Source organism: Hyla sarda, chromosome 1 (assembly GCF_029499605.1).
Source record: "Hyla sarda isolate aHylSar1 chromosome 1, aHylSar1.hap1, whole genome shotgun sequence".
Taxonomy (NCBI): domain Eukaryota; kingdom Metazoa; phylum Chordata; class Amphibia; order Anura; family Hylidae; genus Hyla; species Hyla sarda.
In genome coordinates this window covers 197,115,805-197,692,520 of record NC_079189.1, presented here as the reverse complement: position 1 = coordinate 197,692,520, position 576,716 = coordinate 197,115,805, and the positions used below count along the sequence as shown (strand labels likewise).

The window sequence follows — 576,716 nt, the reverse complement described above, 5'->3', positions numbered from 1 at the left end:
CTATGACATGCCCCTGGCTCACACCGCAGTATGATTGACAAGCCGGTAGCCTGCACAGAGCCCTGCTTGTCCCTCCCTTACTTCTTGTATTTGGACTCCTCATAGAGAGGCACAGGCAATAGCTATAAAAATAAAAAATATACAAATTTTTTTAAGCAACTTATATTACAAATCTACATATAAAGTTATTATCTACGTTATATAAAAAGTTTTTGCTAATGGCAGGTACACTTTAAAATTGTGCTATCCATATTAATCATTATTTTTAGCTGAATGTATTATCATCAAATACAGAACCTCGAGTAGTCACGTTGTTAAAATTGTGGTGTTTCTAATGTTATACCCTCTATGAGCAGGGGAGAAGCAGCTATCACATGTGTTTGTATGCAGAAACTCATAGGACAGGTACTGCAAAACCCTGCAGCCCTCCCAGGAGTAGCAACTTGCAAGATGGTTTTTACATGGAAAAAGGGTACTGAACAGCTGTCAAACAACGATGCACAGAAGAATACAGACGCAGGAACCTGAGTGTAGAAACAGAGGATAAGCTTCTTTCAGGAAAGAAGGAAAGATCTAGGGGACTGCAATGGGATTGAGAGTCCTGCAGGACTGCAGTTGGTGCAGTCACACTACACCAAACCACAAATGGTCCTAAATCCTTGAAGCTTTCCCTTCTGTGCTGCTTTAAACTGTACTGGCATTTAGAAATGCCCATGTTACGCCGAGCGCTCTGGGTCCCCGCTCCTCCCCGGAGCGCTGGCCACATCCTCGCTACTGCAGCGCCCCGGTCAGATCCACTGACCGGGTGCGCTGCGATACCGCCTCCAGCCGGGATGCGATTCGCGATGCGGGTGGCGCCCGCTCGCGATGCGCACCCCGGCTCCCGTATCTGACTCGCTCTCCGTCGGTCCTGTCCCGGCGCGCGCGGCCCCGCTCCCTAGGGCGCGCGCGCGCCGGGTCTCTGCGATTTAAAGGGCCACTGCGCCACTGATTGGCGCAGTTGTTCTAATTAGTGTGTTCACCTGTGCACTCCCTATGTATACCTCACTTCCCCTGCACTCCCTCGCCGGATCTTGTTGCCATCGTGCCAGTGAAAGCGTTTCCTTGTGTGTTCCTAGCCTGTGTTCCAGACCTCCTGCCGTTGCCCTGACTACGATCCTTGCTGCCTGCCCCGACCTTCTGCTACGTCCGACCTTGCTCTTGTCTACTCCCTTGTACCGCGCCTATCTTCAGCAGTCAGAGAGGTTGAGCCGTTGCTAGTGGATACGACCTGGTTACTACCGCCGCTGCAAGACCATCCCGCTTTGCGGCGGGCTCTGGTGAATACCAGTAGTAACTTAGAACCGGTCCACTAGCACGGTCCACGCCAATCCCTCTCTGGCACAGAGGATCCACCTCCTACCAGCCGAATCGTGACAGTAGATCCGGCCATGGATCCCGCTGAAGTTCCACTGCCAGTTGTCGCCGACCTCACCACGGTGGTCGCCCAGCAGTCGCAACAGATAGCGCAACAAGGCCACCAGCTGTCTCAACTGACCGTGATGCTACAGCAGCTACTACCACAGCTTCAACAATCATCTCCTCCGCCTGCTCCTGCACCTCCTCCGCAGCGAGTGGCCGCTTCCGGCCTACGACTATCCTTGCCGGATAAATTTGATGGGGACTCTAAGTTTTGCCGTGGCTTTCTTTCACAATGTTCCCTGCACTTGGAGATGATGTCGGACCAGTTTCCTACTGAAAGGTCTAAGGTGGCTTTCGTAGTCAGCCTTCTGTCTGGGAAAGCTCTGTCATGGGCCACACCGCTCTGGGACCGCAATGACCCCGTCACTGCCTCTGTACACTCCTTCTTCTCGGAAATTCGAAGTGTCTTTGAGGAACCTGCCCGAGCCTCTTCTGCTGAGACTGCCCTGCTGAACCTGGTCCAGGGTAATTCTTCCGTTGGCGAGTACGCCATACAATTCCGTACTCTTGCTTCCGAATTATCCTGGAATAATGAGGTCCTCTGCGCGACCTTTAAAAAAGGCCTATCCAGCAACATTAAAGATGTTCTGGCCGCACGAGAAATTCCTGCTAACCTGCATGAACTCATTCATCTAGCCACTCGCATTGACATGCGTTTTTCCGAAAGGCGTCAGGAGCTCCGCCAGGATATGGACTTTGTTCGCACGAGGCGTTTTTTCTCCCCGGCTCCTCTCTCCTCTGGTCCTCTGCAATCCGTTCCTGTGCCTCCCGCCGTGGAGGCTATGCAAGTTGACCGGTCTCGCTTGACACCTCAAGAGAGGACACGACGCCGCATGGAGAATCTTTGCCTGTACTGTGCCGGTACCGAACACTTCCTGAAGGATTGTCCTATCCGTCCTCCCCGCCTGGAAAGACGTACGCTGACTCCGCACAAAGGTGAGACAGTTCTTGATGTCAACTCTGCTTCTCCACGCCTTACTGTGCCTGTGCGGATATCTGCCTCTACCTTCTCCTTCTCTACCATGGCCTTCTTGGATTCCGGATCTGCAGGAAATTTTATTTTGGCCTCTCTCATCAACAGGTTCAACATCCCGGTGACCAGTCTCGCCAGACCCCTCTACATCAATTGTGTTAACAATGAAAGATTGGACTGTACCGTACGTTACCGCACGGAGCCCCTCCTAATGTGCATCGGACCTCATCACGAAAAAATTGAGTTTTTGGTCCTCTCCAATTGCACTTCCGAAATTCTCCTCGGACTACCGTGGCTTCAACGCCATTCCCCAACCCTTGATTGGTCCACAGGAGAGATCAAGAGCTGGGGTACTTCTTGTTTCAAGGACTGTCTTAAACCGGTTCCCAGTACTCCCTGCCGTGACCCTGTGGTTCCCCCTGTAACCGGTCTCCCTAAGGCTTATATGGACTATGCTGACGTATTTTGCAAAAAACAAGCTGAGACTTTACCTCCTCACAGGCCTTATGACTGTCCTATTGACCTCCTCCCGGGCACTACTCCACCCCGGGGCAGAATTTATCCTCTGTCCGCCCCAGAGACTCTTGCTATGTCTGAATACATCCAGGAAAATTTAAAAAAGGGGTTTATCCGCAAATCCTCCTCTCCTGCCGGAGCTGGATTTTTCTTTGTGTCCAAAAAAGATGGCTCCCTACGTCCTTGCATTGATTACCGCGGACTTAATAAAATCACGGTAAAGAACCGCTACCCCCTACCTCTTATCTCAGAACTCTTTGATCGCCTTCAAGGTGCCCACATCTTTACCAAACTGGACTTAAGAGGTGCTTATAATCTCATCCGCATCAGGGAGGGGGACGAATGGAAAACTGCATTTAACACTAGAGATGGACACTTTGAGTATCTGGTCATGCCCTTTGGCCTGTGCAACGCCCCTGCCGTCTTCCAAGACTTTGTTAATGAAATTTTTCGTGATCTCTTATATTCCTGTGTTGTTGTGTATCTGGACGATATTCTGATTTTTTCTGCCAACTTAGAGGAACACCGCCAGCATGTCCGCATGGTTCTTCAGAGACTTCGAGACAATCAACTTTATGCCAAAATGGAGAAATGTCTGTTTGAATGTCAATCTCTTCCTTTCCTAGGATACTTGGTTTCTGGCCAGGGACTACAAATGGACCCAGATAAACTCTCTGCCGTCTTAGATTGGCCACGCCCCTCCGGACTCCGTGCTATCCAACGTTTTTTGGGGTTCGCCAATTATTACAGACAATTTATTCCTCATTTTTCCACTATTGTGGCTCCTATCGTGGCTTTAACGAAGAAGAATGCCAATCCTAAGTCCTGGTCTCCTCAAGCGGAAGACGCATTTAAACGGCTCAAGTCTGCCTTTTCTTCTGCTCCCATGCTCTCCAGACCTGACCCATCTAAACCCTTCCTATTGGAGGTTGATGCCTCCTCAGTGGGAGCTGGAGCGGTCCTTCTACAAAAAAATTCTTCCGGGCATGCTGTTACTTGTGGTTTTTTTTCTAGGACCTTCTCTCCGGCGGAGAGGAACTACTTCATCGGGGATCGAGAACTACTGGCCATTAAATTGGCACTTGAGGAATGGAGGCATCTGCTGGAGGGATCAAAATTTCCAGTTATCATTTACACCGACCACAAGAATCTCTCCTATCTCCAGTCTGCCCAACGGCTGAATCCTCGCCAGGCCAGGTGGTCTTTGTTCTTTGCCCGTTTTAACTTTGAAATTCATTTTCGCCCTGCCGACAAGAACATTAGGGCCGATGCTCTCTCTCGTTCCTCGGATGCTTCGGAAGTAGAGGTCTCTCCGCAACACATCATTCCTCCTGACTGTCTGATCTCCACTTCTCCAGCCTCCATCAGGCAAACTCCTCCAGGGAAGACCTTCGTTTCTCCACGCCAACGTCTCGGGATTCTCAAATGGGGTCACTCCTCCCACCTCGCTGGCCATGCGGGCATCAAAAAGTCTTTGCAACTCATCTCTCGCTTCTATTGGTGGCCGACTCTGGAGACGGATGTTGTTGATTTTGTGCGGGCCTGTACTGTCTGTGCCCGGGATAAGACTCCCCGCCAGAAGCCTGCTGGTCTCCTTCATCCTCTGCCTGTCCCCGAACAGCCTTGGTCTCTGATTGGTATGGACTTTATTACAGACTTACCCCCATCCCGTGGCAACACTGTTGTTTGGGTGGTCGTTGATCGATTTTCCAAGATGGCACATTTTATTCCTCTTCCTGGTCTTCCTTCAGCGCCTCAGTTGGCAAAACAATTTTTTCTACACATTTTTCGTCTTCACGGTTTGCCCACGCAGATCGTCTCGGATAGAGGCGTCCAATTCGTGTCAAAATTCTGGAGGGCTCTCTGTAAACAACTCAAGATTAAATTAAACTTCTCTTCTGCTTATCATCCTCAATCCAATGGGCAAGTAGAAAGAATTAACCAGGTCCTGGGTGACTATTTACGGCATTTTGTTTCCTCCCGCCAGGATGACTGGGCAGATCTTCTACCATGGGCCGAATTCTCGTACAACTTCAGAGTCTCTGAATCTTCTTCTAAATCCCCATTTTTCGTGGTGTACGGCCGTCACCCTCTTCCCCCCCTCCCTACTCCCTTGCCCTCTGGTTTGCCCGCTGTGGATGAAGTGACTCGTGATCTTTCCACCATATGGAAAGAGACCCAAAATTCTCTTTTACAGGCTTCATCTCGCATGAAAAAGTTTGCCGATAAGAAAAGAAGAGCTCCCCCCATTTTTTCTCCCGGAGACAAGGTATGGCTCTCCGCTAAATATGTCCGCTTCCGTGTCCCCAGCTACAAACTGGGACCACGCTATCTTGGTCCTTTCAAAATCTTGTGCCAAATTAATCCTGTCTCTTACAAACTTCTTCTTCCTCCTTCTCTTCGTATTCCTAATGCCTTTCATGTCTCTCTTCTTAAACCACTCATCATCAACCGTTTCTCTCCCAAACTTGTTTCTCCCACTCCTGTTTCCGGTTCCTCTGACATCTTCTCCGTAAAGGAGATACTGGCCTCCAAGACGGTCAGAGGGAAAAAAAATTTTTGGGTCGATTGGGAGGGCTGTCGTCCTGAAGAGAGATCCTGGGAACCTGAGGACAACATCCTAGACAAAAGTCTGGTCCTCAGGTTCTCAGGCTCCAAGAAGAGGGGGAGACCCAAGGGGGGGGGTACTGTTACGCCGAGCGCTCCGGGTCCCCGCTCCTTCCCGGAGCGCTCGCCACATCCTCGCTACTGCAGCGCCCCGGTCAGATCCACTGACCGGGTGCGCTGCGATACCGCCTCCAGCCGGGATGCGATTCGCGATGCGGGTGGCGCCCGCTCGCGATGCGCACCCCGGCTCCCGTACCTGACTCGCTCTCCGTCGGTCCTGTCCCGGCGCGCGCGGCCCCGCTCCCTAGGGCGCGCGCGCGCCGGGTCTCTGCGATTTAAAGGGCCACTGCGCCACTGATTGGCGCAGTTGTTCTAATTAGTGTGTTCACCTGTGCACTCCCTATGTATACCTCACTTCCCCTGCACTCCCTCGCCGGATCTTGTTGCCATCGTGCCAGTGAAAGCGTTTCCTTGTGTGTTCCTAGCCTGTGTTCCAGACCTCCTGCCGTTGCCCCTGACTACGATCCTTGCTGCCTGCCCCGACCTTCTGCTACGTCCGACCTTGCTCTTGTCTACTCCCTTGTACCGCACCTATCTTCAGCAGTCAGAGAGGTTGAGCCGTTGCTAGTGGATACGACCTGGTTACTACCGCCGCTGCAAGACCATCCCGCTTTGCGGCGGGCTCTGGTGAATACCAGTAGTAACTTAGAACCGGTCCACTAGCACGGTCCACGCCAATCCCTCTCTGGCACAGAGGATCCACCTCCTGCCAGCCGAATCGTGACAGCCCACTGACTATGGCAGGATTGGAAAAACAGAGCTGATTTTTTCCAGCATCATACTTGCCCTCAGGTTGTGTGTGGTATTGCAGTTCAGTTTTATTGAGGTGAATGGAGACAAGTTGTAATACCACATACAACCTGTGGACAGACATGGTGCTGTTTTGGGGAGTACTTAGTTCAGTTTTTTTTAATTCCTGCATAGTCCCTTCTACTTCCATGCAGAGCTCTAGAATGGTCTGCTGTGACTATGCGACTCTGTCTTAGTGGGGGAAGAAGGTTTGTGCAGTGTCTACAGAGGAAAGCAACTGGATTAAAAATGCAGTTGTAGCTGCTAATGCAGTTTTGATTTGTTTTCTCATTGAAAGTGTACATTTAAGTATTGCCATGAGGTATAAGCGATTTTACCTATGTATTGTTTTTTAAGAGCCAAGGTACGTGCTCTCAATTCACCCAAGTGCAAGTAAAAAGGGCAGGTGTTCACACAAATTACCGTGCACAAGGATATGGTCCATCGCAAGCCCTTCTCCAAAAGGATAGAGGCCCTCCAATAAACCAAACCCTTCGCCTCCTGGACAAAAGGCACCTGCAAGGTTCCAGGTACAATTTCCCCTTTCGCTGAAGCTACTCAAGGACCGAAAGTGCTTCTGGGGGACAACTGGATAAAAACCAAGTTGTCAATGAGAAGCCAGTAAAACCGGCTTGGCACCCCTGCCAAAGGAAGGGCGCTCGGGGCATGGCAGGGAGGTGACGAACCTGATGGCCACACACACCTCCCCTAGACCGGCAACAGGGACACACAGAAGGGCTACCACACCCTGAACAATCACAGTGACAAAATGAACACAAAACGTGGAAACAGTGACATAAAATAAAAAAATATGCGGATGTGTGCAGTGTGATACTGCCTGGACATCAGGCCATATCTATAAAAATTATCTGATCCTAGCCAGAAGGCCGGGATACTAAGGGTTAGTGCCCAGAAGAGTGAAAGAAAAAGTGCATGCTATGTGCCATTTTTCACGTGGGGCGATGAGCTCCCAAGTGATTTCTGGCACCCTGGGGTCACCACTCTCATGGCACTTTTGCACCTCGGCTCTTACTCTACCCACACCTAAGGGCCAGATCTAGCAGGAACAGGTCTCATAAGGGATAGCAGAAAGAAAATCCCGGAACTCGTTTGTTCTGAAGAAATGCTTTTTACTGCTCAAGATGCATATATTACAGCATGTGAAGGACGCAGTACATGTTCCGGCTCTGAAGCCTTTCTCAACTGCATGTGCTGGTCTAATCAATGATACAATTTAAAGGCTTCAGAGGTTCACAATTATGATGTCATTGATTGCCCTGGCAACATACAGTGGGGATCAAAAGTTTGGGCACCCCAGGTAAAAATTTGTATTAATGTTCATAAAGAAGCCAAGGAAAGATGGAAAAATCTCCAAAAGGCATCAAATTCCAGATTAGACATTCTTATAATATGTCAACAAAAGTTAGATTTTATTTCCATCATTTACTCTTTCAAAATAACAGAAAACAAATGGTGTCTGCAAAAGTTTGGGCATCCTGCAGAGTTAATATCTTGTACTGGCCCCTTTGGCAAGTATCACAGCTTGTAAATGCTTTTTGTAGACAGCCAAGAGTCTTTCAATTCTTGTTTGAGGTTTCTTTGCCCATTCTTCCTTACAAAAGTCTTCCAGTTCTTTGCGATTTCTGGGCTGTCTGTCACGCATTGCTCTTTTAAGGTCTATCCATAGATTTTCAATTATGTTGAGGTCAGGCATAGGCGTGCGCAGCCTATTGCATTAGGGTGTGCACCCTAAAGCACAAACTCACGCAGCGCACACGTGTGTATGATATATATACACACATACACACTCTTGCTTGCATGCACACATACATAAACAGACCTACACTCATAAATATCAATACAAACAAAATGAAAAACGTTATTAAAACTTTTTTTGGGATTGGAGGCTTTTTTTTGGATTGGATGCTCCATTATACATACACTGTACAGCAATCATACCTCCATTATACATACACTGTGACTGTACAGCAATCATACATCGAATCCATTAATAATGGATTGGATGTATGATTTCTGTACAGTCACAGACAGTGTATGTATAATGGAGGTATGATTGCTGTACAGTGTATGTATAATGGATGTATGATTGCTGTACAGTGTATGTATAATGGAGGTATGATTGCTGTACAGTGTATGTATAATGGAGGTATGATTGCTGTACAGTGTATGTATAATGGTGGTATGCTTGCTGTACAGTGTAAGTATAATGGAGGTATGATTGCTGTACAGTGTATGTATAATGGAGGTATGATTGCTGTACAGTGTATGTATAATGGAGGTATGATTGCTGTACAGTATGTATAATGGAGGTATGATTGCTGTACAGTGTATGTATAATGGAGGTATGATTGCTGTACAATGTATAATGGAGGTATGATTGCTGTACAGTGTATGTATAATGGAGGTATGATTGCTGTACAGTATGTATAATGGAGGTATGATTGCTGTACAGTGTATGTATAATGGCGGTATGCTTGCTGTACAGTGTATGTATAATGGAGGTATGATTGCTGTACAGTGTATGTATAATGGAGGTATGATTGCTGTACAGTGTATGTATAATGGAGGTATGATTGCTGTACAGTGTATGTATAATGGCGGTATGCTTGCTGTACAGTGTAAGTATAATGGAGGTATGATTGCTGTACAATGTATAATGGAGGTATGATTGCTGTACAATGTATAATGGAGGTATGATTGCTGTACAGTATGTATAATGGAGGTATGATTGCTGTACAGTGTATGTATAATGGCGGTATGATTGCTGTACAGTGTATGTATAATGGAGGTATGATTGCTGTACAGTGTATGTATAATGGAGGTATGATTGCTGTACAGTGTATGAATAATGGAGGTATGATTGCTGTACAGTGTATGTATAATGGAGGTATGATTGCTGTACAGTGTATGTATAATGGCGGTATGCTTGCTGTACAGTGTAAGTATAATGGAGGTATGATTGCTGTACAGTGTATGTATAATGGAGGTATGATTGCTGTACAGTGTATGTATAATGGAGGTATGATTGCTGTACAGTGTATGTATAATGGAGGTATGATTGCTGTACAGTGTATGTATAATGGATGTATGATTGCTGTACAGTGTATGTATAATGGTCAGGGCCGTCTTTAATTTTGATTGGACCCTGGGCAAGCAATTTTTTTTGGTCCCCCCGGTCCCCCACCCCATCCCACACACACTCGGGATCAGTACAGGATCAGTAATGTAATGTATGTACACAGTGACCTCACCAGCAGAATAGTGAGTACAGCTCTGGTGTATAATACAGGATATAACTCAGGATCAGTACAGGATAAGTAATGTAATGTATGTACACAGTGACCCCACCAGCAGAATAGTGAGTACAGCTCTGGAGTATAATACAGGATATAACTCAGTACAGGATACGTACGGGGGAGGGGATTATCAGATTATGCATGTGAGGGGATGATAATAATGATTATTATAATCCTCCCCTCACATATATGTAACATCTCCCCCTCACATGTATAATCCGATAATCCCCTCACATGTATAATCTGATAATCCCCTCCTCACATTGTTAATCCCCTCACATATATAATATCATACTCAGATTATATGTGAAGGGATAATCAATGTGAGGAGGGGATTATCAGATTATACATGTGAGGGGATTATCAGATTATACATGTGAGGGGGAGATGTTACATATATGTGAGGGGAGGATTATAATAATCATTATTATCCTCCCCTCACATGCATAATTTCCTCCCTTCTCACATTATATAATAAATCCCCCCTCACATTATATAATAAATCCCCCCCACCCCCACACTATATAATAAATCCCCCCTCACATTATATAATAAATCCCCCCTCCCCCCCCCACACACACTATATAATAAATCCCCCCCACACTATATAATAAATCCCCCCTCACATTATATAATAAATCCCCCCACCCCACACACACACACACGCACACTATATAATAAATACCCCCCCACACACACACACTATATAATAAATACCCCCCCACACACACACTATACATACTCACATATCCGGCGGTGGGTCCCCTGCTGCGGCCTGGATCCTGGAAGCGGCCGTGTGGGGACTGAGAGGAGCGGGAGATTCTCTCTGTTCCGCCCGTGACGTCGCACGTCACGTCACGTGACCATCTCCCAGACAGCCATTGCGGTACTGGCTGCCTGGGAATGAGCGACGGCGGCGGCGAACATAAAAAGGTAGCGTGTGGCGCAAACCCGCCCCCCCCCCGGGCCCTCTCCTTCCCCCTGGGCCCCCTCCCACTAACATTTTGGCCGGGCCCCTGACGCCTGGCCCGCCAGCCTTTATCAGCTTTATCAGGGCCCATGGGGCAAAAGGGGCGAGCTGCTTTTGGGCCCCCAGGAATTACAGGGCCCGGGGCAGCTGCCCCTTTTGCTCCATGGCCGCGGTGATTAGGGTGTGCCTGGGCACACCCGGCACACCCTGTGCGCACGCCTATGAGGTCAGGAGATTGTGAAGGCCATGGCAAAACCTTTAGTTTACGCCTCTTGATGTAATCCCCCGTGGTATTTAAGGTGTGTTTAGGATCATTATCCGTTTGTAGAAGCCAACCCTTTCTTTAACTTCAGCTTTTTCACAGATGGCATCAAGTTAGCATCCAAAATGTGCTGAAATTTTATTGAATCCATTTTTCCTTCTACTCGTGAGATGTTCCCTGTGCCACTGGCTGCAATACAACCCCAAAGCATGATTGGTCCACCCCCATGCTTAACAGTTGGACAGAGGTTCTTTTCATTAAATTCTGTTCCCCTTCTTCTCCAAACGTACCTTTGCTCATTCTGGCCAAAAAGTTCAATTTTAACCTCATTGGTCCACAGAACTTGTTTCCAAAATACATCAGGCTTGTCTATATGTTCATTTGCAAAGTTCAAACACTGATTTTTGTGGCGAGGACGTAGAAGAGGTTTTCTTCTGATGACTATTCCATGAAGACCATATTTGTACAAGTATCTCTTTATAGTGAAATAGTGTACCACAACTCCAGTGTAATACAATACAGAAATGTAGGTGCACTACTGTGGTAGATGTATACAATGACATTGGCTAATCCCTCAACACTGATGTTAAAATTGAGACATTCGCCAGTGTATCCTTATATGAAGGACACACCAGAGCCCGCACACCAACGCCAAGGTTTCTCAGATGGCACGGGACCTAACGCTAACCTACCTGTGCGTAATAAGCAAAAACCAGGGGCCAGTGGGCAATTACAGCAGCACTAGGCCGACATGTAGCCTGCTCCCAGTTCCCTCCAGCGTGACTAAGCACACATACAATGGAAGGGGGGAGAGAGGCTACAAGCCCCACCCAAGTTGGCTGATATAGGTGCATGGCCTCACAGGTGCAACCCTAATGCTGCCTGGAAAATGTTCAAGGCGCATTAACATATGGAGTTTACACACCTCCACGTATAAATTTACAAACAACAACAAAAAACGTGGTCTCAAATGGCTGGAGGTGCTCAACCCCAAATGCAGTTGTGCATATGTACTGGGGGAGCAGATCCTGCCCTTGTAGTCCGTTGCTAGGGGCGATCCCCAGCATAAAAATGCATACAATGGAGGATGCCTGCAGCGGACTACAAGTGCCACAATAGAATGCTACACCAGATAAGCGGTGTGGATGTGTAACAATTAGAATAATACAATACAGAAATGTAGGTGCACTACTGTGGTAGATGTATACAATGACATTGGCTAATCCCTCAACACTGATGTTAAAATTGAGACATTCGCCAGTGTATCCTTATATGAAGGACACACCAGAGCCCGCACACCAACGCCAAGGTTTCTCAGATGGCACGGGACCTAACGCTAACCTACCTGTGTGTAATAAGCAAAAACCAGGGGCCAGTGGGCAATTACAGCAGCACTAGGCCGACATGTAGCCTGCTCCCAGTTCCCTCCAGCGTGACTAAGCACACATACAATGGAAGGGGGGAGAGAGGCTACAAGCCCCACCCAAGTTGGCTGATATAGGTGCATGGCCTCACAGGTGCAACCCTGCAACTCCAGTGTCTATCAGATCTTTCTGGAGGGATTGTGCAGTCAAATGTGGGTTTTGCTTTGTTTTTCTCACAATCCTGCGAGCTGTTCTGTCTGATATTTTTCTTGGTCTTCCAGATCTTGCTTTAACTTCCACTGTTCCTGATGACTGCCATTTCTTAATTACATTTCAAACAGAGGATATTGACATCTGAAAACGATTTGCTATCTTCTTATAGCCTTCTCCAGCTGTGTCAGCGTCAACTATTTTCAGTTTCAGATTTCTAGACAACTGCTTAGAAGAACCCATGGTGCTGATTGTTGGGGCAAGGTCAGATGAGTCTGGGCATTTAAAACCTTTGAGATTGACATCACCTGGTCTTCCCAGATGATGATTGAGAACAATCCATGACACTGGCAGGTCTCAGCTTTTCAAAGGGGGCAGTGCATGCTATAAATTCTGCAGGGTGTCCAAACTTTTGCAGATGCCATTTTTTTTGTTTTCTGTTATTCTGAAAGTGTAAATGATAGAAATAACATCTATCTTTTGTTGACATATTATAAGAATGTCTAATCTGTAATTTGATGCCTTTTGGAGATTTTTCCATATTTCCTTAGCTTCTTTATGCACATTAATACAAATTTTTACCTGGGGTGCCCAAACTTTTGATCCCCACTGTAACAACAAAAATTGCAAAACAGACAAAACATAATACACGGATACAGGTTACTTGGATCACTTGAATGAACTAAGTGGATCACTGGTCACAGATCCCATCCATTCAGTGAAGTCTGTGGATGAGAATCATAATAAATTTTAAGCATTCGAACATATATAATCGCATAGTAAATAAGCTAAATCATATTCTCGGTTCATTCCCCTCGGTTCTAATGTACCCAATCTGTGTATCCAGAATGCCTCTTTTATAAGTAATAGTTTCTTTATATCTCCCCCTCTCCTAGGGGGAAGTACCTCATCAATCACCTGGTACTTGAGTTGGGCTATATTATCTCATTGCTGCATTGGGTGCAGTTGAAGCATGGAAATGTGCCACACTTCCTTTTACTCAGAAACATGTGTTTGGATTTTTTCATGGAACCTACATCTTGAGCAGTAAAAAGTATTTCTTCAGAACATAGAGTGTCGGGATTTTCTTTCTACTAGTACATTTAACTGTCCACAGGCACCGGACTCACCTGCAGTGCCGACCGACTTCTTGATATTTGGATCATAGGTGATAGCTGCTGCTCTCCACAGCCATCCCTAGTACACCTGCCCCGCTGTGTGGTTCCCCATCCTGCCTTGGTGGTCTTCCAAACCGCCAACTAACAGGAAAGGTACTACACTTGATCTCAGCCAAAAGGCATTTTTCCTGCATTTTGGCTTTTTTTGTTAAGAATTTCTTAAATCGCTGCTAAAATAAAAAAATGTTATGGTGATTTGCACTATTATGGTGAAATGTCATGATTTTTGTGGATATTTCAGAAATATCGTGGCAAAAACAGAGAAAGCTCCCTATGTGTGAACAAAGGGGAGCTCAGGGGAGATATATAACTACTATACTTTATATCCTGATCCCATAGAGATAGCAGCACTATACAGAGCTGAGAGGGGAGGGTTGGGGGAGAGGTCTTGGAAAGCCAGGAGCAATTAGATAGGTCATGAAGTCAGCTGATCTGGGACTGACCACTTCCCCTGACACATTAAACAGAGGCCTCTTTAAAAATGAAGAAGCAATCAGATTGGTTGCTATAGGCAACTGTACCACTATTCCCCTACACAGGTTTTGATAAATCCTCCCTGTGATTTCCCGTGGGTCAGACTTGTGATCACATCATCCAGTTACAGTATTGAAATGCATAGATGCCGATGTGCTGGAATAAAACAGATGGTGTTGTAGGACTTCTTGTTAGTGTGCATTATGAAAAAATAAAAAAACACTTAGACTGGCTTTTTTAACCCCTCCACGCTCCAGGACATATGCATATGTCCAGTTGCTGACATGTTTATGGCAACTGGATGTATGCATACGTCCTAGTGATCACCTGCACAGAGCGATGGACAGCAGAAGGTGGGTGGCGGGACCTGGCTGTGATTGATCAATCACAGCTGGGGTCCCACCACTGCTGCTGAGACAGGGATTGCCCCGGTCTTAGCACCATTAACCCCTTAAGGACTCAGGGTTCTTCCATTTTTGCACTTTCGTTTTTCCCTCCTCATCATTCTCAATCGTAATGCTTTCAGTTTTCCACCTACAGACCTATGCGCTACCAATTTTACTTTTGTAATGACATCAGTCATTTCATCAAAAAATCTACGGCGAAACCTAATACAAATTTTTTGTGGGACAAAAATTTTTTTTAAACGTCATTTTTTTATTTTTTGGGGGGCTTCCGTTTCTATGCAGTGCACTTTTCGGTAAAAATTACTTATATTTATTCTGTAGGTCCATATGGTTACAAGGATACCAAAATTATGTAGGTTTTATTTTATTTTACTACTTTAAAAAAAATGATAACTACATGCACCAAAATTTGTATGTTTCAAATTGTCGTTTTCTGACCCCCTATAAGTTTTTTATTTTTCAGCATACAGGGCTATTGGGTCTCATTTTTTGTGCCGTGGTCTGTAGTTTTTATCGGTATCATTTTTGTTTTGATGGGACTTTTTGATCGCTTTTTATACATTTTTTTAGGGCATACCAAATTATTAAAAATGCAATTTTGGACTTTGGTATTTTTTTAACAAGTACGCTATAGACTGTGCAGTTTAATTAATGTTATATTTTTATAGTCCGGACATTTACGCCTGGGACAATATCATATATGTTTATGTTTATTTTTACATATTTTAGTTTTGTTTTTTTAATGGGAAAAGGGAAGTGATTCAAACTTGTATTAGGGAAGGGGCTAATTCACATTTATTTACTTTTTTTTTTTACACCTTTTTTTTGACTCCATAAGGGACTATAACATGCAATCCTTGGATTGCATACGCTGATCAATGCAATGCCATAACATAGCACTGATCAGTGTTATCTATGCTCGATTGCTGTATGCTGCTGAGGCTTCCTAAAGCATCAAGGAAGAAATCGGACAGTGAGGAGGCAGGTAAGCGCTCTCCCACCGTCCTCTCAGCTGATCTTTGTATAATGTGAACAGACCCTTCTGGCAGTGTCTTCCCAGACAGGGAGACTCCAGCTGTTGCTAAAATACAACTCCCAGCATGCCTAGACAGCCAAAGGCTGCCTGTGCATGCTGGGAGTTGTAGTTTTGCAACAATTGGAGGCTCCTTGTTTGAGAGGACATTGCATTTTGGGCGCTCTCCCCAGCAGAGACCGCCAAAAATGTACTAACCCAATTTTTGTGGCTTTTTTGTTTCAGATCTGTGTATGGCGGATTCATTGGACTAAGGCGATTAATTAGATTTATTTCCTTTGAATAAAAGGGCTAATGAGGGCTGTGAGAGTGTTTTTTTTAAATAAAATAATTTTTCCAATGTGTCGTATTTTTAAAAAATAACACGCGAGGACCATTGTTACTGGCTCTCCACAGCCTAAATAACACCAGCCTGTTACCGCCTAGGCCCAGGAGCGCCATTTATTATGCTGCAGGTGTGTGTGTACAGGCTGAGAGTCCCTTGTATGTGGTGGTGGTGGTGGGGGTTTGAGGCTAAATAGGTGGGCCTGTTATGTGGAAGGGAGAGGGAAGCCGAGAGTCCTGTGAGGGGAGACCTGCTATAAGGGGGGGGGGGGGAGTTGAGACAGGAGACCTGCTTGGCACTTTGGTTCTCTTTTTTTGCAATGTAATTTGCTTATTTTTATTTTTTTATTGTCTTTCAATTAAGTATATTGTCACGATGCCGGCTGGCAGGTAGTGGATCCTCTGTGCCAGAGAGGGATAGCGAGGACCGTGCTAGTGGACCGGTTCTAAGACACTACAGGTTTTCACCAGAGCCCGCCGCAAAGCGGGATGGTCTTGCTGCGGCGGTAGTGACCAGGTCGTATCCACTAGCAACGGCTCACCTCTCTGGCTGCTGAAGATAGGCGAGGTACAAGGGAGTAGGCAGAAGCAAAGTCGGACGTAGCAGAAGGTCGGGGGCAGGCGGCAAGGTTCGTAGTCAGGGGAGATAGCAAAGTTCTGGTACACAGGGTATAAACACACAAAAACGCTTTCACTAGGCTCTAGGGCAACAAGATCCGGCAAGGAAGTGCAAGGGAGGAGACTAGATATAGCCAGGAAACAGATGGGAACCAATTAAGCTAATTGGGCCAGGCACCAATCATTGGTGCACTGGCCCTTTAAGTCTCAGGGAGCTGGCGCGCGCGCGCCCTAGAGAGCGGAGCCGCGCGCGCCAGCACATGACCGCAGGAGACGGGAACGGGTAAGTGACCTGGGATGCGATTCGCGAGCGGGCGCGTCCCGCTGTGCGAATCGCATCCCCAACGGCCATGACAGGGCAGCGCTCCCGGTCAGCGCTGACCGGGGAGCTGCAGGGAGAAAGGCGCCGTGAGCGCTCCGGGGAGGAGCGGGGACCCGGAGCGCTAGGCGTAACAGTACCCCCCCCCTTAGGTCTCCCCTTCTCTTTATCGGGTAACTGCCTCCCCTGGGATGAGGACACCGGGAAAGGAAGGAGGGATTCCTCAACGGCAGGCAGAACCGCAGGAGTAGGAATGGGGAGAGAGGGCAGAGGGCGAGACCTGGCACGGGGCAGTGTGACACCAGGACGGGGGCCATGGGGTGGCACAGAGGCTTGCCTGACGGGACTGGGAGGGGGGGAGGGGCATTTCCTGTGGCAGGCAGAGTCCTTAATGACCTTAGGGGGACCGGAAACAGGAGGAACCACAGGGTCACGGCAGGGAGTACTGGGAACCGGTTTTAGACAGTTCTTGGAACAAGAGGACCCCCAACTCCTGATCTCCCCAGTGGACCAATCCAGGGTAGGGGAATGAAGTTGAAGCCAGGGAAGTCCAAGGAGAATTTCCGAGGTGCAATTGGGGAGGACCAAAAGTTCAATCCTCTCATGATGAGATCCGATGCTCATAAGAAGGGGCTCCGTGCGGAAACGTATGGTGCAATCCAACTTGGCTCCGTTGACCGCGGAAACGTGGAGTGGCTTGACAAGACGGGTCACCGGAATGCGAAATTTATTCACTAGGGACTCTCGAATAAAATTTCCAGAAGCTCCAGAGTCCAGGCAGGCCACGGCTGAGAGAGAAGAGCTGGCTGAAGCAGAAATCCGCACGGGTACCGTGAGACGTGGAGGAGCAGACTTGGAACCAAGAGACGCCACACCCACGTGAGCTGGGTGCGTGCGTGCGTTTCCCAGGCGTGGAGGACGGATAGGGCAATCCAACAAGAAATGCTCGGTACTGGCACAGTAAAGACAGAGATTTTCTTCCCTGCGGCGATTCCTCTCTTCCTGGGTCAGGCGAGACTTATCCACTTGCATGGCCTCCTCGGCGGGAGGCCCAGGCGTAGATTGCAACGGATACTGTGGGAGAGGTGCCCAGAGATCTAAGTCTTTTTCCTGGCGGAGCTCTTGGTGTCGCTCAGAAAAACGCATGTCAATGCGGGTAGCTAGATGGATGAGTTCTTGCAGATTGGCAGGAATCTCTCGTGCGGCCAGCACATCCTTGATGCGACTGGATAGGCCTTTTTTGAAGGTCGCGCAGAGTGCCTCATTATTCCAGGATAATTCTGAAGCAAGGGTACGGAACTGTACGGCATACTCGCCAACGGAAGAATTACCCTGGACCAGGTTCAACAGGGCAGTCTCAGCAGAAGAGGCTCGGGCAGGTTCCTCAAAGACACTTCGGATTTCCGAGAAGAAGGAGTGTACGGAGGCAGTGACGGGGTCATTGCGGTCCCAGAGCGGTGTGGCCCAAGACAGAGCTTTTCCAGACAGAAGGCTGACTACGAAAGCCACCTTAGACCTTTCAGTGGGAAACAGGTCCGACATCATCTCCAGGTGCAATGAACATTGCGAAAGAAAGCCACGGCAAAACTTAGAGTCCCCATTAAATTTGTCCGGCAAGGACAGGTGGAGGCTAGGAGTGGCCACTCGCAGCGGAGGAGGTGCAGGAGCTGGCGAAGGAGATGATTGCTGAAGAAGTTGCGAATGTTGGCGCACAATGGTGGACACTTCCGACAGCTGGTGGGTTAGATGGGCGATCTGTCGGGCGATATCAGAGACAACTGGCAGGGGAACCTCAGCGGGATCCATGGCCGGATCTACTGTCACGATGCCGGCTGGCAGGTAGTGGATCCTCTGTGCCAGAGAGGGATAGCGAGGACCGTGCTAGTGGACCGGTTCTAAGACACTACAGGTTTTCACCAGAGCCCGCCGCAAAGCGGGATGGTCTTGCTGCGGCGGTAGTGACCAGGTCGTATCCACTAGCAACGGCTCACCTCTCTGGCTGCTGAAGATAGGCGAGGTACAAGGGAGTAGGCAGAAGCAAAGTCGGACGTAGCAGAAGGTCGGGGGCAGGCGGCAAGGTTCGTAGTCAGGGGAGATAGCAAAGTTCTGGTACACAGGGTATAAACACACAAAAACGCTTTCACTAGGCTCTAGGGCAACAAGATCCGGCAAGGAAGTGCAAGGGAGGAGACTAGATATAGCCAGGAAACAGATGGGAACCAATTAAGCTAATTGGGCCAGGCACCAATCATTGGTGCACTGGCCCTTTAAGTCTCAGGGAGCTGGCGCGCGCGCGCCCTAGAGAGCGGAGCCGCGCGCGCCAGCACATGACCGCAGGAGACGGGAACGGGTAAGTGACCTGGGATGCGATTCGCGAGCGGGCGCGTCCCGCTGTGCGAATCGCATCCCCAACGGCCATGACAGGGCAGCGCTCCCGGTCAGCGCTGACCGGGGAGCTGCAGGGAGAAAGGCGCCGTGAGCGCTCCGGGGAGGAGCGGGGACCCGGAGCGCTAGGCGTAACATATATTTTACTATATTTAAAGGAAAACTGTCAGCAGAGTCACCCGCACTAACCAGTGATACTGTCTGGTAGTGCAGGTGACACTGGTAAAAACGATGCTCACCGTGCCCGCATCCATTGCTCTATTATCTTCATTTTTCAAAATATGCAAATGAGCAACAAGTGGCACTGGCAGGGTTACAATCCTTGCCTAGAGCACTGTGACATCAGCGCTGTTCGTTCAGTGCTCGGCCCGGCTGATCAGAATTCATTGCCTTCCTCTGCCTCTCCCCGCTCTGTATTCTCATCTACTGTGCATGTATAGCTTCCTGGGTACTCAGTGCAGCTTCATAGTGTGTCTTCAAGTGGATCTCCAGCTGTTGCAAAACCACTACTCCCAGCATGGCCAAACAGCCAAATGCTGTCCAGGCATGCTGGGAGTTGTAGTTTTGCAAAAGCTAGCTACACACTGTTTGGTAGAGATACATCCAGTGGGGATCAAAAGTTTGGGCAACCCCAGGTAAAAATTAGAATTAATGTGCATAAAGAAGCCAAGGAAAGATGGAAAAATCTCCAAAAGGCATCAAATTACACATTAGACATTCTTATAATATGTCAACAAAAGTTAGATTTTATTTCCATCATTTACACTTTCAAAATAACAGAAAACAAAAAAAAATGGTGTCTGCAAAAGTTTGGGCACCCTGTAGAATTTATAGCATGCACTGCCCCCTTTCCAATCTGAGACCTGACAGTGTCATGGATTGTTCTCAATCATCATCAGAACCCAAGTTTGACTGCACAATCCCTCCAGAAAGATCTGGCAGACACTGGAGTAGTGGTACACTATTCCACTATAAAGAGATACTTTTTCAAATATGGTCTTCATGGAAGAATCATCAGAAGAAAACCTCTTCTACGTCCTCACCACAAAAATCAGTGTTTGAACTTTGCAAATGAACATATAGACAAGCCTGATGCATTTTGGAAACAAGTTCTGTGGACTGATGAGGTTAAAATTGAACTTTTTGGACGGAATGAGCAAAGGTACGTTTGGAGAAGAAGGGGAACAGAATTTAAAGGGGTACTCCGGTGCTTACACATTTTATCCCCTATCCTTTGGATAGGGGATAAAATGTGTAAGCACCGGAGTACCCCGGTAGCTGCGGTCGACCGTAATCAGACCCGGAGCGAACACGCTCTGGGGACTGATTACAAACGGGGTGCCGCATGCATGATCCTGGGGGTCCCCAGCTGCGGGACTCCCGCGATCAGGCATCTTATCTCCTATCCTTTGGATAGGGGATAAGATGTGTAAGCACCGGAGTACCCCTTTAATGAAAAGAACCTCTGTCCAACTGTTAAGCATGGGGGTTGATCAATCATGCTTTGGGGTTGTATTGCAGCCAGTGGCACAGGGACAGTCTCACGAGTAGAAGGAAAAATTGATTCAATAAAATTTCAGCAAATTTTGGATGCTAACTTGATGCCATCTGTGAAAAAGCTGAAGTTAAAGGGTACCTCTCATCAAAAAAACTTTTGATATATTATAGATTAATGTATGCAGAATAACTTTACAATTGCATGTTATTAAAAAATATGCTTCTTTCTATTTAATTTTCCACTTTGAATAAATTACCACTAGGGGTCTCCCTACCAGTCCTGGCAGCAACCATTTCAGACTCATGCCGGAGTCCTAAACACAACGAGCTGCCAGTCTGCTTTGTTCACAAAGGAGAGCACTCAGAGCTGCCAGCCTGCTTTGTTCACATCCTATTTGGCTGTGAACAAAGCAGGCTGGCAGCTCTGAGTGTTTAGGACTCCAGCATGAGTCAGAAATGCTTGCTGGCAGGACTGATTGGGAAAAATACAATAAAAAGAAGCATATTTTTCATTAACATGCTATTGGAAAGTTATTCAACATTCATTAATCTAAAATATATCACAAGTTTATTTGATGAGAGGTACCCTTTAAGGATGGCTTCTACAAATGGAAATTGATCCTAAACACACCTCGAAATCCACGCGGGATTACATCAAGAGGCGTAAACTGAAGGTTTTGCCATGGCCTTCACAATCTCCTGACCTCAACATAATTGAAAATCTATGGATAGACCTTAAAAGAGCAGTGCGTGACAGACAGCCCAGAAATCTCAAAGAACTGGAAGACTTTTGTAAGGAAGAATGGACAAAGATACCTCAAACAAGAATTGAAAGACTCTTGGCTGGCTACAAAAAGCGTTTACAAGCTGTGATACTTGCCAAAGGGGGCAGTAAAAGATATTAACTCTGCAGGGTGCCCAAACTTTTGCAGATGCCATTTATTTGTTTTCTGTTATTCTGAAAGTGTAAATGATGGAAATAAAATCTAACTTTTGTTGACATATTATAAGAAGGTCTAATCTGTAATTTGATGCCTTTTGGAGATTTTTCCATCTTTCCTTGGCTTCTTTATGCACATTATTGCAAATTTTTACCTGGGGTGCCCAAACTTTTGATCCCCACTGTATATACATATTTGTTATTTATGGGAATCTGTCATCAGTGTCACCTGTTGGTAGTCGCCAGAATAAGGAAGATAACAAATGAACAGGGCCACGGATCTGGGGCAGGTAATGGTAGGGATGGCCCTGATGACAGGTTCCCTTTGAGTCTGTCATGTTGCGCACTTGATACAGCGCCCCTTGACTCAAAGCTTGAGTCGTTTGGTTAAGGTGTTGGGTTTGGAAGGGAGAATGATTGGGGGGGATGTATATGTATGTATGGTGTGTGTATATGTATGATGTGTGTATGTAATGTATGATGTGGGGGGGGCTGGTGTATGTATGATATGTGTATGCATGATGTGTGTGAATGTATGATGTGTGCATGTATGTATGCTGTGTGTTTGTAGGATGTGTGTGTATATGATGTGTGTATGTATATATAATGTATGTATAGGGCTTATTTCACACTGCTGCAGCGCTATGTCATGAACAGCCATCAAACTGTCTTTTTTTGCAAGTTTGACAGCCTTCATTTTGATGGGGCGCAGCGGGCAACAGCGGGTCCCAATGGACCACATTATAGTGAATGGGGTCCGTCAGGCTCCGCTGTTTTTCAGCGGGAGTAGCGGTAAGAAATAGCATTGCATGATGTATTTTTCCTCCCGCTATTTTCCCCGGCAGCCCCGATGGCCGTCACACTGCCGTGTGACAACGGTAGTGTGAAAGGGGCCTAATAGATGCCTGTATGTATGATGTGTGTATGTATGTATCTATGTATGTATGTAATGCATGTATGATAGATGTGTGTAAGCTAGATGTGTGTATGATTGTATAATGTGTACATGTTTGTATTATGCGTGTATATGTATCATGTGTGTGTGTCTGTATGATAGATGTGCGTATGTATGATTGATGTGTGTGGGGGGCTGCAACTATATACTGGGGACTTCAACTTAATTAGGGGGGGGCAGCCATCTACAATGGGACCTACCTAGAGGGAGTAACTTCTACTTATAGGAGGCTGCTACTGCCTACAGGGAGTAAATACTATCAGATATCTACATGGGGACCTACCTACAGGCACTTACCTACTCGGGGGAAACCATGTTTAGGGATCTACTTAGTTGAAGGTACCTACCTACTCTTTCCCCAATCCCCATATCTACTTACTGTGGGAGAATCCAATGGTTTATAATTACTGTATGGAGCGCTATAGGTGCTTAAAGAGTACAGATCCTAAAATGTTTGTCTGGCAGGTTCTGTGGAGACGAACTGTAAATGGAAGAATCGACATGACGGTCTGGGTCGGATGGAGAAGAAAAAGGAAAAGTGAATGACTCTGATCACAGACGACGTCAGCTGATGTAACTGTATGCAATCACTTACATGGTCTGTAGAGCCAAGGTCACTAATATATGGTTACTGCTGTATGGTGGTAGTCTGAGTACAGTGGTTTTATTCAGTATCAGTATGGTAATATTATCCCGTCATTATATGGTGGTAATAGTAGTGGTCATATTGTGGCGGTATTATTTGTCCATTGTATAGTGATATTATTGGCGATACCGGTCTGTGTATAGTGGTTTCATTGGGGATTCTGGTCTGTGTACAGTGGTTATATTTATGACCAGTATGGCAGTATTATCTCATCACTATATGGGGGTAATGTCAGTGGTCATGATGTGGTGCAATTATTTGCCCCTTGTATAGTGGTGATAATGGTCTCTGTATAGTACTGTTTATTCATATTATCCCCTCATTAAATGGTCATAGTGTGGAAGTATTATCTGTCCCTTGTAAATTAGTGTAATTGGGGATAGTAGTCTGTGTACGGTGATAGTAGCGGTGTTAATGGTGATATTGGTCTAACATCTTATCTCCTATCCTTTGGATAGGGAATAAGATGTGCGCAGCGGAGTACTTCTTTAAAGAGGCAGGGATTTTTCATTTTTGCACTTTACTATTTTCCTCCTAGTCTTCTAATGTTTTGAATTTCCCACCTACCCATATGGGGCTTGTTTTTTCCCACCGCCAATTGTACTTTGTTATGACTTCACTTGTTTTAGCACAAACTGTTAAAAATAAAATCTTGTGGGGCCACAATAAAAAAATAAAAAAAACTGCCACTTTGCCATTTTTTTCTGAAAAGTACACTGTGTGGAAACATAAGCCCCGCAAAGTTTCACACCGTAAAAATGAAAATAGACTCCAGACGCCTAAAGGACACACTGCCTTAACCCCTTAAGGACGCAGGGTTTTTCCGCTTTTGCATTTTAATTTTTTCCTCATCACCTTCTAAAAATCATAACGCTTTAAATTTTCCACCTAAAATTCCTATGCTTACGTACCTATGCTGATGAGCCTAAGGGTGCGTTCATACTGAGTAATTCCAGAGGAATTCACAAGGAATAATTTTGGTCAGGAAAGTGTTGCCTTCTCCATCAAGCAGAATTCAAGTGGATTTCTTCTACAATAAACTGTTCTTGCCCATCTACCTCCACTGCATCAGGAGGAGAAGGAATACGTTCCGGAAAAGGGTTGAGCACAACAGGTTTGAACAGAAACACATGAAAAACAGGATGAATCTTCAAGGATCGTGGAAGTCGGAGCCGAACAGCTACTCGACTAATAATCCGGATAATCTTATAGGGCCCAATAAACTTCTGTCCCAGTTTTGGAGAAGGCACTTTAAGTTTCAAATTTCTGGTGGAGAGCCATACTTTATCTCCTACCTTAAACTGTCACGATTCGGCTTCCAGGTAGTGGATCCTCTGTGTCAGCGAGGGATTGGCGTGGACCGTGCTGGTGGACCGGTTCTAAGAGGCTACTGGTGTTCACCAGAGCCCGCCGCAAAGCGGGATGGTCTTGCTGCGACAGTAGCAACCAGGTCGTATCCACTAGCAACGGCTCTACCTCGCTGACTGCTGAGAAGGCGTGGGACAGAAGGACTAGGCAGAGGCAAGGTCAGACGTAGCAGAAGGTCGGGGGCAGGCGGCAAGGTTCGTAGTCAGGATGGATAGCAGAAGTTCAGGTACACAGGCTTTGGACACACTAAACGCTTTCACTGGCACAAGGCAACAAGATCCGGCAAGGGAGTGCATGGGAGGAGATCAGATATAGCCAGGGAGCAGGTGGAAGCCAATTAAGCTAATTGGGCCAGGCACCAATCATTGGTGCACTGGCCCTTTAAGTCTCAGAGAGCTGGCGCGCGCGCGCCCTAGAGAGCGGAGCCGCGCGCGCCAGCACATGACAGCAGGGGACCGGGACGGGTAAGTGACCTGGGATGCGATTCGCGAGCGGGCGCGTCCCGCTGTGCGAATCGCATCCCCAACGGCCATGACAGTGCAGCGCTCCCGGTCAGCGGGACTGACCGGGGCGCTGCAGGGAGAAAGACGCCGTGAGCGCTCCGGGGAGGAGCGGGGACCCGGAGCGCTAGGCGTAACAGTACCCCCCCCCTTAGGTCTCCCCTTTTTTTTGTCCGGTAACTGCCTCCCCTGGGATGAGGACACCGGGAAAGAATGGAGGGCTTCCTCAACGGGAGGCAGTACAGCAGGAGTTGGAATGGGGAGGGAGGGCAGAGGGTGAAGTTTGGCACGGGGCAGGGAGACACAAGGACGGGGGCCATGAGGGGACACAGAGGCTTGCCTGATGGGACTGGGAGGGGGGGAGAGGCACTTCCTGTGGCAGGCAGAGTCCCAGTTCTTGATCTCCCCGGTGGTCCAATCAAGGGTGGGGGAATGAAGCCGGAGCCATGGCAGACCGAGGAGGACCTCAGAGGTACAGTTGGGGAGAATGAAGAATTCAATCCTTTCGTGGTGGGGTCCAATAGACATCAGGAGGGGTTCTGTGCGGTAACGCACGGTGCAATCCAGTCTGACTCCATTGACCGCGGAAATGTAGAGCGGCTTGACAAGACGGGTCACAGGGATGCAGAATTTATTAACAAACGACTCCAAAATAAAATTTCCAGAGGCACCGGAGTCCAAGCAGGCCACGGCTGAGAGGGAGGAGTTGGCTGAAGGCGAAATCCGCACGGGCACCGTGAGACGTGGAGGAGCAGACTTGGAACCAAGAGACGCCACACCGACGTGAGCTGGGTGCGTGCGTGGAGGACGGATAGGGCAATCCACCAAGAAATGCTCGGTACTGGCACAGTAAAGACAGAGATTTTCTTCCCTACGGCGATTCCTCTCTTCCTGGGTCAGGCGAGACCTATCCACTTGCATGGCCTCCTCGGCGGGAGGCCCAGGCGTAGATTGCAACGGATACTGTGGGAGAGGTGCCCAGAGATCTAAGTCTTTTTCCTGGCGGAGCTCTTGGTGTCGCTCAGAAAAACGCATGTCAATGCGGGTAGCTAAATGGATGAGTTCTTGCAGGTTGGCAGGAATCTCTCGTGCGGCCAGCACATCCTTGATGCGACTGGATAGGCCTTTTTTAAAGGTCGCGCAGAGAGCCTCGTTATTCCATGATAACTCGGAAGCAAGAGTACGAAATTGGATGGCGTACTCGCCCACTGAAGAATTACCCTGGACCAGGTTCAACAGGGCAGTCTCGGCAGAAGAAGCTCGGGCTGGCTCCTCGAAGACACTCCGGAGTTCAGCGAAGAAGGTCTGGACTGTGGCTGTGGCAGGATCATTGTGGTCCCAGAGCGGTGTGGCCCAAGACAAGGCCTTTCCTGAAAGAAGGCTTACTACGAACGCCACCTTAGACCGTTCTGAAGGAAACAAGTCCGACAACATCTCCATATGCAGGGAACACTGAGACAAAAATCCAAGGCAGAGTTTAGAGTCCCCATCAAATTTGTCCGGCAGGGACAAGCGGAGGCTAGGAGCGGCCACTCGCTGCGGAGGAGGTGCAGGAGCTGGCGGAGGAGATGGTTGCTGCTGTAGCAGAGGCAGAAGTTGCTGTAACGTGGCGGTCAACTGCAACAGCTGCTGTCCTTGTTGGGCAATTTGCTGCGACTGCTGAGCGACCACCGTGGTAAGGTCAGCGAGACTTGGCAGCGGCACCTCAGCGGGATCCATGGCCGGATCTACTGTCACGATTCGGCTTCCAGGTAGTGGATCCTCTGTGTCAGCGAGGGATTGGCGTGGACCGTGCTGGTGGACCGGTTCTAAGAGGCTACTGGTGTTCACCAGAGCCCGCCGCAAAGCGGGATGGTCTTGCTGCGGCAGTAGCAACCAGGTCGTATCCACTAGCAACGGCTCTACCTCGCTGACTGCTGAGAAGGCGTGGGACAGAAGGACTAGGCAGAGGCAAGGTCAGACGTAGCAGAAGGTCGGGGGCAGGCGGCAAGGTTCGTAGTCAGGATGGATAGCAGAAGTTCAGGTACACAGGCTTTGGACACACTAAACGCTTTCACTGGCACAAGGCAACAAGATCCGGCAAGGGAGTGCATGGGAGGAGATCAGATATAGCCAGGGAGCAGGTGGAAGCCAATTAAGCTAATTGGGCCAGGCACCAATCATTGGTGCACTGGCCCTTTAAGTCTCAGAGAGCTGGCGCGCGCGCGCCCTAGAGAGCGGAGCCGCGCGCGCCAGCACATGACAGCAGGGGACCGGGACGGGTAAGTGACCTGGGATGCGATTCGCGAGCGGGCGCGTCCCGCTGTGCGAATCGCATCCCCAACGGCCATGACAGTGCAGCGCTCCCGGTCAGCGGGACTGACCGGGGCGCTGCAGGGAGAAAGACGCCGTGAGCGCTCCGGGGAGGAGCGGGGACCCGGAGCGCTAGGCGTAACATAAACGTTGGTGCTGGCCTACGAAATGTATCTGCCGCCTTCTTGTAATTTTCTTGAGCCTTCTCTAATGTTGTTTTGATTAGTTCCAAATTTTTATGTAACTTAGAGATCCTTTCCGCAACTGCAGGCATAGGTGAAACAGCAGGGAATTTGGGTAGAATATTTGGGTGATATCCCAAAATCGCAAAAAAAGGAGTTTGCTTAGTGGAGGCATTTTGGGAGTTATTATAGGAGCAGATCGACCCAGGCCACCGGGAGCAGATCGACCCAATCATCTTGTAAATGACAGATAAAGCATCACAAGTACTGTTCCAGGGTCTGATTTGTGCGCTCAGCTTGTCCATTAGATTGTGGGTGAAAGGCGGTTGATAAGTTAACCTCAATATCAAGTGCTGAACAAAAACTCCACCAAAATTTTGATGTAAACTGTACTCCACGATCCGCAGGTCAGCAGTGTCTTTAGCGGAAGGTAGGCCGGTACATGGAATGAAGTGTGCAGCCTTGGTGAGCTGGTCAACAACTACCAGAATTGTATTTTTTCCCTTAGTGGTAGGTAGATCTACGATAAAGTCCATGGAAATGGAACCCCAGGGACGAGAGGGGATCGGTAAAGGCTGTAACAAACACAAGGGTGAGGAACGTGGAGTTTTGCATCTAGCACAAACGTCACATGACAATACATATTTTCTTACGTCCTGTTGATAATTGGGCCACCAAAAGAAACGAGATAGGAATTCCTGTGTCTTCTGCACTCCCTTGTGCCCAGCAATCTTAGAATCATGGGCAAGTTTTAGAATTTTCAATCTTACTGTTTCAGGTATATATAGCTGCTGCCCGTGGATCCACGTCTTGTTCTTAAGCGTTAAATGCACCTCATCAGGTGGTTGAGACAGCAAGGAATCTGTGTTATAGGCCTCTTTTATCTCTTCCAGCAAGTCCTTATTATGGATTACTCCCACGAAGTTAGACTCAGAAACAATAGTTTTGGGTGGAATAATAGAAGTAGAATGATTGGAAAAAATTCTAGATAGAGCATCCGCTTTGCCATTTCAGGAACCAGGCCGGTATGAGATTACAAAGTTGAATTGGTTGAGAAAGAGACTCCAACGAGCCTGGCGAGGAGATAGACACTTGGCAGATCTGACAAATTCCAAGTTACAGTGATCAGTTAGAACAATTATTTGCTGTGAGGTTCCTTGAAGATGATGCCTGCATTCCTTGAAAGCTGCAATAGTGGCCAACAGTTCTTTATTCCCCACATCATAGTTCTTCTCAGCGGGTGATAAACATCGGGAGAAAAAGGCACAGGGATGCAATAAACCCTTGTCCCCTGTTCTCTGCGACAGAATAGCCCCTATAGCACAGTCTGAAGCATCTACTTCCACAATGAAGGCACATTCTGGGTCGGGATGAATTAACACTGGGGCTGTAGTGAACTTAGACTTTAGGAGACAAAAGGATTCTTGTGCTTGAGAAGACCAGGCAAAGGCATTTCTTTTCTTAGGCAACTGCGTAATAGGAGGAATGATCTCCGAGAAATTCCTAATAAAACGTCTATACTTCTATTTGCAAAACCTATGAAACGTTGAACATCTTTTATGTTTTTGGGGGTAGGCCAGTCTACTATTGCTTTAATCTTGCTAGAGTCCATGTGTAGACCACGGGGTGAAATTATATAACCAAGAAATTGGATTTCAGTCTGATGAAATTCACATTTTCCAATTTTAATGTAGAGTTGGTTCTCCCTTAACCCCTTAAGGACGCAGGGTTTTTCAGTTTTTGCACTTTCGTTTTTTCCTCCTTACCTTTTAAAAATCATAACCTTTCATTTTTCCACCTAAAAATCTATATTATGGCTTATTTTTTGCGTCACCAATTCTTCTTTGCAGAGACATTAGTCATTTTACCCAAACATTCATGGCGAAATGGAAAAAAAATATCTTTGTGTGACAAAATCGAAGAAAAAAATCCATTTTGTATATTTTGGAGGCTTCCGTTTCTACGCAGTGCATATTTCGGTAAAAATTACACCTTACCATTAACCTGTAGGTCCATACGGTTAAAATGATACCCTACTTATATAGGTTTAATTTTGTTATACTTCTGGAAAAAATCATAACTACATGCAGGAAAATTTATATGTTTAAAAATGTTCTCTTCTGACCCCTATAACTTTTTTATTTTTCCACGTACAGGGCGGTATGAGTACTCATTTTTTGCACCGTGATCTGAAGTTTTTATCGGTACCATTTTTGTTTTGATCGGACTTTTTGATCACTTTTTATTCATTTTTTAATGGTATAAAAAGTGACCAAAAATACGCTTTTTTGGACTTTGGAATTTTTTTACATGTACGCCGTTGACCGTGCAGTTTAATTAACAAAATATTTTTATAGTTCAGACATTTACACACGTGGCGATACCACATATGTTTATTTTTATTTACACTGTTTTATTTTTTTTTATGGGAAAAGGGGGGGTGATTCAAACTTTTATTAGGGAAGGGGTTAAATGACCTTTATTAACACTTAGGGACCTATAACACTGCACTCACTGATCTCTCATGCTGATCACTGGCGTGTATTAACACGCCTGTGATCAGTGTTATCGGCGCTTGACTGCTCCTGCCTGGATCTCAGGCACGGAGCAGTCATTCGTCGATCGGACACCGAGGAGGCAGGTAAGGGCCCTCCCGGTGTCCTGTAAGCTGTTCGGGATGCCGTGGTTTCACCACGGCGGTCCCGAACAGCCCGACTGAGCAGCCAGGTTACTTTCACTTCAGATGTGGCGGTCAGCTTTGATCGCCGCATCTGAAGGGTTAATACAGGGCATCACCACGATCGGTGATGTCCTGTATTAGCCGCAGGTCCAGGCCGTTGATACCCGCCGGGACCGACCCGATATGCCGCGGGGACACCGCGTGAGCCCGCGGCATATCGCGGGAGCCGCCGGAGGACCTACATATACGTCCTTAGTCGTTAAGGGGTTAAACGGTCCAGAATCAGTTTCACATGTCTCTGATGTTCTTCCATAGAGTTGGAGAAAATTAAGATATCATCCAAATAGATAACTACAAACTGATCCAAAAGGTCTCTGAAGATATCATTGACGAGATGTTGGAAGGTAGCAGGGGCATTGCAAAGACAAAATGGCATAACAACATATTTAAAATGTCCTTAACTTGACCTAAACGCTGTCTTCCATTCGTCTCCGGATCTTATGTGGACCAAGTTATAAGCGCCACGCAGGTCTAACTTGGTGAACACCTTTGCATGTCGCACTCTCTCCAAGAGCTCCGGAATCAATGGTAGAGGGTAGCGGTTCTTAATTGTAACTTTGTTAAGTTCCCTGTAATCAATGCAAGGTCTTAGAGAACCGTCCTTCTTTTTGACAAAGAATATGGGAGCCCCTGCAGGTGAGGAGGATGGGCGGATGAACCCCTTAGTCAGATTTTCTTCCATGTAGTCCTTGAGGGCTTTTAGTTCAGGGTCTGCCAAAGGGTAAATGTGTCCAAAGGGTATAGGGGCACCAGGAAGCAATTCTATGGGGCAGTCATAAGATCGATGTGGGGGAAGCTTGTCTGCATTTTGTTTCTCGCACACATCCGCATAATCCTTATATACAGAGGGTAATTCTACCATTTTATTATCTTCAATTGGTTCTTTAGAATCTTGTTCAGAGTGCTCTGTCTCTAACTTATTTCTTTAGTTTCCCAGTTTCTGACTAGTGTTGAGCGGCATAGGCCATATTCGAATTCGCGAATATATGGACGAATATTCGTCATATATTCGCGAATATTCGCATATTCGTAACAGTCTCGTTTTATTTTCGCATAAGCGAAAATTTGCGAATGCGAAAATTAACATATGCGAAAAATTAGCATACACAAAAATAGCATAAGCGAAAATTCGCATATGCGAAAATTAGCATTTGCAAATTTTCGTATATACGAAAATGCACGCACCAGTCTCACACAGTAGTATTAGAGCCTTCTTTACACCACACAAGCTGGAAGCAGAGAGGGATGATCACTGTGATGTGTACTGTGAAAAAAAATAAAAAAAAATAAAAATAAAAAAACGAATATTCGTAATTACGAATATATAGTGCTATATTCGTGAATATTCGCGAATTCGCGAATATGCGATATTCGCGAATAAAATTCGCATTGCGAATATTCACGAGCAACACTATTTATGACTCGATTCTGTGCTTGCAACCATGGTAGGCCTAAAATAACAGGAAAATGTGGAGACGAGATCAACAGGAATGAGAGGACTTCACGGCGCTAGGGTGTTATAATGATCTCAAGTGGTTCCGTCTCTTGATCCACAGGCCCAGAGCTCAGTGAAGATCCATCTACAGTTTCCATTACCACGGGTGAGAGCTTTTTGTTAAATCTGACCATGCTTTTGGGCAAAAGAAAGGTCCATGAAATTGCCACTAGCCCCAGAGTCCACCATAACAGAGGTAGAAATCCACTGAGAATTAGTCAGAAACTTAATAGGAAGAAGGCAGTAGGAATCTTTATTTTCTTTCTTAATATGAGGGGCCACCGATGAGATGGAATGGATAGCTGCTTTCTCTGATAATTCTGTTTCAGAAACAATTGATTCCCCGTCCACAAAGTCAGGATCCGTAATGGCTGCCACCAATCTCCGAGGACGGCTAGGGCAGTTGATAAGAAAGTGATCAGATTTTCCGCAGTAGAAGCATAAACTTTCCCGGAATCTATGCTCTCTTCTGTCAACGCTTTCACGCCTTAGTATGGAATCTACCTGCATCGGCTCACTTCCCGATTCCCTTTGAATCTTTCCTTGCGGTTCCTTAGAGATAGTGACGGGGAAAGAAGGGTACTGCTTAGTATCAAAATTCAAGGTAGCCCATTTCTCTTGTCGTCGTTCAGACAGTCGGGTGTCAATCCTAATACAATGGTTAATAAAGGCGTCTAAGCCTAAAGGGGCCTCTGCACGGCCAAGTTCATCTTTTAATGCGCTGGAGAGTCCTTTCCTAAAAAAATACATTTTCACTGCATCATTCCAATCAGTGTCGATAGCCCACCTCTTGAACTCCATCGCATACTCGGTGACAGGGCGTCTGCCTTGGCGCAATGCTAGTAGTGCTGCTTCAGCCGCAGCACCTCGATTAGGGTCATCAAACATTTGACTCATGGCGTCGATGAAATCTTCAAGGTTGCTCAGCCGGAGATCTTGGGTCTCAATCAGTGGACTAGCCCAGGAAATGGCTTTATGTGTCAGCAGCAAAATGATACACAGGACTTTAGACCGGTCTGTAGGAAACTGCGTTGAATTTGCATCAAAGTATAGCCTACATTGATTGAGGAATCCCCGGAATTTGTCGCGGTCTCCGCCAAATCTGAACAGCGGCTACTTAGGACTCATGACAGGCACGGAAGTAGATGGTACAAAAGCTTGAGCCTCCAAGTGGGCTATCCGGTCAGATAATGTCTGCACCGTCCAACGTAGCTCTTGAATTGTTTGTCCATAAATGTGGACGTTGTGAGAAGTCTGTCCTTCAAAGGCATCATATTTGTTTTTTAACACCTGCATCTCGGTGTGCATATTATCCAGAGTAGTCTGTAGCTGCTTAATGCGAACCTCCGAACTCCCAGTCCCAGCGGACTCCATTTTAGGCTTGAGTATCCTGTCACGATACTGGTGGATACTGCTGGAGACCAATGGCAGAGACTAGGCCAAAATGCAGGAGACTTGCACAGGAGTAGCAGGAAGATAAGCAGAGATCCAGGCGAAATATCAGGAGGAGACTTGATGATCCGTCAGCAGGTACACAAGGTTAGCAGGGTAACCGCAAGTGGAGGAACAGACCCGAGAGCAAGTTTCAGGCTAGAGGACTGTACAAGCAGGAACACAGGCACAATACTCAAGCACTGAGCAACAGGCCTGATGGGTTTATATATCAGACAGGAAGTAAGATGGCACCCAGCTGAGACACAATCCGCCATCTTGACTGAGGAAAAACTTGAGGGAAAACCAGTCCAAACTAAACAGGCATAGCAAGGCTATTCCTGACAACTTTTCTGAATTCCCCTCGAATTCCGCTTGAATTCCGCTTGAAAACGATGTCGGGCAGAATTTTTTTTTTACCATTGACTTCTATTGGATTCTGCTCGCGGATTCCGCTTGAAGAATGAACATGTTCTTTCTTCAAGCGGAAAGGAATTCAGCGTCGGAATTCTGCTAGCAGAATTTCTGCAATGTGAACTGGACAGCGGAAAAAACATTAAAGTCAATGGGCAGAGGGGATGTGCATTAATCTGGTGCTGAGAATTCAAAAGGAATTACTCAAGTAAATTCCTCTTGAATTACTCAGTGTGAACGCACCCTTAAGCTTGATTTTGTTGCATCATGCAACATTGAATGGTTCCTCACCTTTTGTGGCTCCGCACCCTTTGTGACTCCACCCTTGCAAAGCCACACCCGGTTAGAATGCTATCCCCTCCAGATTTTTGAGGGTTCCTACGCCCCTGATCTGAGGCTTGTTGATCTTTCTGGTACTACAGTTTGGGAGCTGTTCAGCCCTTAAAAGGAATATATGCTGGCACTACTGCACTTTCATATATATGCTCTGCTTACTTGAGTACTCTTCCTTTCTGTAGCCTCATTATCTAACAGACATGCAGTGTACTACCATATCAGGACTTTCTTCCCAGTATGCCTGTGTGTATATATGTATATATATATATATATATATATATATATATATATATATATATAGTAGATCAAGGGGAGCACCGTGCACAAGGATTCTAGATCCAACCGGGTGCCAAGCTTCAGGAACCGACCAATTCCCAGATAGTATACAAAACCAAGTAGAAGCGGCACACCAGAATTCCAGTAAAAGCGTGGGTTTATTCACACATCTGTGCAGAAAAGCTACGTTTCGGCTCGACAATAGAGCCTTTCTCAAGCATGCTTGAGAAAGGCTCTATTGTCGAGCCGAAACGTAGCTTTTCTGCACAGATGTGTGAATAAACCCACGCTTTTACTGGAATTCTGGTGTGCCGCTTCTACTTGGTTTTATATATATATATATATATATATATATATATATATGTGTGTGTGTGTGTGTGTGTGTGTTTTTCACTTTGTGCGATCCCTTATATGTGTTTATATCTATTTTGTACATGAATAAAGATTTATTGATTAATTCTATATATTACTTTGTCTGGAGGTTTTTTGGTGCGTTCGCACAGCTGTAGGTGTATATTATCGTGTTTTAAATAAAACCTCCATTATATATATTCAATATTGGAGCCAATATTGGGGAAGGGTCCTTTAGGTTTCTCATGTCTGTATGTAGTTGTTACTTCTTGGATTCAGGCCAACAATTGTTCAGTTTGGACAAGACCAGGAAGATCACATGACACCTCCTTTAACATGAAACCATTTCAGATCTTTCCGAGCCTATGTTTGGTCAATAGAATAGAGTGGGTATTTTCCTCTTTGCCCTGCATGGAGGCCTAGCCAAGTGCTTTCAAACACATGGTGATGAAAGGCTGGATCAAACTGCTTTTAATGCAAAGCCTCGTTCAGACTTGAGCAGCTAAATATAGAACAATATTTAGAAAGAGTCACTGCTTTAATTCTGCACTAGAATTTCATTACACAAAGCTGTTTCCTTTAATTTAATCACCACCAATTCTGGAACAAGGTTGAAAAATAAATGCAATGGTAATAAATAACTAAGTATTATAAAAAAAGAAATACACAATAAATAAGAAAATCTTTATCTGTGTACAGCATTATTAGTATCTGAAGTTACAGCTCCCCTTCTGACAATGTTGGTCTTTTTAGCCCGTTAAAGGGATACTCCAGTGGAAACAAAATGTTTTCAAATCAACTGGTGCCAGAAAGTTATACAGATCTGTAAATTACTTCTAATTAAAAATCTTAACCCTTCCAGTACTTATCAGCTGCTGTATACTACAGAGAAAGTTGTGTAGTTCTTTCCGGTCTGATCACAGTGCTCTCTGCTGACACCTCTGTCCATGTCAGGAACTGTTGAGCAGGAGAGCTTTGCTGTGTGGATTGCTTCTACTCTGGACAGTTCCTGACATGGAAAGAGGTCTCAGCAAAGAGCAATGTGTGAGACTGGAAAGAACTACACAACTCCCACTGAAGCATACAGCAGCTGGTAAGTACTGGAAGGATTAAGATTATTAAATAGAAGTAATTTTCTAATCTGTATAACTTTCTGTCACCAGTTCATTTGAAAAAATGTGTTTTCCTATGGAGTACCCCTTTAAAGGGAACCTTCCATGTTGAAAAAGATGTTTAATCTGCAGGCATTGGGTTATATAGCAAGAGGTGCTGAAAAGACTGAAATATAATTTATAGGAAAATATTTAGTAGAACTAGTAAGTCATTAAGTTAAATCTCTGCTCCTTCTTGGTTTAGTAGTCCAGCACGTGGTCCTAAGTGATTGACGGACTTTCTGTAAAAGTTTTAAGACAATGACAGGAATAGTAGTTTTGGATCATTATATTTCCACAAGGTACCTGTCATATATAGAAACAAGGTTTTCCGGAGACACATATCCCATCCAGGGAAAGATGGATGGCATATGGAAAAATCCAGTAAAGCAGTCCGCAGCTGACTTTTGGTAAGCCTTATTTATGGGCCTTGAAGAAATGAAAGACAGGCGGGTAGTGGTGTCTTTTATTGCGATTTCTGAGTCACTACTGGTTTTAGTCTAGCTGAACATTGGCACAGGCGACCATCACAGCTTGTTACAGCTTCAAAGCTTCATAGCTAGGCGAAAGTCCAACCTGGGGAGATTTATCAAAACCTGTCCAGAGGAAAAGTTGCCCAGTTGCCCATAGCAACCAATCAGCTTGCTTCTTTCATTTTAACAAGGCCTCTGCAAAATGAAAGAAGCGATCTGATTGGTTGCTATAAGCAACTGAGCAACTTTTCCTCTGCAAAGGTTTTGATAAATCTCCCCCACTAGTATGCAAGAAGGAAATTGTGTGTGAGGACCCATGGCTGTCCTCCTGGGACAATTACAACTTGAGTGAGGTTACGCAAGTAAAATACAGTTTTGTCGGGTGGTTGTATAGAAATGAAAAATGATTGTCATGGGGGGGGGGGGAGATTTATCAAAAGCGAAAAGTTGTGTAGAGGAAAAGTTGACCAGTTATCCATAGCAACCAATCAGATTGCTTCTTTCATTTTTGAGAGAATGGTTGTAACGGGCAACTGGGCAGTTTGTACTCTACACAGGTTTTGATAAATCTACCCCTATGTCCTAAGAGAACCATGTTTTATTTTGTTTCATACCAGTGTGAATACGGCTGTTTATTTTTTGTGTAAAAATGAAGAGCAGGAGAATCCCTGGATTTGAACTGTGTCTCAGAGATATCTTTCAATCACTAAGTAGGACTGCCAACTTGACTACTAAGTGCAGAATTAACAAAGATTTAAATGTAAAACTTAAAGCTGATCATATCTCCACATAGATGTAAGATATTAACCCCTTAAGGACTCAAGTTTTTTCAGTTTTTGCACTTTCGTTTTTTCCTCCTTACGTTTTAAAAATCATAACCCTTTCAATTTTCCACCTAAAAATCCATATTATGACTTATTTTTTGCGTCACCAATTCTACTTTGCAGTGACATTAGTCATTTTACCCAAAAATTTTGGGAAAAAGGGAAAAAAATCATTGTGCGACAAAATCGAAGAAAAAACGCCATTTTGTAACTTTTGGGGGCTTCCGTTTCTACGCAGTGCATATTTCGGTAAAAATGACACATTATCATTATTCTGTAGGTCCATACGGTTAAAATGCTACCCTACTTATATAGGTTTAATTTTGTCGTACTTCTGGAAAAAGTCATAACTACATGCAGGAAAATGTATACGTTTAAAAATGTCATCTTCGGACCCCTATAACTTTTTTATTTTTCCACGTACAGGGCGGTATGAGGACTCATTTTTTGCGCTGTGATCTGAAGTTTTTATCGGTACAATTTTTGTTTTGATTGGACTTTCTGATCACTTTTTATTAATATTTTAATGGTGTAAAAATTGACCAAAAATACGCCCTTTTGGACTTTGGATTTTTTTGCGCGTACCCCATTGACCATGCGATTTAATTCACGATATATTTTTATAAATCGGACATTTACGCACGCGGCGATACCACATATGTTTATTTTTTATTTACACTGTTTTATTTTTTTTTATGGGAAAAGGGGGGTGATTCAAACTTTTATTAGGGAAGGGGTTAAATGACCTTTATTAACACTTTTTTTAACTTTTTTTTGCAGTGTTATAGGTCCCATAGGGACCTATAACACTGCACACACTGATCTCTTACACAGATCACTTGCACGTATTAACACGCCTGTGATCAGTGTTATCGGCGCTTGACTGCTCCTGCCTGGATCTCAGGCACGGAGCAGTCATTTGTTGATCGGACACCGAGGAGGCAGGTAAGGGCCTTCCCGGTGTCCTGTAAGCAGTTCGGGACGCCGCAATTTCACCGCGGCGGTCCCGAACAGCCCGACTGAGCAGCCGGAATACTTTCACTTTCACTTCAGACGCGGTGGTCAGCTTTGATCGCCACGTCTGAAGGGTTAATCCAGGGCATCACCGCGATCGACCGTTGATAGCCGCCGGGACCAACCCGATATGACGCGGGGACACCGCGTGACCCAGCGGCATATCGCGGGAGCCGGCGTAGGACGTAAATATACATCCTGCGTCGTTAAGGGGTTAAAAACAGAAAATGACACACTTTAAATGTGCAGGACCTTTTTATTTATTTCCTTCTGTTAGGTCTCCTTTAACCCCTTAAGGACACATGACGTTCTCATACGTGTCCATTTCCGAGTCCTTAAGGACACATGACGTATGAGAACGTCATGTGTTTTACCGGCCCCCCGCAACCATCTGGAGCGGAGCCAGTCCCTGATGCCTGCTGAAATCGTTCAGCAGGCATCGGGGCATATCGCCCAGGGGGGTCATTATGACCCCCCATGTCAGCGATGGCCGCAGATCGCTGGACAATTCAGTCCAGCGATCTGCGGCGGATTCCGGGTCAATCGGGTCTCCAGTGACCCGGTGACCCGGAATTATTGGCTGATCGGGGCCGTCAGAGACGGCCCCGAACAGCCAGAGCCAGCAGGGGTGAGGTGGCACTGGTGCCACCTCACGATCGCCCTGATTCGTCAGCCGGATTACCGGCCGACCAATTAGGGCGCCTGCTGCGGGTGTCACTCCCGCAACCCGCTCCGCCCCTCTTCCGGAGGACGTGAGCGGGTGCGGGACGTGCACCCCGGGTGCTGGGGACCCCGATCCCCGGCGCCCCTGTTGGGATCGGGGCCCCAGGAGCAGCGGCGGCGGAGACGACGAGGGACTGACCTGGTGCAGCGAGGATCGTTGGAGGTGAGTGACAGCCTCCTGCTGTTGCTTAGCAACAGCTCCCAGCATGCAAAAAGGGCATGCTGGGAGCTGTAGTTATGCAACAGCAGGAGGCAGACCACCACAACTCCCAGCATGCCCTTATGGGCATGCTGGGACTTGTAGTTTTGCAACAGCTGGAGGCACATTCTTTCTATGGAAAAGTGTACCTTCAGCTGTTGTGTAACTACAACTCCCAGCTTGCACAATCAGCTAAAGTGCATGCTGGGAGTTGTAGTGGTGCATCTGGTGGTTGCATAACTACAACTCCCAGCATGCCCGTTGGCTGTCGGTGACTGCTGAGAGTTGTAGTTTTGCAACAGCTGAAGGCACACTGAGTTAAGTAGCAAACCAGTGTGTCTCCAGCTGTTGCATAACTACAATCCCCAGCATCCCCAGCCAAAGTAGTATGCCTCCAGCTGTTGCATAACTACAACACCCAGCATGCCCTTCCGCTGTCCGTACATGCTGGGGGTTGTAGCTTTTGCAACAGCTTAAGGCACACTGGTTGCAAAACACTGAGTTTGTTACCAAACTCGGTGTTTCACAACCAGTGTGCCTCCAGCTGTTGCAAAACTACAACTCCCAGCATGCACTGATAGACCGTACATGCTGGGAGTTGTAGTTTTGCAACAGCTGGATGTTCCCCCCCCCCCAATGTGAACGTACAGGGTACACTCACATGGGCGGAGGATTACAGTAAGTATCCGGGTGCAAGTTTGAGGTGCGGCAAAATTTCTGCCGTAGCTCAAACTGCCAGCGAGAAACTACTGTGAACCCCCCGCCCGTGTGACTGTACCCTAAAAACACTACACTACACTAACACACAATAAAATAAAAAGTAAAAAACACTACATATACACATACCCCTATACAACCCCCCTCCCCAATAAAAATGAAAAACGTCTGGTACGCCACTGTTTCCAAAACGGAGCCTCCAGCTGTTGCAAAACAACTACTCCCAGTATTGCCAGATAGCCGTTGACTGTCCAGGCATGCTGGGAGTTTTACAACAGCTGGAGGCACCCTGTTTGGGAATCACTGGCGTAGAATACCCCTATGTCCACCCCTATGCAAGTCCCTAATTTAGGCCTCAAATGCGCATGGCGCTCTCACTTTGGAGCGCTGTCGTATTTCAAGGCAACAGTTTAGGGCCACATATGGGGTATCGCCGTACTCGGGAGAAATTGGGCTTCAAATTTTGTGGGGTATTTTCTGCTATTACCCTTTTTAAAAATGTAAAATTTTTGGGAAAACAAGCATTTTAGGTAAAACAAATATATATTTTTTTACATATGCAAAAGTCGTGAAACACCTGTAGGGTATTAAGGTTCACATTACCCCTTGTTACGTTCCCCGAGGGGTCTAGTTTCCAAAATGGTATGCCATGTGTTTTTTTTTGCTGTTCTGGCACCATAGGGGCTTCCTAAATGCGGCATGCCCCCAGAGCAAAATTTGCTTTCAAAAAGCCAAATGTTACTCCTTCTCTTCTGAGACCTGTAGTGCGCCAGCAGAGCACTTTTCACCCCCATATGGGGTGTTTTCTGAATCGGGAGAAATTGGGCTTCAAATTTTGGGGGGTATTTTCTGCTATTACCCTTTTTAAAAATGTAAACATTTTGGGAAAACAAGCATTTTAGGTAAAAAAAAAATTTTTTTTTTTACATATGCAAAAGTCGTGAAACACCTGTAGGGCATTAAGGTTCACGTTACCCCTTGTTACGTTCCCCGAGGGGTCTAGTTTCCAAAATGGTATGCCATGTGTTTTTTTTTTGCTGTTCTGGCACCATAGGGGCTTCCTAAATGCGGCATGCCCCCAGAGCAAAATTTGCTTTCAAAAAGCCAAATGTGACTCCTTCTCTTCTGAGACCTGAAGTGCACCAGCAGAGCACTTTTCACCCCCATGCGAGGTGTTTTCTGTATCGGGAGAAATTGGGCTTCAAATTTTGGGGGGTATTTTCTGCTATTACCCTTTTTAAAAATGTAACATTTTTGGGAAACCAAGCATTTTAGGTAAAAAAAATATATATTTTTTTTACATATACAAAAGTCGTGAATCACCTGTAGGGTATTAAGGTTCATTTTACCCCTTGTTACGTTCCCTGAGGGGTCTAGTTTCCAAAATGGTATGCCATTTGTTTTTTTTTGCTGTTCTGGCACCATAGGGGCTTCCTAAATGCGGCATGCCCCCAAAAACCATTTGTCGCTCCTTCCCTTCTGAGCCCTCTACTGCGCCCGCCGAACAATTAACATAGACATATGAGGTATGTGCTTACTCTAGAGAAATTGGGTTTCAAATACAAGTAAAAATTCTCTCCTTTTTACCCCTTACAAAAATTCAAAAATTGGGTCTACAAGAACATGCAAGTGTAAAAAATGAAGATTTTGAATTTTCTCCTTCACTTTGCTGCTATTCCTGTGAAACACCTAAAGGGTTAATACACTTACTGAATGTTTTTTTGAATACTTTAGGGGGTGTAATTTTTATAATGGGGTCTTTTATGGGGTATTTCTAATATGAAGACCCTTCAAATCCACTTAAAAACTGAACTGGTCCCTGAAAAATAGTGAGTTTGAAAATTTTGTGAAAAATTTCAAAATTGCTACTGAACTTTGAAGCCCTATGGTGTCTTCCAAAAGTAAAAACTCATAAATTTTATGATGCAAACATAAAGTAGACATATTGTATATGTGAACCCAAAAAATATATATTTTGAATATCCATTTTCCTTACAAGCAGAGAGCTTCAAAGTTAGAAAAATGCAAAATTTTCATTTTTTTCATCAAATTTGGGGATTTTTCACCAAGAAAGGATGCAAGTTACCATAAAATTTTACCACTAAGTTAAAGTAGAATATGTCACGAAAAAACAGTCTCGGAATCAGAATGATAATAAAAGCATTCCAGAGTTATTAATGTTTAAAGTGACAGTGGTCAGAATTGCAAAAAACGCTCCGGTCCTTAAGGTGTAAAATGGCCTGGTCCTTAAGGGGTTAAAGGGGTTGTCTAGCCATTCTTTTACATGAATTATTACAGACTGTATAAAAAAATAATAAAAGTCTATACTTACCTACCACACTGCCTGATGAGTCCTCTTGTAAAGTCTTCCCTCACTGAAAGCCCCAGTTGTTATCTCTGACACGGACTGGTCTCTGTCGTGACTGCCCAATCGGTCTATTGATCTATATAAGCAATTAAATTATTGTTTATAAAAGGCCACTGTTGGCCTCTTCAGTAAATAAAAAAAAAAATATTAAAAAATTCTTATCACGCCACATTTTGCCAGTTTTCAAATAAAAAAAACATATTTTGTATTGCCACAAATGGAATTGTCTACTAAGAATAGGGTCATACGTGCCTATTTTCAGATCTGCAGCAGAAAGTACGCACATGTGCACTGACCCTAAGAAATTATTATATTGCTCACCTTGCACAGCCAATGTTGTAAATAGAGATGAGCGAATTTTTTGAAAAATTCGATTCGGCCGATTCGCCGAATTTTCCCAAAAAATTTTGTTTCTGTCCGAATCACTATTAAAAATGCCTATTTCTGGCCTACAGGGAGCCTCAATAGGGGTGTAGAACACTTTGTCTTGCTGTAACACGCATAGGGTGTGCGCTGGGTTAGTGAAACAATACTGTTATTCAGTATGACATGCAGATCAGAGGCATTGCTATTAGAAACACTGTCGCAGAGTGGCAAAATGACAGAGCCTGAAGGTGGCATCAGAATGAGGAGACAATATAGTGGCTGAATGACACAGCGTGGAGGTGGCGGCAGCTTGAGGAGACCATATAGTGGCTGAATGACACAGTGTGGAGGTGGCTGCAGCATGAGGAGATCATATAGTGGCTGAATGACACAGTGTGGAGGTGGCTGCAGCATGAGGAGATCATATAGTGGCTGAATGACACAGCCTGTCGTTGGTGGCAGCATGAGGAGACCACATTGTGGCTGAATGATACAGCGTGATGTTGGAAGCAGCATGAGGAGACCATATAGTGCCTGAATGACACAGCATGGAGGTGGCAGCAGCATGAGGAGACCATATAGTGGCTGAATGACACAGCGTGGAGGTGGCGGCAGCATGAGGAGAACATATAGTGGCTGAATGACACAGCCTGGAGTTGGCGGCAGCATGAGGAGACCACATAGTGGCTGAATGACACAGCCTGGAGTTGGTGGCAGCATATAGTGGCTGAATGACACAGCATGGAAGTGGCGGCAGCATGAGGAGACCATATAGTGGCTGAATGGCACAGTGTGGAGGTGGCAGCAGCCTGAGGAGAACATATAGTGGCTGAATGACACAGCCAGGAGTTGGCGGCAGCATGAGGAGACCATATAGTGGCTTAATGACAGCCTGGAGTTGGCGGCAGTATGAGGAGACAATATAGTGGCTGAATGACACAGCGTGGAGCTGGCGGCAGCATGAGGAGACCATACAGTGGCTGAATGACACAGCGTGGAGGTGGCGGCAGCATGAGGAGAACATATAGTGGCTGAATGACACAGCCTGGAGGTGGCGAAAGCATGAGGAGACAATATAGTGGCTGATTGACACAGCCTGGAGGTGGCAGCAGCATGAGGAGAACATATGGTGGCAGTATGAGACAGCTTGGAGTTAGCATCCGCATGAGAAGAACATATGATGGCAGAATGAGACAGCCTGGAGTTGGCATCAGCACGAGAAGAACATATGGTGGCAGAATGAGATAGCCTGGAGGTGGCAGCAGCAGCATCAGGAGTCCTGAAAGTGACCCCCTGACAAAGTGGTGTGGTGGGTGGCAATACCAGTACCCAGTGATGAAGGTGGGTGAAAAAAGTAGAACTTGGCATCAGATATGTAGCATCAGGCGGGTGGGCAGGATCAGAATAGTAGCTGAGGCAGGTAGGCAGAAGAAAACTGTCTCTTGTGTTAAAGTGTTAGTGTGCACAAGTAAGTATTGATGATATTCATTACGTAAAATGTAACTTTTAATAATATCCTTAGGATAAAATATATCGGAAATAATTTATAGTAAAGAAATATAAAGGGGTGTTGCTAAAACATAATATTTATTAGGTAATTTTTTTAAAGTTACCAGATAGGAAAAAGTGCATCCCAAACAGGTGTGTAGGAAACAATAATGCTGCCAACCAGCAATGGGGAGACAACTGGCAAACTAGCTAGTCCGCGAGCCGTCCACCCCTATAGCCATACCAGTAAATACATTCCTAATAGATATGTGGCAAATGTATATACTCCTGTTACGCCGAGCGCTCCGGGTCCCCGCTCCTCCCCGGAGCGCTCGCTACACTCTCCTCACTGCAGCACTCCGGTCAGATCCACTGACCCGGGGCGCTGCGATACCGCCTCCAGCCGGGATGCGATTCGCGATGCGGGTGGCGCCCGCTCGCGATGCGCACCCCGGCTCCCGTACCTGACTCGCTCTCCGTCGGTCCTGTCCCGGCGCGCGCGGCCCCGCTCCCTAGGGCGCGCACGCGCCGGGTCTTTGCGATTTAAAGGGCCACTGCGCCGCTGATTGGCGCAGTGGTTCCAATTAGTCTGATCACCTGTGCACTTCCCTATATCACCTCACTTCCCCTGCACTTCCTTGCCGGATCTTGTTGCCATCGTGCCAGTGAAAGCGTTTCCTTGTGTGTTCCTAGCCTGTGTTCCAGACCTCCTGCCGTTGCCCCTGACTACGATCCTTGCTGCCTGCCCCGACCTTCTGCTACGTCCGACCTTGCTTCTGTCTACTCCCTTGTACCGCGCCTATCTTCAGCAGCCAGAGAGGTTGAGCCGTTGCTAGTGGATACGACCTGGTCACTACCGCCGCAGCAAGACCATCCCGCTTTGCGGCGGGCTCTGGTGAAAACCAGTAGTGACTTAGAACCGATCCACTAGCACGGTCCACGCCAATCCCTCTCTGGCACAGAGGATCCACTACCTGCCAGCCGGCATCGTGACAGTAGATCCGGCCATGGATCCCGCTGAAGTTCCTCTGCCAGTTGTCACTGACCTCACCACGGTGGTCGCCCAGCAGTCACAACAGATAGCGCAACAAGGCCAACAGCTGTCTCAACTGACCGTGATGCTACAGCAGTTACTACCACAGCTTCAGCAATCATCTCCTCCGCCAGCTCCTGCACCTCCTCCGCGAGTGGCCGCTTCTGGTCTACGCCTATCCTTGCCGGATAAATTTGATGGGGACTCTAAGTTTTGCCGTGGCTTTCTTTCCCAATGTTCCCTGCACTTGGAGATGATGTCGGACCAGTTTCCCACTGAAAGGTCTAAGGTGGCTTTCGTAGTCAGCCTTCTGTCTGGAAAAGCCCTGTCTTGGGCCACACCGCTCTGGGACCGCAATGACCCCGTCACTGCCTCTGTACACTCCTTCTTCTCGGAAATCCGAAGTGTCTTTGAGGAACCTGCCCGAGCCTCTTCTGCTGAGACTGCCCTGTTGAACCTGGTCCAGGGTAATTCTTCCGTTGGCGAGTATGCCGTACAATTCCGTACTCTTGCTTCAGAATTATCCTGGAATAATGAGGCCCTCTGCGCGACCTTTAAAAAAGGCCTATCCAGCAACATTAAAGATGTTCTGGCCGCACGAGAAATCCCTGCTAATCTACATGAACTCATTCACCTAGCCACTCGCATTGACATGCGTTTTTCCGAAAGGCGTCAGGAGCTCCGCCAGGATATGGACTCTGTTCGCACGAGGCGTTTCTTCTCCCCGGCTCCTCTCTCCTCTGGTCCCCTGCAATCTGTTCCTGTGCCTCCCGCCGTGGAGGCTATGCAGGTCGACCGGTCTCGCCTGACACCTCAAGAGAGGACACGACGCCGCATGGAGAATCTCTGCCTGTACTGTGCTAGTACCGAACACTTCCTGAAGGATTGTCCTATCCGTCCTCCCCGCCTGGAAAGACATACGCTGACTCCGCACAAAGGTGAGACAGTCCTTGATGTCTACTCTGCTTCTCCACGTCTTACTGTGCCTGTGCGGATATCTGCCTCTGCCTTCTCCTTCTCTACTATGGCCTTCTTGGACTCCGGATCTGCAGGAAATTTTATTTTGGCCTCTCTCGTCAACAGGTTCAACATCCCAGTGACCAGTCTCGCCAGACCCCTCTACATCAATTGTGTAAACAATGAAAGATTGGACTGTACCATACGTTTCCGCACGGAGCCCCTTCTAATGTGCATCGGATCTCATCACGAGAGGATTGAACTTTTGGTCCTCCCCAATTGCACTTCTGAAATTCTCCTTGGACTTCCCTGGCTTCAACTTCATTCCCCAACCCTGGATTGGTCCACTGGGGAGATCAAGAGTTGGGGGCCCTCTTGTTCCAAGGACTGCCTAAAACCGGTTCCCAGTAACCCTTGCCGTGACTCTGTGGTTCCTCCTGTAACCGGTCTTCCTAAGGCCTATATGGACTTTGCGGATGTTTTTTGCAAAAAACAAGCTGAGACTCTTGCCATGTCTGAATACGTCCAGGAAAATTTAAAAAAGGGCTTCATCCGTAAATCCTCCTCTCCTGCCGGAGCCGGATTTTTCTTTGTGTCCAAAAAAGATGGCTCCCTACGTCCTTGCATTGACTACCGCGGTCTTAATAAAATCACGGTTAAGAACCGCTACCCCCTACCCCTCATCTCTGAACTCTTTGATCGCCTCCAAGGTGCCCACATCTTTACCAAACTGGACTTAAGAGGTGCTTATAATCTCATCCGCATCAGAGAGGGGGATGAATGGAAAACGGCATTTAACACCAGAGATGGACACTTTGAGTATCTGGTCATGCCCTTTGGCCTGTGCAACGCCCCTGCCGTCTTCCAAGACTTTGTTAATGAAATTTTTCGTGATCTCTTATACTCCTGTGTTGTTGTATATCTGGACGATATCCTGATTTTTTCTGCCAATCTAGAAGAACACCGCCAGCATGTCCGTATGGTTCTTCAGAGACTTCGTGACAATCAACTCTATGCCAAAATAGAGAAATGTCTGTTTGAATGCCAATCTCTTCCTTTCCTAGGATACTTGGTCTCTGGCCAGGGACTACAAATGGATCCAGACAAACTCTCTGCCGTCTTAGATTGGCCACGCCCCTCCGGACTCCGTGCTATCCAACGTTTTTTGGGGTTCGCCAATTATTACAGGCAATTTATTCCACATTTTTCTACCGTTGTGGCTCCTATCGTGGCTTTAACCAAAAAAAATGCCGATCCCAAGTCTTGGCCTCCTCAAGCGGAAGACGCCTTTAAACGGCTCAAGTCTGCCTTTTCTTCGGCTCCCGTGCTCTCCAGACCTGACCCATCCAAACCCTTCCTATTGGAGGTTGATGCCTCCTCAGTGGGAGCTGGAGCTGTCCTTCTACAAAAAAATTCTTCCGGGCATGCTGTTACTTGTGGTTTTTTTTCTAGGACCTTCTCTCCGGCGGAGAGGAACTACTCCATCGGGGATCGAGAGCTTCTAGCCATTAAATTAGCACTTGAGGAATGGAGGCATCTGCTGGAGGGATCAAGGTTTCCAGTTATTATTTACACCGATCACAAGAACCTCTCCTACCTCCAGTCTGCCCAACGGCTGAATCCTCGCCAGGCCAGGTGGTCTCTGTTCTTTGCCCGATTTAATTTTGAAATTCACTTTCGGCCTGCCGATAAGAACATTAGGGCCGATGCTCTCTCTCGTTCCTCGGATGCTTCTGAAATTGAACTCTCTCCGCAACACATCATTCCTCCTGACTGCCTGATTTCCACTTCTCCAGCCTCCATCAGGCAAACTCCTCCAGGAAAGACCTTTGTTTCTCCACGCCAACGCCTCGGAATCCTCAAATGGGGTCACTCCTCCCATCTCGCAGGTCATGCGGGCATCAAGAAATCTGTGCAACTCATCTCTCGCTTCTATTGGTGGCCGACTCTGGAGACGGATGTTGTGGACTTTGTGCGAGCCTGCACTATCTGTGCCCGGGATAAGACTCCTCGCCAGAAGCCCGCTGGTTTTCTTCATCCTCTGCCTGTCCCCGAACAGCCTTGGTCTCTGATTGGTATGGATTTTATTACTGACTTACCCCCTTCCCGTGGCAACACTGTTATTTGGGTGGTCGTTGATCGATTCTCCAAAATGGCACATTTCATCCCTCTTCCTGGTCTTCCTTCAGCGCCTCAGTTGGCTAAACAATTTTTTGTACACATTTTTCGTCTTCACGGGTTGCCTACGCAGATCGTCTCGGATAGAGGCGTCCAATTCGTGTCTAAATTCTGGAGGGCTCTCTGTAAACAACTCAAGATTAAATTAAATTTTTCTTCTGCATATCATCCTCAATCCAATGGACAAGTAGAAAGAATTAACCAGGTCTTGGGTGATTATTTACGACATTTTGTTTCCTCCCGCCAGGATGACTGGGCAGATCTTCTACCATGGGCCGAATTCTCGTATAACTTCAGAGTCTCTGAATCTTCCTCCAAATCCCCATTTTTCGTGGTGTACGGCCGTCACCCTCTTCCCCCCCTCCCTATCCCCTTGCCCTCTGGTCTGCCCGCTGTGGATGAAATTTCTCGTGACCTTTCCATCATATGGAGAGAGACCCAAAATTCTCTCTTACAGGCTTCATCACGCATGAAGAAGTTCGCGGATAAGAAAAGAAGAGCTCCTCCCATTTTTTCCCCTGGAGACAAGGTATGGCTCTCCGCTAAATATGTCCGCTTCCGTGTCCCTAGCTACAAGTTGGGACCACGCTATCTTGGTCCTTTCAAAATTTTGTGCCAGATTAATCCTGTCTCTTACAAACTTCTTCTTCCTCCTTCTCTTCGTATTCCTAATGCCTTTCACGTTTCTCTTCTTAAACCACTTATCATCAACCGTTTCTCTCCCAAATCTGTTCCTCCCACTCCTGTTTCCGGCTCCTCGGACATCTTCTCCGTCAAAGAGATTCTGGCATCCAAAAAGGTCAGAGCGAAAACCTTTTTTTTAGTGGATTGGGAGGGTTGTGGTCCAGAAGAGAGATCCTGGGAACCTGAGGACAATATCCTAGACAAAAGTCTGCTCCTCAGGTTCTCAGGCTCTAAGAAGAGGGGGAGACCCAAGGGGGGGGGGTACTGTTACGCCGAGCGCTCCGGGTCCCCGCTCCTCCCCGGAGCGCTCGCTACACTCTCCTCACTGCAGCACTCCGGTCAGATCCACTGACCCGGGGCGCTGCGATACCGCCTCCAGCCGGGATGCGATTCGCGATGCGGGTGGCGCCCGCTCGCGATGCGCACCCCGGCTCCCGTACCTGACTCGCTCTCCGTCGGTCCTGTCCCGGCGCGCGCGGCCCCGCTCCCTAGGGCGCGCGCGCGCCGGGTCTTTGCGATTTAAAGGGCCACTGCGCCGCTGATTGGCGCAGTGGTTCCAATTAGTCTGATCACCTGTGCACTTCCCTATATCACCTCACTTCCCCTGCACTTCCTTGCCGGATCTTGTTGCCATCGTGCCAGTGAAAGCGTTTCCTTGTGTGTTCCTAGCCTGTGTTCCAGACCTCCTGCCGTTGCCCCTGACTACGATCCTTGCTGCCTGCCCCGACCTTCTGCTACGTCCGACCTTGCTTCTGTCTACTCCCTTGTACCGCGCCTATCTTCAGCAGCCAGAGAGGTTGAGCCGTTGCTAGTGGATACGACCTGGTCACTACAGCCGCAGCAAGACCATCCCGCTTTGCGGCGGGCTCTGGTGAAAACCAGTAGTGACTTAGAACCGATCCACTAGCACGGTCCACGCCAATCCCTCTCTGGCACAGAGGATCCACTACCTGCCAGCCGGCATCGTGACAACTCCATCCAAGTGGGCTCAGTATAATCAGAGATGCATGCTCACATGCACACCAAATATAGTCACTGTGCACAAATAAGGATACACCAATCAAATGAGCATGCGTTCCCAATGCGTTTCTGTCCTCATGCTAGGTAAGATGCATGGGGATGTCCTCAGGGGAACCTTTATCCTTAATCATTAGCTCAGAGTAGAAAGAAAATATAGCCCTCTGCAGTTGTAAATACTCCACAAAGGCCGGTTTAAACTGTAAACCCAATAATTGTGTGGAGAGACCAACTTGCGCTGTGCAGTAATTAAGTAGTTGCTCCTGCAGTGGCAGGAGAACGGGAGGATCTCCCGGCGTGCTGGTGTGGCTCGTGGTGAAGCCGGGAGATCCTCCCGTTCTCCTGCCACTGCACAGCGCAAGTTGGTCTCTCCACACAATTATTGGGCTACCTGCTGCTGATGACTTGCTTCACTATGCGGGTGAAGAAAGCTACTCATCAGCGACTGTAGACTCAGGCTGCTGCTGATGGAGCTGGTACTGCTCCTGTCACGATGCCGGCTGGCAGGAGGTGGATCCTCTATGCCAGAGAGGGATTGGCGTGGACCGTACTAGTGGACCGGTTCTAAGTCACTACTGGTGTTCACCAGAGCCCGCCGCAAAGCGGGATGGTCTTGCTGCGGCGGTAGTGACCAGGTCGTATCCACTAGCAACGGCTCAACCTCTCTGACTGCTGAAGATAGGCGCGGTACAAGGGAGTAGACAGAAGCAAGGTCGGACGTAGCAGAAGGTCGGGGCAGGCAGCAAGAATCGTAGTCAATAAGGCAATAGCAGGAGGTCAAGTACACAGTATGGACAAACACAGTAACGCTTTCACTAGGCTCTAAGGCAACAAGATCCGGCAGGGGAGTGCAGGGGCAGTGATCAGATATAGTCTGGGAGCAGGTGGAAGCCAATTAAGCTAATTGGGCCAGGCACCAATCATTGGTGCACTGGCCCTTTAAGTCTCAGAGAGCTGGCGCGCGCGCGCCCTAGAGTGCGGAGCCGCGCGCGCCAGCACATGACAGCAGGGGACCGGGACGGGTAAGTGACCTGGGATGCGATTCGCGAGCGGGCGCGTCCCGCTGTGCGAATCGCATCCCCGACGGCCATGACAGTGCAGCGCTCCCGGTCAGCGGGACCGACCGGGGCGCTGCGGAGAGAGAGACGCCGTAAGCGCTCCGGGGAGGAGCGGGGACCCGGAGCGCTAGGCGTAACAGTACCCCCCCCCCCTTAGGTCTCCCCTTCTCTTTGTCCGGTAACTGCCTCCCCTGGGATGAGGACACCGGGAAAGAATGGAGGGTTTCCTCAACGGTAGGCAGTACAGCAGGAGTGGGAATGGGGAGGGAGGGCAGAGGGCGAGGCCTGGCACGGGGCAGTGTGACACCAGGACGGGGGCCATGAGGAGGCACCGAGGCTTGCCTGACTGGACTGGGAGGGGGGGAGAGGCACTTCTTATGGCAGGCAGAGTCCATAATGACCTTAGGGAGACCGGTTACAGGGGGAACCACAGGGTCACGGCAGGGAGTACTGGGAACCGGTTTAAGGCAGTCCTTGAAACAAGAGGTACCCCAGCTCTTGATCTCCCCTGTGGACCAATCCAGGGTTGGGGAATGGTGTTGAAGCCAGGGTAGTCCAAGGAGAATTTCGGAAGTGCAATTGGAGAGGACCAAAAACTCAATTTTTTCGTGATGAGGTCCGATGCACATTAGGAGGGGCTCCGTGCGGTAACGCACGGTGCAATCCAACCTGACTCCGTTGACCGCGGAATTGTAGAGTGGCTTGACGAGACGGGTCACCGGGATGCGGAATTTATTCACCAAGGAATCCAGAATAAAATTCCCAGAGGCACCGGAGTCCAAGCAGGCCACGGCTGAGAGGGAAGAGTTGGCTGAAGGAGAAATCCGTACGGGCACCGTGAGACGTGGAGAAGCCGACTTAGCATCAAGAGACGCCACACCCACGAGAGCTGGGTGCGAGCGTGCGTTTCCCAGACGTGGAGGACGGATAGGGCAATCCACCAAGAAATGTTCGGTACTGGCACAGTACAGACAAAGATTCTCTTCCCTACGGCGATTCCTCTCTTCCTGGGTCAGGCGAGACCGATCCACTTGCATGGCCTCCTCGGCGGGAGGCCTAGGCATAGATTGCAATGGAGACTGTGGGAGAGGTGTCCAGAGATCTAAGTCTTTTTCCTGGCGGAGCTCTTGATGCCTCTGAGAAAAACGCATGTCAATGCGAGTGGCTAGATGAATGAGTTCATGCAGGTTAGCAGGAGTTTCTCGTGCGGCCAGAACATCTTTAATGTTGCTGGATAGGCCTTTTTTAAAGGTCGCGCAGAGGGCCTCATTATTCCAGGATAGTTCAGAAGCAAGAGTACGGAATTGTATGGCGTACTCGCCAACGGAAGAATTACCCTGGACCAGGTTCAGCAGGGCAGTCTCAGCAGAAGAGGCTCGGGCAGGTTCCTCAAAGACACTTCGAATTTCCGAGAAGAAGGAGTGTACAGAGGCAGTGACGGGGTCATTGCGGTCCCAGAGCAGTGTGGCCCAAGACAGAGCTTTCCCAGACAGAAGGCTGACTACGAAAGCCACCTTAGACCTTTCAGTAGGAAACTGGTCCGACATCATCTCCAAGTGCAGGGAACATTGTGAAAGAAAGCCACGGCAAAACTTAGAGTCCCCATCAAATTTGTCCGGCAGGGACAAGCGGAGGCTAGGAGTGGCCACTCGCTGCGGAAGAGGTGCAGGAGCTGGCGGAGGAGATGGTTGTTGCTGCTGTAGCTGAGACTGAAATTGCTGTAGCTGTGACTGAAGCTGCTGTAGCTGCGACTGGAGTTGCTGTGTCATGGTGGTCAAGTACGACAGCTGGTGATCTTGTTGGGCGATCTGTCGGGCTTGCTGGGCGACCAGTGTAGTGAGGTCGGCGACAACTGGCAGAGGAACTTCAGCGGGATCCATGGCCGGATCTACTGTCACGATGCCGGCTGGCAGGAGGTGGATCCTCTATGCCAGAGAGGGATTGGCGTGGACCGTGCTAGTGGACCGGTTCTAAGTCACTACTGGTGTTCACCAGAGCCCGCCGCAAAGCGGGATGGTCTTGCTGCGGCGGTAGTGACCAGGTCGTATCCACTAGCAACGGCTCAACCTCTCTGACTGCTGAAGATAGGCGCGGTACAAGGGAGTAGACAGAAGCAAGGTCGGACGTAGCAGAAGGTCGGGGCAGGCAGCAAGAATTGTAGTCAATAAGGCAATAGCAGGAGGTCAAGTACACAGTATGGACAAACACAGTAACGCTTTCACTAGGCTCTAAGGCAACAAGATCCGGCAGGGGAGTGCAGGGGCAGTGATCAGATATAGTCTGGGAGCAGGTGGAAGCCAATTAAGCTAATTGGGCCAGGCACCAATCATTGGTGCACTGGCCCTTTAAGTCTCAGGGAGCTGGCGCGCGCGCGCCCTAGAGAGCGGAGCCGCGCGCGCCAGCACATGACAGCAGGGGACCGGGACGGGTAAGTGACCTGGGATGCGATTCGCGAGCGGGCGCGTCCCGCTGTGTGAATCGCATCCCCGACGGCCATGACAGTGCAGCGCTCCCGGTCAGCGGGACCGACCGGGGCGCTGCGGAGAGAGAGACGCCGTAAGCGCTCCGGGGAGGAGCGGGGACCCGGAGCGCTAGGCGTAACAGCTCCTTCCACCCCACCCCTCCCCAGCAGCCATGGCAGTGGAAGGTGAGCACAGAAGGCCCCCTGAGTCAGACCTGCGAGAGAATGGACGATGGCGCAGATAGACATTGGCCAACTGACTACGTAGGATGTCTATGTAGTAGGTCAGTTTGTCCTCCCTCTCAGTGGGTGTAAAAAAGGCCCCCCATTTTGTGCCGGTAGCAAGTGAGCATGCATCGTGCCATATGTGCAAGTGACTCGGGGGACTCCCTGTCTCCATCTCCCCTGCATACTGCTATGATGCGTCTGCGTCCTCTGTCTTGCCTTCCTCATAACCCTCTAGTTCCTCCAGCTGCTTCTGCTCCTCCTCTCCTGTCAGATGACTAAAAAAAAAAACGCCCATCTCACGAAACCTTAACTGTGCTCTACTGTGCCCCTCCCCTCCTCCAGTTCAGCACCCACAGGGCTCATGTGACCGTTAGATGTAGGCACCACCTCTCCAGGCCCTGACCAGCCATTATTTTCAACACATGTTGTTGTAGATGAAGCAATGGAATCATGTTGTTCATCCTGTAATCCTGGCGACTGACTAATAATGGGCCTGAGCAAATGGCAGGTGTCACATATAAGCTGCCACTGGTTGACATTGATGTTACACGGGAGTCCCAATATCCGCTTGGATCATCAAGAAATCGGTGATGCCCATTTCCAGTTTGCCCATATCCAAGTTGCTGTTGTGGCTGTGCATGATTCACATTCACCCAGTGGGCCGTAAAGGACATGTATTGTTCCTGACCGTAGTTACAGCTCCCCACGTCTGCACTGCGGTACACACCGACAGGCTCAAGGACTGGCCCACCTTCTGTTCCACAAAATTGTGCAGGGCTGGTACTGCCTTCTTCACAAAGAAATGACTGCTTGGGACTTTCCACCTCGGCTTGGCACAAGCCATCAGTTCTCTGAAAGGTGCAGAGTCCACCACTTGAAAAGGGAGGGACTGCAGCACCAGCAACTTGGATAGGAGCACATTCAGCATGTGGGCCGTTGGATAAGTGGGTGCATACTGTTGTCTCTTGGACATGGCTTCGCCGATAGATTGCTGGTTGAATGACTGACTCGAAGTAGGAGGAGCAGGAGCATCTGGAGCGACAGAAGATGGGTATGACACACAGCTCCCTTTGGCTGAGATGGGGGTGCTTTGGCTGGCTGAAACAGGGAGCTGCGTGCCACAGGGTGATGCAGCAGGCTGGACCACCACATCGGAGCCACAGTTCTCCCAGGCCGCTTTATGGTGAGGCTGCATATGTTGATGCAGGGCCGTGGTGCCAACATTGGGAACCTGGCCACACTTCACCTTATGCCGACACATCTTGCATGTGGCCAGGTTAACATCATCCAGATGCTTGATGAAAAACTGCCACACTGCTGAGCAGCTGATTTTCCCGCCAACAGTCTGCACTGATTGACTGCTACTGCCGCCGACTCCAGGAACCCCTGTTCCACTACTCCCGATAAGGTATGCTGTGACGAAGCAGGTGGTCTACCCCAGGCATGTTTGGCTCCAGACTTTCCACTTCTGCCACCATGCTGACTGCCAACCATGCTACCACCTTGCTGGCTCTGCTGCTGCCTCACGGACAACCTGCAACCCTCTTCTCCCGATGATGAAGCCCCTTCTGCGCCCAGCTCCCAAGTGCGATTGGCTTCATCATCATAGAGTTGTGTCTGCACGTCACTGATGTCCTCCTCAGGTTCCTCAACAGTATCTGCTTCAGGAGCCTGAACGCTCACAACACCATCTCCCACGCCACTCTCCTCATCACTACTTGCCCTAGTGGAGGAAGTGGCGGATGTCTCCTCCACTTCTTGGCTGGGCAGTAGCTACTGACTGTCCTCTTGTAGATCATCCTCACTAAATAGTGGAGCTGAACCTACAGCATAAGATACTTCTGTGGGGGAGGGAAGAGCATACGACAGAGGCAATGGGAGGAGAGGGACTGCTCCCGGGCCATGCCAACTGAGGGTTGTGTCTGAGGAACCCACCGACTGTTGACTGGGGGTGTCAGATGTCACTTGTGATGAAGTGGATGACCGTGTTCAGCAATCGATGACGGCAGATGGATTGCTGGTTGAGACATGACCGCTAGCTGATACCGGGAGCTCAGGCCTCTCGCTGCGACTCCTGCTGCCACTCGCCCCTAGTCTGCTGCGACCTCTTCCTGATGAATTTAGGCCTCTGCCACTCCTCTGTGCACGTCCTGGCACTTCTCTGCCTGACATACTTAGTGCGTATATGAGGGGAGTACAATACGCTCCACTACGCTTAAAACAGTATTTCTCTACAACACCAGCAGGTGTGTACTTTTGGCTGGCCTTTCACAGTATCTAGGGACTTAAGACTTTAACAGGAAAAAAATGGTACACCACTTAGATGTACGTATGTGGTATGCACTTATGAGGGGAGGACAATGCGCTCCAGTATGCTTAAAACAGTATTTGTCTACACAACAGAAGGTGTGTACTTTTGGCTAGCCTTTCACAGTATCTAGGCCCTTAAGACATTAACAGGAACAAAATGGTACACCATTTAGATGTACGTATGTGGTATGCACTTATGAGGGGAGGACAATGCGCCCCAGTACGCTTAAAACAGTATTTGTCTACAACACCAGCAGGTTTGTACTTTTGCCTTGCCTTTCACAGTATCTTGATCCTTAAGACTTTAGCAGGAACAAAATAGTATACCACTTAGATGTACGAATGTGGTTTGCACTCATGAGGGGAGGACAATGCGCTCCAGTACGCTTAAACAGTATTTGTCAACAACACCCGCAGGTGTGTACTTTTGCCTGGCCTTTTACAGTATGCAGGCCCTTAAATGGGTACTCCTCCCCTAGACATCTTATCCTCTATTCAAAGGATAGGGGATAAGATGTCTGATCACGGGGGTCCTGTTGCTTGGGACCCCCGGGATCTTGGCTGCAGCACTCCACTGTCATTACTGCACAGAGCAAACTCGCTCTGTGTGTAATGACGGACGATACAGGGGCCGGAGCATCGTGACATCACGTCTCCGCCCCCTGTGATGTCACGGCCCGCCCCTTAATGCAAGTATATGGGAGGGGGCGTGACAGATGCCACGGAGCTGTGACGTCACGATGCTCCGGCCCCTGTATTGCCCGGGGCCGGAGCATCGTGACGTCACAGCTCCGTGTGACGTCACGATGCTCCGAGTGAGAATGCTCCGGCCCCTGTATTCTCACTCGCAGTAATCACAGCAGGGTGCTGCATCCAAGATCCCGGGGGTCCCAAGCACCAGGACCCCCGTGATCAGACATCTTATCCTCTATCCTTTGGATAGGGGATAAGATGTCTAGGGGCCGAGTACCCCTTTAAGACTTTAACAGGAATAAAATGGTACATCACTTAGATGCCCGCACAGGTTACACTTAATAGAGGACAATAGGCTTTTAGTGCTCTGCTCACCCTAACTGGCTGGCTACTATTGGTTTTTCAGTTGTTGTACACACCAGTGCTGCAGCACACAGTCACTGTGTACTACACCCAAAATTGCACTTTCTCTCTCACTCTCATTCCCTTCCCTATCACTGCTTCTAGGCTGGATTTGGGCTTAAGGTGAATCGCTGCTGTAAAAAAGCTTTTCTGTGCAACTCACTGATCTCTGTCCCTCTCTGCAATAGAACGCTGATGTGACTGGGAGGTGAATCGCTGCTGTAAAAATGCTTTTTTTTTCAACACACACTGCTGTCTGTCCCTCTTTCTCTCTGTGCAATAAAAGGCTGAAGTGACTGGCCGCAAGATGGCTGCCGATGGCTGCTGATAGTCTGCATGCTGCATGTGATTCAGGGTCATCCCGCCGACACTTGTTCCCACCTTCCAAGGATTCCTTGCCCCATGTCCCCGGATGTGGATCCGCTATTTTATATGCCCTGGAGCCTGGACCGCACTAAATGGAGTTTAAAGGGGTATTCCAGGATTTTTTTTTATTTGACTATGCTACAGGGGCTGTAAAGTTAGTGTAGTTCACAATAAAGTGTTCGCATTCATCAGATTCGATTCTCTCATCCCTAGTTGTAAACAAAAAATTATTCCAAACTTCAAAATTGCTGAAAAAAATGGAATCCAAAGTGAACAAAAAGTCATCTAAACAAAAGTGGTACTAACTACAAGACATGACAGAGCTTCACAGGTGGAAAAATAAAAATGTTATAGGGGTCAGAATGTAGATTTTTTTTTTTTTTTTGTAAAACAAAGCACAGATTACCTAATTCTTGAAATTATCCTGACCTGTAGAAAAAATTATTACCGTACCTCACAATTTTGTTTTCAGTTTTGCCTCATGAATCTGCAAAATGTTTGCTTATTTTTTTTTTTAAAGTATTGCAATGACAGGAGTATTTATACCCTTTACTACATACTTAAAGGGTCACTCTCATTAAAACTAATTTTTGCTATTGCACTCCTTATGGTAAATGAAAAATATTTCTAATATACTTTGTTTAAAAAAAATGAAGTTTTCTATGTTTTATTTGTGCTTAAAAAAGTTCAAGAGCACATTTTCCCCCAACTCATACACAGACTTTGGACCAAAGTCCAAACACAGGAAGTTCCGCCTGGAGTGCTGAGGGGGGTTGTCCAGCCTCATCCAATCATAGCTCCTCTCACACATAACTGCCATATGCTGTTGGTTGGATCCCCCTCAGCACTCCAGGCGGCACTTCCTGTGTTTGGACTTTGGTCCAAAGTCTGTGTATGAGTTGGGGGAAAATGTGCTCTTGAGCTTTTTTAAGCACAAATAAAACATAGAAAACTTCATTTTTTTTAAACAAAGTTTATTAGAAATATTTTTCATTTACCATAAGGAGTGCAATAGCAAAAATTTGTTTTAATGAGAGTACCCATTTAACCTCTTCAGGACATAGGGCGTATGGATACGCCCTGAATCCCGAGTCCTTAAGGACCGAGGGCGTATCCATACGCCCGTGGGAATTCCGGCCCCCACCGCTAGCCGGTTGGGGACCGGAGCCGGATGCCTGCTGAAATCGTTCAGCAGGCATCCCGGCATATCGCCCAGGGGGGTCATTATGCCCCCCCATGTCGGCGATCGCCACAGATCGCTGGACAATTCAGTCCAGCGATCTGCGACGATTCCGGGTCAATCGGGTCTCCAGTGACCCGGGGACCCGGAATTACTGGCTGTTCGGGGCCGTCTCTGACGGCCACGAACAGCCAGAGCCTGCAGGGGTGAGGTGGCACTGGTGCCACCTCACGATCGCCCTGATTCGTCGGCCGGATTACCGGCCGACCAATCAGGGCGCCTGCTGCGGGTGTCACTCCCGCACCCGCTCCGCCCCTCTTCTGGAGGACGTGAGCGGGTGCGGGACGTGCACCCCGGGTGCTGGGGACCCCGATCCCCGGCGCCCCTGTTGGGATCGGGGCCCCAGGAGCAGCTGCGGCGGCGGGACTGACCTGCAGCGTCTGGATCGTCGGAGGTGAGTGACAGCCTCCTGCTGTTGCTTAGCAACAGCTCCCAGCATGCAAAAAGGGCATGCTGGGAGCTGTAGTTATGCAACAACAGGAGGCAGACCACCACAACTCCCAGCATTCCCTTATGGGCATGCTGGGACTTATGGTTTTGCAACAGCTGGAGGCACATTCTTTCTATGGAAAAGTGTACCTTCAGCTGTTGTCTAACTACAACTCCCAGCTTGCACAAACAGCTAAAGTGCATGCTGGGAGTTGTAGTGGTGCATCTGCTGGTTGCATAACTACAACTCCCAGCATGACCGTTGGCTGTCGGTGACTGCTGAGAGTTGTAGTTTTGCAACAGCTGAAGGCACACTGGTTGTGAAACTCAGAGTTTTTTTTTACCTAACTCAGTGTTTCACGACCGGTGTGCCTCCAGCTGTTGCAAACTACAACTCTCAGCAGTCACCGTACACCATGCACCGTACATGCTGGGAGTTGTAGTTTTGCAACAGCTGGAGGCACACTGGTTGTGAAATACTGAGTTAGGTCACAAACTCAGTGATACATAACCAGTGTGCCTACAGTTGTTGCAAAACTGCAACTCTCAGCAGTCACCGACAGCCAACGGGCATGCTGGGAGTTGTAGTTATGCAAAAGCTGGATGTCCCCCCCAATGTGAACGTACAGGGTACACTCACATGGGCGGAGGATTACAGTAAGTATCTGGCTGCAAATTTGAGCTGCCGCAAACTTTCTGCTGCAGCTCAAATTGCCAGCGAGAAACTACTGTGAACCCCCGCCCGTGTGACTGTACCCTAAAAACACTACACTACACTACCACAAAAAATAAAATAAAAAGTAAAAAACACTACATATACACATACCCCTACACAGCCCCCCTCCCCTCCCCAATAAAAATTAAAAACGTCTGGTACGCCACTGTTTCCAGAACGGAGCCTCCAGCTGTTGCAAAACAACTCCCAGTATTGTCGGACAGCCGTTGACTGTCCAGGCATGCTGGGAGTTTTGCAACAGCTGGAGGCACCCTGTTTGGAAATCACTGGCGTAGAATACCCCTATGTCCACCCCTATGCAATCCCTAATTTAGGCCTCAAATGCGCATGGCGCTCTCACTTTGGAGCCCTGTCGTATTTCAAGGCAACAGTTTAGGGTCACATATGGGGTATCGCCGTGCTCGGGAGAAATTGTGTTACAAATTTTGGGGGGTATTTTCTGCTTTTACCCTTTTTAAAAATGTTAAATTTTTGGGAAAACAAGCATTTTAGGTAAAAAAAAAATTTTTTTTTTACATATGCAAAAGTCGTGAAACACCTGTGGGGTATAAAGGTTCACTTAACCCCTTGTTATGTTCCCCGAGGGGTCTAGTTTCCAAAATGGTATGCCATGTGGTTTTTTTTTTGCTGTTCTGGCACCATAGGGGCTTCCTAAATGCGGCATGCCCCCAGAGCAAAATTTGCTTCCAAAACGCCAAATGTGACTCCTTCTCTTCCGAGACCTGTAGTGCGCCAGCAGAGCACTTTTCACCCCCATATGGGGTGTTTTCTGAATCGGGAGAAATTGGGCTTCAAATTTTTAGGGGTATTTTCTGCTATTACCCTTTTAAAAAAAAAAATTTGGGGGGAAAACAAGCATTTTAGGTAAAATTTTTTTTTTTTTTTTTACATTTGCAAAAGTCGTGAAACACCTGTGGGGTATTAAGGTTCACTTTATCCCATGTTACATTCCCCGAGGGGTCTAGTTTCCAAAATGGTATGCCATGTGTTTTTTTTTTTTGCTGTTCTGGCACCATAAGGGCTTCCTAAAGGTAACATGCCCCCCAAAAACCATTTCAGAAAAACGTACTCTCCAAAATTCCCTTGTCGCTCCTTCCCTTCTGAGCCCTCTACTGCGCCCGCCGAACACTTTACATAGACATATGAGGTATGTGCTTACTCGAGAGAAATTGGGCTACAAATACAAGTAAAAATGTTGTCCTTTTACCCCTTGTAAAAATTCAAAAATTGGGTCTACAAGAACATGTGAGTATAAAAAATGAAGATTGTGAATTTTCTCCTTCACTTTGCTGCTATTCGTGTGAAACACCTAAAGGGTTAAAACGCTGACTGAATGTCATTTTGAATACTTTGGGGGGTGTAGTTTTTATAATGGGGTCATTTATGGGGTATTTCTAATATGAAGACCCTTCAAATCCACTTCAAACCTGAACTGGTCCCTGAAAAATACTGAGTTTGAAAATTTTGTGAAAAATCGGAAAATTGCTGCTGACCGTTGAAGCCCTCTGGTGTCTTCCAAAAGTAAAAACACGTCAATTTTATGATGCAATCATAAAGTAGACATATTGTATATGTGAACCAAAAAAAAATGTATTCGTAATATCCATTTTCCTTACAAGCAGAGAGCTTCAAAGTTAGAAAAATGCTAAATTTTCTAATTTTTCATCAAATTTACGGATTTTTCACCAAGAAAGGATGCAAGTATCGACAAAAATTTACCACTATGTTAAAGTAGAATATGTCACGAAAAAACAATCTCGGAATCAGAATGATAACTAAAAGCATTCCAGAGTTATTAATGTTTAAAGTGACAGTGGTCAGATGTGCAAAAAACGCTCCGGTCCTTAAGGCCAAAATGGGCTCCGTCCTGAAGGGGTTAAAGAAGTATCATGGAAAAAACTTATCTCCTATCCAAAGGATTGGGCATACGTTTTAGATTGCGGGGGGGGGGGGGGGTTCTGTTTGGAGCCCTGGCTCTCCTTCACTGAGGCGCATCACGACCCCTGTCCGAAGTGGGGGCCGCCACGCCCTCTCTATATAGCTCTATGGGAGAGCCAAAGATTGCCGAACGGCTCTCCCATAGAGCTATATGGAGGGGGCGTGGTGGACCCTGCTTCAGTCGGGGGTCGTGATGCGCCTCAGTGAAGGAAAGCCAGGGCTCCAAACAGGAGATCGCTCAGGACCCCAGCGGTCGGACCCCCTGCAATCTAAAAGTTATGACCTATCCTTTGGATAGGGGATACTTTTTTTTCCATGATACTTCTCCTTTAATTGAAGCACTGTTGGCAGCGATTACAGGCTCCAGTCTTCTTGGTTATGAGGCCACAAGGTTTACACACCTGATTTGGGGATTTCGTGTCATTCTTCTCTGCAGATCCTCTCAAGTTCTGTCAAGTTGGATGAGTTGTTTTTTTTTTTAGCACAAGGCCTTGACATTACAAAATATAAAAATGGTGAAAGGGTCTGAAGACTTTCTGAATGCACTGTATGGGCAGCTCTACTAAGTGTTACTGTATGCTCATAATAACTGGCCAGTCTGTATATATTTACCGCATAGACATAGAGAAAGATGAAATATATTAGCATTTCTGACACTTTGCTGTATTGTATTTTCTAGGACTCATGTGCATGTATTCTGATATCCAGTAACTTACTGGCAATATGACTGGAACAATAAGCTTGTACTTAGAGTTTACAGTAACATTCCTATTTTAGTCTGAGCTGCCTTGTCCTTATGTTACTGGACTGAGCGACATCCACTCTGTCGGACAGTAAACACTGTCCTTAGCAGCTCCAAAAATTATGCTGAGATTGCAGAACTCTCATGACCCTCTGCACAGCCTGCTTGTGGTTGTGAGAGCAGGTGCTGTGTCTCAGATATCAGATTCTACTCTATTTGTAAAGACAATTATACTTTGGCATAGCCTTCCATGCTAGCCAGTTGACTTTTGATCCTTGTCATGCTATTTCTTCAAGAGGGTGATCTGAGATGTATCAGTCTTTTCTATAAGCTTCTGGCATATCAAAGATACAATGTTTAAAATACAAGATGTAAAGGGGTTATCCAGGAAAAAACTTTTTTATATATATATCAACTGGCTCCAGAAAGTTAAACAGATTTGTAAATGACTTCTATTAAAAAATCGTAATCCTTTCAGTACTTATGAGCTTCTGAAGTTAAGGTTGTTTTTTTCTGTCTAAATCCTCTCTGATGACACTTGTCTCGGGAAACGCCCAGTTTAGAAGAGGTTTGCTATGGGGATTTGCTTCTAAACTGGGCGTTTCCCAAGACAGGTGTAATCAGAGAGGATTTAGACAGAAAAAAACAACCTTAACTTCAGAAGCTCATAAGTACTGAAAAGATTAAGATTTTTTAATAGAAGTAATTTACAAATCTGTTTAACTTTCTGGAGCCAGTTGATGGAATACCCCTTTAAATATAGTGTTTTTCAGACTAAATCTTCAATATACAATTGAGTAGAAATAGGAATTCTGTATATTGTAGTAAATGATTTAGTAGAAGTACCAGGAAGACCTCCTGAGTTTCATTTCTGGTAATATAAATTTCTTCTTACAACCATCTAATATAACAGTCATGGCAAGGAGGCCTGACAAGAGGATCAGTTAGTGGCTAGCATAGTGCAGCCAATCTGTTACCTTGGTTGTTTTTGTATCAGTCTATCCCTACCATTAACCATCAGCTTGTTTGTTTCTCACCTGTCAGCTCCACAAGTTAGCGACTACTCTGTAGGCTCAACCTGGAGATAGGTAGAAGCAAAGTCCAGATCTCTGGTTAGAATATGCAAAATAGAGTGGCCAGAGCCAAGACTAGTTGTGGAAGTGCAATTGCTTGACAAGATTTCACTATTTCATTACACATAGTAAAACCAGCGCCTGCTATGGTTTTGTGCATCCAAGCATTACATGTATGGCCGAGATACATATTGCAGAGAGGAATAAGTAGCAAGGCCTGATTAAGAATGGAACCATACACCTATCAAGCTCTTTTCTTTGGACATATAAATATTTAAACCTATAGAGGTAAATAGCAAGAACCTAACAAAGTGAACTCCCTACCTATTCCATAGGATAGTGTTGTTAAAGACCCAGGTACCAGGGGACTCCCTTCTAGAATGCTTTTCATGAAAACATAGCAGCAAAAACTACTGCCCTGCATCTTCCCTGTCCCCCATGAAGGCTTGGTAGTCTAAGCCTTCATTCAATGCCAATGCCAAATGCAATGCAAACCTTATGCTACAGGAGATGTCAGGACTTTCAGTGTCTAAGTCAAAGGGTACTGTGCGAGTACAATTGGCTCTTTACATCTCAAACTTTCTCTCAGTCTTACCGGGACACAATGGGGTACATATGTCACCTCTTTTTGTACCTTCTGGACTTTGAGTGTATTGTACCTTACTACAATTTCAGTGGTTTCTGGATCCAAAAACCTTACTTTGAAACTCCACTCCATTTACAATGCCCCCTTCCTGTGTGTCTCAGCTCTTTATAAGAAGCTATTTTTGAGGAGATACCTCTGAGGGGCATAACTGATTGCAGTTTGTCTCTATCAGGTATGACTGGGTGCATAGAGAAGCATGGACATCATAAGCTTTAGGCCTTGCAATCCATATTTCAGGTACATATACAACAGATGCTTGTTAAGAGATGCTTACCTGCTGGACAAATTGAAAGGAGCAACCTCAAATTCTGGGACCTTAGAGAGATTTGACTATACCTTCTTTATTGCTTAAACCACAAGCCTACAACTTTCAGGGCTCAGATGTTCTCCAACTTTGTAAACTAAAACTTAGCATTAAATAAGTACCATTAAAAATGTCCTCACAAAACTGGACACAAGTTTTAAACAGAATAGGTGTGCAAAAACAAAACTACTAAGATAGTATTCAAATTAATACCATACACCACTGAGGTATGGATAATTGTCAAGGTGTTGCTCACTCCATAGTGACCACAACCCAATATTGTCACTGATACACACAGGAAAAATAAGTATCAACCTGGCTCTCTCTTGCCGTAAACCTGTGACACAGGGAGGGACTCAGGGTGGGACAACAGGGGGATTGGTCCAGAGCCTATGTATTCCCTACAATACCCCTATGCTATGCCTGCTCTGGATACTCCCCTATTATACTGTAATGCCCTGCCGCAAACTGACTCTCTTACTAGAGAATAGAAACTCTCTCTAGCTGGGCCGATACCCTATCTAGTCACATACACCGCTGATAAATTATGTGCATATAATTAAACATAATATATAGCTGCAGGGAGATGTAGTGCAAGTTAACCATTAATGCGGTCTCTTTAACAGGCTTCTGAGACCTTGATGCAACCTATATATAAACATGTATACACAGTGATACAGTGCCCACAAAGTCCATACCCTTAACCCCTTGGGGACGGAGCCCATTATAACCCTAAGGACTGGTGCATTTTTTGCAAATCTGACCTCTATCACTTTATGTATTAATAACTCTGGGATGCTTTTACTTATAAATTTCATTCCGAGATTGTTTTTCGTGACATATTCTACTTTATGTAAGTGGTAAAGTTACGTCGATACTTGCATCATTTCTTGGTAAAAAATTTAAAAATTTCTGAAAAAATTTGAAAATTTTGCATTTTTCTAACTTTGACGCTCTCTGCTTGTAAGGAAAATAGACATACCAAATAAAGTATACATTGATTCACATATACAATATGTCTACTTTATGTTTGCATCATAAAGTTGACATGTTTTTACTTTTTGAAGACATCAGAGGACTTCAAAGTATAGCAGCAATTTTCAAATTTTTCCAGAAAATTTCAAAAATAGAACTTTTCAGGGACCAGTTAAGTTTAGAAGTGAGTTTGAGGGTGTTTATGTTGGAAATCCCCTATAATGGGCCCCATTATGAAAACTGCACCCCTCAAAGTATTCAAAATGACATTCAAAAAGTTTGTTAACCCTTTAGGTGTTTCACAGGAATAGCAGCAAAATTTAGAAAAATCCAAATCTCCATTTTTTACACAAAAATGTAATTTTTAAAAGGAGTAAAAGGTAAAAAAAAACCTCAAAACATGTAAATCATTTTCTCTCGAGTAAGGAAATACCTCATATGTGGATGTAAAGTGCTCTGTGGGTGCACTAGAGGGCTCAGAAGGGAAGGAGCGACAATTAGATTTTAGAGAGTGAATTTTGCTGAAATGGTTTTTGGGGGGCATGTCCCATTTAGGAAGCCCCCATGATGCCAGAACAGTAAAAAAAAAAAAAAAAAGCCCACATGGCATACTATTTTGGAAACTACACCCCTCAAGGAACATAACAAGGGGTATAGTGAGCCTTAACACCCCACAGGTGATTGATGAACTTTCGTTAAAGTGGGATGTGAAAATGAATAGTTAGATTTTTAACACTAAAATGCTGGTGTTACCCCAAACTTTTCATTTTCACAAGGAGTAATAGGAGAAAATGCCCCCCAAAATTTGTATCCCCATTTCTCTCGAGTAAGGAAATACCTCATATGTGGATGTAAAGTGCTCTGTGGGTGCACTAGAGGGCTCAGAAGGGAAGGAGCGACATTGGGCTTTTGGAGAGCGAATTTTGCTGAAATGATTTTTGGGGGGCATGTTCCATTTAGGAAGCATCCATGATGCCAGGACAGTAAAAAGAAAAAAAAACACATGGCATACCATTTTGGAAACTACATCCCTAAAGGAATATAACAAGGGGTATAGTGAGCCTAAACACCTCACAGGTGATTGATGAACTTTCGTTAAAGTGGGATGTGAAAATGAAAAATTAGATTTTTAACACTAAAATGCTGGTGTTACCCAAACTTTTCATTTTCACAAGGAGTAATAGGAGAAAATGCCCCCCAAAATTGAGTTGAGTGCACTAGAGGGCTCAGAAGGGAAGGAGCGACATTGGGCTTTTGGAGAACGAATTTTGCTGAAATGGTTTTTGGGGGGCATGTCGCATTTAGGAAGCCCCCATGATGCCAGAATGGTAAAAATTCCATTTTGGAAACTACATCCCTAAAGGAATATAACAAGGGGTACAGTGAGCCTTAACACCCCAAAGGTGATTGACGAACTTTCGTTAAATTGGGACTTAAAAAAAAATGCTGGTGTTACCCCAAATTTTTCATTTTTACAAGGGGTAATAGGAGAAAAAGCCCCCAAAAATTTGTAACCCCATTTCTTATGGAAATACCCCATATGTGGATGTAAAGTGCTATGCAGGCAAACTACAATGCTCAGAAGAGGAGCGCCATTGGGCTTTTGGAGAAAGAATTTTGTTGGAATGGAAGTCGGGGGCCTTGTGCGTTTACAAAGCCCCTCGTGGTGCCCGAACAGTGAACCCCCCACATCGGACCCCATTTTGGAAACTACACCCCTCACAGAATTTAATAAGGGGTGCAGTGAGCATTTACACCCCCAATTTTTCATTTTTACAGACAACTGTTCAAAAAACCTGTTGGGGCGTAAATGTTCGTAGCATGTAAATCCATTCGAGTTCTCTCTGTAATAGTATTCTATTATAATACCTCCCCTCTAGGTGATGGATGGAAAACCTCAATGATCATGAATTGTAGTACTTCTCCCCTGCCCTCATGTCTTTCATGTACATGTCTAGAGATGGGAGTGTTGCGATTGTTTCTAACGCCTCCTATGTGCTCACCAATCCTCCTTCGTATTTCCCAAAATGTCTTTCCGACATACTCTCTTGGGCAAGGGTATTGGCATATATATCAGGCCCTTAGTCTTGTAATTAGTGAAATCCCTGCACCAAAATGATTTACTCGTGGTCGAACTAGTCCACCCATTTGCTCGTTTCATCTGGGAGCAAGCTACACATCCACCACAGGCAAAATTTCCCTTGGTGGTTTTTTGTAGCCATGTGCCCTCCCTTTTGGGTCTAGAATAGGGACTCTGGACAAGTTGATCCTTTAAACTTCTCCCCCGTCTGTTGGAGATTAAGGGGCGCTCAGAAATAACTTCTTTAATGTGGGGATCTGCCTGAAGAATATTCCAATATTTAGAGATAATGTTATAGACCATATGTGACTTATCATGATACATCCCGACAATTCTTATCTCCCCATCTATGTCTGATCTCAGGGGGATTTAAGAGTTGGCTCCTGTCTAGTTTCCCTGCTTGATTAAAGGCAGAGCAGAGACAGTCAACGGGGTAACCCCTAGCTTGAAAACCATTATGTAGGATTCTTGCTTGTACGTAGAACTCCTGGTTGGATGAACAATTCCTGCGGACTCTGATGTACTGTCCCTCTGGGATAACCCTTTTTTGGGATGTGGGATGATGACTCGTCCAATGTAGTAGGAGTAATTGGTGGCAGTTGACTTCCTAAATAAAGTCGTAGAGAGGCGTCCCTGATGATCCTTCTTTACTTTTACATCCAAAAAAGATAATTCTTTTTCTTGGAACTCATAAGTGAAAAACAGTCCAATGTCATTCTGGTTTAAGGTGTTAAGAAAAGTCACAAATTTGTCGCTGGTTCCACCCCATAGAACAAAAACATCATCTATGTATCTGATCCATAGATGGATCTTTTGATGACCACACAGTTTCATCTGGGGGGAACACCACAGTGTCCTCCCACCAGCCCAAGAGAAGGTTTGCAACAATGGGGGTGCAGGGGCTCCCCATCATGGTCCCCTTGAGCTGGTGGTATAGACGGCGATCGAACAGGGTAAGAACGAACTGGAGTAGCGATAGTACAAAATTGTTATGTGCAGTATATTGATTCCTCCTCAGACTAATGCCCTGTGTAAGAGAGTTAATCCCTAACACTATAGGTCTGCCTTTCAAAGGGTTTGTACCTAGGCAGACCATAAAATGTTGCTGTCATGTGATTCCTAGGGTACAGAACCATAAACTCCTGGTTGCTAAATAGTTAATCTGCCATAGCCTCCGATAGTATATCAAGGAGGTCCCTCTGAAAGCTAGTGGTGGGATCACACTCCAAAAGCTTGTAATTGGCCAAATTAAGTAGGAAGTCCTGGCACATCCGTCGATACAGAGTATGATCCATTACCACCAGATTACCGCCTTTGTCTGACGGTTTAATCACTGTACTGTTGTCTTTCTCAAAGTTCTGAAGTGCCTCCATTTCTTTGGGGTGCAAGTTATAATAAGCCGGCCAGCTGTCAGAGGATAATACTTCAATATTTCTTATCGCTAGCTCAAGGAAGATGTCAATGCTTGTCACATCAGAGACTGATGGTATGATGGTACTCTTAGGTTTTAGTTTGGAAAATGGGTCTTATATGTTGGTAAAACTATGCAGGAGTTGAGGAGGAGAATGGGAAAGTACGATCAGAACAAAGCAGATACCCCACTGTCTAGACATGTGAGGCAAAAACATGGAGGAAATATGGACTCCTTGAAATTCTGGGGAATTTGTAAGATTAAATTGGGCCCTAGGAGAGGAGATGTGGACAACCTCCTTCAAAGGGAGGAGGCTAAATGGATCTACAGGTTACACAGTAGATCCCCTAATGGATTAAATGAGGGATTCTCATATTCTGCATTTTTGTATTGATTGGTAAGGAATAATGTATAGCATTGAAAAACATGACAGATATACTTATACGGGACAAAATATTGACGTGTTTTTCAGATCTCGTGGCAGAAATTAAGGACCTAAATGTTTTGATAAGGATGAACAAACCGCTAAGGTAATAATATCGAGGCAAGAGAATAGATCATACTTACCTAATGTAGGTGTGGAGGGGTCTTGAAAATGTCTGAGAAACCCAAGGAGAGATCTAAAAATGATAATATAAATAATTCAAAATAAAAATTAAATTAATTGCAAGAAAAACAAGATAAACAAAATTTAAATAAAATATAATAATAAATATATGTAGATAGAATATAATGCTACTTATTGGAAAAATAATGAAGGAGAGAAGTTATGTTAATAATAAATTATAAATAATAGTATATACTAATATAGGGGGGAAAAAAGCTCCCTCCACCACCTTTGAAATTAGTCTCTGTAAATATGAGCCGAGGAAATTAATAAGGAGAAAAAGGACAGGTAAAATAGACACAAAAGTTATCAATAGAAATTAGGAGATCACATGACAGGAAGTTCGGGTCAACGGGACTTCTGAACTCAGAAGGATGATAGGTTAATAGACGGTAAATATATTACTGGCCATTTGGAAGGTGAATTAACCTATGAAAGCAGGCACAATGTCACTGAAGCCTGCAAGAGCTGTGCCTCGCCATTCACCGCACGCACTTCCTGGGTTTGGTCTCCTGCCAGGCCGGGAAGAGAGCAAACTAACTATTTGACACAGAATAGAGCCACCTAGGGGCCATTTTTTTTAAATTACATTAAAAACATAAAGGTTGGGAACTTTAACAGCAAGTAAATAGCAAAGTGTTTTATAATTACATAAGGAACAATATATTAAAAGCTTATGTGGTGTCTGATGAGGGTAATGTGTAATAAACCGTTTTGTGATGCCAGGGCGTGGTTGACCTATACACCACCCGAGGTAGACCAGCTTCTCCTGTGCATGGGGCAAATAATTACCCCGACCCAAGGTTACGAATAACTGGTTTGCTTTACTGAGGTTGGAAAGATGTTAAAATCCGTTAGGGTGAACTTTGGGAAGCTTATAGGCTTGCTGGGACTTATAGTTGATTGTGCTGTATATGACTGACTTGACTTGTACTCATAGCAAAAAAAGACATATAACCGGGAATTGCACTTAAAAGTTCCTTTTTTTATCTCAATTTTCATTCATTACAAAAAATGCAGTGAGAATTCAGAACATATTCACCCAGTGCAGTGACTTGACTTGTATGCAGCCCACGCTAGACTTTAGTTACATGAACTTGACTAACTTGACTTGAATATATCTCCAGACTGTAAGGCTTACCGCAAGGCTTTGATTTTCACCTGGGTAGTGGGGTTAACTGGTAGTTGATGCGTGGTTGCTGGACTAGGCCTCAGGCCTCACCTCACAGACAGACTCCACACTTCACCAAACTGTACCACTGCAAGAGAGAGAACTGAACTCTGACCTCACTATATATGGGAGGAATTTAGAGAGATCCAATTGGGCGGATAAGTTACCTGATTCACCTTTGCATACTCCCCTAACAACAAGGTCCCTAACAACAGGTTTCGTAAAGTAACAATTGCATAGAAAATACCAATACATTAATCATTGCATAGCTTTGTATAATACTCTGAATTATGGAGAGTCCTAAGGAAAGTGGGCCCAAGACGGACATTAAAGCAGCATCTGTCACACAGGATGGGCAGGAGTACAGACGAACATGTGATTCAGTACTGGGTCACCACAAACTTCCCCTCTAGAGAAAAGCCATCCTCGACGTAAGGTCCTGGAGATAAGATGATGTAGAGATGGCCTAATCGGTCTTCGTTAGAACAAAGAAAATAGTTCCTGGGGCATTAATAAAAATGTCCATCACAGGGCTATGTAAATTTTCCCGGGGCATTGGTTGCAATGTCCTTCTCAGGGTAATAAACAGTTGTAAGAGTTCATGTGGCACTTTTACGAATGCCCTTACATATTCCAATAGAATGTAAAAAAGTCAAGAAGGAAGTAACGGTTGTTGTAACATTTGTTGTAAAGGGTTATTTGCAACTTTTTACCAACACAACCCCTATATTAAAGGGTTATTTAAAGGTTATGAACATATATATATATATATATATATATATATATATTATTATTTATTTTTTTTTGACAATACATACATACATATATGAAACCATACACAGACTATTTTTCTTTTGTATGACATTACATATTTTCGATTGGGCCCCCAGAGACTTTCTACCCAGATGCCTGTGCTACGGGGCCCATCGGCTTTTTGCTACTTCTCCCCAAAACATGGAATTTTTTGAGTATATTGAGGTACGGACAACAATGACTTCCAGTTAAGGCGCTATTTTAACTTACCAGGTGCTCTCTCTGGCCACAAGAGAACCCTGTGCACAATGGACCGGAGAAACAATTAGTACTGACAATATATGTTTTGGTATTGATATGGACTGGAGTATAAATATACTGACTATAAGATAACAGTCCTGACTTCAAGGGGTACTCCACTGGAAAACATTTTCTTTTAAATCAACTGGTGCCAGAGAGTTAAACAGATTTGTAAATTACTTCAATAAAAAAATCCCAATCCTTTCAGTACTTAACAGCTGCTATATACTACAGAGAAAGTTATTTTCTTTTTAATTTCCTTTCTGTCTGACAACATGCTCTCTGCTGACACCTCTGTCCATTTTAGGAATTGTTCAGAGTAGGAACAAATCCCTATAGCAAACGTCTCTTGCTCTGGACAGTTCCTGACATGGATAGGGGTGTCAGCAGAGAGCATGCTGTCAGACTGAAAGGAAATTCAAAAAGAAAAGAACTTCCTCTGTAGTATACATAATCTAAAAAGGATTTTTTAATAGAGGTAATTTACAAATCTGTTTAACTTTCTGGGAGTCTCTCTTTACAGCTTGTCGGTTGACCAGGATAGTGCCGCCATGATAGCAATCCATTAGTGTGCCAAACAGCTGACTCGATCAAACTTTATCACTGTGCCTCTCTGCCATACTAGGGGTGGCTCTCCTGGCCTGGGATGCTCCAACATTCTAATGTACACATTTTCCAGGTGTTTGGTGTCCCTCTGCTGCGTTTGTAGCACCTCATAAGGCAGTTCTTTGGGACAATACTCCTGACTCCTCTTCTCCTTCATTTCCTCGACTATAGTAGCCATTCGGGCGTCTTGTTCAGCTCTCGCCAACAGGGCTGCAGGAATCAGGGGGTGCTCCTTTCCGGGCAGGGGCAGTAGATGTTGATGCATATACTGGATTACTGTTGACTCATCGCTGAATACCCAATGGGGAAGTGGGGGGGACTTGGGTCATGGCGTGGGCTGAGGGACCTAGGGTGCAGACTGTGGGGCCTGGGGTGCGGACTTTGGGCTAGAAAGAGTAGAAAAACTGGCTTCCTCTGTATGGATTTCCGCCCAGGATCCCCAGGTCCAGTGATGCGGTGATAGCCTCACGGGCTACGATCAATGATGCTGGCATTCTGCCATCCGGTGTAGCTGGCCACGGGTCAGCGCTCTCTGGTAGGGGGACTTGCAGGCATTGGTCCTCCAGGAAGAGCTTCTGTAGCTGATCCGCCAGCTCCTGAAACACGTGGGCAGCGGTCGCTGCAATTTCTTGGGCGCTGGGCGCCATCTTAGGACTCACCGGACTAGTGGACTCTCTCATGCCTCTGCCATGTTGCTACACTCGCTAACTTCTTGCTGTCTGAAGAGGTCTGACGGTGCTCCACTCTTTATACCGGTCTCTGGCAAATGGCCACCAGCTGGAAACATGTCAGCGGTGCACCCTCTTCAGCTGCCCCCTGGGCAACAGGGAGCCATCCCTTTAGGTTACACCTTGGATTTGGCACGGAGTCCTGGTTTCCACGCCCAGGGGCGTGATGCAGACTTTCACAGGCATTCTTCGTGGGCTTTTCTTGGACTCCATTAACCCTTGCAGGAGGTACTGGAAATTTTGTATGACGCAACATGGCTTCTGTTCGCACTTTGAACATGACGGGGACAGACTTTGGACTTTCACAGTGGCAGACAATAACATTTTCAAGCGCCTCTTCGCATAAGTGTTTTCACAGACACCATACTGGCGCAATTTTTGTCGCACGGTCGTGAGTTTTTTCTGCAATATGGAAACAGTTCAGACTGGGGGGGGGGGGGATTCGTTAAATAAGGCAGACACCCATATCCTGTTCGTAGGACGCCAAAAATTGTGGTGTCGGATGAGGGTAATGTGTAATTAACCATTTTGTGACGCCAGGGCGAGGGTTGACCTATACATCACCCGAGGTAGACAAGTTTCTCATGTGCCATGCATAGGGCAAATAATTACTCCGATGCAAGGTAACAGATAACTGGTTTGCATTACTGAGGTTGGAAAGATGGTACAATCGGTGAGCGAAACCTGGTGGAAACATTTAGCTCAGAAATTCTGTGGCAGTAGAGTCCAATTGTTCTCAATGCTATTCTGTTGCACCATGCACACGGTTACATTTCTGTAGCTGATGTTCCACCATGTGAACATAGCCTTATACTGAACTCATTGCTTTCTGTCTGCCCTTGCTTACCTACCAATTAGGTATTAACACTAAATTTGGTCTGTCTATGGTATAAATTGCCAACCTGTTAGTGGCATACTAGCAGTACCGATGTATCTATGGTTATCTTGAGTTAATCCAATACATACAAATGTGGTTTGTCCAACCACAGAATGGGGTCCTGTCTTTCTGTGCATCACAGGTAACAAAGAAAGGTTCTGCAGACGGCTCCCACTCTATTAACTCTATGGGAGCGTCGGAAATGTTGTTTGCTGTACTCGAGTATCTTTAGCACTCCCATAGAAATGAATGGAGCGCATTGCGTCTGCGGCATACACTCTCTCTGAAAGCTGAAGACCTGTTCTGGAGCAGTTGAACCCCCTGTGATCAAACACTTATCCCCAATTCTGTGGTACAGAACAGGCAGCAGTTTCAGCCTTTCACTAAATTCCCTATCCCATACACACAATCTACTGTTTGGCTCCTACTGCTGACCTGGCTGTCCCAAATCTGAAGCAGGGGTAAGCTTTCAGAAAATGATAAGCTCAGAACTCACTACTGCAACATGACAGGACTATGTGTCCTCTTTTCTTCCCATAGGGACAGCAGCAGCATCTGGGATGACATTTAAATGACTAAACTTGATGATCAGCACCTTTCCTGCTTATAGGAGTGGGCCTCTGATTTTACCTTGGTAAAAAGAATCGGCCTTGCTGCCCCACAAAGAGCCTGTTCCTTTAACAAAATGTTTAACATCAGATCCAGCTTTCTGTAGTTGCTGGTTCATATACATATTTTTATACATTTTTATACATATATTTTCTGTGTAATTCATATAATATTAAATGCATACTAGCTGAGTACCCGGCGTTGCCCGGTTTTTCCTTCCTAATCCTTGTTGGGGAGGAAAATAAACAAAGGAGGAAGCTTTTGACTTCATATCCCGTCCTCATATATTGTTGTCATATCCCAACCCCATATCCCGTCCTCATATCCCTTCCTCATATCCCGTCATCATATCTCGACCTCCCATCCTGTCCTCCCATCCCGTCCTCCTATCTCGACCCCCTATCCCGACCTCCTATCCCAACCACCTATCCGACCTCCTATCCCGACCTCCTATCCCGTCCTCCTATCCCGACCTCCTATCCCGACCTCCTATCTCGACCTTCTATCCCGACCTCCTATCACGTCCTCCTATCCTGACCTCCTATCCCGACCTCCTATCCCGTCCTCCTATCCCGACCTCCTATCCCGTCCATCTATCCCGACCTCCTATCTCGACCTTCTATCCTGACCTCCTATCCCGTCCTCCTATCCCGACCTCCTATCCCGACCTCCTATCCCGTCCTTCAATTCTGTCCTCCTATTCTGTCCTCCTATCCCGTCCCCCTATCCAGTCCATCTATCCCGACCTCCTATCTCGACCTCCTATCCCGTCCTCCTATCCCGACCTCCTATCCAGTCCATCTATCTCGACCTCCTATCTCGACCTCCTATCCCGACCTCCTATCCCATCCTCCTATCCCGTCCTCCTATCCCGTCCTCCTATTTCGACCTCCTATCCCGACCTCCCATCCCGACCCGTAATATGTGTACCAGGTATTGAAATATCTCCAGCCGTATGGAAGTTATGTGGGAACATACATTTCCCATTGATTTGCATAGGACTTTAAACAAAAACCCTGACCCTCACAAATGGGGGTAGTTAAGGGTTAAATTAGCTATCCTATATTTTAAGTGGACATATAAGTAACTTGTGACCAAGTATTATCGAAATATCTCCAGCCGTTTGAAAGTTATGCAGGAACATATATTTCTCATAGACTTGTATGGGACTTTAAACATAAACCCCGCCCCTGGCAAATGGGGGTGAGTAAGGGTTAAATCACCTATCCTATGTTTGTTGTAGACATATAAGTAACATGTGTGCCAAGTTTCATGTTAATATCTTTAGCCGTTTGGACGTGATGCTGGAACATACACACATACATACATACATACATACATACACACATACACACATACATTGAGTTTTATATATATATATAGATTGTAGGTGTAATTGAAGCATTTTTTACACCTTTTTTTTGTGTGCTGATAATGTGTAGGATCACCAAATGTATTAAATGTTCACCGAGCATTTGATAAATTTTGTACAGGTAAACATTTTCTAGCATTTCTCTCTTCACATACACTAAAAAGCTACGCCAGGTCTGGGATGGTGTAGTTTTAGACACTGTTCAGTGGCTTTGTGCCTTTTTTGCACCTTTTTACAAAAGGCGCAGTTCATAAATCCCTTCTATATCATGTGTATTGCCAAAATCAGTGGATTGCAACTCAAAATCAGTGGATTGCAACTCAAAATCAGCAGAAATGTGTAAACAAAAAGGCCCAAAAAAGGCACAAATAAACCCTGCTTGCACTTTTTTGCGCCTCTTGCAGACACAAAATACTGTCTAAAGACAATGATAAATGTCGGCCATTGAGTTTTATATGTATAGATGTGAGAACTGTGAGTTTACTACTATGCTGTCATCTAGTGTCAGATTTCTGTAGGGGCATATGAGAAAGGACCCTATCCAAAACATTGCTACATATACATAACTTTTTGCATTTGCTGGTGTGTGTGGGAGGAGCCTCCCTAATTTAAAGGTGGAAAACTTTTTTTTAAAATCAACTGATGGCAGAAAGTTAAACAGATTTGTAAAGTACTTCTATTAACCCCTTAATGACCAAGGACGTATATTTACGTCCTTGGCCGGCTCCCGCGATGATGCCGGGACACGGGGCTAATAGCGCGCGGCAGCGATCGCGGTGCCGCGCGCTATTAACCCTTTAGACGCGGCGTTCAAAGTTGAACGCCGCGTCTAAACCGAAAGTGAAAGCTGCCCGGCTGCTCAGCGGGGCTGATCGGGACTACCGCAGTGAAAATGCGGTGTCCCGATCAGCTGAGACACGAGCGGAGGTCCTCTTACCTGCCTCCGGCGTGTCCCCTTGGCGATTGATTGCTCCAAGCCTGAGATTCAGGCTTGAGCAATCGACCGCTGATAACCCTGATCACTGCAAAGCTATGGCTTTGCAGTGAACAGGGTATAAGATCAGTGTGTGCAGTGTTATAGCCCCCTATGGGAGCTATAACACTGCAAAAAAAAGTGTTAAAAAAAAGTTAATAAATGTGATTTAACCCTTTCCTTAATAAAAGTTCAAATCACCCCTTTTTTCCCATAAAAAAACACCATGTAAATAAAAATAAATATAAACATATGTGGTTTCGCCGCGTGCGTAAATGTCCAAACTATAAAAATATATTATTAATTAAACCGCACGGTCAATGGCGTACGTGCAAAAAAATTCCAAAGTCCAAAATAACATATTTTTGGTCGCTTTTTATATCATGAAAAATGAATAAATACAATCAAAAAGTCCGATCAATACAAAAATGGTACGGCTAAAAACTTCACATCATGGCGCAGAAAATGAGCCCTCATACCGCCCCATATGTGGAAAAATAAAAAAGTTATAGGGGTCAGAAGATGACAATTTTAAACGTATACATTTTTCTGCATGTAGCTATGATTTTTTACAGAAGTACGACAAAATCAAACCGATATAAGTAGAGTATCATTTTAATCATATGGACCTACAGAATAAAGATAAGGTGTCATTTTTACTGAAAAAATGTACTGAGTAGAAACGGAAGCCCCCAAAAGTTACAAAATTGTGTTTTTTCTTCAATTTCGTCGCACAATGATTTTTTTTCCGTTTCGCCGTAGATTTTTGGGTAAATTGACTGATGTCACTGCAAAGTAGAATTGGTGGCACAAAAAATAAGCCATCATATGGATTTTTAGGTACAAAATTGAAAGGGTTATGATTTTTAAAAGGTGAGGAGGAAAAAACAAAAGTGCAAAAACGGAAAAACCCATGGTCCTTAAGGGGTTAAAAAATGTTAATCCTTCCAGGCCTTATTAGGGGCTGTTTACCACAGAGGAAATTATTTTCTTTTTGGATTTCTTTTCTGTCAGGACCACAGTGCTCTTTGCTGACACTTCTGTCCATTTTAGGAACTGTCCAGAGCAGCATATGTTTGCTATAGGGATTTTCTCCTGCTCTGGACAGTTGCTGACATGGACAGAGGTGTCAGCAGAGAGCACTGTGGTCGTGACAGAAGAGAAATCCAAAAAGAAAATAATTTCTGTAGTATACAGCCGCTAATAAGTACTGGAAGGATTAAGATTTTTTAATTGAAGTAATTTACAAATCTAAGTACAAAAAGAGCACATACGTGCACTCACCGCAAAGCAGAGACAATCAAGCCTGGAGGTCCGGTGGCGATGACGGGGTGCCGGGTCTCAGCATCGGCGCTGGTGTGTGTTGCGCTCAGAGGCTCCGAGACCCGGCACCCCGTCATCGCCACCGGACCTCCAGGCTTGATTGTCTCTGCTTTATGGTGAGTGCACGTATGTGCTCTTTTTTGTACTTACATTTTTTACTTCACACTGTCATATGTGCACCCCGCAGGAGACACTGAGAGAGGTCGCCGAGGACCACTTTGCTTATATACGGTGATATTGCGCTTAAGAGTGCTCTCCCCTTTTTCTGTTGCTTTTGTGGATGTTCTAATTTACAAATCTGTTTAACTCTCTGGCATCATTTGATTAAAAAAAAAAAGTTTTCCACCAGAGTACCCCTTTAACCTCCATAACACAGCCTCCCTCTTAGTTAGAGGGCCAGTTGCCTAGTGTGCTAGTCCAGAGTACTACCAGCTAAGCCGATGTAGTTAGTCTAGCTAATTAAAATGTTATTTTCATCCCTCTATACCACAGAGGACCAGCTTAATAAACTGTACATAGGAGCTCCTGGTGAAATTTTAACCCCTTAAGGACCAATACAAATAAACCTGTACGCCCCTGAAAGACCAGGCCTGTTTTTTCAAATCGGGGATGTCTGTCTTTATTAGAGAATAACTCTGGTAACGTTTTGCCAATCACGATAATTCTGACATTGTTTTTTTTGTCACAAGTTGTCCTTCATGTACATAGTAAAAGTAAGCCGATATAATTTGTAGTTTTTTTTAACAATGTAAAAAATCATGAAATTTTTTTAAAAAATTACGATTTTTTGCTATTTTAACACTAATAGGTTGCATATATTTATACATACTGACCAAATAGTTTATGAAACTTATACTTTCAGATGTCTACTTTATTTTGACGTAAATTTTTTGTTTTTAATTCACATTTATTTTAAATTAGTTAGAAGCCTAACAATTTAACTTGAAATTTAGAAAATTTGAAAAGTACATCTTTTTTTATGTGCTATGCAAGGTTTGCAGAAATTAAAAGGTAGTAGAAAATAGGAACACCCCCCCCAAATGACCCCATTTTAAAAACTAGACCCCTCAAGGTATTCGCTAGGGGGCACAGTGAGTATTTTAACACCATAGTTTTTTGGCAGGAATTATTACAAAGTCAGGGTTCAAAATTCGAAATTTGCAATTTTTCCCAAATGCATCATTTGGGGGGCATATTTTTTGTACATCACTTCTGATATTGAAAGAAATGCACCCTATATTTTATTTAGCTGCTTGTCCCATGTTCGGAAATACCCCCGCTTTGGCCATATATGGTTCCTTGGCCGCGTGGTAGGACTCAGAAGGAGAGGAGCGCCATTTGGCTTTCAGGGCAGAACAGTACCCCCACCCTCACAAGTGACCCCATTTATATACCGCACCCCTACAAGTTATTGGCTGGACCAGGGACCTCTCTGATTGGCCCTTGGTCGGCTGGCAGTATAACGCGTCTGTCTGTGACAGTTAAGGCTCCTGATGGATATATCCGCCATGTTGTGGGAATAAACACCCGCTCATGGCGAATATATCCATCACTGCTGCGGCTGGGTAGCTCAGTGTGTCCGCTCATGACTGCCGGCGCGAAATCCACCTCTATGAGTGGACACACAAAGCTACCCAGCCGCAGCAGGGAGCTCATTACCATGACTGCTGCATAATGTGTAGGATCACATGGTGGACATCCGCAGCATATTACATGCTGCGGATGTCCGCCAATGCGATCCTACACCTTTTGCATTTTTTTTTATTGGATTCATTTAATAAATGTTTTTTTTTTACACTTTTATTACATTTTTATTTATTTTTACACTTTTATTTTATTTATTTTTGCACTTTTTAATGCTTTGGAATACTTAGTATTCCAAAGCATTGCAGTTATATGCTGCCTGCCTCTGGCACGTCCTTTCAGGCAATACCTAGGGCAGACCTGGGGGTCTTTGTAGGACCCCCGGCTGCCCAGGTATGCAGCAGCACCCCGCGATGCTCCGGGGTGCTGCAGGAGAGACAGAGGGAGCCCCCTCCCTCTGTCAGAACTCCTTACAGTGCAAGGTCACTTCTGACCGCGGCTGTAAGGGTTAAACTGTCGGGAGTGAAGTGAACTTCACTCCCGGCAGTGCGGCAGGTCCCGGCAAGCCGCGGCCACACACAGCACCCCGCGATCGCGATGCGGGGTGCTGCAGAGAAGACTGAGGGAGCTCCCTCCCTCTGTCATAACACTTACAGCCCGCGGTCATTTCCGACCGCGGCTGTAAGGGTTAAAACTGCCGGGACCGAAGTTTACTTCGGTCCCGGCAGTGCAGCAGGGTCCCGGCTGTGTGATACAGCCGAGTCCCTGCCGCGATCTAGTTGGTGCACTGGGCAGCACCCACGAGAATAATGGACGAGTATAGACGTCCAGGTGCGGGAACGGCCGCCAACCTGGACGTCTATACTCGTCCGTGGTCGTTATCGGGTTAAAGGGGTATTCTAGGAAAAATACTTTTTTTTATATATCAACTGGCTCCAGAAAGTTTAAAAGATTTGTAAATTACTTCTATTAAATAATCTCAATCCTTTCAGTACTTATGAGCTTCTGTAGTTAAGGTTGTTCTTTTCTGTCTAAGTGCTCTCTAATGACACCTGTCTCAGGAAATGCCCAGTTTAGAAGAGGTTTGCTATGGGGATTTGCTTCTAAACTGGGCTTTTCCCGAGACACGTGTAATCAGAGAACACTTAGACAGAAAAGAACAACCTTAACTTCAGAAGCTCAAAAGTACTGAAAGGATTTAGATTTTTTAATAGAAGTAATTTACAAATCTGTTTAACTTTCTGGAGCCAGTTGATATATAAAAAAAAGTTTTCTCCTGGATAACCCCTTTAAGTCCCAGCTAAGGAGATTGCAAGCTACTTTACTGCCTTAGATAAGTAGAGATATATTCTACCACTTCAGAGCTGGAAGAGCATAAGCTTCCCAAGAGCTTTTTTGCTTTCTCTTGGTACCTACATGGGCTTCTTAAAAGGACAAGTATTTTATGGCTGTCACATCACATTTCTATTCAGACCTGCATCCTGTGATAAGAAACTACATTTCAACTACATCCTTACACTTCTCTACCTGCTGGAAGCCAACCTGTAAAGATACTGTTGGTGAAGCATTTCAGGACAGTGATTACCCTTAAAGGGGTACTACCATGGAAAACTTTTTTTTTTTATCAACTGGTGCCAGAAAGTTAAACAGATTTGTAAATTACTTCTATAAAAAAAATCTTAATCCTTCCAGTACTTTTTAGAGGCTGTATAGTACAGAGGAAATGTTTATCTTTTTGGATTTCTCTTATGTCACGACCACGGTGCTCTCTGTTGACCTCTGCTGTTCATTTTAGGAACTGTCCAGAGCAGGAGAAAATCCTCATAGCAAACATATGCTGCTCTGGACAGCTCCTAAAATGGACAGCAGAGGTCAACAGAGAGCCATAAGAGAAATCCAAAAAAATAAACATTTCCTTTGTAGTATACAGCCCCTAAAAAGTACTGGAAGGATTAAGATGTTTTAATAGAAGTAATTTACAAATCTGTTTAACTTTCTGGCACCAGTTGATTAAAAAAAAAAGTTTTCCACGGTAGTACCCTTTTAAATCTGTACCAAAGCTAGAAGAGAGATTTTTTTATTTTCATATCCCCCACACACTTACTTGGCTATCCATCAGCTAGAGAGGGGTACTTCCTGACATGCACCATTGCACTACAGCCAGCAAGTCACTGTTCTTGCAAATGCTTGTAAATGATTTCTATTAAGTTCACTTGAGTAAAGAACTGATCAACTGGCTTGTTAAACTTGTGTCTGTCTATGTCATTGCACCCTGAACCCCACAGAAGCCCCATTTACCAACTACCAGATGTTCTATACAGACTGTGCCCTGGGAAAAGGGACTAGTTTAGCCCCCTTAATACCTGCTGTGAAGATCAGGAAAGTTCCCACCGGTCAGAAGCCACACTCCTGCAGTTGTAAAATTAATCCTGGTGACCACAAGTACTACAAGTCCCAGCTGGTCCCAGCATCCCCATCTGCATGTTCCTGCTTACTCACTGCACATATGTGGGAAGCCCCTTAAAAAAATTGGTCCAGGCCTCTCATGACAATACCGCTGGCACAGCCCTGATAGCAACACTGCCCTTTACCCAATAAGGACACAGCCCATTTTGGCCTTAAGGACACAGACAATTTAATTTTAGTTTTTTTCCATCTACAGACCCATATTAAAGCTTATTTTTTGCGCAACCAATTGTACTTTGAACGGCGCAACCAAATAAATATTATATATGGGAGGAAATTGCTTATATGTGACTTTTGGTCACTTTCTATTGCATTTTTTTCAGATGTGATGTGACCTAAAATTGGAGATTTTCCTATCCTAGGTGACGGAAAATATAGATTTTATGAAAGACAGGAGGCGAGCATTATAGTGCATTTCTTTCTTTACTGCAAAACATATAGCAGCAACATTAAACGTTTTTTCAATAGTTAACAAGAAAAAAACTTTGAGGTACACAGGTATACAGGTGTACAATCATAGGTAATCACAACCTAACATGCTGTCTCTAGTAACAACCAATGAGCATCTAGCCCAGGTAATATAAGCTCTAGACTGACAGAACTATCCCTCTTTCTTTGATGAACCAAAAAATAATAAAGAATACATAAATATGATAAAGTCCAAAAAGAGAACTGGGAAAAACTTGAAGGTTGAAATTCCTCTGTAGAGAAACATCCGGTCAAAGGAGAAGGTTCATTCATCTATGAATCTGAAGAAAAACTTGAGTAAGGAACGACAAGATGATCCAAAAGGAACAGAAGTAGCCCAGGAAAGTCCATAGATCCTGACGATTAGTAGGCTGAAATACAATAAAAATTGTTAATGGGTGGGATAAGGGAGGGATAATGCTCGCCTCCTGTCTTTCATAAAATCTATATTTTCCGTCACCTAGGATAGGAAAATCTCCAATTTTATGACAAGACAGGAGGGCTTCGCATTATAGTGCATGTTCAAAGCTAAATATATATATATATACTAAAATGTCTATACATAAATAATAAGATAACCGTAAATACAGAGCAATCTACAGAAGAGACATAGAAACATGATGTTCAGGTCTGAAGTAGAAAGATTTAAAAGTGGATTCAGAAGCCCAGTTGGCTGCCTTAAGGAGATCCGATAGTGACCCTCCAGATTGGATGAGTTTAGTGGAAACTGCACTCCTGGTGGAGTGAGCTCCAAATCTTGATATATCGATATTAGCCATGACCATGACTGTTCTAATCCATCTGGCTAAGGTTGTAGAAGACACAGGTAAATGGGGTCTACAGTAAGAAATAAGAAGTTGAGAATGAGAAGGATGACGAATAGATTTTGTTTTGTCCTCATAAGCGAGTAAGCAACGGACAACGCAGAGTTTGTCATTATGAGGGAAGGATGGATAAAATACTTGATGGATGTTGGTTTTGGTCTGTCTATGAACCAAAAAGGATACCCCTTGTGGAGAGAATTGTCTATGGGAGATATCCAGAGCTTTGACATCTGAAACTCTTTTAATTGAGATAAGACAAAGTAAGGTGGTAAGTTTAAAAGACAAGAGTTTTAAGGATAATGAATCATTATCCTCCCAACTCTGAAAAAGGTTAAGAAGAAGGTTAACGTCCCAAGTAGATTGATACTTAGGAACTGGAGGTCGTCTAAAACGAATCCCTTTGAGTAATTTACAAATCAAAGGATGTTTACCAATAGCAATGGAGTTAATAGGGGTATGATAAAAGGAAATTGCCGAACGATAAAGATTTATGGTACGGTATGCTTTACCCGAATCAAAAGCATCCGACAGATAATTCAGGATGTGTGGAATAGGTGCAGATAAGGGATCCAATTCCCGTTGTATGCACCAATCAGCCCAAAGTTTCCAGGCTGATCTGTAAGCGATCCTGGTACCTGGTGCCCAGGCGTCAGAAAGAATTTCCCTAGTTGTTCGAGAAAATTCTGTCTCCGTGGGAATTGACCCGAAATTAGCCATGCCACCAAAGGAAGTTGATGGGATAATACTAGAGGATGAGGGTTCCCTAGAGGATCTAGTAGGAGATTCCGGAATGTGGGAAGAACCCTCGGGAAATCGATCAGCATACCCAAGATCTGTGGGAACCATGGTTGAGAAGGCCACCATGGAGTGATCAGGACTACAGTTGCTTTTTGCATAAGCACCTGGATCAGAAACCTGGGGATCAGATTGAAAGGGGGGAAAGCATATAGCATTTCCTGTGGCCAAGATTGGATGAAGGCGTCCGTCCCAGTTGATTCCGGGTCCGGACGCCAACTGAAGAAGCGTGGGAGTTGACGGTTGAGTCTGGATGCGAATAGATCCAGATACAGAGGACCCCAAATCTGTTGTATTTGTTGGAATACGCAATGATCCAACATCCAGTCGCTGGAATCTTTTAGGTAACGTGAATTCCAGTCTGCAATGGTGTTGGAGAGACCCGGAAGATATTCGGCTTTGAGGGTAATGTCCCTGTCCAAACAGAAGTGCCATAGATCCTTGGCAATATTGGACAACATAGAGGATTGTGTCCCTCCTAGGCGATTGATATATTGGACCGCCGAAATATTGTCCATACGAAGTAATACACATTGGTGCAAACTGTCCTTCGCAAAACTCTTCAAAGCGAAGAAACCCGCTAAGAGTTCTAAGCAGTTGATATGGTAACTGGTTTCTAAGGGTGACCATTTGCCCCCTGTGGAAAGAGGCCCACAGCGAGCTCCCCAACCGAGGAGACTCGCGTCTGACTCCAAAACCAAATCTGGGAGGGAATTGAAAATTGCCTTCCCGTTCCATTCTTGTATGTGTTGAAGCCACCATATAAGTTCCTCTCTGGCTTCTGGAGAAAGGGGAACCTCGTCCGAATATCCAAGACCTTCTCTGAGATGTCGGATCTTCAGACGTTGAAGAGCCCGATAATGTAAAGGGGCTGGGAATATAGCCTGAATGGATGCGGAGAGGAGTCCTACGATACGTGCTATAGACCGGAGAGAAATGATATCTTTGTTGATAAGAGACCGAATCTCTTTGCGTATAGTCTTCAATTTCTTCATGGGAAGACTCAATAAGGCTGATCGGGTATTGATCAGAAAACCCAAAAATTCGAGTTCCTGAGATGGAACGAGAATTGACTTGTCGAAATTGATTAAAAAGCCTAATTCGGTCAAAAGTGATAGCGTCCATTCCATGTGGGAATAAGCTTGGTTGATGGAATTGGCCATAATAAGGATATCGTCCAAATATATTATGAGACGAATCCCCCTTGATTGTAAGAGAGCCACCACCGGTTTCATTAACTTGGTGAAACACCAAGGGGCTGAGGAGAGTCCGAAGGGAAGGCAAGTGAATTGCCATTTTGTGTTGTTCCAAATAAATTGGAGTAAAGGTTGACAAGATGGGTGAATAGTGACCGTAAGATATGCGTCCTTTAGGTCGATTTTTATCAACCAGTCGTATTGAAGAAGGATATCTCTGAGAAGATGAATGCCCTCCATCTTGAAATGGCGATAGCATACGTAATTGTTTAATATTTTTAAATTTATAACTGGGCGATAACCTGAATCTTTCTTTTTTACTAAGAACAGGTTGCTGACAAAACCTGGAGAGTTTGATGGGACCGGGATAATGGCTTGTTTGGAATAGAGGTCTTTTATTTCTGATTGTATCAGAATTTGATCCTCTTTTGAGAATTGAATAGGATGAGGAATTTCCGTTTGGATAGGATTGGATAACAGTTCTATCTGATAACCTTTTACAGTATTGAGGATCCATTGGTCGGAAGAGATCGTAGCCCAAAGGTGGGAAAAAAGAAGGAGTCTTCCGCCCACTGAAGGATGGGAAGAAAGCATGGGAGGGAATCTTACCTTGGGGTCTGGAACGTGTGTATCCTCGTTGTCCTCTCGGTCTCCATGGACGTGCCCGGTAAGGGAAAAAGGGTTGTGGCTGTGGTTGAGGGGGAGGGATGTGGAAGGAAGCTCTGTCTGTTTGGTAGGAGGGGCCTCGATATTGTGCTCTATATTGGGGGTACCGGCCGGGAAAACGGCCCCTACTTCTCCTCCCAAAAATTTTTGAGGGAAAAACTTTTTTGAGGGATTACTGGGCCTTGTCTAGGGATGAGAAAAGGCCCACGTATTTCGAAATTTCTTTAATAAATTGTTCTCCGAAGAGAAAACCTTCTGTGGGGGAAGGTGGTTGAGTAGCCGCCAGGTGGGTCAATTGAGGATCTAGCTTTAGTAAGATTGAACGCCTTCTCTCAGTACAGAAAGCTTCGTTAATATTTCCAAAAAGGCATATAGCCCTCTGTATCCAACCCCTAAGGGTGTTAGCATCCACCATAGTGCCAGAATTATAGGCATTTTCAGTGATTTCCATTATCTTTGTCAGAGGACCTAATAAATCTAAAAATTTATCCTGACAAATTTTAAAATTTCGGTCCATGCCTTTTTTGGGATTTTTTCCCGATTTTTGGATATATCTCACTAGAATTGGGTCTAGTTCGGGAGTCTGGGCCGCGTTCAAGGATAGTGTAGGTCTTGGACACTCTGCCCTAAGTTTGTTCCTATCTTTACTGTCCAAGCTTTTTCTTATCCAATAGGATATGAATTTTTCTATTTCGGGATTAGGTGTCCACTCCCCCGATCTGGGATGTACTATTTGGGAGGGATCGAAAAAGGGGAGTCCTTGACCATCAAGGATGGTGGACTCAGACAAATTATTGGAGTTATCAAAATAAATGTCTACACCCTCATTATTTTCGGGTATGTATGAGGGGTCATCAACATCCGACAATTCGGAATAATCATCTGCTATATCATTTTCATCATCATATATAACTGTATTATCACCCTCATTATTCTCATAGTAATTTGAGGGGTTAACAATATCAGAAACTTGAGTTACCCGTGTATTAGAATCCTCCTCTCGGGTAGAGGGTATGGGATGGGATTGATCCGCATCAAAATTATGGTTACTGGTGGAAGGCAAATCAGTATTAGATGGTACACCTCTGACATTAGTAATAATTTTTCTTTGTTTATTAGCAAGGAGGTTATCATGGGATACATGTCTCCTTTTTGCAGAGCATTTTTTAGCCTGCTGCACCTGGTGTGATTTATGTGCAGACGTCTGCGATATTGCCATAGCAACAGATTTTACTAATGATTCCTGCATAGCTGTCATGGCATTGCTAACGGCAGAATGAACGGACCTAGAAACAGAATGGTCCACCAATAATTGAATTTGGTCATTAGACATAGTCTCAGGGTTAGATGGTTCCATTTTAATAAGAATTAATTAATTTGGTTGGTGACCAAAAGAAATATATTAATATAGGTAGTATAGTAGTATACACTAATAGAAAGAAATGGAGTTGTCCAGAGCAGGATATCAAGCAATGCAATATTTATTCAGCGGTAACTGTGGGTGATGACAAGGTGACGCGTTTCAGCTGCACTCAGCAGCCTTAGTCATACAAAACAATAGTGCAAATGGCTCGCTTATATGGGGGTGAAAAGATTGGGTCCGCCCTGATGGGAGTTTTCACTGGGCTTAACCCATTATTCACCTCCATCCAGCAAGTATAATACATATAGTAAAAAACGCACATATAATGTGAACAATAGTCAACATATTAAAACGCTTGAATTACAAGCAATGATGTAGAAAAAAACATACGTTAATACTAAAAATACAAAAGCAAATTACAAAATGTCAGATGACATATGTACATGTGCGATCCCAAAATGGAAAAGGAAAAGACAGGGGGGAAATTTCCAAAAATAGAAAAATCTATATAGAGATAGCCCTATATAATATCATATGAATCTAAATGAATTCAAGTGACCTATATGGCTGTATATATTACCATAGGGCATGAAAAGCATAAGTTCGAAAAAATTTTTTGTTTCTTTTTTATGTTTATTATATTCCAATTATATAATAGGATCGCAAATGGATATACGGAACAGTTGAATTATCTCAAACATATCCCCACATGTGGTATGAATATTGTTTAATGCTCAGTTATATATATACTATTAATTATCAATTGTCACATGTGCGGGAAATGATTGTGGGGAAGAGAGTTTGTCTATGTATATAAAAATAAACATATGTAAAATTGTCCCCCCAAAACTCCAAGAAAGACCAAAAATATTTAGTTCCATACACAAACAACAGCAAATCAGTAATGGAGAATGACATCTTGTCTTAAATTTAAACCAAGGGGACACCTAGTTTGAAGTTTGATGATCCAGAAGACTTCTCTATCCAATAATTTTTGCTTAATATTGCCTCCTCTAATATTATTGGTGACCCTCTCAATCCCCTGGAGGCTGAGACCAGAAAAATCACCCTCATGTTTCTCGGCAAAATGCTTACTGACCATGGAAAGATGTCGGGTCTGGAAATGGGGGATGTCCGACAGGTGTTTTCTGGTCCTAGTCTTCAGGGGATTGGAGGTGCACCCCACATACTGTAACTGGCAGATGTTGCATGTCATTAAATAAACCACATGACTCGTGTTGCAATTAATATATTCTGACATGCCAAATGTTTCTCCAGTTACTGTGGACATAAAGGTTTTGGAATTCTTCATGATTTTACAACAAATACATTTTAGATGTCCACATTTGAAATTGCCCTTGGTATTCAGCCAAGTTGGTTTTTTGATTTCACCAGAAATGAACAAGCTCGGGGAAACACATTGGCCAATGGTTCTGGCCCTCCGTGACACAAATTTATACCCATGTTCAAAAATTTTTATATATTGGCTATCATTAACTACCATTGGTAAATATTTCTCAATTATTTTACATATTGGTTTGAAATCTTGGCTATAATTTGTGGAAAAAACAAGGGGTTTAGCTTCACTATTATTTTTAGGAACTTGTGATAATGGCTTTTTGATGCCATATACCAAGTCAGACCTATTTTTTCTCCTAGCAATGTCCTTGGCTCGGTTCAATGACCAAGTCTGGTAACCTCTTTCACCCAGCCTCATTGATATATCCTCCGCCTCTTTTTCGAACAGCTCCAATGTGGAGTTGTTCCTCCTGGCTCTAATCATTTCTCCTACCGGGAGATTCTTGACCACATGCGGTGGGTGGCACGATGTTGCCTGCAAAATCGAATTGGTAGCTAATTCTTTACGGTATGTTAAGGTGGTGACCCTATAATTCAAAGGATCACCTCTCAATGTCAGATCCAAGAAACTAACCTCATGTTCCTCACTATGAAGTGTGAATCTGAGGTTGCAAGGATTCTGATTGAGGTACAGTCCAAACTGCTGCATGGTCGGCATAGACGACCCCCCGATAAACAGGAGGTCGTCTATGTACCGGCCATACCACAGGATGTGCTCCCCAAATGGATTTCCTCCAAGACACCAGGGATGTCCTGGTTGCTATGGACAACATCCGGTGGGAACCCGGGATGAGATGGATAACAGCTGACGTCACCGCTCTGTATTCCGTGATTCCCCACAAGGAGGCATTGATTGCCCTGAGATGGTTTTTGTCCATTTATGCCCCATACTCCGGTGACCTGCAGAACTTCATTATTTTGGTGGTGGAATATTTACTTACCCACAATTTTTTTATGTTCGATGGAGAGTATTTTCTGCAGATCACCGGAGCATCTATGGGTGCTAAATTCTCGCCTTCATTGGCAAACATATATATGTGTTGGTGGGAAAGAAATTTTCTTTTTTCTCATGACAATCCATTTGGGGAGCACATCCTGTGGTATGGCCGGTACATAGACGACCTCCTGTTTATCGGGGGGTCGTCTATGCCGACCATGCAGCAGTTTGGACTGTACCTCAATCAGAATCCTTGCAACCTCAGATTCACACTTCATAGTGAGGAACATGAGGTTAGTTTCTTGGATCTGACATTGAGAGGTGATCCTTTGAATTATAGGGTCACCACCTTAACATACCGTAAAGAATTAGCTACCAATTCGATTTTGCAGGCAACATCGTGCCACCCACCGCATGTGGTCAAGAATCTCCCGGTAGGAGAAATGATTAGAGCCAGGAGGAACAACTCCACATTGGAGCTGTTCGAAAAAGAGGCGGAGGATATATCAATGAGGCTGGGTGAAAGAGGTTACCAGACTTGGTCATTGAACCGAGCCAAGGACATTGCTAGGAGAAAAAATAGGTCTGACTTGGTATATGGCATCAAAAAGCCATTATCACAAGTTCCTAAAAATAATAGTGAAGCTAAACCCCTTGTTTTTTCCACAAATTATAGCCAAGATTTCAAACCAATATGTAAAATAATTGAGAAATATTTACCAATGGTAGTTAATGATAGCCAATATATAAAAATTTTTGAACATGGGTATAAATTTGTGTCACGGAGGGCCAGAACCATTGGCCAATGTGTTTCCCCGAGCTTGTTCATTTCTGGTGAAATCAAAAAACCAACTTGGCTGAATACCAAGGGCAATTTCAAATGTGGACATCTAAAATGTATTTGTTGTAAAATCATGAAGAATTCCAAAACCTTTATGTCCACAGTAACTGGAGAAACATTTGGCATGTCAGAATATATTAATTGCAACACGAGTCATGTGGTTTATTTAATGACATGCAACATCTGCCAGTTACAGTATGTGGGGTGCACCTCCAATCCCCTGAAGACTAGGACCAGAAAACACCTGTCGGACATCCCCCATTTCCAGACCCGACATCTTTCCATGGTCAGTAAGCATTTTGCCGAGAAACATGAGGGTGATTTTTCTGGTCTCAGCCTCCAGGGGATTGAGAGGGTCACCAATAATATTAGAGGAGGCAATATTAAGCAAAAATTATTGGATAGAGAAGTCTTCTGGATCATCAAACTTCAAACTAGGTGTCCCCTTGGTTTAAATTTAAGACAAGATGTCATTCTCCATTACTGATTTGCTGTTGTTTGTGTATGGAACTAAATATTTTTGGTCTTTCTTGGAGTTTTGGGGGGACAATTTTACATATGTTTATTTTTATATACATAGACAAACTCTCTTCCCCACAATCATTTCCCGCACATGTGACAATTGATAATTAATAGTATATATATAACTGAGCATTAAACAATATTCATACCACATGTGGGGATATGTTTGAGATAATTCAACTGTTCCGTATATCCATTTGCGATCCTATTATATAATTGGAATATAATAAACATAAAAAAGAAACAAAAAATTTTTTCGAACTTATGCTTTTCATGCCCTATGGTAATATATACAGCCATATAGGTCACTTGAATTCATTTAGATTCATATGATATTATATAGGGCTATCTCTATATAGATTTTTCTATTTTTGGAAATTTCCCCCCTGTCTTTTCCTTTTCCATTTTGGGATCGCACATGTACATATGTCATCTGACATTTTGTAATTTGCTTTTGTATTTTTAGTATTAACGTATGTTTTTTTCTACATCATTGCTTGTAATTCAAGCGTTTTAATATGTTGACTATTGTTCACATTATATGTGCGTTTTTTACTATATGTATTATACTTGCTGGATGGAGGTGAATAATGGGTTAAGCCCAGTGAAAACTCCCATCAGGGCGGACCCAATCTTTTCACCCCCATATAAGCGAGCCATTTGCACTATTGTTTTGTATGACTAAGGCTGCTGAGTGCAGCTGAAACGCGTCACCTTGTCATCACCCACAGTTACCGCTGAATAAATATTGCATTGCTTGATATCCTGCTCTGGACAACTCCATTTCTTTCTACTATTATATGGACTGAGGTCCGGTCCGGTCCGTGAGCGGGAGGGGCAATCGAGTGAGCTGTGCCGCACCTGTTGTACCTATTAGTATACACTAAGTATGAGGTAAATTATAAGAGTGGTAGATAGATATGTGAAACTACCACCGTCTATGAATATATAATAATTAATAAATAATTAATAAATGGGTATAATTGAACTATCTATAGACTGTCCTGAAAAGGACAGCACAATAGGAATGAATATATATATATATCTACTGCAGGACCGCTGACTGGAAGTACAGTGACTGTGGCTTATCAGATGTGGACAGCTGTGAGGCGAAGACGCGTCTGACAGGAACGAGCGGGAGTGGTTTGAAGTGATCACCACTTCAAACCAAATCTCGCGAGACTACGCTGTGTCTGCGAGATTTCGCGCGCCTGAAGGAGAGGGGCCGCGCGAATGGAAGGAAAACAACTGCGAATATGACAGAGAGATAGGCAGCGCTGAAGGAGGCAGTAGGTAAGAGTTTGGAAAAACAGCGAGTTCAGGAGGAAACAGAGACTAGAATAATAAAGGGAAACAGCTAAACAGAGTTTGAAACTAAGTATATATGAAAGAAGTATGTGTGGTAATGAAAGTTAGGATACAAGGTTAGGATACAGTAGTATATGAGTATAGGGAAAGATTGGAAAATCTGAAACTATATAATAATCTTTATACACTGCAATAAGTAGGACATATAATGAATACTTATCTGGAGTGTAGCAGCAAAGAAAGAGGGATAGTTCTGTCAGTCTAGAGCTTATATTACCTGGGCTAGATGCTCATTGGTTGTTACTAGAGACAGCATGTTAGGTTGTGATTACCTATGATTGTACACCTGTATACCTGTGTACCTCAAAGTTTTTTTCTTGTTAACTATTGAAAAAACGTTTAATGTTGCTGCTATATGTTTTGCAGTAAAGAAAGAAATGCACTATAATGCGAAGCCCTCCTGTCTTGTCATAAAATCAGCAATTTTGGACTTCATACGGGATCCTTAAAGCGTACCTGTCATAGTTCCAATTTTTATGTGTCTAGGACCTATATATCCCTAACAAATAGCATTTATATCTTGCTCACTTGCGTTGTGTTCTTGCCTTGTGGAGGGGGCGTGTCCGTCTCTCTCCCTCCCTGTGGATGACTCATCTGGGAGCAACCTGGCAGTCTGCAAATCACTGCACAGTAGTTTTTATGCATATATTTTCTATCTGTTCCTAGTAAAGTTGGATGCTAATCAACATAGCTGTCACTATGTGTGTCATTCAACTTTCACATACTCCAGAATGTCTGATCAGCTTCTTTGTCGTTCAAGAGTCAGAGAAAGCTGTGGCTGTTCAAGCATGCTGAGAGTTGTAGTTTTGCAACAGCTGAAGCTGCAGTGTTTGTAAAGCACTGTGTTAGAGCAATGTTGCCTTTAGCTTTAGCTTTTTATAGTGACAGTGCCTCTTTAACATTACATTTTAATAGTTCGGACATTTCTGCATGCGGCAATACCAAATATGTTTTTTTTTTTTTTATTAATTTACATTTTTTTATTTGTACTTAATTTTTATTGAGGGAGGGGCTTATTGACATTGACTTCTTTATTAAAACTTTTTTTTATTTATGTCCCATAAGAGACTTCATATATATATATATATATATATATATATATATATATATATAGCAACAGGAGAATACAGCAGCACACTGCTAGCACAAAGATATAGATAAAACATGAGTATATAGATAAAACATGAGTATATAGATAGAACATGAAAAGCTATACAGCTGTAGTGCAATAAATGAAAATATGAAACTATGAAATTATGAGGTACTTAGCTTGCAAATTTGGTGGCCAAATAGCGTGGACCGTCCCACCACGGTAAGGTGACCTCATTCTGGGACGGACCCTACACTATGAATATGCCTCTGTGTGAACAGTACAGCAGGCATTGCAAGGTCTGAAACATCCAAAGCACCTTATATACACCTAATAGAGGTGGGTGGGGTGCAAGAGCCAACATGGAGGTAGCCACTCCCTCGTATGTGTAATACAACCATAGAATAGGTTGGCCAGCACTATTGATTCCAAACTATTGTATAGACCTGGCTTACAGGTGCAGGCTGCTGGGCTAAATATACAGCAACAGGAGAATACAGCAGCACACTGCTAGCACAAAGATATAGATAAAACATGAGTATATAGATAAAACATGAGTATATAGATAGAACATGAAAAGCTATACAGCTGTGTATATATGCATGTACATATAAATATATATATTTTTTTAACTATGAATAGACATAGCACTGATCAGTGTTATCTGTCATCTGTGATCTAACAAGAGCGCAGCAGTCGGCTGGAGCAGGTGAGAGGAGCTCCACTGGCCATCTTAACTCATCTGACCATTGAGATTGCACCGCGGGTGGTCTGATGAGTCCCCCTGAGCACTACAGATACTTCAGATGGCGTGATCAGTATAGATTTGGGGTTAACGGTAGACATCAGCGGTATTACTGATGTTCCCCATTCTCCTTGAGGTCCCGGCTGCTGATAACAGCAGCCGACCGGTTCCGACCATGATCTCAAAACCCTGTGGCGTACATGTATGTCGCTGTGCGTTAAAGGGGTTATTCAGGAAAAAAAAAATTTTTATATATCAACTGGCTCCAGAAAGTTAAGCAGATTTGTAAATTACTTCTATTAAAAAATCTTAATCCTTTCAGTACTTATGAGCTGCTGAAGTTGAGCTGTTCTTTTCTGTCAAAGGGCTCTCTGATTACACCTGTCTCGGAAACTGTCCCGAGTAGAAGAAAATCCCCATAGCAAACCTCTTCTACTCTATGCAGTTCCCGAGACTGGCATAGGTGTCAGCAGAGAGCACTGTTGCCAGACAGAAAAGAACAACTCAACTTCATCATCTGAAAATTATTGGAAGGATTAAGAATTTTTAATAGAAGTCATTTACAAATCTGGAGCCAGTTGATATAAAAAAAAGTTTTTTCCTGGAATACCCCTTTAAGTAACAAGATAATCAATGTTATTGACTTCACCTTACAGTGGTTTTAATGTTATGGATGATTAACCCCTTAAGGACCAGGCCATTTTACACCTTAAGGATCGGAGCGTTTTTTGCAATTCTGACCACTGTCACTTTAAACATTAATAACTCTGGAATGCTTTTAGTTATCATTCTGATTCCGAGATTGTTTTTTCGTGACATATTCTACTTTAACTTAGTGGTAAAATTTTATGATAACGTGCATCATTTCTTGGTGAAAAATCCCAAAATTTTATGAAAAAAATGAAAATTTAGCATTTTTCTAACTTTGAAGCTCTCTGCTTGTAAGGAAAATGGATATTCAAAATATATTTCTTTTGGGTTCACATATACAATATGTCCACTTTATGTTTGCATCATAAAATTTATGAGTTTTTACTTTTGGAAGACACCAGAGGGCTTCAAAGTTCAGCAGCAATTTTGAAATTTTTCACAAAATTTTCAAACTCACTATTTTTCAGGGACCAGTTCAGTTTTGAAGTGGATTTAAAGGGTCTTCATATTAGAAATACTATTCAAAATGACATTCAGTAAGTGTATTAACCCTTTAGGTGTTTCACAGGAATAGCAGCAAAGTGAAGGAGAAAATTCAAAATCTTCATTTTTTACACTCGCATGTTCTTGTAGACCCAATTTTTGAATTTTTGCAAGGGGTAAAAAGGAGAAAATTTTTACTTGTATTTGAAACCCAATTTTTCTCGAGTAAGCACATACCTCATATGTCTATGTTAATTGTTCAGCGGGCGCAGTAGAGGGCTCAGAAGGGAAGGAGCGACAAATGGTTTTTGGGGGGCATGCCGCATTTAGGAAGCCCCTATGGTGCCAGGACAGCAAAAAAAAAAAAAACACATGGCATACCATTTTGGAAACTAGACCCCTCAGGGAACGTAACAAGGCGTAAAGTGAACCTTAATACCCCACAGGTGATTCACGACTTTTGCATATGGAAAAAAATATATATATTTTTTACCTAAAATGCTTGGTTTCCCAAAATATTTACATTTTTAAAAAGGGTAATAGCAGAAAATACCCACCAAAATTTGAAGCCCAATTTCTCCCGATACAGAAAACACCTCATATGGGGGCACTACAGGTCTCAGAAGAGAAGGAGTCACATTTGGCTTTTTGAAAGCAAATTTTGCTCTGGGGGCATGCCGCATTTAGGAAGCCCCTATGGTGCCAGAAAAGAAAAAAAAACACATGGCATACCATTTTGGAAACTAGACCCCTCGGGGAACGTAACAAGGGGTAACGGGAACCTTAATACCCTACAGGTGTTTCACGACTTTTGCATATGTAAAAAAATATATATTTTTTTTACCTAAAATGCTTGGTTTCCCCAAATTTTTACAATTTTAAAAAGGGTAATAGCAGAAAATACCCCCCAAAATTTGTTAGGCAATTTCTCCCGAGTACGGCGATACCCCATATGTGGCCCTAAACTATTGCCTTGAAATACGACAGGGCTCCAAAGTGAGAGCGCCATGCGCATTTGAGGCCTAAATTAGGGACTTGCATAGGGGTGGACATAGGGGTATTCTACGCCAGTGATTCCCAAACAGGGTGCCTCCAGCTGTTGTAAAACTCCCAGCATGCCTAGACAGTCAACGGCTATCTGGCAATACTGGGAGTAGTTGTTTTGCAACAGCTGGAGGCTCCGTTTTGGAAACAGTGGCGTACCAGACGTTTTTCATTTTTATTGGGGAGGGGGGCTGTGTAGGGGTATGTGTCTATGTAATGTTTTTTACTTTTTATTTTATTTTGTGTTAGTGTAGTGTAGTGTTTTTAGGGTACAGTCACACGGGCGGGGGTTCACAGTAGTTTCTTGCTGGCAGTTTGAACTGCGGCAGAAAATTTGACGCAGCTCAAACTTGCAGCCGGATACTTACTGTAATCCTCCGCCCATGTGAGTGTACCCTGTACGTTCACATTGGGGGGGGGGGGGGACATCCAGCTGTTGCAAAACTACAACTCCCAGCATGTACGGTCTATCAGTGCATGCTGGGAGTTGTAGTTTTGCAACCGCTGGAGACTCCGTTTTGGAAACAGTGGCGTACCAGACGTTTTTCATTTTTATTGGGGAGGGGGGCTGTGTAGGGGTATGTGTATATGTAGTGTTTTTTACTTTTTATTTTATTGTGTGTTAGTGTAGTGTAGTGTTTTTAGGGTACAGTCGCACGGGCGGGGGTTCACAGTAGTTTCTCGCTGGCAGTTTTAGCTGCGGCAGAAATTTTGCCGCACCTCAAACTTGCAGCCGGATACTTACTGTAATCCTCCGCCCATGTGAGTGTACCCTGTACATTCACATTGGGGGGGGGGGGACATCCAGCTGTTGCAAAACTACAACTCCCAGCATGTACGGTCTATCAGTGCATGCTGGGAGTTGTAGTTTTGCCACAGCTGGAGGCACACTGGTTGTGAAACACCGAGTTTGGTAACAAACTCAGTGTTTTGCAACCAGTGTGCCTTCAGCTGTTGCAAAAGCTACAACCCCCAGCATGTACGGACAGCGGAAGGGCATGCTGGGTCTTGTAGTTATGCAACAGCTGGAGGCATACTACTTTGGCTGGGGATGCTGGGGATTGTAGTTATGCAACAGCTGGAGACACACTGGTTTGCTACTTAACTCAGTGTGCCTTCAGCTGTTGCAAAACTACAACTCTCAGCAGTCACCGACAGCCAACGGGCATGCTGGGAGATGTAGTTATGCAACCACCAGATGCACCACTACAACTCCCAGCATGCACTTTAGCTGATTGTGCAAGCTGGGAGTTGTAGTTATACAACAGCTGAAGGTACACTTTTCCATAGAAAGAATGTGCCTCCAGCTGTCGCAAAACTACAAGTCCCAGCATGCCCATAAGGGAATGCTGGGAGTTGTGGTGGTCTGCCTCCTGCTGTTGCATAACTACAGCTCCCAGCATGCCCTTTTTGCATGCTGGAAGCTGTTGCTAAGCAACAGCAGGAGGCTGTCACTCACCTCCAACGATCCAGCCGCATCAGGTCAGTCCCTCGTCGTCGCCGCCGCCGCTGCTCCTGGGGCCCCGATCCCAACAGGGACGCTGGGGATCGGGGTCCCCAGCTCCCGGGGTGCACGTCCCGCACCCGCTCACGTCCTCCGGAAGAGAGGCGGAGCAGGTTGCGGGAGTGACACCCGCAGCAGGCGCCCTGATTGGTCGGCCGGTAATCCGAGCGACGAATCAGGGCGATCGTGAGGTGGCACCAGTGCCACCTCCCCCCTGCTGGCTATGGCTGTTCGGGGCCGTCTCTGACGGCCCCGATCAGCCAATAATTCCGGGTCACCGGGTCACTGGAGACCCGATTGACCCGGAATCCGCCGCAGATCGCTGGACTGAATTGTCCAGCGATCTGCGGCCATCACCGACATGGGGGGTCATCATGAACCCCTGGGCGATATGCCCCAATGCCTGCTGAAGGATTTTAGCAGGCATCGGGCACTGGCTCCTCTCCAGATGGTTGCGGGGGGCCGGTAAAACACATGACGTTCTCATACGTCATGTGTCCTTAAGGACTCGGAAATGGAGACGTATGAGAACGTCATGTGTCCTTAAGGGGTTAAGGTAAGCATCAATTACTACTTTGAAATGAAGACCAAACTCCCAAACATTTAACATGTGCTTTCTTTTAGTCAGTATGGAGGAGAATAAAACATAATTTAATAAACAACTGTTTGGGCATTGCGTGTGGTCAGGAGATTGATTTTCCAAAACTAATGCAGGGATTACAGCTATAGTATTCCCTGAGAAAAGCAGGAGCTGCAGATTAGTTCCTATGGGCAACTGCTCTCCTTTACCATGTTGGGATAAATCTCCACCATTGGTGTTTTTGTCTTTAGTTTATTGGAATCATTTTGAAACTGTTTTCCACACCAACAGCTTTAAAGATGTCTTCTTAAAAGCTTCTATTTTTATATTAGAATGATGAGCTCTATACAATAGTCTGTTACTCATTCAGTTTTAGGTAGGCCACTATGTACTCTCACATTCTGTCTACATTAAAATTCCTGACTCTTTGCCACTTGTTATATTCTCTCCTAATCTTTCTATTAAATAGAACATCAGCTAATTTCCTGACACAAGTGCGCCTGCTAATGTATTAATGAAGCTGACCTCGGGCACGTATGTCACCATCTTATATCCTATTCTACCAAAGAACTCTCATCATTATACATTGTTTCTTGTAATGAAAAAAATTATAATTATATATATATATATATTTATATACTGTATATATGAATTTCTGCTATAAAAGGATATGAGGAAATTAGATTAGAACCACAGAGGGAATATAGTGGTGTAATGCCAATAGACTAGAAGTGTTAATAGTTAATATGGCAAATACTGTGGTGCCATCTGTTTCACCCAAGCTCAACCTCATCCATACATTTCATTACTGCAGCTAGGTCATGTGATCTTCAGTCTAAAAGGTTGACAATGATATGCTGTAATGTGTACACATGATGTCAGCCTCTCCTGTGTGGCTGACTTCCTGTAAACTACAGGATTACATCATTAGGGTACGTTCACATGCACGTATTTTCAGCGTATTTTACACTGCAGATCCGCTGGTGAAGTCCTGCTCTATGCTGGCTTTACATGTGCCTGCTCATAGTGGCAATACACCGCTACGAGCAGACACACTGCGATGTGCGAGTCGCAGTATACTCGCACATCGCGGGAGCTCTCTGCCTAGCTCATATCAGGGAGAGCGGCCGCTATGTGCGAGTATGCCCCACACATCATTGCAGTGTGTCTGCTCGTAGCGGCGTATTGCCGCTACCAGCAGGCACATGTAAAGCCAGCATAGAGCGGGGCCTTCACCAGCTAAATACGCTTCGAAAATCTGCGTGTGTGAACGTACCCTTGTACTGGATCTCTCCTGAACGAAACCTCCACACCCAACTATGCCCTCCATGTTTGTGTCTATGTAAGAAAACATTTCTTTCTTAAGATACCAGAAGTGCAGTGATATTGTACGATGATTAACTGCACAGTTATGCACTCTAAAGTTATACACAGACAAAGGCCTCATTTACACGGCTGTTGTGCTCCTGTAAAGGGAGCTTCGTCGCTTGATTTAAAGGGATGAGAGTTTAGCAGATAAAAATATACTGCATGTCTGGTGTAATGAAGACTGTGTCCCTGTATCCGAATCTGACCCTCCGTACAGGTTTTCTGCTTTACAGCTCGCTCTCTCTCACTCCATCCTCGCTACCCTCTCTCGGAAATGGGGACACAGTTTCTCCGCACATCTCTCCGCCCTTAAGACAGACTGTGGAGCACAGCCAGATGAGCGCACCAAAGCCTTTCTCCCACCCGCACATCTATTACCCGCCCGCTAACTGTTGCAAGACTACAACTCCCACAGCATGCCCTTACAGTGAGGACATGCTGGTGGTTGTAGTCTTGCAACAGCTAGCGGATGGATGGTGGATGTGCAGTGCAGGTGGGTAGGAGAAACGCTTGGAGATGTGGGGAGAAACTGTGTCCCTTTCCCTGTAAGAGAGGGTCTGTCCCTGTAAGAGAGGGTAGCAGGGATGGAGTGTGATGGAGTAGGCTGTAGAGCAGAAAACTGTGTCCCTGTGTGAAGGGTCACATTCCGCTACAGGGACACAGTTTTCTTCATTACACCAGACTTTTTTCTCCTCCTAAATCCCCTAAAACTCCAGACACCCGATGGACCTCATTCAAGTCAATGGGATCTGTCGGGTCCTGGCAGTGACAGCCGTGTGATCTTAGTCTTATATCTTCTCATATTTCCTCTGCCTGCTCTACTGTGAACAGATTATGTTTTTATTGTGGTGGTATGGGAGGTGTTACCCCATACCCTTGCTGCCCTGTCAGGCAGCCTCCTGCAGTGTCCCCTGGGGCCCCCCTGCATCTGTTTATTGTAATTGTATATAATCCTTGTTATATATGTACAGTGGGGATCAAAACTTTGGGCACCCCAGGTAAAAATTTGTATTAATGTGCCTATAGATGCCAAGGAAATATGGAAAAATCTCCAAAAGGCATCAAATTACAGATTATACATTCTTATAATATGTCAACAAAAGTTAGATTTTATTTCCATCATTTACACTTTCAAAATAACAGAAAACAAAAAAATGGCATCTGTAAAAGTTTGGGCACCCTGCAGAATTTATAGAATGCACTGCCAGTGTCATGGATTGTTCTCAATCATCATCTGGAAAGACCAGGTGATGTCAATCTCAAAGGTTTTAAATGCCCAGACTCATCTGACCTTGCCCCAACAATCAGCACCATGGGTTCTTCTAAGCAGTTGTCTAGAAATCTGAAACTGAAAATAGTTGACGCTCACAAAGCTGAAGAAGGCTATAAGAAGATAGCAAAATGTTTTGAGATGTCAATATCCTCTGTTCGGAATGTAATTAAGAAATGGCAGTCATCAGGAACAGTGGAAGTTAAAGCAAGATCTGGAAGACCAAGAAAATTATCAGACAGGACAGCTTGCAGGATTGTGAGAAAAACAATTCAATACCCACGTTTGACTGCACAATCCCCCAGAAAGATCTGGCAGACACTGGAGTAGTGGTACACTATTCCACTATAAAGAGATACTTGTACAAATATGGTCTTAATGGAAGAGTCATCAGAAGAAAACCTCTTCTACGTCCTCACTACAAAAATCAGCGTTTGAACTTTGCAAATGAACATATAGACAAGCCTGATCCATTTTGGAAACAAGTTCTGTGGACCGATGAGGTTAAAATTGAACTTTTTGGCCGGAATGAGCAAAGGTACATTTGGAGAAGAAAAGGAACAGAATTTAATGAAAAGAACCTCTGTCCAACTGTTAAGCATGGGGGTGGATCAATCATGCTTTGGGGTTGTATTGCAGCCAGTGGCACAGGGAACATCTCACGAGTAGAAGGAAAAATGGATTCAATAAAATTTCAGCAAATTTTGGATGCTAACTTGATGCCATCTGTGAAAAAGCTGAAGTTAAAGAGAGGATGGTTTCTACAAATGGATAATGATCCTAAACACACCTTGAAATCCACAGGGGATTACATCAAGAGGCGTAAACTGAAGGTTTTGCCATGGCCTTCACAATCTCCTGACCTCAACATAATTGAAAATCTATGGATAGACCTTAAAAGAGCAGTGCGAGACAGACAGCCCAGAAATCTCAAAGAACTGGAAGACTTTTGTAAGGAAGAATGGGCAAAGATACCTCAAAAAGGAATTGAAAGACTTTTGGCTGGCTACAAAAAGCGTTAACGAGCTTTGATACTTGCCAAAGGGGGTAGTACAAGATATTAACTCTGCAGGGTGCCCAAACTTTTGCACAAGCCATTTTTTTGTTTTCTGTTATTTTGAAAGTGTAAATGATGGAAATAAAATCTAACTTTTGTTGACATATTAAAAGAATGTCTAATCTGTAATTTGATGTCTTTTGGAGATTTTTCCATCTTTCATTGGGTTCTTTATGCACATTAATACAAATTTCTACCTGGGGGGCCCAAACTTTTGATCCCCACTGTAATAGAGTGTTATATCTTTAAGACTGTTTACCATGTGATTTGTCATGTGATTGTTACCCAGGAGGTATCAGTGACCAGGTGACCTAAGGGTGACCAATGGGACTCCACCAGAGCCTCCCCCATATAAGCCCTAGGTGGAGCCTCTGCACACTCTCTTAGTCTTTGCTGAGGTCCAGTCAAGTCATGTCTAAGTGTGTGTCCAGAGTCATAGGAGGCCTCAAGTCCAATCTGCAGCCACAAGCTACAAACCTGCAAACAAGCTACAGTCACAGTCTTGTCAGTCACAATTCAGTCAAGTCAAAGTCATCTGTCTAGTCAACTTGGCCTGCACTAAATTGTCCACCTCTACTAGAAGTCCCAGCAAGCCCTTAAGGTCTCAGAAGTCACTGGTCACCTCCATAGGCCTGGCTGAACTGTATAGACTTTTCCACCTGTCTAACCTCAGTAAAGCTACCATTATCCGTAACTTGGCGTTGGAGTCATTATTGCCCCTGTGCCTAGCCCAGGATCCAGTGGTATACCTTTGGGTGGTATTGAGGATAAACCATGCCCTGGCATCACGAATACAAGGGATTAATGCCATCTGCCCCTAGGGTAATTCCATCTGTCCTTTGCAGCACACCCTCTACCACATCATCATATCTGATGCAGGCTGACACTGATCTCCCTATCTCCTGGGGGTAAGAGCTGATAGGGAGAAAACAGCACTATATTGAGGTATTTATTCAATGATTTGACCATCGGTATAATTATGAAAATTGACTATAGTAGACAGTGCTGCACTGTTGTCATTTTTCATAAAACATAGTTTTTGTGCTTATAGGGTTACATTTAACAAACCATGTGGAGAGGAGGAGTGGTTTAGTTTCCCATAAAAACCAATCAGATGGCTTTTTTCATTTTTCATAGGCCTTTTTAGAATGAAAGAAGCAATCTAATTGGTTAGTTTTGATAAATCTGCCCCATTAAGTCTTATGTTAGAAATGGAAGAGAACAGCATGCACAGGTCACAAAAGCTTTATTTATTAATTATTGTCCTCCATGTCTATCCACATTATTATAGGTGCATATAGGCAAAAGATCCGACAAGATGCACCTATACTGGTAGATGCCAAGGCTTTTTTGATGGCATTATACAGTATCTGATACAGGAGTTGTTATGGCAACATGTGATAGTTATAAATAGTGTCAGCTCAGAGATCCAGTATCACTGCTCATAACCCAATATAATCTCTTCTGCCTTATGGATTAATTGTTTATGACATCCATATGACTTTTATTCCTGTCACAGTTTAGACATCATGAGTTGTTTTTTCAGCAAACTACAGTGCATATGGAAAGTTTTCAGACTCACTTTCATCAAATTTTATTATGTTTGGTGTTGCGGCCTTGGGCTAAAATAAATAAAAAACAATTTTTTCCCTCTAATTCTGCACTCAATACCCCATATCGACAAAGTGAAAACAGAATGTTAGAAATCTTGGGTATGATGTCACAAGGTTTACATACCTGGATTTTGGGCTTTTCTGCCATTCTTCTCTGCAGATCCTCTCAAGCTTTTCAGTATACAGCCAGTCAGGCCACTCAAGAGTTGTCTTGGCTGTATGCTTACAGTCATTGTGGGAGATTCATCAAAACCTGTGCAGAGGAAAAGTCAACCAGTTGCCCATAGGAACCAATCAGATTACTTTTTTCATTTTGGAAAAGGCATTTGAATAATAAAAGAAGCAATCTGATTGGTTGCTACGGGCAACCGGTCAACTTTTCCTCCGCACAGGTCTTGGTGAATCTCCCCAACAGTCTTGTTGGAAGATGAACCTTCAGCCTAGTGTGAACTTATTATTAAGAATATCTCTGTCCTTTGCTACATTGAGCTTTCCCTTAGCCCTAACCAGTCTCTCTGTCTCTGCCACTGAAAAACATTTCCACAGAATAATGCTGCTACCACCATGCTTTACTAATGGGATGGTATAGGCCGGTGATGAGCATTGCCTGGTTTTCTCCAGATATAATGCTTAAAATTTAGGCCAGAAATGTAAATATTGGTTTCATCAGGCCAGTGAATCTTGTTTCTCACAGTCTTGTAGGCACTTTTTAGTATAGGCTTCTCTCTGGCCCCTCTGCCATAAAGCTCAAATTGGTGGAGTGCTACAGTGATCTTTGACCTTCTTGAAGTTTTCCCCATCTGCACACAGGATCTTTGAAGCTTATCTAGAGTAACCATTGGGCTCTTGGTCACCTCTCTTACCAAGGCCCATCTCCCCCTGTTACTTAGTTTGGTGGGGCAGCCAGCTCTAAGAAAAGTCCTGGTTGTTCTCCGCTTCTTCCATGTAACAATTATGGAGTCCACTGTGCTCTTGATAACTGTCAGTGCAGCAGAAAATGTTTGTAACCTCCAGATCTGTGCCTCCACACAATCGTGTCTCTGAGCTCTACAGGCAGTTCTCCCCTCCTCTCCCATCATAGCTTGGTTTTTGTTCTGATATATATTGTCTCCTAAGAGATCTTATATACACAGGGCTGTGTTCTTTCCAAATCTTGTCCAATCTACTGAATTTACCACAGGTGACTCCAATCAAGGTGTAGAAACATCTCAGAGATGAGCAAGAGAAATAGGAGCCCCAGAGCTAAATTTCACGTGTCATAGCAAAGGGTCTGAATACTCATGTTCATGTGAAATCTTAGTTTTTCTTTGTTTTTTTAAAATAAATTAACAACTTTTTAACATTTTGTTTTCACTTTATCATTGTAGGGTATTGAGTACAAAATGATGAGGGGAAAACTTTTTTTTTTTTTTTACTTTATTTTAGCACAAGGCCCCAATATGACAAAATGTGCAAAAAAAAGGGAAAGGGTCTTAAAACTTTCATGAATGCAGGTCTATTATTTTACTTTTGACAGATGTATATTAGAAAAAAATGATGCAGAAGAAAACAGTATATAAATATATATTTATGGGGTATTCCAGAAATTTTGTAGTAAAAAAAAAAAAAAAATGAAACAGGAAATACCAGTTCACAAAAAGCTAGCCACAGTGTTATGGTAATCTCACAACATAGGCATTTAGCCCCAAGACAAGTGCAGATCCTTCCTAAGCATGTCCACTACTGTCTGCCAGGTACATACTAAAATCACCTTATGGTGGATAACCCCTTAAGGGCACATCCCATTTTGGCCTTGAGGGCTCACCTAATTTTTTAGCATTTTAGTTTTTCTCCTCTTTGCATTTTAAGAGCCTTAACTCTTTTATTTTTCATTTGCAGACCCATATGAGGGCTTGTTTTTTGTGCAACCATTTGACAATTTGTAATAATTCTTTTAATTTTACCATAATGTACGGTGAAACAAAAAACTAATTATTCTTGGGGAAAAATTGATAAGCAAACTGCAGTTATGCAACTTTGGGGGGTTTAGTTTTTACGCACTGCAAACGCTACCAATATTACCAATAATTGCAGTATACAAGAAGGAAATATTACCCCCATACAGTGAGCGTATATATATATATATATATATATATATATATATATATATATATATGTGCATGTTAGCTTTCTACAGGCTCTGCAGTTGTTACAGTTACATCTGGCGACTTACAGGTAACATCTTCTCTAACTGGAGGATCTCACTTTCCTTTTTCTTTTCCATTATGACGATGTTTACCAGCTGCAACTCGTCTCCACAGAACATGTCGAACATTTTTAGTTAGGCACTTTTTCAGCACCTATAATGCCCTTGAACAGTAATAATGCCTCCCTTGTTCCACACAGTAGAGTGGATAGATAAGTGGGCTAGGGAAGAGTAGTAGGTCCCTTCTATTAAGAAGTTAGGTCGCTCCAGTAGGTAGAATCATGTAGTCTCCCACGTTACACAGGTGCCCCAAGTAGGTAGGTTCAACCCATGTGGTATACAGTCTGCTGTGTCCATGCCAGTATTACTACATAGGTAAAACCAAAAGGAAACTGTTAATACGAATTAAAGAACACCTTCGTTCTATTCGTACAGGGACGGGAGCGTCCCGTTTTATTGCACATATCAGAAGTGTTCATGACAGTAACTTATCTGTAATCAAATTTGCAGGGATTGAGAAAGTTGAAATACCCCCTAATGGGGGAGATTGTAACCTTGTATCAATGGAGAAGGAAGCTGGTTGGATTATCCGAATAAATGCGCTCGGACCTCTAGGTCTAAATGATAAAAATGAAATGGGCGCCTTTCTCCATTAATTCACAAGCTGTTTTAGTAATGGTTTTAATGTGTGATGTATTTGCTATGTATTTTCTACTTTTTTGTATTTTACTCACGTGTAGTGTTGCACTTAAGTCTTAGTAACGCCCAGTTGCAACTGCATAAAGTCTCCACCTCTGACATGATGATGTCAGTGTGGGCCAGAGGAAGCGCCTCAGTGCGTGAAACCGGTTGCCGCCCCTTCGTTCCGCCCCCGCCTCACCTGTTCCATCCATTGCTTCATGTATCCAAGCATTGGAATAAATCTACATTCTGCTGTCGCAATTTTGGCTGCGGTGAGTGCTTTATCTTCATTCTTTTCCATATATTATGAATGTGCTGCATCTCTGGACTTTCTTTGATAAGAGCACCACCGTTACCCACAGCAACCATTGTCCGGACAGACACATTAGTTAGCTGTGTTTTATCCACTATGTCTATGCTCTCCTTTATCCTTTTACATTAGCGGTGCCAGACTTCTACTGCTCTTGTGTGAAGATCAACCTTTAGGTAGGTCACTGTGTAGTTGCCCCATGTAGATAGATAGTTGGCTCCTAAAAGTGATAGATGGTTGCCCCCTGTAGGTAGGTCCCCCTACAGATAATAGCCACTGTAGGTAGTAGTAGCCCTCTGTTTATAGTTGTAGCTCCCTGTATAGTAGTAGCCCCCCCTTTTAGGTAGTAGTAATCCCTATTTTAGGTAGTAGTAGTCCCCCCCCACCCCGCTTTACTTAGTAGCAGCCCCCCTTTAGGTAGTAGTATCCCCTTTTGAGGTAGCAGTAGCACCCTTTTAGATAGTAGCCCCCTTTTCGGTAGAAGCAGCCCCTTTTAAGTAGTAGTCGCTCCTCCCTGTAGTAGGACGAGTTGCTTAACATAAGTGGAGAGAGGCGTTGCAGCCTCCTAGGTGATAAGCAAGATCAGCTATATGGGCATTTAAAAATAAATTATTAAATACAACTGGAAATTAAAGATGGGGCTAACAATTCCTGAAAACACTACAAATGTTTTAGTAGGAAATTCAACAACATTTAAAGTAGCAGTGTAACAGGAGAGATTTGAAAAAGCTGCTGAAAAAATTCTGCACAAAATCCATGCTAATAGTGACCTGTGGTGCAGATTTCAAATCCACAGCTTGTCTATTTTGGTGTCTTAATCCTGCAATAAATCTGGATTTTTGTGGATTTATAAACATATGTAGGTGTTTTTTTATGTCACATAATCTACAAATCAATCTGCAGCAGCAAATCTGAAAAAAATCCACAACAAAATCTACATGATTTGGTGCAGAATTTCAGCTGTGGATTTTGGTGCAAAAGTACTACAGATTTTTTATTCCAGAAAATCTGAAACATTATTATTTAAAAAATTATTTGTGGGGTGAAATAAAAAACGAACAAACGCCATTTTGCAACTTTTTAGGGCTTCCGTTTCTACGCAGTGCACAATTTATGTAGGTTTTATGCACCAAAATTTGTATGTTTAAAGTTGTCATCTTCTGACCCCTATAACTTTTTTATTTTTCTGCTTATGGGGCTATATGAGGGCTAATTTTTTGTGCCGTGATCTGTAGTTTTGTAATTTACCATTTTTGTTTTGATGGGACTTTTTGGTTGCTTTTTATTAATATTTTTATGGTATATGAAGTGACCAAAAATTCATAATTTTGAACTTTGTTATTTTTTTTACATGTACGCCATCGACTGTGCGGTTTAGCTAACCTTATATTTTAATAGTTCGGACATTTACGCATGTGACGGTACCACATATTATTTTTTTATTACATTATTTTATTTAAAAAATAGGATTCACATGCATTCTCTTTTTTTTTAAACACTGCATAGCATTGATCAGTGTTATCAACGCTCTGCTGCTCCAGCCTGCTGAGCAGGCCTGGAGCAGTAGATTGCCGATCGGACGACCAGGAGGCAGGTGAAGACCCTCCTGTCGTCTAGTAAACTGATCGGGACATTGCAATTCTGTTGTGATAGTCCCGATCAGCTCCGCTGAGCTGCCAAGATAGTTTTACTTTCACTTTAGACACCAAGATAAACTTTGATCGTGGCTTCTAAAGGGTTAATGCGGGGCATCATGGGTTTAACCCGTTCTCCGCCTGTGAGAACGGTTTAAACCCCGATAGCGGTACTCATACGCCCTGAGTCCTTAAGTACCAGGACGTCAGGGCGTACCTGTATGCCCTGCGTCCTTAAGGGGTTAAGGGAATATTTAAGAAGCAGCAGCACATAAGTGTCTTCAGCAGGGAAATCTAAGTTTACTGGTTCAGCTGTCTGTCTGGACATATAAGCCTGCAGAGATATTATTTATCTTCAAGTGCAGCAGCGGAGCAGGTGCTCTCTCGTGGTTCCTTTACATTTGACATTCTGTAGTATGTTATTCAATAAATTCCCAAGCCAATTTATCTTTAAATGTAAAGGGACTGGGGCATTTTTCCATGCAGAGCAGTTTAACTAAAATGGGTACTGTCAGTTTCAAAACTTTTTTTAAACATTGTACATCTTGGCAAAACATTTTAATATATTTTTATAAACTGTCAAATATAACTTATAAAAAATGTATTTCTTTTTTATAGAAACCTTGACTTATAAAAACGACCATAAGGGGACCTTATACCATCCAGAATATTATCCTGTGTGGCTGCAGCATCATCTTTGTCCCAGCTGAAGCACAGGCAGGGACAAAGTCCAGTAAGAGAGGGTGGGAATACTGTGTTCACTCCTGTTCTATCAGACTGCAGCATGAAAACAGCATTAATTGGATGAAGAGACCCAGCACAGCACAGCAGCCTCAGGTAGAAAGTTAAGTCATGCAGAGTGAGGGCAAGAGACAGACATGCCCCCTCTAAAGCACAGGATGATAAACCAAGTGAGTGTAATGCTGGCAGTTGGCCAAGTGTACCACATTCCTTGGCCTACCTTGGCCGAACAGCACGCACGTTTTTTCCTCCTCACTGCAGGCTCCGGTCTGTTCCCTTCGCACTGTCTCACCCAGCGACAGTGTCTGGTGCATCTAGCACGGGGCGCATGTGGCCTGTCTCTTTAAGGCTTTGTGCGTGCCTCTATTCCCCCTCCCATCCCTGAATGCCATCTCCTATTTAAGGGCGCTTCATTCGGAATTTGCCTTGTCCACAGGGTCTCCATGCCATCCAAAGGTTCCTGGGGTTTGACAACTTTTATAGACAGTTAATCTCAAAACTTCTCCTCTCTCACTATTCCTATTTTTGCATTGACGAAGAAAGGGGCGGATGCGAAGAAGTGGACCCCTGAGGCTGAATCTGCTTTCCTGAATCCAGTAGAGCGTCCAGGAGTGACACCATGCCGCTCAGCACCAACCCCCCCCCCCCTCCCCGTCTTCAGCTGCACCCCACTGCGCCTGCTCCCATCCAATAGCAATAGAACCCCCCACACTGTCTTCAGCTGCACCTGATCCTGTCCGATAGCACCCCATTACCTCTGCCAACCCCCGTCTTCAGTAGCGCCGGCGGCTGGCCCGGGTCTTATGAGGGTCTGATGATGTTCCTCCACAGACCCGCGCAGGAGGACGTCAGTGACGTCCCTTGTCAGGCCACAGCCGGAGAGAGGAAACGCTATGCAGGCCAGGTAAGCGTGTCTGTGTGTGTGCCTGTGTGTGTCTTTGTGTAGGTCTCTGTGTGTCTGTGTGTGTCTCTGTGTATGTCTGCATGGGGGGGGGGGAAACTGCTACCTAATGTGGGGAAACTATGCTAAAGTGGGGGAAACTATGATAATATGGGGGAAACTATGCTAATGTGGGGGGAACTGCTACCTAATGCGGGGGAACCTGCTACCTAATATGGGGAAACTATGCTAATGTGGGGGAACTGCTACCTAATGTGGGGGAACTGCTACCTAATGTGGGGAACCTGCTACCTAATGTGAGGAATCTGTGCTACCTAATGTGGGGAACCTGCTACCTAATGTGGGGGACCTGCTACCTAATGTGGGGAAACTATGCTAAGGTAGGGGAACTGCTACCTAATGTGGGGACTCTATGCTACCTAATGTGGGGAATCTATGCTACCTAATGTGGGGAATCTATGCTATCGAATGTGGGGAAACTATGCTACCTAATGTGGGGAAACTGCTGCCTAATGTGGGGGAACTGCTGCCGACCTAATGCTCCCCCTCCCCTGGCAGTCACACCCTCATCATCCACCAGCAACACCCCCCCCCCCCAGCAGTAGCAACTAGCAACCCCATCAGCAGATCCTGCTGGTGGATGATGGGGGTGCTTCTGCCAGGAGGATGATCCTGCCTATGGATAATGGGGGTGCTACTGCCACGGGGGGCCAGTAGCACCCCATCATCCACCAGCAACACCCCCCAGCAGTAGCACCCCCATCATCCATCAGCAACAACCCCAATCCCCCCTCCCGTGGTAATAGCATCAGCTAACGGATGTTGAGGGGTGCTACTGCTGTTGTGGTGTTATATTCAGAGGGTGCACTGTAAGGCAAGGTTATATTCAGAGGGTACAGTGTGTGGTAGTATTATATTCAGAGGGTACAGTGTGTCATAGTATTATATTCAGTGGGTACAGTGTGTGGTAGTATTATATTCTGTGGGTACAGTGTGTGGTAGTAATATATTTAGAGGGTACAGTATGTGACAGATTTATATTCAGAGGGTACGGTGTGGGGAAGGTTTATATTCATAGAGTGCAGTGTATAGTAGTATTATATTTAGAGGATACAGTGTCTGGCAGGTTTATAATAATAATTGTGGTGATCTTGGGTGTTGCAAAGGTGATGCAGGGTCTGGTGGTATTAACCCTTGATTTGTCGTGACGCCAAGGTGAGGTTTGCTTAGTATAGGAGATCCTGACGCCAAAGGGCCCACAAACGGCAGGGATAACAAACGGAATGTCCACAGCAGATTTGATGAGATAACTGGAACTTTTACTGAACTTCTTATGCAAACAGTCTTTATAAACATACAGTTTCTCTTGAGGGAACCGGGATGCAGGTTCCTCACAGGCGTTGCTGGGACTAATAGTCTTTATATTTAAGCAGGCCACTGTGCTACTAATTGTATGAGTTGAGTTGAATAGTAGTCACAAGGATTTAGTAAACAGAGCTTTATAACTCACGGTTTTAGTGGCTGCGGGTTCTTTAGGCTTTGGCCTAGTTGGGATGAATTGGGATATGCTGATTGTGCTTGGCTTAATGTCCAGCAGGAAGAGAGCAGGAACAAGAGCGAAAAGAGAGAATTTTGTGACTACAGCCCCTTATATACTAGGGGGTCTGAACTAATCTCATTGGTTGCAAAGCCTGTAAGTTCTGAACCCAGAGAACTCGAGGTACATCACATGACATTATCACATGACCTAGGAAGGTCCTAAACATTTGTACAACCATTATAATATATCACGTGACCTAGGTAGGTCCTATACATTTGTACACTATACAGAAATATATTTATATGAGGCGACCAAGGGGCAAGCCCTGCAGGAGAGCCCTGTGGAATGGAGGGACTCTAGCTGAGGGGACTTTACAAAGGAACAGGACCAGGTCCTGTACCGGGATACCACATAATTGTTTTCATATAGAGGATCAGAATTTGCTGACATAGTAAAGGAGTAACGTTCTTCAGAGAGAAGATTTAGCTGAAACAAGTCCTGGCGGTATGTTCCATCTGAATTATATAAGGAAAGACTATAGAGAAGACGTCACCTATAGTGACTGATATTATTGTGTACTCTCCTCACTATGTCCTATAAGAGCTGGAATCACTTGTAAGTTCTGCAGTTGTGATGAGTGAAACCACAACTCCCAGCACAACCTTACCACTGCTTAAAGGGGTACTCCACTGGAAAACTTTTTTTTTAATTAACTGGTGCCAGAAAGTTAAACATATTTGTAAAATACTTCTATTTAAAAATCTTAATCCTTCTAGTACTTATCAGCTGCTGTATGCTCCACAGGAAGTTCTTTTCTTTTTAAATTTATTTTTCTGTCTGACCACAGTGCTCTCTGCTGACACCTCTGTCCATGTCAGGAACTGTCCATAGTAGCAGCAAATACCCATAGCAAACCTCTCCTGCTCTGGACAGTTCCTGACATGGACAGAGGTGTCAGCAGAGAGCGCTGAGGTCAGACTAGAAAGGAAATTCTTAAAGAAAAGAACTTACAAATCTGTTTTTACTTTCTGGCACCAGTTAATTTTTTTTTCCCAGTGGAGTACCCCTTTAAGTAATTCTGGGAGCTGTGGAATTTTTCACAATGCACTTCACCACTGCCTGCATCTGAAAGACTGCTTTGTTGCTTCTCCGGTTCTCCATGATCCAGATACCAATATGTTAAGGTTCTTCTTGAAGTAGATACTTCTTCTTTGGTGCTTGTGCCGTTCTGCTGGCCCTCCTCTTACCCTCCAGATCTCCTCATAACTCCGCTCTGCCCACAGCAGCTTGTAGTTGGTAAGCAGAGCAGAGAGATAAGGAGATCTGTCAGTGCCATTCTGTCTGTGCCATTCATAACCCCCTGCAGCCCCCTGTGCACCTTTCCTGTCAGGGACAGATTCTAATAGGCAGGGACAGTAAAAAAGTTAAAGAAAAACACACATTTTTTTTTTTTTTGGGGGGGGGGGGGGATGTAAACTTTTTTCCCCTTTTTTATTTTCTAACTTTGGCCGGACCCTCTTCCCTATAAAAGAGCGGCCGACCACTGTTAGAGAATCGCCTATCCCACGGCTGATCAGTGCCGTCCCACTGTTCAGCATTTTTTTGGGGTGCAGTGCTTTTTCGGGGTAATAAACATTTTGGGGCCTCATGCTGCATATGGGCCTAGTCAAAAAGCCCAGTGTCAGGCAATACTGGAGTGTGGACGTCCTCTACCAGACCCCACTCTACAGTATAGCCATAACACAGAGACGTTTTGAGGCCATACGGAAATGCCTGAATTACAATGATAATGCAGCATGTCCCCCCTCAAAGAGATCCTGCCTATGACCGCCAGTACAAAATCAGGCTGGTCATAAATCACTTTGGGACCAAATTTTTGGAGGCCTACGTCCCCCAAAGGGAGGTTTCTATTAATGAGTCTCTCATTAGTTTTAAGGGGAGACTCAATATATCCTATCTAAGCGGACGAGGTATGGCGTGAAGATGTATAAACTCTGTGAGAGCACCTTAGGGTACACTTACAGGTTAATGTGTACGAGGGTCGAGATTTCCGTCTTGAACCCCCAGAATGTCCCCACATTCTGCGTGTCAGCGGGAAGCTTGTGTGGGACCTTTTGAACCCACTACTGGATAAGGGTTACCACCTTTACGTGGGTAACTTTTATACTAGTATCCATCAAATCCCTCGCTGCCAAATCCACGTCTGCTTGTGGGACCGTACAGGAAAATCTGAGAGGCCTCCCGAGTTATCCCCTACAGGAGCCAATCCCCAGGGGTGAGACCAGTGTCTTTACCAGAGAAAACCTGTGGCTGGTCAGGTATTAGGATAAGAGGTATGTCCTTATGCTGGCCACAATTCATGGTAATGGCACCACCCCTGTTAGTGTGCGAGGTACCGTGGCACCGGCCCTCAAGCCTGATTGTATGATGGACTGCAATCAGTATATGGGGGAGTTCATCTCTCTGATCAAGTCCTCAAGCTATATAATGCCATGCACAAAACCCGGGGAAGGTACAAATAAGTTGCAATCTACATGGTCCAGGTTGCCATGTACAACGCATATGTACTACACCGGAGCGCTGGCAACACTGGGACATTTCTACAGTTCCAGGAGATGCTCATAAAGGCCCTGATCTTTGGCAATCAGGGGGGAGCAGACCTGAGCACTTCCGAAATGGTAGGTGGCCGGATCGTCCCAGGCCAACACTTTCCACGCGGCATTAGGAAGGTTGAGAACCGTCATTGATGCTGGGTTTAGTCAGTAGTGTTACTCAAAATGCATTGCAAAAAGACACTGCAGATGCCTTTTGGTGAGGTTTTATTATTATTCGGTTTATGGGTGGAAACTTACCATAAAAACAGTAAACCTACAGCATGCTAAAAAATAAAAGCACTGTGCCTTAAAGATACACAATAAAAAATGTGTCAAATTTGTATTATTCTATTCACTGATACCTGGCTGCTACATTTTCTTACCCAAAATGAATTGAAAACAAAAAATAATCACATATACTACAAGTATTTATGTAGCTTGTTACACAATTTAAAGTCTGTTTAGGAAACTACTGTACATGAATGAGTAACATAAATACATAGGGGGTATTTATAATTGATGCAATTTAGACATAAAATAATGCTGTATTTTTTAACTCCTAATGTTTTCTGTTAAAGTCTATGGAAAAGTGGTCATCAGTGCACACATTAAGGTTTACCTATCAGGAGAACATGGGTCTTGTGACCCCATTCACTAACTGAGGCCAGCTGCTCTGCTCACAGGAGGCAATGGAGAAGCAATGGAAAGGAAGCCATGGAATGAGCCAAGCAAATGGCGTTTGGCTGTATTCATTGACTTCCATGTCTTCCATGTCAAGAACAGTAGGCCTGAATAAGCAAACTGGGCCCCCGGGACTTTGTTTCTCTCTATAGGTGAGAGAATCTGTGAAAGATTTATTGCATATTTTGTAGACTTCTGTTACTGAAGAGTACTGCATTGTGAGAACTACGCAATAAGCATTATTGAAAGCATCTGCATGTGCACACATTGTATAAAAAATTCCAACACTGGAATTACTGCAGTTTTTCTAAACCCTAATGTGTGCACTGATGACCACTTTTCCGTAGACTTTAATAGAAAACATTAGGAGTTAAAAAAATACAGCAATTTTTTATGCCTGTTGTACAGCAGTTTTTTTTTTGTTTAGATGTTACAATGTATTGAATGGATGATATTATTTAAAAAACAAACAAACAATGGAGTAGATTTACCATATATATAAGACGCACTTTTTCTTCCCCAAAACTGGGGGGGGGGGGAAGTTGGTGCGTCTTATACGGCGAATACCTGCGGCCATCAATGGCCGTGACCCGCCGCTAATACAGGACATCACCGATCACGGTGATGCCCTGTATTAACCCTTCAGATGCGGCGATCAAAGCTGACCGCTGCGTCTGAAGCAAAAATAACACTAACCCGGCTGCTCAGTCGGGCTGTTCGGGACCGCTGCGGTGAAATCGCGGCGTCACGAACAGCTTACATGACACTGGGAGGGACCTTACCTGCCTCCTCGGTGTCTTCTCCGTGCCGGGATCCCCTGCGCTCTCCTTAGACGTAATCACGTCGTCGTGCACGCTATCCTCCAATAGGAGGGGCGTGCGTAGCGGCGGAATGACGGCGACGTGATGACGGCGACGGAGAGCGTGGATCCCGAGGAAGACGAAGTCCGGAGCGTCGGGGACACCTCGGGGACGTGGCGACAGCGATGGAGCGACATCCAGGGCAGCGGTGACGGGTCCGGAGCGGCGGGGACACGTGAGTATTACCTCCTATACCAGTGGTTTTCAACCTGCGGACCTCCAGATGTTGCAAAACTACAACTCCCAGCATGCCCGGATTTTGCACCTATAAATTGGATGCGTCTAATACGCCGGTGCGTCCTATAGGGCGAAAAATACGGTACTATTCCAAATGGGTTACAATTGTGGCATAGTTTGAGCTAAAAACTGCCTTTAACCCCTTAAGGACGGAGCCCATTTTCACCTCTAGGACGAAGCCCTTTTTTGCTAATCTGACCACTGTCACTTTAAACATTAATAACTCTGGAATGCTTTTAGATATCATTCTGATTCTGAGATTGTTTTTTCATGACATATTCTACTTTAACATAGTGGTAAATTTTTGTGATAACTTGCATCCTTTCTTGGTGAAAAATCCCCAAATTTGATGAAAAAAATTAAAATTGAGCATTTTTCTAACTTTGAAGCTCTCTCTCTACTTGTAAGGAAAATGGATATTCCAAATACATTTTTTTTTTGGATTCACATATACAATATGTCTACTTTATGATTGCATCATAAAATTGATGAGTTTTTACTTTTGGAAGACACCAGATGGCTTCAAAGTTCAGCAGCAATTTTCCAATTTTTCACAAAATTTTCAAACTCACAATTTTTCAGGGAGCAGTTCAGGTTTGAAGTGGATTTGAAGGGTCTTCATATTAGAAATACCCCATAAATGACCCCATTATAGAAACTGCATCCCCCAAAGTATTCAAAATGACATTCAGTAAATGTTTTAACCCTTTAGGTGTTTCACAGGAAAAGCAGCAAAGTGAAGGAGAAAATTCAAAATCTTCATTTTTTACACTCGCATGTTCTTGTAGACCCAATTTTTGAATTTTTACAAGGGGTAAAAGGAGAAAAATGTTACTTGTATTTGTAGCCCAATTTCTCTCGAGTAAGCACATACCTCATATGTCTATGTAAAGTGTTCAGTGGGTGCAGTAGAGGGCTCAGAAGCGAAGGAGCGACATGGGGATTTTAGAGAGTACTTTTTTCTGAAATGGTTTTTGGGGGGCATGTCGCATTTAGGAAGCCCCTATGGTGCCAGAACAGCAAAAAAAAAAAAAATACATGGCATACCATTTTGGAAACTAGACCCCTTGAGTAACGTAACAAGGAATAAGTGAGCCTTAATACCCCACAGGTGTTTCACGACTTTTGCATATGTAAAAAAAAAAAATTATTTTTTTCACTAAAATGTTGGTTTTCCCCAAAATTTCACATTTTTAAAGGGTTAATAGCAGAAAAGACCCCCCAAAATTTGTAACCTCATCTCTTCTGAGTATGGAGGTACCCCATAAGTGGACCTGAAGTGCACTGCGGGCGAACTACAATGCTCAGAAGAGAAGGCGTCATATTTGGCTTTTTGAGAGCAAATTTTGCTCGGGGGGCATGACGCATTTAGGAAGCCCCTATGGTGCCAGGACAGCAGAAAAAAAACCACATGGCATACCATTTTGGAAACTAGACCCCTCACAGAATGTAATGAGGGGTACAGTGAGCATTTACGCCCCACTGGTGTCTGACAGATCTTTGGAACAGTGGGCTGTGCAAAATTTTTCATTTTCACGGACCACTGTTCCAATGATCCGTCAGACACCTGTGCGGTGTAAATTCTCACTGCACCCCTTATTACATTCCGTGAGGGGTGTAGTTTCCAAAATGGGTTCACATGTGGGTGTGTTTTTTTTTGCATTTGTCAGAACCGCTGTAACAATCAGCCACCCCTGTGCAAATCACCTCAAATGTACATGGCGCACTCTCCCTTCTGGGCCTTGTTGTGCACCCCCAGAGCACTTTGCGCCCACATATGGGGTATCTCCGTACTCGGGAGAAATTGTGTTACAAATTTTGGGGGGCGTTTTTCCCTTTTACCTCTTGTGAAAATGAAAAGTATAGAGCAACACCAGCATGTTAGTGTAAAAATGTTTAGTTTTTTACACTAACATGCTGGTGTAGACCCCAACTGTTCCTTTTCATGAGGGGTAAAAGGAGAAAAAGCCCCCCAAAATTTGTTAGGCAATTTCTCCCGAGTACGGCGATACCCCATATGTGACCCTATTCTGTTGCCTTGAAATATGACAGGGCTCCAAAGTGAGAGCACCATGCGCATCTCAGGCCTGAATTGGGGGTGGACATAGGGGTATTCTATGCCAGTGATTCCCAAACAGGGTGCCTCCAGCTGTTGCTAAACTCCCAGCATGCTTGGACAGTCAATTGCTGTCCAGAAATGCTGGGAGTTTTTGTTTTGCAACAGCTGGAGGCTCCATCTTAGAAACACTGCCGTACAATACGTTTTTCATTTTTATTGGGGAGGGGGGGGGCAGTGTACGTGTGTATATGTAGTGTTTTACTCTTTATTTTATGTTAGTGTACTGTAGTGTAGTGTTTTTAGGTTACATTCACACTGGAGGCAGATTACACTGAATTTCCCGCTAGGAGTTTGAGCTGCGGCGGAAAATTTGCCGCAGCTCAAATTTGTAGCGGGGAACTCACTGTAATCTACCGCCAGTGTGAATGTAGCCTGTACATGGGAGGGGGGTCAAAACTACAACTCCCAGCATGCACTGACAGACCATGCATGCTGGGAGTTGTAGTTTTGCAACAGCTAGAGGCACACTGGCTGGAAAACCTTGAGTTAGGTTCTATGACCTAATTCAGTATTTTCCAACCAGTGTGCCTCCAGCTGTTGCAAAACTACAACTCCCAGCATGTACTGATTGCGGAAGGGCATGCTGGGAGATGTAGTTATGCAATGGCTGGAGGCACGCAAGTACAACTACCAGCATGCCAAGACAGCCTTATGCTGTTCCTGAATGCTGGGAGTTGTAGTTTTGCAAGATTTAGAGGGGTTCAGGTTGTAAATCACTGTACAGTGGTCTCAAAACTGTGGCCCTCCAGATGTTGCAAAACTACAACTCGCAGCATGCCCAGACAGCAAACTGCTGTCTGGGCATGCTGACAGTTGTAGTTTTGCAACATCTGGAGGGCTCCAGTTTGAGACCACTTAGTGATCTACAACCTGAACCCCTCTAAATATTGCAAAACTACAACTCGCAGCATGCCCAGACAGCAAACAGCTGTCTGGGCATGCTGGGAGTTGTAGTTTTGCAACATCTGGAGGGCCACGGTTTAGAGACCACTGTAAACTGTGGCCCTCCGGATGTTGCTAGGCAACAACTCACCTAGCAGGACCCGGAAGTATTGCTGCCGCCGCCGCACATGGGGGAGGATCGCGAACGGGGATCGAACAGGGATCCAGGTAAGGGACCTTCGGCGCCGACCTTCCCTGGACGGTTCCCCCGGACACCGATAGGTGGGCAAAGCGGGGGAACCGAACTTTAACCCCCCCGGTATGCTATCGGTCGGTCGGTCGGCCGACCAATAGCAGGGATAGGAGGGGTGGCACCCCCGGACACCCCCGATCCCTCTTATTTTCCGGGTCACCGGGTCACCAGTGACCCGTATGACCCGGAATCGCGCAGATCGCAGGTCTGAATTGACCTGCGATTTGCGCGCATCGCGGTCATGGGGGGGTCTCAGGACCCCCCTCGGCGATGTGCCGGGAGGCCTGCTGTTAGATAACAGCAGTCATCCCGGCCCGATCACCGCTACCGGTGACGCGGCGCTTTAGGAACCCCGCGACGTACATGTACGTCGCCGTGCACCAAGTGACACTTCGCGGCGCCGTACATGTACGTCGCTTGTCGTGAAGGGGTTAATGAATTAATGCCACATTTGTTTTAAAAGTTGTATCATTAACAGTAGTTTTTATTTATTCCTTATGATTCCTCAACAATCTCTAATACAAAATGTTAGCTTCATAATTGCTCGGTGGCATAAAGAGCAAGTTTCTTGTGTTCCAGTTGACCTTATGTGGCCATTGAAGTGAGCTGAGAATATTCACTGGATAGTCTGGAACAAAAACATGGAACTACTCCAGCCAAAAAGTCACTTGCCAGAACTATTTTCAGGACTATCATTCCGCAAGTATCATATGATTCACCTTTTGGACCAAACGTTTGCCAGATATTTAATACTTGTGTTTGTAGATGCGTAGGTGTGTTTGTATTGTAATTTAAAATGTAGGATGGGAGGCAATGTTTAATAAAGCAGAACAAAAGATCAATGCTAAATGTTCTATTAATAATCATATAATAATGTAGGAGAAAGGTTAGTTATAGCATATCATACTCACATGAGTTTAATACACATATTAATATTTCAGTGTAATTGTAGCACTGTGAGCATGTCACATACATATCACACATCTGATGGTGCCAATTTCATGCAAAGGAAGGCTGGCAACTTGACAACCCATAGTGAATGCCAGAAGCCAACTCTTTACTAAACCAGGTCTGTAATTTTGCTTTGTCCAGTGGAGGAGTAAAGGTTGAGCAACGATCCTGGGTTATTTTCTAGTTAGAACATCTGAATCTTACACAGTTACGTGTCTGATACCTCTTTTTTCATCTAGAAACTGTTTAACAAAATGAAAGACATTTCTATAAAAAAAAAAATAATAATAATCTTTTTTTTAGAGAAATTTTTTTTTGCCTTTAAGGGGCACTCCGGTGAAAAAATCATCTGTTGCCAGAAAGTTAAGCAGATTTTTAAATTACTTAAGTACTTAACAGCTGCTATATGTTCCAGAGAAAGTTGTGTAGTTCTTTCCAGTCTGACCACAGTGCTCTCTGCTGCCACCTCTGCCAGTGTCAGGAACTGGCAGCTCCTGACAGCTCCTACAGACAGAGGTGTCAGCAGAGAGCAATGTGGTCAGACTGGAAAGAACTGCACAACTTCCTCCTGATAAGTACTGGAAGGATTTTTAAATAGAAATAATTAACAAATCTGTTTAATTTTCTCGCTCCAGTTGATTTGAAAACATTTGTTTTGAGTACCCCTTTAATGTATAGATACAGTATACTGGTACTTGTAGCCCATGTAGACCGTAGAACAATTTCGATTTAGGAGGTGTGAGGCTTGTAAGACCTCATCAAATAAGTGAACAAATAAGTTCTCTATACAGTCAATGGATTTCTTTTTAATGTTGCTTTTAATGGGAATTTGTCAGTGCTCCGACATGATTTGAGCTGCTGACTGTGTTATGTAGTTGCTTGTATTATAAAGTAAATTATAACTTTGTGGTAACTTTGTGTTGTCGAAGCAGAGAAAAGTGCACTTTATATCGTCTATGAAGAGTTCAAGAGGCGTTTGCCAGCAGGATCAGCGCCGTGATCTGGCATGCCTCACTGCTCATTCCACCCTCCCTCTCTCTTCGGCACTAATGCGGCAGGTGAATGCCTCTTTGACTCTTCATAAAACATATAAAGTACAATAGTCCCCCAAACTGTATTAACACCCATCATGGTGAGTATGTAAGTAGGTCTCCCATTACTTTTGTCTCCCACAGCAGTTAGGTAGTCCCCCTAGTAGGCAGTTTGCCTCCTCAGTAGGGAAATAAGTCCCCCAGTATGGAGGAAATCCCCCCCAATTAGCCAGATAGGTCCCCCAGTAGCTAGTAATTCCCTAATAGCTAGTAATCCCAAAATTGCCATCAATTCCCCAAAATAGGCAGTAATCCCCCCCCCCCCCCCCCAGTGGGAAGTAATTCCCCCAATAGGCAGTAATCCCCCTAGTAACAAATGTCATAAAAACAAAAAAGATATATACTTATCTCCTCCCACTCAGAGCAGCAGCAATTAGACCACCTTCTCTCTCTTCTGCTCTAGTGCAGGTGGTGATAATGTGTGACATCACTGGCTGTGCCAGGACAGAGGTTATGTTTCACTCCCCGTGAAGGCCACAGTCTGTACCTGTCTTCAGGCTCCGGTGACATCATAAGCGAGAGCTCGCTGACCTGGGGATCTGGAACAAGTGTCCTGCATTCCTCAGTTAGTGAGCAGTTTATAATGTGGGCAGTTTGGGTGCATGTCCAAACTGCCCAAAAAGGGCTGTCATCTGGCAGCAGGTTCCCTGTGTGGTCCAGCTGACGGTTTTCAAATAAAAGATGCTGGAAGCGGCACTTTACATTTTCTAAAAAAAAATATATATACGGTATATATATTAAATAAGTACATAACTTGAAAAATAATACATGGGGTCACTTGACAGTATGACGTGATGCCATCGGCTCCCGCACCTGAGCCTGAACACCCCTGTGACTGCCTAATGGATCCTGCTTAGGTACTGTGCCCTCTCCCCTCCGACCTACCGGCTGGAAGAGGTGAGGGGATGAGTCCGGACGCTGCAGTGCTGGGATGGTGGATTTCCTTGTGCAGCCGGTGAGTGATTTTGGGCTGGCGCGCTCGCACGTGCGTACTGAGGACGGCCCCTCTGAGATGGCAAGGGGTCCTTGCGCAGGGGAGCATGAGTGGAGGAGCGGAGACATGTGAGCGGCGGCAGCCGACGTGCTCCAGGAAGATGCCGGGAGAGAGATGCAGCTCCCGGCGCTGGTGTCTGAAGCCCGCAAATGGAGGAGCAAATACCTCATAAGACAATGTGATAGAGATGGGTTACGGCTGCAGCAATATATCTGAAGGGGTACAATGTATGTCTGGACGGAATAATGTAGTAAAGACATTGGGGCTCAGTGTCTTGAATATTGGAATAACGTTGGTTTATTGTATATATATATATATATATATATATATATATATATATATATATATATAATAGGAATGTGCTTGTGTTCTGTGACTCAAAGGGCCCTTGTGGGTCAGCAGAAATACAAAGTTGTATGGTAAATAAATGGTTAGTACATTAAATTCAATAACATGGCAAAAAATATTAATAAAACCTTTGTATAAATAGGGCTAAATGAATATGGTTAAAAAGAATATAATCAGTTGAAGAAGTGTCCACACATTCTATGGAGATAAAGGCAGTGAAATATAAAATATATGGTGGTGTCTCTGTTTAAGGTAGTTTTTGTTTAGACAACTGTTTCCACATATGTTTTAAATCCACATGAATGAATAATAGACTGTTTTTAGGTATTCTCTCTCTTTGGAGATATATAGGATACAGCGATTGTTGTTATGTAGCTATACAAAGTTAGTTTGTAACAATTTGTATCTTTTTCAAAGTTGTAATCCTGGCTTTCTATGCAGAGCGCTCGCTGTTAGAGACATGACCGTCTCACAGATATGCAGCGGCAATACTGAACTTGATTGCGGATAATGACCGCACTTTATTTTATATGAAAGTTAAAGAATTGGCATCTTCTATAAGTTGCGCTGATCACCGGACGGGTCCTGCCTCCCTGGGCAGAGAGTGGGCTGCTAGAGACACAGCCGTCTCACAAATATGCAGCGGCGATACTGAACTCGATTGCGGATAATGACAGTGCTTATTTTATTTGAAAGTTAAAGAATTGGTACCTTCTATAAGTTGCGCTGATCACCGGACGGGTCTTGGCTCCCTGGGCAGAGAGTGCGCTGCTAGAGACACAGCCGTCTAACAAATATGCAACGGCGATACTGAACTCGATTGCGGATAATAACCGTGCTTCTTTTATATGAAAGTTAAAGGATTGGTACCTTCTATAAGTTGGGTTGGTCACCGGACGGGTCCCGGCTCCCTGGGCAGAGGGTGCGCTACTGGATGGAATAATGCACAGGTCGAATAGAGGACTTCCTTAGTGAAGGGGAAGCAAGTAATTGATCTCTGTTTTTTTTACTTATCTATTCAGCCATACTACAATAGTGTCCTCTGCTGCTGTTTTTAGAAGAAAAAGATTACTGATGAGAAAAACGCTACAGAACTGTACGTCCTGACTAAAAATCCTCCATTCATAGACATTTGGGAAAATGATGCAGTAATAATAATTATTATATGCAATATACTGAGATGGCTTTTCCCTCCCCCCCATGTTACTTTTTTTGTAGCGCCCTACAAAACTGAATAAGACATGTACCAGGCTGCAGTGGGTGTGGTGAAAAATAAAAAGGACCCCGTGTATTATTTTTTAAGTTAAGTACTTATTTAATATATATATATATATATATATATATTTTTTTTTTTTTTTTTTAGAAAATGTAAAGTGTAAATGTAGTATTTAGATATGAGCCAATAAAAGCATATGAATATACCTATTATTTAAATCAGCACTGCAGTGATAAAAATGGCCATGATAGCCTTCAGTAGCTACTTAATGGGGCAGAAGTAATCTAAAGGCCCATGCATACTATGGAAATTCAGTGAGGAACTTTGTTGCGAAATCTGGAGGGGGAGAGATTGAATATACACACAATACTAGAATGGATGAGTATCTAAAATCCCCACATGATAATGTTAAAACGCGGACACAGAAACACACTGGTAAGGAAGCTGATCCTCCCTCGGGAGTCAATGGGTCAAGATATGCGGCACTCCAGAATGAGGAAACAGAGGAAGAGGGAGAGAGGGCCAGTATAAATGCACATGTCTTGAGCAAAATCCTAAATGGTGAGGAGAAGTGTAACACTACATAATTGACTTCCAAGGTTGGAACGCTCAGTATAGATGTTTCTCTAATAAGAGAAGACACAAATAAAATCAAGGACAGAGTGAAGCTGATGGAAAAGGGAGTTCCACGTATGGAGAAGGAATTAGGAGATATGAAGAAAGAATGGGAGGCGATGAAAACAGAAAACAAACAGCTCAAAGAAAAATTGGCCGATTTAGAGAACAGATCTCGCCTCAGTAATGTGCGGATTATAGGACTCTCAGAAGGGGAAGAAGGAGATAATCTGGAAGTCTTTTTAGATAAATGGCTAAGGGACTCTGTTGGTGCCTAGGCACTCTCAGCAATATTTCACATAGAAAGAGCGCACAGAATCCCTGTTAAAAGGCTGCCAGCTGGATCACCACCTAGAACCTTCTTGGTTAAGCTGTTATGCTTGCAGGATAGAGATATGGGATTGGGGGAGGGATTGGGAGGGTTGGGAAGAATGGGAAGGGGGGAAACCAGCTAGGTTGAGCGCCATAGGTGGAGAAGGGGTTTATTTGACTCAGAAGGAGGGGCCGAAAGGATTATATCTTATGGATTATAATAATAAGATTATTGTATGGAATGTGAGAGGGGTGAAAAATAAAAGTAAACGGGTAGCAATGTTTGACAGAATTAATCAATATCTCCCAGCAACAACAATTGTATGCCTTCTAGAGACCCACCTGACTAGGGATTCGCTGGCTATATTAGGCAGGGGATGGGCGAAAGAAGTGTTTCATTCCAGATTTTTGGAATACTCTTCAGTGGTGTCAGTCTTAATTCATAGGGCAATTGATATACACATACTACATTCTCACTTGGATCATAGAGGAAAGTTTGTGTTTCTGTATGCTAAGTGGGAGGGTACATTAACTATCTTGGCGTTTACATACATTCCCCCTCCCTTTTCAACAGAAGTGCTCCAAGCCCTAATGGATTTTCAAATAGATAAAGAACATATAGATTTATTGGTACTTGGAGACATGAATTGTGTTATGAACAAAGAAATGGACTGGCAGGGTAGAGATTTGGGAAACAGTAATACTCTTTTGTATAATTGGTGCCAAAAGGTAGGGTGGGAGGATGCTTGGCGAAGTCTATACCCTGATAAGAGGAAATACTCCTGCTTTAATGCTACTCACAAAACGGCCTCTAGAATTGACCATGTATTGGTTAATAGCTCAGCGAGAATATTAATACAGAAGATGTCATACGAACCTAGGTGTATATCGGACCATGCTATGGTAGTATGTTATATAAAAAGGGGCAGGAAAAGAAGAAAAGAATAAGGAGTATTAATATAAATCCACATTGGTTAAAAATATAGTAAGTAACTAGAGGGGTAGATGCGGAAATTAGAGAGTTTGGGGAAATAAATAAAGGTTCAATGAATACTCTAATGGTATGGTACATGCTAAAGGCCTTTTTGAGAGGGATACTCATTAGAAACATCGCCATGTTCAAGAAAAAAATGTAAAGAGAAAGAGCAGGTGCTAACAGAGAAAATGAAAGAGGCGGAAAGGGTATATGAGAGCAACCTTAGCGAAGATAATTGGTCTCAAGTAAATCAGGTGTAAGAAACACATCATAAAATAGTAATGGAAAGGGCTCAACATGCCATTTTTTAGGAAACAAAGACAGTATGTAGAAACAGGTAAACCCAATAAAATATTTATGGGGATTATCAATCGGAAGGGGAAAAAAAGGATCTCAGTGATAAAAGATAAAGAAGGGAAGGAATGTACGGAACAGGAGGAAATAACACGTATAGCAATACAATTTTATCAGGATCTTTATACAAAGGAAAGTAAAATGACAGAAAGGGAAATATATACATTTCTGGATGGGATTCGACTCCCCAGAATTAATGAGGAAGAAAAGAGAAATTTGGGAGAAAGTATTAGTGTGGAAGAAATTGAAAAGGCTTTGAAATCCTTTTCCCGCAGCTCGGCCCCGGGGTCAGACGGCCTGGTTTTTGATATCTATAAAAGATTTAGAAACCCACTATTGCCATATCTTTTGGAGGTATACAATGAATCTTGATGGCGTAAGGAATAGGATGCTATGTAAATTTTTACTGTTATTTACTGTTGTAATTTATATTTGGAAATAAAATTATTGAAACAAAAAAAATATATATAAAAAATAATACATACATAAATCACTTAACCATTACTTACATCATGTCCATATAGCAAGTAGTCTACATAACATGACAACATTATCCAGAGACAATGGACAATCACATGGTTTAGTAGCACCATTAGGCTAGGTTCACACTATTCAATTACACTTTAAATTCCAGTGCAGTAGAATACCATTGCTGTCTATGGGATTCCGCCGCACAGTGCACATTGCGAAATTTCTGCTGCTGAAATTCCGCCGGCAAAAGAATGATCTCGGTCCTCCTGTCAGCCAGGAATACATTGCTTTCTATGGATGGCAATGTACACGCAGTACTAGCGCACTTGGAATAAACGGACAGCGTTTTTCTGGCTGAAGATTCTGCAATGTGAACCTAGCTTTATTTTTTCCATGGGATGTAACATTTTTTACAGCAGGAATTAAAGCAGAAAGATAAAATCTTTATCTGGCATACTAAGTAACTTTGTATTTACCTTCGTGCAAAAAAATTAAAATCTTGACATAAAACTAAAACAAAGTTTAACCCTGAAAAAACCTTCAATAAAAAAATTATAATACAAAATTAAATTATATATATCTTGCTTCTATATACAGGTTTACATTAAAATGAAATATGTAGAACTGAAATATTCCCCAACGGTTATTTCATTTCAATTACCAGAGCCTGATTTAACCACAAGGCGGCTCGCAACCTGCCCATAACTTACATACTGTAGTGTAGCATTAAATACGGATACTGCATTATATACTGAATATTGGATTTTGCTTACCTCTCTGTAACCAGTGATTTTGCTAATTCATTGACTGATTATTTATTTAAACATGTCAGATTCAAATGTTTTTTATGTTGTACATCCTAGCAAAACATTAAAGGGGTATTCCACTGGCCAGCGTTCGGAACAAAATGTTCCAAACGCTGTTTTTGTGCTGCGGGGGTCGGCCACATCCCTCGTGACGTGTTGGCCATGCTGCAACACTAAGCATGAACAACAGCAAGAGAAGAGAATTGTCTGAGGACTTGAGAACCAAAATTGTGGAGAATATCAACAATCTCAAGGTTACAAGTCCATCTCCAGAGATTTGCCTAGTCCATAGTGCATAACATTATCAAGAAGTTAGCAACCCATGGCACTGTAGCTAATCACCCTGGGCGTGGAAGAGAAAAATTGATGAAAGGTGTCAATACAGGATAGTCTGGATGGTGGATAAGCAGCCCCAAACAAGTTCCAAAGATATTCAAGCTGTCCTGCAGGCTCAGGGAGCATCAATGTCAGCGCAAACTATCCATCGACATTTAAATTAAACGAAACCCTATGGCAGGAGGACCCCACTGCTTACACAGAGACATAAAAAAGGAAGAATACATTTTGCCAAAATGAACTTGAATAAGCCAAAATCCTTCTGGGAAAACGCCTTGTGGACAGATGAGACCAAGATAGAAATTTTTGGTAAAGCACATCATTCTACTGTTTGCAAAAAATTTAATGAGGCCTACAAAGAAAAGAACACAGTACCTACAGTGAAATATGGTGGAGGTTCAATGAGGTTTTGGGCTTTTTTTGCTGCCTCTAGCACTGGGTGCCTTGAATGTGTGAAAGGCATCATGAAATCTGAGGATTACCAACAGATTTTGGGTCGCACTGTACAGCCCAGTGTCAGAAAGTTGGGTTTGCGTCTGAGATCTTGGGTCTTCCAGCAGGACAATGACCCCAAACATGCGTCAAAAAGCACCCACAAATGGATGGCAACAAAGTGCTGAAGAGTTCTGAAGTGGCAGCAATGAGTCCAGATTGAAATCCCATTGAACACTTGTGGAGAGATCTTACAATTGCTGTAGGGAAAAGGCGTCCTTCCAATAAGAGAGACTGGAGCAGTTTGCAAAGGAAGAGTGGTCCAACATTCCGGCTGAGGGGTGTAAGAAGCTTAATGATGGCTATAGAAAGCACTGATTTCAGTAATTTTTTCCAAAGGTTGTGCAACCAAATATCAAGTAAAGGGTGCCAATAATTTTGTCCAGCCCATTTTTGGAGTTTGGTGTGATATTATGTCCAGTTTGCTTTTTTTCCTCCCTTTTTTTGGTTTAGTTCCAATACACACAAAGGGAATAAACATGTATGTATAAACATGTGTTACTGCAATCCTTTTCTGTGAGAAATAATTCATTTTCTTGAAAAATATCAGGGGTGTCAACATTTACGGCCATGAGAGGTCTGACACTTGAAAAAGTTCCATTTTAGTTTTTTCCACTTGTGTCTACTATTACCAAAACAGAAGGCATCCTGGATCGGGAGGAACAAAGCTGCAGGACCTCGATTTATAATACACGTGCATATAGATGTTGTGCTCTTAGCGCAAAGTCACAGAGTGAGTGTCTTATCCTGTATTACCTCACTAGTACTTGTGGTACTTCACAAGGGGTGCTGGTGTGTCTCTTTCTTTTTTCTCTTTCCCTGTGCAGGCCTAAGAGTGGCCTGTGAAGTAGAACCCTGTCAGAGTGGATAAGCCAATGCAAGTGGAATTAAAGTGATGCTTCCCTAGTTGGCAGAACCATCTGCAGTGAGGCTTCCCGCTGCAAAAGCTAACCAGTAAAAGTGGTACCAAGTAGTCAATGACTACATTTGTGTGGGCAAGAGATGTAAGCCATAGTGGGTGCAACATGACTTTGCAGACTAGTGGCATTGCACATGGTCCTCACAGCACCCTTGAACATTGGTACTCGTGGTGTTAAAGGTTATTTACCCACCAAGTGTCAGAGAAAGCAATAATCATAATGTACTACTTTAAATGACTGTAACTATCAAGATTCCGTGCCTCTTTTGAAAAAAAAAAATACTGCTTGACTGCACTGCAAAGTGTCTTCCACTGACATTGCACTGGGTTGTGCACCCCTTCAAAGAGTTTACCCACTGGGCACACTAGGTACAATGCTGCACCTTAAACCAACCAATTATATTAGATATGGTCTACATTTTAACACGTGGATGGTAATAATTTTCAGTTAATACAAAGTTCATTGCATATGGCTAATAATTTTGGTCCATTATATGTAAATAGATTTTTTTTTAAATGTAGATCTGAGAGAGGTATCGATATTGTTACAGGTGTATTCCAGTCAGGATCCTGGGAGCAAACAGAGTGGGCGAACCCCTGGCGTAGTGGTGCCTTGATGGGGGTTTTTTAGTGGCCCTTCTTTCAGGCGAGAAATAGGGTGAGTGTTTACAGGTGAGGGGGAGCAGGATTGGGTTGTGTTAGGTGGAAGGGGTTAATTTTCTGCTGCCCCTTTAAGGTTATTAGCAGATGGCCAAAGAAGTGGGGTGAAGGGAATGTCATTCCAAGGGGAGAGGGGAGAGTGTACATAGAGGGGTTCTCTGGGGGGGGGGGGGAGAGGTACTCACCAGTCAACGGTGGAAGCAAGAAGAAGGGCTCGCCTGCCCCTTTTTCTAATATGTTGGGTTGGTGTGGAAGGGTCCTAGGGAGGTAATAGTTTTAGAGTTAGTTGTATGATTTGAATTGTTATATTGGGCCTACTGGTGGTGGTTTCTGGGCCTCAAGAGTTTTGGGAATGTGCAAAAGGTTATCTGGGTGCCCCTGGGCCAGGTGGTCGCGGCCAGGGGTAATAGCATGTTGCACAGGATTTTGTTGTGAGTTGCCCTCCAGGGACCCTTCGGGGCAAGTGTTTAAGTTCAGTGAACTTTGTTAATGTTTATATGTTATAATGTATTGAAATGTTATTTATGGTTGTCAAATAAACGGGCCACTTGGCCCATTTTTCCCACAAGATGTGTCCTTTTTGGGTAGGGGTTTAGTAATGTTCAATGTAGGGGTGGGTTTTAAGTTAGGAAGGGATGTATCTAAAATCCCATCTAGTCATGAAGTAAAGCGTACATATCTTACAGTACTTACTTCTTACTTTGATTGGTTGAACTGTAACAACTGGTGAACCTTTAGAGATCATGTTTTGGATTAATCTCAGATGATCTTCTCAGGTAAGTCTATGCCACTAGAGAGGATCTCTATATATCCCATGTCCCGATTGGCTGTTGAGTAGAGTGCTAAATGGGCACTCCGTTGGAAAACATTTTTTTTTTTTTTAAATCAACTGGTGCCGGAAAGTTAAACATATTTGTAAATTACTTCTATTAAAAAACCTTAATCCTTCCAGTACTTATCAGATGCTGTATAATAGATAGAAATTTCTTTCCTTTTGAATTTCTTTTCTGTCTGACCATAGTGCTCTCTGCTGACACCTCTGTCCATGCCAGGAACTGTCCAGAGCAGGAGAGGTTTGCTATGGGGAATTGTTCCTGCTCTGGACAGTTCCTGACATGAACAGAGATGTCAGCAGAGAGCACTGAGGACAGACAGAAAATATATTCAAAAAGGAAAAGACTTTCTCTGTATTATACAGCAGCTAATACGTACTGGAAAGATCAAGATTTTTTTATAGAAATAATTTACAAATCTGTTAAACTTTCTGGCACCAGTTGATTAAAAAAAATAATAAAAATAATGTTTTCCACCGGAGTACCCCTTTAATGTGACAGGGTATTGGTTTTCAGTCTCAGCAGCATACAAGGACTCAAGCTGAAAGGTGAGTCAGTCAGTGGATTGTAAGTATATTGCATGATCTGTCACTGAAACATAGCAGCAACATAGCCACACCTCAATATTCCCAGTGAAATCCTTGTGCAGCGTCAAGACATTTGTGCAAGAGTTAAAAAGCTGTCATCTGGCAGTAGCCTATGCAGCACATCATGTCATGAGTCTTTCGGGAAATCCCCAGCATGCCGAACTTTACTAGCAACCATATTAGTTTCTATGTCATGAGCCACTAACATGCCAGGCAAAATTTATGAGTCACTATCTACTGTTCAATCCTCAATTAAAGGGAGTTGTCCGGATAGGGCACCACATGTAAGATCCTGCCTTATAAATGAGTATCTATATATATAAAACTCAACGTGTGTGTATGTGTGTGTGTGTGTGTGTATGTGTGTGTATGTGTGTATGTATGTGTGTATGTATGTGTGTGTGGATGTATGTATGTGTGTATGTTCCAGCATCACGTCCAAACGCCTAAAGATATTAACATGAAACTTGGCACACATGTTACTTATATGTCAACAACAATCATAGTATAGGTAATTTAACCCTTACTCACCCCCATTTGCCAGGGTTGGGGATTTTGTTTAACCCCTTAAGGACCGAGGGTTTTTCCGTTTTTGCATTTTCGTTTTTTCCTCCTTGCGTTTAAAAAATCATAACTCTTTCAATTTTGCATCTAAAAATCCATATGATGGCTTATTTTTTGCGCCACCAATTCTACTTTGTAATGACATCAGTCATTTTGCCCAAAAATCTACGGTGAAATGGGAAAAAAAATCATTTCTATGTAGTGCATTTTTCGGTAAAAATGACACCTTATGTTTATTCTGTAGGTCCATACGATTAAAATGATACCCTACTTATATAGGTTTGATTTTGTCGTACTTCTGGAAAAAATCATAACTACATGCAGGAAAATAAATATGTTTAAAATTGTCATCTTCTGACCCCTATAACTTTTTCATTTTTCCGCATATGGGGCGGTATGAGGACTCATTTTTTGCGCTGTGACCTGAAGTTTTTAGCGGTACCATTTTTGATTGATAGGACTTATAGATTTTTTCATGATATAAAAAGTGACCAAAAATGCACTATTTTGGACTTTGGAATTTTTTTGCGCATACGCCATTGACCGTGCGGTTTAATTAACGATATATTTTTATAATTCGGACATTTCCGCACGCGGCGATACCATATATGTTTATTTTTATTTGCACTGTGTTTTTTCTTTTTTTTTATAGGAAAAGGGGGGGGGTGATTCAAACTTTTAATAGGGAAGGGATTAAATTATCTTTATTCCCTTATTTTTTTTTGCACTTTTTTTTGCAGTGTTATAGCTCCCATAGGGACCTATAACACTGCACACACTGATATTTTACATTGATCACTGGTTTGTCATAGGAAACCAGTGATCGATGATTCTGCCGCTTGACTGCTCATGCCTGGATCTCAAAATTATCAGATCTGGACATTTATATATTGAAGAAAATGATTTAAATCTGTAAATGGCAAAAGTATGTGAACCTTTGCTTTCAGCATCTGGTATGATCTCCTCTTGCAGCAATAACTACATCTAATCCTCCCAGTTCACTGCCCCTATCATGATAAACCACCCCCTGCCTTTATTTTTATTATTTGTTAGTTTTGTCTTAATTTGTATTTATTATTTGTTAGTTTTGTCTTAAATTGTGGCTCTCCAGATGTTACAAAACTTCATCTCCACGCATGCCCGGACCGCTGTTGGCTGTCTGGGCATGCTGGGAGATGAAGTTTTGCATCATCTGTAGGGCCACAGTTTGAGACCAGTGATCTAAACATTTTCTTTAAATGGGCAGTCTCATTAAAACTAATGTTTACTATTGCACTCCTTCCCACCCCTTCCCCTTCATCCAACCATTCCCCTTCCCTTCAGTTCCTTGGTTGAACTTGATGGACGTATGTCTTTTTTCAACCATACTAACTATGTAACTATGGTAAATAGAAAATCTTTCTAATGTACTTTGTTTAAAAAAAAAATAAAGTTTTCTATCTTTTATTTGTGTTTAAAAAAGCTGCCACTAGGTGTCTCGCTACTTGTCCAGAGCACATTTCCCCGCATCTTTTGCACAGACTTTGGACTCCTGCTGGCCTGGCAAATGTCCAAATTCAGGAAATGCTGGGAGAGGGGGGGTTTCAGCCTTTTCCAATCATAGCTCATCTCACACACTTAACTGTTCTGGGCTGTGTGTAGTAGAGTGAGGGAGGAAGTTCTCCCCCGTATAGCTTCAGATGATGTTACGCCTGCTGGGTAACGCCCCTTCCCAGTCTGTGAATCTGACTGAGACTGAGCAGAAATTACAGAGCAATATCAAGGTACAAAACTAACAAATAATAAAAATAAAGGCAGGGGGTGGTTTATCATGATAGGGTTAGTGATCTGAGTGGATTACAAAATGTAACAAGATCATGAGAGCTACTTTTTAATTGATGATTGATGCCCATCAGCTTGGAGCTTGTAGCCCATTCCTCCATACAAAACAGCTTCTGCTCTGTCAGGGTGGGTTCACACTACGTTTGTAGTGCACGGGTGCCGGATCCGGTTGGCGGGAGCGAAAACCTGCCCGTATGTAATGTATTTCAGAAAACCGTATACGGGGCCCAAATGAGTCAGCATTTGGGTCCGGTCGGCTCATTGAAATGAATAGGGTTCGGGCCGGATACGGCTGGGATACGGGAGCAGACAGTTTTCACACCCTCAAACCGGATCTGGCACCGTACACTACAAACATAGTGTGAACCCACTCTTACAATGGTGGGTTTTGTTCCATGAACTGCTCATTTCAGGCCTTTTTACAACATTTCTATAGGATAACACTTTAAACATAATACAGGCTTCTTACTATGTGTAGAAGTCCTCCTGCCCATTTAAAATAATGTAGTAAATGAGTTTTCTAGTGCAGTATGCTAAGTAGGGTCAAGTAATAATATGGGTGTGCGGCATCCCAAAGTATTGACTGTACCCTGGTCCATTATCATGTCTATTCTGGCTCCAATCACGCCTTCTTGGGTGTCATTAGGCCCGACGGCACTGAAATCTGGCACAGGCCCAGAAGCAGCAATATCTCTGAGCATTACGTAGCTTCTGAGCTAGCGCAAGATTTCAGGGAGCAGAGCCATGACATTGGGCCGAGCTTGGGGGCGGGGGGGGGGGGGGGGGGGGGTTCATTAGGGCCTGAGTTGGCATGATTAAAGCCCAGGGAATGACTACTTTGAAATGCCACAGCCCCATATGAATACTTCAACTTTATTAGAATACTGCGCTGGACACTTTTTTTTAAACATGTTTTTAACACTATCACAAATGGACAGGAGGACATCTGGGCAATAAAGTCCTATTGTATGATGTATAATATGTTTCCACCAGCTATATGGGGTAAAACCTGGTAACAAGTTCCCTTAAGGTCAGAACTTTAACTTGGCCATTCCAAAACTTTAACTTTATTCTTCTTTAAGCATATTTTTTGTAGGACAACTTGAGTGCTTAGGGTTGACTTCCGATTCATCACACAGACAGATGTCCTGATATGTTCCTTCAAAATTTGCTATTCTTCTTTCTTTTCTATGTTTCTATTTGGTATAATTCAGAATTCATTAATCCATCAATGATGCTGTCCTGACCTAGATGAAACAAAACAGTCCAAAACCATGATACTACCACCACGTTCCACAGATGGTATGTGGTTTTTTGTGCTAAAAATGCTAAAATTTCCAAACATAATCCCTCTCATTAGCCTACATAACATTGTTTCAGGAGTCTACTGGGCTTTCTGGGTGATCTTCAGCAAACTGCAGATGGACAGCAATGTTTTTTTTTAAGTTTTTTTTTTTAGAGCATCCCTGCAAGTTTTCCATGCACACCATTGTTGTTCAGTGCCTTAGAGCAGTGTTTTCCAACCAGGATGCCTACAGAGGTTACAAAACTACAACTCCCAGCATGCCCAGACAGCCTTTTGATGTCTGGGCATGCTGGGAGTTGTAGTTTTGCAACAACTGGAGGCACCCTGGTTGGGAAACACTGCCTTAGAGGTTACCTGGGGTTCCTTTGTGACCTCACAGACTGTTATATGCATTGCCCTTGGCTTGATCTTTTCTAGTCGATCACTCCTGGGGAGGGTAATAATGGTCTTGAATTATCTTCCATTATCTCTGCCCAAGTGTGTGGTTTTCCAAGTTGTTGCGCAAAATGTATTATGTTGTCCATGTCAGGGTGAAATCTCACAAACATTTCTATGGCAGTAAAATGATGCAAGTGATGCAATCAGCGTACCAACCAGTGCATCTGTTGACCATGCCCTTGGAAGCGCGCACCAGGAGAAAATGACAAAACCAGTGCAGACAACATAAAAATAGCACAAAATTAGATGATAATTTCTACACAAGCCAGTGAACAAAATAAACACACACTGCACGTAAATTTTTGCAGGTGTACACCAGTTGATAAATTCCCCCCAATCTGTCTGACTGTGGATTGGACCACCATGATGACATCAACATTTGTTTGTAATGTACTTACCAGTTATCTCTCCCTAATGGCTTCTGCAGCCAATCGATGGGCTGGTTAGCGTATCAAGTGGCTGGGTTATTGGGCCAATCAGGTAGGGCGATAGCGTCCCATGATTCCTAAATGATGGCATTTTTAAACAGACATTTTGCTGAGCACAGACACCTATGAATTGTATTCCTGGATCTTGGACCTCTGCCTGATTTTGACCATGCTTCTGACTGACGTCTGAGATTGAATGGTGTGCTGCAGATCCACCACTCCACTTAGGAGAGTTGGGTGTCCGTACTCGAGATTGCAGGGGTCCCAGAGGTTGGTCCCCCTAAGATCAAACACTTATACCCTATCCTGTGAATAGGGGATACATTTTAGTTTCTGGAGTAGCCCTTTAAGGCTTCCTTCCCACATACTTTTTGCATGGTGGTTTTTTTTTTTTCCCCCCTGAAAAAATGCCACAAAAAACTGCACTTGTGGCTAGGTTTTCTTTTTTTAACATTTGATTTAAGGATTTCTATAAAAGATTTTATATTTCCCTACTGACTCCCACCTAACATCTGACCTCAGCATTTCTGCACAGAAAAACCCTGCAAAGCTTAACAAATAATATAACCTGCAAAGTTAACAAAGCTTAACAAATAATATATTTTTATAATATGCATATACATCTAAAAAAGATCCCCCGGTGATATAGCAGCACAAACTTTATGGTTTCTGTGCTGCATGCTGCTCATAAACCGAAGAGACTGGCTCGTACAATATGAATCTATGTGTATAAGTGCCGGATGCACTTTGAGTAACTAGTTTGCTTATGTTATTTATTAGTTTTTTTTTTTTTTTATCAAAACTTGTATTATTGCTGCAAGAAATAGATAGATATAGGCTGTTGAGTAAAGAAATACAGTATTTTGTGGGCTGATATAATGTACAAAGACTATACTGTAAGAGGCCATAGGAGTGTCTAGATCAATTATCTGGCGGTGTTCCACCCATCCCTACTCCTACTGCGTGTTTATTTATAAACAGTTGGGGCGTTGCTTTATAACAATAATAAATGTTTTCTTCAAGGTGTCCACATGTTGAACTAGAAGTTTGGAGCTCACTGGTTATTCCCTTCGAAGCATGCACTTTCTTTCCCTTCTGTTTCTCCCCGCTCCAAATTGCCTAGAAAAAAAACATTGTAACAATCCTCCTGCTGCGAAAAGCATTAGGTTTAAACTGGTTTTTATTTTTTCACTAACTGCAAGCAGAGATCACGAAAATGGGGAGGATTTGAAACGCAAGGATATTAGAAACTTTATAACTCAATTATGCAGTTGTTATGTTATTTACATCAAACTGCACACAGCTTTAATAGAATGATCTGTTTGCTGGCTATGAGTCAGTACTTTACATAACTCCAGACATGATGGCATTTTCCATTTTTCTTCTCTATATATGATGTGTTTTTATGTGAACCAATATAGTTCAGAATTTTTACTGCCCAAGATGTTGGACCTACTGCTTTTTCTGTGTACAAGCTTATGGGCAGTGTCCACTGGGGCCAATTCAGCAGGGGAGCTGGACCCTACATTTGTTTGGAATGATCTATAATACATAGTATTTAAAGGGGTTAGAAAAAGGCTGCTTCTTCTTTTTCCTGTCCACAGGTTGTGTCTGATTTTGCAGCTCGGCTTTAGTGAAGTAAATGGGACTGACCTGTAGTACTACAAACAACCTGTGGATAGGAGTGGTGCTTTTTTTTTTTTTTTTTTGTAAAAAAAGAAGCAGTGTTTTTGTAATACGTGACAGTCCCTTTAAGGGGCATTTAAATGGGTTATCCCATGATACAAACATTATCCCCTATTCATAGTGGGGTCGAAATAAAAATGGAAGTCAAATGTCCCCCAGAAGAATGGAACAAAAGCATGCATCCTTGACCAGTGCTCCAACTATGGGGTTTCCAAACATTGCCTAGCTTAACCCCTTAAGGACGCAGGACGTAAATGTACGTCCTGGTGAGGTGGTACTTAACGCACCAGGACGTACATTTACGTCCTAAGCATAACCGCGGGCATCGGAGCGATGCCCGTGTCATGCGCGGCTGATCCCGGCTACTGATCGCAGCCAGGGACCCGCCGGCAATGGCCGACGCCCGCGATCTCGCGGGCGTCCGCCATTAACCCCTCAGGTGCCGGGATCAATACAGATCCCGGCATCTGCGGCGGTTCGCGATTTAAATGAACGATCGGATCGCCCGCAGCGCTGCTGCGGGGATCCGATCATTCATAACGCCGCACGGAGGTCCCCTCTCCTTCCTCCGTGCGGCTCCCAGCATTTCCTGCTCTGGTCTGTGATCGAGCAGACCAGAGCAGGAGATGACCGATAATACTGATCTGTTCTATGTCCTATACATAGAACAGATCAGTATTAGCAATCATGGTATTGCTATGAATAGTCCCCTATGGGGACTGTCCAAGTGTAAAAAAAAATGTAAAAAAATGTAAAAGTAAAAGTGAAAAAAAAGTGAAAAATCCCCTCCCCCAATAAAAAAGTAAAACGTCCGTTTTTTCCTATTTTACCCCCAAAAAGCGTAAAAAACATTTTTTATAGACATATTTGGTATCGCCGTGTGCGTAAATGTCCGAACTATTAAAATAAAATGTTAATGATCCCGTACGGTGAACGGCGTGAACGAAAAAAAATAAAAAAAGTCCAAAATTCCTACTTTTTTAATACATTTTATTAAAAAAAAATTATAAAAAATGTATTAAAAGTTTTTTATATGCAAATGTGGTATCAAAAAAAGTACAGATCATGGCGCAAAAAATGAGCCCTCATACCGCTGCTTATACGGAAAAATAAAAAAGTTAGAGGTCATCAAAATAAAGGGATTATAAACGTACTAATTTGGTTAAAAAGTTTGTGATTTTTTTTAAGCGCAACAATAATATAAAAGTATATAATAATGGGTATCATTTTAATCGTATTGACCCTCAGAATAAAGAACACACGTCATTTTTACCATAAATTGTACGGCGTGAAAACAAAACCTTCCAAAATTAGCAAAATTGCGTTTTTCGTTTTAATTTCCCCACAAAAATAGTGTTTTTTGGTTGCGCCATACATTTTATGATATAATGAGTTATGTCATTACAAAGGACAACTGGTCGCGCAAAAAACAAGCCCTCATACTAGTCTGTGGAGGAAAATATAAAAGAGTTATGATTTTTAGAAGGTGAGGAGGAAAAAATGAAAACGTAAAAATTAAATTGTCTGAGTCCTTAAGGCCAAAATGGGCTGAGTCCTTAAGGGGTTAATGGTCAGGTTCCCATCGATACTATTTGACCTTGGGATAGCCTTTTTAATCATAAAGAGCAATTATATTTGTGTGTAAACATTTACATTTTACCCTCTCTCCATTAAGCAATCATAACGTTGCTAGGATAGGTCTTTATCTATGAGCCACACATGCTTGCTGACCAACTCATTTCCTGCAGGGAAAATTAGAATAGAACTTGCTGCCAATGTTTTCTTTCACTTCCCCTTTCGACTTCAATGAACACAGAACTTTCAAAAATAGTTCCAAATCCTAAAAAAATATGTTACTCTTTTCATCAATAGATTTTAACTTTAAGGTTAGGATCACAATTAATATTTTGATCAGTATCAGTTTGATCAGTTTTTAGCCTAAGCCAAGAGTGGAACTGATACAGAGAAAACTACAATAATAGTAAAATGAAAAGATCTGCACCTTTTTTTTAACCTAAGGCTAAAAGGTCTAACCAAAAGAGTGAACAAAATACTGCATGTAAACCCAGCCTAAAAATCACAAAGGACAAATAGGTAAAATTTAACACTTATACACATGTATGCGCTACCCTACATATAATTTAGCGAGTTAAATCTGACCTTCATTCAGTGTATAAAAGTTCATATAATTGTGACATATCTACATGTACACTGATTGACAAAAAAGAATGCACCAAGAAGGAGTTGTTGGAATGAAATGGAATTTTATATGTATTAATGAAATAATGATTTACTGTATGTAAGGGGTTACAATAATAGAGTAAAAGGAAAACGGTACAATTAAAAGGTGGCTCCAGTACCGTTTTTAGCTGCCTCTAGACTGGATACAAGGTGAGATATAGAAAGCCATGGAGGCATACAGATTCCGTGTTACATCCTGTAGCACATTCAAACACAGATGGTGCAGCTGGGCCTCGGCCCTCGCATTTGGAGGCCTTGTCATGAGAGGCAAAATATGGGCAAGATGTCCTGCACATATTGCTGAGCTGTTAGTGTCCCTCATATCACTACTAGTGGTGACCCACTGTTGTATGTAATGTCTCCCCAGATCAGGTTTTAATGGCTCACCACAAGCCTCCATACTCGAACCCAACCATTGTTGGATCCCAAACAGAACCTGGATTTGTCACATGGTTTTAGTCCAAGTTTCTTGTTCCACCACATCCCCAAATGAAGGTGACGGTTGTTGGCTGTCAATAACAGGACACATAATGAGCACTATAACAAATTTCCTTCCTGGTAAGCTCCTGGAAATGATGGAGACAGATACATCATGTATTAAAGGTGTCTGGTGGTGGAGAAGGAAACTGTGGGTGCTGCCTACGCCTGCATCACAAAATCCTATTCGCCATGTGTGCATGCCCTCACACAACCAGTGTTCTCAGAAACCTTCTAAAAGCTTGGTCAGAATGGCCTAGGTGTCAGGCAATTTGACACCATTGATGACATTCAATTTATCTCAGTCTAATGATGAGTCACTTCTAAAAGTCTGTCAGCTGGGTAAAATGTCTTCACGTGAGCTGTAGATTAATATCTAGCAGTCAACGATCTCTAACCAAGAGGTATGCTACCCTAAAGTAGCCCCTGAGAGCGTTTTTATAGCGAAGAGAGGGAAGCATTTTACATCCTCTTGTGGCAAGACCCAGTGTCTAATAATACCACACCTGTAATCATTTACATATCTGACATAAATGAGACAAAACTACAGCAATCTAAAACATCCATTTTGGTGTAAACAGTAAAAATTCTGACCAGTACAAAGTAGATAAATTACAGACAACTGTATTCAGCAGTGACATAGAATGTCTGCCCTATGACAAAACTGAGAATAAGTGTCCCTCATGGGCTGATTTATATCATCATCATTGCCTCTATCCAATGACAGGGGTCAACAGGGCAGCTAAGCCTTTCAGTTGTTACCCTTGTTTGCCAGTGCTGCATGGCATATATAGAAGAGGGGCCCATCTATTCTTTACATAAGGGAATAGTTATGTATTTTTGTCTTTTAGGATTACTGAACACTTTTCATTGGTACAAAACCTATTGCTTTCTCCATACATTTCATTTAGTGGACCACTAGTCAGAATTTTTATGGGCTGTATTACGTAACTATTTGAAAGCATTTCAAGAGGGTTCCGTATGTACTTTATTAGGCACTCAAACAAGGAACCTCAAGACTACTGCCCTATCATTGGAGGAGATACAAATATTGCTTGTGCTTACTTGTAAATTCCCAATTCCTTACCACGGAGCCTCCTTCTGTAAATATTAGTAGTACAGTTGGCATGGCTGTGCTGATTCAGGCTGCCTACTATTAACGGATACTGGAAAAGAATCATACCTAAAGTGCATGTCCAAGTTTAGCAAGTTGCAACCATTAGCTATACAAAATATAAAATGAAACACTTTTTAATATATTGTCATTTCTTATTTACTTACTTGGCTTCTTTTAGTCCCGGTTTACAGCTGGCTGTGTTTGATACTGGTATTCAAAATTCTGTGGATCCTGACTATAAGGCTATGCTCACACGATGGAATTTCTGTGCAGAATTCTATGTTGAAATTCCGCACAGAGATTCTGCAGCAGCAGAGTCCCATTGGTATCAATGGGATTCTGCTGCGCTGTGTACACGGCGCAATCCTGATTTCAGAGTCTGCACTGAAACGCATTGCTGTCTACAAGACGGTGCATTTCCAAGCAGTCTTAGCGCCGGCATATTCTGCCTGTTCTCTGTTGTCGGGTGAATCTCCGCACAGAAATCTTCCGTGCAGACATTCACCCATGTGAGCACAGCCTAAAGCCACTGGACCACCGGGGAGCGTTTACAGGTTCCTTTAGACATCGCTGTCAGCTTTGACTGCGGTGACCTAAAGGGTTAATAGCCGCTCGCGGCGATTGCCGCATGTCGGCTATTAACGCCGGCCATCAGCTATGAGAATCAGCTGAGGGCTGGCCGGTATGGCGCGGGCTCGAGTCAGGAGCCCGCGCCTTACCCAGCTAACGGCACAAGGACGTGTATACACGTCCTCGGTTATTAACCAGTTAAAACCCAATTGCTTGGTCCAAGACTGGCGGTTTTGGCTAACATTCACCTTAGGCTAGGTTCACATTGCTGTTTACTTCTGACCCATCAAGGGTCCGATCAGCTCTTTTTTATTCTTGAGCCGATCGTACCCTGAAATGAGTCGGATACAAACAACAACTGCCGGGTCCCGATGGACCCCATTCACTTGCATGGGGCCCGTTGGTGATCCGGTAATTTTACAGGTGTCTAGCGTAGAAAAAACAGTGCTTGCACTATTTTTTTCTCTGCTATACTTGACGGAACAGCCAACGTAGCTCCACCTAACGGAGTCCGACGACATTGGGAATGAGGCCAAGGTAGAGGACAATTTCACACAGCAGGGAGGGTGGAATGAATTGTATGTGCCGCAATGCAGTTATCTGTCATGAGTACAGCGATTACACAGTAAATACTCATTGCAGTGGGACAAGGTATTTTGGTGCAGTAGAACAATTAGGCCAATTCTCTGCACACAGTACCTGGTACACCTCCCCCTCACTTTTTTAGTGTTTTCCCTGGGTCTCTGTGTCACTACAGACAGAAATCCCTTGACAGCCGGCAGTGAACAGCAGGTTGAAAAGAAGAAAGGTCCCTAGTCGCCATGATTTTAGAGCTGTTTTTGTGGGTAAGGAGTCTTTTTAAGTAAGAAAAGTGATTTACACCCATATTAGGGATCACATAGGTTATGAAAAGGAGGAGCAGTAGACAAGCAGTAGTGACCACCAATACATTTCTTTCCCTAATCTCATCTTATCTCTGTAGTATGATCTGGAGAGCACAGACAATTATTAGTTTTTAATCCATGTGAAGCTTTTAAAGCATTCGCCAAGCTGGAGCTAAGACAATAAAAAGGGTAAAACAGAAGAAAGCCACTGACAACTAAATTAACCCAAAGATTATTTCATATTCTTTCGCTCACATTTACACACCCTCCCTGAATCCTGTGTGACAAACAAATCCTCATGCTGTGTCTTTCTGCTTTTATTATGGGATGGGCGAGGGTGACTTCCTGGTTTGTGTTTCAGGTCTGACTTGCTTGAGTTTCACAAGCCTGAGTAAATCGCAGGTACTATCACTGACAGACGGATACATGACAGCCAGGCATGACTTTCCGGGCACACAGGGCAAGCTGGAGGAACATGGTGGAGGAGCAAGATGACAGGGAAGATGACCAGGCAGAAGGGGATGACCTGGAGTCTTTGGGGTAAGGTATAAGATGTATTTGTGGGCATAGTTTGTAGTCTAGACAGTGACGTTTGTATGTAGTATGCAATATGGTTGTCTAAACACTAGTACACATGTATTAGAGAATACATTAGTTGTGTACTATGCTGAAAAAGTACTACAAGCAAGTGGATGTATTTTTTATGTCTTTTATGTCTATTTTTGTCCTGTAAAATCAATATTGATGATCGGCCCACGTAATAAAGCATAGTAATACAAGGAAGATAACTAGGCAGTGCATCATTGCCTAATATCTTTCAGTACTATACAATGGTTACAATTCAAAGCTGAGAATGATTTGTCTGTATACATCCATCGGTACTGAAGCAAGATAGCCAGTAAAATGACATAACATTTTTAACAGTATCACCAAAGGTTCCACACGAAAAAGCCAAGAATTATCTCCATTCAATGAAAATGGGTTTAATCCTTGTATGGATCTGTGTTTGTTCAAACTGTACAGCCATTCAGAAACCTGAGGCTGACCCAACTTGTTGACATACCCTAAAAAATATTTATGACGTGAAGATATTTGCTATTATGTAGAATTTGGATGTAATATTGGAGAATAAAGTGGGAGTGAGACAGGACTGAGGGATAAAAAAAAAAAATAGAAGATACAATTATATAAAAATATATAATTCAAATCAGTACCTCAAAGGTATATGAGGTGTGAGACTATAGGGTGAAAAAATTGTAGATAGAATGAGTAGTCCAATATGAATAATCCGAATAAATGTATAAAAATTATATTTTAATATCAGATAATATATATATATATATATATATATATATATATATATATATGTATATATATATATATATATATATATATATTTTTTTTTTTTACATAGTATGTAATATGAGAACTGTTGCAGGGCCCTTGCGTAAACTCAAAAAAATCGATAGCATAAATAAAAATACAATGAAATTAAATGGAATGGGACCACCTCAATACTGTTTCCCCAATGGTAGTATCAGAGTAAAGTGTCCATATGCCGTTATAATAAAGTGTCCATATGCTGTAAAAAGGGTCGGTTTTAGACTAAGTGGGGCCCTGGGCAAAATGTAATATGGGGACCCCGAATTGCATGACCAAAGATTTTCCTGGTTTCCTCTGTTTTGTGATACAAAATACACAGCACTAGGTTACTGATCATGCACCATGTGAATACGCCTGAGATCCCAATGAGGGGAAAAGCATATAAGGCCATAACACAAACATATCAGGGTCCAAATCTAAGATCTATAGTAAATATTTTCTGTTTTTAAGAGAACGTTCACACGTTTGTAACAAGCAATAGGTTTCCACTGCGAGTTATGCGACTATGCACTTGTTTGGACACTTGGACAGTCCGTAATAGTGGCAGGTTTTCAGACCCGTTAAAATGAACGTTAGCGTAACCCGCACAGGTTTTTCTGCTGTGGGAAACTGGCTGCTAGTTACGAGCATGTGAATGTACCCTGAAGGAAAACTTCAGTAAAAAAAATATGCATCCACTATGTCCGGGTTGCCAGAATAAAAATAATAAACTTTAACTGACCTTTCACTTCTCCCCTGGTGCTGCCAATATCGCAGTCCTGTCCTCCGGTCCTGGTCTTCTTCTGGCTTTTGGTGCCCGATTAAAATAATATATAAGGTAATAATACCGTACAGTGAACTGTGTATACGTAAAAAGAAATAAACAGCAAAAAAATTGCTGCTTTTTGGTCACGTCATTTATTTCAGTAAATAAAATAAAAAGTGATCAAAAAGTCACATATGCACAAAAGTGAAACCAATAAAAACTACAGATAACAGGGGTCAGAATAGGGCAATTGTACATACTGATTTTGTAAAAAAGTATGAGTTTTTTTTTTTTTTAAACCAGTACAATAATAGTAAAGCATGTAACCATGGGTATCATTTTATCATATTGACATACAGAAGAAAGAAAATATGGACTTTTTAATGTAAAGTGTACTGCTTAAAATTTACATCCCCCAAAAGCTGCAAAATTGTGGTATTCTTTTTCATTTGACCACAAAATAATTATTTTTTGGGTTCGCCATACATTTTATGGTAAAATGAGTGATGTCATTACATAGTACACTTGGTCACGCAAAAAAAAACAAGCCTCATATGGGTTGGTGGATGGAAATATAAGAGTTATGACTCTCAGAAGATGAGGAGGAAAAAACAAAAATGCAAAAATAAAACCCGGCTGTGTCCTGAGGGGGGTCAACATATTAAATCACACCTCCACTCCCCATTTCTAAGGTGTAACTATACACTTCTCCCTATTGCACCCCCATCCTTTCCCCTTCCCTTCTTCTCTCCTCTCCTATATTTGTTAAACCCATAGACAGCATGCACAGACTTACTATGTATCTTTCAAGACCTGGGATGACTCCTATTGGCTTAGAGTCCTGATGACATCACCAAAGGTCCTAGAAGATCCAAATCAATTGTGTGTGCTGTCTATGGGCTTTGTACAGCCCGGACAGCTTTCAGGCTATATTCTCACTACTGTATTCAGGTACAGACTGGGAATAAAAACCAACCCCGGAAATAATAGCAAACCAGCCCTACAGCCACTGGCATCAGAGCTCAGCCGTATTCCTCTTTTTTTTTTTTTGTGGATAAAATATATATACACACGCTGTCTAAATCCTGTATACTGAGACCAAAAATACCACCACTAATACTAGTATACTTAGCAAGAGGATTGCAGCCAGGGACCGGAGCAGGATATCGGAGGCACCGCGGGAGTGCTGGGTGTATGTAAAGGTTTATTTTTTTCATATAGAACATAGAATGTTAATGAGTAGACAGCTGGGAGAAAAGTGGAGGGAAAATGGGGAATACCTTACCGGGTATTGTCCCTTGTCCCTATTCCCTATTTTCCCTCCCCTTTTCTCTCAGATTTCTACTCATTTTAATACACCACTATGAAAGACTGGGCATTCAGACTATATGCATGCATCTTTCTTTATACGGCTACTGAAGAAAAGGTTTGTGGCCTTGAAATGCATCTAGCCCTTTTCAGCCATCAGACCCCTACCCACATCCCCACTGTGAACTGTTCTTTACCTTAATATCAAGCCTACCACGAGGACGCTACTACGATCTATTTTCCACGTCCATCTCTCAGTATATTGGACCACATTTTGACTATCCACACATCTGTTCTATACGATACAAGCTAAGCAGCCCTCACTCCAGGGATTCTTCACCGCTCATGTGGCTACATCAGAAGTCTGCCATCTGCGCTTCCAGGGCGACTTCCCGGTGATCATCTCTCACTTTCAACTCATCTCTGAAACCGCTTACGTGGTAACTACGCTGCGGGCTCACATCATCTTGTCTTGCTGACAATCTGCCTCGCACCAACAGGGGTGCTCCGAGGTCTGAGCTCTATATCGCATACATCTTCCTGGATCGGGTGAGCGGTGCTGTGCACCACAGTGCTATTCATGTGATTATAATTCCTATTGACTGTGTTATTTGACCATTTAACGCTATCGAAAGTGGTTACAGCATATGGACACTATATTATAAAGGCTTACGGACACTTTACTCTGATACTGCCAATGTGAGGTGGTCACATTCCATTTTATTTCATTGTATTTTTATTTATGCTGTTGATTTTTTTGTCTGCTGCAAGACAGTTCTCATATTACATAATATATATATATATATATATATATATATATATATATATATCACTCAGTATTAAAATATTATTTTTATACATTTATTCTGATTATTCATATTGGACTACTCATTCTATCTACTATTTTTTCACGTCAGGTAGCAGATAAAGTGGAAGAGCAGCACACCAAAATAGCCAAACACAGGTTGTGGGTGCAAGCAGACTCAGGGACCTCAGTCCTAGGTCAAACAATGTAGGTACAAGGTAGGTGACTAGAGCACACCGGCGTATTCAGAGTGAGAGGTAGCTTTATTCCAGAAATACAATGACAACGTTTCTGTGGTCTCACACTGCCATTTTAAAGCCAAAGTACAAGTGAACCAAGAGGGTTTAAATACACATAGTCATGTGACTCATTCATTTGCATACATCATATGATAATCAAGTATAAACAAAGTATAAAATACAAAATCGTGCATTTAAAATACAGATAAGGGATATTATAGATATGTCCAACAGTGCAATAGTGAACATAAAGTGATACATCGTGTAGAAAAGTGCATAATATGCTTAAAATCACATAAAATATCATATCGGGGCGTATAGGCTCACAGTTGTAAACATTATGAATAGCCAATCATATTTGGAATAGGGCGGTGGCAGTCTGAACTTACCCCATAAATAGTATAAACAAAAAAACGTGTGGAGAAGCGGGTCCACTCGCGCCAGAATAGTGCTTCTGCATAAGGAGTGCTGAGCCAATAACCTTGTGAGTATGATGGATACTTTGCTGCGCTGGGCCTCCTGAGTGGATGATGCAGGTGTCAGCCATGTGCCTTAGTTTGTCCATGTGATTTTCCATATATGGACTTCCTTTGTTGCGCTCTTGTTTGATGCCCTGTAGTTAGATGGTTGCGCTGAGCCCTTACTCCCGCAGCGTATGCACGAGCGGGACGTGTCAGCAGTGAGTCATGTGTTCTCTACGTATCCATCATACTCACCAGGTTAACCAGACAGTTTGTGTTTCAGATCTGGGCCAATGTATTTAAAATCAACATTTGCAGACTTGGTGCGGAAACTCTGAAGATTTTCTGCTGTGGACAAGCTGTATGGTATCCGCCTTGTGTGAACATACCCTAACAATGTATATTTTAGGGGAAAAAACACCTTCTGCAACCTCGAGACCATCAACTGATCAACTGAGAAAGCTTGTCTTAATTGTTTGAAAGTAGATGGGAATTTGTACCGTGTTAGCCTTAGAAATAGCAGATGGGGAGAGAGATTCTCCCAATAAAAAGGTGTCTCTGATAGCGCTCTCCTCCAAAAGGTCAGTGTCTCAATTGGGGCAATTAACCAACCAAAACGGACTTAAAAAAATCTAAAATATATTTATTCAGAGCATGCAAATAAAACAACGCGTTTCGAAGGGCGGGACCCCCTCTTCGTCAGGCTTTCTGCTATTTCCGGTGTCGGCCGCACTCCACCTTTGCACCACAGTTAGTGGTATCAAGCCTTCAATGGTGTTGTGCTCAAAGTACAACACCAGCAGGTGAGCAAACCTTTTTCCACACCATACATCACAGTTTTTAAAAAGGATAATTGCGCTTAGATGCGCATCGGTTGTTTTCTGCTTTTTCTTTCAAAACTGCTGTGTTAGCCTAAGAAATATAGGAGATGAGTGGAGTAGCCATGACACCTGTATTGGCTAACTGAAAAAATTTAGCTTGCAAGCTTTCAAGACCTCTTAGGTCCTTTCATCAGGCATGTTACATGGAATGCCCTTTTAATATATACAGGACAATATACAGGACAATGATTGGAATGCTCTTTTAATATATTGATATATTTAATATATCTGCTCCATTATTTGTTGAACATGGCTCCCGATAATCACTCAAAGTTGTATGTTGCAACTAAAAGACAAGATGCTAGGAACATCTGGTGTAAATATAGAATGACAGGTGTAGGGAAAAAAAACAAGGAAGGGCAAGGAAGTGTGGGCTCTAATGGTTTTAAGGTTATGAATCCATACTAGGGATCGACCGATTATCGGTTTGGCCGATATTATCGGCCGATAATCACGATTTTGGGCATTATCAGTATCGGCAATTACCTTGCCGATAATCCGATAATGCCCCACCCCCCACACCGCCCCCATCGCACCACGACCGCCCCCCCCACGACCCGCCGCACCGCCCCACCGCACCGCGTAGCACCCCCCACTGCACCGCCCCGGCCCCAATGCCTCCCCCATCCCCGGTTTTATAATTACCTGTTCCCGGGGCCCGGGGTCAACGCTACTTCTGGCTCCTGCTGCGTCCTGCGTTACGCTGTGCGCAATGACGAGTGACGTGATGCAACGTCACTGTCAGTGCGCACAGTGACAGCTCAGGAGGACGCCACCAGACCCAGATGTAGAATGGACCCCGGGGCCCGGGAACAGGTAATTATAAAACCAGGGATGGGGGAGACAATGGGGCCGGGGCGGTGCTGTGGGGGGTGCGGCGCGGCGTGGGGCGGTAGGGGGCACGGAGCGGAGCGGCGGTGGGGGGGGGGGGGGTCGATGGCGGTGATAGGACTCAGGACCCCCGGACAGACAGGGGGAGAGAAGCGGGCGGTGGCGGCGGTCTATGGCACCGCAAAAGCCGCTGCAGTTCATTGATTTAAATCAATGATCTGCAGCGGTGTCGCAGGGGGATAAATATAAATAGCCGATAACTTATACCGGAATATCGGTATAAGTTATCGGCTATCGGCCCTAACCTCCACAGATTATCGGTATCGGCCCTAAAAAAAACGATATCGGTCGATCCCTAATCCATACCCTAAAAACAAGGGGAATAATAACACTCACTTGTGAATACATTAATACATTTCGTAGAGGAATGGTGCAATGCAGAGCTCTCATGAACCAGGATTTTTATGGGAAATACAAGTATTTGCGAATACACCTGTGACAAGAGAGCAGACATATGAACCTTAAAGGGGTACTCCGGCGCTAAGACATCTTATCCCCTATCCAAAGGATAGGGGATAAGATGCCTGATCGCGGGGGTCCCGCCGCTGGGGACCCCCGTGATCTTCCATGCCGCACCCCGTTAGAATCAGTCCCCGGAGTGTGCTCGCTCCAGGCCTGATTACTGGTGATCACGGGGATGGAGCATAGTGACGTCACAGCTCCGCCCCCGTGTCATGTCATGCTCCGCCCCCTCAATGCAAGGCTTGCATTGAGGGGGCGGAGCATGACGTCACACGGGGGCGGAGCCATGACATCACTATGCTCCGTCCCCGTGATCGCTAGTAATCAGACCCGGAGCGAGCACACTGATTCTAACAGACTGATTCTAACGGGGTGCGACGTGGAAGATCAAGGGGGGTCCCCAGCGGCGGGACCCCCGCGATCAGGCATCTTATCCCCTATCCTTTGGATAGGGGATAAGAAGTCTTAGCGCCGGAGTACCCCTTTTAACACAGTATTAGGTATTTCAGTCTCTGTTCGCATTCATAACATTGATTCAGTAAGAGTAGTAATTGTGATTAAAGAAAATTTCCCTTTGGATTTTGCAGAAGTGTTTAAAAGCATTAGGAAAAAAGTTCCTTTTTTAATGTTTACCAGTAATGTGAACTTTCGTTATTCTGTCAGTTAAAGCTACACCCCAGTAACATTATTCAAATTTAAATCTGGAGTGGGACATTCTTATATGGGACTTTTTGCAGAAGTGATACAGATTTGTGAACCTAAGAACATTGAAGAATCTGAGACAGGAAGACTGGAGTTTTAGGCCTCTTGCAATGAAGTGTTGCTTTAAATATCTGTCATTTTAACAAAAACTTTTGATCAGGAGAATAAGCAGGGAGAAGTGCGCACAAAGACTCCGACCGATCAAAACTTTTGACATGTCGCTGTGACATATCAACATTTTTCTAAATGACAGGTACACTTAAAACACAAATAAAACATAGAAAACTTTATTTTTTTAAACAAAGTATATTAGAAAGAAGATTTTTCATTAACCATAAGGAGTATAATAGCAAAAATTAGTTTTAACCAGAGTGCCCATTTAACCTTTCTAATATACTTCATAAGAAAAGTTTATTTCCTTTTTATGGAAATCATGGCTTATAAAATCATGGCATTGTCCAAGATGAAGCACAGGCTTGGACAAAGTCCAGTATGTGAGGGTGGCCTAGGACTCCTCTGTGCTCTCTCCTGTCTTATAGGATAGGAGAGAGCACAGAGGAGTCCTATCAAACAGGAGAGAGCACAGAGGAGTGCTATCAGACAGGAGAGAGCACAGAGGAGTCCTATCAAACAGGAGAGAGCACAGAGGAGTTCTATCAGACAGCACAGAGCACAGAGGAGTCCTATCAGACAGGAGAGAACACAGAGGAGTCCTATCAGACATGAGAGAGCACAGAGGAGTCCTATCAGACAGGAGAGAGCACAGAGGAGTGCTATAAGACATGAGAGAGCACAGAGGAGTCCTATCAAACAGGAGAGAGCACAGAGGAGTATTATCAGACAGGAGAGAGCACAGAGGAGTACTATCAGATAGGAGAGAGAACAGAGGAGTCCTATCAGACAGGAGTGACCACCGAGGAGTCCTATCAGACAGGAGAGAGCACAGAGGAGTCCTATCAGACAGGAGAGAGCACAGAGGAGTCCTATCAGACAGGAGAGAGCACAGAGGAGTCCTATCAGACAGGAGAGAGCACAGAGGAGTCCTATCAGACAGGAGAGAACACAGGGGAGTCCTATCAGACAGGAGAGAGCACAGAGGAGTCCTATCAGACAGAAGAGAGCACAGAGGAGTCATATCAGACAGGAGAGAGCACAGAGGAGTCCTATCAGACAGGAGAGAGCACAGAGGAGTCCTATCAGACAGGAGAGAGCACAGAGGAGTCCTATCAGACAGGAGAGAACACAGGGGAGTCCTATCAGACAGGAGAGAGCACAGAGGAGTACTATCAGACAAGAGAGAGCACAGAGGAGTGCTATCAGACAGGAGAGAGCACAGAGCAGTACTATCAGACAGGAGAGAGCATAGAAGAGTGCTATCAGACAGGAGAGAGCACAGAGTGGTCCTATCAGACAGGAGAGAGCACAGAGGGTTCCTATCAGACAGGAGAGAGCACAGGGGAGTACTATCAGACAGGAGAGAGCACAGAGGAATACTATCAGACAGGAGAGAGCACAGAGGAGTGCTATCAGACAGGAAAGAGCACAGAAGAGTGCTATCAGACAGGAGAGAGCACAGAGGAGTACTATCAGACAGGAGATAACACAGAGGAGTACTATCAGACAGGAGAGAGCACAGAGGAGTGCTATCAGACAGGAGAGAGTACAGAGGAGTGCTATCAGACAGGACAGAGCACAGGAGCACTATCAGACAGGAGAGAGCACAGTGGAGTGCTATCAGACAGGAGAGAGCACAGAAGAGTGCTATCAGACAGGGGAGAGCACAGGAGTTCTATCAGACAGGAGAGAGCACAGAGGAGTCCTATCAGACAGGAGAGAGTACAGAGGAGTGCTATCAGACAGGAGAGACCACAGAGGAGTCCTATCAGACAGGAGAGAGCACGGAGGAGTCCTATCAGACAGGAGAGAGCACAGAGGAGTGCTATCAGACAGGAGATAACACAGAGGAGTACTATCAGACAGGAGAGAGTACAGAGGAGTGCTATCAGACAGGACAGAGCACAGGAGCACTATCAGACAGGAGAGAGCACAGAGGAGTGCTATCAGACAGGAGAGAGCACAGAAGAGTGCTATCAGACAGGGGAGGGCACAGGAGTTCTATCAGACAGGAGAGAGCACAGAGGAGTCCTATCAGACAGGAGAGAGTACAGAGGAGTGCTATCAGACAGGAGAGACCACAGAGGAGTCCTATCAGACAGGAGAGAGCACGGAGGAGTCCTATCAGACAGGAGAGAGCACAGAGGAGTTCTATCAGACAGGAGAGAGTATAGAGGAGTCCTATCAGACAGAAAAGAGCACAGGAGTGCTTGCCCACCCTCACTTACTGGACTTCTATGCCTGTACTTCGGCTTGGACAAAGCCATGATTTTATAAGCCATGATTTCTATTAAAAAGGAAATTACATTTTCTTATGAAGTATTTCAGAAAGGTTAATGTTTGGCATAGATGTACAACATATTAAAAGTTTTCGTATCTGACAGTGTCGTTTAAAGGGTTTTCTCCATATTTTATGTACATCAAGTTTAATCAACTGTTTAGTATACTATGGAGGAGTTAACCTACCTCTGCAGGTTTCAGGCAAGTCCTTTTTGCTCTATAATTTGCTACTATTTCTGGAAGAAAACTAGTGTCATTTGGGGGCATTTATCATTGTCTTTTGTGCTGCTTTTTGTTTGTAGATTTGTCTCTATTTAGGCGCAGCACTGCGCCTCAGGCTATTTTTTGCGCCTTTTCAATTTACACCTTTTTTTTAAAAAGAGCATACAGGCCAGATGTTGAGGGTTAGTCTTGTGCAGTGGTAATGAATTTATCAACTGTGACTTTCGCAAAAAAATTAGCAAAACCCCCCAATAAGGCGCAATTCTACACCAGCTTAGACCTAGCATAGCTTTTTGGTGTGTGTGAAGAGTGAAATTTCAGAAAATGTGTATCCTCCACAAAATTTATCACATGCCAAGCGACCATGTAATAAATTTGTCGGAGTCACGCAAAAAATACGCAAAAAAAAATATATATATAAAAAATGAACTTAATCACACACATCTTAATAAATGCCCCCCATTATTCTTTCCAAATTATGTTAGAACATTAGCAATTTATTATACAAGAACTAAAGAAGATTTCCATTGAAAACATACAAACTGGCTATATATTAGTAAATCAGAAGAGACAACCAAAGTTTGTTACACAGTATATTTGACAAAAAAACACATGTCCATCAAGTTGAACCAAGAGAGGGGAGAAGATGTGGATGTAAGGGATGGGTATGTGGTGGTTTCCTCTTGGTAGCTATATTTTCCAAAAGTGACGTTAGGAAGTTCATCCATATTTGTTGCCACCCTAGTTGTGGTATCCTGTATAAAACTGAACTTTCTGTTGTCACTTTCGCAAGCAGAAGCCACCACAACCCAACAGGAATGCCAATGTACTGTAAATGGAAGAGAAACAGCTTTCTGGTAAATGGTGGGTGCTCTTTGTTCTTCTGATTGTTGGAAGTCCTGAAGATCAGATCTGCATAGATCACACATAGGCTATTATGCTTTCACATGTATATACATTCTATTGGTATGTCATCAGCAACGTTTGCTGTTAGACATATATTTAAAGGGGGTATCCAGGAAAAAACTTTTTTTTATATATCAACTGGCTCCAGAAAGTTAAACAGATTTGTAAATTACTTCCATAAAAAAAATCTTAATCCTTTCAGTACTTATGAGCTGCTGAAGTTGTGTTGTTCTTTTCTGTTTAAGTGCTCTCTGATGACACCTGTCTCAAGAACTGTCCAGAGTAGAAGCAAATCCCCATAGCAAGCCTATTCTGCTCTGTGCAGTTCCTGAGACAGACAGAGATGCCAGCAGAGAGCACTGTTGCCAGACAGAAAAGAACAACTCAACTTCAGCAACTGATAATTATTGGAAGGATTAAGATTTTTTAATAGAAGTACCGGTAATTTACAAATCTGTTTAACTTTCTGGATCCAATTGATAGATATAAATTTTTATTTTTTTCCCGGAATACCCCTTTAACACATATAATTGCTTATACACGTTCTGCATGATATATTCCTAAGGAGTTTTACTTCACTAGTCAATTTGATGTCAATTGACACAAAATGGAAAGGAGAGGAATAGAGACTGCATTGTTTATGGGGAAAGTCTTGAGTTACGGAAACAGTGTAGCTCGGGTGCTAAGCTATTTACACAACTCCCAGCAACCTCAATGGAAGTAATGTAATCGTGTAAAACAACCTGCTCTGCTGTTTTTTTGTTTTGTTTGTTTTTATAAATTATGGACAAGGTCCATAGTTAGATGCCTGTAAGCCATCAGGGCCGCTACCACAGGAGAGTTGGAGAAGTAAGCTCCTTTTGCCCTGCTCTAGACAGTGGATTACCACAAGCTGCACTACAGGTCACAGCAGTAATGGCCTAAAACTTAGACAAGTGGGAGACAGACAGCAGTATTCAGTAGCCAGCTTTTTAATGTTTAAAACTCTGTCCCCAATAAAGGAAGATTTGAACCTGCATTTGAGTTTCTTATTGTCATAAGTAAGAGAGGATTGTTAATGGAACGCAGATACAAGATTTACCATAATAAACGCAGACAACATGTTTCAAGATATAACCTAGATAAAGAGAGAGGTTGCATATGGAAAAACCTCTGCATTGATTATAATAAATATTTTTTTGTTATATCTGTCTGTATATATATATCGGTCCTAGGAATAGTTAATACAGTTTTGGTCAGCATTTGAAGATATCCATTTCTGTTTTGCTGTGTTCCTTGAGCGATCCTCTCTTCCTTGCTGTTTCCCATGCTCCCTGCTGTACCCACGGCTGGATATCAGCTGCTACCACCATCCATGTTATGTGCTGGAAAGATATAGGTTTGATGTGCTCTTTGGTGTTGCCCTTGTAGCTTAACCCCTTAAGGACTCCAAAGAATAGGGGATGAGATGTCTGATCACGGGGGTCCCCATGACCTCTCCTGCAGCACCCCCGTACCTCAGCTGTGTGGAGCGACGATCGCTCCATGGCTGATGACAGGCCATACAAGGGACGGAGTATTGTTATGTCATGCCCCGCCCCCTCAATGCAAGCCTATGGGAGGAGGCGAGGCACGAGGGGGTGGAGCCATGACGTCAGGATACTCTGTCCCCTGCATCACCCATCATCAACCATGCAGCTAAGGTATGGGGGTGCTGCAGGAGAGGTCAATGGGGTCCCCAGCAGCAGGACCCACGCGATCAGACATCTTATAAGATGTCTAGGGGCGGAGTACCCCTATAAGGACTCAAAACAATTTTCGTTTTTACACTTTCTATTTTTCCTCCTCACCTTCTAAAAATCACAACGCGTTCAATTTTGCACCTACTGACTCATGTGAGGGCTTGTTTTTTGCATCACCAATTGTACTTTGTAATGACATTACTTATTTTCTAATATAATCTGTGGCAAATCAAAAAATATATATATTTTCAGGGTGAAATGGGCTTCCGTTTCTACGCAGTTCAGTTTTCGTTAACAATTACACCTTATCTTTATTCTGTAGGTCTATACGGTTACAGGGATACCCAATTTATGTAGGTTTTATTTATTTTACTACTTAAAAATTATAACTTCATGCACCAAAATTAGTATGTTTAAAATTGTCATATTCTGATTTTTCCACGTACAGGGCTATATGAGGGCTTATTTTTTGCGCCGTGGTCTAGTTTTTATTGTTACCATTTTTGTTTTGATGGGACTTTTTGATTGCTTTTTATTAATATTTTTATGGTATATGAAGTGACCAACCTTATATTTTAATAGTTCGGACATTTACGCACGAGGCAGTACCACATATGATTTTTAACTTTTTTTTTTCCAATGTGTCATGTTTTTTTTTTTTAATTTAATCTTCAGGCTTAGTAGTGGAAGCTGTCTTATTGATGGAATCTATTACTAAGCCAAAGCTTAGAATTAGCCCCAAAAACAGCTAGCGTTAACCCCCAAATATTAACCCGGTACCCACCGCCACATAACGCCAGTCTGTTACCACCTAGGCCCAGGAGCACCATTTTTGATGCTCCGGGCCTGTTGGTACCGGCTATTCCAGGTACCCCTGTAGCGATGGGTACCAGGGTAATAATCAGGGGTTAGCACTAGCTGTTTTTGGGGCTAATGCTAACCCCTTTTTTAGTAATGGATTCCGTCAATAAGACGGCTTCCACTTCTATACCTGAAAATTCAATAAAAAAGCAAAACACGACACATTGGAAAAATATTTTATTTAAAAAAACACTCCCCCACAACCCTCATTAACCATTTTATTAAAATTAAAAAAATCCACTTCATCTGCAGTAATCCACCGAATTCGCCGTAATCCTCTGCATACACAGATCTGAAACGAGAAGGATAAAGAAACACAAAAAATGGGTTAGGATATTTTTGGCACTCTCTGCTGGGGAGAGCGTCCATAGTGCAATGTCTTCCCAAACAGAGAGCCTCCAATTGGTGCAAAACTACAACTCCCAGCATGCCCAGACAGCCTGGGCATGCTGGGAGCTATAGTTTAGCAACAGCTTGAGCCTCCCTGTCTGGAAAGACACTGGCAAAAGGGTCTGTTCACATTATAAAAAACGTATAATGTGAACAGAGCCTAACACTTACCACTTTGTTTCCCGTCTGTAGCTCTGCCCCCTAATGAAATAATCACTAGGGGCGGGGCTACACTGACTTGGCTGTGACAGCAGCGAGGGAGGTAAGTGGACCTCGTGTTCTGTATACACTATGTACAGCTATCAATAGATAGCTGTATATAGTGTATACCGCCCAAAGGGTTAACCTACACTGCAGTATAAGTTAACTCTTTCCTTGCTGGGCTGGCGCATATCGCTCAGCTCAGCAAGGGGTTAAGTGGGTATACACATTGCAGGCTCGCTGTAAGTTCTTGCTGGGCAGTAGATATATACAACGTATATCTACTACTCAGCATCAGCTGTTCTCCCGGCTCTGTAGCCGCAAGCATAGCTGAGTGACATTTTCCAGCTTAAAAATACCAGAGTCTCAGCATTTCTGCAATTTGGAAAAACTGCCAGATTGCAGCAAACGCCGGGGTCAGGGGAAAAAAAGCCAAAAGTGTTTTGCATTTCCCTATTGACTCCCTGCTAATATCTGGCCGCAGCATTTTTCCCACAGAAACGCTTTGGCATTTTTGGGGGCAAAACGCCAAACAAAAACCCAAGTGGAGACCTAGCCTTAGACAGATGAGCCTTTGGGCCCCTTTAGGACCCAGGGTCCTGATGCATTTGCTACCTATGCCATCCTTATAGTTACACCCATGACTATACCACTGCACACAGGGTACCTGCAATTGTAAAACTGAGCTGCAGGGACCATTCCTCTATATAGGCTCTCTGCACATGCTTCTAGCATGTGCATGACACCTTCGCATTGAGTTTTTTAAAATCTCATCCATGATCCAGCAAGCTCACATACTGATAACACATTATCATAATTTTCAGACTAAATTAAATTACACACATTTTTTTAGACTAAATAAATGTCTACAGACCGAAACGTTGATATGTCCATGCAGTTCCATACAAAGATGCTGTACACGCTTTTGGGCACTGCCATGCAGACTCTGTACCCGTGTACATGAATCTTTAAGAACCCTACAAAGAGGGGTAACTTACGTGAACTGAGGAAGTATTGCAGGAGTTATAGGTCTTCATACTTCTATTTCTTTTGCGTAGCTCTGTGTCCTAGTGACGTGAGAGTGAATAGTTTTGCATATTCATGAGAGTTGTGGGCAGAGGGGGGAATATTGAGTAGACAGGGGAGAGCGGCAAACTGTGCCCCCCCCCCCCACGCCCCACCTCCATTGCACAGAGCTGCCCAATAGAGCTAGAAGTATTAAGACCTATAACTCCTGCAATACTTCATTAATTCACATAAGTGACCCCTCATTGTAAGGGTAGGGTCACACATGCCATATTTTGTTGCGAATTTGCCACTGCAGGTTTTCCTACAGATTGAAGTCAATCAGTAGCAAAGTCAGCTGCAGAAAATTATCAGAAAAATATGGCACGTGTGACCCTACCCTAATGCTGTTCACCCATAATATAAACTAGCGGGTTAACAACCTGTCAGTTTTGTTGGTGGTACGAAAACCCACCGCTTTTACAGAGGCCATTGCTTTATGAATAGTTACTGTTTGTTTAACTATTTTAAGTCATCTATGACGATAGTTTAGAAAGTTGTGTTGTTCTTGGATGTTCAAGTTGATTTTGTTATAGTGAAAGTATATTATTATATTTGTTGAAAAGAAGGTAAAATCTGCCACCAGTTTTGACCCAACCCCAAACTGATAACACAGCAGCCAGGAGCACTGATATTCTGGCATCTGGGTTGCGCATTAGCCCATTAGTGTACTAAAAAATTTTAACACAAGGTTCCTAATCTAAAAATTAAAGGTTTGTCTTGTGAACTCTGGGCGGGTTCCTTGCTCCGCTAAGTGTGAAAACCACACTTGGCGGAGCAGAGAATCTGGCTGGTGTACAGAAGACAATACAAACAGAAAAAATCCGTTATTTTAACTGATTTATTGAGAAAATCTGTTTAAATAACTGACAACTTGCATCCGTTTGTATCCATTAACTCCAGTCATTTCATACGCGTCCGCAGCATATTTCACACAGCATACTTCATGACAAAGGCAGTTCGTTTAATGTATGCTCCTTTAGAGCAGGGTCACACAGGGCGCATCCGCATGCTGTGGATGCGCGGACAGCAGTCACAGAGGGATTGCAGAGTGAGCTCCCTACTGTGGTCTGTGTGTCCGCCCGTAGTGGTGGATTAATTTCTACAGCGGGAAATCCGCCACTATGAGTGGACACATAGCTACCCGACTGCAGCCAGGAGTTCGCTCTGCAGTCACTCTGCAGATACGCCTTGTGTGACCCTGCTCCAAAAGAGCATACATTAAACAGACAGCCTTTGTCATGAAATATGCTGTGTGAACTGCAACGTGAACCTAGGCTAACGTAACGGTCCATAGAATGGATAACATACAGCAGATAGCTATACAGTACCATGTAATTATCATATTTTGTGCCTCTCACCTTTATATTTAGCTGTTGTAATGGTCATCTGTAGGGAACAGATATTTGCTCTTTCGTGGTACACATCCATCAATCCTTTGGCACCTTCAGAGGCCTCACAAGGTAATCTGTATTAGCATCAAAGTTCATTGGGGTTTTCCCACAATCCCCGATGGGGTTTGTTAATCCTCTCATCCCCGGTAGGATGTAGAGTATTTTTAGTCTCTACCAAGAACCTGCACTGGAACTAATCTTCTACTTTGATATGGATATGTGATCTTCAACTGATAATTAACCTGGCTCTTAGAATCCCAGTTTTTGCCAATAGATGTTTTAACAGTGCCTCTTTGACCTTTTTACTGGTGATATATTTTATTTTAAGCGTAATTATGTATGTTGTTTAAAGATTTAAAAGTAAAAATCACATTACCATTAGGAAGACAATACCCTGTGATAGGGGAGGACAATAATATTCATCTTGGGAGTCCAGTGCTGGATTATCATATCATTTCATCCTGACCCATCACTGAGATGTTTATTTATTTTTTTTTTTTATGCTAGGTCAGCAAGAATCCCGATAAAGGGCTGGTTTACATCACGTTTTCTCCCATACAGGAGCGCATACAGCCGGCTGGAGTGAAACGTTCGGTCCGGTCGTCTAATTTTTGCGCCGTATGCGCTTTTTCCCCGGACCTAAAACTGTGGTGAACCACGGTTTTAGGTCCGGTTGTAAAAGCGCATATGGTGCAAAAATGAGCCGACCGGACCGACTGTTTCACTCCAGCCGGCTCATTGAAATGAATTACATAAGGGAGCGCATAGAAAGGCATACGGGAGCGCGAAGTTTCAGCTCTCCCCTGCCGTATGCGCTCCCGTATGGGAGAAAACGTGATGTGAACCCAGCCTAACAGAAATCATTCAGTTTTGGATTAATGGGATTTATTGTTATCTATTTGTAAAACCTAGCCAGAATTTATGATAAAATTTTAATTAAATGAATACACTCATTGACAAAAAACAAAATAATAATAATAATAATGATAATAATAAACCTATATAGAAAAGCAAAACTCAGCATGCATTTATGTCCCAGGCATATATGTAAATAAATACCGTTGTGGTGATGATTAGACACTGGTGTGGTGAGCCACGGGGTGTGATGTGAGGTGTAAGGGGCAGATGGTGTTGCCCAGGGGTAGATGGTATTAACCCCTTCATGTTCGTGATGCCAGGGCATGGTTTGCCTATGTAACCACCTGAAGGTAGCACAGCTAGTGCTAGGTTAGGCAGGGGCAAAGAATAGTCCAAAGCCAGGTTGAGGTTAACGGTAGCTTTTACTGAGGTTAGACAGGTGTTACAGTCTATATAGCTCAGCCAAGATCCCAGAGAGATGACCAGTAACACAGGGGACCTCACAACTTGCTGGGACTTGCAGTGACTTGAGAGACTATAGGTGCAGGCCACGCTGACTACAATTGACGTGACTGAAGATGATAACAGCAGATAAAGATGACTTGACTTACAGATTTGTGGCTGCAATTTAGGTTGAGGCCTCCAAATGTGCTGGACACTGACCCTGAGACGTCTGGACTGGACTGAACCTCAGCAGGAAAGAAACACAAGAGAGAGATTGCAGCTCCTCCCTATCTTATAAAGGGGGGGGGGGGCTGTGCAAGGAGCCCATAGGCCAACTACGGGGTACCTGTTCACCTGGTGCTCTCTGGCTGTGACAAACATTATAATGCGGCTAACAATCATGTGACCCACTTCAAAGGTTCTTTGCTCTTAATATACAACCTATTCACATTGTGGGGGAACACTGCAGGAGAGCCCTGAGGACATACAGGGACTCAACCAGACAGGACTGAAGGAACATATGTCGTACTGGGACATCACCCTGGGTCTTGCCACAAGAGGGGGTAAAAGTACTTCCCCTGATGCTGTATAAAAAAGCTTTCAATTGCTACTTTTGGGTAGAGTACCTTTTGATGAGAGTTCTATAATTGCCAGACATGCCTTTTCCATAAACTTGAAGACATTTTGATGGGTATCATCATTTGACTAAGAGAAGCAGAATAATTGTTTCAATAAATTGTCTACCATCTAGGCCAGGTATAGGCAACCTTCGGAACTGCAGATGTTTTGGACTACATCTCCCATGATGGTCTTTCATCCAAAATGCTGCCAAAGGATCATGGGAGATGTAGTCCAAAGCATCTGCAGTGCCAAAGGTTGCCTATTCCTGATCTAGGCTGTTCTGACCAAGCTTTATGGGGAGCAATGGTTACATGGCCCAAACAGATCACCAGTAGAAAGGATTGTTTTATCCACTGACAAGCGCAAGCAGCTCCCACAGTTTTCTAGTCCACAATCCAGACAACTTCATTACACATCCTTGTCCCTGTCCAGACCATTTCCTGGAGCTTAGCAGAAGGAATTTTGATAACACAGCCCCTATTACTTGTCCCATCGTTGACTGCCCGCCACCAGCATCTTTGTTTGCAGTGGTTTCATGAACAAGAAACCTGGAGTGCTATGGGCTGGAACCATATCATCTTTAACAATGAATCTAGGTTCTGTATGGCAGCTGACAGTGGTTGGGTTGGAGTATGGAGGCTTTGTCATGGGCTCTTCGATCCTACTTTTGCTGTAGGGCTACAAACTGGCCCGACTGCTAGTGTGTTGATCTGGAAAGCCATTGCAAATGTCACCCCTAGATATGAGGGACACTAACAGCTCAGTAATATGTACACAACATTCTTTTTCAGCAGGATAATCTTCGACCACACAAGGGTTTCCCAGGAATGGTTCTGGCAGAATTCACCACCTCCATGGCCTGGTCACCAGATTTATTGCCAGTATTTTCTGAGTGATGTTTTTTTCCAGCATTTCATTAGGCAGTTCCTCATTGGGTTCTGCTATATATAGAAATATTTTGTCACATGACTGCTAACTAGACAGAGAGCTATATATTATGATTTTAACCCCCCACATAATGATTGGGGTTATGGTCCTGCATATACTGCAGATGGGAAAAAATCCTTAATTTGTTGAATGATTATTTTGTGAAAGATCCTACTAGAAGGGATTACAATTGAGCTTGTTTTGCATGTTATGTTTCAGGAATACATTGGTAATATTTATAACCATTTTATTTGAGTGAGTAACTTAGTTGTGGAACTGGAAGCCCACAGGGGGAACACAAGCAAGGGAGACAACACCACGGAGGCTGGCGAGTCTGAGAAACTGTTGCAAAGAAGTCAATGGCGGAGATATATCAAAACCTGTGTAGAGGAAGAGTGGTGCAGTTGCCCATAGCAACCAATCAGATTGCTTCTTTTATTAAAAATTAAAGAAGCAATCTGATTGGTTGCTATGGGCAACTGCACCACTCTTCCTCTACACAGGTTTTAATAAATCTCCCTCAATGTCTTGTCCAAGAGCATCGTTTAAAGCTCTTCAAGTTCAGCAATGTAATAGGACAGGTAGCCATGTGGACTGATCAAAGGTTTACCTGGAGACTCAGAATGCCAGAGAATGTGTTCTTTGATTGGAGGAAAGCCAGGGAAAGTATCTGCAGGCCACCACATCGATGAGTTACTGCTATGGCACCAGTGTCTGTAGCTTCCTCCTGTATGTAAGGAACTGTGCAATTGTGTCTAGGTGTCAAAAATGTGTACATCATGTGCTGTTAATCCAAGAAGCAGTACCCCTGTTTATGGACTGTGTAAACTGCGGACTTAATGGGTGTTGAAAGGAACCACTCTCTATTTAAACTTAAAGGGGTACTTTGGTGGAAAAAACATTTTTAAATCATTTGGTGCCAGAAAGTTAAACAGATTTATAAATTACTTCTATTTAAAAATCATAATCCTTTCAGTACTTATCAGCTGCTGTATGTTCCACAGGAAGTTCTTTCCATTTTGAATTTATTTTCTGTCTGACCACGGTGCTCTCTGCCGACACCGCTATCCATGTCAGGAACTGTCCAGAGCAGGAGCAAATCCCCATAGCAAACCTCTCCTGCTCTGGATAGTCCCTGACATGGACAGAGGTGGCAGCAGAGAGCACTGTGGACAGACAGAAAAGAAAATGTAAAAAGAAAAAACTTCCTGTGGAACATACAGTAACTGATAAGTACTGGAAGGATTACAATTTTTAAATAGAAGTCATTTACACATCTGTTTAACTTTCTGGCACAAGTTGATTTAAAAAATAAAGTTTTAAACTGGAGTACCCCTTTAACATTGTTAGTATGTATGTTGAGCTGTGTCTGCTCAGAGGGAATGAGGAAATGCTGCAGGGCACTAGATCAAACCTGCAGATAATGCCTCAATGAGGAATTCTGTGCTAAGGAGAAGCCTCTATTAGAGCACTAACAGCATAAGGGGTTTGGACAAGAGCTTTCTTTCCTTTACCATGACCTCTAAAAGATATGTGGTATTGTGCAGGGTCCTCTAGGCCCCATTAAAAGACCAAGTAAAATTTATGCAACTGTTCTTTTGTTTAACCCCTTAAGGACGCAGCCCTTTTTCACCTTAAGGACTGAGCCCTTTTTCGCAATTCTGACCACCGTCATTTTACGAATTAATAATGCGAAAACACTTTTACCGAATATTCTGATTCTGAGATTGCTTTTCGTGACATATTCTACTTTATTTTGGTGGTAAATTTTCGGCGTTAATTGCATCCTTTTTAGGTGAAAAATCCCCAAATTTCATGAAAATTTTGAAAATTTTGCATTTTTCTAACTTTGAAGCTCTCTAATTGTAAGAAAAATGGATATTCCAAATACATTTTATTTTTCTTCACAAATACAATATGTCCACTTTATGTTGGCATCATAAAATGGACATACTTTTGCTTTTTGAAAAAATTAGAGGGCTTCAAAGTAGAGCAGCAATTTTCAAAAATGTCATGAAAATTGCTAAATCTGAAGGGACAGATGTTACAGAACTACAACTCCCAGCATGCCTGGGCAGTCGAGGCATGCTGAGAGTTGTAGTTTGGCAACATCTGGAGGGCTACTGTTTGGGCACCACTGTAACAGTGGTCTCCAAACTGTGACCCTCCAAATGTTGCAAAACTACAACTCCCAGCATGCCCAGACAGCCTTTGGCTGTCTGGGCATGCTGGGAGTTGCAGTTTGGCCCCCCTTGTGGTTGTCACAGTAAAGTTCAATTTACATTCACTTTCAATTCCCCCCACCCCACCCACACTGTTGATTCCCTACCTGAGCAAAGATCCAGCAGGCTCCAGCGAAGATCCCAGGTCCCCAGGCATCTTCTCCTGCAGGTACGGCCTCCATCTTCTTCCCAGAGCCCATCGACATCCAGAGGCGGGCAGAACGGGGGTTGCCATGGCAACCCCCTGTCCTGCACTGCCATTGGTCAGAACTCCGTTCTGAGTAATGGCAGGGGATAGGAGGAGATCGCAGCTTTGCGACCTCGCTCCTATCCTTTAGGCTGATCGGGGCTGTTGCTGACAGCTCTGATCAGCCCTATTTTCGGGGTGATCGGGTCACCAGAGACCCGATCAGCCCAGAATTGGAGAAAATCGCATGTCTGAATTGACATGCGATTTTCTCCAATCGCCGACATGGGGGGTCTCAGGACCCCCCCTGGGCGATGTGCCAGGGTGCCTGCTGAATGATTTCAGCAGGCATCCGGCTCCAGTCCCCAACCGGCTAGCGGTGGGGACCGGATTTCCCACGGGCGTATGGATACACCCTCGGTCCTTAAGGACTCGGAATACAGGGCGTATCCATACGCCCTGTGTCCTGAAGAGGTTAAATGGGTACTCCGGCGCTTAGACATCTACGCCCCCTCCCATAGGCTTGCATTGAGGGGCGGAGGCATGACGTCACACGCCGGCAGCCCTGTGGTCGCCGGTAATCAGACCCGGAGCGAACATGCTCCGGGGACTGATTTTAACTGGGGTGCTGCGTGCAAGACCCCTGCAATCAGGCATCCTATCCCCTATCCTTTGTATAGGGGATAAGATGTCTAAGCGCCAGAGTACCCCTTTAAGTCTCTCACCTACATGTCACAGAAACCATCAAGCTTTTATAACTCTTCGAGAGACTTTAACAATTATACTTGTATGCCATCTAAAATATTTCCTGTGTGCATTAGGCAACATATGTGGTCTATCAGTTTTTTGAAAATATATTCCGAATGTGAGAATGATATAAATGATATTGAAATCATTGATACTAAATAAAGTATTTAAGTGGATTAGGGAACAAATAAGTGACAGGTTACACAATTAAATATGGAAGACCAAACACAAAAAGAAATAACTGGGTATTAAATGTCTGCAGTTTTCATCTGTCAACACAGGATAAAACTCGTCCTCGAGCTGGTACAAAGTGAGCAGTCTTCACAATGTAAGGCCACATCCAAATGAACTCTCTCAGCTGTGGAGGCCATGCTCCTTGAAGACTTGTGTCTATCATCAGTGCTTTCTTGCTAAGGTCATCTCCATGTGTTCAAGCTCCTGTTAAGACTATGGACTAACAATGCAGTTAATCAGGACCTCGCAGTTCTTGCGTTTTTACAGTCGCATGACAGAAGCAGCTTTCTGAAGACGATGCTATTAAATATCTACAATAAATACCTAGTTGAGTGCAAGCCAGCCTGCTAAGCCTAAATCATATTAAATTGATGTTCTCCTGGTGGATGGACCCTCTCTGATGACAAGATGTCCACAACTAAGTCAGCCAATTGGCTTGGTGCTTGGGGGCCACAGCTGTGTGTTTCACAATGAGTGCCAAATCTCATGGTGGCGCTTGATTGTGGATTATCACGTATGCATCAGGTGTAAGCAGATACCTTTCACCAGAACACTGTGGTCAGGGCTTCACACTTGGATTAAATATACTTTGTTCCCTGAGTATGGCACATTGTATCTTGATGTGATGTTATATATGATCTTGTAGGATATATTACAATTTTATAGAGTACATAAAGCCAAGAATTAACGTAACAGTGTAACCAGTGTTGGAATGGGGTATCTGACAGGACATAGAAATATAAAATTACTTGTATAAATATCTTGAGAAGTCCTCTCCAAATATACTTTTGGGATGCATTATGCTTTATATAGGAAAAATTATGGACCACTTTATATTATATAGATTAAAGCACATAGACATATTGGGGGAGATTTATTAAAACCTCTGCAAAAGGAAAAGTTGCCCAGTTGCTCATAGCAACCAATCAGCACACTTCTTATTTTTAACAAGGCCTCTGCAAAATTAAAGAAGCGAGCTGATTGGTTGCTATGGGCAGCTGGGGAACTTTTCCTTTGCACAGATTTTGATAAATCTCCCCATATAGTCCGGTAGAAACTGGTCTGTGGCCAAAGAGCTTTTTTTATTTTTTTTTAAGACTTTTTAGATAATATTTTGTAATACACAAACATTATCAGATGTGATGCCCATGCACAATACATATTGTTTAATGCAGGATACAGAACATACAGATGCCCTGCTGCCTGGGTCCCTTTTTTTATTTTCCATTTTATTATTATTTTTAATTACACCTGTAATCCAACAGTTTTCTTCTGGCAACTAAGCCTGGTAATAAGCTGACAATTGCTGTACTGAAGAGCAAACTTTTCAGCATTCTCCTCTTTATCTTCACAGGCAGGATAACACCTATATTTAGATACCACAGGGTCCACCATTCATAATAGGTGATGGCCACATCTCACCTTCTCCCCCTCCCTTCAGAGTGACCTTTGCACAGGTAACAGAGCATGCTCACAACACTCTCCCATAGAAATCAATGAGTAAGCTCCTGTTGTTTCCCATAGTCCACGAGACCACTGTAATAGATCAGAACAGAAGCTCAGACAATATGACTGTCCCCATAAAAATGTACAAGAAAAAAGTTAAAGGGGTACTCCCGTGGAAAACTTTTTTGTTTTTAATCAACTGGTGCCAGAAAGTTAAACAGATTTGTAAATTACTTCTATTAAAAAAATCTTAATCCTTCCAGTACTTTTTAGGGGCTATATACTACAGAGGAAATGCTTTACTTTTTTAGATTTTTCTGATGTCATGACCACGGTGCTCTCTGCTGACCTCTGCTGTCCATTTTAGGAACTGTCCAGAGCAGGAGAAAATCCCCATAGCAAACATATGCTGCTCAGGACAGTTAGGACAGACTCTTTGTACAGTCATGTAGTTGTTTTTTTTGGCTTTTATTCCCCATAATCGTTCCATAAATTGTATATCTATATATATATATACTTACTGCCCCTCTCTAGGACACAGCACCAGTCACGAGGTCCGGGTTAAATGCAGTAAAAACAGCTTTATTGCATCAGGGTATAAAGTGCGACATTTCGGCTCAATAGCCTTTCTCAAGCATAGTAAAACAGTGGTATACAACATTCTTAAATAGATGACCAAGGTATGTGATTGGCTAAAACACATCTGTGAATCATACATTAATTAGTGATAGGGCAGCCCTCAGGCTGTCATTGGTTAATACAATATTCCAGTGACGTAACAACTGTCAAAACATGTAAACATGTGCATAACTCATAAGCAGTGATATAAAGTGCAGGTGACATAGCGTACCGTGGGGGGCTCCAGAGGTATATGACTGGCATCCGATCTTCAATGTAGTGGACCAAAATCGTCAGTCGCCCGGGGTCCGCACTCCGTGACCCTGTTTGTAAACAGAGCCACTGCGGCTGCGCGGAATCCCCGTGCACTGATGTATGTCAGTCATAGCTGATCGCCCGAGAGATTATCTCCTGCGCATTGAACTCACATAGCGCTGCCGTCCTGAATCAATTGCGTTGGTCCCGCTGACAAGAGCTGTCAGTAGGAACTCACAATACATTTGACAGGGACTGGGTGGGAACCTGAAACACAAAAATATTTTGAGTCATACATTAGGTGGGCGTTCAAACTTCTAGTGCTTGCTTGTGTGGTTATTCATGGAGCTCCCAGCGGTGCACGTATTCGCCTAATCCGTGATATTATGAGTAGTGTTGAGCGGCATAGGCCATATTCGAATTCGCGAATATTCGCGAATATATGGACGAATATTCGTCATATATTCGCGAATATTCGCATATTCGTCATATTCCCGTTTATTTTCGCGTATGCGAATATATCGCGCATGCGAGAATTACCATATGTGAATATTGGCATATACAAAATTAACACGCGCGTAAATTCGCATATGCGAAAATTAGCATATGCTAATCTTCGCATATGCGAATTTTTGTATATGCGAATTTTCGCACGTCAGTCTCACACAGTAGTATTACAGCCTTCTTTACACCACACAAGCTGGAAGCAGAGAGGGATGATCACTGTGATGTGTACTGTGAAGAAAAAAAAAAAAAAAACGAATATTCGTAATTACGAATATATAGCGCTATATTCGCGAAATTCGCGAATTCGCGAATATGCGATATTCGCGAATAATATTCGAATTGCGAATATTCGCGAGCAACACTAATTATGAGAGATAAAATTGCCTGAAAAATATACCATAAAAACCATAATTAAAACAATGCCTTGCGTCAATTGAATTTCATATGTATGTGTACACACATTGTTGATTGAACAGGTGAAAGAAAAAGAGAGAGGGGGAAGAATAGAGGGGATAAATGCCTAGGTAAGTGGGAAAAGTAGAGAAGAAAGGTAAAGAGTGGGAGCAAAAATAGAAGGATAGAGAAGAAAAAAGAAAGGGAAAAAGAAAAATAGTAAGAATAAACGAGAAAAAAGAAAGAAAAAAGGGGAGAAATGGGGGAAGGAAGAAAAGGACATAGAAAAAAGGATGAGAAAAAGAAAGAAAAGAACAAAAGGGAAGTAGAGAAAAATAAAGACGCTGGGGGACTCCTGCACCGCACTGAAGGCCATCCAGTGCTGGAATTACTACACTTTTCTATATATATATATATATATATTGTAAGGATTCCTCCTTGGGGATAGCTCCAGGATCGTCCTGGACACTGCCACGGGACACGTTTCCACTCAATAAACCCGCAGACAACGGTTATTCATGCAAGCCTGGCACCTTGCCAGCTTTATTTAGACAGGTTGCAGGGGAAAAACAAACATAATGCAGGAACAAAATAAAATCCTAGACCGTCTGGTCACTGACTAGTCATATCAGCATGCCCTGACTACTAACTGGTGAGCTACCCCAGTTAAACATGTCACTCCTGCAACCTGTTACTCACAGTTCACACCATTTCTTGGACCACTCACAGATTCCAGCTGTGTGCTTCCTCAACAGGGTCCGAGTGTCTCCCCCTACAGCGACATGCTGTTTCCCAGGGAGAGCACAGATTAGACTGAGTCTCCATCTTATATACACCTCCCTTCCCTGCTGCGTCATTACTTAAGAAGCAGGTGAGATATTCTTCAGGGTGAGCAAAGGAAATACACCCTTTCCTTGCCACCTTATCACAATATATATATATGTATATATATATATATATATATATATATATATAAATATATATATATTTATATATAATCCCAAAATAAAGCAGCACTACTTATCCAGTCCAACCAGAAAATTGGTGCCAGCGTCCCAAAGGACTTGATCAGAGTCCATCCAAGATAAGAACCAGATACAGGCGCAGCACTCCAACAAAAAAGTGATTTAATATCTCATGTCAGCATTACAACGTTTCAGCTCCTCCTGGAGCCTTTTTCAAGCATAGTGATACACAAACCTATGAGGGCTTTTATGCCCATACAAATCATTAGTGCCAAGCAATTTCATAAAGTGATCATTAATACAAATCAAATAAAAACTTCATAAGTGCAAATATAAATTCATGTAGAAAATAGTGCATACTGGTATATAAAGTGCGCTAGTGCATACTGTGTAGAGTAATAGTAAAAATATTAAAAACACAGCTTGAAAAGTACAATTCATAGTTATAGTTAACTATGAATTGTACTTTTCAAGCTATGTTTTTAATATTTTTTGTTGGAGTGCTGCGCCTGTATCTGGTTCATATATATATATATATATATATATATATATATATATATATATATATATTTTGTTAAATGTTGAACAACATTTGAAAAAGTCTCATGTGTAAATACACCTTGTAGAAACAGCAATACCACATGTATTATGTCTGGTTACCTTATACTATCTTTAGATAAATAATGTCATAAATGAATCATTTAGCATGTATATGCATTTCAGTTTACAAATTATACATTGTAGCAAACACTCTTTTACACTTCTGTGGCAAGCATTCTTTTTTCTAATATGTTTCTATTTTTTAACAGCATTTAGAGATATGGTTTATAGCAAGCCCCATGGACATAGGCACAGTAGACTGGAGGGTTTTATTCACTTCTATAGTGGAGTTTTCTAGGCGCGCTCTGTGGACTGGAAGGTAGATGCTGAGCTCTGGACATTACAATATGTAAATTGACTGGTCCCATCTTATCCATATACTAGTGTTACTTTTTACTGCAATCCCTCCTGTGGTGAAACGTCATTGTTACATAACAGGAAGTCTTGACTTGTTTTTAGGCTTATTGGCTAGACGGAAAGCTACAATATTTTACCATTATTTTATAATATAGCTAGTAAAAGGGAAAATTAAGAAAAGCATCACAAAAACTTTTTTAATAGCTTTTCTGATCATGTGTTTACCTAACACATGATGATCTTGCAACATAATGTTTCCCAACATGTCAGCACAACTTCCGATCCTGCATCAGCCTTGTTTCCTCTTAGATGCAAAGTATCTTTACTCTATTACCAGACCTCACTTTGTCAACTGCATCTTTACATCAAGTATTGTGAATATATAGACAGTCAAAAACTGTCTATTTATGTGTTTTATAGACCAGCGGTTTTGTAAAAAAATATATATATATTTTTTTTTTTTACCAGGTGGTTCCATGATAATCTGTCCCGACATGCAGCTGAAGCTCTATTGCTTACAAATGGGCAAGATGGGAGTTACCTCCTGAGGAAGAGCGACTCAAAGGACAATGTGTACTCACTGTCAGTGAGGTAGGTACATGCTTTCATATAGTTGGTTAGTAGGTCTAAGTAGTTTCAACATGTTAGATGTTCTTTTTCTGTTATTTTACTTTGTTATAATTGTTTCATTTTGAATGTTTTTAGACGCCATGGACACATTTGCTCACATTTGCTCACTATTTTTTTCAGACTTTTTATGCTTTTGGAATATTTTTCACCAGTAAAATACAGGCATTTTTTGAGTTGTATAATACATATCTGGCCATTGTTTTGGCTGTAGCAAAGGCTATAGCCCCCAAAACACGGTATTTAATTGATGATGTGTGTTTTGATATGAAAAAAACTACAAATTTATGTTTAAATGTCGACATAGAATTAATGTGTGGAAACAACCCAGGTTTTGGGTGAGCTGTGTGCACATAGCCTTAAACTGCCAAAAATGTACATTTTACTTTCTCAAGAGGGATAACTGTTGGTCTTACAACCTTTTGGCTGACAGCTACCTAAGGATGCTTTTACATTGGACTGAAGTGTTGGATTTTTCCACAACAGAATATTCACTACATTGCTCCAGTTAAATCACAGTGGCTAATCCACAACAATTTCTGCAGATTTTAGTATTTCCAAGTATTTCTTGGGGACTCCAGATTTTGGAGCAGAGCATGAGTATTTTTTTTAATCTAAGTATTTGAAATCCATGGGCTCTGTCACGAAAAATTAAAACGTTTGCTATGTTGTGGATCACGAGAGTGAGCTGGGAAAAGTGCACGTTTAGCGCATTCTCTCCTGTCTCTGTATCACATGGCCTTGACTGCCTCACAATATAAGTCTATGGGCCTGGTGTCCAAGCATCAGACAAAGAACAGGGAGTGAACCGCATGGCTGCCCTTTTTTCTTCCTGCTCATTCTCATCATTGGTAGGAATCTGAACATTTAGACCCTTACTGAGAAAAAGATTTGACATGTCAAAAGTTTTTTCAATTACAGGTACGCTTTAAAATCAGCACCACAAAGATTCCATACTGATTTTTTCTTAAGATTCCACTTACAGTGTCGGCATTGTAAGATTTTGTACACGCAAATCAGTTATAGAAAATTTACAGCATATCTGATCCATGAGAAGGCGCCCTAAAGCGTATTGGCCTTATTTAGCCTAACTCACATAAAAGGGGCACTAAAAGTGCTTAGGGTAGCATTAAAGGGGTATTCCAGTAAAAAAACGAAAAAAATGTTTTTCCATATCAACTGGCTCCAGAAAGTTAAACATATTTGTAAATTATGATCACAGGAAGGAGTAGTAATAGCGGAGCAACTCACCTGGTATATTGGAGGTAATTCAACCGAAGAACATCGCGGTCAGGAAAAAAAAGCAGCGGGATGCTGAAGATGTTACAGGGGGAAGTCAGACGTCGGGCCACAGCCGTATCGCACCGTTTGGTGCTTCGTCAGGCCCCAGCGACGTTGCGATACGGCTGTGGCCCGACGTCTGACTTCCCCCCCGTAACATCTTCACCATCCCGCTGCTTTTTCGCCTGACCGCGATGTTCTTCGGATGAATTACCTCCAATATACCGGGTGAGTTGCTCCGCTATTACTACTCCTTCCTGTGATCATTATTTCTACCTGTGTCATTGGCGTAAGAGCACCACCCATAGGAGATTGCATACCTGCCATACTAAACCACGTTGTATCAGGAGTTTTCATTTACAGATATATAGGGCTGTGCCGGATCTGTCTTTTCGTTTGGGTTCACAAAGATTTGTAAATTACTTTTATTAATATCTTAATCCTTCCAGTACTTTTCAGCTGCTGAAGTTGAGTTAATCTTTTCTCTCTGACAACAATGCTCTATGCTTACACTTCTGTCTGTCCCAGGAACTGTACAGAATAGGAGCAAATCCCATAGCAAGCCTTTCCTGCTCTGGACAGTTCCTAAGACAGACAGAGGTGTCAGCAGAGAGCACTGTTGTCAGACAGAAAAGAAGTATTGGAAGGATTAAGATTTTTTTAATAGAAGTAATTTACAAAACTTTAACTTTCTGGAGCCAGTTGATATAAAAAAATTAAAAATTATTTTTTTTACTGGAATACCCCTTTAAGTCTATATATAGGGCCCTGATTGCATTATAGTGTTGCTCACGAATATTCGCAATTCGAATATTATTCGCGAATATCGCATATTCGCGAATTCGCGAATTTCGCGAATATAGCGCTATATATTCGTAATTACGAATATTCGTTTTTTTTTTTTTTTTTCACAGTACACATCACAGTGATCATCCCTCTCTGCTTCCAGCTTGTGTGGTGTAAAGAAGGCTCTAATACTACTGTGTGAGACTGGCGCGCGAAAATTCGCATATGCGAAAATTAGCATATGCGAAAATTAGCACATGCGAATTTTCCCATATGCGAATTTTCGCGTATGTTAATTTTGTATATGCTAATATGCACATATGATAGTTTTCGCATACGCGAATGTTCGCAAATGCGAAAATAAAACGGGAATATAACGAATATGCGAATATTCGCGAATATATGACGAATATTCGTCCATATATTCGCGAATATTCGCGAATTCGAATATGGCCTATGCCGCTCAACACTATTGCATTACAGAATGAATCACTACGCGCAATCCTTCTAGACTGGCAATCTGTCTGTCCAGAGGTTCTCTTGCTGTCTTTCCATCTCTACGTTAGTCTCCCAACCACTGAACAATACTGACATCTCGACCAACCTATGTGTGTAGCAGTCTGTGGAGTGGTAAACTAAGGTCTCACCATTTAAATGGGCGCTCTCAGATACAAAAACTTTTGATATGTTGTTAAGCATGCAAAACCAAAATGTACATAGAATCTAAAATTCTATCTGGCTTTTATAGCATTGAAGCCCTCCACATGACACAGAATGGAGCTAGGTGCTTGAAAATGTCATTATTTGCAGATCGTATCGACACCTACTACTTCCTCAGTTTGCATAACCTTACAGCTTGTTTTACTTTTGGTGTTGCAATTTCAATGTTGAGAAGAGTATAATCTGCATGACCTCAGTGGTTGCTATTGTAAACTACTTCAGATGCGGCCTGAGGATCATAAAAGAGATGCAACCTGATTTCTGGATCATAAAAGTGAAAAGTGTCCCATCCCAAGGCCTGACCATGACATGAACGTCTGACAGCAAAAAATCACTTTTTGAGTACAGTAGATTAAGACCTTGTGCCACTTTTATGATAATTGATACTACTGGAGAAAATCTTGATATTACCCTTAAATATAAATGACACTGCTGGTGTAATGACTCGTTCCAGTTTAGTCTAAAGGGTTAAACTTTTCTAGGTTCTGGCATAGCTTGTGTTGCTGTGGTTACACCCAGGCCTATCTATGGTTTCCGTCACTCAAGCCAATTAGGTACGCTGTGTAACCAGACCTGGCCAGCTGCTTATTTAAGCCTGCAGTGTGCTATACACCTGGCTTGTGAAAGAACATTTGTTCCTGTATCTATTTTTTCTATCCTGCTTTTGCATTCATCTTGATTATCTGCTATTTTGTGACTTTGGCTTTTGGATTTTGTCTCTGCTTATATCTGTCCTCTTGGTTTTGTGACTTGGCTTGTTGACAATCCTTGTATTTGTTTGTCTCCCTTGAGTATTGTTATAGTATATATTTACCTTTTGTATTCCTGACTGTTTCCCTGCCCCTTGACTGTGTTTTTTGTAGTTTGTTTTTTCAACTGCACGCACCCAGCACATCAGGAAGGGACTGTCTTCATGGGTTGTGGATCCGTCACTTAGGGTGGATACGCAATAGGCAGGGACAGGGTTAGCGGGTGAGTGTAGGACCTCACTAATTCCCTGCACATATGTTTCAGCTAGTTAAAGGAGATCTGTAGTGCAATATAACTTATCCCCTATCCGAAGTATAGGGCATAAGTTATAGATTGCGGAGGGTCCGAGTGCTGGGGCCCTCCGGGATCTCCTGGACGGGGCCACAGCAGTATGCTGGAAAGGGGGCATTCCGTCCCCGCATGATGCGGCAGCTGACACGCCCCCTCCATATACCCCATAGAGATACATGGAGGGGGCGTGTCTGCCGCAGCGTTCTGCTGGGGACGAAACTTCACTTCCTGCAGACTGCTTCGGCCCCGTCCAGGAGATCCCGGGGGGCCCCAGCGCTCGGTCCCCCCCCCCCCCCCCCGCGATCTATAACTTATCCCCTATCCTTTGGATAGGGGATATATTATTTTGCGCTGGAATACTCCTTTAAGTGCCTTGCTATATTATGTGACATGACTATTACTATATTAAAACATTGTTGCTTTCTGCTGTCAGTGCCATCACTAGGCATTAGTTTAAATAATACTGAACCAGAGGCTTTCTTGTTAGACTTTTCTGTTGTAACTACATCCTCTGGGGAATTGAGTAACAGTAAGAGTTTATTAAGAAAATGGTCTGAGTTGACAAATGTCACTCAGGGCAGACAATGATGAAAGCAGAGTATTTTGTCAACCATAGTTCTGTGGAAAAATTAGAGGAACTGTGAAATTTTCATGTCAATGGAACCTTTGAAAATATATTTAGTGAGAAAACAGGGGACAGGTTTGATATTATTTTTACCCACTGTATATCATTGTTTCTGCTGTCTTTATCTGGCCATGAATGTCCCCAAGGGGTAATATTTATATTCTGTTCAGTGTTTTTGCTAAATTGGTAGTGATCTGGAATCCAATATTTGAGTCCCTTGAGGCTGTATTCACACGTTCATGTTTTTAAGTGCAATTGTTGAATACAAAGCCAGAAATAGATTTGAAAAGAGAAGTCTCAGCCTTTTCCGTATACATGTCCTCCATTTACATTTCTGGCTTTGTATTCAATAATTGCAATCAGGGTGGCACGATTTGGAGAAATAGTGAGATTGCGATTATGGAGGTAAATATTGCAATTTCGATATGTAATTGTGATATAGTAAACAAATGGTGAAATCCCTCCTATTTCATGTCCAATCCCATCATTTCATATAGTCACCCCCCCCTCCCTCCCAATTTCATGTTCATTGACTGGACATAAAATAGAGGGGATTGGATATGAAATGAGAAGAAAACGCCTTAATTTATCCTCCGCATTTCATGTGCCTGGCCTAGTATAGTCTGCACACTCTCTGGTGTTGTTGTGTTGCAGCGCAACTGTGTGGGAGGGAACACTGGGAGTAAGTGACTTCCTTTTTAGGACCAGAAAGGGGGGGGGGTCATTTTTTCCTCCTTGCCTTATAGCCATAACAATTTTAATTTTCCACCTACAGACTCATCTGAGGGCTTGTTTTATGTGCCACCAATTGTACTTTGTAATGACATCACTTATTTTACACAGAATCTAGGGCGAAACAAAAATAAAATAAATGTTTTTGGGAGAAATGTAAAAAACAAACAGCAATTTAGTAAATTTTGGGTGTGGGAGGGGTTTGATTCTATGCAGTGCACTTTTCACAGTGACACATAGGCCCACATTTATCGTTGCCTTTAGACTGTTTTTTGTGTCTAAAAAGGGGCAAAAAAAGGAGCAAGCAGGGTTTATTTGCGCCTTTTTTGCGCCTTTTGGTTTACACATGCTGATTTTGAGTTGCAATCCACTGATTTTGGCAATACATATGATATGGAAGGGTTTTATCACCTGCACCTTTTTGTGAAAAGGAGCAAAAAAGGCGCAAAGCCACTGAAAAGTCTCTAAAACTACACCATCCCAGACGTAGCTTAGCTTTTTAGTGTATGTGAAGAGAGAAATTTCAGAAAATGTGACCTGCACAAAATTTATCAAATGCTCTTTGACCATTTAATAAATTTGGTGATCCTACACATTATCAGCACACAAAATAAAGTGTAAAAAATGCTTCACTTACACCTACAATGATAAATGCTTCACTTACACCTACAATGATAAATATGGGCCATTATCTTTATTCTGTAGGTCCATATGATTGCAATGATACCCAATTTATATAAGTTTTGTTTTATATTACTACTTAAAAAAAAATTATAGCTTTTTGTACAAAAACGAGTATGCTTAATATTGTCCCCTTCTGACCCCTATAACTTTCCTATTTTTCTGTATATGAGGGCTTGTTTTTTTGTGCCGTGATCTGAAGTTTTTATCGCTACCATTCATCTTTTGATGGGACTTTTTGATCACTTTTATCTTTTGATGGGACTTTGATCACTCGTATATGAAGTGACCAAAAATTTGCAATCCTACTACTGGGGTGACACGCTGCAACAAACCTCCTCATGTATTCTCCTTACTACTGGGGTGACACGCTGTAACAAACCCCTCCTCATGTAATCTCCTTACTACTGGGGTGACACAATGTAACAAACCCCCTCCTCATGTAATCTCCTTACTACTGGGGTGACACAATGTAACAAATCTCCTCCTCATGTAATCTCCTTACTACTGTGGTGATACGCTGTAACAAACCTTCTCATGTCATCTCCTTACTACTGTGGTGACACACTGTAACAAATCTCCTCCTCATGTAATCTCATTACTACTGGGGTGACACACTCTAACAAACCTTCTCCTCGTGTAATCTCCTTACTACTGGGGTGACACACTGTAACAAACCTCCTTCTCATATAATCTCATTACTACTGGGGTGACACATTGTAACAAACCTTCTCATGTCATCTCCTTACTACTGGGGTGACACACTGTAACAAACCTCCTTCTCATATAATCTCCTTACTATTGGGAAGACACACTGTTAGGTTGCGTTCACACTACGTATCTCGTATCTCACTACGTATCTGTTGGGTTGTGTTCACACAGTGGATCTCATAGCGCTCCTTCAGCAACATGAGGGGTGGAGCGAGTGTGTTGTGTGACCGGGGGCTGTCACAAACGACAGCTGCTTTTTTGCTTGTGGCTCCTCCAGCATGATGAGGCCGAGGGGAGGGCATGTATGTTGTCAGTGCAGCGCTGCATGCTGCCCTCCTCCAACATGAGGCAGTGGGTGGTGATATTTGGGCTGCGCTGGGTGGCTGAAAAGATAGCTGTTTGCGTTTGCTGCAAAAGGCAGAGCAGTGCCCCCCTCAGGAGGCCACTTTAGGCAACTGCCTAGTTTGCCTATAGGCAGAGGCGGCCTTGGCAGAGCGCAAGGTCTCTAACATCCACTAGCTTTGATGGAGGAGTGGAAGAGGACTCCAATGGCAACTTGGGAAGCTCGGGTGAACTCCATGCCCAAGAAACACTTTTTATTTCCATTCTACTCACTTTTGTTGACAAGGTTTATATAATAATGGCTGTGTGTTGAGTTATTTTGAGGGGACACAACATCAAACACTGTTATACAGGCTGTGTAGACACTACTTTACATTGTACCAATCCTACAATGAATCCCCCACCCTCAAAGTTTGCTACCCCAAAGCACATACAAATACTATCCTATAGAGCAGGGGTGGGCAATAATTTTTTCCATGGGGCCACATTAGAAACTAAAAAATTGTGAAGGGCCGGGTAGTTTTCCCCCAGATTAGGCAGCATAGTTGTCCCCCAGATTAGGCAGCATAGATGTCACCCAGATTAGGCAGCATAGATGTCCCCCAGATTAGGCAGCATACTTGTCCCCCAGATTAGGCAGCATAGATGTCACCCAGATTAGGCAGCATAGATGTCACCCAGATTAGGCAGCATAGATGTCCCCCAGATTAGGAGCATAGTTGTCCCCCAGAGTAGGCAGCATAGATATCCCCCAGATTAGGAGCATAGTTGTCCCCCAGATTAGGCAGCATAGATGTCCCCCAGATTAGGAGCATACTTGTCCCCCAGAGTAGGCAGCATAGATGTCCCCCAGATTAGGAGCATAGTTGTCCCCCAGATTAGGCAGCATAGATGTCCCCCAGATTAGGAGCATACTTGTCCCCCAGAGTAGGCAGCATAGATGTCCCCCAGATTAGGAGCATACTTGTCCCCCAGATTAGGCAGCATAGATGTCCCCCAGATTAGGAGCATAGTTATCCCCCAGATTAGGCAGCATAGTTGTCCCCCAGATTAGCATAGTTTTCACCCAGATTAGCATAGTTGGCCCCCAGAATAGGAGCATAGTTGTCAAATAGATTAGGAGCATAGTTGTCCCCCAGATTAGGAGCATAATTGTTCCCCAGATTAGGCAGCATAGTTGTCCCCCAGATTAGGCAGCATAGTTGTCCCCCAGATTAGGCAGCATAGTTGTCCCCCAGATTAGGAGCATAGTTTTCCCCCAGGTTAGCAGCATAGTTGTCCCCCAGATTAGGCAGCATAGATGTCCCCCAGATTAGGAGCATAGTTGTCCCCCAGATTAGGCTGCATAGTTGTCCCCCAGATTAGGCTGCATAGTTGTCCCCCAGATTAGCAGCATAGTTGTCCCCCAGATTAGCAGCATAGTTGTCCCCTAGATTAGACAGCATACTTGTCCCCCAGATTAGCATAGTTTTCACCCAGATTAGCATAGTTTTCACGCAGATTAGCATAGTTTTCACCCAGATTAGTATAGTTTTCACGCAGATTAGCATAGTTGGCCCCCAGAATAGGAGCATAGTTGTCCCCCAGATTAGGAGCATAGTTGGCCCCCAGGCTAGGCAGCTCAACCCCCGTCCCCCCCCCCCCCCCCCCCCACACACACACACTGACACAGACAACACATACAGAGACAGGCATTTATAAATACACATATATACACAGAAACATATACACACAGACACATATATACACACAGACACCACACAGTCACATCTCTTGCTCATTTTCTCCTTCCACCCTAGGAGGCTGGTTTGTGTATAAAAGACTATGTCACTTTTACTCCTCCCTTTTACTCCTCCCCTTTTGCCTTTTGGGCATCAATGTGTCCTCACTGTGCCCCCATCTCACACTATTTTTGCAGTTTAGGAGTGCTGCGGCATCCAGTGGACACTTCTGATAGGCTTCCATTTGTTCTTAAATGGGAGAGGGACTTAAATAGATATTTTATTAATGCAGATCTCGCAAAAATATTTTTACTCACAAAACTTCTATCTCCTCTAAAATTCATAGTTATAAAGTGTTGCCTCACAAGTATAGATGTCTGTATCGGCTCCATGAGATGTTCCCTACTGCTCCCACAACTTACTGGTGTAGCACACAGACTATGGGTACAAATGTTCACATATGGTGGGACTGCCCTCTGATCCGCCCTTTCTGGTCATCTATGTTCGAACTTTATGAGCAGATTAGCTCAACATCACTTTCTTCTTTTCTGGAATTGGTGTTACTGATGCTTTTTCCTGATTCTATCTCCTGAGCTAAACAGAGTCTTCTGAGAGTCTTTCTGTGTGTCGCTAGGGGGTTATTACGAGATATTGGAAATCCCTGTTCATGCCCTATAGATCGTATATTTAGAATGGAGGAGTTGGTGGCAACTGATATGGACACTGGGTTGGGCTATGGCTCCCTTGGGACTCTTTCTGGGAAACACAGATGTTCCTCTGTTGGCTTGAGTAATTCTCTTACCTCTCTTAAGTTGCAGCATGTCCCCCTTCTCTCTCACTTCCCTTTTTCTGCTAAATCTCTTTCCTTTTTGTCCTTTTACTTTCTTAGTGTCCTGCTGTACAAAGCGCCATTGCTCCCTCTTGTTTTTGTTATGTATACCCTGATTTGTGTCATGTATACCTCACAGACCTGTGTTTACACTTTTGTCTAGCTAACATATTGCAATTCATCTGAAAATTTGCTGCAGATTCCTGTCATATGTGTCTGTGTTTTTTTGGTTCTTTGTGCTTTTGATGGGATGATGTTGCATTTCATTAGTATTCAGTTTGCTCTTACTCTGTTTCTTACTCTGAGAGTATTTTTTTTTCCTGTTTCATTCGCAATAAAAAGAGATTTGTCATAAAAAGGAAACTTTTTGTAAGAAAAAGAGCACACCTAAAATTGCCCCATTCTGACCCCTATAATGTATTTTTTTGTACACAATGCTGTATTATGTTCATGATGTAAATGTATGTCATGGTGCGCTAAGTCCCAGGGCATCTTGACATATATTTATTTGCATATGTCATTCTTCATCAGATGTATGCTCTGCAGATTTCATCTCTAACCCTCAATTGTCCCAAAGCTAGTAAGTGAAACTTATCCTTTATGATGGGTCCAATACACTCGACACACACAGAAGAGGAAATCTGTCTCTTCTCTTTTATGGCACACCCTGAGAGACAGCAGAAGCATCAAGGACATTATAGAACAGTACAGAGCAGTGAATGAACATTTAGAAGGCAGGAGGAAAGAAGCCCAATAAAAGTAATTTTTCTTACATAAGGAGAGGACACAATGTGGCAAACTTGTACTTCCCCAAAGTGGGAATGGAAATGAATTAAAGGGGTATTCCGGGTTTACACATCTTGTCCCCTATCCAAAGGATCCGTGATCTCGGTGCAGCCCCCAGCATTCTGTGCCGGGCGCTGCTTCTGAGTTGGGGACGTGACATCACGGTCACGTCCCCAAGTGACATAACATGTTGTAAATGCAAGATGTAATTAAAACTTGTTTTTTAAGTGAATAAAAGTTTAGAAGGGGGAAAAAAGACGTCCAATAAGAGGAAAAAGAACAATTTTTTTCTGATAACATTTATTACAAAAGTTCCTTACATTAGAGGAGGACACAATGTGGTACTTCCCTAAAAGTGGAAATGAAACTGGATCAACAGTAGTAGAACATTAATGTACATAAACCATAGATCAGAATGTCTAATGCTTTTCTATGGAATTCTACAATTGAATCTATCTGTACAGAACAGCACTTTTATATGGTTTACCTATAAATAAAGAAGTTCCTATAAGAAGGAATAATTTTTCTTACAGCCAGGAGAAAAAAATAGGTCTATAATAGCCCTATATAAGACTGAAAATATGAGTACCGTATGCTCCATGCCTTCTCAGTTATGCATGCTGGAAAATTATAAATGTAAAAATTGCATCAGGACAGCTGGACAGAATAATCAGCACCTGAAAGCCAGTAAATGCATCCTTAAAGGGGTTATCCAAGAGTAGAAAAACAGAGCTGATTTCCTTGAAAAAAAAGCCCACCTGTCACCTGTTGTGTGTGCTATTGCAGATCAGCTCCAGTTTTTTAAGGGATTCTTTCAAGTTATTATACAATGCACAACCTGTGGACAGTGCTGGTGCTGTTTTAGGATGAATATAAACTCTGGATCGCCCTTTTAAATGGGCTAAGGCATCACTTCAAGTCATTCACAACAAAAACATGGACGCATTACTCCAGCAAATGGCTCAACATTACAAAGCAAGGAAATGTGCAAGAATTCCCCTGCCATGTATTACATTCTGGTTCTATTTTTTATCCTTTCAACAGACAGCACATTAGATTATAGCAGTGTTTCTCAAGCTCGGTCCTCAAGACCCCCCAACAGGTCATGTTTTCTGTATTTTTCTGTAAGTCTTTCACAGGTGAGATAATTATGGTCAGTGAATCAGGCATCACCACAGTTATATCACCTGCTAAAGAAGTCCTGAAAACATTTCCATTTTATCCAAATTCTGTTGTAGTCATGTTAATGAAAAAGCATGGATTCCTTCCTGCTGTTCAGTTAGGTCAACTGATGCAGTAGTGATCCCCTGTTCTTTCCCTGTAGCAACGGGGCACCATCTCACTGCATTTTACACTACTGCCAATTATATGGACTTATGGCAATCATATGCGGGAACTGTTGCTGACACACAGGGACACTAATCCTGACACTTTCATGGGCTATTGTGCAGAAAAGAGATGATACAAAAGCAGGACTCATTGCTGATACCTCCATTCCAGCCTTATCATCTTATCAGCGGCAACTAGCACCATAGCAGCAATGTCTGCGAAGTGGAGATCCACCAAAACATTGAACGAGTTCAGTGTTCTGGTGGAATATGTCAAGGCATTTTACAGGCGGAAAGCTCTGCAGTGTGTACTGTGCAGTGGAATCCCATTGCCAGCAACAAGACTTTGCTGCACCGTGATTTCCAAGTGGAATTTCAAAACAAAAAGCGTGATGCCGGCCTAAGGGTCGTCCTTCTTGGTGTTGCAATTTTAATGTTGAGGGAATGTCATTCTAGTCCTACTCCTGGGATTATGTTGTGGTTTAAATAAATCTACATGTTTTAAATATATTCAATTTTTTTTCATATTTTGCATAACATTAGCATGTCTATTGATCCTGTGATTTTTTATTTATTGCACACCTTTTCCTTTTTGGTGTTGCAATTTGAATGTTAAGGAGTGTTTTATCAGGTGCATTAGTTCTTGGGCCACTTAAATACAACATTTATTGTAATAGTATGCACATAGAGAATAGGCCATGACACTGCTGAATCAGTGCACTGCTAATATAGGGTTGTAATTCTTGTGGTGGGTAAGAATACAGATGGGTATAGTCGCGCCAAAAGGTGTTCTGTACTGATAATACAGTGTGAAAAAATTTACAAAACAGATATTGCAAGAGCTGGAAGATAGTAGCCCTCTGAGTGCCCTAATGCATCAGCTACTACCTCCCCACGGGATAGTCCGATGTGACAAAGATTCATGAGGAGATGCCAGCATCGGTGAGTGCTGTGCTGCTCTTGCTATCTCTGTTTTATGTTTATTGTATTAGCATGATACAATCTCAATATACTCATACCACATGCCTCAAGGATCCAGGTAACTAGTCCCCATGGCAGGTATCGGTAGCTGCCCCTTGGCTTGAATGACGCATCTCCTTTTTTCTTTCAAAGACCTCCCCCGGTCTGTCTCCAGTTTGGGAGTGGTTCTGCAGCTCCGTTCCGTTGTAGTGAATGGAGCCAAGTTGTAATACCACACCCAAAGTGGAGACAAGAAGGGCGCTGTCTTTGAAAGAAAAATTGTATCCTTTAAGTAGACTGGACTGTCCTGCCCCAGGGACTAGTTACCAGGGTCCTTGTGGTGTGGTGGCCCAGTACGGGAGGTGTTACCCTGTGCATCTGCTGTCCTGTCAGGCAGGCTCCTTCAGTGAACCCTCTGCACTTGTTTCCCCATTGTACATATGTTCCACTGTATAATATGTGTTTATCACTTCAAGAGTTGTACCATGTGATATACATGTGATTGTTACCCAGGAGGTATCAGTGACTAGCTGACCCCAAGAGTGACCTATGGGCTCCCTGCTAGTCTCTCCCATAAAAGCCTGGGAGGAGCTAGCCTCTTGCTCTTTTTGCACCAAGTCTTTGCTGAGGTCAGTCATGCCTAGTGTGTGTGTCCAGTGTGTGTGTCCAGAGTATTGGAGGCCTCAAGTCAAGTCCTGCAGCCACAGTCAAGTGCAAGTCAGCTAAACCTGCAGCATTGTCCGTCATCAGTCAAGTCAGTCTATGTCACATTGTCAAGCAACGTGGCCTGCACCAAATTGCTCAGTCCTACTACAATTTCCAACAAGCCCTTAAGGTTTCTGAGTCACTGTACACCTCCTTGGGCCCTGGCTGAACTGTATAGACTTTACAAACTGTCTACCCTCAGTAAAGCTACCGATGTCCGTAACTTGGCATTGGAGTCTTAATTGCCCCCGTGCCTAGCCCAGGATCCAGCGGTATACCTTCGGGTGGTTATAGGCTAAACCATGCCTTGGCGTCACGAATACAGGGGTTAATACCATCTGCGCCAGGGTAACAACATCTGCCCTGCTCCACACACCCCACCACCACAGTGGCATTTTAAACTAAAATTACTCTGAAACACCCGTGCGTTTTATGCTGCCCCCTGTTTGGGCAGCTTAAAACTGATGACAGGTTCTTTTACTTTTCTTGTAACAGAGACAAAAGGATGTGCTTGCTCTTATGGTACCTTTGTTGTATTGATGCACCTTAGCAACTATGTTGTCTGAGCAGTTGCGCTACATAGCTCACTGTGTCAAATGGCTTATACCATACAAGGTAGAAATAAGAGTGAAAGTTTTAATCTGTAAAATTAGAAATTTTCCTCTCATGCTTGACTGGTCAAGTAGAAATATGCAGCCGGTATTTAACATACTCCCACATTCAAGATGATGGTAACATGGTTACATTTACCAGTGACACCATAAAACAGTTTGTATCGTTCTATAGGCCAGGGTAAGTATAGCTCTTTACATAATATGGATATGCTTATGCACTGAATCCTTGTAAGAATGTTGAGTAATTTGTTCAGCATGTGTCTTAGAATTTCTTTTAACTATACCCTTCCTACTTTATTTCATTTAGATGCTCTTCTTTCCCTTTGGAGAACATGATTCAAATTTTTCTACCATAATAACCATGTAACAATGTATAAGTACAATGTATAGTAAAAATGTATAACTATACACATTGCAGATCAGATAAACCCTTTATATGGAATGTAGACCAATATATGTGGCTGTCATCATCTTCTAAGTTTGAGTATTTATTCACACAGTTACTGATAATATTTCAGTCATATGATGTTCCATCTAAAAACTAGTTTCCCCATGTTCTAAATCAGCACAGAAATGTTCTATTTCATGTGAACAGGGATGCAGAATGTAGTCAGATCTGATGCTGAATTTATTGTGTCTAAACATGTTTGTCAAAACACGCCGGAGGACTGGTGTGTAAAGGTTATTGTTACGTTATGCGCTCTGGCCGCACACGCTGGCCGTGAGCGCATGGTCCCGTTACCTGCTGCTGCCGGGGGCTGGGATTCGCATCGTGGGACGCTTCTGCTTGCGTATCCAGGCCCGTCACTCACCTGTTGCTTCTCCTGCCCCTGCCTTTGCCTCTCTGCTCCGGCACGCATGTCCCCGTCCCCTAGGGCACATGCACCAGAGCTTTAAGATTTAAAGGGCCAGTGCGCCCATAAGTGAAGTAGCACCTGTGGCTCATTGATAAATTCCTCCACCTCCCACATTTCCCTGCCAGATCTTTGTTGCCCTAGAGCCTTAGAGAAAGCATTCCTGTGCATTGCCTTGCCGTGTATCATACCTTTGCCCCGTGACCTGACCTTGCTCCTTTGCCGCCTGCCTACTGACCATTTGCTATGTTCCTGACTACTGTCACGATGCCGGCTGGCAGGAGGTGGATCCTCTGTGCCAGAGAGGGATTGGCGTGGACCGTGCTAGTGGACCGGTTCTAAGTCACTACTGGTATTCACCAGAGCCCGCCGCAAAGCGGGATGGTCTTGCTGCGGCGGTAGTAACCAGGTCGTATCCACTAGCAACGGCTCAACCTCTCTGACTGCTGAAGATAGGCGCGGTACAAGGGAGTAGACAAAAGCAAGGTCGGACGTAGCAGAAGGTCGGGGCAGGCAGCAAGGATCGTAGTCAGGGGCAACGGCAGGAGGTCTGGAACACAGGCTAGGAACACACAAGGGAACGCTTTCACTAGGCACGATGGCAACAAGATCCGGCAAGGAAGGGAAGGGGAAGTGAGGTTAAATAGGGAAGTGCACAGGTGAATGAACTAATTAAGCCAACTGCGCCAATCAGCGGCGCAGTGGCCCTTTAAATCGTAGAGACCCGGCGCGCGCGCGCCCTAAGGAGCGGGGCCGCGCGCGACGGGACAGGACCGAGGGAGAGCGAGTCAGGTACGGGAGCCGGGGTGCGCATCGCGAGCGGGCGCCACCCGCATCGCGAATCGCATCCCGGCTGGGAGAGGTATCGCAGCGCACCCGGTCAGCAGGTCTGACCGGGGCGCTGCGATTGCGAGGATGTTGCGAGCGCTCCGGGGAGGAGCGGGGACCCGGAGCGCTCGGCGTAACAGTACCCCCCCCCCTTGGGTCTCCCCCTCCTCTTGGAGCCTGAGAACCTGAGGACCAGACTTTTGTCTAGGATGTTGTCCTCAGGTTCCCAGGATCTCTCTTCAGGACCACAGCCCTCCCAATCTACCCAAAAAATTTTTTTTCCTCTGACCGTCTTGGAGGCCAGTATCTCCTTTACGGAGAAGATGTCAGAGGAACCGGAAACAGGAGTGGGGGAAACAAGTTTGGGAGAGAAACGGTTGATGATGAGTGGTTTAAGGAGAGAGACATGGAAGGCATTGGGAATACGAAGAGAAGGAGGAAGAAGGAGTTTGTAAGAGACAGGATTAATCTGGCACAAGACTTTGAAAGGACCAAGATAGCGTGGTCCCAGTTTGTAACTGGGGACACGAAAGCGGACATATTTAGCGGAGAGCCATACCTTGTCTCCGGGAGCAAAGATGGGGGGAGCTCTTCTTTTCTTATCGGCAAACTTTTTCATGCGAGATGAAGCCTGTAAAAGAGAATTTTGGGTCTCTTTCCATATGGTGGAAAGATCACGAGTCACTTCATCTACAGCGGGTAAACCAGAGGACAAGGGAATAGGGAGGGGGGGAAGAGGGTGACGGCCGTACACCACGAAAAATGGGGATTTGGAGGAAGATTCAGAGACTCTGAAGTTATACGAGAATTCGGCCCATGGTAGAAGATCTGCCCAGTCATCCTGGCGGGAGGAAACAAAATGCCGTAAATAGTCACCCAGGACCTGGTTAATTCTTTCTACTTGCCCATTGGATTGAGGATGATAAGCAGAAGAGAAGTTTAATTTAATCTTGAGTTGTTTACAGAGAGCCCTCCAGAATTTTGACACGAATTGGACACCTCTATCCGAGACAATCTGCGTGGGCAAACCGTGAAGACGAAAAATGTGTACAAAAAATTGTTTTGCCAACTGAGGCGCTGAAGGAAGACCAGGAAGAGGAATAAAATGTGCCATCTTGGAAAATCGATCAACGACCACCCAAACAACGGTGTTGCCACGGGATGGGGGTAAGTCTGTAATAAAGTCCATACCAATCAGAGACCAAGGCTGTTCGGGGACAGGCAGAGGATGAAGTAGACCAGCAGGCTTCTGGCGAGGAGTCTTATCCCGGGCACAGACAGTACAGGCCCGCACAAAATCAACAACATCCGTCTCCAGAGTCGGCCACCAATAGAAACGAGAGATGAGTTGCAAGGATTTTTTGATGCCCGCATGGCCTGCGAGGTGGGAGGAGTGACCCCATTTGAGGATTCCGAGGCGTTGGCGTGGAGAAACGAAGGTCTTCCCTGGAGGAGTTTGCCTGATGGAGGCTGGAGAAGTGGAGATCAGACAGTCAGGAGGAATGATGTGTTGCGGAGAGAGCTCTACTTCCGAGGCATCCGAGGAACGAGAGAGAGCATCGGCCCTAATGTTCTTGTCGGCAGGGCGAAAGTGAATTTCAAAATTAAAACGGGCAAAGAACAGAGACCACCTGGCCTGGCGAGGATTCAGCCGTTGGGCAGACTGGAGATAGGAGAGATTCTTGTGATCGGTGTAAATGATAACTGGAAATTTTGATCCCTCCAGCAGATGCCTCCATTCCTCAAGTGCTAATTTAATGGCCAGTAGCTCTCGATCCCCGATGGAGTAGTTCCTCTCCGCCGGAGAGAAGGTCCTAGAAAAAAAACCCACAAGTAACAGCATGCCCGGAAGAGTTTTTTTGTAGAAGGACCGCTCCAGCTCCCACTGAGGAGGCATCAACCTCCAATAGGAAGGGTTTAGATGGGTCAGGTCTGGAGAGCACGGGAGCAGAAGAAAAGGCAGACTTGAGCCGTTTAAATGCGTCTTCCGCTTGGGGAGACCAGGACTTAGGATTGGCATTCTTCTTGGTTAAAGCCACGATAGGAGCCACAATAGTGGAAAAATGTGGAATGAATTGTCTGTAATAATTGGCGAACCCCAAAAAACGTTGGATAGCACGGAGTCCGGAGGGGCGTGGCCAATCTAAGACGGCAGAGAGTTTATCTGGGTCCATTTGTAGTCCCTGGCCAGAGACCAAGTATCCTAGGAAAGGAAGAGATTGACATTCAAACAGACATTTCTCCATTTTGGCATAAAGTTGATTGTCTCGAAGTCTCTGAAGAACCATGCAGACATGCTGGCGGTGTTCTTCTAAGTTGGCAGAAAAAATCAGAATATCGTCCAGATACACAACAACACAGGAATATAAGAGATCACGAAAAATTTCATTAACAAAGTCTTGGAAGACGGCAGGGGCGTTGCACAGGCCAAAGGGCATGACCAGATACTCAAAGTGTCCATCTCTAGTGTTAAATGCAGTTTTCCATTCGTCCCCCTCCCTGATGCGGATGAGATTATAAGCACCTCTTAAGTCCAGTTTGGTAAAGATGTGGGCACCTTGGAGGCGATCAAAGAGTTCAGAGATAAGAGGTAGGGGGTAGCGGTTCTTTACCGTGATTTTATTAAGTCCGCGGTAGTCAATGCAAGGACGTAGGGAGCCATCTTTCTTGGACACAAAGAAAAATCCAGCTCCGGCAGGAGAGGAGGATTTGCGGATAAACCCCTTTTTTAAATTTTCCTGGATGTATTCAGACATAGCAAGAGTCTCTGGGGCGGACAGAGGATAAATTCTGCCCCGGGGTGGAGTAGTGCCCGGGAGGAGGTCAATAGGACAGTCAAAAGGCCTGTGAGGAGGTAAAGTCTCAGCTTGTTTTTTGCAAAATACGTCAGCATAGTCCATATAGGCCTTAGGGAGACCGGTTACAGGGGGAACCACAGGGTCACGGCAGGGAGTACTGGGAACCGGTTTAAGGCAGTCTTTGAAACAAGAGGTACCCCAGCTCTTGATCTCTCCTGTGGACCAATCAAGGGAATGGGGAATGGCGTTGAAGCCATGGTAGTCCAAGGAGAATTTCGGAAGTGCAATTGGAGAGGACCAAAAACTCAATTTTTTCGTGATGAGGTCCGATGCACATTAGGAGGGGTTCCGTGCGGTAACGCACGGCACAGTCCAATCTTTCATTGTTAACGCAATTGATGTAGAGGGGTCTGGCGAGACTGGTCACTGGGATGTTGAACCTGTTGATGAGAGAGGCCAAAATAAAGTTTCCTGCAGATCCGGAATCCAAGAAGGCCTTAGTGGAGAAGGAGAAGGTAGAGGCAGATATCCGCACAGGCACAGTAAGACGTGGAGAAGCAGAGTTGACATCAAGGACTGTCTCACTTTTGTGCGGAGTCTGCGTACGTCTTTCCAGGCGGGGAGGACGGATAGGACAATCCTTCAGGAAGTGTTCGGTACCAGCACAGTACAGGCAAAGATTCTCCATGCGGCGTCGTGTCCTCTCTTGAGGTGTCAAGCGAGACCGGTCAACTTGCATAGCCTCCACGGCGGGAGGCACAGGAACGGATTGCAGAGGACCAGAGGAGAGAGGAGCCGGGGAGAAAAAACGCCTAGAGCGAACAAAGTCCATATCCTGGCGGAGCTCCTGACGCCTTTCGGAAAAACGCATGTCAATGCGAGTGGCTAGATGAATGAGATCATGCAGGTTAGCAGGAATTTCTCGTGCGGCCAGAACATCTTTAATGTTGCTGGATAGGCCTTTTTTAAATTTCGCGCAGAGGTCCTCATTATTCCAGGATAGTTCAGAAGCAAGAGTACGGAATTGTATGGCGTACTCGCCAACGGAAGAATTACCCTGGACCAGGTTCAGCAGGGCAGTCTCAGCAGAAGAGTCTCGGGCAGGTTCCTCAAAGACACTTCGAATTTCCGAGAAGAAGGAGTGTACAGAGGCAGTGACGGGGTCATTGCGGTTCCAGAGCGGTGTGGCCCATGACAGAGCTTTCCCAGAGAGCAGGCTGACTACGAAAGCCACCTTAGACCTTTCAGTAGGAAACTGGTCCGACATCATCTCCAAGTGCAGGGAACATTGTGAAAGAAAGCCACGGCAAAACTTAGAGTCCCCATCAAATTTATCCGGCAAGGATAGTCGTAGGCTGGAAGCGGCCACTCGCTGCGGAGGAGGTGCAGGAGCTGGCGGAGGAGATGATTGCTGAAGCTGTGGTAGTAGCTGCTGTAGCATCACGGTCAGTTGAGACAGCTGGTGGCCTTGTTGCGCTATCTGTTGTGACTGCTGGGCGACCACCGTGGTGAGGTCGGCGACAACTGGCAGAGGAACTTCAGCGGGATCCATGGCCGGATCTACTGTCACGATGCCGGCTGGCAGGAGGTGGATCCTCTGTGCCAGAGAGGGATTGGCGTGGACCGTGCTAGTGGACCGGTTCTAAGTCACTACTGGTATTCACCAGAGCCCGCCGCAAAGCGGGATGGTCTTGCTGCGGCGGTAGTAACCAGGTCGTATCCACTAGCAACGGCTCAACCTCTCTGACTGCTGAAGATAGGCGCGGTACAAGGGAGTAGACAAAAGCAAGGTCGGACGTAGCAGAAGGTCGGGGCAGGCAGCAAGGATCGTAGTCAGGGGCAACGGCAGGAGGTCTGGAACACAGGCTAGGAACACACAAGGGAACGCTTTCACTAGGCACGATGGCAACAAGATCCGGCAAGGAAGGGAAGGGGAAGTGAGGTTAAATAGGGAAGTGCACAGGTGAATGAACTAATTAAGCCAACTGCGCCAATCAGCGGCGCAGTGGCCCTTTAAATCGTAGAGACCCGGCGCGCGCGCCCTAAGGAGCGGGGCCGCGCGCGCCGGGACAGGACCGAGGGAGAGCGAGTCAGGTATGGGAGCCGGGGTGCGCATCGCGAGCGGGCGCCACCCGCATCGCGAATCGCATCCCGGCTGGGAGAGGTATCGCAGCGCACCCGGTCAGCAGGTCTGACCGGGGCGCTGCGATTGCGAGGATGTTGCAAGCGCTCCGGGGAGGAGCGGGGACCCGGAGCGCTCGGCGTAACAACTACGCTACTGCTATCCAGACCACGAGTTGCCTAATCCCACCTGTGCCTCGAATCTCCTGAGCCGCCTGTGTGGTCGAGCTGTGCCAGGGCGAGGGGTAACGACCATCCCACTTGTGATCGTTTTTTTTTATTCTTCACCCACTATGAACGGCATGTGAAAAGTTACTAGTGATTTTAATAGGTGTCTTTGCCATCCTAGTAATTATTTTTTCTCAGTTCCCTTGTTGAGGACATACTTTTATGTGATTGTTGTTAAAAATAACTAATAAAAATAATGTGTTTTTTTTTTCATTTAAACATGAGTTTGTGGTTCTTCTGAGTTTGCGATATTGTATTTAATCATTCCCTAACCTTATAAATTGGTATGGAGTCCAGTAAAGGGGGGTTTGGTATTTGGTGTTCTTTCGATACAAATACTTCACAGAATTTAAATTTTATAAACTGTATCATAATGTGTTTTTGAAGGGCAAACACGTATGGTACTTTTCATATATGTGTCTGTGCGTCCAAAACATAGAAAATTGCTTTTATTTTCTGTTGTCAAGTGTCAAAGAGGCGTCCCCAAGCCCCTGAAGAGCTGAGGGCTGGAACACCTACTCACCACTGCCCTCCATCTCTGTCTTTCCATCCAAGCCCTTTTTTACCATATTGTTCTATATTGTCCTATGGTTAAATTAACACCAATACACAGGGTGCATTTGTATATTTTATTGTATATTTTTTAATTAGTTTTAATAATTTAAAAAAACATTTTTTCCAGTATTTTTATTGGACTACCTATATTCTCTCTTTCCCACACTATTTTATATTGATGGTGTACACACTTTATAGTCCATGTTGAATATTTAACCATAGTCAATGAAGGGTTATAAGGACCAATAATCTACAAAATGCCTTTGGATATGTTTCCATATCAGTGAAAGCATACCCACAAATTTCTGGTTGTTTTTTTTTTTTTTAGGGCCAAGGACTCTGTGAAACACTTTCAAGTCTATCTGATTGGGAATTGTATCAAGTTCGGATTCAATGAATTTATATCTGTGAAAGATTTCACCCAACATTTTGCAAATCAGCCTCTTATTGGAAGTGAATCAGGTAGGTTACAGTGGATCTGGTAGTGGTTTTCTGTGATGGTTTGCTCTGGTTTTCTGTCTTGATCCTCCACACAACAGTGTGATCAGTTCTGACTACAACTACTTCAAGTAAGATTCAAAGGCTTTGAATTATAAGGCTCATCTAAGAATAGCACAGACAGAAAAGTATAACTAGAACATGAAAATAGATGATATTCCTTGGCTATATACAGTTCTATATTTTCTATAAGCATAAAAAAGTGTTCATGACAAGGCACAATATTATGGGAAAAGATAGTCAGGAAGAGATGCAATCTTATAATGGCAGAATAACAAGCAGATCTTATATATTCTATATATTTTATTATACAAAGTCTAAGAACGTAACAATACATACCGTAATATGACAGATATGATATCAGTACAATCTCTGTAAAGCATTGTGACACTATATAAAACAACAATAAATGAAATAACATTTATTCTAGCAGCACATCCAGCTTTATGTACACATGGAGAAGGCATTGCACTCATTATAGTAAGGTATTCAGGAGAGCAAATAAAGTTTACTAGTTCCACCACTGTTCTGTCCTTGCTACACGTGGTGTTTGTATAGTCTGACATGCATATAAACCACCCTATTCTTCAACAGACAAGACTTTATGGGGAAGACTATAGATTTATTGAATTATAGTATATACATGGTGAAACTAGAAAATAATAGAAAAGAAAACATGAATTAACACTCTGGAGGTGTTTCTGAAAGGGACTGGTTCCGCATGTATGGAAGCCACTGTGGAAGGGGGGGGGGACACATCTGGGCCTGCGGCACTTCATGAAGGTTTAAGTGGTTGAGGACCCATTAGGGCCATAGATTTATTGTAGTTTACAAATATTGGTATGGAAACCTAAGGCTAAAAAACTATTGAAAATACTAAAACTAAAATGAATAAAAATGGTGCATGTCATGCCAGAAATAAATGTACTACTTTTTTTTTCAATGTGGTAAGTCCCTTATTCATTAAATATTTGCACAGGGCCTGCTTACATGTTAAAATAGCCCTGGCTATGGTTAAAAAATGTACCCAAATATCCAGAATTGACTTAATGTAAACAGGGTCTCAAGTCACACAGTGTTCTAAATATGCTAAAGTGCTGTCATGCATGCACGTAGTGTGCTTTTTATCTATGATGGATGTTTCTAATGTACATTATCAAATAATTCAGCTTTCAAGCACAAAACACTTGAATGGGCACTGTAATTTTTTTGCATGTGATACAGCAGGTAGAATAAATAAGATTTGTAATTTACTCCCTGTTAAAAAAAGAAATGTTATGTCACTTTCATGGCCTTATAAATCTGGCCACTAGGGGTCTCCCTTCTGGCCCAGACCGCATTCCATCTGCACAAAAGCACAGACTTAGGTCTCCTGCCAGGAAGTGCTGTCTGGCCATAGACAGTGAATAGCACTCGCCCTCCCTGTTTCATACACAGGCAGAGAGCAAGTGCTATTCAAGTATGCTTGTTTTACCACTGTTCTGTCAAAATAAAACGTAATGGACATCAGATGAGTAGAAGGGAGATATACTTACAAGTTTAATAACTTGTCTTGCTGTTTAGATTATGAAAAAAGCAAGTGTTATGTTTAAATAAATATCTCAGTCTCCTTAGTGTGGCTTTCAGATCACACAGCAATATAGTTTATGTATCTGCTGAATCTGCCAGACAAACATTGGGCTCCTTGCTCCAGCACAATCCATACTTCTTTACAAACTCTCCATATGTATTGCCCCACACAGTAATAGTGCCCCTATATAGTAGTTAGTCCCTCGCACTGCCACCATTATAGTATTAGGCTCCATGCTGCCCCCATATAGTATTTTTCCCCCATACTACCCCCATATAGTAGTTTGCCCCATAGTATTAGGCCCCCATACTGCCCCCACAAAGTATTGGTTTACCATACTGCTTCCATTTAATACTGTAGTCCTACCAATTACTCTGGTTGCCCATCTTTGAACCCTTTCGAGCTCACTATGTCTTTCTTCTATACTGGGGCCCAGTATTGTAAACAGTATTCCATGTGTAGCCTGACTAGTGATTTGTACAGTGGTAGAATTCTTTCCCCATACTACCATCACATAGTACTAGGGCCCCATAATGCCCCTATACATCCCCTCTGTGGCCTTATATAGAAGTAAGCCCTTTACACTAAAAGCCCTGTCAATTTCAGTTTCTTTGAGGGTATACACTACAATAGCTTATGTCTCTGTTCAGGATAGAAAGTGTATGCCCTCTCAATCTTCTCAGTATAATTTATAAGACACACCAGTGTAGTTTACGTCTCTGATCAGATTATAACATTAGCAGGTGTTAAGATTCAAATAAACCACTCCGTCTCCTCAATTTAGTTTTCAGATCACACTCCATGGTAACTAAGTTTATGGTAACTTTTGTCTCTGTTCAGATTATGGGCTTAGGCCAACGCTAATGAACATCAATGGTAGTCAGGTTGGGAGCATTTCATCACAAAATTCTTATGTTCTGGGAAGATTCTACCGCAATTTATTATGCAAATATTCCTCAGGTTGGGGATTTCCACTCAAACAGGTTTAGACATATTTTCTTATTTCAGATTAAGCCACCACCAACACCGCATGTACAGCAATCCTGGGTCCAGGACAGGTGCCTTCTCTGGGGGAAATTACGTGCTCAGGGCTGAGTTCTAAACACTAGCTCATGGCACAACAAGGTGGCCCTCACTCCATATTGTCCACCTTCACACCTTTTTTCATTTTTAATGGCTTGGAAAAGTAGTCTCCTACACTCTCTTATACAGAGGGACACAGTAAAAAAATAAATAATTAGATATGTTTTATTTTTGTTTATTTATTTATAATTTCTTTTACAATATGACACATATTGCACTTTATGCCTATACAGTAGCATACACTTTGGGCTTTCATTGGAAATATACATCTTGTAATAATCTTGATGCTTACTTTCGAGGGAAGCAAAAAAGAGATGTGAAAAAGAACCTACCTAGTGCTATGTTTGTTCCTGATGAATTCAGGTATAACAATCTATGCAAACATCAGTCTAAACTGGATCAACAACTAAAACAATACACTCACTCAAAACCAAAATTCTTTACAGCTGGTGTCACTGCATTATTATCCACAATTATGGAACCTGATCAACCTGTCATCATAGGGGATCTAGGCAGTCTTGAATTTGATGGCTTCATCACACACTTTGGGGGAAGGTAGAAGTTTTTTTTTTCAGATTAAATATTAATTTTGTCTATTAGATCACATAAAACAGTTACTGCTACATACTCAAAACATACATAAAACAGAACAAATTGCTGTTACATATTTATCACACAGTGACAGCTATTTAGGCATCTATCAGTCCCTAGATTTTTGGTAAATTTGAGTTTTCAAAACTCTACAAAAAGGAAAGCACTGGATTTGTTAGAGCAGCATTAAATACCGGTAATTCTGGAAACCTTTCTTTAAATACCAAAGAGTATGCCATAACAACAGGGATAATGGTCAGACAGCCCTGGAGTTCTTGAATGGGCCCTGGGATATTAGCCCATACACAATATAAGCACCTGACTACATTGATCTTGGCATACTAAGGATTATACTATATAGTGTTTTTGTGAGCCATACACACCTGTTACTGTAGATGAGGACTGGACTGCTACCACAAACTCATTACAAACAGGTCAAAAACAGCTGTCATCTGCTACTTTTGGGCTGTACACGAGGAGGTTCAAATATGAAGTTAATTCCTAGAGATGAAAGTTGGTTTCCCAAACTGCCTGTGTGTGTTTGTGCCTCAGACAGTAATAATGTCTTCTCTGGGCCCCCTGACAGTAATAGTGCCTTCCTTTGTGACCACAGACAACAATAGTGCCCTCCTCTCTCCCATAGACAGTAATAGCACCCCCTTTTGTGAACCTAGACAGTAATATTGCCCTTTTTGTGACCAAGACAATAATGGTTATCTTTTTTGTGCCCTCAGAAAGTAATGGAGACCCTTTGTGCCCTAAGACAGAAATAATGTTCCCTTTGTGCCCTCAGATTTTAATAGTTCCCCCTTTGTGCCCCCAGTGCTAAAGCCCACTTTGTGTCTCCAGACAGTAGTAGTGTACACCTTTAGTCCCAAAAAATAATAATGTTCTCCTTGGGTCTCCATACAGCTTTCCTTGCCCCCAGATAGTAATAGTGATCTCTAATGCGCTCTCAGAAAGTAATGGAGCCCCTTTGTGCTCACAGGCAGAAATAGTGCTTGCTTTGTGCCCCCAGATAGTAAAAGTGATCTTTTTTGTGCCATCAGAAAGTAAGGGATCCCTTTTTGTCCCCAGACAATAATAGTGCCCTCCTTTGTGCCCCAGACAGTAATATTGCCCTTCTTTGTGCCCTCAGATTTTAATAGTGCCCCCATTGTGCTCCGAGACAGAAATCATGCCTTTTTGTGCCCTCAGTGATAAAGCTTCCTGTATACCTCCAGACAGTATTATTGCTGTCCTGTGTGCCTCCAGACAGTAGTAATGTACTCATTTAGTCCCAGACAGTAATAATGTTCTCCTTGGATTTCCATACAGTAATAGTGCCCTCTTTTAGACACCCAAGCAGTAATAAACCCCCCCTTTGTGCACCAACAAATAAAGCCGGCAGCACACAGCCCTGTTACCTGCTTGTGGGATACTTTTCTCATTAAAAATAAATCACTGCAGGAAACTGTCTGGACAGCAGACCCTAGCACCTGATTCATCTCACACGTGGTTTTCCTGCCTCAGGGTGCGTTCACACTGAGCAAATCAAGAGGAATTCACGCTGAAAAATTTACGAAGCAAAAAAAAGAATTTTCTATTCGTGCGGACATTGTGCAGAATCTGCATGGAATTCTGCACATAATTGCACGTGGAAATAGGGGAGAAAGAAGTGGAGGGTTTTTCAGCCATTTCTGCGCAAATTCCGCGCAAAACGATGTCGGGCGGAATTTTTTTTTTACCATTGACTTCTATTGATTTCTGCTAGCGGATTCCGCTTGAAGAATGAACATGTTCTTTCTTCAAGCGGAAAGGAATTCAGCGTCGGAATTCCGCTAGCAGATGTGTGAACAGGACAGCAGAAAACACATTAAAGGGGTACTCCGCCCCTAGACATCTTATCCCCTATCCAAAGGATAGGGGATAAGATGTCAGATTGCCGCAGTGCCGCTGCTGGGGAGCCTGGCACAGCGCTATCATTACAGCACAGAGCGAGTTCGCTCTGTGCGTGATGACGGGCGATACAGGGGACGGAGCCGCGTGATGTCATGGCTCCGCCCCTCGTGACATCACGGCCCGTCCCCTTAATGCAAGTCTATGGCAGGGGGCTTGACGACAGCCACGCCCCCTCCCATAGACTTGTACTGAAAGGGGCGGGCCGTGACGTAACGATGCTCCCGGGGCTCCCCAGCAGCGGCACCGCGGCGATCTGACATCTAATCCCCTATCCTTTGGATAGGGGATAAGATGTCTAGGGGCGGAGTACCCCTTTAAAGTCAATGGGCTGAGGGGATGTGCATTAATTTGGAGCGGAGAATTCAAGAGGAATTACTCGAGTAAATTCCTCTTGAATTACTCAGTGTGAACGCACCCTCACAGTGCATACAAAGTGGAGACCGATAAAGTCAGGTCAGGACAGGTGCCTACTGCACCCTACACAGTAACAGGCACAGCATTCTAGTCTTGTGTGGGGAGTGGATTGCAAGTCCTATAGCTATAGCTAAGACGTCTTTAGGAATACCCCTTTAACACATGAAGCGTGCATAAAGTCTGTTCAGTGTTCTGCAATGTCTTCCCACTATCTAAACAGAGTGCGTTAAGAGAGGAGTAACATAAAGTAGCATTGTGAACTAATGATAAAAGCCAGGTTTACAGTAGAAAGGAGCCAAGACCAGTTGTAAGTAACCCAAGTGATATGAGAATATTTTTTTCGGCTCAGTATTTGGTACACATAGTATTACATTTCACCCTGAGAATACATTAGCCTGCTATCTGCCTCAGGACACCGTGCTTCTCTGCTGAAATTCTGCTTTAAAGAGGATCAACACCGGCATTGAGTGAGTGGTTTAACTTACAAGCCCCATTGAGTCGATGTGAGCTAGAGGCTGCCAGCAGAGATAGTGTTTTTGTGAGCTGTAGACACCTGTTGGATAAGGACTGGACTGCTACCACAATCTCATTGCACACAGGTCACAAAACAGCTGTCAGCCGTACTAATTCTGTGCTGTACATAAGGGGGTTCAAATGTGAAGTTTATTCCTAGAGGTGAAAGTTGGGTTCTCAAACTGCCTGTGTTAACCCTTACAAGTGCAGGAATGTCCAATCTAATGGCAAAAAAAAATAAAAAAAAATAAACAACAGCAGTAATAAAAAGGCAAAAAATGACAAATAACAGTGCAACCTTTCCAACAACCACTTCTTAAGCAGATTAGATTTTCAGTGACATATACTCAGTTGCACATTTATTATACATTTTTTGAGAAGACCACACCCAAGAATACTACTTTTTGTGCTATTTTGGGTGGTTGTCTCAAAGAGTTTTCACTGTCATTAGATAGTGCTTAAGTGCCTCCTTAATGGGCTACTCCGGTGGAAAACTTTTTTTTTTTAAATCAACTGGTGTCAGAAAGTTAAACAGATTTGTAAATTACTTAAATCTTAATCCTTCCAGTACTTATTAGCTGCGGAATACTACAGAGGAAATTCTTTTCTATTTGGAACACAAAGCTCTCTGCTGACATCACGAGCGCCGTGCTCTCTTCTGACATCTCTGTCCATTTTAGGAAGTATCCAGAGCAGCATATGTTTGCTATGGGGATTTTCTCCTACTCTGGACAGTTATTAAAATGGAAAGAGATGTCAGCAGAGAGCACTGTGCTCTCTGTGTTCCAAAAAGAAAAGAATTTCCTCTGTAGTATTCAGCAGCTAATAAGTACTTGAAGGATTAATACTTTTTAATAGAAGTAATTTACAAATCTGTCTGGCACCAGTTGATTTAAAAAAAAATAAAAAATAGTTTTCCACCGGAGTACCCATTTAAATATGTTAAGTGATATGTTACGCAACCTACATGTGGTATGTTCAGGTAATTCAGTGCTCGACACTAGAAGAGCCCTTAGTGCGTGCACAGACAAGTAATACTAGTGATTTGTAAATGCAACTTGTGATGCAAGGGGCTCATGTGTTATACACACTGCGCCATTTTTTAGCATATTTTTGACTGGTCTATTTTTCCTTTGTCAGAGTTGTCAAACATTACTTTTTTTTGTCAGCGGAAGTATATGTGGTTTGTGAAGTATGCCTGATTTTACCTGAAGTATTATTGATGACTTTTTAAAAAATTGCTACATTTTTGCACTCCAGGGGGGCTGTGGGGTAGACTCAGCCAGCCAAATCTATTGACTCATTTTGATGAGTTTGTCACAGAATATAAAATGCATAGCAGCTCACTCACACCACCTTTTCAGGTAGCATTCTCAAAAACATCAGTTTTCCACACCAGTTACAGAGTTTTAAGAAGTGATTGGGATTTAATGCCAAGCCAGAGATCTCTCCAGAAGCAAAGAAGACCCATCTGCATGCATAATGCCTAGTGAAGTGCCAATGGCCTTTCAAGCTCCACACACCGGCAAAGGAGAAATCTAATCCCTTTTCACAGAATACAATAAAGAGACACAATGACAAGCAGACAACAAATTGTGTATAGTATCTCTGCACTCCATTACTTCAGGGAGCTATTGTAGGCTGGTTAGGTTCAATGCCCAATATGTAGAAATGAGCAGCCCTCATATGCATGTATGTTCATTAACAAGTTCATATTTATTGAAAATTATAATATCTGAAACATTTTAACAAATCCATGCGGCTCTGTGTGTCAGACATCAGACTTAGACTTCTCAAGTTATAGACTTATATAACATTTCATATAGACATATAGGTCATCTATAAAAGAAATGTTGGAGAGGCTCTTGTTAGATTAGCAACCTGTGGACCCGAGCTACCCAAATGGCACCTATACCCACAATAGGCAGATTAAAAGAAGAAATTGGGGCTCGGGGTCATAAATATTGAACCAAATAGTATTTATTAATGTTTAAAAAATAATATATTAATCAGCATTATGTGCTGTGTTTCACAGGGCCCTTGTGAGTCAACAGGGACACAAGATAGCAATATAAAATAAAAAAATATATAAAATATATAATGGGAAAAAAGGGGTAATAAAATAGGGATAATGAGATAAAATAATTAAATGTGGCCACACACTATAATAAATACAACCTGGATATAACACTGCGCAGTATATTGTGCTTTTTGTTCTGTTTTACAGTGCTCACTCTAATCATGCGACTCAGTTCAGTAAGCCAGTAATGTCCAGGTATGGTGACAAGTCTATGACTCCCTGATTCGGGAGTGTGGAAAGGTGCAAAGTCTCTGTGCAATGTTATTAGATGTACTGCAATATTAGGTAACAGTTGTGCGGGTAGGTGGATGGTACCTTGAGATGTGTGTCAGTTGTAGTCCACTTTCCGGTGTCTCCTGGCAGGGAGCACGCTGCTAGAGACGACAGCGCGAGCAGCAGTGGGCTCCAGTTGTGTGGACTGCAGCGCTTCTCCTGGATGTAGCAGTAGCAGATCCCGGCGGTGTCCTCGTGTTTGAGGTAGCGCGTGTTGTTACGGGTTGATTGGCAGGTCTAATGATGCCGGTAAGATGGACAAATATGTTTGAGACTTGTGCTTTATCTCAATATTGTAGGTAGTGGTGGTCACTGGGGTAATAAGTAGCTGGATGTGTTTCAGGACCTCCTTAGGTCCTTTCTTCAGCAGCTTGGTATAGTGTGTTTGGGGGTCATTCTCTAAGATATATATACCTTAAACCCCTCCTCTTTGAGGAAACGTCACATCCAGTTTGATAAGGTTTTTAGAGCAACAAAATGTCAACATAGAAATAAAGATTCAAAAAAAATCTTTAAATCTTTATTTCTATGCTGAAATTGACACTATATATTTTTTCTTTCTTTCTTTTTTTATTTATTTATTTTTATTTCTATGTTGACATTTTGTTGCTCTAAAAACTTTATCAAACTATATGTGAAGTTTCCTCAATATATATCTTAGAGAATGACCCCCAAACACACTATACCTAGCTGCTGAAGAAAGGACCTAAGGAGGTCCTGAAACACGTCCAGCTACTTATTACCCCATGTGACCACCACTACCTACAATATTGAGATATAGCACAAGTCTCAAACATATTTGTCCATCTTACCGGCATCATTAGACCTGCCAATCAACCTGTGACAACGTGCGCTACCTCAAACACGAGTACACCGCTGGGATCTGCCACTGCTGCATCCAGGAGAAGCGCTGCAGTCCACACAACCGGAGCCCACTGCCGCTCGCTCTGCGAATCAAGGGGATGGCCGAGTCTCTAACAGCGTCCCTGCCAGGAGACACCGGAACGTGGACTACAACTGACAAGCATCTCAAGGTACCATCCACCTACCTGCATAACTGTTACCTAATATCGCAGTACAACTAATAACTTTGCACAGAGACTTTACACCTTTCCGCACTCCCGAATCAGGGAGTCATTGACTTGTCACCATACCTGGACATTACTGGCTTACTGAACTGAGTCGCATGATGAGAGTGAGCACTCTAAAACAGAACAAAAAGCACAATATACTGCGCAGTATTTTATCCAGGTTGTATTTATTATAGTATGTGGCCACATTTAATTTTATTTTATTTGCCCTGTTTTATTAGCCCTTTTTTGCCATTATATATTTTATATATTTTTATTTTATATTGCTATCTTGTGTCCCTGTTGACTCACAAGGGCCCTGTGAGTCACAGCACATAACGCTGATTAATATATTATTTTTTAAACATTAATAAATACTATTTGGTTCAATATTCATGACCCTGAGACCAAATTTCTTCTTTTAATAAAGGTCATCTAGACCTTTGTACAATTTTGTGTCAATGAGGAAGAGCATTTTAATTTCTTGCATTAACCCCTGCACAGGACTTCGGACATTGCAATGGTCTTAGCTCTTCTTCATTGACACTGGCTTGTATTCCTGAAACTTATACCAGTTGGCAAAAGTCAAGATGGTATACAATCTGACTTAAATGAAATTGTTGATATCTTAAGTCTGACGTCTTCTGTATTGATTTGTTAAACCTTTACAGATATTATAAATTTTAATAAATATGAACTTTTTAATAAACTTTGATGCATAGTAGTGCTCTTGATTTCTATATATATATATATATATATATATATATATATATATATATAGACAAAAAAGTTACCTTTTTTGTCTTTAAAATAGTTCCTCATCTTAATGTCTTAATGAATGAAATATGTGTAACTGGCTGAATTATTCCCATTAAAATGTGGTTGCAGATAACACTAGAAAAGTGCTATTGGGTAGTATGTGCAGTAGCATGTAAATGTTGGCATTGGTAAAATGTGCAATAAATGAATAAATACTTGGTTGCCATCTGCTGGAGACATATTGACTGTAGCAAATATCAAAACCACATTCAGTTTTTGTCTGTTAGACTAAGCTCCTATCTGAAAACTACCATACAATTGTATATGTCAGTAAACCGGCAGAAGGATATGCTTATTTATATCGGCTTGTACATTTTCTTGTGTAATCGAGCTGGATGTGGATCCTCTAACATGTGTGGCTGATGACCAGCGGAGTCTAAGGTGCCGCTGGTCTTCACCAGAGCCTACCGCAAGGCAGGATGGGCTTACTGCGGCAGGCGACACCCAGGTCGCTTCCTCCGACACGGCTCGACCACACAAGTAGCTGGGCAAGGAGAGGTACCGAAGGATAAGGCAGTAGCATAGTCAAATGTAGCAGAAGGTCAATGCAGGCGGCAAAGTTGCGGAGTCTAATAACGTAGCGGAAGGTGTGGAAACACGGTAAGGCTAACAGGCTATAACGGTCGCTTAATCTCCGGCTAGGGCACTGAAGATCCGGCAGGGAAGGGTGGGAGGTGCAGGGACTTATAATGTGGTGTCAGGTGCAAAAACTAATTATGGGCGCACTAGCCCTTTAAATTTCAGAGCTCCGGCGCACACGCCCTAGGAGATGGAGACGCGTGTGTCGGAGCTGAGACACAGAGGCAGCGGAGCGAGTTGAGTGACGGGCTGGGATTCGTATGCGGGTGAGTCCCGCGATGCGAATCCCAGCTCCGCCGGCAGACAGGGACACCGGGACACTGCGCTCACGGCCGGTGCTTGCGGCCGGAGTGCAGAGCGTAACATCTTGATTTATTGATTTCAATATACTAAATCTAATAAAGTCGAAAAGTGATTATATTCAGGTTTTTTTTTGTTGCAGAATTAAAAATGTCATAACCCCTTTATAACGTAGAGGCACAATATACTGTGGACTCACCACCAATATCTAACCAAAAAAGAGCACTAAGAGCGTCACTTGAATGACTATATAAAACAATTTCCATTTTATTGATATGCATAAAAATTTACAATAAAAAGGAGGAATAGCATCAACATAACAGCGACATCACCGGACCCACTGCATCAGAAATTGATCATATTATATAGGTAAATGCTGTACAATGGCGCCATCCCGGTCCCTGCCTTGTGTTTTACTCTTGTGGCTAAGTGGGTATTATAAGCTTTGGGTTATGCACTGTTGTACCTTATTTTCATGTGGCACTTTATGCACAAGGCACTTTACCTTTTAGTATTTATACTGATATACCTTATGGATTGTGCAGTGTGCTGCTTTATATGTAATGTTCATTATGATTGTGCAGCATTTACCCATATAATATGATCAATTTTTGATGCAGTGGGTCCGGTGATGTCGCTGTTATGTTGATGTTATTCCTCCTTTTTATTGTTGTAAATTTTTAATGCATATCAATAACATTTTAATTTTTTATATAGTCATTCAAGTGACTCCATTATTGCTCTTTTTTGGTTAAATGCCAGTATATGTTAGCATACTGTTTTGCTGGTTTACAGACATATAACACAATTGTACAGTAGTTTCCAGATGTGAATTTCCCTTTAAAAGTAAAAGAAGAAACACATAATCATTAAAATAAAATCTAAAATATGAGGATTCCTACGTGATTTACAAGAAATCCAGCATACCAGAACAGTCTAATGCAACACTGAATTGGTTTTCACCACTACATTTGGAGCACAAAAAGAAAATTAAAGTGACGCTTCAGCTTGTAGGTCTCCCTTTAGCTGATGTTCCTTGCGTGATAACCTTTGCATGTATGTCTAGTTGTACAGTAATGTTCATTGACAAATCAACAAGTTATGCGGTTTATATTATCATATTATATCTCAACAAATCAGTACATATCGAGAAAAAATATCATACTGCTCAAATATGAAATGTTGACTGCCAAGAATAATGACATATGACTCTTGTTCTTTTATTGCAGGTACTTTAATCCTGTTGAAACATCCATATCCACGAACAGTGGAAGAGCCATCAATATATGAATCTGTCAGAGTTCATACTGCCATGCAGACTGGACGTTCTGAAAATGACCTTGTGCCTGTGGCCCCTTCTGTAAGTATATGCCATTCATATATTCCTTCTGAAGTTTGACAGATTCATAAAAACTTGCAGGCAGAATTTTTGGGCCACATTTCCATCGGTTACTGGAAGAGTATTGATTTAATAGCTTTATCTATAGTTCTGTTCATATGTGGACAAGTGTTATACAAATGTTTTCCCTCCCTGTCGAGAGGGAAAGCATTCTGGTGGAACAGCAGGGGAACCCCATGTGCTTTGGCTAGGCTCTTTGGTTTCACAGCAGGGCACAATCATTGTAACTTCTGTTACTTGACAGGGTAACCTCATGCTCCCAAGGTTGTCCCAGTGAAGGGTTGCTGCTCAGGTGGTGTTGTAGATGGTAATTCCCCTTGGGCTGGTTGCATGGTATTAGGTTGCCCTTGTTGTTGGCGGTTCAAATAATGAGCCAAACACTGGTATAGTGGAATCATAACATTCTTTTATTCTACAGATATATGGAGGTACAGTCTGTTGTAATTAAATCAATCCAACAGATGGCTAGGATTCAGTGGTCCAGAAACTCTTTACCCTGCTATGGCCCACTACAAAGCAATAATCCAAAGTTCTCTTCCTTAAGTATTCTGCTATTCCTGTTTGTTCCCAGTGGTTTCCCAAAAACAAGGTGTATTAACATAGAGCTGAGCTGCAATGCCCAATGTGGGGCGCAGGTCCAATGAATATGTGCTAGCTTGGCCGCTACGAAGTCTCTAGGCCCAGCCTGAATCTTCGAAGGGTATATCTATATCTTGGGGCATCTGTGTTCACCTTCTCACCACAGTTTCTCTCTTCCTCTCTCCACACTCTTCTGCTTAGGATTTAGACTAAGCACATTTCTACAGGATATAATTCTGACTCTGCAAAAGGTGTTCAGCCCTTCCAGGGTTAAGCTAGACCCCCTCACAACTCAACTGAACCTTCTTCCTTTGGGGAGCGAGAGGCTTGACTAAAGCAGGCCCCTCCCACATACTAGAATGTTCCCAATGTAAAGCAAATGGGCCTCTGTAAAGTACATGGGCTTTCCTCACAGCCAACAAAAGTGTAATGTTAGAACCATATCAAAATAGTGAAAATTATTTAAAAGACAGTAGAAAAATATAAATAGGTATAAATATAATGCACTCGTGGGCAAAAACCAGTCTACAGGCCCCAAAGGGTATGCAGTGGGACACTGCATTATTACATTCTTATCTTTGTGCACCCTGAAAACATCATTGCACTTGAAAAGTAAAATGTTAACCCTTATCCCATTATCCTTCGGATAAGACCTTCGGAAAATGTTAGCTGGAATCTGATTGGTTAGTATGGACAACTTCACTTCTCAATTGTACTAGTTTTATTTAAAAAAATGAACTTTTACATCAATAAATTCCTATTTATTTTTGTTTTCGTTCACAGTTGGGCACAAAAGAAGGTTTTCTCACAAAACAAGGAGGACGTGTAAAGGTAATAAGCTTAATGCTCAATGTATGAAATCTCATACAATTCCAATAAAATATTCTGTTAGGTAGGAACCTCTTAACGTATTAAGAATAAAAATAAAAGATGGAAATGTAAAAGGTGTCTTAATGATAAAGGATTCTCACCAGCCCAATCCTATACCGCTCACATTCCAAAGGTGCTTGGCTTCCACTGCTGATCATTTTCTAGTGAATCTGAACTCGCAGGAAATGCCAACACGTCCAATCACCTGCTCAGGTGGGTCAGCGCTGTAGCCATTGATTGGCTGAGAGGGAATTTCTTTTATGTTTAGACATCACCATTAACAGGGTACTCTGGTGGAAAACTATTTTTTTTTAAATGAACTGGTGCTAGAAAGTTAAACAGATTTGTAATAACTTCTATTTAAAAATCTTAATTCTTCCAGTACTTATCAGCTGCTGTTTACTGCTCAGAAAGTTGTATAGTTATTTTCTGTCTGACCATAGTGTTCTCTGCTGACACATCAATCCATGCCAGAAACTGTCCTGAGCATGAGAGGTTTGTCCAGAAACTGAGCATGAGAGGTTTGCTATGGGGATTTGTTCCTGCTGCTGCTCTGATCAGTTCCTGACATGGACAGAAGTGTCAGCAGATAGCACTGAGGTCAGACAGAAAAGAAATTCAAAAATAAAATAACTTATTTAGTATAAAGCAGCTGATAAGTACTGGAAGGATTAAGATTTTTAAATAGTTTAATAATTTACAAATCTGTTTAACTTTCTGGCACCAGTTGATGTGACATTCCCCCCCCCCCCCCCACTGGAGTATCCCTTTAAGCAATTAGCAGTGGTGATCTGGTCACCTTCAGAAGAACTATTTTATATTTTTATAGCACCCAACTTCTTATGAAAATGTTTCCTTTCCTCAAAGAACCCCTTTAAAATGTTAGTGGAGAGGCTATGATACTTTACACATCTCTGGTGATTTAGGGCAGTGCAGGGGTTTAATAGATTGTTTCCCTGATAGTCTAGGGTAGTGCAACTACAAAACTTGGTGTTCTACAGTGGATTACTCACCTTTCCAGAAACCACCAACAGCTGATGTGTCCTCTCTACCTTCCAAAAAACTTGATATGATGTGATATTTACTCATTTAACATCCCATACCTGGCCAGCAGTACAAAACATGGTGTTTCCTCATAGAGACACACAGGCAATAGCTGCAGAGACAGCTTTTTTTCACCCAAAAATATACACATTCTTAAAGGGTACCTCTCATCAAATAAACTTTTGATATATTTTAGATTAATGAATGTTGAATAACTTTCCAATAGCATGTTAATGAAAAATATGCTTCTTTCTATTGTATTTTTCCCGATCAGTCCTGTCAGCAAGCATTTCTTACTCATGCTAGAGTCCTAAACACTCAGAACTGCCAGCCTGCTTTGTTCACAGCCAAACAGGCTGTGAACAAAGCAGGCTGGCAGCTCTGAGTGTTCTCCTTTGTGAACAAAGCAGACTGGCAGCTCGTAGTGTTTAGGACTCCAGCATGAGTCTGAAATGCTTGCTGCCAGGACTGGTAGGGAGACCCCTAGTGGTCATTTCTTCAAAGTGGAAAATTAAATAGAAAGAAGCATATTTTTTAATAACATGCAATTGTAAAGTTATTCTGCATATATTAATCTATAATATATCAAAAGTTTTTTTGATGAGAGGTACCCTTTAAACAATGTATATTACGAATACACATACAGTATAATGATATTATCTATATTAAATAAAATGTTTTTGCTGACGACAGGTAGACTTTTATTCTCAGTATAAGTGTCTTCTGTAAACATGTGACAGTATAATAGTAGTGATGAAAGAGTAAAACTGCTGGCTACCATCATTAGAAGAGGCTGAAATGTAATCTTTCACACTATGATATTTTTGCATCAGGCCATCAGTCATTGCGAGTGTTGTATTTCTTCCTGAGAAACTCTCTTTTCTCAGTGTTAAATCTAAGCATTGGACTCATTGGATCAATTGTATCTATTAATTGCAACAACGTGAGAATTTTTCTCTTGTGTCTGATAGAGCTGGAAAACCAGGTGGTTTATACTGACACGGAATGAACTGAAATATTACAAGGACCAGTTGGTAAGTTTGTCTCATTACTGTAGACAGCATACTTATGAGTAGTAGGATTAGTTTCAGTAGCTGGAGAGGCAGATGGTTTGTACACATACAGTATCTGTGACCTGTATATCAGCAGCCTAAGCTGGGCCATGCTGTGAATATATAGTAATAAGCTTTTACAACTTTCCCATTTTCTTCAGTTGGAGCTGTAATAATCAGTCAGAAAAAGAAAAATTAGTTTAGTAAAAAATATAAGTGTCTTAAAATTTCCTGTTGACATTTAACTAACATCCGGCAGTTGTGTTTTTGGTCAACCAAAAAAAAAAAAAAAAAAAAGCATGTGTGAAACCGTCCTTAGGGTAGGGTCACATGTAGTGCATCCACAGAGTATTTCCTGCTGCATATGCTCCGATGCCAGTCACTAGAGTGAGCTCCCTGCTGCAGCTGGATAGCCCATGTAGCAGATCTGCAGCAGGAAATCTGCTGATACGAGCAGACACACAGTGCTAAACGGCAGCAGCAGGAAGCTCACTCTAGTGGCTGGTATTGGCGGATACGCAGCGTGAAATACGCTGTGGATGTGCTATGTGTGACCCTACTCTAAGGCTAGTTTAACACATAGGGTTTGTGCTATGTGTGACCCTAACTTTAAAATGTAATTTGTTTTTACTCTTTCTGCAGTCCCAGGAGCCAATAAAGACACTGGACCTCACGGAGTGCAGTGCGGTACAGTTTGACTACTCACAGGAGAGAGTTAATTGTTTCTGGTATGTGCTTTGTAATGTAGGTATGTTTATTTTAAGACATTATTTTAGGGTGTCACTACATCATGTTTTCAATTGGGACATTTACATCTCAAAATACATCCAAAAATATTTGCAGTATCTTGGCATTTAGTTGGCCAAAAAATAAGGCAGAAAAGGTGCTAGCACTTAATTTCAGGCGGAAAATGTTAGTTTTTACATGAATAAAATAAAACAGTGTGTGCACAAAGAGCTGTTCTTCCATATAGCTCTTTTTGAGGAGTTTCTTGAACTATAAAAATGCTGTTGTTGGGTCATTTTATATCTCAAAAATGGCCGAAAAAAACAACGCACATAACCTCACTTTAACATTTTGCATGTGTTTGCTATATACCAATAAAATAGTGTTTAACCCTTCACCTTTATATTGTAATACTTGCAGATCCTGGGCCCTAATCAAAAAAAAGGGGGCCCACAATCCATGTGTCATTTATAATAGTGGTGCCTTCTCATATGGCAGATTGGACTCTTGGTTCCTCTGGCATCAGGGCAACTGTTCCCTCTGCACCCTGCTCAGACAATGAGACAAAAACTAGAAGCACATACCGTAGTTTACATTTTAAATAATGCCACACAATTCTGTATTACGGTATATACCCACAACTGACGTTCCATTCTTACTTTACAGCTTAGTATTCCCTCTGAGGACGTACTACCTCTGTGCAAAGACTGGGGCAGAAGCAGATGAATGGATAAAGATTTTAAGGTGGAAAATGGTAAGAAAACATGGAACTTATATAAATGGATGTTGCTTTTGTATTTTACCTAAGTTATATTACTATACAAATAAACACTTCACCTGATGAAATCCATCATTTAACAGAATAAATTTTTTCTATTTCACCTCACAAATACTTTTTTTGTTTCACAGTCTATTATATAGCAAAATGAAGGGCTCCATTACAAGTACAATTGGTCCCACAAAAACAAGCCCTCATATGGCCCTCTAGATGGAAAAATAAAAGGGCTCTGAGAAGAGGAGTAGTAAAATGAAAACCCCATAATTATGAAACTGCCACTGTTTTTCCCTGCAATTTGGCTTTTTTTTCTGGCGTTTTTCTGGCATTTATACCTTTATGTGGAATTTGCCTTTTTTGGCCCCTTTGATGTTTTTTTTCTCGCCAAATTTGTTGGGTACCAAAAAAAAAATAATAATAATAATAATAAAAAAAGGATGCAATAGGGATGGGAAAAAGGATTTAATGAAATTTTTTATAACAAAATTTTATTTAATTTTTAATAAAGTGTGTGTGTTTCACTTTTTTTCTCTATTTTATTTTTATTTTTTTGGTAGTACTACTACTCCCAGCATGGATAAGACTGTTCCATGATGGGAGTAGTAGTACCTGTACTAATAGACAGATCAGCCCGGGTGTCACTTCTGACACCCTATACGATCGTCCATAATATAGTAGAGATGTGGAGTGGCTCTATACAGCGCTCGCATCTCTGCACTATACTCTGGCCAGTGATGTGAATAGAACATCACTCATTCATATTTTCCGCCCAGAGTGGGGATTGGCCAGATGGTTGCAGCCAATCACAGCTCTCAGAGGGAAATATGAAGTGATGTTCTATTCATATCACTGGCCGGTGTGAGGTGGAAACCTGCATTATACACACTAATACAACTATGCCCTGGTTGGGAAACACTAGCATACACACATAACAGGGACTACAACTCCCAGCATGTGTCATTCAGGAGACCCCCCCCCCCCCCTTCACACATAGAAATCATCCCCAGTCCGAGATTTATTCCCCATCCCCTGCAGTTAATACATCCCCAGCCCGTGCATTTTGTCCTCCTGCCATTCAGTGAACACAGGCAGAGCAGGGAGAGGGGAGATGAGGGAGACGTGTACCTCCTCTCTCCGCCTGCTCTGCCTTCGCTCTGCCCTCCCACCCAGCTCTAGCTTCGGAAATCTTCCCAGAGCTGAAGGGAGGAGCGGAGGCAAGTCTGCACGGGGAGCAAATTTCCATCTCACACCGGCCGGAGTACAGTGCAGAGATGCGGAGCTCAGGAGAAAGCCGCTCCGCATCTCTGCAATACAAAGGACGATCACAGATCTTCCTGACATCCGCTGTGATCCTCCTGTATAATGTGGCCGGCCGCTCTTCTATGGTGCCCTGCATTTTATTATTATTTTTTAATGGTATCCTACGAAATGTTGATAAAAATGGTATCTCAATTACTTTTTTGGATTCCTAAAGTCCAAAAAAGAATTAAAAACGCCAGAAAAAACGCCAAAGCTAAAATCAACATGGCTTTTTTCTTGGCGTTTTTGCTCTCTCATAGACTTCTATGGGGGAAAAAAGTCATGATTTCTGGGCAAAAGACGCCAAACCAGGTTTTGTTGGGCGTTTTGAAAAACCAGCCTCTGAGCCCAAAATTGCTGAAAAACGCCAAAAGGATAAAAAAAAAAACGCCAAAGTGAAAAACGCCAAATGCATCTGACATTTTGCAGTTTACTATTGACTTGCAGCTAACATCTGTACGTGGCGTTTTATCACTGGAAAAACGCTGTGCTGGAAAATTAGTGTTTTTTATGGAATTTTTGCAAAAAAAAAAACCTCAGTGGAATTCCAGCCTTAGGCAGGTTTTGCAAAAGATGAATACTGACATCTAGTGGCAGACTAGAGTTCCTACATTTTATTTTATTTGCTAGTAAGTCTTTTGTAAATCATTTAAATTATCCATGCTATTTGTCTATGTGACTCATAAAGATTAGTGATACATATTTTGGTCTTATGGCGCATTCATTTCTCATGAGTGCTATTACTTTATTTTAGTCTCAGATAAGAAGACAATCGACTAGGCGATGAAGACAACTACAGAAGACCTGCACTGGGGAAGAGTCACTGCAAGAACCTCATTGTTTGGACCAGAACACATTTAAATCAAAATTGGACATTTACATTATCTATTTTATACAAAGAAAGAAATAACATTATTCTTGGAGTGTTAATAACTGACAAATTTGATATAACATAAGTGTCAAGAAACATTACAAGTTTCATAGATTTATAACTAGGCCCAAGTACTGGAAAGGAAACTCAGACCCTCATTTTCCATACAATCCACAAAACATTAACCTATGACATATACATATTTTTTAGGTTATGTCACCCATCGGATTTTGACCTTTTCTAAGTGAGATCCCACTTAATGTCAGGGTCGGGACGAGGGGTAGGCAGAGTAGACAGCCACCTAGGCTTCCACCTTACAACTGCTGAAAAGGGGTTCATTTTTATTCAGGAAAAAAAACTAAGAATTTCTGACTCAGGGGTCAGGATCCAACATAATTGCTTAGGAATAAGTAGAAGCAGCCTGCAGCTCCCCCTACCTCTGTATGGATAGCACTGCAGGGGAGACACACACTTTTGGGTTAAGCCCCCTGTTTAAATGATTTCATGTGAACAGGGAATAGGAGCTTTTTTCCCCTACACATCATGTCTTTTCACACCACCTAGAAGTTAGGTTTCTAAAAAATGGTCGCTAGCATACCTCAACAAGAATAAGGTAAAAAGATTTATACATGCCATACATACATTCTGGGGGAGATTTATCAAAACCTGTGCAAAGGAAAAGTTGCCCAGTTGCTCATAGCAACCAATCAGATCGCTTCTTTCATTTTGCAGAGGCCTTGTTTCAAATGAAAGAAGCGATCTGATTGGTTGCTATGGGTAACTCAGCAACTTTCCCTCTGCACAGGTTTTGATAAATCTCCCCCTCTATGTATGTATGCATGTTAAATCTACCTGAGATTTGAGAGTGTTGTATGCGTGACTATTTGGGGCAGGTTAGTATGTAAATGGTAAGCCTGTGTATAAATGTGTGTAAATGGGGAGCTTTTGTATAAATGCTTCTATGAAAGTGGTGAATGTGTAAAAATGTGTCTGCGTAAGTGGTGAGTGTGTGTATGTGTGTGTACATTTTGTGTGTATGAGTGCAGGTGTGTAAATGGTGTGTGTGTATGAGTGCATTTGTGTAAATGATATGTGTATAAGCCCAGACTGGAGATGACCCTCATCCAAGTATTTATACCCATCGATGCCAAGGTCAATATTTACCATGGCATAAAAGTAGTTTAGAGGGAGGATGCCTCTTTTTTCACACAATTACCGTATTTTTCGCCCTATAGGACGCACCGGCATATAAGACGCACCCAATTTAAAAGGTGCAAAATCTAGAAAAAAAAGTTTCTGAACCCAACAGTAATCTTTAACCTGCGGACCTCCAGATGTTGCAAAACTACAACTACAACAGCCGTTGGCTGTCCGGGCATTCTGGGAGTTGTAGTTTTGCAACATCTGGAGGTCGGCAGGTTGAAGACCACTGGATAGGAGGTAATACTCACGTGTCCCCGCCGCTCCGGACCCATCACCGGTGCCCTGGATGTCGCTAGGGTAGCAGTCTGCTTAGGACACCAAAATACCTTGTCTCGGCCCTGAATGAAATGTCCATACATATTACAGGAGGTTCAGGCAACCCTATAGTGTATGGGGTTGTGCTGACTATCCTCTGACAGCAGATATTGCAAGAAAAAAGGATTAGGCATATTACATTTTAGTATACCTAATTGTTGTTCCCACAAGAAATAAGCCACTGCCAGACATGTCCTGCAGAGGCTCAATTCCCTCTCCCCGTTAAAGAGCATCTATGTAAATGGGGGGTTAGGAAGAATAGCTTTTTGGTTAACCGATATTGAAGATTTGGGCACCTTTTATATGCATTGTTAAGTAGAAGCAGATATGTTATGCCTTGTCAATCCCTGTAAGGACTGGCGGAAACTCAGGGGTAAAGCTGGCGAGACAGATATATAGATTTTATTTTCAAAAGGATAACTGGAGTAAGATGAAATCTATGGGTTCTGCCATCATTTATTTATAATGTATGGTCACCTTTAGTGTCCAACTACTATCTATTTATTTATCATGTCTATAGAGGATGTCTATGGGTGGGGATTTATTTTTTAGGCTGGTGTTATTACATCTGGCAGAATAAATTTAGTGCATCTTTCTTACTGCCCATGTGCCAGCCTTCAGATTGCCGGCATAATAAACACATTGGCCCTGATTTACTAAGAGTGGAGTGTAGTTTTCTTTGTGGGTTTTAATTCCCTACAATTTTTTCCCCACGACATTCACTAAGGTTTCCCTACATTTTCCACTTTCCCTACATTTTCCTTTTTTTACACATGCTCTGATCTGTGGGGTTTTCCTCAGCTCAAATCCACCACATTTTCTGTGGAAACCTTTGTAAAAATGTTGGGGTTTTGTGAAAATGTTGGGATCATGCCCCCTTTTGGTGACCACACCCCTTTCCCTGATAGCCACGCCCCATTTTCGGGTTTTCTTAGTAAAATGGAGAGTTAGTCGGGTTTTTTCAATTCTGGTGCAAATTCTGGCGCATAACCCGACGAAACCTTATCCCCTTACACCCTTCCCTTCAATTCCCTGGTTGGACTTGATGGACGTATGTCTTTTTTCATCCATACTAACTATGTAACTATGTAACTATGTAACATGTCTGGTTTGCAATAGTAAATGAGGGCCATTATGTTAAATCTAGACTATGGGAGGCCACACCCCTCACGCTAAGACAAACTCAAAGAAAAATTGGCATAGAAAGTGTAAAAAATCGTTGTTGTACTCATCCTCAACTGTTATAATCTTCTAACTTGTTCAACTATTTTTCTACAATGTAATATTTAAATATCTTTAGTGTGGAACACAATCTTGTTATAAATTAAATGCATTGTTTACAATTTATTCCACAGGAGCCAAAGAGTAATAAAATATGTTTGTACTTATTACTCTTACTAAGTACTTTCTGCACCACACAGGCTACTCAGATTATTAAAGTTATGGGTAGATGACAGCAAAGACCTTTTATACGGTTTAAATAAAAGGCCCTTCACAGCTATTCTATTTTCAATGGATGCAGATTGATCTTGCAGTCATAATGGTATTCATCGTCTGATGTCTTGCCTTTCACATGGTCGATAGAAATGTATAGACTAACAAAACCGGCTATTTAATGGAACAATTTCTATATTTTAAATAGTTGTCAAAAAGTTATTGGTATCAAGCTAAAAAAGGGAGTGAGATTTATCAAAATCTGTGCAGAGGAAGAGAGATGCAGTTGTCTATAGTAACCAATCTGATTGCTTCATTAATTGTTAAAGGCCTCTGAAAAGTAAATTTGATTGGTTACTATTGGCAACTGCTCAACTTTACCAAGGCACAGATTTTCCTAAATCTCCCCCTTAGTGTCCTTAGTTAAAAGGGTATTCCAGGAATTTGACTAGGCTACAGGGGCTGTAAAGTTAGTGTAGTTCATAATATAGTGTCTGTACCTGTGTGTGACAGTTTTCTCACAATTCTTATGTGATTTTCACCCCAATATTTATTTTAAACAGCATACAAAATGACAGTTGTCTCCGATTTTTCCCAGGTTGCAATGCAGCTCAGACCTGACTCACTAGTCAGCTGATGACAGGGAGCCTGTCTGCTTCATTGGGTGGAGTGATCAATCTGCAACTAATGCAACAGCTGTAGGCACCCTGATTGAAAACCACTGGTCTTTTGAATGGATGCAGCTCATTTATGTTTCAATGGGTGGGGTGGCTGATGTGTGGGAGGGAGGAAAATGGAATTATGGGATTTTTAGGCAAAGAAGAAAACTCAAACAGGAAATACCAGTTCACAAAAAGCTAGCCACATTGTTATAAAATAGAAAGAAAAACAAGGAGTGCTCCTAGTGTAGGCGGTTTAAAATAGCTTCAATGTGCGCAGATAAAATTGGGGGCTTACCAGATGGTGTTGTGCTAAGAGCACAATACCTCAGTAGGCATATAGACTCGCACTGGTAATGGAGGTCAGCAGCCACGGTATCCTGTCCAGATGCCTCTCGGTCAGCTGGATAATTTTGCAGAGATGTGGATATGATCTGAAGAGAAGATATCCCAAACTGTGCTTCTCCTCCCAGGAAAGATGCAATGCAGCAATCCACAAAAATTGGTTTATTGCAACATAAGTTTCGAGCCCGTGCTGAGCCAGTCAGGCATAATGTCAAACATTGTAAAATACATGGTTTAAAATGCCTGGGAACAGAACTACAACCGGGTCATAGGTCATCATATGTTACATAAAATAAAGTAATCATTAAAACAACAAGGACCATCAAATATAAATGGTTAATATAAAAACCACAAGCTTAAAAGCAACACATAAATGGTATAAATTATGAAATATAACGTCATGTAATCATTTTTTGCAGCGCTGGTACCTACGCTGGTGGCACACGCTGTCAGCATCAGAATGAATGAAACTCATAGTGAGGCTGGGAAATAAACAGTAGCAAGACTGCACAGCATTGTCCCGCTGCGCAGCCTTATCGGGCAGCGATCACTGTGTTAGGCTGTCTGGACGACAGTAGTTATAGCTTGATTCTGGTGTGCTGACACGATCCTGTCAGGCTGTGATGACAGGGGCGTGACATAACAAGCAGTCCCGCAGGGCTGCGCTGACGTGTGTGATGTAGCCGGTGATGCTTTCAGACTCCGCTGTCAGGAGTGCAGGCTGAGTTCTGACACATTAGGTGAACATCCTTGGTTAGAGTTACTTGGTGATGTTTTTGCAGATTTAAGGGTATTCATTAAGCTGGTGATGTGTATGAAAGAGAAGGTATGGGCATAGAGCGATCCAGGGACCTGGGGTATGTGCTGACCACAATAATGGGAAAGGAGTTCATGTAGGTAATGTGCGATTATATGGAGTAATGTGTGACCTACAAGATACAATTATGATCTTGTGTATGGATTGGACAGAATGGACAGAAGGACCCTTGTTTAGAGTTTGTTGGGTGATGTGTAGATTAGAGACAGGATCCTCACTGTCATGTGACAATGTAACATCACATGACAGTGACGTCGCCAGCCTCAGTCGAGGAGTGCCGCCGGGAGAGGAAGACGCGAGGAGTTGGTGAGTATGTAAAGTACATTACTCACTTGACAGCACGGCGCTAACCCCTCACCTTGTGGCAGCATTAATGTTGCCGCGGGGTGAGGGGTTAATGCTACCACTGCCATGGGGTGAGGGGTAATTTAAAAAAAGCCCACCCCAGGCCTGGGCCCCAAAAAAGCCCACCCCAGGCCTGGGCCCCAAAAAATTATGATTATGATTTATGGTACACTGGGGCCCTGATTAATTTTCTATGGCATTTTGGGGCATTGATTATTGGGCATAGCAAATTTTGCTATGGGGCCCTCTGATTTCTAATTACGTCCCTGTTTTGGACCCCTGTAGGCCAGCGAGTGTTTAATGATACATGGACAGAATCATTTGCATTCTCTACACACAAGACTGGTTTACCAGTATGCTTAATATGTGGTGAGAAATTTGCAAACAAAAAAAAGTCGAATATTGCAAGACATTTCCAGAATAAACACACAGCCTTTGCTGAAAAATATCCAGAGACGAAAAGCCGTTGCAGAACTTATGAGGAAGGTTGATAGGAGCAAAAATAATTTCAAGAAGTCGGTGAAGTCTGCAAATTCCACAACATATGCTAGTTTTGTAGCCGCTCAGGAAATAGTCAAGCACGGGAAGCCGCTCACAGATGGAGAGTATATAAAAGAAGCATTCATTAAGATTTCGGAACATCTATACATGGACTTCAAAAACAAGAATGAAATTGTGCAGAAAATCAAAGACATGCCTCTCTCTGCGAAGACTGTTAACCCCTTAAGGACCAGGCCATTTTACACCTTAGGACCAGAGCGTTTTTTGAACATCTGACCACTGTCACTTTAAACATTAATAACTCTGGGATGCTTTTACCTATCATTCTGATTCCGAGATTGTTTTTTCGTGACATATTCTACTTTATGTTATTGGTAAAATTTTGTCGATACTTGCATCGTTTCTTAGTGAAAAATTCCAAAATTTGATGAAAAAATTGAAAATTTCTCATTTTTCTAACTTTGAAGCTCTCTACTTGTAAGGAAAATGGATATTCCAAATCATTTTTTTTTATTCACATATACAATATGTCTACTTTATGTTTGCATCATAAAATGTACGTGTTTTTACTTTTGGAAGACACCAGAGGGCTTCAAAGTTCAGCAGCAATTTTCCAATTTTTCACAAAATTTCCAAAATCACAATTTTTCAGGGACCAGTTCAGGTTTGAAGTGGATTTGAAGGGTCTTCATATTAGAAATACCCCACAAATGACCCCATTATAAAAACTGCAGCCCCCAAAGTATTCAAAATGACATTCAGTCAGCATTTTAACCCTTTAGGTGTTTCACAGGAATAGCAGCAGAGTGAAGGAGAAAATTCACAATCTTCATTTTTTACACTCGCATGTTCTTGTAGACCCAATTTTTGAATTTTTACAAGGGGTAAAAGGAGAACATTTATATTTATATTTGTAGCCCAATGTGTCTCAAGTAAGGACATACCTCATATGTCTATGTAAAGTGTTCGGCGGGCGCAGTAGAGAGCTCAGAAGCGAAGGAGCGACAAGGGGATTTTGGAGAGTACATTTTTCTGAAATGGTTTTTGGGGGGCATGTTGCATTTAGGAAGCCCCTATGGTGCCAGAACAGGGAAAAAAAACACATGGCATACCATTTTGGAAACTAGACCCATTGAGGAACGTAACAAGGAATAAAGTGAGCCTTAATACCCCACAGGTGTTTCACGACTTTTGCATATGTAAAAAAAATGTAAAAAAATTTCACTAAAATGTGTGTTTCCCCCCAAATTTCACATTTATGCAAGGGTTAATAGCAGAAAATACCCCCTAAAATTTGTAACCCCATCTCTTCTGAGTATGGAGGTACCCCATAAGTTGACCTGAAGTGCACTATGGGCGAACTACAATGCTCAGAAGAGAAGGAGTCATATTTGGCTTTTTGAGAGCAAATTTTGCTCGGGGGGGCATGTCACATTTAGGAAGCCCCTATGGTGCCAGGACAGCAAAATAACCCCCACATGGCATACCATTTTGGAAACTAGACCCCTTGAGGAAGGTAACAAGGGGTACAGTGAGCATTTACCCCCCACTGGTGTCTGTCAGATCTTTGGAACAGTGGGCTGTACAACATTTTTAATTTGCACAGCCCACTGTTCCAAAGATCTGTCAGACACCAGTGGGGTGTAAATTCTCACTGCACCCCTTATTACATTCCGTGAGGGGTGTAGTTTCCGAAATGGGGTCACATGTGGGGTTTTGTTTGCGTTTGTCAAAACCGCTGTAACAATCAGCCACCCCTGTGCAAATCACCTCAAATGTACATGGTGCACTCTCCCTTCTGGGCCTTGTTGTGCGCCCCCAGAGCACTTTGCGCCCACATATGGGGTATCTCCGTAGTCGGGAATAATTGTGTTACAAATTTTTTCCCTTTTACCTCTTGTCAAAATGAAAAGTATGGGGCAACACCAGCATGTTAGTGTAAAAAATTAATTTTTTTACACTAACATGCTGGTGTAGACCCCAACTTCACCTTTTCATAAGGGGTGAAAGGAGAAAAAGCCCCCCAAAATTTGTTAGGCAATTTCTCCCGAGTACGGCGATACCCCATATGTGTCCCAAAACTGTTGCCTTGAAATACGACAGGGCTCCAAAGTGAGAGAGCGCCATGCGCATTTGAGGTCTGAATTAGGGATTTGCATAGGGGTATTCTACGCCAGTGATTCCCAAACAGGGTGCCTCTAGCTGTTGCAAAACTCCCAGCATGCTTGGACAGTCAACGGCTGTCCGGCAATACTGGGAGTTGTTGTTTTGCAACAGCTGGAGGCTCCATTTTGGAAACAGTGGCGTATCAGACGCTTTCATTTTTATTGGGGAGGGGGGCTGTGTAGGGGTATGTGTATATGTAGTGTTTTTTTACTTTTTATTTTATTTTGTGTTAGTGTAGTGTTTTTAGGGTACAGTCACACTGGCGGGGGGTTACAGCAAGTTTCCCGCCGCGAGTTTGAGCTGCCGCGCAAAATTTGCTGCATCGCAAACTTGCAGCCTGATACTCACTGTAAGCCCCCTGTCCATGTGAATGTATCCTGCACATTCACAGGGGGGGGGGGGGACCTCTAGCTGTTGCAAAACTACAACTCCCAGCATGCACAGTCTATCAGTGCATGCTGGTAGTTATAGTTTTGCAACAGCTGGAAGCACACGGGTTGGGAAACACTGAGTTAGGAAACAGACAATGTTTCCCAACCAGTGTGCCTCCTGTTGTTGCAAAACTACAACTCCAAGCATTCTCAGGCATGCTGGAAGTAGTACGGCAACATATTTAGAGCCAGATGTTGCCGAACTACAACTCCCAGCATGCTTGGAGTTGTAGTTTTGCAAGATCTGGAGGACTACAGTTTGCAGACCACTAATACAGTGGTTCCCAATCTGTGCCCTTCCAGATGTTGCAAAACTACAACTCCCAGTGTGCCCAAACTGTCCAGGCATGCTGGCAGTTGTAGTTCTGCAACATCTGAAGGGCCAGATGTTACAGAACTACAACTCCCAGCATGCCTGGACAGTAAGGGCATGCTGAGGATGTGTAGTTTTGCAACATATGGAAGGGCACAGTGGTCTCCAAACTGTGGACCTCCAGATGTTGCAAAACTACAACTCCCAGCATGCCCAGACGCCAAGGGCTGTCTGGGCATGCTGGGAGTTGTAGTTTACAAGGTCCCATTACAGCAATGCATGTCGCTTTACGGCGACGTGCATTGCTGTAAAGGGCCCGACCGCTGCTGAAGATCCACTCACCTGTCGCCGCCGCCGCCGTCTTCCTCGCCGGGATCCGGGTCTTCAGGGACGAGGTAAGTACCGGGGCTGGTCCCCAGCACTCCCCCGTCCCCCGCCGCGTCCTCCGGTCTTCCTCCCGTCCTCTCCGGACTTTCAGGGGCCGGGCAGGTCGGGAGGAAGTAACCGCCCCCCCCTCCTGCGATTGGTCGGTTAACTAACCGACGGATCGCAGGGAATAGGAGGAGGCGGCAAGCTTGCCACCTCGCTCCGATACTCCAGCATGGTCCTGGCTGTCTGCGACAGCCGGGATCATGCGAAATTACTGGGCGGTCAGGTCCCAGAGACCCGATCAGCCCGGTATCGCCGCAGATCGCAAGGGCGATTTCTCTTGCGATTTGCGGCGATCGCCGACATGGGGGGCCTACATGGCCCCCCTCTGCGTTTGCCCTGGATGCCTGCTGAAGGATTTCAGCAGGCATCCAGTTCCGATCTCTGCCCGGCGAGCGGCAGGGACCGGAAAAGGCCATGACGTCGTGGGACGTCATTGGTCCTTAAGGCCCAGGGTGCCATGACGTCCCACGACGTCATTGGTCCTTAAGAGGTTAAAGACAGAACCCAAAAAATGGCAGAAAACATTAGCAAACAGCAAATTCAAGAAATTAATTCAGCTGTGCCGTAATCCATCGCCTGTGATGAGTCCGAAGATAAAGGTGATATTGAACAAGCAGCGCTGTTCTGCCGATATGTGAACTCTTTTGGGCCACAGGCAGAACTGATTGAGCTGATACCACTAAAAGACCAAACAAGGGGTGAGGATATCTGTAAGGCTGTCCTGGACTTTTTAAGTGCTAAAAAAATAAACACCAACCACCTGGTCTCAGTGGCTACTGATGGGGCACCGAGCATGAGAGGAGCACAGAAGGGCTTTGTGGCTCTACTGCAGAAGGCGCTGGGTAGAACGCTGCTGTCATTTCATTGCATCCTGCACCAAGAGGCATTGTGTGCTCAAACATTTCCCCCCGAATGCACAAAAGTGATGGATGTGGTCATTCAGATTGTTAATAAGATAATGGCAAAGGGTTTAAACCACTCCCAGTTTAGTTTGCTTTTGATGAGGTGGAAAGCACATATTCTGACCTCCTGCTCCACAACAAGGTCCAGTGGCTGTCCAGAGGCGAGGTGCTAAAACGCTTTGTCACATGTTTGGAAGAGGTAAAAACCTTCCTGGCCAGCAAAGAGCTCCCCTTTGCTGAGTTGGAACAGCCAGAGTGGCTGGAAAAATTTTATTTTATGGTAGACATGACAGCCCATCTAAACACGCTAAATACAACCCTTCAGGGGAAAGGAGGCAAAGCCCTGCACATGCTGAATGAGGTTTTGGCATTCGAGCCCAAGTTGACAGTGTTTGTTAATGTAGTGAATTTAGGCTGAGGATATGATTTTTAGGAAAATATGGTGGATAATCTCTGGCTCCTAGCTGTCTGGGACCCTGTTTGAAATGCATATGTATCCTCTGGACCTCTGAGTATTTCCCTTTTGACTGTACCCCCTGCTTGTCCCCATATGCTTTGTCACTTTGTATCCTGTTGTCGGTTATTTTACATATCTTTTGACGCCTAGCTATGCGAAGCCTCAGGACAGCTTGTTTGCGGATTGAGTTAATTGTGCATCCTGCCAAGTTGGTGCCATTTCGAACAAAAGGTGTACCTTTTACATATAGTGAAATATGTCCCAGTTGTAAAAATATGTTTTTCAGGGCTCCCCTTAGTAGCCATAGGTATATATCCCTCAGAATCATGATCCCCGAATATTAGGCTTTATTTAGAACCCAAACATGACTCCATTGTACCCATAGATTAAGCTGTATGTATCCCTAAGCTGTATGTATCCTATAACTATGTATAAATCCTTCATGTATCCTATCAAAATGTGCGTTATAATGTCACCATATCAAGTGTACTGCCATCTATGTCACATCTGTTGTGTACGATGGGAGTTATGATTTATGGACTATCAATCTGTGTTTGAGAGGAGGTTGGGACATTTGGGAGGTGGGATGATGTGGGCTGATCTAAGAAGACACTGGAGACCTCCCTTCTAACCCAACCCTCTGCTGCACCCATAAAAGTGGTGGTCCAACACAAGCTAGTTGTTACAAGTTTGGGGCCCATTCTGAATGGACTTGTGCCGCTATTTTTCTTCCTTGGCCCCAAGGACGGATTAGGACTTTACTCAACGACGTTAAGTATGGAACTCTTCAGATTTTTATTCCCCTTTTATTTTATAACTGTTTCGCACATTTTGTATGTCTGTTTCTTTAATTCTTTTTGTAACTACCGTATTTTTCGCCATATAAAAGACGCTCTGGCATATAAGACACACCCAATTTTAAAGGAGGAAAATCTCGAAAAAAAAGATTCTGAACCAAATACTGTAGTAAAATATTTTATATCAGTATAGTTCCCTCACAATAGTTGGCAGTATAGTTCCCCCACAATAGTTGGCAGTATAGTTCCCCCACAATGGTAGGCAGCTCCTCCCCCCTCCCCCCCACAATGGCTGGCAGTATAGTTCCCCCACAATAGTTGGCAGTATAGTTCCCCCACAATCGTAGGCAGCTCCCCCCAATGGTTGGCAGTATAGTTCCCCCACAATAGTTGGCAGTATAGTTCCCCCACAATGGTTGGCAGCTCCCCCCCCCCCAATGGTTGGCAGTATAGTTCCCCCACAATAGTTGGCAGTATAGTTCCCCCACAATAGTTGGCAGTATAGTTCCCCCACAGTGGTTGGCAGTATAGTTCCCCCACAATGGTTGACAGTATAGTTCCCCCACAATGGTTGGCAGTATAGTTCCCCCACAATGGTAGGCACTGGCAGCTCCCCCCCACAATAGTTGGCAGTATAGTTTCCCCACAATGGTAGGCAGCTCCCCCCCCCCCCTCCACAATGGTTGGCAGTATAGTTCCCCCACAATGGTTGGCAGTATAGTTCCCCCACAATGGTTGGCAGTATAGTTCCCCCACAATAGTTGGCAGTATAGTTCCCCCACAATGGTTGGCAGTATAGTTCCCCCACAATGGTTGGCAGTATAGTTCCCCCACAATAGTTGGCAGTATAGTTCCCCCATAATGCTAGGCAGCTCCCCCCCCCCACAATAGTTGTCAGTATAGTTCCCCCACAATGGTAAGCAGCTCCCCCCCACAGACATACAGCTTCCAGCCATATACAGTGTACGGCTGGAGGCTGTATGTCTGTGTGCTGCCCCCACAGTGTTTCGGTCACCGCTCCTCTGGCCCGGTGTCACAATCTACTGCTATGGCCTGTGGACCATAGCAGTAGGTGCCGGGACCGGAGGAGCGGTGACTGGAACACTGAAGATTACGCGCCGCGGGTCACTCACCAGGCCCCGGTCGGCGCGCGTCTTCCTTCGGTCCTCCTGTCCTCCGGCGCCTCTATGGTTGTACGCACGTCGGGACGTCACTGGCGTCCCGTGCGTACAATCATAGAGAGGCGGAGAATCGCAGGAAGACTGCAGGAGGACCGGAGGAGGGCGCGCATCGGCCGGGAAATGGTAAGTGACCTGAGGACATCCTTATGTCCCGAAAAGATTTTCCTATGATTTTATCTGCCCGGGCCGGCTCCTGTGTGCGGCTGCAGGCGGGGGCCGGCCAGAGCAGGTAAAAACTAATACTGTATACTAAAAACCAGGGGGCCTCCAGCTGTTGTGAAACTACAACTACCAGCATGCCTAGACAGCCTTTGCCGGTCCGGGCATGCTGGGAGTTGTAGTTTCAGAACAGCTGCAGGCACCCTGGTTTTTAGTATACAGTTATTAGTAATTCACCTGCCCGGCGCCCGGAACTGTATGTTCCAGGCGTAGGGCAATAAACATAGCCAGTGTGAGGGGAAAAATTCACCGGTGGTCATGAGGCTGCTGCAGGTGGGGAGCGGGTAGTCAGCGCTGTACTGCACCGCCGCAACCTCTGTACTTACCGCTGACTTCCCGCTCTCGCCCGCAGCAGCCTCGGGCGTATATTCGCCATATAAGACGCACCAACTTTCCCCCCCACGTTTTGGGGAAGAAAAAGTGCGTCTTATATGGCGAAAAATACGGTAAGTACTGTACCCTCTATGTACATTAAAGCCATAACTTTAATGTGTAGCCTTGTATGCTCTGACGAACCTATGGCCTTATAGCGTATATAGTTGTATTAGTGTATAAGCGTGGCTCGTGCCGTTACCATAGTTTTGGTGTCAAAGCGCAGAGTCCAAGAATCTGAGTATGAACGGAGGCGTTCTATTGGCCTACTGATAGATGGTGGCAGCGTATTGGTGTGTGGGCATGTGGACTGGTTTTGGGGTGCGTGTAGCTCATTTTTGGGGCCTATTGTGGTAGGGGTGTGTGAAAGTGAGTGTGGAAGCAGAGCACCCCTATACCTTCCCGGCCGAGGTCACGTGTGCAGGAAAGACACGGGGACCTACACACAGTGTGTGTTTAAGCTGGTTCACTGGCTCATAAGGGAGCAGAGCGTGCTCAGGGGAGCCAAGAGTGAACGTACCACAGTGGCTGCTTAGAGGTGGAATATTAGAGTAGATATTCTGCTGGGTTTTGTGTTTATTTTGTCCGCTCACTCTTTTCTGAGAGGCGTGGACGTGTAGCTTAGCGGTAGAATATTAGAGTAGATATTCTGCTGGGTTTTGTGATTCTTTTGTCCGCGCACTCTTTTCTGAGAGGCGTGGATGTGTCAGTACGCCAGGTCATGAGGGCTGTGCGTGACAGTTAAAGATTTCCAGAGAGGTACACTGTCTCACTTTCCCTCTTTGAGAGAGTTCAAACAAAGTCATGATACCATAAATTTGGAATATTTCAGGTCTGCAATCACCGCAATGCAAAGCTCGTTTGGGAAACGATTCTGTGAGTTCAGAGAGGAAAAAAAACACATTTTACTTCCCTGTCACTCCCCTGGCAATCGATCCATCCCTATTGAATATGACTGCATTTGCAGGTGTAAGTCAACCTGATCTTGAGATGGAACTGGCCGATATAGCCGACAAAGATATATGGGTGTCCAAGTTCAAATGCTTGACCGCTACTCTTGAGGATGTTGCCCGTCAGAAGGCCATTCTGGCTCAGAATCATAAATGGAGTGATATTGAAAACCTTCCCAAACAGGACAAACTTGTATTCAAAACATGGAATGCCATCCCCAACACTTATATAAACATGAAAAAGTATGCATTTGGAGTCCTGTCGATCTTCGGTTCCACATATGTATGTGAGAAGGTCTTCTCCAACATGAACTATATTAAAAACAAACATCGATCACGCCTCACAGATGACAGCTTGCAAGCCTGTGTGAAAATGAAGGTGACGTCTTACAGCCCTGATGTGCAGACACTGAGCACTGAGGTTCAGGAGCAAAAGTCCCATTAACCAGGTAAATTAAATATTTTAATTAGCTATTAATATGCAAAAATATATTTTACATTGTTAAGTGAAAGTCCTTTTTTTCTTCAGATTGACAGCTGACTGCACGATCCTGTATATATAGCATTAAGGTAAGAAACAATATATGCAGTGTTATATTTGTTTTAAATGTTGCAATGGTTTTGCGGCTCCCAGTTTTTTATTTTTCTTCGGAAACAGGTCCAAGTGGCTCTTTTTGTCTTAAAGGTTGCAGACCCCTGGTCTACACTATTTCATTAAGTCCTTTTGGGGAGATGGTGGACAGTTTGTACATCCAGAAGACTTCCTTCTTTTTCAAAGTTTCAAATCAATTTGCTTGGTTACTGGGTATGTGGTCGATGGGCATCACCGAGATGAGGTTTTCTCCTCCTGGATGCGAGGTGCCGCAGTGCCTGGACACACTGTTCTGTCTGTGTTTGTTAAGGCGGTTTCTTAGTGGCTGAATAGTCCGTGCCACATATTGTAAACCGCAAATGCAGTCTAGTAGATAAATGACAAAAGAAGATTGACATGTAAGCATGAAATTGCAAATGCACACAGCGTTATGATAATCTCAAAACATAGCCATTTAGCCCCAAGACAAGCACAGATCCTTCCTAAGGATGTCCATTACTGTCTGGCAGGTACGCACTAAAATCACCTTATGGTGAATAACCCCTTTAAAGCTGTCAAGGCGTTGTCCGATGTTACAAACAATAGGGTAAGTATTGAGTCCACAGCAGTCATGGTTGTTCTGCCTGTTGGATTATCAAATGTTCCTTTGGTAGAATATACATAATGGGGGAGATTTATCAAAACCTGTGCAGAGGAAAACTTGCCCAGTTGCCCATAGCAACCAATCAGCTTGCTTCTTTCATTTTTATGAAGGCCTGTGAAAAATGAAAAAAGCGATCTGATTGGTTGCTATGGGCAACTGGGCAAGTTTTCCTCTGCACAGGTTTTGATAAATCTCCCCCAATGTAACTGGAGAATCAATCATGGGGAATTTTTCTCAGATCATTGTCGATCACCAAATATTTCTGTATCAAGTATTTTATTTCTTTAAATAGTGAAAAATCCCTATGCAATTTCTCAGATGTGGTAGTGTACGCCAGTTGTCTATCTCCTTTATTTACATAAGGTGGTCCATTATGACAATGGAACTGCCAACTGACAATGACAATAGAACTGCCATAATCAGCAGACTTTATGTTACGTTATGCGCTCCGGCAGCACACGCTGGCCGTGAGCGCATGGTCCCGTTACCTGATGCTGCCTGCAGGGCTGGGACTCGCATCGTGGGACGCGCCCGCATGCGAGCCCCAGTCCGTCACTCACCTGGTGCTTCTCCTGCCCCAGCCTCTGACTCTCTGCTCCGACGCACGTATCCCTGTCCTCTAGGGCGCGCACGCACTGGAGCTTTAAGATTTAAAGGGCCAGTGCGCTCATTAGTGTAATTCACGTGTGGCTCATTGATAAAGTCCTCCACCCTCCTCACTTCCCTGCTGGATCTTTGTTGCCTTGTGCCTGAGAGAAAGCATTCCTGAGAGTTGCCTTACCGTGTTTCTGATCCTTTGCTCTGTGACTTGACCTTGCTTCTCTGCCGCCTGCCTACTGACCTCCTGCTACATCCTGACGACGCTACTTTGCCACCTGCCTTGACCTTCTGCTATCCTGACTACGAGCTGCCTTATCCCTCCTGTGCCTCGCATCTCCTCAGCCTCCTGTGTAGTCGAGCCGTGCCAGGGGTAGGACCTGGGTGCCGCCTGCTGCAGCAAGTCCATCCCGCTTTGCGGTGGGCTCTGGTGAAACCAGCGGCACCTTAAACTTTACTCCCTCGTATGGTCCGAGTCATCTGCCACACAGGTCCAGCGGATCCACATCCACCGGAGTTCCTGTCTTCTGAAACGTGAGGGTTACACTTTACTATATCATTGTCATCCATCAAGGATATAAGAGCTAGTTTTTTTTCTCATAATTGAGCTTATGTGGGGTAGAATATAACTTCCCTGTTAGCATCACTGATAACGTTCACTTGGACATGAAGGGACCTGAAGCGAGTACTTCAGGGGTGGAACCCCATCAACATAACTGTATGGTATGTTCCAAAATTCCTCCAAAATGATGTGCAGGACTAATAAAAAAATTACCAGTAATATTTAGATGCAGTTATTGCTGCACGAAGGGGTCATACCAGATACCGGTTCACATACTTTTTCCATTAACAGATACGTGATATTGAATTATTTTCCTCAATAAATAATTGACCTAGTCTTATATTTTTGACTCATTGTTTTATTTGGTTCTTTTACATACTTTTAGGGCTTGCCTAAAAGAATAATATTAATGCCTCAGAAATTCCCAGTGGGTAATAGATCCCACGCAGAACAAACAACAACAAAAAACAATGCAAAAGCATGACTACAGATCTAAAAACATAAATTTTATTGATACAAAAAATTTAAATATAAATGTGGACAATGTACAGCAACTGGAGACACGATAATGAGAACAAGAAAACGGCAAGTCTCACCTCAAACAGGTAATAAGAACAATATACAAGTGTATAAAACAGCTAAGTGCCAAAAGGAAAGTTCCTTCAAAATAACCAATACAATACCAAATCCCAAAATAAGTCATGAGTAAATATTACCAAGTGGTGAAAATATAACAGGGAGATGAGACGCCACTGCCCGACGTTTCGCCACTTCCTGGCTTCTTCCAGGAATAATATAGTTTTAGTCTATGATCACACATGCCATGTTTTCCGGCATATTTTCTTCAGCTGATTTTATGACCAATTGACTACATTGAGTAGGAAAATGCGCAGTAGCATTTATTTATTATACAGAATAAGTTAGGGCCCAATTATTATTAAAACACTGTGCCCCCTTCAATTAGTTATAATATGCTGTTCCCCCTTTAATTAGGTATAATACAGAGTGCCCCCTTCAGTTCCCCTTTATTTAGTTTTAAAGGGGTATTCTGGGATTATTTTTTATTTGACTAAGCTATAGGGGGCTATAAAATTAGCGTAATTCATAATATAGTGTCTGTACATGTATTTCATGGTGCAGAAGAAAGGATGGATCCAGCGCAGTAACTTGTACAATCAACTCCTTTGTTAAAGCGCCAACCGACACAGGATAAAACAGTAATGCATTTCAGCCAGGAAAACTAGCCTTACTCATACTACTAAAATCAGCGCACAACTGTTCTTTTATAGGCGGAAACCCAATTAATCGACAGACGATTCCCCTGGGAAAACCAGGATCACATGTCCAGGGTAACCACCCACAGAGACCAGTTACATCATAGCTTGATTACAATACAAATACATGAACAAATGCATAAAATAGCATCAAATGGAAAAAGAAAACATATAACCCCCTGGGTATATAGCTATTGTGGGAATTAGATGTACAAATGGTAGGCAAACAAGCAGGATGTTGGTGCAAAAACAAAAGGGTTTATTAAAAACAAACCAGCAGGAACATAACAGTTCAGCAGAAGGCTTAACATCAGATGTTAAACTCAGAACAAACAAAAATGTGACTCCAGTTTAAAGTCCATACATGACCATGTAGTGGTGGTTGTTCCTGGTGCAGAGACGCCATTCTATCTCCGTCCTGATTCCCAGGGCAGTTTTGTGTGCTCCAGCTTGTAGAACAATATGGAAGAAATCGCAAACAACTCCTCAGGTTCACACAGGTACCAAGTTCAATTATCCAAAATACTTCTTGGTTCAACATTTTCTGTTTGTAGTTACGACCTCTAGTAGGTGGAGTAACCCTTTCAATTCCCTGTAACATCAAAGTAGAGTAGCTGCCTTCATGTTTTTGTGCACAATGCTGTGTGACCATGGAAATATTGCGTGAACAAACATGTGGAATGTCCGATAAATAATTGCGGGTCCTAACTTTTCATTTATTTGTGGTACAACCAACGTATTGCAATCTGCACTCCCTGCAGGAAAAAAGAGAAATAACATTAGGAGTGTTACAATTGATATAATGCTTTATCTTGTATTTCTTGCCAGTACAATAAGATTCAAAGTGAGAAAAATTCTCCCCCTCCCTCGCCAACATTTATGTGTTATTATGTGCCGCTACAAAGACAATCTTCTGTTTATTTGGGGGTCTAATGTAGCGGACATACCAGATTTTTCATTATTTTTAAAGGACAATCAATTGGGATTACATTTTACCCTTCAGCATGCATTGGATCAAATTTCCTTTTTGGATCTTACATTATTTGGTTACCCTAACACTACATCTATTATAACATCTACATACTGTAAGAACACAGCTACCAGCTCCATCCTATATCCAACCTCTTGCCATCCAACTTACCAGTGGGTGAGATGGTAAGGGCTCGCCGTAATTGTTCCACTATAGACATATTTAATAAGGAGGCACATGATATTGAGTCCCGGTTGGTTTGCAGAGGTTATCCTTTATGGAACATTAAAAAAGAAAAAAGTATAGCTACACTGAAAAATCATGAGGAAATCATCAGTTCAAATAAAAAAGGTAACCCTGAAAATGTGCTAAAAACAAAACCAGTCCTGTTCATCACACAATATAGCCAGAATTATAGGGATATTTGTAATCTAGTGCATAAATACATATACCACAAATAAATGAAAAGTTAGGGCCCGCAAACATTTTTCAGACATTCCACATGTTTGTTCACGCAATATTTCCATGGTCACCCAGCATTGTGCACAAAAACATGAAGGCAGCTACTTTACTTTGGTGTTACAGGGAATTGAAAGGGTTACTCCACCCACTAGAGGTGGCAACTACAAACAGAAAATTTTGGACCGAGAAGTCCTTTGGATAATTGAACTTGGTAACAGTTTTCCCAAAGGAATGAATAGAAGACAAGATGTTATATTGCATTATTAGTTACAAGTACCGTATTTTTCGCCCTATAGGACGCACCGGCGTATAAGACGCACCCAATTTATAGGTGCAAAATCTAAAAAAATAAAGATTTTGAACCCAATAGTGGTCTTCAACCTGCGGACCTCCAGATGTTGCAAACTACAACTCCCAGCATGCCCGGACAGCCGCTGGCTGTCCGGGCATGCTGGGAGTTGTAGTTTTGCAACATCTGGAGGTCCGCAGATTGAAGACCACTGCATAGGAGGTAATACTCACGTGTCCCCGCCGCTCCGGACTCGTCACCACTGCCCTGGATGTTGCTCCATCGCTGTCGCCGTGTCCCCGTCGCTCTGGAACGACTCTGCTGCCGGCCGGGTATCCTCGCTCTCCGTCACCGCCATCACGTCGTTACGCACGCCGACGCACGTGCGCGATGATGTGATGACGAGGAAGGAGAGCGCCGGCCATACAGGGGATCCCTGAACGGAGAAGACACCGAGGAGGCAGGTAAGGTCCCTCCTGGTGTCCTGTAAGCACATACCGGCTATTCAGTCGGGCTGTTCGGGACCGCCAAGGTGAAATCGTGGCGGTCCCGAACAGCCCGACTGAACAGCCGGGTTAGTGTCACTTTCCCTTCAGACGCGGCGGTCAGCTTTGATCGCCGCATCTGAAGGGTTAATACAGGGCATCACCGCGATCGGTGATGTCCTGTTTAGCCGCGGGTCCCGGCCGACTTTTTCCCCCCAGTTTTGGGGAAGAAAAAGTGTGTCTTATACGGCGAAAAATACGGTACATTCTTTTTTTTTTTTTTCTTCCCATGTCCATTTTGTGCTGCAATTGCATATATTTCTTATATGTATTTTATGTACATATACATTGCTCAGGACTTTTTCCATGTATATTTATTTACATGTTATTTGTTCTTTGGAAGATGTGACATAGTTTATTGTGCACATATTTGTCTTATGTCATTCTGGATAGTATATTTTTCTGATACTTATTTACATATGTTTATAATCTCTTCATGTGCAGGATGTACTACTTTTACTTATGTCACCTTTCCAATTGAACACAGTGTTACATAGCTATATACCCATGGGGTTATATGTTTTTTTCTTTTTTCTATTTGATGCTATTTTATGTATTTGTATTGTTACCAAGCTATGATGTAACTGGTCTCTGTGGGTGGTTACCCTGGATATGTGATCCTGGTTACCCTGGACATGTGAATTGTCCCAGGGTTTCCACCTATAACAGAACAGTTGATTTCTGATTTTAGTAGTATGAGTAAGGCTAGTTTACCTGGCTGATACGTATTACTGTTTTATCCTGTGTCGCTTGGTTCTTTAATAAAGAAGTACTGTCTGGCAGGTATGTACTAAAATCACTTTATGGTGGATAACCCCTTTAATAAACTGCGCCCCCCTTATTTTAGTTATAATACACACTGTCCTCTAATTTATTTATAATTTACTGTGTCTTTCTATTATAATACATTGTGCCACCTCGATTAGTTATACACTATGTGCATTTTATTATGCATGTGACTATTTTCATGCATACTTTCAAACTCAAAGCTTTATAAATTTCAATGCTTTTTGGTTTAAAGGGGTACTCTGGCGCTTAGACATCTTATCCCCTATCCAAAGGATAGGGGATAAGATGCCTGATCGCAGGGGTCCTGCCGCATGTTCGCTCTGGGTCTGATTACTGTCGATCACGGGGTCGGAGCATTGTGACGTCATTGTGATGTCACGCTCCGCCCCCCTCAATGCAAGCCTATAGGAGGGGTTTTAGGTTTGATGGCCATGCAAGGTAAGAGAAGTCTCCTCTGTAAGGAAAAATAACAGCATGTACATTGGGGACAATGAGCTGTTAGAGTCCGTCCTGGAGCTATCGAATGTTTTTTTCACTGCCATCACATCATTCAAAAGAGGATTTGAAATGTCAGCTAGTAAATACCTCAAAGGGAGCCAAAGCATGTCCTGTGGATGGTCACAATTGTGCTGCCGGCCACATACCTTCTTCAGTGGAAGCTATTGCTGTCCAGCTTTATTTGGTCCAAGAAAAAACCTTGACTCCCTTACAGCCTTATGCTTAGGCAGAAAAATCAAGGGGGCATAAGTCTAGAGGGTTCTGTGCTATTGTAAAGGGTTAACCATCTACAGAGGTGGACGGAGGGTAGTCTCAGGGACTAGCCTTCTGCAAGGCGATGACCTTGATAACATACAACAGTCTCCACTAAAAAAGGTATGTGGCCGGCAGCACTATCGGGACAATCCATAGGACATTAATAACCAAGAAATTATATATTTTTGCAGAAGATTTTTTCTACATACTGTATCCATGATAGATAAGGTAGCCAGCCTGTAACCAGTGAAGTGACAAGGTACACTGCAGGTCAAAAGCTTGTGCCGCAGGACCAAAGTATTAAGTACAGTGATCCCTCAACTTACAATGGCCTTGTCAGAACCTAAGGCTTCTTTCACACTACAAAATGACTCAGTTTTAAAGATCCGTTCGAAGTTCAATCTGAAAATCGGATGTAAAACGACAGTTACAAAATCCGTTACGGCTGTTAGAAAATCCCATTATAGTCTTTGGGATTTTTACATTATCCTTTTTAACCCGTTATAGCCCGTTATTAATAACGGCCGTTATTTTGTGACGGAAGATAGTAAAGAGATAGTGACGGAAGATAATAGAGAAATAGTGCATGCACTATGCCGTATAGGATTTTGTAATTGCCGTTTTACAGACGATTTTCAGACTAACTTCGAGCGGATCTTTAAAACAGAGTCATTTTGTAGTGTGAAAGGGGCCTAAAAAGTTCTGACAGCTTCTTTGTTGTTTTTTATTGCTGGATTACGCCCAGCTGTCTGGACTGGTCAGCTGACCTTGATTGCAGCACCTGTTCTGGCTCCGTATAAGCTGGCAATCTACTCCCAGTCAGTGCTTGCTATAGAGCTCAGTTTGTACTCTATCTAGCTGTCTTCTGAATTTGTTATATCTGGCTTTCTGAACCTTTGGCTCCTCTATCTGACTATTCTCTCTGGTATTAGAGACTTTGTACAGTCACATCTCCTGGCTTCAGACACGGTTAGTTGACATTGGACTTATTGTGGGAGTTTTTAGTCTTCCTTTGTTAGTTTGTCTGTTCCTACTGTCCCCGGACCTAGTTTGTGTCATTGTAGTTTATTATTTTGACAATTACGCCCCTCACGTATATAGGAAGGGACTGTCTTCGTGGTTACGGACCTGTCGTTTAAGGCAGGTACGTAAGTAGGCAGGGACAGGGGAGTGGGCGAGAATAGAGTGCACTCCTTCCCTGCCCATTCCTGACAGGCCTCAACATACTATATTTTCAACATACAAGGGTCTTTTCTGGACCATTGCTACTTGAAACCAGACTCAACATACAATGCTATTTACAGTCCAGATCTGTGAAAACGTGTCAATGGCTGGAAGAACTGACCACTGTAAGGACTTGCATTATCTGTATTAGTTATCTACTTATTTTTCTTTAATCCTCATTTTTTCTTATTCTTGGATGACATTTTGGGGCTTTAGAACCAATTACCAGGTTTCCATAGAGTTATGGTCTCAACATACATTGGTTTCACTATACAATGGTCATCCTGGAACCAATTAATATTGTATTTTGAGGGACCACTGTATCTCTGATTTAGAATTATTAACCCTAAAATTGGGCCTGTAAGTATTGATTATTCGTTGGAGTCCACGGAAGGACTGACTGCAGTTTGTAATAAAGACAAGGGGCCATTAATTCAAATTTGAATGCTAGGGGTCGAAAATAGGGAAAGAATGGCATAATAAAATTGTGCTTGGAAGTTGAAATTGGACAATACATGGTCCTTATGGTGCCATGCCACCCTATCAAACACCTTCTTAACATTGTTACCGAGAAGAATTAGAGGTGTTCTGGAGGACTTGAAATGTGAAGTGCACAAAGTGTATTATGTTTGTCTTCTCTCCCCTTCACAAACCATGTCTGATCTGAAAGGCTGAGGCCTGGGAGTAGTTTGCTCAGCTGTAAAAACAGGAGTTCGGCTCAAATCTTATATCAATATTAGGAAGGGATATAAAGAGGTAACAAAGGTGAGGTCTTTACCTTCTTTGGGAAGAATGGTTATATGTGCCTTCAGAGCCTGAGGGGGAAGTGGGTTGCCATGTAATCAAGGTAGTTATGTAGGGAAGAAGTAGTGGTGATTGTCTTTCCCATAATGGCAGATGGCTGGAAAGAGCAAAGAGCTTCTTTCTCCAATTTGGAGATTTGGGTAAAAATAAAAGCCATGACTATAGCACACTCTCCAGGAGCCATGGTGCCCTCCCCAGGGGTAAGCCCATGGGACCCCTGGTTTGCCCCATCCCCTGGAGAAAACCCAGACTGTGCCCCCCCCCAAGGCAGCCCATGTGGCCTGTGGTGCCCTCCCCCCAGAGTCAGTCAGTGGGGCCTGCCTGTCGCACTGTCCCCAGGAGTCATGTTGTGTTTGGCCAGGTGGTGCCCTCCCCGGAGACAACTCAAATGGCTTGAAGCACACTCCCTGAGTAAAGTCATGGGGAAGATGGCGCCCTCCCCCCTTCCCCCTGGAGTGAGCTCATGGTGCCCTTTGTACCCTCTCCAGTAGTCAGCCCATAGGATCTGTTCCCTGCTACAATACTGCTCCAGCACCAACTTCAGAAGCATCAACCTTAACAATAAAGGGCTTGGTCTGATCTGGTTGGACTAATATCGGAGCGGAGATGAAACACCCCTTGAGATGTTCAAAAGCTGCCTCCGCCTCTGTAGACCAGTTAACCAGATCTGCCCCTTTGCAAGTTAAATCAGTCAATGGTTTTGCGACGATGCCTTTAACCCCTTAAGGACTCAGGGTTTTTCAGTTTTTGAACTTTCGTTTTTTCCTCCTTACCTTTGAAAAATCATAACCCTTTCAATTTTCCACCTTAAAATCCATATTATGGCTTATTTTTTGCGTCACCAATTCTACTTTGCAGTGACATTAGTCATTTTACCCAAAAATTCACGTCGAAACGGAAAAACAAATCATTGTGCGACAAAATCGAAGAAAAAACGCCATTTTGTAACTTTTGGGGGCTTCCGTTTCTACACCGGTATGAGGGCTAATTTTTTGCGCCGTGATCTGAAGTTTTTATTGGTATGATTTTGTTTTGATCAGACTTTTTGATCACTTTTTATTCATTTTTTAATGGTATAAAAAGTGACCAAAAATATGCTTTTTTGGACTTTGGAATTTTTTTGCGCGTACGCCATTGACTGTGCGGTTTAATTAATGATATATTTTTATAGTTCGGACATTTACACACGTGGCGATACCACATATGTTTATTTTTTTTTTTTACACTTTTATTTTTTTATGGGAAAAGGGGGGTGATTCAAACTTTTATTAGGGAAGGGGTTAAATGACCTTTGTTAACACTTTTTTTTTACTTTTTTTTTTTGCAGTGTTATAGGGACCTATAACACTGCACACACTGATCTCTCATGCTGATCACTGGCGTGTATTAACACGCCTGTGATCAGTGTTATTGGCGCTTGACTGCTCCTGCCTTGATCTCAGGCACAGAGCAGTCATTCGCCGATCGGACACCGAGGAGGCAGGTAAGGGCCCTCCCGGTGTCCTGTAAGCTGTTCGGGATGCCGCGATTTCACCGCGGCAGTCCCAAACAGCCCGACTGACTTGCTGGGATCGGCAATGTGTGGTATTAGCCGCGGGTCCCGGCCGTTGATGAGCACCGGGACCGACGTGGTATCATGCGGGATCGCAGCGCGACCCCGCCTCATATCGCGGGAGCTGGCGCAGGACGTAAATATATGTCCTGCGTCGTTAAGGGGTTAAAGAAGAAGACCGCGTCTGAAACTGCCTTAACCTTCTCAGGATCCATTTTGAAATGTCCTGGAGTTAAGATATACCCTAAAAATTGTACCTCTTTGACACCAAAGACACATTTTTCTTGTTTAACGAATAATTTGTTTTGACGCAGTACCTGGAGGGCAGAACGTACATGATTTACATGAGATGACCAATCATGAGAAAAAATTTGAATGTAATCTAGATAAACCACTAGGAATTTTCCCAAAACTTCACCAAAAATATCGTGAACAAATTCTGAAAATTGCTGGTGCTTTTCTGAGGGGGGGGGGGGGGGGGGGGGGTCGGCGTTTAAATGCAGTTTTCCATCCGTCACCCTCTTTTATTCTGATTACGTTATAAGCCCCTTGAAGGTCAAGTTTAGAAAACCAACATGCTCCCTGTATTTGATTAAACAGATCTGGAATGAGAGGCAACAGGTACTGATTTTTAACAGTAATCTTGTTCAGACCCGATAATGAATCCACATCCTTAACCCTCTGTCCTTCTTTGTCACAAAGAAGAAACCAGCTCCCATAGGAGATACAGGAGGACGAATATGACCCTTTTGCAAACTTGACTGAATATAATTCTTCATAGCTCCCCTTTCAGGACCAGACAAATTATAAATTCATCCCTTAGGATACCCGGCATCAGGTACAAGTTCAGTAGCACAGTCATAATCTCGGTGTGGGGGCAAAGCAGAGGAGGCCTCCTCAGAAAAAACATCACAAAAATCTGAAATATATTCGGGTAAATTATGGGCCACACCGAGAGTTGCAACACAAGTGGAAATACATTTGTTAGTACAGTCATACCCCCACTTGATGAGTTCCCCGGAGGACCAATCAAAGACAGGATTATGTTTTCTTAACCAAGGAAAACCCAAAATCACATTTACTGACAAATTTTTCAAAATGAAAAATGTGATTTTTTTTAAAAAATGCGATGACCCACACCAATAATCCCACCTCTGGAGTAGAAGAATAAACACAACCCCCAGACAAAGGTGTCTAATCCACTCCAGCAATGGGGATAGGATTTTCCAACTATTTAAAGGGAAGATTCAAAGACTTAATGAAATTCAGATCAACAAAATTAGCAGCAGAACCTGAATCAACAAGTGCATTATCAGAAATAATTTTTTCAAGAAAAAATATTTGGACTGGTAACAAGAGTTTAGAAGACAATTTCGGAGATACCTGTGTGCCTAAATGATTTCCTCGATTATCATTTAGGTGCTGGTGTATCCCGGCTGCTGACGTTTGGAGCAATTCTGTATTCGATGTCCCATCTCTCCACAAAAGAAGCAAAAGTTGTCTTTCTTCCGGATAGATTTTCTCTCCTGGGACAATTTCCCTATCTGCATGGGTTCCTCAGAAAATATATGAGAGATAGGTAAAGAAGACAACATGGAGGAATGAGAATGAGAAACAGAAGAAGCGGACCGTTCACGTCTTCTCTCTCTTAAATGTCTGTCATGTTGTACCGCTAAAGTCATGGTCTGTTCTAAGGAGTCAGGTGATGGATAGCTTACAAGGATATCCTTAATAGCATCAGATAATCCTAGTCTGAACTGACACCTAATTGCTGGATCATTCCAACCAGATACTGTACACCATTTTCGAAAATCAGCACAGTACTCCTCAGCCGTTCTTTGTCCCTGCTTAAAGGGGTACTCCGGTGAAAAACTTTTTTTTTTTTTAAATCAACTGGTGCCAGAAAGTTAAACAGATTTGTAAATTACTTCCATTAAAAAATCTTAATTCTTCCTGTACTTATTAGCTGCTGAATACTACAGCGGAAATTCTTTTCTTTTTGAAACACGGAACTGTCTGCTGACATCACAAGCACAGTGCTCTCTGCTGACATCTCTGTCCATTTTATGAACTGTCCAGAACAGCATATGCTTGCTATGGGGATTTCTTTTTACCCTGGACAGTTCCTAAAAATGGACAGAGATGTCAGCAGAGAGCACTGTGCTCGTGATTCAGCAGACAGCTCTGTGTTTCAAACGGAAAAGAATTTCCACTGTAGTATTCAGCAGCTAATAAGTACAGGAAGGATTACGATTTTTTAATAGAAGTAATTTACAAATCTGCTTTACTTTCTGGCACCAGGTTCATGATAAAGAAGACCCTTAGCAGAAAATAAAGCATCCACAGAACTTAATTCAGGAGCAGAGGGAGGTAAAGTGAATACCCATTCCTGGGGATCCCCTTGCAGCAAAGACATGACAATTCCTACTCTCTGAACTTCTGTGCTAGCTGACTGGGGTCTTAGGTGGAAATACAGCTTACAATTCTCCCTAAACACAACAAATTTATTTAGATCACCAGAAAAGCGGTCAGGAAGATTTATTTTCGGTTCACTTGAAACAGCTGGGGGACAGACCATTGCCTGAACATTAGCTGATTCCTGAGCTTGAACCCTTTCGGCAAGAGACTGTACTAAATGTTCTAAACCCTGCATTTGCTCTACTAGAGCCGTCATTGCTTCCATCTTAGCAAATGCAGGTATTTAGGGCCTATGGAAATGTCACGTATGGGCAGGGAAGCAGTGCAACACTATTCTCGCCCACTCCCCTTTTCCCTGCCTACTTGCCTATCCGCCCTAGGCAGCGGATTGACAACCACATTGACGGACCTTTCCTAAATAAGTGAGGGAAGTAAGGGTCAACAAAACAAACTATAATACAGTCAAAGTCAGGATACTTTAAGGGAGCACACAGACTAACAAAAATAATATCTAAACACACACACAATAAGTCACAGGCCAAGTCAGTATCAAGAGATCACAGAAGTGCCAAGTCACAGAAACAGGGGAAGGGTCAGAGAGCGGAGCCAATGGGTCAGATATGCCAGAAATACAGGATACAATATACACACTATCTAGGAAATGAAGCTCTTTTGCAGGCAGGGTGTGAGAACAGACTGCCAGCTTATACCAGTCCCGACAGCCAGACGCAACCCCTCAACAAAAAGTAAACAAAAGAAACTGTCAGAACCAATTAACTCTATGGTTTCTGACAGGAATAACAGCCTGCCTGCCGTGATTGGCTGAGCGCTGCATAGAACAGGGAAGGGCAGAAATGTTACTCGGCAGGCTTCAGGTGACGTCACGCCTGCCGGGTAATGCCTGAAATCTCACAGGCAGTGAACAAGCATTATAAGAGGGAAAAAAAAGGAACTAAATCACATTTATTCCCTTTTTTTACTATTTAAAAAAAATGTTTTGCCCCCATAGGGGACTATTACTTGCAATCCTTTGATTGCATATACTGATCAATGCTATGCCATAGCATAGCATTGATCAGTGTAATATGTGCTCGATTGCTCCAGCCTGGATCTCAAACTTGGAGCAATGGAACGACGATTGGACAGCGTGTAGCACGGTAAGGCTCCTCTCAGCTGTTCGGGACGCTGTGATTTCACTGCAGCGCTCCCGAACAGGTCTGCTGAGCTAACCGGTATTGATTTCTCCCATTTTAGACACCGCAATCAACTTTGATGACAAAATCACACAAACATTATCAATGGAAATCAAATTTATCAACCCATGGAGGTCTGGATATGGAGTCACATTCAAAATCAGAGTGGAAAACCACACTACAGGCTGATCCAACTTTGATGTAATGTCCTTAAAACAAGTCAAAATGAGGCTCAGTAGTGTGTGTGGCCTCCATGTGCCCGTATGACCTACCTACAATGCCTGGGCATTCTCCTGGGATGTCCTTCCAGACCTGGACTAAAGCATCCACTAACTTCTGGACAGTCTGTGCAACATGGCGTTGGTGGATGGAGCGAGACATGATGTCCCAGATGTGCTCAATCGGATTCAGGTCTGGGGAATGGGCGGGCCAGTCCATAGCATCAATGCCTTCCTCTTGCAGGAACTGCTGACACACTCCAGACACATGAGGTCTAGCATTGTCTTGCATTGGGAGGAACCCAGGGCCAACCGCACCAGCATGTGGTCTCACAAGGGGTCTGAGGATCTCATCTCGGTACCTAATGGCAGTACCTCGGTACCTAATGTGCAACCCCCAAAGAAATGCCACCCCACACCATTACTGACCCACCACCAAACCGGTCATATTGGAGGATGTTGCAGGCAGCAGAACTTCTCCGTGTCGTCTCCAGACTCTGTCACATCTGTCACATGTGCTCAGTGTGAACCTGCTTTCATCTGTGAAGAGCACAGGGCACCAGTGGCGAATTTGCCAATCTTGGTGTTCTCTAGCAAATGCCAAACATCCTGTACGGTGTTGGGCTGTAAGCACAACCCCCACCTGTGGATGTTGGGCCCTCATACCACCCTCATGGAGTCTGTTTCTGACCATTTGAGTGGACACATGCAAATTTGTTGCCTGCTGGAGGTCATTTTGCTGGCAGTGCTCCTCCTTGCACAAAGGCAGAGGTAGCGGTCCTGCTGCTGGGTTGTTGTCCTCGTATGGCCTCCTCCACATCTCCTGATGTACTGGCATGTCTCCTGGTTGCGCCTCCATGCTCTGGACACTACGCTGACAGACACAGCAAACCTTCTTGCCACAGCTCGCATTGATGTGTCATCCTGGATGTGCTGCACTACCTGAGCCACTTGTGTGGGTTGTACCACTTGAGTGAAAGCACAAAAAGAACCAGCATTCAAAAAGAACCAAAACATCAGCCAGGAAGCATAGGAACTGAGAAGTGGTCTGTGGCCACCACCTGCATAACCACTCCTTTATTGAGGTTGTCTTGTAATTGCCTATAATTTCCACCTGTTGTCTGTTTCATTTGCACAACAGCATGTGAAATTGATTGTTAATCAGTGTTGCTTCCTGAGTGGACAGTGTGATTTCACAGAAGTGTGATTGACTTGGAGTTACATTGTGTTGTTTAAGTGTTCCTTTTATTTATTTATTTGAGCAGTGTAAGATCCCCCATTGTGTTTTGTGATCCTTCTCCGCTAGATCCTGGAATCTCTCTAGCATGGACATATGTGAGCCCTCTATAGTAGGTGGTGGTTGTATAGCCGTCATCCTCCATACCTAGTGGGCTCCTCTCCTTTCTTGGAGCAGGTAGATGTCTGTTTTATCTTCTTCTACAAATAAATTATTGTGATGTCATAGCTTTGTGATGTCATGCAGCCAATCACTGGCCTTGGTGGTCCTGTGCTTTCATTTTGCTAAAGCAATAATAGAAATATAAGCTGTGCAGTGAGTGGTTGCTATGGGCAACCAAGTTTCTCTTTTAGGGCAGGGTCACTGCCGCTTCAGCAGGGTAGCCTTGTGTCCCCTCGTAGTTGCGGATTTCCCTCAGTAGAAATCCGCTAGACATGTGCAATTCGTTTCGGCACGAATGCTAATTTATAAGAAATTTCGTGTTTTCAGGCGTTCGGATTGATCCGAACGCCCAAAAACACATTTGGAACATTTCCGAATAACCACGATAATACGAACATCAGATTAACAAATACATTCGTAAAATAACAAATGCATATGTAGGATAACAAATGCATTTGTTAACCGTAAAACGAAACTAAATAATGAATTAGATTTTTTCAATTGGTCCTTGGGAGGTCACATGATCAGAGTTCATTGTTACATGATACCTTTTAGCCAATTAGCTTATTCCAGTCGATCCCTACTGTATCACAGACAGTGAGCCTGTTAAATTAGTTGTGAGGTAGTCCCGTGAGAGTTTGTCTGGTGTTACTGGAGTGTGGAGTGTGGATTTGCAGAAATGGACGGTTTACCTGAGGAAAACTTGGCTTCTGGCACATAGACAACAGCAAAACAAGCTAGGGTAACCCCTGCTATTTTTTACAAGAGAGGATCAACAAGGCCTGCATTAGAAATAAGCTTTAGAAATAAGCATCAGAACGAATAACAAAATCGTCCGAAAACGAAAGTGAAACGAAAGATATATATAATCATTAGATCCGAAATAACGAATGCATCCGACAGCCGAACAGCTTCTGAATAGAACCGAAAAAAGATATATACGAATGCGTCCGAAAACAGAATAAAACGAATTACTGTATCCCGAAGTTTTAACAGAACCGAAAAAATTTTTATGCGAAAAAAAAACTAAACAAAACAAAAATTATGGTTGTGCACAAGTCTAAAATCTGCTGCTACCAGCAGACATATAGAGCTAGCTGGCAGCAGCCAGGAGCTTGCTCTGCAGTCCCTGTGTGGATGCCATCGGTGAATCAGCCGCGTGAAATACATTGTCGATGCCCCCCCACGGGACCCTGCCTTTAGACTGACTCAAAAAATTCCTGGAAGGTGGAGTAACTGCTTTGATAAATGTTGACAATATACAGCAATGTGCTGTGTTCTGTACCACTGCAGTAGTGTGGTGCATATGTTGCCAGTTAGGCTACTTTCACACTGCCGCTGTGCCGCTGCTAATAGAAATACTGTTCATTCATAGCGCTGCAGGGGTAAATGTATATAGATGCGCTAGGGGGGCAGACATATAGTGTTATCTGCCCCCCCCCCAGCGCTTCTATATACATATGCTGCCGCAGTGCTATGTATGAAAAGTATTTCTATCAGCAGCATCGGGCCGGCCGATGCTGCTGCTAGAATGCTTTTCACATATAGCGCTGCAGTGGCATAGGTATACAGAAGCGCTGCCCTGTGAGGGTACATTATACATGCTCTAAGGGGGGTATATATTTATTAATGCGGGGGGGGGGGGGGTGTATATATATATATATATATATATATATATATATATATATAAATGCGCTGCAGGGGGCATATTGTCAATGTGCTGAGGGGCTAGATATATAGGCTATATATCTTGCCCCCCACAGCGCTTTTAATATCGATATGCCCCCCTGCTTCTCACAATGTCCATTTTTAAATCTCCCGCTGAAAGCCTTGAATGGCTCCTCGGCACTGACCATTCAGGGCTCACCGCAGGGGATTCAACAATGAAAGTTAAAACACAGGATACATTGCCTGGTTGCGGACCATGACCATGCCGCCAGTTCCCCTGCTTAATAACTTCTGATCGCATCGGGTCTCAGAAGTGAAACCCGGTGCGATCAATCCCTCCGCCCCTGTACTACAACCCCCATCATGGAACAGACTTTTCTGTCCCATGATGGGGGTAGTAGTACAAACACTAATGTAGCCTCCACAGCTGTCTGCAGACTCCCGCAGTATGGCAATTACTACTCCCATAACGAACACAAGTCTGTTCCATGATGGGAGTAGTAGTAGTCCCGGCTGTGGGAGTCTGTAGGCAGAGGTGGCCATACATGAGGGATGTTATAACGGGTCTTAACGGATATTTATTCAGCCGTTAGTTCATCCGTTATTATACATCTGCTTTTACACAGAAAACGGACGTTTAATAAATGCTCATAGTGTGAACGCTGCCTAAGTAGAAGACATTCCCCCCAGCATGATAAGGAGATCACTGATAGAGGCACCATGGGGGGAGATTTCTCAAAACCTGTCCAGAGGAAAAGTTGCCCAGTTGCCTATAGCAACCAATCAGATCGCTTCTTTCATTTTTAACAAGGCCTCTGCAAAATGAAAGAAGCAATCTGATTGGTTGCTATGGGCAACTGGGCAACTTTTCCTCTGGACAGGTTTTGATAAATCTCCCCCCATGTGTGCAGGGCGGGTGGTTCATATGGGGGGTCAGGGAGGCGGTAAAGGATTCCTGAGAGACTGGCTATATATGCTGGGAGTTGTAGTTTTGCAACAGCTGCAGGCATCCTGGTTTGGAAACACTGGGCTATATATTGGGGGGCACAGCAGCATATGTCACGCTTTCCACAATGCTTCCATATCCCCACTGTCTATAAAGAAGCAGGTCATGTGTAATAGCGGGCACGAGTAGTGCTCGGGTCATTCTGTGCAGCAGGGGGCGCTCACAATATCGCAGCTTGTAAGTGCGTGAGGGCGCCTGCACCCAGTGAGAGTAACCGCAGAGTGGGAGCTAGCACCGCGCATCATGGCCACAGCTGGGAAGGTGAGCTCAGTGCGGGGTCTCCACCCCTGGTTGTGGGGGGCAGTTATGGCGGGCTGCGCTCTTCTCCTTAGCCGCGCACGTGTCCTGTTTGTTCGGGGCTGTAGGGTTGCGGATATAGCACAGAACTGTATGAGCTGTCAGTAGTTCTAAAGCAGTGTTTCCAACCAGGGTGCCCATAACTGTTACAAAACTACAACTCCCAGCATGCCCGGACAGCCAAAGGCATGCTTGAAGTTGTAGTTTTGCAATAACTGGAGGCTCCCTGGTTGGAAAACCTTGACTATAGGCGCCAATAGCTGCTTCTCCAGTGCTGCCAGTTTGTGGGACAGTGTTTTCCAACCTAGGTGCCTCCGGCTGCTGCAAAACTACAACTCCCAGCATGCTCGCACAGCCAAAGGCTGTCCGAGCATGCTGGGAGTTGTAGTTTTGCAACAGCTGGAGGCACCCTGGTTGGAAAACGGGGGTAAATCTGAGCTTAAGCAGAATTTAGAGGTGACTTAGGGTGCACTCACCAGCCCAATTCCCCCCTATGGCCCATCTGACAGTGCCGCTGCTTCCACAGTGAATTAGGCTTGGTCTTCTCTGCCATAGTAATTGGCTGCAGTGTCGCCACCTCAGAGGAAGCAGTGGGGTCAGATGCCATCCGATCGGCAGGAGCATTGGGACAGTTGAGTGTTTTTTTTTTTTTTATGCACCCTGACTCTGTTTATAAAAACTAAAAGTGCTTCCATTTCCTCTGTCTCTTATACTATAGACAACAGGGCAAGCGTTACATTCTAGAGACTACTGAATTGGAGGTGCCCCTCTAGTAAAATGAGCCATCCAAGTATTCTATGAGCCTTTCATCTGGTAGTATTACTGCGGGGATCAGCTGACCACAGTCTAAGTGAGAGAATCCTATAAAGGATATTCTGTGGCTGTACAAATCTGCATATGTGCCAATAGAAAAATAACTTATGGAACAAAAACTGATGCCAGAACTGATGCCATTTATTTGAATGGGACATGTTACGATTATCCGGTGTCTTAAGTTGTACCCCGGGCAGTGGAACATGCCACATGGGCACTGAACAAGGGAATGCATCTTGCTGCGTTGCCCTGTCTAGCACGTGCAGTTAATGAACACAGCATCCTAAACAGCGGATGTGCTTTTGTCATAAGTTGTGGCAAATTTTGGCTAGGCTCACTGAGCTGGTGATCCGAAACAAACTGACAGTCTCTGAATGTGACACTGGGTATCGGACACATGTGAACCCGGCCATATATATATATATATATAAATTAGGCTTCTGTATACTTACAAATAACTGCTTTTTAATTCCTTAGGCAGTCGAGCTAACAATCACAGGTGGGTCCGCTTAGCTCCAGGCCCACACCAGGCCCACACATTATTCCTAATCCAGCACTAGCCTTTCTGTCTGACCCCAGTTTAATCTTTGCCCATCTTCTCACTTGGTCAATAGTAAGAGAATTCCATTATTTCCTTTTCTAGGTAATAACATGCAAGGCTGCAGTTGCCTGGGAGGCAGGAAAGCCACTGACTATTGAAGAAGTAGAGGTGGCACCGCCCAAAGCTCATGAAGTGCGCATTAAGGTAACCTTTTGTATAGTGCCCTCTACATTTATAGCAATATGACTGTTATATGACTAGTTACGTGTGTTTTATAGGCATAGGAGGGAGTTGCAATACATTTTGTAGTCTTTTATTGTTTGCAGGAAGAAGGCTATTGACTGTGCTGAAATACAATAATCCTCTGGAAATATACAGAAAATGATTGATCACTATGCACTATAAGTTACTTCATTGCTTAAAGGGAACCTGACATCAGTTTTATGCTGCCCAAGCCATGTCAGCAAAAAAACTGGTGCAGGCATTGCCAGTCTAGGACACTATGGATTACTCTGATACTCTCGGATGTATGAGTACACAATATGCAAAAATACTGCCGTGACCCTGTTAGGGTACTGGTTCCCTTTAATATATTAACAACTTAATGTTGTTTGTCATAAAAATGAATTACAGAGCTTTAGTATGAAATATCCAGTGATGACCTTCCTTAAAGGGGTACTCCGGTGAAAAACTTTTTTTTTTCTTATCAACTGGTGCCAGAAAGTTAAACAGATTTGTAAATTACTTCTATTAGCAAATCCTAATCCTTCCTGTACTTATTAGCTGCTGAATACTACAGTGGAAATTCTTTTCCGTTTGAAACACAGATCTCTCTGCTGACATCATGAGCCCAGTGCTCTCTGCTGACATCTCTGTCCATTTTAGGAACTTCCAGGGTAAAAGGAAATCCCCATAGCAAACATATGCTGTTCTGGACAGTTCATAAAATGGACGGAGATGTCAGCAGAGAGCACTGTGCTCGTGATTAGAGATGAGCGAACATACAGTAAATTCGATTCGTCACGAACTTCTCGGCTCGGCAGTTGATGACTTCCTGCGTAAATTAGTTCAGCCTTCAGGTGCTCCGGTGGGCTGGAAAAGGTGGATACATTCCTAGAAAAGAGTCTCCTAGGACTGTATCCACCTTTTCCAGCCACCGTAGCACCAGAAAGCTGAACTAATTTATGCAGGAAGAGTTATAAACTGCTGAGCCGAGAAGTTTGTGACGAATCGAATTTACTGTAAGTTCGCTCATCTCTACTCGTGATGTCAGCAGACAGTTCTGTGTTTCAAAAAGAAAAGAATTTCCGCTGTAGTATTCAGCAGCTAATAAGTACAGGAAGGATGAAGAATTTTTAATGGAAGTAATTTACAAATCTGTTTTAACTTTCTGGCACCAGTTGATTTAAAAAAAAAAAAAAAAAAATGTTTTTCACCGGAGTACCCCTTTAAAGTTCACATAGAATTTTCGATGCGTAGCAAGTGACAGCCATGTGATTGTTTGTAGATCGTGTCCACAGCCGTGTGTCACACTGATGCCTATACTTTAAGTGGTGCCGACCCCGAAGGATGTTTCCCAGTGATTCTTGGCCATGAAGGAGCTGGCATTGTGGAAAGCGTGGGTGAAGGTGTTACAAGAGTTAAAGCTGGTAAGTATAAATCCTGAGGAAGGTAGTGGGGATGAGGTGTGGAGAGTGCCCAGTGTGTGAAACTGTCATGTCATGGATTGGGTGTAACTGCACATCGTGGATGGATTTCTGTCTCATGTTAGACACAATGGTCTAGATTTATTAATCTGTCTGGTTTCCCCATATCAACCAATCACAGCTCAGCTTTCATAACGTATTGAGCTCTGGTAAAATGAAACTAAGCTTTGAGCAGTTCCCCCACCTTGCACTAAGCCAGTGTTTCCCAACCAGGGGGCCTCCAGCTGTTGCAAAACGACAACTCCCAAGATGCCTGGACAGCCAAAGGCTGCACCAATGGAAGCAGGGTTTTCTAAAGTGACACTGGCATGGTGTCCACATCAGAAACCGCTCAGGTTTTGCCTGTGTGAACATACACTGTGTATTTTATGGTGAATATTTTATGCAGTGTTCAACTATATTTTATATGGATGTACACAGCATAAAATCTGCACTGTATACAGTGTATATATAAACGTATCCTTGGGGTAGGTTCACACTACAGAAATTCCACCCACAATTCCAACATGCAAATTCCCGCTTGCATTTGCCTCCTCCACAATAGGCACTTTATGCTGTTATAGTGTGAATAAAAAAAGAGCACCACATCGGTTTTCTGTTATATCAAGAAATACAATAATTTCAATGCTTCCTGATAAGGTAATATTAAAATTCCAGCAGATGAAATAAAACAGTAGCAATACATAGCTTTTTACTAATTTTACATTTGTGGAGCCCCATATATATATAATATATATATTATAATATTCTTCTAATACAGTATTACAATTGTACATAGATTCATGTTGACAGAAATGCAAGTTTAGAGTAAATTATCTAGATGTAGTATTACAAAATCAGAAAGTGAATTTTTATTTATTTTTATTTTTAAGGAGACAGAGTTATTCCTCTTTATATTCCCCAGTGTGGGGAATGCAAATTTTGTGTGAACCCCAAAACCAACTTATGTCAAAAGATCAGGTAATATATATATATTTTTTATGCCTATGAATCTGTGTTGAACTATTACACAATACCTTATATGGCTGATGGTATGTGGGAACCCCTCTTTTCGAGCTCAGGTGACACTTGTAGTCAGTTTGTAAAAATTTCTGTGGGTTGGGAGCTAATTGGGGTTTTCATGGTTGAGCAGCTACACACAAACCTAAGCTCTCATATATACCCCTTTAAGGACAACAGGTTTTTTCATTTTTGCGCTTTCGTATTTTCCTCCTTACCTTCTAAAAATCAGAACGCTTTCAATTTTGCACCTACAGACCCATATGAGGGCTTATTTTTTGCGCCACCAATTAAATTACATCAATTATTTCACCACAAAATGTACGGTGAAACGAGAAAAAAGTGCACTTTTTAAAAATTACACCCTTTATTCTGTAGGTCCATACAGATACCTAATTTTTATAGGTTTTATTATACTACTTAGAAAAACCACATGTATAACCACATGCACCAAAATTTTATTTTCTGCATACAGGGTGGTATGAGGGCAAATTTTTTTGCGCCATGATCTGAAGTTTTTATTGGTACCATTATTGTTTTGATGGTACTTTTTTGATTGCTTTTTATAATTTTAGGGTATACAAAGTGACCAAAAATATGCAATTTTGGACTTGGGATTTTTTTTTACATGTACGCCATTGACCGTGTGGTTCTATTAACATTATATTTTTATAGTTCGGACATTTACGCATGCGGCGATACCACATATGTTTATGTTTGTTTGCATAGCATTGATCAGTGGATCTCAGGCTTGGAGGAATAGAACGCCGATCGGACAGCGTGGAGCAAGGTAAGACGCCTCCCGCTGTCCTCTCAGCTGTTCAGGATGCCACGATTTCCATGAAGTCAATGGGATGCTGCAGCAACAGAATTTTTCTTTTCTCAGCTAGGAAATTCTGTAGTGTAATTGGGCTGTAAATACCTTTTTTTTCCTTGGTCTGACACAGTAATAACATTTGTTTGTTAAAGGATTACTCAGGGTCGTGGGTTTATGCCCGATGGTACCAGCAGGTTTACCTGCAAAGGAAAGCAGATTTTCCACTTCATGGGCACCAGCACCTTTTCTGAATACACAGTTGTTGCTGACATCTCTGTTGCTAAAATAGAGGACTCTGCTCCTCTGGACAAAGTCTGCCTGCTGGGCTGTGGCGTTTCAACTGGATATGGAGCAGCGCTGAACACTGCCAAGGTAATCCTCTTAATGTTTACCTTATTTGTTCCAGATTTTTTTCTCAACTTTACAGTTGTCTTTTATTGATGTACTTTTTAATGGCACCTTTCATTTTGCCATATCATGTGATACAAAACAAAAATGTATTTATTAATATTCATTCTGCAATAACATGTTACAGTGATGGCATAAAACCTTTTATTTGGTGTTTGAATGCAGCAAGCATTCTGCTCTTCCAGTCTATAGACCTGTGGTCTCATAACTATGGACGCCCAGATGTTGCAAAACCACAGCTGCTGGCTGTCCGGGAAACTAATTGTCGTTTTTTAAAACATCTGGAAGGCCACAGTTTGGAGACCACTGGTCTTTAGGACTAATGGAAACAGCCAAGTTCTGTGCTAAGCTGTCAGTCCCATAGACTTTGAATGGAGCAGCACAGCACATGCTCAAACTTCAAACCTTTCTTCAGTGGTTTATGATGTATTTTCTTGTGGGACATTACGTTTAAATGACATCTTTGTTCTTTTTAGGTGGAGCCAGGTTCTACGTGTGCAGTCTTTGGTTTAGGAGGTGTCGGCCTAGCTGTTATCATGGGATGCAAAGTGGCTGGTGCCAAGCGCATTATCGGAATTGACCTTAACAAGGAAAAGTTTGAAAAGGCCAAAGAGTTTGGAGCTACTGAATGCATCAGTCCCTCAGACTCCAACAAGCCAATCCAGGAAGTGCTGGTCGAACTGACGGATGGAGGCGTGGACTATTCCTTTGAGTGTATAGGGAATGTTGGCGTTATGGTAATTTTATACATATTTTGTTCAATGTCCACTCAAGTTCTGGGAGACCCAGCATAGCATTGTATTAGGCAAAATATTTGTTGTGATTAAAATGCACATCTTAGTATATATACTGAGTAAACTCAGACGGACAAATAAAATCTTACTATGTGCAATTGTACAGTTTCGCCTTTTTCCCCCCCACTCCAGTTAATACTTCCAGCCTAAAAAATATCTCCAATAGAACCTGTAACTGTTTCCTGCTGCCCAAACTAGGGGTGGCATGTAACAGAGAAAGGTTCCTTTATTGCAACAGTCTGTGATTTACATTGCAACACTGCAGTGTTTCAGAGAAATCGTAGTTTAATATAGTCTGGGAACACTGCTGTGAATCACTGGGTCAGTCCCAGCCAGCTTCTCTGCCCCACTAGTCCTGAATGACACAAACAGCAGTAATTTTGGACTGCCAGCTTGAACATAGTAACATACACAATGACTAGGCATCTTATAGGATAGAACACGTGGAAATGACAGTTCTTGTTTCATCAGCCTTTTCTTTTATGCTTTTTAGAGAGCTGCATTGGAAGCTTGTCACAAAGGCTGGGGTGTAAGTGTCATTGTAGGAGTAGCGGCATCTGGACAAGAAATTGCAACTCGGCCATTTCAGCTTGTGACTGGGCGCACATGGAAAGGAACTGCTTTTGGAGGTCAGAAGATACCATTTAATGCAGATGTTTTGGCACCCTGTAAAGTAATTGAAATTTGCCAGACTACCTTATTATTGTGTTGTATAAAAGATGTAGTATCTGTTTCTTTATTTGGTTTATTTTAGTCTTGTTTACAGCCAAGTAGTTTTGTGACTCTTAAGCTGTAATCCTTAGAGGGAGATCTCTTGGGCTGCTTGAGTCCCTAAACAAACTGGTGGATGTTGCTATTAACATGCAGAACATTCCAGTTTTATTTTTTATTTTTATTTTTGTTTTTTTAGAACTGAATGAGGGAGGAGTGTAAAAAAATAAAAAATAAAAAAAAAATAAGTTTTAACCCCTTAAGGACCGAGGTGATTTTGGCCTTAAAGCCGTACTCCACCCCTAGAAATCTTACATCTTATCCCCTATCCAAAGGATAGGGGATAAGATGTCTGATCGCCGGGGTCCCGCTGCTGTGGACCCCCAGGATCTCGGCTGTGGCACCCCGCTGTCATTACTACACAGAGCAAACTCTCTCTGTGCGTAATGACGGGCGATACAGGGGCCGGAGCATCGTGACGTCAAGGACCGCCCCCTTAATGCAAGTCTATGGGAGCAGGTGTGACAGCCGCCACGCCCCTTCCCATAGACTTGTATTGAGGGGGCGGAGACATTTTGTCACGATGCTCCGGCCCCTGTATTGCCCGTCATTACGCTCAGAGCGAGTTTGCTCTGTGCAGTAATGACAGCGGGGTGCCGCAGCCGAGATACTGGGGGTCCCCAGCGTCGGGACTACGCGATCAGACATCTTATCCCCTATCCTCTTGGATAGGGGATAAGATGTCTAGGGGCAGAGTACCCCTTTAAGGACCAGAGCCTTTTTTTTTTTTTTTTTCTTCACATCTGACCACTGTCACTTTAAGCATTAATAACTCTGGGATGCTTTTACTTATGAATTTGATTCCGAAATAGTTTTTTCAAGACATATTCTACTTTATCATAGTGGTAAATTTTCGTCAATACTTGCATCAATCCTTGGTGAAAAATTCAAAAATTTCATGAAAATTTGAACATTTTGCATTTTTCAAACTTTGAAGCGCTCTGCTTGTGAGGCAAATGGACATACCAAATAAATTATATATTGATTCACAATATGTCTACTTTATGTTTGCATCATAAAGTTGACATGTTTTAACTTTTGGAAGATACCAGAGGGCTTCAAAGTTCAGCAGCAATTTTCCAATTTTTCACAATTTTCAAAATCGGAATTTTTCAGGGACCAGTTCAGTTTTGAAGTGGATTTGAGGGGTCTTCATATTAGAAATACCCCATTATAAAAACTGCACCCCTCAAAGTATTCAAAATGATATTCAGAATGTTTAACCCTTTAGGTGTTTCACAGGAATAGCAGCAAAGTGAAGGAGAAAATTCAAAATCTCTTCTCTGACGTCTTCTCTAATTTGCATCGTTGCCTTCTCTTCTCAATCTGGTCCGGGCCATCATCACGATTTCTTCCACACACAATTCTTAAACCTGCAAAACAAACGTGTTTTTTTTTTTTTTTTTTTTTTTTTAACATGGGTAACAGAGGGGTGTAGAAGAGTTTACATGGGTGGACATGGGAGACAAGGGGGTAAAAGAGGGACAGAAGTGACAGATGGGTGGACATGGGTAACGGTAGACTACGGGGGTAGACGTGGGGGTTAAACATGAGTGACAGGGATGGACAGGGGAGTGGGCATGGGTGACGGGGAGAAAGGAGGGAGGACATGTGTGAGAAGGGGGGGGGGTGGACATGGTACCTTAAGCAAGCCCGTCCGCGCAGCTTGCAGTTCCATGGCAGGCACAGGAGTCCGGCGTAGATGCAGCTCTGCATTGGCTTTCAGATGTTCATGCACATGCTGCTGAAAAGACTCGTTTAGATGAATTGGATTTTTATACATAGATATTTCTGCAATATTTGCTGCATACGAATTCACCCGAAGGCTATGTTCACACGATGGAATGTCCGGCAGAACATGCCATCACTTGGACCGCTCAGAAATTCGCCGTCTAATAGACTGAAATGAATTTCTATACGGAATCCACAAAATGATTGAACAGGTTCCATGTTTTTGTGGACGCCGGAATTAGGATTGCCGCGACAGATGTTGCTGCTGTGGAAATTCTGATCAGAGCAGCAGAATCCAATTGAAATCAGTAGGACTCTGCTGCTGCTTAATGTCCGTGCAGAATTCCTGCATGATATCTGCCGTGTGAAAATGGCCTAAGGGAATGTGGGCACCAGAAATGTACCACCAAAGTGAACATTTTTTAAAACTATATGAAAGATTTGCTTATTTCTTCTCCTTTTTTAATGCTTCCCTCCCCTTTTTACAGGTTGGAAGAGTGTAGACAGTGTCCCCAAGCTGGTTTCTGAATATATGGCAAAAAAAATAAAAGTTGATGAGTTTGTGACTCACACTTTGCCCTTCTGTTCAATAAATGAAGCTTTTGAACTGATGCATTCTGGAAAGAGGTAGGTAAAAACACTAGGTTTGCTGCTACTCTGAATCTACAAAACATTGACATGAAATAACCATAAATTGTAGTGTTGTGGTGACAAGTGCAGTGAAGTAAGGCATATCGGCCCCAGATTTATCTTTTGCATCCCCCCACTGCAACTGGCTTGGAAATGCCAGGACTGCATGACTCAGAAGACCAGGATCACAGATATAGAAAGCTATTGCCATCCTGTATAACCCTCGACTAGAGGTTGTAGGGGACAGTATATTTGATATGTTTCTTTTTAACCCCTTCAGGACACGTTTTTTGGTTTTTCTTTTTTTGCATTTCATTTTTTTTTTCTCTTTGCCTTCTAAGAGCCATATCTCCATTGTCAATCTACTAATCCATATAAGGATATCATTTATTTATTTATTTTATTTTTTATTTGTGGGACCAATATTATCACAAAATCATTGGCGAAACCCAAAAAAAGTGGGGGAAGAAATAGAATTATTTATTTTTTATTTTTTATAATTTTTTTTTTTTTTTGCATTTACGCCTTTCACCTTAGGCTCCTTTCACACTATATGTTGCTCCATTTTAAAGACCCGTTACAATGGCCCTTTAAGAAAACCGTTAAAAAATGGCCGTTACAAAATCCCATTCAAGACTATGGGATTTTTTGATTATCTGTTATGGATAATGGACGTTATTTGTGACGGGAGAAAAATTAGTGCATGTAACGTTTTTTTCTCACGTCACAAATAGCGTCAGTTATTCATAACGGGTGATAACGGACAATCAAAAAATTCCATAGACTTGAATGGGATTTTGTAACTGACGTTTTTTTAGGGTTTTCTTAACCTGCCATTGTAACGGGTCTTTAAAATGGAGCAACATATAGTGTGAAAGGAGCCTTAAATAACTAAGGTAAGGCTGTTTGTATATTTGGAGCACTAATCCGATGGCGTGGAGCAGGGTAAGTGACCTCTGGCTGCTGTCTCAACAAATTGGGAGCCCTCAATTGCAATGCGGAGGTCCCCAGCAGCCCCCTAAATGACCGGCAACTGTTTTTACCAATATTAGATCCCACAATTAACTTTGAGGGATCTAAGGGGTTAATGTCAGGCATCCGCTTGATCACTGATGCCCGGCATTAGCGGTGAGTTCTGGCTTATAGAAGCTATTCCTTATCACCTTTTGAAGCAACATCAATTCTTGAGGTTGCTTCAAAGTCCTGTAGCGGACGCAGGGCATACATCTATGCCCTGCATCCTTTAGGGGTTACGGAGCAACCTTTTTGGAGGATGAATCGTTATATTTTTCATCAACACACTACAAGGACCATTTTTTGTTTTTCAGTTATCATAGCCATGTGTTGCCATGTTTTTTGTTGAATGATTTGTAGTTTTAATAGGTGGCATTTGGAAATACATACATATAAAATAAGAGGTTATCCGGTCTTTTAAAACTGAACCTCTGGATAGGCCATTAATAGGTCATTCACTGTTAAATTTCAGCATTTTTTAAACGCACTGGTACTTTCTCCGTTCAGTTCTGGATTGACTATTAAACTACATTTGCTACTGAAACTTTTTTTTTAATGGTTAATTGTATTTGTATACTGGGGTTACTTAACCCCTTAGCAAAGCAGGACGTAAATGTACGTCCTGGTGAGCTGGTACTTAACGCACCAGGACGTACATTTACATCCCACACATAACCACGAGCATCAGAGCGATGCTCGGGCCATGCGGGGCAGGTTTCGGCTGCTAATTGCAGCCAGGGACCCGCTGGTGATGGCCAACATCCGCGATCGTGCAGATGTCCGCCATTAACCCCTCAGATGCCGTGATCAATACAGATCATGGCATCTGCAGTATTGCGGTCACTAAAATGGATGATCGGATCGCCTGCAGCGCTGCCGTGGCAATCCGATCATCGAGAAAGGCAGACTGAGGTCTCCTCACCTGCCTCCGCTGCTTTCCATGGGTCTTCTGCTCTGGTCTGCGATCGAGCAGACCAGAGCAGAAGATGACCGATAACACTGATCAGTGCTATGCCCTATGCATAGCACTGAACAGTATTAGCAATCGAATGATTGCTATAAACGGTCCCCTATGGACTATTAAAGTGTAAAAATAAATGTAAAAAAAATTTTTTTAAATGTAAATTGTCCCTTTTTCCCTATTTCACCCCCAAAAAGTGTGTTAACATTAAAAAAGAAATAAAAATAAATTATACATATTTGGTATCGCCACGTGCGTAAATATCCAAACTATTAGAATATAATGTTAATGATACTGTACGGTGAACGGCGTTAAAGTCCAAATTAGCTATTTTTTTTATTTTTTTTGTAATACCTTTTTTTGGGAATAAAATGTTAGTTTTGTTTTTTAGACGCAAATATGGTATCAATAAAAAGTACAGATCACGGCGCAAAAAATGAGCCCTCATACCTCCGCTTATACGGAATAATGAAAAAGTTGTAAGTGTTCAAAATAGGGGGATTTTAAATGTACTAATTTTTGTTAAAGTTTTTTTTTTTTTTTTTTTTTTGCGCAACAGTAATAGAAAAGTATGTTATGGGTATCATTTTTATCGTATTGACCCAAAGAATAAAGAACACGTCATTTTTACCGTAAATTGTACGGCGTGAAAACGAAACCTTCAAAAATTAGCAAAATTGCGGTTTTCTCTTATTTCCCCACACAAATAGTATTTTTTTGCTTGCGTCATACATTTTATGGTAAAGTGTGAGTGATGGCATTACAACGGACATCTGGTCACGCAGAAAACAAGCCCTCATACTAGTCTGTGGATGATTTTTTGAAGGCGAGGAGGAAAAAACGAAAACATAAAATTAAAATTGTTCTTAAGGCCCAAATGGGCTGAGTCCTTAAGGGGTTAAAGGGGTACTCCGGTGGAAATTATTTTTTTTTTAAATCAACTGGTGCCAGAAAGTTAAACAGATTTGTAAATGACTTCTATTAAAAAATCTAAACAAGTTCAATGTACAATACCAATTGGTCTGAGGTGCGCAAGGTATGCTCCAGGATGTCCCCCTACCTCACACTCCGACGCGTTTTGCCAAGCTTCCTCTAGGAGTCCTATTGGTATGGTACATTGCACTTGTTTATATCCGCATTTTGTAACACTGTTATATGCTGCTATATGTTGTATTGTACCATGCCCTGCACTTTATGTTGCCATTTCTTGTAAGCACTGGCCACCTTATCATAGAAGTAGTGGTCATCTTATTTATATACCTTTTTGCACATAAGGAGTAATATACTGAGAATATTTAGTACATGAGATCCAAATCTATTTTTTTTTTTTTTTTTTTTTAACATCTTCACTATGGGCATAATGCAATATTGAAAACCTATTTGTTTCTCAGACTTCTGAGAGTTATATACCAATGTGAGTGCGGATTTATTTTTCATCATTATAGTCTGTCCAGGATGCTCCCCCCCCCCCCCCCCCAAATCTGTTATATTTTTTTAACATTGTCTCGTGTGTATATGTTTTTTTAAGGGAGGATGGGTATATCCATTGTTTTTTTTTTTTTAACAAATAAAGCATAATTTTCTATATTTTTGTGATACTACTTTATTGAAAAAGGGCAGATGCTCCTTGTAGGTTAATATTATTGGTGGTGGTTTGCCATTTTGTTAGGGGCTATTTTTTTTGACCCCGATATACATATTGGTCCTTTCTTGTAGGTTATAGTTGCTGACTTAAGCCTGTATAAAGGATTTCAGCTTTCAGGTGCTTCTAGGACTGTATCCACCTTTTCCAGCCCCCCGAAGCACCTGAAAGCTGAACTCATTTATGCAGGATAAAGTCAGCAACTGGAAACAACAAAAGGTATGTGTAGCTCACTCAGGTAAAGTCAGCGACCGCCGAGCCGAGAAGTTCTTGACAAATCGAATTACTGTGGTTCGCTCATCTCAAGTTAAAGTGTCTGTTCAGATAATAATTTCATACCATTTACACTATTATTTTCTTTCTTTACAGCATTCGTAGTGTTCTGAACTATTGAAGGATCCTGGAAAAAACAAGGCCACACTAGAGTTATAGCATTTGTTGGAGACAACATTTTTAGATTTATCAAAGAAACTTGTTTAGTCTTCATAACCTTCCTAACAGCTTATTTTCCAGGCTGATATTTCTAATAAATATTTTTGTTCTGTTTATTGGTCTATCATATAATGTTGGAAATATAACTTCATAGTAGACTATGTTGTTTTTAATTTTACTCAATCGTGAGCACATATAAACAATAAACCACCCACAATGCAGCTCTGGGCAGCCTGTTGCAGTGGCTTTAAAATAGCTATTTTAGCCTAAAACATCCATCATTTATCTCCTGAATATGTGAAAATGTGGAATTTCTTTCTTTAACTAACAAAAAAGGCATATCGGTGGATGTTGAGCAATAAGACCTAAGGACTACAAAAAGTTGAAGATGAAATTAGGTAAGGCAGGAAAAGAGGGGGGAAAATGTAAATAATAAAACCCTGTAAGGTTTCTGAGCAATAGCATTTGTCTTCAAAAGTAAAATCTACATTTTTATTTTTACTTATATTTTGGTTTCTCTGTAATCTATGCTTTGCATGAACAAAAAAAAATTACTGCCTGTACCCAGAATAGTCCAGCAGTTGACGGGATGGAGGTCGCTTCAGCAAGTCCTGCACTCGACTAATGCTGATACAAAGAACACAGAGCCGTTGAAGTTTTGTTTAGTGCTGGGAAAGGTGGGGGAGAGCATGTCACCATACTGGAAGGGGCAGGTTGATGAGTTGGGATTTTGGGACAAAAAGGGCAGGCATCTATCACTTTACCAAAAGTCTGCAGTTTGACAAGAAATAGACCCTTTACTGCTAATAGGTCTGAAGATTTTCTTAATGTATGACAGGAGGATCCTTGTAACTTATGGCATCTAAAGCAAAATTCACATACAGCCTAAAGTTGTGTTTTTCACAGTAAACACTTAAACATCAATGTCACATGTTCATCATCTAGGATCTATGTTCATTTACTGAGCTTTCACATGACACGCTTAATCATGTGACTAGTAATCATTTATGCAGTTCATAAAATTCCTCTGCCATTAATACAGGGTGATGTGCGTTTGATAGCAATTTTATTGGTCTCACAAAAAAAGTAACAGGACAGCACTGTAGTTTCTGTAGCACACAAACTATACTGTATGTATGAAATACATTTTATCAAATAACCAGTGAAAAGTATACATACAAGAACTATTAGGTAAATTTGTCTAAGATATTTATTCATAAAAAGCATCAGTTATCAGTAAAATAAATTTTTAATGTAATAAAACAGATGCAAATCCTGTGTAATGGTTTTTAAGTATCACATCCGTTTTCTTTCATGGTGTCTGTGAATTCTTTTAACGTTTCACTCCCTTCTGGCCAATGCAGTATGAATGTTTTACTGCTAAACATGTAACTTTCCCTGTAGAGAAGAGAGACAACTTTTGTATAAACGGTTGGTTGGTAATAGACATGAGGACATTGTAGGTTTTGACAATGAGAAATTTGAAGGGTTGTAAATATATATTTCCAAATAAAAGAACTTTTAGATTTAATACTTACAATGATAAAGTCTCCCATACGTTAGAATAGTGATTCATTATAAGATAATTCATGTTGGTTTGCAGTTCAAGTGATTGGCTACAAGCCATGTGATTAAGGAACTGTCTCTGACCAGTGGATGAGTGCACAATGTTTGCTCCTGCAAAACAAGGAACAAATTTCAATAGAATTACACTAGGATAACACTTGTATATATGGTTTACAAAGGTTTATACATACGCATGGGTGTAAAACATGTCAATCCTCAAGACCGGTAAACTGAAATAGATGGTCTAATGTGGCAAGTTTATCTTGACTTATATTGTATGATTAATCCTCATGTTGGCCTGCCAAAAGTTGGATGAATGAGTTTGTGTAGCAGAGGTAAGTATAGCTAAGATGTGTGGTTGCATATGTGGGTGCAGCCGAACTGTGTCTCTAATGTGTGTGCTTCAGAGCTGTGAATCTTTGAATATATCATACTGCGGAGGAGAATGTTAATTTTTATTTTTATTTATTTTTAATCAAAGTCATGAAAATACAACGCAACGGGCATGACAGGAAAATCATTAAAGGTGTACTCCAGAGAAGAAAAATATTTTCAAATCAACTGGTGCCAGAAAGTTAAACAGACTTGTAAATCCGAGTATAGTTAGAAAGGAAGTTGTGTAGTTCTGTTCATTCTGACCACATTACTTTCTGCTGACACCTTTGTCCATGTCCAGAACTGTCCGGAGCAGGAGAGGTTTGCTATGGGGATTTGCTCCTGCTCTGGACAGTTCCTGACATGGACAGAGGTGTTGGCAGAGAGCACTGTGGTGAGACTGGAAAGAACTACACAACTTCCTCTGTAGTATACAGCTGCTGATAAGTACTGGGAGAATTAAGATTTTTAAATAGAAGTAACTCACAAATCTGTGTAACTTTCTGGCACCAGTTAATTTGAAAACATTTTCTCATTTAATGAGAAAAGGCTAGGGTTCATGAATAAAACCTAGCACAGCAGACTGAGGGAGGAAGTAAATGCACGGTGAGTGAGGGCAAGCTCAGTGCTTGTCTTGGAAATGTCCCTTCCTTAGCAGTGGATGTCAGAATGAGTAAGCAGCAGTACACATAGAAACATAGAATGTGTCGGCAGATAAGAACCATTTGGCCCATCTAGTCTGCCCAATCTGAATCCTATCAATAGTCCCCGGCCCTATCTTATATGAAGGATAGCCTTATGCTTATCCCATGCATGTTTAAACTTCACTGTATTTGCAGCGACCACTTCTGCAGGAAGGATATTCCATGCATCCACTACTCTCTCAGTAAAGTAATACTTCCTGATAATACTTTTAAACCTTTGCCCCTCTAATTTACAACTATGTCCTCTTGTGGTAGTTTTCTTCTTTTAAATATGCTCTCCTCCTTTACCGTGTTGATTCCCTTTTATGTATTCAAAAGTCTCTATCATATCCCCTCTGTCTCTTCTTTCTTCCAAGCTACACATGTTAAGGTCCTTTAACCTTTCCTGGTAAGTTTTATCCTGCAATCCATTACTAGTTTAGTATCTTCTCTCTAAGAACTCTCTCTAGAGTATCTATATCCTTTTGGAGATATGGCCTCCAGTACTGCGCACAATACTCGAAGTGAGGTCTCACCAGTGTTCTTTACAGCGGCATGAGCACTTCTCTCTTTATACTGCTTATACCTCTCCCTATACATCTAAGCATTCTGCTAGCGTTTCCTGCTGCTCGATTACATTGTCTTTCTACCTTTAAGGCTAGGTTCAGACTACGGAATCTCTGGGCAGAAAATTTCTGCCCAGAGATTCCGAGTGCAGCCAGCGCTGACTGAATCAGTCGGCGCTAAGAGCGCGCGGACACTGCAGTCTCCAATAGACTGCAGTGTGTTCTGTGCAGATTTCCACCTGAAGAAAGCAACGGAAATTTCCAAGCAGATTTTCCGTTCGGAATTTGTGAAGCAGAATTTGTGAAGTGTGAATTTGTGAACGGAAAACCATTCACTACAATACACATTTTAGCAAGCAGAATTTTTGCCTGCAATTTCAAAGCTGAACCTAGCCTAAGTCTTCTGAAATAATTACTCCTAAATTCCTTTCCTCAGATACTGAGGTCAGGATTGTGTCAAATATTCTATATTCTGCCCATCGGTTTTTAAGCCCCAGGTGCATTATCTTGCACTTATCCACATAAAATTTCAGTTGCCAGAGTTCTGACCATTCTTCTAGTTTTCCTAAATTCTTTTCCATTTGGCGTATCCCTCCAGGAACATCAACCCTGTTACATATCTTTGTGTCATCAGCAAAAAGACATACCTTACCATCGAGACCTTTTGCAATATCACTAATGAAGATATTAAACAAAATTGGTCCCAGTACAGATCCCTGAGGTACACCACTGGTAACAAGACCTTGCTCTGAATATACTCCATTGACTACAAACCTCTGTTGCCTGTCATTCAGCCACTACCTAATCCACTCAACAATATGGGAGTCCAAGCTCAATGACTGTAGTTTATTGATAAGTCTTCTATGTGGGACAGTGTCAAAAGCCTTACTAAAATCTAGATATGCGATGTCTATTGCCCTCCGCCATCTATTATTTTAGTCACCCAGTCAAAAAAAATCTATAAGATTTGTTTGACATGATCTCCCTGAAGTAAACCCATGTTGTTTTTCATCTTGCAATCCATGGGATTTTAGATGTTCCACAATCCTATCCTTTAGTAGGGTTTCCATTAATCTCCCCACTATTGATGTGAGACTTACTGGTCTATAGTTCCTGGATTCCTCCCTACTACCTTTCTTGTGAATGGGCACGACATTTGCTCATTTCCAATCTTCCAGGACAACTTCTGTTACCAGCGATTGGTTAAATAAATCTGTTAACGGTTTTGCTAGCTCACCACTAAACTCTTTTAATAATTTTGGGTGTTTCCCTCCAGGCTGTGACTTATTTGCCTTCACTTTAGACAGAAAACTTAGAACCTCTTCCTCTGTGTAAAGACACATGCATCAAACGATTAATTAGTCTTCCTCCCTAACGAAGGTCCTTTTCCTTCTTTTTCTTCTTTAAAAACAGAAGTATTCATTAAGGCAGTTGGCTAGCCCTTTATTCTCGTCTACATACCTTCCTTCCTTTGTTTTTAATTTAGTTATTCCTTGTTTTATTTTCCTTTTTTCATTTATATATCTGAAGATTGTCTTATCCCCTTTTTTCACAGACTGAGCTAGTTTTTCTTCTGTCTGCGCTTTAGAAGTTCTTATAACTTGCTTGGCCTCTTTCTGCCAAGTCTTTTAGATTTCCCTATCTTCATTGCTCTGGGTTGTTTTTATAATAATTACTAAATGCTATTTTTTAGTTTTTTATGATTTTGCCCACTTCTGCTGAGTACCACAGTGGTCTCTTCTCTTCTGCTTTTACTGAAAAGTCTAATGCAATTTTCTGTTGACTTCAATAATGCGTCTTTTAAGTGGTCCCATTTCTCCTGGACTCCATGTAATCCGTTCCAGTCTGATAGGGACTTTTTTTTTCAAAAATTAGATTAGTCATAAATGTATGTTGTTTTTCTAAAATCTAAAACTTTTTGTGTGGTGTGACTCCTTTACTGTTCTTATATTAAACCACACTGACTGGTGATCAATAGATCCCAAGCTTTCGCCTACAATAACATCATATACCAAATCCCCATTTGTGAATACAAAATCCAAAATGGCCTCCCTCCACGTGTGCTCCTCAACCACTTGTTGTAGAGATAATCCCAGTAGGGAATTTAGAATATCTGTACTCCTGGCAGAACTAGCTATTTTGTTTTTCCAGTTTATATCCGGAAGATTGAAGTCTCCCATAATGATAACTTCTCCTTTCATTGTCATTTTAACAATTTCTTCAACTAGTAGATCATCTAATTCTTTAACTTGGCCAGGTGGTCTATATATCATGCCTATAAGAGTTACTGCATGATTACCAAACTGCAACGCAACCAAACTCTATGTTGGCCTCACTGACTGGTATTAGGTTAGATTTTATGCTATCTTTCACATACAGGGCCACTCCTCCTTCTTTCTTGCCTTCTATGTCTCTTCTATATAAAGAGTACCCTGGTATTGATATGTCTTAGTCATTACTTTCATTAAACCATGTCTCAGTTATAGCCACTAAATCTATATTCTCAGATGCCACAGGGATTTGTAAGCCAAATACAGAAGATCACATAAAACAATGTAAAGAATCTGTATGAGCTTATGGGTACCATATATAAGCATTCTTTTTATTCTGTGATATGACAGGTATGCATTAAATAAGCCACAAGAAACCAAAATCAAGAATCATACTAAAACCTCCATCTCTCACAAGCTTTTCCTAAAAACACATTAGGGTTAATAAATGAAAACTGTCTAAAAGAAAAACTTTTGCCTATAGTAGCAAATTAGAGAGTCAGCTTTCATTTCTGAAACTGTTTTGATAACCTGAAAGCTGTACTGTGATTGTTTGCTAAGGGCAATGAAGACAGTTTCTCTTTCAGTTTCAATTTATCCCCGCCCCCCCTTTTTTTTTTTTACCTTCTTTGATTACATCCAAGATGGTGAAATTGTAGAAATCATAGTTGGCTTCTCTGCTTGAGTGTGTCAGCTGAACCTTAACAACTAAAACAATAAAAGGAAATAACACTGAAGACATGCTTAAACCATAAGTCTAATTTGGAAAAAAATTGATATATATGAAGACAATCCTCGTCCTTATGCTTGAGTAGTAAACTTCTACCTCATAGAGAAAGGTCTCTTGCTCAGGACCACCTCTAAGTGCCAAATCAGAGAGCTACCATGTAATACTACCTGTAATTTCTTTATTAATACATTTATGATTTATCAATAAAAATGCTGTAACCCCTCTAAGCTAAACCTAATATACTTCATAAAAAAATTTGATTGCTGAAGATGTGAAAGAATGGTTTAAAACAACGGCAACTAACGGTCTGTTTCTTAAATTTTGCAACCAAACCCTGGTAACAAAGTATTTTTGGTCCATCAACTAGATCATTTGGACCATTTTTCTGAGGAGAAGGGGTTGTGGTTATTACCCTGCTGTGCCTTAGAGCAGTGTACAATGCAGCTTTCTCCAGTGTGAGCTGAACACCTGTAAGGCTGCGTTCACATCACGATTTCTCCACCCGACTTGAGTATACGATTTCATAACTTATAATCGTATATAAAGTCGGATCCATTGATCTCCATAAAAAAATCGTATCCATTACACACATCACATTTGATCCGCATCCGATTTCATCCGATTTTTGTTGGGGTCTGAAATCGAAGACTACATCCCAGACACTGCAATTGGTCCCATGGCTCATAGTTGGAATTATATTTTACTTTGAAAATCTGAGCATTTGTCATGTGGCTGAGAGTAAAGGTTTTGCATCATGCAGTATTGCATATATGCTATATCAAAAGGATTTTATTATTGTATTTGTATTTTATTGGAATTGCACAAGTTGTTTAAGTAAAGTTCTAAAGTTGTTTCACAGGATTATAGTGTCCAGAGGTCTCATTCCTGCACTTCAGAACAACTTCCTTGCCAAAACATTGTAGTTGGGTGACAAGGAACATCAGGTTAGCTACAACACCCTGCCACATGAATTAAAGTTAAAGAACTACAACTTCCAACTGACCGGCATCATAACTACCTCTAGCCTTATTGCCCTACCACAGCAGTGTGGTCCCTAACAAGGAAGCCATTTGGGATTTCATGCTGAACATTGCTTGGGCAGCATAAATCTCCAGATAGCTTTTCAAGTTGCAGAGAGACCTTAGGTTACTAAAATATTTTTGAGAAACATTTGTTGACAATTTTATTGGGATCATTCTGTGGTTGACAAGTGATACTTTTTATTAAAAAAAAATTATGCAGTGAAACAAATATAATAATTTCTGGAATCGTTTTTTATTTCTTTTTTAACATTGTTCTGTATTAAAATGACATTTAATATACGGTATCTAGCAGGTCGGTACAGTTATGGCAATGCCTAATTTATGTATGTATGGTTTATTGCATATTTATCATATTTGATATTATTTTCTATTTCACACAAAAAAAAAAAAATATATATATATATATATATATATATATATATATATATCATGTTTGTGTGTCGCCATTTTTTATTTTTTTTAAACAGAGCTGTGTGAGGGCTTGTTTTTATGAGTTTTTTGTGGTACCATTTTTAGGTACATCTGCCAACTGATCTGATCAACAAAAACAATAATTTTGATGTTCTCCAAGTGGTGCAAATAATTTATAATTTTCTGCAGGTTTTTATGACTTAATACATTTACACCATAATAATTATTTATTCACTATATACTGAGAGCCATCATTTATTTTTTTTCATTTAGTTACCGGCAGACTTGTGTAAGGGCTTGTTTTTTGGGGGTATAAGTTGATGATTTCAGTTGTACTATTTTTGAGTACAGGAGACATTTTGATAAATGTTTTTCTTTTGTTTTTACGCAGGTGAAGAGAACAGAATTAAGTTTGTTAATTTTTTTTTCACTGTGTTTACTCTGCAGGTTAAAGGGGTACTCCACTGCTCAGCATTTTGAAAAAACTGTTCCGAACGCTGGAGTCAGCGCCGGGAGCTCATGACATCATAGCCCTGCCCCCTCATGGCGCCCTGCCCCCTCAATGCAAGTCTATGGGAGGGGGCATGAAGGCTGTCACGCCCCCTCCCTTAGACTTGCATTGAGGGGTCGGGGCGTGACATCATGAGGGGGCAGGACTATGACTTCACGAGCTCCTGGCGCTGACTCCAGCGTTCAGAACAGTTTATTCCAAATGCTGAGCAGCGGAGTACCCCTTTAAACATGGTGATCATTTTAAAAGGCAAGGTCCTTACAGATGCAGCTACACCAAATATTTTTTTTTGCCCTTCAAACAGCATTTATACCAGAGATCTTAAAATTGTTTAATGTGAATGCAACTGTATCGTTCATTGCTTTTGGGTTTTTGATGTGGTTCTAGGAGCATTTTTATGAGAAATAATATCCAGTAAATTGGCATAATCAGAGCATGCTGTGCACTGATGGCAGCTGGACACCCTGGTGATGTCCTGCACATATTGCTGAGCTGTTAGTGGTCTTTGTATCATTTCTTGGTGTGACGGAGAGTCATATGTAATGTCCTCCCAGATCATCACACCAGCAGTTGGGGCAGTGTGTAGCTCCGCAGCAAAGATAGGATTGAAGCCCTCACCATGAGGTCTTTATACTCAAACCCGACCATTGTCAGATTCTAAAAACAACCTGGATTCATCAGTAAAGAAGATCCGGTTCCAGTTTATAGCAGTCCAGGTTTCTTGTTCCCACCACGTGTGGCTGTCTGTCAATGGTAGGATACATAATGTGTGCCGTGATATCAAATTACCTTCCGCTAAGTGCCTGAAAATGGTCGAAACAGAGACAGAGTAGTATAATAAAGGAGCCATCTGTGTGTGCCCTCACATAACCACTGCTCCCTACACCTACTAACAGCTTGGTAAGAATTGGTGGACAATTAGTCCAAATTATTATTAGTCCAAAGTCCAGTCTTACAACTGGGTTAAAATGTCTTCAAGGGAATTGTAGAGGCATGTCTAGCAGTCAACAATCTCTGACCAAGAGGTATACTACCCAAAAGTACCCTCTGAGAGTCTTTTTATAGGACAGCTGGGGAAGCACTTTTACTCCCTTTTGTGGAAAGACCCATTGTCTAATCAGATCCTACCTGTATTCATTTACATATCTGCCTGAGATAGAGTTTTGCTGCAATCCTACATTTTTATCTAGGTACGTTATTTTTTACTAGTCAATGCTGGAATTGTATTTTTAAAGATTTAAAGGTAAAAAAAAAAAAAAAAAGATAAAAGAAAGGAGAAAAAGGGAATAGGATTAACCTAATCCAGGAAGCTAAACTGGTGCATAGGTTGTGTTTAGAGAGATCACAAATGAAATAAGTTAGAAGTGTTTCTCACTCACAATAACATATTCACTGCTGAGGTTACTACTAGATCTATACCCACAGCCTGTATAAAATGAGAAAACTAGTAGAAAAAGAGGTGCCAGTCTTCAAGGGTGTGGTTAGACTGGGAGGGAATATATTAAAGGGGTACTCCGCTGCTCAGCGTTTGGAACAAACTGTTCCGAATGCTGGAGCTGGCACCAGGAGCTTGTGACATCATAGCCCCGCCCCCTCATGACATCACGCCCTGCCCCGTCAATGCAAGTCTATGGGAGGAGGCGTGACAACCGTCATGGGCCCTTCCATAGACTTGCATTGAGGGGCGGGGCATGACATCATGAGGGGGCGGGGCTATGATGTCACAAGCTCCCGATGCCGACTCCAGTGTTCGGAACACTTTGTTCCAAATGCTGAGCAGCGGAGTACCCCTTTAAGGGGAAATAGCCTTATCTGCATAGGGCATCAAAATACCTTGTTGCAACCCTGTCTCCTGTTCTAAGTTTATGACGTCTAATGTTACTTGATGTACAGTATGTGTATGCATGCAAGAACCAACTGCAATTTAGAAAAGTGGATGACTGTAGAGTGTACTGCTGTCATATATCAATACATACCAAAGTCTACACCTACTGCACACGCCATTTCTTGTAGTGTGTCTTTATCAGTCATTTTGCGTAGAGATGCACATTTTTCTAAAGATAACAGAGAACATAAAGACATTTTGTTAGTTGTGTCCTTGTGCTAAAAAAAAAATAATAATAATTAAAACAAATCATGTTTTCCCCCATCATTACTTTTAAAGGGGTACTCCGCTGCTCAGTGTTTGGAACAAACTGTTCCGAATGCTGGAGCTGGCGCTGGGAGCTTGTGATGTCACAGCCCCGCCCCCTCATGATGTCACGCCCCACCCCCTCAATGCAAGTCTATGGGAGGGGGACGTGACAGCAGTCACGCCCCCTTCTATAGACTTGCATTGAGGGGGCGGGGCTATGGCGTCACGAGCTCCCGGCATCGGCTCCAGCGCTAGGAACAGTTTTTTTCCAAACGCTGAGCAGTGGAGTACCCCTTTAATACCCCATAATGGCAAAGTGAGAACAGTAAGTGAAAAATCTTTGCTAATTAGTTAAAAAAAGAACAAAGCAAAACAAATGATTGCATAAGTTCTCAGTACTTAGTTAAAGAACCTTTGGTAGCGATTACAGCCTCCTGTCTTCTTGAAGATGGAGCCACAAGGTTTGCACACCTGGATTTGGGGATTTAGATCCTCTCAAGCCTTGTCAGGTTAGATGGGGACAGTCTGTGGAAGCCATTCTCAGGTTTCTTTAGAGATGCTGAATTGAATTCAAGTCAGGGCTCTGGCTGGCCCACTCAAGGAAATTCAGAGTTATCCCTAAGCCTCTACTGTGTTGTCTTGGCTGTGTGCTTAGTGTCAACATCTTGAACCTTAGGCCCAGTCTGAGGACCACATCACTCTGGATCAGGTTTTCATTAAGAATATTTCTGTACTTAGCTACATTCAGCTTTCCTTCAACCCTGACCAGTTTCCCTTACCCAGCCACTAAAACACCCCCACAGCATGGTGCGTCACTGTAAGGATGGTATTGGGCAGCTAATAAGTAGTCCCTGGTTTCCTCCAGGCATCATATTTAGTATTGATGTCAAAAAGTTCCATCTTATTTTCATCAGAGCAGAGTGCTGCAGTAATGTTGACCTACTAGAAGTCGCTATCATGTGCATACAGGATCTTTGGAGCGCAGAAAGATTGACCATTGGGTCCCTGGTTTCCTCTCTTGCCAAGGCTCTTCTTCCCCAATTGATTCATTAGGTGGGGGTGGGGCAGCTCTAGGGAGAGTCCTGAATGTTCCAAACTTACTCCATTTAAGAATTATGGAGGCCTTTTTGCTCTTGGGAACTTTGAGTTCAGAAGAAATATGGAGGCACTACTGTACAGCACACATACTTCAGTAACACAGGCATTTCAACAGTGCCCACTGCCAGTGGAGTAGCTATAGTGGTAGCAAAGGCTGCAATTGCAAGCAGGCACCTTCGCCACTGGGGCCCATAGACACAACACTTGCAGTGCACACGACACACCACAGAGTGAAAGAAAATGAGGCAAATAATGCTTCTACCTCTCCTCTGCTGTGTGAGAGTTCACTGGTGGAGTGATAGTCTGCAGGCATCCCGTCACTATTAAGAGCTTCCCTCAGTGTATGCTGACAGGTAACACCACTGAGAGAATGGAAATGTTCTGTGGCTCTTCTCATCACAGTAAAGAAAGGATCTAACTATCACACACAGAGAAAGCGACACCATGCACAGTTGAACAGAATCCAAGGAGCTGCAGTGCATGTGTAACAGTTAAATGGGCACTATTTTTGCTTTCTTATTCCCTCGTTTCTTCCCTACCTTCATTCCACCTTACTTACATACCTTCCATTTTGCCATCCATTCCATTTGCTCATTGGCCTTCTCTTACAGGTATGGGTACTGTGACACTATATGTGGTAGCTGCGGCCACTAGTGTTTGCAATCCACTGCTAATTGCAGAAGTATAGCAGTGCAACAGCAGCTCACCCAGCTGAACCCCAACACCTGTGCCTGAATCCACCGGTACCACTCACGGCTTCAATCGGGATACAAAAAAAAGCAAAGAATGTCCGACATCCATGGTGTAAGACGAATATAAATCAGGCTTTATTGAAGGTTACATACAGGAGTACATACAGACACGATAAAATCCTCTGACACGTTTCACGCTAACAGCGCTTAGTCATACACATACTATGTACAGACACATACTATCCACCTCTCAATAGGTGGACCAAAAGAGTAAATAAAATTGGAAAACAACCTTACAGTGAAGTATATTTACCTGTAGCACATTTGCATGAAGACCCTTTGCAGATTTTCCTTAAATGGCCACTCTCCTCGGGAAGGTTATAAAACGTGCTGCATTTTTTATCTACATTAAAGAGAAGACAATACAAACATAATAACAACAATCATTTTATAGATATTTTTATTTCTGACTGAGGTTAGGGTTGCATATGTAATCATATAATAAGATTTATTAGAGCTAAGGCTATGTTCACATGTTGCAGTTGTACTGCAGTTCTGTCGCAGTACTGCAATGTTTTTACTGTGATTACACTGTACAATAACAGTACTGCAATAAAATGAAAGCTGCAGTGCAATTGCAATGTAGGAACACAAGTCTTAAAGTATTATTTAATGTGCTGCTTAAAGGGGTACTCCGGTGGAAAACACATTTTTTCAAATCAACTGGTGCCAGAAAGTCTAACAGATTTGTAAGTAACTTTTATTTAAAAATCTTAATCCTTCCAGTACTTATCAGCTGCTGTATGCTCCACAGGAAGTTTTATTTATTTCTGGAGTTCTTTTCTATCTGACCACAGTGCTCTCTGCTGAGACCTCTGTCCATATCAGGAACTGTCCAGAGCAGGAGAGGTTTGTTATGGGGATTTGCTTGTACTCTGGATAGTTCCTGATATGGACAGAGGTGTCAGAAGAAAGCACTGTGGTCAGACTTAAAAAGAAATACAACTTCCTGTGGAGCATACAGCAGCTCATAAGTACTGGAAGGATTAAGATTTTTATATAGAAGTAGTTTACATATCTGTTTAACTTTTTGGCACCTGTTGATTTAAAAAAAAAAATATATATATTGTTTTCCACCAGAGTAGTAGATAACACATGATGGTTAATTTTGGTGAGGTGTCCACCCCATTATAATCCGACATCATTGTGTTTCCTGTAAGGGTATGTTCACACTGTGGAATCCCTGCGGAATTCCGTGAATAAAAGTCCGCACAGGGAACATTACTATCAGTGTGAATGGGTCTTCCGCAAGACCCGTTCACACTGGAATTTCAGCCGCTGAAATTTTTCCGCACAAAGAAAGAACATGTTCATTCTTTGTGCGGAAGTCTGCGAGCACTGCATAGCCTTCAATGGTGATGGTGCAGTGCCGCGCTGTCCTACCGCCACTGCCGCCGGCTGCCAGTCTGAATCTCTGCTCGCTTAATTCAGCAAGCGGAGATTCCGTTCACACTCTGTAGTGTGAACATACCCTTATGTTGAAATATTCTCTAGGCTATATTGTTACTTTGGGTGCAGATAAGCATCCGTAAATGTCCGTGTAAAAAACACCACGTTTTTGCATTACAGTTCCTGTATATGTTTTCAATGTGAAAACCGTATGGAACCGTATTGAAAACCGTATGCCAAATGATGTATCTGGTTGCATCCGTTTTGCGTCTTGTACGGTTTTGTCCGTTTTTTCCCCCATACCCAAAACCATAGCCTACCACAGTTTTTGGTCTGGTGAAAAACCACATTAAACCGTATAAGTTTTTTTTTAACATAGGAGTCAATGGGAACTGTACAGAACCATATGTGTGTACAGTACCATACGGTTTTTGACTTTGCACAATCAAACAAGTGAATCTTTATTCATAATGGAATGAAAATTTTGTCAGGTTTTGAGGAATCTGTTTTTCATCAAAAACCTGATACGGGAACTGTATTGCAAAAATGTGGTGTGATTTTTGACAAGTAGTCTGTGTTTTAAAGAGAAACAGGCAAGTTAAAAGAATGGGAGTTCTGGCTTATTCAACAAAGGTGCTTTTAGACAAGTTACTGTAATAAACTTGCTGCATCCATCCATCCAAAAAAAAAAAAAAAGAAGGTTCAACAACTATAATCATTAGGACAAAAAGTAAAATTTATGTTTTTGCCTTAGAACACCAACTTCTCTCAATAATAAAATGAGGAACGCCAATTGAAGGAGTTGTTTACTGTTCACAATCCCTTTCCATGTAGGTGACAAGCTGAGGTCGGTGTTTCCCTCCTGCAAGGACCATCCATGCTAGAACCACTAATATCACAGGGTAAATGGCTTATTTCATAGTATGTGTACACTGCAAAGTCACAACAAGCTGTTCTTCAGAGGATTTGCTGCGGCTCTCTGCTCTTGATTATAATAGATAGGCTTTATTTTTTTATTTTTATTTTTATTTTTTTTAGAGTTGTACTATATTTGATACCAACATTTGTTCCAGTGGCTAAAGTAGAAGACTGTTTATAGATATTTAGGGAAAGTGTTTATTACCGAGATCATAATACTCGTATATGGAAATGTCCGCTGGTTGAAGAAGTCCTATTTCAAAGTTCTTATGAATTCCGAATCCAATCTCAAAGTCTTCATTATTAGGAACCTGTAACAGAGGGGGAGATTTATCAAAACCTTTTTTTTCTTCTCTTTTTTCTCCCCCTGGTTTCCTGGAGGGATCTTGACCCTTCTTGAATTTGTTGTATGTATATATGTTATGCCTTAAAAAACAATAAAAGAGACTTTGAACCAAAACCTGTGGGGGGGCAAAGTTGTCCATAGCAACCAATCAGAATGCTTCTTTCCTTTTTCCTTGTTAAGAATGTAAGAAGTAAGCTGATTGGTTGCTATGGGCAACTGGGCAACTTTGCCTCTGCACAGGTTTTGATAAATCTCCCCCAGAATGTATAAGTATGGTACTAAAGTATCAGAAGTATGGTACTAAAGTATCAGAAACAGATTATGGAAAATAATAGAAAAAAGTTACCTTGGTCAAGTACAGTACAACAGTTCCGTTCGATGTAGAGCTTTGGGTTTCAAACTTCATAATGTAATTTTCTACCTTATTCTCCAACTAAAACAAAAAAAGCACAGCATCTAAATATTTTATTTCCTTTTATATTTAAAAAATATGATCCCACATACTAAAGGACACAAATAGTATTGATGACCTCAGCACCCCCACTGATCAGATGATTGAAGGGGCTATAGTGCTTGTTAGTACCATGTGCCTTTTATTGTTCATTAGGGCATGGCAGTCCCAGAAAATCCCTCCATTTGATCATTTTGTTGTAAATAACAAAAAAAATTGAATACTTAAAAAGTGTGAGACTCTGATTCTAGCAATTTATTGCTCACATTGTTATAATATTTATAAAGTTTATTGCATTACAGCCAGCTTAGCACACCACCACTTCCCCGCCCATTCACCCACCACTCATTGACAGCTTGTAAAAGCAGATAAGGCTAACGTCACATTGCTGTTGTGCTCTGACCCATTCAGGGTCCATTCAGCTCTCTTTTTTTTTGCGCCAAATAGACCCAAAACTTTCAGACCACAACTGACATCTCCAGGTCCCGACGGATCTCATTGACTTTAATGGGGTCTGTGGGGTGTCTGGTATTTTAGGGTAGTTAAGAGGAGAAAAAAGACCGGACATGTAATATTTTTTCTCTGCTCAACTACCGTTCTTCCAACACACTGAGTGATGGAGCTCCCTTTACCGGAGTACAAGATAATGGAAGACAAAATGGAGCTCCCTTTACCGGAGTACAAGATAATGGAAGACAAGATGGAGCTCCCTTTACCGGAGTACAAGATAAGGGAAGACAAGATGGAGCTCCCTTTACCGGAGTACAAGATAAGGGAAGACAAGACGGAGCTCCCTTTACCGGAGTACAAGATAATGGAAGACAAGATGGAGCTCCCTTTAATGGAGTACAAGATAATGGAAGACAAGACGGAGCTCCCTTTACCGGAGTACAAGATAATGGAAGACAAGATGGAGTTCCCTTTAATGGAGTACAAGATAATGGAAGACAAGACGGAGCTCCCTTTACCGGAGTACAAGATAATGGAAGACAAGATGGAGCTCCCTTTACCGGAGTACAAGATAATGGAAGACAAGATTGAGCTCCCTTTACCGGAGTACAAGATAATGGAAGACAAGATGGAGCTCCCTTTACCGGAGTACAAGATAAGGGAAGACAAGATGGAGCTCCCTTTTCCGGAGTACAAGATAAGGGAAGACAAGATGGAGCTCCCTTTACCGGAGTACAAGATAATGGAAGACAAGATGGAGCTCCCTTTACCGGAGTACAAGATAAGGGAAGACAAGATGGAGCTCCCTTTTCCGGAGTACAAGATAAGGGAAGACAAGATGGAGCTCCCTTTACCGGAGTGCAAGATAATGGAAGACAAGATGGAGCTCCCTTTAATGGAGTACAAGATAATGTGAATAAGGCCTAAGCTGGTAACTAGGGGTGCAGCAATTCTTAAATATCCAGGAGGACTGCTGACTGCATACAATTGTGAGGAATAAAAACTGATTTTATACAATTGGATACATAAGATGTAAGTGATAAAGCTCTAGAATCAGAGTCTCTGTCACTAGATTATGACACCCTCAAATAGCGCTCTATCAACCTTTAATTTACATTTTTAATGGCAAAAGACCTTTGTAAACATGGTTTGCCCGTAAATAAATGCACTGCCAAAAAACTGCATTGCAAAACCATGAACATTTGTAGCAAATGTGGAATTCATTGAAAAAGTGAAGGGTTAAGGATGTCTGGGCAGTAAGATGTAGTTCTTGGGAATAATCTTTAAGGTGGTCTGAGCTGAGCTGGATGAAGAAATAGGGGAATAAGAACTACCAAAACATGTCCCCTGTTAGTTACTGAACATAAATGTATATTTGAATGTGACAGAATCTCATCAGTACTATCATACTGAGCGATACATGGAGCTGTTAGGGCCTGTTCATATCACATTCGATTAAGGTTTTATATATATATATATATATATATATAGCACAGGAAAAGGTAGAGCAGCACGTCCCACAATGATATGATAGCGGTGCAAGCAGCGAGTGGAGCCCCGGTCAAGGCAATTCAGACATCTAGGAAGGATGCCGCAGCACACGGAAGGTTCAAAAGTGTAAACAGTGGTTTATTCCATGATAATACAAGTTAGCAACGTTTTTGCTGCCAATGCAGCCTTTGTCAAGCAACAAAATGGTGACCATACAAAGTATTTATATGCAAATGAACAAACAAATCAATCAAGTCAATTAATGTGAATACAGTGTAAAAAGTACATTTACGATATAGGGTAATTAAAACCGCTATAATATACATATTGCACAAGTGCTCTATAGTGAGTTAAAATCAATATACATATGCAAGGACTGTAAAAAGAAGTTATAAATAGTATAGCATCATAAATAGTCTAACAAGATTACATGTGTACCTAATAATTATAGATGAGAAGCGAGGGCTGAGTGGTCACGTGTTCCCGACTCGTCTCCATGCGAACCGCCGTTGCTGTGGGTAACAGCAGAGCTGCAATGTATGCTGGTAATCGCAGGACGCCAGGAGCGGCCGCGCGGCTCCTCCGTGTCAGCTGACCAGGGTGTCACGTGACCGCTCCTCCGTCCGTGCATGCGTACTAAAGAAAATGAGCATTGTACTGCCATGGTGGTTAAGGGAAAAGGGGAATCTGATCTATCTAACTGAAATATATCGGGGCAAAAAACAAAAAGAATCCTATGTGTGTATATAGTGGGTAAAATAAAAGGTCAGGTGTATAGGCATCAATAGCCTGGATATATCATCGGGAGAAAGGATATATATAAAAAATATATATATATATAAAAAAAAAAAAAAAGGAGGTGCGAATCAAAAATAAATGGAGGATGAATAAATAAAGGGATAATGAATAAAGAAATATAAAAAATGGGGAAAATAAAAAAGGTATAGAAAGATAAATAAAAATAAATATAAAAAAATAAAAAATAAATAAATAAAAAGGTAAAATATAAGTAGAGAGATGTGTATATAAAAAATAAATATTAACAGATAGTGATTGTAAGGAAATAAAAAGAAATAATAAATGATAATAAAGTAATAAGTAAAAAGTATACAATAGAATAAAAAAGTATAAATAAATATAAATAAAAATAGTTTTAATTTTAGACTGTAATCTAGCCCGGCTCCATACATGATTAACACGCACATCGGGCTATTAAGGCCCAACACCTCAGTTGCCCGTGCTCACCCCAATATTATGGGGGAGTCACCCTGGGGTACCCAACGGCGTCAGCCGTAAAATTTAGGTCCCCAGTAAAAGGCCTAGAGAAGTGGGAATCCACCAAGGGCAGCCCCGCATTCGTTTTCTCACACACTGAGCACGGGTGTGTTTAATGATTACTGTTATCTATAATAAATATGAGAGTACTCCATACATATGGATTTGTTCCATGCGCAAGCAAAAGGATAATAAATAATAATAAAAAATAACAAATAAATAAACAAATATATAATCAAAAAATTTAGATAAGAAGGATAGATAAAAAGTAAAAAATAAAATTTAAGAGACATAAAATAAAGATAGATAAAATAAATGAAAAAAATGAAAAGAGTAAATAAAATAGAGTGAGGTAAAGCCTAAAAGTAAGCAGACTAAGTGAAAAATTTAAAATAATAAAATAGTGAACATGGTAAGTGTGTGGATGTGTGAAAAGATGAAAGAAAATATGTAGATTAAATGAAATGGGCCTCATTTATTACTTCACCATGGCAGAATTAATCACCAATCAAATCATTGTACAGATTGCTCAGTGTAATAGAAAAGCGGCAACTGACAAGCAGGGACATTGATGACCACCCAATTCCCGCGTATATCTGTAAGACAAAAAATATAATACAAAAAATAAGAAATAAAATTATGTCTTAATAAATATAATTGTTACATACATAAAGGTCACCTTTCCTACTATAGGGTTACATCAATTTATTCTATCATCATAATTATGCATTATAAATTTGAGGTGTAATGCTAAAATCTACATTAAGTCCTTTAGGCCGAAGTGCCTGTGTCTCAAAAATCCATTTGAGTTCCAATTTTCTCAGTTTGTTGATGCGGTCGCCCCCCCTCTTTAATGGGGGGATATGGTCCACAAGAACAAACTTAAGATCCCATTCCGAGTGGCCTTTTTCTGTACAGTGTTTTGACACCGGTAAGTCTAGTCGTTTTTTGCGAACAGTGTAACGATGGTGATTGATGCGAGTTTTGAAGTCCCATGTGGTCTCACCAACATAGATGAGACCACATGGGCACACCAAAATTTGTACACCCGCACAACGGCAAGGTCTATCAATTAAAACACTATCTAACATGTACCTCTTCATTTGTTATTTATATTTTGGTGTGCCCATGTGGTCTCATCTATGTTGGTGAGATCACATGGGACTTCAAAACTCGCATCAATCACCATCGTTACACTGTTCGCAAAAAACGACTAGACTTACCGGTGTCAAAACACTGTACAGAAAAAGGCCACTCGGAATGGGATCTTAAGTTTGTTCTTGTGGACCATATCCCCCCATTAAAGAGGGGGGCGACCGCATCAACAAACTGAGAAAATTGGAACTCAAATGGATTTTTGAGACACAGGCACTTCGGCCTAAAGGACTTAATGTAGACTTTAGCATTACACCTCAAATTTATAATGCATAATTATGATGATAGAATAAATTGATGTAACCCTATAGTAGGAAAGGTGACCTTTATGTATGTAACAATTATATTTATTATGACATAATTTTATTTCTTATTTTTTGTATTATATTTTTTGTCTTACAGATATACGCGGGAATAGGGTGGTCATCAATGTCCCTGCTTGTCAGTTGCCGCTTTTCTATTACACTGAGCAATCTGTACAATGATTTGATTGGTGATTAATTCTGCCATGGTGAAGTAATAAATGAGGCCCATTTCATTTAATCTACATATTTTCTTTCATCTTTTCACACATCCACACACTTACCATGTTCACTATTTTATTATTTTCATTTTTTCACTTAGTCTGCTAACTTTTAGGCTTTACCTCACTCTATTTTATTTACTCTTTTCATTTTTTTCATTTATTTTATCTACGGTATCTTTATTTTATGTCTCTTAAATTTTATTTTTTACTTTTTATCTATCCTTCTTATCTAAATTTTTTGATTACCGTATATACTCGAGTATAAGCCGACCCGAGTATAAGCCGAGACCCCTAATTTCAACCCAAAATCCCAGGAAAAGTTATTGACTCGAGTATAAGCCTAGGGTGGGAAATACCTCATCCCCCCCTGTCATCATCCAGACCCGTCATTAACATCCTCATCATCCCACACATCCCCCCTTCATCATCCCCTTATCCCACACATCCCCCCTTCATCATCCCCTTGTCATCATCCCACACATCCCCTTATCCCACACATCCCCCCTTCATCATCCCCTTGTCATCATCCCACACATCCCCCCTTGTCATCATCCCACACATCCCCTTATCATCCCACACATCCCCCATTCATCATCCCCTTGTCATCATCCCACACATCCCCTTATCATCCCACACATCCCCCCTTCATCATCCCCTTGTAATCATCCCACACCCCCCCCTTCATCATCCCCACCCCCCCTTCATCATCCCCACACCCCCCTTCATCATCCCACACACCCCCCTTCATCATCCCACACACCCCCCTTCATCATCCTCTTCTCATCATTCGCCCTCAGTGGTCTTCAACCTGCGGACCTCCAGAGGTTTCAAAACTACAACTCCCAGCAAGCCCGGGCAGCCATCGGCTGTCCGGGCTTGCTGGGAGTTGTAGTTTTGAAACCTCCGGAGGTCCGCAGGTTGAAGACCACTGCGGCCTTCAACATGCGGACCTCCAGAGGTTTCAAAACTACAACTCCCAGCAAGCCCGGGCAGCCATCGGCTGTCCGGGCTTGCTGGGAGTTGTAGTTTTGAAACCTCCGGAGGTCCGCAGGTTGAAGACCACTGCGGCCTTCAACATCATCCAGCCCCCTCTCACCCCCCTTTAGTTCTGAGTACTCACCTCCGCTCGGCGCTGGTCCGGTCCTGCAGGGCTGTCCGGTAAGGAGGTGGTCCAGTGAGGAGGTGGTCCGGGCTGCTATCTTCACCGGGGGCGCCTCTTCTCCGCGCTTCCGGCCCGGAATAGAGCCGTTGCCTAGACAACGACGCATCTGCGTCGTTGTCAAGGCAACGTGACTATTCTGAGGCCGGGCCCGAAGCGCTTAGAAGAGGCCTCCCCGGTGAAGATAGCAGCCCGGAACCACTATCCCACCGGACGACCTCCTCACCGGACAGCCCTGCAGGACCGGACCAGCGCCGAGCGGAGGTGAGTACTCAGAACTAAAGGGGGTGAGAGGGGGCTGGATGATGTTGAAGGCCGCAGTGGTCTTCAACCTGCGGACCTCCGGAGGTTTCAAAACTACAACTCCCAGCAAGCCCGGACAGCCGATGGCTGCCCTGGCTTGCTGGGAGTTGTAGTTTTGAAACCTCTGGAAGTCCGCAGGTTGAAGACCACTGCGGGTGGGGGAGTTCACTCGAGTATAAGCCGAGGGGGGTGTTTTCAGCACGAAAACTCATGCTGAAAAACTCGGCTTATACTCGAGTATATACGGTATATATTTGTTTATTTATTTGTTATTTTTTATTATTATTTATTATCCTTTTGCTTGCGCATGGAACAAATCCATATGTATGGAGTACTCTCATATTTATTATAGATAACAGTAATCATTAAACACACCCGTGCTCAGTGTGTGAGAAAACGAATGCGGGGCTGCCCTTGGTGGATTCCCACCTCTATAGGCCTGTTACTGGGGACCTAAATTTTACGGCTGACGCCGTTGGGTACCCCAGAGTGACTCCCCCATAATATTGGGGTGAGCACGGGCAACTGAGGTGTTGGGCCTTAATAGCCCGATGTGCGTGTTAATCATGTATGGAGCCGGGCTAGATTACAGTCTAAAATTAAAACTATTTTTATTTATATTTATTTATACTTTTTTATTCTATTGTATACTTTTTACTTATTACTTTATTATCATTTATTATTTCTTTTTATTTCCTTACAATCACTATCTGTTAATATTTATTTTTTATATACACATCTCTCTACTTATATTTTACTTTTTTATTTATTTATTTTTTATTTTTTTATATTTATTTTTATTTATCTTTCTATACCTTTTTTTATTTTCCCCATTTTTTATATTTCTTTATTCATTATCTCTTTATTTATTCATCCTCCATTTATTTTTGATTCGCACCTCCTTTTTTTTTTTTTATATACCGTATATATTTTTTATTTATATCCTTTCTCCCGATGATATATCCAGGGTATTGATGCCTATACACCTGACCTTTTATTTTACCCACTATATACACACATAGGATTCTTTTTGTTTTTTGCCCCGATATATTTCAGTTAGATAGATCAGATTCCCCTTTTCCCTTAACCACCATGGCAGTACAATGCTCATTTTCTTTAGTACGCATGCACGGACGGAGGAGCGGTCACGTGACACCCTGGTCAGCTGACACGGTGGAGCCGCGCGGCCGCTCCTGGCGTCCTGCGATTACCAGCATACATTGCAGCTCTGCTGTTACCCACAGCAACGGCGGTTCGCATGGAGACGAGTCGGGAACACGTGACCACTCAGCCCTCGCTTCTCATCTATAATTATTAGGTACACATGTAATCTTGTTAGACTATTTATGATGCTATACTGTCTATAACTTCTTTTTGCAGTCCTTGCATATGTATATTGATTTTAACTCACTATAGAGCACTTGTGCAATATGTATATTATAGCGGTTTTAATTACCCTATATCGTAAACGTACTTTTTACACTGTATTCACATTAATTGACTTGATTGATTTGTTTGTTCATTTGCATATAAATACTTTGTATGGTCACCATTTTGTTGCTTGACAAAGGCTGCATTGGCAGCAAAAACGTTGCTAACTTGTATTATCATGGAATAAACCACTGTTTACACTTTTGAACCTTCCGTGTGCTGCGGCATCCTTCCTATATATATATATATATATATATATATATATATATATATATATATATATATATATATATATTTTAGCTTATACAGTATTAGGTATTACTGTTTTGCACTTATATTAGTTTGAGTCAATGTTGTGTGATTAGGGGCATGACCAAACATAGAAAATGGGGCACTAAATACCACTAGTTTACATCAGGTGGATAAACTCTATTCATTTTGGAAAAGACAAAAAAAAGCAAAAAAATAAAAAATAAAAATTAGCATTTTGTACATTTGAGTTGTATACTTATGAAAACTCTACCTTTTTTAGATCCTCAACAATTGGCGAGAAGCCTGAGAGCATGGTTACTTCAATAAGGGTCATGGTAGCAGGTAATTCACCTTGGTATCTGTGTTAAAAAAAAATTGAAAGCAATAGTACACGCACTTTCACGGATGCAGTTCTGTTTAAATACGCTTCCTTTTTTATGGTGCTTTTTAATTAATCTGTTTTTCTATATAATTTTTTAAATAACATGGTAATATTCTGTGTGGGCGAGGATGGTACTTTCATACATGGGGTTTGATGCAGTGTTGGAAGTAAAAAGTAGAATATTTCCTATACAATTCCCCTCCCTACTAAATACTTCTCTCTGCGGCTTCAAAAACGTTATAATAAAACATGACATATTAACTTTAGAGTTCGATTATTGTCGCAATAATGCCATATATACTACATACAGTATGTTTTATTACATTTTAACTTTTTATAGTAAAAATGTTTTTTTTTTTTTTATTAACAGTGCACTTTTTTTTAAAGCGGGAGGATGAAGGAGGAGAAGAAAAGACAAGGATAATTTTATTGCAGAGAGAGAAGGTGAGAAGCCACAAGGCTTGTGTAAGGAGCATATGAAAAAGGTTTCCACAAAGCCTTTTTTTCTGCCATTTTTTGGAAAACTGCCACTTTTTGCAGTTTTTGAACCAAAGCCAAATGTAGATTCAAAAGAAATGGGGACATATAAAGGAAAGAACTTCTTCCTATTGGATCCACTTTTGACTTTGGCTCAAAAACTGCAGTGGAAGTTTTCCAAAAAAATGCCAGAAAAAAAACTAGTGTGGAAACTTAGCCTACATGTTACCTCACGTTTTGCTACTTAAAGGGGTGCCCCACTGGAAAAGTTATTTTTTTAACTGGTGCCAGAAAGTTAAACAGATTTGCAAATTACTTCAATTTAAAAAAATCTTAATCCTTCTGGTACTTATCAGATGCTGTTATGCTCCATAGAAGTTCTTTTCTTTTTGAATTCCTTTCTATCTGACCACAGTGCTCTCTGTTGACCCCTCTGTCCATTTTAGGAACTGTTTAGGAAGAGTAGGAGAAAATCCCCATAGAAAACCTCTCATGATCTAAAATGGACAGAGGAAAGCAAAGAGCACTGTGGTCAGACAGAAAGGAAATTCAAAAAGAAAATATCTTCCTGATAAGTGCTGGAAGGATTAAGATTTTTTTTAATAGAAGTAATTTACAAATCTGTTTAACTTTCTGGCACCAGTTGATTTAAAAAAAAAAAAAAAAAACATTTCCACTGGAGTTCCCCTTTGAACCAACAGAAAAATGAGACGAGGAGGCACGATTAGAGGGTGTGGGGAACCAAGCCAACAAAAGTAAGAAAGCAGGCACAAAGACTGGCTAAAATTTCATTATTGCAGGGGAAGGGCAGCACAGAAAGAAGGAGACTTTTGGGGGCTTGGGAAGGCCCTATGTGTACCAAGTCTGGTGTTTTGCATATACTGGGAAAAAAAGGATAACGGGTAAATGGAGCCACAGATCTGGCAGTATCATTTTCATCCGTATCACCTTCACTACAACCTGTACCAACAGGTAAGTGCACGTGATACTGATGACAAATTCCCTTTAATAACCTGCATCTACATGGGAAAAAAAAGCTCCTGTCACAAAAATTGCAGCACTTTCCCCCAAAAAAGTGTCCTACGTTTTTCAGTTACAGCTTAGCTTTCGTCTCTCAAATTTCTCAAACAGATAAGTAAATTTGAGCCCCTGTGGGTGAGATCCCTCTTACTTGACTTAATAAACTGGTCTTAAATAAGTAATTACAAAACTGAAATGGAAGCTATACCGAAAAACAATTAACACTGTTAATTATTATATTAGAATCATTCATTATTTGGTTAGGTCGATATTCAAGAGTCCTGTAATTAAAGGGGTTATCCAGGAAAAAACTTTTTTTTTATATATCAACTGGCTCCAGAAAGTTAAACAGATTTGTAAATTACTTCTATTAAAAAATCTTAATCCTTTCAGTACTTATGAGCTGATGAAGTTGAGTTGTTCTTTTCTGTCTAAGTGCTCTCTGATGTCTCGGGAACCGCCCAGTTTAGAAGCAAATCCCCATAGCAAACCTCTTCTACTCTGTGCAGTTCCCGAGACAAGCAGAGATGTCAGCAGAGAGCACTGTTGCCAGACAAAAAGCAACAACTCAACTTCAGCAGCTGATAATTATTGAAAGGATTAAGAATTTTTAAGAGAAGTAATTTACAAATCTGTTTAACTTTCTGGAGCCAGTTGATATAAAAAAGAAAGTTTTTTTCCTGGAATACCCCTTTAACATACTACAACAGAACCATTCCCATTACATGCTACAACAACATTAAAGGGGTTATCCAGGAAAAAACTTTTTTTATATATCAACTGGCTCCAGAAAGTTAAACAAATTTGTAAATTACTTCTATTAAAAAATCTTAATCCTTTCAGTACTTATGAGCTTCTGAAGTTGAGGTTGTTCTTTTCTGTCTAAGTGCTCTCTGATGACACGTGTTTCGGGAAACACCCAGTTTAGAAGAGGTTTGCTATGGGGATTTGCTTCTAAACTGGGCGGTTCCCGAGACACGTGTCATCAGACACAACCTTAACTTCAGAAGCTCATAAGTACTGAAAGGATTAAGATTTTTTAATAGAAGTAATTTACAAATCTGTTTAACTTTCTGGAGCCAGTTGATATATAAAAAACAAGTTTTTTCCTGGAATACCCCTTTAACTATTAAATTCTTGATATCATATAAATTAGAATTTGCAAAAATACCTAGTTCGCAGGTGGAGGGTATATGTATCAGCTTTTGTTTCTGTTGTGAATAGTATTCAGTATATGTGATGATTGAAAAACAGAAAAGATTAAAAAGTATAAAAAGCATGTTCACGTTTGAATACCTATGTACAGTTTATACACATGACATAACCCTTATTAAAAGTTACTTAACTTCTACAGCTGCTAAGGAACACAACGTTCTGCTTATTTTCACTGGTAATAGTTAACAAGTTATCTGAGCTCCTATAATATAGTGGGTAAGTTTATTTTTTACATCAGGTTACTGTACAGTGCCTGGGAGAAAGATGATATTTGTTAGATATTAGAATGCAGATCATTAAAAAAAAAACTCTCTCCAGCAGGGTCATAATTGAGGCTCACATTCTGTTATTGGGACTACCTGAACAACCCTTACTACAGCCAAAAATGGGAAATTTAGGAGCAATGAATACAGCCGAGCCAGGGACACATGTCCACCTTTCCTTTACTTCTCCAAACTGGGTGGGAAATGGGAACCCCCCAAAGTTCCCATGGTAATAGAAGCCTAGGATGTTATCACTGTGTGCCTTCTCTATAGTCATTGCAGACACTGGCCAACCAGATTCGGAGATTTTAGGTTTAAATTCTTTACAATTATAATTCTACAAGCGCTCTGTACATTGTATAGCAGTGCACAAGTATCGTAAATCCTTATTTAAAGCCATTCAGGCTCTGTGCTCTTCAGTAAGACTCCACCTAACGTGTGTAAGGAAATATTTTCCATAGAATTAATGCTTCTATGTGTGATCACTAGAGATGAGCGAAGTTACAGTGATTCGATTCGTCACGAACTTCTCGGCTTGGCAGTTGCTGACTTTAGCCTACATAAATTAGTTCATCTTTCAAGTGCTCCGGTGGGATGGAGACTCTCCTAGGACTGTAACCCTCTTTTCCAGCCCACCGGAGCACCTGAAAGCTGATCTAATTTATGCAGGAAAAGTCAGCAACTGCCGAGCCGAGAAGTTCGTGACAAATCGAATTACTGGAAGTTCTTCCATTTCTAGTGATCACCTCTATACATATGGTGTCAAGGGGAGCATCCCCCCCCCATATTTTTGCAAAACAAAACAAAATTAAAACACCTTCTGTAATCCTACATTTGAAATATGAGGAATATGAAGGTTCAATTGAGGGCTCATACAACTATATGGAAGCCCTATTTTAGCTGTGTACATGAGCATCTACTACAGGTTGCAACTCTGTATCTGTACAAAAGCTATTTTTATAGGTAGTTGTAGAGAACAGCTACAGAATTCAAGAAATGGCAGACAATTATAAGTGCTCTTGTTGCCAGGATAAAATAAATCTGTAACATTTCACCCAAAATATATGTAAAAATTTTTTTAAAAAAATTATATATATATATATATATATATATATATATATATATATATAATATAATAATAATAATAATAATAATTAATAAATATATATATCCAAAAAATTGCAGCCCTACTTTACCACAGTAGACGGGTGCCAGACCCTCAGGCTTGATCACAGCCAAATGTAGATAACGTCAAAAATGGTACGGCACTCCAAAAATCAAAAAAAAGAACAATTTATTTTCACATGTCAAACAGTGCGACGTTTCAGCCCCTCAATGGAGCTTTTTTCAAGCATGCTTGAAAAAAGCTCCATTGAGGGGCTGAAACGTCGCACTGTTTGACATGTGGAAATAAATTGTTCTTTTTTTGGATATTTGGAGTGCCGTACCATTTTTGACGTTATATATATATATATATATATATATATATATATATATATATATATATAAATAAATAACGAAATTTTTATAATGATACATTTCCCTTCAAGTTGTACTGTATGCAATGGAGCTCTGCCATATTTTATGTTCTGAAAATAGGTTGTAAATAACTCCAGGTCCCAGCAGTCCATATTTATCCCAGTTATGCACTGGTATCCAGGAGAATGTGACGTACACTACGATAATATTCTAGAGTACTGTATAGCTGTCAGGATTTGTAAATGTGTCTAAAGGGGCTTCTGTAGATAAGAAAGATGTTATTCCACAGCGTACCGTGTGGTTTCACCTCTGCTTCTAATGTAAATCCATTGCACTGTTTTTCTGCATTCAGTAAGGCTTGGTAAACTGTCATGACCTAAGAGACAAACACACACATCGGAATTTCTCAGTAAAAGTTTGAGACAAAGGTTATGTGAAATGATCATGTTTTATATTAAATAATGGAAGGGATAATAATTATATTCCCATGACCGCAGTGAACTCCAGGTAGTCATTGGGGAGAAGAAACTTGGCACCACGACATAGAGGACTCTTGGCAGAGCATGGTTATAGATCAGGCACCGTCATTATTTGAGTCATGCTCCTGACCCTCATGACTACTTGGGGCTTATTTACATATGGCGAATTTGAACATAACTATAATTTCTGGCATTTTGGATACCAAACAGTAAGGAAGTTTGTAAAAACAGCTCCCATTGGTTACATATGCAAAATTCTGGGAGAGCACATCACACTACGGGTGCAGCCATATAGTCTGAGCCACCAAAAATCTTCCGAATGGTCAGTTATTCCCCTGTCTGCCTGACCAATCACCACTTCATGTGTAAGCTGTATACGTTTCCTGCTGGGCATCTCTGTCCATTTTAGGAACTGTCCAGAGCAGCATATGTTTGCTATGGGGGTTTTCTTCTACTCTGGACAGTTCTTAAAATTGACAGAGATGTCAGCAGAGAGCACTGTGCTTGGGATGTCAGCAGAGAGCTCTGTGTTCCAAAAAGAAAATAATTTTCTCTGTAGTATTCAGCAGCTAATAAGTACTGGAAGGATCAAGATTTTTTTTAATAGAAGTAATTTACAAATCTGTTTAACTTTCTGGCACCAGTTGATTAAAAAAAAAAAAAAAAAAAAGTTTTCCACCGGAGTACCCCTTTAAGATCAACAATTTGTATTTTTTTATTTTAAGGGTTCACACGGGCAGATTACCTGTGGAATTTCTGCAGCGTATTTGCTACGGAAAATCCGCAGCAGATTTTGCTACCGTTGACTTCAATGGGTATGAAGGAAAATCCGCAATAGAGGCAGATTTGCAGATTTTCCTTCGGACCCATTGAAGTCAATGGTAGCAAAATCCGCTGCAGATTCTCTGCAGCAAATGCGCTGCAGAAATCCCGCAGGTAATCAGCCAGTGTGAACCTGCCCTTAGGTGGTAAAATAAAACATAATGCAAAAGATTGCTTATCCTAGAGCATCCTTGTACCACAGACTTTTACTGTACAAAAAAAAAAAAAAAGGGATCTGTCAGAATCCTATATATTTACAGGATGGAAAAATAAGACAGAAATAGTACCTAGCACCTTGATGGAAGCCCCATTTATAAATGATTGATCTATTAATGGATTAATTTGAAACTAAATAAAGTCAAACAGACGTTTCAACAGAATAGCCAAATGTGATAATAATAGACACATAGAGTTAAAGGGTACCTCTCATCAAAAAAACTTTTGATATATTATAGATTAATGTCTGCAGAATAACTTTACAATTGCATGTTATTAAAAAATATGCTTCTTTCTATTTAATTTTCCACTTTGAAGAAATGACCACTAGGGGTCTCCCTACCAGTTCTGGCAGCAAGCATTTCAGACTCATGCTGGAGTCCTAAACACTACGAGCTGCCAGTCTACTTTGTTCACAAAGGAGAACACTCAGAGCTGCCAGCCTGCTTTGTTCACAGCCTGTTTGGCTGTGAACAAAGCAGGCTGGCAGCTCTGAGTGTTTAGGACTCCAGCATGAGTCAGAAATGCTTGCTGACAGGACTGATCGGGAAAAATACAATAGAAAGAAGCATATTTTTCATTAACATGCTATTGGAAAGTTATTCAACATTCATTAATCTAAAATATATCAAAAGTTTATTTGATGAGAGGTACCCTATAAGGACTCAACTTGTCCAACATGCAGTTTAATATAAGAAGCCCATAGGGATTAAACGGAAACCGACAGCCAGTTCACCCACATTAAACCAGATTACAACGAGGCATCACTTACTCGGATCCATGGTCTGGAGATACCCATATCAGCCTCCGCAATGGAGGCAGGACCTGGCATACCCAGAATGCTGGGTCCTGCCTCCATTGTGCAAAGCTGGCCATTAGCAATAGAGGCTCATACAACAGGTATCTCCAAAACCAGACCGTGGATCCGCAGAGATTACAGCAGTCTGCCCTGCCACTCAGGGGTTTTATGCCTCCATGCTTACTGCTACATAACTTATTTTGTATAGATTTTTGCTTGCATATTACTGCCTAAATAAAAACAATATATGGCAAAAAAATCTAATTTTTTTCCATGTTTGAACTAAAAAAAAAAAAAAGCTAAAAAAAAGCTAAAAAAACCCCTTCTGATTGAAATGCCCCTTGTTACTTACTGCAGTATTTCAGATTCACTTCAGGAGCTTACCAACATCGAATACTAAGAAACTTACTGTTACGGTGCCTTTACCAGTTCCTGTCACTTCAATGGTGAGATTTTTATTTGCTGGAACCTGAGGGAAGATAAGTAGCATTTTTAACTGGCAATGACACTTTATTTAACAAATATTGATAAATATTTAAAGGGGTTTAGCACTCCAACCTCTGTTTCCCAGCAGTTTGGTCCCCTGCAATCAGACACTAATCCCCTGTCCCATGATTCGTTTTTGTAAAGTGCATTACCCCTTTAATAAGCATAAACTATATAACTAGTTAAAGGGGTACTCCGGTGAAAACCTTTTTTCTTTTAAATCCACTGCTGGCAGAAAATTAAACATATTTGTAAATTACTTCTATTAAAAAAATCTTAATCCTTCCTGTACTTATTAGCTGCTGAATACTACAGAGGAAATTCTTTGTTTTTTGGAATGCTCTCTGATGACATCACGAGCACAGTTCTCTCTGCTGACGTTATTATAATAATAATAACGCTTTATTTATTATTGTCCTTAGTGGGATTTGAACCCAAGTCCCCAGCACTGCAAAGCAGCAGTGCTAACCACTGAGCCACCATGCTGCCCTTAGCATACATCTGCTATGCATGGTTGCTAAAATGGACAGAGATGTCAGCAGAGAGCACTGTGCTCGTGATGTCATCAGTGTTCCAAAAAGAAAGGAATTTCCTCTGTAGCATTCAGCAGCTAATAAGTACTGGAAGGATTAAGATTTTTTAATAGAAGTCATTTACAAATATGTTTAACTTTCTGCCACCAGTTGATTTAAAAGAAAAAAGGTTTTCACCGGAGTACCCCTTTAACCCCTTAAGGACGCAGGACGTAAATGTACGTCCTGGTGAGGTGGTACTTAACGCACCAGGACGTACATTTACGTCCTAAGCATAACCGCGGGCATCGGAGCGATGCCCGTGTCATGCGCGGCTGATCCCGGCTGCTGATCGCAGCCAGGGACCCGCCGGCAATGGCCGACGCCCGCGATCTCGCGGGCGTCCGCCATTAACCCCTCAGGTGCCGGGATCAATAGAGATCCCAGCATCTGCGGTAGTTCGCGATTTAAATGAACGATAAGATCGCCCGCAGCGCTGCTGCGGGGATCCGATCATTCATAACGCCGCACGGAGGTCCCCTCTCCTTCCTCCGTGCGGCTCCCGGCGTCTCCTGCTCTGGTCTGTGATCGAGCAGACCAGAGCAGGAGATGACCGATAATACTGATCTGTTCTATGTCCTATACATAGAACAGATCAGTATTAGCAATCATGGTATTGCTATGAATAGTCCCCTATGGGGACTATTCAAGTGTAAAAAAAAATGTAAAAAAATGTAAAAGTAAAAAAAAAGTGAAAAATCCCCTCCCCCAATAAAAAAGTAAAACGTCCGTTTTTTCCTATTTTATCCCCAAAAAGCGTAAAAAACATTTTTTATAGACATATTTGGTATCGCCGCGTGCGTAAATGTCCGAACTATTAAAATAAAATGTTAATGATCCCGTACGGTGAACGTCGTGAACGAAAATTAATTAAAAAAGTCCAAAATTCCTACTTTTTTAATACATTTTATTTAAAAAAAAATTATAAAAAATATATTAAAAGTTTTTTATATGCAAATGTGGTATCAAAAAAAAGTACAGATCATGGCGCAAAAAATGAGCCCCCATACCGCCACTTATACGGAAAAATAAAAAAGTTAGAGGTCATCAAAATAAAGGGATTATAAACGTACTAATTTGGTTAAAAAGTTTGTGATTTTTTTTAAGCGCAACAATAATATAAAAGTATGTAATAATGGGTATCATTTTAATCGTATTGACCCTCAGAATAAAGAACACAAGTCATTTTTACCATAAAATGTACGGCGTGAAAACAAAACCTTCCAAAATTAGCAAAATTGCGTTTTTCGTTTTTATTTCCCCACAAAAATAGTGTTTTTTGGTTGCGCCATACATTTTATGATATAATGAGTTATGTTATTACAAAGGACAACTGGTCGCGCAAAAAACAAGCCCTCATACTAGTCTGTGGATGAAAATATAAAAGAGTTATGATTTTTAGAAGGCGAGGAGGAAAAAATGAAAACGTAAAAATTAAATTGTCTGAGTCCTTAAGGCCAAAATGGGCTGAGTCCTTAAGGGGGTTAATTTCATTTTCACCCATCAAAATCACATATAGCAATAAAAGAATACATTCTACATGAAGAGCATACCACCCATGTAATTGTAATGCTAAAATGTAAATACAATTGTAACTTTTATTTTCTGATTCAACCACAGTATAGCAGGAAGTCATAATAATGTATGCCTCCTTTCCTCTCAGTCTGCCAGTACTGATATTATGATGCAATTGGTTTTTAGTTTTGAACAATTTGTTTCTACACAACTAAAAATAAAAGATCTACAACTTACCTTAGTTGTCCTTTCCAAATACATATCTGCATTCCGTATAGAAAACTCAAGTGGTCTTTGCCTTCCTTCTACAACAAGTGTGACATCTAAGCTTACAGTTTGAGGGGCGCTTGTATCTATTTGGTATTGTGACAAGGCTTGAAGTGCAATTATGGTGGCCTAAAAATGTAAAACAGATTAGTCTTTACACAATGCATTTTGAGTGTCACACTCAGGGTAGGGAAAGAGTGCAATTTACCACTTGCCTCACACCCCTTTCCCTACCTACTTGGATGATTTTTCCTAAATGGCAGCCCCCAACTGGGTGACGGTATTTTCACTGGACTATGGGCAGGGGCATTAGAGTAGCGAGAATAGCCAAACAAACCAGGTCGGTAACAAACAGCATCGTACAAAGTCAGATGGCAAATGCAACATCAGGAAACTGGCAATGGGTCAAACCTAGACATCGGCATTAGAGATGAGCGAACTTACAGTAAATTTGATTCGTCACAAACTTCTCGGCTCGGCAGTTGATTACTTATCCTGCATAAATGAGTTCAGCTTTCAGGTGCTCCGGTGGGCTGGAAAAGGTGGATACAGTCCTAGGAAAGAGTCTCCTAGGACTGTATCCACCTTTTCCAGCCCACCGGAGCACCTGAAAGCTGAACTAATTTATGCAGGATAAGTCATCAACTGCCGAGCCGAGAAGTTTGTGACGAATCGATATTACTGTAAGTTTGCTCATCTCTAATCAGCATAGTACCAAATCAACAGGCAAGGCAACGGCAGAAAACATGCAGAAGGTCAGGTAACAGGAGGTCAGAAGATAGATAGGCAAAAGGGAATAAATGCTGGTGATAGAAATAACCTCTATAAGGGGAGGTTTGTGCCGGCGGGACCAGATCTGATTGGCCCAGCATTCATGCCTACTCAATGACCAGGCCAGTCATCTAAGGTAGCTAAGGTAACCTCATCTAGTTTCCGTCACACACACTTGCCACCATCTGCATCAAATAAGCTCATCTTGTTCTTATCGGACCACAATACATGCTTCTGTAATCCATGCCCTTAATCTGCTTTTCTTCAGCTAACTGTTAGCAGGCTTTCTTGTGCTTCTTCTGTAGAAGAGGCTTCCTTCTGGGACAACAGCCATGAAGACCAATTTGATGCAGAATTTGGTTTAAGCACTGACATGCTGACCCCCTCTCACCCCTTTAACCTCTGCAGCAATGCTGGTAACACTCTTCCATCTTTTTCCCAAAGTCAACCTCTGGATATTACGTTGAGCACGTGCACTCAACTTCTTTGGTCAACAATGGCGAGGTCTGTTCTGAGTGGAACCTGTCTTGTGAAACTGCTGTATTGCCCACCGTGCTTCAGCTCAGTTTAAAGTTCTTGGCAATCTTCTTAAAGTCATTACATGGTAATGTAGAACAATTATTTTTTTTGTTCTTTGTCATAAGGTGCCATGTTGAACCTCCAGTAACCAGTTTTAGAGAGTGTGCGAACAATAACACAACATTAAGACACCTTGTAACACTAATGAGTCACATGACACTGGGGAGGGAAATGGCTAATTGGGCCCAAATTGGTCATTACTGGTTGTGTGTTGAGTAATTTTGGGGAGAGAACAAAATTAAACACTGTTATATAAGCTGTGCACTTACTACTTTACATTGTAGCAGAGTGTCATTTGCAGGAATATGAGGGGTGTACTCACTTATGTAAGTTACTGTATGCCTTCTGTGAATCTTATTTATCTATAGAGTCTAAAAGAAAAACCAATAGCATCAAATCACAGCTTTCATTTCTTAAGATGCTGTGATAAAATGAAAGTTGTGCTGTGATTGGTTGCTATGGGCAACAAAGATACAAATCTGCACAGGATGCTCATGTATCAGCACAGCTTGATACCTCAGCTGAGTTCCTCTTCTATAGCCCATGAGGTTTTATTTCTTCATTGTTCCTTCTCTTCTTAGAAAGTCTGTTCTGGGTACTCTACTTTTTCTCTACACTTGTACAAAATACAAGAGATTCACTCTCCTCCTCCTGCAAACTGCTTTGCATGTTCTTTTCACACTTTTTACACCCTCTGTGATCTGCCCTCCCTGATACCTTGGATGTTTTTCCCCTCTCTACCCTCTGTTCTGCTTTGCACAACCTTTTTCTCCTCCTGGCTGCAGCTTTCTCAAATAATTCTTTCCTTCACTGTACTAAAGTAACAACACAACAGAGTGATATGACAAGATATGCTCCAGGATTGTTATTTCATGTAGAAGTTTTTTTTACTAAAACAAGAATGGTGATGGCATGAGTGCATGCACTGCACCTACTCTCTAAAATGGTCTAGATGGGTCATTTCAAGTAGAAATAGAAAATCACTGTTTTTACCTGTGTTGAACTGTATCCTCCCCCAAAAGCTCTTACTTTCACCAGCCATTCTGCAATTTTATGGGCTTCTTCAAATTTTCTGAGCTTTAGTTTTTGAAGAAGGGCATACCCAGTGGCTTCCACAGTAAACAGAGACTTGCCAACTGGCCAGTAAGTCCTATCTTCAGAAAAAGAAATGGCATAAATTAAAATAAAAACAAATAAAATTAATAATAACATAAATAAAAACAGTTTTTCTAATAGATCAGCAGTTAATGCTCTGTTCGCATAAGCCTTGTGGCATTAGACATTCACAACATAAGGCATTAGATCCATTATATAACAGATTCAAGGGATAGCTGATGGATCTCACTGTTTTATATCACTGATTTATATTTTAGACCATTTGGTATTCGTTGTAGGTTCTATTTCATGAAGGCAAAAGTAGCAATGCTGTATTTCTTATCATTAAATCTGATGGAACAGTCGTTGATAGCTACAAAAAAATTCGCAACTATAAAACTAAAGTTTATATTTTATTTGCATAGAAATCATTATGCCTTTTATACAAAGCAAACAAAAGAACAATATAGTTTTCATTGAAATCTATTGTGTTTTATATTTACTGTAATATATAAGTCCATATGATATTCTTTCAATAAATGCACATGAAATATGGTAAAATAACTTCAAACAGTCTGTTTCCAATTTTTGCCTGCAGGAACTCTGCAAATACTTTAAAACCTTCTCAGTCACCCAAACAATTAGTCAAATAGGGGGATAAAGCTCCAGTTTTTCAGTTTAGAGAGATGGAGGACATATTACTATGTCCTAACTGCATTGTTCTTACCAGAAGAAAACAAAATTGCAACTTTTGGTGGGTTTATTTTACTGTAGTGCACCTAACCGTAAAACTGATAGGACCAAAAATCGTTTGGTATCTTTGTTTCATTTACGCTGCTCACCGCGTGGGATCATAAACAGTATATTTTAATGTTTTGAATATTTGTGCACACAGGGATACTAAATATGTTGTTTTCTTACTTTTTAGGGGACTATTAAAGGGGTTATCCAGGGCAAAAAATGTTTTATATATCAACTGGCTCCAGAAAGTTAAACAGATTTGTAAACTACTTCTATAAAAAAATTCTTAATCCTTTCAATACTTATGAGCTGCTGAAGTTGAGCTGTTCTTTTCTATCTAAGTGCTCTCTGATGACCCGTGTCTCGGGAACTGTCCAGAGAAGCAAATCCCCATAGCAAACCTCTTCTACTCTGTGCAGTTCCCGAGACAAGCAGAGATGTCATCAGAGAGCACTGTTGCCAGAACAACTCAACTTCAACAGCTGGCAATTATTGGAAGGATTAAGATTTTTCTGTAAAGTATTTGCAAATCTGTTCTTTCCTGGAATACCCCTTTAATAGCAATCATCATAGTACGGTTCAGTACTATGTAATTTTATAGTACTGATCAGTGCTATTGGCAATCCTCTTGTACAGCTGAACTCCGGATACTGCACACCGGAGGAGGGAAAGAGACCTCTGCTTGGCTATTTGCACTCATCGGACCACCACCATCGCACTTCGGGGGTCCGATGAGCCCACCAGAAACCACTGCCACCTCAATTTTTTCCTATAGAGGCCATGATCGGCATTGATCAAGGTATTTATAGGGTTAATGGCAGACATTAGTGTGATCCCTGATGTCCTTCATTAGTGGTGAGTCCTCAGCAGCTGGAACTCGCCTGCTATGAAGTGAGCACAGCTCTGCACTCAGTTCAAAGCCGCACCGTAAATGTACAGTGCTGTGCGCATAGTTAATGGCTGCAGTACCCTACATATATGGGGTTAGAAGGATAAAAAAAAAATCTGCTCATAAAATAAATATTTTTTTAATTGTATTTTTAAAGATGTATGGCACATTCACATGTGTATTGGCACATAGATAAAAACACATTGGGGGGCATCTATCAAGGCTTGTGTGTCTGTAAACATAGTACACATTAGACTGGTTGATGGGCACAAGTCGTAGTTACTATGAACCTGAGGGGTGTGGTTAGGGGGAAACAGACATGTAAGAAACAATGATGGCATGAGTGCATGCACTGCACCTACTCTCTAAAAAGGTCTAGTGTATTCCAAATAGTAACTGCCATTACATGCTCACCTTTGCCTGAGTGATAAGTTTTCTGCTATGAGAATATATGTTTGATATATTTAGATTTGACTTGGGATATAACTCAACATTGCTCGTTGCCTTGACTCATATATGTGTGTTGGGGGAAAGTGGGAATGGTTTCACTGGTGCACCTTTGCATGCCAGGTTTATCAAATGCAACTTATCAGAAGTCAGATCTAAATTATGCAGTGCCTATTCCACCCCTAACAGAATGCAGCTAGCTGTGCAATGTTTACTTTAAAGTAAACAACTTTGTTAAAAACTCGGTGGGTCAAGTATAGAGCGTCTGGCATGCGGAGTCTAAGAAGAAAAGTATAGTATAGGAGCCTGGACTCCCGTCATTAGCTTGGTCAGCTTGGTACTGCAGTTTGGTCTGAGCTGGATACATAAATTGCATGGCTCCTACCTAGTGGAAAAAGGGGTTCAGTAGTGATGCTGGTTATTGCCACTTAATCCCATGGGGGCCAGACACTTATTGTCCCCCTATACTCTGCGCTGGCCCAACGGGGAAGGGGTTAAGAAGCTCTTATCTCTCCAGGCTCCTGATGGATGTGATGGTCCCTAGATATTGCACAGTAGCTGAAGATCAGTGTCAGGAGCAGGGAATGTATAAGTCTTGTTAAGGCATGTTAAAATTATAATGTGTGAACACAGCCTTCCAGCACTTTCTGTGTGCTAATCCATAATCCAAAATGCACTAAAAATGTTTTTGTCTTTCAGGTTCCTCATGATGACCAGCATTTTTATATTTTTATATCATAATAATATTTTTTCCACATATTGTCCATTACTAATCTGGGGCTTGGTGGTAGCCTGTAATCCACCCCCAATGTGGGACCACAGTCTGCCTCCATGCTCCTGACTGTGATATTTAGCTGCAGCCTCTAAGGACCATCATGCATTCCCCTAGAGCAGGAATAGGCAACCTTTGGCACTGCAGATGTTTTGGACTACATCTCCCATGATGCTTTGGCAGTATTTTGGCTGTAAGAGCATCATGGCAGATGTAGTCCAAAACAACTGCAGTGCCGAAGGTTGCCTATTCCTGCTCTAGAGGCTACACTGCAGAAGAACATCACAGTCAGGAGCATGGAGAGGTAAGAGCTCCACTCCCACAGTATACAATCAGCCGCCATCTATGTAGATGACTGCCTACTGTATGGCCCTCAAGGAGTTAAGTAGCAATGATGCTATTTATTATTTCTTTCACTCACTGAAGTGCTGCCCCCTCAACATTCCCACTTAAAGGTGGGAAATACAACCTTGGGCACCATACTGGGGGACATAGATGATGGAACGTAACATTCATGTAATAACATGTAAAGGACCCAAGAACTGAAAGTTCATATATGGCTTGTTCCCCAATTAAACCCTTTTTACAACAGGAGTAAGGCTGCTATCTACACTAGTGATCATGCAGGTGTGGTGTCCCAGCACCAAAGGCTGTCCTGTGGGCTGCAGATCTCCTTGGACATGTCTGCTGCTCCTGTGATATAGCAAAGTGCATAAACAGTAAACAGTAGAACAGTGGGTTCTACTGTTTATGCACTTTGCTATATTTACTGTATTCTTGTATTACATCTGTACTGTACCCTTAAGAAAGGAGATGAAGAGTAACCAGGTGACCCTGTTACTCAATGGGAACCTCCAAATTTCCCTATATATACTGTAGGGGGGGAGGAGTTGCCCCAGTTTAGAGCCTAGCTCTTGTGCTGAGCAGAGCTCCATGTGAGCTACAGTGTGGAAAGGGGTTGGAGGAAGTATGAGATGATTCCAAGGGAAGCCTAAAGAAAATCTTTCATCAAGTCAGCCCCGCCATTTTGCAAGTGTTCCCTGTACAGGAGTTGGTGAGTCATACCCTGGTTGTGTCAGTAATTGGACCTTAGCAGAACCCAAGTCAGCATGGGATATCTCTTAATCTTCAAGTCTCAAGTCTATCTTATTCAAGTCCCAGCAAGGCAACAGGGCTCCAAGGGGTTACACTGCATCCCTTCTACTCTGCTCTGTACTGTGAGTATTGTACCCTCTACACTTGCCTCAGTAAAAGACAGTTATCTGTAACCTGGCGTCAGTGTGTTTATTGCCCCGTGCCTAGCCCAGGAGAAGCTGTCTCCACCTCATACCATGTATAGACTAACGGTGCCCTGGCATCACAACCTGACAAGTATAACTTGTGTAACCACACAGGCACAGCAGACAGCAGATGTCCAAAACATTTACATTGTGACATATTTAATGCTCAACAACTTTACATAAATGTGGAGCCATCTAAGATTGTAAATTGTAAGACCCCCATTCTCTCAAGAGGTATTGGTTATAGAGATGGTACCCAACCTGTCAACCATGGGATAAATATTTTACAGTTCTTGGATAAAAAAAAAACCCATTATGTATATGTATATATATATATATATATATATATATTTTTTTTTTTATAATAAAACTAAGAAATGTCACAGGATTATTTTAAAGTATATGTACTGTTCACATGTGTACTATATATATTTTTTTTTCAAACAGAACGAAATTGTCAAAAAATAAACCTTACCTTTACTTGCAAATAAATCAATAATATCTTCATTTTGAGTGTTCCCTACTAAAGACAGAGCATAAGAGGTTATAGCAGCACTATATGTATGTTTTAACTTTGGAAGTTCAGCTGCAAGATACTTTTCGGCTTTCTTCATTGCTTCTTTAATTTCCTAAAAAATACATAAAAATGTTTTTTGTACCTGTCTAAAACAAAACAAATATTATAATAATATTAGGCATGTGCTGGATAACTACTCGTTGAAATGGTTTGTCTATAGAGGGAGACTTTTTATTGAAAAACAAACAAACACATAGTGGCATTTGTATTGCCCCCACTTGACTGCCAGGCAGAGGACCACATGTGTCCTGTCAGCTCCCTAAAGTCTCACTAGATCCCTGACTGCTGTCCTACTACACTTTTTTTCTATCCTATGGCGAGGTCCATTCTGCAGAATCTCATACTGCGCACATTCTGAGGGTGCCTCTAGTCAGCGTGGATTCTGCCAAAAGATTGAGCAAGATCACTTCTTTTATTTTTCAGAGGCCTTTTAAAAATATGAAAGAAACAATCTGATTGGCAATTGGTCAACTTTTCCTCAGCACAGGTCTTGATCAATCTCCCTCAACGAGTGATTGGCACCTTACTGAAATGGTGATGTGAAGTCATGAGATACAGGCAATACTGTTGACATGATCACTTTGTCACATGATCTACTGCTGTGAAAAGTAGTAAGTCACATGGCCCAGGGCTCATGTGACCCAAGAACACAACTGCAGACTAGCGAATGTCAAAAGCTGCAAGGAGTCAGATAGAAGGTGGAGAATTAATTGAAATATCCATTAAAGATATAAAGTATATAATGCAACCTCGAGTATATGTTTGCCCAGTATATAAATAGAATATGTTGGTCAAATAAGGACAAACCTATAAAAAAAAACTGATGCTTTACTTGGATGCCGGGGCAAATAAAAATGAAACAATACATCTCAAAAGAGATTAGAACATACCTGAAGGGAATAGTTACCCATAAGTCACTATGACAAGCATTTTATTCAGATAATAAAGGTAGGATACATGCCAGAAAATGGGGGTAAGAGGGAGATGTCTACTAGTTTCAAAATTATGGCACACCCCATAAAGTGGAGCATTCATGGACCCTAATCAGTCAAATAAACTTTGGCACCTTTTTGTGTAGATGGAACAGGGTGGAATATGGGGATATGATAATAGCAGTCACACCAACACACCTAAGCTAAGAATTAAGGCAGAATAAAATAATGGTCATGGAAAGAGCCCAATGCATAATATATTAGATGTAGCTGGTAAATGAAAGTACTTCATTTAACCCTAAAGGTGCTGAGGATTTAAATCTGTATAGCAAAAGGGTCTCCTTTTTGTAGCAATCTCTTGTCAAGATCTCCTCTCCTGGTAGAAGGACAAATTATCCCAAGTACAGAAAAGGAGAGAGAGAAGTTTAGGGTCCCTGCTATGTGCTTTCTGGAGATGCCATGGTATCCTGTCTATGTTTCACATCATTAACAGGCGTGGGGGGAGGGGTTTGGGGCTGATGACAGGCAGACCAGCGGGCGGCTCCGGCAAAAATTACCACTCAAAAAAGGTATTTAGAGTGCAAATTTTAAAGCATTACATTTACAAAGATTACTATCATGTTGTGGGAAGCACATTAGTAAAAAAACAAAAACAAAAAAAGTTACCCCTGATGAAGCATGGGTCACATTCTTTTGATAGCCTCTGGGAACTTGTATTTACCCCAAACCACTGTCCCTACCTACTTGGACAACCCACCCTAAACACTGGCTCCAAACTGGACGACAGTCCTAGAGAAGTAAGACAGGCCAGGTCAGCAACACGCTGGCAAATACTTAGAGTCAGCAGACAAGGGGCTGATCCAAAACAAGCCAGGGAGTCAAAACCTAAAGTGAGCATAGTACACAATCAGAAAAAAAGTACAGAGCTACGGTCAAACCAGAAAGGTAGCCAAGTACAAAGTCAGGGCCAGAAACACTGGTGACAGGAAAAACCTCAATCACAGGCATAGGCTGCATATACAGGGCAGTTTAGATATCTTCCCCTGGGATGTGTGAGCACCCATGCTGCAGCTGATTGGCCCGGTGCTCTCACCTCCTAATAGGCGGGGCCTGTAGAATCATACAGTGACAAACAGCCTTGCAACATGCAGGGCCGTCACCAGGACAGTAATGAATGTCGCTGCTGGATAGAGCACCAGAAGCTGCACTGGAACCGAGAAACGTAAGATCATTACAGTATTAATGTCTTATTGATTGCTGTTACATTCCTTCAGGTAGGATTTTATATGACATACTGATTTATATATCTCCCTATTTTTGTGTATGGTTCTGGTATACATCTTTTATTTTATTAGTTACCTTTACACACTTATTTACCTTTATTTGTTACCTTTTATTTATTTGTTACCTTTACACATTAAAGCAATACTTATACAGACTCCAATTTAAACCCCTGACAAAATGTGTCATCTTTTAAAATTTCTTAATCTAATTTATATTCCTGACAATCCTTAAATTTTTTTTGTCTCTTTAGCAACTACAGTATTCTCTACTAAGCTTACTCAGAACATACATTTCATTTTATTATTCTTACATAAAGAAGTACACATACAACTTTATTATACAAATGTTAGAAGGGTAAATATGTATTCAACCAAAAATAAGTAAACTTGTATTCTTCCTCAACTTCCAGCACCCTATAAAACTGCTTTACCTGCCTTAATGCTAATGTACAGCCGTATTAGAACATGGGAAGGAGAAGATATGCAGCTGCTGTATAAGGCTCAGCACAACCCTGCACTTTGGGCTGTTCGGGCAGCAAGAAACAACACCAAAGAGTACACATCACTTGTATTCAACTATTGTGATAGTCTGGCAGAAAAGTATTTTACAGCAAAACGGAAATGCTGTGGATCCAAAGTATGCCGTTTACAGACAAAATTTCTAACTGCAGTACTTCTAATGTAGAGTTATACCTGTCTAAAGAAGGAGTCTGATTCTTGCTATAGAGTTATATTATATATTCCAGAATTTTTACAGCTTTGCATCGTATAATAGAATATTCCCAGAGGTATTACGAAACATAATTTGTACTTACTAGATAACCACACGTGTTTCCTAATTCTGCTAGTGCAATAAGTACAAATGCTGTTAGAGAGGATTCTGACTCTGCATATCCACCCTAGAAAGACAATAACACAACAAGCGTTACTCAACCCCAAAAAGAATCTGTTTATTCAGTTGAATTTTAGTTGAGCCTTCAAAAAGCTGAATAGTGTGGGTACCAATGATAACTCCAGGTTATGATCAATGATAAATACAGGATAACTCCTCAAATATGTTGTCTGTCGATGTATGGAAGGCAAAAAATGTTTGGAACTCTTATTAGTTTGGAGCAGTTACTAAACATCTTATTCATTATTCTGGTTCAGCTAATTTAGGCATTCTGTATTGTTTAGAGTCTTTTAAAAATCTGCATAGGACTGCATGAGTCACGGTTTTTAGAGTAAACTTCAGGTCTACCATGTTTCTGTTATATAAGTGATCAAATTATACAAATCCAAATGTCCAAGTTTCCTGTTAGGATTATTTTATAGTGGAAAAAAATGTTCATAATAGTTTTCGACAAATAAAGCCAACAAGAATCACAGAAAACAATGCATGTTTATCCCTTACATAAAATAAAAATTTGTTGTTAGGTTGTGGAAAATGTCCTTCTGGACTCAAAGCGAAAACAGAATTTTCAAATTCATTAAAAATGCACGCAAAAATTTTACATTAACTTAAGTACTCAGACCCTTTACTTTGACTCATGAAATTTAGGTCTGGGGGCCTCCCGTTTCCCTTGATCATCTTGGAGATGTTTATACATTTTGATTGGAGTCACCTTAGGTAAACCCAGTTGACTGGACAGGATTTAGAAAGATAAACCCCTGTATATATAAAGTCTCACATCTGACAATGTATATCAGAGCAGAAACCAAACCATAAAAAGAAAAGGACTACCTGTAGAGCTCAGAGACAGGATTGAGTGAAGGCAAAGAAGTGGAAAAGGGTACAAAAAAAAAAAAAAAACTGATCTGGAGAAGGGTAAAGAATAATCTTTCCAAAGTTCCCAAGAGCACAGTGACCTTCTTAATTCTTATATGGAAGAATGTTGGAACAACTAGGACTCTAACTTGAACTGGCTGCTCCATCAAAACATGTAATTGGGGGAGGAGGGCCTTGCTAAGAGAAGTGACCAAGAACTGAACGGTCACTTCCATCCCTACAGTGAAGCATGGTGGTGACAGCATCATGTGGGAGTGTTTTTCAGTGGCTGGGACAGGGAGAATGGTCTGGGTTGAGAGAAAGCTTACTTCAATACTCATAGCAATGCAATGTTTAATTTTTTCCTTTAAAAAAAATAGAAAATATTTTTAGCATTCTGTTTTCACTTTGTCATTATCTGGTACTGAGTACAGAATTATAAGGGAACACTGATTTTTTTAATTTTAGCACAAGGCCACATCATTACAAAATGCGAAAAAAGTGAAAGGGTCTGAAAACTTTATGAATGCACTGTAGGTAAAGGAGCACTAATTCTTTTAATACACCACTTCATTATCATGTTCATAAATACTGAAGGGTGATCATCTATGTTACAGAAGCGGTGCTGGTTGTGCAGAGCAACACTAGCTATTCCATCTTTGTAACTGAGAAATTAAGAAGATGGTTAAAGAATGGCGATTTTTAGGTAAATTTATTTTGGGGGATTTTTTTTTCTTTCTTCAAAAAGCAGGGAAAACGAGAAAGAAAAATGAAAAAGTGGAGCAAAGATCCAAAGAAATTATTCCGATTTTATAGTCTCTTTGGAAAATAAAAGCAGGGCTCTGTGTGATCATTAACAGCTCCATCTTTTCCTTGCACCATTTGGGGAAAAAAAGGGAGGGCACTCTTACCTGATTGGCTGGTGGGAATGCTTTAGGAACTGTAAAAGGAGGTGGTGACCAGGTTTTGTCCTCTTCTCCATCGTGGAACCAAGCTGACCACCCTCCCTCCCTAGTTATATGTGTTGGTTGTACTATTCTGTTTGTACTTTGGATGTGTGGCAGGTTGGTGGGTCTTTACAAGGCTGTTTGGTTTATTACTGGTTAAGGTGGCGCCATTATAGGTATGGGGACCTTCATATGGAGATGTAACGCCTAGTAATGTTATTCCCATTCATACAAAGTTTTTTTCCGGTGGATTTGGTAGTTACCCTAATAGTACCAAGAGGAGATGGTGGCAGCTGGGAAGTTCCATTAAGTTACATTAAGTAATTTAACTTGGTGTCTTTCTTAAACCTACATAACTGGATTGTGATATTAAATTATGAGCATCATGTGGTGGCCCAGTACAGGAGTTGCACCCCTGTACCTCTGCTGCCCTGTCCGGCAGACTCCATTCCATGACCCCTAGGCCCCCCTGTACTTGTGTCTTATGTATTCCCCTAAGGGCCTATGTTATATGGTGTAATGTACATATAATGTTATATACCTTTAAGTGTTGTTGTCATTTGATTGTAACCTGGGAAGGTACCAGTGACCATGTGACCTACAGGGTGACCTATGGGACTCCTCCTGAGTCTACCCCATATAAGCCCTGAGTGGAGCTTCCTCAGTCTCTTTAGTGCTGAGTTGCAGTTAGGTCAAGTCTGGAGAGAGTGTCTGGTTTCCTAAAGAGGCCTAACATCTACTACGCAGCCACGGATCCCCAAGTCCACTACCCCCCAGGTCCAAGTCAAAACCTGGTAAGCTATAAGCAGGGTAAAGTCTGTCATAGTTAGTCTCAGTCAAGTCAGTCCAAATCCACCTGTCTCAAGTCAGCGTGGCCCTGCATCAAATTGTCCAAGTCTACTATAAGTCCCGGCAAGCTCTGTGGTCTCTGAAGTCACTGGTCACCTCCTTGGGTCTAGCCTAGCTGTATAGACTGTTACATCTGTCTGACTCATTGTTCCGTAACTTGGCGTCAGAATCATTATTTGCCCCTGTGCCCAGCCCAGAATCCAGTGGTATACCTTCGGGTGCTGCAGAGGATAAACCACACCCTGGCGTCACGAACACAAGGGGTTAATGCCATCTGCCCCTAGGGTAATTCCATCTGCCATCATCACACCCTCACCACAATCATATTACATGTATTCAGGTGTTCTTTGTACATTGCCAGATCTTTTACTGTCTGTTCTTGTGTACAAATGTATATGATATGTTGCTTAGAGACAGTATTGTTAGATATGTTGTTGATTTTAATAAGTTATATACTCAGGTATCTCCAGTGCTCCAGAGAATGCAAGGAGCGTGTGCTGACCCCATGCTCCATGCAGAGAAGGGGAAGGGGGATATGGGGCCCCCATTCTGAAGATTAAGGGGGTCCATATGTGGGACTTCGAGTGATCAGACACTTATATCCTGTCCTGTGCATAGAGGATACATTAATAAATACTGGAGTTTAACCCCTTAAGGACTCAGGGTTTTTCAGTTTTTGCACTTTTGCTTTTTTTCCTCCTTACCTTTTAAAAATCATAACCCTTTCAATGCTCCACCTAAAAATCCATATTATGGCTTATTTTTTGCATCACCAATTCTACTTTGCAGTGACATTAGTCATTTTACCCAAAAATTCACGGGCAAAACGGAAAAAAAATCATTGTGCGACAAAATCGAAGAAAAACGCCATTTTGTAACTTTTGGGGGCTTCCGTTTCTATGCAGTGCATATTTCGGTAAAAATGACACCTTATCATTTTTCTGTAGGTCCATACGGTTAAAATGATACTCTACTTATATAGGTTTCATTTTGTCGTACTTCTGGAAAAAATCATAACTACATGCAGGAAAATTTATACGTTTAAAAATGTAATCTTCTGACCCCTATAACTTTTGTTTTTCCACTTACAGGGCGGTATGAGGATTAATTTTTTGCGCCGTGATCTGAAGCTTTTATCGGTACAATTTTTGTTTTGATCAGACTTTTTGATCACTTTTTATTGGTATAAAAAGTGACCAAAATACGCTTTTTTAGACTTTGGAATTTTTTTGCGCGTACGCCATTGACCGTGCGGTTTAATTAATGATATATATAGATCGGAAATTTATGCACGCGGCGATACCACTTATGTTTATTTTTTATTTATTTACACTGTTTTATTTTTTTTAATGGGAAAAGGGGGGTGATTCAAACTTTTATTAGGGAAGGGGTTAATGACCTTTATTAACACTTTTTTTTAACTTTTTTTTTGCACTGTTATAGCTCCCATAGGGACCTATAACACTGCACACACTGCTCTCTAATGCTGATCACTGGAGTGTATTAACAGGCCTGTGATCAGTGTTATCGGCGCTTGACTGCTCCTGCCTGGATCTCAGGCACGGAGCAGTCATTCGTCGATCGGACACCGAGGAGGCAGGTAAGGGCCCTCCCGGTGTCCTGTAAGCTGTTTGGGATGCCACGATTTCACCGCGGCGGTCCCGAACAGCCCGACTGACTAGCCGGGATACTTTCACTTTCACTTTAGAAGCGGCGGTCAGCTTTGACCGCCGCTTCTAAAGGGTTAATACCGCACATTGCCACGATCGGCGATGTGTGGTATTAGCCGCGGGTCCCGGCCGTTGATGAGCGTCGGGACCGATGCAATGTGATGCGGGGTCGCGGGAGTTGGCGCAGGACGTAAATATATGTCCTGCGTCATTAAGGGGTTAAAGGGGTACTCTGGCCCTAATACATCTTATCCCCTATCCAAAGGATAGGGTATAAGATGTATGATTGCGGGGGTCCCGCCGCTTGGGTCCCCCGCAATCTTTCATTGTGCACCTACCTTTGTGATCTCTCTCCGTAGCGCTGGAGGCACCGAGTGTGTAGCGTGACGACCACGGGGCTGGAGTATCGTGACGCCATGACTCTGCCCCCATGTGACCTCAATCTATGGATCAATCTATGGATTTTGTGATGAAATGATTGATGTTATTACAAAGTAACATTTATAGCGCAAAAAACAAGCCCTAATATAGGTCTGTAGGTGGAAAACTAAAAGCGTCATGATTTTAAGAATGTGTGGAGGAAAAAACAAAAGTGCAAAAATGAAAAAAGTCCTTAAGGGGTTAAAAATCTGTACGAAAATACTATGTAGGAACTACTACTTCAGCTGCGATAACCTGAATGCCCTACCTGCATGGTTTTTGTATATACAATTCCAAGCTCCTGAAATTCACCATTGTCTTTCTGATTTTTGACCAACCACATAGAACTGTTACAGAGGATGTCTTTGTTAACATCCAGTAAATCTGCCTTAAAAGCCAGTGAAAATATCTTCACTACATATGCAGTCAACCTGGATGGAAGAAAATAATTTGGTTAATGATAATATTCCTTTTAGAACATGGTTTTAGAAAGTAAAGGTTATTCTTTGAGTAATGAAAAGTCACACCATTATCCAATATATTTGTTTTCATTTTTATTTGTTATCTGCTTTCTGTCATTCAGTAGGAGCCTTCCTTGTTCACTGATGTTGGATAAAAATCTCTCCAAATCATTTAATGGACACACAGGAGTTCGGCCCATAACAAAACACAGTTCTGATAACTGTACAGGATCTCACATAAGTGAGCACACCTCTCAAATTTTGGTAAATATTTTAGTATGCCTTTTTATGTGGCAACACTGAAGAAATAACACTCTGCTACAATGTAAAGTAGTAAGTGCATGGTCTGTATAACAGTGTTTAATGGTGTCTCCCCTGATAATAACAACACACAGCTATTAATGTAAAAAATATCCAAATTGGGCCAAAAGTGTGGTCACCATAATTTCCCATTACTTCCTTAAGCCTCTTGGGCATAGAGATCTCCAGAGCTTCACAGGTTGCCACCAGAGTCCTCTTCCACTCCTCCATGATGACATCATTGAGATGGTAAATGTTAGAGACTTTGCTCTCCCACCCTTTCAGTTTGAGGATGTCCCACAGATGGTCAATGGGGTTTAGGGAGACATGCTTGGCCAGTCCATCACCTTTACCCTCTGCTTCTTTAGCAAGTCAGTGGTCTTCTTGGAGGTGTGTTTGGGGTCGTTATGTTGGAATATTGCCCTATGGCCTAGTGTCCGAAGGAAGGGGAATATACTCTGCTTCAGTATCTCACTGTACATGTTGGCATTCATGGTTCCCTCAGTGAAATGTAGCTCCCCAGTGCCAGCAGCAGTCAGGTAGCCCCAGACCTTGACACTCGCACCACCATGCTTGACTGTAGTCAAGACACACTTGAATTTGTACTCCTCACCTGGTTGCCTCCACACACGTTTGACACCATCTAAACCAGTTTATCTTGGTCTTATCTAACCAGAGGAAATTTTTCCAGTAAATCATGGCTTTAGTCTGCAGAAAACTGTTTGTAGGCTTCCTCATGCTTCTTCTTTAGAAGAGGCTTCCTTCTGGGAGGACATGCAGACCAATATGATGCATTGTGCAGCATATGGTGTGAGCGCTCATAGACTGACCCCACCCCTTTATTCTCTGAAGCAATGCTGGCAGTACTCATATCATTTTCCCAAAGACAACCTCTGGATAGGACACTGAGCATGTGCACTCAGCTTCTCTGGTCGACCATGACAAAGTCTGTTCAGAGTGAAATTTATCCTGTGAAACCACATAATGGTCTTGCCCACCATGGTGCAGTTCATTTTCAGGGTCTTGGCAATCTTCATATAGTCTGGGCCTTTTTTATATACAGCAACAATTATTTTTTTCAGATCCTCAGAGAGTTCTTTTCCATGAGGTCCCATGTTGTACTTCCAGTAACCAGTATTAGAGAGTGGGAGAGTGATAACACAAAATTTAAGACACCTGCTCCCCATTCATACCTGAGAACTTGTAACACTAATGATTCACATGACACTGGGGAGGGAAAAGGGCTAATTAAGCCCAATTTGGACATTTCCACTCAGGGATGTACTCACTTTTGTTGCCATGGTTCACACATTAATGGCTGTCTGTTGAGTTTTTTTGAGGGGAAACAACATTAACCCCTTCCCGCTATTGGACGTATGCATACGTCCAAGCGAATTACACGTTCGCGCAAATGGACGTATGCATACGTCCAAGCGATCTCCTGCTCTGCCGCGGGCAGCGCAGGAGATCGCGGGTGGGACTCAGCTGTCAATCACAGCCGGAGTCCCACCGCAGCTGCCGGGGCCGCGATCGCACCGGTCCCGGCAGCATTAACCCCATAGATGCCGTGATCAGTTCTGATCACGGCATCTATGGTGTTTGCAGGGGGAGCGCTCTCCCCCTGCCCATCAACGGCGGCTCCGCGACAAAATAAGGGGGATCGAGGGTGTCCAAGACGGCGGCTGTGGTCACGGCGGCGGTGGAGGTAAGTATGACGCCGCGTGTCCGGAGTCTGTTGCCTAACAACATCTGCAGGGCGACAGTTTAGAGAGTGGTCTCTAAACTGTCGCCCTCCAGATGTTGCAAAACTACAACTCCCACCATGCCTTGACAGCTGTTTGCTGTGTTGGCATGCTGGGAGTTGTAGTTTTGCAAGATTTAGAGGGGTTCAGGCTAGAGATCACTGACAGTGGTCTCTAAACTGTAGCCCTCCAGATGTTACAAAACTACAACTCCCAGCATGCCCAGACAGCAGTTTGCTGTCTTAGCATGCTGAGATTTGTAGTTTTGCAACATCTGGAGGGCCACAGTTTAGAAACCACTGTCAGTGATCTCTAGCCTGAACCCCTCTAAATCTTGCAAAACTACAACTCCCAGCATTCAGGAACAGCAAATGGCTGTCTCGGCATGCTGGGAGTTGTACTTGCGTGCCTCCAGCTGTTGCATAACTACATCTCCCAGCATTCCCTTTGGCAATCAGTACATGCTGAGAGTTGTAGTTCTGCAACAGCTGGAGGCACACTGGTTGGGAAATACCGAGTTAGGTAATAGGTTCTATTACCTAACTCAGTATTTTTCAACCAGTGTGCCTCCAGCTGTTGCAAAACTACAACTCCCAGCATGCACGTTCTGTCAGTGCATGCTGTGAGTTGTAGTTTTGCCCCCCCCCCCCATGTGAATGTACAGGTTACATTCACACTGGTGGCGGATTACAGCGAGTTCCCTGCTTCAAGTTTGAGCTGCAGCAGCCGCAGCTCAAACTCCTAGCGGGAGACTCAGTGTAATCCGCCGTCAGTGTGAATGTAACCTAAAAACACTACACAACACTAACATAAAATAAAGAGTAAAACACTACATATACACACGTACATTGCCCCCCCCACCCCTTCCCCCCCCCCAATAAAAATGAAAAACGTATCCTACAGCAGTGTTTCCAAAACGGAGCCTCCAGCTGTTGCAAAACAAAAACTCCCAGCATTTCCGGACAGCCATTGACTGTCCAAGCATGCTGGGAGTTTAGCAACAGCTGGAGGCACCCTGTTTGAGAATCACTGGTGTACAATACCCCTATGTCCACCCCTATGCAAATCCCTAATTTAAGCCTCAAATGCACATGGCGCTCTCACTTTGGAGCCCTGTCGTATTTCAAGGCAACAGTTTAGGGCCACATATGGGGTATCGCCGTACTCGGGAGAAATTGCATTACAAATTTTGGGGGGCTTTTTCTCCTTTTACCCCTTATGAAAAGGTAAAGTTGGGGTCTATACCAGCATGTTAGTGTAAAAAAAAAAACATTTTTGTACACTAACATACTGGTGTTGCCCCATACTTTAAAATTTCACAAGCGGTAAAAGAAAAAAAGCCTCCAAAATTTGTAACGCAATTTCTCCTGAGTACGGAGATACCCCATATGTGGGCGCAAAGTGTTCTGGGGACGCACAACAAGGCTCAGAAGGGAGAGTGCACCATGTAAATTTGAGGTCTAAATTGGTGATTTGCACAGGGGTGGCTGATTTTACAGCGGTTCTGACATAAGTGCAAAACAATAAATACCCACATGTGACCCCATTTTGGAAACTACACCCCTCACGGAATGTAACAAGGGGTACAGTGAGCATTTACACCCCACAGGTGTCTGACAGATCTTTGAAACAGGGGTCTGTGAAAATGAAAAATAAAATTTTTAATTTGCACAGCCCACTGTTCCAAAGATCCGTGGGGTGTAAATTCTCCCTGCACACCTTATTACCTTCCGTGAGGGGTGTAGTTTTAAAAATGGGGTCACATGTGGGGGGGTCCACTGTTCTGGCACCACGGGGGGGGGGCTTTGGAAATGCACATGGCCAAATTCTCTCTCCAAAAGCTCAATGATGCTCCTTCTCTTCTGAGCATTGTAGTTCGCCCCCAGTGCACTTCACGTCCACTTATTGGGTATTTCCATACTCAGAAGAGATGGGGTTACAAATTTTGGGGGGTATTTTCTGCTATTATCCCTTGTAAAAATGTAAAATTTGGGGGAAAACAAGCATTTTAGTGTAAAAAAAATAATTTTTTTTTTACATATGCAAAAGTCGTGAAACACCTGTGGGGTATTAAGGTTCACTTTACCCCTTGTTACGTTCCCCAAGGGGTCTAGTTTCCAAAATGGTATGCCATGTGTTTTTTTTTTTCTGTCCTGGCACCATAGGTGCTTCCTAAATGCGGCATGCCCCCAGAGCAAAATTTGCTTCCAAAAAGCCAAATGTGACTCCTTCTCTTCTGAGACCTGTAGTGCGCCAGCAGAGCACTTTTCATCCCCATATTGGGTGTTTTCTGAATCGGGAGAAATTGGGCTTCAAATTTTGGGGGGTATTTTCTGCTATTACCTTTTTTAAAAATGTAAAATTTTTGCTAAACCAAGCATTTTTGGTAAAAAAAAATTTTTTTTTTTTACATATGCAAAAGTCGTGAAACACCTGTGGGGTATTAAGATTCACTTAACCCCTTGTTACATTCCCCGAGGGGTCTAGTTTCCAAAATGGTATGCCATGTCGTTTTTTTTTGCTGTCCTGGCACCATAGGGGCTTCCTAAATGCGACATGCCCCCCGAGCAAAATTTGCTCTCAAAAAGCCAAATATGACTCCTTCTCTTCTGAGCATTGTAGTTCGCCCGTAATGCACTTCAGGTCAACTTATGGGGAACCTCCATACTCAGAAGAGATGGGGTTACAAATTTTGGGGGGTATTTTCTGCTATTAACCCTTGCAAAAATGTGAAATTTGGGGGGAAACACACATTTTAGTGAATTTTTTTTTTTTTTTTTACATATGCAAAAGTCATGAAACACCTGTGGGGTATTAAGGCTCACTTAATTCCTTGTTACGTTCCTCAAGGGGTCTAGTTTCCAAAATAGTATGCCATGTTTTTTTTTTGCTGTTTTGGCACCATAGGGGCTTCCTAAATGCAACATGCCCCCCAAAAAACATTTCAGAAAAACGTACTCTCCAAAATCCCCTTGTCGCTCCTTCGCTTCTGAGCCCTCTAATGCGCCCGCCGAACAATTTACATAGACATATGAGGTATGTGCTTACTCGAGAGAAATTGGGCTACAAAATCAAGTATAAATTTTATCCTTTTACCCCTTGTAAAAATTCAAAAATTGGGTCTACAAGAACATGCAAGTGTAAAAAATGAAGATTTTGAATTTTCTCCTTCACTTTGCTGCTTTTCCTGTGAAACACCTAAAGGGTTAAAACACTTACTGAATGTCATTTTGAATACTTTGGGGGGTGCAGTTTTTGTAATGGGGTCATTTATGGGGTATTTCTAATATGAAGACCCTTCAAATCCACTTCAAACCTGAACTGGTCCATGAAAAATAGCGAGTTTGAAAATTATGTGAAAAATTGTAAAATTGCTGCTGAACTTTGAAGCCCTCTGGTGTCTTCCAAAAGTAAACACTTGTCAATTTTATGATGAAAATATAAAGTAGACATATTGTATATGTGAATCCAAAAAAAAAATATTTGGAATATCCATTTTCCTTACAAGCAGAGAGCTTCAAAGTTAGAAAAATGCAAAATTTTCAATTTTTTCATCAAATTTTGGGATTTTTCACCAAGAAAGGATGCAAGTTACCACAAAAATTTACCACTATGTTAAAGTAGAATATGTCACGAAAAAACTATCTCGGAATCAGATTGATAAGTAAAAGCATCCCAGAGTTATTAATGTTTAAAGTGACAGTGGTCAGATGTGCAAAAAAGGGCTGCGTCCTAGAGGTGAAATTGGGCTGTGTCCTTAAGGGGTTAAACACTGTGCACTATTTTACATTGAGCAGATTGTCATTTCTTCAGTGTTGTCACAAGAAAAGATATATTGAAATATTTAAAAAGAGATGAGAGGTGGGGAAAACTGTAAATATTGAAAACAGGGAAAAAGCCTGATGAAAAGCCTGGAAGGGGCTAGAAACAGGCTGCACTCTGTGAAATAAATGAGTTCATATTTGTAAGTTACATTGGACTTGCCTGCTTTATTTGGAGAGGTGCCCAGTGAGGTTCCATTTTTCCCTGTGATCAAATCACATTCCTTTTATGAACCCTAAGACCAGCCTGATGTTTGCAGAGTCGGGGGAACCACAAGGTTTCTGAACATTGATCTTACTACACATCCAAAGAGGTGTTGCGTCCTGAGAGCAACCGTATACCGTTGCTTGCCTTTAAGTGTGTCAAAAGTCTCTGTGGACTACACTAGGTGTGCACAATTTTTCTTCTTTCCTTTTATGCTTTAGAGGGGTATGCCGCTGCCCTAGCGTTTGGAATGTTTTGTTCCAAACACTTGGAGCAGGCGGCGGGGTCGTGTCATCACAGCCAAGTCCTTCGTGACGTCACGCCATGCCCCCTTCAATGCAAGTCTATGCCACACCGCCTCCCATAGACTCTCATTGAGTGGCGGCGGGGGGGGGGAGGATGTATAATCCCTGCGATCAGACATCTTATCCCCTGCCGGAGTACCCCTTTTAATAGGCACTAACTCTTCAACAAACTTTGCATAGATCACTATAGCATTAGCAAACATAAGAAACTTTGTAATATATCTTATTAGAGAAATTTGCTTCTTTCTCCTGTTATCAAGCCCCCTCCATTTCTAACTCTCTTACACTCTGAAGATCAGTATTTTAGGCCGTGTATGAACAAGGATTTCACACCCAAAAGCTTGCTGATTATATATGAGACTACTTAGGGATATTTATGTATGAAATCCGCAGAAAATAAGGAAGGTGTCAACATACCCTGAAGTTTTGATGCAGTGGAGGATATGTCATGCATCAGCATCTGGGACATGTGCAGTGAAGTAAGGTATCCCTGGCCTTATCTGAACCTTGTGAGTGTGCCAGATACCACTGAAGCCAACTTGTATTGAGGTATTCTAGCCCGATATAAATCAAGCGTGTATCGTATTTTGAGTTCTTTCCATACATAGTGCTTATACAGACACGTTTGACAGGGATGTGCCAAGAAGCTTAATCCCCAGCAGTATAACCAGATACTGATGGTTTAGTAGCTGAAAATCTAGTGACAGGTTCCCTTTAAAGCTGATGAGTTAAAAATTCAGTTCTTACCAGGTGCTTCCCTGAAAAGAGTCACCAGAGAAATAATATATTTGCTTCTGATAGCCTGTTTAATAGAGAAACACAAATTACAAGGTTATTAAACTATTAGTTTGAAATGAATATTGTTATTTACAGTATTTAAACATTTTGGGTGTGTAGCCTGGGGCAGGTAGATAAATAGCACAGGTGGGAGGAGATGCAATGCAGCATTGGTACTCGTGCAGGCAGGTACTCGTGCAGGTGAGGGAACATTTACCATGAGAAGGGACACTAAGTTCAAGGGCACTCAGGAGTGACTGCCAGATACCAAGACTAAGCAGCATTTTGGGTTGATACATATTAGGCTGGGTTCACACCACGTTTTTGCAATACATTTCCCGCATCAGTTTTTTTTAAATGAAAAACGGATTCCTCAAAATCGGACTAAACTGTATCAAAATGTGTGTGCAAATTTTAACTGTTTACTGTTTGAAAAATGATGTCCAGTTGCATCAGTTTTTTTTAAGAAAAAAAATGCATAAGTTTTTAACTTTTCACTCCATTATGAATAAAGTTTATCTTGTTTGATTGAAATTCCAAGAAAAAAACTGTGTAAAGTCAAAAACTGTATGGTGCAAACCGGATGGAACCGTACGCACATACGGTTCTGTACGGTTCCCATTGACTCTCATGTTAAAAAAAAAAAAAGTATACGGTTTATTACGGGTTTTCGCCTGGTCCAAAAACCATGGTAGGCTATGGTTTTGGGTACGGGAAAAAACTGGACAAAACCATACAAGACGCACTAAACTTTCTATCTCATTTGCATTTATAACAAACAGTTAGGAGACTCGAAAGGCTACTCCCATCTCCACCCCCTCTTTCTTGGCTCGATAAATATTATATGCTCCCGCAATTCCCGAATGGTATTATCTCATGCTTGTACCACGAGCTGCTCACTGGCTCCTCCCCTGCGACACCTAGTTACTTGCTTGCCTGGAGTACGGAACTGAACACTAACTTTACGAAAGCAGAGGTCAAACAAATACTATCACGCTCTCATGGGTTTTCTAGATGTGTCAGAATCCAAGAAAACTCCTACAAGCCCTTAACTAGGTGGTGCTGCACTCCCGAATGGCTGTTTCGACAACCTTTGCTGGCGATGTGGTGCTGAAGTGGGTACGTTGCCTCATATTTGGCTGTATTGCCCTAAGATCAAACCTTTTTGAGAGGAAGCTTTAAGAATCATTGCACTAATTACTAAGGTGAAAATCCCATTCTCAGCACCGCTTCTCCTGCTCTGGGTCCCTAATCCTGTATTTACCCCCCAAAAAATCAAACCTGCCCACCTTGCTTCTGACTGCCGCCAAGTTATTAATACCCGCAAACTAGCGTCAATCGACTCCTCCCTCAATACACGCATAGTTTGCCAAAGTTGATTACATATGTAGAATGGCAGAATTGGTGAGTTGGGAGATGAGGACACACACTTTTTTCCTAAAAACTTGGGCATCTTGGCAACTGTACTGCTCCTCGCTTCAAAATCCCACCTACTCTAACCCGGGAGGCAATTAATCTCATTACTAACTAGACTCCCTAGTGGAATTACTACATTAGCCTTGCATTCCCCCTGACTCTTTTATTTGCTGATTGACCATGAAACTACAAGGTATTCTAAACCATAATTCTATCTGTTGCATTTCACTGCATATGTATCTTTCTGCACACTGCTAAAGCACTATTAACTTTTTCTACATTACCTGGACTGTATACAGTTGGGTTTAACCCACCCCCCCTCACTCCCTTTCTCCCAAAGTGGAGAAAGGGACTTTGCCTTTAATTTGGGACAATTTTCGGAGGGGAGAGGGGGGGTGGGTGGGCTAACAGAGGATTGTTGTCTTAATAAAGATGGGGCTCACAGTTTCAGGATGCATAGACTCCTACTGCATTTATGACATTGTGAGGGTTATATCGCCATTAAATATAGAGAAATTACTTTGAAAGAATACCCATATGTGCTATCTGGGATAATCTCTCCCTCCCACAACTAGGGCCACCATCAGAAATTTTGGGGCCCCATACAGCCGAAGTGTCTGCTCCTCCCCCCCTTCCTACCAAAAGCAATAGCCCCAAAAGCTTTTATCTTAAGCTTTACTGTTATTTAAATTATCAATTGTCATGTCATGCAGACAGGTCAAAGGTTAAGGTTGGTCGTAATCTCAGTACTGAGACCTTCTCTGCTGTTAGGCATAGCCAGGTGAAGCACATGCTAACCCACTTTACTCCCTGGCTTGGAAAGCAGTCCAACTGACATATCCCCAGGTTTTTATAATGACAGAAACACTTTGAACCCCTACCGTGGGTGGTTAATACTGGTCACACTGCCTTTAAATTGGCACTTGCATGGTTAATATAATAAGAAAGATGTGTAACCATTGAGCATTTATTACAAGCTGGTCAGTCCATTTAAAAACAACAGATTGCTGGTAAAACTATACCTTTAATAATATTATTTACAGCCGTTCTTCTTTTTTCAGCACCAACAGCATCCCACCTTTTAGTGGCATCTAAATACTTAGTCAGAATGACATTTAGAGTTGTTGAGAACATGTTCTGTTCTGGGCAGCCATACGGAACATATATAAGAGATCCAAGATAGTTATGATCTAAGATACCCAGCAAAGTCTCTCCCATGATATCTCCTGAAATGAAACCAAATAGGAAACAGTCTTTAAAATAAAACACTGTTGGAAATATCATAGGCCTTACAGGGAACATACATATTGCACCCGATCAAAGTCTAGAGGAAATGTATAGACTGCCTACTTTTTATATATCTTAGGGCTCATTTTACGCTGCGGATCAGTCGATGATGACCCTACAGTGTGTCTCAGATGTGCCCTCTCGGAGTGTCAAACCGCCGCTACGAGCAGACACACTGCAATGTGTGAGTTGCCGCGCGCATGCGCAGTAAACTCGCACATCGTGGCTGCTCTCGGCCTAGCTCAGGGAGCAGGAGGAGTAACAGTGATGTGTGCCAGTACACCGTGCATGCGCGGTGGCGACTCATACATTGCAGCAGTGTGCGGCGGATTGCTGCTCTGAGCAGGCACATCTGAGACACACTGTAGTGGTCAATTGTCGGCGGATCAGCAGCATTATATACCCTGTAGATCGGCCTGTGTGAACGAGCCCTAAAGGTGGAGGTAATTTGAGAGTGTGAGTTTCATGTCTTAAAGGGGTTTTACCAGATTTAGATAATTCCTCCTAAAAACAGACATTTGTACTCCTTTACATATATGTATGACAGTTTTTTTTTTTCTTCCAAACTGTTTGTTTTATGTCTTAAAAAAATTGCTATTTTTGTCATTGAATTGCATTACATTTAGTGGTAAAGTGTCAGTTCACACTCAGTTCAACATTTCATCCCTAAGGCTGAATTTACACATAGTAGTATTGACCATACTACTATGTGTAAATTAGCCTTAGCAATAGGTTCAAAACAGAGAAAAAGCTGCAAATCTTCCCATTATAGTTTTCCCTCTGTGTCAGTTCCACTACTGGTTTTGACAAACAATTATGACCAACATACTGGCCCTCATTTACTATTGTAAACCTGACTTGTTTTGTCGTTTTTTTTTGGCGCATCTTTGTCTGTGCCATGTCGCAGACATCCTGCGCCAGTCTGCGACACTATGCAACCTTATTTTTCCGACGGACCCGATGTGGATTCTCCCAAACCCAAAAAAAGGGCGTAACCCGACATTTCTGAGCTTTCCCACGTATTTATAAAGGATTCCAACCCGAATTTGTTGAATTGTTGTGGATTTTTTCCCGACAACTCAGAGGAGTTGGAAACCAAAACCAACAAAACCCACATGCGACAAACAGGATGCGACATAATAATAAATACCAGGGGGAAAAAAGCAGTCGGGTAAGAAAGCAAGATAGACTTACAACCCGATTTTCTAAGTAAATGAGGGCCACTGTGTGTGAACCAAGTTTAATTATTACAGAAATAATATTAAGCGACAGAAACTTTTTGGGGCAGTGTAAAAAACAACCTACATTTTTTTTTAGCAGTTTTCACGTTTTTTGGCCTGCATGAGTCTCAAAAAATGTCTGGCATGTAAATTATATAATAGCATTTGCTATAGCATAAAAATGGCATAAAACCCCTGCCTGAATGCACAAAACTGTGAAAAAAAAAGTTCCAAATGGCACAAAAATTTCTGAAAGTTGCTTTTAAGGATTTGTCTGAAGGGCATTATATATATAGTTCTAAGACAGTTTTCTGAAGTATAGTACAGTACACTATGTTAGGCCGGGTTCACACGTCAAAATGTCCGTGTGGAATTCCACATGAATCTTCTGCACGGACATTCTGATTCTGGCATCCGCAAACACATTGAACATGTTCAATGTGTTTGTGCATTCTGCAAGGAAATGCATCACTGTCTATGAGACGGTGCATTTTTGATTGGTCCTAGCATCATGTTATTTCGGCACTCCTGTGTCTGTTGAATGTCCGCACAGAGATCTTCTGTGTGGACATTTCACAGTGTAAACATAGCATAACACAGCTCTGACCACAGCTCAGAGAAATCCATGACACAATAATGTGCAGGGGTGCAGTTTTTGCCCATGTGCACATAATTATTCCTTCAATAATACTATGTAGTACCTTGTATGCTAATGAAGCTTGTGGCATCGCTATCAGGCACCATTCCTTCTAAATCCTCAGTTTTGATTTGGATCCGCTGAGGGCTTCCTGTTAATCACAATGTTTTAGTTATTCCATACATTAAAGTATCCATAGGTTTCTATAGGGGAGTCACGTGATATGCAGTGGCGGGATACCCACTTAAAACTAGAATAAGGAAAAGCTGTGGCAAGAAAATGTTGGATAGAGTAGCAATCCAGCATACTTGATGCCACTCCATTTAAAGTCTATGGCAATAAAAGAAAGTTGCTGTTTTTTTCAACTGCAATTCCTGGTTCTAGTCATAAGTGGGAGTTCTAAAAGATAAATGTCTTGAAGCTTCCTTCAGGCTGGATTTTCACTGGTTTTTGAGCCAAAGCCAGAAGTGGATCCAGCAGGAAGGAGAATAATTTCTTATTTTATATTTCACATTCGTTTTAAATCCAGTTCTGGTTTGGGCTAAATAAACTGCAGTGGCAGATTTCCAAAATGCCAAAAATAAGACCTTACTTCTTTCTTGATAAGAGGAATCAATAGGAAACGAACCTTTAGGGTCTAGCGATTGGCTTAAAGATTGTTTCCTCACAAGTTTCCCCTCTGGCTGAAATATAAAAGACAAGAAAATGGTTAAAAGTAATTAGAATTAAAATATATCTGTACTAGCTGAATACCCGGCGTTGCCCAGTTTTTCCTTCCTAATCCTTGTTGGGGAGGAAAATAAACAAAGGAGGAAGCTTTTGACTTCATATGCCGTCATCATATATTGTTGTCATATCCCAACCCCATATCCTGTCCTCATATCCCAACTTCATATCCCATCCTCACATCTCGTCCTCATATCCCAACCTCCTATCCCGAACTCTTATCCCAACCTCTTATCCCGTCCTCCTATCCCATCCTCCTATCCCGACCTCCTATCCCGACCTCCTATCCCGTCCTCCTATCCCGTCCTCTTATCTCGACCTCCTATCTTGACCTCCTATATCGACCTCCCATCCCGTCCTCAGATTCCGACCTGTAATATGTGTACCAGGTATTAAAATATCTCCAGCCATACAGACGTTATGTGAGAACATACATTTCCCATTGATTTGTATGGGACTTTAGACAAAACCCCCTACCCTCACAAATGGGGGTAGTTAGTGGTTAAATTAACTATCCTATATTTTAAGTGGACATATAAGTAACATGTGACCAAGTATTATCGAAATATCTCCAGCCGTTTGGAAGTTATGCAGTAACATATATTTCCCATAGACTTGTATAGGACTTTAAACAAAAACCCCGCCCCTGGCAAATGTGGGTGAGTAAGGGTTAAATCACCTATCCTATGTTTGTTGTTGACATATAAGTAACATGTGTACCAAGTTTCATGTTAATATCTTTAGCCGTTTGGAAGTTTTTGTGGAACATGCACACACACACACATTGAGTTTTATATATATAGATATATATAAATATTCATATACTGTTTCTATGAAATGGCATACGATATGGTATTGAAGTATTATAATCTTTCGCTGTGTGCGGTGCTTTAGCTAAGTCTCGTTTGAATGAATAAGGTGAACAGCAAAACCAGTTCTTGCACATCAGGGGCGGATCCAGAGTCTTGTCTCGGGAGGGGCACTATCAGAGTATTTTCTCATGGCGCGCAGAAAATAAGGTATACGCAGCATAAGTCCCCTACAACAAGTATACAGCATATGTCCCCCACAACAAGTATACAGCATATGTCCCCCCCCATTAGAGTAAAGTCAAGAAGACATGGCAACTCAACAACTGACAACAGGAGAACAATGTTTATTAGGAAGGTGCTTTACACAGACATCTAAAAATCATGCTGACATGCTGTGGGATAGTGGAATGGGAGTGGGGGCAAGACAACGTCCGTTTCACGTCACATGATGCTTCATCCGGCCTCAACGTCACCTTGTTCTTAGTGCTTCCAAATACCTGAGTGATGTGGGGGGAGGGAATAGGGGCTACCGTCACCAACAAATCAGGTAAGTGAAGATTTACATAAATAACTGTCAGAAATATATACATAAAAACAAGGTCCTTTGGGATTAAACAAGCGTTATGATTTAGGTGCCTTTTTATGAAGAGTTGCATGATTGTACCTTGTTTTTATGTATATATTTCTGACAGTTATTTATGTCAATCTTCACTTACCTGATTTGTTGGTGTCAGTAGCCCCTACTCCCTCCCCCCATGTCACTCAGGTATTTAGAAGCACCTAGAACAAGGTGAAGTTGGGGCCGGATGAAGCGTCATGTGACGTGAAACGGACGTTGCCTTGCCCCTGCTCCCATTCCACATTTTTGGATGTCTGTGTAAAGCACCCTCCTTATAAACATTGTTATCCTGTCGTCAGTTGGTGAGTTGCCATGTCTTCTTGAATTTTCTCTAATGTGGAGGACATATGCTGTGTACTATATATTGCATTTCTTGTTACTTCTGTCTGACATTGAGCACCATGCTGACACAAAGCTGACCGCTATTTTTTCCATACGTGGTTTTGTCTGGTGATTGTGCGACTATATTCCATTTGCAATGCCTGATTTTTCCTTTTTGTGCTGAGTCTCCCACATTATGTAGGCAGTATAAGTCCCCCACATTAGATAGGCAGTACAGTTCCCCCACATTAGGTTGGGAGCATAGTTCCCCCACATTAGGTAGGCAGCATAGTTCTCCCACATTAGGTAAGCAGCATAGTTACTCCAAACTAGTTAGGCAGTATAGTTCCCCAGCATTATAGTGACTGTATAGTTCCCCCCCCCCCACATTAGGTAGGCAGCATAGTTCCCCCACATTAGGTAGGCAGTATAGGTCCCCCACATTAGGTTGGAAGCATAGTTCCCCCACATTAGGTAGGCAGAATAGGTCCCCCACATTAGGTTGGCAGCATAGTTCCCCCACATTAGGTTGGTATCATAGTTCCCCCACATTAGGTAGGCAGCATATTTCCCCCACATTTGGTAGCCAGCATAGTTCCCCTACATTGGGTAGGCAGCATAGTCCCCCACATTAGATAGGCAGTATAGTTTCCCCACATTAGGTTGTCAGCATAGTTCCCCCACATTAGGTTGGCAGTATAGTTCCCCCACATTAGGTAGGCAGTGGCCCCCACAGACATACAGCCTCCAGCCATATAAAGTGTATGGCTGGAGGCTGTATGTATGTATATGTATGTGTGTATGTGTAGGCCATAGCAGTAGGTCCTGGGACTGGAGGAGTGGTGGTCAGAGCACTGAAACTTACCATGCACCAGTCCTCCTGCTGACTGCTCCGCTCCTATGGGCGCACGGGTCGTAATGTTGTCCCTGCGTGTGCTATCTCCCAGTGGCCTCTGTGTTTTTAAGTATTTTTATGTAAGTAAACGCGTGGGCCACATAGAAGTAACCGGAACATCTTTGTGTCCTGAAAAGATCTTTCGGGACACATGGATGTCTCAAATCCCGACGGGGGAAATTAATTGAGGGGGGGGGGGGGGTTGGGCAATGGGGCAACACCCCCCGGATCCACCACTGCTGCACATGGAGGAGGGCAGTACTGTCTGATGAACGTACATCGCTACAATTAGCCACTTTTTTGGTATCCCTTAATGTTTCCTCTTCTAATGAATAATAGTACGAATTATATGAATTATTTTATTGAGATGAATACTGTAGGTAAATATTTAATATATGTATGTATTATTAAAGGAGAACTTTGGCAAAAATTTACTTATCCCCTATCCACAGGATAGATGATAAGTAGCTGATCACCAGACAGGACCTGGCTTTTAGTGAGGAGCGTGTGCTGCAGATGGCACAAGCTGTATTAATTTCTTTGGGAAGCCCAAAAAGACCCGAGTACAGCACTCGAGCATCATCGGTGCTCTCATAGAAATGAATTAAATGTGTGCTGTCTACTGTAGATAACACGCGCTCCTCACTAAAGATAGCCGGGGTCCAATCCCAGAGATGGCAAGGGGTCCCAGAGGTCGGACCCCCCACGAACAGCTACTTATCCCCTATCCTGTGGATAGGGGATAAGTTAACTTTTGCTGGAGTTCTCCTTTAATAAAGGATCATTTTAATTTGGTGAAATTATGTATTTAAAGTAATGTGCTTAGAATCTTTTTTTTTTTTTAGACATACATTGTGCACCTCCCCCTATGGCACCTGCTGCCCCTTGCCTTTGCTCAGTATTTCCTACAGAGATTGGTTTCATTATGATAATAAAATTCATATGTTCATACCAACACATGGAGTATTTTTCTCACTCGGTCTGAGAAACCATCCGACATAGCCAAAACATCTATGTAAACTTCTGTTGCTTTGAGTGGGACTACAACAAAGTATACCACCTTGGATGATTCTGCTGGTACTCTAACTGTTTCCTGATAACCTCTGGATTTGGTAGCCAAACTGCATACATTTTCATTATAGAAGAATTTCACGTTGACCTGGAAATGGAAAAAAAAGTAAAAGCAATAGAACAAAATAATAAAACTTTGGCCAAACACAAATTCTTACAGTTGTAAAAATTACAGTAAATACACTGGGATGTGGGAAACCAAATCAAACCCCAGAAAATTGGCATACACCATGTATTTCCCCTTTTTGGCTTGTGTCAGACATCTGGTGCATTGCCAAGGGAATTTTGCCCACTGTTTATATAGTTTAATTCTCTGCAAGGGTGTCATTGCTAATACTCAGGACATAGTAAGAGACAGTGACAGGAATAGTTGTCCAAGATATTTCCCCAAAATCCCTCTCCAATATCTATAGGACTCCAGGATGTGTATATTTCATCCAAGGAAAGTTATACGAAATGTGTAAAATCCGAAAAGCCAGCTTTACTTGATGATAATATGGAACATCAATAAAATCTCCACATAAGTCCTAGGGGACAGTCAGCAAATACAGCCCACCAACAAATGTGTATGTGCAGTACAGATAAAAGAAATATTGAACACAGAAACAATTGGACAGTGTGAGGAGAAAAATAAAACAAACAAAAAAAAAGCACACAGAAATAATAGAACACAAAAGATCACATACATATAAGAACCCCGAAACAACCTCCAAAGCCAAGAATAACTAATGCAATAACTAAGACAAGGTTATCCCAGAAACACAGTAGAATAGAAAATATGCCAAAAATGATGAAAGATCAACAATCAGGGAAAAATTTGAGCAAAGATTAGTGAGCAATTTGTAAACTTTTTTACACAGTCGTATAAAAAAGAAGTTACACTAGAGGAATCAGAATTTGAGAAATTCTTTGGGAATATAAAGATGTCCACTATTACACAAGAAGATAGGGATATATGTGACTGTCCAATCACCAAGAAAGAACTATTAGAAGCGGTGGAATCAGCACCACACAATTCCTCACCAGGCCCTGATGGAATTCCTTTTGAAAGATATTCCTCAGTATTGATCCCTATGTTAAGTGAAGTATTGGAGACAACGGATAAAGGGGACCCTCTCCTGGATTCTATGCTCCAAGCCAATTTAATACTAATCCCCAAAAAGGATAAAGATCCCACATTGCTGGAAGCATATAGGCTGATATCTCTGTTGAATGTCGATGCCAAACTAGTGGCTAAAGTATTAGCTAAAAGATTGTCGGGAGTTATCTATCGGTCAGATAAAGACGAAACGGGTTTTATACCTAATTGATCGATATTCGAGAACATTGATAGAGCCTTTTCTGCCTTGCAGGTAAAGGGGGAGGGTCCCCACGCCATCCTGTCCTTAGCGCTATTAAAGCGTATGACAGGGTGGAGTGGAGTTTTCTATGGCGAGTACTGGAAGAGGTGTGGATAGGCACTAGATTTGTGAATTTGATCAAATTATTATACACCAAACCCTTAGCTAGAATCCTGATAAATGGTGATCTGTCTGAACCATTTGAATTAATGAGAGGAACCCGTCAAGGATGCCCTCTCTCCCCATTGTTGTTTGCTCTATACATTGAACCGCTGATATTGGCAATACGTAACGAAAGGGAAATTACTGGTTTTGGACTAAGGGGAGAGAGGGATAAAATAGCACTTTATGCTGATGATATTTACATTTTTTTCAAAAACCCTAAAGTGGGTGTGGTGGCCCAGTACGGGAGTTGTTACCCCGTACCCTTGCTGCCCTATCAGGCAGCCTCCCTGCAGTGTCCCTTGCCCCCCCCCTTCATCTGTTCTACTGTAATTGTATATTATCCCCTATGGTATGTATGTAAGAATGTTGTATCTTTAAGAAAGGTTTGCATGTGATCATCAGTTGTCAGGTGAGTTGTCATGTGATTGTTATCCAGGGGGTATCAGTGAACAGGTGACTTAAGAGTGACCAAATGGACCCCCCCCCCCCATAGTCTCCCCATAAAAGCCCTGGGAGGAGTCTCTTCTCTCTCTTAGTTGCTTAGTCTTTGCTGAGGTGCATTCAAGCCTAAGAGTGTGTGTGGAGTCATAGGAGGCCTCAAGTCAAGTCTGCAGCCACAAGTTACAAGTCTAAAAGTAAGCTAAAGTCACAGCTTAGTCTGTCTCCAGTCAAGTCAAGTCAGTCACTGCCATCTATTGTCAAGTCAAAGTGGCCTGCACTAAATTGTCCAAAACCACTGCAAGTCCCAGCAAGCCCTTAAGGTCTCTGAAGTCTCTGGCTACACTGTATAGACTGTACCATCTGTCACTCAGTAAAGCTACTGTTGTCCGCAACTTGGCGTAGGAGTCATTATAGCCCCCATGCCTAGCAACAGGATCTAGAGGTAAACCTTCTGGTGGTATTGAGGATAAACCACGCCCTGGCATCACAAATACATGGGGTTAATGCCATCTGCCCCATCCCATACCACAACTTTTGGCATCACGAACAGGAAACGGGTGTGCGCCTTATGCCTAAAGTCCTCCCCCAGTCTGAACTGTGTCCAGTAGTGCAGAGTAAGATGCACGAGCGTGCAACAAAAATTGCTTCAAAAAGTGTACAGGACTTTGCAGTGAAAAGTGTTTAACCCGATGTGCTTGTGAAATAGAGGGGGAGGTGAAGAAAGGACTGTTCTTCGCCATTGAGAACTTTAGAGAGCCGGTACCTGAAAGGGTTAACTTGGTCTGGTGTTTCCCACACGCACGAGTGGTCACAGCTCCACCCCATCTGTCCCCAGCAGTGACGCCTCTTCAGTACAATGAGGAGGAACCAAAGAGCCGCCCTGTGTTGCACAGGGGAAGATTTGATGACTGGACCAAAACCGGAAGTTCCCTGGGCGCAGCCATATTGGAAGCTCCGATGCTGCGCTCGTCTCTGCTGTTGTCTGTCAAACATCAACGATTGTCAGTATTAAGTCTCTGGTGCCAGTAGCTGTCAGCATTAACCCATTGGTGCCAGCAAGTATGGTCGCAAGACTATCCATAACCGGGTGCCTGCATAATAGAGGGGGAGCATCCATTACAGTACCCCCATTGGTCAAGTCAAAGCCACTGCAGCACGTCAGTAAGCATCCTAAAGAGGAATGCACCTCATTTCTTTTAAAGCAACAGCGTACTCAAAAATCAATAGGCTGTCAGAACCCAACTCTCCAGATCAACCAGGTGTCAGTGCCCCTTCATCTACAGCAGCGAGGTCATCACCTGCCCCAGCAGTATGACCCTGCCCGCCCTGCCTGCAGTTAACATCAACAGTCCTGGTGTTCCAGCTTCTGAACCTGTATTCATGGGGAACCCTGTCCTCCCTACCTAAAATGGAGACCCCTTTACCTTGAGGGATTTCAAAGAGAGGATCCAGAGTTTGTTTGTCTTTTACTCTTTCCCTCCTAATCAACAGGTGCAATTGCTCACAGGACAACTACAGGGACCAGCGTTAGAGGAAGTCAGCACCTGGCCAGCCTCCGAGAAAGCGACTGTAGAGCAGATCTTTGAAGGACTGTACCAAGTATTTGAGTCACATTCTCCATCAGAGGTACGTCAAAAGGCAACAAAAGCCAGGTGAGACCTTGAGAGTGTATGCTGTAGCCCTACAGAATGCCCTAGAGATGGAAGCTAGATAGTATGACTCCCGAGCATGGCAACAAGGTGTTAATGGACAAATTTATTGATGGGGCCCTTAACAAATGGGACAACGCCCAGCTGAGAATGTTAGCGGTCCAAAACCACAATATGTCATTCCTCGCTTTCAAAAGACTGGCTATCCAAGTGATTGAGTCCGGGACGGAGTTAGAGGAAGGGGCGGTAGCCAGACCCATACCACCACCGTCATCTGTTCCCGCTCCAGTGTCCCCTACTTTGCCAGTTGCTACAGCCTCAGAGTTACAGACTGTTAGGCAGGACATTGAGCAAGTAAACAAGGCTGTAAGAGAGCTGGCCACCCGGCCTGCTCCCCCTTACCGTGAATCACCCTTGCCTAGAAAACCTGCCCCTGCTCCTTCCCCCGCAATCCCAACTACAGCAATGCTCGGCCCAATAGACCCTCGGGGACTTAAAGACCCTTTTGCACTTACTGTAAGAAGTTGGGACATTGGAAAATGCAGTGCTGGGATTTAAACGGATTTCCCCTGAGGGCAAGGACCAGCCCTCATGAAAACACTCATCAGGTCCAATCCCCAAATGACCTAAGTCAGGACTCTCACTTTATGTCACCTCCTGCCCCTATGTAAAAGTTATTTTAGAAGGTGTACCGTTGGAGGCATTGATAGATACAGGGTCACAAGTGTCTACTATACCTAAAAGTGTTTTATATCAGCATTTGGATGCTAGTTTTAGTGTGTGAGCCGGATGATGTTAACTTCAGAGTAGTAGCAGGTAATGGGCAACCAGTCCCCAGACATGGATACTGGGAGCCAACTATTCAGTTGGGAAAGCATGTAAAGGGAGTCATTGTAACTAATGTGACTGCCGAGTTTATATTGGGGATGAACATCATGAATTTTTTTTGCTGAAATATTAAATGCCTTGCATGACTCTCTTCCCCATCTGTCCCCTTCAGGCCAGCAGGCTGCGCAGCACCACTTGAGAGTTCTCCAGGTGGAGCTAAAGTTTGACAACAAGCAAGGTGAAATCTGCAGAGTATGGGTTCAAGACATCAGGTCGGTGACCTTACAACCAAACACGGAGACCATCATCTGGTGTCGTGCACGTCCCAGAGTCAAGAATAGGGACTATCAAGCCCTATTGGAACATATGCAATTGGAAGATCATCCTCTTGTTCGAGCGGCGAGAAGCCTTGTCACTGTTTGCAATGGGAGGGTCCCGGTTTGGTTAGTAAACCTGTCTGATTCTGGTACTATCTTACCCAAATAATCTCCTGTAGCCCAGCTGTACCTCCTAGAATCAAAAGACATTGTGACAGAACGTCTGGTGGCCCGACAGCGTGCAGCTCAAGTATCCAAAGGATCCAGTGTGAGCTCTCCAGAGCCCTGGTGGGTGCAACTCCAGGTTGGAGACGACCCTACCCCAAGGGACCAAGTCAATGGAATCATCAATGTCACCAAGAGGTACCATGAGGCTTTCAGCAAGCACCCCACAGACTTCAGGTAGACTTCAATGATCCACCACCGAATCCTCACAGGTGACAACCCACCTATCAAGGAAAGACACCGTCCGGTCGCGCCAGGCATGTATCAGACTGTCAAGAAGATGCTGGCCAACATGAAAGAAGCAGACATGATCCATGAAAATCAGAACCCCAGGGCGACGCCACTTGTCCTGGTAAAGAAGAAAGACGAACCATCCGCTTCTGTGTTGACTACAGGAAACTGTATAATGTCACACACAAGAATGCCTACCCATTTCCAAGGATCGAGGAGTCACTCACAGCCCTCGGGCCGGCTGCTTACTTCTCCACCCTGGACTTAACCAGCAGATATTGGCAAGTGCCTATGGCCGTAGAAGATCAGGAGAAGACCACCTTCGTGACACCCATGGGGTTGTTTGAGTTTAAAAGTATGCTGTTTGGGCTATGCAATGCCCCTGTTAGGTTCCAGCATCTGATGGAAAGGTGCCTGGGCCACCTGAATTTTTAAAGTGTTCTATTTTACCTGGACGATGTCATTGTGTATTCCAAATCCTACCAGGAACACCTCAGCCACCTGTCGGAAGTCCTTCAAGTCCTAATCAAGCATGGATTAAAGATTAAACTGTCAAAGTGTAATTTGCTCAAACCTCAAGTCCATTACTTGGGTCATGTTGTCAGCGCAGAGGGGGTCCAGCCCAATCCTGAAAAGGTGGAAGTTGTCAAGAACTGGCCAACTCCGCGCACAGTGAAAGATGTCAGGAGCTTCTTGGGATTTGCCAGCTACTACTTCATCCCACACTTTGCAGAACCCCTCACAGCTCTCCTACGGGGTACGGCGAAGGAGAATTATAATGGAAGACTACCGATTGAATGGGCTGAAGAGCAAGAGACAGCGTTCTGAGCTCTTAAACATCTGTTGACCAAACCACCCATCCTAGCGTATCCAGACTACAGTCAGCCGTTCCGGATATATACTGATGCCAGTTTTGAAGGTCTGGGAGCTGTCCTGTCCCAAGTTCAGAAAGGACAAGAGCGAGTAATTGCCTATGCCAGTCGTAACCTGCGAGGAGCAGAGAAGAACTATGCTAAGTACAGCTCATTCAAGTTGGAACTTCTCGCCCAGGTGTGGGCCATGACCTAAAAATTTATTTGGCTGCCACGCCATTTACTATCTACAGGGATAATAAGCTCACTTGAACACTGGCAAGTTGGGTGCCATCGAACAGCATTGGGCTTCAAGATGAGCCAACTACAGTTTCACAATCAAGTACAGAAACGGCAAGTCAAATGTCAATGCCGATGTGCTGTCTCGGATGACTCCCGGCGAAGAACCACCTGTCGAAGATGTGTGGGAAGATGTGGAGATGCCCCCATTTTATCAACGGTTTGTGAACCAGAATGTTGTGACCGCCCTGGTGATCGACTTCATCAGATTCTGGTTCCCCGAAGTGACGCGGCGATGGTCCTGAACGAATATAATGACCTGTCTGGACACTTTGAAGTCCACAAGACTGAAGCTACTGTCAGGCGAAGATTCTATTGGATCAGAATGCGGAGTGACATTGAGAAATGGTGCAGTAAATGTGCAGTCTGTCTGTAACATCACCAAGAACATGCGCAAGGTGCAATATGCAAGATCACCACTCCATTCCATCCAGAGTGAAAGGCCTAACCAGTTGGTCGCACTAGATCTTGTGGTCGAGGCTACTGCGTTGTCAGCTGTCTGAGACTAATCACTACCATAACCCAATAACTGTAATAATGATAAAACATAATAATGATACAGTGATAATAACAGTTATAACGATAACCACAGTAATAACGATAACTATAAAAAAATATATAGCAGTAAAAAGAATGACCATAGTAACAATACCGTCATAACAATAATAATAATAACAGTAATGATAATAATACTCATAATAATAACACCACTACACGTGACACCAATAATGATAACACCAATACCATATAATATATAACCGTAATAATGATAACATACTTATAGCGGTCAGAAATGTGCCAAAAACCGCGACCGTGGGCACGCCTATAGAGGGCCAAAAAACCTGGCAGTAATCAAGAAAACCAATTATCACTTATCTCATCCCAAACTCGACCTAGAAGAATGAGCACATATGCCGTAGAAATGCTAAGAGCGTATGTGTAATATGAATACTATGAGAGAGTATGCAGTATAAATTCTATAAGCATGTGTGCCGTAAGATGCTATGCTATGAGCATATGTTCCGTATAAAACTATGAGCGTATGTGCAGTAGAATGCTACGAGCGTATGTGCAGTGAAATGCTATGCGCATACGTGCAGTATGAAAGATATGAACGTATGTGTGGCATGAATGCTATGGGCGTAAGTGCAGTTTGAACGCTATGAGCAAACGTACTTGTGGGCGCACGTGCAGTATCAGCTGAGTATGCGCGAGCTGTATAAACGCTAAGAGCGTATATGCAGTATGACTGCTACAAGCGTAAGTGCAAAATCTACTATGAGCATGAGCAATATAAATGTTATGAGCGATGTGCAGTATAAATTCTATGAGCATACCTGTCACGATTCGGCTTACAGGTTGTGGATCCACTGTGTCAGCGAGGGATTGGCGTGGACCGTGCTGGTGGACTGGTTCTAAGAGGCTACTGGTGTTCACCAGAGCCCGCCGCAAAGCGGGATGGTCTTGCTGCGGCAGTAGCAACCAGGTCGTAACCACTAGCAACGGCTCAACCTCGCTGACTGCTGAGAAGGCGTGGGACAGAAGGACTAGGCAGAGGCAAGGTCAGACGTAGCAGAAGGTCGGGGCAGGCGGCAAGGTTCGTAGTCAAGATGGATAGCAGGAGTACAGGTAACACAGGCTTGGACAACACTAAAACGCTTTCACTGGCACAAGGCAACAAGATCCGGCAAGGGAGTGCAGGGGCAGTGAGCAGATATAGCCAGGGAGCAGGTGGAAGCCAATTAAGCTAATTGGGCCAGGCACCAATCATTGGTGCACTGGCCCTTTAAGTCTCAGAGAGCTGGCGCGCGCGCGCCCTAGAGAGCGGAGCCGCGCGTGCCAGCACATGACAGCAGGGGACCGGGACGGGTAAGTGACTTGGGATGCGATTCGCGAGCAGGCGCGTCCCGCTGTGCGAATCGCATCCCCGACGGCCATGTCAGTGCAGCGCTCCCGGTCAGCGGGACCGACCGGGGCGCTGCAGGGAGAGAGACGCCGTGAGCGCTCCGGGGAGGAGCAGGGACCCGGAGCGCTCGGCGTAACAGTACCCCCCCCCTTAGGTCTCCCCCTTTTTTTGTCCGACAACTGCTTTACCTGGGACGAGGACACCGGGAAAGAATGGAGGGTTTCCTCAACGGCAGGCAGTACAGCAGGAGTGGGAATGGGGAGGGAGGGCAGAGGGTGAAGCTTGGCACGGGGCAGGGTGACACCAGGACGGGGGCCATGAGGAGGCACTGAGGCTTGCCTGACGGGACTGGGAGGGGGGGAGAGGCATTTCTTGTGGCAAGCAGAGTCCCAATTCTTGATCTCCCCGGTGGTCCAGTCAAGGGTGGGAGAATGAAGCTGGAGCCATGGCAGACCGAGGAGGACCTCAGAGGGAAGGACAAAAAATTCAATCCTTTCGTGGTGGGGTCCAATGCACATTAAGAGGGGTTTTGTGCGGTAACGCACGGTGCAATCCAATCTAACTCTGTTGACCGCGGAAATGTAGAGCGGCTTGACGAGACGGGTCACCGGGATGCAGAACTTATTCACCAAAGACTCCAAAATGAAATTCCCAGAGGCACCAGAGTCCAAGCAGGCCACGGCTGAGAGGGAGGAATTGGCTGAAGGAGAAATCCGCACGGGCACCGTGAGACGTGGAGAAGCAGACTTTGAACCAAGAGACGCCACACCCACGTGAGCTGGGTGCGTGCGTGCGTTTCCCAGACGTGGAGGACGAATAGGGCAATCCACCAAGAAATGCTCGGTACTGGCACAGTACAGACAAAGATTTTCTTCCCAACGGCGATTCCTCTCTTCCTGGGTCAGGCGAGACCGATCCACTTGCATGGCCTCCTCGGCGGGAGGCCCAGGCGTAGATTGCAAAGGATGCTGTGGGAGAGGTGCCCAGAGATCTAAGTCTTTTTCCTGGCGGAGCTCCTGATGTCTCTCAGAAAAACGCATGTCAATGCGGGTGGCCAAATGGATAAGTTCTTGCAGGTTGGCAGGAATCTCTCGTGCGGCCAGCACATCCTTGATGCTACTGGATAGGCCTTTTTTAAAGGTCGCGCAGAGAGCCTCGTTATTCCATGATAATTCGGAAGCAAGAGTACGAAATTGAATGGCGTACTCGCCCACTGAAGAATTACCCTGGACCAGGTTCAGCAGGGCAGTCTCGGCAGAAGAAGCTCGGGCTGGTTCCTCGAAGACACTCTGGACTTCAGCGAAGTAGGACTGGACTGTGGCTGTGGCAGGATCATTGCGGTCCCAGAGCGGTGTGGCCCAAGACAAGGCCTTTCCTGAAAGAAGGCTCACTACGAACGCCACCTTAGACCGTTCTGTAGGAAACAAGTCCGACAACATCTCCATATGCAGGGAACATTGAGACAGAAATCCACGGCAGAGTCTAGAGTCCCCATCAAATTTGTCCGGCAGGGACAAGCGGAGGCTAGGAGCGGCCACTCGCTGCGGAGGAGGTGCAGGAGCTGGCGGAGGAGATGGTTGCTGCTGTAGCAGAGGCAGAAGTTGCTGTAACGTGGCGGTCAACTGCGACAGCTGCTGTCCTTGTTGGGCAATTTGCTGCGATTGCTGAGCGACCACCGTGGTAAGGTCAGCGAGACTTGGCAGCGGCACCTCAGCGGGATCCATGGCCGGATCTACTGTCACAATTCGGCTTACAGGTTGTGGATCCACTGTGTCAGCGAGGGATTGGCGTGGACCGTGCTGGTGGACCGGTTCTAAGAGGCTACTGGTGTTCACCAGAGCCCGCCGCAAAGCGGGATGGTCTTGCTGCGGCAGTAGCAACCAGGTCGTAACCACTAGCAACGGCTCAACCTCGCTGACTGCTGAGAAGGCGTGGGACAGAAGGACTAGGCAGAGGCAAGGTCAGACGTAGCAGAAGGTCGGGGCAGGCGGCAAGGTTCGTAGTCAAGATGGATAGCAGGAGTACAGGTAACACAGGCTTGGACAACACTAAAACGCTTTCACTGGCACAAGGCAACAAGATCCGGCAAGGGAGTGCAGGGGCAGTGAGCAGATATAGCCAGGGAGCAGGTGGAAGCCAATTAAGCTAATTGGGCCAGGCACCAATTGTCACGATGCCGGCTGGCAGGTAGTGGATCCTCTGTGCCAGAGAGGGATTGGCGTGGACCGTGCTAGTGGATCGGTTCTAAGTCACTACTGGTTTTCACCAGAGCCCGCCGCAAAGCGGGATGGTCTTGCTGCGGCGGTAGTGACCAGGTCGTATCCACTAGCAACGGCTCAACCTCTCTGACTGCTGAAGATAGGCGCGGTACAAGGGAGTAGGCAGAAGCAAGGTCGGACGTAGCAGAAGGTCGGGGCAGGCAGCAAGGATCGTAGTCAGGGGCAACGGCAGGAGGTCTGGAACACAGGCTAGGAACACACAAGGAAACGCTTTCACTGGCACAATGGCAACAAGATCCGGCGAGGGAGTGCAGGGGGAGTGAGGTATAAATAAGGAGTGCACAGGTGAACATACTAATTGGAACCACTGCGCCAATCAGCGGCGCAGTGGCCCTTTAAATCGCAAAGACCCGGCGCGCGCGCGCCCTAGGGAGTGGGGCCGCGCGCGCCGGGACAGGACCGAGGGAGAGCGAGTCAGGTACGGGAGCCGGGGTGCGCATCGCGAGCGGGCGCCACCCGCATCGCGAATCGCATCCCGGCTGGAGGCGGTATCGCAGCGCCCCGGGTCAGTGGATCTGACCGGAGCGCTGCAGTGAGGAGAGTGTAGCGAGCGCTCCGGGGAGGAGCGGGGACCCGGAGCGCTCGGCGTAACAGTACCCCCCCCCCTTGGGTCTCCCCCTCTTCTTAGAGCCTGAGAACCTGAGGAGCAGACTTTTGTCTAGGATATTGTCCTCAGGTTCCCAGGATCTCTCTTCTGGACCACAACCCTCCCAATCAACTAAAAAAAAAGTTTTCCCTCTGACCTTCTTGGATGCCAGAATCTCTTTGACGGAGAAGATGTCCGAGGAGCCGGAAACAGGAGTGGGGGAAACAAGTTTGGGAGAGAAACGGTTGATGATAAGTGGCTTAAGAAGAGAAACGTGAAAGGCATTAGGAATACGAAGAGAAGGAGGAAGAAGAAGTTTGTAAGAGACAGGATTAATCTGGCACAAAATTTTGAAAGGACCAAGATAGCGTGGTCCCAACTTGTAGCTAGGGACACGGAAGCGGACATATTTAGCGGAGAGCCATACCTTGTCTCCAGGAGAAAAAATGGGAGGAGCTCTTCTTTTCTTATCCGCAAACTTCTTCATGCGTGATGAAGCCTGTAAGAGAGAATTTTGGGTCTCTCTCCATATGATGGAAAGATCACGAGAAACTTCATCCACAGCGGGCAGACCAGAGGGCAAGGGGGTAGGGAGGGGGGGAAGAGGGTGACGGCCGTACACCACGAAAAATGGGGATTTGGAGGAAGATTCAGAGAATCTGAAGTTATACGAGAATTCGGCCCATGGTAGAAGATCTGCCCAGTCATCCTGGCGGGAGGAAACAAAATGTCGTAAATAATCACCCAAGACCTGGTTAATTCTTTCTACTTGTCCATTGGATTGAGGATGATATGCAGAAGAAAAGTTTAATTTAATCTTGAGTTGTTTACAGAGAGCCCTCCAGAATTTAGACACGAATTGGACGCCTCTATCCGAGACGATCTGCGTGGGCAACCCGTGAAGACGAAAAATGTGTACAAAAAATTGTTTAGCCAACTGAGGCGCTGAAGGAAGACCAGGAAGAGGGATGAAATGTGCCATTTTGGAGAATCGATCAACGACCACCCAAATAACAGTGTTGCCACGGGAAGGGGGTAAGTCAGTAATAAAATCCATACCAATCAGAGACCAAGGCTGTTCGGGGACAGGCAGAGGATGAAGAAAACCAGCGGGCTTCTGGCGAGGAGTCTTATCCCGGGCACAGATAGTGCAGGCTCGCACAAAGTCCACGACATCCGTCTCCAGAGTCGGCCACCAATAGAAGCGAGAGATGAGTTGCAATGATTTCTTGATGCCTGCATGACCTGCGAGATGGGAGGAGTGACCCCATTTGAGGATTCCGAGGCGTTGGCGTGGAGAGACGAAGGTCTTTCCTGGAGGAGTTTGCCTGATGGAGGCTGGAGAAGTGGAAATCAGGCAGTCAGGAGAAATGATGTGTTGCGGAGAGAGTTCAACTTCCGAAGCATCCGAGGAACGAGAGAGAGCATCGGCCCTAATGTTCTTATCGGCAGGCCGAAAGTGAATTTCAAAATTAAATCGGGCAAAGAACAGAGACCACCTGGCCTGGCGAGGATTCAGCCGTTGGGCAGACTGGAGGTAGGAGAGGTTCTTGTGATCGGTGTAAATAATAACTGGAAATCTTGATCCCTCCAGCAGATGCCTCCATTCCTCAAGTGCTAATTTAATGGCTAGAAGCTCTCGATCCCCGATGGAGTAGTTCCTCTCCGCCGGAGAGAAGGTCCTAGAAAAAAAACCACAAGTAACAGCATGCCCGGAAGAATTTTTTTGTAGAAGGACCGCTCCAGCTCCTACAGAGGAGGCATCAACCTCCAATAGGAAGGGTTTAGATGGGTCAGGTCTGGAGAGCACGGGAGCCGAAGAAAAGGCAGACTTGAGCCGTTTAAAGGCGTCTTCCGCTTGAGGAGGCCAAGACTTGGGATCGGCATTTTTTTTTGGTTAAAGCCACGATAGGAGCCACAACGGTAGAAAAATGTGGAATAAATTGCCTGTAATAATTGGCGAACCCCAAAAAACGTTGGATAGCACGGAGTCCGGAGGGGCGTGGCCAATCTAAGACGGCAGAGAGTTTGTCTGGATCCATTTGTAGTCCCTGGCCAGAGACCAAGTATCCTAGGAAAGGAAGAGATTGGCATTCAAACAGACATTTCTCTATCTTGGCATAAAGTTGATTGTCACGAAGTCTCTGAAGAACCATACGGACATGCTGGCGGTGTTCTTCAAGATTGGCAGAAAAAATCAGGATATCGTCCAGATATACAACAACACAGGAGTATAAGAGATCACGAAAAATTTCATTAACAAAGTCTTGGAAGACGGCAGGGGCGTTGCACAGGCCAAAGGGCATAACCAGATACTCAAAGTGTCCATCTCTAGTGTTAAATGCCGTTTTCCATTCATCCCCCTCTCTGATGCGGATGAGATTATAAGCACCTCTTAAGTCCAGTTTGGTAAAGATGTGGGCACCTTGGAGGCGATAAAAGAGTTCAGAGATGAGGGGTAGGGGGTAGCGGTTCTTTACCGTGATTTTATTAAGACCGCGGTAGTCAATGCAAGGACGTAGAGAGCCATCTTTTTTGGACACAAAGAAAAATCCGGCTCCGGCAGGAGAGGAGGATTTACGGATAAAGCCCTTTTTTAAATTTTCCTGGATGTATTCAGACATGGCAAGAGTCTCTGGGGCGGACAGAGGATAAATTCTAGGATAGGACAATCCTTCAGGAAGTGTTCGGTACTGGCACAGTATAGGCAGAGATTCTCCATGCGGCGTCGTGTCCTCTCTTGAGGTGTCAGGCGAGACCGGTCGACCTGCATAGCCTCCACGGCGGGAGGCACAGGAACGGATTGCAGGGGACCAGAGGAGAGAGGAGCCGGGGAGAAAAAACGCCTCGTGCGAACAGAGTCCATATCCTGGCGGAGCTCCTGACGCCTTTCGGAAAAACGCATGTCAATGCGAATGGCTAGGTGAATGAGTTCATGTAGATTAGCAGGAATTTCTCGTGCGGCCAGAACATCTTTAATGTTGCTGGATAGGCCTTTTTTAAAGGTCGCGCAGAGGGCCTCATTATTCCAGGATAACTCTGAAGCAAGAGTACGGAATTGTACGGCGTACTCGCCAACGGAAGAATTACCCTGGACCAGGTTCAACAGGGCAGTCTCAGCAGAAGAGGCTCGGGCAGGTTCCTCAAAGACACTTCGAATTTCCGAGAAGAAGGAGTGTATAGAGGCAGTGACGGGGTCATTGCGGTCCCAGAGCGGTGTGGCCCATGATAGAGCTTTTCCAGACAGAAGGCTGACTACGAAAGCCACCTTAGACCTTTCAGTAGGAAACTGGTCCGACATCATCTCCAAGTGCAGGGAACATTGGGAAAGAAAGCCACGGCAAAACTTAGAGTCCCCATCAAATTTATCCGGCAAGGATAGTCGTAGACCAGAAGCGGCCACTCGCTGCGGAGGAGGTGCAGGAGCTGGCGGAGGAGATGATTGCTGAAGCTGTGGTAGTAGCTGCTGTAGCATCACGGTCAGTTGAGACAGCTGTTGGCCTTGTTGCGCTATCTGTTGTGACTGCTGGGCGACCACCGTGGTGAGGTCAGCGACAACTGGCAGAGGAACTTCAGCGGGATCCATGGCCGGATCTACTGTCACGATGCCGGCTGGCAGGTAGTGGATCCTCTGTGCCAGAGAGGGATTGGCGTGGACCGTGCTAGTGGATCGGTTCTAAGTCACTACTGGTTTTCACCAGAGCCCGCCGCAAAGCGGGATGGTCTTGCTGCGGCGGTAGTGACCAGGTCGTATCCACTAGCAACGGCTCAACCTCTCTGACTGCTGAAGATAGGCGCGGTACAAGGGAGTAGGCAGAAGCAAGGTCGGACGTAGCAGAAGGTCGGGGCAGGCAGCAAGGATCGTAGTCAGGGGCAACGGCAGGAGGTCTGGAACACAGGCTAGGAACACACAAGGAAACGCTTTCACTGGCACAATGGCAACAAGATCCGGCGAGGGAGTGCAGGGGGAGTGAGGTATAAATAAGGAGTGCACAGGTGAACATACTAATTGGAACCACTGCGCCAATCAGCGGCGCAGTGGCCCTTTAAATCGCAAAGACCCGGCGCGCGCGCGCCCTAGGGAGCGGGGCCGCGCGCGCCGGGACAGGACCGAGGGAGAGCGAGTCAGGTACGGGAGCCGGGGTGCGCATCGCGAGCGGGCGCCACCCGCATCGCGAATCGCATCCCGGCTGGAGGCGGTATCGCAGCGCCCCGGGTCAGTGGATCTGACCGGAGCGCTGCAGTGAGGAGAGTGTAGCGAGCGCTCCGGGGAGGAGCGGGGACCCGGAGCGCTCGGCGTAACACCAATCATTGGTGCACTGGCCCTTTAAGTCTCAGAGAGCTGGCGCGCGCGCGCCCTAGAGAGCGGAGCCGCGCGCGCCAGCACATGACAGCAGGGGACCGGGACGGGTAAGTGACTTGGGATGCGATTCGCGAGCGGGCGCGTCCCGCTGTGCGAATCGCATCCCCGACGGCCATGTCAGTGCAGCGCTCCCGGTCAGCGGGACCGACCGGGGCGCTGCAGGGAGAGAGACGCCGTGAGCGCTCCGGGGAGGAGCAGGGACCCGGAGCGCTCGGCGTAACAATACCTACCGTAAATTCTGTGAGCAATATAAAGCTTGAGCATACGTGCAGTGTAACTGCTGTGAACATACAAGAAGTATGCATTCTGTGAGTGTACATGCAGCATAAACGCTAAGAGCGTATATATGATGTGAAAGTTATAAGCATATGAGCAATATGAGTGCTATGATTGTGCAGTATAATGCTATAAGCCTAAGTGCAGTAAAGATATTATGAGCATGCGTGCCATATGATACTGTGAGCTTGCGTGCAGTGTGCATGCTATGAGCGTGCGTACTGTATGAATGCTATGAGCCTATGTGCAGTACAAATGCTAATGAGCGTGCGTACAGCACAAACACTGTACGCAAGCGTGCCATATACTGTACGCATGCGTGCTGTGAGCGTAGGTGCAGTAAAAATGCTGTGAGGGTGCAAGCCGTATCAATGCTTAAGTGCACGTACAATGTAACTGCTACGGGCGTATGTGCAGAATGAATGTTATGAACATACGAGCAGAGTGAACTAGCAACATGCTAAGAGCGTGTGTGCATTATCGATGATATGAGTGTGTGTGTGTGCAGTGTGCCTGCTATGAGTGCATACGGTGTAAATGTTATGAGTGTATGCGCAGTATGCTAAACGTGTACGTGCCATAAAGTTTGAGCGTACATGCAGCGTGATTGATAAATGCTATGGACAAAGGTGCAGTATAAATGCTATGAGTGTACATGCAGTATAAATGCTATGAGTGTATTGCAGTATAATTGCTAAGAGTGTCTGTACAGCATGAATGGTCCCCGCACACACACTGCACAAATGCTATGAGCACGTGTACAGAATAAATGCTAACGGACGTATTAACAGTATAAAGCTATGAGTAAATGTACCGTACAAGCAACCAGTGCATGTACAGCATAGATGCTGAGATACCAAAGTCCCCCGTGATAGGACACAAAAAAGCGACCCGACTGACACAATATAACAGAAGTCAGCAGTGACAGATATGTAATTGCAATTGTAATGATACACTGGAAGTCAGCAGTGAGAGGACAAGTGTAAATACCCAATGTGATGCAAATCAACAGTGATAAAATATGTATATGCAACACTAGTGACGCAATGCACCGAAGTCAGCACATATATGAAATGTAACTTATGATGACAATGTAACGGGAGTCAGTGGTGATGGAAACCTATGTAATGCAACTACTATTAACATTGTCATGGGTGGCAGAAATGACAGAAAGGTTGTAAATGCAACTCTGTTGACACCGTATAACGGAAGTCAGCAGAAGCAGTGTTTTTGTTTTATTTTAGATGGTTTAGACACAAAGTGCAGGACAGCAACACTTGAAGGACCCAGGAAGCAGTGCATTGTGAGTATGACACTAGCCGATGGCTCCCTGATAACGTTACTGGCTATGTGGGGAGTCTGTATGTCTTCCCCACCAGTAGTATTTTGTGCCGATCGCATGCAGCCTTCAGCCGAGTTCATTAGCGGCTGCCCTGCTTCCCATACAGGCCGCACCATCTCCATTCCTGCACTGAGACCCAGTTGTGCCTTAGAAAAGCTTCCCATAGCTTTCCCATATAGTCAGACACAGATAAGTATAACACATAAACTACATTTGTTAGTTTTGCCCCGTTCCCGCAGTCAACATGGGGGGGTCATAGGTGTTGGGTGCGGGGATGGGGGGGGGTAACACGCCGCCCCCCCCCCGCACGGATGTGCCTGCTACCGCCGGGAGCTGCCCCAGCAGCCTGTACGGGCGGCAGAAAGATACCTCAAAAGAAAGCACCCCCCAGAACCTGCTCCCCGTCGGGACTTCAAACACCAGACTGCCTTGATTGGTAGTTGGAATCTCCCACCATCTGCCGAGGTGACGTCAGCACCCATCGATTCCTTCAGTTGGCCTCGCCAAACGCCGGAAACCCCGACCTGTACGCAGGGGGTCATTATATACTCTTATGCCCCTCCCACAAACTCAGCCTTAACAGGCTTACACATGTCAAATTGTCTCCTACCCTGTCTTGTTATACTTATGCTCTCACCATGGTGGATCATTACTCTAAATGGGTTGTCGTTGTACCGGCCAAAGTCCTCACAGCCAAGACAGCGGCCCAGATGTTCTAACTTAATTGTGTGTAAACCCTTGGGTGTCCGGAGTCTGTCCTAGCGGACCGAGAAACGGCCTTCGAGGCCCAACTCTTCCAAGAGTTATGTCAATTCCTTGCCTGCAAGAAACTCCCGACTACCACTTACCACTCCCAGGGAAACGGGCTCTGTGAGCCCATTCATCAAGTCTTTATCCACATGTTGCGAGCAGCCTCTGTGTCAAAACGAGAAGAGTGGCCCCGACTGCTCCCTGAATTACTGGAAATATACAACAACACAGTCCATTGTTCTACAAGGTATACCCCTTTCTACTTGATGATGGGGCGACATGGGCAGCTACCTAAAAACCAGATATTTGGGCTCCAAGCCCCGTTCAACAACTCTCCGCAAGCCTCCCTGGAATGGGTCTCTGACCACCAGAGAAGGATCCAAGAAGCCAAAGAATTGTCAGCAAGAAGATGGGCGAGGCTCATCAGAGACAACAACAGGACTATAACCGTCATGCCTCTGCCAAACCACTTCAATTGGGCGATAAAGTCATGCTACGGAAGTTTATAAGGACCAACAAGTTAGACTCTATCTGGGAGACAGAACCATACATGGTGACAGCCATACCATATCCTGAGTCTGATGTGTACGAAGTACAAAAACCTGGGTATGAGCCACAAGTCATTCACAGATATCGAATCAAGTTATGTCTCAAAGAAGATCTTCCAGTGCTCCCAGCACCAACTCCTCCAGCTGTCAGTCAGATCTGCAAGAGAATACGTCCCAGGCAAGGGAATCCACCCATCTATGGATTTCCCCATGTTATCTCCAAATCAGCCTGCGATCTTCTGTGTCTCATCAACCCCGGGGCTAATTCAACCCACACTAGTCTCCACGTCAGTCCCAGTCTTGTCACCGTTGGCTCCAGCCTATACATCAGTCTCCAGAGTGCCAACCCTGTCTCCAGCCTCTCCAGCACAGCTGCCAGCAACTCTGGGTCCAGCCAGTACTGAATTAATACCAGCTCCTGAGTTTGCTGAGGAAGAGCCAGTCATAGCTCCAGAAGTCCTAAGTGCTCCAGAAACTTCAAGAGTTCCAGTCTCTCCAGAGGTGGTGTTGCACAGGTCCCAAAGGTTGACACAATGACAAATGCCAGCTACGAACAAAGAATAAGTCGCAGTACCATGTATAAAGTTGTACAACATATAGTCCAATCTAATCAGTTCACACATAACTAATTTAGTTATGTACATAGAGCTTGGATATAGACTTGGATATAGTCACATGTAATAACTAGTTAGGACTGTAGCCAGGATGTATATTACCAGTCCACCATTGTCTAATGTACTTATGTCTAATCATTTCTCTTGTCCACATGTACAGGGTACTCTCCTAGCCAGAGGGTTTCCCTGAAAATATAAGTAAAGCACGTATAAAGACAGAGTGCAGTATGTAGAGGTAACATTGTTGTATAGTATAAAAGTATATATTGAGTTCTGGGGAAAAGGAGCTAGTGCCGATGGGCCCTAGCAGCTAAGGCATTGGGTAGAGAGCCTCCGGCAGCCCAATCCTCAACAAATGTGTGAAAGTATGTCTACTTGTGTTAAATAAGCAGTTACAAGGGTAATGAATGCCACTTGTTTATGTCCCATTATCACAAGGAGCATGTATGGACATTTTCATATAATACTACATGGACTTATCTCAGTTCTTTCAATTCAGACCTGTGAAGGACATTCGACAATAATGCCCCAGGAACGGTCAGTCTAGGCCCCAGTGGCCACTTCCAGTTGTCTGCCCTCAAGGACTGGGCGCCGAAGATGGCTGTGTTTAAGAGGGGGAGTTTGTGGTGGCCCAGTACGGGAGTGGTTACCAAGTACCCTTGCTGCCCTGTCAGGCAGCCTCCCTGCAGTGTCCCCTGGGCCCCCCTTGAATCTGTTCTACTGTAATTGTATATTATCCCCTATGTTATGTATATAAGAATGTTGTATCTTTAAGAAAGGTTTACATGTGATCATCAGTTGTCATGTGAGTTGTCATGTGATTGTTACCTAGGGGGTATCAGTGACCAGGTGATTTAAGGGTGACCAATGGGACCCCACCAAAGTCTCCGTCTCTTACTGTCATCTATTGTCAAGTCAATGTGGCCTGCACTAAATTGTCCAAAACCACTGCAAGTTCCAGCAAGCCCTTAAGGTCTCTGAAGTCACTGGTCACCTCCGTGGGCCTGGCTACACTGTATAAACTGTACCATCTGTCACTCAGTAAAGCTACCATTATCCGTAACTTGGCGTCGGAGTCATTATTGCCCCCGTGCTAGCCCAGGATCCAGCAGTATACCTTTGAGTGGTATTGAGGATAAACCACGCCCTGATGTCACAAATTCAAGGGGTTAATGCCATCTTCCCCAAGGGTAATTCCATCTGCCCTGCATCTCAAACCCCATACCACAAGGGGATCCCAAGAATTATGGGAATAATTGAGCAATTCAGCAGTTTGTCCGGCCTCCAGATTAACTGGACAAAATTTTCCATTTGCCTATGGAACCCAATTCAAAAGTAGTAGAGTAAGCCCTTATAACTGTTCCAGAAGGAGAGTTTATACAGTATTTAGGCATTCAGGTCTCAAATAACCCTAGAGATTTTATTAAGGAAAATCTAAATCCACAAATTAATAACTTAAATAGGAAAATTGGGATATGGGATAAACTCCTATCAATGGGGGATAAAATAGCAATAGTAAAATGGTGGTACTCCCACAATTTTTATACATATTTAATGCCTGCCCAATTTTGATATCTAATACCTGGTTTGACAGATTGGAAAGAATAATTAATACATTTATCTGGGGAAGGAAGAGAAGTAGAATGAAATATGGGATGTTATGTCTGCAGGAAAAAGACAAATGGTTGGGCCTGCCGAACTTCAGATTATATTATTTTGCAAAAGCTATTTATCTATTAAAAGTTAATCATATCCCAAATATAACTAAGCACTGTATAAGTAGCACAAAACATGGTTTTAGTGATATTTTTGCGATATTAGAAGCAGAACAACTTACACCTGTTTTTTGTAGAAATGGTGAGGTTTTGTCGATAACATGGAAATGGTTTAGAAAACAATTAAAGATAGAGAGTAGCTTTAGGTTTACACCATTATGGCATCATTTGAAATTACAGGATTTTTTGGGAACAGGTCAGGAAGGTTTCTGGGCAAAAAAGGGAGTAAAGGTGATCCAACACATTTATAGAAAATATGAATAGGTATAGTTGATAAACAACTAAAGACCAGTCCTCAAGGTGTATCAGAAATATAAGATATAAATTAGCGTATGATCCAGATAATATAAATGGTAATTTAATAGTAATATAAGTCACAGATGTATATAAGTCACTAATACCTGTCCCTGCAGGGCCCTTGCAAGGGACATGGAAATCAGTGCATAGCAATCCTTGTATGGAATAAACGGTAACAATCGTTGGTGGTACAGTGTTGCAACCTGTATCACATTTATAGAATCTTGCTAAGAATGAAAGCTCTAACGATACGAAGTCTGGTGCACGGCACCACTCACCACTCCTGAAGCCGTCTATGGGGCTGATTGAACGGGCTGACCAGCCCCATAGACGGCTTCAGGAGTGGTGAGTGGTGCCGTGCACCAGACCTCGTATCGTTAGAACTTTCATTCTTAGCAAGATTCTATAAATGTGATACAGGTTGCAACACTGTACCACCAACGATTGTTACCGTTTATTCCATACAAGGATTGCTATTAATTGAACTCTGTATTTAGTTACTGGAACTCTATTACGAGAACATTCAACTGCTGCTAGTACAATATATCTAGCTACTGAACCATTTAACTTTTTTATATGGATGCAAGTTTTCAACATATTTTATTCTTTTTATGAATATTTGTGTCACGATTCGGCTGGCAGGAGGTGGATCCTCTGTGCCAGAGAGGGATTGGCGTGGACCGTGCTGGTGGACCGGTTCTAAGTTGCTACTGGTATTCACCAGAGCCCGCCGCAAAGCGGGATGGTCTTGCAGCGGCGGTAGCAACCAGGTCGTATCCACCAGCAACGGCTCAACCTCTCTGACTGCTGAAGATAGGCGCGGTACAAGGGAGTAGACAAGAGCAAGGTCGGACGTAGCAGAAGGTCAGGGCAGGCAGCAAGGATCGTAGTCAGGGGCAACGGCAGGAGGTCTGTAACACAGGCTAGGAACACACAAGGGAACGCTTTCACTGGCACAATGGCAACAAGATCCGGCGAGGGAGTGCAGGGGCAGTGAGCAGATATAGCCAGGGAGCAGGTGGAAGCCAATTAAGCTAATTGGGCCAGGCACCAATCATTGGTGCACTGGCCCTTTAAGTCTCAGAGAGCTGGCGCGCGCGTGCCCTAGAGAGCGGAGCCGCGCGCGCCAGCACATGACAGCAGGGGACCGGGACGGGTAAGTGACTTGGGATGCGATTCGCGAGCGGGAGCGTCCCGCTGTGCGAATCGCATCCCCGACGGCCATGTCAGTGCAGCGCTCCCGGTCAGCGGGACCGACCGGGGCGCTGCAGGGAGAGAGACGCCGTGAGCGCTCCGGGGAGGAGCAGGGACCCGGAGCGCTCGGCGTAACAATTTGTTTTATTTATTTTATATGTTTGCACGGAGTTCTATGCACTGATTTCCATGTCCCTTGCAAGGGCCCTGCAGGGACAGGTATTAGTGACTTATATACATCTGTGACTTATATTACTATTAAATTACCATTTATATTATCTGGATACGCTAATTTATATCTTATATTTCTGATACACCTTGAGGACTGGTCTTTAGTTGTTTATCAACTATACCTATTCATATTTTCCATAGGCCCTTGGATAAGGGCAACACCAGTTAACCTCAGGTTTAAAGGGGTACTCCGGTGAAAACCTTTTTTCTTTTAAATCAACTGGTGGCAGAAAGTTAAACATATTTGTAAATTACTTCTATTGAAAAATCTTAATCATTCCAGTACTTATTAGCTGCTGAATGCTACAGAGGAAATTCCTTTCTTTTTGGAACACTGATGACATCACGAGCACAGTGCTCTGCTGACATCTCTGTTCATTTTAGCAACCGTGCATAGCAGATGTATGCTAAGGGCAGCATGGTGGCTCAGTGGTTAGCACTGCTGCCTTGCAGTGCTGGGGACTTGGGTTCAAATCCCACTAAGGACAACAATAAATAAAGCGTTATTATTCTTATAATTTCGTCAGCAGAGAGAACTGTGCTTGTGATGTCATCAGAGAGCATTCCAAAAAGAAAATAATTTCCTCTGTAGTATTCAGCAGCTAATAAGTACAGGAAGGATTAAGATTTTTTAATAGAAGTAATTTACAAATATGTTTAACTTTCTGCCACCAGTTGATTTAAAAGAAAAAAGGTTTTCACCGGAGCACCCCTTTAAGTATCCTCTTGATTACTGAGTGAGCTACACTATCTTTTCTATTTTTGTTCACATTGATAGAAACACAGCACTTAAAACATTTGAAAAAATAAAGAATTTTATTTGAACATTGCACATTTATTTTGTTATAATCAATTGAAAATTGCAGATAGTAGCACTAAAGATAGAAAATTATTGCAAATTAGGGATGATGAATTGACTCCGAGAGACTCCGAGAGACAAAGGGTAAAGGAGAAATAAGTAAGATCAAGAGTAAATGGGATCAAGAAGGGTTGGAAATTGAAATAGAGAATTGGGCAATAGCTTTGGAGAACTATCAGAGTTTTATAATAAATACAAATTGGAAAATGTTGCAATTTAACTGTATGTGGGACCTTTATCTTTCTCCTAAGAAATTAATGAAATATGGTTTCAAGGATAATAGCCAATGTCCCAGATGTGGATCAGACGGGGCTGACTTTTTCCACATTATGTGAGATTGTGAGGTCATACATGATTACTGGTTTTTGCTTGCTTGGAAGGTAAAAAAAATACTGTAAAATATTAAAGATCTCACAATCACACAAATAATTTTGGGAAGATTTAGGGTGGAGAAAAATAGGAGTTATTGATCAGATTACTTATTTGTGCCAAGAATATAATACTAAGGATATGGTTATCAAATAAATGCCCCAAAATTAAAAATTGGACAATATTGGTAGAAAGGACTAAAAAAAATATGAATTTCTAAGAGCGAAACAAACAAAAAAAGCTGTTGATAAAAAAGAAAAGATTTGTGAAATGTATTTATTTTTTTTCCCCTCAGGTTGGTTGGATGGGGAGGGCCGGAAAGGGAAGAAGGAGAGAAGAAAAAAAAAAGGAAAAATCTTAACACCATTACACCATGACAAGCCACAAGTATATCTACCCAGTCTGTACCATGTTCCTCCACACCTGAGTCCATCCTTCCTCAAGGACTCATTTACTTCCTATCATCTGGAAGAAAGACTCTCAGCGATGCCTCTTCCAGTAATGCCCCAGAGATTCAAGAGCTCCGTGAGTTGCCCGAATAACCCAAGCCTGGGTATTTTATACAATTTCTTGAAATCACCACTGTACTCTTTTCATTCATCCTAGAGAAGTTTTGTCTTTGTGCTTAAAGGGGTACTCTGCTGCTCAGCGTTCGGAACAAAGGGAGCTTGTTAGGGGAGTACCCCTTCAAACAAATAAACTTTCCCATTCTTTTTAGGCTTTTTTTTCCCCCAATACACAAGGGAATGAAGATGTTATCGCTTCCTATAGTTAAAGGGGTCTTCCATGAAAAAACTTTTTTTTTTTATATTAACTGGCTCCAGGAAGTTAAACAGATTTGTAAATGACTTCTATTAAAAAAATCTGAATCCTTCCAATAATTATCAGCTGCTAAAGTTGAGTTGTTCTTTTCTGCCTGGCAACAGTGCTCTCTGCTGACATCTCTGCTTTTCTCGGTAACTGCACGGAGTAGAAGAGATTTGCTTCTACTCTGGATAGTTCCAGAGACAGGTGTCATCAGAGAGCACCTAGACAGAAAATAACAACTCAACTTCAGCAGCTCATAAGTACTGAAAGATAAGATTTTTTGAATAGAAGTATTTTACAAATCTGTTTATCTTTCTGAAGTCAGTTGATATTTATCAAAAAGTTTTTTCCTGGATAATCCCTTTAACATAACCTTTTTCTCTGTTTTCACATTGTGAACAATAACACAAACTAGACATGTACAGACCAGTTGTACACACACCTGTCACCTACATGTGAATGGAAAAGACCCTTCTGAGCTTCTCAAATGTTGGTTACTAGAAACACTTTGGCATCCTGATTTTGACTCTTTATCACGGCTTTGACTCTGACTCTTTATTATGGCTTACTTTACATTAAGCTATATACCATAAAATATATTATATTTTATGACTGTATAACATACATACTTGGCAAAAGTAGTTTTCTAGTTCGCATACTTTGGCAAGTACTGTTTTCAGGCCTGGATTTTTATTGAATGATAGGCAGATTGGTAGTGGAGCCTGTCTTGATTCTCACTTTGGCCCCAGTCAGCCCAGGTGCTAGAGGCAAGGCTTGTTACTGGGCTAACAAAAATGTTGCACATTGTATGCAGTATCTCATTATGTGTGTTTCTATATACGTTGCGGTTGTCGGGCAAGTAAACCCAATCTTTGCACTTCTGTTGCTGATGCACTGTACACTTTATTATCAGGGCTGTCTTTAATTTAGGATTGGGCCCTGGGCAAGCAATTTTTTGGGGCCTTGTAGCACAGCGCACCCTAGCCACACCTCTTTGACACTCAATGCACCCCTAAATTTTTTTATTTTTGCTTAGTGAAATAAAGGAACAGACAACATTTATGCAGATATGCAAAGTATCCATATATCAACATCTTTTTTGGCTATGCTAGCAATTTCATATGCATAAGGCTTCTTTCACACTGCCGTTAGCTCACGGTAGTGTGACTGCTGTCGGGGGATCCTGGGGGAGTAGCGGGAGAAATATAACTGCTTGCGCCATCATTTTCTCCTGCTAGTCCCATTACAAAATAACGGCACCCGATGGACCCCGTTATAGTAAATGGGATCCATTGGGACCTGTTATTGCCCGTTGTGCCCCATCCCAAAAACGGCCATTAAAGGCTGAAAAAAAAGAGCCTAATGGCCATTTAAGGGCGGGGCACAACAGCAGTGTGAAACTAACGTACGACAGATGCACTTTAACCCCTTAACGACGCAGGACGTATATTTACGTCCTGCGCCGGCTCCCGCGATATGAAGCGGGATCGCGCCGCGATCCCGCATCATATCGCGTGGGTCCCGGCGCTAATCAACGGCCGGGACCCGCGGCTAATACCACACATCGCCGATCGCGGCGATGTGCGGTATTAACCCTTTAGAAGCGGCGGTCAAAGCTGACCGCCGCTTCTAAAGTGAAAGTGAAAGTGACCCGGCTGCTCAGTCGGGCTGTTCGGGACCGCCGCGGTGAAATCGCGGCGTCCCGAACAGCTGATCGGACACCGGGAGGGCTCTTACCTGCCTCCCCGGTGTCCGATCGACGAATGACTGCTCCGTGCCTGAGATCCAGGCAGGAGCAGTCAAGCGCCGATAATGCTGATCACAGGCGTGTTAATGCACGCCAGTGATCAGCATTAGAGATCAGTGTGTGCAGTGTTATAGGTCCCTATGGGACCTATAACACTGCAAAAAAAATGTTAAAAAAAAGTGTTAATAAAGGTCATTTAACCCCTTCCCTAATAAAAGTTTGAATCACCCCCCTTTTCCCATAAAAAAAATAAAACAGTGTAAAAAAAATAAAAAATAAACATATGTGGTATCGCCGCGTGCGTAAATGTCCGAACTATAAAAATATATCATTAATTAAGCCGTACGGTCAATGGCGTACGCGCAAAAAAATTCCAAAGTCCAAAAAAGCGTATTTTGGTCACTTTTTATATCATTAAAAAATGAATAAAAAGTGATCAAAAAGTCCGATCAAAACAAAAATCATACCGATAAAAACTTCAGATCACGGCGCAAAAAATGAGTCCTCATACCACCCCATACATGGAAAAATAAAAAAGTTATAGGGGTCAGAAGATGACATTTTTAAACGTATAAATTTTCCTGCATGTAGTTATGATTTTTTCCAGAAGTGCGACAAAATCAAACCTATATAAGTAGGGTATCATTTTAACCGTATGGACCTACAGAATAATGATAAGGTGTAATTTTTACCGAAATATGCACTGCGTAGAAACGAAAGCCCCCAAAAGTTACAAAATGGCGTTTTTTTTTCGATTTTGTCGCACAATGATTTTTTTTTCCGTTTCGCCGTGCATTTTTGGGTAAAATGACTAATGTCACTGCAAAGTAGAATTGGCGACGCAAAAAATAAGCCATAATATGGATTTTTAGGTGGAAAATTGAAAGGGTTATGATTTTTAAAAGGTAAGGAGGAAAAAACGAAAGTGCAAAAACGGAAAAACCCTGAGTCCTTAAGGGGTTAAACAACTTAAATTTTTCGCAAGTGTGAACCCTGCCTATCTTTATGCCCAAATGGTATGCCATTTCTTTGTGGGACTCACAGGCAATATCTTCTCTCATTAGAGTCGTCAGACCACTGTGGCGATTCCTTCGAGACGTATATAGTTTAGAATTGGTAGGGAAACATTTTAGGCGCATCAATTACCCAGGACCGCATAAAGTAGTACAGCTATAAGAAGGTATGTCATTCAGAAACATGGAAAAGCTCTTCACACCTGCTCCTGTATATAATAGCTCAGCTGATATAAGCAGATACGCCATTGAGGAGCATGAAAAAGCTAGAAATTGTGAGAAATTTTCACCTAGCTTTTCTGGGCTCCTGAATGGCATATCTGCTTATAATAGCTCAGCTATTATAGAAAAATGTACCTATAACTTTTAGTCAAATCTGTATATAATAGCTGAGCTATAATAAGCAGATATGCCATTCAGGAGCATGAAAACGCAAGGTGAGAAATCATCACCTAGCTTTTCTGGGCTCCTGAATCTGAATGGCATATCTGCGTATCATAGCTCAGCTATTATAGATTTACCTATAACTTTTTGTTAAATCTGTCTATAATAGCTGAGCTATGGTAAGCAGATATGCCATTCAGGAGAATAGAAAAGCTATGTGACAATTTCTCACCTAGCTTTTGCATGCTCCTGAATGGCATGTCTGCTTATAATAGCTCAGCTATTATAAGCAGACATGCCATTCAGGAGCATGGAAAAGCTAGGTGAGAAATTGTCACCTAGCTTCTGTGTACCTGAATGGCAAATCAGTTCATGCCTGGTGGACTGGTGGTACCTTTGGGGAGACTTTTGGCAGAGACCGCTGGCGGGACCTCAGCAGCAGAGCAGCCACTAGGGGGAGGAGCCTCCTACACTACCCTGACGTCACATGGGGCACGCAGGTCAGGAGGTTACGCAGCCTACGTCATCACCCAGGGCCTTGGTAAGAAAACAGGGCCGGCCTAGGACATCGCAGGGCCGACCCTTTTTTTCTGCAAATGTAGCTGCCGCGGGCACTGGGCTGCCTATGCGGGTCGCCTATGCAGGCTGCTGGGCCTATTTTAACATAGGGGCTAAGGGGCTAATCCCCAGGAATGACAGGGCCCAGGGCAGCTGCCCCTTTTGGCCCACGTTAAAGACAGCCCTGTTTATTATGTTTGCCCTCTGCAGCCTGTCTACCATTTACATTGCTTATATGTAATTTATGCACTGTGAATGCTGCTATCTTGAGTCAAGGTCAAAAAAGTGACTATGTGGAAGGCCACAGAAGGTGGGAGGTCCTTGCTCAGTCCAATCAGTGAGTAGTTGAGAGTGTAGAGAGTAGATCCGGAGCAGCACAGCTATCCCTCCTAGACCTAGTCTTCAGACACCAACCGATCTTTTAGGAGTTTTAGTTCCATCATATCCTCTTTATACTGGCTATCCTCTTTGAGATGTGTAAATATCATGCACTTATTTTATGAGTGGTATAACTACAGCTGTAAAATGAAATTACATGTAAACTGTCAGTTCCTCATTGAATTCAGTGGAAAGAAATTGACAAACCTTAGCTTGCTGCGTCATATAGTTGTGAACTACTGCTCGGATCTGTACTTGCTCATTTCTTATAACACTGTAAGGCATTCTCAGGTCAACAAAGAACTCTTTAAAGGTGGTCACTTCATAAGGTTCTGATACACAGATGCCTAAAACAAAAAATAACAGAAAAATATTTAGTCAAATTGTCAAGAAGTTACTTTTGTTATCAAATTTGGTTTCTGTACGTTAAACATCTATTCCTTATAGTGTCCTGATATCAGTCAAACCTCTAATAGGGCTACATGTACATAACCATTAGTGATGAGCGGCAGGGGCCATACTTGAATTCACAATGTTTTGCGAGTATATGGATAAATATTTGTCCTATGTTCGCGAAATTCGCATATTCGCTATATTCGTTCTTTTTTTTTCATGCGAAAATTCGCATGAAATTTGCATAGTGCGCATGCACCATTATAGTGTCCTCTGACTGGAAGTGCCCACATTTGTGAATATTTGCATATTCGTGAATATTTGCATATTCGCACAAATTCGCATATTCACAAAAAAAGAGTATACGTCATTATGAATATACAGTATATCATTATATTCTAAATATTCACGAAATGCCGATATTCGCAGTAAAAATGCTTTGCATTTCAAATATTCGCGCTCAACACTAATCCCCATTGAGCTCTGCTAAAGGGAGATCTGTTCGCTCAACCCATTGAAAGGTTAGGAAACACCTGGAGACTCCTCTCAAGTCAATGAGATATGTCAGGACCTGTTGGTGTCAATTGTGCAAAGGGTCAGTTTGGCTCCATTGTCTGGTGCCAAACAGACCCTGAACAGGATGTAACACAATGGTAGTGTGAACTTAGCCTTACTTGTTAGGCTTAGTTCACACCATTGTTTGGCTCCATCCAGGGGTCTCTTTGGCGCCACATTACTAACTGGAACGGTCCTTTGCACAATGGGTCAGAGCAAATTCCACTGACTTGAATGGGGTCTGTTTGGTTTTCCGTCTTGTATCCAGAGCATAGGAAAAATGTAAGAAGTGGCAAAATGATATTTTATTTTCTTAGCATATAGTGGATTAAAGCGGCCCTCCAGGCTTCTCTTACTGAGGCTCAATCTTGTATATGGGCAGCAATTACCAGCTCATTTATTCACTGGTGGTTTAGCTTCTGTATTTTATAATCATTCTGTCCTTCAATAGAATGTAATAGTTATCAGCATGCAACGACTTCCAGCTGAACCTGTGATAGACTTATGTTCATACAAAGCAACCACTATGTGGAGGCCGAGTTGCAGGTTGAAGGAATGAGTTCAGCAAACACTGCTAAACTGTACTGATCACAACTCTTGTCCTAATAGAACAGAGCTCTAGAGCAACCAGGGAGTAAATAAATAGCAGGTTATCATTCCGTGTAGATACTGACTGAAGAGTATGTCCACACATGAATATTTAGGGTAGCAAAATCATCACCAGGAAATATGCAGCAAAATAGGCACATGTGAACATACCCTTACAGTGCATTTCAAAAGTCTTCAGACCCTTTAAGTTTTTTCCCCCATATTGTTATGTTGCACTTCCTCCCATCATTCTGCACTAAATACCCCATAGTAACACAGTGATAACAGAATGTTAGACATCTTAAAATATTTTAGAAAAACTAAAATGTTTAATTGACATAAGTATTCAGACCCTTTACTCAGTACTTAGTTTAAAGGGATACTCCGGTGGGGAAAAAAAAATCAAATCAACTGGTGCCAGAAAGTTAAAGGGGTACTCCGGTGGAAAACTATATATTTTTTTTTTTTTTTTTTTCATATCAACTGGCTCCAGACAGTTGGACAGGTTTGTAAATTACTTCTATTAAAAAAAATCTTAATCCTTCCAGTACATATCAGCTGCTGTATACTACAGAGGAAGTTGTGAAGTTCTTTTCCGTCTCACCACAGTGCTCTATGCTGACACCTCTGTCCGTGTTAGGAACTGTCCAGAGCAGGAGAGGTTTGCTATGGGGATTTGCTCCTACTCTGGACAGTTCCTGACATGGACACAGGTGTCAGCAGAGAGCACTGTGGTCAGACAGAAAAGAACAACTCAAGTTTCTTTGTAGTATACAGCAGCTGATATGTACTGGAATGGTTAAGATGTTTTAATAGAAGTAATTTACAAATCTGTTCAACTTTCTGAAGCCATTTGATAGGAAAATAATAGTTTTCTATCAGAGTACCCCTTTAAGCACCTTTGGCAGCAATTACAGCCTCCAGTCTTCTTTGGTATGATTTTTTACAAGGTTTGCACACCTTGATAAGGGGATCTTCTTTGCAGATCCTCTCACGCTTGCATCGGGATCGTCGGTGGAAGCTATTTTCAGGTCTCTCCAGAGATGTTCCATTGGTTCAAGTCAGGGCTCTTGCTGGGCCACTCAAGGACATTCACAGAATTGTTGTTTTGTGTTGTCTTGGCTGCGTGGTTTGGGTCATTGTCTTAAAGATAGACCTTCATCTCAGTCTGAGGTCCAGAGCACTCTGAATAAAGTTTTCATTTGAGGGGTACTCCACTGCCTCATCGTTCGGGAACATTTTGTTCCGAACACTTGGAGTGGGCAGCAGGGGGTCGTGACGTCACGGCAGTGCCCCTCTTGATGTCACGTCATGCCCCCTCAATGCAAGTCTTTGGGAGGGGGCGTGGCAGGTTCACACCCCCTCCCATGGATTTGCATTGAGGGGGTGTGGCCGTGGCATCACGACCCCCGCCGCCCACACCCAGCATTCTAAATGAACACCGGGTTCTGCACAGAGATAGCAGGGGTGCCCCTTTAAGAATATCTCTGTACTTTGCTCCATTCAGATTTGCCTCTAGCCTGACCAGTCTCCCTTTCCCTGCTACTGAAAAACACTGCCACAGCATAATGCTGCCATGTTTAACTGTAGGGATGGTATTGGGGTGGTGACAGGCAGTGAGTGGTTTCCTCCAGAATTAGAATTGAGGCCATTTATGATGTTTCTGACTTTGTATTTAGTAACTGCAATTAAAAACCTAAACAAGCAAATATACACTTAGTAGAAGTGACTGTTTGTCCAAAAGGGTAGATATGTTCAATGTACAATAATATATAAACCTTTAACCCTTTTCCATAAAATTTATTTTCTTTTCACAGGTTTTAGTGAATACAATTACAACATATGAGGAACATCTATAATCTGACAAAGCTTTAAAGCATTACTGTGATTTAACAAAACTTTTGACATTTCATAGGGATATGTCAAAAGTTTTGATGGGTCTGATGTCTGAGAGCCTCACCAATTGCTAGAATGAATCAGGATTTACTATAGAGTCTGTCTCCTGCAGTGAGACAAGGAAAGCAACAAGCCAAGGAGAAAAGATTTGACATATACACGATTTGGCATACAAAATAGTTTGCATCCCCCCTCCCACATCGGAAATTATTGGTCCATTTATCTGCACAGGATAGAGGATAACGTACAATTTCTAAATCAGTTTACCTGAAATAGCCCAAGGGTAATATTTTAGGTGTGATTGCCAAGGCCGGCAGTGCATCCTACAGGGAAAGATTATTTTTCTATTTAATTGAATACATTCCTACTTTTGGCTAAAAGGTTGTTTCACATGTGGCTGTAGTGATAAAATGCTACAGCCAGATCTTAGCTGGACCTCAACAGGGAAATATAACAAACTTATCCTTCAATGTTCTTTTGCTGTTTGTTTTCCCATTTGTTGGGTCAGTGGCAGCTTTTCTAGAAGTAGCATTAACTAGGTGTGGCATTTTTTCACTTAGTTTGTGGCATTTATTCACTTAGCACTACACAAAAAAAAAAAAATCCTGCCTAAAATAATGTGCAAATGTGTGTTGCATTAATTTATGGGTTTTTCACATTCCTTATGATAATTCCTTGAATTACATGGCTACAAATGCATAAACAAACCTTTTGAAAAATGGTACACAAACTGCATAAAAAAATGTATAAAGCACAAACAAAAACAGACAAAAACCACTGCAGCAATATAACAAAGGTGAAAATGCCAAAACAAAACAAAGCATCCGCATTTAAATGTAGAAAATTTCCATAGCAAAAATGTCTTTAACAAAATGATTTGTAAATACAGCTGTCACTTTTTGTATTCTATAGGGCGCAATTCAAGCCAAAATGCCCCCTCGTGGAAAAACGAACCTCATACTTTTTTTTTGCTTTCAATGTTGGTGATAATAACATTATTTGGCTTTACTCCACGTTACCTTTGTCTTTCCTAATGCTGATTGCTTGTACCACCCAAGTGGTGATGGAGTCCGGTAGCCTAAGAGGCAATGCCACATCGACAGTGCTATAAATGAAGCAGAGGTTTTATAAATAAGCTGACACAAGGACATATTTGAATGAATTACAATATATTATAGATGCAGTGTCTGATTGGGATATCTGCGGGGCCTCTACTTGGGTGTTGTATACCCTATTGCCTTATTTAATATGCACTGTTTTCATAGTGTACTGTCAATTTGTTTACAATGCAAGTCTGAGAGTTATGCAAGAGTTAACCCATCCCCACACACACACACATCTAGGAATCTTTCAAAAAGGGAGGAGGAGCTTACTCTAGGCCAGTCTCTCTAGTGAAAGTAAGAGAGAGTTCAGCTAGAGTGAAGCGTCTCTGCTGAGAGGATGTGAGAGGAGTTTAGTCCAGGACCGCTAGAGGCAACAGTTCCTGCTAAGAAGTACCATCCAGAACACAATCCAAATGTAATCCTAATCTAAAAGAGGAAGTGAGAAGTTTAAACTGTGGGAATTTAAGCAAGGGCCTTTTAATTCATAATAGAATGGAAGTGGGCTTCCAGCCAGTCCTAGTGCAGCATAGTCCCAAGAATTTACAGATCTGCACCCTGCCATTAGGAATTGCAGTGCCAGTGAGACAGTGAGTTCAGTGTCCTGACATTGTCCTCTTCAAGACATGTTTTACTGTTATATCCTTTTTTGGCTGAGAGAAAAGGGTTAACCCATGTACAACACTTCATTAAGTACATTGTCGGATGGAAAGGAGCTAGCATTATCTGTGCCGCTCTACAGTAGGGTAATAGAGGAGTATCTTGTTTTCCTCCCTTTCCTCGAAGAGTTATGCCAAAACCAAGAATTGCTTAGGGGTAAAACAGCTCCTGTGAAGATTTCAGTACATTTTGAGGTCCCATCGAGGGAGAGAGCTAAGGAAAGAAGAAAAAGTGGAATATAGCTAAAAGAGATAAAGACTGTGGAAAGAGGTTGTATTTGTGCCCCATTGTTACCCTGGAACTCTTAAGGGTTTATGCCAGTCCTAAAAAAAAACAACTTCTCCCAGCAACGCTTATTTTATAGCTTACACTCCACAGTCAGCATTGCATCACAAAACTGAGTGAGCATCTTTTGTGAATTCAGTGGGAGTCAACCAGTTATAGTGTGGGCTAGAGAGAAGTTGGAAAGTTCCAAGCACCCTCACTATTATACCTTTAGTTTCAGTAGGCTAATTTTTTTTTGTTTATTCTATATTGTTTTTTGGCATTTTTTGGTGAGGTTTAGCTGAAACGGCCAAAGTGAACTTTCAACATTGAATTAAAAAAATGCAATGAAGACATATACTTCAAAAAGCAAAATGTAGGAACATGAGTAGGGCATAAAGAGATTTCATAAGCATCCAACTAATCATAACAAGCTTGTCACGGAAAAAACTAAATGGAATCAACTTAATTAGGCTAGTACTCGAGATACAGATATACTAAATACCCTAAATCAAATCCCCATAGGACCGTATCAGAACAAACATGGATGCAAGATATAATATAGTCAAGGTCACAAGGACTACTTTTTGACTAGCAGTTTTCTCATCCAAACTGGCACTATTTAGTAGTTAGCTAAATAGCTTACTGTACTTATTTTTCAGGTGTTTATTAGGCACCACATTTTTCGCAGTTGCCTTTGTTCTACATTTTTCTAAGCAAAATATCGTATTGGAGCACTTTATGCAGTGAGCATGAAGTTATAATGTATGACTAATTGTTTTTTGCTCATAACTTTTGCGCAAAGCTTACTTTTTTGTGCAAAACTATACCACCTAGTAGGACATGTACAAATGTTTCAGATGCCAGAGCACAAAGCTTAAACCTAGCTGTGCAGCTTACTGGTTTTTATAAATGGGCAACATTTATCAAGTTCCTGCGCCATTTTTATAAATTTTGAGGAGCAATTAAAAAATATACCAAGCAAACATGGGTAAAATCTCTGCTACCTCACACCAGCATCGGTAAATGTCCCCCCCCCCCCCCCCCCCCCGATAAATGTCCCCACTGATTCATGCAAAATTTATACCAGGGCTACAAAAAATCAGTTCCTGGTTCTAAACCTTACAAAAATACCTCTTTATTTCTGTAAACTCTTTAAACAGTTGTAGAGGGGTATTCCAATGGAAAACATTTTTTTTTTCATATTAACCAGCTCAAAAAAGTTAAACAGATTTCTAAATTACTTCTATTAAAAAACCTTAATCCCTCCAGTGCTCTCTGCTGACAACTCGGTCCATGTCAGGAACTGTCCAGAGGAGGAGAGGTTTGCTATGGGGAATTGCTCCTACTCTGGACAGTTCCTGGCACAGACAGAGGTGTCAGCAAAGAGCACTGTGGTCAGACAGCAAAGAACAACTCAACTTCCTCTGTAGTATAAAACGGCTGATAAGGGGGGGGGGGGGGTCTATCAATGGTTTTTGTGAAGGTTTTGGTGATAAATAGCAACCACCAATGTGAACTAAAAGTTGAGACTTTTTCAGTGTTTTCTGTAAACATTGAGAGCCTTGTGCAAAAGGTTTATGCTCTAGTTTTCTGTGGAAAACAAATACCGTTTTCCCTAATAGTATTTTGGTCAATGTTTGGCACTTATTATGGTCAGCATTTTTACCAAAATACAGAAAAAAGTGTGTATATTTATATTATAGCTTTCCTCTGTTTCATTTCCACTCCTGGTTAGGTATAATAGGTAACCAAAATACCATAGGGTGCATTCACACTGGAAAGGTTCAGTGTGGATTTTTTTGGGATTCACTGCCAAATCTGCACCTGCAGTTTTTTAAATCTATTTACATTTAAATAAATTTTTATTTTATTTTCTAAATCTACATATCAGAAATATTTTTATTTAATTACCATTATATATCAGCAAACTAATATGTACCAATTTTCTTATTTAATTGTAATTTATTTGATTATAATTTTTGGGATATCCATACATGTGTTTATGTGCATATTTTCCATCCGTATACATATATATACGTATACATATATATATTAACTTGTATTTTTTTATTTTTTATTTTGTATCTATCAATTACAGCCCTGACTCTAAGCAAGCTCACTACTGACATCTACTGGCAACGTATGTTTCCCTTTCCTCACAACAAAACCACAAGCATTCTTAAACACTTAAGGGGTACTCCGGTGGGAAACAATAAAACATTTTTTTAATTAACTGGTGCCAGAAAGTTAAACATATGCGTAAAATACTTCTATTTAAAAATCTTAATCCTTCCAGTACTTTTTTAATAAAAAAAAAAGTTGATTACATTTTTTTCTCCAGCGGAGTACCCCTTTAACCCAGTGCTCTAGTTTTCTTAGATGGTCAATCATCCTATTAACTTTAATTGGTCTGTGGTTTCATCATCTATATATCCAAGTAAGCCTAATCTCACCTGTTTAAAATTGCTTTTGCAATCAGTCTCCCATCCAGCCGAGAATCTGGGATGCACTTTAAGAACCCCCTGTACAAATTGCCTGTTTATACCCTGCTACCCCCTGACCGTACTCTACCAAAGTAAATATTTGTATCAATTTGCATCAGAATGTTTAACAAACAAAATTAACAAATAATAAATACAATGAAAATAAATCAGAATTTAAGTAAAAATACAAGAATTTTCATCTACCCCTGTGTCTCTCAAGCAGGGTCGACAAGTACCCCCAACAAGTCATGTTTTCAGGATTTCCATAGTCTTTCACTGGTGATATAACTGGGGTGATGCCGGATTCACTGACCATTATATCACCTGTGAAAGACCAAGGAAATCCAGAAAACATGACCTGTTGGGGGTACTTAAGGACCACGCTTGAGAAACACTGATCTACCCTATATCCTGGTTACATTTTGAGCCCATACCCTGGTAAACAAATTTATTTCTGTAAACTGCAGTAACACCCCAGGTTACAAAAATTACAATGATCCATTACTTAATCTAAATCAATGTTTTTATCCCATCCTTTTCCCCATTATCGATCTACTGTACATTCCACGCACACACACATCATTCATCATTACTATTACTATTATCTTTATTACAGCCTCACGGCACAGACTCGTCTGAGATGGGAATCGCAGGCAGAGGGATGTCGCTGCCGAGCTCTCCCCACACCTGTTCTCTGGTTAATCCCTGCTCTGCTGTCGTCTAGCTGGCTCTCCTGGCTGATTGAACCCTCTTTGCTGAGGTGCTGAGATGAGATGCAGACTTCCATGCCATAATGCTCCTGGGCTATTGCTCTGAACTGCCCTGGTGAACGGGTTCCTGAGGTGGTTGCAAACTGCTGGATTTTTGGAATCTCTTGGACGTGGAGACACTTGGATACCACAAGATGCCAGGGTATGCGAGAGCAGGATGTCAGCAGTTGGAAGCATACCATGGGAACAAAGGTACTCTGCTGATTCAGATGGCCTCTGTGAGGATCTATGTCCTCTCAATGAGGGTAACAGGATGTCACTCTGTGCAACCGGCCCTTTGTCCTCCCTTGGATGTGTGGATGTCTGGGCGCTGCTGGTTGCCGGGACATGTAACAAGGAGATGTCGGGTTGAGATGGCGGTTTGCCAGGACATGTAACAATGTACTTTGTAGTCTTATATGCCCTGTATGGAGATTGAACTAAACTGCTTATATGCCCTGTATGAGGATATTGAAGATGGAGGATGTATGTGGTTCTTGGAGGAAGTTTTTTTTTAATGGCCTGAATAATGGACTTGTGCAAGATGGACTTTATAAGTTGTATTGACTCACGAATCAATGACAGTTACATATAGTCTATTTGCTTGCCTGTGTAAAAGCCTAGCAGGATACGTACATTTTATCACTGGACTCAAGACATGCTTATATCTGTCTGGAAAGAAATGGAGAATTATAATTTTTTGTGTTTTTGATAGTTCTGGATTCAACTACCAATCTATGATTTCTATATTGGAAGCAGGCAGGAATATTGTGGCTTAAAAGAAAGAGAAAGAAAAACTTTTTAATAAGAGTTTTTTTTGTTTAGTTTTTTTCTTGTTTTTTTTTTATTTATTTATATTTTCATTTTATTTATTTATTTACTTCTTTTGCCTCTTCTCCCTTATTTGCCCCTTGTTGGTTACATGTATGGATCATTTTCATATTCTTATACCACTATATTACTATTTGTTTGAACTTTTTATAGCCTTTATTGGAGCATATTATTATGGGTTGTGCATTAATGTATACATAACTAGTGGTATTAGTATTATAAAATTATTGCATTATGAGTCACGAGAGCTGAAAATCTTCATATTTTGGGGTTTTCTAAAGAGGTGGTACAGGGCAGGAATATATATTTTTCTCTCCTGTCCTGTTCTTTACAGCTTAATTTAATACAGGTTATGTAAATAGAATTTGGTTCCCCAAGGATGTGGGGGAAAATGGAAGTGGCTGGGGCAGAGGGAGATTCGATTTATTAGTCGGGAGCTGAAGCTTGGTGGGGGATGGGAATTTGTTGCGAAAAGTTAGAGTCTTGTAGACTGTGGTGTATGGGACATTATGGGGGATGGGGAGGGTGTCATCAGTGGAGAGGTTTTTTTTGTTTGTTTTTGTTTGTGTCTAGTCTTCTTAGTCTAATGAAAGTATACAGCTAAGATGTTGATGATAAAGGCAGATATATTTTTTTACACGCCAATTGGAATCAAAGGGAGGTGATCTTAGATTTCTTGCATCTATCCCCACAATTTAAATTTGAGGTTCTCCTGAAACTGTTGAAGTTTTTGAAAGGGAAAGGATATGAGGAATTGTATATCTCAGGGGACTTCAATGGAGGGAAAGGCTACTACTGAGCAGGACAAATTCTGTAAGAAAGTAGGATGGAAGGATAGTTGGGGGGAACTTAATCCTGATAAAATAGCCTTTTCTTGTTACAGTGCCTCCTTCTCAGCTGCTTTGAGGATCAATCTGGTGCTCATAAATGAGATAGCATTACGGAAGACAATAAAAATTTCATATGAGCCCTCATCGACCTCTGATCATTGCCAAGTTGTATGCCATCTTAAAAGGGATAAAGATAGATCTTATTTTATTAGGCGTAATTTAAATAGTAACCCACATTGGCTATCAATCAAGGAATTTACTGAAGGGGTTAAAACAGAGGTTACAGAATTCTATGAAAAAATAGGGGTTCAGCTAGTCCCTTTGTCGTTTGGGACACATTGAAAGCCTTCTTAAGAGGGGTAATGATTAAAAGGATAGCGATTTATAAAAGCAAGCTTAGAATGCAAGAGAACAATGCAGAGGCAGATATAAAGAGAAAGGAACTGGAGTACATTAAGAATCCATCGCAAGATAATCTTCAGAACTTATAACATTCTCAGGCATTATATGGTAATATTTTGTTGGAAAAGGCGCAACATAGTCTGTTCTTTAAGGGAATTTTTGGAAAAGGGGGTGGGGGGGGGGTGGGAATAAGAAAAATGTTATCCTGAATTGTTCAAGCCCAAAAAGAGAAAGTGGAAATTAATTCAATAAAGAATAGTCAAGGGGAAATAATTACTGACCCTAAACAAATTGAGCGGGAAGTTAAAATGCACTTCCAGAAGGTATACAGCTCAGAAGGGAAAGTAGGGGAGGATGAGATGGAGGAATATTTGAATAAAATTGAGGAAAGCAAGGCGCTATTGAATGCGCTCATAGACGTCAAGGATATAGAAGGGATTTGGCGACTTTTTCGGGGAACATTGCTCGGTGGACGGTTGGCCTCCTCTTTGAAATCTATAGAAAATTTGGGAAAGCGCTATGACCAATGGATATAGATGTTATTAATGAATCCTGTGAAAAGGGGGGCTTTCGCCCATCAATGATGGAAGCGGTCATAGTGCTGATAATGAAGGAAAGGTAAGTACCCACTCTTAATTGACTCATTTTGGCCAATTTCCCTATTGAATACAGATTTGGAACTTTTCTTTAAATTTCCAAAGTAATTGCTAGTAGGTTGGCAAAGATTGCTACTAGCTTAGTAGGAATAGAGCAAAATGTTTGTTTGTTTTTACTGGGGAGGAGTATCTTGAAAAATTTACATAGAACCTTCATTAATATTCAGCAAAGAGTGGAGGGGCCCTGCTCCATCCTGTCTCTCGATGCAAATAAAGCGTTTGATAGGGTGGAGTGGTGATTGCTATTTACCGTTCTGGAAAAGTTTTATATGGGAAGTCATTTAAAAATTGCATTATGAATATGTACTCAGCACCAACAGCTAGAATTAATGTTAATGGAAAGTTGACAGAATCTTTTTGGCTGGAAAGGGGCACCCGGCAGGGTTGCCCCCTCTGGCCATTATTATTTGAGATTTGTTTGGAACCCTTGGCCTGTAAAATAAGAGAGGCTGACTCAATTGAAGGTTTTGGATTAAAAGGAGTGAAGAAAACAATTCTAATGTATGCAGACGATATTGTTCTGTTCGTAAAAGATCCAAACAGCCAAATATCTAAATTAATTAGTTTAGTTAAAGAATTTGGTAGTTATTTGGGACTGAGTATTAATTGGTCGAATTCTTCATTACTACCATTAGGGGCCACTATAGGAGATAGTGTGGGTGAGTTAAAGGTGGTGGGAGACCCTCCTCTACCTCCTCTATATGCATTGATATGGAGTTACCTTATATACTTGAGTATAAGCCGAGTTTTTCAGCATGATTTTTTGTGCTGAAGACTCCCCCCCTCGGCTTATACTCGAGTGAACAAAAAAACATTTCTGGCTTTAGCTGTGAGGGGATGGTACCGGCCGTCTATCTCTGCCTGTCAATCCCTTCTCAGTGGTCTTCAACCTGCGGACCTGCGGACCGATGGCTGTCCGAGCATGCTGGGAGTTTTTAGTTTTGAAACATCTGGAGGTCCGCAGGTTGGTCATCATCCAGACCCCCCTTTTGTTTTCTACTCCCATCCCCTCGGTGGGAAGGAAGGGTGAGCTGGTCCGGGCCGTCATTATTCGACCTCCTATGCTGCAGGGACCGTCTGGTGGGGAGGGTTAGTCGTTCCGGGCTGTCCATCTTCACCGGGAGGCCCTCTTCTCCGTTCTGGGCCGGCCCCGGACTAGTGACGTTGCCTTGATGACGACGCGCAGGGACGTCCGTGCGCAGAAGACGTCCGTGACGTCCCTGCACGGTGGCGTCAAGGCAGCGTCACTAGTCCGGGGCTGACCCGGAGCGGAGAAGAGGGCCTCCCGGTGAAAATGGACAGCTCGGAATGAATAACCCTCCCCACCAGACGGTCCCTGGGGGGTCTGGATGATGACGAAGGCCGCAGTGGTCTTCAACCTGCAGACCTCCAGATGTTTCAAAACTACAACTCCCAGCATGCCCGGACAGCTGATGGCTGAAGTTTTGCAACATCTGGAGGTCTGCAGGTTGCAGACCACTGAGGAATGGATTGACAGGTGGTGATGATGAAGGGGGGGGGGGGATGATGACGAGGGGGATGATGACGAGGGGGGATGATGACGAGGGGGATGATGACGAGGGGGGATGATGACGGGGTGATAATGACGGGGTGATAATGACAGGGGTGATGATGATGGGGGTCATGATGACGGGGTGATAATGACAGGGGTGATGATGACAGGGGTGATGATGACAGGGGTGATGATGATGAGTGTATTGATGACGGGGGTGATAATGACGGGGGGTCTAGATGATGACAGGGGGGATGATGACGGGGGTCTGGATGATGACAGGGGGGGATGATGATGGGGGTCTGGATGATGACAGGGGGGATGATGTATTTCCCACCCTAGGCTTATAGTCGAATCAATAACTTTTCCTGGGTTTTTGGGGTGAAATTAGGGGCCTCGGCTTATATTCGGGACGGCTTATACTCGAGTATATACGGTATCTTTTTATTTTTTATGTATATTTGTTCTGTATTTTTGTGAATACCGTTACATGGAATCCCTGAGAGTTATACAATTCAGACCCCGATCGCGACTCCTGGTATAACTCCCGCTGGCACATTGTTATTACGGGGATTACGATCTATTCAGTAAACTTGCATTTGTGTGTTCATATGTGTATTTTTGTATTTGTATAATATATATATATATATATATATATATATATATATATATATATATCCTTGTATGACACATTTTAGAATTCTTTATTATATCCACATGCTGCAGAACAATTACACAGCAGAAATTGACCTGCAGTAAGGTTTTAAAATCTGTAATAGGGATGCTGCTCATGCTGGACAGTTACAGCTAAGAAATGTTCCAGCTAAGACGGTGCGCCTGGATGTACCTAGTGAACAGAGCTGGGAGCGCATGGTTTTATTCACTGTGTAGTGGCAGTTTTGGTTTAGTACAGATCAGCTCCCATTCTTTTTGCAATGAACAGCTGAGCTATCAGATATAGTTGGCATATCCTGAGGATAGGCAATTACAAAGTTAAATAAATAAATAAATAAATAAATAAATAAAAACATGTAGGGTCTGTCCACACTTACAATATCCTGCACATATTTGATGTGCAGGATTTGGAGCTGCAGATCTTAATCTATATATATAAAACTCAACGTGTGTGTGTATGTATGTATGTATGTATGTTCCCCAAAACGTCCAAACTGCTAAAGATATTAACATGAAACTTGGCACACATGTTACTTATATATCAACAACAAACATAGGATAGGTGATTTAACCCTTACTCACCCCCATTTGCCAGGGGCGGGGCTTATGTTTAAAGTCCCATACAATTCTATGGGAAATATATATTACTGCATAACTTCCAAACGGCTGGAGATATTTCCATAATACTTGGTCACATGTTACTTATATGTCCACTTAAAATATAGGATAGTTAATTTAACCCTTAACCACCCCCATTTGTGAGGGTCGGGGTTTTTGTTTAAAGTCCCATGAAAATCAATGGGAAATGTATGTTCTCACATAACTTCCGTATGGCTGGAGATATTTCAATACCTGGTGCACATATTACGGGTCAGGATATGAGGTCGGGATAGGAGGTCGAATTAGGAGGTCGGGATATGAGGACAGGATTTGAGGAAGGGATAGGAGGTCGAGATAGGCGGTCGGGATAGGAGGACGGGAGAGAAGGTCGATATAGGAGGACGGGATGTGAGGACGGGATAGGAGGTCGGGATAGGAGGATGGGATAGGAGGTCGAGATAGGAGGACAGGATAGGAGGTCGGGATAGGAGGTTGAGATAAGAGGTCGCGTTAGGAGGATGGGATATGAGGACGGGATAAGAGGACGGGATAAGAGGACGGGATAGGAGGCGGAGATAGGAGGTGGAGATAGGAGGACGGGATAGGAGGTCGGGATAGGAGGTCGATATAGGAGGACGGGATAGGAGGTCGGGATAGGAGGTCGAGTTAGGAGGTCGGGATATGAGAACGGATATGAGGACAGGATAAGAGGACGGGATAGGAGGTGGAGATAGGAGGACGGGATAGGAGGTCGGGATAGGAGGTCGAGATAGGAGGACGGGATAGGAGGTTGGGATAGGAGGTCGAGATAGGAGGAGGGGATAGGAGGATGGGATAGGAGGTTGGGATAGGAGGGTGGGATAGGAGGTCGAGTTAAACCGGGCAACGCCGGGTACTCAGTGTCACGATTCGGCTGGCTGGAGGTGGATCCTCTGTGCCAGAGAGGGATTGGCGTGGACCGTGCTGGTGGACCGGTTCTAAGTTGCTACTGGTATTCACCAGAGCCCGCCGCAAAGCGGGATGGTCTTGCAGCGGCGGTAGCAACCAGGTCGTATCCACCAGCAACGGCTCAACCTCTCTGACTGCTGAAGATAGGCGCGGTACAAGGGAGTAGACAAGAGCAAGGTCGGACGTAGCAGAAGGTCGGGGCAGGCGGCAAGGTTCGTAGTCAAGATGGATAGCAAGAGTTCAGGTAACACAGGCTTGGACAACACTAAACGCTTTCACTGGCACAAGGCAACAAGATCCGGCAAGGGAGTGCAGGGGCAGTGAGCAAATATAGCCAGGGAGCAGGTGGAAGCCAATTAAGCTAATTGGGCCAGGCACCAATCATTGGTGCACTGGCCCTTTAAGTCTCAGAGAGCTGGCGCGCGCGCGCCCTAGAGAGCGGAGCCGCGCACGCCAGCACATGACAGCAGGGGACCGGGACGGGTAAGTGACTTGGGATGCGATTCGCGAGCGGGCGCGTCCCGCTGTGCGAATCGCATCCCCGACGGCCATGTCAGTGCAGCGCTCCCGGTCAGCGGGACCGACCGGGGCGCTGCAGGGAGAGAGACGCCGTGAGCGCTCCGGGGAGGAGCAGGGACCCGGAGCGCTCGGCGTAACACTCAGCTAGTGTAAACCAAACGACTGAACACAGCTTCAAATCCTGTGCATCAAATATATGCAGGATATTGTACTTGTGAATACACCCTTAAAGGGGTATTCCGCCCATAGACATCTTATCCCTTATCCAAAGGACTGGAGTAGCACCCGGCACAGAATGCCGGGTGCTGCACGGAGAGCACAGGGATCCCAATGTGCGGGACCCCCAGGATCAGACAAGATGTCTATGGGCGGAATACCCCAGGATTTAGAATTACAATATAACATATTATATTATATACATGTATACAGTGTGCAATGCACTTTGACGGTTATTTCATTCTGTATACTAGTAAACTTTTCTCACTCTTTTTTTGATTCTTCTTCAAGGTGCAGAACATTCCAGCGCCAGCTCTCAGGGAAATTACTTCGGGGTGTAATGTCATCTTCCAGATCTTCTTCAGTGTCACCATCAAAAGCTAGGAAAAATAATGAATGACCTGCATTATACTTACAGTGTACAGAAATCACAAATATTCTAAAACCATACCTGTGTCAGACAAAGTGTGGCCTTGGAAAAATTAAAGGGTTTCTCCGGCCCTCTCTTATCCCCTATCTAAGATGCCTGATGGCGGGGGTCCCGCCACTGGGGACCCCCGCAATCTTTCATGCAGCACCCCGCTATCATCAGCCTCCAGAGCAAACATCGCTCCAGATCTGATGAATCACGATCACAGGGCCAGAGTATCGTGACGTCATGGTTCCCCCCCGTGTGATGTCACGCTCCACCCTCTCAATGCAAGCCTATGGGAGGGGGCATGACAGCCACGACGCCCCTTCCATAGGCTTGCATTGAAGGGGCAGAGCATGACATTACACAGGGGCGGAGCCGTGACATCACGATATTATTGCCCTGTGATCGTAATTTATCAGACCCAGAGCGATGTACGATCCGGAGGTTCATGAAAGCGGGGTGCTGCATGAAAGATTGTGGGGATCCCCTTTGGATCTTAGGTCCGGAGTAACCCTTTAAACATTATGACATGTTCCAGGATTGTCTGGGTAACGTGTTATCCAGAAAAACAATTATAGAGCACAATAATAATTTTCCTAAGTGACTTGAATTATCCATTCAGCTTTTAAATAGCTGCAGGGACCAGCCACAATCCAAGCTGCGGACTGCTTGTAACTGTGCATTATTTGACAGAGTGCACTGCTGTATCCAACAAATCACAGAGAATGGGTGGAGCAGGTTTAAATAGATGGTACCTGGCAGGGATTGGAGGACGGCAGGAATCAGGCATGTCCATGAGGAAATCCATTGCAATATGCTGCCAGGGTACTTCTGGAATGGATACTGTTTGCAGCAAACCAGCAGGCTTAGCTCTGGAGACTATTTCTAGCGCAGATAGAACAGGCAGACAAGAACGCCTAGATGTCCTTTGGCAGAGTAGGCCTGCCAAATGCCTGTGTCGCAAAGTGACCCCAGTTACCTTAGTCCTGACACAGTACAATAATTGCTGTGCGACACTGATTTTTGATTTTGTGATACCAGTCAAGGCCAAGATCGCAGTCATGCAGTTACGGACAACGCGTTTTGTGAAGCCTCTGCTTCACCAAATGCGTTGTGCGCAACTGTATGATAGAATAAACACTATTTTTTTTCTTATTTGGTCCATTACTATTCTCTCCATGCCACCAGTATAGCTGCCAGGTGCACTATACAGTGACATATGCTATGTCAGGTGTCTCAGTTCAACACCAGCAGGTAAGCAATTTTTTTTAACCAATTATTCAAGAAGTTACTGTGTAAGGAAGCGCCCCCTTTGTTTTTTTTCTTTTTGCTACATCGTGTTTGAGTATAGGGGGAGATCTACCAATCAAGGCTGGCGGACATTGTGAAACCACTGGGGACCGCCCTGATGACTTGTGGTCCAGTTATGCATTGAAGAATGCAGACTGTGGTTCTGTTACCATGCATATACAAATCTAATAGGGCTACAATAGGAGTATTAACAATGTCTAATAGGTAATAGCTTTCCATCTTTTTTCAAGGACAACTATAGTCATAGAATAAACAGTCACAGGTTTTACTAAACAAATTTTTTAGAATGTCTTCATATTGGTAAAAGAAAGTTAACTAACATAAATATCACAAAAGATATTAGATACTTACACCTGTCGATTCCAAAATCAGCGTTAAATCGTTTTTTCAGCTCCTCCACATGGAAGCAGCACTCAAAGAACATGTTTGCACATTCCTCCCCCTGCTGAACCTGTTTTCTTCTCTTACTACATGAAAGTCCTATAGGACTCTCATGCAATCCAGCCAAACAACAAAGTCTCAGATGTTCTGGAGCTGAACTTGCTGTAAAGCAATAACATCATTTCAATGCCCAGCATATATTTGGTATGGTCCACCAGATTACCATATAAATATTATCATATTTGTCAAGGCATGTTAATTAAACATTAAAAAAATCACATTTTAAACACAATTAACTCTATATTTAAAAGTTCACTGTCAGATTCCAACACTGTCAATATGTTGTACATCTTGGCAAAACATTATCATTTCTAATATAATTCATGAGAAAATGTTATTTCCTTTTTTTTTTTTTTTTATAATTGCTTTTTAAAAAAAAAAAAAAAATAGGGGTCCCCATACCATCCAGAACACAATCCTGTCTGGATGCAGCATCATCTTTGTCCAAGCTGAAGCACAGGCTGGGACAAAGTCCAGGAAGGAGGGAATTGGACTTTTCTGTGCTCTCTCCTTTCCTGTCTATCAGACTGCAGCATAAAAGAGAGAGGGGGAGGCGTAAGGACAAGCCCCCTCTAAAGCACAGAATGAAAAAAACAAGTGCGCAACAGAAAGTAGGTATTTGTGAGAGAAATTAAGGTATTTGTGAGAGAAATGTGGGTGCTAGATGCATAAAAATGATATGTACATGGTCAGGATGACGTACTTTAAGCTAAAGTAATCACCTTTCTTTTGCTTTGCTTCTAAAATTTCTATTGAACGACGGCTTCGTCCATGTTGGCTTGAAGTGCAGGTAAAATCTGGAAAACATAACAAATTATTGTATATACAGACGTGAACAAAATTGTTGGTACCCTTCTGTTGAAAACAGTAAAACCCACAATGCTCTGTAAAATAACTTGAAGATGACAAAAGGAATATATGAATAAAAATTTCCTGAAAATTAGCCAATGGAAATCAGAAGTTGCTTTTGAATTGTGATTCAGCTAAATCATTTTGTAAATCAAAATAATGAAACCGTCCTGGACAAAAATGATGGTACCCTGAATTTAATATTCTGTTGCACAACCTTTTAAAGGGGAACTCCGCCCCTAGACATCTTATCCCCTATCCAAAGGATAGGGGATAAGATGTCAGATCGCCGGGGTCCCGCTGCTGGGGACCCCTGGGATCTCGGGTGCGGCACCCCGCTATTATTACTGCACAGAGCAGACTTGCTCTGTGTGTAATGACCAGCGATACAGGGGCTGGAGCATCGTGAAGTCATGACCCGCCCCCTTAATGCAAGTCTATGGGAGGGGGCGTGATGGCCGCCACGCACCCTCCCATAGACTTGTATTGAGGGGCGGGCCGTTACATCACGAGGGGGCGGAGCCGTGACGTAACGATGCTCCAGCCCCTGTATTGCCCGTCATTATGCACGGAGCGAGAATGCTCTGTGCAGTAATGATAGCGGGGTGCCGCAGCCGAGATCCAGGGGGTCCCCAGCAGCGGGACCCCAGCGATGTGACATCTTATCTCTTATCCTTTGGATAGGAGACTGCATATTCTGCTCCATCCACAGATGTTCAATAGGATTTAGATCACGGGTCATAGAAGGCCCCTTTAGAATAGTCCAATGTTTTGCTCTTTGCTATTCTGCTATGTGTAAAGGACAAGCCTCAAAGTTTCTGGGAGAACATCTTTTGAATAGATGGGACAAAACTGGTGCTTTCTTAAAAGTTACATTAGCTCTATGTTCACAGATGCAAAAATTAAGCATTTTAAGTCCTTTTAGGACAATTGACCATGGGACTGTTTAATTGCATACATACTACAATAAAACCACCACAGTGTATTATGCCTGTCAGTGAAACAGGCAGCCTATTAAGTCCTAATAGATGCATAAAGATGGCCAGATGATCAGAGGCCCATCATTAAGCCCCTGGCTGCCATGACAAGCAGTTGGCACCTCTTGATCTCATAGCGTACGGAGTATGGGAGGCTATGATGAGTCTAGATGCTCTGATTGTTAGTGAATGCATCCTCTAAGGTATTAAAGAGCCGGTATTATACTTTTCTCTAATCCTGACCAAAATCATCCCTGTGCTGTACAGTTATTGTGCTTGACCCAAACGACATATCAACATGATGTGTGGTTTACAGAGGTGCATTCCACAGTGTATAATAGTGGTGTTTGGTCCTAGTTTCTTATCCTTACCTCTTCTTGGTGAAGTTTGTATATTTAAATTGGTTGTAAAATCTAAGCCAGCATCTTGAAATACACCCAAAGGGTTAGCGCCACTTCCTGGTGTGCATCCAATGTCATTTTGCTGTACATCATCCCATATCTAGGTTTAACAAAATAGTTGTCACAAATACAAATCCTACTAAACTGGCTTAAGGGGGTATTCTGGTCATAGACATTTATAGGGTATCTACAGGAACAAGGGTCCAATGAACCCAATGAGTATGCATATTTACCATACAAACTGCTCTCCATTACAGTCTATAGATACACATTAAATGTTTTTAGTGACTTTTTAATCAAAGTTTTTTTTTAATTATTTATTGTTTGTGTTTTAAATGCATACATACATCGTTTGCACACTGACAAAGAAATGAGGCATTGAGATCATTGACAAGATCCTCCCATGCAGATCTGGGTTTATCCTTCTATTCTCATTATCAATGAAACGCCACAAGGTGAGATCTTGCATGAAGCCCTCGACCGAGTGAGATTGACAATATTTTGTTTCTCCCATTTGCAAATAATGTTTTAAACTTCTTACCAAGCTGCTTGGTGATGGTCTTATAGCCTATTCCAGCCTTGTTTTGGTTTACAATCTTGTCCTTAACATTCTTGAACAGCTCTTTGGTCTAGGTCATGGTGAAGAGTTTGAAATCTGACTGATTTATTGCTTCTGTGGAAAGGTGTCTTTTATACAAGTAAATAGCTGAGATTAGGATCACTCTCTTTTAGAGAGTGCTCCTGTACATCACATAACTGGGAGACATAAATCTTGATGATTGATAGTGGATCAAATACTTATTTGACTGCAGTAAAATGCAAATCAATTAGTAACTTACCGTATATACTCGAGTATAAGCCAAGTTTTTCAGCACGATTTTTCATGCTGAAAAGGTCCCCCCCCCTCGGCTTATGCTCGAGTGAGATAAAAAAAATCTATTCAGGTATACCGGTGGGGAGGGGGAGGTGCCGGACCATCCATCTTTATTGCAGGGACCATTAGCATTCTGGTGTCAAGGGTGAGCCTGTCCGGGCTGTCCATCTTCACCAGGAGGCCTTCTTCTCTGCTCCGGACTAGAGAGGCTGCATTGATGCCACAGTGCAGGGACCACCGCAGGGATGCCCCTGACGTCATGGATGTCTGCTGCACGTCCCTGCGCGTCGTCGTCAATGCAGCGTCACTAATCCGGGGCCGGCACGGAGTGGAGAAGAGGATGGACGGCCTGGACCAACTTACCCAGTATGATGTTGGGGGGGGTGTCTGAATGATGACGGAGGGGGTGTCTGAATGATGACGGGGGGGGGGGGGGGGGTTGTATGATAACGGAGGGGGGGTCTGAATAATGACTGAGGGGGGTTTGGATGATGACAGGGGGGGTATGGATGATGACGGGGGATATTGACAGGGGGTGATGTTGACAGGGGGGTCTGGATGATGACAAGTGGGTTGAAAGGGGGTGATGATGACGGAGGGATGATGACAGGGAGGATGATGACAGGGGAGGGGGGACAATGTATTTCCCACCCTAGACTTATACTTGAGTCAATACTTTTTCCTAGGTTTTTAGGGTGAAATTAGGGGCCTCGGCTTATATTGGGGTCGGCTTATACTCGAGTATATACAGTATTTGAAAGGTGTCTATATATATGTTTTTTGCTGATATTCTGTCACTCACTGTTCAAGTAACCATATAATTAAAATTATAGACCAATCATTTCTTTATCAGTGGGCAAACAAAAAAAAATCAGCAGGGGATCAAATTAGTTTTTTTCCTTCACTCTATATATCCATAGACATAGCAACCACAATAGCATCACAAAACCTTTCTCACAGAAATATATTCAATGCCTAAAATTTTTATTTCTGTCAGTACAGTACCCCGACCTGGATCTCCCTTAAAGGAGAACTCCAGCGAAAGTAAACTTTAGGCATTAGACTTAGGGGATAAGTAGCTGATCATTGGGGGGGGGGGGGGAACCGCAGCTCTCTCAGCGAGGAGCGCATGTGGAGGGCATGCGCTCCTCAATTTATTTCTATGAGAGAACCGATGATAACCGAGTGCTGTACTCCGGTCTTTTTGGCGTTCCTAAAGAAATCAATGGAGTGCATGCTGCCTAACTGAGCGCAAGGTCCCGTCCTGCTGACCCCCGGCGATCAGCTACTTATTCCCTATCCTGTGGAGAGGGGATAAGTTTACTTTTGCCGAATTTTTCCATTAACTTTAGTTAACTGATTTTAAAGCACAAATATATACATGGGGATGTGTACACTGTTCACTATTGTGAAGCTATGCTTTAAAGTAAATAGTAGGTCTATGTTTAGTACAGACCTTGTCTTGGGTGAGCCTGGATTTGTTGTTTAGGACAAATACTCCTTTGTCTACAGCCACTAAACCCACAGTTGCTCCTTTATCTCCAACCAAACCAAGTTCTACCATCTCATGAGGTTTGTAAACATTTACACGCCTTCTGGGTGGATTTATTTTTAGCTGTGAAGACAAAAAACAAGGTAGAACAAATATTTTTTTTAAAACAGAATAAAGCCCCCCCCAAATAGAATTAAAAAAACATATTTTTTTTATATGGTATATACTTTCTCTAACATCCTTATTTTTTGTAAAAAATACATGTTTTGTGTAACTCAAAAAGGGAAGGGGTGTGGCCTAACTGTGCATGCCTCTGCCTCCTCCCTCCCGCCTGCTGTCAACATGTGTCCGCTTACATCTCTCCGAGCATGAGCAAAATTCCAGCTCCCAGCATGCCCTGATAGTAAGGACATGCTGGGGGTTGTAGTTTTGCTAATGCTAGTGTGGTGAGCCACGAGTGTAGTGAGGTAGATGTGGGGCAGATGTTAGTGCCCAAGAGGTAGATGGTATTAACCCCTTCGTGTTCGTGATGCCAGGACGTAGTTTTCCTATTTAACCACCTAAAGGTAGTACCGCTAATCCTAGGTCAGGCAAGGGCAATAATGAGTCCAAGGCCAGGTTAAGGGTAACAGTAGATTTTACTGAGGTTAGACAGATGACACAGCCTATGCAGTTCAGCCAATATCCCAGAGAGGTGGCCAGTGACACAGGGGGACCACGCAAGCTTTGTGGGACTTGCAGTGACTTGACAGACTATATTGCAGGCCACGCTGAATAGACAGTAGACTTGACTTGACTGACTTGATAACTGACCATTAGATGACTTTAGCTTACTTGCAATTGATATGTGGCTGCAGACTTAAGGCTTGAGGCCTCCAATGCTCTGGACACACACACTGAGACGTCTGCACTGCACTGGATCTCAGGAACAAGAGAGATGAAAAGAGCGAGATTGCAGCTCCTCCCCATATTATATAGGGGGGCTGTGCAAGGAGCCCATAGGTTACTTGGGAGGTCACCTGGTCACTGGTGGGATTCTCTTGGTAACAATCATATGACTTAAACATGTGACTTAAACATAATCATGTGACTAACTTTAAAGGTTCTTTACTCTTTATGTAAAACCTATGTACACAGGGGGAGATACTGCAGGATAGCCCCGGGGACAGACAGGGACTCAACCTGATGGGACAGAAGAACCATATCCAGTATTGGGACACCACAAACTCCTCTACTTGAGTAAAGATGCCCTCGACGTCCGTCCTGGAAGGCTGAGGAGCGAAATGGCCACGGGGCCGCATGCAGTCCTGGGGCATTACAATTGACGTCCATATCCATGCTTTTTTTTTTTTTTACAAAAATTGAGAATGCAAATGTCCATACATGCTCTGACAAATTGTATAACTCAACAACCATAAGACTCCTGGGGAATAAGGATGAGTACTCTTAGCACCATACTTAGGATTACGTTAGAAACATGTCCTATTAATCTTATATTTGACTATGAATAGGACTATGACTATGCATATTATGACATTTGACTATGACTATGCATGTAACACTTTATACATATGACTAAGACATAACACTGTCAGATTGGGTTGCCAGAGGATTTCTGCCCAATGCCTTGGCTACTGGGGTCCCTTGGCATGACACACTTCTCCCCAGAACACTTTTTTTAAGCTATATTTATGCTAGACATTTTCAGATAACACTAGATACTGAGACTAGAGACATAGGACAATCAAAGACATTTCAATGGACTGTGATGTATTAAGTGCTACAACCCTAATGTACAATGTACACTAGATATGTGTACATGAATTTAGGTGGACTTATGGACTATGTGTAATACTAGACTGTATATGGTGTTGGGGATGAGAGGAAAATGTATCAGTGTTACGTCGAGCGCTACGGGTCCCCGCTCCTCTCCGGAGCGCTCGCAGCGTTTTCCTGTTCGCAGCACCCCGGTCAGACCCGCTGACCGGGAGCGCTGCGATAATGTCCCTAGCCGGGATGCAATCCGCGATGCGGGACGCGCCCGCTCGCGATTCGTATCCCGGCCCGCTTACCAGACTCGTTCCCCGTCTGTTCTGTCCCGGCACGCGCGGCCCCGCTCCCTAGGGCGCGCGCGCGCCGGCTCTCTGCGATTTAAAGGGCCGGTGCACCACTGATTGGCGCCTGGTCCTAATTAGTGTGTTCACCTGTGCACTTCCCTATATAACCTCACTTCCCCTTCCCTTCCTTGCGGGATCTTGCTGCCATTTGTGCCAGTGAAAGCGTTCTTTGTATGTCCCAAGCCAGTGTTCCAGACCTCTTGCCGTTGCCCCTGACTACGATCCTTGCTGCCTGCCCTGACCTTCTGCTACGTCCGACCTTGCTCTTGCCTAATCCCTTGTACCGTGCCTATCTCAGCAGTCAGAGAGGTTGAGCCGTTGCCGGTGGATACGACCTGGTTGCTACCGCCGCTGCAAGACCGTCCCGCTTTGCGGCGGGCTCTGGTGAATACCAGTAGCAACTTAGAACCGGTCCGCCGACACGGTCCACGCCAATCCCTCACTGACACAGAGGATCCACCTCCAGCCTGCCGAATCCTGACAGTAGATCCGGCCATGGATCCCGCTGAGGTCCCACTGCCAGTTGTCGCTGACCTTATCACGGTGGTCGCCCAGCAGTCGCAACAGATAGCGCAACAAGGCCATCAGCTGTCTCAACTGACTGTTATGCTACAGCAGCTTCTACCACAGCTTCAGCAACCATCTCCTCCGCCAGCTCCTGCACCTCCTCCACAGCGAGTGGCCGCATCCAGCCTCCGTTTATCTTTGCCGGACAAGTTCGATGGGGACTCTAGACTTTGCTGTGGTTTTCTCTTGCAATGTTCCCTGCATTTGGAGATGATGTCGGACCAATTTCCAACTGAACGGTCAAAGGTGGCTTTCGTGGTTAGTCTCCTGTCTGGGAAGGCTCTGTCATGGGCCACACCGCTCTGGGACCGCAATGATCCTGTCACTGCCTCCGTACAGTCCTTCTTCGCTGAGATTCGAAATGTCTTCGAGGAACCAGCCCGAGCTTCTTCTGCCAAGACTGCCCTGCTGAACCTGGTACAGGGTAATTCTTCAGTAGGCGTGTACGCCATCCAATTCCGTACTCTCGCCTCCGAATTATCTTGGAATAACGAGGCCCTCTGCGCGACCTTCAAAAAAGGCCTATCCAGTAACATCAAAGATGTGCTGGCCGCACGAGAAATCCCTGCCAACCTGCATGAACTTATTCATTTGGCCACCCGCATTCACATGCGCTTTTCCGAAAGACGCCAGGAGCTCTGTCAGGATATGGACTTTGTTCGCACTAGGCGGTTTCTCTCCCCGGCTCCTCTCTTCTATGGTCCGCTGCAATCTGTTCCTGTGCCTTCCGCCGTGGAGGCTATGCAAGTAGTTCGGTCTCGCCTGACACCACAAGAGAGGACACGCCGCCGCAATGAGAACCTATGCCTGTACTGTGCCAGTACCGAACACTTCCTGAACGATTGTCCTATCCATCCTCCACGTCAGGAAAGACGCACTCCGATTCCGCACAAAGGTGAGACAGCTCTAGGTGTGAACTCTGCCTCTCCACGTCTTACTGTGCCTGTGCGGATTTCTTCTTCTAACTCCTCCTTCTCAGTTGTGGCCTTCTTGGATTCTGGATCTGCAGGAAATTTTATTTTGGCCTCTTTCGTTAACAGGTTCAACATCCCAGTGACCAGTCTCGCCAGACCTCTCTACATCGCTTCAGTTAATGATGAAAGATTGGACTGTACTGTGCGTTACCGCACAGAACCCCTGTTAATGTGCATTGGACCTCATCACGAAAAAATTGAATTTCTGGTCCTCTCTAACTGCACTTCTGAAATTCTTCTCGGACTGCCTTGGCTCCAACGCCATTCCCCTACCCTTGACTGGACCACCGGGGAAATCAAGAACTGGGGTTCTTCTTGCCACAAAAAATGCCTCCTATACCAGGTCTCCCCAAGGCCTATTTGGACTATGCCGATGTTTTTTGCAAAAAACAAGCAGAGACTTTGCCTCCTCACAGGCCTTATGATTGCCCTATTGATCTCCTTCCCGATACTACTCCACCCCGGGGCAGGATCTATCCTCTGTCAGCTCCTGAAACACAAGCCATGTCGGATTACATCCAAGAAAATTTAAAAAGGGGATTCATCCGCAAGTCTTCCTCCCCTGCCGGAGCGGGGTTCTTCTTTGTCTCCAAAAAAGACGGTTCCTTACGGCCATGCATCGATTACCGTGGTCTTAATAAGATCACTAGAAAAAAACGCTATCCCCTGCCTCTTATCTCGGAACTATTTGATCGCCTACGTGGCGCTAACATCTTCACCAAATTGGATTTAAGAGGTGCATATAATCTCATCCGCATCAGGGAAGGGGATGAGTGGAAGACCGCATTTAATACCAGAGACGGACACTTTGAATATCTGGTTATGCCCTTTGGGCTCTGCAACGCCCCTGCTGTCTTCCAGGACTTTGTAAATGAAATTTTTCGTGATCTGTTATATACCTGTGTGGTGGTTTACTTGGACGACATTTTGATTTTCTCTTCTAACCTCGAAGAACACCGCCGTCATGTCCGCCTGGTGCTCCAGAGACTCTGTGACAATCAATTATATGCCAAGATGTCTCTTTGAATGCCAATCTCTTCCCTTCCTAGGATATTTAGTCTCCGGCCAGGGACTTCAAATGGACCCAGACAAACTGTCAGCCGTGTTAGATTGGCCATGCCCCTCCGGACTCCGAGCTATACAACGCTTTTTGGGGTTTGCCAATTACTATCGACAATTTATTCCACATTTTTCCACCATTGTGGCCCCAATTGTGGCCCTAACCAAGAAAAATGCCAACCCTAAGTCCTGGTCTCCCCAAGCGGACGAGGAATTCAACCGTCTCAAAACTGCCTTTTCTTCTGCTCCCGTACTCTCCAGACCTAATCCATCTCAACCCTTCTCACTGGAGGTAGACGCCTCCTCGGTGGGAGCCGGAGCTGTACTCCTACAAAAAAACTCTTCTGGACATAACGTTACTTGTGGTTTCTTTTCTAGGACCTTCTCTCCGGCAGAGAAAAATTACTCCATTGTTGATCGAGAACTGCTGGCCATAAAACTAGCCCTCGAGGAATGGAGGCACCTACTGGAGGGCTCCAAATACCCAATTATCATATACACAGATCACAAGAATCTCTCTTATCTTCAGTCTGCCCAACGGCTGAACCCACGCCGGGCTAGGTAGTCGTTGTTTTTTGCCCGTTTTAACTTTGAGATTCATTTTCGCCCTGCTGACAAGAACATCAGGGCTGACGCCCTCTCTCGTTCCTCTGATGCCTCCGAAATGGAAGCCGACCTGCAACACATTGTTCCTCCTGACTGTCTGATCTCCTCTTCCCCAGCTTCCATCAGACACACACCTCCTGGAAAGACTTTCGTCCCTCCACGCCAGCGCCTCAAGATCCTCAGGTGGGGACACTCCTCGCACCTCGCCGCCCATGCTGGCATCAAAAAGTCCATCCAACTCATCTCTCGATTTTATTGGTGACCTACCCTGGAAGCAGATGTTGCTGATTTTGTTCGGGCTTGTACAGTCTGTGCCCGGGACAAGACTCCTCGCCAGAAGCCTGCCGGTCTCCTTCATCCTTTGCCTGTTCCTGAGCTACCATGGTCTCAGATTGCCATGGACTCTATAACGGACCTGCCTTTATCCCATGGCAACACAGTCATTTGGGTGGTCGTTGATCGTTTCTCCAAGATGGCACATTTTATTCCACTTCCAGGTCTTCCTTCTGCGCCACATTTAGCGAAACAATTTTTTGTGAACATTTTTCGCCTCATGGGCTTCCCACGCATATCGTCTCGGATAGAGGCGTTCAATTTGTGTCGAAATTCTGGAGGGCTCTCTGTAATCAACTTAAAACAAATTAAATTTCTCGTCTTCCTATCATCCCCAATCCAATGGGCAAGTAGAGAGAGTTAACCAGGTTTTTGGTGACTATTTGCAACATTTTGTTTCCTCCCGCCAGGATGATTGGGCCAATCTTCTACCCTGGGCTGAATTCTCGTACAATTTCAAAATCTCTGAATCCTCTGCTAAATCCCCGTTCTTTGTGGTGTACGGCCGTCACCCTCTTCCCCCCCCTCCCCACTCCCACGCCTTCTGGTTTGCCCGCGGTTGATGAGGTTACCCGAGACTTCTCCACCATCTGGAAAGAGACTCAAAAATCCCTCTTACAGGCCTAATCCCGGATGAAGAAGCATGCCGACAAAAAAAGAAGAACTCCTCCTGTCTTTGTTCCTGGAGACAAAGTGTGGCTCTCCGCCAAGTATATCTGCTTCCGTGTCCCCAGTTATAAACTGGGACCACGTTATCTTGGACCCTTTAAAATCAAGTGCCAAATCAATCCTGTCTCCTACAAACTCCTTCTTCCCCCTTCTCTCCGTATTCCTAACGCTTTTCATGTTTCTCTCCTTAAACCGCTTATCCTTAACTGCTTCTCTCCCAAGGTTGTCTCTCCTACTCCTGTCTCTGGGTCCTCAGATGTCTTCTCGGTTAAAGAAATTCTCACATATAAGATTGGGAGAATTGCGGCCCTGAGGAGAGGTCATGGGAAACCGAGGATAACATTCTCGACAAGGACCTCATTCACAAATTTTCAGATTCCAAAAAGAAGGGGAGACCCAAGGGGGGATACTGTTACGCCGAGCGCTCCGGGTCCCCGCTCCTCCCCGGAGCGCTCGCAGCGTTTTCCTGTTCGCAGCGCCCCGGTCAGACCCGCTGACCGGGAGCGCTGCGATAATGTCCCTAGCCGGGATGCGATCGCTATTCGCATCCTGGCCCGCTTACCAGACTCGTTCCCCGTCTGTTCTGTCCCGCGCCTATCTCAGCAATCAGAGAGGTTGAGCCGTTACCGGTGGATACGACCTGGTTGCTACCGCCGCTGCAAGACCATCCCGCTTTGCGGCGGGCTCTGGTGAATACCAGTAGCAACTTAGAACCGGTCCGCCGGCACGGTCCACGCCAATCCCTCTCTGACACAGAGGATCCACCTCCAGCCTGCCGAATCCTGACAATCAGCATACCTGTTAGAGAAACTGCCAGACACCAACAAAAAAAAAAACACTTTACACTTTAAACCATGACCTTTGTGTTCAACAGTTACATGCATAGTCATAGTCAAATGTCATAATATGCATAGTTATAGTCATTATATTATACTATAACAATTATAGTACGGAAACACAAATATGTCCCTCGTGCAGAATGGCGAGCGAAAATATATTACTATGACAATATGTACACAGATGTCCATGTATCGCTCAATAGTGCAGAAGCACTATAGAGTTCAGGCTCTGTCAGGTTCCAAAAAATCTCGTCTGAAGCCGGGCACACCACTTACGGGATTGGTTACCACAAAACTTTCTGGACAAGTTCATCAGGCACTGTGCTTGAACGTTACATGTAAACCTGGAACAACAAAAAAGTGTGCTTGTACTCAGAAGTCAGTACACAAATAGGACGTTTCTTTACATAGGTACTCTTCCATTCCAGCCTCGCCTGTCGGACTGTTTCCTAGGTTGGGACATGTACCTAGGACCGTGAGACTGGGCCCCCTCCATGGGGTTGACATGAGTGTTCCATGAAACATGGGACAAATGGGACTCTGTGATGGTCGGACTCACAGTGACCACCACTTGTACAGCAGCGGCTTGTGCCACTGGGGGAAAGACAGTTGGTGCCTGTTGGGCCAGTCAAAGCTCCGCAACAGCTGGAGTAGGCCGATGTACTTTTGTTGGTGCCCGCTTGTCATGCCAAACCCCGGGGTAACCAGAGTAGGCCTGGACACTTCCGTTGGTGCTCGCTGTTCAAGCCCAACCTCTGTGGCAGCAAGAGTGGGCCTGGGCGCATTTTCTGACGGCTTTTCAGAAGCACTCCCATCTTCAAGGAGCTCTATAAGTTCACTCAGCTCAAACTTTGGCTTTTTCAGCATCTTAACTTTGCGTACATAGACATCATGGAGAGGATAGTTAGATTGGCAGGCCTTTTCAATGTCTTTGCCTATGCTGTCTGAAATCAGTTTAATAACTTCCTTCAGGTCATTTGTTAGCACCTCTTGTGTCATGATTTCCATCATCTTTTTTGCGAATCTGACAGACTTGTTGATGCTGGGCATAGGATGTCTTTCTGATCTGATTGTTGCACTTCTTTGTGGACCCAACACAGAAGAGATGGAGAAGGTAGCCATCTGTAGTCTTCCCATCCACATTAGCCCCCCTGCAACCTGGGGAGTACTGGCCCTTTAAGATGCTTGGGGAGGTGCTGCAACGACTTAGTCTAACCTGACTGAAATACCCTGGGTGGTGCTCCCCCACGTGATGGCAAGTACCCGGGAACACTGCTGGGTTGATGCGAGTCGCCACCGATACTGGAGACTTACTGCGGGAGATCGTTGGTTTATGCATAGTCTGCGCTACAGCTGGTGCTTGACTGTATATCGCAGAGTCGGGCGCAGCCGCCGGAACCTTCAATATGGCTGCGCCCAGAGAACTTCATGTTTGGACCGGTTGGTAAAGTCTTCCAGCGTGCAACACACGGCGGATCTTTAGTTGCTCTTCGCACACTGAAGAGGCATCACCGTTGGGAACTGATGGGGTGGAGCTGCGGCCGCTCGCGCACGTGGGAAACACAAGACTATGTTTAACCCTTTCAGGTATGACTTTGCACACTCCGCTGCGGCAATTAACAGTTTGTTTTCCTTCACCTACCCCACTATTTTACCAGCACCTGCCAGTAACACTTTGCAGTAACAACAATCCCGTACACTTTTCTTGCACAAACTTTTTCGCATTTGCAATTCCGCAAGTGATTTTTCTCGGACACAGTTCAGCCTAGGGGGAGGACTTGAGGCTCTGTGGCATATTGCACACACCCGAATCCTGTTCGGGACACCAAGGTTGTGGTGAGCCACTGGTGTAGTGAAGTAGATGTGGGGCAGTTGTTAGTGCCCAAGGGGTAGATGGTATTAACCCTTTCATGTTCGTGATGCCAAGGCATGGTTTTCCTAAATAACCACCCGAAGGTAGTACTACTAATCCTAGGTCAGGCACGGGCAATAGAGAGTCCAAGACCAGGTTAAGGGTAATGAAAAGTAGATGCAGACAGCTCCAAATCTCCAACAGCTCCACCTGTGCCCGGACTGGCGGTTAGCATGTCCCGCCCAATGAACTAGTACAAACAGAAAAGTCCAGCGCATGGTGTCCAATGCTAGTAGGTTTATTAGGCATAAAATCAGGATGCAGGATACAGAGCAATAGCCTACGCGTTTCGGGTGTTAACCCTTAGTCATGGCATAAGATATATAAAAAATCCAAACATTTTATAACTCACACACATGTCATGTGATTTTCTTTAAGGTAAAATACAAAATGCGAAATGGATTTCTAAACACATAGTAAAAATGGTTGCTCCCACATTCCCAAACTGGATTACAACGGATTACAATGCAGCCTGCCATAAGTTTGGGAGAGAACGACAAAGAGAAAATGGACCAAAGCAAAACCTGGAAACTCTTGCTACAAATCTAAGTGTTTCTTCATGTATAGATTACAGTAACCAAAAAGAAGGGGTAGATCTACCTCCAGGATATATTCAATATGTTAAAATAAGATCCTGACGTAGATTTAAACCGTTTGGTTGTCTTGTCCCCAAAAGGAAGATCCAGAATGACTCCCTATTCAAAAGGGTACGTCTGTGATCTCCCCCTCATATAGGTCTCTTCACCCTCTCTATCCCTGTCACTTTAAGAGAACTAGTGTTACCTTGATGCTGTTCCCTGAAGTGTCTCGTCAGAGCTGAAACATTAAACGGATTATTGTTGCAGTCTGCCACATATCTTCTAATCCTAACTTTTAGTTGTGTCATGGTACAGCCCACATATTGACACTTGCATGTGTCACAGGAGGCCAGATAGACAACGTATTTTGAGTTACAATTAATGTACTCTTTTATATTGTATACTTTATTATTGTTGTAAGATCTGAGCTCCCTATATTTACATGTTAGACACGTATTATGACCGCATTTCCAGTTTCCTGGAGTATGTAGCCACGTAGAATTAGTATTTGATTTATTCGAATATAAACTCAGGACAGTTTATTTCCCAAAGAGGGACCTTTTTTAGATGCCATTTTAAAACCCTGTGATAGAACTCCTTCCAAAATAGGGTCCTGATGCAATATAGGAAGATATTTTCTCATTATGTGACCGATCTTACTAAATTGTCTGCTATACTTAGTAGTGAAATATGGAGCATTCTTATCATATTTTTTATCAACTTTCTTAGTAGTATCGGACACAATGAGTTGTTGTCTATTCAGACTGTCTGCTCTCCTCTTCACTATAAGGAGGCTATTATCCGAAAAACCTCTTTCTTTCAATCTATTATATCATTTTTTGGATTCCACCTCATATCCTTCTGTGCGTGTATAATTGCGGCGCAGCCGGCACCACTCGCCATATGGGATATTTTCTACTACATGGCGAGGGTGACAGGATGTCCCCTGCAGAATTGTATGGGGTAACGGTAGCTTTTACTGGGGTTAGACAGATGGCACAGTCTATGCAGTTCAGCCAATATCCCAAAGAGGTGGCCAGTGACACAGGGGGACTTTGCAGGCTTTGTGGGACTTGCAGTGACTTGGCAGACTATATTGCAGGCCATGCTGAATAGACAGTAGACTTGACTTGACTGACTTGATGACTGACACTTAGATGACGTTAGCTTACTTGCAATTGATAGGTGGCTGCAGACTTCAGGCTTGAGGCCTCCAATGCTCTGGACACACACACTGAGACGTCTGCACTGCACTGGATCTCAGGAACAAGAGAGATGAAAAGAGCAAGATTGCAGCTCCTCCCCATATTATATAGGGGGCTGTGCAAGGAGCCCATAGGTTACTTGGGAGGTCACCTGGTCACTAGTGGGGTTCTCTGGGTAACAATCATATGACTTATACATGTGACTTAAACATAATCATGTGACTGACAATAGTATGGGTTGGGATACAGCATTGGGTATGGTAATCATCTCACCTGCCTCTGCCGGGTAAGCACTGGCAGGGCTGCCACATGGACTCCCAAGCTGCGCGTGGGGGGGGGAGGAGGGGGTCAGGTTTACGGAAGGGAGGGGCGCAGTCTCATGCAGCCGTGTCCATGAGTCATCTCTTGGTCAAAGGCTGCAGGGGGTCTCTTTGGTGTCTTATTAGGTATGGGGACTCATAGTGGTGAAATTTTTAGGGGCCATTTTCTTTATTAAATATAAAAAAAATGTATGAAGCATTTTAGAAAAAGTCTTTCATTTTAATAATTAAAAACATATTAAATATTTTTGATCTGATAGTACCCATTTAATAACCAGAGAGACAACAAATCACAATGGGGGGTCATTTACTAAACTTTACTTTCTTTTTGCGTGCGTGTGACAAATTTACTAAATTGTCGCACGATGTTCGTAAATTTGTCACACGTAGGCAAAAGCGGGAAATTTACTTCAGGTAGTAGTTTAAATAGTCAGCTTTTTTTCCTGGCTTTGTGAGCAGCCTTGGCTTTGCAGACTGTCTTTTGAGCTTTTTTTGGGTAATATTTTATTTTGGAGGGCTAGCATGGCGCAGGTTGGCTCAAAAAGACAGGCTAAAACTAATAACCAGCATGTTACGCCGAGCGCTCCGGGTCCCTGCTCCTCCCCAGAGCGCTCACGGCGTCTCTCTCCCTGCAGCGCCCCGGTCAGACCCGCTGACCGGGAGCGCTGCACTGACATTGCCGGCGGGGATGCGATTCGCATAGCGGGACGCGCCCGCTCGCGAATCGCATCCCAAGTCACTTACCCGTCCCGGTCCCCGGCTGTCATGTGCTGGCGCGCGCGGCTCCGCTCTCTAGGGCGCACGCGCGCCAGCTCTCTGAGACTTAAAGGGCCAGTGCACCAATGATTGGTGCCTGGCCCAATTAGCCTGATTAGCTTCCACCTGCTGCCTGGCTATATCACCTCACTTCCCCTGCACTCCCTTGCCGGATCTTGTTGCCTTTTGCCAGTGAAAGCGTTTAGTGTTGTCCAAGCCTGTGTTACCTGATCTCCTGCTATCCATATTGACTACGAACCTTGCCGCCTGCCCCGACCTTCTGCTACGTCTGACCTTGCCTCTGCCTAGTCCTTCTGTCCCACGCCTTCTCAGCAGTCAGCGAGGTTGAGCCGTTGCTAGTGGATACTACCTGGTTGCTACCGCCGCAGCAAGACCATCCCGCTTTGCGGCGGGCTCTGGTGAACACCAGTAGCCACTTAGAACCGGTCCACCGGCACGGTCCACGCCAATTCCTCGCTGACACAGTGGATCCACAACCTGTAAGCCGAATCGTGACACAGCAAGCTACTCCATCTGCTGTTGACCAAATATTTGAGAGTATGTCTGCGGCTACAGCTACTCTGGATCAGGATGCAGGATCCTCCATTCCACCTTCTTCTGATTTGTCAGATGGAGAAGCCTCTGGGGTCCCTTCAATGAGGCGTAGTGGTGCCATTAAGATGTAAGGTGTTGAGTGGTATATTTGGCAATCTTGTTGACAAGTTTCCTATTTAATTCAACATTGTGGCTATAGGTTTGTTCATTTGTAGCAAGGTTTCCCAAATCCCAAACATAACGCTTGGTAAAAGGGGTTGTTAGTTACCAGGTCCTGGAAGCTACACTTTCAAACACTGGGATCCAAACGCGGGGATCGGGCTTCCGTGGTCCGTCCCGCCCCCGTGTGACCTCATGCCCGCCCCTGGGAAGTTGCGCATGGCCCTCTCAATGAAAGTCTATAGGAAGGGGGCGTAATGGCTGACACGCCCGTTCCCATAGACTTTCATGGTGAGGTGCCGGGTGCGACGTCACAGGTGCGGCCATGACGTCACCCGGGGGCGGGAATCCCGATCCCATCGTTCAGAAGTGTAGGTTCGGGACGCTGGGCCCGTACAACCCCTTTAAGTCAATTGCAAGAATGGCCAGGGCCTTGTTATTTTGTTAAAATGTTCTTGGTTTGCCAAATGCATATCCAAATAAAAAAAAATAACACGATTTAAACACCAAAATTGCGAGCCTTTTGTGCATTTGTCTACTATCGGAATGGAAGGAAAACGTAACAACCAGCTGTTTGGGTACGTTTCCCCTGACCTTTGTTGTCATGCTATATTATATGTATGTCAGCCAAAGCTTTTTACTGAAAAAAACCATATAAAGGAAACATAGGGGTTGGGAGGTAAAAGTACTTTAAAAATATTTTTCATTCCTTTTAAATACACAATTTGTTTGGACACAAACCTACATCTTCAGCAAAATGAAGAAAAAAAACAACTGCAAACCAGACAAGAGAGTAGCTAGCGTTTGGAAATTAGTTGGGCCACCAAATCCCAATTAACATGCACATCAATCTAAATATAACACATACTATATTGTACTACTATAAAAATAGCCACGTGTCTCTCAAAGGCATCACCTTAAAAATTCCATAATTATAGGACCATTTTTTTATTCAAAATTTCAATTTATAGTGGGAGACATTAAACCAGGATAAATAAACCATTATGCCTTAAAAAGTAACGTAAAGACACCTATAAACATTACAAACCCTGGCTTTCCAATAGTTGACTACATCTGCCTAGTTTGTAAGCCATGAGTTTGCTGGGGTAAATATAGTCATGTTTTCTGGTGTTTGAGACTTTTTTTTGCGACTGTCGCACTTCATAAATTTCTGACCACTGTAAGTCAATTTCTTTTTTCTACAAAAAAAAAGGAGGGAAAGAAAATTTGCTTTTCTCGCTGTCTGTAAAAAAAAGTTGCACACAAAATCGAGCAGGCGCAACTTCGACAATTATGCGACAAACATAACTACAGATGTTGATAAATGCTCCCCAATATGTTTTGTGAAGTTCTTTCACGTGCTAAACCAGCAACAACACAATTAGGTAGGTTGCTGTAAATCGTAGTAATTTACTACAATCTTTTTGTCACCATAAGGAATCAATGCCCCTGAATTTACATAGGATAGCATGAAATACCAGGCTAGCCCAGGACCCTCTTAAAGTCACATCTAAATTAGGCCTTTTTTACATCTACATCGAGGATGCTTCATTCTAGCTCCTCAGTCACTGCAGAGAAAATAGAGCCGGGCAGTTGGTTGGCTTTTAGACTTTTTTTTTCAACTTTATGTCAGTAGTCCTGATGTATAGCTCTGACAGATGACTGTAACATATCTTTATATCAGGCATACAGTATGATGAGTCACATACACAGCCACTTTCGCTCTCCATAGAAACAACTGAGGCAACATTTTTTCCAGACAATCCCTTAGCCCCAGACAGTGGCGTCGCTAGGGGGGGGGGGGACCAGAGGGCCCCCCCTAGATCAGGCCGTACCCCCCCTTGTGCCCCCCAACTTAAAATAAATAGGGATGTCCCGATACTAGTATCGGGGCCAGGGGTGGACTGACCGGCTGGGTGCTGCTGAGGATATCCCTGCGCTGCTCCTGGTCTGCGTATCATTAGCAGAGACAGGCAGAGCAGGGATGAAGGTACCTGATGATGGCTCCGCCCCCAGCACTGGAGAGGACGGGGGCCGAGAGCTGACAGGCCTCCGGAACACAGAGCAGCTTCATATGAGGTGAGTGATGTCCCGTGTCCTCCCTCTCTCCCCCTGATCAGCAGTCTATCCTGGGGCTGGGTCATGTAGCAGTCCAGTGGTTTCACTTTCCCTCCTTCAGTGTCCACAGGTGACATTATCAGAACAATTTTTGGGAAAAATCACGGCAAAATTTTTGCCGCTATTTTTCCATAAATTGTTCTGGTAATGTGACCTGTTGGAGACCTGTGGACACTGGAGAAGGGAAAGTGACCCCTCTGGAAGGACAACATGTGAAGACACTGCTAGTTTATCATTAACCCCTTAAGGGTACATTCACATGTACAGGATCTGCTGCATATTTTTGCTGCATATTTTGTGCAGCTGATTTTGCAACCCATTAGCTTCAATAGGTAGCAAATTCAGCTGCAGAAAATATACAGCAGATCCTGTATGTGTGAAGTACCCTAAGGGCTCATTCAGGGGTGGATCCACAGTGTATTTTACACTGCAGATCCCCCGACAATGGACCCTACAGTGCTGCCTCCATCTGTGCCTGCTCATAACGGCAATTCGCCACAACGAGCAAACACGCTTTTGATGTGTATACTCGTACACATCATGGCCGCTCCTGCTCTCTGAGCTAGGCCGAGAGCAGCCGCGATGTGTGCGAGTATACACATCAAAGTGTGTCTGCTCGTAGTGGAGGATTGCCGTTATGAGCAGGCACAGATGGAGGCAGCACTGTAGGGTCCATTGTTGGGGGATCCGCAGCGTAAAATATGCTGGGGATCCATCCGTGTAAATGAGACCTAAGGACACAAGGCGTATGTGTATGCACAGTGCCTGCTCCCACTGTGTTGTATAAATCAATAGCTAGAACCCTCAGCTAATGCCAGACATCACCAATCAGGCTGATGTTTGACATTAACACTTTAGATGCCACTATCAAAGTTGATGGTAGTGTCCAACTCTTTAAGGACATAGCGTTTTTCTTTTTTGCACTTTAGTTTTTTCCTCACCTTTTAAAAATCCTAACCTTTTCAATTTTGCACCTAAAAATCCATATGATGGCTTATTTTTTGCACCACCAATTCTACTTTGTAGTGACATCAGTCATTTTACCCAAAAATCTACGGCACAAACGGAAAAAAAAAATCATTATGCAAAAAGAATGTATGAAGATTTTAAATAACATTTTTTTTTTTATTAAACATGTTCTGCACAGTGTGTGTGTATTTATTTATGATATATATATATATATATATATAAAAAATTATATATATATATATATATATATATATATACACATGCACACACACGTTTTAAAATTTCCCCCCCACTTTTGTCACTGGCCGCCCATGTGCCCTCCCTAAATATGAATGCTGGAGACGCCACTGGCCCCAGACATCCCAGAGCAGCATTCCTACCCATCTACCAAACATCTGCACTATGCCTTGAATGGAATGTACATTGGAGTTATATGACCAGCCTATAGCCAATCACTGCTTCTCTGAGGGGCTTCTCTGGTACTCCTGTAGCTTTCCTCATTACTTAATGCCTTCCCTACTAGTGCTGCATACATGCTGCAGGATTTATTTCCTCCTGTCCTCTACACTTCTCAGGCTCCCAGTGCAGCTATTATGTGTGCAGGTAAGGCAGCTATTTTATTGTAGACCTGAGTACTTCCGTTAATTGTTTCCTATATAAGCGGTGTGACATCAAGTGCTTTAAGTGGGCCAGAACGCGGCGGTACTCAGTACCGCCACTTCCAAAAATGCCTCTTGACAGTACCAGAACCTCTCTGCGTGCCCAGAACACGCTTTTGGCGTACCGGAATGCTAATTTGCACTGTTTTAATCCTTTGGCTGTGATACGCTTACTTGATGGTGGTGCAGCGCGGGCTTTCTTTGTGCGCTTTTCCGGCAGCGGGTTAACTCTTGCACTGCTGACCAGACCAGAGAATCGTAGCATACATTCACTCCTTACTTTACACATTCCTGCAGCAATAAAATGTTCGTCTCCCCCCTTACTTTTCGCGTGTGCTCACTGCACGTGGCACCATACGCAATCTTTCGTACAATTATATGGTGCTTCGTAACACATGGGTACAGTCTTTTATACAGGGGGAGTACACTTTACTTGGTGGCAACAGCTGGAGGCACACATCCGTATTCTGTTCGTGGGACGCCAAAAAGCTATGCGATAGCCTGGGGGATGTAGGGCATGGGGATCGTAGCTGTGCGGAAATTAAAGGGTGTTTGTTAACCCTTGCTATTTGTGATGCCAGGTTGAGGGCTCCTCAGTAACACTTGTCCTACCGCCACCCTTCCCAAGAGCTATAGGGAGGTATAAAATAATAGATTGTCCACAACTGGAAAGTTTTCTGAAACAGGATTAACTTTTACTGAAGAATTTCTGCAAGCTTCAATAACAGAACAGTCTCTAAGCAGAACTGATTTCCTTGGAGATTGACAAAGGTTGGGACTTTAGCATTTAGAGTCTTTTAGTATTCTGCGCTGTTCCACTGGATTTATGGGATTTAGGTGCGGTCCAGTAGTCACACTAGCATTAGCGGGGATTTAGATTTGAACTCACGGTTTTGGTTCAGCTGAGGCCGGCAGGTTTTTCAGGCCTAGTGTGTCTTTGAAAGTTGCACAGAACCGTCCTGTTAGTCCGGCATCCACGACAGCAGCAACCCAAGAGAGTGATAATTGGACGCAGCTCCCTTATATGAGCAGGGGCTGGACTAGTGCTAATTGGTCCAAACTGATGTCAATCATTACAAAGACTTGTGGGTAACACATGACCCAAGGACCTCCAAAGGTCCTCCAACATACCATAGAGGTTATTAGCATGGTCAAATGACCGAAGGACCTGCGATGCTAAACAAGGTAAGCACTATGCATTATCATAAAATATATGTAATTATTAATTATATACATGTATTATCATTAGAGAATTAGACTTGAGGAGAGGCAACTCTGGTTGTCCCACCTGAGGAACCCTACCTGAACGTAGTTACTCTGACTTTGGGGACCTCTACTACACTAGGTACGGTATGCAATACGGTACCGGGACACCAAATTTCTTGCAGGAACCAGTTTCATGAAATAGCATAGTCTACTATGCTATTCCATTCTTGTTTTAGCCATTTATTGACATATACCTGTCAGACAGAGACAAGATAAAGAAAAACTAACTTTTCGGGCATCCATCGGGCTACTACAACCCTTCAGACACATTTAGTGTGCATCAGGAGGTTTAAGATGGAAATGTAGAAAAAAAAAAACGTAATGGGAATCCTGCTATAGAATGGGTTTATACTGCATTTTTGCCTTCATTTCACCGTTTCTGTTACAGTATGTTTGTTCTTGCCGTTTACAAAAACTTAGTCAACTATGCTATTTTGTACTGCAAAAAGATATACAGGAGCCTCTGTTTTTGGCTTCTGTTAACTTTTTTCCTTTTTAACTGTATAAAACATATGCGTTAAATGTAAACCAAAGTGTAGTGTGAAACCTAGCCTTATTCTTAAATACAGAGCCTTCCACTTACCCTCTTTACCACCCTCCTAAAGTCCTCCTAAAGCCCCAGCCCCATGAACATTTTCATTTAAAAAGAACAGCCAACATAATAAATACAGTATAATGTCTGGTACAGACATGAACACAGTGCTATGTATCTGTAAGTTATGGTAATAAAGTGTTAACAATCAGACTGGAAAAGATGATAATTTACAATTATCGTTATTTTGTGTATGCAGAAATAATTGTCTCCAACTACTGGAAACCTGACATATGGTCAGTATACCATGAGCTTAGCAAATATTTCACTACTGCACTAGAAAAATACATGTCAGGTAGAGCCAGGATATATTACTCTATATTACTACCTATGCAGGGAGGGTCATACTATATATGCAACTTGTACAGCCAGGACCGCCATTGGAGCCCCATGCAGTTGAAGTGTCTGACCAACCCCTCTCTCCGCCCCAATACAAAAAGTTGTGAAAAAGTATCTGGCAATGGGTCCTTTTATTTTGTTCATTTACCGTACAGGTAAGGTGGCCTTTTGCTACCTTAAAAGCAATACGCAGAATCCCACTGTCAATTAGACAGTATAATAGCAGGAGGAGACTTCTGAAAATGGTGGGATTCAGTGGCGCTGACCAGGAGCAGACACGTCAGGTTGGTACGAAGGTAGCTTTATTAAAACAATGCAACACGTTTCACCGCAGGTGCTGCTTCATCAGACATAACAAACAAAGGGGTAGTTGGTCTTTATATACAGCCGCACCTTCGGTGAAACGCGTTGCATTGTTTTAATAAAGCTACCTTCGTACCTACCTGATGTGTCTGCTCCTGGTCAGCGCCACTGAATCCCACCATTTTCAGTAGTCTCCTCCTGCTATTGTCCTATTGGGATGGTGTCACGATCACACCCTATCGGTCCAGCCAAGACATTAGAGAGAGTGTGATGGTGCAAGGGTTAAAGCCGCCAGACCTCTGGGTATCCACTACTAGTCCCAGCAAGTCACCAAATTAACCCTTAGATAAACGTGTTTCCACAAGCTGCCTTCAGAAAGGTGAGCTCACATATTTAGAGATCAAAGACCAGAGCTGATTAATTAAACATTTAATATGATAAAAGATATCACAGTGCTATATGTGTATATATATATATATATATATATATATATATATATATATATATACAGTGGTCCCTCAACATATGATATTAATTGGTTCCAGGAGAACCATCATATGTTGAAACCATCATATGTCGAGTACATATGTCTATGTAAAAATGGTAATTGGTTCTGGGGCCTCGGAACCATTGTATGTTGAATACATATCTCTATGGAAAACTGCTAATTGGTTCTGGGATGACCATTGTATGTGGAGTGTATGGGGAATGTTTAACAAACCAGGGTGCCTCCAGCTGTTGCACAACTACAACTCCCAGCATGCATGTACAGCCACTGACTGTCTGGGCATGCTGGGAGTTAAAGTTTTGCAACAGCTGGAGGCACACTGATAGGGAAACATTGATGTATGGGGTGTATAGTGTGTATATGTATTGTATGTGATGTGTGACATTACATACAGTACTGTACAGTCCTTTAAATACCTTCAGGGGGGACAGAATGCCCTCCATTAAGATCCTGCCAACTACTGCTCTATAGGAAAGGAAGGGGAGGGCAGCCAGCAGCTCATTGGATCCTGCAGCAAGATGCTGCAGGCTATTGGCTAGGGCTGCACTGGGGGGGGGGGGGCTTACACAGAGCTCACAGTGGAAGCCTGTGTGAGTTAGCAGGACAGCATGTGAGTAACAGGAGGCAGAACGGGGCACACGGGGCACATTAAACAACTATCAGTTGCTGAAGTTGTCAGCGCTGTCAGATAGCTGTTTGTACAATGGCCCCGACACACAGCAGCATCATATGTCGAGGCTGCCTTCAGCATACGATGGGCTCTGAGAGGCCATCATATGTTGAAATGATCATATGTCGGGGCCATCATAAGTCGGGGGGTCACTGTATATATATATATATATATATATATATATATATATATATACAGAAACAAATTACATACAGTTACAAAAATAGTAAAGAGTTTAGCAAGGCAAGTTCAGAAAACAAAAGATGAAGTTCTTACAGCATGATGATATAGCAGCCCATGAGAGTGCTGTTCTTAGGGTGGTCTTGTCAGCTTCTGCCACAGCCTTGAACAACAGTTGAGTCCAACATTTTAAGTATTTTCTGCTTCTTTGGAGGGAAACTCCATTCCCTCCCTCCCCTCAGATCCCACCAGGTGGGGCATCTCTCTTCCTGACCCCTTATCTGTTTGATTTTATGATGGGACCAGAGTGCATGACTTCAAAGGAGATACCAAACCCCCAATAAAATGCAATACACAAAACACACAGTCTGAATGACCCTCACCCCCCAGGTCTTAGTTTATACCCAGATACAATTATAAAACACATGTATGTTTCCATAATCAGGCCTTGGGCCTGACACCTCCCCCTTAAGATGGAGACATAGAGATCTCGCCTCTCAAGGCTGATAGATCTGTCTCCCTTAACCATCTAATTCTTTTCTTGACACCACAGGCCCTGCATTCCCAGGCAAAGATGGCACTGAAGGGGGATATTTCCTCATTTAGCTGCCTTTTCTTTGCAGCTAAGAGCTGTGGATTGATCTCCACATCCTGAAGGGATCCCAGGCTCTTAGCTTCCTCCACTAGGTCCAATAGGGGATCACTACCCAGCTCTTCCTCTGGTGCACTGCAAACACTGAGTACCACCTCCTCAGGGTCATAGTATGCCATATTAATGTGGTACTGTCTCTGCCTCTTACCTTTCTCATCAATGGCAACTACATATGTGGTGGGTTCTAGGCACTGCAAAATGGGGGAAGGGACCCTCCCAGGCAGCCTGTAACTTATTCTGCCTGGACTGGGCTGCTGTGAGGTTGTCATGTACCAACCCAGTCAATGTCTGCATCCTGTCCCTGAATCTCAGAACATACTCCACCACAGAAGTCTCAGGGGCAGGTAGCCCCAATTCCCATTCTTCCCTAACTAAATCTCGGGGTCCCCGCACTTTGTGACCATATAATAACTCAAAGGGCGAGAAACCTGTAGGCTCTTGGGGTACGTCCCTGTAAGCAAATAACAGATTGGGTAAATACTTTTCCCAGTCTCTGCCCTCCGATTGTACAAATGTTTTTAGCATTTGTTTCAAAGTGCCATTGTTACCGGACACTCTGTCCAACCAATGTAGAGGGTTCTGATCAGTTATCAGTAAAATCCCATACAGGTATGGCTGTAATTTTTGCAAAGCCCAGACCACAGCTAGACATTCCTTCTCTATGACCGCATAGGCCACTCCCAAATGTCCTGCCAGGGGGGGTCTCATGGACCAACCTCAGCAGCTCTTTCCTGTACTGCCTAGGAACCACTAACGGCCTTTCTCCCTCCTGGGCCCCTAGCATGCCTTTGGAAAGGGACTCCAAGTACAAGATATCATTTTCCCAATATACCCGATGCCCCTCTGTGTCAACATCTGTATGCTCAGCACGTTGTCTCAGCCCTTCAAGGGAAGGGGCACTGCGCAGAGCTTCCCGAAAATGCTCATTTCCCTTCCCCCATCTTGGGGCATCAGAGAGCACATTTCCCCCAGGTGAACTAGCATCTCCACCTTCCTCTCCCTCAGTTCCAGACATAACAATGTTACAGGCATCATACACAGGGCTATCACTCCTTCCCTGCTCCTCCTTAGGCTCACAGGATAGGGACATATAACTCACTGCTGGTCCCTCATCCTTAAATGTCACCAGGGGCACACCAACCCCTCCCCCTAGCCCATCTCCACTATGTTTTGGCATTGGCAATGCATTGTCACCACATCTTACAATACACCCCATTTCACTTTTGGAAAACATTACTGGTTCAGTCACAGGTAAACAATTATCAATCCCCTGCACTCCCTCCCAGTTACCACATTTCACAATACACCCCATTTCACTTTTGGAAAACATTACTGGTTAAGTCACAGGTAAACAATTATCAATCCCCTGCACTCCCTCCCAGTTACCACATTTCGCAGTGTCTCCCAAAGTCTCGCACAGTACCTCAGAATGTACAGGGCTCTCTCCTAGCCCTTCTGGTGTGCAGGTAGTGTCCTCTGGAGCACAATGACAGAGCATCCGACCCAAATCATTCCCCAGCAGAACATTAACAGGGATGTCCTCAGAGACCCCCACCTCCCGCAAACCTTTGCCTCTACCCCAATCCATGTACACGGGCCATGGGCACAGCAGGCCGCACACCTCCAATTCCTTTTAAGGCCATGATGGTTCTTCCAGGGATGCTGTCCTCTGTATCCACCACTTCAGGCCGCACCAAGGTAAATGAGGCTCCAGAATCTCGTAACCCCACTGTCACCCGGTCACCCACAGTTACACTCTGTAGGTTATCCCCTCTTTTCTCCACCGCTCCAGACACCAGAAGAACGGCTGTGTGACCTCCAGCTGCCGGTGGAGAATTCTTCTTGTTGGGGCAAGTGGCACTCAGGTGCCCAATATTGTTGCATCTGTAACATCGGGGGGTGTCCCCCTGACCCAATGTGGCTCCTGTTGCTTTTGGGAATGATGGTTGCTCCTGTTGCTTTTGGGAAGAATTTCCCGGCTGACTTGGTGGTGCTTTGTGGTTGTGTGGCTCCCCTTCAGGTACTTGCTCCAGCTTGTGCAGATCCACGCTTTGCTGCTGGCGCCCGGTTGTTGGCAAAGTCATCTCCTAGTTCTGCTGCTTCCATGCCTGTCTTGGGCTTGCGGTCCAATATCCACTCTCTGGCTTAAAAGCTCCATGCTTGGAGAAACTGATCCAGGACCATCAAGTCCTCCAGGGCCTCATAGGTAGTGACTTGTAGGCCCCCAGTCCATTGCCTGAATGCAGTCCTTAGCTGACCTGCATGTTCAGTGCAGCTTTCTGTGGCACTTTGTTGCAAAGTCTGAAACTTTTTCCGATAAGCCTCTGGAGATTAAAACTTTTTAGCAGGGCAGATTTTATTGCCTCATGTCTTTGGAATTTACACACAAGAATATGTATGCAATTTCTTTTTAGTGCTAAGATTTCCTTACAGGTAAAATCCAGCAAGCACTAAAAATCTCTAAATATATCCCGACGCTGCCACCAGTTGTCACGATCACACCCTATCGGTCCAGCCAAGACATTAGAGAGAGTGTGATGGTGCAAGGGTTAAAGCCGCCAGACCTTTGGGTATCCACTACTAGTCCAAGCAAGTCACCAAATTAACCCTTAGATAAACGTGTTTCCACCAGAGCTGCCTTCAGAAAGGTGAGCTCATATATTTAGAGATCAAAGACCAGAGCTGATTAATTAAACATTTAATTTGATAAAAGGTATCACAGTGCTGACTATATAAAAATACAGAAACAAATGACATACAGTTACAAAAATAGGAAAGAGTTTAGCAAGGCAAGTTCAGAAAACAAAAGATGAAGTTCTTACAGCATGATGATATAGCAGTCCATGAGAGAGCTGTTCTTAGGATGGTCTTGTCAGCTTCTGCCACAGCCTTGAACAACAGTTGAGTCCAGCATTTTAAGTCTTATCTGTTTCTTTGGAGGGAAACTCCATTCCCCCCCCTCCCCTCAGATCCCACCAGGTTGGGCATCTCTCTTCCTGACCCCTTATTTGTTTGATTATATGATGGGACCAGAGTGCATGACTTCAAAGGAGATACCAAACAGCCAGACCCCCAATAAAAAGCAATACACAAAACACAGTCTGAATGACCCTCACCCCCCAGGTCTTAGTTTATACCCAGATAAAATTATAAAACACATGTATGTTTCCATAATCAGGCCTTGGGCCTGACAGATGGGAAAGCTGCAGACTGGATCTACCTCTCACTCACTCTGATCACTGTTGTGTGTGAGCTTACACAACCGCACTTGGTAAGGACATTTTCCATTACATGTGGGGACCCTAAACCTGCGGTATTACGCTATGGAGCGCTCTCTCTTCTCTTTTTAAATTAGACAGTATAGGAAACTCATCTAATAAATTTGATAGCTTACATTTACTAGTGATTGTTAGAGAGACATAAGTTCTATGCACCAGCTTTGTATGTTCACCAATGTCACCTGGTAAATGAATTTCTGTAGGAAAACTAATTTTGCATAAACCCCTTTACAGAAGTGCACTAAACTATTTCACGTATGGTCAGTTTAATAGTGTGATATATTGTAATGTGTTGACGTCCAGTGTTGTCATGTGGCCCATTCTTTTTAGCATTTGAGGAAAGTCTTAAAGGGGTACTACACTGAAAAACATTTATTTCTAAATCAACTGGTGCCAGAAAGTGAAACAGATTTGTAAATTACTTCTATTTTTAACCTGTTGGGGACGGAGGGCATATGGATACGCTCTCGCGTCCCGGTACTTAAGGACAGAGGGCGTACCTGTATGCCCTCCGTATTTCCGATCACTGCAGCTTGCCGGGAGGTGATTGGAATGGGATGCCCGCCAGTGGCGTACCTAGAGCATTTGACACCCATTTGGGCGGACCCTTTGTTTGGCCTCCCCCCCACCCGCACCCCCCTTTAATTACAACCCCCCTTTAATTACACCCCTCCCTTCCCCCCTTTAATTACACCTCCCCCCCCTTAATTACACCCCTCCCCCCAGGGCCGGACTGACAACACTCGGGGACCTCGGACCAAAAAAAGGAAAGGGCCCCTGCTAGGCTCTGCCGCTTGTCAATCTTCTGCCACGTCCCTATTCCACCCAAATCCCACATACAATAAAAAAATTTATATATGTAAGAAACACTAACGTAGGTAAATTTCCATGACCAATAATACTGGTATACAAGGAGTAAATATATACCACCACACAATAACTGGATAATACTGTAATAATACTGTACTGAATAAAACCACTATACAGGATCTGTATACAATATAAGGGATTACATACAGGACCATATGGCGGTAGATAACAGCTGTACACAGGATGTGTGTACCATAAAAGTGATTACAGTTACATTTTGGGACTCACAATTACGTCTTTTCTGATCAACGGCGTCCTCTTTCCTTTTATTCTCCGTCCGGATAAGACTGCCATGTGGATATCTTAACATCTGCAGGAAAAACATGTTAGACTCTGCATTTTTCCAGTGCCCTCCCCTCCTCTACACAATCTTTCCATCTATAGGCCCACATACTGTAATAATGCCCTCCTTGTTGTCCTGCACAGTAAAAGGGCAGGTAGGTAGGTAGCCAGGTAAATAGGTAACTAGGTAGGTAGATCAGGAAGCCAGATATGTAGGTAGGTGACAAGTTAGGTAGGTAGGGGGCTAGCTAGGTATTTAGGCAGTCATGTATGAAGGCCAGGTATGTATATAGTTATGTAGATGGGTATGTAGGTAAGTAGGCATCCATGTATAAATTTGGGTAGCCCCCCCTTCCCTTTAGGTATAGGCAGCAGAGTTAACCCCCCTTTCATGTAGGTAAAGGCAGCAGAGTTAACACCTCGCCTTCCCTGTAGGTATAGGCAGCAGAGTTAACCCCCCTTCCCCATAGGTATAGGCAGCAGAGTTAAACCCCCTTCCCAATAGGTATAGGAACAGAGTTAGCCCCCCTTTCTCCTTAGATATAGGCAGCAGAGTCCCCCCCACCCCTTTCCCAGTAGGTATAGGCAGAGTTAACCCCCCTGTTCCCCATAGGTATAGGTAGAGTTAAACCCCTTTTTTCCCATAGGTATAGGCAGAGTTACCCCCCCTCTCCTTTCCCATAGGTATAGGCAGAGTTACCACCCCCCTCTTCCCCTATCGGTATAGGTAGAGTTAACCCCCCCTCTTCCCCATTGGTATAGGCAGAGTTACCCCCCTCTTCCCCATTGGTATAGGCAGAGTTACACCCCCCCTCTTTCCCATAGGTAAATGCAGTTACACCCCCCTCTTTCCCAAAGTATATGCAGAGTTACACCACCCTCGTCCCATAGGTATATGCAGAGTTACACCCCCCTCTTCCCATAGGTATATGAAGAGTTGAGAAAAAAAAAAAGGATGCTCACCTGATATCCCACGCAGCGATCTCCTCAGCAGCTGGGGCCCGCATCTTCTCCCCTCCACAGTACAGGCGCTGATGAGTGACATCATCGGCGCCTGTACTGCGTGCTGCATGGGGGCAGAGGTCAAGTCTCCTCTATGTTAGCTGCAGATGCGGGTCTACACCAGCCTGTTAATGAAAAAAAAAATATATATATATGGTGTTGCCCCATACTTTTTATTTTCACAAGAGGTAAAAGGAAAAAAAGACCCCCAAAATTTGTAACACAATACCCCATATATGGACGTATAATGCTTTGCCGACGCACAACAAGGCTCAGGAGTGAGAGCCCACTATGTACATTTGAGGCCTAAATTGGTGATTTGCACAGGGGTGGCTGATTTTACAGCGGTTCTGACATAAGCACAAAGAAATAAATACCCACGTGTGACCCCATTTTGGAAACTGCACTCCTCACGGAAGGTAACAAGGGGTATAGTGAGCCTTAACACCCCACAGGTGTTTGACGAATTTTCATTAAAGTTGAATGGGAAAATAAAGAAAAACAAATTTTTTTCACAAAAATGCTTGTGTTACCCTAAATTTTTCATTTTCACAAGTGAAAATAGGAAAAAAGCTCCCCCAAAATTTTTAACCCCATTTCTTCTAAGTAAGAACATACCCCATATGTGGATGTAAAGTGCTCTCCGGCCATTGGGATTTTGGAGAGAAAATTTGTACGGAATTTAAGGCCACGTGTGTTTACAAAGCCCCCATAGTGCCAGAACAATGGACCCCCCCATGTGACCCAATTTTGGAAACTATACCCCTCACGGAATGTAATAAGGGGTGCAGTGAACATTAATACCCCACAGGTGTCTGATTTTCATTTGCACAGCCCACTGTTCCAAAGATCTGTCAAACGCCAGTGGGTGTAAATGCTCACTGCACCCCTTATTAAATTCTGTGAGGGGTGTAGTTTACAAAATGGGGTCACATGTGGGGGTGGTCCACTGTTCTAGCACCACGGGTGGCTTTCTAAACGCACATGACCCCTGACTTCCATTCCAAACAAATTCACTCTCCAAAAGCTCAGTGGCGCTCCTCCTCTTCTGAGCATTATAGTGCGCCAGCAGAGCCATTGACGTCCACACATGGGGTATTTCCATACTCAGAAGAAAACGGGTTACAACTTTTGGGGCGCATTTTCTCCTATTACCCCTTGTAAAAATTTTACATTTGGGGAAAAAACAGCATTTATAGTGAAAACATTTTTTTTTCATTTACACATCTGACTTTAACAAAAAGTCATTAAACACCTATGGGATGTAAAGGCTCACTGTACCCCTTGTTACATTCCTTGAGGGGTGTAGTTTCCAAAATAGTGGCCATGTGTTTTTTTTTGCTGTTCTGGCACCATAGGGGCTTCCTAAATGCGACATGCCCCCCAAAAACCATTTCAGCAAAATTTGCTTTCCAAAAGCCAAATGTGACTCCTTGTCTTCTGAGCATTGTAGTTCGCCCGCAGAGCATTTTACATCCACACATGGGGTATTTCCACACTCAGAAGAGATGGGGTTACAAATTTTGGGGGCCATTTTCTCCCAGTACCCTTTGTAAAAATGGTAAATTTTGGGGGGGAAACGGCACTTTAGTGGAACATTTTTTTTTTCATTTACACATCCGAATTTAACGAAAAGTAGTCACACACCTGTGGGGTGTTAAGGCTCACTGTACCCCTTGTCACGTGCCTTGAGGGGTGTAGTTTTCAAAATAAAATGCCTTGTGTTTTTTTTTTGCTGTTCTGGCACCATAGGGGTTTAATATATGTGACATGCCCCTCAAAAACCATTTCAGAAAAACTCACTCTCCAAAATCCCATTGTTGCTCCTTCCCTTCTGAGCCCTCTACTGTGCTCGCTGAGCACTTCACATACACATATGAGGTATTTCCTTACTCGAGAAAAATTAGGTTACAAATTTTGGGGGGATTTCTCTCCTTTTACCCCATGTAAAAATTCTAAAAATGGGTCTACAAGAACATGCGAGTGTAAAAAAAATGAAGATTTTGAATTTCATCCTTCACTTTGCTGCTATTTCTGTGAAACACCTAAAGGGTTAACACACTTACTGAATGTCATTTTGAATAGTTTGAGGGGCGCAGTTTTTATAATGGTGTCATTTATGGGGTATTTTTAATATGAAGGCCTTAAAATACACTTCAAAACTGAACTGGTCCCTGAAAAATTCAGATTATGAAAATTTTGTGAAAAATGTGAAAATTGTTGCTGAACTTTGAAGCCCTCTGATGTCTTTCAAAATAAAAAGATGTCAACTTTATGATGCAAATATAAAGTAGACATATTGTATATGTGAATAAATATATAATTTGTTTGGGATGTCCATGTTCCTTATAAGCAGAGAGTTTCAAAGTAAAAAAAATACAACATTTAAAATTTTTTCATCAAATTTTGGAAAGTAGAATATGTCACAAAAAAACAATCTCGGAATCAAATTTATAAGTAAAAGCATCCACGATTTATTAATGCATAAAGTGATAGAGTTCAGATTTGAAAAAAATGCTCCTGTCCTTAGGGTCAAAATGGGCTCCGTCCGCAAGGGGTTAAAAATCTTAATGCTTCCAGTACTTTTCAGCTGCTATATTCTCAACAGGAAGTTCTTTTCTTTTTGAATTTCCTTTCTGTCTGACCACAGTGCTCTCTGCTGACATCTCTGTCCATTTTAGGAACTGTCCAGAGTAGAAACAAATCCCCGTAGCAAACCTATCCTGCTCTGGACAGTTCCTAAAATGGACAGAGGTGTCAGCAGAGAGCACTGTAGTCAGACAGAAAGGAAATTCAAAAAGAAAAGAACTTCCTGTGGAGCATATAGCAGCTTATAGGGACTGGAAGGATTAAGATTTTTAAACAGAAGTAATTTACAAATATGTTTAACTTTCTGGCACCAGTTGATAAAAAAAAAAAATGTTTTCCAGTGGATTACCCCTTTAAAGAAGTTTAAAAATTCTTGCATAACCTCTTTAACCCCTTAAGGACCAGGGGTTTTTCCATTTTTGCACTTTCGTTTTTTCCTCCTTACCTTTAAAAAATCATAACCCTTTCAATTTTGCACCTAAAAATCCATATGATGGCTTATTTTTTGCGCGACCAATTTTACTTTGTAATGACATCAGTCATTTTACCCAGAAATCTATCGCGAAACAGAAAAAAAATCATTGTGAGACAAAAATTTTTTTAAAAAACGCCTTTTTGTAACTTTTGGGGGATTCTGTTTCTACGTAGTACATTTTTCGGTAAAAATGACACCTTATCTTTATTCTGTAGGTCCATATGATTAAGATGATACCCTACTTATATAGGTTTGATTTTGTCGTACTTCTGAAAAAAATCATAACTACATTCAGGAAAATTTATACGTTTAAAATAGTCATCTTCTGACCCCTATAACTTTTTTTATTTTACTGCCTATGGGGCTTGTATGAGGGTAAATTTTTTGCGCTGTGATCTGAAGTTTTTAGCAGTCACCTTTTTGTATTGATCGGACTTGTTGATCACTTTTTATAAATTTTTTCATGATATAAAAAGTGACCAAAAATACACTATTTTAGAATTTGGAATTTTTTTGCGCGTACGCCATTGACCGTATGGTTTAATGAATTATATATTTTTATAATTCGGACATTTCCGCACGCGGCAATACCAAATATGTTTATTTTTATTTTTATTTACACTGTTTTTTTTTTTTTTTAATGGGAAAAGGGGGGAATTCAAACTTTTAATAGGGGAGGTGTTAAATGATCTTTATTCACTTTTTTTTCACTTTTTTTTGCAGTGTTATAGCTCCCATAGGGAGCTATAACACTGCACACACTGATCTTTTACATTGATCATAGGAAACCAGTGATCGATGATTCTGCCGCTTGACTGCTCATGCCTGGATCTCAGGCACTGAGCAGTCATTCGGCGATCGGACACCAGGAGGCAAGGTAGGAGACCCTCCTCGTGTCTAACAGCTGTTCGGGATGCCAAGGTGATCCCGAACAGCTCCCTGAGCTCACCGGCATGGTTTCACTTTCACTTTAGACGCAGCGTTTAACTTTGAATGCCGCATCTAAAGAGTTAATAGCGCGTGGCATCGCAATCACTGCCACGGGTCCCGGCCGTTGTTAGAGGCCGGGCCCGACCCCCTATGACGCGGAGCCACGTCGTGGCCCTGCATTATAGAAAGGGAAAGGACTCAGGACATATCGGTACGTCCTTGGTCCTTAAGGGGTTAAATTGCTCATCATTACCAAATAAAGTGAGATTAATATTTTCATATTTTCTGTGTACATGTTCTGGGATAAATGTAAAATACTGTAATAGATTTGTTTATACATTTAGGGTGACATTTATCAAAACCTGTCCAGAGGAAAAGTTGCTGAGTTGCCCATAGCAACCAATCAGATAGCTTCCTGCCTTGTGCAGGTCTACAATTTTGTTTTTGGTGTCGTTCAACAGCTCTTTGGTCTTGACCATAGTGGAGTTTGGAGTGTGACTGTTTGAGGTTGTGGACAGGTGTCTTTTATACTGATAACAAGTTCAAACAGGTGCCATTAATACAGGTAACGAGTGGAGGACAGAGGAGACTCTTAAAGAAGAAGTTACAGGTCTGTGAGAGCCAGAAATCTTGCTTGCTTGAATGTAACCAAATACTTATTTTCCACCATAATTTTCAAATACATTTTTTTAAAATCAGACAATGTGATTTTATGGATTTTTTTTCTCATTCTGTCTCTCATAGTTGAGGTATACCTATGATGAAAATTACAGGCCTCTCATCTTTTTAAGTGGGAGAACTTGCACAATTGGTGGCTGACTAAATACTTTTTTGCCCCACTGTATCCATTTGCATGACCAAAACTATGCTAAGTTAAGTCTGTGCGGGAGATTTATTAAAACCTGTGCAGAGGAAGAGTGGTGCAGTTGCCCATAGCAACCAATCAGATCACTTCTTTCATTTTTCACTGGCCTCTTTAAAAATGAAAGATTCAATCTGATTGGTTGCTATGGGCAACTTTACCACTCTTCCTCTACACGTTTTGCTAAATCTCCCCCTATGAGTTTGCAGAAAGTCATAGTTACCAAGATGTCACATACCGTGCCCTTGCAGGTTCTTCTCATATTAAGCCAGACAGAGTCAGATACTAATTCAAGAAATCTTTCTTCGATAAATAGGTAGTAGTAAGCCACAATCCTGAAGGAAGGTAGCATGTCTGGTGTCACAGTCAACCTTACTGCAGAAAGAAGTTCTCCTTTACCCCTTTTTTGAAATATTGTCTGTAATATTTTTCCTCTACTCGTAACCTAGTAAATGAAAAATGTGTCAGATTAGAAACTGACGTCTTCTCTGTTTATAAATATAAATGTACATGACTGTCCTAAGGGGACAAAAATTAGACCTATGGATAGATGGTTAATTATTACTAATATTCTGTATAATCCAAAATGAGCATTATGAGTGATTAAAAGCACCCAATAATTTCCAGCCACTAAAGTATAATATAAAACATAAACTTTACTAAAGTGCCTATAAGAACCTCAATGATTGGTCTCATTGGAAGTTGGACTGCTAGTGTAATAGCAGTCCAATTTGTGTGCTTCACCCCACCAAGTGGCTTTCTCAGGGGCAAATAGTCAAATTGCACTTGAGAAAGCCTCTGTGTGTGGAAAAATGTTGGAGAGGGTGCAATGTGTTAAGTTTAAAATTTTCGACCAATTGGTCCTTTTTGCTAATGTGTATTTGTGGACTGCAGCCACACCACTTTTCTGTAGATTTTTAATATTATATGCACTTCAATAAAAGTTACCATTTTATATAAAACTTTCTTAGATTGTTTTGAGCACTCATATAGTACTCATTTTGGCCTGAACGAGGGCTCCAAATATCTAGGATGGTTCTGCCACCAAAAATATGGCAGTGTTTCCCAAACAGGGTGCTTCCAGCTGTTGCAAAACTCCCTGCTTGCCTGGGCAGTCAATGTAAGGGTGTATGTATATGTTGTGTTTTATTATGTGTAGTGTAGTGTTTTTAGGGTACATTCACATGGGTGGGAGTTTACAGTGAGCAAACTTGCAGCAGGAAACTCACTGTAAACCCTCGCCGTGGGAACATTGCGCAAACCTCCAGCTGTTGCAAAACTACAACTCCCAGCATGCACTGACACAGATTGTGCATACTGGGAGTTGTAGTTATGTTGGAAAGGGTGCAATGTGTTAAGTTTTACATTTTCGACCAATTTGTTCTTTGTTCTAATGTGTGTTTGTGGACTGCAGCCACACCACTTTTCTTTACTATTTCTTGTCTTGCAGTGTACTTATAGGCGTATCATCAGACGAATAGTTCAACTCTTCTGATGAGACCAGTGTTTGCGATTTTTAATATTATATACACATCAATAAAAGTTACCATTTTGTAAAATACTTTCTTAGATTGTTTTGACCATTCATATAGTGCTCATTTTGGCCTGAATGGGGGCTCCAAATATCTAGGATGGTTCTAGGGAATATGCTCCATTTGTCAGCTGAACATTCATTGCAGCTGACAGCTATATCTGTCTTCTTACCTTGCTGTGAATTGTAAATGCGTTTTTTTCATAGAATAAATATTGAAAGAAAACAGGATAAACTATACAAATGTATTATGTAATAGATCATTTCTTACCAGAATAGTGAAGTATTTAATGTTTTCTTTTAAATTGTCTTCTGTTTGTATGTTGAGATTGATATTGACATTATCATTTACGAGTTCACAATCTATGTGGAGAAAGTTTTGTTTCCATGTGGGTTGGTATGCTTTTGCAGTCATTGTTACAGTAGCCTGTTGTTCATCCTGCAAATTTCTATCAGCAGTTTTGAGCTAAGGAAAACACAACAAAGGTATTTAAAAAGATTATAGTGATTTTAAGTGTAATTTGGGTAGAATGTTCATAGAGTAAAATAACAAAAATGACTTTCATTAGAATGTATCCTATCATTAACTATCACTGTACTGTACCTAAGTAGTATGTAGTATCATATATGTAAGGGTGAGTTCACAATGCGTTTTTAGCATTACATTTTTATACACTTGAAAAGGAAAAAAATCTATACTTTAACAGTTGCTAAAAAATATATATAAAAGCGGATTGCAACATGTACTTTTTTTTACTCATTAAAAGTTTTATATCAATCAAACAACAGAAATATTTACACCCCACTGCCATTTGACAGATCTTTGGAACAGTAAGCTGTGCAAATGAAAAGTTATATTTCTCATTTTCACGGACCACTGTTCCAAAAATCGGTCAGACACCTGTGGGGTGTAAATGCTCCCTGCACCCCTTGAAGCATTCTTTGAGGGGTGGAGTTTCCAAAATGGAGTAAAATGTGGGTGTTTTTTAGTTTATGTCATAACTGCTGCAAATATCAGCCACCCCTGTGTAAATCAGCAATTTAGGCCTTAAATGCACATGGTGTGCTCTCACTTCTGAGCCCTGTTGTGCACCCGCAGATCACTTTACACCCACATATGAGGGGAGATTTATCAAAACCTGTCCAGAGGAAAAGATGTTGAGTTGCCCCTTGCAACCAATCAATCACTTCTTTCATTTTTGAAAAGGCCTGTGAAAATTTAAAGAAGTGATCTGATTGATTGCTAAGGGCAACTCAGCAACTTTTCCTTTGGACAGCTTTTGATAAATGTCCCCCATGGGGCATTTCCGTACTCAGGAGAAATTGTGTTACAAATTTTAGGGGTGTTATTCCCCTTTTACCTCTTGTGAAAATGAAAAGTATGGGGCAGCACAAAATTTTATTTTTTTACACTAACATGCTGGTGTAGACCCCAACTTTTGCTTTTTATAAAGGGTAAAAGAAGAAAAAGCCCCCCAAAATTTGTAACACAAATACCCCATATGTGGCCCTAAACTGTTGCCTTGAAATATGACAGGGCATCGAAATGTGAGAGCGATTTGATTTGAGGCCTAAATCAGGGATTTGCATAGGGACGTACCCAGATTCAAGAATTACACTACGGCAGTGTTTCCCAAACAGGGTGCCTCCAACTGTTGCAAAACTCCCTGCATGCCTGGACAGTCAATGTAAGGGTGAATGTATATGTTGTGTTTTACTCTTTATTATGTGTAGTGTAGTGTCTTTAGGGTACATTCACATGGGTGGGAGTTTACAGTGAGTTTCCCACTACAAGTTTGAGCTGCAGCAAAGTTTACGCCGCAGCTCAAACTTGCAGCAGGAAACTCACTGTAAACCCCCAACCGTGTGAATGTACCCTGTACATTTATATGGGGGGGGGGGGGGAGGGTGAGGGGAAGCGCAAACCTTCAGCTGTTGCAAAACTGCAACTCCCAGCATGCACTGACACAGATCGTGCATGCTGGGAGTGGTAGTTATGCAGCCGCTGGAGGCACACTGGTTGGGAAACAATGAGTTAGGAAACAGACTAACTTAGTGTTTCTGCACCAGTGTGCCTCCAGCTGTTGCAAAATTACAACTCCCAGCATGAACTGACAGCCGAAGGGCATGCTAGGAGTTAAAGTTATGCAGCAGCTGGAGACACACCGCTACAACTCCAAGTGTGCCCTTTTGTTGTCCATGCATGCTGGGAATCGTAGTTATGCAATTTTAGCTGTTGCATAACTAAAAATCCCATCATTCACATACAGCCAAAGGACATGCTGGGAGTTGTAGTGGTGTGCCTCCTGCTGTTGGTTGCATAACCACAACTCCTAACATGACCTTTGGCTGTGCATGCTGAGAGTTGTACTTATGCAACAGCAGGAGGCACAGCCCTTACTTCCTGCTGCTGCTCTTCTCTGCCGCAGCTGACACAGCTGCTGGGGATCAGGGGCTCCCGCTGCCGATGTACACTGCTGGCACGCGCTCTCGCCCTCCGGATTAGGGGTGGAGAGAGTGACACCACCCAGCAGAAGCCGGCCCACGAATCAGAGTGATCATGAGGTGGCACCTCAATCCTGCTGGGCAAGGGTGATTGGTGCTGTCTCTGACAGCACCAATCACCCTTAACTTCTGGGTCACCGGAGACCCGAAATCGCCACAATTCGCTGGTCAGCATTGCCACGGGATGCCCACTGAACAATTTCATCCCCTTCCGATCACTGCCGGTGAGCAGCGGTGACCGGAAAACCGGAGGATGTACAGGTACTCCCTAGGTCCTTAAGTCTCAGGAGGGGTTAAGTAACTCCTAGGTAACTACTGGTAACCAAGTAGGAGGTAAGTAGGCGGGAGGGGTTAAGTAACTCCTGGAGGGGTTAAGAAACCCTTAGGTAACTACTGGTAACCAAGTAACGTATGTCCCAGTGTAACAAAAACAAACAGAAAAACCTACAAGAAAAATTTACATTTTTTTTTTATATTCAAACATATGATAAAATCATACTATCATGCCCCAACGGGTGTTTACCTGCTGTGCCACTAACCATTTTGGCATAGGGCCAAACCTGGAAGCGGAGTCTAAGTGTTCCCTTGATTTTCACCTTTTATCCCACTCCAGGATACGAAAGCTCGAGTGGGATAACTCCGGGGTGTCTGGCCTGCTCAGCTAGCTGCCGCTTAACGAATGCAGGGGAAAACCAGGTCGCTTCCTCAAGCAAGGTCTCGTTAAGTGGCAGCTGGCTGAGCAGGCCAGACACCCCAGAGTTAAACTCAGGCCCCTACAGTAAAATTGGCCCAGCCGGCCGTGAAAAAGGCCACGAGGAACGGAGCCACCCGCGCTGCAAGACCGCGAGAGAACAAAGTTTATATCCTCTCTACTCTCGCAACTCTGTACTCTCACGGGCCAAGGCGGCCGGCAGTCAGAGCCAGAGGCGCCTCTACGAACCCTCACTCTGGTTGCGGCCTTGCTCTGGCCCTGGAAACCACAGGGGGCCCCTGTCACATTCTGGACATCCCTGTGTCCCAAAAGATCTTTTCGGGACACAAGGATGTCCCTGTGGTTACCTCTCTGCGGCGGCCCCTGCGTTAACTTTAAAAACGCAGGGGCCCGCCAGGAGGAAGCGCATGCAGGGACATCACTGACGTCCCGTGCATGCGCCCATGGCAACAGCAGAGCGGAGCGGAGCAGCGAGGAGGAGGACACGCGCATGCATGGTAAGTTACCTGTATGTTGTACGTCACCTTCAGTGTTCCGACCACCACCCCTCTTCCGATCCCGGGACCTACTGCTATGGCCTGTAGGCCATAGCAGTAGATTGTGACCCCGGATCAGAGGAGTGGTGGTCGGGACACTGAAGTGGGGCAGTACACAGACGCACAGCCTCCAGCCATACACTGTATATGGCTGGAGGCTGTATGTCTGTGGAGGAACTGTACTGCACCTAATAAGGGGTAACTATACTGCATCTAATGTGGGGGAACTATACTGCACCTAATGTGGGGAGCTATACTCCAACTAATGTGGGGAGATATACTGCACCTAATGTGGGGAGCTATACTGCACCTAATGTGGGGAACTATACTGCACCTAATGTGGGGAACTATACTGCACCTAATGTGGGGAGCTATACTGCACCCAATGTGGGGAGCTATACTGCACCTAATGTGGAGGGCTATACTGCACCTAATGTGGGGAGCTATACTGCACCTATTGTGGGGGGCTATACTGCACCTAATGTGGGCGGCTATACTGCACCTATTGTAGGGAGCTATACTGCACCTATTGTGTGAAGCTATACTGCACCTTTTGTGGGGAGCTATACTACACCTAATGTGGGAAGCTATACTGCACCTAATGTGGGAGCTATACTGCACCTAATGTGGGGAGCTATACTGCACCTAATGTGGGGGAGCTATACTGTAAGTAATGTGGGGGAACTATACTGCACCTAATGTAGGGGAACTATACTGCACCTAATGGGGGGGACTATACTGCACCTAATGGGGGGGGGGGGGGGAACTATACTGCACCTAAATGGGGCAGCTATACTGAACCTAATGTGGGGGAACTATACTGCACCTAATATGGGGGAACTATACTGCACCTAATGTGGAGAGCTACTATATAAAGATAGGAGTTATACCATACCACCATCAGTGTCTGGATCACAATATAAGGATAGGAGTGATACATTTCATAAAAAGGCCCAGAAAAAATTCTCAGCACCAGGCCCATGATGCTCTTAATCCGGCCCTGACTCCAGGTATACAGGCAGGTGAGAATGAGCTGACGCTGGAGATGGGAGATCACAGCAGGCGGAGTCAAACACATCAGATCAGGTCTGGTGATTTAGCTAAGCTGGTGCTGTTAAAACAGCAGAGCTGTATAGTTCAGGTGCAGCAAGATGGATCAAGCTAGCTTGCAGAGAGAGGCAAAGTCAAATTTGAGGGAAATTTATCAAAACCTGTGCAGAGGAAAACTTGTCCAGTGACCCATAGCAACCAATCAGCTTGCTTCTTCATTTTTAGGAAGGCCTGTGAAAAATAAAAGAAGCGATCCGATTGGTTGCTATGGGCATCTGGACAACTTTTTCTCTGCACAGGTTTTGATAAATCCACCCCCCCCCCCCCCAAACAGTCTGTAGTGAAACCCAGGAGAAGCAGAACAGGAGTCAAGGCATTAGGCAGAGATGTAGTCAGGGACAGAGGCTACATCAGAAAACTAGTACACAATAGATGACACCTTCACTTGCAGTAAACCACAATATTGCTCAGGCAAGGAAAGAGGGCGGAAAGCCCTAAAATAGGTGGTGCAGGTCAAGGATTGGTGGGGGAGCAGAATCAGATTTATGCACGGACTTCTAAAGAGACGGCCCTCATGCGGCTCCTACTGGATGCACCAGACACTGTTGCTGCCTGAGACAGTGCAGAGGAAAGAGTCTGGAACCTGCAATGAGGAGAAGGAACCATGCTGGAAGTTCGGTCAAGGTAGGCAGTAGAATGCGGTACACACTGGCATCTGCCGACCACCAGCATTACACATACTAGTACATTAAAAAGATGAACACAGCGACTGAAAAAGGGGCCTATGTAGCATTCCCAGGCAATATAAGCTTATACAGATATCAATCAATATACACTGCTCAAAAAAATAAACACTAAGATAACACATCCTAGATCTGAATGAACTAATCGTATGAAATACTTTCGTCTTTACATAGTTGAATGTGCTGACAACAAAATCACACAAAAATGATCAATGGAAATGAAATTTATCAACCCATGGAGGTCTGGATATGGAGTCACACTCAAAATTAAAGAGGCAAACCACACTGCAGGCTGATCCAACTTTAATGTAATGTCCTTAAAACAAGTCACAATGAGGCTCAGTAGTGTGTGTGTGGCCTCCACGTGCCCATATGACCTCCCTACAATGCCTGGGCATGCTCCTGATGAGGTGGATGTCCTGTACTAAAGCATCCGCCAACGCCCGGACAGTCTGTGGTGCAACGTGGCGTTGGGATTCAGGTCTGGGGAACGGGCAGGCCAGTCCATAGCATCAATGCCTTCCTCTTGCAGGAACTGCTGACACACGTCAGCCACATGAGGTCTAGCATTGTCTTGCATTAGGAGGAACCCAGGGTCAACCACACCAACATATGATCCCACAAGAGGTTTGAGGATCTAATCTCGGTACCTAATGGCCATCAGGCCACCTCTGGCAAGCACATGGAGGCCTGTGCGGCCCCCCCAAAGAAATGCCAGCCCACACCATTACTGACCCAATGCAAAACTGATCATGCTGGAGGATGTTACAGGCAGCAGAACATTCTCCACAGCATCTCAAGACTCTGTCATGTCTGTCACATGAGCTCAGTGTGAACCTGCTTTCATCTGTGAAGAGCACAGGGTACCAGTTGCGAATTTGCCAATCTTGTTGTTCTCTGGCAAATGCCAAACGTCCTCCACGGTCTTGGGCTGTAACCCCCACCTGTGGATGTCGGGCCCTCATACCACCCCTATGGAGTCTTTTTCTGACTGTTTGAGTGGACACATGCACATTTGTAGCCTACTGGAGGTCATTTTGCAGGGCTCTGGCAGTGCTCCTCCTGCTCCTCCTTGCACAAAGGTGGAGGAAGCGGTCCTGCTGCTGGGTTGTTGCCCTCCTACAGCCTCCTCCACGTCTCCTGATGTACTGGCCTGTCTCCTAGTAGCGCCTCCATGCTCTGGACACTAGGCTGACAGACAGAGCAAACCTTCTTGCCACAGCTCGAATTGATGTGCCATCCTGGATGAGCTGCACTACCTGAGCCACTTGTGTGGGTTGTAGACTCTGTCTCATGCTACCACTAGAGTGAAAGCACCGCCAGCATTCAAAAGTGACCAAAACATCAGTCAGGAAGCATAAGAACTGAGAAGTGGTCTGTGGTCACCACCTGCAGAACCACTCCTTTATTGGGGGTGTCTTGCTAATTGCCTATAATTTCCACCTGTTGTCTGTTCCATAACACAACAGCATGTGAAATTGATTGTCAATCAGTGTTGCTTCCTGAGTGGACAGTGTGATTTCATAGAAATGTGACTGACTTGAAGTTACATTGTGTTGTTTAAGTGTTATCTTTATTTTTTTGAGCAGTGTATAACACAGATGGCGCAGCAAGGCTACATCATATACACACCATCTAGTAATTAGGAAGTAAAAAGATTGCCATGGTACTAAACTACAAACTCTGGGCTTAAGAGAGCATAAAGTGCATAGTGCAAGCAGTAATACACTGTTAAAAAACAGTGCCACGTTTGCAGGAAAAAACAGTTCGGTCCTTGCTTAAATCTGACATTAAAATATTTCCCTATTATTTTTACAAAAACACAGAAAGCACCACAGTCAAACCTACCCTAAAAGGCTGTGGACAGCATTGCACTGCATTTTTATTTTATTATTCATTTGTTTCCTGAATGTAAATGTGGTGGCCAAGTAGAGAAGTTGCACCCCTGTACCTTTGCTGTATTGTCCGGCAGACTCCATTCCGTCGCCCCTGGCCCCCCCCCCACCCCTGTACTTGTGTCTTATGTATTCCCCTGAGTGCCTATGCTATATGGTGGGATGTACATATAATGTTATTTACCTTTAAGTGTGGTTGTCATGTGATTGTAACCAAGGAAGGTCCCAGTGACCATATGACCTACAGGGTGACCTATGGGACCCCTCCAGAGGGACCTCCTTAGAAGGTGTGGAATCATCGACTCCTATGTCTAATGTATACAAGACTGTAGCCAAGGACAAAAAAGATAAGGTAAAATCTGAAAGGAAGCATCTGTTGCTGGGTGATTCAATCATAAGGAGTGTGGAGCTTAAGGAAAATGGTTTTGTGAGATGTCTCCCGGGAGCTACTGCTAGAGAAATAGAAGACGTATTCTTAATATTGTTAAGCAAGCAAAGCAGGAAGGGGAAGTGGATGTTCTTGTCCATCTAGGGACAAATGACCTGGCTTGCAAGGAAGTTTCAGAGGTGAAGGAATCTTTTATCACACTTGGTAATGATGTACAGGATTTTGCATCCACTGTTTCATTTTCTGAAGTTCTGCCTGTGCATAACATTCAGAATGATAGGCAGAGGCGTATTAAGGAGTTCAACCTATGGCTTAGTAAATGGTGTCAAGAGTAAGGATTTGGCTTTGTGTCTCATGATAGCTTTACTTGGAATAGAAAGGAACTGTACAAAAAAGATGGTTTGCATCTTTCTCTCAAAGAAACAAATGTACTCAGTGAATTTGCTAAGGAGTATTTAAACTAGGAAGGGGGGGGGGGCAAAAGAGTGAAAATCCACAAGTCCAATTGCCCCCCGAAACAATGCCAGAACATGTCAGTAGCCCAGAGGTTAAGAAATGACAAGCTCAGAGTCCTATCTACAAATGCCCGCGGTTTAGGTAATAAAATCTATGAACTTGGGTCAATAATGACATCTGAGAATGTAGATTTAGTGGCTGTTACTGAGACATGGTTTAATGAAAAGAATGACTGGTACATATCCATACCAGGGTACTCTTTACACAGAAGAGACAGAGAAGGCAAGAAAGGAGAAGGGGTGGCCCTATATGTGAAAGATAGCATAACATGTAACCTAATACAAGTTAGTGAGGCCAACATAGAGTCAGTTTGGGTTACGTTGCAGTTTGGTAATCATGCAGTAATAGTTATTAGCTTCTGAAGTTTTCTGTCTAACTGCTCAATGATGATGTCATGTCCTGGGAGCTGTGCATGATGGGAGAATATCCCCATAGGAACTGCACAGCTCCCGGGATGTGAGTCATCAGAGAGCAGTTAGACAGAAAACAACAACTCAACTTCAGAAGCTAATAACTATTGGAAGGATTAAGATTTTTTAATAGAAATAATTTATAAATCTGTTTAACTTTCCGGAGCCAGTTGATATATATAAAAAAGTTTTGGCCTGGAATACCCCTTTAAAGAAGTAGATGATCTACTAGTTGAAGAAATATCTAAAATGACAATGAAAGGAGAAGTTATCATTATGGGAGACTTCAATCTTCCGGATATAAACTGGAAAACCAAAATAGATAAATCTGCCAGGAGTACAGATATTCTAAAATCCCTACCGGGATTATCTCTACAACAAGAGGTTGAGGAGCCAACCCGGAGGGAGGCCATTTTGGATTTGGTATTCACAAATGGGGATTTGGTATATGATGTTATTGTTGTCGAAAGCTTGGGATCTATTGATCACCAATCAGTGTGGTTTAATATAAGAACAGTGAAGGAGTCACACCACACAAAAACAAAAGTTTTAGATTTTAGAAAAACAGACTTTTCTAAAATGAGATTAGTCATAAATGAGTCCCTATCATACTGGAACAAATTACATGGAGTTCAGGAGTAATGGGACTACTTAAAAAACACATTATTGAAGGCAACAGAAAATTGCATTAGACTTGTCAGTGAAAGCATAAAAAGGAAGAGACCACTGTGGTACTCAGCAGAAGTGACCAAAATCATAAAAAACTAAAAACTAGCATTTAGCAATTATAAAACAACCCAGAGCAATGAAGATAGGGAAATCTACAAAACTAGGCAGAAAGAGGCTAATCAAGTTATAAGAACTTCTAAAGCGCAGGCAGAAGAAAAACTAGCTCAGTCTGTGAAAAAAGGGGATAAGACAATCTTCAGATATATAAATGAAAAAAGGAAACTAAAACAAGTAATAACTAAATAAAAAATAAAGAAAGGAAGGTATGTAGAAGAGAATAAGGGGCTAGCCGACTGCCTTAATGAATACTTCGGTTCAGTTTTAACAGAAGAAAAAGAAGGAAAAGGACCTCCCTTAGGGAGGAAAACTAAGGAATCGTTTGATGCATGTGTCTTTACAGAGGAAGAGGTTCTACGTTTGCTGTCTAAAGTGAAGACAAATAAATTACAGGGGTCTGATGGGATACACCCAAAATTATTAAAAGAGCTTAGTGGTGAGCTAGCAAAACCATTAACAGATGTATTTAACCAATCACTGGTAACAGAAGTCATCCCGGAAGATTGGAAATTAGCAAATGACGTGCCCATTCACAAGAAAGGTAGTATGGAGAAATCAAGCAACTATAGGCTAGTAAGTCTGACTTCAGGATAGGATTGTGGAACATCTAAAATCCCATGGATTGCAAGATGAAAAACAACATGGGTTTACTTCAGGGAGATCATGTCAAACAAATCTTATTGATTTTGACTGGGTGACTAAAATAACAGATGGCGGAGGGGCAGTAGACATCGCATATCTAGATTTTAGTAAGGCTTTTGACACTGTCCCACATAGAAGACTTATCAATAAACTGCATTCATTGAGCTTGGACTCCCATACTGTTGAGAGGATTAGGCAGTGGCTGAGTGACAGACAACAGAGGATTGTAGTTAATGGAGAATATTCAGGGCAAGGTCTTGTTAACAGTGGGGTACCTCAGGGATCTGTACTGGAATCAATATTGTTTCATATCTTCATTAGTGATATCGCAAATGGTCTCAATGGTAAGGTATGTCTTTTTGCTCATGACACAAAGATATGTAACAGGGTTGATGTTCCTGGAGGGATACGCCAAATGGAAAAGGATTTAGGAAAACTAGAAGAATGGCCAGAACTCTGGCAACTGAAATTTAATGGGGATAAGTGCAAGATAATGCACCTGGGGTGTAAAAAACCTCAGGCAGAATATAGAATATTTGACACAGTCCTGACCTCAGTATCTGAGGAAAGGGTTTTAGGAGTAATTATTTCAGAAGACTTACAGGTAGGAAGACAATGTAATAGAGCAGCAGGAAAACGCTAGCAGAATGTTTGGATGTATAGAGAGAGGTATAAGCAGTAGAAAGAGAGAAGTGCTCATGCCGCTGTACAGAACACTGGTGAGACCTCACTTGGAGTATCGTGCGCAGTACTGGAGACCGTATCTTCAAAAGGATATAGATACTCTATAGAGAGTTCAAGGAAGAGCTACTAAATTAGTACATGGATTGCAGGATAAAACTTACCAGGAAAGGTTAAAGGACCTTAACATGTATAGCTTGGAAGAAAGAAGAGACAGAGGGGATATGATAGAGACTTTTAAATACATAAAGGGAATCAACATGGTAAAGGAGGAGAGCATATTTAAAAGAAGAAAAACTATCACAAGAGGACACAGTTTTAAATTTGAGGGGCAAAGGTTTAAAAGTAATATCAGGAAGTATTACTTTACTGAGAGAGTAGTGGATGCATGAAATAGCCTTCCTGAAGAAGTGGTCACTGCAAATACAGTGAAGGAGTTTAAACATGCATGGGATAAGCATAAGGCTATCCTTCATATAAGATAGGGGCAGGGACTATTGATAGGATTCAGATTATTGGGCAGACTAAATGGGCCAATGTTTCTATGTTTCTATATAAGCCCTGGTTGAAGCTTCCTCAGTCTCTTTTTCTCTTTAGTGCTGAGTTGCTGTGAGGTGAAGTTTGACTGCTACCCCCCAGGTCCAAGTCAAAGCCTGGTAAGCTACAAATGGGGTGAAGTCTGTCATAGTAAGTCCCATTCAAGTCAGTCCGAGTCAAGTCTGTCTCAATGAAGGAGGAGGAGAGAGCAGGAAGTTGAAAGCTGAAGATCACGCTGCCGAGGAACATGAGGTAAGTCTGGACTGTTTTGCAACAGGGGAGGTTTTATTGAACCAACAATAATAATTCACGCAACACGTTTCAAGACTGTTCCAGTCTTTTCATCAGGTGGGAGGAAACCTAACCAACAATCAGTTTATATAGAAGGGACAACAAGGATATATCAGAAATGAGAAAAGGAGTGAGCATCAATGTCCAGTAATACTTCATCAAAAACCATAAATTACAGATAAATACCCCAAAAGATCCACTCGAATATCCATAAAAAATACATTATACAAAATAATAAATAAATGCACAAATACAAAATATACATATGTACATATACAAAATAAAATGCATATCAGGACTAGGGATGAGTGAATCGAATCCGAGGAATTCAAATTCGTTACTAATTTCAGGAATATTAAATATTGCCGTGATTCGATTGCACAAATCACTTCATTAAGCTTTATTTAGTGCAGTCCAGGCTCCAGGGCTTCTAAGATGGCGGCTCCACGTGTCAGGACATGGTGCAAGGAATGCTGGGAAAGCGGGAACAAGGGTAGGCAGGATGACCCTGAATCGCATGCAGCCAATCAGCAGCCAGCCACCCCTGTGATATCACAGCCCTATATAATCGGTAGCCATCTTGCGGCCAGTCACATCAGCGTTCTATTGCAGAGAGGGACAGAGAGCAGAGTGTGTTGCACAGAAAAGCATTTTAACAGCAGCGATTCACCTCAAGACCAAATCCAGCCTAGAGAGAGATTGAAAGAGAAAGTGCAATTTTGGGTGTAGTACACAGCGACTGTGTGCTGCAGCAATGGTGTGTACAACAACTTAAAAACTAATAGTACCCAGCTAGTAAGAGTGAGCAGAGCACTAAAAGCCACAATCACCTGCTATTAGTGCCTAATACTGGTTGAGTAGCAGAGCATATTGTCTTCTATTAAGTGTAACCTGTGCGTTTATAGGTGGTGTTTCCTTTTGTAAGGGCCTAGTTTCTGTGAAAGGCCAGCCAAAAGTACACACCTGCTGCTGTTCTAGACAAATACTGTTGTAAGTGTAGTGGAGCGCATTGTACTCCCCTCATAAGTGCATACCAAGTTCGTACATCTAAATGGTGTACCATTTTGTTCCCGTTAAAGTCTTAAGGTCCTAGTTACTGTGAAAGGCCAGGCAAAAGTACACACCTGCTGGTGTTGTAGACAAATACTGTTTTAAGCGTACTGGAGCGCATTGTACTCCCCTCATAAGTGCATACATGTACGTACATCTAAGTGGTGTACTATTTTGTCTTAAAAAGGGCAGCCCCAAACAGGAACCTCTCCCTATTTCCACCTAAAAACCCTGGGAAATTGCAATGTTTGTAGGTGGAAATAGGGACAGATTCCTTTGTGGGCTGCCCTTTTTAGGCCGAGTAACACTTGCCAAGAAGGGAATTAATAATGCGAAAATAGGGCCTTACAGGGGAAGTTTTTACGCCCACCAGTTACTGTTACAATGAACCATACGTTGTTCCCTTACACCTTTTAGAGGTTTATGCATCACATCAATACTTGGTAGTGTAGGTGGCACATGGTGTTTTTTGCACACCTTTCCTTTTGTTTGATTTAAAATAAATTTTTGGGTACATATATTTCATCCTAAGAATATTATTAAAAGTTAAGTTTTACGTAATCCATATCCTCAATACTTGCACACTAACACTTTTAAAAAAAGAGACCGTTTTCTTATGCCTACCTGCCTCAGCTACTATTCTGATCCTGCCACTCGCCTGATGCCACGCATCTGATGCCAAGTTCTCCTTTTTTCCCCCACCTTCGTCACCGGATACTGGTATTGCCACCCACTGCCCCACTATGTCACTGGGTCACTTTCAGGACTCCTGATGCTGCTGATGCCACCTCCAGGTGGTCTCATTCTGCCACCATATGTTCTCCTCATGCTGCTGCCACCTCCAGGCGGTCTCATTCTGCCACCATATGTTCTTCTCATGCTGCTGCCAACTCCAGGCTGTCTCATACTGCCACCATACATTCTCCTCATGCTGATGCCAGCTCCAGGCTGTCTCATACTGCCACCATCTGTTCTCCTCATGCTGCTGCCAGCTCCAGGCTGTCTCATACTGCCACCATATGTTCTCCTCATGCTGATGGCAGCTCTAGGCTGTCTCATACTGCCACCAAATGTTCTTTTCATGATGCTGCCGCCTCCAGGCTGTCTCATTCTCCCACCATATGCTCTCCTCATGCTGCTGCCACCTCCAGGCCATCTCATTCTGCCACTATATGTTCTCCTCATGCTTCCGCCACCTCCAGGCTGTGTCATTCAGCCACTATATGGTCTCCTTATACTGATGCCACCTCCAGGCTCTGTCATTATGCCACTCTGCGACAGTGATTCTAATAGCAATGCCTCTAATCTGCATGTCATACTGAATAACAGTATTATTTCACTAACCCAGTATTACTGAAGTATTACTGGATATTGATGTTCACTCCTTTTCTCTGTGTTTCGTTTAGCTGTATTCCTGGATAGTTTTTATTAATGAATGTAACATCATTTCTGTGTCTGACAATTCTGATACTTCCTTGTTTTCCCTTCTATATAAACTGATTGTTGGTAAGGTTTCATCACGCCTGATGAACAGACCGGAATGTATTGTTGTTGTTTTAATAAAACATCCCCTGTTGCAAAACAGTCAAGACTTACCTGATGTTCCTCGGCAGCGTGTTCTCTGGCTTCCACCTTCCTGCTCTCTCCTTCATTGTGTGCGCACTTGTCTGTCAGCGTGGGAAGCCGCTGCTGCCGAATTCCTTTTGTGATTTATGCATCTGAGTGTTGTGCCTCCTTTGCACAACATTATAAGGTGAGCAGGCCATTTGAATTTATTTGTCCTGAAGTTGTGCCTCAAGTGATTCCACACAAGGGAGCGCTCCGGTTGTCTTTTGTTTAAGTCTGTCTCAAGTCAGCGTGGCCCTGCATCAAATTGTCTAAGTCCACTATATGTCCCAGCACGCCCTGTGGTCTCTGAAGTCAGTGGTCACCTCCTTGGGCCTAGGCAAGCTGTCTAGACTGTTACGCCTGTCTGACTCAGTTCCTTAACTTGGCATTCGAGTCATTATTTGCCCCTCGTGCCTAGCCCAGGATCCAGCGGTATACCTTCGGGTGGTGTAGAGGTAAAACACAATGGGTTAATGCCATCTGTCCCTAGGGTAATTCCATCACACCCTCACCACATAGAAATTAAACAGCTTTCTAAATAGTCTTTATTAAAAATGTCCTATAATTTTGCTCAGATAGAGAGAAAAATAATCAGTAAGAAGACATTGTGTGTCTCAGGGGCTCTCTTAATAAACCCCTTCCCTTCTGTCAGCCTTAGAGGTAGAACAGAAGGACAGTGGGAGCACAAAAAAAGGCAACTCACACAGACTGTAGCTAGAGCAGACTGGCAAAAAAACAGAGACCCCACAGCAAACTCTTGACTCCTCAGCACACAGAAAGAATCTAGTTCTGGGGGCTGGCTGTATACTGGATATCAGGGGGTCTGAAAATAAATGAAGTAATGAAGGTTGTTGATTCAAACTTAGAGAAGCATTTTAACTTTAAAACATACTGATAGGTTTAGATTGTGAGCCCCATCGCTGTGAGTGTACATCGCTGCAGAATCTGTGTGCGCTATATAAATCAGCTCTTCGGGCCAGAAGTAGACAATGCATGGGAGCTGTAGGCCTCAGCTTCATACATTGTGGTAGTGGTGGCATCTGGGGAACTGTAGAGAAGACCCCAATTACCCTGCCGACCAGTTATTAATGGCCTATCCTATGGATAGGTCATCAATAATTTCCCATGGAAAACCCTTTTAAAGGACAACTGTAGTGGTCAAAAATCCCTGCCCAAATGTTCCCCAAACAAAAGTTATACAATTCAGTCAATTAGTCCTATTTACCTATATGCAGCCGTTTCTGAGATATTAGAGTTGCCAGCATAGCCCAGTAGTCCTGCGTCCGTCCCCTATTCATTACATTGCAGCCGCCATCTTGGGGACGGAGATCTCTTCCTCCCAGCAGTGTTTGTGCTCCCCCTAGCCTCCGTCAGGTCCTCCCTGCTTATGCATATGCATGAGCGGGTGCTTTCTGAGGCAGCCATAGGCTCATCCTCAGAAACGCCCCTATCTATAAGATTCAAGCAGGGGGAGAATGAGGACGTCCACAGCTCCTCCCCCCTCCCCTGCTCTGTCTACATAGGACCTCACTTATCACAGGGAGGTTTCACGTTTTCATGGGGAAAACACAGAGCAAACCACAGAGCAGGGAGGGGAGGACGTGTGTGTGAAGGAGACATATTACACTGCAGGGGATGGTGGTGTATAGACTACAGGGAATAAATATCATACTGGGGATGATTCTGTGTGTGAGAGGGGGGGAGGGGGACTACTGAATGACACATGCTGGGAGTTGTAGTCCCTGTTATGTGTGTGTGTGTGTGTGTATGCCAGTGTTTCCCAACCAGGGAATGCTGGGAGTAGTAGTTTTGCAACATCTGGAGGCACCCTGGTTGGGAAACACTGGTGTATGAAATACAACCCCCAGGAGACTACAGAGATACAATAGAGGTGTTGGTGAACTACAACCCCCAGGAAACTACAGAGATACAATACAGGTGTTGGTGAACTACAACTCCCAGGAGACTCCTGATACAATAGAGGTGTTGGTGAACTACAACTCCCAGGAGACTACAGAGATACAATAGAGGTGTTGGTGAACTACAACTCCCAGGAGTCTCCTGATACAGTAGAGGTGTTGGTGAACTACAACTCCTTTATACACTCAAACAGCAGAAAGCTGACACGGCATGCTTGGATGTATAGTCTTACAACAGCTGGAGTCACCTCTGCAACTCCAAGCATGCAGATACAGCAGAAAGCTGACAGGGCATGCTGGGATTTGTAGTCTTGCAACAGCTGGAATTCCCAGCATGCCCGAACAGCATATAAAATAACTGGGCATGCTTGGAGTTGGAGTTGTGAAAAAGATGGAGGGACCCCTATCAGGAAAGTTTTATAGACAAACAATTATGTTTTTTTACCATTTTTACTTTCACTCTCCACTCTCCAGTGCCCACACTACAGTGAGCACGGAGGCAGCTGCTTCATCACTGGACAGGAGCCAGCATGGGGAGGGGGAGATGAGCAGAAGGGGAGGGTATATGAATAGGGGAGGGAGATGTGGGCGTTACAATATAATAATTTGCTCAGGGGATAGAACAGGTGGAGGGCAGCAGCTTACAGGAAGTAAGCACAAGGCATGATGGGAGATGTAGTTTTATTTTCACTTCTCCTCCGTAATTCGTGTGCTGATAACGGGAGAACGACTGGGCCAATTTTGATGGGGGAGACATCGTTGGAAAGGTCTTTCAAAGACCTATTAAATGAGGTAAGAAAAAGTTTTTTTGCCCAGCACTGCAGATGTCCTTTAAGGACAAACTATATTTTAATTTCAGTTTTAATTTTAATAATAAATTGAAACTGAATCAGAGGATACAAGAAACATGACAATAACATACAAACATACAAGAACTTGAGGCAAATTACAATATTCGGTTGTCTAAAAATTTCAAAAGACTTAGTCCCCCTCATAACAAAATATCCAATAAAAAAAGATGGGTGTCCCAGAGGTTGGAGCTTCACAATGAATACAGTGGAACCTTTATATGTAATCTTGAACTTCATCAAAAATAATGGAAGAGGTCTTAAAAATAACAATACATTTCATATGTTTAACAGCCATAAACATTAAAACTTACAGTTAATGTTAGCTCTTTTTGACTGGCTTGTGTATTCATTTTCAGCTCCACCAGTCCTTCCTGTGATGATCGTCCTTCATCCTTTCCACAAACTACAGGAACATTTGCTGCAGGAGTCATGTCAGGGTTTTTAACAGACACCTATAAAACAAAACTATAGTTAGTGTCACAGCTCAGGTATACTGTATACAAACCGATTTTATTTTAAATAAGCAGTACATAGAAATAGATTGTAGATAAGAATATACTTTTATTTGTCTTTTCTTGATTTGACTAAACATTCCAGAATCTCAGTAAGGCAATTTATGCTACAAACAGTGGGACAAGTCACTTTATTTTTAGTTAGGGAGTGTATAATCCTGCCTCATGGATGCAAGACAAACCCAGAATAGGATTATGCAGTATGGCTTGGTCTGCACTTTCCTTAGTAGCATGGTGCACAAGTTCAGGGCAGCATCTCGTACAACCAATATGGTATTTGGGAACAGGGACTCATTTTTGCAGGTAGAATCAAGCTGTGTTTATTCCAAAAGTAAGTAACACTCTACATCTAATTTGAAGTGCATTATATTAGATGTGGTTTGTAACTTACCTTTGGAATAAACACAGCTTTATTCAACCTGCAAAAGTGAGTCCTGGTTACTCATAACCCATACTATAATTATATTTTTTATTATGATGATAATAATAATACTATTGTATCATAACATGAAAAATGCTAATTTTACATCCTGAGCACCACATTTATTATGATTTAGATACTTTTTGTACTATTCACAGAAAAAATAGGGGTGGCTTTAAATGCAACACAATTGCACAAAATGTTCTAACCCTTAGATGGTGTAAAGTTAAACAAATGTGTCTAATACAGATGCATCATAGCCTTCCTTAGGAGAACTGGTTATGGAACGTTGGCATGAGTCAGGATGGACCAGGCAATGTTGGATGTCACTCTGAGGGTGATAGCATATTGAGACAATGTCACCATCTTTGTCCTCTTACAGTGTGAAGGGCAATAGGTGATGTCAGAGGTGGAATTCTATTTGGAAGCAATGGGGTCCAAGATCAACCAGTATAAGTGTGAAAATCTCTGTCTCGGAGATGGAGATCCTGATTTTGATCTCCTGGGCACCCTTCCAGAGCCCAAGGAGTCTGCAAAAGTCCTTGGCATCAAATTTGGCCAAAGGCATTAATCCAAACAAAACTGGACCAAAAGTGTAGGGATGGAGGGGGCGTTCTTATCTCTGTTCCAATTATGGGTGAGATCCGTTTTGCACTAGGCCGTTAGTGCAGCTGTCCAGGCAGAATCAGCACTTTATGGCAGACTGGTTCTTGCCTTTATCCTAATACTGTGTATTCATTGGTTTGACTTGAAGTCTAAGATGACTGACCAGGTATTGTATTGTGATTACAAGATCAGCCTACTCTGCTATAGTGTGCATATGAACTTTTAATTTATAACAGTGAGAGCCAACACCCATGTTGAATATAACTCTCCTAAACAATTGTTATTGTAGTTGTCATATAGCATTTTAAAAAGCTTTAATAATATATATGCATTTTAATTAAAATTTTCAAGGTTTATCTGAACTCTTTTTGTGGTATAAAATGTGTTCATAGAGTCCCTCTTATGCGTAATAGACCAGTATGTATGGTATATTTCCAAGGTGTCTACTAGGACTATTTTGTTCATTAAGTGGATACCCAGCCTGAGACTGAATTTGTTTTTATAATGGGATTTAACTGTCTCCCACCTTTTCATAGCTGTTATTAAAAGGATATTGCCAGACAATTTATACACTTTAATCCTTTAACCCCTTAAGGACTCAGGGTTTTTCCGTTTTTGCACTTTCGTTTTTTCCTCCTTACCTTTTAAAAATCATAACCCTTTCAATTTTCCACCTAAAAATCCATATTATGGCTTATTTTTTGCGTCGACAATTCTACTTTGCAGTGACATTAGTCATTTTACCCAAAAATGCACGGCGAAACGGAAAAAAAAATCATTGTGCGACAAAATCGGAAAAAAAACGCCATTTTGTAACTTTTGGGGGCTTCCGTTTCTACGCAGTGCATATTTCGGTAAAAATTACACCTTATCATTATTCTGTAGGTCCATACGGTTAAAATGATCCCCTACTTATATAGGTTTGATTTTGCCGCACTTCTGGAAAAAATCATAACTACATGCAGGAAAATTTATACGTTTAAAAATGTCATCTTCTGACCCCTATAACTTTTTTATTTTTCCACGTACGGGGCGGTATGAAGACTCATTTTTTGCGCCGTGATCTGAAGTTTTTATTGGTATGATTTTTGTTTTGATCTGACTTTTTGATCACTTTTTATTCATTTTTTAATGTTATAAAAAGTTACCAAAATACGCTTTTTTGGACTTTGGAATTTTTTTGCGCATACGCCATTGACCGTACGGCTTAATTAATTATATATTTTTATTGTTCGTACATTTACGCACACGGCGATACCACATATGTTTATTTTTATTTACACTGTTTTATTTTTTTTATGGGAAAAGGGGGGTGATTCAAACTTTTATTAGGGAAGGGGTTAAATAACCTTTATTAACACTTTTTTTTTTAAATTTTTTTTGCAGTGTTATAGGTCCCATAGGGACCTATAACACTGCACACACTGATCTCTCATCCTGATCACAGGCGTGTATTAACACGCCTGTGATCAGCATTATCGGCGCTTGACTGCTCCTGCCTAGATCTCAGGCACGGAGCAGTCATTCGTCGATCGGACACCGAGGAGGCAGGTAAGAGCCCTCCCGGTGTCCGATCAGCTGTTCGGGACGCCGAGATTTCACCACGGCGGTCCCGAACAGCCCGACTGAGCAGCCGGGATACTTTCAGTTTCACTTTAGAAGCGGCGGTCAGCTTTGACCGCCGCTTCTAAAGGGTTAATACCGCACATCGCCGCGATCGGCGATGTGTGGTATTAGCCGCGGGTCCCGGCCGTTGATTAGCGCCGGGACCCACGCGATATGATGCGGGATCGCGGCGCGATCCCGCTTCATATCGCGGGAGCCGGCGCAGGACGTAAATATACGTCCTGCGTCATTAAGGGGTTAAGGATGCAAAAAAATTTTGGCCTTAAAGGGGTATTCTGGCATAAAAAAAAAGAATAATTGCTGGTACCTTGGGGGGAAAAAATCTATACTTACCTACCCCTGGTTCTATCCTGTTAAAGCTCCTGTTTAATCTGTTTCTGGTCCTCTGTTTCTGTGTTCTACCTGCTTTCAAGATGAGAGATTGGAGCAGAAACTGCCTGCTGAGCCAATCACTCGCTGAAATTTCACATTTACAATATGTCTATGGTATGTTGGTATCCTTTGGTAAACCTCTTTTAACTTTTTTGGAAATTGGAGGACTTAAGAACTTTACAATAATACAGGGTGGGCCATTTATATGGATACACCTTAATAAAATGGGAATGGTTGGTGATATCAACTTCCTGTTTGTGGCACATTAGTATATGTGAGGGGGGGGGGAAACTTTTCAAGATGGGTGGTGACCATGGCGGCCATTTTGCAGTCGGCCATTTTGAATCCAACTTTTGTTTTTTTCAATAGGAAGAGGGTCATGTGACACATCAAACATATTGGGAATTTCATAAGAAAAACAATGATGTGCTTGGTTTTAACGTAACTTTATTCTTTCATGAGTTATTTACAAGTTTCTGACCAATTATAAAATGTGTTCAATGTGCTGCCCATTTTGTTGAATTGTCAATGCAACCCTCTTCTCCCACTCTTCACACACTGACAGCAACACCGCAGGAAAAATGCTAGCACAGGCTTCCAGTATCCGTAGTTTCAGGTGCTGCACATCTCGTATCTTCACAGCATAGACAATTGCCTTCAGATGACCCCAAAGATAAAAGTCTTTGGGGGTCAGATCGGGAGACCTTGGGGGCCATTCAACTGGCCCACGACAACCAATCCACTTTCCAGGAAACTGTTCATCTAGGAATGCTCGGACCTGACACCCATAATGTGGTGGTGCACCATCTTGCTGGAAAAACTCAGGGAATGTACCAGCTTCAGTGCATAAAGAGGGAAACACATCATGTAGCAAATTCACATATCCAGTGACCTTGAGGTTTCCATTGATGAAGAATGGCCCCACTATCTTTGTACCCCATATACCACACCATACCATAAATTTTTATGTTCCAACAGTCTTGGGGGGATCTATCCAATGTGGGTCGGTGATTTTGTTTGTTAACTTCACCATTCACATAAAAGTTTGCCTCATCACTGAACAAAATCTTCTGCGTAAACTGAGGGTCCTGTTCCAATTTTTGTTTTGCCCATTCTGCAGCACCTGAAACTACGGATACTGGAAGCCTGTGCTAGCATTTCTCCTGCGGTGTTGTTATCAGTGTGTGAAGAGTGGGAGAAGAGGGTTGCATTGTCAATCAAACACAATGGGCAGCACATTGAACTCATTTTATAAGTGGTCAGAAACTTGTAAATAACTCATGAAAGAATAAAGTTACCTTAAAACCAAGCACATCATTGTTTTTCTTGTGAAATTCCCAATAGGTTTGATGTGTCACATGACCCTCTTCCTATAAAAAATTAACATTTTCTTTTCATATGTACTTTTACCACCCCAAATGCAATTTCTCCCTCAGTATGCCATATGTAACCAAAAACTTCACAGATTTTGTTGACATTGTTCTTGGGCAGCATTGCACACCCAAATCAAAAGCTAAATCTGCTTAAAATATTTAATTATCTTCTCCAATACAAATTCTTACTGTTAATTTAAATGGAGCACCAGGTATGAAATAAGATGGAGTCCTAATAAGTGCAATATTATATGGCGAGGACACGATCTTGATGTTGGTTTTGTGTGCTGTAACATAATCACCATCTGGAACAAGAAAAAATTATCAAGCACTGACTATATTTAATAACCATTTAATTTAATATCTATAAAGGGAATGTCCCTTTAAATATTGTTTATAGTTAAATAGAAACCCACATTTTGATTATATTTTGTATTTACATCTATTAAAAATATCACCAGATATTCCAGAAATAATGTTACTATAGTGGATTTGCTCTCTTTGCAATAGCTTTACCTTTAAAGGAGAACTCCAGCCAAATGGAATTACCTTTTATACAGCTGCAAATGCTCAATTTATATAACTTTAAAATGTACAAAGTGTAATCTTTACTGGTCACATATCCTGTTTCTCTCAGCTTTTCTTCCAGGCAAGAAGTCCAGTAGTTCTTATCACACAAGATGACTGTCGTCTACACTTTGCTGGGTGTAGACAACATGTCATTTTTCAATGTCACACTCCCTTTTCCTCAGCTCCCTTCTCCTCAAGGAGTTGAGAGCGATTCAGTGTGTTATTGGCTGAGGCACATACCTTTCTTATCTATAGTCACTGTTTCTCTAACAATGTGACCTTCTCAGCTCTCTGAAGGCAGCTCCTTGGCAGGTCACACATGAAACAAGCACAGGGGGTGATGGTGTGTGTATGGGAGTTATTTTAAGATTTTAAAAAGACAGAGAGAATGAAGACAATAGCACTTACCACTCTGACCGAAATCTTCTTTATTCAAATGGCTTCAGGTACAGTCATAGCAGATGAAGGGGTGCGTCCATGGGATGGTAACTGCTTTGCGTGATGTACAAGCTTCATCAAGCCAACGCTCAGGACTGAACAAACAGGAGTGGATTATGTGCGCGCTCACCAGGTGAGCATAATCAGCAATACAAACAAAGGGGAAAAAAAACATATACAACACATTGCGAGGCGAATTGACTATTTGTAGACCGGCGAATTTCATAACATTATTGTGGTGTCCCGGTACTGCATCCTATCCGGTACCTGTGTATATAGGTCCCCATAGCCAGTCCCTAGGACGTCGGGTCCTTTTTGTCTGGTCTGCCCCTTGTCACCTCTCATCTAGATAGTCATTAAACTGATAGTTTATTCAGGATTTATGTAAATATAATGGTACTAATGTATATAACTAGTTAATTACCTGTCCGGAGCGTAGCAGGACCTGCGGGTCACGTGATCAGGTAAACTCTATGGTTTTTTGCTTAAGGACCTTTGGAGGTCCCTGTGACGTATTGCACCCACCATACTTTGTGACGCTGAGTGACAGATATTCGGACCAATCAAAACAACCCCGCCCCTGCCCATATAAGGGAGCGATGGCCATGATTCTCTCTCTTGTTCCCGGGCTGTCAAATGAGCAGGATCTTCCGCAGTGAGTTAGGCCCGAGCCTTGCGGCAATGGTTGATCTGTTCAGAATCGTGAGTGTATCAATCCCTAAGCACTCTGCAAGATCACCGGACCTTATCTATCCCCTAAATCCGGACGGAGCTACGCAAATTACCCAAAATTCAGAGACTTGTATTATTATTCAAGGTCTGCAACAACTGTCAGTCACAGAACTATATAGAGACTGTTTGCGTGAGACTGTTATTGTGCATTGGATGTACCACAAGCCTTTCAGTAAAGTTTATCCAATCTACCTAAACAACACCCCAACTACCATACACCCCCCAAGGGCTACCACAAAGCCTTTTTGACATCGCAAACAAGATTCAGGTGTGTGCCTACTACAGTTGCCACTAGTGAAAGTGTACTCCCCCACAGAAAACAAACTTTATTCATGTGCTGTAAACCGTGTTGCTGTGTACGGGAGCGGTGTCCATGGTGCACCATTCAAGGGGGCCGCGAGAAAAGTAAGGGGGGAGGCGAAGATTTATCAGCAACTGAAATGTGTAAACTGCGCAATGAGTTCATGCTGCGATCCTTTGGTCCGGTCGACACAGGCGGAGCCGAACTGCTGCCGCAAAAGTGCGCGAAGAAAGCCTGTGCTGTGCCACGCCCCGCCCCTGGGCGTGGCCACCAAGTTGTTGTGTTGCAGCCGAAAGGGTAATCAGAGATAGTCGTCTCAGGAAGGACCGGAAGTCGGGGCTGCACCGATAACGTAATTCCTGCCGGGCGCCATTTTGGAGAAGCCCACTATAAAAGACGCCACGCACAGCGACCTCTTCAGTCTGCACGGAGAGCCGGAGAGTACAGACATTCCACGTGGTGAAGTTGGAAAAATGGTGCCGGAAAAGCGGAAAGTTGTGGCAGTCGCAGCCCGACTTTTCCAAGAACTTGCTGACCGTCTGCAGCGGATGTCATTAGACGAAGAGGGGGCCTGCAATCTTCCCCCACTGCCTGATGATGACGACGATTGGCCAGAGACACCTCCAGCGTAGAGCGCAGGGACACCGGGAGGTGCATCACCGGTGAGATTGTCCCCTCACCAAAGAACCCCGGGCTCGTGGGCTGAGATCCCATCGGAGGAGTCTGCTGGGAGTACCCCGCCAGAGGCGGCCTATTCTTCCTCCTCCAGCCCTGAGGTCATACCTCGATCAAGCTTGCCAAGTGCACGACCGTGCTCACCAAAATTGCCGCAATGGGTGTTCGGAGATGAGCCGGAGCTGATCGAGTACATGCACAGAGTACTTCAACCATTACCTGGGAAGCCACTCCCACCAATCCCAACTGCAGAAAAAGAAAGGGCCCGTCAAGAAGCCGAGCTGGCCGAATTGATGGAAAAGTTAAAGGCCCGACACAAAGAACTCTATGCCCCCAAGCATGTGCATTTGCCTTATGAAGAGAAAGTGTGTTATCAAGAAAATACCAAAGAAATGAAGGCATTGTACATACGCAAATGGGATCATCCCTGAGAAGGAGAGGAGCCATTAGAAAGAAGAAGAGCAACTGTGGCCAAGTTCGACAAGGTCAGAGGTTATGGGACACTTCTTGACTGCCACACTGGGCAGACCATCCTCGTAAACCGGCGAGCAGTGCAAAGGCCATATCTCCATAAGAAGTTCTACACCTTGGAGGTGGGTGAAATAGTAGAGTACACCCCTCTCCAGAGCCTTCTGATTGGGAGTCCGATCCCTTCAACTTGAAGCCAAAAAGATCTGCTCCTAAAGCCTCCACCTGCGTACCCAAGGAGGAGGAGCTTGAACAGTCTAGTTCATCATCTTCTATGTACAGCAAAGAGCCAAGTTCTTCATTTTCTACATATTGTCGAGAGTCAAGTCCTGCTCAAGTTCAGTAAAGTAAGCCCAAATTGCAGGCACCAAAGACCGTACCTAGTCCCTCTCGGAGCAATGAGAGTTTGTCTGTTCCAGAGGTAGCAACGCACGTACCTAGGCCCTCTCGGAGCAATGAGAGTTTGCCTCCTGCACAGGTACCAACGTATGTACCAAGGCCCTCTTCTGACATGGAGAGTTTGCCTGCTTCCAGGGTACCAACGAAAGAGTCATGGGTCCATCCTAGTTTGGAGATGGTACTCAAGCCCTATTGCCCCACTTTGATCCCGGCTAGTAAGCCTATAACCCCTTCCCAAGCTTCCATCCACCACTCAATCCTCACCAATGTGGTGTGGCAAAGCTATGTCAATTCTAATCCTGCCCCTGATGTTGGCAGATACAGAGGAACCCAGAGAGGCACTAGAAGAGTAAAGAAGAATATTCTTTGAAGAGACTCTAAAGTAATGTCCTATTGTTTCTTATGTTAACCACTTTTATTTTGCAGCAACCATGTTCAAGAATTGTGCCTAGTAGGACTGTGCTAAGATTGTTCCAGTTCAAAGTTCAGCAACGTAACCACTAAGCTTGTGCCTGACTATTAAGTCAAGAGACTCCTAGCCTGTAGGAGATTCATTAAGGACTGTACCCGGCTGAGTTGTGGTTAAGGCCGTGTTTATCTTTCCCTTTAATTGAACTCTTAGTGTAGGTGGACTGCTGATCCTTACACATCTATTTTATGTATTTACTAGCAGCTTCATAAGAACTCTTATGATAAATGTTGCAATTATCAGGTGAATGCGCTTGAACCATGTTGGAGTGTTGATAATTGTGTAAGTCTGTATAGTAAAAATGTATATGGTTCTTGTACACAGGAAGGTACCCCTTGTCTGTGTACATAAAAAAATAGATAAGGGTTGTACATAAAAAAATAGTCTAATGTCTATGCACACAAAAAGTGAGTCAGAGCTGTACACAGAAAATATCGACGTGCTGCACGTGTACACTCAACACTAAAAACATAAATAAATTTTGTACATACAAATGTATAGAATGCTAAAGGTGTTTTAGTAGGTAACTCAACAGGTGACACCCGGTGGGTAGTATTATTGCTGTCGCCAATCGCTAGCACCTGTCTCAACAAAAATAATAGGGAAGATTCCCCTTAAAATAGTACTTGCACACATAGTACTCTAGATTACTCACTTAAATGTAATACCTCAAGTTTCTCTAGTGCATACACCAAAGTAAATGTCTCACTTAAGAAAACACTTTAGGAATTGTAGCCTATTGAAATTCAATTCCTGCCACTGTTAGGTACACTTCTTCTTCTCCTTCTTTGCGTGTGTGAGATGCTCTGCCTGGCCAGTAGGTGCTCTTGCGAATATAGAATTAAACATGTATTTCTAAGAATAACCTAGTTAGGTTGTTTTGAAAGTGCTCTAGGGGTAAGTAGCATGTAGCCAATAGACCCTAGCAGCCATCCTTACTGTGATCTAGCTTCCGGCTAGCCAGTAGAACTTTTGTGTACTAACAGGTAACTTATTGTTGGCAAATAAAATGTGTGAGATAATAAAATTGTTTAGTCAGCTTGAAACTAAAAGTATAGAGAGCTGTACTAATGTTCAGTTTAGCCTCATAAAAATGTGTAGAGAGCTAATAAAATGTCTTAGGAGCTAGCAACTACATGTCAGATAGCTGCCTAATTGTCTAGTAAGCTTTAAAGTGTATAATAAGCTTAATAAAATGTCTATGAAGATAGAAACTAAAAGGTTAGATAGCTTCCTTAAATGTCTAGATAGCACCAATGTCTAGATAGATTTCTATTGTCTAGTCCAAATACTAGTGAGAGTATCAGAGAATGTAAATGTGTTCCATGTTTACTTAGAATGTATAACAAATTTATAGATCATCCTGTTCTAGGCCTAGTCCCTCTGTCTTAGGGGACAGGCGTTGAGGTCGACTTATCTTAAGTATTGGGGTTTGTGGTGTCCCGGTACCGCATCCTATCCGGTACCTGTGTATATAGGTCCCCATAGCCAGAGTCCCTAGGACATCGGGTCCTTTTTGTCTGGTCTGCCCCTTGTCACCTCTCATCTAGATAGTCATTAAACTAATAGTTTAGTCAGGATTTATGTAAATATAATAGTACTAATGTATATAGCTAGTTAATTACCTGTCCGGAGCGTAGCAGGACCTGCGGGTCACGTGATCAGGTAAACTCTATGGTTTTTTGCTTAAGGACCTTTGGAGGTCCCTGTGACGTATTGCACCCACCATGCTTTGTGACGGTGAGTGACAGATATTCAGACCAATCAAAACAACCCCGCCTCTGCCCATATAAGGGAGCGGCGGCCATGGTTCTCTCTCTTGTTCCCGGGCTATCAAATGAGCAGGATCTGCACAGCTATCTTCCGCAGTGAGTTAGGCCCGAGCCTTGCGGCAACGGCTGATCTATTCAGAATCGTGAGTCTATCAATCCCTAAGCACGCTGCAAGATCACCGGACCTTATCTATCCCCTAAATCCGGACGGATCTTCGCAAATTACCCTAAATTCAGAGACTTGTATTACTATTCAAGGTCCGCAACAACTGTCAGTCACTGAACTATATAGAGACTGTTTGCCTGAGACTGTTATTGTGCATTGGATGTACCGCAAGCCTTTCAGTAAAGTTTATCCATGTTCAAGTTCAAGTACCCTGTGGACCTTCAGTCATTTTGTGCATGCACCTATCGTTACTGGGAAGGGCGGCGATAGGCCGGAGAATTACCTCAGCATACTAGCCCTCAGCCTGGCGTCACGAATTATAGGGTTAACTTTAACCCTTCATCTACCTAAACAACACCCCAACTACCATACACCCCCCAAGGGCTACCACATTATAATCTCCATTGTAGTGTTCTTGTATGTGGGCTATTAAGCGAGGGGCTCCCTTTCTGGTACGGACAGAATAAAAATGTTCACATACTCGGGTAAATAAACTTCTTATCGTCTTACCCACACAAAAGAACGCGCAAGGGCAAATCAGGGCATATATCAAAAAACTTGATCGACAAGAAATAAATTGGTCACTTGCACAAATGGCACGATGCATGCTCGCTTGTGTAGTGACAGCCGAATTGTCACCATTCGGCAGTGAGATGACTTCTGGCTCTCCACCTTATTGGACTCTTGCTACCAGTACAAAATGGGGCCTTTTTCACACCCACTGAGAGGGAGGACAAACTGACCTACTACAGAAACATCCTACGCAGTCAGTTAGCTGATGTCTATCTGCACCATCGTCCATCTTCTCCCAGATCTGACTCAGGGGGGTACTCTGCGCTCACCTTCCACTGCCATGGCTGCTGGGGAAGGGTGGGGTGACAGGAGCAGTACCACCTCCATCAGAGTCTACAGTCGCTGATGAGTAGCTTTCTTCATCCGCATAGTGAAGCAACTCATCAGCAACAGGTAGACATAGAGCAGGATCTGAAACAGCAGGTGGTGGCATACCTTGACATACCTTGACCATACCAACACACATTGAAGATCCGCTGGACTTCTGGGCTGCCAAACTTGATTTGTGGCCGCAACTAGCAGAGTTTGCCCTGGAAAAGCTGTCCTGCCCGGCCGGTAGTGTGCCATCAGAGTGGGTGTTTAGTGCGGCAGGGGCCATAGTAACCCCAAGGAGAACTCGTCTGTCCTTGACAAATGTGGAGAGACTGACCTTTGTGAAGATGAATCAGGCATGGATCAGTCAGAATTTTCACCCACCAATGCCTGATGCATTAGAGTAGATTTACCATTGTGCCACACCAACACTTCACAAATACGGATAGTACAAAACATATTTAAGGTGCTGCTTCCCAGTTACAGACATTCCTCGGCATCAGACCACAAGTAAGTATTGAGGATATGCATTAGCTAAAATGTAACTTTTCTTAGGATAAAATATGTACCCCAAATTTTTGGGAAATCAAACAAAAGGAAAGGTGTGCAAAAAAACACTATGTTCCACCTACACCACCAAGTAATGATGTGATGCAAAGACCTCTAAAAGGTGGAAGGGAACAACGTATGTTCCATTGTAACCGTTGGGGGGCAAAAACTTCTCCTGTAAGGCCCTACTCTCGCATTATTAATTCCCTTCTTGGCAAGTGTTACTCGCCCTAAAAAGGTTAGCCCCACACAGGAACTTTTCCCTGTTTCCCCCTACAAACACTGCCATTTCCCAGGGTTTTTAGGTGGAAATAGAGAGTTTCCTTTGTGGGGCCGCCCTTTCTAGGGTGAGTAAAACTTGCCAAAAAGGGAATTAACCCCTTAAGGACTCAGCCCATTTTGGCCTTAAGGACTCAGACAATTTAATTTTTACGTTTTCATTTTTTCCTCCTCGCCTTCTAAAAATCATAACTCTTTTATATTTTCATCCACAGACTAGTATGAGGGCTTATTTTTTGCGTGACCAGTTTTCCTTTGTAATGACATCACTCATTATATCATAAAATGTATGGCGCAACCAAAAAACACTATTTTTGTGGGGAAATTAAAACGAAAAACGCAATTTTGCTAATTTTGGAAGGTTTTGTTTTCACACCGTACAATTTCTGGTAAAAATGACATGTGCTCTTTATTCTGAGGGTCAATACGATTAAAATGATACCCATTATTATATACTTTTATATTATTGTTGCGCTTAAAAAAAATCACAAACTTTTTAACCAAATTAGTACGTTTATAATCCCTTTATTTTGATGACCTATAACTTTTTTATTTTTCAGTATAAGCGGCGGTATGGGGGCTCATTTTATGCGCCATGATCTGTACTTTTTTTTGATACCACATTTGTATATAAAAAACTTTTAATACATTTTTTATAATTTTTTTTTTAATAAAATGTATTAAAAAAGTAGGAATTTTGGACTTTTAAAAAATGTTTTCGTTCACGCCGTTCACCGTACGGGATCATTAACATTTTATTTTAATAGTTCGGACATTTACGCACGCGGCGATACCAAATATGTCTATAAAAAATGTTTTTTACGCTTTTTGGGGGTAAAATAGGAAAAAACGGACGTTTTACTTTTTTATTGGGGGAGGGGATTTTTCACTTTTTTTTTACTTTTACTTTTACATTTTTTTACATTTTTTTTTACACTTGAATAGTCCCCATAGGGGACTATTCATAGCAATACCATGATTGCTAATACTGATCTGTTCTATGTATAGGACATAGAACAGATCAGTATTATCGGTCATCTCCTGCTCTGGTCTGCTCGATCACAGACCAGAGCAGGAGACGCCGGGAGCCGCACGGAGGAAGGTGAGGGGACCTCCGTGCGGCGTTATGAATGATCGGATCCCCGCAGCAGCGCTGCGGGCGATCCGATCGTTCATTTTAATCGCGAACTCCCGCAGATGCCGGGATCTGTATTGATCCCGGCACCTGAGGGGTTAATGGCGGACGCCCGCGAGATCGCGGGCGTCGGCCATTGCCGGTGGGTCCCTGGCTGCGATTAGCAGCCGGGATCAGCCGCGCATGACACGGGCATCGCTGCGATGCCCGCGGTTATGCTTAGGACGTAAATGTACGTCCTGGTGCGTTAAGTACCACCTCACCAGGACGTACATTTACGTCCTGCGTCCTTAAGGGGTTAAAAAGGGCGAGAGTAGGGCCTTACAGGGGAAGTTTTAACTGCCACCTGCTACAATAGACATTACGTTGTTCCATTCCGCCTTTTCGAGAAAAGTGTTACTCGTCTTAAAAAGGGTGGCCCCACACAGGAACCAATCCCTATTTCTACCTAAAAACCCTGGGAAATGGCAGTGTTTGTAGGTGGAAATAGGGAGAGGTTCCTGTGTGGGGCTTCCCTTTTTAGGGCGAGTAACACTTCCCAAGAAGGGAATTAATAATGCGACAGTAGGGCCTTACAGGGAAAGGGCTTACCCCCACTGGTTACAGTGGACCATATGTTTTTCCCTTCCACCTCTTTGAGGTATTTGCATCACATCAATACTTGGTGGTGTAGGTGGCACATGGTGTTTTTTGCACACCTTTACTTTTGTTTGAAGTTTTACGTATGCATATCCTCAATACCTACTTGTGCACACTAACACTTTTACAAAAGAGACAGTTTACTTCTGCCTACCTACCTCCGCTACTATTCTGATCCTGCCACCCGCCTGATGCCACACATCTGATGTCAAGTTCTCCTTTTTTCACCCACCTTCGTCACCCGGTACTAGTATTGCCACCCACCACACCACTCTGTCACCGGGTCACTTTCAGGACTCCTGATGCTGCTGATGCCACCTCCAGGCTGTCTCATTCTGCCACCATATGTTCTTCTCATGCTGATGCCAGCTCCAAGCTGTCTCATACTGCCACCATATGTTCTTCTCATGCTGCTGCCACCTCCAGGCTGTGTCATTCAACCACTATATGTTCTCCTCATGCTGCCGCAAACTCCAGGCTGTGTCATTCAGCCATTATATTCTCCTCATGCTGCCGCCACCTCCACGCTGTGTCATTCAGCCACTATATGGTCCCCTCATGCTGCTGCCACCACCTCCAGGCTGTATCATTCAGCCACTATATGTTCTCCTCATGCTGCTGCAAACTCCAGGCTGTGTCATTCAGCCACTATCTGGTCTCCTCATGCTGCCGCCAACTCCAGGCTGTGTCATTCAGCCACTATATTCTCCTCATGCTGCCGCCACCTCCACGCTGTGTCATTCAGCCACTATATGATCCCCTCATGCTGCTGCCACCACCTCCAGGCTGTGTCATTCAGCCACTATATGTTCTCCTCATGCTGCTGCAAACTCCAGGCTGTGTCATTCAGCCACTATCTGGTCTCCTCATGCTGCCACCACCCCCAGGCTGTGTCATTCAGCCACTATATGTTCTCCTCATGCTGCCGCAAACTCCAGACTGTGTCATTCAGCCACTAAATGCTGCCGCCAACTCCAGGCTGTGTCATTCAGCCACTATTTGTTCTCTTCATGCTGCCGCCAACTCCAAGCTGTGTCATTCAGCCACTATGTGGTATCCTCATGCTGCCGCCAACCTCAGGCCATGTCATTCAGCCACTATATGTACTCCTCATGCTGCTGCCACCTCCACGCTGTGTCATTCAGCCACTATATGTTCTCCTCATGCTTCCGCAAACTCCAGGCTGTGTCATTCAGCCACTATATGCTGCCGCCACCTCCATGCTGTGTCATTCAGCCACTATATGGTCTCCTCTTGCTGCCGCCACGTCCACACTGTGTCATTCAGCCACTATATGGTTTCCTCATACTGATGCCCCATCCAGGCTCTGTCATTGTGCCGCTCTGCGAAAGGGATTCTAACAGCGACGCCTCTGCATGTCATACTGAAAAACAGTATTATTTTACTAACCCAGCACCACCCTATGCGTGTTAAAGCAAGGCAAAAATGTTCTACACCCCTATTGAGGCTCTCTGTAGGCCGGAAATAGCCATTTTTAAAAGTGATTCACTGCGAATAAATTCGGACTGAAACACATTTTTGGAAAGTTTGGCAAATCTGATTAATCAAATTTTGCAAGAATTCGCTCATTTCTAACTGTACCTGAAGCCATTTGTATAAAGCTTTGAATCCAATCTTTGACAGATAAAGAAATTATATCTTTTTGGACAATTAATTCATTGCAATCTTACCTTGAAAGTGGACGCGTACCCCGTGGGCTCAGGGTATATAAAACACCATCCCAATTCACAGAAGACAATGAATTCATGAATTCACAGAGCACACCATGAAATTACTTAGTATAGTCCTTGAAAAAAAATGCAAAGGAATATTTGAACATCACCAATGATTACGAGTTTAAAACCAAACAAGAGTTTTAAACTCATCTCAGAGTCATATGCCAGCAATTTTTGGAACACACGTCGTAACATCAAAAGAAATCGTAGAGCACAGTTCAGACGTAACCAGAAACGACAAGTATCAGAATTCGGGACTACCGATTCCGAAACAAGCTGTTCAGACGACATGAATACCACCCAAAGAGCTATCAAATGCAAGTTTCTGGCAAGACCCCTTTAGGAAACGGACCTGAAGGGGCAAGAAAAAATCCAAACTATCATTGGAGAGCCAAACCGAGAAAACGCAAAGGTGTCACATGGAGACACGAATCGTAACCCATAATGTTATCACTCTTACCGACATTTCTTTGCCAGAGAACTGTGTTGCCCTATTGTCGAAAGTTCTAAATGATGGACTATGCAATCCATTTGACTACACTCAATCTGAGATTGACTTTTACAAAGCCATATGAAAAATCAATCTGTCCAAAAGTTTTGCCAAGGAACCACCTTCTAATAAAATTGTAACAGCAAAAGAAGCGGAAACTCCAATTACAATCAGACTGCTGGGCTTTAGTATAGTCAGTACCTTTACACCTGAGTAAAACCTAGATATTGCCACCCTAGCTAGGCTAGATAAGCCTCTAGCCATCATAGACTTAAGAAAGCCTCTAGCCATCATAAGCAACCTGATTATACTGAGGACTCTGATTATAATGATTCAGATAATAATTCAGTTTATTCGGATTATAATGACCCCTCTTACTTTCCTGATGAATCAGAGTGAGATTATACAGAGTCTGGTATTTTAGATAGTCAAGGTGTCCCATTTTTTGACCCTTCCCATATAAAGCATCCCCTATAGGGAGAGTGGACACCCAATCCTCTATTTGAAAGATTCATAAGCTATTGGATAAAGAAGGGTCTAGATAACAAAACACGCAATAAATTACGGGCTGAATGTCCGAGACCCACCATGTCTTTGAATGCGGCTCAAACACCTGAGCTAGACCCAATATTAATAAAATATCTTCAAAAAATCAGGTAAAACCCCAAAAAAGGGCATTGACCGCAGCTTTAAATTGTGTCAGGACAAATTCTTAGACCTTTTAGGTACTATTTCAAAAATTTTGAATTTATCTGAGGAAGCACAGGGGTTGGGCCCAACGGGCCATGTGCATTTTTGGGAATGTTAATCACCGAAAGAAGGAGAGCAGTTCTTATGAAACTAGATCCCCAACTGGCCCACTTGGCCTTCTCAGAAGCAACATCCACTACTGAAGGTCTCCTTTTCGGAGATCAGCTCATAAAAGAGATCTCACAGTATGTAGGATTGTTTTCAACATTGGATAAGGCTCAATCATCTCTCAAAAAAGTATTTTCCAAAAAGGTTTTTGCAAGGGCTTGGAAAAGTCGGGGCCATGTTTCCCTCCGAGGCCCCCAGTATAGAGCTCAACAACAAGGATCTTACCATCAAGATAGACCCAAATAAACCTAAAAACTTTAAACAACTTTGTACGTTACCAACATTTAAAGATGGAAAGCATCCATCTTTTAAGAGATCTATTGCTACCAGACGATTGGCTTGTAAAGATCCAAAATATGCCTATTTAACAGTCCCTATCCATCTTTCATTTATCTGGATGATATCCTTATCATGGCCAGATCTCAACATGTGGCATATATTCATATGAATTGGACCCTCTCACTTTTAGTCAATTTAGGTTTTTTGATCAATTACGACAAGTCCACTCTTATTCCCTCCAAAGAATTGGAGTTTCTAGAGTTTCTCATCAATACTTACACAACCCTTCTAAGCCTTCCTCCTAAAAAACTGAAAACCTTCGATTTAATTCGATCTATCCTCAACAAGGATCTTATTTCTTTGCGTTCCATAGCCTGTATAATAGGCCTCCTTTCTGCTTCTATACAAGCAATTTTTCCGGCTTCTTTGCTGTTCAGAGTTTTGCAAAAGATTCCTCAAATTGTTGTGTTCTTCATCTGGCCAACATTTCAGCTGTCTAATTCATAAATTGTTCAGAGGAACGAAATCAGAGATTCTTGCCAACATTGCCAAAGATTTGGCATTTTTGTTTAGACAGGGACATTACCTTAAGAGCGGAATATCTCCCAGGTCTGTCCAATACTATAGCAGACTGAAATTCTAGATACCTCACAGATTCCAGCGATTGGAAACTAGATCCCTTAATATCACCAACTTCCACCGTTCTTCAGTAAGCAACCCAACCCGGAAGCTCTGGGAGTAGATGCTTTTCTTTAGAGTTGGCCAACAAAAACTCTATATGCCTTCCCCCATTTGCTCTAATCCCCAGAGTCCTCCTGCAAGTATCCATCCAGAAAGAAACTATAGTCCTGATCACTCCATGGTGGACGTCCCAATCCTGGTTCCCACACATTCTCACAATGTTGATAGTCTATCCCAGAATTCTTCCTAATCATTAAAATCTATTGCTAGACCCATTAGGGAATCCTCATCCTTTGACTCTTTCCCATCGATTTCTGCTGGTTGCTTGGCTAATTTCGGGTCAAACTCTTTTAAATCAGAAATTTCTCAGTCAACTAGAAATATCCTAGCGGATGCCTAGGCTCTGGGTACCAGAACTGCTTTCCAATCAGCCTGGAAACTTTGGACTGGTTGGTGCGGTCAACGGAATTTGGATCCCGTTTATGCACATATTCCTCACATTTTAAATTTAGCTTTCTAGGATTTTCCTATCCTAGGTGACAGAAAATATGGGTTTTATGAAAGACAGGAGGTGAGCATTATCCCTCCCATTATCCCACCCTCATGATGTTTTCTTCTTCTATATCTATTTTTCAGCTTATTAAAATCTTCAGATGTGGAACCTGCATAGACTCCCCTTTTCAAGAGTCTTCTAGATTGACATTCAACTTTCCTTTCCAAGTTGTTCCTGTTCAACAAGTTTCCATCTCTACAATCTGAAGCAGTGGATTTCTACGATCTCTCTTTCAACCCTCATTACAGTCTGTTCCAGTTCCTGTTCCGGAGTTTCTTATGAACTATATGCAAATTTATTAGGATTTACAAGCTTATGTTTATCATAAAAAAAGAGGAATATCAGCTGATGATCAGCACCTTTATTACCTTAGGTGTTCTCTGATTGGTTAATATGTTACACAGCACCTTTATGTGGTAAAATGTTTTAACTATTTCACTGCTATGATTTTGCAGTAAAAATATTGTATATAATGCTCGTCTCCTGTCTTTCATAAAATCCATATTTTCCGCCACCTAGGATAGGGAAATCTCCTATTTCTTCTCGCAGTATCAAACTAGAAAGCTATATCCATGTCGTTAACCAATTTATTTCTTGTTGATCAAGTTTTTTGGTATATGCCCTGATTTGCCCTTGCAGGTTCTTTTATGTGGGTAAGACGATAAGAACTTTATTTACTCGAGTACGTGAACATTTTTATTTTGCCCATAGAATGGATATTGTAATGTTATGAAATTCGCCAGACTACAAATAGTCAATTCGCCTCGCAATGGAGGGGATCAACATTTGATTTTCCTACAAACTGAGGCATAGTGGATAATCAAGCTGAATGCCTTAGGACCAATTGATCTTAACGATAGAAATGTCTTAAGTTCATTTTTGTAATAATATGTAAGTGCTGTGTTGTATATGTTTATTTTTTTACCTTTGTTTGTATTGCTGATTATGCTCACCTGGTAAGCGCGCACATAATCCCCACCCCTTTGTTCAGTCCTGAGCATTGGCTTGACTAAGCGTGTGCATCACGCGCAATGGTTAACGTCCCATGCATCTGTGGTGAATTCTTGAAAGACTATCCCAGAATTCACAACAAGATAGGCTGTAAATAGGTGATTTGCGGGGGAACTCAGAGCCAACGCGGATTGGTGCCCGCACTACACAGAGTACGGAACCAGAAACAGTCGGCCTTGTACTCTGTGTAGCAGCGGCTCCAGGGTACTGCAGCCTCAGCTTATACTGGAGTGAATATGAATTAAGGTTGCAGTACCCCACCTTCAACACTCCAGAGTACAGAGCCAACGTCTTCTTGCGCCGTTCTCAGTGGAGTGAGGACACCAAACTGGGTGGCGCAACCCTGCTGATCAACTATTGATAGCCTATCCTGTGGATAGTCTATCAATAGGCTTTTTTTTCTCTAGAAAACCCCTATTTATGCGCTTTTTATTTTTAAATTTTAACAATAGCCATGCTGCTGCATGCAACACCATTTTTTTTTTACCAAAAAGGCAAATCATTGTAATGGATAATTTTTTTTTTTTATCAGTAAGATAAAATAAGTGTCTAGACTTCAAAATAAATTTATACCTGTTGAAAATACTGTCACGTTTGAATAAATGTAATACCCAATGAGCTCATTTTCATTATTGACAGCTTCCAAGAGTTGTGCCCTTTTAAGAGCTATACTTCCTTTTCCCTCAGTTATCTGCAAATAAAATCAGAAGTAATGAACTGTCTGTATACCCAAAGAAAAAAAAAAAAGAACCAATCCAAATACAGTATGTTAAAAAGATTCTTTGTATCTTCATTAAAGGGGTACTCCGTTGGAAAACTATTTTTATTTTTTCATATGAACTGGCTCCCGAAAGACTTCTAAATTACTTCTATTAAAAAATCATAATCCTTCCAGTACTTATCCGCTGCTGTATACTACAGGGGAAGTTTAGTTGTAATTTTCTGTCTGACCACAGTGCTCTCTGCTGACACCTCTGTCCATGTCAGGAACTGTCCAGAGTAGGAGCAAATCCCCAAGGCAAACCTCTCCTGCTCCTGACAGCTCCTGACATGGACAAAGGTGTCAGCAGAGAGCACTGTGGTCAGACTGGAAAAAACAACTCAACTTCCTCTGGAGCATACAGCTGCTGATAAGTACTGGAAGGATTAAGATTTTTTAATAGAAATCATTTACAAATCTGTATAACTTTCTGGCACCAGTTGATTTGACATTTTTTTTTCCCCCTGAAGTACTCGTATAAATTCACTTCACCACAATGTGTTAAAACAGCCTAAATCATCATAATGATTCTATATATTAAATATATATGATAATTTTATCAGAACAATAACTCATCCAAGGAGGCTGTAGCTAGTAGTTGTTCTTATATGTAATTGATTACATCTAGGTTTTAATCACTTGTCAGCAGTAAGCCAGAAAAATAATGAACTAAAAGAACTGAACTACTTATTTCAATGAACTAGATCACAGTAAACTAATCTCCAAAATGAACTGGAAATCACTAGTTACAGAGGAGCTACAATTGTGGTGGCCCAGCTTAAGCTGTTCCAGCTGTTACCCTTTAGATCTGTCAAGTTAGCTGAATTAATATAAGGTTTACCTGATACATAAAATGTTTCTCAAGTATTATATGGTCAAACAAAGAGTATTTTCTGCATTATAAATGTATTTTCTGTTTTGCACCACAATGGATGCACTGAGGTTAAAGGGGTTTTTCCCCTGGCAAATGTTTTTTTTTATTTTTATAAATCAACTGGAGCCAGAAAGTTAAAAAGATTTGTAAATGACTTCTATTTAAAAATCTTAATCCTTCCAGTACTTATCAGCTGCTGTATGTTCCACAGGAAGTTCTTTTCTTTTTGAATTTCCTTTCTGCCTGATCACAGTGCTCTCTGCTGACACCTCTGCCCATTTTAAGAACTGTCCAGTGTAGGAGCAAATCCCCATAGCAAACCTCTCCTGCTCTGGACAAAACCTAAAATGGACACAGGTGTCAGCAGAGAGCATGGTGGTCAGGCAGAAAGGAAATTTAAAAAGAAAAGAATTAACTGTGGAACATACAGCAGCTGATGCGTACTGGAAGGATTAAGATTTTTAAATAGAAGTAATTTACAAATCTGTTTAACTTTCTGGCACCAGTTGATTTAACAAATTTTTTTTCAAGGGTAGTACCTCTTTAACAGAGTGCAGAGGGTTAATATTTTTATGCTCTACAGTACAACTAAATAATTGATTTGGTCTCATGTCGACTCCTAGCCATTTAATGCAGGAGGCAGACCCAACTCCACCCTTCCCCTTTCCTCAGGTGAAGATGTCGACCTAAGTAAGTTAGTAAGAGGGAGTCTAGTCCTGCCATTTGCCAAAAGCACACGTTTTTAGCACATGTACCCAAACGTATCAGTAGCCAGGGGCCGCAGCTTAAACTTGCTTTGCCTCTTTAAAAGTGGACTGTGAGACCTTAATCCAGTAAAATATGATTACTGATTAGTTGATTAAAATTTATAGTAAATGAAACCGCATGGTGAATGGCATCAACATAAAAAAAATTAAGTCCAGAATTGCTGAATTTTAGTCACTTCATATACCAGAAAGAAAGCAATCAAAACAAAATCAAAACAAAAATGGGACCAATAAAACTACAGATCATGGTGCAAAAAAATGAACCCAAAAATAAGAGTAACAGGTGACAGAATAGGACATTCTTAAGCATGTATATAAAACAGGGGGACCACAGGAGCAGTATATGTGAGAGAGGAGGCCCATGGGTACAGTATATGTAAAATAGGGGGCCCATAAAATTATATACAGTAGAATCTCCCAATACTGGACACTCACGGAGAAAAAAAACTGTCTGCTATTGAGGAATTTCCTCTATTGGGGGAAAAAGGCTCAAAAATCTTTCTAAATGACCGAATACTGTACTGTACTCTCTTCAGAGTGTAATTACCTATAAAACAGGATAAAAAGCAATATTACAGTAGAATCTCCTAGTGCCGTTTAATTACCCCTTATCACGCCCCTGTACCATTTTATTCCACCTCTTTGATCCCTCCAATGCCACTTAATTTCTCCCCCCTTGAACCCTCTGTGCAAATTCATCACCTCCTGTGCCATTTAATCCCCCTGTGTCATTTCATTCCCCCTTTATCCCCCTGTGCCACTTTATTTGCCCTGTGCCAAATGACCCCCCCCCCCCTTTACCCCTAGTGCTACATCACTTTTTCCCTCCTCCACCCATTGCTGCCCTTACCTGGCCAGCAGGCTCAGGTGCAGGAGCTCTCAGCAGTTTTCGCATTTTCCTGACATCCTCTTCGTTGCACTCACTTAAGGCTCTGAGAAGCGTCGACTGCCAGCAGTGACAAGTGACGCTCCTGACGTCACTCGTCAGTGCCCGCAGCCACTGCTCTCAGTAAGTGCAGCGCAGAGGATGTCAGAAGAACATCAAAGCCACTGAGATCCCCTGCACCTGAGCCTGCTTGCCAGGTAAGAGGAACAGGGGGAGGGGGGATGGGGAGGAAATGGCTGTTGATTTTGTATAAAACAAACAATAGCTTTCCTGGAGATGACAATGGTTGGCAAAGTTATAAAATCACCTTTTTTATTTTACAGCCAAGTTTCAAGGAGGAGGAGAAACTTTTCTCAAGTGCCACAGCCTGGCATGCCTTGTAACTAGTCTTCACCTCCTAGTTCCTTCTTAAATGATTTAAAGAGCCCTGCACGCTAGTCAAAGAGGTACTGGGAGGTGAGGGCTAGCAAGGAGGAATGCCAGACAATGACACTTGAACAGCTTAGCTCCACCTCCTTGACACTTGGCTGAGCTATAAATTTATAAATTTGTCAACTACACTCAGCTCTAGGAAAGGTACCGTTTACTTTAATACACATAGCTAATAGCTATCTAACAGTGTCTGCAGCTCTTAGCATAAATTAAAGCCAACATATTCCCTTTAGCAACAACACCCCTCCTGCACCCCTCTTTCCGGTGACTAATTCAATTGTAGCTGACATTTTTTAATTGTAAATGTGTGCCACGGTAAATTTAGAAAATACTTACCTGTACTCTTTTCATAGATCCATGTAAGGTCTTCAGGGAATCTTTGAACAATACAAATATGGCAACAGCATAGCCATTTACATTTTTATCAAACAGATACCTACATGAAAATAAGAACATTTTTACATAGTGCATATATTTCACAATGTAAAAGAACTACTACTTAATATATAATATAATAATAATAATAATGTGGTGACGGCTGTATGATAATAACGGTGGCGTGTGATGTACTGTGGAGTGTTGTGACTAGAGTTCATGACACCAGAAGTTTTAACTACCACACTTCTAAGGAGGAAGCGGTTGCCTGTGCCAAGAGCTGGGTAAGAAATACCACAAATGCCAGGTTAGAGAAACCACTTTTAATTTTACTTTAGGAATTTGAAACATTGTACAAACAGAACAGTTCACGTTAGTGCAATTTTTGCTGAAGGCTGCAACAGAGAACCACAATTGCTTATGGGACTTATAGTCTTTAGACTGGTCTGAACTTGACTTGGTCTAAAGGGGAGAAAAGAAAGATAATCAGTATAAAAGTGAAATAAGACAGCAGCTCACCAGATGTGGTTGTATAATGTCATACATAACAATGGTAAGCGCATCAAGAGGTAGTTTATCCGCAGCCCTCAGTCTAGGCAAGGTATTCAGTCGGTCTGGCTTCAAGGAGAACACTGGCTCCATGTGACGCAGGTACAAAAGGAATGGAGAACAGATAAAATTGAGGTAAGTTATTTCCCAAGATGCAACATGTTTCACTGCGGGAAAGCAGCTTCATCAGGCATGACAGGGAATGGGTATTTTGTAGGAGTGGTAGTTTTTTACGTCAGTACAAGGAAGAGAGAGGGAACATTGAAATAAGTAATGTGATATAACAAACATATCAAAAACATATATCAAAAACATATGTAGACAGATGTAAAAAAAATAATTTTCAATAAAAATGCAAAAAGTAATGAATTGTATTTACTCAGAGTGAAATGCATACATTCATGCACACGTGCAGAAATGGGCGTGCATGCATATATGCAAATGCATGCAAATCTATAACAATATAGTCACTATAACATACACGAGAAGTGCATGCATAGCGTGGAAAAAATTGAATACAATGGGATGAATAATATACCCAAAGAGTACAACACAAACAGAAAAGAAACGAAATGCATATACACCCCATGCTGATTAAGCAGATGTAAAAATAAAAAAATATATATGTAGTCTAAACAAGTAATAATGGAAATAAAGAAAAAAAAGAATAAAAGAGAGGAAAATAAAAGAAGATGAATCAAATAATAAAGGATGTAGAAGTAATATGTACATATATTTGATCCAGTGTATCTGAGTGTAAGGAGAAAAGTTTAGCAGAAGTGAAATGTAAAAAATAATGTCAGCAATAATCGTAAAATTATTTTTAAAAGGAAATTATTTCTATTGTGCCAACCATGTAGACTATGCGGTACGAGTATAAACAACATGAGAATAATTATCGAACATTTTCGATGGTTTCATTCAGACCATGTGGTACTAATGTGGATAATTTGAATATCCAAAAAGATTCATGGTTAATTAAACATTGAAACCGATTAGGTCTATTGTCAGGTATTGTTTCAAGGATAGTCAAGCGTAAAGAAGATATGTCATATTTATGGATAATGGAAAAGTGCCAAGAGACACCATGTAATATAAAGTTATTTTTAATGTTATATCTGTGTTTAGACATACGGGAGCGCACGGTTTGCATAGTATGCATTTCACTCTGAGTAAATACAATTCATTACTTTTTGTATTTTTGTTGAATTTTTTTTTCTACATCTGTCTATATATATTTTGATATGTTTCTTCTGTAATTGTTATATCACATTACTTATTCCAATGTTCCCTCTTCCTTCCTTGTACCGACGTAACAAACTACCACTCCTATAAAATACCCATTCCCTGTCATGCCTGATGAAGCTGCTTTCCCGCAGCGAAATGTGTTGCATCTTGGGAAATAAATTATTTATCGCTTCTCGGCCTTTTGGTAAAGTGTAGTATCTGTTGTTACTAGTTTTCATGCCGGTGGGCAGTAATGCAGGTATGGGTCTGGTGGGGATGGGTGCTGCATGGAGGGGGCAGGTGTACCGGGCTGGTTCTGAGAAATCAGCTCGACAGCTTCCCCGGCGTGACCTGTTACCTCCGGGTCTCGCCATGAGTCTGAGAGGATCTAGAGCCGAGGTACTTCCCTGAGTGGAAGCACGGGCATCATAATCTCTTCATCTTGTGGCACTCACCTCTTGATTCCCGTCCTTCTGGCTAGGATCAGAGACATTTTTATAGATCCATACGGATGTCCGGGCAGTATATCTGCACACATTCACATATTTATTTATTTTTGTCTCACTGTGTCACTTTTTGCGTGTTATGTGTCCACAGGATTTGTCAGGATGCGGTAGCCCTTGTGGGTGTCCCTCCTGCCGGTCTAGGGGAGGTGTGTGTGGCCATTAGGTTCTTCACCTCCCTGCAAACACCCTGGGTACTCCTGCTTTGGCAGGGTACCAACCGTTATCGGCTCTGCGGGTAGATACCTTAGCTAATGCCTAGGGGGATGCCGGGAGCATTTGTGGCCCCTTAGTAGCTTCGGCAAAAAGGGACCTTTTTGTCCGGATGCGAAGGGTAAGGTTTGTTGGGGGGCCTCTCTCCTATCGGAGAAGGGCTTGCGATAGACCGCATCCTCTGTGCACATTTTTTTAGTGTAACACATTTACACTTTTTCTTGCACTTTGGGTGATTCAAGAGCATGTTCCTCGGCTCTTAGAAAATATCTTGGGAAATAAATTACCTCAATTTTATCTGTTCTCCATTCCTTTTGTATCCTGTGCCACGTGGAGCCGGCGTTCTCCTTGAAGCCAGACTGACTTAATGAACTTGACTTGGACAGACTGACTGGGAATTGACTAAGATTAAGCTTGACTTAACTTTGGAGCAAGCAATCACCAACTCTGTAACTTCACTTATGGAATTCAGCGTAAGGGCTTAAGCCATGGTGGACTTGTATGGACTTGAACTGCCGGAGACCTTCACTCACATTATGCTCTTCTTTGGCTAATGGGGCCCATCGGTTCACTTGACTCTTCCCCCCCACAAAGCAAATTTTTGTCTGAACTTGACATGAAAAGACTTGACTGGTGGATGACCTGGTCGGCGGAATCCTACTAAAGGGTAATGTTGCTCATGGAACTTGAATGGTTGTAGCAACTGGGTCTTTTAGGCGTGTCCTTATGTGGTGAGGTACAGATCCCACAGCAGAGGTCTAAGCTTGACCTCCATTCACTCTCATTAACTCTGCAGAACTGAACAGCTCTGGGGGAGCAGGGCAGGAGGCTCTGTTTGGTCAAAGTGCTAATGTGGTTCTCTGTGCTTCCTCCTGCACAGACAAAATGAACTCTTTCATGGAAATAACAAAATACAAAGACATTAAATATCTGATATTACATTATAAGATGTTACAATACATATAACCTGTAAACCTGGGCAGTGGGCGGGAGCAGACACAGTTAAGTGACATCCACATGACAGGGCAGGTGGACAATTGTGTTCCGCACTGGGACACCTCAATAACAAAAGTTTTACATACTGAAAATATTCTACTATTTAAAATAACTACTTATTAATGTATAATAATCATAATTATCAAATAGGCATTCTTACGTGGCTTTAATATTAACAACCAGTTCTTCATCCTTATAATAAAAGAACTTTTTTTCTGTTTCTAGCTCAACTTTAAAAGTTGGAAGCACTAAAAGAAAAAAGGAAAATAAAACTGTTAATATGATAAACAAAAACCCTAAACAAAAAATTATACATTAATTATACAAAGTTATTCATCCCCAAAACTCACATAAATTCATGTTATGATTGGCCAACTCTACATGTTTATTTCAATAAGGAGAAGGATATTTTTATTGATTGAATGCATGAATGAATGAATAAATAAGTAAATGAAACATTTCCTATCTTGCTGTCGCATGAGAGCCCTCCTCAGGCTGATGGACGTGCTCTTCAAGCAATGAGCACTTCTATCAGCATGTAAGTGAGGAGAGAGGTGCTCACTAGTACACCAGGATGGAGGAGCAGTAAGGCTATGTTCACACAGTCTGAAAATGTACAGAATGTCTGCACGAAAAACAGGTGCGGACATTCCACACATTTCACTAAATGCGCAGTCTCATAGACAACAATGCATTTCCTAATGGACTCCTCAGGAAAAATAGACTTGACTATTCTTCCTGCGGATGCCAGAATCTCAATTTCCAAAAGCAGCGCTCCGGTCTGCCATAGAACTGTATGGAGGGGGCATGTTGGCCGCTGCTTCCTGCAGTGGTTGAAAATGCTAATTTCATGCAGGGAGCCGGGGCACCATTGGGGAGATCACGGTGGGCCCCAGCGTTAAGACCCCCTGCGATCTAACACTTATCCCCTATCCTTAGGATAGGAGATAAGTTGTACTTTCCGGAGTTATCCTTTAAGTTCACAGTATATAATTTATTAGTGTGAATGGGTTTTCTATTGATCTATTCACACTGCAGAATTTCAATACTCTAGCTACGACTATATACCCCTGCAATATGATCTACACAAAAGACATGGGTGCCTCCTGCTCCTTTCAATATGTTACTTGCTTCAAAATGCTGTCATCTTCTGGCCTCATGACTAGATCTTGTTTGCTTGACTGTATGGTGTATACATGCATGTATGTGAGTTGTAAATGGTTGTATGAGTCTACTTTATGCGAGTGGTGTATGTGTGAATGGGTGCATCTATGTGACTTTGTGATTTCTGATTGTGTATGACTGCATGTGTATGTATATACTGGATCTGTAATGTTTGTATTTATATATTGAATATCAGTATATACTGTACCATATGTCTGTATATAGCAAAGGCCTAGTTAGGTTCATAGGTCGCAATACATTTTATTCAGTGGAGTTGAAGAACTACCATTTCTAGTGGATTACACTGGCGACAATAATAGGCAGAAAAAACTATTTAGGCCCTGCCTAGGCAGGCTCAATCCCTCCTACCTACATTAGGCTATCCAGAATTTGCCTAGTGTCCTTAGGAGGCAGACCTGCTCTTTTTTTCATTTTATTTTATTACTTCCATCTTCCCTTTCTACGGGCCCATCCCAGAGGCCCGACAAACCTGGTCATTCCTCCTTTAGTGCTATAACACATTTGTTCAAGCCCAGGTCTTCCTGACAGCCCCACTCTAGGTTCCCAAGCCTGAAGGTTAGCCGTCCCCACTTGGGTGTTCTCCCTGAGTGGGGCGGGGGGGGGGTTGGGGGGAGGTTATCTTGTCAAGGTACAAGATCAAGTTCACTTCCCTTCCTCCAATTCAATCACATCCTCAGTTTGAGGAGGAGTGAATGACCAACCAAAACTTAGTCAAAGAAAGAAAAGGCCTAGTGATATACTGTTTTATGGGGTACTTCCCTAAAATGCACTAACTGTCCCTACTTATGTTCTCCTTGAGCTTTGGCTTTATCACACACAATTCACAAGGCAAGCGTAACGTTAGGCAGGAATATGTGCAGCTCTGAGTTCACCCACATCCACTTTCACAAATTACTAGGCCCAAAGCCTTGCGGCTTAGGCCTGCGCTAGAGATGGATAGTTCTTACAATTCCTCCTTTATAATTATAATCCTCCTTAAGCGATGGAAAGATGGATGTTCAACTGGACTATGTTCCCTACTCCAAGTGCAGGATAAAGTGTGGTGAAGCACTATGTGGAAAGCCTTGTGGGGTGTAGGGTAGTAGGGGTGTTGCGGTTCTATATGATAAAGGGCGCTGTTAACCCTTGTCACTCGTGATGCCAGGGTGAGGGTTAAAACTCTGTAGTGATGCTGGGTCTATCGCCACCCTTCCCAAGAATGATAGGTGAGTTCAGAATAAATAGATTGTCCACAGCAGTGCTGAACTTAAAGCTTGCAGGAATCTTTACTGAAGATTTTCTGTATATGCAATAACGATAACAGTCCAGATAACAGAATCTATTTGAACAGCACAGCAGTGATTGACAGATGCTTAGGACCAGAAAGTTCCCTTTAGGTTTTGAGGATTGTATTTGCATAGATCTGCCGGATTTAGGGGTTAGATTAGGTACAGAGGTCTTGCTGAGATAGCGGGGAACTGTAAGAACTATCCGTCTCTAGCGCAGGCCTAAGCCGCAAGGCTTTGGGCCTAGTAATTTGTCTTGTAAGCTGCGGAGGTCCTACCTCGTCCAAAGTCAGCAACCCAAGAGAGCGGCAATATGGCGCAGCTCCCTTATATGGGCAGGGGCTGGCCATTTTGGATTGGTCCAATCAGCTGTCACTCACCGTTACAATGGATTGTGGGTGATCACATGTCCAAAACCACCAAAGGTCCTTTAGCAAAAAAACATAGAGTTCTGCAACCCGGTCACATGACCCGCAGGTCCTGCGACGCTAAAACAGTGAGTATTACCATATACATTTATTTAGATAGATAATATTTACAAATATTAATTGACTAAGGGGTGACTAGGGGTTAAATGAGGAAAGCGAACCCCGACAGTCCTAGGGACTCTAACTTTGGGGACTAATAACCAAGGCACAGTATGAAATACGGTGCCGGGACACCACAAAAGCAAAGTTAATGTTACGCCGAGCGCTCCGGGTCCCCGCTCCTCCCCGGAGCGCTCGCTTCACTCTCCCCGCGGCAGCGCTCCGGTCACGTCCTCTGACCCGGGGCGCTGCGATTCCGCTGCCAGCCGGGATGCGATTCGCGATGCGGGTAGCGCCCGCTCGCGATGCGCACCCCGGCTCCCCTACCTGACTCGCTCTCCGTCTGTTCTGTCCCGGCGCGCGCGGCCCCGCTCCCTAGGGCGCGCGCGCGCCGGGTCTCTGCGATTTAAAGGGCCACTGCGCCGCTGATTGGCGCAGTGGTTCCAATTAGTGTGTTCACCTGTGCACTTCCCTATATCACCTCACTTCCCCTGCACTCCCTTGCCGGATCTTGTTGCCTTAGTGCCAGTGAAAGCGTTCCTTGTGTGTTCCTTGCCTGTGTTTCCAGACCTTCTGCCGTTGCCCCTGACTACGATCCTTGCTGCCTGCCCCGACCTTCTGCTACGTCCGACCTTGCTTTTGCCTACTCCCTTGTACCGCGCCTATCTTCAGCAGCCAGAGAGGTGAGCCGTTGCTAGTGGATACGACCTGGTCACTACCGCCGCAGCAAGACCATCCCGCTTTGCGGCGGGCTCTGGTGAAAACCAGTAGTGGCTTAGAACCGGTCCACTAGCACGGTCCACGTCAATCCCTCTCTGGCACAGAGGATCCACTACCTGCCAGCCGGCATCGTGACAGTAGATCCGGCCATGGATCCCGCTGAAGTTCCTCTGCCAGTTGTCGCTGACCTCACCACGGTGGTCGCCCAGCAGTCACAACAGATAGCGCAACAAGGCCAACAGCTGTCTCAACTGACCGTTATGCTACAACAGTTACTACCACAGCTTCAGCAGTCATCTCCTCCGCCAGCTCCTGCACCTCCTCCGCAGCGAGTGGCCGCTCCTGGGATACGCTTATCCTTGCCGGATAAATTTGATGGGGACTCTAAGTTTTGCCGTGGCTTTCTTTCCCAATGTTCCCTGCATCTGGAGATGATGTCGGACCTGTTTCCCACTGAAAGGTCTAAGGTGGCTTTCGTAGTCAGCCTTTTGTCCGGAAAAGCCCTGTCTTGGGCCACACCGCTCTGGGACCGCAATGACCCCGTCACTGCCTCTGTACACTCCTTCTTCTCGGAAATCCGAAGTGTCTTTGAGGAACCTGCCCGAGCCTCTTCTGCTGAGACTGCCCTGTTGAACCTGGTCCAGGGTAATTCTTCCGTTGGCGAGTATGCCGTACAATTCCGTACTCTTGCTTCAGAATTGTCCTGGAATAATGAGGCCCTCTGCGCGACCTTCAAAAAAGGCCTATCCAGCAACATTAAAGATGTTCTGGCCGCACGAGAAATTCCTGCTAATCTACATGAACTTATTCACCTAGCCACTCGCATTGACATGCGTTTTTCCGAAAGGCGTCAGGAACTCCGCCAAGATATGGACTCTGTTCGCACGAGGCGTTTCTTCTCCTCGGCTCCTCTCTCCTCTGGTCCCCTGCAATCTGTTCCTGTGCCTCCCGCCGTGGAGGCTATGCAGGTCGACCGGTCTCGCCTGACACCTCAAGAGAGGACACGACGCCGTATGGAGAACCTCTGCCTGTACTGTGCTAGTACCGAACACTTCCTGAGAGATTGTCCTATCCGTCCTCCCCGCCTGGAAAGACGTACGCTGACTCCGCACAAAGGTGAGACAGTCCTTGATGTCTACTCTGCTTCTCCACGTCTTACTGTGCCTGTGCGGATGTCTGCCTCTGCCTTCTCCTTCTCTACAGTGGCCTTCTTGGACTCTGGATCTGCAGGAAATTTTATTTTGGCCTCTCTCGTCAACAAGTTCAACATCCCGGTGACCAGTCTCGCCAGACCCCTCTACATCAATTGTGTAAATAATGAAAGATTGGACTGTACCATACGTTTCCGCACGGAGCCCCTTCTTATGAGCATCGGATCTCATCATGAGAGGATTGAACTTTTGGTCCTCCCCAATTGCACCTCGGAAATTCTCCTTGGACTTCCCTGGCTTCAACTTCATTCCCCTACCCTGGATTGGTCCACTGGGGAGATCAAGAGTTGGGGGTCCTCTTGTTCCAAGAACTGTCTAAAACCGGTTCCCAGTAACCCTTGCCGTAACTCTGTGGTTCCTCCAGTAACCGGTCTCCCTAAGGCCTATATGGACTTCGCGGATGTTTTCTGCAAAAAACAAGCTGAGACTCTACCTCCTCACAGGCCTTATGATTGCCCTATCGACCTCCTCCCGGGTACTACTCCACCCCGGGGCAGAATTTATCCTCTCTCTGCCCCAGAGACTCTTGCCATGTCCGAATACGTCCAGGAGAATCTAAAAAAGGGCTTTATCCGTAAATCCTCCTCTCCTGCCGGAGCCGGATTTTTCTTTGTGTCCAAAAAAGATGGCTCCCTACGTCCTTGCATTGACTACCGCGGTCTTAATAAAATCACGGTTAAGAACCGCTACCCCTTACCCCTCATCTCTGAACTCTTTGATCGCCTCCAAGGTGCCCACATCTTCACTAAATTGGACTTAAGAGGCGCCTATAACCTCATCCGCATCAGAGAGGGGGACGAGTGGAAAACGGCATTTAACACCAGAGATGGACACTTTGAGTATCTGGTCATGCCCTTTGGACTGTGCAACGCCCCTGCCGTCTTCCAAGACTTTGTCAATGAAATTTTTCGTGATCTGTTATACTCCTGTGTTGTTGTATATCTGGACGATATCCTAATTTTTTCTGCCAATCTAGAAGAACACCGCCAGCATGTCCGTATGGTTCTTCAGAGACTTCGTGACAACCAACTCTATGCCAAAATTGAGAAATGTCTGTTTGAATGCCAATCTCTTCCTTTTCTAGGATATTTGGTCTCTGGCCAGGGACTACAGATGGATCCAGACAAACTCTCTGCCGTCTTAGATTGGCCACGCCCCTCCGGACTCCGTGCTATCCAACGCTTTTTGGGGTTCGCCAATTATTACAGGCAATTTATTCCACATTTTTCTACCATTGTGGCTCCTATCGTGGCTTTAACCAAAAAAAATGCTGATCCCAAGTCCTGGCCTCCTCAAGCAGAAGACGCCTTTAAACGACTCAAGTCTGCCTTTTCTTCGGCTCCCGTCCTCTCCAGACCTGACCCTTCCAAACCCTTCCTATTGGAGGTTGATGCCTCCTCAGTGGGAGCTGGAGCTGTTCTTCTACAAAAAAATTCTTCCGGGCATGCTGTCACTTGTGGTTTTTTCTCTAGGACCTTCTCTCCAGCGGAGAGGAACTACTCCATCGGGGATCGAGAGCTTCTAGCCATTAAATTAGCACTTGAGGAATGGAGGCATCTGCTGGAGGGATCAAGTTCTCCTGTTATTATCTACACCGACCACAAGAACCTCTCCTACCTCCAGTCTGCCCAACGGCTGAATCCTCGCCAGGCCCGGTGGTCTCTGTTCTTTGCCCGATTTAATTTTGAGATTCACTTTCGTCCTGCCGATAAGAACATTAGGGCCGATGCTCTCTCTCGTTCCTCGGATGCCTCAGAAGTTGAACTCTCTCCGCAACACATCATTCCACCTGACTGCCTGATCTCCACTTCTCCTGCCTCCATCAGGCAGACTCCTCCAGGAAAGACCTTTGTTTCTCCTCGCCAACGCCTCGGAATCCTCAAATGGGGTCACTCCTCCCATCTCGCAGGTCATGCGGGTATCAAGAAATCTGTGCAACTCATCTCCCGCTTCTATTGGTGGCCGACTCTGGAGACGGATGTTGTGGACTTTGTGCGAGCCTGCACTATCTGTGCCCGGGATAAGACTCCTCGCCAGAAGCCCGCTGGTTTTCTTCATCCTCTGCCTGTCCCCGAACAGCCTTGGTCTCTGATTGGTATGGATTTTATTACTGATTTACCCCCTTCCCGTGGCAACACTGTTATTTGGGTGGTCGTTGATCGATTCTCCAAAATGGCACATTTCATCCCTCTTCCTGGTCTTCCTTCTGCGCCTCAGTTGGCTAAACAATTTTTTGTACACATTTTTCGTCTTCACGGGTTGCCTACGCAGATTGTCTCGGATAGAGGCGTCCAATTCGTGTCTAAATTCTGGAGGGCTCTCTGTAAACAACTCAAGATTAAATTAAATTTTTCTTCTGCATATCATCCCCAGTCCAATGGACAAGTAGAAAGGATTAACCAGATCTTGGGTGATTATTTGCGACATTTTGTTTCCTCCCGCCAGGATGACTGGGCAGATCTCCTCCCATGGGCCGAATTTTCGTATAACTTCAGGGTCTCTGAGTCTTCCTCCAAATCCCCATTTTTCGTGGTGTACGGCCGTCACCCTCTTCCCCCCCTCCCTACTCCCTTGCCCTCTGGTCTGCCCGCTGTGGATGAAATTTCTCGTGACCTTTCCATCATATGGAGAGAGACCCAAAATTCTCTCTTACAGGCTTCATCACGCATGAAGAAGTTCGCGGATAAGAAAAGAAGAGCTCCCCCCGTTTTTTCCCCTGGAGACAAGGTATGGCTCTCCGCTAAATATGTCCGCTTCCGTGTCCCTAGCTACAAGTTGGGACCACGCTATCTTGGTCCTTTCAAAATTTTGTGTCAAATTAATCCTGTCTCTTATAAACTTCTTCTTCCTCCCTCTCTTCGTATCCCTAATGCCTTTCACGTCTCTCTTCTCAAACCACTCATCCTCAACCGTTTTTCTCCCAAATCTGTTCCTCCCACTCCTGTTTCCGGCTCCTCGGACATCTTCTCGGTCAAAGAAATTTTAGCTGCCAAAAAGGTCAGAGGGAAAAATTTTTTTTTAGTGGACTGGGAGGGTTGTGGTCCTGAACAGAGATCCTGGGAACCTGAGGACAACATCCTGGACAAAAGTCTGCTCCTCAGGTTCTCAGGCTCTAAGAAGAGGGGGAGACCCAAGGGGGGGGGTACTGTTACGCCGAGCGCTCCGGGTCCCCGCTCCTCCCCGGAGCGCTCGCTTCACTCTCCCCGCGGCAGCGCTCCGGTCACGTCCTCTGACCCGGGGCGCTGCGATTCCGCTGCCAGCCGGGATGCGATTCGCGATGCGGGTAGCGCCCGCTCGCGATGCGCACCCCGGCTCCCCTACCTGACTCGCTCTCCGTCTGTTCTGTCCCGGCGCGCGCGGCCCCGCTCCCTAGGGCGCGCGCGCGCCGGGTCTCTGCGATTTAAAGGGCCACTGCGCCGCTGATTGGCGCAGTGGTTCCAATTAGTGTGTTCACCTGTGCACTTCCCTATATCACCTCACTTCCCCTGCACTCCCTTGCCGGATCTTGTTGCCTTAGTGCCAGTGAAAGCGTTCCTTGTGTGTTCCTTGCCTGTGTTTCCAGACCTTCTGCCGTTGCCCCTGACTACGATCCTTGCTGCCTGCCCCGACCTTCTGCTACGTCCGACCTTGCTTTTGCCTACTCCCTTGTACCGCGCCTATCTTCAGCAGCCAGAGAGGTGAGCCGTTGCTAGTGGATACGACCTGGTCACTACCGCCGCAGCAAGACCATCCCGCTTTGCGGCGGGCTCTGGTGAAAACCAGTAGTGGCTTAGAACCGGTCCACTAGCACGGTCCACGTCAATCCCTCTCTGGCACAGAGGATCCACTACCTGCCAGCCGGCATCGTGACAGTTAAAATTAAAAAGCCAAACACAGTACAGAGGTCAGGGAACAGTTTGGGTAACAAAGGGTTAATCAAAGCCCACACCAGCTTGCATAAAAATGGTAACAACAAACTGAAAAACATACAAAAAAAAAATCAAAGTCAGGTAGGCAAAGTCAAAACCGGGAGAGGCAACGAGGTACAGAATAGGCATGAAAAAGAGTACTCAAATCATAGTAGCAGAATTCAGACTGATAAACAAACTAATTAGACACAATAGTCCAAGGAAACACCAAACTATCATGTTATCAATTATTTGTCAATCTCATGTTGTCATAATATTCATATATCTAGCTATGGAGAGGAAACACTCATACTAAGAATATATACACACAAGAAAATTGAGAAATATCAAACATGCAAACAAAATATACACACAGGGAATAGAAATTCCTGCATATGGTTATTACAGAGAGAATATAATTTCAGTCTCATTGTGATACGGCACCCCAGAAATGTATGTGCTTTAACTTTCACTGTTCCTGATGACTGCCATTTCTTAAATACATTCCGAACAGAGGATATTGACATCTGAAAACGTTTCGCTATCTTCTTATAGCCTTATCCAGCTTTGTGAGCGTCAACTATTTTCAGTTTCAGATTTCTAGACAACTGCTTAGAAGAACCCATGGTGCTGATTGTTGGGGCAAGGTCAGATGAGTCTGGGCATTTAAAACCTTTGAGATTGACATCACCTGGTCTTCCCAGATGATGATTGAGAACAATCCATGACACTGGCAGGTCTCAGCTTTGCAAAGGGGGCAGTGCATGCTATAAATTCTGCAGGGTGCCCAAACTTTTGCAGATGCCATTTTTTTGTCTTCTGCCATTTTGAAAGTGTAAATGATGGAAATAAAATCTAACTTTTGTTGACATATTATAAGAATGTCTAATCTGTAATTTGATGCCTTTTGGAGATTTTTCCATCTTTCCTTGGCTTTTTTATGCACATGAATACAATTTTTTACCTGGGGTGCCTAAACTTTTGATCCCCACTGTAATCTTCTCCTCGATGCTCTTTAGGACTTCCCTTTTGCACTCCTGCATGACATTTCTCTGAAGCTCCTTTTTTGGAAGGTAGCTTTACCATGAATTCCTCTGACAGTCTAAGCCACAGTCGGTTGCATATTGATTTTTCACCACCCAAGGTGTGAAATTGGACACCGTGTGAATTGGACACAGATTATAGAAGTATCACACATGCTGAAATGTATATTTGCGCTTTTTCTGTAGACATGTTATTGCTGGGCAAATTTAACAGGTTCAGATGGCATTTACCTAATATGTATAACAGGTAGCTATGATTCTTCAAGTTGACAAGAACTACCGTATTTTTCGCCCTATAGGACGCACCGGCGTATAAGACGCACCCTATATTTAGATGCAAAATCTAAAAAATTCAAGATTTTGAACCCAATAGTGGTCTTCAACCTGCGGACCTCCAGATGTTGCAAAACTACAACTCCCAGCATGCCCGGACAGCCGTTGGCTGTCCAGGCATGCTGGGAGTTATAGTTTTGCTACATCTGGAGGTCCGCAGATTGAAGACCACTGGATAGGAGGTAATACTCACGTGTCCCCACCGCTCCGGACCCGTCACCGCTGCCCTGGATGTCGCTCCATCGCTGTCGCCGTGTCCCCGTCGCTCCGGAACGTCTCTGCTGCCGGCCGGGTATCCTCACTCTCCGTCGCCGTCATCACGTCGTTACGCACGCCGACGCACGTACGCAACGACGTGATGACGAGGAAGGAGAGCGCCGGCCATACAGGGGATCCCTGAACGGAGAAGACACCGAGGAGGCAGGTAAGGTCCCTCCCGGTGTCCTGTAAGCACTAACCCGGCTATTCAGTCGGGCTGTTCGGGACCGCCGCGGCGGTCCCTAACAGCCCGACTGAATAGCCGGGTTAGTGTCACTTTCCCTTCAGACGCGCCGGTCAGCTTTGATCGCCGCATCTGAACTGTTAATACAGGGCATCACCGCGATCGGTGATGTCCTGTATTAGCCGCGGGTCCCGGCCATTGATGGCCGCAGGGACCACCGCGATAGGGGTGTATTCGTCGTATAAGACGCACTGACTTTTTCCCCCCAGTTTTGAGGAAGAAAAAGCGCGTCTTATACCGCGAAAAATATGGTACTTTCCTACCTAATATTTATTGTACATAAGTGGCTCAAGGCTTTAGTGACTGGAGATAGAAGGCAAATGTGCTTCAAATCTGAGGACTGTATTATAAAGGTAAAATGATATGCATATCATATTGACTAAAAACTGTTCACAAAGAAAAAGATACTCATTTTAATTAGGCCAAGTCATATTATCTTGCTAACCAACTCGATAGATGCTCACCATACTCTTGCACTTCAAACTGCATTGTGTATTCTTTCTGTTGTGAATGGCTAAACTTTGCAATGATTTTCCATGTTCCAATGCTGAAAATATAAAACAAAATGTGTTATATTATCTAAAAAATTTATAGCTGAGATATTTTACTCTGGTAAAACATGGAGCTTGTGACATAAAAGCTTTAAAGATCCTTACATTCAAGCAGCAGGGCAGAAAAATGATGTAAAGGGTTTTTGTACTAATACAAATATACAGAAACAGAAACAAAATACATTAAAAAAAAATAATAATAATGTGTACACTTCACTAAGTATTTTGCATGTGTGTGTGCATTGTGGAGTTTTATTGTGGGTGGCCTGTTTTTGTATTAGCTTTTGAGCCAAAACACAGGACATAGAACCTTTTCTGACCAACTCCAGTCATAAGAACTAGGGAGGAGATGAGAGTCCCCAGGGCTGGACAGGTCGTGCATTGATACCCTTTAAATGGGCACTGTAAGATACAAAAAACTTTATATATATTGTACATCTTGGCAGAACATTAACCTTTCTAATATACTTCATAAGAAAATGTTATTTTCTTTTTATAGAAATCATCGCTTATAAAATCATGGCTTAGTCAAAGGGGAAGCTCAGACATGGACAAAGTCCAGTAAGTGAGGGTGGGCTAGCACTCCTCTGTGCTCTCTCCTGTCTGATTTTATAAGCCATGATTTCTATAAAAAGGAAATAACATTAGAAAGGTTAATGTTTTGCAAAGATGTACACCAAAGGAATTTGACATTGCCCATTTAAAGGGGTACTCCGGTGAAAAAATTTGTAAATTACTTCTATTAAAAAATCTTAATCCTTCCTGTACTTATTAGCTGCTGAATATTACAACGAAAATTCTTTTCTTTTTGAAACACAGAGCTGTCTGCTGACATCATGAGCACAGTGCTCTCTGCTGACATCTCTGTCCATTTTAGGGACTGTCCAGAACAGCATATGTTTTCTATGGCGATTTCCTTTTACTCTGGACAGTTCCTAAAATGGACAGAGATGTCAGCAGAGAGCACTGTGCTCATGATGTCAGCAGACAGCTCTGTGTTTCAAACAGAAAAGAATTTCCACTGTAGTATTCAGCAGCTAATAAGTACAGGAAGGATTAAGATTTTTTAATAGAAGCAATTTACAAATCTGTTTACCGTAACTTTCTGGCACCGGTTGATTTAAAAAAAAAAAAAAAAAGTTTTTCACCGGAGTACCCCTTTAAGGTTAACTTAGAGATCAGTAAATAAAAACGTACATGCAGTTACTCCAAGGTAGACATAGCACGGCAGAGTCCCAGATGTCACGGGAGGCTGGAGTATACAGATAGATCCCAAGTGTAATCTAAGAGTCACTACAAATTGTTTGAAGAGGGGATGCATAGTAGGTGGTTAGGCTCTATTCCCTGGTACACTTCCCAACTAGCTATGTCCTGGCTGGTGGTAACGAAAGGCCCTTGGTGTTAGTTATGCATTTGAAACCAAGACACAAGAATGGGACCCAAGGATGTTGCAGCAAAAAGGTAACTTTTACTCAAATTCATCCACGTAGTGGAGGCACATATCCTAAACAGTTCTAACAGTATCTATATCAGCAGAGTTAGAGAGTTAATATGTATGGAGTGTAGATGTTCAGGTGGTTGAAGGGGTTGTGTCCCTGGAGGACTTGAATAAACACTGCATGCTAGCTCCCAGCAGCGAGACATTGGCCTGGCCCACATGGAGGACCACAAAGGCACAGACGGCTACAGGGTCCTAGAAATTACTATCCCCTCAGTAAAGAAAAATAAGTCCTTTAGGTCAATTAGCTCCAGCTGTGCACAGCAGCAGCAACTCCTTAAGACTTGAGATCTTGATATAATGGGGTCAAGAAATGTTGGATATATAATATAGGGAGCTGATTTATACTAGCCCACCTCTAAACTACAAGATTCTAGGGGATTCTAGAAGCTTAAAGGGGTATTCCAGGCCAAAACTTTTTTTTATATATCAACTGGCTCCGGAAAGTGAAACAGATTTGTAAATTACTTTGATTACAAATTTTTAGTCCTTGCAATAGTTATTAACTTCTGAAGTTGAGTTTTTTTTTTTCTGTCTAACTGCTTTCTGATGACTCACGTCCCGGGAGCTATGCAGTTCCTATAGGGATAGTCTCCCATCATGCACAGCTCCCGGGACGTGACATCATCATTGAGCAGTTAGACAGAAAACTTCAGAAGCTAATAACTATTGGAAGGATTAAGATTTTTTAATAGAAGTAATTTACAAATCTGTTTAACTTTCCGGAGCCAGTTGATATATATATATATAAAAAAAAGTTTTTGCCTGGAATACCCCTTTAAACTAACATTCTTTATTCCTCTAGAGGTGGCAGCAGAGAGCAGAAATTGTACTGTATGTAAAAGCTATGGACTAGTGATGAGCAGCATTGGCCATATTCGAATTTGTGACATTTTGCAAATATATAGACGAATAATCGTCCTATATTCGTGAATTTCTCGTATTCGTTATATTTGCATATTCGCATATGTGAATATTCGCATATTCAAGGAAGAAAACAGTGAGGGGGTGGGCAACTTTACTATTGGTTGCTAGGGATGTTGTTGATAACCTCTAACAAGTGTATTTGCATCATTCTAATTGGCCCACAAGTGAAAAAAAAGGAATATGTGAATATTGCATATTGCAATATGTGCATATGCGTAAAAAAGTGAGTATTCGTAATTTCGAAAATATAGCGAATGTCGCAAATTTGCGATATGTGCAATAAAAATTTGAAATGCGAATATTCCCGCCCCCAACACTACTATGGACACGGTTATCTTCATGAGACAGACTTATATCTGCAGCAAGAACATACAAATATACTGGGACAAATGCTGATTTGCTGTAAGAGCACCCATGTAAGCTGCTGCAGATAGACAAGCTGGCTTCAAGAAAATTTTGTAGAATTAGACTTGTCAGCATAGCAGTCATTCAAAAAGCTGTTCTTAATGTTCTGACACATTATAACAAATATTTCCAGCTGGTACAAAACTCCAATATAAGAGCAAAGAAACTTACTTTACCAGTTCTGGAATCTTCATGGTCATTGTTGTCAGCCCTTTTGAAGGCATCTTATCTTCCCTATGAACAATTACACTGTTTGGGTTCTATAAACGAGACTAAAAATTATGTATAACCTGTAAATAGTACATTTTTAGACAATTATAATTCACAAATAATTATTATCGAGTTTAGCACAAATGATACTGGACACACTCAGTATTCTGTGTTTTCCAGATTTTCCATACCGTAGTATTAAAAGTAGTATTCTCCTTAAAATCATCTCAGATAGAATCCCTTAAATTCTTCGAGATAAAAGATTTCATAGCACAAAGAATTATCAAAAATGTGGAGGATACAATAGATATTGGAACACAAAATTTGAAGTAGGTATGTGTGAAGTCCCAGAGCAGGAACATCTTTGCCACTTTGAACTCTGTTCAGGTGGTTGCTATCCCCAAAGGATGCTGTCTTTAATCTAAGTTCAAGTCTTATTGTGTTCTGGTAAAAATGTTCTGTTTGTTTACAGTGCTTCCAACCTACTGTGCCTTTTAACTGCTATGCAAGGGTTAACTGTTTTTTGTTTTAAGATCTGGTGAGCAATCACATTTCTTCTTGAAGCCAATCAGGGGAAGTCAGTCTTGCCTCCCCTAGTCCCCTGGGACAGGGAGGAGACCCAAATTGTTTAGTTAGTCTGGCTTTTCCCGGAGGTCAGGACACACTTGCAATCTGCAGTTCCCTGCACCTTTAGTTAGTGAACTGTTTTCCAGTCTCCTGCCTTCATACATAGGGTAAGCACCAAGTAACACCATTAAGTCTCAGACCTAGCCAAAGTTCTTTCTTGCCAATTCCGATACTGAGGTGCAACCACAACCCCAATGGCAATTTAGGGACAAGAGCAAATCTGACGGGCCCTATAGCAACTGGATCAAGGTACAGGCATTCCTCGGGGCATATCTATTCCTGTGATAGACTAACATCTGTGGTCCCTCTGCTGGATGCCCTCAAGTCAGTGGCGTCACGGCTACACCTGAGGGAGAGAAACCTTTCATGTTTCCACAAACTGCCCCCATGATAGCAACGAGCTCCAAATCATCAAAAAATTCAACTTCTGGAAATATTTATGCTTGATTATAACCTGATTGGACAATCCATGAATGGACATGTGTGCACTTGTGATTATTCATCACTTCACCAAATATCCAGTGATGAGTTACACTTACCAGAGACCAGACTGCTGAATCAATTGTCCAAGACAACTGTTAAAATGTTGTCCAACTTTATACTTGTCCAAAAAGAATTCACCCTGACCAAGCTACCCGTTTCCATGGAAAATTATTGGATGACCTCTGTAAATTATACCATATAGAGAAATCACAAACCACTCCTTTTCATCCCCAAGAAAATGGAGCATGTAGAAGATTAACCAGAACCTTACTATAAATATTGAGAATGCTAGTCTAAACAGGAAAAACCCTACACATTCCAGAGTTGATATGGGCATATAATGAATGAATTGTGCCACATTCCCCTGAAAGAACTGTGCTACCATCTCCATAATGAACTATGCCACTGTTCCCCTAATGAACTGTGCCACTGTGCCCCTAATACTATGCACTCCTACTATACTGTGCTACTTCTGTTTTAATCAACTGTGCCCAAAATATACTGTGCCACTTTTCCCCTTAATTAACTTTGCCACTGTGAGCACAATATACTGTACTTTCACTGCCCCCTAATGAACTGTACCTAACATATATTATACCACTTTTCCCCTAATGAACTAATTCCTAATATACTGTCTCACTGCCCCCCTAATGAACTGTGCCACTGTTCCGCTAATGAACTGTGCCCTAATATATTGTGCCATTGATCCCCCTAATAAACTGTGCCACTGCTCCCTTAATGAACAGGCACTCAGCTATTCAATTGTATTGAAACAAATAGAGCTGATACTTTCCCAATAATCCCAATAAGTTTTTCCCAATAATCTGCACAAATACCCTATAATGACAATAGGAAAACAGAATTTTAGACGTTTTTGCAAATATATTAAAAAGGAAAAACTGAAAAATTGCTAGTACAGACCAAAAGTTTGGACACACCTTCTCATTCAAAGAGTTTTCTTTATTTTCATGACTGTGAAAAGTGTAGATTCACACCGAAGGCATCAAAACTATGAATTAACACATGTGGAATTATAGACATAACAAAAAAGTGTGAAACAACTGAAAAAATGTCATATTCTAGGTGAAAAGTTTCCCCAAGTACAGTCACAAAAACCATCAAGAGCTACAAAGACACTAGCTAGCTCACATGCGGAACGCCCCAGGAAAGGAAGACCAAGAGTATCCTCTGCTGCAGAGGATAAGTTCATCCGAGTCACCAGCCTCAGAAATCGCAGGTTAACTGCAGCTCAGATTAGAGAGCAGGTCAATACCACACAGAGTTCTAGCAGCAGACACATCTCTAGAACAACTGTTAAGAGGAGACTGTGTGAATCAGGCCTTCATGATAGAATATCTGCTAGGAAACCACTGCTAAGGACAGGCAACAAGCAGAAGAGACTTGTTTGGGCAAAAGAACACAAGGAATGGACATTAGACCAGTTGAAATCTGTGCTTTGGTCTGATGAGTACAAATTTGAGATCTTTGGCTCCAACCACCGTGTCTTTGTGCGACGCAGAAAAGGTGAACGAATGGACTATACATGCCTGGTTCCCAACATGAAGCATGGAGGAGGAGGTGTGATGGTGTGGGGGTGCTTTGCTGGTGACACTGTTGGGGATTTATTCAAAATTGAAGGCATACTGAACCAGCATAACTACCACAGCATCTTGCAGCGGCATGCTATTCCATCCGGTTTGCGTTTAGTTGGACCATCATTTGTTTTTCAACAAGACAATGACACCAAACACACCTCCAGGCTGTGTAAGGGCTATTTGACCAAGAAGGAGAGTGATGCGGTGCTGTGCCAGATGACCTGGCCTCCACAGTCACCAGACCTGAACCCAATGAAGGCAAAAGTGCCAACAAGTGCTAAGCATCTCTGGGAACTCCTTCAAGACTGTTTGAGGACCATATCAGGTGACTACCTCTTGAAGCTCATCAAGAGAATGCCAAGAGTGTGCAAAACAGTAATCAAAGCAAAAGGTGGCTACTTTGAAGAACCTAGAATATGACATATTTTCAGTTGTTTCACACTTTTTTGTTATGTCTATAATTCCACATGTGTTAATTCAGAGTTTTGATGCCTTCAGTGTGAATCTACAATAGTCATGAAAATAAAGAAAACTCTTTGAATGAGAATGTGTTCAAACTTTTGGTCTGTACTGTAGGTATACAGACTTTTTTTTATTTTTAACTTAGTTGAAGCACCTATGGCAGTGATAACAGCCACCAATCTTCTTGACACTAGTGCGTCAGGGTTTGCACACGTTGGGAATTTTCTGCCATTCTTCTCAGGAGATCCTTTCAAGCTTTGTCAGATTGGGACCATCAGTGGACAGACATTTTCAAGTCTCTTTAGAGATGTTCAACTGGGTTCAAGTCAGGGCACTTGCTGGGCCACTTAGGGACATTCAATGTGTTGTCCCTGAACCACTCCTGTATTGTCTTGATTTGGTACTTAGAGTCATTGTTTTGTTGGAAAGTGGACCTTCACCTAGACTAGAGCTATTTGGATCAGGTTTCTCCATTCAGCATGATGCTGCAACCTCTATACTTTACTGTAGGGATGGCATTGGGCAGGTAATTGGCTGTGTTTGGTTTTCTTTAGCCATTTCTTTAGCCATGACACTCACTGAATTGTGAGGCCAGAGAGTTTCATTTTGTTTTGATCAGATAATCTTGATTCTGACAATCTGAGTATCCTTAAAGAGTACATGTCACTAACTACTCTCTTACTGATTTACTACTATATCTGTCCCTGACTAATGATGAGAATCATCCTGCTCTTTTTTTTTCAAACAAAATCACACAAATACCTTTTCTGTGGTCTGAATTGGTGCTCCCTGTGTGTGCCGTCCGTGAGGCAGGAGCGGCGTTTCCCGGCAGATGCGACGTCATCTGAATCCCTGTTGGGGATAACTTCCGCCCTTTTTCATGTAATGTGAAAAAACTGACTCTGCCACCGAATGTGACTCCTGCTTATCTGGAAAGAGCTCTACCCAGATAAGTGACACGCGCGCGTGCACACACTCAGGCAGGAGTGAACATGATCTATCCCCGCTCTCCCTTCCATCCCATCTCTCACCAGCTGAGGGGATGTAGAAAAGTGTGTCCCCGCTGCTGCTCTCCTCTATCCCTGGGACTCTCACCTGCCACGAGGATGTAAACAGCGTGTCCCCGCTGCTAATCTCCTATATCCGCGTTGCACCTGCTGTTGCTCCTCCATCCTCGCGAATTATACGTGACCCTGCCGCCAGATGTTAGAGCAGAGGCAGGGGACAGCATGATCCATCCCGCTCTCCCCTGGCTCTGATAGACTGCAAAATACATCACAGGCTCTGCTTCACAGGGGGGCGGGGGATTGGAGGCAGGGTGTAAGGAGCAGAGGGGCATGCACAGTGTGCACAGTGCTCGCTTCTGCCTGCCTGATTGACAGGCAGGGAGCTGCGCTGTGCTTGTCATGTGTCTGAGATTTCGGACTCATGACAGGCCAGCATGAGTCCAAAATCTATGTCGCCGGAACATGTAGGGAGAGCCCTAGTGGTGACTTTTTCAAACAGTAAATACAGTTAGAAATAAACATTTTTTTTTTCATTACATTCAATTAGGAAGTTGTTTGCAATACATGAATACACCATATATAAAAGGTTTTTTTGATGACAGGTACTCTTTAAGGTATTTTTCTCTTGCAAACTCCAGGTATGGTGACCTACTGGGGTGATGTACCGTTTGTGACGCCAGGGTAGTGTTAATCCAAGGTTTAGAGAGTTCTCCTGGGCTAAGCGCTGCAGACAATAATGACCACTGATGCAGGGTTACGGAAATCTTTTACTGAGGCAAAAATGATGGTAAAATCCTTTACAGTACAGAGTAGAGCAGGGGAGATGAAGAACAACCCTGTGGAGCATGTTGCCTTGCTGGGACTTGTAGTCACTTTTGTTTAAATGTATTAAGGTTGCTGCAGACTTTATACTTTAGCTTTAGACTTGTGACAACTCACGCAGTCTGTAGACTGACTAAAGAATATTCCCCCAGAGCTTCTAGCATATCACCAGGCTTGAGACTGTACCTGTGTGATGGGGATGGAAATTGCGTGGCTGTAGATTTTAGACTTCTCCTCAGGCCTCCGCAGATTATTACAAACTTCTCCCAGCTCCTCTCCACACTGTACCTCAGCTCTTCTCCAACTCCTTACTGAACAACTCCTCACCCCTACACTACTGTATATAAGAATTGGCTTGGGGGCATCCCATTGGGGCATCAGGATCACCTGGTTTACTCTGCATGACTTCCCTTAAGTTTAAAGAAACACTGATAAACATATGCATAGCACAAAATGGTGCCAATACAACAAAATACAATTTACCCTGGAGTAGTGGACCCAGAACTGAGGCAACGTGTACCAGACAGGACAACATCCAGTACTGGGTTACTACACAGGCAGGCAAATGTGTGTGTCTGATTTGCATTGTCAGCTGTGTGACCTTATATAGACAGGGAGATGTATTTCCCAATGATGCCCAATCAACTGAATTTACCACAGGCAGACTCCAGTCATGGTGCAGATGCTATATAATAAGTGTCAAAGCAAAGAGTTTAATGTCCTTGCAAACTTTTAGTTTTTCCTTTTCAATAAATTTGCATGAATTTCAAAAATTTTATATTCAAGCTTTTCAAACTCATTGTATGATCTATAACGATTAACCCCAAAAGGCTTATAAGGCTCATATAACAACATCAGGCCTGAGACACCCTGCTGCCTCTGTAAATGCTCCTGAATGCTCTGTTAATGCACAAAGCAAGAAGCGTTAAGGCCTGGTGCACTCAGAAGGGACTGCATGACTTCACACACCATTTCTTTAGGGGTTCATGCATGTGTGGTGGCCCAGTATGGGAGATGTTGCCCTTTACCATTGCTGCCCTGTCAGACAACCTCCTTCAGTGTTCCCAGGACCCCTCCCCCCCTGTTCATATGTTCTGCAGTGTATTGTATTATAAAATGTGTTGTATCTTTAAGAGTTATGTCATGTGATCGTTACCCAGGAGGTACCAGTGACCAGGTGATCTCAGGGATGACCTATGGGCTCCCTGCTATTCTCCCCCATATAAACCCTGGGTGGAGCTAACTCTCTCTTTTCCTGACAAGTCTTTGCTGAGGTCCAGTGCAGTCGTGCCTAGTGTGTGTGTCCAGTGTGTTGGAGGCCTCAAAGTCAAGTCCTGAAGCCACCATCAATTCAAGAAAGCTAAAGTCAAAGCTTTATGAGTCAAGTCAAGTCAGTCCCTGTCATCTGTCAAGTCAGCGTGGTCTGCATTTTATTGTCCAGTCCTACTACAAGTCCCAGCAAGCCCTTAAGGTCTCTGCATCACTGGTCACCTCCTTGGGCCCTGGCTGACCTGTATAGACTTTACCAACTGTCTACCCTCAGTAAAGCTACCGTTGTCTGTAACTTGGCATTGGAGTCTTTATTGCTCCTGTGCCTAGCCCAGGATCCAGCGGTATACCTTCAGGTGGTTTTAGGCAAAACCATGCCCTGGCATCACGAATACAAGGGGTTAATGCCATCTGCCCCTAGGGTAACAACATCTGCCCTCATCACACCCTGCTACCACAACTTTTGGCGTCACGAACAGGATATGGGTGTGCTCCTTATTCAACATTTCCTCCCTTAGTCTGAACTGTGTTCAATATTGTCTGCAAAAACCGCATGCCGATGCGATTTAAGTCTGCACCAGAATATGTATGGGACTTTGCAAATGAAAAGTGGTTTACTTGTGGCATTTGTGAAATGGAGGGGGAGGTGAAGAAAAGACTGTTTTCTGCTATTTTGAACTGTACAGAGGTAGGAACTGAAAGGATTAAGTCAGTCCGATGTTTCCCACGTGCGCAAGCTGTCACAGCTCCGCCCCGTCAGTCCCCAGCAGTGACGCCTCTTCAATCAAGCGAGGAGGAACCAAAGAGCCACCCTATGTTTCACAGGGGAAGATTTTGCCGAGTGGACCAAAACAGGAAGTTCCCTGGGTTTAGCCATATTGGAGGTTCCGCTGTTCCATCCGGATCTGCCGCTAACCGTCAAGCACCTGCTGCAGCGCAGAGTCTGCAAACACCAACAATTGTCAGTATTATCCATTACCAAGGATCGAGGAGTCACTCACCGCCCTCGGGTCGGCTGCTTACATCTCCACCCTAGACTTAACCAGTGGATATTGGCAAGTGCCCATGGCCATGGAGGATTGGGAGAAGACCGCCTTTGTGACGCCTATGGGACTGTTCGAGTTTAAAAGTATTCCGTTTGGGCTGTGCAACACCCCTGCTACATCCCAGTGTTTGAAGGAAAGGTGCCTGGGCCATCTGTCCTGTTGTACCTGGAGGATGTCATTGTGTATTCCAAGTCCTACCAGTAACACCTCAGTAATTTGTCAGACATCTTCCAAGTCCTGATCAAGCATGGGCTGAAGATCAAGCCATCAAAGTGTCATCTGCTGAAACCTCAGGTTCACTACTTGGGTCATGTTGTCAGTGCCAAGGGAGTGTCCATCCCAATCCTGAAAAGGTGGAAGTTGTCAAGAACCGGCCTACTCCGCGCACGGTGAAAGATGTCAGGAGCTTCCTGGGGTTTGCCGGCTACTGTCGCCGCTTCATTCCCCACTTCACCCAAATTGCAAAACCACCCTATAACCAGACATATAACTATACATACATATATATATATATATATATATATATATATATAGGGAACCCCTAAATTCCTAGCTATTTAGAGTAGTGGGGGAGGAATTACCGCAGTCTAGTCTAGCTCTAGTACTAAGTCTGAGCACAAGTGTGGTAAAGTTGGGGTTTGTGTGGCGAAGCCTCAAGGGAAGGCCCAAATCAAATCTACTTTATCTGGTCATTCTGCAAGTATCAGCCGGACGGTGGAAATTCATGCCCTGGCAGAGGAAACTTCAGGACCTTGACAGAACCCTAGATACCAGGATCAATCATCAACTCTCTCAAATCAGTATCAATTTATAGGATAAAAGCACCACAAGTCCCAGCAAGACAACACTGCATCCTCTCACTCTCACTCTGTCTGTGTAATACCATCTGCACCCTGCTCAGTAAAGACAGTTATCCGTAACCTGACGTCGGTGAGTTTCTTTACTCCCAGTGTCTGGCCCAGGAGAAGCTGTCGCCAACCTCGGACCTTGTATATGATAACGGTGCCCTGGCGTCACAAAGTGATAAGGTATTTCCCTACACCACCCATGGTACCACAGCTCTGTCTTCTCTATTCTTGCCCAAGACCTACAGCTGTGTCTTTGGTCTTGGTCTGCACTGTCACCAGGGGATATCCACATACAGGAAGTACCTGTTACACTGCAAGAGGGGGAGAATTCACAGACTCTTGCCCTCTGGGTTTGGGCTGCTGTTCATCTGAGCATGTATTTGGTGATGCAGGGACAGCACTTCTTGGTACTCGAATTTTCTGACAGATGACCCATCTGACTGAGACCTTGCCAAGAGTGCCGGCACCATATTGATGTCACTAGCAGAGCTGGTGGAAGCAGGTCCTGTCTCATTACTAGAATGAGGCCTGCCACTCACCACTAAGCCTAGCTGCCTAGTTGATTTTCTCCCAGGACTTGACCTACAGCTTGAAACAGGACCATGGCACCTGACCTGGAGGCTCCGGAGAGGGGCTCTGGATACAATTCCAGGCACGAGCAACTATTCAGGGCTCAGTGTTTGTACTGTTTGGGTAAAGCAGGTGAATCTGAGTCTTCATCTAATTCTCCTTAAGATGCTGATACAGCCATTCCAGACCATAGGTGCATGCTATGTAACCTTTTTAATGGAGATAATCATTTTAGTGACAGAGGTACAGGACACTGTACAACAGAGGGAGTATGGGTGTAGATTTCCCTGGCCTGCTACCTGCCGCTAAATGGCTTTTCTCACTATACATTGTACTACTTTATCCCACTAGCCTAGCCCTTCCTGCTTTAGCCATTCCCTACACCTCCTATCATGTGGTCCAATACCTACAGCCTGCAGCCCATGGTTCGCGTGCCCCTGACCAACAGTTCTGTAACATTTTTCAATTTCTCTTACCTGCAATGACACAGTGACTTGTTGATCTGCTGGATCCAAGTTTTGATCAGTGGTGAAAATCCGGTAGTTTACTAGATAAAATAATGATAAAGAGAGCATACTTTAATATCTAGTCTGGAAAAGATGTCTTCTTTTATTGAAGACCATAACTATCCAGTGGAAGTACAGCTCAATATATCTATGCACAGTGCTCTGTCTGTTCATACAGCAACTCATGCCAGAAGATATTAACATCACATACACTAAACATATAAATAGTGGGAAATATTGATCCACCCCTCACGCCAGCATAAAAAAGCCACAAAGTTTGCTCAAAAATTTGCAACTTTTTATCTTTCTACACAACTTTAAAACATTTTTTTTTAAAGTGAGCAGGTTAGTGCAAAAGAGGCATGGCCTAAACACCCGCCAGATTTACTACAATGTTATTTGCTATGCCGAGTGCCCCTGCAGCGTTTCTTTTTTATATTTACATATACCATGGCAGCATTTAACTGGAGGCACTGACTATTTCTGTTTTTTATTACAATGTACCTCAGTGAGCTGGACTAAGTTGTAGCTGAAATTTATGCCAGCTCAGAGCTGGTGTAGAATGCACAAGCTGTGAAGAACTACATTTTTATGGTGTGCCCTTTAAAACAAATGGAATGCCAGTGGGTAATACAGCAGTCTTGGTAAATTCTTCCCAGTGCCTTTTTGTAATCTGCCCTGAAGGTATATGTTGTATAAGTGTAGTCTTAACTGATTTGCTTTACCATGGGCCACACCTCAAAATAAATCCAGTGGTATTAGGCCACCGTTGTGCCCTGCACAGAAACATACATACATACAGCAGCTATAAGTGTCACAAGTCTGCCCTAAATTTGCATCTGAGAAGGATATGCCCTGTGCACTCCCCCCTTCATTGGAAGTTGAGCCCCCTTCCTGCCTCCTTCCCTTCCCCTTGGCGTAAGTGAAGTAATTCCTCTAAAGTCACACATTTTTGTGCAGAAATGGCAATTTTTGAGCAATCATCACCATTTCTAGGCAAATATGTGCTTTTGAGGATTTCCTGGCAAAGCTTAATCAATGTTTCCCATAGTGTCTAATTTATTTTTAACATGGGGGCCTATGCTTACAAGCCCACCTCGTCTCCTGAATGTAAAGGCAACACTTATACATTTTCTAGAGTATAACAGATGCTCAGAATGACATTTGTACCTGGTAAGAAAATGTGGTATCCCAGAGCAGAATATCTTGGCTGCCTGAACTATGTTTGGATGATTGCTGTCCCATAAGGTGCCTGTCTCTGACTAAAATCCCAGCCTTGTTGTGTCTTGATATGAAAATGTCTTTTACTATTTTTTTCAGAATTTCTTGCCTACTCTGCCTTTAACTGCTATGCAATAGTTAACTGTTTTCCACTGTAAGAGCTGGTGAGTTTAGTCTGGTTTTGGCCACAAGTGAGGTAACCTCTCCATCTGCAGTCTCTTGACCTCATACCATCAATGAGGACAGGCCCTAAGCATCATCTACAGTTCCAAAGCTAGCTAAAGCTGTTTTAGTGGATCCCACTGCCAAGGTGAAGTCATCATCTAAGCCGCGCTTTAGGGAAAAAGCCCTCTAGCACTCTGCCTGGTGCCCTCAAGTAAATGGCGTCTAGGCTTTGTCCAATGAAATACAAGCGAGGGAGAGGAACATCTCAAATTGCCACAGACTACCCCTGGCAATATGCATGACTAATAGTACCCGGTCACAACCCAAAAGATGAGCGAAGGGAACTCCGGCGCCAACTTTAAGTCTGTTAAATGTCTCCAGTCAGAATCAGTCAAGTGTGTGTTTTCTAAGTAAAGAAAAAAGTCTAGAGTACTACAAGTCCAATAATCTCCACAAGACTGCAACTGTGGCTGCTTACCAAGTTTACCTGTAACCAGATTACTGCAACCTTGTCTCTTTGATCTAAACTTATGTAATTTGGTCCTGCAACTTGTTCAGTAAATGTTAAAAGTGGTTATACAAAGTCATTGCTTTTGAGGATTTCTTTCCTAGGGCTTAGATACTGCTGACTGCTTCATTTGAAGTTGTGTTAAGTGAGATTGTGAGCAGGACTACTATCACCAACATCCCCACTTACACCCATTTATACCACACTCCTGGAGTCATGAACTGACACCTAGCCAACCGAACAACCTTAGTAAACTAGTCTACATTACTCCATCCTCCGCCTACCACTCCAACGGTTACACAGGGTAAAACCTGGTGACAGGTTCTCTTTAAGAACACATGAGCACTGGTCTCTATTCCACTGGCTGTTGTTTTTTATTGGTAATTTGTAGTTGGTTATAGTGTAGCATGCAGTTGTATTCAACAATACTTGACATACCCCATTAAAATTAATAGAATCAGTTGGTCATCAAATAGAGCCATCAAAACTGTCACTAGAACCTCTGTCATGTAAACTCTCATAGAAGTACAGAAGGTCCTTGAGGTACCTGAAGAAAACACTTTTTTTGGTGCCAACACCTGCATGTGGACCAATCTGGGACTGTGGTAAAATTATACAATGTTTTTATTGTGGTGCAGGGACAACATGTTTCAAAATGAACACCCCTTTGTTCACCAGGTCCATTAACACATACTGAATTACAGGTAAACATTTATACATAAAAAAAAACTGAAACCAAAAAGAGTATTGGTGGGAGTGTTGATAACCGCTGGGTCACAGTGATGCCATTACTAGATCACCAATCAAAGTGATTGATTACAAAATGTTTAAAACATAAACCTATTTAAACATATTATAAACGAAAACTCCTATCATAATTACATTAAAAAATATATATATCTGAAAAAACATATCATGCGGACATAATAAAGTATATATTGACAAGTGATACAAACCAGATGAAGGTCATAATATCAGGCAGGTAGTGGTCTGATTGGCTTAGGTGAATCCCATTTAACATTTAGTTATCAGTTTTCTACATTAGCATTCAAACTGATTAAGCAGAATACGATTAAATCAGCAGGAAAACATATATAAGGGCCCCTGGAGTTAGACACCTCGTTCAGATTGAAATATTGTAACATTGTAGTTGTTCGACATAACTATATGTAAGGACTATTACATAGTTCCACTTTGATTTAAAACACAAGCTTCTTGTGGTTTAGTAGGTTGAGTGACACTGCCAAGCAGGAGAAATAAATAGCTGCAACATCAAAACCTCCCCTTGGGGTTGATATTTATATTTGTTGTACTTTTGTCATTAGAGGTTTGAATAATAAATATATATTGCTAAAGGAGTACTACGGTGGGAAACTAATTATTTTTTTTAAAAATCAACTGGTGCCAGAAAGTTAAACAGATTTGTATATTACTTAAATTAAAAAATCTTAATCCTTCTAGTACTTATTAGCTGCTGAATACTACAGAGGAAATTCTTTTCTTTTTGGAACACAGAGCTCTCTGCTGATTCAAGAGCACAGTGCTCTCTGGTGACATATCTGTCCATTTTAAGAACTGTCCAGAGTAGGAGAAAATCCCCATAGCAAACATATGCTGCTCTGGACAGTTCCTAAAATGGACAGTGATGTCAGCAGAGAGCACTGTGCTCGTGATGTCAGCAGAGAGCTCTGTGTTCCAAAAAGAAAATAATTTCATCTGTAGTATTCAGCAGCTAATAAGTACTAGAAGGATTAAGATTTTTTAATAGAAGTAATTTACAAATCTGTTAACTTTCGAGCACCAGTTGATTTAAAAAAAAAAAGTTTTCCACCAGAGTACCCCTTTAATGACTGCAAAATCTTTGTTTTCCAGAGGAATTGTAATCATTTTTATAGCTACTGTATAGTGCCAATTATTGTCAGTAGATGGTTCTATTGTAGAGTTAAATAGAACACTATTAAAAGGTTTATTCAGGAATAGAAAAACAGAGGTAATTTCTTTTTTTTTTTTTTATGGAATTTTTTTAAAGGAAATCTGTCATCAGAATCACCCGCACTAAACCTGTTAACTTATCCTCGTAGTCTAACTCCTTTTTCTAGGTCTGGTGGGGAGGGCCGCGAGGATAAGTTCATGAATATTCATGAGCCGGGCGGCAGCTCCGCCCAGCTATAATGACGTGTGGCCGAGTCCCAGATGATAACACCTCCCACTGAGTCCCAAGCCAGGGAATAACAGAAAACTAAAAATAAAGATATCTGAAGAACCGCTGAACCGTTTTTAACCAGGTAAGGAGCGTTTTAATCAGGATCACCCGCACTACAAGCCTGTGTAACAGGTTTAGTGCGGGTGATTCTGATGACAAATTTCCTTTAAACTTTCCCCGTCTGTCTCTAGGTTGGGTGTGGTTCTGCAGCTCAGTTCCATTAAAGTGAATGGAGTCAAGTTGTGATACCACACCCAACCTAGTGACAGAAGACAGGGAGCAGTTTTTAAAACAAATTAGATCTGTTTTCTATGGATAACCCCTTTAAATCCCTTGGACAAGAAAAGGAACAAATTTTACAAGCTGCGTATAAAAGATGAGTATGAAAAAAAAAAAACTAAAATCACAAACATTTTGCAGATAAAGAATTTAGTTCAATATTTAGTTCAATACTGATTATAATAGGCGACAGCTATGTATGTTGGTTCAATATTTAGTTCACTACTGATTATAATAGGAGACAGCTATGTATGTTGGTTAACCAAAACTCTATGTATATGTGTATATATATATATACACAGGGTTTTTATCACGGAAGTGTTATGAAACACAATGGCCCTGATTTACTAAGACTGGAGTGTAGGTTTCTTTGTGGGTATTAATCCCCTACAATTTATTTTCCACAGGTTTTCCTACATTTTCCACTTTCCCTACATTTTGCTTTTTTTTTTTACACATGCTCTGATCTGTCAGGTTTTCCTCATCTAAAATCCACCACATTTTCTGTGGAAACCATAGTAAATATGTAGGGTTTTTGTGACAATGTCGGGAACACGCCCCTTTTTGGTGACCACACCCCATTTTTTCAATTCTGACACAGACAGAAATATTGGAGCAAAGCGCCAGAATCTGGCGCACAACATGACAAGACATGTCGGGTTTGCAATGATAAATGAGGGCCAATGTAGTTAGAAACCCTTTTTTGGTATTTGCTTTGTGTTTGTACAGTCTAGGGTACAGTTTTTGTGTGGTGAGTTCAACATACTGCATTCCACATATGCACTCTAACATAGACTACAAAATTGGATTGGCAATTCAGATGAGTTTTATTGGATAGGTTTCATCAGATCGATTACTTTCAAATGTTTTTAAACCACTTCCAATCGGTAAGCAGCAAAGGAATCTGGACCCCGCACATCTGTAAACTCCAGGGATTAATATAGTTTTCGGTACTCATTCTTGGGATTGCACCTTCACAGCTGTCTTGGGGCTAAAATGTTCGGGCGAGGGCCCATCTGTATATGATATTTGGGCATTTAGTCAGTGAAGGTGTTAAAACTGGATCAGATTGTAATATATGCCAATGGTTCTGCTCACTGTAAATAGTAACAAAAGTAGGCTTGGAAAAAAAGAAATGTTTTCTCCTTTGTGTTCTGATTGTTGTTCTGAGGGTAAACATTGTTATACTAATAATTTTGTTTAGTGGTAGGAATCGTTAAACAACATTTTGGGAAATTATTTGTCTGCCACTTTTTCAAATTTCCACTAGAAAATAATAAATGGCTATTAGAGCTAACAAAGTTGAAATGCGTTGATGTAATAAAATCCTTATTTTCATGTGATATTTCCAGGTACAAAAAATAATTTTTTTCCGTTGAGATATTGGAAGTCAACTTGATGCCCCAAGTTGTTACAAACCCAGATATGGGCTCTATTGGTCCTGTCCTTAAGGCGAACAGATTGTCTATGTTACATTAGATAACAGATTGTAGATAACAACATGTTTTTGAATAGGTCTTGGGGCATTATGAATTTGTTCTCAAAGCAGCCCATCTTGAGATTGGCATATATTGGTGGCACCATGGTCCCCATAGCTGTTCTTCTTACTTGGTAGTAGATGTGGCCATAGTAGCAAAAAAGTTGTAGGTTAGAATCCATTGTAAACAATCTAGTAGGAATGTCTTTTGTCCAGGTGGAATCTGTTTATCATCCTCAAGTACTGTTCTTATGCCATTCAGACCTATATTATGCTGTATATTTGTATTTATGGCTGTATCATCAAGGGTTATGAATATACATTCTTCCACTAAATCTAGCTTATTACCGTAAATAAATCAAAGGTTTTCAATGCTTGAACTTGTTCCTATAAAATTAGATCCAGATATTGTGAGATAATAGAGGTGTGTCTATTGGTGACTGGGCGGCTAGGTGGTTTCTGTGATTTCTTGTGCAATTTAGGGAGGTGGTAATAGTATGTAGTGGTTGGATCTGTTATAAATACATATTCCTTTTCTTCTTTTTTATGTTGGTAGCTAGATCTTCATCTAATAATTTCTGCATCTTTAGATGCAGTACAGGAAAGGGGTTTTAATCGACTTGCTGATAGTAGCTTTTGTCATTATGAATCACTTAAGTCTGTGACACTAGATAATAGAAGTTTTTTATGAAATGACCTTGACTGCCCAGAGGATAGAACCTCAGTATACTGTATTGTAAATATTATGTTTCCCAAATGATTCGGAAGAGTCATTGGTGACAGTATATGGGCATTGTTTCTGTTATTGTTGAGAGGGCAGCTGAAAATGCCTTTGTAGTGGTAGTGTCCACATGAATTTATGGAAGTCTAGAAATTAAATGTATCCAGAGTATCTTTTGTACTTTATTTTTAAGCTCATGCACCATCAGTTTATAAAGATTAAATGTTTTTATTGAGGCATCTCTGGTCCTGCTTGACAGTTCAGATGACTGCAATCCACTTAGAACCTCAGGGGTGGTTATGTTTCTGTCTTTTTTTTTTTTCTTTCCTCCACATTATCCTTGTCTATACTATTCAGACATCTAATTAACAAAATACAGCAAAAAAAAAAAAAATACAAAAAGCATATGAATTCTAACCCTATGTGTTTTTTTTTAGCTTGCAGCTTTTCATTTCTCTAAATTAGCAATGTTACCTAACCTGCTAAACCACAAGTTTTAATTTTAAATCAAAGTGTAACAGCCCTCCCATTTAATATCTGAACATTCTAATTCCAAAATCTGAACATTCTAATTCCAAGGGTCCTTGTATATTTACCCTGACTGCCCTTAGGTACCGAGATGAGATCCTCAGATCCCTTGTGAGACCATATACTTGTGCGGTTGGCCCTGGGTTCCTCCTAATGCAAGAGAATGCTAGACCTCATGTGGCTGGAGTGTGTCAGCAGTTCCTGTAAGAAGAAGGCATTGATGCTATGTACTGGCCTACCCATTCCCCAGACCTGAATCCGATTGAGCACATCTGGATCATCATGTCTCGCTCCATCCATCAACTCCACCTTGCACCACAGACTGTCCAGGAGTTGGCGGATGCTTTAGTCCAGGTTTGGGAGGATATCCCTCAGGAGACCATCTGCCACCTCATCAGGAGCATGCTCAGGCTTTGTAGGGAGGTCATACGGGGACGTGGAGGCCACACACACTACTGAGCCTCATTTTGACTTGTTTTAAGGACATTACATAAAAGTTGGATCAGCCTATAGTGTGGTTTTCCACTTTGATTTTGAGTGTGACTTCATATCCAGACCTCCATGAGTTGATAAATTTGATTTCCATTGATCATTTGTGCAATTGTTGTCAGCACATTCAACTATGTAAAGACGAAAGTATTTCACATGATTAGTTCATTCATTCAGATCTAGGATGTGTTAGTGTTCCTTTTATTTTCTTGAGCAGTGTATATTTCTTGATATGATTTCACCATCATCTGCTTAATCAGTATGCATGCTAATGTAGGAATCCAATAACTAAATGTTAAATATATAGAGAAATGGAAGACAGCACCAGTCCCGGCTACTATTCAGGTGACCGTCCGGAAAACCAGTCCAGAATATCAATATTCAAATAGAGCAGGTCACAGCATTAAAACAGCCAACTCCAGTATGCAAAAAAGTTGTGGTCTTTTATTGGTTACCAGCAGTGCAGATGATTCATGTTAAATAGGATTCATGCTGTAATATGTCTTCACACTATGTAACTATGATATAAATGAATTCAAGAAAAAAAGAATAAGCAGACATGGTTGCACATCCACAACATGCACAGTGACCTAAGGCTTCTCAGCTAAATTTATTAAACTAACAGATCGTTAGTGTACTTAATGATCATGAAGTACAATCCCGCTAGCCACGTCACGGCCACCTGTGAGTAGCATTCCTAGCATAAAATGGCGCCGAACCGAGCGGCGACCACCACTGCGCAACACCAGTTACCACAGGGGGAACGACCCACTGGCAGAGCAGCCCCAATGGCATCTGAACCTGACCCTGGGCCGTGTCTCCCCACAGACACGGCTCCGTTGCTGCAATGGACGTCACACAGCACCAGCGTTTTTTCTCTTTTTGAATTCATATTGTGTTCTCTATCCCCCTCTTTTTTTGTTTTTACTTGGTCAGCACGCTGCCCCTCCCCCTCAGCCCAGGCCTATATAAATTGGCAGGAAGCTGCATATTCTTTCTGGCAGTCTCCCAGTCCTTGACTGGGAGCACATGGTAAGTGAGCTTTGTCACTTGTTCACACTGGTGCTGCGCTGTGCGACGTCGATTGCTGCCGTGTTTGTGGGAAGACGCGGCTCAGGGTCTGGTTCAGACACCATTGGGGCTGCTCTGCCAGTGGGTCATTCCTCCTGTGGGCACTGGTGTTGCAGCAGTGGTGGTCGCCGCTTGGTGCAGTGCCATTTTATGCTAAGGATGTTAGGGACCGCTACTTACAGGTGGCCGTGACATGGCTAGCGGTTTTGCACTTCAGGATCATTAAGTACACGAACAACCTGTTAGTTTAATACATTTTGCTGAGGAGCATTAGATCACTGTGCATGTTGTGCACATTTTGTAATAAATCATTTTGGCCTTCATCCAGTGATTACATCACCTTGACCCAGTGGTTACCGACAATCCTGCTGGTACCCTTATGGTTTTAGGTTTTTATCTCTATTTGCTTACCTGTAATTCAGTATGTGTTAATGGGCCTGACAAAGGGGTGTTCCTTTCGAAACTCTTGTCCGTATACAAGAAATGCTTTTTCTTATATTTACAGTGGTCCGTGTTTACACTCCAGTATATGCCACAGAAAACCATTTTTTTTCAGGTACCTCCAGGACCTTGTCTACTTTGTGACACCAATCACTTTACAGGACATCTGGGCATAGGCAGCCGTGGATAAAATATATTGCTATATGTGATTTAAAGGAAAACTGTCAGCCACTTCACCCACACTAAACCCAATACACTGGGTGATAGTGTTGGTGATCTGGGGTCTATAAATCATTCATTTACTTGTGTGCCCAAGCAGCTGAGTGATCCCCCGCTAAAGTTCCGTTGGTCCTTTCTGCAGTAGCGCTTTGAAGCCGGTTCCCTGGCATCCATAGCTCTTTGGGTCCACCCCCCGCATATTCATTTTCTTCAACTCCATGTCCTAGTGACGCGGAGTCACATGCCCCCGGAGCACAGCGCTCTGTCTGCAGAGCGCATGCGCCTAAAGTTTTTACACAGCTCACACGTCCTGATGACATGAGAGCTGTGCATCAAGAGAGTGCTCCGCGCATTGTAACTGCACATGAGACGGGCCCTTGCTGCAGAAGTTGGGAGTAGCCAGGGCCCGGCGCATGCACATTTACACTGCGCAGAGTGCTCTCTGGACGCACAGCTACCACATCTGCAGGAAGACTATTCCATGAATCCACTACTCTCTCAGTAAAGTAATACTTCCTGATATTAATTTTGAACCTAAGCCCCTCTAATTTAAAACTATGTCCATTTGTGGTAGTTTTTCTTCTTTTAAATATGCTCTCCTCCTTTACCATGTTGATTCCCTTTATGATAGAAACTTTTAAATACATAAAGGGAATCAACACGGTAAAGGAGGAGAGCATATTTAAAAGAAGAAAAACTACCACATGAGGACATCGCTTTAAATTAGAGGGGAAAAGGTTTAAAAGTAATATCAGCAAGTTTAGTGGATGCATGGAATAACCTTCCTGCAGATGTGGTAACTGCAAATACATTGAAGTTTAAAGGGGTATTCCGGGCAAAAACATCTTATACCCTATCGACAGGATAGGGGATAAGCTGTCTGATCGCGGGGGGGCCCGCCACTGGGACCCCCCACGATCTCCCTGCAGCAGTCCACATTCTATGTGTAGCTGCGTCTGCAGTTTCGGAAACCGCCGGGCTTCCGGGACGGGGATGTGACGTCATGCCACGCCCCCTCCGTTAATTTCTATGGGAGGGGGGCATAACGGCCGCAACAAACATCTTATCCCCTATCCTTTTGATAGGGGATAAGATGTTTTTGCCCGGAATACCCCTTTAAACATGCATGGGATAGGCATAAGGCTAGCCTTCATATAAGATAGGGCCAGGGACTATTGATAGGATTCAGATTATTGGGCAGACGACTAGATGGGCCAAATGGTTCTTATCTGCTGACACATTCTAAGTTTCTGTTTCTATGCCATCAGGACATGAGAGCTGCATAAAAACTTCAGGCGCATGCACTCTGCAGACAGAGTGCTGCGCTCCGTGGGCATGTGACTCCACTTCACTAGGACGTGGAATTCATGAAAATGAATATACAAACCACGGGGGTGGGCTTAGGCCCTTCCTCTGGGACCCAAAGAGATATGGATGCTGGGGGACCGCCTTCAAAGCGCTACTGCAGAAAGGACCAGCAGAACTTTAGCGGGGGGAAAACTCAGCGGCCAGGGCACACACTAAAGTAAGTGAACGCTTTTTGGACTCCAGTTCACCCACACTATCACCCAGTATATTGGGTTTAGTGTGGATGAACTTGCTGACAGTTTTGCTCTGAGCCCAACACCCAAAGCTTAGCATATCTTCTCTCCCTCTTTCTCATTGTCTAAAGTTCTAATACACTAGTCTGTGCCACATATGTTTTTTTTCTATGTACAAAATGTGAACTCTCATGTTATAGCATGTATATAATTATTTATATTTATAATTTTGTATAATAATGAATGACTTCATCTTAATTATAAATGATTACATTACCATTTTGGTTTGGTGTATAGATGGTTTTGTCTGTTTGAATGAAAATATACCCTGTGTGAGGCGAAACAAGGATAACCTTTTCGATTTCAAATAGTTGCAGGGAACTGGCACGAACAATAACATATTGTTTTTCATTTCTGTCAGAAGTAAGGTAATTGTAAGGAATCTGAAAGATAGATAAAAAAAGTCGTGAGGCGTTACTTTTTAATGATGAATATAAATCTATCATAAAGTGCAGAGACTGCATCAAAATTGTACTTTCACAGATATGCACACTACTTTATTGTTATTTCCATGTAATATATAGGTTATAATTAGTTTTCTTACATATTAGTATACAATCTGTGTGTGGTCCTTCTTTACCCTGTTTGGTCCTTTCAGGTGGACTCAGGTGGTCCCAGTCCCCTGGCCCCCACTCCACTGGACTCTCGTCACACTATTGGTTATCCAAAGAGTTAATGTATTGCTTTTATGTGCTTGTACCTTTAAGTCCTGTTGTTAAGCTATGTAACCAGGGGAGGTGTCAGTGACCAGGTGACTTGTGGGTGACCTATAGGACCCCTCCAAATTGCTCACTTATAAACCAAGGGAGGAGCTAGTCTAGTTAGTTCTGATAGCAGCTACAGTACAGACAAGACCTGAGAGTGTCTGGTGTCCTAAAGGAAGACCAAGGCCTTATCACGCAGCAACGCTTCCACCAACCGTGAGCCCCTTCAGGTGAAAGTCAAAACCTGGTAAGCAACCACAGGGGAGAAGTCTAGTCATAGTAACTGTTAGGATTCGGCTAGCTGGATGTGGATCCTCTGTGTCAGCAAGGGATTGGCGTGGACCGTGTCGGTGGACCTGTTCTAGGTTGCTACTGGTTTTCACCAGAGCCCGCCGCAAAGCGGTATGGTCTTGCTGCGGCGGTAGCAACCGGGTCGTATCCACCGGCAACGGCTCAACCTCGCTGACTGCTGAGAAGGCGTGGGACAGAAGGACTAGGCAGAGGAAAGATCAGACGTAGCAGGCGGCAAGGTTCGTAGTCAATAGCAATAGCAGAAGGTCTGGAACACAGGCTTTGGACAACACTAAACGCTTTCTCTGGCACAAGGCAACAAGATCCGGCAAGGAAGGGAAGGGGAAGTGAGGTTATATGGACAGGGAGCAGGTGGAAGCTATTTAGACTGATTGAGCCAGGCACCAATCACTGGTGCACTGGCCCTTTAAATCTTAGAGAGCTGGTCCGCGCGCGCCCTAGAGAGCGGAGCCACGCGCGCCAGAACAGGACGGGTAAGTGGCTTGGGATGCGATTTGCGAGCGGGCACGTCCCGCTATGCGAATCGCATCCTCATCGTGAATGTCAGTGCAGCGCTCCCGGTCAGCGGGTCTGACCGGGGCGCTGCAGAGAGGAGAACGCCGCGAGCGCTCCGGGGAGGAGCAGGGACCCGGAGCGCTCGGCGTAACAGTACCCCCCCCCTTAGGTCTCCCCCTATTTTTGTCTCCTTGTCCCTTCAAATGAGACGAGAACATAGGGGACGCCTCTTGAGTTTCCTTCTGGAAAAAAAAGAAGTCCTGGGTAGCTACATCAGCGGCCGGTAGTCCAGAAGAAGTGGAAATGGGGAGGGGGGGCAGAGGGTGAAGCTTGTCACGGGGCAGAGTGTCACCAGGACGGGGGCTATGAGGAGGCATGGCACAGTCCTGATAGGCCTTGGGGAGACCAGTCACAGGAGGAGACACTGAGGCCCGACAGACGGGACTGGGAGCAGACGTGAGACATTTCTTGTGGCAAGCAGGACCCCAATTCTTGATCTCCCCGGTGGTCCAGTCAAGGGTGGGAGAATGATGCTGGAGCCATGGCAGACCGAGGAGGACTTCAGAAGTGCAGTTGGGCAGGACGAAAAATTCTCGTGATGCAGTCCAGTGCTCATAAGCAAGGGCTCTGTGCGGTAACTCACAGTGCAGTCCAAGTTCACTCCGTTGACCGAAGAAATGTAGAGCGGCTTGACGAGACGGGTCACCGGGATGCAGAACCTATTAACCAAAGAGGCCAGAATAAAATTTCCAGAAGAACCAGAGTCCAAGAAGGCCACGGCTGAGAAGGAGGAGTTGGCAGAAGGAGAAATCCGCACGGGCACAGTGAGACGTGGAGAAGCAGACTTCGTACCAAGAGACGCCACACCCACGTGAGCTGGGTACGTGCGTGCGTTTCCCAGACGTGGAGGACCAATAGGGCAATCCACCAAGAAATGTTCGGTACTAGCGCAGTACAGACATACATTTTTATCCCTACGGCGAGTCCTCTCTTCATGGGTCAGGCGAAACCGATCCACTTGCATAGCCTCCTCGGCGGGAGGCACAGGGGTAGATTGCAAAGGATACTGTAAAAGAGAGGTGCCCAGAGATCAAGGTCTTTTTCCTGGCGGAGCTGCTGGTGTCTTTCAGAAAAACGCATGTCAATGCGGGTGGCCAAATGGATAAGTTCATGCAGGTTGGCAGGAATCTCTCGTGCGGCCAGCACATCCTTGATGTTACTGGATAGGCCTTTTTTAAAGGTCGCGCAGAGGGCCTCCTTATTCCAAGATAATTCTGAGGCGAGAGTACGAAATTGGATGGCGTACTCGCCTACTGAAGGATTACCCTGGACCAGGTTCAGCAGGGCAGTCTCGGCAGAAGAAGCTCGGGCTGGTTCCTCAAAGACACTACGGACTTCAGCGAAGAAGGACTGGACTGTGGCAGGATCATTGCGATCCCAGAGCGGTGTGGCCCAAGACAAGGCCTTTCCAGACAGAAGACTCACTACGAACGCCACCTTAGACCGTTCTGTAGGAAATTGGTCCCACAACATCTCCATATGTAGGGAACATTGAGACAGGAAACCACGGCAGAGTCTAGAGTCCCCATCAAATTTGTCCGGCAGGGACAAGCGGAGGCTAGGAGTGGCCACTCCCTGCGGAGGAGGTGCAGGAGCTGGCGGAGGAGATGGTTGCTGCTGTAGCAGTGGCAGAAGTTGCTGTAACATGGCTGTCAACTGCGACAGCTGCTGTCCTTGTTGGGCAATTTGCTGCGATTGCTGGGCGACCACCGTGGGTAGGTCAGCGAGACTTGGCAGCACCTCAGCGGGATCCATGGCCGGATCTACTGTTAGGATTCGGCCAGCTGGATGTGGATCCTCTGTGTCAGCAAGGGATTGGCGTGTACCGTGTCGGTGGACCGGTTCTAGGTTGCTACTGGTTTTCACCAGAGCCCGCTGCAAAGCGGGATGATCTTGCTGCGGCGGTAGCAACCAGGTCGTATCCACCGGCAACGGCTCAACCTCGCTGACTGCTGAGAAGGCGTGGGACAGAAGGACTAGGCAGAGGCAAGGTCAGACGTAGCAGAAGGTCGGGGCAGGCGGCAAGGCTCGTAGCCAATAGCAATAGCAGAAGGTCTGGAACACAGGCTTTGGACAACACTAAACGCTTTCTCTGGCACAAGGCAACAAGATCCAGCAAGGAAGGGAAGGGGAAGTGAGGTTATATGGACAGGGAGCAGGTGGAAGCTAATTAGACTGATTGGGCCAGGCAGCCAATCACCTTTAAATCTTAGAGAGATGGCGCGCGCGCCCTAGAGAGCGGAGCCGCGCGCGCCAGAACATTACAGCCGGGGACCGGGACAGGTAAGTGGCTTGGGATGCAATTCGCGAGCAGGCGCGTTCCGCTATGCGAATCGCATCCCCATCGTGAATGTCAGTGCAGCGCTCCCGGTCAGCGGGTCTGACTGGGGCGCTGCAGAGAGGAGAACGCCGCGAGTGCTCCGGGGAGGAGCAGGGACCCGTAGCGCTCGGCGTAACAGTAACATAGTTCATAAGGTAAAAAAAAAACAGAGTCCATAAAGTTCAACCTACAACCCTAATGAGTCCCTATTGAGTTGATCCAGAGGAAGGCAAAAAATCCTCATACTAGAGATAAAAATTCCTTCCCGTCTCCAAATATGGAAATCAGAATAATCCCTGAATCAACCTTCTGTCCCTATAGATCTAGAATCCATAACTTGCAATGTTGTTATTCTCCAAAAATGCTTTCAGATGCCTATTGAAATCTTTTACCGAGTTAACCATGACCACCTCCTCAGACAGAGAATTCCACAGTCTCACTGCTCTTACAGTAAAGAACCCTGTATGTGCTGGTGTATAAACCTTCTTTCCTCTAGACATAGAGGATGGCCCCTTGTTATTGATACAGTCCTGGGTATAAATAGATCATGGAAGAGATCTCTGTACGGCCCCCGGATATATTTATACATAGTTATTAGGTCTCCCCTAAACCTTCTTTATTCCAAACTAAATAACCCTAATTCTCATAATCTTTCTGGGTACTGTAGTCCTCTCATTCTCCGTATTACTCTGGTTGCCCATCTTGAACCCTCTCCAGCTCCAATATATCTTTCTTGTACACTGGTACCCAGTGACTAGTGATTTGTACAGCAGTAGAATTATTTCCTTGTCGTGGGCATCTATGCCCTTATTAATGCACCCCATGATTTTATTTGCCTTGGCAGCAGCTGCCCGACATTGGTCACTACAGCTAAATTTACTGTTAACTAAGACTCCCAAGTCCTTTCCCACTTCAGTCGTCCAAAGTGTTTTCCCATTTAATATATAATCCCAGCCCGTCAGTCATAGTCAAGTCTGTCAAGTCTAAAGTCAGCGTGGGATTGCATAATTAAGTTCAAGTCCACTATAAGTCCCAGAAAGCCTGCAAGTCTCCTAAAGTCACTGGTCATCTGCTTGGGCCTAACTGAGCTGTAAAGATTATACCATCTGTCTGCCTCAGTAAAGCTGCCGTTGTTCCGTAACCTTGCACCGGAGTGATTATTTGCCCCGCACCTGGCCCAGGAACCAGCGGCTATACCTCAGGTGGTGTAGAGGATAACCACACCCTGGCATCATGAACACAAGGGGTTAATGCCATCTGCCTCTAGGGTTATAACATCTGCCCTTCCATCACACTCCTCACCACATGTGGTTATAATATCATTCAAGGGACATCTCTATTGGCACATTCAGAAACACATTGCAGTCAAAGGATTCAGCAAAAACTGTTATTGTGTGCTGCCTTGTGGAGTGCATAATATAGTTACCATAATGTTGCCTACTTTAATAGGATAAAAAAACAATGTCAGAATGCTGTATGGATTAGCTAGATCCAGAGGATAGATGCTACATATTAAGTTGCTGGGATATCTGCAATGAGAACAAAGGTCTGTAGCCACTGAGTGACCATGTGCATTGTCGATCTCTGCTCCTTCTACTCACTATGGGGGAGATTTATCAAAACCTAGAAGAAAAAAGGTTGACCAGTTTCCCATAGCAACCAATCAGATTGCTTCTTTAATTTTGCAGAGGCAATCAAAAAAGAAGCAATCTGATAAAAAAATGTTTACATCAATTTTCCCCTGCAGAGGTTTTGATAATCCCCTCCTATGAGACTGGAAAGATAACCAAGTACTGAACTTAGCTATTTTTAAGTCAACATCTGCAACGAGTTTGCATGTTCTTTCCGCAAACTCGATGCTTGGCGCTGATTCATGGAATTTAAATGTTTGTCTTATTGAAGTCTCTCCATGTCGATGATTTTACGTGGTTCCAATAAAGGTGAAGTTTCATAATCGCTGGCATCTACCTGCTTTCTTCGTATCCTTGGAGGATTGTATTGCCATGCGGTGGCCAGGTGAGCTGACTATTTTTCTACTTTGCTTAATTTACAAATCTGTTTAACTTTCCGGAGCCAGTTGTTATATAAAAAAAAGTTTTGGCCCGGAATACCCCTTTAATAAAATGGGAATGGTTGGTGATATTAACTTCCTGTTTGTGGCACATTAGTATATGTGAGGTGGGAAACTTTTCAAGATGGGTGGTGACCATGGCGGCTATTTTGAAGTCGGCCATTTTGAATCCAACTTTTGTTTTTTCAATAGGAAGAGGGTCATGTGACACATCAAACTTATTGGGAATTTCACAAGAAAAACAATGTGCTTGGTTTTAACGTAACTTTATTCTTTCATGAGTTATTTACAAGTTTCCCTTTGTTTACAGCCATTGACATGTCATTGAGGTTAACTCGTGAGGAGCTGATAGAAATTGTGTTGATGTCCGGTGAACGCAGTAACCGGGTCATTGCAGCAGATTTCAATGCAAGACACCCTACGAGACCACCCATCTCCCATGCTACAGTTAGCAAACTGCTTGCTAAGTTTCGTGAAACTGGTTCAGTGTTGGATTTGCCAAAATGTGGACGCATGAAATCTTTCACTAATGAAGAAACATCAGTGGCTATCCTAGCTTCATTCAGCAAGAGCCCACAGCGTAGCACTCGCCGCATGTCACTGGAGAGTGGCATTAGTCGAACATCCCTTCTGCGGATATTAGCTACTCACAAATGGCACCTTTACAAACTCCAGCTACTGGAGCATTTCAACGAAGATGACCCAGATCGGCGCACTGAATTTGCAGAATGGGTACAACATAAATTGGAACAGGAACCTCAGTTTACGCAGAAGATTTAGTTTAGTGATGAGGCAAGCTTTTAAGTAAATGGTGAAGTTAAAGGGGTACTCCAGTGAAAAACTTTTATTTTAAATCAACTGGTGCCAGAAAGTTAAACAGATTTGTAAATTAATTCTATTAAAAATCTTAATCCTTCCAGTACTTATTAGCTGCTGAATACTACAGTGGAAATTATTTTCCGTTTGAAACACAGAGCTGTCTGCTGACATCATGAGCACAGTGCTCTCTGCTGACATCTCTGTCCATTTTAGGAACTGTCCAGAATAGGAGAAAATCCCCATAGCAAACATATGCTACTCTGGACAGTTCTTAAAATGGACAGAGATGTCAGCAGAGGGCACTGTGCTCATGATGTCAGCAGACAGCTCTGTGTTTCAAAAAGAAAATAATTTCCACTGTAGTATTCAGCAGCTAATAAGTACTGAAAGGATTAAGATTTTTTAATAGAAGTAATTTACAAATCTGCTTAACTTTCTGGCACCAGTTGATTTTTTTAAAAAGTTTTCCACCGGAGTACCCCTTTAACAAACACAACCACCGCTATTGGTCTGACACTAACCCACATTGAACCCTCCAAGACTGTTGGAACATAAAAATTTATGGTATGGTGAGGTATATGGGGTACAAAGATAGTGGGGCCATTTTTCATGAATGGAAACCTCAAGACCACTGGATATGTGAAATTGCTACATGATGATGTGTTTCCCTCTTTATGCACTGAAGCTGGCACGTTCCCTGAGTTTTTCCAGCAAGATGGTGCACCACCACATTATGGGTGTCAGGTCCGAGCATTCCTAGATGGACAGTTTCATGGAAAGTGGATTGGTCGTCGTGGGCCAGTTGAATGGCCCCCAAGGTCTCCAGATCTGACCCCCTTAGACTTTTATCTTTAGGGTCATCTGAAGGGAATTGTCTATGCTGTGAAGATACGACATGTGCAGCACCTGAAACTATGGATACTGGAAGCCTGTGCTAGCATTTCTCCTGCGGTGTTGCTATCAGTGTGTGAAGAGTGGGAGAAGAGGGTTGCATTGACAATCCAACACAATGGGCAGAACATTGAACACATTTTACAAGTGGTCAGAAACTTGTAAATAACTCATGAAAGAATAAAGTTATGTTAAAATAAAGCACATCATTGTTTTTCTTGTGAAATTCCCAAGAAGTTTGATGTGTCACATGACCCTCTTCCTATTGAAAAAACAAAAGTTGGATTCAACATGGCCGACTTCAAAATGGCCGCCATTGTCATCACCCATCTTGAAAAGTTTCCCCCCTCACATATACTAATGTGCCACAAACAGGATGTTAATATCACCAACCATTCCCATTTTATCAAGGTGTATCCATATAAATGGCCCACCCTGTATATGGATGATAAAAGCCTTATAAAATGTATGACTTACTTTGATGTTTGCTGTTGTCAGATAATTGTTTGAAGCAGTTAGAGTAGTGGCTGTCTGGTAAAGGTTCTTGTCATCCTTTGGAAAATTGTTCACCATGATCTTCACTGGCAAATTCATATCAGGTGCACATTCATGACACTGTATGACAATGTTCTCCTCATTTCCAGTATGTATGATATTGGGAGCAATCAATGCAAAGCTGAAAAAAGTTAAAAGAAAGGTCAAATGGGTTGTGCAGCCCCATTGATGTTTTTGAACAGCTGACAATCGTATAAATAACATAAGGAGTAATACTCACATTCCAATCCCCTGCTGCTCCCATGCATTACTTCCCTTGGCCCTTGCTGGTCTCTGTTTATTCATATGTGATGCTGCAGCCACCCATTGCCCACAGTGGTGCTCTCTGTCTGTAGCAGTCACAGACTGACAGGGTCTTGAGAAGCATAGGCACGGCAGTAGCAGGGAATCAGTGGTTTATATTGTGTAAGCCCCCCTCAAGTCACCAATTCTGCTCTGAACCATCAAGGAAACAGACTCCACAAGGCCTATGAAGGTGCCCTGTGGTATTTGGTACCAAGATGTTAGCAACAGATGCCTTTAAAGGGGCAACTTTATGTAAGTCAGGGGACAGTCGGGGCATATGTCTATATAAGACAGAAGGGGGTATAAGGTCAGTTTATGTGCGAAAGAGGAGGACGTGAGGACAGTTTGTGAAAAATCGGAAGATATGGGGAACCATAAATGAGATAGAATGGGCATGTGGCAGTGTCATGAGGCGGCAGTCGGAAAAAAGGGGGGAAACGGGAAGTATGTGGAAGAACATGGGGAACATGAAGCAGTCTGAATGAGTGGATGGGGCATAGTCTATGTGATAAAGAGAAGAAATGGGGCAGTATGTATAAGACATGGAGGCGCATGCAGACAATCTCTGAGATGAAAAGGGGTTTATGTGGTTACTCCATTTGAGACTTAAAGGGACATTGGGAAGCCTATGTGAGAAAGAGGGAGACATGGGGCAACCTGTGTGGGAGTGAACTGAAAAAGGCAAGCATGTGGAAGCAGTCTAAGGAAAAGGGGCAAATGGAGGACCAGACACTGAGAAAGAGGAGAACAGTGATTAGTCTGTAAGAGAAAGAGGGGCTTATAGAGGCACTCTATACAAAGAGAAGGGGGGCATGGGGCAGTTTATCTGAAAAAGAAAGGGATATGAGAATGCAGTCTGGATAAGAAATAGAAAAATATGGGGGGACCTTGAGAAATTGGAAGCATGGCAGAGCAGTCTGAGAAAGAAGGAGGGGGATGATGAAGCAGTCTTACAAATAGGGGGTAATTGGAGACCAGGCTGTGTTTAAGAAGGAGGGGGACATGATGAGCAGTCTGTTAGAGTGGAGAACCATGTAAAGGGATACAGTGAATGCACATAATGTCCAGCTGTGTGCTTCTTAGTGGTGTGGGAGTGCACTTGATGTAGATAGGCAACAGTGGGCTGCTTGTTAATCATGCTTATGTACACTGGAGGCCCAAGGGGAGCTCTGGGATGCTTATGGTTGTGTGGAGTATAAATAACTGTATGAGGCACTGTTACCACACTATTACAGTTTTGGTAACTTAAGGCTGCCCAAATCCAAGGCTCAGCCTGTTCACGATCATGAGGTTAAACATCTTCTATTAGTTAAAAGAAGTCAACCATAACTAGCCTGCAACCTCCACCTGACTTCTGAACCACCAAAGCTGTAACAGTGTACAAAATATGCCAGTTTTTTTTTTGGTTTGTTTATAATTTTCTTTTTTGTGAGCCAATGGCCAATGCCAGGTATGAAAAACTTGAAATTACACGTCCAGGCAAAAAGTATGAAAATTTTGCTAAACACAGCAATTGCTTGACTCACAAAGAGTCATCATTCAGCACTGAGGCGAGGAACCCCATCCCCGTGGAGGGTTGTGCAATCAGAATAAATCCCTGGATTAATGTTCTGTCCCTATAACTCTGGTATCCATATGCACTGTACTGTAACTTGGATGGGTGAAAAAACCACGTTATTTCTTTTTACTCTGGAGTGCCGCTGCTTTTTCTTTTGTATTGGTATCCATAAGCCGTAATTTTTTTAATCACTAGAAATGCATCCAGGCCCCTTTTGAACTCTTTTCATTGAGTTCACCACGTCATCTGGCAGAGAGTTTCATAGTCTCTCTGCTCTTACAGTAAAGAACTCCTGTCTGTGTTTGTGTAGAAACCTTCTTTCCTCTAAACTTAGAGGACACCCCTTGTTATAGACACAGTCCTGGATATAAATAGATCATGGTAGAAATCTCTGTACTGCCCCCGGATATATTTAGACATATTTATTTGGTCGCATCTTAGCCATCTTTTTTCTAAACTAAATAACCCTAAATTTGATCATCTTTCTGGCTACTGTAGTCTTCCCATTCCGTGTATTACTTTAGTTGCCAATCTTTGAACCCTCTTCAGCTCCAATATATCTTTCTTGTACATTTTTTTCACAATACTGTATATAGTGGGGGTCATTTAATAATGTGATCCCAACTCTTTTTTTTCTTGTTTCTTTTGCCTAAGTTGTGTTGCAAGTTTTTATGTGCCAGATTTTGTGAACAAAAAAATACCAAATAAAACTACCAGCTCTCTGTTTTACTCAGAAAATCTGAAAAAGGGACTTGTCCACCTGGAAAGGGGTTTGCCCCTGAAGAAAGGGGCGTGTCCTCAACAGTTTTGAAAAATGTGATGGGTAAAAATACCTGTTGGGTAAAAAAATACCTGTTGGGTAAAAAAAAAAACACAAAGAAAACAATGCTCACTCTTAGCAAATCATCCTCAGTATTTTGTGAGTTCTGACTAGTAATTTATACAGTGGTTTATACAGTGGTAAAACAATTTCTTTGTCATGTGAATCCATGTAACTTTTGATGCAGCTTCCTGACACTGCAATTAAAATTACGGTACTGTTAACTAAAACTCCTAAATCTATTTCCATTTTAGTTGTCCCCAGTGTTTTTGGATTTAATACATAATTCTAGCCTGGATTATTTCTCACCATGTGCATAACCTTATGTTTTTTCAGTGTTTAACCTCATCTGCCACTTCTTAGTCCAAACCTCCAACCTATCCACATCCATTTGTAACAGTGCACTGTCCTCTTTTCAGAGCTTAGTATCATCTGTAAAGATTTATACTTTACTATACAATCCCTCTACAAGGACATTTATAAATATACTAGCTGAGTACCCAGTGTTGCCCGGTTTTTCCTTCCTAATCCTTGTTGTGGAGGAAAATCAACAGAGGAAGCTTTTGACTTCAAATCCCGTCCTCATATATTGTTGTCATATCCCAACCCCATATCCCGTCCTCATATCCCGACCTCATATCCCATCTTCATATCCCGTCCTCCTATCTCGACTTCCTATCTTGACCTCTTATCTCAACCTCCTATCCCAACCTCCTATCCCGACCTCCCATCCCGTCCTCCCATCCCATCCTCCTAGCCCGTCCTCCTATCTGTTCTCCTATTCCGTCCTCCTATCCCGTCCTGCTATCTTGACCTCATATCCCAACCTCCTATCCTGACCTCCTATCCTGTCCTCCTATCCCGTCCTCCTATATCGACCTCCTATTCTGTCTTCCTATCTCGACCTCCTATTGCGACCTCCTATCCAGACCTCATTTCTCGATCTCCTATCCCGACCTCCTATCCCAACCTCCTATCCCGTCCTCCTATCCCATCCTCCTATCCCGTCCTCATATCTTGTCCTCCTATCTCGACCTCCTATCCTGACCTCCTATCCCAACCTCCTATCCCGACCTCCTATCTCGTCCTCCTATCCCAACCTCATATCCCGTCCTCATATCCCAACCCGTAATATGTGTACCAGGTATTGAAATATCTCCAGCTGTACGGAAGTTATGTGAGAACATACATTTCCCATTGATTTGCATGGGACTTTAAACAAAAACCCTGACCCTACCCAAATGGGGGTAGTTAAGGGTTCAATTAACTATCCTATATTTTAAGTGGACATATAAGTAACATGTGACCAAGTATTATAGAAATATCTCCAGCCGTTTGGAAGTTATGCAGTAACATATATTTCCCATAGACTTGTATGGGACTTTAAACAAAAACCCTGACCCTGGCAAATGGGGGTGAGTAAGGGTTAAATTACCTATCCTATGTTTGTTGTTGACATACAAGTAACATGTGTGACAAGTTTCATGTTAATATCTTTAGCCGTTTGGACATGATGCTGGAACATACACACACACAATGGCCCTCATTTACTATTGCAAACCCGACATGTTTTGTCGGGTTGTGCGCCACATTCTGCCAGAATTTGCACCAGAATTGAGAAAAACCCTGACTAACTCTCCCTTTTGCCAAGAAAACCCAAAAAGGGGTGTGGCCCCGGGAAAAGAGGGCATGATCTCTAAAAAGGGGCGTATCCCCGACGTTTTTACAAATACCCAACATATTTACTAAGGTTTCCACAGAAAATGTGGTGGATTTCAGCTGAGGAAAACCCTGCAGATCAGAGCATGTGTAAAAAAAAGGAAAGTGTAGGGAAAGGGGAAAATGTAGGGAAACCTTAGTAAATACTGTGGAAAATAAATTGTTAATTTAAACCCACAAAGAAACCTACACTCCACTCTTAGTAAATGAGGGCCATTGAGTTTTATATATATATATATATATATATATATATATATATATATATATAGATTAAATTGGTGGTACCCCAATTGTAACAGTCACCCACTCATGTATATACCATTAAAGGGGTACTCCACTGGCCAGTGTTCCGAATGCTGTGTGCATGCTGTGGGGGTTGACCACGCACATTCATGATGCCATGTCACGCCCCTCCCATAGACTTGTATTGAGGGGCATGGCCTGACATCATGATTGGGCATGGATGACCTCTGCAGCGCGCACACAACGTTCGGAACTAAATGTTCCAAATGGTGGCCAGTGGAGTACCTTTATAATAGCCACCCTCTGTTTCCTATCACAGAGCAAGGCACTTACACATATTTTCCCATTCTCATTTTATGTACCAACCTTTAATATGGCACAGTATTAAATGCTTTGGAAAAATCAAGCTATATGACATCCAACAATTTGCCTCGATCCAATCGTGAGCTCACTTTCTCATAAAAGCTGATCAGGTTAGTTTGACAGGACTGATCCCTCATAAACCCATGCTGATATGCAGTCTGACACTTATATTTATCAATATACTCCAAAATGGCATCTCTAAGAAAACCCTCAAACAATTTACATACAATGGGAGTCAAGCTAATAGACCTCTAATTTCCAGGGTCACTTTTTGACCCTTCTCTGACTGTAGGTACCACACTTACTATTTGCCAGTTCTGGCAAACAGACCTTGTCACTATAGAGTTCTAAAATATTAGAAATAGTGGTCTGTCTATTACATAATTTAACTCCTTTAGAACACAGGAGGTGAATGCCATCTGGACCTGGTGATTTCTCTATTTTAAGTTTTTTTTTTAGGTGGCACTTAAAAAAGAACTCAAACCAAATGAAATTACCTCTATATAGCTGCACATCATAAAGTTATATAACTTTGCAATGTGAAGTGTGATCTTTGCTGAGCACATGCTCTGATTCTCTCAGCTTTTCCTCTAGGCAGGAAGTCCAGAGGATCTTATCACACTGATGACTAGCATCTACCATAGACAACACTTCACATTCCCTTCTCCTCCTCAGAGAGCTGACAGCTTCAGGGAGCACTGTTTGAGTGTCCCTGATTGGCTGGAGGGCAACACACCCCTCACTGCTCACTCTCAGAGCAGCCCCTTCCTGCAGTTCACACAGGAAACAAGTCCAGTGTGTGTAGGTTTTGGCTCTCTCAGCAGGATCAAAGGCTGTTAATGGTTTATGGCTTTGGGGGTCTGATTTTGAAACAACCAGCTGGGATGCCTTGTGGCGTCATGGTGAGATTATATACATGACTTATTTAAGTTGTTTTTTTTAACACTTTTATCTGTCTTCTTTCTTGGTTACAGTTTCTGTGGAGTTACATTTTACCTCTATATCTTATATGGCATTTAATTTTCCTTTGTGAATACAGCGGAGAAAAATGGGCTTAATATATTCACTTTTTTCTTGTTGCCCTCTTTAACCCCTTAACGACGCAGGACGTATATTTACGTCCTGCGCCGGCTCCCGCGATATGAAGCGGGATCGCGCCGCGATCCTGCATCATATCGCGTCGGTCCCGGCGCTCATCAACGGCCGGGACCCGCGGCTAATACCACACATCGTCGATCGCGGCGATGTGCGGTATTAACCCTTTAGAAGCGGCGGTCAAAGCTGACCGCCGCTTCTAAAGTGAAATTGAAAGTGACCCGGCTGCTCAGTCGGGCTGTTCGGGACCGCCGCGGTGAAATCGCGGTGGCCCGAACAGCTGACCGGACACCAAACCTATATAAGTAGGGTATCATTTTAACCGTATGGACCTACAAAATAATGATAAGTAGTGTTGAGCAGCATAGGCCATATTCGAATTCGCGAATATTCGCGAATATATGGACGAATATTCGTCATATATTCGCGAATATTCGCGAATATTCGCATATTCTCGTTTTATTTTCGCATATGCGTAAATTCGCGCATGCGAAAATTAACATATGTGAATATTAGCATATACAAAATTAGCATACGCAAAATTCGCATATGCGAAAATTCGAATTTTCGCCCGCCAGTCTCACACAGTAGTATTACAGCCTTCTTTACACCACACAAGCTGGAAGCAGAGAGGGATGATCACTGTGATGTGTACTGTGAAAAAAAAACAAAAAAAAAAAACGAATATTCGTAATTACGAATATATAGCGCTATATTCGCGAAAATTCGAATTGCGAATATTCGTGAGCAATACTAATGATAAGGTGTCATTTTTACCGAAATATGCACTGCGTAGAAACGGAAGCCCCCAAAAGTTGCAAAATGGTGTTTTTTTTCAATTTTGTCGCACAATGATTTTTTTTCCGTTTCGCCGTGCATTTTTGGGTAAAATGACTAATGTCACTGCAAAGTAGAATTGGCGACGCAAAAAATAAGCCATAATATGGATTTTTAGGTGGAAAATTGAAAGGGTTATGATTTTTAAAAGGTAAGGAGGAAAAAACGAAAGTGCAAAAACGGAAAAACCCTGAGTCCTTAAGGGGTTAAACCCCTATTCAACAATTTTAAAGCTTTTAGTTTTAACCTTTTACTATTTATGTAAATAACATTTTAGAGTTCATTTTAATTTCTTTGGCAATATGTTTTTGTCTTTAGTGTTGCTGCTTTTATCTGTTTTTTACATTCTTTCTTTTTGTCGTTTATTGCCCCCTTTACATTTTTTTATTCATCCACATTGGTTTTCTCCTGTTCCTGACCTTTTTATTCCCATAAGTTTTATACCTCTTACAATATGATTTTTTTCTTTTTAAATCTCTCATTTAGTGTCTGTACTATACCAATCTTTAACGTTAAAGAGTACCTGTCACCAAATAAAACTTTTAATATAGTGTTCCTTGTGTAATTAGCAGACCCTTTCCCATTCACTTGCTTTTAAAATTATCAACATAAATATGTTTAAAATGTAATAGAACAAAACACCACTAGGTGGCTCTGTTCTGTTCCCTGCCAAAATGAATACAGTGAATTTGGTGTCCTCCAGGCCTGGCAGGAGACAGAACTCAGGAAGTGCTTCTCTACACTGAGCTTGATTGACAGCGGCACAGAGCCTCACTGAAAGCTGCAAAGGGCCTCACTGAAATCTGCAAAGAGCCTCACTGAAAGCTGCAAAGAGCCTCACTGAAATATACAGAAAGCCTCACTGAAACATGCATACACAGCTTTTTAAAGCTCTGAAATTTAGAGAACATAGCCTGAGTTAGTTTTGAAAAGTTTATTTGGTGACAGGTACATTTTAACCTCTTAATGACGCAGGGCGTACCTGTATGCCCTGTGCCCATTCCCAGTATATAACACGGGGTCATACCGGGTCGGTCCGGGGCTAATGACAGCCGGGACCGTGGGCTAATAGCGTGCGGCACCGATCATTGTGCCGCACGCTATTAACCCTAAATTGAAAGTAAACGCTTCCCGGCAGCTCAGTCAGGCTGATTGGGACCATCACAGTAAAATTATGATGTCCCGATCAGCTAGAACACGAGTGGAGGTCCCCTTACCTGCTTCCGTCATGTCCGATCGGCGATTGACTGCTCCAAGCCTGAAATCCAGGCTTGTGCAATCGACCGCCGATAACACTGATCTTTGCTGTGTCAATGCACGGCAATGATCTGTGTATGAGATCAGAATGTGCAGTGCAATAGCCACTGGGGGGGGGGGGGGGGCTATAACACTGCAAAAAAAAGTTAATAAAGATCATTTAACCCCTTCCCTAATAAAAGTAAGAATCACCCCTCTTTTCCCATAAAAAAAAAAAAACTGTGTAAATAAAAATTTACATATGTATGTGGTATCTCAGTGTGCGGAAATGTCCGAACTATAAAAATATATCATTATTTAAATCTCACGGTCAATGGCGTACGCACAAAAAAATTCCAAAGTCCAGAATAGCATATGTTTGGTCACTTTTTATATCATGAAAAAATGAATAAAAAGTGATCAAAAAGTCTGATCAATATAAAAATAGTACTGATAAAAACTTCAGAATACGGCGCAAAAAAAGAGCCCACATACCAGCCCATACGCAGAAAAACAAGAAAGTTATAGGGGTCAGAAAAGGACAATTTTAAACGTATAAATTTTCATGAATGTAGTTGTGATTTTTTAGTAATACAAAAAAAGTAACACAAAATCAAACCTCTATAAGTAGGGTATCAGTTTAACCGTATGGACCTACAGAATAAAGATAAGAAACGTCACTGCAAAGTAAAATTGGTGGTGCAAAAAATAAGCCATAATATGGAATTTTAGGTGCAATATTTAAAGCATTATGATTTTTGGAAGGTGATGAGGAAAAAATGAAAATGCAAAAATAGAAAAACCCTGCGTCCTTAAGGGGTTAAGGACATCTCTAAGCTGATCAAACTTAGCCTTCCTAAGGTTCTTTGTTCTTTTGGCTCCTCTACAGAACACCCTTTTGAAGAACAAGTTATAATGTAATGTAAATTATATTGTGGATATTATTTTCTATGTATCACTCAACCTGCATGTTACTCTGTCAGGTTTGTTAGTTGGCTTTTAGCATTAGTCAGCATGCAATTTAGTGTTGCCTTCGTTTTCTTCTCCATTAGGCCTATCCCTATTAACTATTCTTACACCTTTTCACTCCAACCCAGGTACATAAATGAGGCTTCTTTCACACTGACATTTGTGCCCGTCAGTGTACCGGCCGATAGATAGCTGGAGAAAAATTTGTGCTTGCAACGTCTTTTTCTTCCACTATCTTCCAGAAGAATAACAGGAGACATAAATGACATTAGAGCAATCCCATTCAAGTGAATGGTATCCTCTTTGCCCGTTATGACTCCCGTTAGGCTCCGTTACAATAACGGACGTTAATGGCACTAAAAGTGAAAATAAAAAAATAGCCCTTAACGTCCGTTTGTAACGGAGCCTTACACACTGTGTGAAGGAAGCCAAGAAGCCTAAGTTCCATTTGTCTTATTCATCAGTTTTAATTGAGTTTTGAATTTGTCTTTTTAATTAACACATCATATTAATACTCATTTATTAATCTTATTATGCTTTATGAGAAGTTATCAGCAGTTAGGGAAAATACGGTAGCTTTAATGTTGTGTGGGAGCCATGGCTATTATCCACTTACTGCACCAATTTGACTCATTGCCTGACTCTTTATTGAGGGGTAGTTTCTCTTTAGTCTGTGAAGGGGTCAGCCAGCGGGTTCTGTATCTTATGTATCGTCAAGACTTATTGCTGAGCCTCTATGGATGTTATCACTTATAATGGCCATTTCTATTTGTTGAGAGCTTTGTAATCAGCATCATTTTTTGAGTGTACCACTGTACTTTGTTTACTGTTTATTCGGTCCTAGGACCATTATTACTTACCTGTTGGAAGCAACAATTTTACTGTTTTTTGCTATTTCAATAAAAGTTTCATGGTTTGACTATTAAAACTTATTTACATTGAATTTAAGTGCGCATGATAGGAATAAAGTTACATCAAGCCAAAAATAGTCTTCACTGAAATTGGGATCAAAGTAGGCACCCACTATTCTGATTTTAACATACAATTGACTTCGGGTTACTTAACTAATACCTCGAAACACAGAGAGGGATACCCCTCATCAAACTCAATCGAGACCAGCCTGGCCCAAAGCTCTTTGGTTTTAAAAAATTGGAATCAAAATGGGCAGTTGGGTACTCTTTCCCGTTTTAAATATTTAGTGTTTTCAAAGTGTTAATTAACTTATGGCCACTGATGTCACATTGCCAACAAACAGAGAGGCTTAAACAAGATTGGGTCATTGATCTTGCACTACCAAAACAAAGAGAGGGATGCCCTACATCAAGCTCAATTGAGACCAGCCAGGGCTCTTCTGAGTATAAAAACCAGCATCAAATTGGACAGAAAGGCACTTTTTCCATATTGAAATAAGTAACTGGTGTATTCAAAGTGTTAAATACTTTGGGCCACTGATCTTACACTGTCATGACACAGGAAGGAATGCCACAAATTAAAATTTGTCAATTTTAACTTGGCGGTTTTCAGTATAGAAACTGGCATCAAAGTGCACAAACTGACATTTGTTGCCTATTTGAATAAGTAGCTGGTGTTTTGAAAGGGTAAATGACTTTGGGTCATTAATCTTAAAACACAGATGCCCCACATCAATCTCAATTGAGTTCAGCCTGGCCCAAATCTCTGGGTATAAAAACTGGCATCAAACTAAGCAGACAGGCAACTTTTCCTGATTTGAATAAATAACAGGTGTTAAAGGGTTAAAAAAGTTTGGGTTACTAATCTTACACTGCCAAAACACAGTGGGGGAATGTCCCTCTTTAACCCCTTAAGGACTGAGCCCTCGCAATTCTGACCACAGTCACTTTAAGCGTTAATAACTCTAAAACGTTTTTACCGAATATTCTGATTCTGAGATTGTTTTTTCGTGACATATTCTACTTTATTTTGGTGGTAAATTTTCGGCGTTACTTGCATCCTTTCTTGGTGAAAAATCCCAAAATTTCATGAAAATTTTGAAAATTTTGCATTTTTCTAACTTTGAAGCTCTCTACTGGTAAGGAAAATGGATATTCCAAATAAATTTAATTTTTAATCACAAATACAATATGTCCACTTTATGTTGGCATCATAAAATGGCCATATTTTTACTTTTTGAAAAAATTTGAGGGCTTCAAAGTAGAGCAGCAATTTTCAAAAATTTTATGAAAATTGCAAAATCTGAAGGGACAGATGTTACAAAACTACAACTCACAGCATGCCTGGGTGGTCTAGGCATGCTGAGAGTTGTAGTTTGGCAACATCTGGAGGGCTACCGTTTGGGCACCACTGTAACAGTGGTCACCAAACTGTGACCCTCCAGATGTTGCAAAACTACAACTCCCAGCATGCCCAGACAGCCTTTGGCTGTCTGGGCATACTGGGAGTTGCAGTCCGGCCTTCCTAGTGGTTGCCACAGTAAAGATCACATTACTTTCACTTTGATTTCTCCCCCCAACCGTTGATTCCCTACCTGAGTCTTGATCTCCGGTGGATGTCTGCGATGATCGGTGGGCCCCACGCATCTGGTCCTCAGGTAAAGGCCTCCATCTTCTCCCCCCCCCCCGTTCTGCCTGATATCCAGGGGTGGGCAAAACGGGGGGTTTCCATGGCAACCCCCTGTCCTGCGTTGCCATTGCTCAGAACTCAGTTCTGACTAATGGCAGGGGATAGGAGCAGATTGCAGCACTGCGACCTAACTCCTATCCCTTAGGCTGATCGGGGCTGTCACTGACAACTCCGATCATCCCTATTTTCTGGGTGGTCGGGTCACAGAGACCCGATCAGCCCGGAATTGGAGAAAATCGCATGTCTGAATTGACATGCGATTTTCTCCGATCGCCGACATGGGGGGGGGGGGGTCTCAGGACCCCCCTGGGCGATGTGCCAGGGTGCCTGCTGAATTATTTCAGCAGGCATCCTGATCCGGTCCCCAACCTGCTAGCGGCGGGGACCGGAATTCCCACGGGCGTATCCATACGCCCTGCGTCCTTAAGGACTCGGGATGATAAGATTGGCTGTTTGTTGGAAGAAAAAAAGCGTGTAAAAATGTATAATGTGAACAGACCCTTTATGGCAGTGTGCTTCCAGACAGGACACCTCCAGCTGTTGCAAAACTACAGCTCTAAGGCATTCCCAGACAGCCAAAGAGTGTCCTGGCATGCAGGGAATTGTAGTTTTGCAACAGCTGGAAGCTCCCTCTATGGAAAATACTGCCATAAAAGGACTGTTCACATTAAACATATTTAACATGCTGTGTCATGTTGATGTGTACTCCAATAACATCATCACTAGAGACAGGACTACACAGGACCAGGCTGGACCAGGAACAGAGGTGAGTAAGAGATCTTCAGCTCACTGTATACAGTATACTGCCATCTATATAGATGGCTTTATATTATTTAAAATCCCAAAGAGCTACCTAGCGCTGCACTGCAGTAAACCAGCAATCTTCTTACTGGTCAGTAGTGTTGAGCGGCATAGGCCATATTCGAATTCGCGAATATTCGCGAATATATGGACGAATATTCGTCATATATTCGCGAATATTCGCATATTCGTCATATCCTCGTTTTATTTTCGCATATGCGAAAATACTCGTATGCGAAAAATCACAGACGTGAAAATTAGCATATACAAAATTCGCATATGCGAAAATTCGCATATGCTAAAATTCACATATGCTAATTTTCGCATATGCGAATTTTCGCACGCCAGTCTCACACAGTAGTATTAGAGCCTTCTTTACACCACACAAGCTGGAAACAGAGAGGGATGATCTCTGTGATGTGTACTGTGAAGAAAAAAAAAACGAATATTCGTAATTACGAATATATAGTGCTATATTCGCGAAATTCGCGAATTCGCGAATATGCGATATTCGCGAATAATATTCGAATTGCGAATATTCGCGAGCAACACTACTGGTCAGGAGATATACAGTTTATATCTCCTGCTGAGTCTGAGCTGTACCCACCGGAGCAGGGACAGTATACAGAGCTGTGAATACATGTGATGCAAAAATGTGAACAAAAACACCTTTCTATGCTATCCTGCTGCCCTCCATCTGACCCACAGAGTGGTACCCTGAAAGCAGTAAAAAATTGCCACAGGCTAAAAAAATGGTGTTTCCACAAAAACGGAAAAACACAAGGAAAAACGCGATTTTTCTGTTTGTTTTTTTTGCAGGTGGGCAAAATGGCAGGAAAAAAAAAACTTAGCCTGACGCTTTGCTAATCTGCCTTCCCTTCTTTAAACTCTCCTCTCTCCAGTCCATCCTAAATTCCACAGCCAGACTCTCCAGTCATTACACCGATGCCTCCCCCCTGTGTCAGTCACTACACTGGTTACCCGTTCAGAATACAGGATGAACTCCTCACTCTCATCCACACAGCTCTCCACAGTGCTGCACCTCTTTACATCTCTTCCCTCATCTCTGTCTACCATCCTACATGTGCTCTCCAGTCTTCTAATGCTCTAAACCTAACATCTTCTATGATGGGAGCCTCTCACTCCCATCCCCAAGACTTTGCGCCTTTTCTCAAGAATACAACATCCGGAACCTTTAGACTTATATCCAACATCTACAGTTTTTAATGTGAAGTAATGACACAGCTTTTCAAGAAGGCTTACAACATTCCCTAATTGGTCTACTATCCCTTTTTAATCTACTATCACTTTGCCCCCCCCCCCCGCTCCACTATCACTCGGCAGTGTCTCCCCACGCTTTATGAACCTTAGGCATTCAGAGATTGGTTGGTGAGTGATTCACCCACCTTTTATGTGATCTACCCTATTTATAAAACGTGGCGGGACCATTGTATCATTATTCCTTATAGTCTGTAAGCTCTTGTAGGAGGGCTCCTCCTGTGTTATATTGTCTGATACTTGTCTTTATTTTTACCCTGCAAAATCTGTTGGGTCTATATATATATATAAATAATAATTATTTTTATTAATAATTATATATGTATGAATGAATGCAAAAATTTGCTGAACAGTTGATGAATGTTGAAGCCTTGGGTCTCTAGTCTTGTATGGGACTTCAAACAGTGCTTTAACTCCTTAACAACGCACCTTAATGACGCAGGACATATATTTACGTCCTGTGCTGGCTTCCGCAATATAATGCAGGGTCACACGTCATATCGGGTCGGTCCTGGCGGCCATCAACGGCCAGGACCCGCGGCTAATTCCAGACATCACCGATCGCGGAGATGGCCGGTATTAACCCTTCAGAAGCGACAATCAAAGTTGGTGGCGCAAAAAATAAGCCATCATATGGATTTTTAGGTGGAAAATTTAAAGCGTTATGATTTTTAATTGGTAAGGAGGAAAAAAACAAAATGCAAAAACTGAAAAACGCTGAGTCCTTAAGAGCTTAAATAACAGACAGACTAAGTTAGGGGTACAGTATGCTGTACATAGCAATGTGGGGGTGGACTGACAAAGTTTTAAAAAGGCTTTAAAAAAAAAAAAAAGACAAATGATTCAGCTTTCTATGGGATATAAAAAAAAACAACCAAATACAATCCCATTTTAATCCCTTCTGAAGCAATGGTGTGACATACCCACAAATAACTAATGCTACCAATGGCCATATAAGCCCTATCAAAATGTACTGCTTATAAATGCTGCGGCTGTGTCTGTAATACTCACATGTAAGTTCAGTTATAGTCCCTTACAAGTTTACAGCTCCTATGTAGACCTAATTGTCTTTATTGTGACATGTAACAAACATTGTGTTGTCTGATCCTATAATCATATTCCCTTACATATGCCCCTACTTTATGTATATGTAATTATGTTGGTGATCAAGAAATAGGGAACATAGAAAATAACTGCAGGATCAGAGCTGTAGAAACAAAGTAAAAGAACATTTTCATCAATATCTAATGCGACGTTGTTAGAGCTCTATTGCTTTATTTATTTTTTAATTCAGATGCATTTGAACACTTAATAAAGAGGACATAGCCACCTACATTTTCCTAAAATTTCATTGCATACCAGCATCCCCTTCTGTACTATGTCCATATACCATTACTTGTCAAGCATTATATATTTAGGCAGAGATGGTAATATTGATTTGAAATAATAAAATAACTTTACCACAGTATGCTGAAGAATACCATATAGTACTTACAACTGTTTGGTTGTAGATAGTTCAACACATAACTGGATCACTAGCAAAACTGACAACACAGATACTGGCAAATATTGAGCCATGATGACATGAGGAATCTTCAGCAGAATTCTTGCTTTTATTTGAAATCCTCATATAACAAACAAACTGAAAGAGCAAAAGTCAAAAGGTTGTTTGCTTTTTAGCTTAACAAAATTGGAAACCACGTGATTTCTTGTCTACATGACAATGGTTAACCATGGTCTGGTTTAATAAGACTATTTTCAGTTGAGTATAGTATGAGCGCATTGCTGGGGTTATGATAGTTCTAATAATTGATTATAAATATTCCCAAAGTTTACATTTTTTAGCCAAAGCTTGAATGCATTCTCTGTGGCTTTTACACAGTAAGGCTAGGTTTCAATACCGTTTTTTTCTAGTGCATTTTGGAAAACTGCAACAGCAGTTTTTGAGTCAAAGACAGAAGTGTATTCAAAAGGAATAGGAAATACAAAGAAATAACTTTTACTTCTCCTTCCTGCTGAATCTACTTCTGGCTTTGGCTCAAAAACTGCAGTGGCAGTGTTCCAAAAAGTGCCAGAAAAAAAACCTATCCTTAGAGTAGGTTCACACTTACAGGATCTGCTGCACATTTTTATGCATACTTTCTGCAGATAATTTTGGAATTTTTGGCTTTTCCCTTTCCTCCCACAGACCAGAAGGCACCTCCAAGTGTCAGGGATTCATAGCTACTCATCTTTGAAGTCTAGGGAGACCCTATATTGCTCCTGGTTTCAGGCCAGAGGTTGGCCTCCCAGAGAGGGAGCTCAAGTGGCAGGGAGAGTGCAGAACCTAATATCCACGCAGGATAGGTGATAACTCGCTATAACCATTGTAAGTCTGATCACAAAAATTGAGGTTCCTTGTTTCCTGAATAAATGGAGCAGCAGTGTGTATGCTCGATTTGCAATTTATTAACTGTGGGACTTCAAAACATAGCCAAGTACAACACAAGGCTATGGTCAGAAGCACTACAGACAGTAAATGGAGCAATGGTACATGAGGACATTCATCCAGAGGACAAGTGGCCTTTGTTTTGATGATCAGCAGGGATCCCAACAACTGGCCCTCACGGATCAGCTAACTATCACCTACTCATTGGAAGATAATTGCTTACAGTTGTTACTGACAAATATTATGTTAGGTGGAAATACATTTTGACAAACACTTTATATTTCTAGGTATTGAAAAAAAATTTAAGGAGACCCTCGTGGAACCTCTGTTGGCCAGATTATCTTTAGGAGTGACATCAAGCAGACCTGGGAAGAAGCCAATAATACTAATAATACCGAACAGTATTACCAATCTAAAGGTTACAAAAAAAGTGTAAAATAAATGTAAACAAAATGTGAAAAAGCCCCTCCCCAATAAAAATTAAAATGGCCCCTCTTCCCTATTTTACTCATCGTCACATGTGTAAATGTACAAACTGTCAAAATATGTTAATAATCCTGTATGGTAAATGGCATAAATGTAAAAAAAGAAAGTCCAAAATTGCTGCTTTTTGGCCACATCATGTCCAAGAAATGAAATAAAAAGTGACAAAAAAAAGTCACATATACGCAAAAGTACAGATAAAAACTACAGATCACGGCGCAAAAAATGATCCCTCATACAGCCCTGTATACTGAAAATAAGAATATTAGAGGAGTCAGAAGAGGGCGATTTAAAACATACTAATTTTGTTTAAAAGTTAGACTTTTTCAGTAGTAGTACAATAGTAAAGAATTTAAACATGGGGATCATTTTATTTGCATTCACCCCCAAAATAAATTTAATAACTGCAGAATGCAATAATTTCTAATAATTAAGATAACTTGATGCACTTGACAGCTTTCACGCCCCCTCCCATAGGCTTGCATTGAGCGGCGGAGCGTGACGTCACACGGGGACGGAGGCGTGACATCACACGCCGGCGGCCTCGTGGTCGCCGGTAATCAGACCCGGAGCTAACATGCTCCGGGGACTGATTTTAACTGGGGTGCTGCATGCAAGATCATGGGGGTCTCCAGCGGCGGGACTCCCATGATAAGGCATCTTATCCCCCTATCCTTTGGATAGGGGATAAGATGTCTAAGTGCCGGAGTACCCTTTTAAGGAGGTCACGGTTAATTGTCCTGTACATGTTAATCATCATATTCTTAATCTTGATATTTTATCTTTTACTGTGAATGTATCTGACCTTGTCATGTACTCTGGTTATAACTTTTGAAGGTCGAGACAACACGAGATAAGCTATGTAAGTCAAAATTTATACTGATAGGAATATATTTTAGATAAGATATTACGTACTAACTTGTAACCTACAGTATGTTTATGGACTATCTTGTCCAGTATGCATCTGTGTGTAAAAACAGTTTCTTATCAACTATACATTAGTTATACTTTTGGCCCAGTGGGACAATCTGGCATGAATACATTTACATTTATATGGATATATCATTTGTTTTCAATCACCAGAAGAAAGTAATATTGCATGTAAAAAAACAAAATATTGATAATGTTGAACAAATCCCAATAATGTCATACAGAGCTCAAAAATAGTACACAGTCACGGCCAAAATAGTACACAGCCACGGCCAAAATAGTACACAGTCACAGGCAAATGTTTCAATTGTTGGTTTTGACCTTCAGGCAGTTTGCATTGACTATACAATTTGTAACAATTTATCTGATCACTCTTCAAAGCAATGGAAGTCATTACTTGTCTTGAAAATTTCCTCAATCACAAAACTTCCATTTCCACAGAATTTCAGCTATGCTACAAATGACCTGCTAATGGGGTGTACCAGCACAACTATACGGCTGCTACACCGAACAGTAGGCGGGAGGCTGTAGTGTAATAGCGGTTTGCTGGACAGTAATATATGCATATCACTGAGTTTCTTCATTTTATGTGCATATTCTTGCATTTCTTTGGTAAAACACAAATATAATAAGTTTCCTACAGAGTGTTAGTTGTTAAAGTTTGCTACATTCTTATGCATTGTCTTTGCAAAATGTATTTTCTGTACTGTGGAAAAGCAGATTTGGTCACATGTCCAGCTCTTGTCCAATAGTTGTCCAACTCCACCCCCTTTCCTAGGATTGGCGGCAGAACCAATTCTTTAGTTAGACAGTGTGAGCTGTGTGCTGAGAGCATACAACACACATGTTCTCCACATGAGGAAACTAGCTATACCTGTTGCTAGGCTCACTGTTGTAAAGTCAGGCACACCTCATGCAAGTGGGCCACAAAATTCCTAGTCATGTCTACAGTCAAGATCCATCTGCCAATCGAGTCCCGCTGGAAGAAAATCCATATATCTACTAAAGAAGTTAGGAAACAGAAACATAACATAGAATGTGTTGGCAGATAACAATCATTCAGTTCATCTAGTCTGCCCAATATTCCAAATACTATGAATACTTTCTGGCCTTATCTTATTTAAAGGATAGGCTTATGCCTAGCCCATGCATGCTTAAACTTCTTTACTGTATTTGCATCTACCACTTCTACTGGAAAGCCATTCCATGCATTCCAAGGAAAGAGATACAGTAGCTGTGAAGAAGGTTTCAGGGAACCCAAGAAAGTCCAGTAAGTGCCAGTACCATCTCCTTGTCACGATTCGGCTTACAGGTTGTGGATCCTCTGTGTCAGCGAGGGATTGGCGTGGACCGTGCTGGTGGACCGGTTCTAAGAGGCTACTGGTGTTCACCAGAGCCCGCCGCAAAGCGGGATGGTCTTGCTGCGGCAGTAGCAACCAGGTCGTATCCACTAGCAACGGCTCAACCTCGCTGACTGCTGAAAAGGCGTGGGACAGAAGGACTAGGCAGAGGCAAGGTCAGACGTAGCAGAAGGTCGGGGCAGGCGGCAAGGTTCGTAGTCAAGATGGATAGCAGGAGTTCAGGTAACACAGGCTTTGGACAACACTAAACGCTTTCACTGGCACAAGGCAACAAGATCCGGCAAGGGAGTGCAGGGGCAGTGAGCAGATATAGCCAGGGAGCAGGTGGAAGCCAATTAAGCTAATTGGGCCAGGAACCAATCATTGGTGCACTGGCCCTTTAAGTCTCAGAGAGCTGGCGCGCGCGCGCCCTAGAGAGCGGAGCCGCGCGCGCCAGCACATGACAGCCGGGGTCCGGGACGGGTTAGTGACTTGGGATGCGATTCGCGAGCGGGCGCGTCCCGCTGTGCGAATCGCATCCCCGCCGGCAATGTCAGTGCAGCGCTCCCGGTCAGCGGGTCTGACCGGGGCGCTGCAGGGAGAGAGACGCCGTGAGCGCTCTGGGGAGGAGCAGGGACCCGGAGCGCTCGGCGTAACAGTACCCCCCCCTTAGGTCTCCCCCTTTCTTTGTCCAGCAACTGCTTCCCATGGGATGAGGACACCGGGAGTGATTGAAGGGTTTCCTCAAAGGCAGGCCGTACAGCAGGAGTGGGAATGGGGAGGGAGGGCAGGGGGTGAAACATGGCACGGGACAGGGTGTCACCAGGACGGGGGCCATGAGGAGGCAAGGCACAGTCCAGATAAGCCTTGGGGGGACCAGGTGTACGAGGAGGCACTGAGGCTTGCCTGACGGGACTGGGAGGGGGGGAGAGGCATTTCTTATGGCAAGCAGAGTCCCAGTTCTTGATCTCCCCGGTGGTCCAGTCAAGGGTGGGAGAATGAAGCTGGAGCCATGGCAGACCGAGGAGGACCTCAGAGGTGCAGTTGGGAAGGACGAAAAATTCAATCCTTTCGTGGTGGGGTCCAATGCACATTAAGAGGGGTTTTGTGCGGTAACGCACGGTGCAATCCAATCTAACTCCGTTGACCGCGGAAATGTAGAGCGGCTTGACGAGACGGGTCACCGGGATGCAGAACTTATTCACCAAAGACTCCAAAATGAAATTCCCAGAGGCACCAGAGTCCAAGCAGGCCACGGCTGAGAGGGAGGAGTTGGCTGAAGGAGAAATCCGCACGGGCACCGTGAGACGTGGAGAAGCAGACTTTGAACCAAGAGACGCCACACCCACGTGAGCTGGGTGCGTGCGTGCGTTTCCCAGACGTGGAGGACGAATAGGGCAATCCACCAAGAAATGCTCGGTACTGGCACAGTACAGACAAAGATTTTCTTCCCTACGGCGATTCCTCTCTTCCTGGGTCAGGCAAGACCGATCCACTTGCATGGCCTCCTCGGCGGGAGGCCTAGGCATAGACTGCAAAGGATGCTGTGGGAGAGGTGCCCAGAGATCTAAGTCTTTTTCCTGGCGGAGCTCCTGATGTCTCTCAGAAAAACGCATGTCAATGCGGGTGGCCAAATGGATAAGTTCTTGCAGGTTGGCAGGAATCTCTCGTGCGGCCAGCACATCCTTGATGCTCCTGGATAGGCCTTTTTTAAAGGTCGCGCAGAGAGCCTCGTTATTCCATGATAATTCGGAAGCAAGAGTACGAAATTGGATGGCGTACTCGCCCACTGAAGAATTACCCTGGACCAGGTTCAGCAGGGCAGTCTCGGCAGAAGAAGCTCGGGCTGGTTCCTCGAAGACATTACGGACTTCAGCGAAGAAGGACTGGACTGTGGCTGTGGCAGGATCATTGCGGTCCCAGAGTGGTGTGGCCCAAGACAAGGCCTTTCCTGAAAGAAGGCTCACTACGAACGCCACCTTAGACTGTTCTGTAGGAAACAAGTCCGACAACATCTCCATATGCAGGGAACATTGAGACAGAAATCCACGGCAGAGTCTAGTGTCCCCTTCAAATTTGTCCGGCAGGGACAAGCGGAGGCTAGGAGCGGCCACTCGCTGCGGAGGAGGTGCAGGAGCTGGCGGAGGAGATGGTTGCTGCTGTAGCAGAGGCAGAAGTTGCTGTAACGTGGTGGTCAACTGCGACAGCTGCTGTCCTTGTTGGGCAATCTGCTGCGATTGCTGAGCGACCACCGTGGTAAGGTCAGCGAGACTTGGCAGCGGCACCTCAGCGGGATCCATGGCCGGATCTACTGTCACGATTCGGCTTACAGGTTGTGGATCCTCTGTGTCAGCGAGGGATTGGCGTGGACCGTGCTGGTGGACCGGTTCTAAGAGGCTACTGGTGTTCACCAGAGCCCGCCGCAAAGCGGGATGGTCTTGCTGCGGCAGTAGCAACCAGGTCGTATCCACTAGCAACGGCTCAACCTCGCTGACTGCTGAAAAGGCGTGGGACAGAAGGACTAGGCAGAGGCAAGGTCAGACGTAGCAGAAGGTCGGGGCAGGCGGCAAGGTTCGTAGTCAAGATGGATAGCAGGAGTTCAGGTAACACAGGCTTTGGACAACACTAAACGCTTTCACTGGCACAAGGCAACAAGATCCGGCAAGGGAGTGCAGGGGCAGTGAGCAGATATAGCCAGGGAGCAGGTGGAAGCCAATTAAGCTAATTGGGCCAGGCACCAATCATTGGTGCACTGGCCCTTTAAGTCTCAGAGAGCTGGCGCGCGCGCGCCCTAGAGAGCGGAGCCGCGCGCGCCAGCACATGACAGCCGGGGACCGGGACGGGTTAGTGACTTGGGATGCGATTCGCGAGCGGGCGCGTCCCGCTGTGCGAATCGCATCCCCGCCGGCAATGTCAGTGCAGCGCTCCCGGTCAGCGGGTCTGACCGGGGCGCTGCAGGGAGAGAGACGCCGTGAGCGCTCCGGGGAGGAGCAGGGACCCGGAGCGCTCGGCGTAACAGTACCCCCCCCTTAGGTCTCCCCCTTTCTTTGTCCAGCAACTGCTTCCCATGGGATGAGGACACCGGGAGTGATTGAAGGGTTTCCTCAAAGGCAGGCCGTACAGCAGGAGTGGGAATGGGGAGGGAGGGCAGGGGGTGAAACATGGCACGGGACAGGGTGTCACCAGGACGGGGGCCATGAGGAGGCAAGGCACAGTCCAGATAAGCCTTGGGGGGACCAGGTGTACGAGGAGGCACTGAGGCTTGCCTGACGGGACTGGGAGGGGGGGAGAGGCATTTCTTATGGCAAGCAGAGTCCCAGTTCTTGATCTCCCCGGTGGTCCAGTCAAGGGTGGGAGAATGAAGCTGGAGCCATGGCAGACCGAGGAGGACCTCAGAGGTGCAGTTGGGAAGGACGAAAAATTCAATCCTTTCGTGGTGGGGTCCAATGCACATTAAGAGGGGTTTTGTGCGGTAACGCACGGTGCAATCCAATCTAACTCCGTTGACCGCGGAAATGTAGAGCGGCTTGACGAGACGGGTCACCGGGATGCAGAACTTATTCACCAAAGACTCCAAAATGAAATTCCCAGAGGCACCAGAGTCCAAGCAGGCCACGGCTGAGAGGGAGGAGTTGGCTGAAGGAGAAATCCGCACGGGCACCGTGAGACGTGGAGAAGCAGACTTTGAACCAAGAGACGCCACACCCACGTGAGCTGGGTGCGTGCGTGCGTTTCCCAGACGTGGAGGACGAATAGGGCAATCCACCAAGAAATGCTCGGTACTGGCACAGTACAGACAAAGATTTTCTTCCCTACGGCGATTCCTCTCTTCCTGGGTCAGGCAAGACCGATCCACTTGCATGGCCTCCTCGGCGGGAGGCCTAGGCGTAGACTGCAAAGGATGCTGTGGGAGAGGTGCCCAGAGATCTAAGTCTTTTTCCTGGCGGAGCTCCTGATGTCTCTCAGAAAAACGCATGTCAATGCGGGTGGCCAAATGGATAAGTTCTTGCAGGTTGGCAGGAATCTCTCGTGCGGCCAGCACATCCTTTATGCTACTGGATAGGCCTTTTTTAAAGGTCGCGCAGAGAGCCTCGTTATTCCATGATAATTCGGAAGCAAGAGTACGAAATTGGATGGCGTACTCGCCCACTGAAGAATTACCCTGGACCAGGTTCAGCAGGGCAGTCTCGGCAGAAGAAGCTCGGGCTGGTTCCTATATAGCCAGGGAGCAGGTGGAAGCCAATTAAGCTAATTGGGCCAGGCACCAATCATTGGTGCACTGGCCCTTTAAGTCTCAGAGAGCTGGCGCGCGCGCGCCCTAGAGAGCGGAGCCGCGCGCGCCAGCACATGACAGCCGGGGACCGGGACGGGTAAGTGACTTGGGATGCGATTCGCGAGCGGGCGCGTCCCGCTGTGCGAATCGCATCCCCGCCGGCAATGTCAGTGCAGCGCTCCCGGTCAGCGGGTCTGACCGGGGCGCTGCAGGGAGAGAGACGCCGTGAGCGCTCAGGGGAGGAGCAGGGACCCGGAGCGCTCGGCGTAACACTCCTAAAGATAATTCAGTTAAAGGATCTGTTTGCACAGTGAGATGAATGCTTTTGGAGGCTGGCCTGTGTCAGGAATTGCAGAATAGAAGCCACTTCTCTCCAAGAAAACCATCAAGGACAGATTGGCATTCTGCAGGAAATACAGAGATTGAACTGCAAAGGACTAAGTTAGAGTTATTCTCTGATGAAGACCCCTTTAAACTATTTGGGATATCTGGAAGAATGGTTGTATGGAGAAGAAAAGGTGAGCAATACCATGAGTCTGCAGCATGTCAACAGTAAAGCATCCTATAACCATTTTTCTGGACACGCTCACAATTTCACTGCCATGAAGAAAGAATGGTATATAAAAATCCTCCAAGAGCAACTTAACGCAAAAGTGCCAACTGGCTTGGTGAACACAACATTGAATGGGTCCATGGTCAGGAAACCTCACTAGATATCAATCCCATTGAGACCCTATGGTCAATCCTCCAAAAGTAGGTGGACAAACAAAAACACAGAAATTGTAATAAAATAAATATGGGTTGTCATCAGTCAGGATTAAAAACCTATCCAGCTGTCATCCAGAACACCAGGGAAAATTGCAGAAATCCTGAAAAAGAAGGGTCAATGCTGCAAATATTGTGTCTTTGCATTAACTCAATTAACGTTTTAAACTTATGAAATGCCTATAATTGTAGAAACATTGGATGCAGCAAATTTTGCGAATACCAACATTTTTGTCAGTCTCAAAACTTTTGGCAACAACTGCACATAATATTGAAATAGTGTTATAGCATCACAAACTAATGTTCAGTCATGTGGTGTTCTCAACTACTCCTATCATCCCTCCTGCCCTTAAAAACTATTTCAGAGCTTTAACCCCTTAAGGACCAGGCCATTTTACACCTTAGGACCGGAGCGTTTTTTGAACATCTGACCACTGTCACTTTAAACATTAATAACTCTGGAATGCTTTTAGTTATCATTCTGATTCCGAGATAGTTTTTTCATGACATATTCTACTTTAACATAGTGGTAACATTTTATGGTAACTTGCATCCTTTCATGGTGAAAAATCCCAAAATTTGATGAAAAAAATGAAAATTTAGCATTTTTCTAACTTTGAAGCTCTCTGCTTGTAAGGGAAATGGATATTCAAAATAAATTTTTTTGGATCACATATACAATATGTCTACTTTATGTTTGCATCATAAAATTGATGAGTTTTTACTTTTGGAAGACACCAGAGGGCTTCAAAGTTCAGCAGCAATTTTCAAATTTTTCACAAAATTTTAAAACTCACAATGTTTCAGTGATCAGTTCAGTTTTGAAGTGGATTTGAAGGGTCTTCATATTAGAAATACCCCATAAATGACCCCATTATAAAAACTACACCCCAAAGTATTCAAAATTACATTCAGTAAGTGTTTTAACCCTTTAGGTGTTTCACAGGAATAGCAGCAAAGCGAAGGAGAAAATTCAAAATCTTCATTTTTTACACTCACACGTTCTTGTAGACCCAATTTTTGAATTTTTGCAAGGGGTAAAAGGGGAAAATTTTTACTGGTATTTGTAGCCCAATTTCTCTCGAGTAAGCACATATCTCATTTGTCTATGTACATTGTTCGACGGGCACAGTAGAGGGCTCAGAAGGGAAGGAGCGACAAGGGGATTTTGGAGAGAACATTTTTCTGAAATGGTTTTTGGGGGGCATGTCACCTTTAGGAAGCCCCTAGGGTGCCAAAACAGCAAAAAACAAAACAAAAAAACAAAACAAAAAAAAAAAACACATGGCATACCATTTTGGAAACTAGACCCCTCGGGGAACGTAACAAGGAATTAAGTGAGACTTAATACCCCACAGGTGTTTCATGACTTTTGCAAATAAAACATTTTTACCTAAAATGCTTGGTTTCCCCAAAATTTCACATTTTTACAAAGGGATGAAGCAGAAAATACCCCCCCAAAATTTGAAGCCCAATTTCTCCCGATTCAGAAAACACCCCATGTGGGGGTGAAAAGTGCTCTGCTGGCGCACTACAGGTCTCAGAAGAGAAGTAGTCACATTTGGCTTTTTGGAAGCAAATTTTGCTCTGGGGGCATGCCACATTTAGGAAGCCCCTATGGTGCCAGGACAGCAAAAAAAAACACATGGCATTATATTTTGGAAACTAGACCCCTTGGGGAACGTAACAAGGGGTAAAGTGAACCTTAATACAATATAGGGGTTTCACGACTTTTGCATATGTAAAAAAATATATAATAATTTTACCGAAAATGCTTGGTTTCCCAAAAGTTTTTCATTTTTACAAAGGGTTAGAGCAGAAAATACCCCCCAAAGTTTGAAGCTCAATTTCTCCCGATTCAGAAAACACCCCATGTGGGGGTGAAAAGTGCTCTGCTGGCGCACTACAGGTCTCAGAAGAGGGGTAGTGACATTTGGCTTTTTGGTTTTGCTCTGGGAGCATTCCGCATTTCGGAAGCCCCTATGGTGCCAGGACAGCAAAAAAAAAAAAAACCCACATGGCATTACATTTTAGAAACTAGACCCCTTGGGGAACATAACAAGGGGTAAAGTGGCCCTTATTACCCCACAGGAATTTCACGACTTTTGCATATGTAAAAAAAAAAAATTTTTTCACTAAAATGTGGGTTTCCCCACAAATTTCACATTTTTGCAAGGGTTAATAGTAGAAAAGACCCCCCAAAATTTGTAACCCCATCTCTTCTGAGTATTGAGGTACTCCATAAGTGGACGTCAAGTGCACTGCAGGAGCGCCACAATGCTCAGAAGAGAAGGAGTCACATTTGCAAACTTTGCTGAAATGGGGGGGGGGGGGGGGACATGTCGCATTTAGGAAGCCCCTATGGTGCCAGGACAGCAAAATACCTCCCACATGGCATACCATTTTGGAAACTAGACCCCTTGAGGAAGGTAACAAGGGGTAAAGTAAGCCTTAATACCCCACAGGGGTTTCACAACTTTTGCATATGTAAACAAAAAAAATTCACTAAAATGTGTGTTTCCCCCCAAATTTTACATTTTTGCAAGGGTTAATAGCAGAAAAGACACCCCACAATTTGTCAATACATTTCTTTGGAGTAAGGACATACCTTATTTGTTGATGATTTAGGCTTGGCGAGTGCACTGCAGGTCTTGCTTGAGTTGGAGCGCAGTCAGGGACCTTGATAGGAAGAAAATCCCGGCACTTGCTATTTTCTGCTTAGTGAAAGTGTGTTTATTAACACAAGGTGATATACAACATATGACGCGTTTCGACTAGAGCCTTGCTCAGACTGACATCAATCACAATACTCTCATCAGTACTTATACACTGAAGCCACTCCCACTTCCAATTACCAGGTTGTCATAGAAACCAAAACATTGTTTACATACATGTATAAATCATAAAGTCCACAATGTGTTAATATAAAAATAAGGCTAAATATACTGATCTTTTCAATGCTTGTCCTGTGGCCTCCTTTCTTTATTGTTTCTAGAAATAAATAAAGATACAAAATATATTAAAATGTGTTAAAAATACATCCAGATATTAATTCTTATAAAATAGATGACAACTCATAGTCCCTATTAAGGCCTCTAGGTTAAAGGGTGGACAGCCTGTGAATCCAAAAGGCCTCCTTTCTACGCAATAAGTTCTTAATATCCCCTCCTCTCCTGGGACGGAATACCTGATCAATTACTTGAAAACGTAACTGTGACACATTGTGGCCCATTTTCTCAAAATGGTGAGGGATTGGATAAAGCAAATTTTTACATCTAATGGAAGACTTGTGTCTATTTATGCGGTCCCCTACACGCTGGGTGGTTTCCCCAACGTATAGGAGACCGCATGGACACTTAATCACATAGATGGCATTTTTCGTATCACAATTGCTAAAATGCCGCAATTTAATTTTCTCTCCTGTATGAGGATGTGACAGGGTGTCTCCTTTCATTACATTGCTGCATTGTGCACAATGTAGGCACGCAAATGTGCCCTTTCGTTGGGTTCTGAGGACAGTTTGTTTGGCTTCGGATTTTTGTGATCCCACATCCGCATGGACTAACCTGTCCTTCAAATTTGAAGCCCGCTTATTACAAATTAAAGGTGGGTTCACAAATTCCCGAATATTGGGGTACGAACCTGATAGTATTTGCCAATGCTTCCTGACTATGGTGTTGATTTTATAAACTGATGGGTGATACTGTCTTACAAAAGGTATTCTAGGGGGTTTATCATCTGTCCTCTCTCTTTGTGTTGGACCTCTTGCCTCTTCTAGAATACGCTCTGGGTAACCTCTAAGGCGGAATTTATCCTCCAACTCTGACAACCTGTTCTGCCTTACTTCTGGGTCTGTAACTATTCGTTATACCCTCTGTCTCTGTGCCCTGGGGATAGATCTTTTTACAGCCATCGGATGTGCACTACTATAATGTAACAGACTGTTCTGGTCAGTTTCTTTCCGGAACAGATCTGTTTTAAGACCTCCTTTCCCATCTTTTTGCACCATGGTGTCCAGGAAGCTCACCTGAGTCTGATCACAGACTAGGGTGAATTTCAGTCCTCAAAAGCACAGGGGAGAGAAAAAGGAAAAGACTAGTGGAGATGGGATCCAAGAAATGGTCTTTATTATATAGAAAGGATATATATGACCAATCGCCTAGCAGGGCCCTTGCTAAAGGCGAATGGCATATGCTGGGTAAAAAAAATAGATATAATAAAAAATACAGAATATAGTAGGATTAAAATGAAATAAATATGATGGGTAAGTAGCACCAAAGAAAATTCATTAATTAAATATCTGCTGCATATATCAGGAGAAAACGTTCTCAGTCCATATAATTCATAGGGATATTTCAAAGAAAAATCCACAAGAAATGTCCAGAATGAAAAGTCACAATTAGTTTGGGTGTATCCGGAGTAACGGTATATGGTAGTGAGTGTAGCGACAATAGCTACAATAGGAAATTCATGGACAGGTAATGCAGACAATGTGGCAAACACTGTCAGCGATGAAGATGTCAAGTCTCGGTGCACAGCACCACTCACCCTCCTTTGGAGTCCTCAGGTCCGGGCTGGCACGGCTGAGTCCGGCACTCTGGATATCAATGCCCGCCTGGGTGGTATGCTGGGTGAGTGGCTGAATCTCCGGGGGTCCGAGTGTCCTGGGCTGGCGCAGGAGGCGTCCGGCCTTGGGGAGAATGATGTCCAGGAGTAACTCTGCCGACCGGCGCTGTGAGTGGATGCAGGTAACAGGTGGTGCGGATTGCACGTATGAATAAGGTGCTAACAGCGCGCGTGCAGCAGTGGTCCCAGAATCGCGGGCATCCAGCTGTTGCAATTGGAATATGGCAGATACAGTCTATTTGAAGTGATATACACTTATTGATAAGGTGCAGATAATGGGCTAGACGCGTTTCAAGGCCGCGGGCCTTTTCTTCAGTATATAGCTACTGAAGAAAAGGCCCGCTGCCTTGAAACGCGTCTAGCCCATTATCTGCACCTTATCCATAAGTGTATATCACTTCAAATAGACTGTATCTGCCATATTCCAATTGCAACAGCTGGATGCCCGCGATTCTGGGACCACTGCTGCACGCGCGCTGTTAGCACCTTATTCATACGTGCAATCCGCACCACCTGTTACCTGCATCCACTCACAGCCCCGGTCGGCAGAGTTACTCCTGGACATCATTCTCCCCAAGGCCGGACGCCTCCTGCGCCAGCCCAGGACACTCGGACCCCCGGAGATTCAGCCACTCACCCAGCATACCACCCAGGCGGGCATTGATATCCAGAGTGCCGGACTCAGCCGTGCCAGCCCGGACCTGAGGACTCCAAAGGAGGGTGAGTGGTGCTGTGCACCGAGACTTGACATCTTCATCGCTGACAGTGTTTGCCACATTGTCTGCATTACCTGTCCATGAATTTCCTATTGTAGCTATTGTCGCTACACTCACTACCATATACCGTTACTCCGGATACACCCAAACTAATTGTGACTTTTCATTCTGGACATTTCTTGTGGATTTTTCATTGAAATATCCCTATGAATTATATGGACTGAGAACGTTTTCTCCTGATATATGCAGCAGATATTTAATTAATGAATTTTCTTTGGTGCTACTTACCCATCATATTTATTTCATTTTAATCCTACTATATTCTGTATTTTTTATTATATCTATTTTTTTTACCCAGCATATGCCATTCGCCTTTAGCAAGGGCCCTGCTAGGCGATTGGTCATATATATCCTTTTTATATAATAAAGACCATTTCTTGGATCCCATCTCCACTAGTCTTTTCCTTTTTCTCTCCCCTGTGCTTTTGAGGACTGGTTCACATAAATATTTTATATTTATAATTTCTACATATTACATTAGGCCTTTTGGGTGAAGGCAACACCTTTAACCTCAAGCACATTATTTCTTTTATCCTAAGTGAGCTACACATATTTTACATTTCCTAGGGTGAATTTCAGTTCTGTCCGTACTCCATTAAGATATTCCATGAATTCTAGGAGTAGCGAGTGTGGACCTCTTCCAATTTTTGATGTACCGTTGGAAGAGGTGATGTGGGTACACTTGTGTCTCCTCAAAATATGCCATATATGCATTTGCGTAGGGGGGGGGCCACATTCGCCCCCCATTGCCGATCCCTGTCTCTGTAAATAGAAACTGTCCTCATAGAGAAAATAATTCTCCTACAGCACAATGTGTAATAATTGCAGAAAAAACTTTTTCTGTTCCTCAGTGTACTCACTTGTGTTTAACAGCCATTCTGTGGCTTCAAGTCCCTTCGTATGAACTATTGACGTGTACAGGCTGCAAACGTCAATAGAGATGAGCCATGTTTCATTGGTGACATCACAAATTTCTGATAATTCTTGCAAGAAAGCTGTAGTATCCAATAGGAAGGCCCTTGTGTTTTTTGTTAATGGGGTTAATGTTCTTTCCAACAAAATGCTTAGGGGAGACAACACTGAATCCACCGAGGCTACTATAGGTCTCCCCGGGGGATTCAGTGGGTCTTTGTGGATCTTCGGTACCGTATAAAACACTGGAGTAATTGGTGACTCTTTTGACAGATAGTTGTACATTTTCTTAGTAATAATCTCATTCTCTAGAGACTGTCTTAAAAAGTCATCAATTCTCCATCTAATACGGGGTAATGGATCAACATCCAATTTCTGGTAAGTGACTGAATCGGATAGTTAACGCATGATCTCCCTTTTATATTGTACTGTATCCATCACCACCAGCGAGCCCCCTTTATCGGCAGGTTTTATTGTGATATTTTTATCTCTCATCAATGTCTGAATTGCTGTTTTCTCGCTGGTGGTGAGGTTAGAGTACATTTCATGATTCCCCTGTTTTAAATTTTTCACTGTCTGGTCCACCTCTTGTTTAACCAATAATGCATATGTCTCAACTGGATTTTGATTTTTAGGAGGATTAAAATTACTCTTAATACATAAATTAAACCGTTCCAAGTCCAAGATACCTTGTGTTGACTCAGGGGGACCCGCTCCCAGGGGAGCCTTGTCAGCAAAAAATGTTTTGAGTCTAATATTCCTGAACAGCCTCTCTAAGTCCATTTCTATTTCAAATGTGTTCAGGATCCCCACTGGGCTAAAAGACAGTCCTTTTTCCAATAGACTCATTTCTGCTGCTGACAGGCATTTCGATGAAATATTAACCACTAACGAAGGTTCCCTACCTGGGAGCGGGTCATCACGTTGCGATCGGGATCTCCTATAATGGCGGCCGGCTCTTCTGGTCTTCCTCGGCGACCTCTCCTTTGTTCCCGAAAAGGAAGACGCTGATCTCTCCTCTGGCCGTCAGAATGCTCACTTCAGGAGCTCGATGGAGAGTAACCCCTTCCGATGCCACGACCTCTGACGCGTCGGTTGGAGAAAGTGACGTCTCGCCAGCGATATACCCGATTAAAGACCCGATTAAAGACCCGATTTAAGACAGTCTCTAGAGAAGGAGATTATTACTAAGAAAAGGTCCAACTATCTGTCAAAAGAGTCACCAATTACTCCAGTGTTTTATACGTTACCGAAGATCCACAAAGACCCACTGAATCCCCCGGGGAGACCTATAGTAGCCTCGGTGGATTCAGTGTTGTCTCCCCTAAGCATTTTGTTGGAAAGAACATTAACCCCATTAACAAAAAACACAAGGGCTTTCCTATTGGATACTACAGCTTTCTTGCAATAAATATCAGAAATTTGTGATGTCACCAATGAAACATGGCTCATCTCTATTGACATGCGCAGCCTGTACATGTCAATAGTTCATCCGAAGTGACTTGAAGCCACAGAATGGCTGTTAAACACAAGTGAGTACACTGAGGAACAGAAAAAGTTTTTTCTGCAATTATTACACATTGTGCTGTAGGAGAATTATTTTCTCTATGAGGACAGTTTCTATTTACAGAGACAGGGATCGGCAATGGGGGTGAATGTGGCCCCCCCATACGCAAATGCATATATGGCATATTTTGAGGAGACACAAGTGTACCCACATCACCTCTTCCAACGGTACATCAAAATTTGGAAGAGGCTCATCAATGATATATTTTGCGTATGGGAGGGGCCACACTCGCTACTCCTAGAATTCATGGAATATCTTAATGGAGTAAGGACAGAACTGAAATTCTGAGATGGCGGTAAAAAGATCTATCCCCAGGGCACAGAAATAGAGGGTACAACGAATAGTTACAGACCCAGAAGTAAGACAGAACAGGTTGTCAGAGTTGGAGGATAAATTCTGCCTTAGAGGTTACCCAGAGCGTATTCTAGAAGATGCAAGAGGTCCAACACAAAGAGAGAGGACAGATGATAAACCCCCTAGCATACCTTTTGTAAGACAGTATCACCCATCAGTTTATAAAATCGACACCATAGTCATGAAGCATTGGCAAATACTATCAGGTTCATACCCCAAAATTCGGGAATTTGTGAACCCACCTTTAATTTGTAATAAGAGGGCTTCAAATTTGAAGGACAGGTTAGTCCATGCGGAAGTGGGATCACAAAAATCCGATGCCAAACAAACTGTCCTCAGAACCCAACGAAAGGGCACATTTGCGTGCCTACATTGTGCACAATGCAGCAATGTAATGAAAGGAGACACCCTGTCACATCCTCATACAGGAGAGAAAATTAAATTGCAGCATTTTAGCACTTGTGATACGAAAAATGCCATCTATGTGATTAAGTGTCCATGCGGTCTCCTATACGTTGGGGAAACCACCCAGCGTGTAGGGGACCGCATAAATAGACACAAGTCTTCCATTAGATGTAAAAATTTGCTTTATCCAATCCCCCCCCATTTTGAGAAAATGCGCCAAAATGTGTCACAGTTACGTTTTCAAGTAATTGATCAGGTATTCCGTCCCAGGAGAGGAGGGGATATTAAGAACTTATTGCGTAGAAAGGAGGCCTTCTGGATTCACAGGCTGTCCACCCTTGAACCTAGAGGCCTTAATAGGGACTATGAGTTGTCATCTATTTTGTAAGAATTAATATCTGGATGTATTTTTAACACATTTTAATATATTTTGTATCTTTATTTATTTCTAGAAACAATAAAGAAAGGAGGCCACAGGACAAGCATTGAAAAGATCAGTATATTTAGCCTTTAAAATGTTAAAATGTTAAGATATTCACATATTTTTATATTAACAAATTGTGGACTTTATGATTTATACATATATGTAAACAATGTTTTGGTTTCTATGACAACCTGGTAATCGGAAGTAGGAGTGGCTTCAGTGTATAAGTACTGATGAGAGTATTGTGATTGATGTCAGTCTGAGCAAGGCTCTAGCCGAAACGCGTCATATGTTGTATATCACCTTGTGTTAATAAACACACTTTCACTAAGCAGAAAATAGCGAGTGCCGGGATTTTCTTCCTATTACTGTCACTTGTATCCACAAGCACAGCGAGGAAAAGCGAGTGCCGACCCTCACCTTTGACAGTCAGGGACCTTGAGCTTGATATGGAGCCAGGATGTGGGACCCCCCCTCAAGGAGCGTTAATGGGGGGAGCACTGAGCCCTAAAATAGGGGAACACTATGTGGGACAACGGGCCGTAACTGGGGTAGACAGGTGGGGTACAGAGGCCTGTAATATGGGGTATGTGGGCCAGAAAATTATAAAACATAATAAAACAGGATATGTTCCCAGAATGATGACCCAGAGCATAGCCAAAACTAAAAAAATATGCCTGCCCCAAACCCTATGCTCTGAGTCATCATTCTGGGAATGTGATGTGTGTAGCCGTCCCTAACCTATTGCCTCAAATGCGCACCCCGCTCAGGTGGAGAGAGAGCACTGCGCATTTGAGGCAACATAAAAAAGTCCCAAATGATAATGACTCAGTGACCTATGACCCATTTTTGAAAAAACACCCCCAGAGGTCTTATCAGGTTTTTTTTTTCAGGTTTTTTTGGGCAATTTAGTGATATAGGGGGGTTATATTTTGGAATGTACTCTGGATTTAGTACATTGGTCAACTTATGGAAAATTCAAATGAAAAGGGAAAATTTAGTGCTCCATGGAAGTGTGATACTCCCTGAAGCAGCCTATGCAGAGGCCCGGATTATCTGGGCAAGTGTCACATTGATACCAGGAGTCCCTCCGCATCCCCTTCCTGTAACACACAGCATTTTTTCTGGGATCGACCCTTGCTTCCAGTGGGGGGGATGTCATCTGGAAAGTGTTGGCCTGGGACGATCCTGGCGCCTATAACTCCAGACCCTTGGGAAGTCCGACCTGATCTTTCCCGGTCAGCAAAGATCAGGAACCTTAGGACTTCTTCTTGGTACTGGAGGAATGTCCCTTTGTTGCCAGCGTACTGGGATAGTACAAAAGCGTTGTACATGGCAACCTGTACCAAGTAGACCGCAACTTTTTTGTACCATGCCCGTGTTTTCCGCATGGCGTTGTATGGCTTGAGGACTTGATCTGAGAGATCAACTCCCCCCATATACCGATTGTAGTCCAGAATACAATCGGGCTTGAGGACCGGTCCCATGGTACCTCGCACAGGGACAGGGATGCTGCCGTTCCCATGATTAGTGGTGAGTATAAGGACATCCCTCTTATCCTTATACTTCACCAACAACATGTTATCATGGGTCAGGGCACGGGACTCACCCTTGGGGATAGGCGACTGGACCAAATTTAGAGGTAGGCCTCTCTGGTTCTTCCGCACGGTCCCACAAGCGGACGTGGATCTGGCGGAAAGGGATTTGAACAGAGGGATGCTGGTATAAAAATTATCCACGTACAAGTGGAAACCCTTATCAAGCAATGGGTGCATAAGGTCCCAAACGAGTTTCCCGCTAACACCCAGAGTGGTGGGACATTCTGGGGGTTCAATACGGGAATCTCGTCCCTCATATACTCTAAACTTGAGAGTGTACCCGGAGGTACGCTCACAAAGTTTATAGAGCTTCACGCCATACCGCGCATGCTTCGAGGGAACATACTGGCGGAAGCTGAGTCTCCCCTTAAAACTGATGAGAGACTCATCTACAGAGAGGTCCCTGAGGGGTACGTAGGCCTCCAAAAACTTGGCCCCAAAGTGATTGATGACTCGCCTCACTTTGTAAAGCCGGTCATGGGCCGGATCACCTCGGGGCGGACATGCCGCATTATGTGAATAATGCAGGCATTTCCGAATGGCCTCGAACCGCCTCCGTGTCATCGCCATACTGTAAAGCGGGGTCTGATAGAGGACGTCCCCGCTCCAGTACTGACGAGCACTTGTTTTTTTGACCAGGCCCATATGCAGCGTGAGGCCCCAAAATGCCCTCATTTCCGCTGCATCAATGGCGTACCATTCATTGGACCTGGCCAAAACAGAATCAGGGTGGTGGGCAATGAACTGCTGGGCATACAAGTTTGTTTGCTCCACCATGTGTTTGACCAGGCTGTCACTTAAAAAAAATCTTTAAAAAGTCCAGATCAGTGAAGCCAGCCGTGTCAATCCGGAGTCGCCAACAAAATCAGGAATCCGTGGCTGATAACCCTCTGGGGGGCTCCAGACAGGGTCATCGGAACGGGGCATTGCCACTCGTACTAGTGTCGGCCACTGGGTCACTCTCATGGGGGGGGGTGGCCTCGCCTGGCGGCGTCTCCGCCGCCGTACAGGGGACTCTTCATCACTACTAGATGATGAGGAGGGCGAGGAAGAACACAAAAATGTAGGATCTTCCTCGTCCTCACTGGCAGATTCGGAGTCGGAGGCTAAAAAAGCGTAAGCCTCCGCTGCCGAAAATGCCCGGCGGGCCATCGCCTTTTTTCTACGGTGGTGGGGGCAGTGGCGGGGGGAGGGTGTGTGTGCGGGGGGCAAGGAAGTATGTACTGTGTGGTGCTTGGTGTAAAAAAAAGTGTAATACAGTAATATAAAAATCTATAAAAAAAAAAGCTGCTGCCAAAAAAAAAAAGGGGGGTTGCAAACGCAGCTCCCTGAACCCCTAATAGGACCCAGGGTAAGGGATCAGACCCTAATAGGACCCCGGGGGACCTATTAGGGGTCAGGGGGGGATTTTTTTTAATAAAAAAAATAAAAGCTGCTGCCCCCCCTCCCAAAAAAAAAAGGGGATTAGGGGTCGGGGGGGGGGGGGGGTCGTTACTTTTTTTACAACTTTTTTTTAACTTTTACTTAACTTTTTTTTAACTAATAAACTCCTACCTGTCCCTGCAATTAGCTTTCCCTATTCTAAAGCTCCTGAGGGGGCTCCGGAGCTCCGAGGGGGGATCCACGGGCTTCTTCTCACTGCTGCACCCGCTGCCCGCTGACTGAACGAAGAGAGCGGGTGCAGCAGGAAGGGAAGGGACCGTTAACCCCTCCTCTGCTGCTCTGCTATTGGCCGGAGATCGCCGGCCAATAGCAGCATTGCTGGGGCAGTGACAGTATTGTCACCGCTCCCCAGCAACGGCAGGTGATTGGCGGTGTATTGTACACCGCCGATCACCATTTATTTCCAGGTCACAAGTGACCCGAATCGCCGAAGATCGCTTGCGTGATTTCCCAAGCGATCTCCGGCGATCACCGACATGCGGGGGTCCCGGGACCCCCCTCGGCATTTGCACGGCATGCCTGCTGAAGGATTTCATCAGGAATGCCGTTCCGATCTCTGCCCGGCGCGTGGCAGAGACCGGAGAAACACCAGGTCAGGGGACGTCCTTGGTCCTTAAGGCACAGGGTGCCAGGACCTTCCGGGACGTCCTTGGTCCTTAAGAGGTTAAATAGCTGTGTATAATACCTTTCTTCTTGCTCGCATAGTGCAATTTCCCAGCGTGAGAAAGTGGGCTATTCCCAGCAGGCATGACATCACTGAAGCCTGCTGGGGGACAACTTCCGCCTTAAAATTGTTGCAGCATTGAGATGAATAGAAGACCTCAGGCTCTGTACATGTTTCAGTCTGTGCAGATTTCAGTGAGGCTTTTCTTCAGCTGTCAGTCTGTGTGGCTTTCTGTGAGAATGTGTGGAGCTTTCCCTTTCTGTGCAGCTGTCAATCAAGCTCAGAGCAGAGAAACACTTCCTGAGTTCAGACTCAGGCTGGGAGGAGACCAAACTCACTATATTAATTGTGGCAGGGAACAGAACAGAGCCACCTAGTGACCATCATTTATATTACATTTTAAACATATTTATGTTGAGAATTTTAAAAGCAAGTTAATGGGAAAGTGTCTGCAAATTACACAAGGAACACTATATTAAAAGTTTTTGTTTGGTGAAAGCTGTCTGCAAAGTCACCCGTACTAACCAGTAGCATCTATAATGTTATATATTTGAGTTGGGTTTAGGTCAAATAGGGGTGGGGCGGAGGTAGGGTCAGGGTTGGAGTCTTGCAGGGGGCCCTTGCTTTATTTGGTCAGTGGTGCCCAAGTGTTGCTAGTCTATTTAATTATATAAAATAATGGATTTGAGGATTGGTGTTTAATTATAGCAAAGGGGCAGCATTTTATTCACGGACCCAGGCAGCACAGTGGGGAAGTGGTCGGCAGCACGAAAGGAAGTACTGGAGCTAGTTCTTCCTAGTGGTCCCTGCTCTACAGCCAGCCCCGTCACCTGAGGCATGGCATCAGGCAGGAGCAATCATCTGCAGGAACTGGAGAGTTCAGTGCTTAGGAAGATGCCTAACAGTGACAGAACGTGTGAGACTCTGTGGGGGGCACATGTTCTGACCTGTTTATACCTGCATCCATCTAATCCCCTTTCTGCTATCCTGCACTGGTTTGTATGTCTTAGGCTGGGTTAACATCACGTTTTATGCAATACGGGATTGCATAGAGCTGGGAGGAGCTAAAACGGGGTGCTCCCCTATCCCTGCCGTATGCGGCCTGTATGTATTGTATTTCAATGAGCCGACCGGAGTGAAGCGTTGTCTCCGGTCGGCTCATTTTTGTCCCATATGTGGTTTTCCCACTGGACCTAAAACAGTGGTCCACAACCTTACTTTTGCATTCATTGCTATATTTATGCTCTGTAGGATAGCCAGTTCATTCTGTATATAAAGCGTAGGGCAGCATTACATTTATTTGATGTTACACTGTGACATTTCATTCTATACACTAGGTATTGTTTTTTTCTGCCACATATATGGTTTACACATAATGTTAGGGGCTTTGGAGAGACTGATCATTAATATCTGCCTAACATTTATATACATGTGCCCTTTTGAGGGTGGTTATATCCTTCCCTCATGTTTTTGTAGGAGGTTCCTCTGGTAAGAGCAATTTAATTGTGTCTTTTTGTATCCATGTATTTTTGTATGTCTTTTGCTCATAAAGATTAATATTTTATACACAATATTGTTGTTACTGATAGGTGTGCACTGCACTTTGATATATCCACTTTTTTCTTCTTTTGTTTTGTATATGGCTATTGGGATATACTGCTTTGCACTCTGGTATGTACTCTGATATAGAGGTTGAGCCACCGTGTTTTTGTGTTTTGTTTAGTGCTAGGGGCCTAGCACATGAGGCAGCCGGGCCTGGGCATTGTGTGTAGTGGATATGAGAACTAGCTAGCTACATACCTATTTAGCTACCGGGCTATCTACCTACCTAGCTGCCTACCTAGCTAGAAAACAACCAAATGAGCTAGCTACCTACTTAACTGGCTACGTACCTAGTTAGCTTACAACCCAGGTGTCGGGTAGCGGCACTTGTAGGCCCATCAAAATTCTCAGCATCAGGCCCATGATGCTCTTAATCCGGCCCTGAGTGTTGGATTTGTTTTTCTTGATGACTGCTTTTGCTGTGCAAGGCAATGAATATTGGAGTCTGTACTGCCTTCCGCTATTATTTAGTCTCAGACTTCTTCCCACAGGCTCAATAGCATTACTGTCTAGTCTCTGAGAGGTATTATGTCTCCAGCCATCTTGTTTTTTTCAATAGATTCCTTACTAAATTCCTTACTATAGCTACTTACCTAAACTCTCTATAGTTTTTTTCCCGCTGTGACCAATACAGTTGCCACCATACAATCGCTTCTACATGTAGCCTCACTGATGCGTTCACATTGTTATTGTATCTTTCCTCTATGATTATATTTCCACACCTTCGAGGCGACATGCAAAGGTCTGTTCAGATATTGTAAGTGAAATGTGAGAAGGTTGTAAAAATGTGACCAAAGGTTTCTTCTGCCCTGCAAGACCAGATATGTCGGTGTAGAATTATTAACTTAAAGAGCACATATACACATACATAAGGCATAGCTGGACGTAACAGAATCTTCTTTCTGATGAATGAACTTTTTCTTTAAGTCACAGACAGAACAGAAGCAGAGATGGCGACGGCAGGCAAGGTAATTGCACAGACTTTTTTTTCTATTACATTTAAACTTATTGGGGGACATTTAGAGCTTTTTTTTGCTTATATTTGCTTAGAAAATATCATATGTGCGCCAAAGCCCTTTTTTTTTTTTTTACTTTTGGCTGTAAGCAGAAAGCTAGAAATGATAATGCAAAAGTAAATTTCCGTTTTCACTTTGAAGTGGTAATGTTGCACAAAAAGTCACAAACCCCCTCAAAACACTGCAAAACAAAAATCTTCACCAACCTAGACCTGGCTTTCAAAACTGCTTTTGAAGAGCATTTTTAAAAAGTAGCAACTGCGACTTTTTGTGCAGAAAAGTTGCAGAGAACAGGAGGAATCGTGCATAAATGGTGTTTTGAAGTGATTTATTGTTTTATGTTTATGTGCGTCAAATTTATCAACCACACTGCGATAGTATGATAAATATGTTGCACGTAAGCAAAACCAAAGCAAAAATAAATGACTTCAAAACTTCTTGAGTCTGCACCCTTTCTCCGCTCCCTTTCTATAATGCGGGGCCACGCTGGCACCCGTGGCTAATAGTGCATGGCACGGATCGCGTCTAAGGTGAAAGTAAACTACTCCCGGCTAGCTCATTGGGCTGTTTGGGACCGCCGCGGCGAAATCGTGGCTTCCTGAACAGCTGGAGGACACAAGGAGAGTCCCTATGGGGGCTATAACATTGCAAAAAAAAGTTAATGGAGATCATTTAACCCCTCCCCTTATAAAAGTTTGAATCACCCCCCTTTTCCCATTTAAAAAAAACAAACAGTGTAAATAAAAATAAACATATGTGGTATCGCCACGTGCGGAAATTTCTGAATTATAAAAATATATTGTTAAGTAAACCGCACGGTCAATGGCGTACTTGCAAAAAAGTTCCAAAGTCCAAAATAGCGTATTTTTGGTCACTTTTTATATCATGAAAAAATTTATAAAAAACTATCAAAAGTCCGATCAATACAAAAATGGTACCGCTAAAAACTTCAGATCACTGTGCAAAAATTGAACCCTCATACCGCCCCGTACGCAGAGAAATAAAAATGTTTCCTGCATGTATTTATGATTTTCTCCAGAAGTAATACAAAATCAAACCTATATAAGTAGGGTATCATTTTAATCGTATGGACCTACAGAATAAAGAGAAGGTGTAATTTTAACAAAAAAAAAATGTACTGCGTAGAAACGGAAGCCCCCAAAAGTTACAAAATGGCGTTTTTTTCTTAAATTTTGTCGCACAATGATTTTTTTTCCCATTTTGCCATAGATTTTTGGGTAAAATGACTAAAAGTAGAAGGGGTGGCGCAAAAAATAAGCCATCATATGGATTTTTAAGTGCAAAATTGAAAGAATAATGATTTTTTAAAGGTAAGGAGGAAAAAACAAAAGTGCAACAACAGAAAAACCCTGAGTCCTTAAAAGGGTACTCCGCCCCTAGACATCTTATCCCCTATCCAAGGATAGGGGATAAGATGTCTGATCGCAGGGGTCCCGCTGCTGGGGACCCTCGCGATCCCTCCTGCAGTACCCCCAGTCATCAGCTCTCCGGAGCTAAGTTTGCTCATGACGTCATACCCCGCCCCCTTAATGCAAGTCCCCATAGACTTGCATTAAGGGGGCAGGGCGTGACGTCACGAGGGGAGCCCCTCTGGAGAGCTGATGACTCAGGGTGCTGCAGGAGGGATCGCAGGGGTCCCCAGCAGCGGGACCCCTGCGATCAGACATCTTATCCCCTATCCTTGGATAGGGGATAAGATGTTTAGGGGCAGAGTACCCCTTTAAGGGGTTAAAAAGACAAGAATGATAAATCTCCCCAACAGTGTGTGTTTATATACTTGTATTTTCAGACACAGCTAACACATTTATTTTTATTTGTTTCAATTACCTACTAACATTCATATTTCTTAACTAAAGTGCCAACTGCAGGTGCAAACAATAGAGACTGTAGCATGTAAAGGGCTGAAGGGAGTTCCCTGTGTCGCAATCGGCACACAGCTATTTCTATTGTTTTCATGACACCGAGAGGCCTGACAAAGGCCCCAGAACTGCCCTGGCTGTAATGGGTATTAGGGTGTGCTATAGGCACATATAGTGAAGAAGTATATGTCCTTGCTTTATATTTCTCATTCCATGGCAAAAAAAAAAAAAAAAACAGTTGTGGCAGTCTTCCAAAACATAAAAATGCACAAAAATCAGCATGTGTGAATTTACCTCTTATTTATATTTTATTATAGGTAATTACATGTAAAGCAGCTGTGACATGGGAACCAAATACACCATTTTCTGTTGAAGAAATTGAAGTTGCGCCACCTCTGGGTCAAGAAATAAGAGTCAAGGTAACTATTTTCACCATGCACCATGTAATATGGTACCCAAAGACATCTAAGACCCCATAATGTACCTTAAGGGATCTTGCCTCTCTTATTTGTAAAGAATGTAGGAAAATGCTATGAAATATAACAAATTTTTATAGCATGTATATGCTGCTCTGATGACAGCAATATTTTGTAATACTATAAGTCTGGTTATATTATACACATTTACATATAATCCTCTCCATGATATTGAGAGAAATCTCTTGAGCATAGACTTTACATGATTCTATCGGTCTTATATAACTATCGGTCTTTGTAATAACTTTCTTGTGTACATATTTAAGTGAATATATTTATAGAATTATTTTTAGAAGAGTATATCCTTATAAAATAGCCTGGACTCAAGTCCTGCAGAAACCCATAAGAACAGAGTTCCTGTACTTTTTCCACAGTAGGAACACTATTCCCATTAGCAGGGGTCATGCAGGACCAGCCCTTGAGTGGAAATCTTGGGTGAATTCTCACACTTTTTTTCCCCAGGACTTAACCCCTGACATTAGCCAGAAACTAATGATAAGTGTTTGTTTAGAGAGGTTTCACTTAAGGTTTCATTTGCTATCAAATTTGATTCGGATTCAACCCTACACTAGTGTTGAGCGTGAATATTCGAATAGCGATCTTTTACCGCAAATATTGGCACTTCACGATTTTGTGAATGTTTTGAATATCGCTAAATGTATTAGTTGCGACGGATATTTGTTTTTTTTTTCTTTTTTTTCACAGAACACATCACAATATTGGGCCTCATTTACTAGGCTGAAACCGACCAGTTTTTGTCTGGTTATTTTGCCTGAAACATGTCTGAGACATGTCTGAGCCAGTGTGCGACAGTGTGCGCCTGAAAAATCCGACAAACCCGAAAAAGGGGCGTGTTTTTTTCGCAAAATGGGCGTGACCGGCCAAATGGGCGTGGTTTTTACTATGGAATTCACAGAAAATCCTGTGGGTAAATGGCTGGAAATATCGACCTAGAAAAAGCTGGTCAGAAAATGTTCCCGACATTTCCCAATGGTAAATAGAGAGGAAACCTGCAAGTCTGAAACAACTTTTCCCACTAGTAAAAACCCGACACTCTTAGTAAATGAGGCCCATTGTGTACTGTGTAAATAAAAAGTGATCATCCCTTCCTGCTTCCAGTTTGTGGTCCAAAGAAGGCTAATATGTGAAAATTTGCAAATCAATCACACACCCAGATCTGCTGCATATACATAATCACACACTCAGCTTTGCTGCATTTACACAATCACACACTCAGCTATGCTGCATACACACAATCACACACTCAGCTCTGCTGCATATACACAATCACACACTCAGCTCTGCTGCATTTTCACAATCACGCACTCAGCTCTGCTGCATACACATGATCACACATATAAATAGACCTAACAGCTGTACCCCCTTCTCCCTCCCTGCACCTACAGGGGTATTCTTAGCTTAACAGTGGTTACAGTCTACACAGGAGCAATCTTCTGCACTCATCAAGAACAGAAGTAATTTTACACAGTTCAAAGTTTGAACATTTTACCTCCTCAAGTTCTCATAGCTGGTCAGACCAACATGGTTTTACCACGGTGTTCCCGTTCAGTATTTCTGGATATTTTAGACTGGTGATCAGATTTGATTGCCATGTCTAATGGGTTAATACCGGGCATCACCGCGAACGGTGAGGTTCGGTATTAGCCAGGGTTCACGGCCTCTCCAAAGTGCTGGGACATTACAACTATTACTGGGGTGACCCCGATTTAGAGTGAAGTTTTACACGTCCTCCGTGCTGGTTTATTTTTGCGTAATTATTTTGCTACTTGCGCAGACTTTGAGCGTCTATACTGAAAATATGCAGTTGATAGATTGAGGTACACTGCATAATTAGCTCTACTGTAGACTGTAACTTAGAATTCCAGATGTGATCTTGTATTAAAAATTAAGCAAAATACGCATTTGCGCAATTTGTTTTACACAATATAGAGCCTGAAAACAGTGTATAAATAATGATAAATCTTCCCCAATATCCAGAAGGATTATGTGAATGGTGTTTAAGTTTCTTCCAGTCACCCCAGTGGATTATTGTACTTTCTTTTTTTTTTCCACCTTTTTTCTGAGACACAGACATACTCTTTCTTCTTTCCTGCTTTCCCTGTCCTTCCAGAAGAGTGTAAAACTGAGAGACTGACAGGTCAATCGGAGACGTGCGTGAGTGACAACCCACTCAACCAATTGCTGGCTGAGAGGGAGTTTCTGTTGCAGCTGGTGATAGGTTGAGCAGGCTACCGCTCCCATGGGGTAGGGGCCACTCTGCTTCGGGGACTGATGAGTAGTCGGGCCCTGTTCTGGAGATTGCGGGGGGCCCTATCAGTCGGACCCCCTGCGAACAGACACTTATCCCGAACATTCAGCTATCCAGAGTACCCCTTTAACAAAGAAAGAAAACACAATAATGGCATTTGTAGAAAACGTGAGATCATGTAAGATTTTGATTTCTTATTTGGAGCATTTTCGTCAGATTGTAACCACAGGAATATGCCGATCAGACGAACATGCACTCACAGGCAATCTCAAAGACATGAAATTTCCAGTCATTCTTGGTCATGAAGGTGTTGGAATTGTGGAAAGTGTAGGTGAAGATATTAAAGATTTCAAACCAGGTATGACATGCATTTCTGTTCTTTTGAAGTTGACTGTTTATGTATGATGCATTTATTATTGTGCGTTTAGGTTTCTGGCACAGTTTTGTAATGTTAAAAAGTAGACTGCTGAACATGGTGTCTACAATTCTGGAAATTTCAGCTTATTCTAAGCCTTTGCGGATGAAGTGAAAACTGTAAGATTTCAGGATTATTTTAAACACAGATAGCGATAGCCACATAGAAAATATTATTTGATAAATCTGGGGAAGAACATTTGTTTTATTTTGAACTTCAGATCAATTAATTCAAAATTCTCTTCTGCGTCAGCTTGAGATCAGAAGAAGCTAAATGCAATGTAGGATTTTCCTTCCCTCTAACAAATAATATCATACTTTATTCTACAGGTGATAAGGTTATCCCACTTTTTGCTGGTTACTGTGACCAATGTCCTGCCTGCAAGGACCCAAGAAGCAATTTCTGCTATTTAAAGTAAGTATATCTAGGTCTTAAATACTTGCAGATGTGTCTTCTCTTACCTCTCGTCATGGCTTAACATATCCTAAAATGTGTTGGGAGAGCACTACCTCACTTAGGTGATGGCTCATGAATATGGGGGAGGGGTTACGACCAGGAGGATAACAGTTCAGTCTGTGAAGTTGCAAAATGACATCATAGGCAAGGAGACAGACCCCCACATTGCCTACACACTACAGCAGGACCCCAGGACCTGCCTTTTCCTGTGAGGAATGTCTTTCTGCTGCACAACCAATAAGGTCATGTGATTTGAGGAGGCAGGAGACATCTAAGAAGTGCCTCTGCAGAAATAGTTGAGCTGTCAGGTATGGGCGCTGCAGGTACCAGTAAGTCAAGTAGGCAGGAAGAGAGGGCAATAACTTTCTTTCTCTCCCTGCGGTTTTGTTTAGTGTTAGAGAGCAGGGCTCTCTTTTCCGCTTTTCTACCCCATGGAAAGTAAGATTAAAAAAGACCCATATTGCTATGTTCACATATAAATAAGAGTTATGGCTTTTCGAAGGCAGTAGATGAAAAACAAAAATGTCACCAACAAATCTGTGTTGGGAGAGGTTAATGTTCTTGAATAGGTCACATTCTGACTACCGGTAAATATGTTTGTAATTGGACACTAAGGCTGAAACTTCTAATCAACATAGTGATATATGTATATAAAATAGCTTATGTTTATGTTCACACAGGACTGAAAGATTTGTTGAGGGTTTGTCGACCTAAACTTCCCGTGTGAACATTAAAAGTAAACCATGAGACCAATTGGGGGGGGGTGATGCTGGATCCACAGATAGGGGATGAGATGTCTATGGGTGGAGTACCCCTTTAAGTGATCTAATGAGCTGCCACCATTAGATTACTATCAATGACATGTATGAATAGAAAATGTGTTCCCTGCTAACTTTTCCCCATAGCAAAGAAAACAATAACTGAAAGAAATTAAAAAAAAGTAAAAATAAGTAAATAAAATAAGAAAACGTAATAAAAAATAAAAAAGGTACAACAATAAAAAAGCCCCCACTCTTCCAAAGAGAGTGCACACCTCCAATTCCATACACACATCAATTTTTAGTTTTTTTTTCTTCCCTAGCCCTATTCACTTTTGTGCTTTTACTAAAGCTAAGGGAGTGCAATGCATTTAAAGCTAAAATAGGGTCTTTGTTAATGGCGCTATAGTGAAGTCTAGTGTTGGGCGCGAATATTCGCATTTCAAATTTTTATCACGAATATATTGCAAATTCAGAAATATTGCGAATATATTCACTATATACTCAAAATGACGAATATTCACTTTTTTCCGCATATGCGCATATTCGCATATTCCTTCTTTTCACTTGTGGGCCAATTAGAATGATGCAAATACACTTGTCAGAGGTTATCAACAACATCCCTAGCAACCAACAGTAAAGTTGCCTACCCCCTCACTGTTTTCTTCCTCGAATACGCGAATATAACGAATACGCGAAATTCGCGAATATAGGACGAATATTCGTCTATATATTTGCGAAATATCACAAATTCGAATATGGCCAATGCCCTCATCACTAGTGAAGTCATACATTATACAATGTACACATATTTTGGCACCGCTATACTATAGAGAACTAGAGGATCAATTCTTAGAGTAAATATTATTAAATAAATAAACAGCATTAAAACATAGCCTGAACAAAAAAGATATTATGTTTCGATTTTTGAGTTCCTTCCATGAGTTAACTGAATTACTAGCTGATTTAGTGGTAGAATTGATTTATGTCTTTTTAAAAGTCAATATGATATTATATCTACTTATCCTTACAATTCTCTTTCTCCTACCAGCATGGGCAAACCTCAAGGCTTTATGTCTGATGGGACAACAAGATTTACTTGCAAAGGGCAGCCAATCCACCATTTCATGAACACCAGCACATTTTCTGAGTACACTGTCCTAAATCAACAAAATTGTGCAAAAATTGCTGATGAGACGCCTCTGGGTAGTGTCTGCCTCATAGGATGCAGCTTCACTACAGGATATGGATCTGTTGTAAAGACTGCTAAGGTACGAAGTGTGCAAAGTGAAGATATTTCTGTTGAGCTAGGAAAGTGACATAATATGGATAGTTTTATAAACAGTGGCCCAGTGTACAGAAGACTGACTAATCTACTAGATCTATTGACAATTATTATACATAGAAATTAACTGTACACATTGGCCAGGTGCTTGTCGGGGCTCAATATATGTGTGTAGTTTTTCTCAAAGGGGAGAAATAGACTATAGGTGATCAGCTGATCATCCTGAAATTGGGATGGGACTAATCTAATATATATATATATATATATATATATATATATATATATATATATATAGCTAACTTTAAAGGGTTACTATCATTAAAAAAAAAAAAAAAAAAGAACTTTTGGCATGGTGCCAGAAGTTTTGATCATACAGAGTCAGACTCCTGAGACCTACTGCAACAGGCAATATCCTAGGGAGGTGTGTAGCAGTGTGCCGCTCACTCCACTGCTTCTTCTCTACTTCACTAGTCAGTGGGCAGATCTCATGCAAAGTGTGATGCCACGTACTTCCCTAGCATATAACTATATATATATATATATATATATATATATATATATATATATATATTTATATACCGTATTTATCGGCGTATAACACACACTTTTTAGGCAAAAATTTTTAGCCTAAAGTCTATGTGCGTGTTATACGCCGATACCGCCCCAGAAAAGGCAGGGGGAGAGAGGCCGTCGCTGCCCGCTTCTCTCCCCCTGCCTTTCCTGGGGTCTAGAGCCCTGCTGCCGGCCCTTCTCTCCCCCTGGCTATTGGCGCCGCTGCCCGTTCTGTCCCCCTGACTATCGGTACTGGCGCCGATAGCCAGGGGGAGAGAAGGGGCAGCGGCACCCATTGCCGCTGCCCCGTTGCCTCCCCCCATCCCCGGTGGCATAATTACCTGGGTCGGGTCCGCGCTGCTGCAGGCCTCCGGCGTGCGTCCCCTTCGTCGTTGCTATACGCTGCACGGCACGGCGCCGGTACCGAACGGGGGGACAGAACGGGCAGCCGTGCCGATAGCCAGGGGGAGAGAAGGGCCGGCAGCAGGGCTCTAGACCCCAGGAAAGGCAGGGGGAGAGAAGCGGGCAGTGACGGCCTCTCTCCCCCTGCCTTTCCTGGGGATGTTTCGGGGTATACACGCGCACACATGCACCCTCATTTTACCATGGATATTTGGGTAAAAAACTTTTTTTACCCAAATATCCTTGGTAAAATGAGGGTGCGTGTTATAGGCCGGTGCGTGGTATACCCCGATAAATACGGTATATAGTGATTGCAGCAGGTTTCAGGAGTCAGACCTGGTGCAACAATTTTTTTTTTTTATGATAGTAACCCTTTAAGATATATTCACATTTTGTTCTGCACTTGAAAATCAGCACCATACATCTCACTGGGTTTTTGTCTGCAACAAGTGCTTCTACAAGTCCCATTCAGATATAAAGGACAGTCACATATATATTTTTTTAAGTATTCTGCTATATGAATCTACAGTAAATGTTTATATTGCAAACTCCAATATTTTGCAATGACCTTTCTTTTCATTTTGAGCAGGTACAACCGGGATCCTCGTGTGCTGTGTTTGGATTAGGTGGAGTTGGACTTGCAGTTGTAATTGCCTGTAAGTTAGCAGGAGCTTCTCGAATCATTGGAATAGATGTCAAGAAAGATAAATTTGAAAAAGCTAAAGAGCTTGGCGCAACTGAATGTATTGCCCCACAAGACTGTGACAAGCCCATTGCACAGCTGCTGCTCGAACAAACTGGGGGCGGAGTAGACTATGTATTTGAATGCATTGGCAATATTGAAACTATGGTAAGTAAATTCCACTGAAAATATGTGTATTATATACCACTTGTCAGCAGGACACTTCCCTGTGTGCTGATACTATAAATATATATATATATATATATATATATATATATCGATCGCTCAATTTATAAGCCTGGTTAACCTAAACTAACACGTTCTGAAATATAGGAAATATAGGACTATATATGTACATATATATATATATATATATATATATATATATATATATATATATATTATCACAAGCGCTGGATGTAGAAATATTTGTAATTTGCCCAATCTGCCGCTTCACTATGAGGGACATTTATCAATGTTTGCTTATGTATTCCTTTTTTTAGTAATTTTTTCCTTACTTTTTTTTTGCTTATGTGTGACTTATTTATCAACTGGTTTCAGCCTGTTGATAATTTTCTTTCACGTAAGCAACTTTTCCTTTTTTACTTTGGTAGTAGCTTTTTCTGCTCCATGTTTGAGCTGGAGTAAATTTAGTCAATTTTTAACGCTGTTGCGACTTTTTTTTGCGCAGTTGCGACTGTCGCAGTTAATAAATACCTGACTACCCGTAGTCCATTTTAAAATTATTACTACGTAGTTAAGGTTTGGAAAACTTGCTTTTCTCGCTTTCCAGTCAAAATGTCGCACGAAAAATCGCGTAGTCGCAGTTGCGACAATTTTGCGACAATTATAGTAAAGAAAACCTGACTAAACCCATTGATAAATGTCCATTTATGTGTACGCTTCCCTGTATTGGCGTACTGAATAGAGAAACTACTTATTATGTAAATATTAGTGAGCGCTGAGAGGGACTTTAATATGGATGTATTATACTGAATCGATGGGACAACCTTATATAAGGTTGTCATATCGATTCAGTATAATACGTCCATATTGAAGTCCCTCTCAGTGCTCACTATTATTTACATTATAAGTACTGAAATCTAAAATCTTAGTACGGTATTTTTTAAAGCATTATTTGTGCATAAGTTACAATAAATAGAGAATATAAAAAGTGCTTTAAAAGAACTAATAATGGAATATGACAAACTGTCTTCGATTCAGGACAGATGTACCTCCAATGCTGAATGGACTTTTATTAAAAATGACTATAGCGCAGCACTGTGCATAAAAATTATTTTTCTCAGTAACTTTCATTTTAAATTTGGCATTGGAATAGGTTACAGAGCCCTCTTTCTCCCCGCTCCCTGCCTTATATAGCTCTACATTAGGAAATGGATGCTCATTCTCCACAGCACCCATCTCCAGAGCAAGACCCAGTGCCATAGAATTGCATGAAACTGGGTCTCTTGATGTAGACAGGTGCTATGGAAGCAGAGTGGGAAGGTTTGTCTCCTGATACCCAGTTACAAGCTACGCCCTCTCCCATAGATTTGCATTGAGAGGGCGGGTGTGACGTCACACGGGGGCGGAGTCATGACGTCACGATCTTCCGTTCTCGTGGTCGGAATGGTATTAGCCTGAGGGCTTCCAGCGGTTCCGGAAGCCGTTACAGGTGGGTGCCACATGGTAGAAGGCAGGGGGTCACCAGCGGCGGGACCCCCGCCATCAGACATCTTATCCCCTATCCTTTGGATAGGGGATAAGATGTCTAAGGGTGGAGTACCCCTTTAAGCCACTACAAACCACCTCTTTCTGTCAAAAATACCTCAAACACTGACAGAAACGATGATGGAAATACCATTGAGGCCCAGGGCCACATACTGAATTTGACTTATTAACTTAATGTCTGAATTGTCATATGATTACATTTTATGATCCTATTTTTCAGATATATTTTTAAGTTGCACATTTTATTCCATTACTATGCTTGACTCCTACAGACTTCTGCCATACATGCAAGTAACTTTGCTTATGGGACAACAGTATTAATTGGAATATCCGGTTTATCAAAAACAATTACATTTGATCCAATGATATTGGTGACTGGACGTACACTGAAAAGCTCAATATTTGGAGGTATAGTAATGTGTATTTCATGTTTCTTTCCCCCACATTGCTTTTCCATAATAAACTATAGCAACTATATTTTAAGCTGTTTACAAATCTCTTGAAGTCATTGGGAGACATTTGTCATTGTTTGCTTTGGTAAGCAAGTTCTGAAGGCATTTTTTTTTGCTTTAGTTTGGCTTATGTGCTACATATTTATCATACTATGTCACAGAGGGTTGATACATCTGGAGCACATAAGCAAAACAATAAATTCGCAGCTGAGACTTTTATGAGACACTTTTTTGCAATTTTTTTAATTTGCTCAGGTACAGGAATTTTGTATTCAAGGTCAGATCTAGAGCAGAATTGTGACATTTTGTAAGGGGTTTACCTATGTTTTTTGCCTATGTGCCAATTTTGCACATCATAAATTTGTGACCACTGCAAAATGAAAACTGAAATTTGCTTAGGTACGACTGTTTGTAACTTTTTGCTTACTCACAAAAGTTGCACAAAAAAAGAACTTAGGCGCATGTGTGCCTATTTATGTGCTCAGAGTAAGCAAATAAAGGCTCTAAATACCTTGATAAATCTCCTACATAGTGCACAAACAAGAGAAAAGAACATAATGACACTTAGGCTATGTCCATACAATTTAAAAACCTCTCATTTCAGCACTTTTAAATATGGTTTTTCAAGACACCTTTCCCTTTTTTTTCCAGCGTTGATTTTCAGCTTTGTTTTTATGCTTTTTTGAACCTTTCCAATTGGAGTAAATAGGAACTCAAAATCATACTTTTTGTTGGTGTTTTGGGAGCTTTTTTTTTTTGCCCATGTGAACATGGTTAGTTAATTAGGATCCATTTTGCTGAGGGTATTTATGTTTTTAGCTATTTAACAACTAATACAGTAATTTACTTAAAGGGAGCCTGTCACATTGAAATGTAGTCCAATCTGGGGTAGCATGTTATAGAGAAGGCAATGCTATGCAGATTGCTATATAGGTTTGTGGGAAAAGTTCCAGGATAACTAGGTATTTACCCATATAAACCTCTGCTAATTCTCTAAGTACTCAGGTGGGTGTGCCATAAATGACAGTTATGTTTGTAAGTGTGCATATAGAAAGGTTAGTCAAACATTGAGTATGACCACACACTTTAACTTCTTTGCTTAATTTAAGCTAAGTAGTCAAGTGGGTAATCCACCTCAGTGATTGTCAGCTCTCTTTACACACTTATACAGACAGATAGCTGTCAATCACTGAGTAGGACCACCTAAATTACTACTTAGCTAAGAATGAGTAGAGGTTTACATAAATAAATGAGAAATAATACTGAATCTTTTCCTACAAAAACATACAACAATCTGTTCAGTTCTCTTTGCTCTATATGCTTTATAGCACAATGTCTTCAAATTGGGTTGCCTATCTTACAGGTTAGCTTTAATAACAAAATGTGACTTGTGCATTCCAATAGCTATTCTATGTCCTACATACCAATAATTAAAGAGGATGGCTGATGGCAGTGGTTAGCCCACCAGAGAGGTTGTAAAATGTCCCTCTAAATTGTGGTGATGGATATGGAAGGGCAGATGTTATTAACCCTTTGTGATCGTGATGCCAGGGCGTGGTTTACCTTTTTCACCACCCGAGGTATAGCGGACTATTCCTGGGCCAGGCATGCGGCAAATAATAACTCTGAGGCAAGGTTACGGAACAATGGCTCTTTACTGAGGCAGACAAGGTGTTACAGTCTGTACAGCTCAGTTCAGCTCCAAGGAGATGCAGGGTGAACTTATTGAAACTTGTCAGCTTGATGGGACTTGTAGTGAACTTGGACTGACTGTGGCAACTCACACTGAATTTGTTAAATTGACAGATTTCACTATCTTGACTCAACTTGGACTTCTGTAGTTTCCCCACTGGTTTAGCTCCTACCTTGCAGCTTTGACTTTCACTACAGGTGCAGGGGTTAACTTGCAGTAGAAGCGTGGTTGTAGGACTAGGCCTCAGGCCTCCTTCTGGATCACACATACTCCTCAGGTCCTCTCCTCACTGTACCTCAGACTTAACAGCCCTAGGCTAGCTCCTAGCAGCTCTGTATGAGAGGAATTTAGAGATGTCCCATTGGCCAGACAAGTCACCTGATTCACCTTGTATACCTCTCCTTCACAACAGGGTTACTAAGAACATTATCTAGGTGACAAACACATCAAAATATTAACCAACACATAGTCTGAGATTGTATAGTCCTTAGGAGGGATGAGGGCCCAGGGGGACTCTGAAATAGAAGCCGCCACACAGGAAAGGCAGGTGTACAGAATAACAGATTCTGTACTGGGCCACTGCAAAATTATCTGCCATTGTGGGATACACTATCCCATGGGGTCCTGAGGTAGCGCTTATACACCTACGACTGGATGACCTTCAGGTATCGGACATGACAGTAATCAATTATTTCCTAACGGTGGCCAAGACTAAAAGAGCTGCAAATTGGAAGAGTTCAGAGATCTTAGACCTCCAGCACCTGGTAAATGTGACACATCACAAGCGTATTATGGAGTGCTTTGTCGCTTCGGCGACGGACCGCTTGCACCGCTTTAACACTGCCTTGGCAAAGTGGCTTGAATTTAAACACTTATGAGATACTGCATCTTGCCTTATCTTCCTTATCTAATGCTCACCTCTCCCAGCTCAACACTCCTTTTACTCTTTGGGTATACACTACTGCCTAGATGTCATTCACTTTCAGTAACAAAGTATATCCTGTTGCTTAATTTAGTTTAAACAGTTGCATTGGTATCCTTGTTAACAGTGGATGGACTAATTCTTCTGCACCCCCAGTCATCACTGCTGCTATGCCATCTTTTATTGTATGCATAATGACCTCAAGGGCATTTGTCATGTATTGCTATGTCACTCCTATACATGTGTCTGCTTTGTGAGATATCAATGTCTTGTTTTTCTTGAAATCTCAATAAAAAATATGTTTAAAAAACAGAGAATGGTTGATGGTCTGACGTTTACATTTCCTAAATGGATCATTATCAACCAATGCTGGGCAATACCTACTTGCATACAGTAGTCTTGATTCCTCAGCTAAAATATGCATCTTTCATTTTTTTTAGGTGTGAAAAGTAAAGAGTTTGTTCCACAGTTGGTTTTAGATTATAATGCAAAAAAGTTTGACTTGGACAAGCTAGTGTCCCATAATCTATCACTGGAAAAGATCAATGACGGTTTTGAGCTTATGAGGGCTGGTGAAAGGTATGTTTTGTGTTCTGCAACATGTCCTAGCCATCTCAGTCCTGCCAGTTTTAATATATTTATTACTGAGTCAGAGAATGACAATTACTAACATAGTTTCTAATTTGTTATAGATTTGGTTACCGTATATACTTGAGTATAAGCCGACCCAAATATAAGCCGAGGCCCCTAATTTCACCCCAAAAACCCAGGAAAAGTTATTGACTCGACTATAAGCCTAGGGTGGGAAATACATCATCCTCCCATGTCATCATCCCCCCATGTCATCATCCCCCCCCTGTCATCATCCAGACCCCCGTCATCATCACCCTGTCATCATCACCTTCGTCATCATCCAGACCCCCCTATAGTTTTCTACTCACCTCCCCTCGGTGGGAAGGAAGGGTGAGCTGGTCTGGGCCATCTATGCTGCAGGGACCGTCCGGTGGGGAGGGTTAGTCATTCTGGGCGGTCCATTTTCACCGGGAGGCTCTCTTCTCCGCTCCGGGCCCGGCCCCGGACTAGTGACGTTGCCTTAACGACGATGCACAGGGACGTTCATGCGCAGGGACGTCCCTGTGCCTCATCGTCAAGGCAATGTCACTAGTCCAAGGCTGGCCCGGAGCGGAGAAGAGGGCCTCCCGGTGAAAATGGACCACCCAGAACGACTAACCCTCCCCACCGGACGGTCCCTGCAGCATAGATGGCCCGGACCAGCTCACCCTTCCTTCCCACCGAGGGGAGGTGAGTAGAAAACTATAGGGGGGACTGGATGATGGCGAAGGCCGCAGTGGTCTTCAACCTGCAGACCTCCAGATGTTTCAAAACTATAACTCCCAGCATGCCCGGACAGCCGATGGCTGTCCGGACATGCTGGGAGTTATAGTTTTGCAACATCTGAAGGTCCGCAGGTTGAAGATTACTGAAAGGGGTTGACAGGCGGAGAGTTCACTCGAGTAAAAGCCGAGGGGGGTGTTTCCAGCACGAAAAATCGTGCTGAAAAACTCGGCTTGTACTCGAGTATATACGGAGGATTACAGGGGTTGACTATGATTAGAAAATAGGTCATATATTTGCAGAAATAGTGCCCCTCTGTCTACTGACTGTTAGTGCCCCTCTGTCTTCTTGATAATTAACTTTGTCATGAGTTTCAATAATTTCTGCCTCTGACTAATATATATATATATATATATATATATATATTATTTATAGTATATAACATGTGAACATGCATTTAATAACTTCTTTTTCCTTTTTTCTTGCAGCATTAGGACAATATTGACACTTTGACACTGAAGCCCTCACATCTGCTTCTGCACCGCACCATTTTTGTACCGAAGATGCTTTAGGAATTCATATATTTGTACTTAATGTAATTCCAGAATTTTTATTGCAGCTCAAATAAATGTGAAGTGTATATCATCACCTGTACAAGATGGCATAAAATAAAAACTTGTTGTACTTCACGAATGGGTTTATCCCCCCCCCCCCCCCCCCAAAATACAGTATTTAGTTATAGGCAGCTCCATTACATGTCAACATTATCTCCACCTGGCCACAGGGTAATAGCTGTAATACAAGAAATCAATTGGTTTACCTGTTTTGAATCCGTATAGAAAGATGCATTTAATATTGCAGGCCATTAAAGCTGGGCTTTCAACTTTATTTATGGGGTCACACCCAGAGACCCAGAGACGTAGCTAGCTCTCCTTGTGCCCAGGGCAAGAACAGAAAATTGTCACAACCCCCCCCCCCCCCCCCCCAGCCCTTTCAGCATACAGTAGATAGTTTGCTTCAGTAGGTAGACAGGTCCCTTTACATAGTTTTCATAGTGCCATCTGTAGAAAGATCTCTATGTCGATAGCTGCCCCTTGTAGGTAGTTACTCCATGTAGGCAGTAGGGGTTACTCTCTGTAGGTAGGTTGCATTGTAGTTAGTAGCCCCCCTGTATATAATTGGTAATAGGTAATAATAGCAGTCCACCCCTAGATAGTAGTAGTAGCCCCCTTTAGGTAGTAATACTAAAATCACCCTTTAGGCAGTAGTAGTAGCAGCCCCCTTAAGGCAGTAGTAACAGCAGCCCCCTTTAGGCAGTAGTAACAGCAGCCCCCTATAGGCAGTAATATCAGCCTTCCCCTTTAGGTAGTAATAGCAGAGGCCCCCTTAGATAGTAATAGCAGTATCCCCCTTTAGGTAGTAATAGCAGCAGCCACCCTCTAAGTAGTAATAACATTAGCCCCCATAGGTAGTAATAGCAGTAGCCCTCTTAGGTAGAAGTAGCAGATTGAAAAACAAAAAACATAATCACCTAGCCCCCATGTGGTCCAAGTCCTTTTCTCTCCTCTTCTCCGCTTTGTGCTCCGATGCACGAGCACAGTGGAAGAGATGTTCTGCCTCTTGTGGCTGCCTGCATAATGTGGGGGGCCACAAGAGTCATTTACAGGGTGAGGAGCCAATGGCTCTTTGCTTTGTCGAACAGCTGAACACCAAATTCAACTATAGGCGCGTCATTAAGACGTGTTTATAATTAAATGCGTCCAGATGAGCTGGCATGTCACTCATGCTGCAGCATGATACAGCTGGTAAATTTCACTGCCATTACACAACAAGTTGACGGCTGGCAAGTGAGTTGGCTTGAATGATTAAGATTTAAGGAATATGCTAGGGTTCACTTCACTATCTTGTCTAAATTGATTTTTATCCCACATCTGATGCATCACAAGATTGTCCTACTAATATAATAGTGTATTCCAAGATAATGAAAACAATTCTTTTAAAATGGTTGATGATTTCTTAATTATATCAAAGGCAACCATCCATGCAGTACAGTTGGTACTGCCGTATAAAGTCCTAGGCATTATGACAAAAACTTCTGTCTGGCTATGATGGGGCCCAAATTAATATTTAAGGAAAGAGTTAAAGCAGGTAGTAATGAACACCAACTGGATTCATGAGCTCACTAGGTCTAATGCATAAATCATAGAGTGGAGTCAGGTCCTTCATCCTTAACACCTGCGAAGAGGATGTATTCTTTTCAGCAGGGAATACCATGGTCCCTACACCGGCTGTTATTTCCATAAGCAACAGATAATATGTAGGTCAAAGCAGCAGGTAATATTAATAGACAGAGCAAAGGTCATGGGTGGCGAAATCCATTAATAAATGGAGAGCAGACAGAGGTCAGGATTTGCAGTAGATCAGAAAACAGCTAAATCAAGTACATACCAAGGCAGACTGAAATAATAACTGTTCATTCACAGCCCACTGTGGGAAAGATCCTTAAAAACTCGGGGTGCATTGGCTGTTGACATTGGCATATTGGCATGCACCTATGCTTTAGGATGTCATGAGATGGTACAAACATGCAACCCACAAGAATAGTGATGATGCAGTGGGCAAGAACGGAACCCAGGCACCACTATAACCCTGGTGAATTGTTACAAGGAGAAAACGTCACAGTAAAGACTTAAGCAGAAGAATGGACTGTTAAAGGGAATTTTTCACTTTGAAAAACATATGATACGTTTGAAAAAACATATAAGAAGATTTGATATGTAAAGGTCTGGCTACTGAGACCCAGAGCAAACAAACACTCAGCAGAGCACTGTGCCCATTTGTATCCAATTGGCCAAGCTTGCCTTTGCTCAGAGAGCAATGCAAACAGTGTAGAGTGTACATGCTGTTTGCGATGCCCGAAAAAGTTATTTAATGGGGAAACCTGTCATCAGATTTTACCATTTTACCATGGAGACTTTTCCAGCCGGCAGTGATGGTGAGGATATGCAGTTTAAAAGGTGTCCCCTGCCGGCCCGTAAGTAGTCCCTTGGGCAGGGAGTCCTACTCTGCTAGTACCGTCTGCTCTGGCTGTAATCACTCCCAACATGTTCATTCTTTTGGCAGGATTCCATTCGGAATTGCATTGCTGTCTACAGAGATGGAGCATTTCTGAGCAGTTCTAGCGCCCGCTTGTTCTGCCCGCACCTGCCAAAGATAGAATCTCCAGTGTAGATTCCATAGTATAATTGAGCCTTTTGTCAGTACGTGTTTATTGTAAACAATACAGAGTAACATATACATTCTTTTAATAAGCTTCCACTTACATATTACAGTGGGTACAAGGGCTCTATCAGTAGAGTCCCAGGCCCACTTTATGGCTTCCATTTGAAGACAAAATCATACTCACATGCAGGGACATATTTAAAATTAGGTGGGCACAGTTTTGCTTGTATGCACCTTAAGGCTGTGTTATAATATTTTTTAAACAAAGTCATACTGAATCTTATCCCACAAAACTACCGGTATGTATCAATTTACTCTGCATTTCTTGTTCAATACTATGCGGTCGGCAGCACAGACTGCATGTTCAACATAACATGTTCCCTTCAAATAGATATCAAAGAAATATTTAACAAAATATAGTGCTATATGTCATAAAAGGTAGCCATGTTATCTGTCAGACTATGAAAAATATGCAATAGATCATGAACTCTGGAGTTTACTCTTAAAGCTCTATGCTAAAGTTGATGGCTGTAGGTACTGTAGAACACAAATACTAGATAACAAAATGAAAGCAAAGATTATTTAAAGTTTACATGAAATTGATAATCATCAAGGTATTGACATAGGTGTTATCAGCCTCCAATCACTGTATATTATGTGAGCTTTAACCCCTCAAGAAACTGACTTTTTTGGCCTTAAAGGTACCAGCGTTTCAAAAACTTGAAATATAGGGTTGTAGGTGATCAGACCTCAAATGATCACTTGGATCTCTAGCAGAGGAGTAAACAACTACAGACTAAAAGGAGGGCCTGTTGTTTGCGCTACCAATTTTACTTTTGTAATGACATCAGTCATTTTACCACAAAATCTATGGAGAAACCCCAAAATTTTTTTTTCTTTGTGGGGAAAAAAATTGAAAAAACAAACAAACAAACAAATGCAATTTTGTAACTTTTGGGGGCTTTTATTTCTACACAGTGCACTTTTCGGTAAAAATTACACCTTATCTTTATTCTGTAGGGTCATCCAGTTAAAATGATACCCAACTTATATAGGTTTGATTTTGTTTTACTTCTTTAAAAAAAAAAAACTTCTTAGCATGTTTAAAAATGTCCTCTTCTGACCTCTAACTTTTTTATTTTTCTGCAAATGGGTTGTGTGAGGGCTAATTTTTTGAGCTGTGATCTTTAGTTTTTATTCGTACCATTTTTGTTTTGATCAATCTTTTTGATCGCTTTTTATAAATTTTTTTTAGGATATGCAAATTGACCAAAAATAAGCAATTCTGAACTTTGGTAGTTTTTTACGTATATGCCATTGACTGGTTAAAGTAAAAGTAACATTATATTTTTTATAGTTCGGACATTTATGCACGTGGCGATACCACATATGTTTATCTTTATTTTTGTATGCATATATTTTTTTACCCCTTAACCTCTTAAGGACTCAGGGCGTACCTGTACTCCCTGAGCCCGGTCCTGGTCCCTGTGTTTAAAACGGGATCACGCCGTGACCCCGCATCACACCGGGTCGGTCCCGGGTTGCTATTCATAGCCGGGACCCTGGGCTAACAGCGCACGGCACCGATCATTGTGCCGTGTGCTATTAACCTTTCAGACGCGGCGATCAAAGTTGGCCATCGCATCTGAAACTTAAAGTAAACGCTTCCCGGCAGCTCAGTCAGGCTGATCGGGACATCGCGATAAAATCGCGATGTTCCGATCAGCTGGGATGCAAGCGGAGGTCTCCTTACCTGTCTCCGCAGCGTCCGATCGGGGTTTGATTGCTCCAAGCCTGAGCTACAGTTAACAAAGGTCATTTAAGCCCTTCCCTAATAAAAGTTTGAATCACCAACCCTTTTCCCGTAAAAAAAAACTGTGTGAATAAAAATAAACATATGTGGTATTGCCGCGTGCGGAAATGTCCGAACTATAAAAATATATCGTTAGTTAAATCACACGGTCTATGGCGTACGCGCAAAAAAATTCCAAAGTCCAAAATAGCGTATTTTTGATCACTTTTTATATAATAAAAAAATGAAAAAAAGCAATCAAAAAGTCAGATCACTACACAAATGAAGCAAACAATGGTAGACACAGCTCTCCCTCTCGCCCACTCCACGACACGAGACAGGACCGGACCCTCAGTCCAGAACGACAGCAAGAACAAAAGGCAATGTCCAGCATGGAAGTGCAAGCAATTCTCAGCAGTTTATTCAGCAATTAGCCAACATGAAGAACAGGTGACGTGTTTCGGCCACAGTGCGCAGCCTTAGTCGTACAAAGAAGAGACATAGGTAGATGTTATTTATAGGGGAAGGGGTGGGGTTATCATCCCGGAATAAACCCAGATGATTAACCCCCTCCCTTCCTACCTAATAACCAAGATAACAATAAAAACGCAGGAGAGCAATATCCTGCAATGTGAACATATCATACAAAACAAACATTAAAATCACATATGAAAGGACACTGAATATTTTCTTGTGTTATCTTTGTAGCTAGCAATGTCGATTTAGATATTCATGAGTCAATTTCTTTTTTCCACTTCTTCTCTTATCTTTCCAATACAGTATGCATGCATATAGGAGGCCAAAAAGAGAAAAAACTTTGGAAAATGTATTTTTGTATATCAACTGGTATATCTCCAGAAAGTTCTCTGTAGGAAGACTCCAACATCATGAATCATTATGCCCACATGCTCTGTATACAGGAAAGAAAAAGAGAACAGGGAAAAAGACAAAACAAAGAAATGTGTTAAATACACAAAATCTCAGACATATCAATACATAAATACCACAGTACGGATCGCCACATGGTAAAAGGACAGTATTTAATGTAAAAAAAAATGTGAAAGAATTTTTCAAAAAAAATATTCATTGGGTAAATGGGTAACCATACGTGTATATAAGTGAATAAACTATTACTGGTGTCCTACTGTACCAGAAAATTACAAATCCACTAGAAGAGTCTCTGCGATCACTGATCAGTGTTATCGGTGATCTTCTGCTTTGGTCTGCTCGGTCTCAGACCAGAGCGGAAGACCCTGGGAGATGGCGGAGCCAGGTGAGGGGACCACTGGCCACCATGCTGGATAATCGGATCCTGGCGGCAGCGCTGCGGGCGATCCAATCATCCATTTAAAATACTGCACTACCACAGATGCCGTGATCTGTATTGATCGCAGCATCTGAGGGGTTAAAGGGGTACTCCCGTGGAAAACTTTTTTTTTTTAAATCACCTGGTGCCAGAAAGTTAAACAGATTTGTAAATCACGTCTATTAAAAAATCTTTATCCTTCCAGTACTTTTTGCGGCTGTATACTAAATGGAAATTCCAAAAAACAAATGCATTTCCTCTGATGTCATGACCACAGTGCTCTCTGCTGACCTCTGCTGTCCATTTTAGGAACTGTCCAGAGCAGCATATGTTTGCTATGGGGATTTTCTCCTACTCTGGACAGTTCCCAAAATGGACAGCAGAGGTCAGCAAAGAGCACTGTGGTCATGACGTCAGAGGAAATGCATTTCTTTTTTGGATTTCTCTTTAGTATACAGCCCCTAAAAAGTACTGGAAGGATTAAGATTTTTTAATAGAAGTGATTTACAAATCTATTTAACTTTCTGGCACCAGTTGATTTAAAAAAAAAAAGTTTTCCATGGGAGTACCCCTTTAATGGCAGACATCCGCGCGATTGCGGATATCCGCCATTATCGGCGGGTCCGGTCCGGTGCTCGCGGTCATGACGGAGTGTATGTATGCCATGGTGTGTTAAGTACCACGGCACCATGATGTACATTTACGTCCATTGTCGTTAAGAGGCTAATATGTTTATCTTTATTTTTGTTTACATATATATATATATATATATATATATATATATATATATTATTCCAGGAGAGCAGCACAACCACAAGCAGAAAAGTAGAGATGAGGTGCAAGCTGTGTGGGAGCCTGGATCAGAGGATCCACTCGCATAAAAAATCCAAGAAGCAGCAGCACGCAAAAGTATTCGTGTCAAAAAAGAGGAGGTTTATTCCATAAATCCAGTGAACAAAAATGCGAGCAACGTTTCTGTGACCTCACGTCCCTGTTATCAAGCTTGATAACGGTGACGTGAGGTCACAGAAACGTTGCTTGCATTTTTGTTCATTGGATTTATGGAATAAACCTCCACTTTTTTTACATGAATAGTTTTGTGTGCTGCTGTTTATTAGGGAGTGTTTAGTAACTTTTTTTTTAACTTTTTTTTTACACTATTTTATAGTCCCCATAGAGGACTATAACATGCAATCATTAGATTGCATACATTGTTCAATGCAATGCCATCAGTGTTATCTGTGCTCGACTGCTCCAGCCTGCCATGGCGGACTGGAGCATCGAGGGACAGATTGGACAGTGAGGAGGCAGGTAAGGGCCCTCCCATCGTCCTCTCAGCTGATCGGGACATTACGGGGGGGGGGGGGGGGCGGATGAGTCCACTAAACCTACATTTTCACTATAGATGCCTCAATTGGCATTAATCATGGCATCTATAGGATTAATGGTGGACATAAGCATGATCTGTCATTATCAATTAAGTTCAGCTCCTGCACTCACTCCATAGTGGAACTGTATATGTATGGCCCTGTGCATGAAATTACTCACTGCAATATGTGATGTGTTTTTATCTGTAAATTTGTTTTATATAAAAAGAATCAATAAATAAGTATATATATATATATATATATATATATATATATATATATATAAAAAACTAGCACAGGTAAAGAGTAGTACAGAACATGTAGTACATCCCTGCACTATAGGGGATGCTGTCAGATCAGTGCATGCACTTCAGTATTTCACCAGTGAATGCTCATTCTGATTGAGCAGATCTTCCAGCCATTGACATGTACATGTTTTGCAGATCTGGTCTTTTTCGGTAGCATTATATGTTGAGTATAGCTTTGAGTTACAATGGTCAACAAAAGACCATTGTAAGTTGAAAACATTGTATGTTGATGCCATTTTAAGTTGAGGGACTAGTGTTTAGCGCGAATATTCGCAATTGGAATATTTATTACGAATTTCGCATATTCGCATATTCACAAAGGGCTCTGAAGTGAGAGAGCATCATGCGCATTTGAGGCCTAAATTAGGGATTTGCATAGGGGCAGACCTGTATGCAAGTGTTACAATCGCCTCCGCCACCACAAACACCCTACAGCAGTGTTTCCCAAACAGGGTGCCTCAAGCTGTTGCAAAACTCCCAGCATGCCTGGACAGTCAATGGCTGTCCAGCAATCCTGGGAGTTGTTGTTTTGCAACAGCTGGAGGCTTCTTTTTGGAAAAACTGCTGTATGAGAGGTTTTTAATTTTTATGGGGGGGGGGACGGGACTGTGTAGGGGTGTGTGTATATGTAGTGTTTTACTCATTATTTTGTGTAGTGTAGTGTTTTTAGGGTACAGTCACACTGGCAGGGGTTCACAGTGAGTTTTCCGCTGGGAGTTTGAGCTGCGGTGGGAAATTTGCAGCAGCTCAAGCTTGCAGCGGAAAAACTTACTGTAAACGGCGGGTGCACAATCCTTTTCAGCTGTTGCAAAATTACACCCAAAATTACACTGACAGACCGTGCATGCTGGGAGTTGTAGTTATGCAACAGCTTGAGGCATGCAATTTCAAATCCCAGCATTCTTAGACAGCAAATTACTGTGTGGGCATGCTGGGAGTTGTAGTTTTGCAAGATCTGTAGGGCCACAGATAAGAGACTCTAAACTGTGGTCCTTCAGACCTCCAGGCCACTTACCCAGATTGCCGCCACTGAAGTTTTGTGCCGCCATCGCCATGAAATCAGAATCGCCGCCGCCGGATGACATCATCGCCGCCGCCTCAGGCGTCTGGACTTAGATCGGGTGAGCTCCAACGTTCCTCCGCTCTGCCTGGACACCCATGGGTGGGCAGAGCGGGGGAACTGAACATTAGCCCCCCGCCCCCCTTCTGCGATTGGTCGGTCAATTGCAAGCATAGGAGGGGTGGCATCCCTTCAGGGGGACTGGGGCTGTGTCGGACATCCCCGATCCCCCTTATTTTCTGGGTCACCGGAGACCCGTATGACCCGGAATCGCCGCAAATCGCTGGTCTGAATTGACCAGCGATTTGCAGCGATCGCCGATATGGGGGGGTCTCAGTACCTCCCTAGGCAATGTCACGGGATGCCTGCTGAATGATTTCAGCAGGCATCCCAGTCCCCGCCCAGCGAGGACCAGAATTTCCATGGGCGTACAGGTACATCCTGGGTCCTTAAGGATCGGGATGCAGGGCGTACGCCCTGTATCCCCAAGAGGTTAATAGGTGATAACATGAGAATTATGCTGACTGTTATTTACATAAATTGTTTAGGTAAATGAGAAAAATATAATTTGCATAATAATTTTGAACAGAGTGTAGTACGTGTATGGTGTGGCAATAACAACTAACAGTTTGTAATACTAGGGTAGCATTGACCTTTACGCTCCAAGGGTAGTAGCTTCCTGGCCCAAGCACTGGGGTAATAACTACCACAGATGCAGGTTAGTGTTTAGCGGCATAGGCCATTTTCGAATTCGCGAATATTCATCATATATTCGCTAAATTTGCATATTCGTAATACTCGCGTTTATTTCCGCATATGCGAAAATTTACATAAGCGAAAATTTGCATATGAGATAATTAGCATATGCGAAAATTAGCATATGCAAATTTTCGCATATGCGAAATTCGTATGCCAGTCTCACACAGTAGTATTAGAGCCTTCTTTACACCAAACAAGCTGGAAGCAGAGAGTGATGATCACTGTGATGAGTACTGTGAAAAAATAAAAATAAAAAAATGAATATTCGTAATTGCGGATATATAGTGCTATATTCGCGAATATTCGCGAATTCGCGCATATGCGATATTCGCGAATAAAATTCGCATTGCGAATATTCGCGATCAACACTAATGCAGGGCTATGGAAACTACTAATTTTTACTTAGAAACTTGCAGAAATACACAGAAACAGTTCAACAGTAGTGCAAAATTCACTGGAGTTTGCTGCAGGGATCACTGTTGCTTCAGGGCACTATGGGACTAGCTTGTTGTATAATGTTTTTAGTGTTTTTAATTGGGTTGTTTAACTTAGATGAGATTTGGGAGCTGACAGATACTGAATCTACTCTACACAGAGGTGAGAACTGTAGACTTATGGACCAGGGTTACCCAAGGCTTTCTATCTCCTGTAATCCTCTTCTTTGCTAATAGGGTCTCTCTTAGCTCTTCTCCCCACTGCAGACTTGCTTCCACTTGCTGGATTACCTGGACGCAGGATCCTGTGAAGGGTTCTGTAGCTCTGGAACAATTTAGTGCTGCAACTTGATTTTCTTAGGCCTGTCCTCATGTGGTGAGGTCTAATGGGGACCTCCACTCTTTTCTCTTTAGAACTGACTAACTCTGCCCTGTCTAGCAGACTTAGGGGGAAGCATGTGATTCCCTTAGCATCCTCCTGCATACACATGTTAACTTCTTATGGCACAATAAATCAGATAAGCGCATTGACAATACATTGCAGGGTCATATTAACACATTTAAACCTGAGTAGTGTGCCTGCAGCAGACACGATAGGTGACATCCACCTGACAGGTCAAGAAGACTGGTGTGTTCCACATTGGGACACCACAGAGGGAGTGGGCCCGATGTCACCTTTCACAATAATAAATCATCCATCCGGATCCTGAATATGGGAGGGACAGGAAGTTGAAGGGAAGTTTCTGAGTAGGCCGATGCTAACACCCCTGGAAGCAGAAGAGTTGGCATCAAAGTGGAACCATGTGGAAAAATAAGAAAAAGAAAGGTTTGGGAAATGTTCATGTTTGAAATGGCTTCATGGAATAATATGTTATCACAATAAACTTTTTAGAGGGAGGATAACGCAAGGTTTAGAAGGGGAATTGATTCCTTTAACAATCAAGGAAGCAATTTTTGGAATCATGAGGTTGGCACAGAGGGGAGCATAGGGGGAGTGTAATAAGTATTGCTACTAATGATGGGTTCTAATGGGGACCTACCTTGAGCTACCAGTAACCTACTGAAACCCATTTCATGGAGAGCCACTTCATAGATAGAGACAAATGTGGATCTACCATGAAAACAAGCTAAAAACAACATAGATTTGTGCTTGTATCTCAAAGTGAAACATGATTACTTATACAATTAATAATCCTTACCAAGTGGTTGAAGTGTGCCATAACTGCAAGCGGGGACATGCCTATAGAGGGCCTACCCTATAGAAAAGTTTTCGGGAAAAGGGAGGGTTGGGTGGGTCTGTGAGTGCAGCCCACGCCCCAAATGTAAGTGCTAGGAGCATTATGTAGATCCATGCCCCTCCACAAATACAGCCCTGGGGGCTTATAACATGTCACCAGGTCCAAATAACAGTGGCTGAATCCATGACATAGATAGGGATAAAGGCATAGGGGAAAATTCAAAGCCTGTATACAATGAAAAGCTACAAACACAGACTATGAGATGTAAAGTGTGAAAGTCAAAGGATATAAATCAGGAAGCTTCACATATGTCCACGTAAGCTCAGGTTAGACAACTCCGGTAAGGAGGTAAGCTAAGTGATGTCCTCCCAGTTGGGTATATCTGTATGTCCGTAGTATCATAGGCAGCTTGGAGATCCACTGGAGACAAAATTTGGATACATTTTCCTGTCCACCCAAAGGAGATCCTGAAAGGGAAAGTCCATCTGTAGAGCATCTTCTTTCCCTGAAGTAGTTCCATCAGTGGGCTCAACATTTGTCTTTTGCGGAGGGGCAAGGAATCTCGAAAGATTGCAATGGGAGAGTCCCTGAGTTTGGTCAGTGGGAAGTCTTTAGTTTTGTAGTTCACAAATTGGATAAGGATGTCACAAGGAGGTTCTGCAGTTTTGAGTCGAGGGCATAGTGCTTTATGTGCCCTTTCTATCACCATATCAGCCCAAGTGTCCAATTGTCTACACCCAGAATAGAGAGACATATTTTTTGGCCTTCGGAATGGCTTCAGCCACTATGGATTCCAGTATAAGGTGTTAATATGGTCCTGACAGGTGGAGACATTTTGCAATGATGCTTGAGTGGTGTTTCAGTTCTGACATGTCCTTCTGAAGTGGCTTAATCGCTTAGGAAAGAATTTGCTGTATGAAAGAATGGGAGAACACATGTTCCCTGGAAGCAGTTTCTCCTTCCCATGCCCTTCCCTCATCCCCAGAGGCAGTTCAATCTATATGATCAGGCACTGGGAGAGAAGTTTTTGGTTGTTTAGCAGTCTGCAACATTGTCTTTTTTTTAAACGTCTCCATATCTTTAGGTGCTGGTCCAACCTTGACCATGCTGTGGCAGGGAAGCTGACACTTATGGTAGCAATATGGGCTTTGATGTATAGAGCATTCTAAGAACATTAGGGCGTTAACATGCCCCTGATTGGTATAAGGGGATAAGTGAAATGTATAAAGTGGCAAGAAAAGCCTGCTCAGTAATGCTGCTTTCTATGCAGTTATAGCAGAAGAGGTAATAGTACTGGATAAGAGCTTTACATCACCTATGAGAGTCTAGAACAGTTAAAGTGTAGTCCATGAGTGAAATGCCCTGATAGTGTGAAGTTACAAAAGATGGCCACAAGATGGCAGTGTAAGATCACAGAGTGATGTATGAGGTATTTTATAGAAGGGAAAATCTACTGACCACTGTCACTGGATATAAAGTGAGTATACTGACTGGCAATGCTGTTGAGTTCATTCAGGTGGCAAGAGTGCCCAGGGTTATTCTGATATGTATTAATGAGAGGCAGCAACAGTCCCAGTGCAGGAGCAAGTCCTGGCAGCTACTTGCAAAGATGAGCTCTCTAAGCTAAATTGGTGCCCAGAACACATGGGGGAGTAGCACCTCTGTGTACTAGGATACTCTTCCCTCCCGTTTTCTCAGTACTCGCCGGTCCCTCTCCTGGGTCTCAGCTGGGCTCAGTTGTCTGCCTGACATGGCTGCCAGCATTGTGCGGTAAGCTGGGAGCGCTCAGTAGAAGCACTCATGTGGTCTCTTGTCGATGCTGTGCATTGAAAAGTGTACTGTGTAAAAACCATACCCCCCAAAAGTTTCAAAATCACAGTTCAAAATCAATTTCCCCATCAATTTATTACAATTGGTACATTCCTATTCCCCTCCTGGCATCCCTTCCCCCTGCACTCATATAGTTACATAGTAACATAGTTCATAAGGTCGAAAAAAAACGGAGTCCATCAAGTTCAACCTATAACCCTAATGAGTCCCTACTGAGTTGATCCAGAGGAAGGCAAAATAACCCTCTTACTAAAGGTAAAAATTCCTTCCCAACTCCAAATATGGCATCAGAATAGATCCCTGGATCAACCTTCTGTCCATATAGATCTAGATCCATAACCTGTAATGTTATTATTCTCCAAAAATATCATCCAGCCCTCTTTTACATTTTTCCCCATGACCATCTCCTCTGGCAGAGAATTCCACAGTCTCACTGCTCTTACAGTAAAGAACCCCCGGGTGTGCTGGTGTAGAACCTTCTTTCCTCAAGACGTAGAGGATGCCCCCTTGTATGGTGTCCATTTTAGGACATCGTCAGTCGTCAGCTGTATATCAGTCAGTTGTAAGGAAAAACAGCGTCCCGCCTCCTCCCTTAGACAAATCGCCATCAGTTTTCAGCCCGTACCTCCCTCATCCTTCAGCGAAAACAGCGTCCCGCCTCATCCCTCAGACCAATCTCCGTCAGGCTTCAGAGAAAACAGCTCTCAAGCAAAACTCTGTCATCCTAAACTCTGTCATGCCTCAGACAAAAATGAAAGTGCTGAGTAAGCAGAGCTTCAGCAGAGCCAGCACAGACACTGTGATTGGTTTGATGAGCACAGACACTGGGATTGGTTGATGGGAGGGTGTGTGCAGTCCCGCTCATTCTGCTCAATGCACAGATCACACTGTTTCGACACAATTCTTTACAAACCCTAATCTCTCATGTACTCAGCCTTTTCAGATTCCTGCTAACTCTACGCTCTCATGTACTCAGCTTTTCCAGATTCCTGCAAATCTTACACTCATGTACCCAGCTTTTCCAGATTTCTGCAAATCAGGAAAAGCTGAGTAAATGAGAGTGTAGGATTTGCAGGAATCTGGAAAAGCTTGGTACATAAGTGTAAGATTTGCAGGAATCTGGAAAAGCTGAGTACATAAGTGTAGGTTTTGCAGGAATTGGGAAAAGCTGAGTACATAAGAGCGTAGGTTTTGCAGGAATCTCAAAAAGCTGGGTACATGAGAGATTAGGGTTTGTAAAGAAGTAAAAATGTGTGTCCTGGAAAAGCTGGATACATGAGAGATTAGGGGTTTGTGAAGAAGTGTGTCCAAGCCGTCCGGGGATTAGGGTTTGCAAAGATGTGTGTCCTGGAAAAGCTGGGTACATGAGAGACTAGGGTGCATTGAGCAGAGCGGGACTGCACACACCCTCCCATCAACCAATCACAGTGTCTGTGCTGGCAGCCAATCACAGTGTCTGTGCTAGCAGCTCTGCTGAAGATCTGCTGACTCAGCACTTTCATTTTCGTCTGAGGCATGACAGAGTTTAGCATGACAGACTTTTGGCTGACGCCTGATGGAGATTGGTCTGAGGGATGAGGCGGGACGCTGTTTTGGCTGAAGGAGGAGGGAGGTACAGCTGATGACTGACGATGTCCTAAAATGGACACCGTACCCTTGTTATAGATACAGTCCTGGGTATAAAGAGCTCATGGGAGAGATCTCTGTACGGTCCCCTGATATATTTATACATAGTTATTAGGTCGCTCCTAAGCCTTCTTTTTTCTAAACTAAATAACCCTAATTTTGATAATCTTTCTGGTTACTATAGTCCTCCCTTTCCCTGTATTACCCTGGTTGCCCGTCTTTGAACCATCTCTAGCTCCACTATATCTTTCTTGTACACTGGTGCCCAGTACTGTACACAGTATTCTATATGTGGTCTGACTAGTGATTTTTACAGTGGTAGAATCTTTTCCTTGTCGTGGGTATCTATGCCACTATTGATGCACCCCATAATTTTATTTGCCTAGGCAAAAGCTGCCTGACACTGGTCACTACAGCTAAATTTACTATTAAATAAGACTCCTAAGTCCTTTTCCACGTCAGTCGTTTCAAGTGTTCTCCCATTTAATACATAATCCCAGCACAGATTTTTCTTCCCCATGTGCATAGCCTTACATTTATCAGTGTTGTACCTCATCTGCCACTTCCCAGTCCAAACCTCCAACCTATCCAGATCCATTTGTATCAGTGCACTGTCCTCTATAGTGTTTACCACTTTACAGAGTTTAGTATCATCTGCAAAGATTGCTACTTTACTATTCAACCCCTTTACAAGGTCATTGATAAATATATTAAATAGAACAGGACCCAAAACGGACCCCTGTGGTACCCCACTAGTAACAGTAATCCAATCAGAATAAGTATCCTTAATAACCACCCTTTGTTTCCTATCACTGAGCCAGTTACTTACCCACTTGCACACATTCTCCCCCAGCCCAATCCCTCTCATTTCATGCACCAACCTTTTATGTGGCACCGTATCAAATGCTTTGGAAAAATCCAGATATACGACATCCAGCGATTGTCCCTGGTCCAGTCTTGAGCTCACCTCCTCATAAAAGCTGATCAGGTTAATATGACAGGACCAATCCCTCATAAACCAATGCTGATATGGAATCATACATTTATTTTTATCAAGATACTCCAAAATACAATCCCTTAGAAACCCTCAAACTATTTACATACAACGGAGGTTAAACTAACAGGCCTATAATTCCCGGGGTCACCTTTTGACCCCTTCATAAATATTGGCACCACATTTGCCATGCGCCAGTCCTGGGGAACAGTCCCTGTTACTATAGAGTCCCTGAATATTAAAAATAGGGGTCTGTCTATTACATTACCTAATTCCTTTAGAACACGGGGGTGAATGCCAACTGGACCTGGCGATTTGTCTATTTAGATTTTTGTAGGCGGCACTGTACTTCTTCCTGGGTTAGACAGGTTACCTGTACTGGGGAGTTTACCTTATCTGGCTGTATTTCACCTGGCATTTCATTTTCCTCGGTGAATACAGTGGAGAAGAATTGTTTAATATATTTGCTTTTTCCTGGTCCCTGTTTATAAATTCCTCCTCATCATTTTTTAAATGGCCAACACTTTCATTTTTAACCTTTCTGCTATTTATATAGTTAAAAAACATTTTGGGGTTAGTTTTACTCTCTTTGGCAATGAGTCTTTCTGTATCTATTTTTGCAGCTTTATCTGTTTTATTTATTTTTTTTGCATATTTTACATGTTTCTCTATAGCTTTTTAATGCTTCTTCACTGCTGTCCTGTTTTAGTAGTTTAAGTGCTTTATTTTTGTCATTTATTGCCCCCTGAACATTTTTCTTCATCCATATTGGTTTTCTTTTATTTCTCTCCCTTTTTTTCCCATAAGTGAGAATTTGAGATATTTTGAAAAGTCTCCCATTTAGTGTCAGAATTCTTGTTTTTGAGGACATTATCCCATTTTATATTGTTATGGGTTATGCCTCCCTTAAGTTCATTGTTTTTGTGGCCCCTCGAGAGATTCCCTTATTGAAGAACAAGTTATAATGAATTATATTATGATCACTATTTCCTAAGTGTCCTTTTACCTGTACATTAGGTACTCTGTCAGGTCTGCAAGTCTAGTAGGGCGCCCCCTCTGATCGGGCCCTGCACCATTTGGGACAGATAATTGTCTTTAACTATAGTCAGAAACCTGTTTCCTTTATGAGATTCACAGGTCTCAGTCTCCCAGTTGATATCAGGATAGTAAAAGCCCCCCCCCCCCCCCTTATTATCACATCTTTCTGATTTGCTGCCTTGTTTATTTATAATTGATCTTCTGGCTCTTCCATTATGTTTGGTGGCTTATAGCAAACCCTATCAATTTTTTAAAATCTCCATATATTTCTACTCAAAATGACTCCACGTTATCGTTTCCCTCCAATATATCCTCCCGCAGTGCGACCTTCAGACTCGATTTCACATACAGACAAACTCCTCCCCCTTTCTGTTTTGTCTGATACTTCCTGAATAGACTATAACCCTGTATGTTGACCGTCCACTCACAGCTGTTGTCCAACCAAGTCTCTGTTATACCCAATATGTCATAATTTTCCTCAGATATCAACCACTCTAGTTCCTCAGTTTTATTGGACAGACTTCTGGCATTAGTCAACTTGCAATTCAAAGGTGTATGTTTTTTCTTCCTATGAAGCCTATCCCTATTAACTATTCTGGGGATTGCAAAAATTAACAGTAAAAAAAAAAAAAAATGAAATATTTCAATAAAACTCCCTGAATTTAAAGTCCCTTAATTTTAAGTCCCTCTCACTTTTATACTTACATTCTTGTATATAGACACACAATCACTAGCTCAGACAATCGCTTAGTGTACTTGCTTTTATAGTTACCAGATACTACCTCTCTCTTCCCCTGCCTGGAAGTGAATGCAAAGGGATAGATGGCTGCAAACAGTTGCAATGTATCAGCTACTAATTATTTAACTACTCCACCCACTCTCCACCTGTATTCCTCCCAGACAGAGAAAGAGGGAAAAAAAAGATCCATCCCCTCGCAAGTATTGCCTCCCACATCTGAGTTATCAATGTAGCACCCCAGTCACACTGGAAACCCCCCTAACTATCTCTCTCTATCCATCAGCAATCACATGATTACCTGGCAGTATTACTTCCTGCAGAGCTTTATACACAGCACTCATTGAGTGCTGTGTATACAGTGAACAGGAAGGCATAGACAGATAGGCCCTATGGATTGCAATATCAGACACAAGTAAGCCTTTCTCTTTTTGGCTAAAATGGGGCATATAGTATATATAGTAGGCACTTATCCAAATATAACAGGAAAATGGCAACAATGAGAGGGTGATCCCTGGAATCTATTAAGTAAAACCTTTCCAGCTTTCTGTTTAGTCTTGATATGAACAGGTCTGTCCCTGGCAATCCCAATAACCAATATTTTTTGGAAAACCCAGTTTGACACTTCATTCTCACTGACGCAAGATCCAAAGGCTGAGAAAATCGGCTGTTGTCCTGAGATCCTCAAATGAAGGGCTGAAAGACAAAGCCTCTCCTTCTAGAAGACTGAAAATCTGATAGACACTCATTGAGGTTTCCGAGGTTTAGGTAAGGAACTGTGGCCACATTGTCTAAAAAAAAAACCTTAGCTGCATCAGGGGTGGACACAGACAGCAGAGGGCCCCTGTGCAGAGAATGTGCTTGCCCCGCTGCCTCATACATCAATTGTTTAGGAACCCCCCCCCCACTCAGGTGGACCCCCATATGTCACTTGCTCTGGAGGGGCCCCCACCCGGGGTCTCAACCCATATCAGTTGCTCAGGAGAACCCCCCTAATATCAGTTATTGATTATTTATTAAGGTCTCCCATATGCGGCAGCTCATTCAGGCCCCCCCCCCCCATCCAGGGATAATACACAGTGATGCCACAGTACAGAAATAATACACACAGGGATGTCACAGTACAGGCATAATACACAGTGATGTCACAGTACAGGGATAATACATAGTGATGTCCCAGTACAGGCATAATACACAGTGATGTAACAGTACAGGGATAATACACAGTGATGACACACTACAGGATAATACACAGTGATGTCCCAGTACAGGGATAATACACAGTGATGTCACAGTACAGGGATAATACACAGTGATGTCACAGTACAGGGATAATACACAGTGATGTCACAGTACAGGGATAATACACAGTGATGTCACAGTATAGGGATAATACACACAGTGATATCACAGTACAGGGATAATACACACAGTGATGTTCCAGTACAGGCATAATACACAGTGATGTAACAGTACAGGGATAATAAACAGTGATGACACACTACAGGATAATACACAGTGATGTCCCAGTACAGGCATAATACACAGTGATGTCACAGTACAGGGATAATATACACAGTGATGTCACAGTACAGGGATAATACACACAGTGATGTCACAGTACAGGGATAATACACAGTGATGTCACAGTACAGGGATAATACACAGTGATGTCACAGTACAGGGATAATATACACAGTGATGTCACAGTAGAGGGATAATATACACAGTGATGTCACAGTATAGGGATAATATACACAGTGATGTCACAGTAGGGGGATAATACACAGTGATGTCACAGAACAGGGATAATACACAGTGATGTCACACTACAGGGATAATATACATAGTGATGTTCCAGTACAGGCATAATACACAGTGATGTAACAGTACAGGGATAATAAACAGTGATGAAACACTACATGATAATACACAATGATGTCGCAGTACAGGGATAATACACAGTGATGTCACAGTACAGGGATAATACACACAGTGATGTCATAGTACAGGGATAATACACAGTGATGTTACAGTACAGTGAAAATACACAGTGATGTCACAGTACAGGGATAATATACAGTGATGTCACAGTGCAGGGATAATATACACAGTGATGTCACAGTACAGGGATAATATACACAGTGATATCACAGTACAGGGAGAATACACAGTGATGTCACAGTACAGGGAGAATACACAGTGATGTCACAGTACAGGGATAATATACACAGTGATGTCACAGTAGAGGGATAATATACACAGTGATGTCACAGTATAGGGATAATATACACAGTGATGTCACAGTACAGGGATAATACACAGTGATGTCACACTACAGGGATAATATGCACAGTGATGTCACAGTATAGGGATAATATACATAGTGATGTCACAGTACAGGGATAATACACAGTGATCTCACAGTACAGGGATAATCAGTCAGTATTTACTTTATTTTCCTCATTACATGTGGCGCCTGGCACTTAACACGTTGCCGCAAATGGGCGTAATTTACATCCATTGTGGCATCCCGAGGTATGACACGGGCTCAGCAGGTGAGTGCGCATCATACCCAGTGGGTCTTGTTGCTATCAGCACCCAGGACCCGAGGCTAATACCGGACATTGCCGATTCCGCTGCCGATCAAAGCTGATCACGGCATCTGAAACGGCAGTTAACAGTTGCCAGTTAGCTCAATGGGCTGTTTGGGACCGCTGCGGAGAAATCACAGCATCCCGAACAGCTGAGAGGACAGCAGGTGGGTGCCTACATTCTTTCCCGTTGTCCGATCATTGCTCCATTGCTCCAAGCCTGAGATCCAGGCTGGAGCAATCGAGCACAGATTACGCTGAACAATGCCATGCTATGGCATAGCATTGTTCAGTGTATGCAATCAAAGGATTACAAGTAATAGTCTCCTATGGGGACTAAAAAAAAGTGTTAAAAAAAAATGGGATTTAACCCCTTCCTAAATAAAACTTTGAATCACCCCCCTTTTCCCATTTCAGAAAATATATGTAAACAAAAATAAAAATAAACATATTTATAAAAAGCATCAAATGTATAAAAAGCGATCGAAAAGTCAGATAAAAAATGGTACTGATAAAAACTTCAGACCACGGCGCAAAAAATGAGCCCTCAAACCACCCCATATGCAGAAAAATAAATAAAAAAGTTATAGGGGTCAGAAGAGGACAATTTTAAACATACTAATTTTGGTGCATGTAGTTATATATTTTTTAGTAGTAAAATAAAATCAAACCTATCTAAATTGGGTATCCTTGCGATCGTTTGGACCTACAGAATAAATATAAAGTTTAAATTTTACCGAAAACTGCCCTGCATAGAAACAGAAGCCGATAAAAATGGCAAAATGGTGGGGTTTTTCTTTTTTCAATTTCGCTCCACCAAAATTTTTTTTTGGGTTTCCTCATAGATTTTGTGGTGAAATTATTAATGGTATTACAAATTAAATTTGTTGGCGCAAATAACAAGCCCTCATATGGGTCTGTAGGTAGAAAATGGAAAGTGTTATAATTTTTAGAAGGTGAGGAAGAAAAAACAAAAGTGCTAAAATGAAAAATGGCCAAAGAGGGAAGGGGTTAATGCTTACTAGGCACTACAGAATAATGGAGGCTGTGCGATAAACACGGGTTAGTGAGGAACACAACTGGAACAGGCAAATGAACAGGTCGCAGGCATGAAGAGGAAGCGGCTGAGGGGACTCTGTTCTTTCCTCTGCGCTCGTCTCTGATAAGCATCGGGGGTGGGCAGGGTTATAATAGACAGGCCTATGCACAGCACAATGTATCAGAGGGATTGATTGGACTGGGACGCTGATGTACAGTACTTGCCAGAATGAGGCCCTCACCAGTGCAAAACAAAAGAAAACGTAAAACAAAAGAAGAACAGGCGCTCCCTTGTGGAGTATCAACGAGACCACAGATGTGTGGGAAGGAGGGGAAAGTGAAGGCTCACCCTGTAATGTTGTGCAAATTCCCACATAACAAGGATATACGTTTGAGGTAGTAGTAGAGGTCTGCAGCCTTCCTGGGAACAGTGGAGATGAATATAGAGAATCTTCAAAGATACAGGAGTGCAGGCGCTGACCAAGAAGGGAACAAGTGGAACCAGGTAGGTAACGAACAGATTTAATCCAAATGCGACGCGTTTCACCGCACTTGCGCGGTTTCATCAGGCATCATGCTTGATGAAACCGCGCAAGCACGGTGAAACGCGTCGCATTTGGATTAGGATTAAATCTGTTCCTTACCTACCTGGTTCCACCTGTTCCCTTCTTGGTCAGCGCCTGCACTCCTGTATCTTTGAAGCTCACCAGTGCAATGCATTAGTTGGTGGTCTTAATGGCCTCACAGAAAAGTTGCCTCTGACTCTACATATATATCATATACACACAAAACAAACATACTGTACACATTTCATACGTATACACTTTATACAGATACACACATACACACACACACACAATAAACACACCCATCCACAGGATTTACACACAAATAGCTATATTACATAGACACGGAAATATGCACACATGTACAGTGGGGATCAAAAGTTTGGGCACCCCAGGTAAAAATTTGTATTAATGTGCATAAAGAAGCCAAGGAAAGATGGAAAAATCTCCAAAAGGCATTAAATTACAGATTAGACATTCTTATAATATGTCAACAAAAGTTATATTCTATTTCCATCATTTACACTTTCAAAATAACAGAAAACAAAAAAATGGCATCTGCAAAAGTTTAAGCACCCTGAAGAATTTATAGTAAGCACTGCCCCCTTTGCAAAGCTGAGACCTGCCAGTGTCATAGATTGTTCTCAATCATCATCTGGGAAGACCAGGCGACGTCAATCTCAAAGGTTTTAAATGCCCAGACTCATCTGACCTTGCCCCAACAATCAGCACCATGGGTTCTTCTAAGCAGTTGTCTAGAAATCTGAAACTGAAAATAGTTGATGCTCACAAAGCTGGAGAAGGCTATAAGAAGAAAACAAAACATTTTCAGATGTCAATATCCTCTGTTCGGAATGTAATTAAGAAATGGCAGTCATCAGGAACAGTGTGAGTTAAAGCAAGATCTGGAAGACCAAGAAAAATATCAGACAGAACAGCTCGCAGGATTGTGAGAAAAACAATTTAAAACCCATGTTTGACTGCACAATCCCTCCAGAAAGATCTGGCAGACACTGGAGTTGTGGTACACTATTCCATTATAAAGAGATACTTGTACAAATATGGTCTCCATGGAAGATTCATCAGAAGAAAACCTCTTGTACATCCTCACCACAAAAATAAGCATTGAACTTTGCAAATGAACATCAGCCGGAAGAAGCCTATTGGTGAAACGTTGCTCTTTTGTGTACCTGCTGTATCCGTTGTGTCTCCAGGAATAAAGCTGCACGATTCATCCAGTGAGTTGCCGTCTATTCTATCTTTGTTGAACATATAGACAAGCCTGATGCATTTTGGAAACAAGTTCTGTGGACCGATGAGGTTAAAATTGAACTTTTTGGCCGGAATGAGCAAAGGTACGTTTGGAGAAAGGGGAACAGAATTTAATGAAAAGAACCTCTGTCCAACTGTTAAGCATGGGGGTGGATCAATCATGCTTTGGGGTTGCATTGCAGCCAGTGGCACAGCGAACATCTCACGAGTAGAAGGAAAAATTGATTCAATAACATTTCAGCAAATTTTGGATGCTAACTTGATGCCATCTGTGAAAAAGCTGAAGTTAAAGAGAGGATGGCTTCTACAAATAGATAATGATAATAAACACACCTCGAAATCCACGGGGGATTACATCAAGAGGCGTAAACTAAAGGTTTTGCCATGGCCTTCACAATCTCCTGACCTCAACATAATTGAAAATCTATGCATAGACCTTAAAAGAGCAGTGTGTGAGAGACAGCCCAGAAATCTCAAAGAACTGGAAGACTTTTGTAAGGAAGAATGAGCAAAGATACCTCAAACAAGAATTGAAAGACTCTTGGCTGGCTACAAAAAGCGTTTACAAGCTGTGATACTTGCCAAAGGGGGAGGTACAAGATATTAACTCTGCAGGGTGCCCAAACTTTTGCAGACGCCATTTTTTTGTTTTCTGTTATTTTGAAAGTGTAAATGATGGAAATAAAATCTAACTTTTGTTAACATATGTTATGGACATGAAAATGAAATACATTCTATTTGCTATACTTGTGATCCTAGTCCAAGAAAGCCGCATGGAGTTGGAACAATGGCAAAATGGAGTCTCTTACCTGGAGTCTACTAGTCAGATTACAGGGGCTTTTGTAACATTAGACAGACCATCTGGGGGGGGGGGGGGGGGGGACTGGCTAAGGGGGGGGCGGAGACAACATAATATAAAACCCATTGAACAGGCCCAAGCGCACTCTTTCTCTTGCGGGGCTGGATACCAACACAGCTGGCCATTCAACTTCCTGGTGTGACACCTGGCCATTCAACTTCCTGTTGGGCCTTTATCCTGAGACAAAGGACTGCAGCCTTTTCCATTTTCATACTTGCTGTAAAGAGTCCTGAAGCTAAATATTCTCAGTTATATTCTTTTGTGTGTTGTATATAGTTGTATCTTTTAAGGAAAATCCACCTAAATAGCCAACAGATAGTGTTTTCTACTATAATCGTTGTATATGTGTCTACTTACACTGCAGATTTAAGTTTCTAGCTATTTGTTAAATCTTTTTCTCTTTTCTCTCTTTTAGTTAGAGTGTGTTTTAGTTAGCTGTATATTAAAACATCTTTATTTCTGCCAGTATTTGGGTGTGTAGTGTTGATTTGTGCATTGGATATTAGGATATAACTCTTCCAGAATTCCTAAATAGGTTGGTCTGTGGGGTGTTTATGAATGCATTTGATCTCCGGTAGTACTGCTCAGTTAAGTGTCTATGCACCTGGTCTGTTAATATATTGTATTCACAACACCGCATGGTGGCAGCCATTTTGGTCGGACATTTTGTGTCCAAGATGCATGGTCTGCAGATTTTAACTGGTCGTAAAACCGTTGGAGCCAGATCAAATTCAACCCCAAAGCCACGAACCACAACAACATATTATAAGAATGTCTAATCTGTAATTTGATGCCTTTTGGAGATTTTTCCATCTTTCCTTGGCTTCTTCATGCACCTTAACCTCTTAAGGACCAATGACGTTGTAGAACGTCATGGCACCCTGGGCTTTAAGGACCAATGACGTTCCACAACGTCATGGCGTTTTCTGGTCCCTGCCGCTCGCCGGGCAGAGATCGGAACCTGATGCCTGCTGAAATGCTTCAGCAGGCATCCAGGGCAAACGCCGAGGGGGACCATGTAGGCCCCCCATGTCGGTGATCGGCGCAAATCGCAAGGGAAATCGCCCTTGCGATCTGCGGCGATACCGGGCTGATCGGGTCTCTGGGACCCGACCGCCCGGTAATTTTGCATGATCCCGGTTGTCACAGTCAGCCAGGACCATGCTGGAGTATAGGAGCGAAGTGGCAAGCATGCTACCTCCTCCTATCCCCTCCGATTCGTCGGTTAGCTAACCGACCAATCGCAGGGGGGGGGGGGGGGTTACTTCCTCCCTCCCTGCCCGGCCCCTGGAAGTCCGGAGAGGACGGGAGGAAGACCGGAGGACACGGCGGGGGACGGGGGAGTGCTGGGGACTGGCCCCGGTACTTACCTCGTCCCTGAAGACCCTGATCCCGGTGATGAAGACGGCGGCGGCGACAGGGAGTTCCTCTTCAGCCGCGGTCAGGCCCTTTACAGCAATGCACGTCGCCGTAAAGCTGGGGCTGTAACATCTGGCCCTTCAGATGTTGCAGAACTACAACTCCCAGCATGCCTGGACAGTTTTGGCATAC

At 43.1% G+C, this 576,716-nt stretch overlaps 3 protein-coding genes, 1 long non-coding RNA gene and 1 pseudogene across 6 annotated transcripts in view; 3 read left to right on the top strand and 2 right to left on the bottom strand.

Annotated features, from left to right (window-relative positions):
• Window positions 1–214,487, top strand: part of DAPP1 (dual adaptor of phosphotyrosine and 3-phosphoinositides 1) — a 268,154-nt gene extending 53,667 nt beyond the window's left edge. The window contains exons 1-10 of one of the 3 annotated variants that reach the window (XM_056566894.1): window positions 36,659–36,662; window positions 69,447–69,504; window positions 172,079–172,201; window positions 193,812–193,945; window positions 206,444–206,574; window positions 207,976–208,023; window positions 210,078–210,140; window positions 210,801–210,886; window positions 211,551–211,638; window positions 213,713–214,487. In XM_056566894.1, the coding sequence (XP_056422869.1) occupies window positions 69,488–69,504; window positions 172,079–172,201; window positions 193,812–193,945; window positions 206,444–206,574; window positions 207,976–208,023; window positions 210,078–210,140; window positions 210,801–210,886; window positions 211,551–211,638; window positions 213,713–213,745 (723 nt within the window). In that variant the 5' untranslated portion in view covers window positions 36,659–36,662; window positions 69,447–69,487 and the 3' untranslated portion in view covers window positions 213,746–214,487. Of the gene's footprint in view, window positions 1–36,658; window positions 36,663–69,446; window positions 69,505–143,580; window positions 143,739–172,078; window positions 172,202–193,811; window positions 193,946–206,443; window positions 206,575–207,975; window positions 208,024–210,077; window positions 210,141–210,800; window positions 210,887–211,550; window positions 211,639–213,712 lie in introns of those variants that run through there. The other 2 variants (XM_056566883.1, XM_056566904.1) reach the window with 2 other exon arrangements.
• A 17,029-nt stretch (window positions 214,488–231,516) lies between these two features.
• Window positions 231,517–240,571, bottom strand: LOC130362426 (uncharacterized). The gene is made up of 3 exons (XR_008891415.1): window positions 240,108–240,571; window positions 232,478–232,579; window positions 231,517–232,091 (listed from the first exon to the last, which is right to left on the bottom strand). It is a non-coding gene; the product is annotated as an uncharacterized LOC130362426 (long non-coding RNA).
• A 5,949-nt stretch (window positions 240,572–246,520) lies between these two features.
• LOC130362420 (alcohol dehydrogenase class-3) lies at window positions 246,521–260,296 on the top strand. The gene is made up of 9 exons (XM_056566858.1): window positions 246,521–246,887; window positions 248,380–248,481; window positions 249,785–249,926; window positions 250,856–250,943; window positions 251,952–252,171; window positions 252,684–252,944; window positions 253,495–253,630; window positions 255,992–256,130; window positions 260,120–260,296. Exons 1-9 carry the CDS (start codon window positions 246,870–246,872, stop codon window positions 260,142–260,144), a joined length of 1,131 nt encoding a protein of 376 aa, XP_056422833.1. The 5' UTR covers window positions 246,521–246,869; the 3' UTR covers window positions 260,145–260,296.
• Window positions 260,297–260,443: 147 nt separating this feature from the next.
• LOC130355875 (A.superbus venom factor 1-like) lies at window positions 260,444–527,030 on the bottom strand. The gene is made up of 43 exons (XM_056556718.1): window positions 526,694–527,030; window positions 524,374–524,493; window positions 523,287–523,422; window positions 496,330–496,528; window positions 488,398–488,563; window positions 477,228–477,298; window positions 467,984–468,072; window positions 464,896–464,978; window positions 453,919–454,006; window positions 450,232–450,331; window positions 446,750–446,867; window positions 431,281–431,396; window positions 426,493–426,633; window positions 409,333–409,527; window positions 407,769–407,975; window positions 376,302–376,460; window positions 373,942–374,071; window positions 372,467–372,541; window positions 371,655–371,846; window positions 369,846–369,957; window positions 358,148–358,233; window positions 353,904–354,043; window positions 324,955–325,161; window positions 321,258–321,312; window positions 320,694–320,780; window positions 318,508–318,711; window positions 316,040–316,094; window positions 308,727–308,889; window positions 303,641–303,724; window positions 300,509–300,662; window positions 295,803–295,963; window positions 293,430–293,588; window positions 291,029–291,088; window positions 288,598–288,679; window positions 286,518–286,557; window positions 283,739–283,826; window positions 275,321–275,407; window positions 274,834–274,939; window positions 272,575–272,664; window positions 270,314–270,391; window positions 266,267–266,350; window positions 261,721–261,859; window positions 260,444–261,580 (listed from the first exon to the last, which is right to left on the bottom strand). Exons 1-43 carry the CDS (start codon window positions 527,028–527,030, stop codon window positions 261,472–261,474), a joined length of 5,352 nt encoding a protein of 1,783 aa, XP_056412693.1. The 3' UTR covers window positions 260,444–261,471.
• A 766-nt stretch (window positions 527,031–527,796) lies between these two features.
• On the top strand, window positions 527,797–551,794 carry LOC130355829 (alcohol dehydrogenase 1-like; annotated as a pseudogene).
• The last annotated feature ends 24,922 nt before the right edge of the window (window positions 551,795–576,716 follow it).

Coding starts and splice junctions, on each gene's coding strand:
- LOC130362420 (XM_056566858.1), top strand. Junction 249,927..250,855: donor TGTTACAAGAGTTAAAGCTG/GTAAGTATAAAT, acceptor TTTATTTTTAAG/GAGACAGAGTTATTCCTCTT. Junction 256,131..260,119: donor CTGATGCATTCTGGAAAGAG/GTAGGTAAAAAC, acceptor CTTTCTTTACAG/CATTCGTAGTGTTCTGAACT.
- LOC130355875 (XM_056556718.1), bottom strand. CDS start 527,030: ATGTACAACTATCTGTCAAAAGAGTCACCAATTACTCCAGTGTTTTAT. Junction 325,162..353,903: donor ATATGACGCAGCAAGCTAAG/GTTTGTCAATTT, acceptor TTCCATTTCCAG/GTCAACGTGAAATTCTTCTA. Junction 286,558..288,597: donor AGCAGAGGTGAAACCACACG/GTACGCTGTGGA, acceptor TATTCACAACAG/AAACAAAAGCTGATACATAT.